Source organism: Chenopodium album, chromosome 8, assembly GCF_948465745.1.
Source record: "Chenopodium album chromosome 8, dcCheAlbu1.1, whole genome shotgun sequence".
Classification (NCBI taxonomy): Eukaryota; Viridiplantae; Streptophyta; class Magnoliopsida; order Caryophyllales; family Amaranthaceae; genus Chenopodium; species Chenopodium album.
This window is the reverse complement of record NC_137841.1, coordinates 61,793,551-62,370,266: the sequence shown is the minus strand read 5'-3', so window position 1 is coordinate 62,370,266 and position 576,716 is coordinate 61,793,551. Positions and strand designations below refer to the sequence as shown.

Below are 576,716 nucleotides of genomic sequence, written 5' to 3'. Positions count from 1 at the left end.
CGGATGATCATTACGAAGGCCAGGCCATCCAGACTCAGCCGAAGAAGACTCCTCCTCAGCCTTAGGCGGGCCTCCCCACTTTCTGCGGCAGTATGCCAACAATGTTATTTACCGGCTTGCATGTCGTGTTTTGTTGTATCTTTTTACCAACCATGGGGTTGGATTAACATTTTCTCTTTCTTTCTTCACCGGATGTGTCCGGTTAACACTTATTCTGGCCTTTGTGCCATTTCAAATATAAATGAAGTATTCCGACTCAGTCGGTTTTTATATATGTCTGTGTTTTGAACTTTTTCAATTTGAATTTTGCATCTATTTACAATTCTTTAGTATTTTGCCTAACTTAAAAAATCATGCGGCAATTTGCAATCCGGGTGCTCTTGCCCCTGGGTGGCTGTGTGGTTGGTTTAATGTCAAGCTGATTGATTGGCTTGAAAACACTTGATACTTGGAGAATTATGGAGTGTTTTTAGGCCAATCAATCACAATGGTGATTGCCCCAAACCAAGTGCACAGCCGGCCATAAAAGCGGGTGCTTTGAGCTTCTTACCCAGGCGGTTATATTCCGTCTGGGGTTAACGCGTAGCCATTACACAATCTTTTGCCTCAATAGGGGAAGTGAGTGCAACTTTGGAATAAATAACCCAAGTAAGAATTTCTACCAATGACCGACTGATGCCTTAGGGCATCCGGTACTTGGTTACTTAATTGTTCTTCATAGGTTATTCTGGTCAGACAACTATGAGTTGACCAATTTAGTCGTTCAATTTTTGCAGTCTGCATGGATACGTAGAACCGACAAATAGTCTGTTCTCTGCGACGATTGCACCCGGAGGGGTGTCGCCGGACGCCCTTGTCCATGTTGGGACAGGCGATTTCATAAAATAAGCAACCATCCGGCCATATTGGCCTTTGGTCTCGTTTGAGACCGGTTGTATAGCTACTAAGCATTTTTGTGCTTAGTTTTTTAATCGGATCATTTGGCCGAGCATAATTACAACATTGAATTTACACTAAGTATCGAACTTAGTTTGTTGAACAAATAGTCCGTATGAGTGTTACCCAGGCGGTCCAACAATTATTAAGTTACATTATCAAACATAGTTAAATAAATAAAGAATCCGTCTGGGCTCTACCCAGGCGGTTAGGCAGTTATAATATTCAACCAAACTAAGTATCGAACTTAGTAAGTTAAACACAGGGTCCGTCTGGGTATTGCCCCGGCGGAATAAAAATGGCAAAATAATTCTGCAAACAAAGCCTGAATTTTCATTAATTGACTTACTGTTTCCAAAAATTACACATTCTCAGAAGTAGTACTTTTTTAGATTGTCTACATTCCAAGTTCTAGGCAGGCGGCGTCCGTCCGGAGTTTCCAGACGGTAGGTGCCGTTCCTGACTTCTTCATAAATTCGGTAGGGGCCTTCCCAATTAGGGGTTAGCTTCCCAGCCTCATTGGCCCTACCGGTTGCCTCCATTTTCCGCAACACAAAGTCATCCACTTTCAGAGGACGCTTGTGCACTCTCTTGTTATAGGCTCTGGTCATCCTCAGACGGTATATCTCATGGCGCAGGGCAGCATTTCCCCTACGTTCCGGGAGGGAGTCCAATGCCAGCCGCATGGCCTCCCAATTTGCCTTTTCATCATAGAGCATAACTCTGAGAGTCGGCTCATAATGCTCAATAGGCAAGACGGCTTCAGCACCGTATACCATAATAAATGGGGTTTCTCCGGTTGCCCCTTTAGCAGTGGTCCGGATGGCCTATAGGACATGAATTAATTCTTCTGCCCATAAACCACCGGCCCGTTCAATTTTCTTTTTTATGCCGTCTGAGATGAGTTTGTTGAAGGCCTCAACTTGGCCGTTTGCTTGGGGTCGGCCGACTGATGCAAAACAATGTGAGATACCCTGATCTCCCAACCAAGTCTTGAGCTGAGGGGTCTCAAACTGAGGACCATTGTCAAACACCATAGACATAGGTACCCCAAACCGGGTGATGATGTTCTTCCAGATGAAGGAGATGACATCCTTAGTCTTGATGTTTTTAACCGACTCAGCTTCTACCCATTTGGTGAAATAATCCATAGCCACCAAAATGTAGCGCTTTCCGCCTGGAGCAGGCGTATAAGGACCCAAGATATCCATGCCCCATTTAGCAAATGGGATTGGGCTGTGGATTGTCGTCAAATCAGTAGCCGGGCGGCGAATCAATGGGCCAAACTTTTGGCACTTGTCACATCTTTTGACCAACTCTTTGGCGTCAGCTTCAAGAGTAGGCCAGAAGTATTGCCGCCTGGCTCTGACGGCTAAAGACATGCCGCCTATATGAGAGGCGCAGTATCCGGCATGCAATTCTTCGAGAATTTCTTTTCCCTTTTCTGGGGTAACACACTTCAATAAAGGTTTGAGGAAACCTGCCTTGAAGAGTTCTCCATTTTTCAACTCGAAGTTTGCCGCTCGCCTTTTCAGGACGGCTGCTTCCTGTGGTGAATCAGGAAGCGTACCGTCTGCTAAATACGCCCGGATGCCATCCATCCAGGTAGAGCTTCGGTCTAAGGTTCCAATGGGCTCTTCATATATGCTTCTCTTTTCAAGAACTTCCCAAAAGACCGACCGAGGAGTATCACAGCAGGCGGATGAAGCCAATTTGGACAATGCATCCGCCTGGTTGTTATCTGACCTGGGCACTTGATTCAGATGAAATTCCTCAAGTGCCCCGGTCTCTTCTTTGACTGCCTGAAGGTATTTGATCATAGCCGGATGAGTTGCCTCATATGCTCCCTCACACTGGCTAACGACCAACTGTGAATCAGAATAGGCGTCAATTTTCGTTGCCCCTGCTGCCTTACACATGCGGATTCCGGCTAGCAAGGCTTCATATTCCGCCTCATTATTTGAGGCTTGAAACTTAAACCGCAGTGCATATTCAAATTTGTCCCCCTCAGGGGACTCATATATAATTCCTGCACCGCAGCCGTTCTTTGTTGAGCTTCCGTCTACATACACTTTCCAAACCTGGTCAAGATTATCCGGTTGCACCGGTCGGGTCATTTCAACAATGAAGTCGGCAAACGCCTGACCTTTCACTGCTTTTCTAGGTTCAAAAGTGATTTCAAGACTTTGCATTTCAATAGCCCATTTCAACATTCTTCCGGATGATTCCAAAGTAGACATTGGCCGCTTGAGGGGCTGATCGGTGTAGATTACCACCGGATGAGCCAGGAAATATGGTTTCAATTTCTTGAAAGCCATATAAAGAGCAAGGCCAAATTTTTCTACCATGGGGTACCGGAGCTCAGCATTTTTTAAGACATGGCTTATGAAATAGACCGGAAGCTGAACACCGTCTCTCTCAGCAAGGAGAACGGCACTGAGGGCATGATCTGAGACGGCTAAGTACATGTATAACACCTCCCTAGGCAGTGGACTAACAAGTCTTGGAAAAGAGTGGAGGTGTTCTTTCAGCCGTTGAAAGGCCGCCTCAGTCTCATATCCCCATTCAAATCTTGTTTTCTTCCTGATTGCTTGGAAAAAGTAAAGGCATTTGTCACCTGACCGGCTGAGGAATCTCCCCAGAGCAGCCAGGCAACCGGTTAATCTCTGTGCTTCCTTGACAGTGCGGGGTGAATTCATGCCAATCACCTCCTGTATCTTCTCAGGGTTAGCCTCTATCCCCCTTTGATCAATCAGGAATCCGAGAAACTTCCCAGACTCAACACCAAAGACGCATTTCTTAGGATTCAACATGACCTTATGCCGCCTGAGTGTGGTGAAGGTTTCTCGGAGATCAGCAAGGTGATCCGCCTGCTGTTTGGATTTGACTATCATGTCGTCAATGTATGCCTCTACATTCCTCCCAATTTGATTAATAAAGACAGTATTAATCATCCGTTGGAACGTAGCCGGCGCATTTTTCAAGCCAAACGGCATCACCGTGTAACAGAATAGCCCCTGATCAGTGACGAAGGCCGTCTTTTCTTGATCTTTCTTCCATAGGGGTATCTGATGGAAACCGAAGTAGGCATCCATAAAACTCATCAAGGCATGCCCGGCTGTTGAATCGGCCAGACTGTCGATCTTAGGAAGCGGATAACTGTCCTTTGGACATGCCTTGTTGAGATCCGTGTAATCAACACACATCCGCCAGGTACCATTCGGCTTCTTTACAAGCACAACATTCGCAACCCAGTCGGGGAAATTACATGGCCGAATGAACCCAGCATCCAACAACTTTTTTACTTCGGCAGCTGCCGCCTGACTTCTTTCCTCGCCGTGATTTCTTTTCTTTTGCCGGATGGGCTTCTTTTTAGGATCCACGGCGAGTTTGTGGACAACAAGGTCCGGGCTGACGCTTGGCATCTCTTCCACTTCAAAGGCAAAAATGTCTTTGAATTCTTTCAGCAGAAGGTGCAAGTTTGCACCTAACTTAGCAAAGGCAACCGTCCCAACCTTCACAGTACGTTCCGGACGGCTGTCGTCCAGAGGTATGTCAACATGCTCACCAGCCGGTTGGGGACGGAGCTCCTCTGACCGTTCACCGGTCAGTGATTGCTATTTTTTCTCCTTCTTTACCTCCACCAGCGTAGGTGCCTTTCTTTTCTTTCCGGCTGCTGGTGGGGCAAGCGCTGGCTCAGCATCCTTGACATTGTCAAGGTCTATTGGTTCCTGGATGCCTGGGGTTACAGTGTCTCTGACGGCTGAGAGATAGCACTCTCGGGCCGTCTTCTGATCCCCATTCAGGGAACCAACAGTACCGTCATCCCTCTCATACTTGATGAGCATGAGAGATGGGATGATTACTGCCTTGGCTACGTTGAGGGTTGGCCTGCCAAGGATAATGTTGTAGGCGGTCAACTCCTCAACGACCAAGAATCTGACGACAATATGTCGTCCTTGGCCCTTCTCTCCCAGCCGGATGGGTAAGTCAATTCTTCCGGCTGGGTAGACCATCCCACCCCCAAAACCAACCAAGGGGTGGGTAACCGGATGCATGCTGCTGATATTGTATTTCATCTTTTGCAAGCACCGGAGGCTGATGATGTCTGATGAGCTGCCAGTGTCTATAAGGATCCGTCCAACCAGCTGGTTGGCAACCTTACATTCAATGACCACCGGGTCATCATGCGGGCGGCGGACGCTGCCCCTATCCTTCTTAGTGATCAAGACGTCCGGGAAGGAGGAGCTGGCAGACGCCTGCTCATCATCATCTTTGTCCATCTTTCGAAGATGGCTCTTGGTGCCCCGGATGGTAGGGCCACCACATGAGAACCCGCCTGCTATAGTGTAGACCGGCTCCTTATCGGTATCCGAACTACTAGCAGGCTGGGGGGTAGTCTTGGAGGACTGACCCTTGTTCTTCTTCTTAGCCCCGGGTGGGGACTTAGAAATATAGGACTTCAGCATCCCTTTGTCTGCCAGACGGTCCAACGTCCGTTGAAGGCTGAAGCAGTCGTTGGTGTCATGGCCAACTTCCTCATGGTATTGACAAAATTTATTTTTGTTCCTTGATTGAATGGAACTTTTCATTGGATTCGGCTTCTCTAGGGACAGCCGGTCCTTAATCTCCATGAGGATGGAGTTGCAGTCCTTGTTAAACTCGTACTTTGGGATGTACGGTTTAAATTCTTTCTTCTTCTTCTGGGACGGCTGGTCAGAGTCACTTACCGCCCAAATTTCTTTTATTTTCTTGCTCTCTTCTTTCTTTTTAGCCGGCTGAGCAGGCCGGTTATCTTTCTGCTTGTCAGACTTCTTAGAGTCCGACTGGCTACCAGGCGAGCAGAGGTCGGTAGCTTGAATGTAACTTTCCGCCTTCCTCAGGGCCGCTTGTAAGGTGAAAGCCCCTTTTCTGACTAGGTCGAACTTAAAGGTCGACCCGTCTCTCAGACCCTTGAAAAAGTCTGTAAAAGCTACCTCGTCAGACAGTCCTTGAATCTGAATTCTTATCAGATTGAACCGCCTGACATATGAGCGCATCCCTTCTCTCTCTCCCTGCTTAACAGTGCTCAAATCAAGGCTTGTTTTCTTATCAGGGATGTTCATTGAGAAGTTGGAAGCAAACAGGAAGGCGAGCTTCCTGAAGCTATCGATGGACCCGGCCGGCAAGTTGCCAAACCATTGTTGGGCAATGCCCTTCAATGTAGCCGGGAAGCACCGACACCAAGTGGCATCATCCAACCCCTGTAGATACATGAGGTTGGTGTAAGCCATAAGGTGGTCTTCCGGGTTGGTGGTACCATCATAGGTACCAACCAGCACATTCTTAACCTTGGCCGGCTGGGCCGCCTCGGTTATCTCCCGGGTGAACGCAGAAGGTTGTTCACCCAGGCGCAGAAGACGAAGCTGCCAGTCCAATGGCTGGACATTTGTATATGTCGCCTGACCTCCAAAGAAGGTCGGCTGCATGAAGTGAGGAGGATACTGTCCGTAAGCCTGAGTAGGCACATACGGTACAGCTCCAATCATGTGAGGGCCAAAATGGACGGTATTACCGCCTGTCTGGCTCTCATGCAAGGAGGGTGCACTCCCTGCAGAAATATTGTTGAAGCTGTCTGGAAAGTTCGACGTTGAAGCCGACTCAGACAGCGATTGGTTTCTCTTCCGGTTAATGATCTCCCGGGTATCAAGAGTTGATTTTTTACTTCTCACCGGCTGCTGAGTCCGGCGAGTGTTATTGGTGTTCTTCCCAAGAAGGAGAATTTTTTACCAATCAATGGTCCCGGCTGCCTTCTCCTTTGGATGAGGAGTGGGCTGCCGGTCTCTGACTGACTTCCCCTTCTCTGGAGGAGTCTTCTTCGCCGACTGACCTTTACTTGGGCCAGCCCGGCTTTTGGTGATCAGCTCTTTAATTTCACCCTTGAAACTTGTCATGAATCTCATGAGTTCGTCTCGGGTGACAGGGGCTGATCCAGCGGCCGTTTGGGTTTCCCCTTCCGGCTGCCCAGTGGGTCTTCTCGGACCCCGCTCCAGAGTCTCTCTGGGCCGGATGCGCTTGATTCTGAGAGGGTCGTCTTCGGCTGTAAAGGTTTCAACCTGAGGATCTTCATCCTCCTGGTCTGTAAAAACTTCTGGGTCATCGTCCAGACGGTTAGGGGGTGGTACAGACTCTTGAACCATCTTCGAGGTACTCTCCCCACAGACGGCGCCAAATGTTTTGGGGTGTTTTTGTCCCTTGGGAGAGTTACGTCACGAAGTCTGATCCGGTTGAGCTGTACCTGCAAAATAACGGAGACTCCGGGTGGTCGGAGCTCCGCCTCCGACGGTCAAGTTAGTAACTTAAAACGGAATAGAGAGAACGGAAATTTAGGTGGGTATCTGCTCGGATTCCAAGCTCAGGTCTTTCTCTGATGTAAGAGAATAAGGGTGTAATAAATGATTGAATCTGTCCCCAAAATGGGGAAATATCTCCCTATTTATAGGGTCGTTGGAAAATGTGCCCCTTCCTAGGTCACTTGACCTAGATTTTAGTGGGCTGCGCCGTTTTACGGCGCTCCTAGGAAAATGGGCCCTTGAAGGCCGCCATTTCGGAAACATATCTGAGGGCGTCAAGTGTTAAGAGGATGTTGAGCCACATGGGTCATCCTGAGCTCGACACGTGGCGACCTCTCATTGGTCCACGTGTCTAGGGTAAAAATACCCTAAACAGATAGCATAATAACTTATTTGCTATTCCTAATTTAGTAATTTATATAAAATCTAAGATACCATTATATACGAAATAATCGTCCTAAAAGATTATCATAAATTATAAAGATTTGATTTATTAATTTATATCAATATTATTTAGAAAATCATATATTATCATAAATAATAGCTTTTTTATTTTTATGCGAGATGTCATACCATAAAATAGGATAATCTTCCTAAAATATTATCATAAATCATAAAGATTTGATTTATTAATCTATATCAATATTATTTAGCAAATCATATATTAGAATAAATAATAGCTTTGTTTACTATTTTTTTTACTGCAAAACCTAAGATATCAAACCATTAGATAGGAAATAATATTTCTAAAATATTAAAATATTATCATAAATTATAAAGATTTGATTCATTATTAATTTATATCAATATTATTTAGCAAATCATATATTAACATAAATAAAAGCTTTGTTTTTTTTTTTCATGCAAAACCTAAGATATCAGACCATTAGATAGGAAATAATCTTCCTAAAAGATTATCATAAATCATAAAAATTTGATTCATTAATTTATATCAATATTATTTAGCAAATCATATATTAGCATAAATAATAGCTTTGTTTTTCAAAAAATTGTAATGCAAAACCTAAGAAATCAAACCATTAGATAGAAATTAATCTTCCTAAAAGATTATCATAAATCATAAAATTTTATTCAATAATTTATATCAATATTATTTAGCAAATCATATATTAGCACAAATAATAGCTTTGTTTTTTAAAAAATTGTAATGCAAAACCTAAGAAATCAAACCATTAAATTAGATAGAAATTAATCTTCCTACAAGATTATCATAAATCATAAAGATTTGATTCATTAATTTATATCAATATTATTTAGCAAATCATATATTAGCATAAACAATTGCTTTTTTAAAAAAAATAATAATAATAATTATACAAAAGCTAAGATATCAGACCATTAGATAGGAAATAATCATCCTGAAAGATTATCATAAATCATAAAAGTTTGATTCATTAATTTATATTAATATTATTAGCAAATCATATATTAGCATAAATAATAGCTTTGTTTTTTAAAAAAAAATTAATGCAAAACCTAAGAAATCAAACCATTAAATAATAGGCCAGAAATAATTTTCCTAAAATATTATCATAAATCATAAATATATATTCGTTAATTTATATCAATATTATTTAGCAAATCATATATTAGCATAAATAATAGCTTTGTTTTTACAAAACCTAAGGTATGACCATTAGATAGGAAATAATCTTCCTAAAAGATTATCATAAATCATAAAGATTCAATTCATTAATTTATATCAATACTATTTAGCAAATCATATGTTAGCATAAATAATAATGGGTTTTTTTTTTAATTTTTATTCAAAATTAAACCTAAGATATCTACCATTAAATAGGAAATCATATTCCTAAAATATTATCATAAATCATAAATATTTGATTCATTGTTGATTTATATCAATATTATTTAGCAAATCATATAATAACATAAATAATTTTATAGATATTTTATTTTTCCTAGTATCAATATGAAAAATACATTAATGAATCGTATCCTAATATAAATAATCCTAAAATATTATTTTCTTAATTATTATTATTATTATTATTATTATTATTATTATATATATATATATATATATATATATATATATATATATATATATATATATATATATATATATATATATATATATATATATATATATATATATATATATATATATATATATATCAGATTTTGATATTATAATTGATTTCATAGCATACCTCTCCACTTTATTTTTGTTAATCTTAAATTATTTTTATTAAATTGAAATTATTTATTTAGATTAAATTTATCTTTATGGCTTATGTACTATATTTGTCCTTAAATAATTTTAAAAGGTAAATAGAACAAAATCTAACACAACTAATGTTAATTGGTTTATCTTTTTAATAAAAAAAAAAAAAAGGCACTCTATTTTCACCGCTATATGTTTAGATAGGATGATTTGGAGTGAAAGTGAGATGCGCGCACCTTCCCTTATTTAGATGGGATGTTATATATAGACATATATTCATCTTTCGTATCATATATACTCGATTTCATCATCAATATCTTACAAAATTAAGATCCTTAAGATTTTTTTATAAGATTTTGAAACTTATTCTAAGTTAATATATTGTATGTGTGTCTATGTATCGGACTGGGTTGGATATGAGTCTTAAGGATTCGTGGATAAGGTCTAGGTTTCAAAACATTGTATGTACCAGGACTATACCATCCTTACCCATATGTACCCGATGTCACTTAGACTCATACCCCTACCCAAATCCATAGGGTATAGAAAATTAAGATTCATACCTGTATTTTAGGGTAGGGTCTAGGACCTTACCATCCCTAATTGTGAAGGATAATGGAAAGTTACTCTTTGCCTTAGTACCCCTAGCTTGGCTCCTATTTCAATTTATTTACTTTCTTTCAATCCTCAGTCCTCACTCTTTCTTTTCGTCATTGATTGTTATCTAAACATAGGATAAAATTTTAAAGGTTTTAATTTGCATGTAATCAATTAATCTGTTCATACTCTAACATGAAATCATCCACAAAAGACAGATTTTTTGCATTATCAATTTTTCTTAAGTATTTTAATTTAAAATATAACTTTTTATAATATACAATTTAAAAATAATGGTTTAACTCTTAAAGGTGTCTATCAGTCTTATAGAGTAAAATACAAATAGGTTAAGGAATAAGGAGTGAGTATTAATAAATAAAAAAAGTTGCAAACTTAGAAAAAAAATAAATAATAATAATAAAATTGAAACATTTACCATATCATACAAAACAAGGCCAAGACAACTAAATATTTTTTTAGTAGTCCAAATCTTCTTTTTTCCAACTTCATGACTATGAGTAACTAAATTCTCCATTTTTTCATGACAATAACTAATACTCCATTATTGCTACTCACTTTTTATTTTATGTTATTATAAATACTCACAATTTCACCTTATAATAAATTATTGTAAAAGTAGTTGTAGTATATTGAATCCTATGTAAAAGTGAAGTAATAAACTAAAATAAATATTTAATCCGAATCAAATTAGTCAAAAGAATCACATTTACAGAATTAGACCCCCACGAAGTTGACAAATTAAATAGGCATGAAATTCGGCGCATTACATGCATGCAATTTTACGCTAGATATTTCTAAACTAATCTACGTACTATACTTGACAATAGCTGTTCTTTTTATGTAGGCCTAATGCAAGGTTGAGTATTAGGAGAGATTGATTAATCAATGTTTATAAGTAAAACTAGTTTGAGGCCCGGGCGATGCCCCGGGTCATTTTTTTGTATATAAAAAACTATAGTAAATTGTTTTTAAAAAATAACTTTAATAAATTAAAGTGAAATTTATTGATGGTTTTATAATTTTTGTAAAAAAAAAATCTTTTATTTTAAATTTTATTGAACATTAACAAAATTCATTATCATATTAGCTTGTTTAATCTGTTAAATGAATGAGCAAACGAAAGAATGAGGATTAAAAATTTAGAATTTATGAACATTAATTTTTTGTGAGGAAAAATTAATGATTAATGATTAGTTTTAATATGACATGAATCACATGACCCCACAACATTTATCAATTCATGACGACACGTGGCAAAAATGATGATACATGGCAAAAATGATGACACGTGGCATGATTACAATTCTTGCCTTGGGTTTTAATATATATATAGATATGGATACTAAAATGTTTTGATATTAATCCATACAGTAGTATTTATCAATGTTTCGAGATTAATCAACGAAATTTATAAGATTTAATAGCATAGCTTGTTTATTATTCATCAATAGGTCGATTACTCCATGCATAAAAGACATTTTTAATTATAATATTTAACAAATTTAATGCAATTAGAATAGGAATACTAAAATCCTGTTCACTTCACCTTAAAAAAAATACGAAGTAATATTAAGTAAAAATAAGTTCACTTTAGTAAAATTAATTTCAGTTCAGTAAAAAAATTTTCAGTTAAGTAAAAATAAGGCCCTGTTCTCTTCACCTTAAAAAAATAATATTAAGTAAAAATAATTTCAGTTCAGTAAAAATAAGTTCAGTTCAGTAAAATTCAGTTTTCTTAAAGATGAATTATAATAGAAAATCAGTAAAAATAATTTCAGTTCAGTAAAAATAATTTTAGTTCAGTAAAAATAATTTTAGTTCAGTAAAAATAAGTTCAGTTCAGTAAAAATAAGTTCAGTTCAGCAAAATTAAGGTGAATCAAACAGGGCCTAAGTTTAGTTCAGTAAAATTCGATTTTTTAAAAGAAGAATTATAATTGAAAATCTGTAAAAATAATTTCAGCTCAGTAAAATTAATTTAAATTTAGTAAAAATAATTTAAATTCAGCAAATATATTTTCCTTTAAACTTAAGCTCAAAGAAGTTTTAAAATGAACTAGCATAGTGCCCGTGCGATGCACGATTTTATAAATCAAATTATTAAACCCGTAGGAAAAATAAAAATAAAAACAAAGGTAATTCATTTACTATTAAATGACTTGTACTAATGGTCAATAAAAAAAATTTAAAGGAACGTTATTTGAATAGTATTTTATGTTATTTGAATTTCTTTTAATTTTTTATAATGTTATTTTATTAATTGAAAAATAATTGAATAATACTCCACATAGTTCTATAAGAAGTGGACTAATTTATTTATATCTCCCATTGAGAAAAAACTAAAATTTTCTTATCATACCATCCGCATCAGTAGCTACAATCAATCTAATATATACATGTTTTATTTACCCGTCGCACTCTTTAGATCTATAGACACAATAATAACCTTATATTTGACTTACCAGAACATATATTTTCCTAAGTTAAGCACTGTGCCAAAAACTATATATTATATAATAGTCATATATATAACCAACAACTGATTAAATATAGTATACGACACAAATACTTCATATATAGGTATGGATACTGATAATTTTATATAAATAAAGTATAGAGAGTGTATATTACTAAGATTTATCCCTACCTTAATTATAAAAAGGTTAACAAAACTCTTATAATAGTGCATGGACATTTATATATCTAAAAATGTTCTTTTTACATATATTTTCCCCCATTATGGACATTTATATATCTAAAAATGTTCTTTTTACATATATTTTCCCCCATTTAATTTTAAATGCCTTAAAATTGTCTATTGAATTCACTAAATTGATTTAAAAGGTTATGTTTATTTCAATATTTAAAGCCATTTACTATTTTCATTTCCTTTTGTTTTAATTTTTCTATTTAGAATTTATTAGACTATTAGGTTTCAAGATCGAAGTCAATATCTTTTTACCATACAATCACTAAATCAAAGTCACTCAACTAAAGTTTTGGACATTGCATAGCTACACAACATCCAACACATTTAATGATTACACGCAAATAATTTTAATAAAACTACGCATTCGATATAAGTTATTAAACAATTTAACTATATATACATTATGATAGGTTTATATCTTTCATATTAACAAAAATTTACAAATGTTATTATTATATTTTGAAAAAAAAATTAGACTTTGGAGTTTTGTATAAGATAGATAAAGGATAAGTCAATTCCCGTCATATATATATGCATTGAGTATGGGTATTCTATCCCGTTCACCCTTTGGGCTAATCCAGATTTGATGATCAGTTCTAGGTTATTAGGTTCCACTCCCCTTCCGATTGTTGTTGCAGGGGAGCACATACATTTTGATAGGTTTATATCTTTCATATTAACAAAAATTTACAAATGTTATTATTATATTTTGAAAAAAAAAATTAGACTTTCGAGTTTTATATAAGATAGATAAAGGATAAGTTAATTCCCGTCATATATGCATTGAGTTTTGGGTGTTTTATCCGGTTCACCCTTTGGGCTAATCCAAATTTGAGGATCAAATTAGTTATTAGGTTTTACTCCCCTTCCGATTGTTGTTGCAGGGGAGCACATAGGTCCTCCCTACCAAGTGTAGTCTCAATCACCAGTACTACACCAACAACCAATTGGTGTAGTGGTGATTGGGACTACACTTGGTATGGAAGACACGTGTTAAAAAATATTATATTATATACATATACTTTTTTATATTATAAAAAATATTATATTATATACACATACTATTATATTTAAAAGTATTATTATGTATAAAACAACATAAATTATTGCACATGATTGTTGTATATCTAGTATAGTACATGAGCAATGCACGATTTTTAAATCAAAATGTTAGTTTTTTTTAAAAAAAAATTCATAAGTAATAGCATTGTTAATACGAATATTACAATTTAAAACATGAGTAGTAGTTATAATACATTTTATATCTATCCCTTTCTTCTTGTTTAGATTGGTTATTGGTTCAGTTTTTTTTTTTTTTTTTTTTTTTTTTTTTTTTTTTTTTATTTATTTATTTTATGCAAGAAAAACAAAAGGTCATTGTAAAAGACATTGTATAGAAAATGAAAGGCCGATTAAAATTAAATTTATGTTCAAGATTATGTATTTTTTTCCAAGACAACATTTCGGCTCAGCATTCAGTATTTGTCAAGGAGTACAACAAACGATAAAAGTAATTTTTACACTATTTTGTATCTTTATCAAAAACTTTTGTATTCATCCGATTACTTGAATTGAATTTAGGATAACTTGTAGACTATTTTGGTTAGCTTTTATCAATAAAGCATAAATAACTTTCATTCATTACAGGGTAGCTTTTATAATAGGTGCACAATATTTTATTGTACATCTGATTTTTTTTTTTTTAATGTTTGTATTGATTTCATAATTGACGTCAAACTCAATATTATCGATTTTATTTAATTTTCATAAAAAAAAAAAAAAACAATATTAGCCTTTCAAAATACGAAATATTTGTTTCCTTAATTATGTCACTTTAATCATATTGCTTCAAATTAGTTATTATTCTTTAACTTAACTATAAATAAAGATTGGAAAGATTTTATGGATTATTTGTAGTATTGGAAAGTATATATTTATTATAAAAAATTAAATCAATATTTATGTTAGGAAATCATGAAAATCTTATGCATGTATAGAAACTTGCTTTTATTGTTTGAAGTTTAACAAAAATAACTCTGCTTGAATATGTAAACAGTAATTATATAGATATATTTTATACATAAGATAAGCCAATGAGAGAGTGACATTTGTCATCCTCACATTGAGGCGCTTGTCTTTTAGTATAATATATTGATGATTGATTTAGGTAGTATTCTTGACCTTGATTTGAACAAAATTTTGACTACAATTATCTGAATTTGTTGGCTCTAAGTTCATCTTACCTACAATAAGCTTAACTTGTATTTTTTTGAGCTTATCACCCTTGAGCTTAATTAATCAAACTTATTACAATTAGTTGAACTTGATGTTAGTTTTCCCAACACTTCGTAGTAAAATTCATGACACAATCTTATCAAATTCTAAAATTATAGACCTTTATTTTTTTATTCACTTTATATAATTTTTTTCATTATTTTATTTATTATTAAAGATTTACTCTTTCTTTTTTATATACTACGTAATATAAATGAACTCTTTTTACGTGTCAAATTTGTTCGTGGTAATAACTTTGTTCGTAAATTTTATATTAATAAAAAAATATTATCGAGTTGCTCATGAGCTTATTGAGTTGAATTAGAACCTGCTCAATTCGTGTTCGTTAACATCTCGAGTCGAATTCGAATTGAGCCAATTCGAGTTGAGTTTTGACCAAGATTTGACCGAGTCGAATCCGAGTTGCTTACAAGCTGCTCAACTCAATTAGCATCCCTACTAAGGAGTATTATTATTTTTGAACTTAAAGATTATTCCTAAAAAGCTTTGTTGACCAACTTTCCACTTTTTAATGGGAAAGAGAAGAGAAGGGAAGAGATAGATCATGTGGGAAAACATTTTTATAGCACACAACAAATGACATAACATGGGCAAGTTGGAAAGCCCAGCAAATGCCCTCTATTCTACACAATAACATTTGCCGCCCAATATGAAGCCCATTCAATTAGTAGAAAGTTTTTTAAGTTTAATTTGGTTAAAATACTTGCAACTTTCTATGTAACACATTAGTTGAATGGCTGACCAGATTCTTATTTGATCTATTCGGCCCACAAATTTCAAATATAAGGGTCAAGAAGATAAACATGCATTAGAGTATTAGACCATTAAAATACAATAATTTGGTTAAAATTGGAATTTTGAGTATTGAAATTGAAATACTGACAGGCTAAAGTCGTATCACCTAATTAAAAGTATTATCTAAGTCCTCTAACTAATGTAGATAGGGAAGTAGGGTTGAATCCATAGGAAACAAGTCTTCCTATTCCTAATTAATTAATATAATCTAGATTATCAAGTAACCAAAATTGTTGTTATTAAAAGAAACTAAACTAAGGAGATTAAGAGTAGGGAGAAATCAATAATAAAAGGCCTAGGGTCACAGGTTCACCAATAATTAATATTCCGGATAAAGCATAACAATCAATAATTAACATTGCACGATTAACATAATTAACAGACTCTCGCAATTTACTAATCAACTAGATCTAACAGGCTCTCACAATTTACTAGATCTAAGTTCCTATTGAAAATAGCCTTTCATATCAAATTAACATCTGCTCGATTTATCAATTCAATATTGCTATACTTTTACAATCAAATCACATCTGCTCGATTCATAATCTAATTGTAAAGGATTAAAACAATTCAATAAGAAATTATCATGCAATATCAATAATCAACAATAATAAATTATCCCTTCATATTAATTATGGATCCCCATAAACCCTAGAAAGAAAACTACTCACACATAATTAAATCTAAACTAAACAAAGCAATTAAAGAGAACATAATGAATAAAAGAAATAGAATTAATGAAATTAATAAAGAAGAAATCGTTACCAAAATTGACGTAAACAAAGAGATGAATCAAGAACAAGGTATAGAGTTGTAGAGAGAGAAAATAAAGCTAAGTAGAGAGAGAAAGCCTAGGAGAAGCGGTAATCAAAACTAAAAACAATAAAACGTATTTATACAAAACTTGTAATTACTCCTAATTAAAACTAAGTAAACCGCCAAACAAAACTCCTCAGAAACGCGCGCCCGATTGGGCCCGCCTTTTTCTTCGCCCCCTTGTTCTAGGCAATCGCCCGATCAAGCTAATGATTGCCCGATCGGGCCCGGCTATAGGCTGGACTTGGGATTAGGCCTCATTCTTGGCCCAATTCGAATCTCAACTTCGGGTCTTGAATACTCGGTGTCCAATGCAAGTGGTCGTGTCCTCCAATGCTCGTAGTTGTTCCACAATAATCCCGGGAAAATGCTCCAAAGATGCAATTTCCTACAAAACTCAACCAAAACTACGAAAACACTATAAAACACCAATTAGTAATAAAAGTGGCTCTAATGAGCCAAAAACATGCACTACCAATTACGACCAAAGGATGGGGGTAAAATACTATATAAAATAGACATATCAGATACAAAATGAGTTGTTTATAGCTAGATTAACTCCCGTGCGATGCACAGATATTATAATTGAATATATTATTGTGTAAATTTCAAAGGCATATAAGTTAAAATATGTAAAATCTTTGTATTACATACGATATTATTAATATAAACTAAATTGCAAAAATTAAAATAATATAAACTAAAGAAAATTCATATCTACAATAAAATTTTGCGAACTTTGTAATTAGTTGGAGTAATCATATATATAAAAGGTTGATATTTGTTTTCCTTAACATTTTTAAAAGGTTTTTTTTAAAAAAAAAAATCTTGAAAACTAAAAAATTTAGTGTACAGTATTAAACTACTTTGCAATCAGTATTTAGATTTTTTTTTTTTTAAATGAAAGGAAAAAAAAAGTTTAGGCTAGAAAAAAAATGAATGAAAAGCTGACACTTGTACAATTTGAAAAAAGTAATGATGACAGCGGTTGTTACTTTAATAATATTTATTTATAGATTTTGCAATCGTGAAACCCTTTTAAGTATACTAATGCCACTTTCTGCTATTTATAACCCACCATATCCAATTTTTTTTTTTTTTTTTTTTTAATAATTATTATTAAAAATTGTTGTGACTAGAAATTAAATAAATAAAAATTATTTTAAAATTGATAAGGCACCACATATTTGTCAATTGAGACAAAATTAGCAATTTTCTTTGTGGGTATCAAAATTTAGATACTATCTGTGGAAACAAAAGTTCTTTCACACTTAGTAAGGGTATTTCAGATAAGCAAGATGTCAAATGTCTAAAGGTATTTGAAGGACCGCCTTGCTATACAAATTATTAAATAGATCTAATTCACATTAATTTATTATGAGCCACTATTTTTAAAGCCCTTCTTCCTAGCCTTTTGCAAGGTATCCCTTTAAGCTGTAACACCTTAGAAATTCCTACATGTTTTGCTCTTTTTGAATACGAAATAGGAAATTCTAAGACATTACCACCACCATAAAAATGGCTAAGACAATTATCAAAGATACACGGTGAAAGACTCTTTTTAAAAACCACAAGTCAACTTAAAAAGTCAAACCAAACGAAAGTAAGTCAAACCAAAGTCAACCTACAACTTGGAACTATTATAGGCCCTTATTAAAACCGAAATAAAACTTAAAACCTTTGTGTTAGTCTCACAAGCAAATATATATAATATTTACATATATAAATCACATCACATTCTTACGGAAACTAAGCATGATTTGCTCTTCACTCATACCCATCATGAATATGCATGATTCATCACCTGAAAAGCTTCCCTTTATTTTGTCCCCACTACTTGCCATTAGAAATGGGTCATAGTAGGGCTAAGATAAAGACAAAGCCAAACAAACATACAAACACACAATTAGCAATACTGAGTACATAAGCGTAAATAAAACATACTAACATGTTTCCATCCTATCATCACCCAACTTACCTTGTTGCACCTATTTACAAGCATACAACATACAACATAACTAAATAACAAATTACTAATTAAGGAGTACTAACACGGGAGCTAACTATGTCAGTATAAAAGAATCACTCGTAAGTGGCGAAATTCCTGCGCATAATAAAAAGGAATATACAGCGTCTTGTACTCCCAATAGAAGTTATGGTCAAATATAATGTCGTATAACTCCCCCCCCCCCCCCCCAATATTCATACTCAAGGTATATACGTTCCAAGAATTTTGATGCGTAATCTCTTTCGATTTATTTTGTTTACATATTTTTAGACTTGGTGATGACTCTCAAACCACAACACAATCAATCGTTATAAATCATTCAAGCAAATCAAACATACCAATTTAATTCTTGAATAATTAGTGACCACAATTTAATGTTGAATCCTTTTTAAACTACCTCGGTGTTAAATAACACCTTTAGTGCATAAAGCACCACAAATCCTATCCCTTAATGTTTAGAAATTAGAACACCTTAAGTGCACATAGGCACCAAAATATAATTTAATTCTCGTGTACATAGACACTTAATAGCTCCACTCTCATGCTAATAGCATAAAAAGAAAAAATTACATGGACCGTAATAAAATTCTTGTAGACACCCATTTGTGTCTCCCCAAAACCAAACCCAGTGATGAGTACCTTTCACGTCGAACCATAATCGAATGAAGCGAAAGTGTGGAAAGTTTAGTGTTGCGGATAGTTTTAATTCCTTTTCTCTTCTCTCTGTTTTTGAAAATTTATTTTAAGAAAAACAACCAATCCAGTTTGGTTGGTCCATGATATGGGTCCAATAGTAGTGTAGTTGGATAGGGCTTGACAAGACCTTTCCAACGATATATTATAAGCCCAATTCCGATGAATATTGAGGAAGTTATGGCCAATTTACTAAACTGGGCCCGGTTTGAGCCTTATGTGCGGCCCAATGGTCTAGGGGAGGGCCTAATATGATTTATCATTCCTAATGCAATTAGGAATGGTTTTAGTCTTCTAGAATCTTCTAGAAGGTTCTTTTCATTCCTAATTCAATTAGCATTGATAAATTGACTTTTGTTGATTTCTCAGAGTTTTAATTAAAATCAAAGAACATTTTTGAGGAAAAGATACGATTTTATCCTCTTGTACGGCAAAATTTATCTGATTTTGGAAAACGCGTCAAAAACAGGATTGGCGTCACACGCCAGGCATTGGCGCCTGGCGCCAATGGCCAATGGCTGGCGCCAATCTCGTTTTGCGTGCGCCAGACTCTGTTTTGTTAATTTTATCTTTTTGGCTGATTTTCTCTATAAATTACGTATTAAAAACTTTGTTTTCATTCATCAACAACCAACTTTTCAATTATATTGACCTACAATCAGTTTTCAATCCTCTTTCATTCTCTTTAATCATTCATTAATTCTCTTATTTCCTTAATCATTCATTCATCTCTCTTTCTCTTTTTCTAAACTAATCTTTTACATACAAAATTCCGCATTCGCATGATCAAGAAACACCTAGCCATATTCGAAGTTGTATTCGCCCTAGACGTGAAAGGTTTAATTTCTGAGGGTTTGGTCCCAAATCTCTATTTCAATTATTTAATTTAAGTGTTTGTTTATTATTTTCCTTGAAGTTACTAACGTGTGTATTTTGTTATTAGAAAGAGGTACGAGGCATCAAAGTAAGTGCTTTAATGGTTTTTATTGATATTATGATGTAGAAATCATGTTTAAATTGTTATTATGATATTCCTAGTATCATGTTTAGGGAAAAGGTTATAATATCAAATATGTTAAATATGTTTGTTATGATTCTTGCGATGCTTCCTATGTTCTTCCTAATATTTATGATTGTTAGTATCATGTTAGGGTTAAAGATTTGATTTTTATTGTTTAGTAACATGCTAGGGTTTGTTATTAATCCTGTTAGTATCATGCCTAGGATCTTGCTATTATTATGCTTTAATATTAACATGAATATGACTATGATTATAATTGTTACAATTTATGATGATTATTATTATTATTTCGATGATGATTATTTTCATTATGATGATTATTATAATTATTCTTATGAACATGATTATTGTTATTATAATTATTATTCATGATATTGATTATTTATCATGTTGTTTGATATTTATTGTTATTGCTTGATCACACCTTTTTATGCATGTTTAAAGGGAATTTGTACTTGTAATCACGCTTAATAAGATAATTAATAATCTTGTTTAGGGTTAATTTGATTATAATTCAGGTGATCGCCAATAATAGATTTATTTGTACATTAATATTCAACCAACATAGATAAACAGGTTTAGGGTTAATCATATTGATTGTATGTTAGTCAGAAAGCGCACATGAATACGATCTGAACAAAGTAGAGGCCTATTATTAGGGCAGGTTCAATCTCTTTTAGATTGGATTTGTACCTTCATCCCCGAACCCTTATTTGGTTCAAGACCTTATGGAGTTGACGATCTCTTGGATCGTTAAGGGGTGTAACCTTCACCTCGTGAACGATTTACAAGTTCCTAAAAAACTTGTTGGCGACTCTTTTGCTCTATCTTCTTTCCCTTTGGACGCCACCGTACTTTAGTGTATGATCACAATGGGGTTCAAGCTAGGGGTTTAACGCTTGAAATTTATTCCCTACAATTCTCATTTAATATTCCAAAACTCAATTAAACATTTAGTTTAATCAAACATGGTTTCAATCATGTCAATAATAAAAGTGTGGTTCATATTCAACATGCCACCAACATTAATTCCGATTTATTCATCAATTCACCACAAATAATTCATACTTCATAAATTAAATCAATCACCAACATCAATCCAATCAATAACCTCAACCAATACCTATCATGAAACTATATTTGAATTAATTAAACAAAGCTTATCATGCCTTTATACACTGAAGTAATTACCGAGTACTCGAACGTACCTTGAATATGATCTTAAAATCGTCACGACTACATGAAATCACTCACTTGAAAAATCCCTACAACCCAAAATTACAAAGAGGCATTAATACCTATTTAATATAAATTTTTAGCAATATATACACTCTTTAAATCACTTATAAACCCTCTAAAACAAGCTGAAAATTAATTACTCCTATTTTTATTCCCAATTAATGGATAATTAAAAATCTTTTCAAGAAACACAATTCTAACCTTTATATAAAAATTCCAGCTTTATAAAAACACGTAAAATTGCTGAAATTATGTTTAAAAACACCTATTTAAATAATATTAATTAACTACAATCAAATTCCATCAATATACATTAGTTAAGAAACCTAGGGTTTTCAGTTTGGGATTTATTTTTTAACTCAAAGACTAAATTTGAAAATTATATACATAATAATTAAAATCAAACATCATAAAAATCATCACACAACCCAAAAATAACAACTGAATTAAGGCTAGATTAGAATTAAAACAAAATGAATAGTTTTTTTTTTTTAAAAAAAAAAAGATCCGTACAACCGCACGGACGAGAAGGGGCTACTGCTAGCGGTTGCTACTGTCAGCTGTTGGTGGCGGCGGTGGCCGACCAGTGGGAAGTGGTGGTGGCGGATGGCCACCTTGTGTGCATGTGGTGTGTTTAGATTAAAAGGGAATTGGAAAAATTAAGGGGGGGGGAGAGAAAGTAAGAGGAGAGAGAGAGTTTACCTTTGGGTATTCTCCACCTTGGGCAAGATCTAACTTGCTCTTAAGATGGGTATTTATACCCCTCTTTATAACCCTCCTAAGCTTAAATTTCCTTTCTACCCTTAATGATCCTTTCTCCTATTCAAACTAGTCATTTGACTTCTTTAAATTTCCATTGTCTTTAAAACTTCCTTTTATAAAATCACATGCCCAAAAGTATCTAAAGCATAAAATAAAATCTTGTAAAAACTATCAAATAAATAAAATGGACCTTTTAAATAAAACAAACCCTTTTAAATTAATAAAATACCATAAATAATTCATTTCGAATTATTTAAATACTTTATGAAATACTGATTTAAAGTAAAATATGAATAAAAATACGGGGTATTACATGACTGGGCAAATAAGTTTCATATTCTGGCTTTAGGGACACTATTGTAGCACCCTAGAAATTTATGCTTCTGAAATACTTGTTTTGCTCCTTTTAAAATACGAATAGGAAATAACTAGATTTACCGTCACCCTAATTATGGCTAAGGCCGAATCAAATAACATAATGGAAGACTCTTTTCAAAACCATTCAAAATAAAACAAAGTCCAATGGCCAAACCAAACGAAAGTAAAGTCAACCTAAAATCAAAATCAACCCTACAACTTGAAACCATTGTAGCCCCTTTCAAAAACCAAACCATTATTTAAAACCAATATGTTAGTCTCCACCAATAAATAAATAATATTCAAAACAAATAAAGCAAATCATATTCTCATAAAGACTAAACAAGATTTGTTCTTCACTTATTTCCCCACATGGATATGCTGCAACACTTGAAAAATTTCTCCTTATTCTGTCTCCACTACTGGTTCACTATAAATCTTGAGCCATAATTTAAATTATTATAAGCTTCGAGCTAATTGTTCATTATAAATTTCTCTTATAATTGTCATATCACTATTAATTGATTGAGTTTGTGCTACTAACTTATTAGTTGATTTTATTTACTTTGGTTTTGGTTTTGAGCCATAATGGTTCCACATTGTAATTGGTTTTAAAATTGGTTTGAAGTTAATTTCCTTTGAAGTTGTTTTGGTTTGATGTTGGAATTGAAATGTTTTTCTTAAGTCTTCTTTCGTTGTGCTTTTTAACAAATGTCTTAGCCGTTATCACGATGGCGCATGATAATACTTTAGTTATTCTCTTAGTTGGTCTTATTAAAGGATAAAATGAGAATTTCAAAATAAGGAAATTTCTAGGGTGTTACACATGTGTTGGGTGTCTCTCCTATCATCAAAAGAGAGAATCTAATTCACAAGACCTATAAGGATCTATTCGAAAACCATATGCAAGCGATGTGTGCGTCAAGCTGATATGCCCATTTTATATGGTGTTTTACCCTCGTCCCTTGGTCATAATTGGTAGTGTTTTTGGCTCTTTAAAGCCACTTATAATTGGTATTTCCTAGTGTTTTCATAGTTTTTGTTGCGTTTTATAGGGCTTTGCACCTTTGGAGCATTTTCCCGGGATTTTTATGGAGCAACTACGAGCATTGGAGGAGCACGACCAGTTTTCATAGCCCAGGGCCGGTTAGAGTCATCGAACCGATGATTAAGGGCTTCGTTCATGTGATACCAAGGTATTTGGACCGAGTATTCAAGACCCGAAGAGGAAATCCGGATTGGGCCGAAGAATCGGAGCCCAATCGAGAAGTCTAAGTTAAAAGAGTGTGTCCCGGCCAAAATAGGCTCCGCCCGAAGACGCGCCCGGCCGGGCGAGGAAGAATACCTTTCGCCCTATCTCGAGACGCCCATGATAGCAAAAAGGCGAGCCCGATCGGGCGGTGTGGCGCCCGACCGGACGCGTGTTTCTGAAGAGCTGACTTTGGCGATTTTTGTTACTTTTAATTAGGTAATTAAGTATTTAATATAAATACGTTGTAGAGTTTTTTTTAGACGAGCTCTCTCGCTCTCTACTTAGTTTTTAGATTATATTCTCTCTCTACAACTTTGTTCTTAACTTTGTTCTAAATTCAACTCCTTAATTCCGATTACTTTGGTAATGATTTCTTCTACTTTAATCTCAATTATGTATTTTATTTCTTTCATCATGACTTGTTTAATTGATTTGTTTAGCTTAGATTTAATTATGTCTGAGTAGTTTTCTTTCTAGGATTTATGGGGATCCATAAATAATATGAAGGGGTAATTGATTGTTGTTGATTGTCAATGCTTGATTAATTTCCTATTGATTGATTTAATGCTCTACAACTAGATTAGCGGTTGTCTTTTATGTATGAGTTTGGCAATATTAATTCGAGATTTGAGAGATGAGAATTGATATTTAGGCTTAGTTTCAATAGGAAGACTAATTTATAAATGGTTAAGTCGAGATTCGAGAGATGAGATTTAATACCGGTAAATTAACTCTGTGATTGTAATACGTAGCGAAAGCCCTTTATGATTTGATTAATTGATGCATTGATGATTGATTATTATGTGTTACCCTGGAATGTTATTTATTGGTGAACCTATACCCTAGGCCTTTATTCATTGATTTCTCTTTACCCTTAATTTTCGTAGTTTAGTTTCCTTTCCATATTATTAAAGTGTTACTTAATAATTTAGATTGCTTTAATTAATTAGGAATCGAAAGACCAGTTTCCCTGTGGATTCGACCCTACTTCCCTATTTGCATTACTTAGAGGATTTAGGAATTACTTTTGATTGGGTGATATGACTTTAGCCTGTCACAAGCAAAAATAAATACATTTACATCATTTGTTTTATATAACAACCTAAATAGTCGCTAAAAAAATACAACATATATAAATAGATAAAGTTAATGAGTTAAAATTGATAGTCTGATTAAACTTAAATGCCATAAACCAAAAAAAATACACTTTAAAATAAAATACAAATACAATTTTAAGAAAGTCAATAAAAAAAAATTAGAGTGGAAAATCTAGCATACAGTTAATAAAATACATGTAAAAATTATAAATAATTTTATGTACGAAAAAGATGAATTATGTAACGGGAGAAAGGTTGACACAAAAGTGATGGTGATTGTCGTTAGGTCACCGCTTAAGGTGGTAGCAGTTCTAGTGGTGGTAGGATCAATGAAAGAATATTCCTGTGTTATAAGGATTAATATCAAGAGTAACAACTCTCATATTCTCTAAGGTTTTGAGGTAGATTTTAGATACTATAGTTTTATTTCGTTTTAACATAGCCATGTGTTTTAATGATTAGAAGACCTAGTACATAAGCGAGGTGTAGTAGGCATTTACACCATAAACTTCAGGGGGTATATTGGAAATGGCAGGAGTGCAGAACCATCATGTCTTGAGATAAAGGGGTCATTTTCCATAGCAGTGTAATACGCCATAGCAGCCCAAAAAGGTTAAAAAAAGGGAGAGGGAATGAGACTGAAATTCAGAATTGAAAATCAAAACTAAAATCAGAGCTAAAATTCAGAAGTGAAAATCAGAACTTAAATTAGAGCTGAAATCAGAACTGGATAAAGAGCTGAATTTTAGAACTGAAATCAGAACTGAATTCAGAGCTGAATTACAGATATGAAGTTCAGAGTTGAAATTCAGAGCTGAAGTTCAGAGCTGAATTTAGAACATTATAACAAAGCCTAAATCAGAAAGTTATAACAATAATGCCTAAACTGCAACAACTTTGTTGTCTCCCGGCCTCATTGAGATCAATATCTAACCGTCCTTGGATCATTAAAACGAATAGGTTCCTGATCTTGTTTTTACACAGACGGAAATGGATTCAAGACTAGTACCATGAGGCTAGGGGCAGATGTTATCGTATTTTCAATGTGTCAAGGGAAAGACGGCACATGGTTATTTTTTTTTTTTTGTAGCTTCTCGGTCTCATATATAGCTAGAAACAAATTACATATCATCTGATTTAATTTGATATTCTGCAGTCCTACAAGAAGTGTAGGGATGCTGTCATACACATTTTTTACTAGTACTGGGAAGGAGGATATCGTTGTTCCCATGGTAAGATCGATGATATTAAAAACGAGTATTAGTATTATTCTTCGAATATGAGTACAAAGTGACAAACTAAATCATTGATGATTTAATAAACATTTCAACTGTTGGTAAATTGGTGATCACTTTTAATTTGTTTCGATGTTTCTGTTCAACAAGATTGACTATGAGAAGAAAGGAGAAGTTTGGACAAAGATTGTATGCAATTCTCTTGAATATTGGCATGTAAATTTAAAGGCTATTGTCCAGTTGTCTCCATTCTCCAACGAGCAAGACCTCCTTCAGCAGGTAACCTTTGCTAGTAAATCTCTTATTTACAAGGGTTCAAGTTTGACATTCATGTAACGTGTAGAATGTCCTCTGATTCATTAATTAATTTGATGTTTGGCTTTTCATTTCTTTTTGTTGTAGCTTGGAATTTTGTTCAAACAAATATATGCTTTTCGAGTTTGAAATTTTTGCTTTATATGTAGTTCGATTCCATACGTTATCAAGGTACCATAATTATAATTTACAATCTATGGGAGGATGATGGAGGACAGTTGGAGCTGGATTTTGGTACCGATCCTCATGTATGTCTCTATATACTACACACTATGAAAGATGCCAAATCATGCATTATTAAAATGATTTCATAGGCCTAAGATAGTTTTTTTTTATGCTCAGGATATCCAAATTTGAGGAGTCGATAGAGATGAGAAAAGGATAGCAGCTATGGCTAGAAAGTATAGGTCAGACGCGCAACAAGTCACCCCAAGACTAGATGCATAGTCATAGTCACAATAAATATTGTAATGACACTGAAATGTTATTTACAATAACTATATGAATGGTAAATCATATTTGAAAAGAAAAAAAATTACTCTCACAGACTAACTGGTGCTTTGTTTTCAGAGTTATGCATCAATCCTTTATCTAAGAATTCCTCTTGGATTTCGAATTATACTACGTGGGCAAGATGTCATGCACCATGAACTGGTGAATGATATGATCCCCTCAAAACATGTGTCATACAGACCTATGCCTATAACTAATGGGACTGTAAAGGATTCAGCTTCACATTCAGAAAATGTACGATCTCTTCGATATCCTACATTTTGCTTCTTATAGCTGATTGATATAAAAAGGTCAACTAATAGTGTCATTGTGTATGTAGATGCAAGCTTTGGTGACACTGGAATTTATGAAAGATGCTCGAGATCATATAGATATACAAGGGTTTAATGTTCTTATAAATCTTTGCTGTTAAATTTGTTTATCATATCAATGATAATTTCTTGTTTCAACGGCCCTTTTGGAGAGTCTGGAATGCTGCTGGAAGTGATGGTCGAGCAGTCATTGGTACCCTTTTCTCTTATGAATATAGCAAATTGTGGTGCTTTTCGATTTGGAATTTGATGATTTTATAAGATATTGATTATGCATAGGTGATTGCATAATTACATAGCTGGGGTAGTCGGTAGAATTAAGTTATTAACCCTTTCAAATACACCATTTTCCTGTGTAGGTGTTTTGGAGGCCAATTTTGTCGAACTAGCTCATGATAAGCAGGGTTTTGAGAGGACAACAACGCTGTCAAGACTTGAATCATGGCTAGTTCATCTACAGAAGACTTATTGGTTTGTTGATCTCATCACTGCCTTCTTCTAAACCTCTTCCTCCCTCTCTCTTTTTTTGTGTGTGTTAAGTTTAATCGCGCTTGTTTTTCTTATATTATAGGCGTGACAACTGCCATGAAATTGGTTATGCACCACGAAGATCAATAAACAAAGTTGTTCCAACAGTAGTGTCTTCTCCACTTCCAATTAGAGGCAATGGCAATGCTGTAAAGGGAATGACTAGCTCCCAACAGAAGTGATGACAACGCTTTGGAAATAATCGGAAACAGTAGTAAAAGGAATTCTGTTAAGAAAATTGAACAGATTTCACCATATGTTGAATCTTTAAGAGAAGATGATGAGAGGACTAATAATCATATCGAGTTACCATCACCAACAATCCAACACAACCTTTCCAGTAGTAACAAGGTATTTCAGAACTGACATAAAAGTATATTAGATCTTTACATGATATAACTGCAAATTATTGTACTATGTTTATTTGAATTAGTATGTAATACCCTAAACTTTTCTATTTTAAGTTTTGGGGACGAAACTTGTTTTAAGGAGGGTATATTGTAATACCCGAATATTTTATGATTTTATATTATATATTTTTATTAAAAAAAATAGTTATTTTTATTTATTAAATAACTTTCCTAATCTCATATTTTTATTTTAGAGTTCAAAAAGGTTTAAAACCCTGTTATAATTTAAATATGACTCTTTATTTTAAAGCGTATATAAACTACTTTAACCCTATTATTTATTTGTACAGCCGTAAGTTTTGGTATAAAAAATCCTTTCTCATGGGCTTAATTATAGCTAGCAATAGCCATAATTACCATGAATTCCTATAATATGTATTATCTTCATGATAACTCTTGATAAAACCCATTATTATCACTTTTCCCCAAAATTACAATTCTCGTGCGTGAGTTTTAATTGTGATGGTGGAGTATCTTGTGCGTGAATGCGTGAATTGTTAATCGTGAATCGGTGGAGTATCGTGCTTTATATTTGCTTAATTGTTTTCGGAAGGTAATCACACTATCAATAATATTGGAGTCGTATGTTTATATTTTTGTCTAGTAATCACACGAATCTTATTTCTTGATTTTGTTTGATTATAAATTGTTGGTATTGATTATACTTTGTATTATTATGTGTAAATTTTATAATTTGTGAATTATATATGATCATGATTTATATATATATGATTAGTGTGTGGTATAATATGATTCTAATTGTCGTATTATTTTTGTGGTATTGATTGATTGTGTTATTTTTCTAGAGTTTTTAATGTTGTTTCTATAGGGAGTATTGTTTTGAGGTTTAGGGTTACTAGTGCAGAGTGTTATTTTTGGGTTGAGATTTGATTAATTTTGGGAACTAGTTTTATTTCCCTAAGAGTTGAGATGTTTTTGAATTGAATTGTTATATTATTTGGGAACTCGTGTCATTGTGGAGTTATTATTATTAATTTGTGAATGGTTATTTGATCGATGTATGAGATAAAAAGGTTGAGAATTATTATTTTGCTATTGGTTTGAGGCTCGACGTTATAGACCTTAGTGCTTGGCATGTTGGTAATGAGATAATGATCATAAGTTAAGAATGAGGTACAATCTTTATTATTTATTTTTCCATGGTCCCCTACAGTGGGAATTGGCCCGTATGTGGTCTGGTTTAAGGTGTTTTTTAGTTATTGGGAGTATTCAAGTTTTTATACTTGTTGGTTTTATTCGAATTACCCATGTCCAAGGCTAGGTATAGAACAAATAGCATGGCACACTATTGGTTATGAGTTAATTGAGTAAAGGTTCGTATTATTATTCGAGGTTGAGTTGATAAAGGTTATTTTCCAGAGTACAATCTGTAATGTAGTTTCGAACTACATTGTTTAAGTGAGTTAATTATATTAATTGTTATATTATTCTTTGTATTCTGATATGTGGTGATTACTCAGCTTTTTGCTGACGTGTGTATTATTTTGTTGTGCTATTTGTGTTTGCGGCCATGTCTTTTTCTTATGGTGGCCCTGCGACGATCTATTTTGGAATTTGTCCTTAATGGTGAGTAGTTAAGATTTTCTAAGCAGGTTGATCAAGTGGTCGTAGCTAAAGGAGCTCAAGTGTTTCGGTTAGTTTGTTATAACGAGTTTATAAAGTTGTACAAATAGCTCACTTAGATTTATTGGGTTGTAATTATTGGGATTTTGTAAGCCTTAACACTTGACAGGTTGTCGAGTGTGGCGGTAATACCTCTGATTTAGGTGTATACTTCCGCAATTTTATTTAAAGATTGTCTATTTTTTCTCTATTTATTGTTTATTATTAGTTAGTAAATCGGGGGTGTTACAAGTATGCTCAACAATGTAGTGGTACATACCGAATTTACCTTTTTTTGCAAGCTAAAATGCTTTATACGAGTTTTGGTTGATGTTTTATTTTTATAAAGTATAATAGACGCGTTTTGTTTTTTTTTTTTTTTTTTTTTTTTTTTTTTTTTTTTTTTTAATATTTGCAGGAGTATTTGGCAAGACTTAGCTTGCATCCTACAACGATGTAGAAATGGATGAGATTAGAGAACAATGGGCTAAGTTTTTTAAACAATGGATGAGATTAGGAGTATTTGGAAAGAATAGTTATCTTATTAATCGATCGATGTTATGATTAATCGCATTTAGCTTAATAAAACAATGTAACACATTTCTATATATCTACTTTTATTTCTTCTTTTTTCGGAAATTCAAATATAGTTTATTTTGTTGTATTGTATTGTTGTGGATGAATAATTCAAGTTGTGTGGAATTATTTGGAGTTTTTGTATTGTATGTTGTGGGTGAATTTAAGTTATATGGAAGTATTCAGAGTACGTGTTTTGTTGGTTGAACTGTATCAGGTTGTAACCCATATGACAATGGGTCGTTTGGTAGGATGTACTACCATTCTTGTATTCGAATAAAATATTTATAAAAAAAATATTATTTATTAGTAACTGGCGTAATCTCATGCTAGTTACTAATAGTAATTTTTTAAAAAAATTAAAAAATATATTCGTAACCGACGTTAAGATTTGTCAGTTACTAATAATACCTTAATTGTAACCGACGTAACATAATGCCAGTTACGAATAATATGCTTTCTACCTTGAAAAATAGACTTTTTGTAACTGGCGTTGGGTTAAGTCAGTCACGAATAGTACATTATTTGTAACTAACATTAGTTGGTTACGAATAATTTTCACTAGTTATAACGGTGACATTCGCAACCGACAATGCCAGTTACAAAAGGTCAATTTCGCCAGTTACAAATAGCATTTTTTCAACTAGTGTTGGTTGATGATGGGGATAATTGATGTCGTATGCTTCCCGAAGATCATTAAAAATGTTTTTCTGATAAACGTGAAAATTATTGATAATTAAAAAATACAGGATTAAAAAAGAAGGTTAGTTAGTGTATGTATTTCTATACCAATCAAATTAGTGAGTGAAACAGATGGATTAATAGGAAGATGTTTTTATGATTTGATTACGTAAATTATTGAGTTTTGGATGAATAGATTGATGAATGGAGGAAATAATATTATTGTAATTAGGGAATTTGTGATTTGATTGAAATGGGAGATTGATTTTTGAAAATCACTAATTGAGGGAATTAATGAAATTACTACCTCCGTTTCATTTTTTTTTTGCAACTTTGAAATATTTTACATCTCACAAATAATACCCCAAAATTGCCAAAAATATAAAACGGAGGTAGTATTTAATTTAGGAGGCTATTTGTATACTCTAAGCTATTAGACGTGATAGAAGATGATGGATTAGATCTTGGCTTTTATTGAATCAGGCATATTTGATTGAAGATTAATGTGATTGCTTTTAAATTGAATCAATTAAATGCAATTAAAAACATTTTTACCCTTATTTAACCATTGTAGTATAAGCCAATAGGGATACTAAGGTTTTTTTTTTTTTTTTTTTTTTTTTTTTTTTTTTTTTTTTTTTTTTTACGGGAAACCACAACCTCTCCCCTTGGTTTAATTTATATATAATAAAGATCTAACTCTCTTCTTTTACCAATGTGAGACAATTGGTCCCATCTCACATGTGAGTTATTTTAACACCCCCTTTTGTGACTTTTTTTTTATATAAAAAAATTGCTTAGATTATATTGGAGCTAGACCTGTTCAGTGGGTTAGGGGCCCATTAAAAGCCCTGAACCAACTCATTTATAAAGGGTTTTGCCAATCCAATATGTAAATGGGGCGAGCTTTTAAATGGTCTTCAAATCATGAACCCTTAAAAGGTTGGATCAAGCTTATAAAGAGTTATCCTAATGTGGCCTAATTATCCTAATATTCTCTAACTAATTGCAATTTGATTCTCCTAATTCTCTCTCTCTCTCTCTGATCTTCACTCCAATTGTGAACCCTAAAAAATCCCCCAAATTATAAAACCTAAATAAAATTCGATATATCCTTGATCACTTAAAAATCGAACCTACTTTCTTTCTCCTCTCAAAATCTCACTATTCCATTGATCTTCATTTTCGTCTGCAAATTACCTTCAAATTTTCAAGGTATTTATCAATTTTATTCATCAACAAATCTAAAACAATTAAGAATTTAATTGAACTTGTTAGCATTATTTGGTTGTAATTTCTAAAATCATTTTTAATTATTGTTAAGATTTTTGTTTTAATTGATTTTCATTTATTCTTGATCCAAATAAGGAGAGGAATCCGAATCAAGAGGCCGATGAAGAAGTGTTTCAAGAGATCTAGCAACAACTGAAGCAAGTTTCTTAAGAAAGGGGTCTTTAGGGTGAACTGGGGGCATAGGAATTTAAGTGGAATTCCTGGATTTCATCGATTGATAAAACCGTGCAGAAACTTCTTATAGTTGAATTAACTAAGGTTGAAGATGATGAAATTGATCAAGAAGCTAAGCCATGGGAACCTGCAAACAGTATGCCATGGGTAATAATCTGAGAATTCTCAAGCTAAGTAATCTGAAAATGATATATATTTTTTTTATTTGATGAAGATAATTATTGATCTTTAATTGAATGACTTGGCCCTGCCGTTTCATACTAGCCCTTACCCGACCCCGACTCATTTAATTAAGGCCCAATTTGGACCGAATTTGGCCCGCTAAACAGGCCTAATCGAAGCCATTAAAGGTCTCAACCTTGGGCATGACTTTGATACCACGACAATTTTAGGGAAAAGACTAGCTTAGTGTCACATATTTCCTGCATTTGTACAAGAGATAACCTAGCCAATCTTGGTGATTAGGAAACAATCATAACACCTTACAACTTCCCTTAAGATCGAAAATACTAAAGATCCTATATATAATCTTTTAAATATATCAATATAAAAATATATCACACGAATATATTTTTCATAAATGATCGTATCTTAAATCTTTAGTAGAAATTGGGCTTCTTGAGAGCCTTGCTGGCCATCTCATGAATTTTCAAGGAGTTTGCCAGCACATCAATTCTTAACTTTTGTCTTTTATTTCTCTTGAGTGTTCATGTATATCTAGTTGATGAACTTTAACTTAAACGTTTAGAAACTTTCTTCACGTTCATTATCTAATTTGAAGGTCTTTGCCAAAAATATTAATACGTCTTTTTATCCTTTTTCATGCCTTGTTTACTTACTCGTCTTGCTTAATCATGAGTAGATAGTTTTCTTAGTGTAGGAGTAAGATGATCTCTACCAGGTCATTACTTTATTAATATGCACGTCTTCTTCTATCTCTATTTAGTTGACACTTTCCTTATTTATGTTTTTACTACATATACATTCCACCATTATTGTATTTAATGACCGATGAACAAAATACATAAAAAGTTGATACTTCGAAATTATATATCGAGACGAATCTAATAAGACACTACATTATGTTTTTCAATATGTATCAATGACAAAAGACTGTTAGAAGGGGTTGTGTGAATGGTGCTAAAGTCAAAATGTGTCAATTGAAAAGAAATGTAGAAATACATAGATACGAATGCATAAATTGGCTATTCAAAGACATATTGGAGGCAACACACATGGAATGGAGCAATTCTACAATCTTTTAGGCCCAATGATTTTAATTAATTAGAGAAAACAAAACATTCTAGTAGGTCGAATCAAATAAGTAAAGATCACGATTGAGTTTTCCTTGCGCTCCAAAATTGGATCAAGACTCAAGCAATTCACCTCGAGTCAATAGCCCGAGCAAGAGCTATTCGACCAGATCTAAACAACAATACAAATTCATTATCAGTCCACATCTCTTAGAAAAATACATATAATCAAGTCAATTCAAAAAAGAAAACACCTAATCACAATCACGAACAAAGTCCAAATAAGATTACAGCACACTTAATAATCCCCATAAAGCAATAGCAATATAGATTGGAGAGAAGAAAAAAAGGGAGAGAAGAGTAGGGCACACAAAGGCACAATACACAAAACCAAAGAAGAAGAACAACCAAGAAAGAAAAAAAGAAAAGAAGAGAAGAAGGAAGGCGGACGTGAAAGCATAAAATTAAAACGAGTTAAACCCACAAAGCTTTGAGATACGCTTTCATACACCTTCTCTTTCTCTCTCCTCAAAAACCAATCTCTTTCTTCTTCTCTTCTCCTTTTTCTCTCTTTCTCTCTTCTTATCATCGTTTCTCTCTCTAACTTTCTCTCTCTTCCCTCAGCAAACCCAACCTCAACCCCTTGAGAAATAATCACTTGCACAAGATTTCCCCTCAAAAACCCAATCTTCCTTATCTCTCTAACCCCAGAAGAGAGAGAAAATCCGCCATTGCCGCCCACCTTCGTTTCTTCACAAGATCCACCTCTTTTTGTTGTTCATACCCCAGAATTACACTTGGGTTTTTCTGGGTTTCTTTGATTTTCCCCACATCGTTTGTTGTTCCATGTGATTTTTAAGTGGTGAGAGAAAATTGATGCCGCCGGAGCCATTGCCGTGGGATCGGAAGGAGCTGTTTAGGGATAGGAAGCACAACCACGACTTTGGTGCTTCTTCGAGATGGAGGGATTCTTCTTCTTCTTCCTCTTATGGCGGATCCCGCAATAACAATAACAGCGATTTTTCCCCTCGTTGGGGTTTTCCTTCCTCCGACTTTCGCCGTCCTCCTGGTTAGTCTCTTTCTCTCTCCTCTTTTTTTCCCTAATTCTTGTTCTTGTTGATTAATTTGAGAGTTTTGAATCTAGGGTTTTTTTGGGTTAGGGTTGGGGAAAAAGTTGTTTAGGGTGAATTTATTGTTTTGTGTCGGCAACCCTAGGTCAACCTACCCTAATTTGATTTCTGGGTTTTGTTTTGATTTTTAGGTGGCTTTTGATTATATAAACGATTGCTTGGGTGATTTTACATATTTTTATTGATTTCCCTAATTTTGTTGGTGAAATGGGGTTTTTTTTTTTGGGGGGGGGGGGGTTGGTGAGAGTTTTTGATTTTTGAGGTTTAATCTTTCATTAGGGTGCTCGAGTTTGGTTTTCCAGGGAGTTGTAGGTTAATGAAGAATTTTTTAGACTGTTTGTTCGTCTTCGGGTTTGAGGAGATTATTAGGGTTCATTTGGAATACTCTAATCGTTCTTGAGGTTGTGTTTGTTTTAATTTAGCGCGTGTTTTGGGTTGTGGAAGCTGATTTTGATGTTGAATCTATGTTTTGCGTCGGGGTTGGGTGAGGATCTGGTTGTTTGTAAAGGTTTCTATTGTGTTTTAATTGAGTAATGTTATTTAGTTTACATGTGTGTGAGTAGGTTGATTGCTCCTTGTGTTGATACATGGTTTTTTTTCCTTTCTCAAATTTATATCTTGAAGGTCATGGTAAGCAGGGTGGATGGCATATGTACCCTGAAGATCACGGGTATTCCACACCTCGTTCAGCTGATAGATTTATGGATGATAATAATATGTTTAGACCTTCTGGGATGCGTGGAGATGGTAGATATGGTAGATTTTATAGGGAGAATCGTCCATCCTTTGGACAGAGAGATTGGAGAGGGCAGTCTTGGGAAGGTAATCACCATCATGGTGGTCCAGCAAATGGAGTAGGCAGACCACATACTGTCAATGATCAGAGGGCAGTTGGTGATTCACCTGTGCGTGCTTCTCATCCACACTCTGATCCTCGAGATCAGATTCATGCAAAGGAACAAGTTGATAAAACGGGTGATGCTAATGGGTCTAGTTCTGGCCAAAAAGTCGATAAAGAGAATTTGCTGGGATCTCTTGATTGGAAGCCTCTTAAGTGGTCCCGTTCAGGAAGTTTGACGTCTAGGGGTTCTGGTTTTAGCCATTCAAGTAGCTCTAAGAGTATTGGAGGAGAGTCTAGTGATGTGAAGTGTGATTTGCCCCCCAAAAAAGTTACCCCTGTTCAGTCACCTTCTGGTGATGCTGTTGCATGTGCGCCCTCTGTTACTCCATCTGAAGAAACATCTTCTCGGAAGAAACCACGACTTGGATGGGGGGAGGGGCTGGCCAAGTATGAGAAAAAGAAAGTTGATGGCCCAGAAGACAATGTTAAAAGTAATGCAATTTCAGCTAGTAACGTGGAACCCTCACATTCGCTCCCCTCAAGTTTGGTTGTCAAGAGTCCCAAGATGTCGGGTTTCTCTGATTGTTCATCGCCTGCCACACCATCATCTTTTGCCTGCAGCTCTTCACCAGGTATTAATCTGGTTCATTTTTATTGCCATAGTGTAAGGTGATACTTTTTTTTGTTTTTTTTTGTTTTTTGACTCCCTGATTAATTGATCATACTCTTTGTTATGCTTCAACTTGAGATTAGAATTTACAACTGTTTCTTTTGTTGCTTCCATGACATCCCTAGCATCGTATTCCTTTAAGATGGTTGTAATTAAATTATTTACTGAAAACATTATCAAGGTATCAAATAAAGGACCTTATATGTGGTGAAGGTTCACTTTTCAGCTTACAGGTTTTTGAATATTTTCATCTCCAAAGTATATATTGAGAAGATTTTTCTCTTAAAAGTATTTGTATAAGTGGTGTTAAGCCTCTCAAAATCTCAATACTGCTGGCATAGCTCATCATTGAGCAGGATGTTGCACTTGTGACTCTCTGGCCATTACTGCACTACTGCAAGTCTGTATCTGATTATTGTACTTCTATTTGCGATTTTAATTAAGCCATCACTACCATATCCTTTACTTTATATAGGTCACCTGAGTTGATGTTTGGCTTACCGGCAGTGAGTACAAGTTGATCTTTTTTATTTATTTTTATTTTTTTTTATATAATATCCCTAAGTTTTGATATGCTAAGCCTTTTGACCATCTTTATGTGCTTCTAGATTTATTTCTTTTAGTATTTTCCTCACCAAATTAAGCTATAACAGGGCTGGAAGACAGAACTTATGGGAAAGCAGTAGATGCTGGTGGTGATGCTAGCAACTTCAGTGTCTCATCGATGCCTGTTCATGAGAGTCAGCTCGAAGGTTCACATTTTAGGTTGGAAAAATTGGAACTGAAGTCAGTCGCCAACTTGGGCTCTTTGCTCAATGAATTGCTACAGGCAGATGATCAATGTTCTATGGATTCTGGTTTTATGAGATCCTCGGCTTTCAATAAACTTCTGCTGTGGAAAGGCGATATCTCAAGGACATTGGAGTTAACTGAAACTGAGATTGACTCACTTGAAAATGAATTGACGTCATTGAAGGCGGAAACTGATAGAAGCTTCCATCGTCCTGCATCATCAAATTCAGGGCCTGCAGATTATAAAGATGGACCAAGTGATTGCCAAACTGTCTTCCCAAGACCACATCCTTTGGAAGTGGTTTCAAATGGGGAAATGATCTCGGAAGATAGACTTCCTTGTGATGATGCAGGTGAAGTTCAAGCTGAAAGCAAGGATGAGGATATTGACAGTCCTGGCACTGCTACATCTAAATTTGTGGAACCTCTTGTTCAAAAGTCCATCTCCTATGATGTGTGCAAAAATTCTTCCGGGGAATCTGGGTTTGTTGAGTCTACCAAAAGTGCAATGGATTTGGGGACATCATGTCAAGGCCATGATAGAAGTGTAGTCCAAGTAAATAACATAATTGCAATTGATATTGAGAACCCTGGTGTGTGTGATAAAAAAGTGGACAGTATATGTGATACAGTTATAGCTTCGAATAAGGAATTGGCTAATAGAGCCTCGGAGGGGCTTCTTAAGTTATTGCCTTGTTCTGATTCGATGGTGGCGAATAGGGCTTCTTGCATACCTGCTGATTCCACAATGAAGGAGAAGTTTTTGAGAAAGAAAAGGTCCCTCAGATTTAAAGAGAGAGTGATATCACTGAAATACAGGGCTTTTCATCACCTTTGGAAGGAGGACTTGCGCTTACTTTCTTTGAGAAGTCACCGTGCAAAACCCCAGAAAAAGCCAGATCCGAGTTCCCGTATTCTGCAAGTAGGGAATCAGAAGAATCGGTCCTCCATACGTTCACGTTTTACTTCACCAGGTAAATAGAATCTTACAGTTAAAATACTATATCTAATATTCTAATGTAGCTTCAAATTTTGCTTTTTAATGGAAGTGTTTAGTTAAGTTGGTACCACTTCTTGGCATTAAAGAAAATACCTGCATGTAGAATTTCAAGTCAATTTTTGTTTCTTTAGGAGAGATGCTGGAATATTGTGAAAAGGGTAAGATTTTGATAGGATTTAAACTGAAAGTGGGAAAATTGTAGGCTGAGATTGAAATATGGTGAATGTTATGCTGAATATGCTGCAAGTTTTATCTTGAAATAGGATGTTTATGCTTCCAAGAGACGTGCTCTTTATTTTGATCTATGATTTAACTGACTGAGCTTACCATTTGGTCTTGCCAAATGGGATGCAATAGACATTGGTTTTGTACTCTGTACTATCGTGGGCTCTTTCATGCTTAAGCTTATGCAATAGTTGTACTCTGTACTATCGTGGGTTCTTTTATGCTTAAGCTTAAGGAAAGAAAGCATCGATTTTCCTGAAACTATGGGTTGCCACTTCCATCAATTTTATACAAGTAATGAAAGTATAACAGAAATTTAAAGTTCTGTAGGCATTTATTTCTTTTATAGTTTGTATTATTCATTAATCGACCTGCTGGAAGATGTACTTGAAGTCTTTTAAGAATTGTGAGTAAGTCCTCAGTGCCAGGACTCAGAAAAGATTACTTGGCAGTCTCTTTCACTACAAGGTGTGGTTGTCTTGATTGGGAAATTATTTCATGTAATCCCTTTAGGCTATTTTCTGATTATTTCATACAAAATGACTTATTCCACAGGTAAAACCCATATGGGAACACCTTCTCTCTACACCCCCAAATAGTTGTGTCGGTTGCTTTTTGATGGTTTCTAATTTCCACTATCACCAATTGGATCCCTTGATACATATTTCTCTAGTAAAAACTATGATCAAATTGTTTAAGCATGACCTTCTAAAAGCAATTGGAACCACTATTGGGACCGAGTAAGTACTAAAATTACTCCATTCGTTTTTTAACAAGTGCTTCATTTCCCATTTTCAGCCGTTTTTCTAATAAGTGTTCCATTCCTATTTTTGGAAAGTTGTAACAATATTTTCATATATTCCTTCCCACTAATGGTCCCCCCATCCCATTTTTAAATATGTTTACACTCTTTTCTCCTCCCCACAATAACCCACCAATGCCTCTTCTAATGTTCTTTTAGTCTTCAACGTTCCACACTTGAAAATATTTATTGGATTCAACCCTTTCTCCTAAAACTTTGTGAAAGTCTAAGTGGAGTACTTATTAATAATCATAGTAACGGAAAAGCTGATTTCTTTTTAATTGAAATGAAATATTGGAAAAAATAATTAATTTAATTTAAGTGGAATAAGAAAATCAATTGAAAACCCCTTGGCGCATATTTCTCTTGTAAATATGACTCCCCAACCACTTAAGGATATCATATAGAAATTTACTACTCCCTCCGTTCCCTTTTGTTTTTGACGTTTGGAATTATGTACGGCTATTAAGGAATTGTGTAAAGTAAGGTATATTAGAATAAATCAATGATTGATAGTACCAATATAGTTGAAAAAAGAATATAGTACATGTGGGGTAAAGGAAGTAGAAGAGATAGGAGAGAGAAAGTATTGGAAAATTATTAAAATAGTACAAAAAGTACAATTGCACATGAAAAAGTAAGGACAAATGAGTATTTAGATTGTAAAGCAAGGGTAATTTTATCCAATACTTATGACTATAAAAAGGAAAAATACTAAATGTAAAGAATAAAAAGGAACACCTAAAATGGAAACGTAAAAACAGAAGGGAACGGAGGGAGTACTTACTAAAGCTGTCCTTTTGTTGGGCCACTGCTAACACCTTGGTTGATGAAAGTTTGAAGCATCTCATGGGTTTTTTGTTGGTTTACTTTGATTAGCTTTAGTGATTTATAGAACATCAACAAAGCCTTATTTCCAAAATGATTTGGGGTTGGCTAACATGAAGCGTCGTAAGGAACCAGCTTTAATGATTTATAGTTGAGGAAAATATAGTCATGTGGTGTCTTGTGAATAATGCTTACTCTCTCTCTCCCTCTCCCTCTCTCCAACGAACTCAAGTTTTATGCCTCTTCTCAGTTCTATCCTATCCACCAGGGGTAATTGTTCTACCAACCTACCTACCAGGTGGCATTGGTGAGGAATGGGATATTTTCACTGGATAAATAAAAGCTATGTGGTGGACTGGTGGCAGACAGTGGGTAGGGATGAAGGGGTTGAAGCATCTCATGGATTTTCTTGGTTCTTTGCCTTTTTTCAACGAACCCCAATTATTCTCTCTTTTCAATTCTGAACCCATACTAACATGGGAAATTTCTACCAACCTGCTAGTTACCTTTCAAGTGTATATGTTGTGCGGTCAAAGAGGAGAAAGACAAGGGTTATTGAGGGCTTGAGACAGCAGTGGTGGCAGAGAAGAGGAACGGGAGATTGTCACTTAATTAAAGAAACTATGTGCTGGCAGCAGAAGTGAGGAGAGGCTTGAGGGTTTGCCAGAGAAGGGGAGGGGCTTGAAGGGAACAAATGAGGGATTTTGATTTTCTATATTTTCTTTTATAAATTTTGAAACAGCTCAATGAAAACACCGTGTGCCTTACCTCTAGAATGGATCAATATGTCGGTGATTTATCAGATAATAGTTTTAAATTTACGGATTTATGGGTTGATTTCTTTTTGCCTTCAGTAGTCTTTTTTCTCTACAAATTATGATTTTACTACCTTGATTGTTGGTGGCATTAGTTTGAAGCATCCTTGATTAAACAAATTGCCAAAGCTTTTGCTTGTGTCAGAAAGATGATTGCTGATGGAAATTAAATGACATGGTATCCTGGATTTTAAAAAATAAATTGCATGCATTACGTAGTTTTTTTTTTTTTTTTTTTGAAAGAAATTGCATGCATTTATGTAGTTAGAAGATAGAATCTTATTTTTTTTTTCTTAGTTGGTGTGTTATATGTAGCCAGATCAAAGAATTTTTCTTTGAGTGCTCTGTTTCATATTTGCATTGGTTGAAATATATGGTGGATGAAATGTCATTTCCTTATTTGCTAGTAGAACTATTTCTTGGAGATAGTTGATTTTAAATTTGGCCAACTTACTTGTGTTAGCAGCTGAAGCTGTTTTTCTACTATCCATGGACATCAAATTCTTTGGGTGGTGTGTGGCAACTAGATCATTCTTCTTGTAATGTTTAAGAGCATAAAATTAATTATTTTTGTCGGCAATTATTTTGAGTTAAAGTTGGGGTTGAATTATGAATGGAACAGTTGTTAATGAAGTAGAAGTATTTTCTTAGAATTTGGCAGAAGTTTATGTATAACATTCTCGACTCTCTGTTGATTTTTAATTACTTGATTTGTCAATGGAGATGATTGATTGATTTTTTTGGGTGCAATCATTTAAATATTTTTAACTACCTTGGTCTGTATGCCTAATTTTGTACACTTAATTACTTTTGCAGTTGGAAGTTTAAGCCTGGTTCCGACAACCGAAATCATTAATTTTACTGGAAAGCTGCTTTCAGATTCCCAGGCCAAGGTTTATAGGAATGGTTTGAAGATGCCAGCTATGATCTTGGATGAAAAGGAGAAGATGTCAAGGTTTTTGTCGAATAATGGATTAGTTGAAGATCCCTGTGCAGTTGAGAAGGAAAGAAGTTTGATCAACCCCTGGACTTTTGAAGAGAAGGAGCTTTTCATGGATAAGCTAGCTACTCATGGGAAAGATTTTCGGAAAATTTCTTCTTTTCTTGATCATAAGACTACTGCTGACTGCATTGAATTCTATTACAAAAATCATAAATCAGAATGTTTTGAGAAAATCAAGAAACTAGAGGTGAAAAAGATAGGGAAGCCTATATCTGCCAACACATATCTGGTGACCTCTGGGAAGAAATGGAGTAGGGAGATGAATGCTGCTTCTCTTGATATTTTAGGTGCAGCTTCAGTTATTGCTGCTCAAGCTGACCAGGCCTTGGAAACTTCAAAGTTGCTTCTAGGAAAATCTAGCAACAAGAGATCAAGAGGATCAGATGGAATCATTGAAGAATCTAGTAGTTTGTTTGGTGCTGAAGATGAAAGAGAGACTGCGGCTGCTGATGTTTTGGCAGGCATCTGTGGTTCGTTATCATCAGAAGCAATGAGTTCCTGTATCACTAGCTCTGTCGATCCTGGTGAAGGCAACCCGGAACGGAAGCACCAAAAGGTTGGTTCTTCCATTAGACGGCCTTTGACTCCGGAGGTGACACAGAACGTTGATGATGATGATACTTGTTCAGATGAGAGCTGTGGAGAGATGGACCCTGTTGACTGGACAGATGATGAAAAGACTTTGTTTGTGCAGGCATTCTTGTCTCATGGAAAGGATTTTTTGATGATTTCTCGACGTGTGAGGACAAAGTCAAGTGATCAATGTAAAGTTTTTTTCAGCAAGGCACGGAAGTGTCTTGGTCTGGACATTTTACCCTCTGGCAGTGGAGGAAATCATGCAAGCAATGATACTAATGGGGGAGGAAGCGACACTGAAGATGCTGGCATTGTGGAGACTGGTTCTATTGTCTGTAGTGATAAATCAGGTTCGAGAATAGATGAAGACCTGCTGCAGGTTAATCAAGATGTGTCAAAACCTGATGTTACTATTGAATTGAATGCGTTGGAAGAAAATTGTGGTCCAGGACAGTTGGATCATAAAGATTCTGATTTGGTACTGAAAGATTTGGTTCCACAAGGTCACCTGGCAGACGTCTCAGATCCACTTGCTTGTCGTGGGATGGTCGATGTCATGGTTAAGGACTCTGCTACAGCTGTTGATACCAAAAGACCTGAATTTCATCTGAAGATCCAGGATGATAAAACTAAGGTGAACACATTACTTTGTAGAAGTGCTACTGATGTTGCACGTCACGATTCAGGTGTTGCTATGGATATGGAAGCTGCTTCTGGAATCTCTGACAGCATATCAGAAGTGCATGTATCTTCTGCGCCCGTCAAATTTGTAAATCCTAGAGATGGGTTGTTTAAATCATCGTCTGTGGGTAATGTGCATCATCTTCTGTCTGGTAGCTCTATGATGAATCAAAGTGAACTCTGTCGAGATTTGAAAGGTTTCCCATTAGACCTGTCAGTCAAGTCAGAATTGCATGATGTTCGCACTGTTGGAGATGAGAGTATTGATCAATCATATCAACGTTCTTTTCTCAGAAAGTGTAGTCGTGCTGTATCTCACAACTCAGTTGCTGAGCTTCCTCTTCTTCAACAGAGTGAAGATGAACTTGGCTCCAGCTGCTCTTCAAAAACAGAGAAGTCATGTAGAAATGGTAATGTGAAATTATTTGGAAAGATACTCAGCAAAACATCTTCAGTTGATAAACCGACTTCTAATGCCGTTTTGCATGATGAGAAGGCGAAGCACAATTCCAATCAAGATGTAAATGGGAATTCTACGAGCTTTGCTGATGACCATAATAGTTTTTTAGGTCTGGAGAATGTTCCAATTAGGAGTTATGGTTTTTGGGATGGAACTAAGATACAGACTGGTTTTCCGACTTTGCCTGATTCAGCTTTGCTACTAGCCAAGTATCCTGGTGCATTTTCTAACTACTCAATATCCTCGCCAAAGTCAGAGCAACAGCCCTTGCCAGCAGCTGTGAATGGTAATGAATGCAATATGAATGGTGCTTGTGTTTTCTCGCCGAGGGAGTTCAGCAGCAGTAATGGCGGGAATGTTATAGATTATACGATTTTAAGAAACCAAGATGGTCTGCAGCCTTTTAGACTAGATATGAAGAAAAGGCCTCAGGATGTCGTGTTCCCTGAGGTGCAAAGGAATGGTTTTGAATCTTTAAAGCAGCAGGGAAAGGGTGTGGTTAAATTGAATGTTGTACAGGGAGGAGATATTCTTGGAGGTTCATGCAGTGGGATTTCAGATCCCGTTGCGGCTTTGAAATTGCATTATGCCAGTCAACAGTATGGTGGTGTCGGAGGTCACTCAGTAAATGGGATTGTTAGGGAGGAACCTTGGAGAAGCCAAGGAGGAGATGTAGGGAGGTAGTAGGAATGCCAGGGGTCTTTAACAGGAAGGCCCCCTGGTGTGGCAAATCGTCTTTGTTTGCCACAGTTGTACATTAGGTTTTTGTATTGTTGAATTCATCTCCTTTGTTCTACTGAAAGATTTAATTTAGGTTGCCTTAGATTGCTTGTAATATTGCAGGGTTTGCATTTGTTGTATTCGATGGAAGATACAAAAAATAATCTGGAAGAAATTTTGGGAGGTGAGGAATTCATAGTCAATCTTACGGCCTCCGTCCATCTGTCAACAAATCAATAGTCTAATGTTTTTGTTCATATGCAGTTCTAAGTTTAATGAAAGAGAAGATCATAGTTCTGGTTATTATTTCTATCGCACTTGGTTTCTCTTGAGGCCTAAAGTTTCTGATTTTTGAAGTTGTTGCTGTTATGTCAGCATTGATTTTTTAACTTCTGGATCTCACTTTAAGACGGATACTATGGATTTCAGCTATTAATTGAATCATCCATTTAATCAACTTTGATTAGAGAATTTGAAGGGGTACATCGACTAAAGATCAAATAATTAAACAAAATATTGCACTTACTAGTACATTTAACAGGGTACAACACATTAAACCGATAAAACAAAATTGTCAGCGACTTCCTCAACTACTCTTCCTTTAATTTTAGCATAGATGGTAGTGGTGCAATGATCCTCAGAACCTGCAAAGATTGAAAAGTTGACAATTGATCTCATGGCAATGGGGAATGGAACTTGGAAATAGAAGTATCAACACACAAGCACAAGGCATCAAGCTCAAAATATGGGGGTGAATAGAGAGTATTTGTAAGTCATTAGACTGAGCAAGTTCCCTGTGCCACCTACTATCTATAAATGAACATAACACTTATAAGAGTACTAGTCAGATAATGTGATTTGTAAATACATTAGACTTATTTTATGTTGGCTTTCCTAGTGCACTTGATGAAAAGTCAGTATTAGATAGCAACTACCAAGTCTGCTAATCGCTTATCAAGGAGAAGAGGGAAGAGGGAGAGGACATAAAGCAAATTGTTCTTAATTTCTTATGGCAGAAGCTGAGATGAGTTGAGCTAAATGTTGTTCTTATAGCAGACACTAAACATCAGCATACAGTCGTTCAAATGTTGTTACAAGCAATTATATTTTCGAGAGGTAAATGTCCAATTTCAACATCTGCCAGTTAATTCATGCATAATCTCACTAAGGTATGTTTCCTGTTTCCAACCAGGAACTCAGAAATTTAGTGGAAACGTTTAAAACCAGCAAGATCACTCTATTATTCTTCAGTCACCAAATGACCCTTTCTTTAGAAAAATCATTTGAATAGACCAAACTAACTTTAATGCCATCTTTATATACATATCTTGTTAATATAAGAACAATAATAAATAACATGAGATTCCTAAGCAAAAATATTGATCTATTGCTTTAATTTATAAAATTTGTTCCCTCTAATAATTGCTTCTAAGTTGTCATTTCTCATTTCCGTTATAGATATGCTGTTGTCAACGTGTCTATGGTCAAAGAAAATATTGTTATCACTTTCATTCCAGAGCATGTAACTGAAACAGACTCATCATCACAAAACAATACTAACCGAGCTTAGATGAGAATGAGAATAAAACGCGTAAATGCACTAATCTTATAATTACCTCATTTGAAGTAGGGTGGGATATAATCACTTCATGTGCGTGCAAGTGATACCCACAGTCCCCGGGAACAGGTTTTGTAGGCCGTTGATACCCTCTACATATAGTAAAGTTCATTTAAGATAAATAAATTGACAAATGCAAAGACAATAAAAACACCTCCTGTGGCCTGTAATCTGCATACAGCTACTAGTACATTGAATGAATAAGCATCTGGAGTCTGATGACATACTTTTCTAATCCAAGATATAAAGCCGTTAGCATTTCCACACATCACAAGAATTCGGCTAAAACAAGTTTATATCATATTGGTATTATAAAGTGCCTCACCTTCTATTGTTAATTACAAAATGACCTAATTTGAGGTACCTACACTTACCTTATACAACTTAACTTTTTTATAAATAGAAGGTGATAGTATAAAGGAAAATCACATTACTAACTAAAAATCAATAATAAAAAAACCCTTCACGGGACCCTTTTTTTTTTTTTTCTTTTCTTTTTTTTTTTTTTTCCCAACATCACCCATTAGAATTACCAAAAGTTAACTAATGGTAATTAAATTGAATTCAGAGATTTTAGTAAAATATAAACAACAAAACTCCCCTTGTTTCCCAAATTTGCACATCAATCTTATTTATTTTCTTGGAGAAATAGAATTTGGAGAGGCCTTCTGCAATTTATATTCTAGTAAACATCTTATCAATTTAATCAACTTTAATGAATTTATATTGAACGTCAACATTATATATGTAATGGGCAGTGATCGAAAAAATTGTTCACTTATAAGGTGTTTAGTACAACTTATAGTAAGGATTTATGGGAATACTCTAATATGACTTTCAATTTGGATGTGAAAGAGTATAACAAAAGCTGCCTTAGAAGTTGGAAGCATCATGAAAGAGAAAGGCCACACACAGAGAAGTATTTGATAGTTGCAGCATCAACAATTACCCACAAAGGCTTTTTTTTTTTGACAAGACCCACAGAGAAGTATTTGATAGTTCCATTATATCTTTACTTCTTAAGGACAGGCTACAACATATAAACTGTAGTACTGCTTATTAGCAATTTGTTAGCCATGTAGTCTCCATCTCCCGGAGCTCAACAAGATAATTAGCAAAGACCTGCCTACATACATGTTCATAATCCCCCCACAAGTTGGTTTGCATGCTTTGTTCAACAGATTAAACATGAGAAGGTAAAAGAAGGGATCCAGAATTTCATTACCCATCTTCTGCAAAGTCCTCCTCAACAAGCTCCGAATCAAAACACTCTGGTTGACCACCAGCAACATAGAGAGGATCATCTGAAATGTTAAAAACGACTATGGTATAAAGCAATATTTACTAAGTGGAAACAAACTCTACAAAGCAATATCATATTATCCGCTTCATTATCCATTCACATAAACAGATATTTTAATAAATGGTGCTATTTACAAGAAAAAAATCTAAACGGAAATCTCAGCTATTTGCAGTATCAATTCTTGAAAGACTCTGAAAATTCAGTCTTGTGAAGTTTTCGGGGACTGCTCCAAGTGGAATCAGCTTTGCCCATGACCAGCCGGAAAAAGTGAAGTCATATCCAAAAACTCACAAAAATAACACTTCACAAAGAGGGGCAATAATACAAAAGGTGGCTACATGTAAAACCATTAAACACTTTTGGGAGCAAAAGCATAGAGGGGGAGGGGCAAAAGAGTAAAGAGCTACAGAGATACAAATCACAGTATGTTAACACAAAAGGAACCTTTTGGACTTTTAGTTGGATGCAACATCCATAGATTAATAGAATTAGCAATTAATTTTAACCACTGATAAAATGGGTCAAGAAAAGGCATAGAAGTATGAAGAGTTTATCAATTTTGACATAATAATTGTACTACGGGAATAGTCCATACTTATGTCAATTCTACCAAATATCAAGGATATTATAAATCACTGAATGACCAACATGTGCTTCAATTTTTCTGGATTGTCAGATAATTAGCATCAGATTTTGTTCAGCATGGAAAAATTTTTTACATTCATTGACCTAAGAACACTGGACACTGGCGTATCGATCAAATATATAAGAATACCTTAGAGATGTAATCAAAAGTTTACCTAACAGTGGATATCCTATCAGGGATAGATGAATACGTATTTGGTGAGGCCTTCCTGACTGTATCTCAACCTGTTCAAGTAAGCCACAAATGAGAATAGTGGAAAGCTTCCTGATGCAAAGTTAAAACGATAATAGTCAACTCTGATGGAAAAAGTCTCTACATAATCCATCTTCACAAAGCTAAAGAGTCAGGTTTACAGTTATTAGCTTTTGGTAAACATCAATGTGGCCTGCAAGTGCTTTTATTCTATTTAACAAATACTCTGTCTCTCTAGTTGCAAATATGACACTTCATATATCATAATCATATTAAAAGCCACAAGGCCCTGCTCTATAAGAGGAGACACAAGCAACATGATCCTCATACTCTCACCACACTTTGTGGACCAGCAAAACAAAAACACTTCCCATTATATTAGCGGAGCAACAGTACATAACGCTTCCAACAAAAGTGGCTTTCTAGCATTGAAAATGCTTTAGGAAACCATAGATACAGGCGTCTAGACAACCAACAGCATCGGATAAATTCAAAATTTCAGATATAAAGGTAAGTCACAGGTGCTTGAGAAAATAGTGGTGAGCATAGTACCTGCACCAGTGACTGGTCTTTCTCAAGATCTCTTTCAAGAACCCTGACTTTGCTTAGGGCTGGTTTACCTAGTTAAAATGAGGGGAAAAAATCAAGATTATGCATCCATAAATTTTTTCTAGTAAACTCTACATGGAACTTTTATTCTCTCTTTCACCGCCTCTCCTCTGGCACACAAAACCGATTACAGAATAAGAATATTGCCTTATAGCTGTTCGTTAGATGGATTATTCTGGAACATTTAGCGTTGGAATAAAAACTACTACTATTTCTATCCCATTCTATTTTTACGTAACAAAATTAATTTTACAGAAGGTTCTTTTGAAAGGCATAAAGCCCGAGATCAGGGAGGGAAGACCGGCCACCTTTAAGGCAAAAGGCTTTGGAACAATCCCGAGTGCATTCGGCCTTCTTGCATTTTCTCGGGAACCAACTCCGAAGTAAGAAAGAGGAAAGACAGGGTGAATGAATTGCATTAGTGCGATTTGGCTAGCCATTTAGAAGTTAAATGAATTAATTTCCTAAATGTCATTTATTCATTCAAAGAAATGCCCATAATTTTCAAAACATGAAGCTTTTACTTTCAGTTATTACTTATTAACATTTTCTCGTATAATTTGAGAAATCAAAGAATTAAAAAAAAAAAAAAAAAAAACCCATATCACTTGAAATAGAAATGAGGGAGTATCATACTAGAACATAAAAAGGCTGTAAGATAAAAAGTAGTAGTCTTGCTCCTGCAAGAGATCTTTTATGTTTCAGGAAATGTTTCATCACGAGACTTAATCACTTAATATTGAACATGCTCTTTTAAATTGCATGATATGTTCTTTATGTTTGCAATTAAATGAGCATGCCAGTGTATTGAAAAGCACGTGTGCAGTGAGAGCCCGATGAGCTTATTGTGTGGTTCAGGTTGATCATTGTAGTTCCATTATTGCTCTATGCGCTTATTTCTCTCTATATATATCATATCACATGGGTCCTCTTTTTTGTTTCTTTCTATCTCTCTTATCTCCGTGATTTTAAAAGTGATGCATTAAAAAAAAACAGAGGAATTAATAATATTAGGAAATTTTGTATTTTACCACCCACATATATGAAATTACCACCCATAAAAAACACTCATTTTAAAATACCACCCCCCCCCCCCCCCCCCCAAAAAAAAAAAAAAAAGGTTTCTCCACCATTTAACACTTTCTGTTAAGAAAACCTTTTAATCTAACGTTTTATAAAAAAAATTCTTCGGTTTTGTGCCAGGGGTCATTTTTGCCTTACAAAACCGATTTAAGGTCAAAATTTACGAAAAATGATTGGAAATGCCTTGTAAATTCGTAAATAGCAATGAGAAAAATTTACCCATGTGGCCATGTGATGTAAATGACCTTTATTGTATATTTCTATTCCAACACCTACTTTGCCAAGCTAATATTCATTTTAAAAAGTTCTAGTAAATAGCCACCCTCTGTTTCAACAACTATCAGCTACTCAAAAACTACAAGGTAATCGGTATTTCTAATTTTTCCAAACATGCCCTGGCTTGAAAAAAAGTATAGTAACATATGAAGGTAGTGAATCATACTTGGAGATCTCTAACCTATTAGAGATGTGCTTCAAGGTTTAAGTTGAAAATTTAATTATTGTATGATACGAAATTATGAAGTATTAACAATACATGCAAAACTAAAAAAATTACATGATGGCTTTACACCGTTGTCCTCTAAGGCCTCTAAGAGTACTAAATTGATATAGGAACAAAAATTGAATTTAGATAGAAAATAACCTGAGGGCAGTGCAACATATAGACCCTTAGCAACCCCAGGATATCGTATAATTCCAATTGGCTTGTTGATCAGAACCTGTCAATTCATTTATTCCAAGGGTAAATGGACGCCGGGTTATGGTGTTTACTCCCAGGGTAAAAAAGTTGTATAAAAATCCAAATAGAAAGTGTTACTTTTTTTTTTGGGAATACCTCATTCGTGTCTATAATCCCCTTGACTAGTGCCCGATATGTTTTGGTTATCCTTCGTTCTACTTCATTCTCTGAGTCTATCTCTCTGCAATGCGTCAAATGTAATTTTAGGCAGTTAATAATGGTAGTTTATGATCTAAAACCATAATTCAAAAGATTAAAAAAACAGCTATCAAAAGAATAAATCTACAGCAATACAATAACTAACAATAATATAACAAAAGTAACGATCACATGATATTGTCCAGAAGTACAAGGAATCGGACAGCAACTGGGCTTTTGTCTACTAAAATTCCCAAAGTTGCTTTCTCTTCACACTCATACATGGAGCTACAGATACTGCTCTAAACATTTCACTTCAGATATACATATCCTTTTATTGTTTTATGAACATCTAACTATATGCTTAAGCCCCAAGATACATCAGACTTTCATGTATCTCAAACCAAAGGATCCTCAGTCATCAATCACACAAGAGCTGCAAGCCACAATATCCATCTTTAACATTACAGAATATGGTAATAAACACCAGCTGATCTAAATAACTCCTCTTGTAACCAAGGATCCTCAATCAAGCAAGAGCTGTAAGCTAACAGATCACTGTTGTAGTGGTCTTTTTAAAAGATTCCAGACACATCTTTGCAATAAGCTTCTAATCAGGCCAGAAAAAATTAAAAAGCCTTCTCTGAAAGCTATTCAAGCATCGGCCTTTCAGGTATAATATAGTAAATTTAGCATAAACAACAAACTAACTGTTATGTGAACATGCTCCATATCAAGGTTTTGTTTTCACAAAACTGTAGGTTCAACAATTACCAATAGCACACAGAATTATTAGTTCTGATCCTCCACAATTCCACAGAACCAAACCAGAGCATGTATAAAACTTAGTGACTTAAACCTTATCAAGATCTCATGTACTCTCACAGAGTGATCAAATTATGAATTTAAGTTAATAGTAATTTCTAGCTCACTTTATCAACAACTACTGAGTTGTTGAAGGCCGTGAAGCCATAGGCAATCCCAAAGAGGGCATTTTGACCGGGATGGAGGGACTAATTAGTGAGACAAGCTTAAAGAAATTATGAACAAATTGTATCAAAGCAGTCAATTTTACTAGCCTTTTTCCTCTCACCAATGATGTCCCGTCAGCAAAATATGCAGCAAGGCGAGCCTTAGCACTCTTCGTCTTTGCACAAAGCAATACACCTGTCATAGAACCAATCACCACATGACAAATAAGTGTCAATAAATTCCAAACAGTAATTTTCACTCACCAAGAAAGGAATCTCTGAGTACACCAAGTATAAAAGTAAGCGCAATGCAAAGATATATACAGATGTCATTCTGAATAAGATAAATATTGCAAAATCGTTACAGGAATGTAAAAATATATTATTAACACTCTTTTTTGATTAAAATTTGAAGTTTTTAAAGGTTCTCGCACCGGTATGACAGTTCAAGAGCTTTTAGCCTGTCCATACATTATTTACAAACAGATATAAATTACAACATATTTATCATTTTAAGCAACTTGACTTTTACTGAATAGAATAAGTAGGCTAAACTTAATTCACTTTTATTTATTAACTTACATTAACCACAAATGCTATTTAAAATAATTACTTCCAGCATCTGTGTTCACTCAATGCTTTCTGTGAATCTTAAGACATTACTCGAAATAATAATACTCAAACATGTTCTATTAACAAGATGATAAGAACAAGTGTTCAACAACTTCATGCATTAAGAAAAAGAATATTACACTAAAAATCAGGTTCACCAACACTTACAATTGAAGTTCACTATTCAACAAGAAGGCTGACCTGATGTGCCCCTGCCTAGACGGTGAACAGGAACAGGATGAAGTTGACCTGGTGATGAATTGCCATTCTTGTTCGCATGCCACTTTAGCTGTGTCAAAACAGTACGCTGCTGGAAGAGTCCTCCAGGTAGAACTTGCAAACCAGACGGCTTATTTATAGCAATCTGTCATGTAGCACCAAATATAAGCCAGCATGAATTTCTACTACGATCGAATGGAAAGCTCAAACTATGGATGCATAGAACTGTAGGAATAAATGGCTATTACGAATGCAAGGTTTTATCACCATCAACTCTCATGCAATTGACAAAGGATTTAATTACAAAAGCTTGTCCAGGTTTTGATCTGGATTACACAAGTAAATTTGATATATGTGTTTTATATGCTATTTTATCCCCCGTCTCACGGCCATTTATATGCATATTTGGGCTATTTGGAGCTACTTTTAGTACTAATGTGTGGTTTTAAGTGTTTTGTAGAGTTGGCATTTGTTTTGTAGGAATTTCCCGGTTTGCCGGCAATTCATATGGTTTTCCGGCCACTACGAGATGATGAAGCTTGTAGCACACTCATGACCGTTGATATAGCCCAAGACTGATCGTATCGGTGACTAAGGGCTCGGTTCGTGGAATTGGTCCGAGCAATGGACCAAGGAAGTGTCGGGCTCTTGATGATTGAAGCCAAAGGAAACAAAGAAGAGAAAGCCACGGTCAAAGAAGAGCCGGGCCTGATTGGCTGCTGATCGGGCGGTTGACAAACAAGAACATGAGCAATAAGGCGGACCCGTGTATTTCCAAAATCACCCTACTTTGATTAGACTAGGTATTGATAAACAAGTTGAAAAATTATTCAAGGTAATTGGCATGACTAGTTTGTCTAACTTGCATTATGATGCATATGATTATTTAACGGTAGAATTCATATCTACTTTTAATTTAATTAAGTCACGTTCAACTGTTTATCATGTTCAACTTCGATTGCTTAATAATGATGTGAGACTATCTTTAAAAGATTTTGGAAAAATGTTTTTGACTTGAAATCCGACAAAACCATTGAACCACCCCAAGAATTTTGTGTCGAGGTTTACATAGTCCTCACGGGGGAGGTTTTAGAAAGCTTCCAACATGCTAAGGGGACCATTATTCACCATCCCGTGCCAAAATTTTGGCAAAGATTTGTTAGTCTCACCATCTTTGGGAGGCATGAACCGGCTAATGTTAGGAGGGATGATTTGGAATTGTTGGCCTCCTACTTTATTCCAAGGTGTGGGAAGTTGAACATCCCCCTTAGGATGGCTCAACACTTCCAACGTAGTGCTAAGGCGGTCGAAACCTCTTGGGCTAGGACTCCTATTTATTTTGGTGGGTTAGTAACCCACATTACGATTAAATTGAAGGGTTTTACGCCTAATGGCCATAGGAGAGTGGACGGCCCTACCTTTAAGGACCTTACGTATTTGGGAAGCCTCAATTGGATCCAACTTACCCATAATGTGAGTCAGCCCGATGAGATGTTGTGGATTATTCATAGGGAGTCGGGTAGGAGAGACCAAACCTTCAAATTGCCTAACCTCGCCTTGACCAAGTTTGACAAGGGTAAGACCAGTTACACATTCGAGTTAGGTAATCTAGGAGAGGCACAAGAGGCTCACCATTCTCTACCTCAATCTCCATCTCACCCACAACCACCACCCTAACCTTACATGCATGACATCCTTACCTCTTTTGTTAACTACAACATCGATCCTAATGCACTTTATGACTTCTCGGCTTTTAGGAGCCAACTTGATTGGATAGAGATGGGCCAAGGAAGGGTAGAGAGTATGGTTCAAAACCTTGACTCTAGGGTGGGTTCTCTAGGACGGGTTGGACATGTGGAACGGAACCTAGGGAGGGGTCTATACCCTATGTATGATGACTATGCACGCCGAGGGGCTAATCTCCCCGAGGCTTTGGTTCCTGATTGGTTTTTATATCCTCGAGGAAGATATTCCACCCTGATGCTTTTGGTAGTTATGTGGACTATTCTACCGTCTATGGTTACGGAGCCGATGTTCCTTTTGGTGGGCTTGGGGGGAGTGTAGACCCTAACTATTTTGCAGGTAGTTCGGGTCATGGAGGTGCCGGCTCCAGCCTTGGAGGTTGGACCGGTTATGCTCGGATGGATGCAGATGATGATGATGATGATGATGATGATGAGTAGCTTTTCGTAGCTACATTCCCAAGATAATGAGAGCATTGCTTGATTTGGCTTTGGAGGAGATGATTTTGTATATATGGTATTACTCTCTCTTTTCTCTTTTTTTTATTGCTTTTTTAGGATAGTTAGATCTAGTAAATTGCAAGAGCCTGTTAGATCTAGTAAATTGCGAGAGCTTGTTAGATCTATGTTGATTAATAAATTGCGAGAGCCTGTTAATCATGTTATATGTGCAATGTTAATTATTAATTGTTATGTTTTATCTCGGGATATTTTATTGGTGAACCTGTGACCCTAGGCTTCTTATTATCGTTTTATCTTGGGATATTAATTATTGGTGAACCTGTGACCCCGGGCTTCTTATTATCGATTTCTCCCTTTTTATTCTCCTTAGTTTAATTCACCTTTAAAAATAAATTGGTTACTTAATAGTTTAGATTATACTACTTAATTAGGAATAGAAATGGTTGTTTCCTTGTGGATTCGACCCTATTTCCCTATCTATTATTAGTTAGTGGTTTTAGGTTATTTTTTTGATTAGATGATACGACTTTAGCCTCTCAAAATCTGACCCTTTCACATGCCTTTCCAGTTTAGATTGACGTATCATTAAGACATTAACTTCCCCAATAAGCACTGAGTTTGAACTTCCAAAGAATTATACAGCCAACCTTAAGAAAAAACCTCAAAATTATTTAAAAGTATTATCATCCTATTAAACAATTTAACAAATAGTATTTTTCACAAATTATATCGTATACCTCATAGCACCATGCATGAGGTACTCCATTTTTTTTAAAAAAAAAGGACTTAAGGTACTCCAATTTTTAAGGTACTTCAATTAACTATGGTCTTAAATTGTATTTTTTTGAGTGATTAAATTTGTGTATGTATATACTCTTAATGAGTACTTTATATATTCCTATCCATAATTGACAAAGATTAAGTTTATTACAAATAAAGGGCATATTTATTTGCCCAAGAGCACCATTTAATGATAAAAAAATGTATATTCTTCACAAAAGAACAATACTTATTGCACAAATATCAATAAATTACAAAAATTATTCCCTCGGTCCCTTTTTGTTTGCACCATGGGCCCACTTTTTTTGGGAGCTTTTTGGGTCAATTTGTGCAAACAATAAGGGACGGAGGGAGTACAAGAAATACATGAAAAAACCAAATGCAATTAGCATTAGAAATATTTACCATGTCATCATCTTCATAGAGCACTTCGAGCAAAAAAGGTGTCTCGGGCTCACTCCACGGAAGTCGATGATAAACCAACTTCGAACCAACTCTACAACATTTAACACTCAATAAATGGTAGTTAAAATACTTAAATTAAAAATATCCATATACGAAAGGGAAAAAAAATTAATACTTCCATCAAATTCCATCATTTAACTACAAACTTCACAATTGTCAATTTGGCATTTTCCAAATCAAGCTTCACACTTACTTTATGATTAAGTGGATATCATATACTCCCTCCATTCATAATATTTCTACATTTGTTTGTGTGTGATCCAAGTTTGTAGACTTTCATCGAATTTTCTTACATGCAAGTATAATAAAACAAACAATAATGGGATATAGTAAAAATCCATATCAATGCTTAATTTTAAAAGCATCAAATTTTTATAGTAATTAAGAATGCAAATCAAAGATATTACGGAGTAACACCTATTCTTAATTACAATTCTTATGACCAAACCGAGGGCTATAATCAAATTATTGATGGTCTAGTACTCGTATTTTAGTTGGTTAAAGTCTTGGAATAGAACCCAAGACAGGGTTAAGTCCAGTCTACATCATCGCCCTTTGTAACTCTCTATACACATTTTCTTTCAAAAAAAACCTTAAAATAATACTGACCTAAGAACAGTATCTGGATCAGTAACAATGTCCCCATCAATTGTAATCTGTCCATTATGAATTCTCTGTAACCAACTGATTAAACCAGGAAACACATTAAACAATCAGAAATCAAATAAAACTACGAAAAATCAGATAAAATAAATCAAACCCTCTAATTATCAAACAAAATAAAACAAACCCATTAATTATCATTCATTTATAAATGATTCAATTTCAACAAATTGAAGAAATTGGGGAAAATAATAATAGAAAATTATATAGAAATACCCCTGTAATGGAGCTGAGCTAGAGTAATTGGAGGAGTAGAAATTGATGAGAGTTAAACCTAGAGAGAGAAAAAGAGGAGAGAGAAGGTGTTAGTATGAAATTGAAGAGGGTGTTGAGTTGTGTAGTTGCAGGTTAAGGGATGAAGGTGGAAGAGAGAGAAAACCTGAAGAAGAAGGGGAAACGACGTCGTTATAAGTGAGACCGTCGTTGAATTCAGGCCATTGTATTCCGATTGTCGTCGTCATTGCTGCTCTGTTTTGGTATTACTAAACTTGGATTATATAAATTCCGATGATTTTAGTAAGGAAATCACGAGAAAATAAAAATAGATTTGTTTCATGTGTTCTCAAAATAAAAATTAGTAATTTCATGTGTGTTTTCTAAGTACAAATTTTAAGTTGCTCATTAAGAGTCATTGAAGTATTTCTTACTCGAGATAATTGTGAGTCGTTGTGTAATTTTATTGGTTTAGCCGATGTCTTAAGTTGTTGAGTAACGATTAGATTAAAAGTGTAATTAGGGATGTCAGTGGGGCGGGTCAAGTAGGAGATCCGCCCCATTTGGGGCGGGGATGGGTCTCGGTTTGGCGGGTGGTGGGGCGGGGATGGGGATAAAAACCATACCCGCTATGGGTGATGGGGCGGGGGTGGATTTTAAGTTGTACCCGCCCCACTTCATACCCGCCCCATCGCCACCTCATACCCACATCTATATATCTTTTAAAGCAAAATTACATACTTTTATTCAATTTATAAAATAATTACATGAAATACAATATTAATTATAATACTTTGTACGACACTTATATTATAACACAAAAATGTGTATAAAATGTTTTATTTTATAATTCGTATTAATTATGTAAGATTGTGTATTTGAGATACGGATTAGGTGGATCTTGGGTGGGGATTAGGCGGGACTTTGGTGGGGATAAGGTGGGGATGGATATTCAAGTGGGGGGTGGGGCGGGGATGGTTTTGGAGTTGTACCCTGTGGGGCGGGGATGGGGATGGGGATGAAAATTGGACCCGCCGCGGGGATGGGGATGAAAATATTAGGTGGGGATGGGGATGGGAAGACCAACATCCGCCCCGCCCCGCCCCATTGACATCCCTAAATGTAATTAATAGCTGTAAAAGTAACAGTTAGATTAAGAGTGTAATCGAGGCTATAAAAGCGTAAATCACTAAGAGGCCTTTTTCTGATTTACTGAACTTGTTTATGAGAGAAGGAAATCAATTTCTGAATTGAACTGAAATTAAGATGAAGAGAACAGAACCTAAATCTAGTGATTTTGAGGGTTTACATTGGTTGCATGTTCAAATTTTGATACATACATAAGGTCCGGATCCACCCCTTCCTAATGCTAATTCTCCATTTTTCTTTGTACAAATTTATATTGATGAAGATAGTTTCGTTGTCATCAAATGCTTCTAGGATAATTAAGATGTACAATTGTCCACGAAAGGCTGAAATCTCCAACTTTTAATGGTCATGGATAATATAAAGATCATTTGTGATTAATGTGATCTATTTATAGGGAAACAACTCAAACAAGCTAGATTAGTGTTACATTTCTAAATTAAGTCATACATAAATGGCTACATGACTGATATGATTCAATGGTTTATATTGATATGAATAGTGATGGCGACCATCTATGATGGTTTTCATTCCTGTCTTATTTTCAGCTTGATACATACAACTATACAAGATGCAACAATGTAAATTCAATTGTTTGAAAATTACCAGATTAATTCATGAATATGGCATCACGGTCGTATCAAGGCATAATTCAACACATTAGAACAAAGGTATAATATAGAAGAGGAAGCACGAATCCATTTTATTTTCAAGTACTCAACTTCATCCAGACAATCAAACTCAATTGTTTCACACATAAAAGAAAAAAGTGACGTACATTAGCGCCATTAAGAGTCTTTGCCAGGAGATCGTACAGGCAAGTAAGAATAATGATACAAGTTAAGGCACATATACGGCACTGTCTCAAGAACACAGATAGGGATACAATTTCCGGATTTACCAGAGACTAATCTTAGAAGGCGCAAACACCAGCTGACGGCGAAGGCTCACTGGCATGAATAGATAGAGGGTCCCACTTCACCATATCACCGCAGTGCCCGCTACTGTTGACTGTGATCACCGGCGTCATTTTCGGTCCACCAATAGGAACTTCAGTTATGGCAGATTCTTTTGCAGCTTTTGCCTTCAAACGGTACCGCTCAGCCCTAGACCCAATAACCTGACCCAGTATTGAGGCTCCTATAGTAAATGCCATAGCTGTCTTAGGCATCAGGACACATTTCCTCAACATTCCTAAGAAGGGAACTGCTGCATGAACAGCTGCAAACCAAGCGGGTGAAAACTTCTTGGTGTGTTCTCTCCATATACCCAAGGGGACATTTGCTGCCATACCCAGGAGTCCAATCGCGAGCATTTTCGTGGGCAATGGTTGAGGCCGAAGGTTCTTTGCCAAGGCAGTACGAGCAAGAGCTGCTCGAGCCGCAACGATGGCTGGTGGGCACTCAAATTTCACACCAGGAGGGGGTTTAAAGACCTTTGCTACCAATGGTACAACACCACTTACAGCCCTATACGACTTGGCTATAGGACAATTTCCTGACTGCAGCCACTCATTACTCAATGCCTCGTGTTTTCCATTTCCCTATTATAAAAATGTAAGTTCAGCAGATGAGCAGAGTGATATATGTACAAGACTATAATCAAAACATCATTTAATGAATAAAATAGTTTGGTATTCGTGATGCGTACTATGAGTGATTCGTAATACATATATCAAGATCCCCCATTAGGTGCAAATGTTTAAAGCTTATCAATTGTAGGATATACTATCAGAAAATAATGTGGTAAGCGCAAATCAAATTGTTGGGTTAAATAACCGTGGAAAGGATGTAGGAAAAAAATCTTTGCTAATGGGGACAGAATGGTTGTTCCCACATGGTGTGCAAATAACTACTCCGTACAATGTATGGTATCACAACAAACAATTAGATTATAAGCAACCCACCCCACCCTCCAAAAACACAAAAACAGGACAGATTGACATAAATGGACCTAACTCGAGCAATGTTCCATAGAGAAGAATCAACCCTTCCAATCCCCAACCACAATAACCTTCCCTAAACCAAATGAGATGTAGAAGTAGTATAGCAATGACAGGAAAATACCTTTGATGATTCAGACTTTTTCTTCTGATTTTTCCACTTCTGAGAGAATGCATCAAAGCTAAATGGCCATCCGGCTCCAAATCCAGAAAGACTGATGGTGGCAGCCTTTGCAGCTAAAGGATTAAACTTTGGTGGAGACGGATCAATCTCTAAATTCTCAGTTTGCAAATGTGACCTCCCAGAAAGCGGTACAACTCCATTACGGCCATGGAATAGACTGAATGCCATGTCAAAATTGGGACCATCTTCAAAAATTGGGCCTTTGGATCCACCTCCCCGCACCTAAGCAAAAGCAGAGAGAGTTGAGCATGTTAGAAGAAATTCAATAGTCACAGAAGCTTATAGAGGAAGAACATGTCTTTTAGACTCTATAGTGTGATTTTTAATCCTAAGCACAAACTAGAACTATATCCAATTATTTCTTTTTGTGATTTTTATAAATATAAGATAATATGTGATCAAAGGTGTGCCTTGGCAAGTGTGTCCGGTCAAAGTGATGCAACTATTGAATAATAGAGTAAGTAGAAAATAACTCCGTAACTTTTTGATGAGCATGTGACTTACAGGAAGAGATAAGGCCAGAGAAGATGAAAAAGAAAAATGCGTTGGTGCATCAATATTCCTCAAAAATGGGCATCGAAGGATATCCTGGTCTGAAGGAAGTGACTCCCCAGCCAATTCTTTGAAGCAAAAGTCCATATCTCCAACGCAATAATTCAGCTGGTGAAAGAGGAAACAAAAATTGAGGAACTAAAAATCTCATTCATTATACAAGAAAGATGTTAAAAAAAAATACAAAAGTTTTGATCAGCAGTTAACTCATTCCTAGGACCATCACTAATCAGGTAATTTCAGCATAAAAAGAAGAAGAAAAAAAAAAAGGTATATCCATCAACACAAAGCAGTATCATGTAATTAAGTATTGCAAACAAGAGGAAAACAGCTTAGGACTACAAATCCTCAAATCAATGTGTAAATTCTAGACCTTTTCTAGAACCAATTCGGAAAGAAATGAAATGACTCCATCCATCTCAACAGCGAAAGCCATACAAGATTTTAATTAAACAGCACAATTGATAACAAGCACAAAAGGTAGCATTTACATGCCACAATTCTAAAAATGCAAGTAAACCCAAAGGCAAACACAAAGCTAGCACAAAAGGTTAAAATTGTGCAAGGAATAAAGTGAGAATTCGCTTCGCAAATTATACTAAACAAAAGCAACCAAGTTATAAATGAAAAGATCTTTCCCTAAAATGCATTACACATATGGAATTTGATCACTTGGGCAACTCTATAAATAGAATCAAAGAGTAAACACTTCAGTAACTCCTTTTTACAGAACGATAGAGTCGATTAACAAGGAAGCTGAGCACATAATTACAAAATACACTATCAATAAGTAGCTGAAAATGAAGCATATGGAACTTTAGGTACCTAAAAGATCAGATGTCTAAGCTCTCAACTATGAGGAGCCAAAGGTATATGAATATAAATGGCTATCAAAAAACATATAAACATTAGAATAAACATTATGCAATGTCTGCTATTACAGCATGTAACATGCTCCAAAATAAATTTTATATATGCTAAGCAACATGCTCCAATATTAACACAATTTTCAACATCATATGGTAAAACTCCAAATTCTCCCTTATATATAAAGATTGAGATTTTTCCAAATAAAATGATCAATCACTTTTGAAAATAAAATAAAAAAAGCACTCAAATAAAATTCAACATAATCAACATAAAACCCAGATTACCTTTGAATATCATAATATAATAAATTCAGAAATTAAATCAATTGAGGGTCAGAAAATCCTCAAACACGAAAACACAATAAAATGGCACAAATTATACGTCAACATCAATTTACGAAAATTCAAACCAAACCCAGAAGACCAGATCACATAACATGCATGCAAATCATAATTCTGATTTTATTTGACTTTTTTTTTGGGATAATATAACAATCAAATACAAACCCAATACCCAAATAAATAAAAATAAATTAACTAACTACCCAAAAATTACTGCATGTAAAATTGAACAAAAACCCAGAAAAATCAACAGAAATTGAAAGAACAACAAACCCACTGATCTATGAAAAAAAACAAAAAAACAGAAATTAGGGGATTACCTGAAATCGAATCAATGGGAATGAAAATTAAAATTCCTTGTAGGATTAATGAAATTAAGGAAGAAAAAAAGAATAAGAATAAAGGAGAAGAATCAATGGGTGGGATTGGGAAGATAAGAGGAGTAAGTATAAATTCTGGGTTAGGTAGGAATGAAGAAATTGAGGAGAGAGAAAGTAGGAAGAAGAAGGGAAGTGCCGTGCTTCCCACACGCCAACTACGATTTTGATAAAATGACAATTTAAAGTCAATTTTATTGCTGAGTCTCTTTTTATTAACTAAAAAAAACGTGTGCTACTTTAGTTGTATTTGTATTTTCTACATTCTCTATTTCTCTTTTTTAATTTTTTATTTTAATTGTTTTTTATTTTTTACAATCATTCTCTATTTCTCTTAATGTATGCAAAATGTGCATTAATAGTGTCCTCTCAGGGCGGGTAAAGGTGATCAGCAATGGCTCGGCTCACTAGCCCGACCTAAAAATAGGGCGAGCTTGGATAAGCTAAAAAGAAAATTTTTAGTTAAAATCCCGAAACCTGGTTTGAAAATTCCCAAAAAAGTCCGTTTTGGCCCGACAAACTATCCATTTAAGTTATCCACCACTCTCGTCAGAATGATCATATGATTGTATATATCTTACATGAAGCAAATCAAATAGTTGATTTGATAGCTAATGTGAGCCATTAGTCATTTAATTAGTGATAGTATGGACGTGATACCTTGTAACAATTATGGTTTATTTTCTATATTTATATTTGATGCATCAAAAACTTTTGTATACAATTACTTAATATTATTATACATCGAGATAACTTTTGTTGAATTTAATAAAATGTTTAATTTGTCTTGACGCAATAAGAATGTAATTATGAGTAGGGTCTTCCAATGTTTTAAATTTCGGGCCTGTTCACTTCAACTTAGTTCAGTTTAGTTTAGCTCCAATCAGTTCAGTTCAATTCTGTTCAGTGTAGTTCAGTTCACCTCCTAATTTTCTTCTTTCATAAAATATTCATTTAAGCTATATTCAGTTTAGTTCAGTTTACTTCAACTCCAAGCAGCTCAGTTCATTTCAGTAAATATGAACATACCCTTCAACATTATTATAAAAAAAAAAAAAAAAGGTCTATTATAATTCAACAGCATACTAACTATCTAATTCCATAACACACGATGTTGAAAAGTTCAAATACTCATTCAATATGTATGCGTTGATTGTTAAAAAAAAAAAAGGTAAGGGAGACTGGGAGAGTAGGGGATGAAGATTTATTGCTGTCATGATTGATGGTAGTATATTGCTGACATAGAGATAGCAAGAAATAATGAATTAAGATCCTATCAATCAATTTGTGATAATAAATGTACAAATTTTGATCTTATTTTCTCCAAAATTATGCTATTTTTCTTGATTCCAAGAATTTTTTTTTTTCTTATTTATTTTTTAATTGAGCAAGTATGTATCTATAATTGACACTCTAAAAAAAATATAAAATTGACTCTCCATTACATGGGCATAAATTGATTGTTGCTTGATTTAACCCTTTATAAATTAAAAATATATACGAGTATATATAAATTTTTATTTTTTATTTTATTTTATTTTTGACAAAAGCTATAATTTATTTATGAAGTATGTGATTCTTTATGATTTGATATGGTAATATTGTTGATTGAATATAATTAATTTGGTTTACTTTATTTGGATCATGCATGACTTTGGCTTGATTCGGGGCATGGCTTTTGCTTGATGTTCTTGAAATCAATTTTTTTTTTTTTTTTTTTTTTTTTTTGACAACGGATAAAAGACAGAAAAGCTATAACACACTACTATTAAAGCAAATAAAAAGGACAGCAGCTTCGCCTGCAATTAGGTGGGGCCGGTGGACACGTTGCCTGTCCGCCTTGTAAATCTCCCAATGTTGGAATGTGAAGCCTAAACGTCGTATCTCTTGAAATCAATCTTGATACGACAATATTGAATATTTTTGTAGTACTTTTCCTTTTTTTTGGGATAGTGCACTCCAATATACCCTTTTATATTCATTGACAACTTATAATGTCATGTTTAATTAGAGTTATCTTATAAAATTATTTAAGTAAATTTGAATCTATGTTCTAGAATATTGCAATCACTTTTGATACATTCTATTTTTAGTTTCATACAATTTTCTTTGTTAGATTTGTCTTGATGTATATACTTTGGTGATATTGAGTTTTTATTTTTGTATTGTTAATATTCAAAGATATTTATTGCTTAAATTGTGCTTCGGGAATGAAGTTGGATCCTCCACCTCATGGTTGGTTGCTATATTAGAAGGTTAAAGAAAGTATTTGTAAAGTATTGGATGAAACTTATGATGTGTTTAATATAACATACAATTTGTAACTTAGGGTCTGTTCTCATACGTTGAAATTCAGTTCAGTTCAGTTCAGTTCATATCATTTCAGTTCAGTTCAGTTCAGTTCAGCTCCTAATTTCCTTCTCTTATAAAATATTCATTTCAGTTCAGTTCAGCTCAGCTCAGTTCATTTCAGATCAGTTCAGTTCAGCTGAGTTCAGTCAATGAGAACATGCCCTTATTATGTGAAAAGCCAAAATTAGAGACTTATTGTTCAAAATCTAAGACTCATCATTTTCCAACATCTGTAACTTAAAATATGAGGGCATGTTCTCTTCAGTTTATTTTCAGTTCATTTTAGTTTAGTTTAGTTTTTTTTTTTAGTTCCTGATTTCTCCCTCTCATATAATATTCAGTTCAGTTTAATAAATCAGAATAGGCCTTGAGACTTTGCATTTCACCACACACTTTTTTTGTTGACAGGCACCACATACCATCTTATTTTGCTAAGGATTACGTTTTAATTATAAAATCATTTTTTTTTTGGTAATAACATTTTACTAGATGATGTGACTATAATCAGGGACGATTTCCCATAATATTGTTGAAATAAAAATCAATTCCCATAATACATTAATTTAAAAATAAATTCCCTACATAGTGTCCACGTAGGATCGTTTTTTTTGCTTTTGGTTCAACTTAAAACCGCTAATGGTAATAGCGGTTTTAAAAAAGAGACCGCCTCTAACAATAACAGGTTTGTTTGCGTCCTTGGTTAATTCACAAGGCATAGTCTACAGGAAAATTATTTCAAAGAGACCGCCTTTCAATACGACAGGTCTCTTTGTGTCCTTGTTAATTCTTAGCCCACAACAAGAAAAGAGAGCGCTGACAATTACACTTATAACTTCAAAGAGACCGCCTTTCAATAAAAACAGGTCTCTTTGACTTTATTTTACAAAAATTGCAAAACCGCTAATACCGTTAGCGGTTTTAAGTTGAACCGAAAACCAATCCTACGTGGACACTACTTTGGGAATTTGTTTTTAAAACGAAGCATAATGGGAATTAATTTCTATTTTAACAATATTAAGGGAAATCGTTCCTATAATCAGAGGAATAAATTATAAATGAAAAAAATTAAAAAGTGATTGTTAAAAAGAAAAAAGAAAGTGAGTTTAAAAGTCTGGTAAAAGTTCTATCTAGAATTGAACAAAGTTTCTTTTGTGCATTAATGAAGTTATATAATGTTAAAACATCAAAGAAAAATGGGTAATTCACCAGCATGCAGAATATATATACTAATAATATTATTTTGCAAGAAGATGGAGCAGAGCATATCTGTAACGATAAAAGTAGAATGAATTAAACAAAAGTCAAATAAAACTCCTACCACTTACCAAAACAACTTGTCATCACATGCTATGGCATCTTTCATTTTCCATTGTATAACAGACTTTGTCAAATTACAATTATTAAATTAAAATATTTCATAATTGGTTACAAATATTATTCAATGTATATTCCACATGTCAATAAAATATCAAAGATTGTCAACTTGCTAACACCTCTATCTTATTTTCGGGTATGCCTGGAGTTAGATGTATTTAAAGGTATTTGTTCTCATTTTATCAGTTTTGGAGATATTTAAATAAGCAAAACTAATAAATCAAGCAAAAAATATACATTCACAAAAACACATCTTACCCATTGGAAATGCATTAATCATATTTTGCTTAGTGGTTTTATTTTATTTTGTTTTATTTTATTTTTTCAAAAAAATTTAATGTTTTTATATTACTCTTCTTGCAGCTTTTGAACTAATCATATCAAATTAACATACTAAATTTAAGCAAATTGAACACAAAAGTATTTGCAGTCCTGCAACAGTATAGTTAAGAAGCAAAAATGAAATGTTCTGATAGATATACAAAAATTATCTGAATACCATAGTATTAGAAGTATTTAGGCTTAGAAATGAATATGGCCTCAATCAGACCTACCTGTTCACATACTTTCCAAAGGTTACATACTATTGTCTTAATCTTCCTTACTATCCTGAGAGTGCGGAAAATATGTGCAAACAAAAACATTGGAGGATTCAGTAGGCAAAAACGATGCAGATATCAGCTTCGATCAAGAACAAATCATTCTTCAGTTTGAGTCATATATGTGCAAAAAACTAAAGATGAAACTTGGCTTTTACTCTTTTAGTAATGAATGAAGATATCAACATCCTATGAACCATTCTGATCTTCAGCAGATCTCTTGTATTCTGGTTTCAATTCATAGCTCCCTTGATTAGATCCCTTGTTGTTGTACACACAAAGGTCTTTCAGTAAATCTTTCATGAATTGCTGCACAGAAACAAGAGTAAACACATGAGCTGATATGTCATTGTCAGAAAAGATTCTTGTATGTCACGGTGTCACCTAATTATCAAGAAGTATAAAAATCCAAGTAAGGTTGATTCTCACAAATTCTGTCTTCGAGGTCAAAAAATTTATCATGTAGTATTTTTATTTTATATTTTAATATTTAAGATAGGAAAACTTGGGAGAAATTAACACAGTAAAACCCTAAAGTGCAAATCAAACAGACAACTGAAACAGTTGCAGTTCTGCTATCTGAAGATCCGTCTTATGAGTACTCAGCTTAATTTTCTTTTAAATTAGACATATATAGGGCAATGATAGATGTCCTTATAACAGCTTCAAGGAGTCCCAATCCCCATTTAAATCTGTATACAATCCTTTTGATGAGTATAGACCTCAATAGACAACATAAATCCTTGACCTTGTAACTTACATAAATACAAACTAGATGGCCTGGGGTCACAGCACTTCTCCCATCCAGAGTAATTCATTACAAGGGAGAAATTGGCCAAACTTCATGAAAAGTGTAATATGTTGAAACCCAAATTAAATAAAGAAAAGACATTAAAGTTACGGGACACAATCTATAAAAAGCATTAGACTAAAAATCATTGTTTTATCAATGTTGAGAACCTAACAACAAACAAAATAGATCAATGTTTATATAAACCATTTCTGGCAGTAAGAAAAGAAAGAAAGTGTATGTCCACATCTAGGTATTTAAGCAAGAAACAAACCTCAGGTTGATCTGTCTTCTGGACCAGCTCTTTAAGAGTCCAGTTGGGTTGCTGTTCAAATAGTTTGAACATAATGTCTTCCATCTCTCCTCGATCCCTCCTAGTTCTCTTAGTTTCAGATCCTTTAACAACCACTTTCTTCTTCTCCTGTAACAGAAACAATCTTTTAAGATGAAATGACAAGCTAAACAAGCAATAGACAAAACAATACAGTATTACATGCACACATGTAACATTGACAAGGTAAAGTACAAGAAAGAACTTGTTCAACCTGAGTATGAGTGATCCCTGGCATAGGTATTATAGGCCTCTCATTGCCAATCACCTGGTTTGTAAACAGCACATCAGCCGATGGAAGAGTAGATTAATAAGGAGCATAGGGAAAAAAAAATCAGATCAATCAATAAAGAGGAAGTTACAAAGACCTGAATCTGTATAGTCTTTGTCATGGATCTGTCCGTTCGTTCACGACATAGTTTACCGTAGCTCTCAATTGCATCATAGTGAGGCCTCATGTCAAATTTGTTATGAATTTTCCCTTCAACACTTATCTTCCCTGTAAGTAGTGGAGGGCAGTCATAACAGGTACATTATAATGGCTGTTGAGCTGTTCTTACCATCCTAAATACAAATTCTACATCACAAGACATGCACACAAAAACAACAGAGTAAAATAAACCAATTTTTTTTGCAATGATTTACAAGCTAAAATTTCTGCCAAGACATAAAGCAAATCAGGCTATAAAGTATTAATATCTGTGGGAAGGAACCATCAACCATGGCATGTTTTAGTTTCATTCAAAGGAGATTATTAAGTCTAAATTTCCAGCTTAGATATCTTCAGATAATTTTTAGACGGTCAACCGGCCATTTAGCAGGATTACAAAATAGAAAATTGTAACATAACATAAATCTTAAAGTATTCTACGAAATTATTTAGTTTCTATTTCCTTAACTGCGGAATATTTTAATTTAAAAAACCCTTAAATAAAAGAACATTCCCTCACATAAAATAACAGAGGCATACATACTCCATAGACATAAGTTTCTGATGATTGGCTACAATTAGCAGATATATTCTGAATTTTCCCAATTAATTTCCTCATAACAGAGAATTTATGCTGTTCAGACTTCAGAACATGACAAATTTGTAACCAAGCAAACAAAAGACATTGTACAGAGAGTAGACAGCACATAAATTAATGCCAAAATATGTATTTTTCAAATCAGGAAAAAGCTGGCTTATAGTAGCACCAATATGCTCTAGAAAAGACAGATTAGCCTATGTACTCACCTTCGTTCTCTGAAAAGACAGACATTGGAACAATTTCCTTAGACATGTCCATAGAGAAACACTTAGGCACATTTCCCAAATCAGAGCCAGACAATTCCATGGTGAACTGATCATAATATAAACAATGTATCAAATTTTAGAATTGTGACAGCAAAGGAGACGAACAAATATGAAATCCCATAAATTCTCCAGACTTGCTTAAGTGAATATACAAATGAATATTATCCAATTAAAGTTCTCATTTGGTCATTCACTCATTAAAACTTCCTCCGTCTCTAAACAATAGACCACTTTTTACTTTAGTAAGTTTAAGTTTTACTTTCCATCAATACCATACTCAAATCAAGAATCCTGAAAAGTTGATAGTGAAAGAAAGTTACAGAATTTAGATTCGATTTGTCAGACCTTCAATCATAAGTGACATACTAGTTGGGATGGAGACTGTGGAGACAAATAAAGTGAGTAGGAATACTTTGGATTTGATTATACAACAAGGTATACAGACAACCAAAAAAAATAAGAACCATAATCATGCATCCGTGGAAGAACGAGTATCCAAAGTAACTCAATGTGCAATGGAGGACAAAATCTAAAAAGCCCTGTTTTGAGTTGTCAGTAAAATTCTTAAATATATCTCAGACTAATAACATAGTCTAACAATACCAGGTGCTGTTATCAAATAGACTAATAAAACTGAACTCCTTAGCCCAAATACTTGAGATAAAAAAGCCCAAAATAAAATAGAACAGGTATCAACTAGACTAATGATAAATTTTGATTCCTAAAACAGGTCCCACAGTGTCTACACTCTTTAGAATAAAGAAAAAGTGTTAAAACTTGCCCATAAGCTGATTAAACATAATGTCAACAATTCCTAGGGGTGTACTGTCATGCAAAAACATTAGACTAATGAAAAATTGTAGATTCCTTTGGCAGTATCTAAATATTATAAAGTGTATAAAATCAACAATCATCAATAAATAATGTAATGTAATCAATACTTTCTAAAAGATATTCATCCAATCAGCTCAAGCAAAGAATCATATTATCTGATACATTACACAGTAGACCCCACTGCAAGAAACTATACAAAAAAGGGGAGATCATAATCATAAGTATAAACACGGTGCGCTTGAGGTTCCATGGCACAGATGATCTGGAACAAAATACATGTTCCTACGTTCATCTCAGAATCTAAGTATCCTAATGTTTCCATCTCATTCCATTTGTTTGCAAGTCCATAGACCGGAAAACTTAATAGTTAGTTACATACTCGTAGTATCAGCACACATTTTGGTGCTGTTATATCATCAAATCCTCCCATGACACCGACCATAGCAAACCATGTGAGTGACTAACTTGAATAATTTATTGGGACCATATACAATCCCAAATTACATACTCCAAGCACATAATTTTATAATATAAGGTCCCAACAAAAAGAAAAGGCACAAGGACAACCAATATGTCCTCCATCAAACAAAGCAATATAATTCATCTCCTCTCCACAAAAAAGCACACAATCAACCAGAAAAATAAAATGTCGTATGGGTTTAGAGAGGTCCAAATGTACGCAACTACTCGTTCTTGATAACGATCATTCCCTCTATATTCTTGCAAGTACAATAAATGTAATTCAATTGTACAAGAATTACAACAAGGGTTACGAATATATTGTCCTTCTGATACATAGCATACACTGTCTTACACTACCAATGCAACATTATATCATAATAGTTCATTTCATAACACTAATTACAATACTAATGCAACTTCACCTAATTACAATCACATTTCAAAATAAGTGTGAAAATTGCTTTATAATATACATAAACATCATCAATTCATCATTTTCCTAATTTTTCTTCCTCAAACCCCAGAAAAAAGCCACTCTTAAAAATTCATCCAAATATAAAACCCACATTATAATTGAAATAATTCATAAAACAAAAAAGAACCCAGAAAAGTACAAAGAAAAATAAACCCACCCATCACCCTTCGTCCAGAAATTAGTGCACATCAAAACCCTAGAATCAAATTTCAAATTAAATCAAACAATTCTCAAAATGCAAGAAATTACAAAATCAAAAAACAGAAGGAACCCTAAGAAATGGCGGCAATGCAGGAGGAGAGAGAAACGAAACCTGACGAATAGAGGGGTCTTCAGGGTCAGAGCAAAGAGGATCAATGGAAACGATAACTTTAGCAACAGGTAAATCGTTGGGAACAGAGGAAGATTGAAGAGCGCGCGAAACAACAGAAGGGCATTTCATCAACCACACTGCTTTATCTGCCTTGCTAGTGTCAACGTACCCACTATTACCACTATCACCTTCCTCCATTGTTGCAGATTTCTGAAGAGAGAGAAAATGAGAGAGAGTGGCAATGGCGGATTGATGGGTCTTGTTAGAGAGAGTGTTGATGTAAAAAAAGGGTGAGATTGTTGGTTTATTTATAGTGGTGATGGAAATTTTTCACGGTATGGTGGATTGGATTTGTCTGTTATATTATCTTTTTTTATGACATTTGTGGGTCCTTTAGGATTTCTGGGCCCACTTCTTGTCCAACATGTAAAAGCCTTCTGCTTAGGTGGCGAATCGGTTTTAAAAAAGAATTGCGGATAAGAGGTGAAGGTGATTTGTATGTAATTGTAAGCTCAAGAGTTGAGAAAGATCACCTAAAGTTGAAATTAAAAATAGAGGATGAAGTAAATCGAATGATCCATATCGAGAAATGATAGAATATTTTGTGAGATTTAGCATAATGTCTGCTAAGTGCTAACATTATTAACAAATACGGAATACTTTCCTTTAAACAATATACAGTACAATTATATATTAGTTATATTAAAACTGTCAGCTTAGAGAGAAAACAATAAAGTGAAGATATTTAGACAACATATATTTCCCCTCTGCTTCTCTTTCTCTTAGCTCTACCCTTCATCTCCTCTCTAGCTTCATCCTTTAGTCCCTTAGCTCGTTTATAATGGTGGGAAATCCTTGGTTTGATCCACTATTGTTGCTTTGGGTTTCGTCTTCCTTACGTCATTAGTCTACTTCTTGATGAGGAACTCTTGAACTCCTAACAATGGCACAATTGTCCATTCACTTTTATCGCACTTGAAAAAACAAATGTCATAACACATTTTGTATTTCATTATACTTAGATAGTATCACCATTATACTAACAACTTTATTAAGTGATATCAACGAACGTAAAAATGTTTTGTTGGTATCGATATGATTTGTTGTTGGTATTATGTGAAATACCAATGTGTGCTATTAAAGGACTAACAATTAGAGTCCAAGAATTCCTCCTTAATATCAATCCATGACTTAGTACTCACTTCGTTTTCAAATAATCACCATGTATAATATTTTAGTCAATTCCCAGATAACTGTCTTACTTTTAATAGAAAAAAAAAAAAAAAAAAAAAAAAAAACATCTTACCCAACTCATACACATTGTGGGGCCCACTACTAATTATCCTACTCACAACCTCTTTCTTCCTATTTTATATTCTCATGGGGAATTTCTCGGCCTCAAAGAACTATAGTCTTGGACTCAAGTAAGGGTGTAAATGTAATTCTTCCAATTAATAGAAGAGCAAGAGAATAATGGTGGACCCCATCCTGATTATTATTAGTTGAATTAAAAAAAAAGGTAAATAAAAAGGCAAAGTTCAAAAGTTAAAAAAGGGGTTGAAATAGGAGAGAGAAAACGAAAAGGAATGAGAAAGAGTAGTGAGTTCAAATAGGAGAGAGAATTGGTGGAAATTCAAATTCTTTTGCAGTGTTTTATTAAGTGGAAAGAAGAATAAAATTTGGAAATGATAATGCAATGAATTGTTGGGAAGAAAAATGAATCTCCCCCGCTATGAATGAATTTGTCAGAAAAAACAACCAAAGATAGACAAAAAATGACAAGGGAGCGCACAAATCTGTCCTCAATTTTAACACATTGATTTATTTTTTTTTAAATTTGCTTTTTAATTATGAAGTGTTGTACAAAGGAGGGCCCCACTGATGAATGTCATTTATGGCACTCATATGGTAGCATTTTAGGACGTTTTCCTTATATTTTATGGCCTTGTTTGGTGAAAAGCTGAAAGTTGAAAGGTAAAGCTGATTGTATTAGCTGATTTTGACTAGCTGATTGTATTAACTGATTTGACTAACTGATTGTATTAGTTGATTATATAAAAGTGTTTGGTAAACTACTATTAGCTTATAGGTATTTACTTTTGTAAAATGACCAATAAGCCCATTGACATATATGTATATAAAATTGAAGAAATTATTAATCCCACTAAAAGTATTTAATTTATCAAGAGAATCTCTTTATTTCTATATTAGTGTATTATTGTAATTCACTACTACAACTAGTTTTTTTTTTTTTGTTTTTTTGTTTTGTTTTGTTTTTTTTTTTTTTTTTTTTAAGATTTACAAATTCATGTTGTTTTGTTTTTATTTATTTATTTATTCAATTTAAGATTTTGGATAGACATTTTAAAAAGTTATCAATTTACCAACTCTTAAGTTTATCAATAATTGAGGAGAAAAAATAAACCACAATACCCAACCCATTACTTTTCTCATACGTAATGAATAACCCCTTCTTCTGTTATTCATTTTCCCCGTAATGAATAACCCCTTCTTCTGTTCTTCATTTTCCCCAAACCAATTTCACCATTTTTATCTCCTTTTTTTTGTTGTGAAAAAAAAAAAAAAAATCAATCATGCTAATGCTCCATCATCCTATCTCTTTATCAAAAACAATTGAAAGAAAATCAAAACTATTGACATCTATTTTCAGATCTGACTACTCCCAACAAGTGCCGGGGCTAAAATTGCAAAAAAAATTTGAGTTTTGCTGGCCCTAAAGCTTGAAACTGGGTCTCGTACACAGAGCATGAGTGTTCTAACCAATACTCCAACTATAATCTTGTGATATTATATCCAACTTAATTACATATATCTGAATTTGGGGGCCCCTCAAATTTGGGGGCCCAGTTCCGTCGACCACCTCGCTCCGGCCCAGAACTGCCCCTGCTCCCAATTATGAAGGTAAAATTTAGTTATCCTTCAACTTCAATATTATTCTCAATTCTGGATCAAGAATTAAAACATGCATACCTCTATTTAAAGTTAGACTTGGTGAAAGATGGAGAAATTCTTCTGCATGTAGAATTGTAGATTAAAGGGTTTTTTTTTTTTTTTTTTTTTTTTTTTTTTTTTTTTTTTACCGTAAATAATGGTTAATTGTTATTTTTACCCTTTTTTTTTTAATTAATAGGTTTTTGATTAATTGAATTTTATTAATTGATTTCAAGAACCATGATTTATTGCATTCAGTTTTTGGGCATTTGTGTAATTATGCAAAGAATCAAATAAGCTATTTTGTAAACACTGGGGTAAGGAGCGTTTCCGAATTAAGCTGATTCATGCCAATCAGTTAATGTGACCCGCTGTTTACCAAACACCTCAATTAGATGATTGGTTTGGTCAAATCCTCCAAATGTGCTGAATAAGCTCTTTTTGGCTCAATAAGCTAATAACCAAACGCATCGTATAGCTTTTCTCTTTAAATAATGCTTTAGTTTCGTTCTTTTATGATTTAGTTTCCTCATTCCCCTTATTTTGCGATTTCTTGCATTTTAAGGGTATTTTTGTCTTTTCCATTTTACTTGCCCTAGTTTATTTCATCAGAGGACTTGCTTGGGCCTCGGGATTCATTTTGGAAGGCTCTCCAAGTTTTTTGGATGCTTGGGACAAGGTTTCACACTATTCGGTTGGCAAGTGTGCAAGATAAGAGGCAAGTTCCCACTATTGGCTTTAGCACTCTCGAGCATCACAATCATCGCATGTCTTGGCCATGAACACGCAAAAATAGAGTTTAAAGGCTGCCTTCCTCGTGGGTATCACATGAGAGTGTCGATTATAGGTATGCATGAGAGCGCTAGGACCGAAGCTTCACACAAAGGGGCAATGAGCTAGCAACAAGGGGAGTCGCGCGCCGAGCATACAACAAGGGTGTGCGCGCGCATACCCCCCTGTGCGTGCGCACGGGGCTGCTGTGCGTGCGCACCACGACCTCCCCTCCCCTTACTTTTCTCTTGCTTTAAATGCCTTTGACTTTTCCATTTTAGGGGATGACGTTTTTCTAGTACTTGATATATTTTTCCAGATTTAGTAGAGAGAGAAACACTTGAATACTTGATTAAGCCTAGATTTCTTCCTTAATCAATGATAATTAGTGAGATTTTCTTCCCTTGATTTTATCTTTTGCTTGATTCTACCTTTAATTCTTGTATGACTGATTTGATTGTTGATCTTTGGTTTGAAAGTTTGTTTGATTTGATTTTCTTCTTGATCTGATTAATCTTGAAATGATGATGTTTGTGATTCAATTTGTTTTTTTTTTTCAATCTTATTATGTCTAGTGAGTAGATTAGTAGTTAGGGAGAAGGGGAAGCATGCTTGATTGATGATCATTGCTAGTTGATGATTCTTGATTGATTGAATTGTTGCAATTAAATTGGTTAATATAGTGTGCATGTGATTGATTTGAATAGGAGTGATCAACCTTGATGATTAATCTAGATTGCTTTGTAATTTCCAATGAAATGAACCCTTGATTTGGGAATTGCTTTAATTGATTGAATTTGATTGTGATTTTCCTTGTTAGTCATTCATAGTGAACTCTAGCTTGACTTATAGGAGAAAGCTCTTAAATCCTATTGATTGCAACTATTGTTTTCCTTTGCAACGCTTGAATCGATTGAGTTCTTCGTCGTTTGGCATGATCATTGAGCTTGCATGTGGAACCTTAATCCCTAGTGTTTACCATGTTGCTTTTCTTCATTGCTTAGTTGATTGAAATTTTAGTTACACCACGAATTACCTCTCATTCTTCGAAGTAGCTTAACTATAGGCTATAGCATTCTCCCCCTCATTCCTCGTGGTTCAACTCGGACTTGCCCTATATTAGGAGTAAGTTTGATTTTCTTTATTGTTTGATTGGAGGTGCTTTAGATTTCAATGGCCTAAATTTCCCCACATCACTCACCCCTTGAATCCTTAAGGACTAAAGTTCTTTGAGGCTGAGAATTTCTCCATATAACAACATTAAATCTTACATTAACTTTTACTCCCTTAATAAAACTTTTTATTTGTATTCTTTTATCCACGATCTATCATAAAATACTTTATACCGATATTTACTTAAATATGCGTGCTCAAACCCTTATAACTTTTAAATAATTGAAAAAAATGTCGTAAAATGGACGTCTAACCCCTATTCAATGCAATTAAAATGTCATTGGCCAATTCATTAGGTCATTACTTGTAGGTAGACCTGGAAAACGGGTCGTACGGGTCGGGTCAATCAATATTCAGGTCGGGTCGATTCAGGTTTCGGGTTAATGGTATGGTCGGGTACGCGGGTCAAGTTTGGGTCGGGTCAAATCGTGTATTAGGTCAACTTCGGGTCTAGTTAAGTCGGGTCGGGTCAATTTCGAGTCGGGTATGGGTCGGGTCAGCTTTGTGTTCGGGTCAATTTCGAGTCTACGTTTTCGGGTCACGGGTCGGATCATTCGAGTCGGGTCAGGAATGCCAGCTTTATTTGTAGGAGTAATGACAGTATGACACTATCCTTTTTAGTGACAAACATTATGCAAGAAGGCAAAAATCTACTAGTAAAACAGTTTTCTCTATCCCAAGAGGCCAAGATTGATTTTGGAGATAGTTATAATCATAGCTAACCAAGTTGCTAATCTACAGTCAAGATAGTGCAATAGAAATAAGGATTTTTTTTTTTTTTTTTAATCCAAAAAATATTTGACAACTTTTTGTCCATAACAACCTTATAATTTTTTTTTCCCCATAACTACCTTCAAAAGATGTTTTCTTTGTTGACCACTACCTAAATTTTTTTTTTTTCACACATTGACCTTATTTTTCAGGTCACTTAAGTCATGTGCAAGGCACATGTTTTGTTCTTTTATGATTTTGTTTAATTTTCCCCCATTTTTATCCATTTTCTCTCTCTTCTTATTTTGCCCATATCATCTCTTTCACTTTCTTCTCTGTACTATCATACCCCAAAAATTCAGAGTGTAACAAACACCATGAAAGGACACTAGTGATCAATTGATGATGGGTTTGAAATTCAAAGTAGTGCAAAAAACAATTTCACATATCTTACGATTCGTCCCCGTCAAACCCACTTTATAATTCCGTCCCCTCCACCGTGGTTGTGGTACGTTGTGAGGGCCTCTACCACTCGAACACTTTGTCCGTCGTTTTTACGAAATTCAAGTAACAATTCGAACCGAATTTTGTGAATTTTCGAAATTTTGGTAATTTTGTCAATTTTTGAAATTTTGTGAACCAAAGACTCGAACACTTCCTATTGACATTTAGGTTTTACAAAAGAAATAAAAAATTAAAAATTATTAAACATAAATCATTCAAGTGAACCAAATATTCTGCTAAAAGATAAACATCTAACAATTATCAATTGTAAATTTCAAAGAAAACCCACCAAATTTAAGAGAGAGAAAATAAATAAAACCCACCAAATTAAAAGAAGAAAAAAAAAAAATCAGGAAACCCACTAAATTGAAGAGAGAGAAATACCATTTTGTTGAAAATGAGTTACAACAATTGGGGTTTTAGGGGACATTTACGTTTTCATGCGATTAACTTTAAAAAATAAATGCAAACAAAATTAATTGATGTAGTGTGTGTTTTTAGGGAGGATATGAGTTGAGATTTGAGAAATGAAGTATCTGATTTGTGGAAGAGAGAGAAAAGGGAAAAAATTAAACAAAATCATAAAAAATAAAAACATGTGTTCTACACATGACTTTAAGTGACCTGAAAAATAAGGTAAATGTCTGAAAAAAAAAATTTAGGTAGGGGTCAAAAGAGAACATTTTTTTAAGGTAGTTATGGACAAAATAAAAAAAATTATAAGGTAATTATGGACAAAAAGTTATCAAATAAAGGCAGCAATTTTGGACAAAAAATCCTAGAAATAAAGTTTAAAATGCACGAGACACCAAGGTGCTATTTTCGCATTAATTGCTACTTCATCAATCTTCGCAAAGCATCGGAAATTTGAGGCATTACCATTATGCTATGGTGCATAATAATGGGGAGGTGATACTTGCAGCTGGCAATAAGTAGCCTTCAAAAGTCAGTGTCTGTCCCGTTGTATCTTGTATTCATGAATCCGTTTCAGGTTCTCGGGAAGAGGAGAAGGAAGACAGTGCTAGAGAAGATGCTTATGGAGGAAGAGTAGCTCACTTACGCTGAGATACAATGCACTTAAATAAATCCATCCTAAAAGAGCCTTACCAGCTGTTGTAGAGAGAAAAACTCGTAAAGCCACAGCTGAGCTAGAACTCATCAACAAAATTTAAGTTAAAAAAAACTACTGCGGAACCAAATTTTCCAGGCAAACCAGTAGCACAAATCTGATAGTCTTCAAATATGAGGAAAAAGAATTATTGAGTTTCAAAGCCAGTAGGCAGTTAACAGGACGAGACAGTTGAAAATACAGATCCTATATTTTCATTTTCAAGTAACAAAAGAGATAAAGATGCTTGATTCAGATGAAGTTAAATAAAAAGGAATTTACAACAAAAACTTGTGAACTGGATATCTCTATGGTGCAAAGTAAAAGTCTCGAGAAACAGGAGCAGTACAACGTTCATTCTTGGACTTGAACAGATTCAGCTTGACTAGAGCCAATTGAACCCTGTTTTCTTTCAGCTTGTAGTGAGCGACATAGTGACTCAAGTTTTTCCTTTTGGTTCTTTGTCTTTTCCAATTGTTTCTTCATACGTTCCCGCTGCACAAAGGAAATAACTTCCATTAGTTATTACCAAAAGATGAAAACTTACAGAGTCAAATGAGTAAAAATCAGCATTATGAAGATCATCATCCAAGTTAGTGGGAATAGCAAATTGCAAAGAGCTGCATATAGATGTAGAATGGCACAGCATTCTACAGTACATCTCTAAGGAAAACGAAATGCAATCCAGGAAATTCCATACTGCAAATGATTTCATTAGCTATAACCAAAAGATGCAAAGGTTCCATAGCAGGATTTCTAAGGCATTGTATACTGCGAAACATAATTCACAATGCAATTTCCAGAATTTGGGAAAGGGTGAAATTCAATCCATGCAATAAGTACAGAATAATTTCAAACATCGAAGTATCAAATTGTTTGACGTAACAGGGACATTAATTGATATTACATATAATTTTGCTAGGTTTTGCAGGGCTGCAGATTTTATCAAATAAAAGTGTGAAACACCCAGGCTAACCAATAAGAGGTAAGTCTATAACTAACATGATGTCCAGGATAGATTGAAGGGGATCAAGAATTCAAGATACAAACATAAGCTTTATTTGGAGCCAATAAATCAATGTAAAATATCCTGCTCAGCTAACATGGTTCTTAAGAAGAGGGATTCTTCCTTTCTTATCAAGGAATGAATTTGTAGAAAATAATGCATTCTCACAAATTGCATCCGTAAGTTAATTGAAAATTAAATACTGGAGTAAAGAGACCATGACAATTAAATTTTACTAATTGGATCAGTAGTCACTCACTTTACACACTTTTTTCCAACTTTTATTCAATCGATTATAATTTATAATGTTATGCTCTATTTTCTTTCCAGACGGTTCCTTATAACGATTCATGTTAGCCGAGCCCAAATCATTTTGGGACTACGGCTTTGTTGTTGGATCAGTAGTCATTAGAGGGAAAAAAAATTTATTATCAGGAGATGACAACACATTTAATTGGATCAGTACACAGTATTAAAGGGGGAAAAATACTTTTTGTTTTTTTATCAGGAGATGACAAACTGAAACAGAGGTCAAGATCCTCACAGACACCTTACAAAGATCCAAGATCACCCCCCTTCATAAACCAAACGGATCTATGGTTCTAATTGAATGCATGCAAGTTAAGAGATTTATGGACAAAAATACGGGGCAAAAGGGTTTACCTCTTCGACGAGTTCTATAAGAGTAAAATCTGATTTCTCACATTTGCTCTTCAAGAAGGTATTTTCCTTTTTCAGGTCTTTTGTCAATTTGGACATCTGATTTTAAACACAACAGAAAGCAGGAATCTGATGAGGAAGCCTCATAATCATTAAAAATAAATGTCAATGACGTTATAAGTTCAGACACAGGCCATGGTTTTCAAAATTATATGCAACAGTGAGATTATAGAATTACCTTTTCAATCTCTTGCTTAAATGTTTCAAAAACCTCATTGCTTTTCAGCAGTGCATCCTGCAAAGAAAGTCATTTACTTTCTATCAGATAGAATTAACGTGTTGCACCCTATTAAACAGGGTCTAGAAAATTTAAACACTTCTCAACTACATAGATGTCAACAAAAAGGGTTTCTTTTTTTTTTTTTTTCCCCATGACATGATAGAGAGTGATACTCACTTGAAACTGTTGAAATTTTTCTCCATCAGCTGTTAATTGTTGACGTAGACTTTTTTCAGTATCCAAAAGCTGTGATATTTTCTCGGCATATACCTTTATTTGAGCCTGTTCATGTGCCACTTTTTCCTCATTTTGCTCTACTTTCAGTTCAGCAATCTTAAGCTCTAGTGATTTCTGCTTCAGCTGCACAGCAATATTACCAAATGCCACAGGATCAAAGCGAGTTCCAATTAATTTAAAGTTAAGATTTGCACATGATTTGTATACAGATCATTAACCATAAAATTTGCATATACGGTACCTCCTGGGCATATTGTTGTTGACACTGAGTATAATGATCAGCAAGCTGCTTCAATTTGTCTCTTAGCCTAAATACCAAAGGCACAAGCAAAGATGCAAAGGACAGAGTCATGATTTCAAATACTAATACAACAGAAAATAATTGATTCTAACATATATCTATGTTCTAATACACTACCAACATAAAATAGGTCTAAGAAACATGTAAACTCCATTTGTCCAGAGCAACATATTCTTAATGAACAGAAGCTTCACCACCCCAAAAAGAAAAAGAGGGCATAAGCAGTAAGAATTTTTTAAAAGATAAACTAAAAAGTGTAGCCATATTTGATCACCAGAATAAAATCCCAGTTTAAAAAGTTTGAATAGGTAAAAAGGAAATTAAGATGCATGGATACAAGAGTCTGACATGCAGTTTTGCAACTAATTCTAAGTCGCAAAATGGGCATAAGGATAAAGAACTTAAGAACATTTACTTTTAGATAAGCTATGTTACAATGACACTTATCTGACTCTTACAAAGGAATAGAATTCTCACCCAACACTTCAGCAATAAACCAAACTCTTCAATTATTTAGGAACACATATTTGTAGAAAAATTGTAAGAAGAGAGGGAAAGATTAGAGAGGGATTTTGTCAAAATTTTATTACATGAAGTTGGAGATGTGTCACTTCTAAGATGAGGAAATCTGAAGTTGTGGACATCTTAAATTGAATAAGTTGATATAACATTTTACAATGAAAGAGGCAAGGAGATCAAAGGGAAAAAGGAAGTGGGTAGAAAATCAATGCTTAGATATTGTTGTCATTGGGGAATGAAGTAGGACTTAGGAAGTAGGTAATCAAGGTGAAAAGAGAGACCAAAAGGCTAATTTTACAATATTTTCAAGAAGGGACACTAATCAATTTCATTTCTGCATTATTTACATCAATTATCTGCATTGAAGTATACTTGTTGATTGACTATAGGATCACATGGTTTTTCAAAACTTACATTTCATTCTCTTTCAGCTGAGAAATGCATTCTCCTTTCTGCTCTTCTAGCCTTACACTCACATCCTGCAACAAGCACATTAAACATCAGATATGATCAGATGGAAGAATAAAAAAGCATCATGTTGCACACTTGCACCTCATAGAAGGAAGGCAACAAGTACATTCCTCCACTAGAAAATTTTAATTGTTGAATAACTCTAAATGATAACCATTAGAGCCAAGACTTAATTTTTTTTTTTTTTTTTAAAAAAAGCGACATTTATTTTACCATCACAGTAAGTAACAAAACGTTCAATAAATCAATAGCCTGTGGATATACCGATATAATCCAGCTTAGGTGATAGAATACAAAAGAAAAACACATATGCGCTACAAGAAATATACTCCTTATCTTTATAAGCATATGAAAAATGCATGATGATTGATGAGTATCATAGCAGGTGATTTTAAGTCTTTTGGAATAAAATTGATAATCATCTGGCAGCATTTTAAGGATCTATATCTGCTTCCTATAGGAAAGAAGGGTACATACAGTATTTTGTAAGCATCTCTAATTTTAAAATAAATGTAAATATATAGAAAGTAACGAGTCCTTTTGGAACTAGTGGAAAATAACTATGGGCTGATCATGCTGAATCTATAGTAATATATAAAGTGAAAGGGGATTTTGGGTGATAAATTTTATTTTCCCAAATTACCCCACCCACCTTTTTATTTGTTTTTTTCTTTACAAAAAACTACAGTCATTTTTTTGATATAACTACCATCTTTTAAAAATAATAATAATAATAATAATAATAATAATAATAATAAATAAAACTACCATTCTTTTTTTTTTTTTTTTTTTTTTTTTGGGAAGTACTATTATTTTTAAACCCACTAATTTTTATTTTTTTTTTATTGGAATAAGGTAGATAACTTTTCAAAAACAAAAAAAAAGGGGGAGAATTGAGCCATATAGATTTCTTATATTGCACACGCAATGTGTGTGTGTCTCTTAGCTTGTATTAATAAAACCCAAGCCCAGAGGTACCTACAACTTAACCTATAAAGCAGCACACAGCTGGGATAGCTACTATTAAAGATCCCAACATTCTTCCAACCACATAATCAGAGATAACCAAACCATTATGCAAGAGCATATGTCTCCCAATCTTCCAAGTACAATAGCATAAGACATATCATAGGATATACACTTAATAATTATCTAGGTTTGGAAGTTGTTATACGTATAAGGTATTGAGCCTGTCCAAGCAGATTGTACACAGAAAAGCTTTCTTTTCTATATTTTTTAATTAATTTTAACACAAGACTTTGGGTTCCCAAAAGAGATTGCGTTTTATCAATTTGCATATTGTATCTCTAGGAGTACAGGAGAAGACACCATTAAAAGCTCCAATCTAGAGTCTCCAATAAATTAACACCCCCCACAAATCGAGAGCTCAACCAAATCCTTTTTTCCAGATCCTCCCTCAGAGTAAAATGTCATGACGATTTGCTTCAGGCAAAACAAAAAAATACATGATGAAATTACACTCTCTCTGACCAAATAAATTGCAATACTTGGTGATTTTTGAAGTTGACAAAGACAAAGGTTGCTCTCCTAGTTAAGGGTGCTTTCAGGTTCTTAAACCATAACATATCATAAGTACCATAGTACCAATATTACCAAGGGATAAAAAGCAAGGATACGTCAGAAGTTAATTTCAAAAGAGTATGATAGTATAGGACAGATGGGCATGTAGGGGCATACCGCCCATACTTCTGAAGACCACAGCTCCATTAAATGAGCACTGGACTCGCCTAAATAACACAGACCACGTTTTAAGTTGTTTGAGTCTGCAAGCAGCATAAAACCAAGCCAATAAAAAATACATTGGCCAAAGCTGGTGTTTTCCCTTTCTATCTATGCTCTGTGGCATGCCCCTTGATATTGGTCAGCATGGTTTGTATCTACCAAGGTCTTGTAAGGCAACCTCATTCAGCACCTTCAGGGGAATAGCCATACTCTAAAGGAGCTCTCACTTTGGTTGTATCAGCTATTCAGCCATGAGTCCAGTATATGAGGTGAAATGATCTAGATTACTTTTTTCCCACAGGGGGGGGGGGGGGGGGGTGGGGGAAGAGTAGAGTAGACAAACCACATGGTTTCCATAATTTAACATCATCAAGAACTTCAAACAAAACTTCCCCTGTGAACTTGATTATGTCTTCCTCTAAAGCTTCTAAATTACTTACTACAGTACTGGCCACCCTGAGGATCAATTTAGTTAGTTTGAGAGATGGTCTATGTAAGATAGTTGATGTTTCTACTTGGGGTAGTGTTTTTCACCTAGGGCTGATCCATATGAGACTATACATGAGCCTAGTGCCTTAATAAGCAGCATGGGATCACTTTTCCCATGTTCCATCCAGGTGATAGATTTAACTAGGTTCTCCCACTCTTCTCTACATTACTCCCTCAAACCCTATATAATAGGCCACGTTTAAAAAGATACTATGTATAATGTATAAAGCCTTAGTACCATGATTATCCATTTATCCTTGACTATTCAAATTCAAATCCATCATGCTTAAAGTTATCCAAGAATTCTTACTTGATGATAACATTAAGGGTGCCTTCTATCTTGGTTTTAAAAAGCGCGCCTCACTCCCAGGCTCTAGGAAATGGGCTTTAGCTAGGCGAGGCTCAGTCACCTACGGAAGGCGCGCGCCTCGTGCGCCTCAAAGCGCCTTTGGTAAGGTGCGCCTTAAGGAAAATAACTAAGATATAAGTTATAAATTGAAGAATGATGGACACTTTTTCAAATTTACACTACCTTAGCTTTACATATATTATTATTTAATTTATTATGAATCTTTTTAATTGGTATTTAGTACAATCAAAGTAAAAAATAATTTGAAATAAATATGTAAATACATGCGCCTTGCATACAAAAGGCATGCGCCTTCGCCTTGCGCTTCGCGCCTAGGCTGCAAGGACCATTTGCGCCTTGGTGCGCCTTGCGCCTTTTAAAACTTAGCCTTCTATTCATTTATATGAACTTAAATGAACTAACCTAAACTTATTTGAGCTTATTACAGTTTATATTAGTTGTAAATTAAACTTGGGTAGCCCTTATTAACCCTTTTCAAAACCTATTGAACTTGTTTTTCATGATAAAACTTGCTTTTTTCTGGAAATAAGTGGAAATAAGATGAAAAAAATAGCCTAAAGGTAACAAGAAAAATAATCCCTCGAGATTTTTCAAAATGAAAATTATCGAATCCAAAAAATAATGTCCGATCCATCTCTAAGATCTCTTCTAATTCCATTTGGCACATTTGCCAATGCAAATATTTAGCTTTTAACAGCTCTCTTGTCATATTTGATATTCTTAAAGTACCCAATGAGAAGAATCAATCAAGAAATGAAATGGCATTGTTTGTTATATCTAATTTGGAAAAAATTTAGAAGAGTATATTTACTTATAAATAGTGTCTAGATTCCAATCATGAAGAACAAAAAGAGACGGGCATTAGAAAGTAATCAGCTATAAAGGATAATTGCCAAACCTTTATAGCATCCTCGAACTTGGTAGATAAATCTGATCTCAAATTCTGCCCTTCCTCTGATACTCTTTTAAATTCATCCTGCATATATACCATCAGTTCTTTAGATAATTATATTAAGTCTCATGTTAGAGCAATGTGTGCAAACAAGTATCATATTTTTTCAGATCTTAACAGTTTATATCAATCCCACGAGTTAAGAAAGTTAGTGTATAGATTCAGATACACAGAAAGTTAACATATACTAATAAAAACATTAAAACATAACTTTGGTTTGAAATACATAGTTATTAACACCTTTTGACAGGAAGAGACGAAAAAATAAAATAAAAATTCAAATTTCATAAACACCAATTTCAGGGTACTTTTGGGATGCACATATTCATAATGATTGATAGGGATACTTCTAAAAACTCAAGGAATAACATACCAATATATGCCATACATCCATAAAAAAAAAAAAAAAAAAAAAAAAAAAAAAAAAAAAAAAAAACAACTTTTACACTATTCACTTATTTTACAATGACAGTTTCTGTTGATTTAAATTGAATCAATAAAAACAGTCGTGGGTTCATGTAAGGTTTGTGTCAATGTGTTTTGAAATAATTTTTACATATTGATAATTAGAAATGTTAATTATTGAATGTATGCATTAGCAAGCATGAATAAAACAAAGCACTTCACAAAGTGATTTTATAGCACACCATGGAACGTCTTCTTAGAGCAACAAGTTTAATAATTGGAAAATTTGTCAGAAGAAACCTTTTAAAGCAACTTCTTTGTCAAACAAACACGTTTTAAATTTTTTTTTGGCAAGTTAAAACCTTTATGTAAATTTCTTTTTTTCTTTTTTTTTTTTTTTTTGGTAAGAAACAACCTAGCCCCACTTTCCACCCTTTTCCGGCCTATCGACCAACCTATTTACGGCCTTAACTTGGAGTATGCCGGTCACATGACCTTATATTTTACTATTTCCACCCTTTTCCCTCTCTTTCCTCTCCCACTAATTCCAATCTGTCCAATACTGATGCTTCCTCTTTCAGATGCTCAAAATCAAATAAGAATCGAAACATTTCCCTTCCTCATTTTGATCCATCTTTGTTTACAACATTTTGATCCATCTTCGTTTACATAGATGATAGACATGCTCAGGTCCATGATCAATGTGCAGTTCAAATACTGAGCTTCTCCAAGTGCACAAAAGAAACTCCAAAGGTAGATTCATGCTCTTACAACGATCTCCACCCCCAGCATAGTACAAGAATTTCCCAATTCTTGAATGCTGCTTCTGATTCAACAATAGGAAGACTATCATTTACTATCTCCCCAACAACCAGCAAAGCACCAACTTCACCTTGTAGGTCCTCTTTCTTAAAGACAACTTGTTTCTTTGGCTTCCGCTACCTCGCATTAACTCTACTACTCACCAATACCAGTCACACTCAAAGGGCAATTCTCAGCCTTAGAGATTGATACTAGTATAAAAATTGGGGGAAGAAACTCTAATTTTTCGAAATTCAATGAATTAAGCACAAATTACACAAGAACTTAGACATTTCCTTGGTCGAATGCAGTAGGGAAAGTCTTCAATCGGTAAAACTAACTACCTTAGGGCTGATTTCGATATTCAATTGCAAGTGATTTCGATATTCAATTGCAAGTGAATGAGTGACCTGCACACCCCAAGTCAATGTTGGAAAGTGGGGTAAGGCTGTCTCTTACTAAAAAAGTTTACATCAAGGCCTTTAGTTACCAAAAATATATTAAAATGTTTTTCTAACAAAAATTTGCTTTAAAAGGTTTTTTGACAAATTTACCTTAAAATTTTAATAGCCATTATATGATGGAACTGCCTAGATACGAGTCTATGAGCTTGATGTCATAAGCTAGGTTATTGAAACATAACGAGCCTTAATAAATGCTTCTGCTCAATTTCCTAAGAAAGTTGTTAAAAATGTAGTGCTAAATGGAAACAAAATGTAGCAAAAAAAAAAAAAAATCTCAATTATACATTTCGCATATAATGTCATATATCATTGCTTCAACACCATTCACATTTCACATCCACAAGATGTATATTGAGAGCCAACAGATGGAGGCAAGAAAGTTGTATACCATTAACATCTTATTTTGACGCTGTAACTCCCTACACAATGACTCAAGCTTGTCTCGAACAGCAATAGCTACAACAAGAAATTGGTAAATCAATATTTGCATTTCAAGAAAAGATAAAGGACTAGATTTCATATCAAGTGATTTCAAACTCTAATAATAATTATAAAAAAAAAAAAAAAAAAAAGAGAGAGAGAGAGAGAGAGACTAAACAATAGGAAATCACAGCAATCCACTCAAAATATTGCTACTCATTTCAGTCTGTTGCAACTATTAACAAATGTTTCACTTAAGACAAATAAAAAATGTCCAACTCTTCCTATATGATATTCCGCTGCGCCTACATGACCTACTTATATTTCCTTCTTCTTTTCCAAGATTGTATAGTCCAAAGTGTAGGGAAAGTTTGTAAAAGAATTGGAAAGATAGGAGCCACAGCCTTAATTGAATAAGCAGAACACACAAACCTAGAAATCCTCCATATGGTATTCATATCCCATCAATAAACCATTTCCACGGAAAAAAATTGCAGTTGTGGACTTGCATAAGCAACCAAAGTGTGTCATGAAAGCAGCATCTTGCAGGTGTAACATCACATTTCTTAGCCATCATTGAGGGAATTGACAAATTGGTATTTCACTTCACCCTTACAATACAAGAATATGGGAATATAAATTTATAAATATACCTAAAACTACACCTTTTGGCACCACATTTTGTTACCTGAAGAGATCTGAATTGCTAAACATTAGTTGATTGAGGTGGCTAGAATATATTTAAGATTTTCGATTATATGAAGTTTAACTATACACCAAACATATTGACTATGATAATGGAGTTTAACGGCTGATGCAGAAACATAAACAGTCCATATAGAATATTGTAGTATGATTCAAAACACAGGAAATGAAATGGCTTTTCAAAGAAAATCAAGTTGGGAATCCTATCAAAAATGGCTTTGGTGGAGCAGCCTTGAATTTATTCCCCATATTTACCTGCATCTCTCTCTGTAAGAACTTGTTTATACTTTAAAGTGAACTCCAAAAATTCCTGCTCAGTTCTGAAGGTACGCTTTGAACTTTTACGCTTCCCTTCGAGTGTTTCCTGTAGCAACAACATTAATTAAAATCTACAAGCAATTGTTGAGAAATTACCAATGTGTACAACAGATAGAATGCAGATGAAGACAAGCATAACACATTACATGTAAAATACTTTGCAATGTCTCAAAAAAGTGTCCTTCATCTAAGCTTTAAAATTTTGATGAAGATTCATATGACATAGCCTCATACACACCACACAAAATAGAACCTTTGTTTGGCATGGAACAAAAGGCTTCTGTTTTCCATCAAAACCCACCACAACATCATACAAGGGGATGCTAAAGTAAAAAAGAATATATAAGAAAAACCTGCTCTTTTGTCTTACAGCAGCACACCAGCAATACCTGGTAGGAATCTTGGTATGGATTCTTAAGTTTCGAATGAAGGAATGTCACTTGAGATGGAATGATTGAATAAGTGTAGAGGTGAGTCTCCTATTGCTAATGCTAATTCACAAGATTAAGAGAAATGATATTATGGAAAAAGCTCTCGGCTGTTAAACAGAAAGTGAATGATACTGAATATAATGAATGTTGCAGATCTCCAGGGCTAAAAAGTTGGTTACACTTATCAACTAGAAAGCTAGGATTCCTTATCAAGTTATCAGTTGATGTGTTATGGCTTAGTGTTATCGTTGTTTGCTCATTTGCAGCAACTATGAACACTAAGGCTGTATATGTATTGGTTTAGCTTATGCCAGTGATGTGAGTCATCTTGTTGGCATTACTTCCTACAAGGTAGGTAACTAGGTTGTTTGGCACAAGTGTAGCTGACCCGAGATTAAAAGTGTGTTATTGATTATTCTTCATGTCATATCTCAAATTTGGCATTAGTTCAAAATTAACAATTATTAAAAATTAAAGAGAGATCCTCAAACTTAACAAAATAGAGCATATCCTGGGTCTGATGCGTGAAATCTAAAAGTAGATGGATAAGGTATTTATTCATAAACAAGTACCAACACCGTCAAAAAGAGAAATTTCTATGCACATGGATGCTGCCACTGAGCTAAACTACTCCTTTCAGGTAGAATATTACCCATATTTGCTTTACATCAAAAGGAGAAGCAGCCGATGAAACGAAAAAAGGAGGTAAGAAGCAGTATCGATATGCAATACCACTACAGTCCTAATTTGTTTCCCATTTAAACCCAAGTCATTAGGCAAGAAATCAGTAAATAAGTTCACATCACAAGAGAACCTTACTAGTTCCAAATGTAGCCGCATAAACACATGAGCGTTTGTTAAGCACACTTGGTTTGTGCTCTCTTAAACTAAGTCAAAGAAAAATTAGGACAAAGGATCAAAGGTGAGTAAAGATGATTGGCAAGCTGCTTCTGTTCTCATAGCTGAGGGCAATAAGATTTGCATCCATGGTTCATATTGCATAAGGAATGCATGTCCCTATGTCACAAATTCAAAGCCCTTCCTATGCCATGCTAGTCCCATTAGGTTGAGGTAGATTATCAGCTAACCTATCCCTTTCGCAGGGAAAATTAGACAAAAGTATATGATAAGAGGTCCAACAAGGAGTGGCCTCACTTCTTGATGCTTCATAAATTTAATAATAAAAAGAGGGGGGGGGGGGGGGGGGGGGGGGGGGGGGGGCAGAAATGATCAGGATTTGCTTAAATAACACCAGTGAGTCTCTACTGTGCATCAGAAACTTCAAAATCAAAAGAGGGGGTGGGGGGGCAGAAATGATCAGGATTTGCTTAAATAACACCATTACAACAAAGTGATGTACAATATTTATTAGCAAGTTCATGATAAGCTTAAATACACAATATTTACCTTTCGGTTTTTCAGATTCTCAGATGACTGGGCTTCTTTTGAATTATTTGGTACATCTGATCCCCCTAGATATGCTGAAGAACAACAACACTTGAACTTAAGGCAGATCTATAGAAAAAGAATTCAATATAAGCCCACTTCACAATAGAAAATGGCATGTGGTTCAGGAACTCACACTTCAAGCTAGCCAGTGTGTGAAGATGCAACAATCAATAAACAGGAAAATATTCATGGGGAAGAAGGTAGAACTGACTCCTACATATTTAGGTAATGAGCCTAAACACAACTCTCATGCTCCCTTGCATGACAACTCCTAAGATAATGTCAGTAGTCAAAAAGAAAACATACTACTCTCTCTCAATGCCAGCAGCTTTCCCCCCTTGAGTGAATTTAGGTAAAGTTACGAGTATAAACTTCTATTAAACTAAGCTTGATTGACTTAACCTTAAATTAATTATTATTTTATTTTAATCATATTATAGCACCAAGGTGAAAGCGAGACAGGGAGTGACACCAAAATACAAAAAGAGAGTAAGGTAAGGGGAAGAAAATCTTGGGCTCTTAAGCTTATCAACAAAATTGAGAAAAGTCAAGCAATGCTCACAAGCTAAAATCTTGACTCCAGCTAAACAAAGGCCTCACAAATTGGAACCTAGAACCTTAAAAGGGAAAGTGCACCAATCAAATCTCTAATCAAACCATTTCCAAACTTCATATGTTCTTATCTATTAATTTGAACAATATCTTAATTCCAGTAACGGTTTCCTTAATAGTTTGAATCCCTTTAAACCAGTTCACTTTGGCAAAAAGGAGCAACAACAACAGAGCCTTAGTTCCAAAATGATTTGGGGTAGACTAGATGAAGCGTAATAAGAAACCATTTGCAAAAAATGGAACAAAGAAAGGAAAGTGATAAAATGAAAGTAGATGAAAAACAAGAAAAAAGGGAAAAAGGGGAAAAAAAATTAAAAAAATGAGGGCAGTGTAGAGTGAAAACTCAAAAAAAAAGATAAGGGATGATGAAACAAAGGAAAAAAAAAAAAAAAAAAAAACTAAAAAGTATTTTAAAAAACCTTGACATAGGAAAATAAGTAAAGTTTGCAAAAACACAATGAGTTAAGGTAAAAGAAAAGGATAAAAGATAAACAAATAATTTAAGTCATGATGTGTCCTCAGCGCATATTTTGTCCCTCTAATTCACTCTATCCAATGCCATATTTTTCCTCAATCCCCAAACGGCTTATAACACTCCCAATCACCCTCTTAGTTATCTGATGTCTTCCCCTACCCCTCACAATCCCATCATTTTGCCACTCTTCAAGATTTCTAATCGGAGCCTCATTCAACTCCGTCTTATGTTAATTCCCTTGCTTTCTTCCTTATTATCGAATTCCTCCCTCATCTTATTCTCAATAGATGTAAACCCTACTTGCTTCCTAATTATCTGATTCCTCAACCGCTTTTTTCTTGTATGGTCACAAAACCAACGTAACAAACGCACCTCCGCCACATTCATCCTTTGAACGTGACAATGCCCCATGTCTTCGCATATATTAAAAAAAAAAAAAAAAATTATATTGGAAGACTTGTTAAGGATTTTACTAGTCAATCATCTCAAAGTTCAATATGATTTATAGATATGGGGAAATCCCAATCAACTAGTTTCTCATCGGACCATGTTAATCTTACAACAGTAAATAAAACATAAGGGCTGCTATCACAGAGACTATTACCCTAAATAGAGGCAGAAAGTTGCACAGACGTAGGAACCTTACTCATCCTATTAGTATTTGCACCATACATTCATCACAAAGGTTAAATTATTATTTATATCTTCCCCCAGAAGGAACAGCAAAAACCATTATGAAACAAGACTGCCACTTGCTCTGACAAAAGCTCAGAGTAAGTTCAATTAGATTTGCAACACAAAATTTGACAGAATAATTGTTAAGCCTATAGCACTTATAAAACAACAGCACATAAAAAAAACTATCAGGTTTCATGACTGTCAACATGTGAGCACAGAAACAAAAGGGGGAAGTTATAAGTGTACACTACAGCCATTGATATAAACATCTTACCATGATTAACTTGTTAACCTTAAGATTTCATTTTCATAAATGGTTAGGCAATATCTTATGATTCAAAATATACATGATTTTAAGTGTAGGAAAACATGCAATAATTCCATTTGGTCTGTATATTAGATCATCTACAAAGCCCCATGAAACTAATAGCATCACTAAGAAACTGAGAAAGAACTTCAGGAAGCATAGATAATTACATTTATCAGCGCTTTGGACTTCGGATTGACCTTTATCTTTCTCAGTACTGCCCATTCTTAAATCAGATCCTCCTGAAGCAGAGGTAGATGATTCAGCTTTGATTGCCAAAGTATCTTCTCTCTGCTCAAAGCAGCCATCATCAGAAACATTGGCAGATTCTCCAGAAGCTTCATAACCATCCTTCTCAGACAATGGAACTGGAAATGTGCGAACTTTGGTCACCTTTTCCCCTTTTCCTTCAACTGAAACAAACCCATTTAGTGATGCATCATAGCTAAAATCACTTGAACTATTCGGTTCCGCTGAATTATTCTCTTTGTAGTCGCATAATGATTTCTCCTTTTCATTCAATGGTGTCACAGGAGCTATGGAGTCTGGAGCACTCTCAACAAAACCATCAGGCAAAGAATCCACTTCCGGAAGCTGGTTTGCAGCTGAATTGTCCATTTCGTCTGTAGTAACCAAAAAGCATTAAAAATTGTTCCGCTCAACGAATTATATCTACACAGCCCAATTACCCCAATTTTCTCAGCCAACTAATATAGATTTCTCAAACAAAGGCAATTCAAGAAAAGCAAGGGTCTTAGGCTAATTTTTGTTAAGGCAATGCACTATTGATATTCCGGAAAGAATTTCATCAATCAAATCAACCAACATTCTATAAGAAAGCTCTTCAGTAAGTTTGCATTTAACCAATATACGCTAAAAACACATATTCAAAATATCAACGAATCAAAATCACAACTAGTCCCGCCCCAGCGCCAGGGCACGAGGGGCGGCCGCATTGAGCCGAAAAGAGGTCCATTTTCATAGTTCCATCCAATAATAAAGGGTTATAAACAACAGCCTCCAACAAATTAGCAACCAAATTTGACTCAATAATCAAATTAGGCTCCAAAAATCACATAAAATTCTTCTCGCTTAAAAATATCAACGTAAATAGCACATAGCAAATTTCTAACAACAAAATCAATCGATATAATATTTCATAAATTGAATAACAATAACCAAAAGTTGAAATTTTCACCAAGAACCCTAAAATGAGTATGTTGAGAATTAAATTAGCAATAAACCCTAAATTGTGATATTGGTATTTAAAGATTCAAAAAAGTAAATAATCCAGGTTACCTAAGAAGTTGCTTCAATGGAGGAGAGAAAGCTCAAAACCCGCTTCAATGGAGGTTTGAGAGTACGCGCTTCAATGGAGAATACAGAGGGGAAGAAGGGGTGCTGCATAAAAAAAATTTAAAACGTAGGAGTAAGATTAATTGACACGCATAGAGTATGTTAACAGTCAGATCTAAAGGGTCCGTTTGTTTCATCTTATTTTAAAACTGTACCCGTGCTAAAGCACGAGATCAAAATGGATGTCATCAAAAACTCAAAATGGAATAAATTGGTACTGTAAATCTTGAAGGGAGGAGTGAATATCTGATTTTAGAGGAATAAGTAGAGTTAGAGCACTTTTCATTTAAACTAGCCTTTTGGCCCGTTCGATGCACGGGTTCTTATCTAGGTTATTTCATATGTAGGTATATTTTTCAATAGTTGAAACTTTTGATATGAAATACGAAGTAATTGTTTCATTGCTAAAACCTAAAAGGAAAAAAAGAATGAGGGTGGAACTGTAGAAAAAGATAAAGGAATTTAGATACGCGTATATATACATGAAGATTGTAGGATATGAAATGACATATTGGTTTAAGTTATATTTTAAGTTTATTAGTTGAAAAGACAATTTTTAAATAATTAAATTCATATGTTTTTTTTATGTATATTAATTGGTTCAACTTTATTTTATTATGATGGAAATGAAACACTTCATTTTCTTAATTGAATTTGCAAGTTATAGAATGTATAAAGACTTTAACAAAAAGATCAAAAGGGGTGACATGTGTCATATGTGGTTGTGATTGACTTGTGATGACATGTGTCATATGAAAAATTATGGTTTGTGTTTTTAAATACTAAGTATAGATTTCTTTATGTTAAAAATAAAAAAAAAAAAAAAAAAAAAAAAAAAAAAAAAAAAAAAAACACACACACATTAAAAAGGATGAAATGCTAAGAACATTTCATATCCTAATTTCAGTTTAATTTAGTTTTGTTCAGTTCATTTCATATCCTAATCTTCTACTTTCATAATTAGTTCAGTTCATTTCAACTCTAATCAATTCAGTTAATTTGTTTTCAGTAAATTGGAAAAGGCCCTTAGTCTACTGTTTGTCTAGGCACACATTATTGAGATTCACACTAGACCTAACAATCCTAACCCATACTTGATTACTTGACCCAGATTACCTGATGACTCGAGACCCAATCTTGTCCCGAAATTTAAAATTTAAGAGACTCAATCTAAAGTGGAGTTTAATTGTTTCTGACCTAATTACAGCAATTATAATACGAGTAACAATGTTATTGTAATAGTGATGACAATTAGGGGTGCTAATCAAGTTGAGCAACTCGGATTGACTCGATTAGAACTTGACTCGAACTCGACTCGTAACTTGTACAAGCACGAGTTGAGCAAGCTATATTTCAACTCGATAATATTAAAATAAATAAATCATAGTAAAAAAAATTAATTAAGGAAAATTTTTGACCTTTGTTACCATTAAAATACACTACTTTGACTTTTGCTACTCATCTAAATTTTTATTTTATTTTGCTACCTAAAAGCAAAAAACATAGGTTTTGCTACCATTTCACATAATTAGCTACTATTTCCGTTCGTAGGGCTCAACCAGCCCTCCCTTCTCAACCACCCACACTGTTAGTCCTTCCCCTCCCCATGTTGGCGCCCAAATGATCCTCCGGCGCCGGTGACCCCACCCCTCTCCCGTTTCCCACTCTAGACCGCCCCATCAAAACCATCGAAACTGAAGCTTTGGAGAAGGAGAAACTCAATTTGGAGTGAGAAAATTCAAAATCAAAGCCTATAATCGGTGAATTACAAACTGAGATCGCGTCACTGAAAGCTGAAAACCTCGAGTTGGAATATTGTAGGGCGGCGAAATCAAAACCGAAGAAATCCAAATCAGATTCGAAACTGAAGATGAAGAAAAAGAAGATCCAATTGGTTGAGAATGAAGAACAAAGGAAGAAGAGAGAGGAGAGAGAAAATGAAAGAAAATAACAAGGGTGTCGAAGCTTAAAGTTGAAGTTGTGGATTTCAGGGATGGGGGGAGGAATTCTAGGGGGTCTAGTGGTAGCTGAGAATCAAGAAGGGGGTGGGGTCTCCGACGTCGAGGATTATTACCAACCAACACGGGAAGGGGGAGAGGTAGCTGACAAGGAAGGGGATAGTGGTTTAGATTTTTTAATTTTTTTTTTTAAGTTTTTTTTTTTTACTAATAAAATAAATTATTATTTAATGAAATAATAAATCCCACCTAACGGAACCCTAATGGATTTTAGGCAGCACAAGTCAAAACATAATATTTTGGAGGTAGCAAAACTCAAATTTTTTATTTCCTTAATTAGGTACTTCTTTAGAGAAATTTTGTACTTATGCTCATGATTTACCTCATTTTAAGTTTAAAAGGGAATTAATTAAGTAACGATGAAATACTACTGTACAAAGTAGGCACGATTAATTCAGATTGAACAAATGAAACAATGTAATGGGAAAAGTAGAGCGAAAGGAAGTGGGTGAGAGATGATCTCAAGAAAGAACTAAGTAGTCTTGTTGAGCAAAGAGATTTCGATTCAATTAAATTGGCGGAACGGAATTCAAATTTCAGATGTATGCTCTATTTGGCACTAACAGGATAAATGTATTTACACATTATCAAAACATTATAGAACTAGGTCCTGTAAGATATATTTACACATTCTTTGCCATATTTTTGCGAAGAAATCTCCACCAGTCATCCTCTATCATGGTCAGCTTCCCAAAATAAGAAGCTTGCAAAAAAATCAGACTAACCCATGGCCTCTGCAGCACCACCACTAAATCAGCTGTCACCCTTAACTACCTGTTTTGGCTAATCTACACCGGGGGGAGAGAGAGAGAGGGGGGGGGGGGGGGGGGGGGGTAACCTAATTCTAGCATTCACTTATAAAACCACATTCTGTTGCAGCATTAATCCATCTATTCTCAATCAGAAATATGAATAGCAAATTTCATCAGGCTACACCAGTAGACCTTGGAACATAATTCACTGGACCGTTGGACTGTAGCTCCTGCGGGAAAAATTTCCTTCTTTTAGATCAGCCACTGAGTAATTTAGCTTCTTTAGAATTTAATTGTCAGCTGAACATGGTTCAAATATGCCAAACTAAAAGCATAACAGTCATCTTGCAAAGTTTCTTCCAGCTTTGCGTAGATTTGCAATTGGCAAGCTTGCTCACTCGGGGCATAGACCCAAAATCTACATGTTAGAAAAATAATTAGCCACCCCAAATTAATAATGCACAAGCAGTATGATACAGTTACACTAGGAAGTAAGAAGTGCAAAAGATGGGGGAGGGGAACACTATGATGTGCAAGAGAACAGAAGTGATGGGGGATTGGGAATGTTTTGGTGCTACCAGTCATGTTGTATCTAATATAATTTTAAATTTATATAAAGTAATTCTTTAATAATTTTTTTTTACCAATGTACATGGAACAAGCCACCAGTCTAATATACTGAATTTTCCAAAAAAAAAGGGAACAAAATAGTGTACATTACCTACCTAAAGTCTATCTACCTACCAGAAATTCAAACTCCCAAGATAGAGATACAGATAGTTACATTATTTATAAGGAAAGAAGAAGCATGGACTGCCTTGTAGAATGGAATATAATGACATTGAGACAATTAGAATAAGATCAAAAGGCCCTCTAGACCCAGCCCCTGTTCCAAGGAAAACTAGTAAATGGACTTCAAAGATAGACATTTTACCAAACTCTAATCTCTCGAATAATGCAAATTCAATGCCAAGCCTTCTATCACTTAATTATACTAAAATACAAAGAAAAACTACTTAAAACAAGCGCCAAAATAAAGAAATCTTAACAAATTACAAAATTAAAAACCTGAATAATTACAGAATGCCTTACAACTAAACAATATACCAAAAACTAATAAAACAGCCCTAATTACTACCTCCATTTCATATTATTTGCAACTACAAAATCTCAAATGAACCTGGTTCACACTAATTTATTGTGGACCACTAACATAGACAATATAATTGTTTTATTAATAAAAAAAAGGTCACTATATTAAAATAAAAATTATTATGTTGAAATAAAAGTTAGTGTGACATTATAAAAGCTATAAGAAGTTAATTTTTTAATGAAATTTTTAATATAATGATCAATATGAATAATAAAGATCACTATGTTAAAATTAGGTCACTGTTTAACATAATGTTGTACTTTAAGTTCATAATAACATTAGGGTCACACAAGTTTTTAAAAAGGTTACTATATTAAAAACAAGGTTACTATAATAAAATTAGGGGGTTATTATGTTGAATATAATGTCAGTGACGTGTGTATAAACCCTAGGTCCATAATTGTGGACAAGGTCCACGCAAGATTTTTTGATTTGCAACTTGAAAAAAATAGATGCTACACATGATTTGCAACAATTTTTTTTCCCCCTTTTAGGTTGTCATTTATCTCTTATCTTTTTTCTCATCGCACGCATCCATATTTTTCTCTCTCCATTTTACTCTGACATGCCAAATAATATGAAACAGAGGTAGTATTAATTACAACGGATAAGCAGCATAATAATATAAAACCAGCCGAAGGTGAAGGATCAGATTTGGGGACCTCAAAGATTGAAGCAGAGATGATTTGAACAAAAGGCAGCAACACTACAGCAAGAAGCATGATTAGGAAGCAGAGATGACAAAGTGCTGTACATTTGGTCATCAGCTAAAAGAACGGTGGATCTGAAACTTATGACGCAGAGGCAGAACAACTAGACCTCACTGAAACAAAACAGATGATGAAGTCATTGCTCCAAGTCTCCAACTCAATAAGAGAAGAAACAACTCAGACTAGGCTACATTGGCGATTGATGAAAAATGAAGGCTTGAAAAGACATCACTCATCGGATAGGGTTAGAGTCTTAGAGATGGACATCACTGTAAAAAGGAATAAAGATAGGAAGAGTTAGGTGATGCTATAGAGTTTTGATTACCAAGGAAGAGGTGTGGGCATATCAATTAAGCCTGCAAGAAAGGAAAAGGGCTATGTGATGACAGCTGAGGAGAATGATGACTAGACACATGGTTTCATCATAGATTTCAAGCTGGGATTTTTTTTTTAGAGAAGTCAGAGCTTCTCCCTCTAGAAAAGAACCAAAGTTGAGAGCTTTTGCTTAAGTTGTTTCATCTAATTCAACATGGCAAAACAAGCTAAAAAAACTCATACCAGTAAGCATGGTTCACAAATTTCCTTTCCCTCGGTTATAGTAGGTATCTCAAAAAAAATCCAATCATAGATCATCACTACATTTAAAAGCAATAATAGAGTATATGCTTCTACTATTATTTTTCAAGGGAGAGATGTAGTACCTCCATTTGGATCTAGTTGCCACATAGTTATTTCATATTACATTACATATTGACAATAAATTTGACATAACTGTAAGGCCCTGTTCACTTCACCTTAAAAAAATAATATTAAGTAAAAATAATTTCAATTCTAGAAAAATAAGTTCAGTTCAGTAAAATTAATTTCAGATCAGTAAAAATAATTTAAGTTCAGTTCAGTAAAATTCAGTTTTCTTAAAGAAGAATTATAAAAGAAAATCTGTAAAAATAATTTCAGTTTATGAAAAATAATTTCAGTTCAGTAAAATTAATTTAAGTTCAGCCAATATAATTTTGTTTCAGTAAAAAAAATTTCAGTTCAGCAAAAATAAGGTGAAGTGAACGGGGCATAATATTCACAAGGCATTTAGAAGAAGTTTTCTCCATTAAACATACCAAAGAGTTTTTAGGCAAGTATCTACCACAAATTCATAATGGCCATACTACATACCTGATATGCAGGAGAACACACCCAACTTGATCCACGTGATCTTCCAGCAATGTTAGACAATAATAGCCCTCGTCTTCATTCAACTGACGGGCCACCACATGACAAAAATTCTTCACAGATAATCAAAATTGTGAAAGGTGAAAATCAGCCATTTCCTAAAAAGCATGATAAAATTGGCTCTACAAGGTAAACCCTTCAAGGTTAAAAAGGACAACCACCATAGAAATGGAAAGCCAATTCAATAAATAGCCTCCCACAATGGTCCCATGGAAGGTCTATTACACGTCTGAGTGTGCTACTACTATTTACATTGATTGGATGTGAGGTTATTAGATGTTTGTATACAAGGCCGTCTTCTTTGAGATCTTTGCTGGCGAGGGAATGTGAAAGGACCATCAGACCTTTTTCTACCAGCAGCAACATCAGATCCACATCCAGATTCACCATGAGTCCTTTGAAGTAAAGAATCTGGAAAGGTTTATTTTAAAACTTTATAATCTACAACAATTAATATCGATAACAAATGGCAGAAACATATTAAGAATATACATGTTTACATTAAATAAAAAACATATTTAAAAATGGTAATGTTATCCTGGACATTTAAAGTAACATGGAAGCATGTGAAGAAATACATCTCAAATAGCACACATACTAAGTAGACGTAATCAAGATTGCAACCTTCAGATCTTACTCCATGCAATTTTATCTTTTACAGAATTACAGTAAATATTCAAGCCACATCAAAAACCTCACAGATTGCTAAAGACCATCTAGGGGTAGCCATGCGATAAGGCTATCTCTGCTGATATACACTCCATTAATTTTATCTTCCTTTACATATTATACTTTCCCCAGCTAACTTTTTTAATACACTCACCTCATGTAATACCCCCCCCCCAAAAAAAAAAAAAAAACAAAAACAAAAAAAAAGGAGAAAAGAAAAAGAAAAAGAAAAATCCAAAGGGAATCCTGCTTGGCAATTGCTACTGTGCTTTGAAAACATGCCTATGCAAATATGATGTCACGGAGAAGATAGATTATCATCTACCAAAAAACAACTACGCAAGAAGACTGCAATCCTCGTAACTATCATGCCTGATGAACATATATCTCAGGAGGAAAAAAAATCTTCAATCAGTTGCTTGAATGGGTTAAAGCCCTTAAAGGCACAGTAAAAGTGTAGATGTTGTACACTACAAGTACCGCCGTACCTCCTTGGTATTACATGAAAAAACAACCTAATTTGCTGATGGGACTAGTCAAAACAACAATCCACAAATTGAGCATTGGTAAATTAAAAACAAAACCACCTTTTTTCAGTTGCTTGCATACTTTTAAAATGAAAATTGATTGTGGGGCAATATTGTCAGAATAGGAAATACAAATGGGAAGAAGCCATCTTCATTATCAGATATCTAATTCACAAAGTTATCATGAATTGTTAAAGATGCTATTCCAAATCTTCAAAAGTCTAGCTGTTCCATATGAGTTCGTTGCAAGTCTTGAATGTTGTCAGAGGATCCTTTCCATTTGGAGGAGATCTTTAACTATATTGATCGAGCCTAATTGCTCTCTTTTTTTATGGAGACACAACAAACAGACAAATTACATACAACAAATTGACTAGCACGTGTCAATGTACAATGTTGACCATATGTATATGGAATGATAATAATTATTAAAAAAATAAATAAATAATTCAGAATATACATTGAGACTAACCCAACAATATATTTCACAATAACATTTGATTTTTATAAATTAGTAATAAACATAGTCAAAGTTAATATATGAATAGTGTTATGTCAAATTATTGGTAGTATTTAGGAACGGAAGTAGTAATATCTATTCAAAGTGCCAACTACACCACACAAAACCGCAATCCGTTTTTTTACAGCTTGTTCTAAAATTGCAGCATGGTTTGGATTTTTCATCAACCTGTGGTTACCGTTTTAAGGTGCAGCTTTCCAAAAAAAAAAAAATCACACCACACCGCAAAGTGCAACTTAATGCAGTTTGTGATTTACTATAATTTAATTTTAACAAAACGAAAATGTGTAAGGTTAAAATATATCATGCAATACAATACAGTTATTAGAATGTTAAATTCCAAACCACAATTTTACGGTTTGATTAGGTTTGTGAACCATACTGCACCAAACTGGACCGTGAAGGCATGAACACCCCTAGAAAGAAGTATCAAATACAGCTAGACATAAAGATGCACTAAAGTTATCTAAAAAGGTTATTTTATACTCATCCTTCTGCATAGAGCATCAACGACTTCTTACAAATGACACTCGTCAAATAAGCAATTGAATGGCAAAAAATAGAAAAAAAAAAAAAAGTTTGACACTAAAAGAAAAACAAAGCATGCAGCATCTGAAAAGAATTGCCTTATTGCAATTTAAATTATAAGAAATATAAATAAAAACCTTAGAGTAAGACAGTCCTACCCCCTCATAATATTTAGCTTCAAAATAAAGCGAAGCAACATTTAAACTGGAATGAATACCTTCTTTGAACCTAAACTGGTTTTGCAAATCCAGCCCATTTTCGCAAGCAGATTCCTGATGAGCCTCCACATTGCTGCTGGAACTCTCATTTCCATTAGCCCCTGTTTTCAAAGAAATCCAATCCTCACCAGGACTGCTATTTAAAACTGGCAGCTCATTTCCGGAAACAACTGGATCTGGAAGGATAACTTCTAGAGGGATGTCTGCATTAGCAGAGGCAAATTGATGGTCAAATGAGTTGTGGGGATCATATGAGGCGATCACATGGGGAACAGGATCCATAGTGGAGCCAGAATTTAGCACACAATTAACAGGTCCCGAGTAGGCAGCAGGATTGTGCTCATTTAGCAAAGCTCCAGAAGTACCAAAGAAATCAAATCCAGAACCTCCTGGCAAACTATTGGGTGTAGGGGACTGAGAAATCAGAAAATCACCAGGATTCACATTGAAAATACCATGGCCCTCATCAGAACCAACAGGATATGAGCTGAGACCTTTTTCAGGCACAGGAATCGAGTATTCTTCATTTTTTGCATGAACCACAGGAAAAGTTTCAGGATAAACCAGGCTAACATCATCATCTTCTGAATCGCTGAGAATAATAACATCAGCACATGCAGTAGGAAGATTACAATTTTGGCCATTGGATTCATATATTTGGCCAAAGTTAGGCAGGCTTGAGCTAACTTCAGGTTCATTCATATCAGAAACACCATCTTGATTGATACTCGGGTCTCCATCATCTTTCAGATCTCCTGTGGTAGTGCTGCTCATTGTAATAATATTCTGGTCAATATTTTCAGCTTCGTCACTCCCTTGTCCAACAGCATGCCAGTTGGCAACATTATTTGGCATGCCTGGATTTGAAGTATTGCACTCTGACACATATTCCCTCGCAGTTTGTGACAGGTTGGACACCTGGACCAAACCATCTGGGCCGTGCCACTGAGCAAGATCCCCAACTTCACGGGCATTCTTTACTCGCCAAGAACCATCAGGCTTCATGTCAATCTCAGTTAACTCTTCTCCACAGCTTCGCATCTAGAGTTCACAAAAAATAGGGTCAAGAATATATATGATGACAATAGAAACAGGATACCTCGTGACCAGGGAATACCTTCTTTAGAATAAGATTGAAGAAAGGGTCAACAATAATATCTTCAAGGCAGTAGTTCTTCAAACATATAGGGCATTGCCACTGCAACAAATAGAAACAGTTTATACATGCATCATTTTTATCGGTAACAAGCAGTCAATTTGTAAAGTAAGTATAAATCTTGCCTTCCTAGAGCGTTCATTTAGTCCCACAAAAGTTTCAAGATCAAAGCAACCCATGTGTGCACAAGCTCTGAATCTTCCAGCAGTCCTCATTCTAGAGCCGCTCATCTGTGTTTCATGACCAAAAACCCCCAACCATAAGAAATAAAACATAAATACAGATAAAGATACAAACAATGCTTAAAAAGTCACTGTTCTTATAAAGGCAGAATGCCATGACCAGTTGAAAAAGAAAACAAAACATAGTGAGACACTATTTAGCTTCAAAAATACCATCAACATTATCCTGTCACCGCTCAGGAAATGATTTTCAGTTTTTCCTCATTTTTTTTTTAATTATTATTATGTCATTCTTGTTGGGGGGAGGGGTTAGTGTTTGTACTATTCAGGTGATTTATAGAGCTTGATTGAATAGGTGAATAGTGCCTACTTCACAACTGCTAAGACAAAAAAGTCAGTATATATTGAATGTTGTAATCCAGAGCTACATAATAAATATGGATGAATATGAAAATGAAAAGAATGTGGCATAGAACTCATTAATAGCATCACTGAAGAATAGCAAATAAGCAACAAAGTTGACTTAAACAAGTCCATGAAAGTTCCACCTTAAAGCTACATATTGTAAGTCCTAGCTTCAAAGAGCTTTGACTATGTGATTTGAATAGCAACATGGACAAATTATTTCAAAAGAAAACAACACAAAAAAATACTGAAATCTTATCAATATATAATGCCCACGTAATCCACATATATAGTGAATATATTCTTCAGATTTCTTATTAATAAATTAATCTTAAAATTATCAATACTAGGATTTTGTCTTTGAAAAATCAGTGAGGTGGTTACCGGAGATAGCCTCAGCTTTCCAAAATCATAGCTCTTATTTGGTAATCCATTATTAAAACAAATTTACTTTTATCTAATTAAAAAGTACATTACTCTTTCATCGATAAATTGAAGTCTGAGCATATAACTCCAATGTTTACATTTAGACAGATGAAGGCCTCAGGATTACGATCTTAAAGTTAGCCAAAGCCCAAAAATTCCACAAATCAAGCCAGGTAGCAACCCATGGTTCTATACCCTTTCACACACCACAGCGTATCATGATCTGGGTAAAAATTGACACATTGATCTGCATTATGGTGCTCCGCAATAATTTAATTCAATTTATAGAATTTCAGTACTAATACAGGACTTAACAAACCTTCATCTGTCAAGAAAATAAAATTAAAAGGCTAATTTACAACCAGGTTCAAGTCAAAAACAATCAACCAGCTAGCAAAAAGTAAACCAAGAAAACAAGAAATATGAGCTGATAAACTTTTCTTAATAATAAATTGCTTTTCTTTCTTTTTTTATTTGAACAATTATTTTTCTCTAGGAAGATCCATTTGATGATTTTGTTTGTCAATTTCGATTCTCATCTAACTAAATGGTATCAGGCTGTCAATTGACATATCTGTGAAATTAATAAGATTAGAAGTAGACCTGTTCAATGGGTTAGGGGCCCATTGAAAGCCCTGGTTCAGCCCTTTTATAAAAGGGTTTTACCCATCCAACATTTAAATGGAGTGGGCTTTTAAAGGGCTATTAAATAATGGGTTTTTAAAGGGTTGGGTCTAAGTTAAAAAGGGCTGAAATTGGGTAACACTTAAAAGGCTTTTTTATCCTAATTTTTCTGTTTGTTTCTAAAACTTTCTAACGACAATTTTAAAAATTCCCAATTTCCCCAAATTATGAACCCTAAAAAAATCCCCAAATTCTAAATCTTCAATTTATCACCTTCTTGCTTGCCGCTCTCAATTGATTACCAAGGTATGTTGTTCGATTTCGCTCAATTCTGCTTGATCAGTTTGCTTGTTTAGTTTGTTTGTTCGATTTCGCTCAATTCTGCTCTTTTTTTATCACCTTCTTGTTTGTATGATTTTGTGAGAACATGCCAACATGCTAATGTTTTGAGATAGTGACCACCTCTATGTACACTAATGCCACTAAATCTACAATCAATAGAATGAAAACTCCGTACTTAACCATTGACTTTTTCTATGTGATCCAACCAATTGAACCAATGTACCAAATTGATATAGTATTCCGTACTTAGCTCAAAAATAGAATACAAATATGAAGGTTTTGGTAGGTTGAATATTAGCATATACTTCTACTGCTGTACTTTGTTTATACATTTTTTAATGGGCTGGGCCGGGCTTAATGGCCCATGGACAAGTTTAGCCCATTTTAGATTAGGCTTGGCCCGGCCCGTCCCGGCCCATCTCATATAAAGCCCTGTCCAGCCCGGCCCGACCCGTTGAACAGGTCTAATTAGAAGTTAATCAAAGACTGCTATGTATCTACCAACTATCCCTAAACTTCAAACAAATTTTATGCCATGTCGTAGAAGCCATCAACCTTATGAAGCAAAAATGGAATAAAGGTGAGAAAAAAAGTATTTCCATATGGTTTTCCATAAATCTTAAATAAACTTTTGACAAGATACTGACTGGTGTGCTTTGGTAGACAATGACAAAGAAGGGTATACACGTAAATATATGTAAACAGTAAAACATAAGTATAGAGATCTGAGAACAAAAGTCAGTAGCAAAGAGTTTCCAGATTAAAATTGGACTGCAAGATCTTTCTGCTTTACAGTCATTTTAAATGAAGTAAGATGACGATGATATTGTATTTGGAACAGCAGGGGTTAGCACTAAATTGTGGCAGCAGAGACAAAAAATTAGAATCAAACGAATTTAGGCTAAGGTGTAATAAAACTAAATATATGAAGTGCCATTCTAGTGATGTAAGGTAGCCAAGAAAGGATGTAGTGATATTAGATAGAAGGATCGAAGGATAGCTACGAATCAAAGTTACCCAAAAAATACACGTTTGGAGTATCTTGGATCAATAGTACAAAGAAATGGAGTAAGACCGAGATGTAACTAGCAAGGGTTATAATACAACCATATCGTGCCATTAAAATATGAGGATAAATTCTAAAGGATAGCCATCAGACCCCTGCTATTAAATGGATCAAATTAGCTAAAGAAGATGGGTGAAACATAGATGTGATTGTTACGATAGATGTATGGGAAAACATGGAGGGATAAAATTAGAAACAAAAATATTCAGAGGAATTGCTGAAATTGAGGGAAAGGTAAGAAAGAACCGGCTATGTTGGCTTTAGCATGTGAGACATCATCGACCGAAAGAAGAAACCATAAGGAAGTAGAGTTTTGAAATGATGGGATATTTAAAAAAAAAAAGCCAAGATAAACGAAGGATGACTTGGATGGAGGAGTTTAAAATGACATAAAATGGGCACGTAATAGCATGTAACACTAGAGAAGAGGATCTTAGTGGATAATCACGGGAGATAGTTGTTTGGTTCATGCAACCAAACCATACTATAAAAAATAAGGCTTTGGTCTTCTGATCCAGAATCGTACCAGACCGTACCAGATCGATGGATTCCGGTTCAGTCCCCAGTCCTTAAAAACAAGGGTCTCTGGGTAAAAAACTGGAATTTATTAGTCCAGACCAAAAGCCTGGTTCATATGCAATTTTTTTTTTATCAGCCACAATGTTTATCTAACCCTAATAAATCCATTCACTTTCACCATAGCTGCCCACAAACTTCTTATTTCCCCTCTCTCTCTTTCACTCTCACTCACACTCTAACTCTCACTCACTGCCTCACCGGTCACCAAAGACCGTCGAAAACTTGGGACAGATGCCATTGCCACCAATCACCGCCGACTAGTGGCAACCACAATGTCTGGGTCAATTTCTTCCTTCACCTTCCTTTATCTTCAAACTCCATACCACCACTGCTCTTCAGCTTCTTCACATCCTGAACTCTCGTCGCACTGGATGAATTCAATAAGCTTTAGAGAAACAAAAATCTGCAGAGATTTAGCAATGGAAACCGTAGCACAAAGGACCTTCTCATCGTAAATTTGCGACCACTCCTGTACAACTTCTTATGTTCTCCTTTTTGGGCTTTTTTTTATTATTTCTTTTTACGGTTATATGAATATATGTTTTTTAAACTTTCAATTCACAAATCAACATATTGTATTTTCTGAATTTTATTTTGAATAATACTTGTGTTTTGTCATTATCAATCAATAACTATATACTAAAAGATACACCAACAATGACACGTGTCATCTCTTGGACTCTTGGTGTGTCCTTAGTATATTTTTTTTTGGAAAAAAATTCTATTTAAGAAACAAATTAATTCTTTCTACATACAAGTAATAATACCATATTAACATACAAAGTATAATAGAAGATTTGATACAACTTTTTTTTTTTTAGGGAAAATATTTGATACAACTTTCCAAAAAAAAAAAAACATATTGACAACTATAACTTAAGCAAAAATAAAATAAAAATAATATTCTTAACATAATTTGAAACATATGGACTTTTTCCTAGAAAACACATATTATGTACTACATACATTTATTAAAATAAGATTATATATTATTTTCTCGATTTTTTTAATTATTTAATAGAAGCTACAAATGACATGAAATGCGAAAATCAAATCAACAAATGACACTTTTGTCATTTCCTCAAAAAATTTATGATTAGAATTTCCATCAATTAATACTCTATGGATACTTCAATAAGATTTGTTAAGAACAACACATGTTGATTATTTATAGTGTAATTTTTCCTGTCATTTTTGTTGTTCAACTGGTATGAATTTAACATACGAAAGTAAAAAAATTTTAATAGTGTTAATTTTAAAACAGTTAATGAATATTACCATGCATTGCACGGGACCTAACCTAGTATGTTGCTAAGTTTTATTTACAAAGTTCAAAGTCATATTGTTATGTTGATTTTATATGTTGTTTGGGGTTTTAATTTATATAATGGTTCAGATTCATATAACTTTGGATTAGATGATTTGGAAGCTTAAATAGTGAGGTAGGTTCATCTTGGGTACGGAGTAGCAAGGGCAGCAAAAGAAAAAAAAAATGGCAAAGCCCTTTCCATCATATCCAAAACCGGACCAGAACGGATTTTTCAGGTTTGAACCAGAACTGGCCCAGAATCATCTGGCAGTCTACATCCTGCAAAAAGGGATCAATCATGGTTCCAGTCCAAAACGGTTATGGTCCAGTCCGATTTTGGACCGGTGCACAATATAAGCTATTGCCATTATGTACATTACTACCAGTATATTCATCTGACTAATTCTTTGATTTTGGGCCTAAACTGAAGTGTTGAACACGTCAATGAGATTGGAATCTGGAGTACTTGACATGAGTTTTACAGAAAAAACCAAAGAGCACTTCTTTACCTAGATAAAGAATAGAAATTATCATGTCCAGTAACAACCTTTACTCAAAGATTTTCAATTTTCCATTAGAGCACAACGAACCTGGTATATTTCAGCCTTACATACAATACAACTTGTTTACACCTGTAAAGCTTAACCAAATGCCACCTACATACCAAGACTACTAATTTACCAAATAGTTCTTGACCCGTATTTTCTTAAGCCAATACTCGAAAGTATGTTATCTTGGGGATAGAATGGCTTTTTTCAATTTAATACTCCCTCCGTCCAATAATATAGTTCCTGTTTTCCTATTTTGGAGAACCAAAATGTTGTTCCTGTTTCTATTTTTGGATAGTATGTGAATACCATTATACCCTCACTATTTTAACTTTATTCATTGTACTTCCTAATTTACCCTTGAATTTTGCACATGCCTTGTACTTTTTTCCTTCTCTCTCTAACTTTTTTCAATTATTGTACTTTTCACTTTTATTAATGTACTTTATCCACTTTCTCCTCCTATTTCTTAAATGCTGTGAAAAAATACAAACAAGAACTATATTATGGGACGGAGGGAGTATTAATTAATATTATGGATAGACCACTGGTGCTCTGTTAATGTATAGAACGAAGTAAAAATGAAACATGCAGTGTAAGTTGAAATATATCAAGTTATCCAACAACAACCACAAATGTCCATGAGATTGATCTTTTTTCAAATGACACAGTGTATTGTAGCATAAACAAATATTTTCCAATTTCATTACAGAAGACAACAACAAATAACCTGTTACAGAGTTTTTCGAATGACTCTTTTGGCTTTGCTTTTCAATAGTAGAAATTCTGAGGGAATGACGTATTATCCCTCCATAATTCAAAATCTATTATAATGATCATGCATCCATCGAAATTTTACTCAACAGCAAGGAAAAACAGCTGAATGAAATACTGGAGTAAATAATGCCGGGAATATTCGTTTAAAAAAGATTGACTTACAGGACAGCGGAGATTAACAGAGATTGAATCAGCAATGACCTCCAAATCACTATCACTGTCGTCATTGCCAGTCGTAATACCACCACCAATGCAACGCTGAACCCGAGCAAGTGCATCCACAAATGATTCACCATCAGATTCCTTGGGAATTATGCTTAGCACCTAGATAAACCATATATACAATGAGTTGATGGTACAACAGAAAAATTAAGTGCATAGTCCAGGCATGCCTGCACTTCGTAGCAGCTAAAAAATGTACAAGCTGATTTCAAGACCTCATGCAAACAATAAAAATAAAAAATTGAAACATAAAAGATAAGCAACTAGTACAAATTAATGCATTAGCACAAATGGACAATGTTCATACACCAATAAACTGAAGCTAAATACTACTACTTATTCCATCCCATAATGTTTGCCAGGAGATCAATGTTCAATAGTCCCATAAAGGTTTAAGGTTATTCCTCCTTTTTTTAGAAGTACCATTTTGGCATTTGACAATTCGACACTATTACATAATTCACTCTGACCACCATTGGTTATTAATATGTAAAGAGAAACAAAGTTTTTTTTTTTTTAATCTTGCTACATTCGTCTGTCTCAACATATAATATCAACTTTTTATGCTTTTTTACAACTCCTTCGTGTTTAAATAAATGAAACGTTTTCCTTTTCCGGCCATACTTACATAAATAAAATGTTTCCCTTTTTAGTAACTTCTCTCTAATTTAAATAATATTCTCTCTATTTTTTAATAATATTCTACTAACTAATGGTCCCCACAAAACCCCTTACTCTCTTCTCTCTCCTCAACATATACCCCACTACCTATTATTTTAATAAATCCAACTAACCTTCCTAAAACTCCGTGAAAGTCAAAACGTTTCATTTATTTAAACACGGAGGGAGTACTTGACACCTAACAATATTGAGGGTAAAAAAATGTGCACTGGAAAACATGCACTCAAAATGGAACAACTAAAAAAAATCTTTCTTTAAACACTAAGGTTATGTACCAGTGATACAGGGAACGCGGGACGTTGAGGCAAATCGCGATCTGAGTCGTTCGTACCGAATCGCGGAACGAACGCGACCCAAATCGCTAGGGTTCGCGACTCAGTTCGTAGTCGAAGCGTTCCCTTTTTCTTCTTCAGCAAGGTCGAATTTCTGAGTCAATAGCGGCAAAAATTGAAGGTTTACAGTGTTTGATAATGGCGAGTTCGCGAGGTTGAAGATGATACAGCTGTTGAAGATGATAAAGTGAAAAAGAAAAAGTTGGGGGGGCATTACGCATGAGACAAAACTTCTTTTTGAACTTCTTACTATATTGGGGCCCTCAATATAGGAAATAGGAATATATATTCATATAAAGTTATTATTTACACATTTTTTTAGTTTACTGAGTTTTTACTATGTCATTTTTTTTGTGCTAAACTTTACTAATGTCACTAGTCTCTAAGTCTCCTACTCATTACACTAGCTTATTGGGAACTTGAAGTCTTGAAAACTGAAAAGGACAACTTGCAAGTGATTAATTTTTAGTTTTTTTTTTTTTCAGATTATTATTTATAGATATATATATATATATATATATATATATATATATTAAAGTACACCCAGCGTTCCCGATTCACTCAATGTAGCGTTTCCCGTTTCCGTTTCCGTCCCGCGTTTCGTATCGAATTTCGTTCCTTGTATCATTGTTATGTACAAAGCTGGTCTCATCTGACTATTTTCTAATCTGATAATGATTTCCCCCTATATACAATACAACTTATTTCATAACTAAAACAATTGGATTAATATGCAATAGTATTATAATACTAACAAGTCTTTTAGAGGCATGAGTATCAGTAAGTACTATATAAAGCTTCAAATGAGAATCCAAATTGTATAAAGAACAGGAGGGAAGATGTAAATATGGGATCTCAGCATGTAATTTGTTGGTCAACTGTAAAAATAATTCAGTATAAACATACACATTACATCAGGGAACCAGAACAATAAAATAAAGAAAAAGGAAACAATCGTCAACAATTGCTCAAGCTAACAAGGTCAGCATCAATAATCAGTCGCAAAATACCCATTATAATCGATGTAATCATCAAATGCTTTTTCTAACCCATCATATTAAAATGTAACTTATGTAAGATTAATAAAATAAAAACAAAATAAAAAAAGAATCTTATCAATTCTTCCTGACAAATTGCTAATTCATCATTTTAATAAAGCACACAAAGTAGAATAGAAAAAAAGAGCATTAGTTCAACAATGTGATAAAGAATTAAAGAAAATTCAGACCCAAATTAAAGCAATCTGATTCAACTTTATGGTTTTCCATGATAAGAAAAAAATGAGGACTTATATTGGCATGGGGAGTGGGAAGGACCAGGGAGCTATAACAGTTTACTAGCATTGGGAGGAGAAGGGGCTAGGAAACAGAGGTGTTGTAGGGGTGCAGGAAGGCCAGGAAAGGCATTGAATAGGAGGAGCAAAGATGAGAGAGAAAGAGAGGAATTAACATTTTTATAAATAAAGGTAACTGGTACTGTTGGATTGTTTTAAGAAGAAATCCTTAAAATTACTCCGTAGTGATTAGAATTTTTCAGAGATGAGCAGTAGTTGGGATTAATATGAGAAGACCGCATATAGTGGGATTTTCAGAGTTATTTCTTCGCCCCCCAAAAAATCCTCCTATTCTGTCCCTGTCTTATATACTTAATAAAGAAAGGCATTGGAACAATGGTGGCAGCGCTACTGCTGAAAAATCAAAATACTAACTTTCCACAAATAGCTCGAAGCCGCCAAGCAAGGGGCGAGAAGGAGATGTACAAACCTACAACTCTTTACTAGAATTCCAGAAAACATAAATCAGGTACCATATATAATTGTACAGATCAAATTATCCAAGTAGGCAAGCCTTGAAATAGAAATTTGAAGACAAGCACAGCCCCAAAAAAGAAATTTACAAACCCAACCCCAGCTCCATCCCTTCATCTTTCATTCCCTACACCGCACACTGTCAAAATCTCCTCTATTAAAATACCTTGAACAAGCATCACCCATCCATTTCCCTTCATCCTTCACTCCCTAAACCTGCACACTGTCAAATTTCCCCCATTAAATTACCTTGGACAAGCACCACCCATCCATATCGACCAAGATATTAGTATCTCCATCAAATCTAACATCTAAGGCATGAAAAGAAAATCTAGACATTACTTCAACAGACAAAATAGCAACATCTCAACAATTAACTCTTACCTTTTTCATGTCAAGTAATATGGAGTAATTGCTAATTGGTAAAGGCAAGGCTTAGAAAGATTCAACATTTCTCAAAGGGTATCTTAATTCAAATAAACTTAATAAGACTAATATTACAGCATGCAAGTCCTAAAACTGAGAGGCCTTTGCCACCCAGCCAAGCTGCCAAAGGTAATTATAACAAGACACCATAGTATGTACCTCATAGAAAGGGGGAGACAAAGAGAGAAGGGCGATTTAACCTAGAGAGAGAGAGAGAGAGAGAGAGAGAGAGAGAGAGAGAGAGAGAAGATTCAAACTGACAAATCAAACGAGGGGAAGATACCTGCTCAAGCGTGCGCCTTCTCACAAGTTTGACACCAAAACAAAAAGTACGGGCATCAGCGCCAGATAAGGATATCTTATTAACTCCTTCCACAATGTACAATGTAATCTGCAAAAATTTAATATTTAGTGTGTTCACACAAGAAAATGCATGAAATATAAAGTGAATATGACTAGTAAAAGACATTCAATGATGAAATATGCTATATAAGTATATTGTCCCCAAGGTGTTCCACCTTCTGTTGCATTAGCTAAGGCCTGGGGTTTGGTAACTGATATTCTCGTGTTAGATAAGTAAGGAAATAAAAATTACAAAGGGACAAGATGCCCTAAAATCCTCAAGCAAAAAAAAAAAATATAAATGGATAGAAATGAAAAGGCAGGGACGCGGGGCCCACTAATGGAGTTATTTAACGGGTTCCCTTCATAGGTGGTTCTAGTCTAAGTTTTTGTATCTATAAGGTAATTATGTTTAGAAAAAAGTTACTACGTATATACAGTAGTTGTATTCATACAAACCTAATTAAAGGTAGTTTTCACCAAAAAAAAAAAAAAAAAAAATAATAATAATTAAAAAAAACCCTATTCATATTCTCAAATAGGAATATGACTCGAGAGACCCTTCAACGTGGGTTCGGTAAGGCAAGCGGTATTTGGCATGGCTAGAAGTAAGGCAAAATGGATCTTCCAAAACAGTTAAATGTGACTAATAGTCTTTAAACAGAGCTTTCTGAAACTGGGATCGCTGATAAGAGAATGAATTACAATCCCATCACTCCTGTTCCGAACAATGATCATTTACTCAGGTTTGGGACCCTTCAATACGCTTCTTGCTAAAGCCTTTAAGAATGTCACAAAAGTATTGGTCAATAATTAGAGCAGGTAATTCCCCTCAAGATTTTGCAGTTCCGTAGCACTTCTACTTAGGCAAAGCAGATCAATGACATAGCTAATAAATCCCGTTAAAAGTGAACAAGGGTGTAGTGTTCAGATAAGAATTTGAGAAAGCTCACTATGGAGTAAGTTGGGTTCTAAAATGTGCTTATTGAGAGGAGTATATTCAGTGGAGACATAAGATGGGGATTATATTCTTATAAGTTGTTTTTCAATATTGGCATAAGGAGCCCCTAAAGAGTGGTTAACTTTATCTTAAGGATTAAAGAAGGGAGAACTTTGATCTTCTTAACAATCTTAGTTGCTGACATGCTTAGTAGATTTTTTTAAAGGGGTGTGCAAGAGGGGCAATTGAATGACTTGGGTAGTGGGAGAAAGTTAAGTTCTCTTTTGCATTAAGGAGATGATAATATGCTTCATGCCTCATTCACAATCGTCTTGACACTGGACCAAGCGACTTGCATTTTTACCTATCTATCAGCAGGGGTGTAGCGTGGAAATGCTTATGAGCATGTACCAACACAAGCCGACATCTGATTTACAAGGCCTACCTTGACTATTGACAACAAGTGCAGGTGTGCAGGATTGGCAGATAATGGCTGAGTGACCCAAAGACGGCACAAATAGGACCGAATCACTGATATATGAGATGCTATATTACATGCGATGACACTAAAGCTCTACCAGAAACACAAGCATTAAAGCAAAGGCAACAACTTTGGATAGGAAGCTTGGATTTATTTATTACTATTCCCTAGAGAGCTTTACATTGGAATTACATAATCATGTTACATAATAATTGCTTTAAACTAGAAAACTTAATGTATGTCCTAGAAAACATAAAACAACAAAAGGGGTTAGAATCTAACACTACATGTAGTCACTGATTTATAAAGTACAAGTATATACGGACATACTCACGAATTATAGATTTTTGAAATGCTTTCGAGAGGATATGGCTTTACTAATGTCATTTATTAATGAAAATGAACCTTGGAGAATCTCTTGCATGAGCAGGGTTTCAAATCCAATGTCCCACTCTAGCACCCAAACCCCCTTCTTTTTTGGAGTTGCTAGTCAAATGTAGACCACACTCAAAATTCAGAGAATACTTCAAACACATTAGAGGGATAGAAGGGGGTTTATCTCTTAGGTGGTATTGTGGAAATGTTATCTAGTATCCCACTCCACTTCTCTTTTCAAAATTCCTTTTTTGAAGATAAAAATATACCTAAATCAAACAAATAAAAAGGTGTCTTGTCCCACAATATATAGGGAAAAGGTACCAAAAAAAAACTCACTTTTGCACCATCATCACGTCCATTAGCTCCTAACTGCTGTGAAACAGCTCTACTCACAGTCCTGACAGGGATACCTGATGATAAATATAACCAACCAATAAGAAAACAAGCGGCAAGATTTAATGAAGCTGTAGAAGTAAGCATTGATCAATATGGGATGAACATCATATTGACAGATAAGGTGAATCAGTTACAAATGGCATCATAATAAATAACTTCTCACTTAGCAAGCAACTTCTCAGTTTGCACAGATTAACATACCATTAACCTGCAGATCTGCATATAGCGGCCACTGCATCCGAAATGGAACACCATCATTAAAGAGCATGCACCAAGCCTGCAAAACAAATTAGTACACTTCAAGAGTTATTGAATGATAAAATTTCATGTTCTCACAACAACCAGAGTGTAGAAGAATAACCTGAACATCATATTCAGCCTTCTGCAACAATTCCCTATCCGCCTTTGTTAATTTGAAGTTCTTCTCCACGGTTACATGTGGGTTTGTACTGAATAACACAGAGAAGTAAATTAATGCAGAAACAAACTGTTATCACAGAAAGGAAAACCTTACCTGAAAAATAGCTACCATATAAAGAGTACGTAACAAAAAATGTTTCTGCAATTAAACCAAAAAGATATTTCCATATAGAATCACGTTTGACCATTACTTTTGTCTCTGGCACTCTAAATGCATAGGTAGCAGTGTGAGGCTGAGGGGTGGATTTTATGATTTTTATAACAAAAAGTTCTCTGCAGTGTAGTACTATAGCCTTCAAAACCTCTTTCCAACAAAACATATAATCCAAGTGAAAGATTTAGATCAAGGGAAAGATCAAATCTCAAGGCACAATACTGAAGTTTCTGCTAATGTCAACTCTGATTTAGATCTCATAACAAACTATCAAAACACATCCCCCCTCGCCCACCCCCAATGGGCAGATTCTAAAACCAATACCGCTCAGTACTTCACCTCATCTATCTAAACTATATGTTTCCTCTTGCTAGTCAATAAGTATAACATAATCCTTGCATAAACAATTCATAATAAGCCATGATAATGAATATCTCAACCAAAGAACCAATGGGGTGCTCATACGTGGTCAAAGAACTCTCACAGATGGGAGAAATAAACAGTATCACTCATAAAAAGTAAACAGGACATGCCTGCTTCGAATATAAGCTAATAGCTAAAATAACAGCCAAAAAGCAATCCAGCCCGAACCCACCACAATAGATCAAGATACTAACACACAAGTATGTGTGTATACATACTGACATACATAAATATACATACACACACATATACAAAGACATACACACAAACCTACGTGGCTACGTGCGTAAATATGTGTACATGTCTGACATGTTTCTAGTCTGTCTACACACATTGAAATAATAATGAGCCTATAATGAGCCTATAATCCTCTTGATATACTCATGCTATGTTCTCTCATAAAAGAGCATAGTTAAAATGCTTACATAATACAACAATATTGTTTGGATCATAGAATACTGAGAAACAGCGCATACCCATCAACAGGAAGTGTGGAAGATGATAGCTTGACAGGATACAGAGGATGTGCCATAGTTGCCCAAAAGCTGCAAACATATAGTAGTTGACCATAAGAAAGAGCATCCAAAAAAAAGAGTTAATACAAAAAAAAATGGGGGGAAAAGAATAGGAGGGGGAGACACATTTATGTCTTATTTTCCATTAAACCATTCACTTAATTTTTAAGGTGAGATAATAAACTTGTTTCAAGCATAAACACAACTATGTAGTTGCCAGGTTCTGTCGACAGGGTTAACCAAACCCAAATTCCTTGTTCTGCCCTATGGCTTCCAACATCCAGATTAAGTCACGGATGATGATAAATTAAAGTAATTGCTATCTAATGCCTTTATTTTGTTTAACGGAGTCTGATAGTCCATCAAATTGCATCAATATCATGCCATTGGATATCAGGCATTTCAGCTCCCGTTGGGGTTCATGTTCAGCTCATGTTTGTTCAAGAGTTTGCATCAGAATATATTATGTCACACTAAATGTTCCTGTAGTTAGAGGGTTACATCTGTCATGTGTAGCAAATAGTGAATTAACAATTTATCAAATTAACTCATATACTACGTGATTAGCCACTCATTTAGAAGACATCTTATCAGGATCAGCAGCCTCATAGCCCAATTATGGACTTAGACAAAACTGAATATCCTTATTTTTAAAATAAGTGAGCACATTTTTATGGCTAATTCTAATGACTAAAGATACAACTTAAAATCACAATTAAGCTCATTTACGAATCCACTGAAATAAAAAAGGGAGCTTAACATAGTACATATTTTAAAATAAAATATCCAAAACTTTAACTTTATATATCCAATAAATGACTGGTAACGTAAAATTGCGTCCAGCAACAGAATCCCAAATCAACTCCCAGTCAAATCTCGTTTTGATTACTTTTATACTACTAAAGATTCTGACTAATGTCTTTCAAACAGTGTTTGCAATGCTACAGATATAAGCCAAAAGGCCCAAAACAAACAGCATAATACAAAACAGAAAATTGGCATAGAGGGAAGAAAAATTGTACGTACGGATCGGCACGTTTCACTCGACATATTTCACATAAAAACTGAATAGGCATGGAAATCTTCTCTGTTGCCTTCTCAGGAATGATCACACAGCTGCTATGTTGCCATACATTGCAATCTGGATCCACACACTGCATTGGCAACTATGTTAGTAAAAGATAGTTTTTTCCAGGTCCCACATCAAAGTATCCAGAAATTAGAATAATAGCTGCAATATGTGAAGGCTACCGACCAATCAACATTATAAATATATAGTAGTATTTTAGGGATTACATTCAGAATGGGAATTACAGGGTAACCAACATTTATAATTTAAACAAATCAGAAACAGGCATAAAAATTTACCTGAACCAATGCACCACTTCCTGGAACATCACTGCCACAAGGACAACGAATTTTCTTTTCTAACTCATTTAAATCTTCAGCTTCCTCTTTAGGTTGCGTTCTGCTGCTACCTGAACAATTTTGTTTTTTTGCACTTGAGCCATTACTTCCGGATTCATGCATCTTTCTGGACTCCAAAGACAGCACAAAGTTAATTAAAAAAAATCCAAAAGGAGTTAAAAACACAGTAAGACAGTGCAAATCCACAAATACATAATCAAGGATAGGGACAAGTAAAAGAGTTTCTTAAACTATCTCTAAGCAGTAAGCACTCAGGACTTTCACATAGATCATGATCACCCTCCTAACATGAGTATCTTATGAGACCCTATTTTTTCCCTTGCTTGATCAAGACAAAAAAAAGGTTGATTACTCTATCATCTTCTCTTGAACAAGATCAGAGGTAGACAGGCATTAATGTTGCCTCAGCTATCACCTATCAGGCAACAGAATGCTCAGGAGTGAGTTAAAACATGCATGCATGTGAACATACAGTTATTTCTATCTTGAAAGTCCCAAAAGATACCTCATTCTCAACAATATATTAGGACATTAGGTTGCAACTTCCGAAAAATGTTATCTAATACGTAACAACAAACTGAAAAGGTGCACAGTGTTTATAATCAGGATTAACATCCAATTCATGATTTAAAAAAAAAAAAAAAAAAAAAAGGAAACAAAGAAGAAGAAGAAGAAAGAGGCAATTCACTACTTCCAAGTGCAGACGTAACGGTGGGAATAGACAGTAACGCAATATATAAATAGCTGTTATACAATAGAGGATCTATGGAGAGCCATTTTCATCAGTGCAAGGAGCTTGTTAAATTCTAAAAACAATTAAACACAACAAGGGGAGTAGTTCACCTGTATGCATCTTCAATTATTTCCACCAATCCTTCCTTCCCATTGACATTATTCTTGAAGAGACCTGGAGCTGTAAACAAATAGCTGGTGTAAAACAATACATCCAATGAAACAAACATGACCACATGCAGAGATACAAACTTGTGTAAGAGAAAAGAAGGTAACTCTAGATAAAATAAATCTGGAAATAGATACAAGAAAAGATTCAAAGAATCAAGAAAGATGCATTCAAAATATTAGCAATTGACAAGAAAAAAATGAACTAATGTAGAAATTACACAGCTATATAAGACAACATGAGTAATATAAAGGTTGAAAACTAGAAACTCACTGCCTTCATCATAAAGCAAGGCCAAAATTCTGTCCACAAGATCCTGCATACAAGAATAATAGACAGGAAATGTTTTCTCAAAATCAGGAATTAAAAGAGAGACAGAAAAGGTAGTTGGAATAACATTGCATTCGATTCTGTCCAAAAACCATTCAACATTTGGTATATCCAAAGTCAAATATTAAATCAAGCAAGTATTACCTGCTTCCTCCCTTGCTTTGGAAGGCCTACTTGAGTAAGAACATCCTTTAGCTCTATTAACCGGAATTGTAACAACTTGTCCTACAAATGCAAAAGGGCATTAACATAATGCATGGCTACTTCTTTATTTAAAAAATAAATAAATAAACTATTTAGTTTCTTAAGATATCTCACACTTATGAAGGTCACAGGACGCTTAGAGAAGATGAATTATATAATGGTCGATAAAACAAAATTCAAGATAATAGGAAAATTCATATCTTGACGACAAAAGAGAAAGGAATACTAAATTCATCAATACTCAATATCATACCTCAAAATTATGGCAATCGCAAAAAAATATACTTCATCCGTTTCTTTTTAGTTGACACGTTTCTTTAGTCACGTTTGCCAATGTACAAATTCAACCATTTATATCTTTAATTATCGATAAACAAAAATTATGAAATCTTTGATATTTTGTAAATATATATTGTGACGAATCTAACAAGATCCCACATGACTATATTTTTAATTACGTATAAAGCACAAAACACGGTCAAAAGGAGAGTGTGTGAATAGTGCTAAAGTCAAAACGCGTCAACTAATAAAAAACGGAGGTAGTAATAAACACAAGCCTATTACTTGTTGCATTTAAGAAACATTTGCAGTTCCATTGATGAATTACTATCGAAAAACCTTCCTGCAAGACTCATTGTTTTCCCCTCTTTTTTTCATATGTTGTTCGTAAGGAATAGTAAGAGAAATCTTTCTAATGTGGAGCTTTTATCAACTCAGAGTCAATTTTAGTTTCAAACATGACTCTCATTGCACACACTATCACCTTAAAGATGTCATAGGACTTTCTGCTTACGTATACTAACTTCTTTCCGAATGATGAACAAACATGAAGTATGTTGGAACTAGGAACAGCTAATGTTCATATGGGAAGACTATGTAAAAATCTCATGCCGTTTCCTACAGCTTGACTTCTTTATTGTTTTCAAGATCCAGTTAAGCCGTCCCAAGTTGACATCATATCATACCATCCTGTCCTCTAACATGAAAAATCACCCTTAGCTAATATCATGCCAGAACAATACTTACAAATTTAGCCTCAAATTTACAAGTCATAATATAAAATATAGAATTTCGTGTGTTCTAATCTCAGAACTACTAATGCAATACCGTGATACCCTCTGTTTGTACAAATTTATCATTGTTCACCAAAATAAGTATGTCCTACATTCTTTTTAAATTGTAATGTTTGGGTTTTCACACTTGAAAAAGCACGTTTTACAACATTAATAAATTTAATTATACTTTAGTAAATATTACAAAAAGTTAATATTTTGAAAAAATATATATCAAGACGAATCGAGCAAGGCCTCACATGATTACGCTTCCTTTAATTCAAAAGAGACAGTCAAACAAATGTGTGTGAACAGTGTAAAATCTCCCAACATTCCAATTAAAAAAGAACATAGGAAATAAATAAATTATAGAAATCAGGACTCACAAGAATCAGACCATCAAGCCCCACTTGAGTCACTTAATAGGATTCTATCTTCCACAACTTAAAACTAAGCCAATGCTTAAAACTGGAGAAACATTCAAGACCAACTTAGACATTAAAATCTATCATATGATTCTTAAGGTACGCATATTTGGAATGGATATGATTTGTTGAATTTGATCCAGTGACAAAGGTATGTGGCTGAAATAAACTTGAGTATGGATGCCTATGCTCTTCATCTCTCCCAAAATCCCCAAATCTTTTACCCATCCCTCCCTCATAGATTGATACCTCCCCTTCCCTCTCTCTTCTCTCTGCCTACCTTCTTTCTCACCCAACTATCTTTATTTTTAGTTTGATATTAATACTAAAATGGTAATTTTTTAAAACATTCGGATAAGGGGGTTCACATTTTATGATTAAGATAACCAAAAAGCTATATACTTCTCATTCTCGTACCATCTTATCAACTATTTGGACCAATTCCCCCCTAAGTTCATACTAAATTTCCTGACAAGAAGAATTCAAGAAGTGGAAAAAAAAAACTTAATCAATATACTATGAGACTGCCAAGTAAGATCCACAAGTTCTACATTTGTATGAAAATGAAGGTAAGTGCAAACACTATATCTTTTGTAATCAAACTACTGACGAATAATAAGTAAACTCTAAATTTTATTCACCCTCTCTAGAAGGTCACTTTACCCGACCCATAATCCTGACGACTACTTTTGCACATGAACCCCTAAAGAAAAGGCCAAAGCAACACTGAACCCCCCCCCCCACCCATCCCACACACACACACACACACACACACACAATGTTACCTCACCGCTGAGATATAGACAAACACGCCCCATTACAGATTTATGAACTCTAGCAAGCTAACACAATACAATGCACAAATGATAAGACCAGTGTTGCTCTATGGTACAGAATGTTGGGCTTCTAAGAAAGAGCATATTAAAAAGATGGAGGTTACGGAAATGCGCATGTTAAGGTGGATGTGTGGAAACACTTTAAGAGATAGAATCAGAAATGAGGTTATTCGCAAGAAAGTAGGTGTGGCGGACATTGTAGATAAATTAAGGGAAAATCGTCTGCGTTGGTTTGGACATGTAAGACGGAGACCCGAGGGTGCACCGGTGCGAAGAGTGGAAGAGTGGGACCATGGAGGGATTAAACGAGGAAGAGGGAGACCAAAGATGACTTGGTTGGAAGGAGTGAGGAAGGATATGAAGTGCATGGATTTACGTGAGGATGAAGTTTTGGATCGTAAGGGATGGAGGAGAAAGATTTATGTTGATGACTACACGGAATAATCAAATTTGGTTCATGTTAGCCGACCCCACTTTTGGGATTAAGGCTTTGATTGATTGATTGATTGATTATTCTAGCTTAAACCCAAACTCGGACCACCATCGTTTCGAACAACAACAATTCAACGTGCAATAAGGAAGAAACGAGCGAAACCAATACATTAAACTCAAAAAGCACAACTCGTTAAACTGGAGAGTTTCTACACACCTTGCAAAAAAAATTAAATAAAAATTATTCCAGTTTTATAATACCTTGCAAGCAGTGATCAATTCCTCATCCATCTCCATACACCAACTCGGAAACGATCACCTTTATCAAAATTGATCGATAGAAGAACCCTAACACACTGGGTTGAAAAATAATTCACAGGATTCGAAATTGCAGCTGGGTTAAAAAAACGATAAGACAATCAGAGAAGAATCAAAATTAAACAATCGTAATCAATGAAATTTTAATAAATTCCAAATTTTGAAACACCAATTAAACAAATGCTCAATCACTCAAAATAATCAATCAAAAAGTGAAAATTAACACACATTGCATGAAAAATTGGAGCAAATAATCCAAAAAAAATAAATACAGAATTAAAGGGAATTACTCGAATTGAAGAACCAAAAAAACCCCAGAAATTGAATGTTACGGAAACCCACAAAACTCAATTTGATTGTTACAGAATTAAAAACCCTTTTTTGGGGGGTTTTCTGCTTCTCAATTTTTGCAGTTTTTTTTTTTTTTTTTTTTTTGGGTGAATTTATATATGAATGGGAGTGAGTACTAGGTTTTTGAAGGAGTGAGTAAAACAGGTTTGAGTTTTCTGGGTAGTCAGCTGAATAACTGAGTTGATGAAAAGGGTAGTTTTTCAAAGGTTTTTTTTTATATATATATATATATAAAATAAAAAAAATAAAAAAGGGTTTGTTTGCCTTGTGTCTTTAAAAAACTAACTAAATAGACTCGATTTTGAATAGCACCACTTTGTGCATAATGGTTGACTTCTTGGAACTTTTGGGAGGGAAGAGTTGATCGTAGAACGTAAGGGATAAATTCTTGGTCTCTACCTACTTGAGTCTAAGTTGGACTCTACCAAAGGGTTAAAAAAAATTTAAAAAGCTTTCTAAAAAACAAATTAGCTGAAAAAGTAGTGTAAAAACAAAAGTGTTGGATAAGAGAATGGGCCCCTTTGTACCATGAGTTTATGGCGGGTGAATTTTTTCCCAAAATTTTCCCTCTCAAACTATTGGGGAAAAAATTAATGGAGTTACCCCCTTTACTTTGGTTGCCCCCTCAAACACAAAGCAAGCATTTTGAACAATACAGTACATTGAAGCTGCATGGATTTGTAAAAGGCCCAAATTTTGCTAGGAACTCTAATTTTGTGACTAATTAATTCACGTAATTTGAGTGAGTTTCAATTTGAAGACGGTGTGGAGCAAATCTGTAGGTGTTGGAGCAAAATAGATTATTGTAATTCTAATGAGATGATTGAGGTAAGAAATGATTTTGATTTGTTTAATTTTGGACAATATTTATTAATTGGGGATATTACGGTTGCTGTTCTTGAGAAGTTGGTTAATTATTTGTTCAACGTGGTTGTTTATAAGAAATTGAAGAACATAGGTTACAATTGGGTTTGTTTGATGTTGAGAAATTGAATAATACTGAATTTTGTGAACTTAATTTGTATTTGATTGGGGGAACTGTACTGTTAAACGATTGTTAGGTGTTCAGTTAAGCCATTGTGGGGAAAATATACTGATTAAATATTGATATAATAATGTGAATTGATTTGTATTGATTCATCTTTTAGTTTAGTGAATTATGTGTTTGAAGACATTTGGTGTTCTGTTATTGTATAGTTGTTGTGCCATACTGTATTGTTGCTGTGTTTTATTATGAGTAGTGAAGAACTTGTTAATTTCTGGTTTAGGAGTATCATGTTGAGGGGGCCAGATGCGAAGCCTGTAGCTCAGATAATTGTTCAGATAGTGATGACAGTGCACAATTTGATTTGAATGATGATTTGACTATTGATTTTGGGGAGGGTTTTGACTTGAATAAGGACCCTCGTGCTGAATGTAGCATTCCCGGGGAGGGTGTTGAGTTGAACAACAAGTGCGGTGTGGGTTTACAAAGTGCAGGTTTAGGGTGTTCAGAATCATGTAGATGTTTAGAGGCACCTTCATTACCTCATCCTGAAGTTGGAATGAAGTGTAGTACTTGGGATGAATTGAATAAATATTATTGTAGATATGGGGAACAAGAGGGATTTGGGGTTGTGTGTATAGGTGGGCGAAAGAATGCTTTGAAGATTGGGTCATTTAGCACTTATGTTTGGAAGTGTGAGTGCTACGGTATGACAACATATAGGAGGAGGGTTAATGGGAAGAGGGTTGTGGTTTATGATGACCCATCTAAGAAGAATAAGAAGAGTAAAAAAAATGTAATTGTCCAGTTATGATCTATGGGCATGGAAACAATGAAGGTGTGTGGCACATCAAGAAAACTATTAATTAATGAGCACAATCACTTAGTGAGTCCTGAGTTGTCAAGGCCCATTGCAATGTATAGAAAGCAAAAAATTACCAAGCATTTGGAGCATAGGATCGAAACTGACCATACATCTGGTGCCTCAATACGGCAGATTTTCAACAACTTGGCAGACCAAAGACATGGTGTTGAGATTGTGGGATTCACGAAAAAAGATATTCATAATTTGGTGAATAGAAAGAGGAGGTTAAAGTTAAAAAATGGTGATGCCTCTTTATAGAACTTTATATTCACCATGGTGAGCTATTTGGTGAATATAACGAGTCTATAAGTTGGTGAATAGAAAGAGGAGGTTAAAGTATGCTATAACGAGTCTATAAAGTTGTATAAATAACTAGGTGAGCTATTTACAGTGGCGGATCTTAAAAAAAATCTTTTGGGGGCCAATCATAACTAAATGTAAGTAGAACATACCTATACAAGTATACAAACATAATACTACGTAATAAAAACAAATTTATAAGAAGTACGAGAAAATTGATAATTTAATAGGAAATAAATTACTACTATACTACGTTGTCTTGATAATGTTAAGACAAATCAAATGCTCTCTCTATTTCAAAATAATTGACATATTAGACAATTTTTTTCACTATATACATACTAGCTATAAGGCCTCTAACCATAGTTTTTTAGCATCATATTAAAAACAAATTTTATCTTGAAATATGCTTTTAAAAAGGTATTAATTTAATGTTTAACATTATCAACACTTTACTATTATTTTTGCTAATATATAATTAAATACGAAGTATATTTAAGTTCAAACTAGTGCACCAATCGCGTGAGCCATTAGCTACAACGATATTCCGTGAGCCACTAGCTGAACATTGCATCAATTTTGAAAGTGTTAAGTTATAAATAGTCAAACATTTAGAAAAAAAAAACACTGAATTGCAAAAATTGCTACATAGTCCATAACATGCTTCCTAAGTTCCTAAGGATTTATAAAAACTTGGGGAAAAATTATAATAATAATTAGGAAAATTTGAATTTTGGTACCTCAAATATGGGGGTAATTGAATTTTCGTACCCGTTTAAAATTTATTTTTAAATTGGTACCTCTAAAAACACAAAACTGTAGATTTCAGTACCTCCGTCCATGTTCCGTTAAGTTTTCTGTTAATGGGCCCATTATCTAATTATTTAATAATTTAATTTATTAAAAAAAACATTTTATAAAAAAAAACTTAAATAATAATAATAAAAATAATAATAATAAAAAATGAAAAATCCCTAAAATCTTAACCAGCCACCACCGGTGCCAACCCCCACCGCCGTCACCCAATCCCAACTGACCACCCTCGACCCACGAAGTCAGCCGCCCGACCTTCCTCGAACCACGAAACCAGCCGGCCGACCACCCTCGATCGACCTTCAAAACAAGCCCAACTGTACCCTAACAACCTCAACCCCGATTTGGTTTCAGGGTAAGGGTGAGAGGAGTACGACGGTTTGTGGGTTTTGGTATGGGTGTGGGTTGGGGTTTCGGCAGTTCGACGACGGTTTTGGGTAGGGGAGAGGAGTTCTGCGGCGGTGGTGGGTTGATTTACTGTTGTCAGCTTCTCGCTGGGCTGGTTTAGGTGGTTCGACGATGGTTTCGAGTCGAGAGATGACGATGGGGGCTTTTCGTTGGGCTGGTTTGGGTTGGGGTCTGGGTAGTTCGACGACGGCTTCGGGTCGGGGAGACAACGATGAGGTTGGGTTAGGGTGACGGCCATTGTACGGTAGTGGTGGCCACCGTTGCGCTAGGGTTTCGGGGAAGGGGAAAACAGGGAGGGAAAGGGAAAGGGAGGGGGTGGGGTGTCGCGGCCAGGAACGAGGAAGGGAGGGAAGATGGTGGTGGTTGCGCTAGGGTTTCGGGGAAGGGGAAAACAGGGAGGGAAAGGGAAGGGGTGGTCGGCGCCGGTGCCAGGGGAATTCGACCACCAACAGCCGGAAGCCGGCGCCGACGCTAGTGGCAGTGGCTGATTTTTTTTAATTATTTTTTAAGTTTTTTTTTTATAAAATGTTTTTTCTTTTTTTTAATAAATTAAATTATTAAATAATTAGATAATGGGCCCCACTAACGGAAAACTTAACGGAACATGGACGGAGGTACTGAAATCTACAGTTTTGTGTTTTTGGAGGTACCAATTTAAAAATAAATTCTAAACAGGTACGAAATTTCAATTACCCCCATATTCGAGGTACCAAAATCCAAAATTTCCTAATAATTATAAAAAATAAAAAATACTAGTAAAAAAAGGGGAATCTAGTCTATCTAGTAAGTCACTAGTTGGATGTCAAAAGTCAAAATTACAATTGGAATTATAAGAACAAGGCTAAAGGAGGTGTTGTACTGTAAAGATGGGCTTTGTAATGTATAGATTTGGGCAACAAGTGTTATACGGGTCATATATTCTGTTGGACTAATCTACACCCAATATTTATTATTGGACTTGTACCAGGGGCTGGGCCCTTAGTGGCCCCCCCTGGATGATCCACCTCTGGCTATTTATACAACTTTATAGACTCGTTATAGCATATTAATCGAAACACTTGATCTCCTTTAGCTACAATGTAATACCTCGTATTTTTTATACGTATTTTAATTAAAATAAGTATTTTGAGAAGTATTTAATTAAATTGAATTGTTTTATTTAAAGTATTTTAATTATTTATTTTAAATAAGTTTGGAAATATTTATAAAAGGAAAGTTTATTTAATTAATTAATTTAATTAAGTTGGGGTTTAATTTAAGGAAAGTTTTATTTTAGTAAAGTTTTACTAGGGATGGGATTAGGAAAATTAAAAGAGGAAAGTTAGGGAAAAAGGGTTTCTAGAGAAGGGGTATAAATATCCCACATATGAGGCAAATCAAACTTTGTCCAAAGTGGAGAAAACCCAAGGTAAACTTGTCTCTCCTTTCTCCTTATTTTTTTTCCTTTTCTTTCTCTTTTTCCCCTTCCCCTTTTTCTTCTTTTCGGCTCCCCTTCATCACCACCACCGGCCAAGCACCAGCAGCGGTGGCCGCCAGCCGCCAACAGCCGGCCGAGCCAGCCACCGGCGCCGGCAACAGCCTGGTGGCTGTCGGCTGCCAGGTCCGAATAAAAAAAATTGAATCTTTATTGTTAAAAACTAATTTATTCCTAAATCTAATTGTTAATTATGAGTTTTGGGATTTGATTTTTGATGTTTGATTATGAGTATTATGTTAATTAATTTTCATATTATGTTTTTAATTAAAAAGCCCCAATTTTTGAAACCCTAGGTTCTTGATTTGTAAACTATTGAAGGGTTATGATGTATAATGATTTAGACCTTTGATTAAAGTGTTTTAAGGCTTAAATACAACAATTTTTAATTAAAATATAGTGTTGGAATTGTTAGTAGAGCATTTAAAATCAAGTTTCTTCAGGCAGCGTTTGGGAACCAACATTTCATTTCAAATTCTTCATTTCAAATCTTGTAATTGAAATACTAGTATTCAATTCCAAATATACTGTTTGGTAAAATTATGGAAGTTCAATTCTACAACTTGAATCATTTAACAAAATTTCTTAAAAAAGAGTAAAAATAGAACAGATCTCAATCTAAATCTCAAACGCAATCATGTTTCCTCAATATAAAAAAAAACATATGAACTTTTTTTGGGAAAAACATATGAACATATTAACATTTCGATCAATTTTTTTGGGAGAAGTGATGAACCCTAACTTTAGAATCCCAAAAAAAAAATAAAAAAATAAAAACATAGAATAGTATCAAATACAATTGAGATTTTGTTATTTACATCTACTTTGAGCTATCAAATTATCAATCTGCATCCCTCAAATTGCTCCAATTAGAAGTGCATCGATGAGGGTGGAAGATTGGTGGCTTGAATGCGACGGCGGCGGGCGGCAGACATTGATGTTGTGGTGGTTGCTAAAACTAATGCCATCGTGGTGGTGTAGTGATGATGGTGGTGATGGAGGAAAAAGATTAATACATTATAATGATAGATTGAGGAGAGAGAAAGAGCACAAATTGCAAATACTGTCTTTTAGAAGAAGAAACCATCAATTCATGAGAGTAGGGACCTCATGGAATTTCAAATGACTAGTTATTATTTGTCATTTCCAATTAATCTTTTATAAGCTGTTTCTGATTACCTTAGAATTTGAACAAATTCTTTCATTTCAAATTATTGGCTCTCCAAACAATGGAATTAACCCAATTCCAGAATTTGAAATGAAATCATAGAATCCAAACAGGGCATCAAGGAATTTTAATTACCCATTAATTGGGATTAAAGTATGATGTTTTAAATATAATTTCAGCTTATTTTAATTAAATTATGAGGGGTTTTATAATAGTATATATTGCTGGAAATTTGTGTGGAGTGGATTTTAATACTCTTCTATGATTTTAAATTGTAGGAGACTTTAAAGTGAGCGATTTTTATTAGTCGTGGCGATTTTAAGATCGTATACAAGGTACGTTCGCGTACTTAGCATAATTATGTTGATGTAGTAGCATGCTAAATGTGTTTGATTGATTACAAGTAGTATCATGCTAGGTTTGGAATGAAAATTACGATTTGGATGTTATTGGTGATTGGATTATGAAGCATGATTTATTTGTGATGGATTATTGAATGGGAAATAATAGTTTGGAGTATTATTTAGGGAACCACATATTTATTTATGGCATGTTATAGAGCATGTTTAATTAAACTAAATGTTTGATTTGGTTTAGAATATTGAAAATGAATTTTATTATGGTTCATATAATTTTTATCGATGCTATAAGCATGAGAAAAGAGCTATATAAGTGTCTATGTACACGAGGAATAAATTGTATGTTGGTGCCTTAGTGCACTTAAGGTGTTTTTAACATCGAGGGATAGGATTTTGGCGCTTTATGCGTTTAAGGTGTCATTGGCACCGAGGTAGAATTAAAAAGGATTCAACATTAAATATTATGTGGTCGCCAATTATTCAAGAATTAAATTGGTATATTTGGTTGTTTGAATAATTATTGTTGATTGAATGATTATGGTTTGAGAGTCATCACCAAGTTTAATAATGTGTAAATAACGTAAAGTGAAAGAGAATACGCACCAAAACTCTTGGAACATATATACCTTAAGTATGAACATATGGGGGGAGTTATGGGGTTTTATATTTAACCATAACTTCTACTGGAATACAGGACACTGCACATTCCTTTTATTATTATTATGCGCAGGAATTCCGCCACCTATGAGTAGTTTTGATGCTGGCACGGTTAGCTCCCGTGTCAGTAACCTCATTTATTGGGAAAGGTTGAGTGGGAAACTCGTTTGATGCGTAATCAACGCTAACTAAATTATGTAGTTGTCTAGTTGAGAAGTTTTGTTGAATGTTGTATGCTTAAAAAACAGGTGCAACAAGGTAAGTTGTGTGTTGATATGTAATTGCATGTTAGTGTGTTAATTACGCTTATGTACTCAACTTTGCTGATTGTGGGTTTTGTATGTTTGTTGGCCTTGTCTTTATCTTAGCCCTATGATGACCCATTTTTAATGGAGAGGAATGGAAACAAGTAGAGAGAAGCTTTTCAGGTGATGAAGCATATTCATGAATGTGCATGAGTGAAGAGCGAATCATGCTAGTTTTCATAAGTATATGATGTGGTTAATGCTTTAATTATTTATGATATTATTATTATTATGCATGACTAACGCAAAGTTTTAAAGTTGGTTTGGTTTTTAATAAGGGCCTATGTTGGTTCCAAGTTGTAGGTTGGTTTTACTTTACTACGTTTGACTTTGGTTTGACTTTACTTTCGTTTGGTTGACTTTAATTTTTAAGTTGACTTGTTTTGAATGTCTTTAAAGATAGTCTTCCGCTGTGTGTCTTTGATAATTGCCTTAGCCGTTTTCACGGTGGCGGTAATGTCTTAGATTTTCCTACTTTGAATTTTATACATGGAAAAAAAAATATTTTGAAAGAAAGGAATTTCTAGGGTGTTACATACAATCACTTGATCAACCTGTTACAAACTTGACTGCTCACCATTAAGGACAAATTCCAAAATAGATCGTCGCAGGACCACCACAAGAAAAAGACATGGCCGCAAACACAAGTAGCGCAACAAAACAATACACATGTTAGCAAAAAGCTAAGAAATCACCACTTATCAAGATATTATGAATAATAATAAAATAATTAATATAGCAGCTCACTTAAAAATGTATTTCAAAACCACATTACACATTGTACTCTGAAAAAAAAACTTTTATCAACTCAACCTCGAATACTAATACGATCTTTTACTCAATTAACTCATATATCCTATAAGTAGGGATGGCAACGGGTCGGATTCGGATCGGGTGGAGCTTCACCCGCATCCATCCGCTACCTCCATCCACTCCACCCGATCCACCCACCACCCGCTAACCCCATCATCCACATCCGATCCACCCATCATCCGCGGGTGAAACGGGTGGATCGGATGATAAACGGGTGAAGATTAAACTTGTGTTATGAAATTAAACAAAAAAAAAATGATGCTAAGTAATTCCTACTGTGCCATCTAAATCGGCATTGCAAAAATTAAAAAAAAATATAGTACTAGCAATTTAGCATTACAAGATCAATTACTAGTACCACCAACTATGAAATACATGAACTATTGATATGATTAAGTTAAATAAGTGATCTGTGATGCCATTTTCCCTTCAAAAATTCATGAAATTAATGAACTTAATCGCGTAAGAGGAGTCGCCGCCTCGCCCAAGAGGAGTGTGAGACGTTCTGGTGAGAAGTTGCCGGTAAAAATGGAATATTTGGTGGTGAGTAGAGAGTGTGAGGAACTAAAGAAGGAGAGAGACTGTTAGGAGGACTTGAGAGTTGAGAATGAATATGTGCGGCTAGATGTATGTAGTATGTACATTAGATTAGGGTTTTTTTTAAAAGTTTTGTATTTTTTTTTTATATATAAAAATAAATGGGTGGATGATAAGCGGGTGATGGATCGGGTGACGGATGACTTAAAGCTCCACCCGAATCCGATCCGATCCGTCACCCGTTTCATCCACCACCCGTCTTCCATCCATTTAAGTCGGGTTTTCATCCATTTAATTTAAGCGGGTGGAGCGGGTTAATGGATATCCATATAAAATTGCCATCCTTACCTATAAGTGTGTCACGCTCTTTGTTTTATATAGCCTTGGACATGAGTAATTCGAACAACAAACCAAAAAGTATAAAAACTTGAATACTCTCAATAACCAGAAAACACCTTGAACCAGACCACATACGGGCTAATTCCCACTAGAGGGGACCCTTGAAAAATAAATAATAAATATTGTACCTCATTCTTAACTCATGATTATCATCCTCTTACCAACATGCCAAGGACTAAGGTACATAACGCCGAGCCTCTAACCAAGAACAAAATAATAATAATAATAATAATAATAATAATAATAATAATAATAATAATAATAATAATAATAATAATAATAATAATAATAATAATAATAATAATAATAATAATAATAATAATAATAATAATAATAATAATGCTCAACCTTTTGATCTCATACGTCGATCAAATAATCATTCACAACTAATAATTTATATCTCAACAATGACACAGATTCCCTAATAACATAACAATTCAATTCATAATTAAATATCTCAACTTTTAGAGAAATAATACTAATAACCCAAATATAATCAAATCCCAACCCAAAAATAATACTCCGCATTAGCAACCCTAAAACCTCAATAAAACAATACTCCCTGTAGCAACAACATTAAAACCCTAGAAATAGTCAATAAATGCGACAATTAATTCATATAATACCACACACTAATCATATACATATAAATCATGATCATATATAATTCACAAATTATAAAATTCACACATAACAATATGAAGTATAATTAATACTAACAATTTATAATCAAACAAATCTGAAAAATTATTTAAGGTCGTGTGATTACATATAATAAATAATACAATCAAATTAATCAAACATCATCAAAGAAGTCTATGTGATTACCGTTCGGCTTAAAAAAATAAAGCAAAGGGCTGCCGAACTTGTGAATTGTTGATAGCGATCCAAGGCATCACGCATAGTGCTCCAAATTAATTAGCAAAGATCTAAAATTTTAATCTCATATATATAGTGATAATTACCCATAATTAAAGGGGTGGAGGTATTTGGTGAATTGATTTTCACGCACCAACAAAATAAACAATACAATTAAAACCCATCAAAGCCAAGACACGGATGCACATATGGCCATATAAATAAATATATGGGGTTTAAGATAATTTATATAGGATAACAAAAATAGAGTATAAAATAAAATTCATAAAATAATTTAAAATATCTTATTTTAATCACAAAATCTATCTGATAAATCTTAAAATTCGGGCATTTCAGGAGGCGTATCAGTATTTTGGAGATGTTGTTTGCTTTAATTTGACGTACTTAACAAACCAATACAAACTACCCTTTTCAAACTTTGTTGGGGTCAATCACCATGGTTAGACCATCTTACTAGGGTGTGCTTTGGTCTCACATGAGAATGCGGAGACGTTTGAGTGGCTATTCAAGACTTGGGTTTCTTGCATGAGAGGAAAGCCTCCGACAGCTATCATGACATATCAAGATGTCGCGATGAGGAAGACAATAACAACTGTTTTTCCAATGCCACAAACACGCCATAGATGGTGTATGTGGCACATCATGAAGAAGTTTGGTCAGAAATTGGGTGCTCTTACTAATTACCAAGATGTGAAAGATGCATTGCAGCATGTCATCTACAATAGCATTACTCTAGAGGAGTTTGTAGAATCGTGGTGGGAAGTGGTGAATAAATTCAAGCTTCAAGAGTATATAATTGCTACGAGGGGCTGGAAGGTGAGTATTTTGTGTTCTCTAATATCATGTAAATAGTTGAATATTTGTGTTATTGTTAAGGCTGATGTATGCTTGATGAATTTGTATCCTTTGTGATGATGTTTAAATGCTAGGCCCTAATGTAGATGTTTTCTTCCAGAGTTGAGAACTCATTGCTTATATTTTTTAAATGCAAGTTTGTTACTTGAAATTCAGTATAAGATGCAGTGGTGGTTGTGATTGAAGTTGTGCTTTTTGTTTATGATTTTATGACTGTAACATATGAATTTCTGTCTGTATTGAGGGGATGTTTGTAACATATGAATTTCTGTTTGTATTTTCAGAATATTATGTCCTAAGGTTAGATAACCTGTCCTAAGTTTGAGCAAATTCGTGTTTTGTATAAAGCATATGTAGAGAACCTGTCTTTAACATCAGAATTTCATTTTGTAATTTAATTGGTTGCTATTTTACAAAGTACGTAGTATATTATATAGTAGTTAGTTTGTAAAATTTGACTGCATTATGCATGGATTGGTAAAGAAATCAAATTTCTGACTAGTTAACTACATATATACTTACTTTATTTCCTTTTAAATTACACGTTTTATTTTAGCATTATTGCTTGTCGTGTTAGAATTGTTTAGTTATAGAATTCATTATAGAGTTCATGACATAAAATGTTGATGATTACTTTAAAACATTACATCAGAGAGTGTAACACCCCCAAATTACTCTCTAATATTAACAATAATAATCCAAGTTTAGGGAGTAACTTGGGAGTATTACCGCCATGTGATTGCGCAAGGCTTAACAGAGTTTTGCAACGGAAAATAGTACTTTTCTTTTATTAATAATAATAGTAATAGTTTTGAAACACTTCTGGAACAACCAAAACACTGATATATGTTTACTAAATTAACTAGGTGATCACCGCCCATCGTCCCCAATGCATCATATAATTCACGTTGTTTGGTCGTCATCACTTATATACTCATCATTAATGATAAGTAGGGCAAAGCCAAAACTAAACAAATGCGTATTAGCCAAAATGATAAGTACATACAAATGCTAGACATGTAAAATCAACTTAATTAATTAAACATGCTTTTGAAGATATTCGACTTTAATAAATCATAATTTATCCAAACTATTCATGAATAGAAATTCATGTATTAAAACTTGTCAAAGGAACCAATTTTCGAAATAGCCAACTTTCCAAAGATAATTCTGAACAGGATGGATCAATCCATATTTTCATAAATCATTTTTCCATCTAAGTGTGCACATCCCCCAAGCTAATAACTCCTTTACATAGTGCTATCAAGGGGAAAGATTAGGTCATACAAAGTCCATAGTCTTCAACTTACTCCGCGTAGTGGGAGTTAAAATCCAAATATCCAAGAAATAAATACTGATAAATAAACTTTCCATTATCCCATACTCGGGATCATTTAAACAATAAAACTTCCTTTTTAAACATCTTGAATATCAATACAAGTTTATACTCAACCATATAAAATATTTAAACACTTAAGATTAAACGATTAAAACATGTTTCACCGAAATATATTTCACAATCATTTAAACATGGTTCGAAATCACTTAACATGTAAATCACGTTGCATATAAAAGTCACTTTATAAAAGATCTAACCACGTGTATGTACCTTGATCTTTGCACACAAGTACATGACTCTTTCTTACGAACTCCAAATTCCTCCTACAACAAACCAAGAATCCTAATTAAATACTTTTCAACCCATAACCACAACGACTTAGACTACCGACTTTAACTAGTTGTGCGTGAACAAATGATTATTTTAACCCTTTTTATATATTTAACGTTTGCTTTTATAAACTAATCTTTAATAATCCGTTAAACAAACTTATAACAATAATAGTTATGTTAATAATAATAATAATAAATAATAATAATAATAATAAATAATAATAATAATAATAATAATAATAATAATAATAATAATAATAATAATAATAATAATAATAATAATAATAATAATAATAATACAGCGAATAATGTTGAAGCGACAATCCGTATCTTGGAAAATTTGCCAAAATCCAATTTTGGGAAAAGTTGCCAATGATTCGTAACAATCTGTCATAAGAACTTTGCTACGATCGACAATCCACATCTCGGAATATAACTCTTGAAAGCAATCCACCTTGGAAATTTTCCAATGCTATGCGACAATCCTTTTAGGAAAATATTGCCACAATTGACAATCCACGTCTTGGAACATTTGCAAAAAAGAGTCGATCGACAATCCACTTCGGGAAAATTTGCCACTTACTGAAATGAAGTCCCAGCAGGAGGATCATTCTTCGTCCTGGTTGCGGACGATCACAATATCGGGTTTGGGTTAGATTATGAATGGTAAGACTTACCGTAGTGTTCTATGCTACCGGTTGGGTGTTCCTTTGTTCTCCGTTTCAACACCGTGTTTAGCTTGCTTAAGGGTTTTGACGGGGATATTTATGGGGATCATGCAGTGTCTTGTGCTGGGTATTAAACATCAGCACAACGTTGTTCGCGACACCCTTGTTGATATTTGTTTTCAGTCTGGGATTTCTGCTCGAATGGAGGTTAACGTTGGGTTGACTGGAGGGAACGACGGGGCTCTTCGACCATCAGATGTGTTGCTTTATTCCTTGGATAGAGGCCTTAATGTATGTGTTAACTTGACGGGTTCTTCACCTTTAACGCAATCGGGGTTGTCTGACTTCGTTCCTGGCCGTGTTGTGTCGGCGGCGGCTCAGCGGAAGCGGGACAAGTATGGGGCGCGTTGCAGGGCTATTGGCTATGGTTTTCTTCCTTTCTCCTTTTATTCGTTGGGGGAATTAGAGAAGGATGTTATTGCGCCGCTGAAGCGGCTTCAGGCGTTCGCCAAGACTCAGGATATTGGTGCTTGTGCAGCTGCTCACATCTTCAGCAGGATCAGGTTCGCAATAGCTAGAGGGGTGGGGGCCCAGATTGTATCTCGGCTCCCCACCAATTTCTTGTAAATTGATTAACTTTGTAGGTTTTTTTTTTGAAATTTTATAATAATAATAATAATAATAATAATAATAATAATAATAATAAATTCTCTAGGTTAGGGCGATTAGGGGGGTTCCACGTTCATTTTCAAGCGGTTTTCCGGCAGCAATTCAGGCAGCTTGTGGCGGTGGTTTCATATTCCTAACAGGTCCGGCGAAGATTCTCGGTGGTGGCTCTGTTTTCAGGCGGTTTCAGGCAGAAATTAAGGCGTTTAAGGGGCGAATTTCCAGGCTACTTCTAGCGTTTTTCAAGTGTTTTTTTGGGCGTCTATTCAAGCAGCGACAAGGTTCGTTTTTCTAGTGTTATTGGCGGTATTTTGTGGCAGTTTCAGGGCGTGTTTTGGTGCAGTTTCGGGGTGCAATCAGTAGCAGTTTCGGGTCCAAATCAGCAGCAGTATCGGGGTGCATTTCAATTGCAATTCAGTAGCAGTTTCGGTGCTATTCTATAGCAGTTTCGGGTGCTATTCTTTTTGGGTTTTTTGTGGTCGGTTTTTGTTCTAGCGTGTCTGGTTTCTGGTTTTTGTTGGCTCGAATTGGTTTTGCTTTGGTGATTCTGGCAGTTTCTGTCATTTTATGCGATCAGATTGTGGGTTTTTGTTGGGGTTCTTGCTTTCAACTTTGTGGTTGGTTGTGTGTAGCTTTGTGGACTTCTATGGTGCAGTTTCATTGTCCTTTTGTGGGTCTTAGTGGCTGTCAAGATGGAAACGGAAATGGTCTTACTAAAAGTTCTTTAATCAAGCATCTTCATGATCGTCATTGTTGTGTTGGTGCGCGGGATATCACACGACATTCTCTTACTTCTAGTTTGGCCGTTTATACTGAGGCAGAAGTTACTTTTTCTCGTATGGGGATTTGGTTATGTGGGGTTTGTTACAAAACTCATACGGTTCGTGCTAAGTGTCGTCATAGGGTGGGTGAGGATGTGTCACCCCCTGATGGAGGAGATGGTATTGTTCGTTTTGTGCTTTATAATTTCTCCAAACCACAAGTTCCCTCTTCTCCGGCCCATATTGGACATGTGGATAGTCTAGAGCGAGATCAGTTCGGTGGTTTTGATGTGGCTCTCCTTAATTGTTTGTTCTTAAAGGGGTTTCGCACTGTGAAGTCTATCCCTCCTAAATGTCGTTTGGGGTTTTCTCGAGTCCTTAAAGGTGCTCTCGATAAGGTGATCTCTAAGCCTGATGACATTTCTAGTTGGGTCTCGTTATTGGTGTTACCTCTTTGCACCCTTAAAACCTTTCGCCCTCGGAGTAGTCGTGAGTCTAGGTCCTCCGTAAAGCGCCGGCATCAGGAGGAGAGTATTTCTCGGGCTATATGCTCTTGGAGTTCACCATGTGGTTCTGAGCAGCTTGTGAGGGAAACTTTGGCAGAGGATTCTCCTACTTTGTCAGTGGTTGATGATGGGGATCTTGATTTGGATGAGCGTAATATCAAGCAATGTCGTAGGAAGATTTGTGATGGCCATTACACAGCCGCAGTCCGGATTCTTTCTTCTTCGGGGGTTGCTCCGTATAATGAGGCCACTCTTGCAGATTTACAATCAAAACACCCTTCTTTTCCAGCTCCATCCTTGCCTACTGATATACCGGTTGATCAACTTCATCTCGTTGCTACTTTTGCTGTTGTTTTAGATCGGATTAAGAGTTTTCCGCGTGGTACTTCTTGTGGTAGGGATGGTTTACGTGCTCAGCACCTTATGGATTGCTTGAGTGGTTCTGCTGTGGCCGTCTCAGATGAGTTGGTTGCCTCTATTTCCGTGGTGGTTAATCTCTTTCTTGCTGGCAGATGTCCTATGGAATTAGGAGAGTATATTGCTAGTGCACCTCTCACACCACTTATCAAGCCCGGTGGTGGTATACGTCCTATAGCTGTGGGTACTGTTTGGCGGCGCTTGGTTTCGAAGGTCGGTGCTGTTATGGTTGGCAAGTCTTTGGGCAGTTACTTTGATGGACTTCAATTTGGCGTTGGGGTTTCTTCAGGGGGTGAGGCTATTCTTCGTGCTGTGAATCGGTTGATTGAGGATCGTGGTTCTGATGTTGGTCTTTCTATGTTGTTGGTGGATTTTAAAAATGCCTTCAATCTAGTTGATCGTGCGGTCATGTTACGTGAAGTCCGTCGTCGTTGTCCGGGTATTTCGCGGTGGGTTGATTTCTGCTACTCTAATCCAGCCAGATTGTATTATGGGGACCACACCTTATGGTCATCTGAGGGGGTGCAGCAGGGTGATCCCCTTGGTCCTCTCCTTTTTTCTTTGGTTTTACAGCCTCTTGTGTGTAAAATCAAAGATGTTTTTGATGTATGTCTTCAGGTATGGTATTTGGATGACGTCACTATTATTGGAGACACTTTGGTGGTAAGGAAGGTTCTACAGTTGATTATGGAGGAAGGACCTCGTTTTGGGTTGCATCTCAATGTGGAAAAAACTGAAGTTTTCTGGCCTACAGAAGACCCTCGTAGCAGGCTTGTGGGTGTTTTTCCCCCTTCTATTGCTCGACCATTGCATGGTGTTAAGCTGCTTGGTGGTCTTGTTAGTTCTGATTCCGGGTTTAGTGGCGAGCTTGTGATGCAGAGGGTGACCAAGACCATTGCGCTTATGGACAAGGTTGCTATGCTGGATGATCCTCAGTGTGAGCTGTTGTTACTTAGGGCATGTACTGGAGTTTCTAAACTCTACTTTACCTTGCGTACTTGTCCTCCAGGTGCATTTGAGGCGGCTCAGCGCGTATTCGACGAGGCTCTTCGATCTTCCTTGGAGCGTATTGTTACTGCTTCGGGGCCCGGGTTTGGTGATTGGCAGTGGCGGCTTGCCACCTTACCTTTTGCGTTTGGAGGGCTTGGTGTTTACTCCGCAGGTGATGTTCGTCACTATGCTTTTCTTGCTTCCCGGTTGCAGTCTGTTGGGTTGCAGACGCAGCTTCTGCGTCGTATTGGTATTGTGGATCTTGGTCAAGCTTTTGAGGATGCGTTGAGTTTGTTTACTCGAACGGTTGAGTCTGACATTTTAGGTAATCCTTATGAGGTCGCTGCCCCTAAACTCATGAAGAAATTGGCAGATATATATTTCACAAAGGTTACCGCTTCGGCGGAATCCACCTTTTCTTTGTCTCCTCGGCAGTCGACATTGTGGAAGTCGCAGCAGGGTGATCACACCTCTGCTTGGCTTCGGGTAGTCCCTATTTCTGGATTGGGTCAGACGATGAACGCTAAGACATACCGATGTGTGTTTTGTTATCGGATGGGTGTTCCATTGTTCTTTGTCTCGACATCGTGCTCTGCTTGCTCTCGGGTTTTTACTGGGGATGTATTCGGTGACCATGCGGTGTCGTGTGCGGGCATTGTTGGTATTAAACATCGGCACAATGTTGTTCGGGATACATTTGTTGACATTTGCTACAGATCTGGGATTTCAGCAAGAAAGGAAGTTGACATATGATTGTCTGGAGGGAATGACGGGGCCCTCAGACCTGCTGATGTGTTACTTTATTCATGGGATTATGGTCGAGATGTATGTGTCGACTTCACAGGGTCTTCTCCTTTGACACAGACAGGGCTATCTGACTTCATTCCTGGGCGGGTTGTGGCTGATGCAGCTCATCGGAAGCGGGTTAAGTATGAACTCGATGTCAGGCGATTGGATATGGTTTCATTCCCTTCTCCTTTTCTTCGCTTGGGGAATTAGAGAAAGAGGCTGTTGCGTTACTGAAGCGGATTCAAAGGTTCTCGACGATGCAAGACATTGGGGCTCGTGCTGCACCTCATATCTTCACTAGGGTAGGATTTGCAATAGCTAGAGGAGTGGGGGCCCAGATTGTATCTCGGCTTCCCACTAATTTATTATAGGTTGTATGACTTTTGTTTTTGAGATAATAATAATAATAATAATAATATAGTAGCTATAATTTTTAACAGTAGTAGTATACGTAGTAGCAAACATAATTGTGATATGATAATAATGATGAAAAATGCTAATGGCCCATGTATGTATATATCTAAAGTATATGTTTAGATTAGTATTAGTAATGTGTACAAAATAACAAGAAAATAGGGGGGAAATAAATTTACAGTGAGCAACGAAAACAAGGAAGAAGCAATAACAGCAACAACAATGTTGTAGGCGGCTTAGGCTACGGCGGCTAGGCCGAGGAAAGAGAAGGGAAGGAGGAGATGTGGTGGTGCGTGCAGCAGCCCACCAGGAGGGTGACGGTGCGATGACTAATGGTGATGCGGAGGAGGAAGGAGTTAATAGGAGAAAGAATGTAAGAAGAGGAAGTAGGAGATGTGAAGTAGCTATGTTCCCATGGCTATTTATAGGGAATGTGCTGTTCCTTGTTCAACCTTCATCAATGAAGGAGACAAGTGGGCAATATATATATATATATGTTCCCATGGCTATTTATAGGGAATGTGCTGTTCCTTGTTCAACCTTCATCAATGAAGGAGACAAGTGGGCAATATATATATATATATATATATATATATATGGCTCTCGTGAGAATTTTTCTTATGTGAGAACACTTTTTATGTTCTAAATTTTTACTCGTATGTTCTAAATTTTAAATCTGATGTTCTAAACTTTTCCTTAGGTGTTCTAAATTAAATCAAATGTTCTAATTTAGTATTCACATGTTCTAAACCATAAATTAGTTAAGTTTGATGTCATAAATTTTAAATAACTTGTTCCAAAATTTTAATTAATATGTTCTAAATTTTAAAACGTATGTTATAAGATTTTTATTATATGTTCGAGATTTTAAAGCGTATGTTCTATTTTTTTACACGTATGTTCTAAATTCTTTACTCACACTTTCTATATTTTATATCAATTGGTTCTAAATTTTTATTCACATGTTCATAATCTTAAATTAGATGTTCGAAATTTTACTCATATGTTTAAAATTTCATAAAGCAAATTTTATAAATTTTTAATCACTTGTTCTAATTCTTAAATCAGATGTTCTAAACATATTACTCACACAAATGTTCTAAATTATTACTCATATGTTCAGAATTTAGTTTGAGTCACATGTTTTTTAAATCAGTTCTCATATAGGGCGTTACAAATAGCATTTTTTCTACTAGTGTGTGTATATATATATACATATATATATATATATATATATATATACATATATATACATATATATATATATATATATATATATATACATATATATATATATATATATATATATATATACATATATATATATATATACATATATATATATATATATACATATATATATATATATATATACATATATATATATATATATTGTTTTGTGTATTACTAGTGTACTACAAATATGTGTTAAGGCTTAAGAAGTGAAATTGATATTTTGTAATTTGACTTGAAAACAAGGTTTCTTGACCCGGGAACCAATTAAAATCCGATTTTCGGATAAAACAAATTTTAACTTGACTCATATAATTAAAACCTTTATAACTCATAAAAATAAAATTATCGTCGTAAAATCATATAAATATTTTTGTATAAAAAAACAAAATATTTCGGAAAAATCCATAGTTAATAATAAGTAAGTGGCTTAAAAATATGGGGTATTACATAGAGTATTGAGAAAGATTTGTATTTATATTGTATAATAGGTAGAGAGTTTTGGTACTTTAAGTTTGGTATGTGAAACAATCACAGAATGAGACAAGTATTTTTGTCTCAGACAATCAGATTCCTGTATTTATGTGGCTTGCTGCTGAATTATTGTTGTCGTGATTGTATAATAGGTAGAGCTAGAGTATTAGGTTCCTGTGATTCATTTGGCCTGCTGCTGAATTGTTGTTGTTATTGTTGTGCCCCATGTGCTGTTATTGCTATCATTGTTGAGACCCATGCCTTCTTAATTGCTGAAGTGCCATTTTATTTTTTATTTTTTTGTGGTGGAGGCCTATACGAGGAGCGAGAGATGTGGATTCCTACATATGTTAAAGGTGTATTTTGGGTAGGAATACAGACCACTCAACGTGTTGAGAGCATAAATAACTTTTTTGATGACTATATTTGTAACACCCCCGATTTACTAACTGATAATAAACAATAAATAAAGGAAAAGTAGACAACCTTTAAATAAAATTGCGGAAGCATACACCTAAATTGGAGGTATCACCGCCACACTCAACAACCTGTTGTAGGCGTCGTTCGAAGTGCACCTACGTTAAAGCATGTGTGAATATTTTTGGCACTCATAGGAAGTGGGAATTGACATATACGATTATGGACAATGATTAGGGATAAAGAAAGTAGGGAGCCGCCAACAAGTTTTTAAGGAACTTGTAAACCTTTAATTTCACTGGTCATTTAAGGCAACCACGATAAAGGGACAATGAAAGGCAACAACGATTGACCCGTGAAGGTTACATCCCATTCATAATCCATGAGATTATTAACTCCATATGGTTCGGAATCACGAAAGGAGGATCGGGGATGATGGTACGAAGTGAGTCATGGAGTCACATTCGCCCGTATTGGTCTCTACTTGATTTTTATAGTGAAAAGTGATTCCTGCGATCTTAGAGGCATACAAACAAAGGTTTAATTTGCTCCAAACTATAATTATGCTAAATTGGTTGAATATTAATGCAACACATAATGCTAAACTATTTGTGATCACTTTAATTAATAACAAGATTAAAAAGGAACATAAACCGGTTGTCCAAATTATCTTGTTAGGCGTGGTTTTTAATTACATATTCCCTTTAAACATGCAATATGGTGATCATAAATATATAAAGTCAACATTAATATTGGAAGCAATTCAACAATAATAACGTTAGTCAAATCAAATAATAATAAACCTAATCATGAAACTAGCAATAAAGAAAATAAATAAGAGTAATTAAATTAATTAATTACTCACATTCCGCGCGTTCCTTAAAATTGCTACATCATGAATAAATTGTTAGTAACTTCAATAAAAAAATATAAATCAAATGAAAATTAAATTAAATAAATTTAGAGTTGATTTAGTCCAAACCCTCGGTTATTTGTACCTTTCACACCTTGGTTTAAGGACGGAACCTCGGGCCGAGTATGAACTCCTTGGAATGCTTAAGGGAAGAATGGTTTAATTAGAAATATATGTTTAAGGCTTAGAATATATGTGTGGGGAATAAATTTCAAGCGTTAACCCCCTAGCTTGAACCCCACTGTTATCATACACTAAAGTACGGTGGCGTCCAAAAGGGAAGAAGATAGAGCAAAAGAGTCGCCAACAAGTTTTAGGAACCTGTAAACCGTTTACAGGGTGAAGGTTACACCCCTTAACGATCCAAGAGATCGTCAACTCCATAAGGTCTTGAACCAAATAAGGGTTTGGGGATTGTAGACACCTAAAAATGTCTCCCCAAAACCAAACCCGATGATAAATAACCTTTCACCGCCACTGTTGGTCGGGTTTAGTATTTAATCCCGAGAGTGCTTGAAAAATCGTATTTTATTAAATTCATACCTTTGAAAGGTCCATGGATTAGTCTTGATGTTTGGTAAAAGCATAATTTTAATTTTAGCCCAAGCTTGTTAATTAATTTTAAGCCCAAACCTTTTTATTTTATTATTTTATTATTTTTGGCCCAAACATTTTATTTATTTTTATTTTATTATTTTCTTATTTTAGCCCAAATAATAAAAGTCAGAAAAAAGCCCGAAATTATCAATCGGCACTTAAAAAGCCGAAAGAAATTAGGGTTAAAAATGAATTTAGACGGAAAAATGGACTGGAACTGACCGTGTCACGGTACAGTCTGACCGTGTCACGGGAACCATTCCCGTCTGACGGTGGGACTTCCCGTGACACGGGAGGTCTGCCGTGACACGGGATGTTCCGTGTCCTTTCCGCGTAAACCCTTAACGCGTTTTTCGTTCCGTTTTCTAAAAATTTCCCGCGTCACTCCAAAACTGTGCCGTGTCACGGTAAAGTGTACCGTCTGACGGTACAGTCTGACCGTGTCACGGGATACTTTTTTAGGGTTTTTATCATTTTAGGGTTCCGTGTGCTCCCTCAGCACATTTTCCCTATAAATACCCCCTCATTTCTGATGTACGGGGCAACCAGAATTGGATTATTCTTATTTTCTCTCTTCTATGCTATTAAACTAAACACTAGCCTACCCTTTTCACTTCAAAATTCCTTCTTCAAGCACTCAAAGGAGTCCATATTTTACTCGAGGTTTTGTCCTTAAGCCAAGGCGTGAAAGGTAGAATCGTTTGAGGGTTTGGCCCCAAAATCAACCATATTTTATTTGATTTAATTTAGTTATTGTTTTATTATTTCCTTGAAGTTACTAACTCGATTATTATTTTGTAGTTGCAAACAAACAGATTCAAAGTAAGGATCATGCTCTTTTTATTATTATTATTTTTCTAACGATTTATATGTTGTTGGAATTATGATTAAATTGGTTTTTATATTAATGTTGATTCTATTATTTATTTTGATCACTATATTTCATGTTAAAGGGAATATGTAATTGAGAATCACGCCTAATAAGATAATTTGGACAACCGGTTTAGGTTCCTTTTAATCTTGTTGTTTAATCAAGTGATCGCCGAATTTTTAGAATTATGTGTGCATTAATTTTAAACCAATTTAGTTAAATAATAGTTTGGAGCGAATTGAATTATTGTTTGTATGCCTTTGAGATCACAGGAATGCTTTTCACTATAAGAATCGAGTAGAGGCCAATACGGGTGAATGTGACTCCATGACTCACTTCGTACCATCATCCCCGATCCTCCTTTCGCGGTTCCGAACCATATGGAGTTAGTAATCTCATGGATTATGAATGGGGTGTAACCTTCACGGGTCAATCGTTGTTGCCTATCATTGTCCCTTATCGTGGTTGCCTTTTTATGATCCGTGAACGGTTTACAAGTTCCTTAAAAACTTGTTGGCGGCTCCCTACTTTATTTGTCCCTAATCGTTGTCCCTAATCGTAATGTCAATTCTCACTTCCTATGAGTGCCAAGCATATTCACCACATGCTTTTAACGTAGGCGCACTTCGAACGACGCCTACAGAGATGAACAAATCCAACCTAAAAGAGATTGAACCTGCCCTAATAATAGGCCTCTACTTTATTCTGATCGTATTCATGTGCGCTTTCTGATTAACATGCAATCAATAGGATTAACCCTAAACCTGTTTATCTATGTTGGTTGAATTTAAATGCACAAATAAATCTATTATTGGCGATCACTTGAAATTATAATCACATTAACCCTAAACAAGATTATTAATTATCTTATTAAGCGTGATTACAAATACCAAATTCCCTTTAAACATGCATAAAAGGCGTGATCAAGCAATAACAATAAATATATCAAGCAACATAGTAAATCATAATAATAATCAAAATAACAATTATAATAATCATAATCATAATAATCATGTTAAAGCATAGCAAAATCCTAGGCATGATACTAACAAGATTAATAACAAACCCTAGCATGTCACTAAGCAATAAAAATCAAATCTTTAACCCTAACATGATACTAACAATCATAAATATTAGGAAGAACATAGGAAGCATCATACTTTCAATCATACTTGATATTAAAATTACCCTAGACATGATACTAGGAATATCATAATAACAATTTAAACATGAACTCTATATCATAACATCAATTAAAAACCATTAAAGTACTTACTTTGATGCCTCGTACCTCTTTCTAATAACAAAATACACGCGTTAGTAACTTCAAGGAAAATAATAAAACAAAACAATCAAATTAAATAATTGAAAGAGAGATTTGGGACCAAACCCTCAGAAATTAAAACCTTTCACGTCTAGGGCGAAGGTAACTTCGAACTTGGCTAGGTGTTTCTAAATCTAATGAATGCGGAATTTTGTATGTAAAAGGCTAGTTAGAAAAGAGAGAGAGAGATGGTGAATGATAATAGAGAGAATTGAAAACTGGTTGTAGGTGATTATAATTGAAAACTGGTTGTGAATTGATTAAAACTGGTTATCGAAAACGGAGTTTTTAATACGTTATTTATAGAGAAAATCAGCCAAAAAGATAAAATATCAAAAAAGAGTCTGGCGCACCTAAAACAGAGCTGGCGTCAACGCTGCATTATTGGCGCCAGGCGCCAATGTCTGGCGTTAGGCGCTAATCCTGTTTTTGACGCGTTTTCTAAAATCAGATAAATTTTGCCGTATAGGAGGATAAAATCGTATCTTTCCCTCAAAAATGCTCTTTGATTTTAATTAAAACTCTGAAAAGTCAACAAAAGTCAATTTATCAATGCTAATTGAATTAGGAATGAAAAGAACCTTCTAGAAGAATCTAGAAGACTAAAACCATTCCTAATTGCATTAGGAATGATAAACCGCATTAGGCCCTCCCCTAGATCATTGGGCCGCATATAAGGCTCAAACCAGGCCCAGTTTAGTAAATTGGCCATAACTTCCTCAATATTCATCGGAATTGGGCTTATAATATATCGTTGGAAAGCTCTTGTCAAGCCCCATCCAACTACACTACTATCGGACCCATATCATGGACTAACCAAACTGAATTGTCTGTTTTCTTAAAATAAGTTTTTAAAAACAGAAAGAAGAGAAAATAAATTAAAACTATCCGCAACACTAAACTTTCCACACTTTCACTTCATTCGATTATGATTCGACGTGAAAGGTACTCATCACTGGGTTTGGTTTTTGGGGAGACACAAATGGGTGTCTACAATAAGAGTGTAAACACCTAAAAATGTCTCCCCAAAACCAAACCCGATGATAAATAACCTTTCACCGCCACTATTGGTCGGGTTTAGTATTTAATCTCGAGAGTGCTTAAAAAAATCGTATTTTATTAAATTCATATTTTTGAACAGTCCATGGATTAGTCTTGATGTTTGGTAAAAGCATAGTTTTAATTTCAGCCTAACTCATTTTAAGCCCAAACCTTTTTATTTTATTGTTTTATTATTTATTTTTGGCCCAAACCTTTTATTTATTTTTATTTTATTATTTTCTTATTTTAGCCCGAATAATAAAAGTCAGAAAAAAGCCCGAAATTATCAATCGGCACTTAAAAAGCCGAAAGAAATTAGGTTTAAAAATGAATTTAGACGGAAAAATGGACTAGAACTGACCGTGTCACGGTACAGTCTGACCGTGTCACGGGAACCATTACCGTCTGACGGTGGGACTTCCCGTGACACGGGATGTTCCGTGTCCTTTCCGCGTAAACCCTTAACGCGTTTTTCGTTCCGTTTTCTAAAAATTTCCCGCGTCACTCCAAAACTGTGCCGTGTCACGGTAAAGTGTACCGTCTGACGGTACAGTCTGACCGTGTCACGGGATACTTTTTTAGGGTTTTTATCATTTTAGGGTTCGGTGTGCTCCCTCAGCACATTTTCCCTATAAATACCCCCTCATTTCTGGATTGGTCAACTTTCTTACTACTTTGCTGCCAAGTACTAGCAATCTGATTTCCTTTTCTGATAAGGATCTACCCCCGGAAGGGGACCAACATAATAAGGCCTTACACCTCACTGTAGTGTGGAGGCAGATGAATGTTCCCATGAGCCTGGTTGATAATGGCTCTGCAATCAATGTGTGCCCACTCCGTACTGCAAAGAAGTTGGGTATAAAGAATGAAGAATTGACTCCCTCCACTCAAGGGATTTGAGCTTATGATAATAATCGCCGTCAAGCCGTGGGTACTATCATACTGAATATAACTACTGGGGCCATTGAACGTCGCACCAAATTTCAGGTGGTGGACATTAAGGCCTCTTTCAATCTGTTGTTAGGACGCCCTTGGCTTCATGAGCTAAAGGCGATTCCGTCATCGCTTCACCAGAAAGTGAAAGCCATAGTTGGAGGGGTTCCGATTACTATCGATGCTTCTCCTATGCGCATTCAAGTTATTGATACTCCTATCGTCCATGTTGAACATGACGAAGAAGATGAAGATCTTTGGGGGTTTTCACTAGATGATGTTCTCGTGATCGAAGAGGAGGAAAAGTGCCATCTCGACTTCGATCCCTATTCAAACACCAGTATCAATGCCATTCTGAAGAAGCAAGGTCATTTCCCTGGAATGACACTGGGACTCAAGAAGAAAATGGCTGAATCTTGGGGCCATCCTGGTGCGCTCAAGAAGGATACTTTCGGCTTGGGATTCAAGCCAACAAAAGAAGATCTGAAACGAGCTGCATTGAAGATGAAGGCTCGCAATAACGCTCGAATCACGAAGAAGGAAAAGGCCATGGATCCGTATCCGTTCACCCTCAATGGCCAGTACATCAAAGAAGGGGAAGACTTCCCATGCTATGAATTCCCTGAGCCATTCGTCCATGATGGGATCCGTGAACCAGGATTCGAGGTGTTCCTCGATTGTGACTTCGTTGACGAAGACGAAGAGCTCTTCACAACCAAGAAGCCACTAGCCTGAACTTTGATGATCTAGGAATCAACCTTCTTTTTGGAATGGAGAAAAATGAGTCCAAGACGGTCCGCAATGATAACTCCGAGCTCGTTCAAGCTGTCATAGCGAACAAGGATTTTGACCCCTCCGAGTTAATCGTCCAAGCTGACAACATTTCAAGAGGATGGCGTAAGACATTGAGGATCACTACGCCGAGTGGAGAGAAGTTGGAAATAACCGCTGGCGAGGGTCCTATGTTTGATGAGTCTGAGTCGTCTGGGTCCGAGTCCGAGTCTGAGTCTAAGTCTGTAGATGAGTCCTTAGAGTCTGAGGCCGACCCTCTTTCTGCTATAGAGTTCAACCCTAAGTCTCTTGTTGAGTCCTCTCTTTCTAGTCCTAATAATTCTGGTGAGGTCGCAGCCGACCTTGCCTCTCTTGATGTATTAGCCAGTGAATTCAATAAAATGAGTACCTTTGCTTACGATGCGTGCCATTCCCCTAGCCCTGATCAATATTTCTTTGCTAATGATAAAAATGACAAAGAAATAATAAAAGCAATGGAAGAACACGAAAATAAAACAACAGTTATTTAAGATACAGAAACAGTTAACATTTCCAATGATTTGACTGTTAAAGAAGTAAAAATTGGATTAACACTAAGTCAAGATGAACGCAAAGAGCTAATTAACTTGCTTAGTGAATTTGTTGATGTATTTGCTTGGTCATACCAAGATATGCCAGGAATTGACAGGGATATAGCTCAGCATACGATACCACTCATTCCAGGTATGAAGCCTGTCAAACAAAAGCTGCGTCGAATGAAACCAGATGTGGCTCTCAAAATCAAGGAAGAAATCAGGAAGCAATTGGTCGTAGGTTTCATAAGAGTATCCAAGTATCCGGAATGGATAGCAAATGTGGTTCCAGTTCCAAAGAAGGATGGAAGGGTCAGAATGTGTGTTGATTACAGGGATCTCAATAAAGCAAGCCCAAAAGATGGGTTCCCTCTACCTCACATTGACATTCTGGTCGATAATACAGCAAACCATGCACTCCTGTCATTCATGGATGGTTACGCCGGATATAATCAGGTATTGATGGCCGAAGAAGACATGGAGAAAACCACATTCATCACGCAATGGGGTACATATTGCTATACGGTAATGCCATTCGGGTTGAAAAACGCGTGTGCCACCTACCAAAGAGCAGCTACAACATTGTTACATGACATGATGCACAAAGAGGTGGAGGTCTATGTCGATGATATGATCGTTAAGTCTAAAGATCGCCCAGGCCATATTATTGCCCTTCGCAAGTTTTTTGAAAGACTCCGCAAGTACAACATGAGATTAAATCCAGCAAAATGTGCATTCGGAGTCACGTCAGGAAAATTACTTGGATACGTGATCAGTTCTCGAGGGATTGAAATAGATCCTACAAAAGTAAAAGCGATCATGGCCATGCCACCACCTAAAAATGAGAAGGAGATTCGAGGCTTCATTGGAAGGTTGCAGTATATAAGTAGGTTCATATCAAAGCTCACAGCGATATGTGAACCTATATTCAAGAAGCTTAAGAAGAATGTCCCAGTCACATGGGATGATGACTGCCAAAAGGCTTTCGACAAGATCAAAGAGTATTTAGCAAACCCACCCGTGCTAGCGCCAGCAATACCTGACTTTCCTCTTCGACTCTACCTTACGGTCACAAGAGAAACGATGGGGGCAATGCTAGCACAAGAAATCGAAAGCAAGGAGAATGCAATCTATTATTTGAGCAAGAAACTTCAAGGATATGAGACGCGATACACACCACTTGAGAAGTTGTGTCTCGCACTTGTATGGGCCGCACAGAAACTAAGACATTACATGCTCACTCATACAGTGCATGTCGTGTCTAAGATGGATCCTCTCAAATACTTGTTTGAGAAAGCAATACTCAACGGCAGATTATCAAGGTGGATAGTCAATCTGGCTCAATTTGACTTGAGATTTGTGCCACAAAAAGCCATCAAAGGTTCTGCAGTTTCTGACTTCTTAGCAGACTTTCCGCTAGAAGAAGCTGAAAAAGAAGAAGATGAGTACGATTTCCCTGACGAAGATTTACTCATGACCGAAGATGATAGCTGGACGCTCTATTTCGATGGAGCTTCAAACCAAAAGGGATGTGGTGTAGGAGTCTTGCTCGTATCACCCAATGAAGAGCACATCCCAATTTCCATGAAGCTCGACTTTGATGTCACCAACAATGCCGCAGAATATGAAGCATGAATTTTGGGGTTAGAAACAGCTGTCGCCTTGGGAATTAAGAAACTCAGAATCTACGGTGATTCTTCACTAATCATTAACCAAATCTCCAAGAGATGGAAAGTGAGAAGTGAAAGTCTCGCTACGTATCAAGCTCATTTAGAAACTCTCACGGAGAAACTAGATGAAGTGGAGTATACGTATTTGCCAAGAGAAGAAAACCAATTCGCTGACGCACTAGCTAAATTAGCATCAATGGTGCGAATTCCAACTGATACAATCAGAATGCCACTGACCATAGAAAGAAGATATGAGCCGGCTTATGTTCATGCACTTGACGATGAACAAGAACCACAAGAAGAAGATGAAGAGCCATGGTATACGGACATCCTTAATTATGTGATAAGAGGAGAATACCCTCCTAATATTGATAAAAGGGCACGCCGTGCTTTGAGGCTCCTGGCCTCACAGTATGTGCTCATCAGGGGAGAACTCCACAAGAGAACTGCAATGGGAAGAAATCTCTTATGCATAGCCAAGAAAGAAGCACATAAAACCATGGAAAACCTTCATGCTGGTTGTAGGGAATAATTTCAAGCCTTAAAAATCCCACTAGCTTGAACCCCACTGTGATCATACACTAAAGTACGGTGGCGTCCAAAAGGGAAGAAGATAGAGCAAAAGAGTCGCCAACAAGTTTTTAAGGAACTTGTAAACCGTTCACGAGGTGAAGGTTACACCCCTTAACGATCCAAGAGATCGTCAACTCCATAAGGTCATGAACCAAATAAGGGTCCGGGGATGATGGTACAAATCCAACCTAAAAGAGATTGAACCTGCCCTAATAATAGGCCTCTACTTTATTCTGCTCGTATTCATGTGCGCTTTCTGATTAACATACAATCAATAGGTTCAACCCTAAACCTGTTTATCTATGTTGGTTGAATTTAATGCACAAATAAACTATTATTGGCGATCACTTGAATTATAATCACAATTAACCCTAAACAAGATTATTAATTATCTTATTAAGCGTGATTGCAAGTACCAATTCCCTTTAAACATGCATGAAAGGTGTGATCAAGCAATAAAGAATACTATAATAATACATATCAAGCAACATAATGAATAATCAACATCATTAATAATAATAATATCAATCATAATCATAATCATCATAATCATGTTAAAGCACAACAAGATCCTAGGCATAATACTAACAAGATTAATAACAAGCCCTAGCATGTCACTAAGCAATAAAAATCAAATCTTTAGCCCTAACATGATACTAACAATCATAAATATTAGGAAGAGAATAAAAGGCATCATAGCAATCATATTTAAAAATACCCTAGACATGATACTAGGAATCATAATAACAATGTAAACATGATATCTACATCACAAAATCAATAAATCAATAAAGTACTTACTTTGATGCCTCGTACCTCTTTCTAATGACAAAATACACACGTTAGTAACTTCAAGGAAAATAATAATCAAACAATTAAATTAAATAATTGAAATAGAGATTTGGGACCAAACCCTCAGAAATTAAAACCTTTCACGTCTAGGGCGAAGGCAACTTCGAATATGGCTAAGTGTTTCTAGATCTAATGAATGCGGAATTTTGTGTTAAGAATAAAGTTTAGAAAGAGAGAGAGAGACTAATCAAGAAAATCTTGATGAGAGTTGGTTAAGACTTAAGAATAGAGAGAATTGGTGAATGATAGATGTAGATGATGAAGATAGTTGATGAAGACTTAAGAATAAGGAGAATTCGTGAATGAAAACGGAGTTTTTGATACGATATTTATAGAGAAAATCATCCAAAAAAGATAATTTATAAAAACAGAGTATGAAGACCACAAATCCACCTTGGCGCCAGACCTGGCTCATTGGCGCCAGGAACTGTGGCTAGCGCCAGGCGCCAATTCTGGCGTCTGGCGCTAATCTTGATTCCAGGCGCCAAGGCCTGGGGTTGGACGCCAAACCGGATTTTAACTCGTTTTCGTAAATCTGATAATTTTATCGTACTGGAAGATAAAATAATATAATTTCGGTCGAAAATGCTATTTGATCTAATTAAAACTCTGAATTGAATTAAAAATGACAAGACCTTCTAGAATGTTCTAGAATACCAAAACCATTCCTAAAGGAATGATAAATCATATTAGGCCCTCCCCTAGATCATTGGGCCGTACTTAAAACTCAAATCGGGCCCAGTTTAGTAAATTGGCCATAACTTCCTCAATATTCATCGGAATTGGGCTTATAATATATCGTTGGAAAGGTCTTTGCAAGCCCTATCCAACAACACCACTATTGGACCCTTATCATGGACCAACCAAACTGGATTGACTGTTTTCTTAAAATAAAGTTTTCAAAAACAGAGAGAAGAGAAAGGAAAAGAAATAAAACTTTCCGCAACACTAGACCTTTCCACACTTTCGTTTCATTTGATCATGATTCGACGTGAAAGGCACTCATCACTGGGTTTGGTTTTGGGGAGACACAAATGGGTGTCTACAGAAGCCCCCACTTTGACTGAGTTTGGAGAAACGCAAGTTTCGAAAACGAAAGTCAAAGTAGCGATAAGGACGGAGAATGATTCAGAACGTTCTGCGATCCTAAATCATTCTTGTAACGCTGATACCTGCAAACCAATGTTAGTTAAACAGATAAGAGAGTTAAGAAACGCGTATCTTGCACCGTCGAGCACACGTCTCTGAAAGTAACCGAGTTGTTGCTGTATTTTGTTTGATGACTTTCTACAAGCTAGAGAATGCCATCTTGCTGTTTCGATGTTCACTCGTCTCTGAACAAAGAGCTTCTTTTTGATATGTTCACGCGCCTCTGAACAAAGATCTTCTTTTTGATATGTTCACGCGTCTCTGAACAAAGAGCTTCTTTTTCCCGCTGTGATAGTCTTCGAAAAGATCACTGTTTTTTAATATTTGCTATGTCAGTACGTCGGCGCTTTGCTGCTTGTGAACCAGTATGTCGGTGCTTTTGCTGTGATGACAATCCTCTTTTCTTTGGGAATAATTGCCAACACAACTCTTGTATGATGTATGACAATCCGATTTAGGGAAAGTTGTCAATGCCACGTAACAATCCATCCTTGGAAATGTTGTCACGATGAAGCGACAATCCGTACCTCGGAAAATTTGCCAAAATCCAATTTTTGGAAAAGTTTCCAATGCTTCGTAACAATCTTTCATAAGAACTTTGCTACGATCGACAATCCACATCTTGGAATATAACTCTTGAAAGCAATCCACCTTGGAAATTTTCCAACGCTATGCGACAACCCTTTTAGGAAAATATTGCCACAATTGACAATCCGCGTCTTAGAACATTTGCAAAAAAAAAGTCGACCGACAATCCACTTCGGGAAAATTTGCCACTTACTGAAATGAATGACAATCCACGTTGAGGAACTTTTGCCGATATTGATGATGAATAGAAACCTACAACAATCCTTTGGGAAATTTTGCCATAGGGAACTGGGTGTATGACAATCCAATCTCGGAAAACTTGCCAGCGATCTATGAATGTATGACAATCCGAACTTGGAAAAAGTTGCCAAACAAAGAAGGAGCACGACAATCCACGCTTGGAAACTTTGCCAGAGATGACAATCCGATCTTGGAAAAATTGTCGTTGAAGAAGATGCACGACAATCCATTTTTGGAAATATTGTCAGTTGGGGATGACAATCCAATTTTTGGAAAACTTTGTCGTTTAATAAGAATGCGCGACAATCCATATTTTGAAATATTGTCGTTTAAGTGCTTGCTTTTGAACCGATTGTAATGAGCCAGTGTTTTAGGCGCTTAAGCTAAGTGAGACGATTTTTTGTCAGGTCAATCACTTACTACGATTGTAATCGAGCCGACTACTAATCATGTCAAATTGCTTATAGGGGCTAACTGGCGTACCAAGGAACCCGAAATTGCTTCATGAGGTCGAAATCACCTTTCTGAGAGGCTTCGAGCTCTGTCGTTGCTGAGATATCTCTGGCGCCAAGAATTGGAGTAGGGTCTTCCCTATTCTGCTGCACCTGTATTTATTTTTTGACTATAGAACTTTGCCAATTTCTTTAATTATCTTAGGGTTGACCTAAGGCTTAATGTTGCTTGACTCATCGACTTGACACGACTCAAGGTATAAACTTGACTCGATATGTTTGACTGACTCGAGGTTGACTCGACTCGAAGTGAAATGACACGTGTGACTCAAATCAAAGTGATATGGCACGACATGACTCAATGTGTACATGACTCATGTGTGCATTGTAATGTGATCGTGCGACTCGAAAAATGCAGAAAAGCAAAAATTTTCCGTCATTTTTGTGGAGGGTACCGACTTTCTCCCGAAAAAGAAATACGCGAAAAAAGAATCAAAAGTTTGGAGATGCATGTTGAATGAGCTTAGTCAAATGTTGTTTGATACTATCTCTCAAGGTGCAAGGATTAATCCATCCTAGGCTATCTCAATGGTTGACTCCATGATGAAAGTATTTGGGTAGCTTAGGCACGGAGGCTAAGCACTTCGTACTTTGTGATGCAATGATGATTATGATTGATGAGTGATGTTGATATGACAAGGCATGCTTCAGCGTTGTATTAAGATTTCATGACAAAGGGTTCCTAAGGGAAGTATATTTGGTCATGTATTTGTGCAGTGTGTGAAAGTGACACTAAAGCTAGGCCGTAAGAGCTAAGTGTGTGGGAAAATATTATTGTTAGAAGAGCCAAATAATGGTGACTCTTAGGCTAGGTAAGCTAATGATGTAGGGATCAAGCCCCCAAGTCTAGCTTTAAGTGAAAAGGGATGAGCATAGTAAATCCCTTGATATGATCATGGTGGAAGTGTGTGAATGTGAATATGAATGCATTTTTATTACGGCCGCACCTCGATGTGAGGTTGCCTACGTATCCGTTATGAATCAGGCCGAACGTAGCTCTAGCCAAACCTCGCACAAGTGTGTATACCTCAAAAAGGTCTTTTTAAGGGTTGTAACGTGGTTAGGCTAAAGGTTTAAAGAAGAAGGGGATAAAGGCTCAAGACCCTAGATAAGCCCCCAAGGTGTGCAACCTTGCTTTTGAATATTTGTATTTTTATGCTTGAGGTTTCTACTCTTTTTTTAGCTCTTTCGTTTGCTTTAGCATTTATTTTATTTTAATAAGTGTGGGCAATCTCGATCATGCGGTCTATCACTCACTTGGCATTCATGTTTCTCAGGCACGGTACCGAGCACTCGATAAGAGACGCAATCTGAGACGTGTTCTTATCGAAGATACTTTCATATAAAAGACATTGGAACACTTACCCTTTTGTACACTTGTTTTCGTTTTTTTATTATTGCTTATTTTTTTGCTATTGCTTTCTTTTGAATTTGCTCAAGCTTTCTTTAGAATTGCATAAGTTGCACACCATCCCATCCCAAGGTTAGGTAGATGTAGGTTGAAAAAAGAAGGGTCTATCGTTAGACGAGGCTCAAAGTGGTTTATGAAGAAAGGATTGTATAATTGAAGGGCGAAAGGAGATATGATGTGGCTACAAGGGGTGCCTCAAATCCTTAGTATACCTTGTGCTTAATTCGACATGGTTTTTTTTTATTTTTTTTATTTTTATATTTGATGCAATATAATGAAATGATCATATATAAGGAAATAAATGCTCATTTTATTAAAAAGGGAAAAGAAAAGAAAAACTACAAAAATAATCTAAAGGAAAAGAAAAGGTGCCTATGCTAGACTTATTGGGGAAAGGAAAAAATGAAAAAGAAATAGAAAAAGAGGTCATGAAATCTTTTCGTTGAAGCTCGCCTCTTGTCTTGTGTTGTTTCATCATTACCCTCATTTTTTGTTTGTCAATCATATGACTCAAACTCGATTCAACACACATGGATGGAAGAAGTGAAGAAAGATGGAATAGAAAGTGAAAAAAGAAAAAAATGATGGAGGTGGAGGGATATGAAGAATTAGGGATAGAATGTAACCCCCAACTCAAATGACGGAAAAGACCGACTCATGCATGAACCTAAGACATGGCCATGGTGACATGTGCTCGAAGTGTGTGCTAAGACTAGTGAGTGTAGATGGTACTTTAAGACTCGTGTCATGACCATGTGGCTAGACTATGTGACTAGACTCAAGCAAAGACTAAGTAAAGACTTCACGTATATGCATTAAAATGGACAGACTGTGGTATTTTAGTCATAACTTTTTATCTGCGACTCTTATTGGAATGAAACCAACGCCAAATTAAAGAAAAAACTCGGGGCTACAGATCCATAGGTTGTACGACTCGTAGTTCTTTCTAGAATTCCAGATATGACCAAAACAAGTTGACGTTTGTGCAGTATACGGGAATAAAAATCCGGGTTGACTTAAAGGAACTATGACTCGATTTTATGTTTATTAGCTCAAATTAATTAATTAATTAATTAAACAAAGTATTTTAGTCATTAATCAGTTTATTTAGTCTTAACACAAGTCAAACAAACGGTTAGGAAAAATCACATAGAATATGCACAACAAATAATGCACAATTAGTCAAGTAGGCACAATATGATGCAATGAGTTCGCAACCTAACCATGGCTCTAGCTCTCTAAAGTTCGGGATATGGTTTAGTCAAATAGGGTCCATGGTTAATTGTCCAGATGCACCGCGTAGAAGCCTAACCGTGAAGGGTTAACGCGTGTGGATAGAACACCGCGAGTTTTTTAGAAAAAACTCACTTCCATGGTTTGGTGAATTCAACCTCTCAGATGTACCCTTTGTTGCCAGGAGCGTTCAATCGGGTAGATAGAGCATGAATTCCCAGAGGGTTATGTCCATATGTAGAACACATATGGGTTTCAGAAAAGTGAGAAAAAATTCAGTCAGGAAGTAGGATCGAGCAAACAATACGAAAAACCGGTCGAAATTAGAACGCATATTTCTGGCTCGGTATTGGGGGAAATTGGCGCCAGCAAACAGAGACTGGCGCCAACTTTTAACTGTAGCGCCTGGCGCCAATACTGGCGTCTGGCGCTACGGCTAAAAGTGTGGCGCCAAGCTCTGGCCCCTGACGCTACTTCCCACATGCCTCAGCAGCTTTCTGTGCTCGATAAAATCTTCCAGTTTCGCGTGGTGTTATTTCAGTCCTAGTTGTGAAAGACATTTCTCAAATTTCCTACGTGTAAAATCCTATATTTTTGACTCATTACGGATGATCTTTCCAATGAGAACCTTTTTATGCATATGACAATAATGTTAATCAAAATTACGCACATGAAATACTTAGAACTTTTCGAGTCTCATCCACTAATTCTAAATCATTGCCGAAATAAATTCAGGAATTAAAATAGAAATCCTCCCCAGTGGAGTCGCCAAAAACTGTAGGGAATAATTTCAAGCCTTAAAAATCCCACTAGCTTGAACCCCACTATGATCATACACTAAAGTACGGTGGCGTCCAAAAGGGAAGAAGATAGAGCAAAAGAGTCGCCAACAAGTTTTTAAGGGACTTGTAAACCGTTCACGAGGTGAAGGTTACACCCCTTAACGATCTAAGAGATCGTCAACTCCATAAGGTCATGAACCAAATAAGGGTCCGGGGATGATGGTACAAATCCAACCTAAAAGAGATTGAACCTGCCCTAATAATAGGCCTCTACTTTATTCTGCTCGTATTCATGTGCGCTTTCTGATTAACATACAATCAATAGGTTCAACCCTAAACCTGTTTATCAATGTTGGTTGAATTTAATGCACAAATAAACTATTATTGGCGATCACTTGAATTATAATCACAATTAACCCTAAACAAGATTATTAATTATCTTATTAAGCGTGATTGCAAGTACCAATTCCTTTTAAACATGCATGAAAGGTGTGATCAAGCAATAAAAAATATTATAATAATACATATCAAGCAACATAATGAATAATCAACATCATTAATAATAATAATATCAATCATAATCATAATCATCATAATCATGTTAAAGCACAGCAAGATCCTAGGCATAATACTAACAAGATTAATAACAAGCCCTAGCATGTCACTAAGCAATAAAAATCAAATCTTTAGCCCTAACATGATACTAACAATCATAAATATTAGGAAGAGAATAAAAGGCATCATAGCAATCATATTTAAAAATACCCTAGACATGATACTAGGAATCATAATAACAATGTAAACATGATATCTACATCACAAAATCAATAAATCAATAAAGTACTTACTTTGATGCCTCGTACCTCTTTTTAATGACAAAATACACACGTTAGTAACTTCAAGGAAAATAATAATCAAACAATTAAATTAAATAATTGAAATAGAGATTTGGGACCAAACCCTCAGAAATTAAAACCTTTCACGTCTAGGGCGAAGGCAACTTCGAATATGGCTAAGTGTTTCTAGATCTAATGAATGCGGAATTTTGTGTTAAGAATAAAGTTTAGAAAGAGAGAGAGAGACTAATCAAGAAAATCTTGATGAGAGTTGGTTAAGACTTAAGAATAGAGAGAATTGGTGAATGATAGATGTAGATGATGAAGATAGTTGATGAAGACTTAAGAATAAGGAGAATTCGTGAATGAAAACGGAGTTTTTGATACGATATTTATAGATAAAATCATCCAAAAAAGATAATTTATCAAAACAGAGTATGAAGACCACAAATCCACCTTGGCGCCAGACCTGGCTCATTGGCGCCAGGAACTGTGGCTAGCGCCAGGCGCCAATTCTGGCGTCTGGCGCTAATCTTGATTCCAGGCGCCAAGGCCTGGTGATGGACGCCAAACCGGATTTTAACGCGTTTTCGAAAATCTGATAATTTTACCGTACTGGAAGATAAAATAATATAATTTCGGTCGAAAATGCTTTTTGATCTAATTAAAACTCTGAAGAATCCTAATTGAATTAAAAATGACAAGACCTTCTAGAATGTTCTAGAAGACCAAAACCATTCCTAATTACATTAGGAATGATAAATCATATTAGGCCCTCCCTTAGATCATTGGGCCGTACTTCAAACTCAAACCGGGCCCAGTTTAGTAAATTGGCCATAACTTCCTCAATATTCATCGGAATTGGGCTTATAATATATCGTTGGAAAGGTCTTTGCAAGCCCTATCCAACTACACCACTATTGGACCCTTATCATGGACCAACCAAACTGGATTGGCTGTTTTCTTAAAATAAAGTTTTCAAAAACAGAGAGAAGAGAAAGGAAAAGAAATAAAACTTTCCGCAACACTAGACCTTTCCACACTTTCGTTTCATTCAATCATGATTCGACGTGAAAGGCACTCATCACTGGGTTTGGTTTTGGGGAGACACAAATGGGTGTCTACACTGGTATATGTGGAACACACATGAATGCAAAGATGTTAGTCCAAAAGATTCAACGACAAGGTTACTATTGGACTACTATGGAGAGAGATTGTCACGAATACGTCAAGAAATGTATGAAGTGTCAAGTCTATGCAAACTTACAGCATGTTCCACCTTCGCTTCTCTACACGTATACTTCTCCATGGCCTTTCTCCACTTGGGGCATTGACATCATTGGAAAAATAACACCACCAGGACAAGGGGGGCATGAATTCATTCTCGTAGCAATCGACTACTTCACCAAATGGGTCGAGGCTGCCTCATATGCCAAGCTGACGGCAAAACACGTATCTCAATTCATTGAGAAAAATATCATATGCCGCTATGGGGTACCACATGAGATGATCAGTGATAATGGAACACATTTCCAAGCCGAATGCGCGGAATTATTACAGAAATATCATATCAAGCATCACCGATCATCACCTTACAGACCACAAACAAACGGAGCAGTCGAATCGGCCAACAAAAATGTGAAAACTATCATCGAAAAGATGACAAAAAATTACAAGGATTGGCCAAGTAAGCTACATTTCGCCCTTTGGGGTTATCGAACCTCTGTTCGTACATCAACAGGGGCTACCCCTTTCTCTTTGGTCTATGGAGTTGAAGCTGTACAACCAATCGAGCTCGAAATCCCTTCTCTTCGAATCGCATTGGAAAGCCAACTAGATGAACTTGACTGGATTAGAGCAAGATACGACGAACTGGTCTTGCTTGATGAAAAACGCTTGGCAGCTTTGCATCATGTCCAAACCTACCAACAACGTATAGCACGACATTTTAATAAAAAAGTCAAGACCAGAAATATCAAAGAGGGTGACCTAGTGCTTAAGGCACTTCGTAAAAATGTGTTAGATCCAAGAGGAAAATTCAGACCGAACTGGTCAGGCCCGTACATTGTTAAAGCCATCCTGTCTGGCGGAGCGGCACAATTGGTAGACATGGACGGTAACGACTTCCATAATTTAACCAACTTGGATCAACTCAAGAAATTCTATGCCTAGTCGCATGGGTTCATGACCCAATAGAGCTACGTTTGGCCTGATTCCTTTTTAGGATACGTAGGCAACCCCTCAACGGGGCCCGACCACTTTAAAATAAAAAATCCTCCCTCTGTTGATCAAATATGCGCGTCAGTTCAGCATTGCGTCACGACCAAAAAAAAAAAAAAAAAAAAGGAAGGAAAATTGCCGTGACACGGGACATCCCACCGTGTCACGGTACTGTTCACCGTGACACGGTGGGCCTGAACGAAAAAAAAGGAAGGGAAATTCCCGTGACACGGGATTTTATCCCGTCTGACGGGAGAAGTTCCCGTGCCACGTCACCTTTTGTCGGCCAACAAAAAAAAAAAACAAAAAAAAGGGAAAATTGCCGTGACGCGGGAATTTTTACCGTGTCACGGGACCCTTTCACCGTGACACGGTGGAATTTCAGTTTTTCCGTTTTATTTTTAGAATAGTGGCGCATTCGTTGCGGATTCATTGTTCGAGTTTTTATTTTCGTTCTTCCATTGCGTCCGACTCCTTGACTCGGATAAATAAATAATAAATAAAAGTCATTATAATTTTTATTTTTAAGGCTGAAATAAATGTGCTATTATTATTTAAATAAATGCGACTACAAGTATTGGCATCATATGCCTTATTTTAAATAAAAATTAAATCATAAAAAGCAAAGCACTATTGATCTAATCTCTCTTCGCTTTAGGAACATCCTTCTCTTGGTCAATTAGGTTGGCCTTCACCATTAATGCGTCTTTCGTAGCCCGAACCGTCACACCCCTAGTCGAACTTTCACCTCTTTCACCTTTCTTGAATTTTTTCGGTTGTTTCTCCCTATAGACCATCTTTTCTTTACCCTTCCCTTTCACATAATTCTTCTTTCTTGGCATTATAGGAGTCTTAAACTCAATCCCTTGTGTTCTCGGACCTAGACGATCTTTAGGAGGAGCTTTCTTATTTCCAAGACGACTCTTCACATCAGACTTGCGTGATCCGAATCGTTCCCTCCTACTTCTAGGGTTCAACCATGCCTTGTATGCACTAGATAAAGGAGGAGGAGCTTGGTCACTTGCAGAAACGGTCCACAAAGGTCTTCCAATCCAATAAGCCTCGTACTTGTGAACGTTACTTTCATGCAACGATACTTCACGAGGACTATCGTTATAGCGTGGAATTACTTGTTCAAGTCCATACTGCCGCATCAGTCGAGAGAGACAATAAAAGGTCAGTTTAGAGATACTAGGAACACGACAATATGGAGTTTCATTCGTGCCAACCATCCTAGTAAACCTCCACCAAGGCACCACCCAACGAATGGAAAATTCCCTCTTTGCAAAGAAATTTTTCCAATCTTCATACGACATGTTCACAGAGTAATTCTTTTTCCTGCGGACTAGGTCGTTAGGGCCATATTTTTCAATATCGTCGGGGGCTTCAAATAATTCCAAACGTTCCATCAACCAAATCTGCAAAAAAAAAAAAAAAAAAAAAGTCGAAAAAAAAAAAATTGCAGATTCCCGTGACACGGCAGGGTTAACCGTGTCACGGCAAACACCCACCGTGACACAGTGCCTGTTTTGTGTCACGGGGGCTATTCGGAGCATGTTTTTACCTGCAGTAGTACCAGAGAGCCCTTCCTGATGGCTTTCCGGTCAGCTTTTGCCTCGTTAAGACCACGAAATGTTTCTCCAAGGCACGTCGACATAGGAGATCGTCCGGATTCGACATGCTCAAGCACAGACGCTAGACAAGCATGTCCTACCCTACCGTTTGCAAATAGAAGCTTGCTAAACATGCAAAAAATATATGCCCTTCTACGATACACATGATAAGACTCAGAGATAGGGCGATTAAAATATAAATTAGCAAGTTTTTCTAAGTCTACTTCATTACCACAAACAATTCTATTTAAATCTGGATCTGTTAGATTCAGATGGCGTTCAAAATCTTGGTAATAATATTCACGTAGGGTAGGCATGGCAATAAGATTTCTAGCAGGAAATCCAAAGATTGCACCAAATTCCTCCGGCAGAGGACAGATTTCAGCATAATCAAATTTGAAACAGTGTGTTTCTGGACTCCAATAATCTAATGCTGCCCTAAGAAAATCATGTTCAATAGCTACGTGTCGCAGGGCTAGCAAACCCCTGACATGAAATAATTCTAACTCTCTTTTTTCAGCATTGGTCAAAGAATAAGACCAATCGCGCAATGTATTATCAAAATTCTGAGACATGATTATTGAAATATGAAATTCTAAATTATTTTGTGTTTCGTAATTATGCATATCATGAATAAACTGGTCTTATTTTATAGTAAAAGCGCTCGAAACTGCCCAGAATTTATCTTTTCATACGCGTAAAACACACCGCTGAGTAATACGAGTCCCGTGACACGGGAAGTTCCACCGTGTCACGGGAACTTTTGCCGTGACACGGTACACAGTGCCGTGTCACGGCACTTCACGCGTTTTCTTTTTTCATCTTTTATAGTATTTTATCTTCACCGTCTATTTTTCAGTTTTTCTGAGAGTTTTATTTCTAATAAAATTCTCACTTTTTTTTTTATCTATATTCTTGTTATTATTATTATATTTATTTTATTTATTTATTTATTCATCACTTTAAGATTTTATTTCTTTATCACTTTATTTATTTTTTGTCTTTTTATTTATTTTTATTTTGGGGAAGGTAATTTCATTTATTTTATTTCTTTATCATTTTATATTTTGTCTTGGGGAAGGTAATTTCATTTATTTTATTTCTTTATCATTTTATTTTTATTTCTTTTTCTTTTGGGGAAGGTAATTTTATTTTGCTTGTCTTTTTATTTCTTTTTCTTTTGGGGAAGGTCGGTACCCTCCATTACTCCACTTATGTTTTTTCGTCGCGTCGTTAATAAATACACAATCACACACAAGGAGTTTCAAGCACACACTAACAAACAATAATAAATACATAAACTGTGAATAATGTACAAAGAGTCGTAATAAATAAACATGTCAATTGTCATCATAGTATGTACAAATAAAAACCCTCGGTCAAAAGTCTCTAGAGCCAGAGTCAGTATCATCTCCACCCTGCGCATATGGGAACGGTGAGCCGAAGAGTCCCTCCACCATCCGAGTACGGGGAGTAGTGTCCCTACTAGTCCCTGTAACCCCAGCAGTAGTCAAGCTCAAGGCAGGACCCGTCCAGCCGGAAAACGGTGTAGACTGGCCCAAAGACACTGGAATCGTCGGTGAAGGCATCGTCCTATACATCGGAACCGAGAACAAGCCCGACACCGGTGGAGGAATCCCGGACAATGGGGCTGAAAACGAACCAGGATCCAAGGGAGTCAAAACAGACCCAAACTCAGGCTGCGGAGGCTGCGAAAATGACTGTCGCGCCCCCTGACTCTGGCCCGGAAAGCGCTGGGAAGACTGAGGCTGCTGCCACCGAGCCTCCTGAAATGGCTGAGTAGTCTGAGGCTCTCGCTGAAAATGAGAACGCCGGTGAGCCTCAGGAGATCGTCTACCACGACCAAGCTCCTCCTCGTCCGAGCCTCTAGGCCTCGAGCGCGAGCGGGACCTCCGTCGCTCCTGAAAGATACAAAATCAAAAGGTGTCAACAATGCAAAATAAAACAAATGGTAGAAATGAAAAAATTAATGATACCTCAAGAACGTCGCTAGAGCTCCGACAACTCGCACCACGCCGAAGCTTGATGATGCAATACTTCAGGGCGTCCACCAGCTTCATGAATCCCATCATCTCCGGGCGGTTAGGCTGAGGATAAAACAAAGAAAAGTCAGTAACAAGCAGTATTAAAAGGGTGGATAATGCGTGGAAGAAAACTCACCGGCTCAAAGACCTCGGGCAGAGACTCCTGCGCCTGTCTGTAACCCTCTGGCGCGTCAGCAATATGGTCCTCAGTGATACCAATCGGCCCTGGATAGCTGACAGACTGAGGAGGAATCTCGATCCTCCCCACAGTGCGGATGGTCGTCTGAAAATATGATCGAATAATCAAGTTATTCGACTATTTAAAACAAAGATGAGTAAAGAAGATCCTCAAAAGAAATCATACCTCAGGAAGACGGGGTGGAGGAGCCAGAGAGGGAAGCAAGTCCCGCGCATAGTCACTCTCCATGTGAACAAGCTCCTGCCATGGAAAAGTATAGCGCTCTCCCCTGTTGATCAAGCGGGAGTCCAGCATCGACTCTAGTGGAGATGAGGGCACCACAAAACGATCGCCGCTATGATGACGGATGACTCGCTCCCCCAAGTACCAGACAAAGCGTCCGGTACCAACCAAAATGGTACGGTACGCTGAAAGACGCAAGGCCTCAGGTAGATCAGTCATCCCGGCCCAAGGACGATACTGGACATCAATGGGAAACTAGAAACCATAAAAAGTTGGCGTGAAACAACGGAAACAACATCAGAAGGAAAAAACGCAACAAAACTAATCCTTACGCCAACAGAAGAGGTGCCTCGGCGTAGTAGCCCACGCAGTGCAGGGACGGACTCCACCCGCGACTCTCCTCGATCACGCCAGCTGGCCCCGACAGGGAAATCATGGACCGCTCCACGACGCCGGCGAGGAGCCAAGCCTGGGAAGTACTCGTAGAACCATAGCTGCAATGAAAAGTAATCTTTAGCACATGAGTCGAACAAGCTAAAGTGAAATAAAAAGGGGAAAGATCATCACCTCTACGACTCTGCACAGACCATAGACGGTGATGGGAGACTCGTCATTCAGCTGCCGACAGTGATATGTCCATTTTATATAGTGTTTTACCCCCGTCCCTTGGTCGTTATTAGTAGTGTTTTTGGCTCTTTCGGGCCACTTTTATTACTAATTTGTGTGTTCTAGTGTTTTCGTAGTTTTAGTTGTATTTTACAGGAAATTGCACTCTTGGAGCATTTTCCCGGGCTTTATTGGATCGACTACGGAAGCTAGAAGGACACGACCACTTTTGGAGCCCAGGATCGGTGAGAGCCGGTGATTAAGGGCTCGGTAATTGGGATCACGAGGCATTTAGACCAAGTATTCGAGACCCGAGAGGAAATCCGGATTGGGCCGAGAAATCTAGCCCAATCGAAGTCCAAGCCTCGAAGAAGAAGACCGGGCCCGATCGGGTGAGCGTAGGCTCGATCGGGCGCGGCATGCCAGCAATGGGCGTTGTAAAAAGGCGGGCCCAATCGGGCGGCCCTTCGTCCGATCGGGCGCGTGTTTTCTTAGTAGCTGATTAGTTTAGTTCTAATTCTTGTTTTTAGGAGAGGTTTAAATACGATTTGTACGGAATTATTAGTAACCTCTTTTCTTAGACTTTCTCTCTCTACTTAGTATTTTTCTCTCTCTTAAATTCTCTCTAAACTTTTGTTCTTAATTCCTTCATTAATTCCAGATTTACTTTGGTACAATTTCTTCCCTTTTTAATTTCAGCTATTTTAATTGTTTTCTTGTTTATGCTTTTAATTATTTATTTGATTGATTTAGTTATGATGATTAGTGAGTAGTTTAATTCTAGGGTTTATGGGGATCCATAATTAATATGAAGGGATAGTTTGTTATTATTGATTGTTGATATTGTATGATAATTTCCTATTGAATTGTTTTAATTCTTTGCAATTAGATTATGAATCGAGCAGATGTAATTTGATTGTGAATGTTTAGCAATATTGAATTGATGAATCGAGCAGATGTTGATTTAATATTAAAGGTTATTTTTAATAGGAACTTAGGTCTAGTAAATTGCGAGAGCCTGTTAGATCTATGTTGATTAATAAATTGCGAGAGCCTGTTAATCATGTTATATATGCATTGTTAATTATTAATTACTTCGTTCTATCCCGGAATATTAATTATTGGTGAACCTGTGACCCTAGGTTTCCTTATTATTGATTCTTTTCTCCCTAAACTTATTCTTCGTAGTATAGAATTCTTACCTCAAAATATTGGTTACTTAGATAATTTAGAGTATATTAATTAATTAGAATTAAAAAGACTTGTTTCCCTGTGGAGTTCGACCCTACTTCCCTATCTACTGTAGTTAGTGATTTAGGTAATTATTTTTTATTAGGGGATACGACTTTACCCTGTCAAAATTTGGCGCCGTTGCCGGGGAAACGATTTTATTTTTATTTTCTGATTATATTTTTGTAGTCTAGATTATCCCCCCTTTTGCCTCAGAGAACATTAGTTCTTTGAGGCAAATCTCATATTTGTCTTTAGTTCTTTGTTTATGCCCAGGTGTTCTAGATCAGGTGACATCCCTTTTGATCCTGAGATCGAGCGTTCTTTTCATAGGAAAAGGAGACTCTATAGACAAATTCTGGCGGGTTCCGAGGAGGACAACGATCGAAGAGATCCTCCCCCTGATTCTAGTGATACAGATATTCCTTCAGATTCAGAATCAGAGATGACGACCCAGAAGAAACTCAGTGATTATTCGCAACCGAAGCTCACAGATTTCCCGCACCTTACTCCCACTCCGGCTCTAGATGGAGTTCAATTTGAGATCAAGCCCCAATTTATCACTATGATAGAAAGGAAGCAGTTCAGCGGAGCTAAGGGTGAAGATCCCAATCTTCACATCGCAGATTTCTGCCAATATTGTAACACCATTAGACAAGCCGGGGTCACGCAAGACCAAATCAGGAAGATTCTTTTTCCCATTTCATCATGTGGCAAAGCAAAATTATGGTTTAATGGTTTGAATAGAATTGCACTTGGTATTACTGACTGGGAAACTCTTGCTTTGAGTTTCTATAATAAATATTATCCTGCAGAGAGAACAGCGGTGCTAAGAAGTGCTATTCAGAACTTCGCTCAAGAGGCCGACGAAACATTATATGAGGCTTGGGAGAGGTTTAAGGATCTACAGAGAGAGTGCCCCCACAACAATCTAGCATAATGGCAATTGATCCAAGCATTTTATAATGGACTTGGAAATTCTTCTAGATCAGTACTAGATTCGGCAGCTAGTGGGAGGTTTATGAATTTAAATGTGGATGATGCAGGACAGGTTATCGAAGACATGGCAATACACAATTCCCAATATGGGAATCCGAGGGGGTTTGCAAATAAGGGAAAACATAATGTCGATTCCGTATCCTTTTTACAAGCTCAATTAACATCTATTTGTCAAAAATTAGATAATCTTACTGCTGCTCCTAACTCTGTAGCTAATGTTTCTGCTGTTGCTAACCATGAAGCTTTTTGTGAAAATTGTGGAATTGTAGGTCATTGGGAGCAAGATTGTAGGAGCTCTATGGAACAAGTTAATGCCTTTCAAACCTATAGGCAAAATAACCCCTATTCCAATTCCTACAATGCCGGTTATAAAAATCATCCTTATCTTTCATACCGGAGTACCAATGTACAAAACCCTCCACCTCCACAACAACCACAACAGCAAACACCACCACAGCAAAAATATTATCATCCTAATGCCGGCCAGAAAAGCCAAGCATCACCCTCATCATCTTCCGACCCTGCCATGACAGAAATTAGAGCAATGCTTGCCAATATGCAAAAGCATATGGAGAGTAGGGATGCGCAAATTGATTCTATTCTAGCCCATAATAAAATCATGGACAATCAAATTGCACAACTTTCATCTACCCTACAATCCCGTCAGCAGGGTGCTCTACCATCACAACCTATCCATCCTACAGATCATGCTAATGCAATCACTCTAAGGAGTGGTTCACATTATGATGGACCTCCTATGCCAAAGGAAGATGGACCAGTTCCTAATCTAGATTCCTCTATACCAAACGGTAATCCTGCTAGCCCTGTAGGGCTACAAATAGATACTAACCCTACTAATGTTTCTGTGCAGGGTAAATTGCAGGATAAGGGAGGAGATGTGCAGAGCCCAGTTATCAAGCTTCCATTCCCTAATAGACAACTGAAGAGTAAGCTTGATAAACAATTCGGTAAGTTTTTAGAGGTTGTGAAAAACCTGCAGGTAACAGTCCCTTTCACTGATTTAATCACTCAAGTACCTGCTTATGCTAAATTCATGAAAGACATTCTGACTAGGAAAAGGGCCTTTAATGAAGTAGAAACTGTAGCTTTCACAGAGGAGTGTAGCGCTTATTTGCAAAAATAAATCCCCTCCTAAATTAAAGGATCCCGGTAGTTTTTCTATCCCTTGTCACATTGGGAATGTTTTTATTGATAAAGCTTTGTGTGATTTGGGTGCTAGTGTCAGTGTCATGCCATCATCTATCTGCGCTAAATTAAATATGGGAGAATTAAAAATTACTAATATAACTTTGCAAATGGCAGATCGTTCGGTAAAATATCCCTTAGGTATTTTAGAGGACGTACCTGTCAGAGTTGGTAAATTTTTTATTCCGGTTGATTTTGTTGTTTTAGATATGGCAGAGGACACACAAATACCCATTATATTAGGTAGGCCTTTCCTCCACACTGCAGGAGCGATTATTGATGTGAAAAATGGTAAACTAACCCTTTCTGTAGGTGACGATAATGTTACCTTTAATTTAGGGAAGGTTTTGAAAGGGCCTATGTTAGAGGAAAATTGTTGCTTCATTGATACAATTGATATAATGGACGATATTTGTGTTGATAGCTTGCCACAGGTTCTTGCGAAGGATCCCTTAGAGGAAGTTCTCTGCGGGAATTTATCTAGCGACAATGCAAGCATTTGGGGTAATGAGATACAGGATATTGAAAAGGCTCTTTCCTTAGAAGAGTTAAGCCCCAAGGAGACAATGAAGGTAGTGAATTTAGTTCAGGAATCAAAACCTGCAGAGGTCAAGAAACCTGAGCTAAAACCTCTCCCTTCTCATTTGAAATATGTTTTTCTTAATGAACAGGAACTACACCCCGTGATCATCAGTACTGCACTCACTGACCTACAATCTTCCCAACTTCTAGGGGTCCTCAAAACCCATAAGAAGGCTATAGGGTACAGTATTGATGATCTCAAGGGTATTAGCCCTGATTTTTGCATGCACAGGATTCATCTAGAGGAAAATTACAAGCCCTGCATTCAACCCCAACGAAGATTAAATCCCAACATGCAGGAAGTAGTCAAGAAGGAGGTGATGAAATTACTTGATGCAGGTATTATCTATCCTATCTCTGACTCTAAGTGGGTAAGTCCTGTGCAGGTAGTACCAAAGAAGGGTGGGATGACTGTGATAACAAATGAAAAAAATGAATTAATTCCCACTAGAACTGTAACAGGGTGGCGTATGTGCATAGACTATCGTAGATTAAATATCGCCACTAAAAAGGATCACTTCCCTCTTCCCTTTATTGATCAAATGCTTGAGAGGTTAGCCAATCACAAATTCTTTTGCTACTTGGACGGGTATTCGGGATTTTTCCAAATTCCGATTCACCCTGAAGATCAGGAAAAGACTACCTTTACATGCCCTTATGGCACTTTTGCATATCGTAGAATGCCCTTTGGTTTATGTAATGCACCTGCTACCTTTCAACGTTGCATGATGAGCATTTTTTCTGATTTCATAGAGTCTATTATGGAGGTCTTTATGGATGATTTTAGCATATATGGTTCTTCATTTAATTCATGTCTAATTAATCTCGCTAAAATTTTGAAAAGATGTGAAGAGTGCAACTTAGTACTTAATTGGGAGAAAGGTCACTTTATGGTGACAGAGGGAGTAGTCCTTGGCCATATTATATCTGATAAGGGCATACAAGTAGACAAAGCTAAAATATCAGTGATTGAGCAATTACCTCCCCCAGTCAATGTTAAGGGAGTTAGAAGCTTCTTGGGTCATGCGGGGTTTTATCGCTGCTTTATCAAAGATTTTTCTAAAATTGCTAAACCACTAACACAACTTTTGCTAAAGGATGCCCCATTTATTTTTACTGACGAGTGTCTTGAGGCTTTTAACAGGATTAAGCAGGCTTTGATATCAACACCCATCATATGTGCTCCCAATTGGAACCTTCCTTTCGAAATCATGTGTGATGCAAGTGACTTTGCACTAGGAGCCGTGCTCGGACAGAGGAAGGACAAGGTTTTGCATGCTATTTATTATGCTAGCAAAACCTTGGATGAAGCCCAAGTCAACTATGCCACCACAGAAAAGGAGTTTCTTGCTGTTATTTATGCTTTAGAAAAATTTAGATCATATCTAGTTGGTTCTAAAGTTATTGTTTTTACTGATCATGCAGCATTGAAATACTTGATAGCCAAGGCGGAATCAAAGCCAAGGCTACTCCGGTGGGTTCTCTTGCTCCAAGATTTCAACATAGAAATAAAAGATAAAAAGGGAGCAGAGAACGTAGTGGCAGACCACTTGTCACGTATCAGGTATGATGAGGGTAAGGATTCTTTACCTATAGATGATTCTTTCCCTGATGACAACCTGTATGCAGTTGTAGAGCATCACCCTTGGTATGCTGATTTTGCTAATTATATAGTGGGTGGTACTCTGCCTCCTGACGTGTCCTACCAACAGAAAAAGAAATTCCTTTATGATGTTAAACATTATTTTTGGGATGATCCTTTTTTGTTTCGTGAGTGTGCAGATGGATTATTTCGCAGGTGTGTTCCCGAATGGGAGGTTCACGGCGTCCTTACCAGTTGTCATACTTCACCTTATGGTGGACATCATGGCCCCACTAAAACGGTGGCTACGATCAATGAGTCAGGCTTCTTTTGGCCTACTATGTTTAAAGATGCTAACACTTTTGTGCAGGCTTGTGACTCTTGCCAGAGGACTGGCAACATTTCGCGGAGGCATGAGATGCCCCAAACTGGGATTCTCGAAGTTGAAATATTTTATGTTTGGGGTATCGATTATATGGGGCCGTTCCCATCTTCCAATGGGAATTTTTACATACTTGTAGCCGTTGATTATGTGTCCAAGTGGGTAGAAGCCATAGCTTCACCAACAAACGATTCTAAGGTAGTCATCAAGCTCTTCAAGAAGATCATATTTCCCAGGTTTGGTGTTCCACGAGCTATTATTAGTGATGGGGGTACCCACTTCCATGAAAAAAAATTGGATAACCTCCTTAAGAAGTATGGCGTATATCATCGAACAGGGCTTAGTTACCACCCTCAAACTAGTGGTCAAGTTAAGGTCTCTAATAGGGAAATCAAGGCGATCCTAGAAAAGGTAGTAGCCAAGTCAAGGAAAGATTGGAGCATGAAGCTTGATGACACACTTTGGGCATACCGAACAACATTTAAGACACCGATTGGTACTTCACCTTATAGATTGGTTTATGGTAAGACATGTCATCTTCCCGTAGAATTGGAGTACAAAGCCTTTTGGGCGATCAAAGAGCTTAATATGGATTCTAAGGCCGCGGGTAAGAAGAGACTTCTTCAACTCAATGAGTTGGATGAGTTTAGATTGTCGGCATATGATAGTGCGCGGATCTACAAGGAGAAGACCAAGAAGTGGCATGACAAGAGGATCTTACCAAGAGAGTTCGCACCGGGTGATAAGGTTCTTCTCTTTAATTCTAGATTGAAGATTTTCCCAGGAAAGTTAAAGTCTAGGTGGTCCGGTCCCTTCACTGTCACAAAGGTGAACAAATTTGGTTCGGTGGAGTTGGTGAATGACAAAGGTGAAGAGTTCAAGGTAAATGGCCAAAGGTTGAAAGTGTTTCATGAAGGTGCTACCATTAGAGATGTGGAGGAGACTCTCCTAACTCCACTTCCAACATGAGCTTCAAGGTGGTAGGAAGGTCGTGCGGGACCTAGATAAACCAGCGCTTTGCGGGAGGCAACCCGTATTTCATGCTTTCTAAACTAGTTTTTCCTTTTTTCCTTATTTTTGTTTTTTTAGAGAGGCGAGGAGAGTGATATTTCACCAGTTTTAAGTGTTGTTGTACAGGTATGAATTTGATAGGTATAAAGACTTAGAAAAAATTTGAAGAAGAAAAGAAATCGGAGAAAAAGGGTTGCGCGGGCCCGATCGGGCGAGGCTCGCCCGATCGGGCGCGCAAGCAACCCAGAAATCAGCAGCAAATTCGCCCGATCGGGCGACGCAGCCCGATCGGGCGCGCAAGCATGCTATCAATCGGAACCAAATTCGCCCGATCGGGCGCGCAAGCAAGGTTGAATTCAGAGACTATTTTCGCCCGATCGGGCGAAGCTTGCCCGATCGGGCGCTTTTTTTGGAAAATCGAGTGAAAAGGAAAAGATATGTCGGGCGAGCAAAGGGCGAAAATTTTGTTCACGTTCGCGCCCGATCGGGCGGAGCTCGCCCGATCGGGCGCGCAACTTGAGTTCTGGAATTTCCCGCTTTCGCCCGATCGGGCGAGGCTCGCCCGATCGGGTGCGCCATCAGTCCGTCCCTCTTTTATTTTCTTTTCTCTTCTTTCTTTCCTCACTTTCTCCTTATTTCATCTTCTTCATTTCACTTTCTCTCTCTAAAACCTCCATTTTCAACCCTTCAACTTACACTTCAATCCAAGATCTTCTCCAATTCTTCCATCCAAACTCATAAATTCTTACATATTCCATCTCTCCTCATCCTCCTCTACAATCTACACTAATTTTCCCCCATTTTCTCTCAAATTTTCTCAAACCCTAAGAGAGAGAAACCTCAAATTTGCCACTATTTTACAAAGCAATGGCCTCAAAGCGTTCAAGGAACCAAAGGGGTGAGAGCTCAAGTGCACCACAACCAACAATCAACCCGGATCTTCAAATTCCGGGATGGGAGGAGGTTGTCATCACCTCGGAGGAGCAACGAGTTAGGATGGTCAACCTCATCGATCGTCAGGTAATCTCTACCCGTTTTATTCATCATCCCACATTAGCTAGGTTAGGCCTTGATAAATATGTGGAAAAATTGTTCAAGGGTATAGGCATGAGTGGATTTTTTTAAATGTACCATGATACATATGATTATTTAACATTGGAATTTATCTCAAGTTTTAATGTTATTAAAATGAACACACTAATCACTCATGTACAATTCCGATTATTAAACAACGATGTGAGACTAACTCTAAAAGAATTTGGAAAATTGTTTGATTTAAAATCGGATAAACCTATTGAGCCCTCTCAAGACCACACCGCCGTGGTCTATAAGAGGTTAACTGGGGAGGATTTAGTGAACCTCCAACATGCCAAAGGGACGTGGATTCAACATCCCGTCCCAAAGCTTTGGCAAAGATTTGTCGGCCTCACTATTTTTGGGAGGCATGAACCGGCAAATGTTCGGAGAGATGAATTGGAACTATTGGCATCCTATATAATTCCTAATGCTGAAAAATTGAACATACCCCATAGGATAGCCAATCACTTCCAAAAGGCGGCCAATGCGACCGAGGCTAGTAGGTCTAGAGCACCTATTTACTTTGGGGGGTTAGTGACCCATATTGCTAGGAAACACCTAGGTTGGAACCCCGATGGACATAGGAAAGTTGTGGGATCGAACCTCATGGACCTACCCTATTTAGGGAGCTTGAACTGGGTGCAACCGGTGGGGAGTAATACTTGGTGGATTGTCCACCGACAATCGGGTAGGAGAGACCAAGCCTTTACCTTACCCAACCCCGCCTTGACCAAGTTTGAGAGGGGGAATCCCTCTTATACTTTCGAGATAAATGGTCAAGGTGAGGTTCAACCACCTCACCCCTCACCACAACCCCACCAATCCCCCATTCACCACTCACCCCACTACCAACCACCCCCACCTTTCACCTATGGCATGCCCACTCCCTCGGTCGATTACAATGTCGACCCCAATGCCCCATATGACTTTTCGGCTTTTAGGAGCCAATTAGACCGCATTGAGACGGGGCAAGGGCGAGTTGAGGGCATGATGCAAAACCTAGACTCTAGGTTAAGCACCTTAGATGGGCGGGTTGGTCTTATAGAGAGGAACCTAGGGAGGGGCCTTTACCCCATGTATGATGATTACGCCCGTCGGGGGGCTATTCCTCCCGATTCACTTACTCCCGATTGGTTCCAATACCCCCAAGGAGGGTATTCTCACCCCGGTGCGTATGGTACTTACGTGGACTACTCTTCGGTCCACGGATATGGGGGTGATGCTCCTTATGGGGGTATGGGTGGGAATGTAAACCCTAACTACTATGCAGGTGGTTCGGGGTATGGTGGTGGTGGCTCTAGCCATGGAGGAGCCGGTTCTAGCCACAGCTGGGGCTATTCTAGGATGGATGAGGATGAGGAGTAGGCTACTCTCCCGAGTCAATGAGGGCATTGCTTGATTTGGCTTGGGGGGGGGGGTGTTCTTTCACTTGGTAATTCTATTCCTTTTCTCTCTTTATTTGCTTTCTAGTATAGTTTTTATTTGCTTTCCTAGTGTAGTTTTTATTGCTTTCTTATATATGAAAAATACAAAAAAAAAATGAAAAATAAAAAATTCAAAAATACGTTCCAATGAATTGTAAATCATACTTCCCTGTGCCCCATACTTGAGAAAATTTATTTTGATTCTTGGTATTTGATGATGAATATTGTGGATTTGTTGGTCATGATTTGAAGTCTAATTGTTTGGATTCCTAAACATGCGTCAATTTTGCCCAACTACTTGTGAATATAGTGCTTGACTAGTTGATTTGGTTAGGAAATGTGTGATAGTTCCATAATTCCTTGTATGTCAATAAATTTTAGTATTGATTTGCAACTATGAGTAGTGTTTCATGACTTATTATTATGCACATGAGGAGGACGAAGGCGTTCATTCTTTTAGGTAGCCTTCAAAGTATTAGATACATTTGTTCCCTTCTTGTTACCCATGTTGTTACTTGTGCCCTTTTATTGTTTATTTAGCCACATTATAAGCCTACATGAGCCCCATTAGCTACTAGTCCCAAGCTTGGCTTGGGGGAGCTATTAGTGAGTGAGGTGAGGGAGTTTGTAGTGTGCACATTATTTGCACAATTTGGGTGGGTTTTGAGAAGTAATTCATTCTTGATCATATTTTTGTTTTGTTGAGTTTAAAAGTTGTATATTTTTGAGAAAATAAAAGTGTGATGAAAAAAAAGAAGTTAAAAAAAAAAGTGAGAAATTTGAAAAAAAAAAAAGGTGAACTTCTAAGAAAGAAAAAAATGTTTGATGTTCAAATGTTCTATTTGAAGGTTGTTCTAAGAAAAAAAAGAAAAAAAAGAATGAGTTCAAAGTTTGTTTTTTTTCACTCAAAGTTCTACATTATCATATTTTTATGAGTGATTGTTGTAAGTGTTGGGATTGTTTATTTTGTTTGGAGTATATTTGGTGGATTGTTTTTTGGAGTTGGTTATGTTGGAGATGTGTATGATCATTATTTTTGATCATGGGTTTATTAGGATTTGGCTCCCTTAATTCATAGCTTTACTCTCACATAATCCCAAATTTATCCTACCTTTACCCTAGCCTTACATTACAAGCTTAAAAGACCTTCCGACCTTGTGCATAGAAGTTATGTAAATGTGAAAGTGTTGTTTATCAATGCAAGTTATGACTTGACATATTTCGAGTCGACTAGTAGGATGAGCGTTCAATGTTTTTATACACACGAGAGTGTGAGTTGGGAGGGCATTGTTCACATTAAAGGGGTTGGTTGGAGAGCGATCGAGTACATTCTTTACTCGCCACATAAATGAGAGTTGAGTGTGTGAGCACTAGTCTTGAATTCTATATGCTCTTGTGGTTTGCTCTACTTGACAATTGTTGGGGAGGAAGGGTGTTTAGATGGATAAGATTGATTGATGTTGAAGTGTGTTCATTAGATTTGCCTTGAATCGTTGGTTTTTGATTTGATTATTGGGGTGAAGTATGTTTTATATGTTCATTGATGAGCTCTTTGCTTAGGGACAAGCAAAGGTTTGGCTTGGGGGAGTTTGATATGTCCATTTTATATAGTGTTTTACCCCCGTCCCTTGGTCGTTATTAGTAGTGTTTTTGGCTCTTTCGGGCCACTTTTATTACTAATTTGTGTGTTCTAGTGTTTTCGTAGTTTAAGTTGTATTTTACAGGAAATTGCACTCTTGGAGCATTTTCCCGGGCTTTATTGGATCGACTACGGAAGCTAGAAGGACACGACCACTTTTGGAGCCCAGGATCGGTGAGAGCCGGTGATTAAGGGCTCGGTAATTGGGATCACGAGGCATTTGGACCAAGTATTCGAGACCCGAGAGGAAATCCGGATTGGGCCGAGAAATCTAGCCCAATCGAAGTCCAAGCCTCGAAGAAGAAGACCGGGCCCGATCGGGTGAGCGTAGGCTCGATCGGGCGCGGCATGCCAGCAATGGGCGTTGTAAAAAGGCGGGCCCAATCGGGCGGCCCTTCGCCCGATCGGGCGCGTGTTTTCTTAGTAGCTGATTAGTTTAGTTCTAATTCTTGTTTTTAGGAGAGGTTTAAATACGCTTTGTACGGAATTATTAGTAACCTCTTTTCTTAGACTTTCTCTCTCTACTTAGTATTTTTCTCTCTCTTAAATTCTCTCTAAACTTTTGTTCTTAATTCCTTCATTAATTCCAGATTTACTTTGGTACAATTTCTTCCCTTTTTAATTTCAGCTATTTTAATTGTTTTCTTGTTTATGCTTTTATTATTTATTTGATTGATTTAGTTATGATGATTAGTGAGTAGTTTAATTCTAGGGTTTATGGGGATCCATAATTAATATGAAGAGATAGTTTGTTATTATTGATTGTTGATATTGTATGATAATTTCCTATTGAATTGTTTTAATTCTTTGCAATTAGATTATGAATCGAGCAGATGTAATTTGATTGTGAATGTTTAGCAATATTGAATTGATGAATCGAGCAGATGTTGATTTAATATTAAAGGCTATTTTTAATAGGAACTTAGGTCTAGTAAATTGCGAGAGCCTGTTAGATCTATGTTGATTAATAAATTGCGAGAGCCTGTTAATCATGTTATCTATGCATTGTTAATTATTAATTACTTCGTTCTATCCCGGAATATTAATTATTGGTGAACCTGTGACCCTAGGTTTCCTTATTATTGATTCTTTTCTCCCTAAACTTATTCTTTGTAGTATAGAATTCTTACCTCAAAATATTGGTTACTTAGATAATTTAGAGTATATTAATTAATTAGAATTAAAAAGACTTGTTTCCCTGTGGAGTTCGACCCTACTTCCCTATCTACTGTAGTTAGTGATTTAGGTAATTATTTTTTATTAGGGGATACGACTTTACCCTGTCAGACAGCCATGACGTAGCGATAAGAGGAGATCGGCGTATCCAAGGCTGGCCCGGCTATAGGATCCTATCTTATGGATCCTGACCAGAGCGGGGAGGTAGCAAAGGAGTACACGTGAACTCCTATCGGGAGAAAGGGTCATAGAGATCAGGATCAGGATGAAGATCCGCACTCGCTGCTCAGCCGTCGTATCCTCCATGTCGTAGCCACGAGCTAAAACTGAAGCCAGCTCCGATCGTCCGCTCCTAGGACCACCTCGAGACACTGGTCGGGTCCTGATGTGCTGAACGATCGGACCCAACAAATCAGCTGTCTCAGCCGATCCCCAAGACAGATCAGACATCTGAGCTACAGCTCGGTCGGTGAAGCGCAACCTGCTGATCATACTGAAGTCTAGGGGGGTCATCGTCATCTCCCCCCAAGCAAAATGAAAAGTGTTGGTAGTATCCTAGAAATACTCCAACAATGCGCAAACCACCGTCGCACCGCAACCCCGGGGGCTGCGAAACCCTACAACCGCCGTATAGAAATCTACCAAGCCAGCCGATTCCCATAGGGCGTTCGTAGCAGGATCCCTCGTAATGATCTGGTGAAGTCGAGGGATCAGATCGCCGGCTCCAGAACCATGGTGGCGAAGCGTGCCATCGACTATGCCGGAGAGTGGGCGATGAGAGACATGGTTTTCACGGCAGAAAACCAACTGGTCTGGAGTCCACGGAGGTGGAACCCACCTACCTCTACTCGCGGATGCCCGAGGCTCGGACTCTAAGGCATCATCGTCCATGCCCTCAGGAACGGTGGGAGTGTCCTCCCGAAAAGCCCGACGCCGGCCGTGGGTAGAAAGATCGCAATCTCGTCGCCTAGGCATGCTATTGTAAAAATCTAAATGCTTAGCATCATTTCCTAAGACATTTAATTTAAGTTGCATATTTATAAAAATAAAAATCTAAATACTTAGCATCATTTCCTAAGTTATTTAGTTATTTATTGAATTATATGCTAAATTTTTACCTCCAGGCTAAAAATTGGCAAAATTATGGTATTTAGTTTCTCCATGACAAACTAATACTACAGTTCTCCTAGCCGCATGATACTATGTTCTCCATGACAATATAGTACATATGCAAAATATGAATCAACACATCATTTCACAAGGTTCATCACCATTTTTTCATCATGAACATCATTTCACAAAGTAGTACCCAAAAATGTGATTTGCTCAATTCTCCATCAAATCATGTAATTTTTGTCTCAAATTTCTCACAAACACACATACATACATATACAAGTAAAATCATGGCAAAAATTTCACCATAAAACCTCAAAATTAAAAATCCCCAAATTGATTTTTTTTTAAGGTTTTTTTTCATGAAATTACTTGAAGCAAATTTGAGATAAAAAAATTAAGAAGAACTTACATAGATCTTTGTAGAGGTTCGAAAATGTGGAATATGGCGAAAAATTGGAGCAAATTCAGTAGAAAATCGAGCAGCAAAAAGACTTAAAAAAATAAAAAAAACTCCGGCCACCAGCAGGACCGCCGCGACACGGTCAACTGAATCCGTGACACGGCGAGGCTGTCCCGTGTCACGGTGAGTTTCACAGGTGACGGAGCTCTGGTGACTCCGACGACCGCTTCAGGCAGAAGACACCGACGAGCAACAACAGTGAACAACAGTAGCAGCAGCTCGCAGCAGAAGCAAAAATAAAAAAGAAGAAAGAAAAAAAAGGAACCGCCGTGTCACGGTTGCCGTTACCGTGTCGACGCCGGACGTCCGCCGGATTCTCTTAACCGTGGCGCGGCGATTTGTGTGAGCAAGGAAGTAAAAATGGAGAAGATAGAGAGAGGAGATGAGCAATGAAATGGCGATGGTGAAGCAAAAGCGTGAATTTAAAGCAAAAAAAGGTAACCGTTGCGCACCCCGTTCACCGTGCCACGGTTACCGTTATTGTGTAACGGTACAATTAAACGTGGTGCGCTGATTCACGTTGACCAATTCAAACAATAAAATAAAAAAAAAGGGGAAAAAAATATTCCCGTGACACGGGATTTTATTCCGTCTGACGGGAGGAGTTCCCGTGTCACGACAAAGAGGTGACGTGGCACGGCAGACTCTGTGCATTGTCAGCGAATATTCCTGACATTTTTGACCAGTTTGAATGATTTTTTGAGCTTATTGGGCGATTATTTTTCGCTAGAATTACGCGGAAAATTCTAACAGATATTTAAGGGGGACTAAAATTACCATTCTACCCCTGACAAGCATCAAAGTCTATTTTTCGGCATTTTAAGCACTTAATATGGTCGGATAATCGACTTAAAATTATGAATCATCTGCGGCCCACGTTCGGGGATAATTGAACCATCATACACTTACAAATTTCAGCAATCGTCGGCTTTCCTCAGGCTTGGAAAGCGTTATCGGTGGATTTTTCTTCAAGTATAGAAAACCACCAAATTCCTTTGTCGGCTTTCCTCAAGCATGGAAGGCATTATCGGTGAATTTCTTCAAGCATAGAATGACACCAAATTCGTTCGTCGACTTTCCTCAAGCATGGAAAGTATTATCCGGTAGCTTTCTTCAGGCTTAGAAAGGTACCAAACTCTTCAGTCGGCTTTCCTCAAGCATGGAAAGCGTTTCAACAAATGTCACTCGGTGGATTCCTTCAAGCATAGGAAGCTGCCAAACTCGTTTGTCACCAATACACTGGTGCCAGATACGTATTCTATCCCTTTACTCTTTTGTCTGTGGAATTAACATTCTTCTGCAGGTATCGGCGTATATAGAGTGATTTAGGATCGCAGAACGTCTTAAATCATTCTCCGTCCCTATCGGCTACTTTGACTATCGTTTTCGAAACTGACGTTTCTACAAACTCAGTCAAAGTGGGGGCTTCTGTAGACACCTAAAAATGTCTCCCCAAAACCAAACCCGATGATAAATAACCTTTCACCGCCACTATTGGTCGGGTTTAGTATTTAATCCCGAGAGTGCTTAAAAAAATCGTATTTTATTAAATTCATATTTTTGAACAGTCCATGGATTAGTCTTGATGTTTGGTAAAAGCATAGTTTTAATTTCAGCCCAACTCATTTTAAGCCCAAACCTTTTTATTTTATTGTTTTATTATTTATTTTTGGCCCAAACCTTTTATTTATTTTTATTTAATTATTTTCTTATTTTAGCCCGAATAATAAAAGTCAGGAAAGGCACGAAATTATCAATCGGCACTTAAAAAGCCGAAGGAAATTAGGGTTAAGAATGTATTTAGACGGAAAATGGACTGGAAATTCCCGCGCCACGGCAGACTGCCACCGTGTCACGGGAATCCTTCCCGTCTGACGGTGGAACTTCCCGTGTCACGGTATAGTCTGACCGTGTCACGGGATACTTTTTTAGGGTTTTTATCATTTTAGGGTTCCGTGTGCTCCCTCAGCACATTTTCCCTATAAATACCCCCTCATTTCTGATGTACGGGGCACCGAGAATTTTATTATTTTATTTTCTCTCTTCTATGCTATTAGCCTAAACACTAGCCTACCCTTTTCACTTCAAAATTCCTTCTTCAAGCACTCAAAGGAGTCCATATTTTACTCGAGGTTCTATCCTTAAGCCAAGGCGTGAAAGGTAGAATTGTTTGAGGGTTTGGCCCCAAAATCAACTTTATTTTATTTAATTTAATTTAGTTATTTTTTTATTTATTTCCTTGAAGTTACTAACTCGTTTATTATTTTGTAGTTGCAAACAAACAGAATCAAAGTAAGGATCATGCTCCTTTTATTATTATTATTTTTCTAATGATTTTATGTTGTTGGAATTGTGATTAAATTGGTTTTAATATTAATGTTGTTCTATTATTTTTTTTATTGATCACCATGTTGCATGTTTAAAGGGAATATGTAATTGAAAATCACGACTAGTAAGATAATTTGGACAACCGGTTTAGGATCCTTTTTAATCTTATTATTAATTGAAGTGATCACCAATATTTTAGAATTATGTGTGCATTAATCTTGAACCAATTTAGTTAAATAATAGTTTGGAGCGAATTGAATTTTTGTTTGTATGCCTTTGAGATCACATGAATGCTTTTCAATATAAGAATCGAGTAGAGGCCAATACGGGCGAATGTGACTCCATGACTCACTTCGTACCATCATCCCCGATCCTCCTTTCGTGGTTCCGAACCATATGGAGTTAGTAATCTCATGGATTATGAATGGGGTGTAACCTTCACGGTTCAATCGTTGTTGCCTTCGTTGTCCCTTTATCGTGGTTGCCTTTTATGATCCGTGAACGGTTTACAAGTTCCTTAAAAACTTGTTGGCGGCTCCCTACTTTGCTTTGTCCCTAATCGTTGTCCCTAATCGTAATGTCAATTCCCACTTCTTATGAGTGTCAAGCATATTCACCACATGCTTTTAACGTAGGCGCACTTCGAGCGACGCCTACAAAGAGAGAGAGGAGAATGATTTTTAGTGTAAAAGAAAGGAAGAGAGAATGATTTGATGCCCCGAACTGTAGGACTGAGGGTCCTATTTATAGGGAAAATGAGCAGAAGGAACACACGAAACCCTAAAAAGATAAAAACCCTAAAAAAGGTTGCCACGACACGACAAATATTGCCGTGACACGGGGGAAATTAGTGTGACGTAGGGAAAACTGGAGTGACGCGGGATAGAAAATAGGCTACAAAAGATAAAACGCATGAAGGGTTTACGCGGAGAAAACACGAGAAAATTCCGTGACACGACACACGTACCGTGACACGGCAGTGTCCACCGTGGCATGGTACAATACACCGTGTCACGGTAAAAAAGTGCGTGAGAAAACGCGGAAAATACACGGAAAAAGCACAAAAACATGGAAAATAGTACCGTGACACGTTGTAACAACGTGTCACGACACCAGGCACTATGCCACGTCATCAGGCGCCGTGACACGGTGCTTTTACACTGTACGCGGTAATTCCAATTTTTTACGCATTTTAAAAATCATGATAACTTTTGATCCGTAACTCTGAATAAGGCATATAATATATCATTGGAAAGCTTATCGAGTCTAATTTCTAACCCAATTAGAATCAGGTCAAAATAATTTTTAGATAGGAAATTTTGTCAAAAACTACCAATTAAAGTGCGTGTTTTGAAAACAAGTACCTATTAAAAAAAATTTAAAAGAACTACCACAAAGTTGTAAAAAGTTTAAGTAGCACTACCACTTTAATAATTCCAACTAGAATATTCGGCATGTAGGTTCTACTTTTTACCTCATAAAATTATCATCTAAATTAACTAAATTACCCTTCATAAAAGTAAAAAGTGAGACCCAAATACCGGAGATTTTAGCCAAAATTGTTAAAGTGGTAGTGCTAGTTAAACTTTTTATATCTTTGTGGTAGTTCTTTTAAAATTTTTTTTTAATATGTAGTTGTTTTCAAAACACGTGCTTTAATTGGTAGTTATTGACAAAATTTCCTTTTAGATATGGCCCTTTTAGTAGAAGGGTGTTGGGTTTTTGGGTCGAGTTTAGTGTTTGGCTCATATCTTCTTCGTTTTAAATCGGAGTTGGGCTTATGATACATTGTTGGAAAGCTTATTTCAAGGCCTATACAACAAAATAATAATTTTATCAAAATTATTAGGCCACAAAATCAGTTTCTCTCGGTTTTGTGATGTGGACACGAAAAGAGGAAAACAAGTTATGGTTTAGGGAAATGAGTTATGAGATGGATTGGTTTATGAAATGTATTGAATGGAAATATGGATTTAAGCACTTGATATGTCTATTTTATATAGTATTTTACCCCCGTCCCTCGGTCATAATTAGTAGTGTTTTTGGCCTTTTGGGGCCACTTTTATTACTAATATGTGTTTTCTAGTGTTTTCGTAGTTTTGGTTAAGTTTTGCAGGGAATTACACCTTTGGAGTATTTTCCCGGGATCTTTATGAAGCGACTACGAGCATTGGAGGAACACGACCACTTTTGGAGCCCAAGGCTGGCTAGAGCCATCGAGCCGGTGATAAAGGGCTCGGTTATTTGGATCACGAGGCAATTGGACCATGTATTCGAGACCCGGGAGGAAATATGGATTGGGCCGAGAAATCTAGCCCAATCGAAGTCCAAGCCTCGAAGATGAAGACCGGGCCCGATCGGGCAAGCATACGCCCGATCGGGCGGTTGCGCGCATGAAGGCTATCAAGAAAGGCGCGCCCGATCGGGTGAGCGTGAGCTCGATCGGGCGCGGCACTTTAGACTGGGCATAGGAAAAAAAAGGCGGGCCCGATCGGGCGCCCCTTCGCCCGATCGGGCGCGTGTTTTTCCTAGTGTCTGATTTAGTTTAGTTAATTCTTGTCTTAGGGGAAGTATATATAAGTTTTGTACGGATTATTTACGGACCTTCCTCTTCTTAGACTTTCTCTCTCTACTTAGTATTTTTCTCTCTCTTAAATTCTCTCTAACTCTTGTTCTTAATTCCTTCATTAATTCCAGATTTAGTTTGGTACAATTTCTTCCCTTTTTAATTTCAGCTATCTTAATTATTTTCTTGTTTATGTTTTTAATTGTTTATTTGATTGGATTAGTTATGATGATTAGTGAGTAGTTTAATTCTAGGGTTTAAGGGGATCCATAATTAATATGAAGGGATAACTTGTTATTGTTGATTGTTGATATTGCATGATAATTTCCTATTGAATTGTTTTAACTCTTTGCAATTAGAATATGAATCGAGCAGATGTAATTTGGTTGTGAATGTCTAGCAATATTGAATTGATGAATCGAGCAGATGTTGATTTAATATTAAAGGCTATTTTTAATAGGAACTTAGGTCTAATAAATTGCGAGAGCCTGTTAGATCTATGTTGGTTAATAAATTGCGAGAGCCTGTTAATCATATTATCTATGCTTTGTTAATTATTAATTACTTCATTCTATCCCGGAATATTAATTATTGGTGAACCTGTGATCCTAGGGTTCCTTATTATTGATTCTTTTCTCCCTAAACTCATTCTTCGTAATATAGAATTCACATTCAAAATATTAGTTACTTGGATAATTTAGATTATATTAATTAATTAGAATTAAAAAGACCTGTTTCCCTGTGGAGTTCGACCCTACTTCCCTATCTACCTTAGTTAGTGATTTAGGTAATTACTTTTGATTTGGGGATACGACTTTACCCTGTCAAAATTTGGCGCCGTTGCCGGGGAAACGGTTTTATTTTTATTTTCTGATTATATTTTTGTAGTCTAGATTACCCCCCCTCTTGCCTCAGAGAACATTAGTTCTTTGAGGCAAATCTCATATTTGTCTTTAGTTCTTTGTTTATGCCCAGGTGTTCTAGATCAGGTGACATCCCTTTTGATCCTGAGATCGAGCGTTCTTTTCATAGGCAAAGGAGACTCTACAGACAAATTCTGGCGGGTTCTGAGGAGGACAACGATCGAAGAGATCCTCCCACTGATTCTAGTGATACAGATATTCCTTCAGATTTGGAATCAGAGATGACGGCCCAGAAGAAACTCAGTGATTATTCGCAACCGAAGCTCACAGATTTCCCGCACCTTACTCCTACTCCGGCTCTAGATGGAGTTCAATTTGAGATCAAGCCCCAATTTATCACTATGATAGAGAGGAAGCAGTTCAGCGGAGCTAAGGGTGAAGATCCTAATCTTCACATCGCAGATTTCTGCCAATATTGTAACACCATTAGACAAGCCGGGGTTACGCAGGACCAAATCAGGGAGATTCTTTTTCCCTTTTCTTTATGTGGCAAAGCAAAATTATGGTTTAATGGTTTGAATAGAACTGCACTTGGTATTACTGACTGGGAAACTCTTGCTTTGAACTTTTATAATAAATATTATCCTGCAGAGAGAACAGCGGTGCTAAGAAGTGCTATTCAGAACTTCGCTCAAGAGGCCGACGAAACACTATATGAGGCTTGGGAGAGGTTCAAGGATCTACAGAGAGAGTGCCCCCACCACAATCTAGCACAATGGCAATTGATCCAAGCATTCTATAATGGACTTGGAAATTCTTCCAGATCAGTACTAGATTCGGCAGCTAGTGGGAGGTTTATGAATTTAAATGTGGATGATGCAGGACAGGTTATCGAGGACATGGCAATACACAATTCCCAATATGGGAATCCGAGGGGGTTTGCAAATAAGGGGAAACATAATGTCGATTCTGTATCCTTTTTGCAAGCTCAATTAACTTCTACTTGTCAAAAATTAGATAATCTTACTACTACTCCTAACTCTGTAGCTAATGTTTCTGCTGTTGCTAACCATGAAGCTTTTTGTGAAAATTGTGGAATTGTAGGTCATTGGGAGCAAGATTGTAGGAGCTCTATGGAACAGGTTAATGCCTTTCAAACCTATAGGCAAAATAACCCCTATTCCAATTCCTACAATGCCGGTTATAAAAATCATCCTTACCTTTCATACCGGAGTACCAATGTACAAAACCCTCCACCTCCACAACAACCACAACAGCAACCCCCACCACAGCAAAAATATTATCATCCTAATGCCGGCCAGAAAAGCCAAGTATCACCCTCATCATCTTCCGACCCTGCCATGACAGAAATTAGAGCGATGCTAGCTAATATGCAAAAGCACATGGAGAGTAGGGATGCGCAAATAGATTCCATCTTAGCCCACAATAAAATCATGGACAATCAAATTGCACAACTTTCATCTACCCTACAATCCCGTCAGCAGGGAGCTCTACCGTCACAGCCTATCCATCCTACAGATCATGCTAATGCAATCACTCTAAGGAGCGGTTCCCATTATGATGGACCTCCTATGCCACAAGAAGATGGACCAGTTTCTAATCTAGATTCCTCTACATCAAACGGTAATTCTGCTAGCCCTGCAGGGCTACAAAAAGACACTAACCCTACCAATGTTTCTGTGCAGGGTAAATTGCAGGATAAGGGAGGAGTTGTGCAGAGCCCAGTTATCAAGCTTCCATTCCCTAATAGACAACTGAAGAGTAAGCTTGATAAACAATTCGGTAAGTTTTTAGAGGTCGTGAAAAACCTGCAGGTAACAGTCCCTTTCACTGATTTAATCACTCAAGTACCTGCTTATGCTAAATTCATGAAAGACATTCTGACTAGAAAAAGGGCCTTTAATGAAGTAGAAACTGTAGCTTTCACAGAGGAGTGTAGCGCTTATTTGCAAAATAAATCACCTCCTAAATTAAAGGATCCCGGTAGTTTTTCTATCCCTTGTCACATTGGGAATGTTTTTATTGATAAGGCTTTATGTGATCTGGGTGCTAGTGTCAGTGTCATGCCATCATCTATATGTGCTAAATTAAATATGGGGGAATTGAAAATTACTAATATAACTTTACAAATGGCAGATCGTTCGGTAAAATATCCCTTGGGAATTTTAGAGGACGTACCTGTCAGAGTTGGTAAATTTTTCATTCCAGTTGATTTTGTTGTTTTAGATATGGCAGAGGACACACAAATACCTATTATATTAGGTAGGCCTTTCCTCCACACTGCAGGAGCTATTATTGATGTGAAAAATGGTAAACTGACCCTTTCTGTAGGCGACGATAATGTTACCTTTAATTTAGGGAAGGTTTTGAAAGGGCCTATGTTGGAGGAAAATTGTTGTTATATTGATACAATTGATATAATGGACAATATTTGTGTTGATAGCTTGCCACAGGTTCTTGCTAAGGATCCCTTGGAGGAAGTTCTCTGCGGGAATTTATCCAGCGATAATGCAAGCATTTGGGGTAATGAGGTACAAATTATTGAAAAAGCTCTTTCCTTAGAAGAGTTAAGTCCCAAGGAGACAATGAAGGTAGTAAATTTAGTTCAGGAATCAAAACCTGCAGAGGTCAAGAAACCTGAGCTAAAACCTCTCCCTTCTCATTTAAAATATGTTTTTCTAGATGAGCAGGAACTACACCCCGTGATCATCAGTACTGCACTCACTGACCTACAATCTTCCCAACTTCTAGGGGTTCTCAAAACCCATAAGAAGGCTATAGGGTACAGTATTGATGATCTTAAGGGTATTAGCCCTGATTTTTGTATGCACAGGATTCATCTTGAGGAAAATTATAAGCCCTGCATTCAACCCCAACGAAGATTAAATCCAAACATGCAGGAAGTAGTCAAGAAAGAGGTGATGAAATTACTCGATGCAGGTATCATCTATCCTATTTCTAACTCCAAGTGGGTAAGTCCTGTGCAGGTAGTACCGAAGAAGGGTGGGATGACTGTGATAACCAATGATAAAAATGAATTAATACCCACCAGAACTGTAACAGGGTGGCGTATGTGCATAGACTATCGTAGACTTAATATCGCCACTAAAAAGGATCATTTCCCCCTCCCCTTTATTGATCAAATGCTTGAGAGGTTAGCTAATCACAAATTCTTTTGCTATTTAGACGGGTATTCGGGATTTTTCCAAATTCCGATTCACCCTGAAGATCAGGAAAAGACCACCTTTACATGCCCTTATGGCACTTTTGCATATCGTAGAATGCCTTTTGGTTTATGTAATGCACCTGCTACCTTTCAGCGTTGCATGATGAGCATTTTTTCTGATTTCATAGAGTCTATTATGGAGGTCTTTATGGATGATTTTAGCGTATATGGTTCTTCTTTTGATTCATGTTTAATTAATCTCGGTAAAATTCTGAAAAGATGTGAGGAGTGCAACTTAGTGCTTAATTGGGAGAAATGTCACTTTATGGTGACAGAGGGAGTAGTCCTTGGTCATATTATATCTGATAAGGGCATACAGGTAGATAAAGCTAAAATATCAGTGATTGAGCAATTACCTCCCCCAGTTAATGTCAAGGGAGTTAGAAGCTTCTTGGGTCATGCGGGGTTTTATCGCCGCTTTATCAAAGATTTTTCTAAAATTGCTAAACCACTGACACAACTTTTGCTCAAGGATGCCCCATTTATTTTTACTGACGAGTGTCTTGAGGCTTTCCACAGGATTAAGCAGGCTTTGATATCGGCACCCATCATATGTGCTCCCGATTGGAACCTCCCTTTCGAGATCATGTGTGATGCAAGTGACTTTGCACTAGGAGCCGTGCTCGGACAGAGGAAGGATAAGGTTTTGCATGCTATTTATTATGCTAGCAAAACCTTAGATGAAGCCCAAGTCAACTATGCCACCACAGAAAAGGAGTTTCTTGCTGTTATATATGCTTTAGAGAAATTTAGATCATATCTAGTTGGTTCTAAAGTTATTGTTTTTACTGATCATGCAGCATTAAAATATTTGATAGCCAAGGCGGAATCAAAGCCAAGGCTACTCCGTTGGGTTCTCTTGCTCCAAGATTTCAACATTGAAATAAAAGATAAAAAAGGAGCAGAGAACGTAGTGGCAGACCACTTGTCACGTATCAGGTATGATGAGGGTAAGGATTCTTTACCTATAGATGATTCTTTCCCTGACGATAACCTGTATGCAGTTGTAGAGCATCACCCTTGGTACGCCGATTTTGCTAATTATATAGTGGGTGGTACTCTACCTCCTGACTTGTCCTACCAACAGAAGAAGAAATTCCTCTATGATGTTAAACATTATTTTTGGGATGACCCTTTTTTGTTTCGTGAGTGTGCAGATGGATTATTTCGCAGGTGTGTTCCCGAATGGGAGGTTCACGGCGTCCTTACCAGTTGTCATACTTCACCCTATGGTGGACATCATGGCCCCACTAAAACGGTGGCCAAGATTAATGAGTCAGGCTTCTTTTGGCCTACTATGTTTAAAGACGCTAACACTTTTGTGCAGGCTTGTGATTCTTGCCAGAGGACTGGCAACATTTCGCGTAGGCATGAGATGCCCCAAACTGGCATCCTAGAAGTTGAAATATTCGATGTTTGGGGTATCGATTATATGGGGCCGTTCCCATCTTCCAATGGGAATTGTTACATACTTGTAGCCGTCGATTATGTGTCCAAGTGGGTTGAAGCCATAGCTTCACCAACGAATGATTCCAAGGTAGTCATTAAGCTCTTCAAGAAGATCATATTTCCCAGGTTTGGTGTTCCACGAGCTATTATTAGTGATGGGGGTACCCACTTCCATGAAAGACAATTGGATAACCTCCTCAGGAAGTATGGCGTACATCACAGAACAGGGCTTAGTTACCACCCTCAAACTAGTGGTCAAGTTGAGGTCTCTAATAGGGAAATCAAGGCGATTCTAGAAAAGGTAGTAGCCAAGTCAAGAAAAGATTGGAGCACGAAGCTTGATGACACACTTTGGGCATACCGGACCGCATTTAAAACACCGATCGGTACTTCACCTTATAGATTGGTTTATAGTAAGGCATGTCATCTTCCCGTCGAATTGGAGTACAAAGCTTTTTGGGCGATCAAAGAGCTTAATATGGATTCTAAGGCCGCGGGTAAGAAGAGACTCCTTCAACTCAACGAGTTGGAGGAGTTTAGATTGTCGGCATATGATAGTGCGCGGATCTACAAGGAGAAGACCAAGAAGTGGCATGACAAGAGGATCCTACCAAGAGAGTTTGCACCGGGCGATAAGGTTCTTCTCTTTAATTCTAGATTGAAGATTTTCCCAGGAAAGTTGAAGTCTAGGTGGTCCGGTCCCTTCACTGTCACAAAGGTAAACAAATTTGGTTCGTTAGAGTTGGTGAATGACAAAGGTGAAGAATTCAAGGTGAATGGCCAAAGGTTGAAAGTGTATCATGAAGGTGCTACCATCAGAGATGTGGAGGAGACTCTCCTAACTCCACTCTCAACATGAGTTCCAAGGTGGTGAGAAGGTCGTGCGGGACCTAGACAAACCAGCGCTTTGCGGGAGGCAACCCGTATTTAATGCTTTTTATTTATTTATTTATTTATTTATTTATTTTTTTTAGAGAGGCGAGGAGAGTGATATTTCACCGGTTTTAAGTGTTTTTGTACAGGTATAAATTTCACAGAGTATAAAGACTTAGAGAAATTTTGAAGAAGAAACAGAATCGGAGGAAACAGGCACTCTCGGGCTCGATCGGGCGACCTTCGCCCGATCGGGCGCGCAAGTGAGCCAGAATTCAGGGCCAATTTCGCCCGATCGGGCGAAATTGCCCGATCGGGCGCGTAAGTGAGCTAAGAATCGAAGCAAATTTCGCCCGATCGGGCGCGCAAGCTAAGTGGATTCCAGGGTTATTTTCGCCCGATCGAGCGAAGCTTGCCCGATCGGGCAAAAATTTTTGAAAATCGAGTAAAAGAAAAAGAAATGTCGGGCGAAGCTCGCCCGATCGGGCGAGAAAAAAAGGGCGAATAATCGTTCGCGTTCGCGCCCGATCGGGCGGAGATCGCCCGATCGGGCGCGCAACTTGAATTTTGGAGAATCACACCTACGCCCGATCGGGCGAGTCTCGCCCGATCGGGCGCGCCATCAGGACGACCCCCCTTTATTTTCTTTTCTCTTCTTTCTTCCCTCATTTCCTCCTTATTTCTTCTTCTTCATTCACTTTCTCTCTCTAAAACCTCCATTTCCAAACCTTAAACTTTCACTTCAATCTAAGATCCCCTCCAATTCCTCCATCCAAAATAAAATTTTTTTACATATTTCATCTCCCTTCACCTTCCTCTACATTCTATACTAATTTTCCCCAATTTTCCCTCCATTTTTTCTCAAACCCTAAGAGAGAGAAATCTCAAATTTTCTACTATTTTCAACGACAATGGCCTCCAAGCGTTCAAGAAATCAAAGGGGTGAGAGCTCTAGTGCGGCACAACCAGCAATCAACCCGGACCTTCAAATTCCGGGATGGGAGGAAGTTGTAATCGTTTCAGAGGAGCAACGGGTTCGGATGATCAACCTCATCGATCGTCAGGTAATTTCTACCCGTTTCATACATCATCCTACTTTAGCTAGGCTAGGTCTTGACAAATATGTGGAAAAATTGTTTAAGGGCATAGGCATGAGTGGTTTTTTTCAAATGTGTCACGATACTTATGATTATTTAACATTGGAATTTATATCAAGTTTTAATGTTATCAAAATGAATGCACTTATCACTCACGTCCAATTTCGATTGTTGAACAATAATGTGAGATTAACTTTAAAGGATTTTGGTAAACTGTTTGACTTGAAATCGGACAAGCCTATTGAACCTTCTCAAGACCACACCGCCGTGGTCTATAAGAGGTTAACAGGGGAGGATTTGGTAAACCTCCAACATGCCAAAGGGACGTGGATTCAACACCCCGTCCCCAAACTTTGGCAAAGATTTGTCGGCCTCACTATTTTTGGGAGGCATGAACCGGCAAATGTTCGGAGGGATGAATTGGAATTGTTGGCTTCCTATATAATCCCTAATGCTGAAAAATTAAATTTACCCCATAGGATAGCCAACCATTTTCAAAGGGCGGCCAATGCGACCGAAGCTAGTAGGTCTAGAGCGCCTATTTACTTTGGAGGGTTAGTGACCCATATAGCTAGGAAGCATTTAGGTTGGAACCCCGATGGCCATAGAAAAGTTGTGGGATCGAACCTAATGGACCTACCTTATTTTGGGAGTTTGAATTGGGTACAACCGGTGGGGAATGATACTTGGTGGATTGTCCACCGACAATCGGGTAGGAGAGACCAAGCGTTTACCTTACCCAACCCCGCCTTGACCAAATTTGAGAGGGGGAAGCCCTCTTATACCTTCGAGTTAGACGGTCAAGGTGCGGTTCAACCACCTCACCCCTCACCACAACCTCACCAATCCCCCATTCACCATTCACCTCACTACACACCACCCCCACCTTTCACCTACGGCATGCCTACAATGCCAACTTCCTCGGTCGATTACAATGTCGACCCAAATGCCCCATATGACTTTTCGGCTTTTAGGAGCCAACTAGACCGTATTGAGACGGGGCAAGGAAGGGTAGAGGGCATGATGCAAAACCTAGACTCTAGGTTAAGCACCCTAGATGGGAGGGTTGGTCTTATTGAGAGGAACTTAGGGAGGGGCCTTTACCCCATGTATGATGATTATGCCCGTCGGGGGGCTATTCCTCCCGATTCCCTTACTCTCGATTGGTTCCAATACCCCCAAGGAGGGTATTCTAACCCCGGTGCTTATGGTACTTATGTGGACTATTCTTCGATCCACGGATATGGGGGTATGGGTGGGAATGTAGACCCTAACTACTATGCCGGTGGTCCGGGGTATGGTGGTGGTGGCTCTAGCCATGGTGGGGCCGGCTCTAGCCACGGTGGAGGGTACTCTAGGATGGATGAGGATGAGGAGTAGGCTACTCTCCCAAGTCAATGAGGGCATTGCTTGATTTGGCTTGGGGGGGTGTTCTTTATCTCCCTTCGAAATTCTCTTCCTTCTCTCCCTTTGTCTGCTTTCTAGTATAGTTTTTTATTGCTTTCTTATTTATGAAAAATACAAAAAAATTGGAAAAATAAAAATCAAAAATACGTTCCAATGAATTATAAATCATGCTTCCCTGTGCCCCATACTTGAGAAAATTATTTTGATTCTTGGTATTTGATGATGAACATTGTGGATTTGTTGGTCATGATTTGAAGTCTAATTGTTTGGATTCCTTAACTTGCGTCAATTTTGTCCAACTACTTGTGAATATAGTGCCTGACTAGTTGATTTGGTTAGGAAGTGTGTGATAGTTCCATAATTCCTGGTATGTCAATGAATTTGAGTATTGATTTGCAACTATGAGTAGTGTTTCATGACTTTATAATATGCACATGAGGAGGACGAAGGCGTTCATTCCTTAGGTAGCCTTCAGAGATATTTAGATACATTTGTTCCCTTCTTGTCACCCATGTTGTTGCTTGTGCCCTTTTATTGTTTATAGCCACATTACAAGCCTTAATTGCCCCATTGGTTACTAGTCCCAAGCTTGGCTTGGGGGAGCTATTAGTGAGTGAGGTGAGGGAGTTTGTAGTGTGCACTTTATTTGCACAATTTGGGTGGGTTTTGAAAAGTAATTTGTTCTTGATCATATTTTTGTTTATATGAGTTTGAAAGTTGTATATATTTGAGAAAATAAAAGTGTGATGAAAAAAAAAAAGAAGTTCAAAGAAAAAAAGTGAGAAATATGAAAAAAAAAAAAAAGAGAAAAAAATGCTTGATGTTCAAATGTTCTAAGTGAAGGGTAATCAAAAGAAAGAAAAAAAAAGTTGAGTTTCAATGTAAATATTTCAAGTTATGAGTTCAAGGTTTGTTATTCACTCTTGTTCTACACTATCATGTTTTTATGAGTGAATTTGTGAGTGTTGGGATTGTTTTATTGTTTGGATTATATTTGGTTATTTTTGGAGTTGGTTATGTTGGAGATGTGTATGATCATTACTTTTGATCATGGTATTATTAGGATTTGGCTCCCTTAATGCATAGCTTTTCTCTCACATAATCCCAAAATTTATCCTACCTTTACCCTAGCCTTACATTACAAGCTTAAAAGACCTTCCGACCATGTGCATAGAAGTTATGTGAATGTGAAAGTGTTGTTTTTCAATGCAAGTTATGACTTGACATATTTCGAGTCGACTAGTAGGATGAGCGTTCAATGTTTTTATATATACGAGAGTGTGAGTTGGGAGGGCATTGTTCACATTAAAGGGGTTTGGGTGGAGAGCGATCGAGTACATTCTTTACTCGCCACATAAATGAGAGTCGAGTGTGTGAGCACTAGTCTTGTATTCTATATGCTCTTGTGGTTTGCTCTACTTGACAATTGTTGGGGAGGAAGGGTGATTAGATGAATAAGATTGATTGACGTCGAAGCATGTTTGTTTAATTTTACCTTGAATCGTTGGTTTTTGATTTGTTGATTGGGGTGAAGTATGTTTTATATGTTCATTGATGAGCTCTTTGCTTAGGGACAAGCAAAGGTTTGGCTTGGGGGAGTTTGATATGTCTATTTTATATAGTATTTTACCCCCGTCCCTCGGTCATAATTAGTAGTGTTTTTGGCCTTTTGGGGCCACTTTTATTACTAATATGTGTTTTCTAGTGTTTTCGTAGTTTTGGTTAAGTTTTGCAGGGAATTACACCTTTGGAGTATTTTCCCGGGATCTTTATGAAGCGACTACGAGCATTGGAGGAACACGACCACTTTTGGAGCCCAAGGCTGGCTAGAGCCATCGAGCCGGTGATAAAGGGCTCGGTTATTTGGATCACGAGGCAATTGGACCATGTATTCGAGACCCGGGAGGAAATATGGATTGGGCCGAGAAATCTAGCCCAATCGAAGTCCAAGCCTCGAAGATGAAGACCGGGCCCGATCGGGCAAGCATACGCCCGATCGGGCGGTTGCGCGCATGAAGGCTATCAAGAAAGGCGCGCCCGATCGGGTGAGCGTGAGCTCGATCGGGCGCGGCACTTTAGACTGGGCATAGGAAAAAAAAGGCGGGCCCGATCGGGCGCCCCTTCGCCCGATCGGGCGCGTGTTTTTCCTAGTGTCTGATTTAGTTTAGTTAATTCTTGTCTTAGGGGAAGTATATATAAGTTTTGTACGGATTATTTACGGACCTTCCTCTTCTTAGACTTTCTCTCTCTACTTAGTATTTTTCTCTCTCTTAAATTCTCTCTAACTCTTGTTCTTAATTCCTTCATTAATTCCAGATTTAGTTTGGTACAATTTCTTCCCTTTTTAATTTCAGCTATCTTAATTATTTTCTTGTTTATGTTTTTAATTGTTTATTTGATTGGATTAGTTATGATGATTAGTGAGTAGTTTAATTCTAGGGTTTAAGGGGATCCATAATTAATATGAAGGGATAACTTGTTATTGTTGATTGTTGATATTGCATGATAATTTCCTATTGAATTGTTTTAACTCTTTGCAATTAGAATATGAATCGAGCAGATGTAATTTGGTTGTGAATGTCTAGCAATATTGAATTGATGAATCGAGCAGATGTTGATTTAATATTAAAGGCTATTTTTAATAGGAACTTAGGTCTAATAAATTGCGAGAGCCTGTTAGATCTATGTTGGTTAATAAATTGCGAGAGCCTGTTAATCATATTATCTATGCTTTGTTAATTATTAATTACTTCATTCTATCCCGGAATATTAATTATTGGTGAACCTGTGATCCTAGGGTTCCTTATTATTGATTCTTTTCTCCCTAAACTCATTCTTCGTAATATAGAATTCACATTCAAAATATTAGTTACTTGGATAATTTAGATTATATTAATTAATTAGAATTAAAAAGACCTGTTTCCCTGTGGAGTTCGACCCTACTTCCCTATCTACCTTAGTTAGTGATTTAGGTAATTACTTTTGATTTGGGGATACGACTTTACCCTGTCAGCACTCCAAAGATTAAATACTCGACCCAACCAATAATGGCGGTGAAAGGTTGTTCATCATCGGGTTTGGTTTTGGGGAGACATTTTTAGGTGTCTACACCTGTCAAGTGTTAAGGCTTACAAAATCCCAACTGTACAGCTCAATAAATCTAGGTGAGCTATTTATACATCTTTACAAACCTGTTATAACAAACTAATCATCACACTTGAGCTCCTTTAGCTACGATCACTTGATCAACATGTTTAGACAAACTTGACTGCTCACCATCAAGGACAAATTCCAAAATAGATCATCGCAGGGCCACCATAAGAAAAAGACATGGCCACAAACACAAATAGCACATCAAAATAACACACATGTAATCACCACTTACCAAGATACAGAGTATAATATAATAATTAACATTTCTAGATTAAGAAAACAATGTAGTTCAAAACTACATTACACATTGTACTCTGAAAATAACTTTTGTCAACTCAACCTCAAATTAAAATACAATTCTTCACTCAAATCTCCATCCCATAAGTGTCATTCTCTTTGTTCTATACCTAGCCTTGGACATGGGTAATTCGAATAATAAACCAACAAGTATAAAAACTTGAATACTCTCAATAGCCAGAAAAACACCTTAAACCAGACCACATATGAGTCAATCCCACTGTAGGGGGACCATAGAAAAATATATACTACCTCCGTTTCATAAAATCTACAACAATTTCCTAAAACGGAAACTACACATTATGTGCAATAAACTAAAAGTTTCCTCTTTTAGTAAATTTTTTATATAAAATTACCAGAATACCCTTACTAAATTTTACTTAATTGCATCAAACACCATATTAACCCTTTTAACCCAAATTAATTTATCCATAATTAAAACTCTAACCACATTCTCTCTCCTCCTTCACAACCATATCCACCACCAACATCACCATTTTTTTTTCTCTCCCCTCTGTCAACCACCACCAGCACCAGCCTTGTTTTCTCTTCTCTCACAACTAATGCACCACCAGTCCACCACCACCACTCAGATCCACCACTGCACCACCGACGCACCACGATCACAACTGAGATCCACTGCACCATCTCTTCTCTGTGTTCTCTCTTTTCTCGTATGCACCGTACCATCGACCCTCGCCTGCTCGTTGCCGCCACCGCCTGATTTCAATATTTTGATTTGTTTCCTTGGTTTAGATCTAAAATAGTGGTTGTTTGTTGGGGTTTTGGTTTGTTAGAGGTGGTAATTAAGGTGGTCGAGTGGTCGCGCGATTTGATTTGGGTGGATTCGTTGGTGGTGGTAAGTGGGGGTTTTTGTTATTTGGTGGTGAGTTGGGGTTTTGGTTCGTTGGTGGTTGGGTGGGTTTTTGGTGGTGGTGTGACTTGATTGGATGGGTTTTGGGTGGTGGTGCGAGTTGGTTGGATGGGTTTTGGGTGGTGGTGCGAGTAGATTGATGGTGGTGAGGTAGGGCTTTGTTCGTCGGTGGTGTTGGAGATCTGGTGGTGTGGGTGGACTGGTGGTGTTGGTGGTGCGAGTTTGGTGGCTGGGGCTGGGTTTGGGTTTTGGGTGGTTGTGGTGGGGTTACTTTCTCTCTTATCCAATTAATCAAATTCCCCTTTATTTTCTAATCTTTGCTTCAGAAATTTTGCCTTGGGAATCGTACAACCCACTTTGTTGCAGATTTTATGAAACGGAGGTAGTATAAATCAAAGATTGTGCCTCATTATTAACTTAAGATTATCACCCTCTTACCAATATGCCAAAGACTAAGGTAATAAACACCGAGCCTCAAACCAAGATTAAAATAATCATTCTCAACCTTTTGATCTCATACGTCGATCAAATAACCATTCACAATGTAATAGATAATATCTCAATCATGGCACATGTTCCCAAATTACATAACAATTCAAACTCAATTCAATCATGGTATATCTCAATTCTTATAGGACAATACTAGTACCCAAAATTAATTAACTCACAACCCAAAAATAATACTTTGCATTAATAACCCTAAAACCTCAATAAAACAATAATCCCTATAGCAACAACATTAAAACCCTAGAAAAATAACACAATAAATCATATAAAATAAAAATAATACGAAAATTAGAATCATATTATACCACACACTAATCATGTATATATATAAATCATGATCATATATAATTCACAAATTATAAAATTTACACATAAAAATACGAAGTACAATTAATACTAACAATTTATAATCAAATAAATCCAAAATTAATTAAGGTCGTGTGATTACCTTTTAATGAATTGCAATAAAACTATCATATATGAAGTACGATATAAGGGACGAAATAAGTTGGCAATCTTGAAGTTCACGGCTTTGATTTCCCAAATATATTGTGCACCTTCTCTATTAATCTTATAATGCAATCAATACATATGAATATATGATGATGGATATAAGAGAATAAAACAAAAATTAATGAAGAAGAATCAAATATAAACTTTTTACAAAACTCAATTTTGGGTTTGGTTAACAAATCCCACGCACAAGAAACAAAAAGGCTGCTCCCCTTCTTTTTTTTTTTTTGTATTTTTTTCTTTCTAAAATACAATAAATTTATTAGGGTTTAAGATAATTTATAGTTCGTATGCAAGAGTTCTATTAGACATAAAATAGGAATTAAAAATCGTAAAATATACGAGTATTACAATCTACCCTCTTTAAAACAAGTTTCGTCCTCAAAACTTAAAATAGAAAACTTTAGGGTATTACAATCTACCCTATTTAAAACAAGTTTCGTCCTCGAAACTTAAAATATAAAAAATAACTTACTTGTAAATTTGAGAGAAAGTAACAATAAACCAAACTTTTATTTATATAATATATAGAGATATTAGGAGTATTACATACTATTCCCCTTAAAAAAAAGGAGTTCGTCTCTGAACTCAACGCTAACGCTAGTATAACAAAGCTAGAGAAACACTCTTAAAACGGATTAACCTATGTTCATTTTAATCCTAACTCTTAATTAATAGGTTCATTGCTAAACCAAACCACCTGTTGTACTGCGTGCTTCATCATTGGATGAAGCTGTTGAAGCCTTGATGGACTTGATTCAACTAATGAGCATAAAGGTTGATGAACTATGTGTGGTGGCAGAAGAGTCAGGCCAAGATTCTGGTGGTGATGAAAGGCTAGTTGTGATCTTGAGGCAGTGAAACATGCTACACCTCCAATGCCCAAAACCCCAAGCTATGTTAATAAAGCTAGTGTTGCAGGTTCCGTAGACACACCAAATTCTACATGTGTCAAAGATCCTGAACCTCGGGGTAATAAAAAGAAGGGGAGACCTCAAGTGACACGGTTTGTTTTCCTTGTAGAAAAGGCGAGGGCCAAGGTTCCGAAGACATGTGGTAAGAAGAAACAGGCCGAGGGCATGACAAAGATTTAGATTATGCTCATGGTTCTATCCAACATCCCTCTGAGTTCATGCAACATCCTTTGGAGTTTCAACAACAAGTAAGGTTTTGTGATTTTAGTTTCTGATGTTAGGTCACACTTGTACTTGATTCTTAATTAATAATTGTACACGACAAATTATTATGTGCAGGTTCGTTTCCCAAATGTTTTAGCTGATCATCATAATCCCATTTCTAATTTTAGGGGGGACATGTTACACCGCCAAAACCATAACAATAGTCAAGTATATTGTCATGTAATATGATGGTCTCTAAATTTTGCGTTGTGTTATGCTAAAAAAGAATTACCATATGTTTGCAGGTGAACATGGATTTTATGCTAGCGAGCCTTCGGTGTACACCGGAAGTGGGAGTGGACCTTCAAGGGTTAACAAAAGGGTACTAGCTAGAGGGATTCATATGAGTCAGCAAATTAAACCGATGCAGTTGGTTACTTCACCAACAATATGTATCACGGTTAACTGCATTTTGGGGGTGGCCATTATGTCAACCCTGGATATGTGCCAAACACGACCATACATCATACGTAAACGCATATGCACATTCCTCATTCTAATGTTTCAATGAATAATAATTGATTAATGACATTGTGGTGCTGTACTTATATTTTTCATTTTACAGTATGTTAGAAGTGATATGTTATAGTTGTTTACCATTTACATCCTTGGATAGTATGCAACAAAAATACCAACCTAGGGTTGGATGGTATATTAGTTGATTGTGTAGTTCAAATTTCAACTATCATTATTCTAAAAATGGTAATTAAGAACAACAGCATGTATCTCATGAATATTTTTATTTACTAATTTCAAATTCCATTTGAATTTCCAAATAAATAAAGTCATTTATATATCCTCATACATTAAATGTTGATGGCAGTAAAAGCAACATATTCAAAGTAGTTCCATCCAGGGGCGGAGCCAGCCCGGAACAAGGGGAGACAGCTGTCCCCCCACTTTTTTTTTTTTTAAAAAAAAATCAATCAGTTTAATAACATATAAATCCTATTTCTTGCGCAATGTTATTTACAGAAGCTTAGTTGATGCAGTGGTAAAGCCCATACTACTATAGCTTGTCAACACGGGATCAAACCCCCCATACATGCAGCATTTTATTATTTTTTTGGGTTTAAGGATTTTTTACCCTTTTTTCAGCTTTTTACCTTTTTGTTAAATCATTTTACCTTACTTTTTTTATTTCTTTAATTTTTTGTATATGTCTAAAACAATTTGCTTTTCATTATTTTTAAGTATAAACAATAAATTATAGATGTAATAGCGAATCATGATTGTTTTTTTAATTAAATAAAATGAATCATGATAAGTGCATTTAATTACCTATATTATCTTATGTTCGAATTCGTCAAAATCCTTAAGTTAATAATTTTAGATTCGTCACTATACAAATACTACCTCTGTTTCATATTATTTGCAATAATTTGGCCTAAATTGTGAGTGAAAAATGGTTGCAAATAATATAAAATAGAGGTAGTACTAATAATGTACCATCGAAGGAGGAATAACTAGTATGTGAAGTTAGATTTCCTTGATAAGTATTTTGGATTTTTTAAAACCTTAATATTTAACTAAAATATTTAAGTATTGAATTGTTTTCCAACATTTTTGTCAGACTATGTGACGTTCATTTGTCCCCCCGGTTTGAATTTTCTAGCTCCACAACTGGTTCCATTAAATGAAGACTTAAAGTGAGGATTGCTTTTCCTTAAAAAAATAAATACATACAATTGCATTGTTAATGCATTTGTGGGTCTGTAGCCGCCAAATAGGAGTTATGTTGGTACAATTATGAACACCAACTTGGGGAAAAGTAAAACCAGCATAATATCCTAGTACACTTAAGATGGTATAGTTAAGATGTTAGTTGGTGTTATCCCTATCCTAGTATGACAACAACTGGTACCTAAATTTCCCATTTCATTACATAAAATTAATAGCGTACCACCAACTTGAAGTTAACCAAAGTGCCTATGAATAAATTCATTCTCATTCATTCTACCTAAGGATTGTACTTGCAACCCTAAATAAAACAACATTCTCAAAGCTTCAAGTAACTCCCGAGGAACAAACTTGCTTTTGCTAATTTTTTTTTTTACAAATTACATATTTCCATTTGGAAAACAAACTCAAAAATCATAGTGCCTCTTCCTCTTCCCACAAAAGAACCAAAAGAAGCATGACCTGTCGATGCATATACGCCGAAAAGTGAAAAGCGAAAATGGAAGACTTTGGTATATGCAAGGAACTTGAAGAACTCGGAGAAAGGGATGTGAAGGATTCCATAAGCGCAGTTGCTCTCGAGAAATGATCAAAGAGTCTAATTTGGCCATTTCAACTAGCCGTTTATAGTGGTAAAGGTTCGGGTGCTATATGCAGATTAAGGTTTCATCCCGATTATCCTTACTTAACACTACTACAACTAGGGCCACCAAGAGAGTTAAAAAAGGATTCATATTGCTTCTTATTTTTCCTACTAGATGTCTTCAAAATGGATTTTATTTTTTGATGTGGTGAGGTTGAAAAAAATCTTGCCAAAATGCATGCAAAACAAACGTGCATACTATTGGATGGGAAAATTCTTTGCCTTGTTTAAGCCATTAGAAGCTTGGTTGGAAGATGTTCATGAACAACTTGAGAAGAATGTGCCGGAGTCGGGGAAATGGGGTAGTATTATTTTAGGTCACAAGTTTTCTGGAGAAAATGGAGTGGGTCTTCACATTGCCGAGAAGATCAACATCACATGTGAGTGGGTGAACTTCTCCCACGAGAATTTGAGGTAAGAGCTTCAAGACGACGAAGAAAACTTCCTCACTTTAAAAAACATGATGATGGAGGCGAACGAGTTAGATGTTATGGAAACTATGGATATTTTACTGACCAATACATACATGACCGATCTCCACCATGAAGATTACAAGAACCAAATGGATTTGGCGGGGAAGAACTTTGCGGACCAGATCTTTTGGGATATGGATTTAAGTTCTGAGTCGAAGTACACCACCAGAGACACGACATACATGGATTGTAGTGAAGAGATATGACGCCGTACGGTTTTCCTGATTCAGCTGGTATCGTTACAGTAAGAACCTTAGTCTTGTTAGTACCTTAATGAAAATACCATCAACTGTCTTGATGGTATCTACCCGGTTGCTTAAAATACCATCTACTGTGTTGATGGTATCATAAATACTATCATGGGTCATTTGGTTAACTTGTTGTTTTAAATATTCGATGTGTGTTCTTAAAAAAAAATTATTCGATGTGTGTAGTTCGTTAGGGTAGTTTAGGAGAAGCATCGCGTGTAGTTTATTTAGATTTAGTTGCGTAATTTATGGTGATGTGGTCTTAGGTATTAGGTACGTATGTAGAAGTGGTGCTACAACATTTTAAATTGACTATGTATCAACTCTCTTGCTATGGTTGATTGATGTAGTTAAGTAGTATAATTAGCTTTGTTACGCATATTCGCATATTTTTCGTGTAGATATTTTCTTATTACTTGTAACATTTTGCTCGTAATTTTAAAATACTTGTAAGATAATAATATACATTAATCATCAAACTTACATAACCAAGATACCATACCCTCTTTAGTAAATTAATCAATACTACCCAAACTGACTCGACTCGAAGTGATGAATCAAAACCCGAATTGGCCCGACCTGACCCGAATATTTACTAAATCGACCTGAACCCTACCCGAACGACCCGTTTGCCAGGTCTAAAATTAGTTTTTTTTTCCTTTTAAAAGAAGTTCTATTTAGTTGATTGGATGGGTGGCAATTTGGGTTAACAGGTCGGGTTCGGGTTAGATTTTGGGTTGTGCTTAGAAACCATCAAAAATAATGTAAAATTTAATATTATTACGATATATGAAATTTGGGTCAAATTGGGTTTAATTCGGGTTGTTTGGTCTGGGTTGAGTTCGGGTTTCTCTCAGTAACTTTGGGTTGGGTTTAGGTCGGGTTGTCGGGTCGTGCTAGGGACTGCCAACCTTAATTGATTGTGTGTTGGATTAGGCTAGGGCCTAAGCCATTCTAAAACGAGCCAGGTTGGGCATATATTTAGACTGGTCTATTTTGCTGAAATACTTAAATGGGCTGGATCCCACAACAGTAACATCACTCTTCTCTCTCTCTTCGACAAACGGAAATTTACTGCAGCCGCCCGCCGCCGCACGTTCCAGCCACCGCCCAACGCCTACGGTTCATCGTACAGCCGCGCTCTAGGACTGCCTCCACACCTACAACCTTTTAGGTAACTTTGATGATTTTTATGTTTTTAATTTCGTATTAAACACTAATTGTTGACTTGTTGGGTTGATTTTGTGCTTAATTGAGTTATTGTGTTATTTAACTAGCCAAGTAGTGTGTATTTTCTTTGAAATTGTTGATTTGTCATTAAATTTATCAAATTAGGGAGTTAGGGTTTCTGATTTAATTAGGGGTTTGAATATGGGGGTTAAGAACTTAGGGTTTCTGATTTTTTTTTTTTTTTTTATTTTATAATTGATTAGTTTGGATTATTGCATTTCTGACTTTTTAAAGTTGATATTAGAATTGGTCAATTCGTTACAGTGATTTTTTTTTTTTTTTTTTTTGGGGGCGGGGGATATGCTGTGTTTCTTTGCCGGTCAATTTGTGTTTTTCCTCCAACCAAGGTTGGCGAAGGGGAGAGCTCATGTTGTTGATAACTTAAACTCTTGGCTGTGATGAAAATCTCTTCCTTGGTCTAGTATTGTTTGATATATAGCCCAGGATTCGATTAGAATTTTTGTTTTTTTGGTGTGCTCTCATTGCTTGAATCTTGGATAATTGCATTTCTGAATGGTGTGTAATTAGAGAGTTTCTATGATATGTTTTGCCTAATTTCTAATCCCAAATGCATGGTTAACATGACCTATTATGTTTTTAGAGTGTGTACTAATATGGGTTAACCTTAGTTTCATGTTTAAGGTTGGATTTTGGGGTGTTTAGTGTGAATGGTACTGCTACAACCTAAATTGGGGCTGATGTGGTTATGATTTTATTTAAGCATGTTAACTCTAGAATTTTAAGTCCGAAATGGTTTTATATGATGCTTATTGAGTATATGTATGTGCCCTAATTTTTTATTTTGCATTTGAAGTATGTTTGATCGGGTATTTAATTATGATGATTTTTGGACTCGTATCTTGCTGCCCTGTTTTAGTTGTTTTATGTTTTTTTTTTTGGGGGGGGGTATGCTGTGCTTCTTTGCTGAGTTTAATGAGTGCATGTGCACATAAATTTTTCTTTTAAAAAAAGGGAAAAAAAGAGAGTAAATTATGCCACCTCATTTACCCAATGTTTGAAACATCATTACTCCGTTGAAGATGCTCAACTGTCTACTGTCTACAATCTACTCTCTACTCTCTACCTTTACTATCTGTTTTGCCGTTACTAAACCCAGAAAGGTGTTTATAATCAATACCATTGAACATCAGGATGGTTTTCTAAGCAACCAGGTACATACCATCAAAACAGTAGATGATATTACAATAGTACCAATATTTGTTTAAAATTTTTTAACACATAACATAAAATTACTCCAAATTAACGGAAATAACATTAACTGTTGCAGGTCATTAAACTAAGATAACTACCGAAAGTAACATTAACAAGTGCACTTGATGAACCAAACTTTCATTAGAAATGTACTCCAGCGAACTTCTTACATCCCTGTCAGTGACTCAACCTTACATAAAAAATACATTTGTTTTAGTACGTATATAATGTAAAATAAAATTTCCAAATTAGTTTATATGGTGTCTCACCTATATCATTTTGAAGTTGACACTAAATATGTTAAAATTATTAAGTCGAGTGGAGTCAGCAAAACGGGGGATTAGTCTACTATCCCACATCAAAACAAGTAACACCTCCATTGCATCCCCGTGGTGCAAGACCTGAAACTCTGTAACCCCTAGAATTTCAGATACTATCCTTACCAACATGTTTCTACTAACTCAAGACTCAGTTATAACCCAAACTCATGGCTGCAAGTTGTTGTAAAGGGCTTTGAAATGTGGTATGAAAGAAGGACGATCTACAACAAGGGCGTTCCAATGTAGCGCTACTGTGCCCTTAGGAATGTAGCTATAGTCGTTCGATTTATATGTTCGGCGCTCAGAGTGGATGTCTAACTCGTGATATTTTCCTTTATGAAACCAAAACCATTTGGAGGTCAGTTGAAATCATAAGTAGTGTACAAATGAGTTCACACACATCACATGGAGGGAGTTAGTGTATGAGGCGATGAACAAAGAGGCAAGGAACTCTAGGAAGCTGTATATAAAAGGATTTTCGACATTTAGATCCGGAGTTGGATCTATAACAACAAGGAGTTCATCGGGTAACATCTTTGGGGAGTTTACTTCCTTCAATTTGGACGATGACCACTCCATAAAATCCCAAAAAGCAAGATGCAAGTTCGGATGATCATGTGGGTGGGGGAGATGTGCCACAAGAGGCCTTCCGCCGCCAGGTTTTGCCATCCACTGGGGCGCGCTCAAACTCATCTCTATCATACTCCTGTGACTGGATGCCTTTTTTACATACTTAGATGGGATCTCTCTCCCTAATTGGTAATCAATGCCATCGTTGTAATAAATACATGTCATTATAGTCAACTTCTGGCTTTGTCGTGGAATGTTGGGGTTTGAAGTATATCATAGCTCGTGGATGATACTTGATGTTTTGACCACCCACAAGTTCATTCATAGAGGCTTGTGAGGTGATGGGTTTGTTTTTACCACGGTGGCCAAATACTCTTCTTAACATTGTGTTAAAGCTTGAATGATAATAAGTAGCTGGGTTTTTAATTATAATCTGTTCAGCAGCGTCTACTCCCGTCGAATTTATAGACGTATCTGTTACTTAAAGAAGATTTACACAAAATCATTTCATATATTGGTTATTGGATGGTATCATGTGCTGCTTAAATGATACTATTGTACCATTTGTTGGTATAGTAGTATGTACCTTCGGACCTTAGAATTTATACTTTCCTAAAATCTCTTGGTATATACCACGTACCTTCGAAGGTAAACACTTGACATTGTGTTTCACAGCTATGATGCGTAACGTGTTCAACTTTTCCTGGTACATCGACATTAGCTCAGCCTACGAAATAGCCTTATCAGGGAAATCATAATTTCATATCTTTCTTAGTCTTTTGTGGTTGAACATTTGAGTACCCTAATATTTTGTTTGCAAATAATATCATTACATTTATCAATTTTACCAGCTGTTGCCTAGTCAGTATTTCGTATTGCTCATTGTAATACCAACCATATGTCAATGCACTTGGACATGAAATGGATTAGAAATTTTTGGGAGGTAATTTTCCCACCCTCTCCCTATTAATTTCTTTCCCAATGAAAGTTTGAAACTGGTTCATTATAAAGGTAGTATCTTATTCTTCTCGTATTCATGTGCGCTTTCTGACTAACATACAATCAATAGATTAACCCTAAACCTGTTTCTCTATGTTGGTTGAATATTAATGCACAAACAAATATATTATTGGCGATCACTTGAATTATAATCATATTATCCCTAAACAAGATTATTAATTATCTTATTAAGCGTGATTACAAGTACAAATTCCCTTTAAATATGCATAAAAGGCTACCCTAAGTACTAAATATTTGTTTTATTATACATCTAATTTATTTAAAAGTACTATTTCCATAAGTACTAAATATTTGTTTTATTTATTTATTTATTAGGAAACCCATCTGAAGGAGATTCCTAAAACAACTACAAGTCTACAAGAATGCATAAAAGATTAGGAAACTAAATAGTTCATAAATACAGAACTCCTTAGTCCATCCTCTATAAATTTATTACTCCGTATTTTGTAATTTATGATACAGAGTATTATTTTTCTTTTGGTGAAAAATATAAAACTTAGAGAGCTTCATCTAAGATGGCCACAAAACCCAGCATATCCCTTGAATTGGCAATTCCCGAAGACATAATTCCCTATATCCTCCTAAAACTACCTATTAAATCACTCCTCCGTTTAAAGTGTGTATCCAAATATTTCAAAACCGTAATATCAAGTCCACAATTCATCAACTTTCATCTCCGTACCCTAAAATTATCTTCCCATGATGAAAAACTTTACATTCTCCATTTGTATGACCATAGTCTTTACTTTTTAGATTCAGCTTCTCTATCATCTCCTTCACCTGTCCAACAATTCGAACATCGTTATCCTGGTAAAAGTAGTGTTGAATACACTTTAGTAGGATCTTGCAATGGCTTGCATTGTATACAATGCAAGCTCAACTCTTGCTTAGATTACGTGATATTCAATCCATCTATTGGAGTTTACAAGGAAATAGGTTTTTACTTTCTAGATAACAATGGAATTTTTTTTAGTAAATTCCGGATTTGGTTTTGATGGTGTTAATAACGACTACAAGATTGTTATGTTAATATCAACATGTGTTGGTGTTGGATTTTTGTGTCAAATTTTTGTATATAGCTTGATGACCAATTCTTGGAGATCTTTGAACATCCACTTTCATGTGATGAAATTAACGTATTTTTCGGCTGCAGTTGTTGATGGACATCGACTTCATTTCCTATTCGGTGATGGTGTAATAAGTTGTTTTGATATTCAGACTGAACAACGGAGCAAATTTGTGTTGCCTACTTCTATTACACATGATAATTTTTTTTATGAGCTAGGGGTTTTTGATGATTGCTTGTATATAATTACACGTGAATCGAAAACTACTTTAAGGGAAGAAAATCAAAAGCTCGTGTTTAAGGATAAAGAATATCAAGTTTGGGTGATGAAAGATTACAAGGTGAAAGACTCATGGAGAAAAATTACAACCCTTTGGAGTTCAGAATAGTGGCCGCTGAAAAGGGGTTTATGTCGCGGTACCATTTCACTTCTTAGCAAATTAAGAGATGACCAAATTTTTTTATGGGATCAATATAATTCCACCATCATATTTCACAATATCGAATCTAAATCATCAAAGATACTTAAATCAAATAGTGTGGTTTCTAGCCTTTCTACTACTTCTGAAGCTTATTTTTGTCACGAAATCCTTGTTACCATTCCCGGTGGTAAACAATTTCGAGGGAATTCTAAAAAAATAACCAACGAAAACTAGGTATACCTACAACAGGCTGCAATATTCTGAAAAAAAAAAACCAACGAAAACTGGGTATACCTACAATAGGCTGCAAGTTTGAATGTTTTTCTCCCACTTTGTAAAATTTTAATGCTTTCCCTAAAAAATTATAATATTTTTTTTGAAGAATTATAATATCTTGTCATTTTTTTTTTAAAGTCGTTATATCATGGAGTTATTCTTTATTTGATTTAGTGTTATATGTATTTATTAATTTAATTTGTTGCTTTATACTCTGTAATAACTTGTTTCATATACAACTTTGCTGATATTTCTACATGCCATACTCAGGGTTCTTGAAGCTTGATATAAAAATTAATATAAACCATGTAAAGGGGCTTTGCCAATTAAACCATATACAACTTATTAAAAAAAAAAATTGGCCTTCATATTTTCCTCCTTGTGAAAATGTCTAGGGTTTCGGCCTCCAGAAGCACTGGGGTAAGGGCGCATACTCATCCGCAACAGCAGACACCGGTGTCGTGGGTGGAGATGATAACTTGCCTAATTGCAAGCCTATGTTGGTGGAAATTCGTGTTTCAAACACCACTACTAACCCGGGCCGTTTATACCACAAGTGTCGCCATTGTTCGTTATTCAAGTGGGTTGAAGAAGATAGCATAATCCGATTAGAAAACATTGTTCTGGGGAAACTTTTATGGTTATGCATGGACAAGATGGCTCGAATTGTTTTAGAAATAAATCTTGGTATTAGGATGATAAAAAAATGATCACGGTGTTCGTCATTGTTTTCTTAATTTATGTACTAACTCATGTGTAATATTAATAAACTGGATTGTATTCATCTGCTACTATGTAACATCGTACTCCAATATAATGTGAAACATGTTTCAACTAATTTAATTTATATTACTATCAAAAATTAATAAACATGTTTCTATTAATGATTATTACAATCATATTAAAATAAAAGAGTTTTTACTAATATAATCTAGGATGACAATCGTAGATCCCACCTATTACTATCATAATTTAATTTAAAATTTAAGATTACAAATTTTTGGAAGTCTTGTTTTATTTTACTAGATAGCCTACACATCTACACTACTACAAACTTACCCAAAGAGACCTTAAATAAGAGAACCATTAATTAAATATGTGGTCTCTTGGTTTCAAGAGACCAAATATTTCAAATAAATGGTCTCTTAAGTACTATCTTAGGGAGATAGAATTCTATTAGAGACCATTTATTAGAAATAAGTGATCTCTTGGTTTTTTTTATTTAATAAAAAGAAAAAGGAGAGACCACTTCTCTTAAATAAATGGTCTCCCTTTTTATTTGTTTATTTAATTAAAAAATGAGAGACCACTTCTCTTATATAAATGGTCTATTTTTATTTATTTATTTATTTAATTAATTAAAAAAGAGGAGAGACCACTTCTCTTGTATATATGGTCTTTAAAAAAATTATATTACACAGATTGATTACGTGTAAACAGATTGACCATAGATAAATCTCCTTCCTTATCTCTCTTCCCTCCCCCAAACTCTAAAAAACACAGACAAATATTATTCCTCCCCCTCTACTCTCAAATCCGCCTCTTATCTCTCTCATCCCTATTCTCTCTTCTCTTAATAGCTTCATCAACAAAATAAAACTCAGCTTCGATGTGAGTGTTTTCGGCAAAGCAAGGGCGGTATAAATTCTGGGCATTAGTCTCCATTTAACTGCTTGTTTTCTGGTCAATGTTCACTAGAACCGTCACTCTACGGTGGTCTGCAAGAACTGTCTCTCCGACAACCTCGATACCTCTGAGAAACGATCTTGAAGTTTTGGTGAGTTTTTTATTTTAAATTTCTTTGATATTTGAATTTGGGTTGGTGTAAATCTTTATGGGGTTTGATTTTTGAATCTGGGTTGGTGTTAATTGGAACTGGACCAATGAGCATATTACTTCTTAAGTCTCTATTATAGAAGAATTAGACAAGCTAAGGTCAACGAACTTCATGCATATCTCAAGTCTTGGGAAGTTGGTTCAGCAACTTTAAAAACTTACATAGTATGCAGAGATGGCGTCTTAGCCAGAAAGGCAGGTATCACCCGTGTAACATTATTGTATGAAAGATCCCTGAAGGAACAAAATGCACAAGGTTAAGAACACCTATCATACCACAAAACATGTCATTTCACATATATTAGCATCAGATGCTTTATGTGTGACAAGATATTCTATCATCACTGATTTATTGCAAACATGTCTTTATATAATATTCTAAAATATTTTTTGATAGAACAACAATAAATAGGTACACCTTTGTGTTCCTTTTTATTCCTTACAATTTAGTTTGATTTTGGATTTGTTATTTTTGGGAGTGTTCACATCCAGGTTTTTCTTTTCTTTTTTGGGCATAAGAATATCTCAATTTCACGCTTTTGACATAAAATGTTATCTATGTTCTACTGTTCATATTTCGAACCAAGCATCATATACAATGAGGCGTTCGATTTTGATTTTAATTTCTGGGTTAGTGTAATTAACTTTAGTTATAAGTTTGTATAAATGTTTTTTTTTATAAATAATTATGTGCTAATTTTTAATCTCTTTGAAAAATTTTCAGGATAAAAAGTGAAGATTAATGATTTTGCTTGTTGAATTATTTGGTTGAAGTGAGGTTGGTGCACAAGATATTAGAAGGCCTTGATTAGTTGATTATAGCGTTATTGAGTTTTTTTTAAGTACTATGTACAAATTTTGTATAAATTTGCACAGAATATTGATTGTACTCAAGTACTTCGTATTAATGAGTTTTTGGGATTGGTATTGTATAAACTACGTGTATACTTTTCGTATTAATGAATTGTATTTTGTTTGATTGAAATCATATGTGAAGTATATATTAAAATACAAATAATTTTTTTAAAAAAAAAAAATGAAGAAAGAGACCATTTATTTGAAATAGGTGGTCTCAGTTTTTGAAAAATTGAGACTATCTATTTGAAATAGGTGGTCTTAGTTTTTGGAAAACTAAGACCATCTATTTTAAATAAGTGATCTCAGATTTTCAAAATTTAAGACCATCTATCTTAAATAAGTGGTCTTAGTTTTTAAAACAAGAGACCACTTTTGATGAAATGGTCTCTTAAGCCAAATAGACCTGTGTGCTAGAGACCACCCCTAATGTAGTCTCTTTGGCCATTTTGATATGGTCTCTTAGGCCAATTTTGTAGTAGTGCTAAGAATTTTCTAATAGACCTACTTGTTGGTGTGCACCACGAGGTCCCTGCAAAGCATGACAAATAACATTCAGCCACACAAGATGATACCAATTCAGCCTTGACAGTAACAACAAACCTATGTTGGTATCAATTAAGCAATGTATTAAAAAAAAGGAAACAAATCACTTACGTGGAACGACAAATTAACAACGTGCTGAACTATCTCGAGTTCATCCGGATGTTTGAGTGTATGGGCTGTTGGGTTAACTCCACCTTTACACCAAAACACAACCACACCTTCCGGTGAAGCTATGGGACCAAACACCTCCATTTCGTAAGTCATGGGGAGTGCCAGTCTAATAAGTAGCAGATCTTCGTGCCTTGTTACGACTCTTTGTAACTACCATTATGGAAGGTTAGTGACGTTGGTGAATTTTGTAGAAATGCCGGACGAAACAAGGGCGGTTCATTCCTTTCGCATTCCAGCATACTATTTTTTTACCTTTCGGTATGATAAGAGTAGAGCTGTAGTATGGAGATGTGGGAGCGGCTTTTATTTTGTGAACGTGAAACACAGTTGACGTTTTGCTAAATATGTGTAATATACTTGGACATGAAACACCACAGCCACAGTGGCCGACTCCATGACATGAATGGAATCAGTGAATGAACCAGCAAAGACTAGAGAGGTCTTTGTTGGTATGGCATATGTAGGAAATTCAGCAAATTGGTACTGTGGTTTGGGATAAAAAAATAGGTAATAAATTTTCAGGGATAATTCTAACTCGCTCATCTAAGTTTTGCAATTCCCACTCAAGATAATCCCACCAACCCCTATGCATACCATAAGAATCGCATAACAAAGGTAAGTGATGAATAGAAAGGATTCTATGATCAGGTGACGGTAGGAGCATGAACCTTCCTGGAAAAGGCTCTTAATACATTGCAGATGAGAACAAAGAAACGTTGATCTCAACTTCTCCAAAAGCAGTACCAACTTCAATATCATCGTACTTTTTGTAATATAACGTCTTGTTTATATTGAACTCGGTCTCACAAGTCTGAAGAGGCTTCAAATACATAACATATGGTGGATGGTAAGGAATACGTGTAGATAGTAATAATTGGGTTGATTTAAGTGTAGTACAAATATTTAGTGAATTTGCCATTTGAAAAATTTAATTAAATAAATTAAATTACATATATCAGGTTTACGCACCCTCCTTCACCTCTTATTTATACTCATTGAAGTAGCATTAAATTGAATTCTAATGACTACATTCATTTATAATTAAATACAATGTAATTGTGAACAACTGTGTTCATTCATGCTCCTAATATAATAATACACAAGTATACCAACAAAACCTTAGATAGGACCAGGACATTACTACATGTTACCAACGTGAACTTATAAACTGCATCTCTTGTATGTCTACAATACCAACGAAACAACAAATAATGACCAATATATCTGATCAACGAGGACTTAGATAGTACATGTCTTTAATCTGAACAAATTACATTGACCCTATGTTGAAGTTAATAATAGTACCTACATCGTATTCTAAGTTACGGAATCATTACTAGTATACGACAATGCGTTTTCCGTATACTAGTAAGGTTTTTTTTTATTGAATACATATTTTTGATTTCCCCTAATCGTATTCTAACTCACGGAATCATTTAAAGAAATAAAGATACAATATTTTCAAACAAATAATTAAGTTCTCCTTGAATGTCATTAGTAGTTCACATTATGGTATGATAAAAGTACCATCTATATGGCCTGGATGGTATGCACTACTTTCCCCCCCGAGCATTATACATGGCCTGGATGATATCCACTACATTATATAAGTAGTTCACACGATGGTAAAATAAAAGTACCATATATGGCCTGGGATGGTATGCACTACTCTCCCCTTTAGCATTATATATGGCCCTGGTATCCACTGCATTATATAAGTAGTTGGTATAACAAAAGTACCATATATGGCCTAGATGGTATCCACTTCATTATATACTACACATTTAATAGTTAACTAATACTACACATATATGGCCTAGATAGTTAACAAAAATACGCAAAGTTTGTTCCTAAAAAATTTACATACAACCTCCAACTGCATCTAACTACATCCCTTTGGTGCCTTTGGTGAGGGCATCAAGTTCATGTCGTCGCTCATTGCAAACATATATGAGATCTTCAATAAGCAGTTGCATCCGACGATATTTAATGTCACCTCCTTCCTGGTGCAAAAATCATAGGTGATTTTTAAACAAAGACAATTCATTTAATAATTGGATTTATAATTGCATATACGGGGTAGGAGACTAAACATCTACTACCTAGTCCGAAATCGGATTTATAATTGCATATACGCTAGCATGACCACCCCACTAGGGAACATCAAAATTGGTAACAGTAAATACCTCAAACTCAATATATAATGGTTTACATTATACATATACTTTAATTTGACATTAAATAATACAAATCAAAACAAAAAAAAAAATTAAGTTCAAACACACATGTCTGGTTGTTGAACCACTTCTATAGACTCAATAGGCCATGCTGACATTGAACCCTCAGCCCATCTTTGATCATGGACCTTCACTAGGGATGACAATTTAATCCGAGTTCGATTCAAATCCGATTCGATCCGAAGAAAAAAAAATCCGATTCGAATCCGTTTAAAATTAGTCCGAATCCGAATAGGAGGCGGATTGAACTTGGACCCAACGCAAAGTCCGACGGAGTTCGAATTTGAGAGTATGAGCATATGCTTTATAAAATGGGATAATTATTTTCTTGTTTCGTAGCAAAATTTTGTTATGTAACTTATAGTTTGTTTGGATAAAGAAAGAGGACGGAAAAGAAGGGGAGGGAGGAGAAGAGGAGGGGAGGGAAAGGAAGGGGAGGGAAGAATGGTGAGTTTTTATTCCAAATCTCTCCATTGTTGGAGGGATCAATTTCCTACAATTTAATCATTCCATTTCTCTCCCCTCCAATTCCCTCCCTTCCTCATTTGCTATCCAAATGAAAGATACTCCATCTATCCATTTCTCTTCCCTTCCTTTCCCTCCATTTCCTTCAATCCAAACACACCTTTAGTTCATAATTTAAATATGTTATGTTTAAACTTTATTTTGTACTTCCTCCGTTTTCTTTTAGATGCAACACACCCTTTAGCGCGGTAATTAAGAAAGGTGGGGTTTACATGATCTAATAAACTTTAAAATAGGATGAGTGGTTGTTAGGAGTGTAATTTAGTGGGCCATGTGCTTTAAATAAGGGATATAGTATATTTTTTTCCCTAAAGTAACTTCCTTTTATAGTGTGTTGCAAGTATTGTGACATTTCCTTTTTAGGGAAGTGTTGCAAGTAAAAGAAAACGGAGGAAGTATGACAATACAAGCAATTATAGGTATATAAAATTACAAAAAAAAATTAAAAAAAATTTCAAATTATTTCGAAGGTCCATATAAACGAACTAGATCCGGATCCGAAAATTACGAGTCGGATCGAATTCGAACTCAGATTTTTTGGATTTGGATCCAGTCGTTGTTTAGATACAAACACATAATGTACTTTATTAAATTTGATTTGGTCCATATTATTGCTTATGAATCATTCAAGGCATAAATTAAACCCCTTATTTACTCTTGAACATTTTCATGACTTCCATCATATTCAGCAAACTCAACTCAATCAGTAACATTACACATATATGAGTATATTCACCTAAAACAAGATATAAATTTGAAATAAATGTGTAATACTATGTACTATGAACTTCCCAAAACAAACTAATAACCTCACACCAATTTAGTTAGAAATTCTGGGTGTTCTTCCATAGCATTAGAGAACATCGAGTCAATGACCTAAATCTTCTCTTCCTTGAAAGAAAATGCGGCACACCACCAATGATCCTCCTTCAGAAATGGCACAAAGATCTGCATATGTGATATGAATTATCAAAGTACAGTACGTCACCACACGTGATAAGTTGGAATATTAAAAAACCTACACTCTCAAACTCACCACAACTAGTTGACTGGCAGCTAAACCCCGCAGAGGATGGCCGTGTTTTTTCGCAAGGATAGAGGTAGTGTCCATGCCACATATCAACTTAATCTGAACATTTGGTTTAAACATAAAACATAGACATAGAACCATTAAACCTCTAAGCACTACATGATTTCATAAACATATCAAAATTATCATTTCACATACCCCGTATGCAGGATGCATCATGATACGTTTGTTGTGGACTTCGTACTTAATAACCCATTCATTTGTGTACAACTTTGATACAACACTAATGTACTGAGTACCGACTTTCCTTCGACAGTGAAGAACATCATGGCAATCATCCCAAAAAGCAAATTCTCCATCACATCGCAACATCATTGGACCACTACTGGAAAAAAAATAAAAAAAAAAAACTCAACTGGCAGTAACTTATATACTTCATTTCATTTAAACAAAAAAATTAAAATTTATGTTAACAACCTTTCAATTATTTCCATATTATTGACATATATTAGAACCTTTCAATTATTAGAGCCTTTCAATTATTCACATACACCATTATATTAGGTTAAATCATATATTAGATTTCAATTATTGACATATATTACAACCTTTCAATTATTCACATACAACAATATATTAGATTTAAATCATCACAGTTACCACTCACCTGCCGCTTTCAGAAGACCATATTCTACAATAATTGATGAGGTCCGTGTCTGTATACCCTAACGTATGAATTTTTCGATTACAAATGTAATAAGAAGAAATTAGCTTGCAGGACGGCTTCAAGGGCCGCTTCCAAACACTTCAGTCCCTTTGACTCTCCCCTTGTCCAACACTTCCATCCACTCCATCATCCACTTGTCCCGAGTTCCCATTCACTTCCTTCTCAAGATTTTGCACTTCACCAATCACTTCCATATCCATTTTGCCACCCCCTTCAGCAGGTACTTCCTTATCCACTTCAAGATTAACAACACTTGCATCCTTACCAGACTCCAACCCATCTCCTTAAATCTTATCACCACTAATCTCAGGTTGCAACTCATTCACTCCAACATTATTCCTAACTCCAACAGAGGGAGCTGCTTCAGTGCTTTGTGCCTGTGGTTCCATCTGACCATCAAGCTGATCACCTATACTACCAAAATTTTCAGACACCACGGAGGTCACTTCATGAATCACATGTCCTATCGAGACATTTGAATTGTCTATACCCACTACTGCCTTCAACTGTCTATACATCTCTTCAAGCTTCCCGGTGTTCACATCAGCTGGCAAAAGTTCCCGTTCCTCCTTAGAACTGCTCAAATTCAGATCAAGTGACCTTTTCACATGTGACCTCTACTTAGGGGCATGCCTCACAAACCCCCTATTCCCAGCATTCAGAAGTGTCTCTATTTTCTCAAAATATGGCTTCAACCTTTTCAAAACCTACAGTAACAGTCAATAAATCACAAATAGAACAAAAGATGTCACATAATTCTTAAATTATGCAATTTAAAATAACAAACACAATTATGAATACTAATTTCACATTTCACAATCCACATATTGTCCCACATATTGGGTAATCAAGTACAAACATACCAATCATTAAAAGTCGTACAGATAACAACGATTCGTTTTGACTCTTGGAGAGATATACAGAGTACTAACTAATCACTACTCTTTATTATTCTAGCAATGTTGGCAGCTTTATTCTTAAATATTACCTCATTTCCAACCCTCACTTCTAATGAATCCGCACAGTCCCTTGCAATCCATGGATGGCTTTCCCCATAGGCTACATCAACAAGATAACGAATAACAACAACAAATGGATTACATTGTAAAAAAATAAAATAAAAGGGAATATAGAGGCAGATTGGTTTGGTACTTACTTTTAATTTTCCATAATCTAAAGTTAGCCTCAAATTCGAATGAATAGCCGTACTAATTTTCTTCTCTGTCCAAACATCAATTCTGGGCACTGACAGGCTAAAGTCGTAAGCGCCCAATCAAAAATAATTCCTAAATCCTCTAACTAATGCAGATAGGTAAGTAGGGTCGAATCCACAGGGAAACTGGTCTTTCTATTCCTAATTAATTAAAGCAATCTAAATTATCAAGTAACAATTTAATAATATGGATATAAAACTAAACTACGGAGATTAAGAGTAAAGAGAAAACAATGAATAAAAGGCCTAGGGCATAGGTTCACCAATAAATAACATTCCAGGGTAAAACATAATAATCAATCATCAATGCATAATTAATCAGATCATAAAGGGCTTTCGCTACGTATTACAATCACAGAATTAATTACCGGTATTAAATCTCATCTCTCGAATCTCGACTTAACCAGTTATAAATTACCCTGCCTATTGAAACTATACCTAAACATCAATTCTCATCTATCGAATCTCGAATCAATGTTGTCAAACTCATGCATAAAAGATCAGGCCTAATCTAGTCACAGAGCATTAAATCAATCAATAGGAAATTAATCTAGCATTGATAATAAACAATAATAAATTACCCCTTCATATTATTTATGGATCCCCATAAACCCTAGAAAGGAAACTACTCACGCATAATTAAATCTAAACTAATCAAAGCAATAAAATAAGACATGATCAAAGGAATAAATAAATAACTGAGATTAAGAGAAAAGAAATCGTTACCAAAATAATCTGGAATTAAGAGTAGAGTTAAGAACAAAGTATGAGAGAGAGAAACTAATCTAAAAGCTAAGTAGAGAGAGAAAATATGAGAGAGGAATTAAAAAAGAGTAAAAGAAGCTACTAAACTCGCTTAACGGAAAAGTATTTATATTAAGCAAGAATCCTAAACTAAAACAAACTTAAACGACGATTAAACTGCCTAATAATAACACGCGCCCGATCGGGCCCGCATTTTTCCTCTCAGGTATGCCTCTCGCGCCCGGCCGGGCACGAGTTCGGGCGCCAGCTTCGCTTCCCCCGCCCGGCCGGGCGCGCCTTCGGGCGGGACCTCTAATGGCCAGGCGGCACTCTTGGACCACTCTTTGGACTTCGATTGGGCTCCAATTCTTCGGGCCAAACCGGATTTCCTCTTCGGGTCTTGAATACTCGGTCCAAATGCCCCGGTATCACATATACCGAGCCCTTAATCACGGGTTCGATGGCTCTAACCGGCCTTGGACTATGAAGGACAGTCGTGCATCTCCAATGCTCGTAGTTTCTCCATAAAATCCCGGGAAAATGCTCCGAAAGTGCAAATCCCTACAAAAGTCAACAAAATCTACGAAAACACTAGAAAACACCAATTAGTAATAAAAGTGGCTCTAAAGAACCAAAAACACTACTAATTATGACCAAGGGACGGGGGTAAAATACTATATAAAATGGACATATCAGGCACACTACTAGAAAACAGGTCATTTCCGACGGAACGGTTCCGATGGACATTAAAATCCGTCGGAAAATTCTTTACTTCTGACGGAAAATCTGTCGGAAATGTTATATTTTCCAACGGATTGATAGCATGATATTTTGTATGATTATATAGTGGTTTTTAACGTTGAATATGTGAGGAATGCCTTTGTTCATTATTCACTCTATTATTATGTAATTTTTGTGTATCCTATGCTTCATGGGTTGTTAGTGTTTTTGTTGAGATTTTAGGTCCAAAGATGACCAATTGAAGCCTATGGATGATGAACCAAGGTTAGAATCAAGAAGATTATGGAAAGAAGCCAAGACAAAGGAGCCAAGTCAAGAAGAAAGAGAAATGTGCAGTGGAGAGGCCTCTCCATAGAGTGGCGCGGCCTCTCCCTAGGAAAGGCCTCTCCTGGTCCTTGGAGAAGCCTCTCCAAGCTCCACCAAAAGTTCCTGCCAAATTGTTGCAAAGTGAGGAAATAAGGAGGAGCGGCCTCTCCTGATCTTGGCGCGGCCTCTCCACCTAGATAGACTTCTCCATGTCAGCAGAGATGCCTCTCCGCCTTGATGCAAAAGTTCCTGCCTCCCTTGGCAGATTCAAGAAATTTCGCTAGGAGAGGCCTCTCCAACATAGGGGAGCGACCTCTCCACCTAAGGAGCGGCCTCTCAACCTTTTTGGAGAGCCCTCTCCACCCTGCTACGGAATATTCTGCCCCAATTTCTCCCAGTTTGGAGCGGCCTCTCCAAGACATGGAGCGGCCTCTCCAGTCCTTTGGAGCAACCTTTTCAGGCCTTGGAGAGGCCGCGCCCGATAGGTTCTGCGAGCTTTCTATATTGCGGAGTTTACTATGTAATTGGCGGTTATAAATAGTTTTTGGGGGCTCATTTGTACAGACCTTCTACTCTCTAAATTCCTTTTAGTTTTCTTAGGCCCTTAGTTTCTCTAAACCCTCTTTAATTAGTTTAGTTTTCCTCAAAACTCAATCATTGTAAAAATTAATTAAAGTTTGTTCTTTTTGAATTCAACATTTCCTCAACTTTGAAGATTCATTAGTAATCTATTTTCTCTATCTCTTGTTCTTAAATTTTTTTCCTAATCTTGTTAAATTGTTGTTGCATGTTCAATCTACCTTGTTCTTACTAATTTTCTCAACTTGTTAATTTAATGCTAGAATTAGAACTTGTTGTTATAATGTTCTTCACCATGATTAGTGAGTAGTTAATTAGCTAGGGGTTGGGTGAAGACCCAACCAAGCCATGAATTGATTGATGTTTGTGCTTGCATGTTCATTTTGGGTTGATAATTTATTGTTAAATAATTGGTTAATTGCATGTGTAATTGGATGGCCACTTATTGCTCATGTATTCACTTTTATGCTTGCATTGAGAGATGAAGTCTAGTTGTGAGCCTTTTCTTATATGATTATGCTAGATTCCTCGTGATTACGGTTCCTTGTTTGAATGATATCGTAGTCTTAGTTGCAACAATTAGGTGAGAAATCTCAATTGCTTGTGCCTTAATACTTTCTTGGACCGATCAAAAGACAAACTCGAGTTAGTAGTCTACTTCCCATCGTTAAGACTTGATTGGCCTATCTTGTTAGTTGAGTTTGGTTTTAGGAATGCTTAGTGTTGTGGATTTGAAAGAAGGCAATGTTGAGTGCCCTTTCTATCACCTAATTTGTGTTCATGCTTGCCTATTGTTTTGATCCATTGGTTTGGTTGGTGTCGATTTCCATTCCCCCCTAGTACTTGTCTCCATAGTAGGTATCTAATCAAAACCCCCAATTTGTGACCGAACTAGATTGCAACTGTTTCATACTCTTGGTGTACTTACCCATTCCCTGTGGATACGATCCTCTACTTACCCTAGACTTGTCTTAGGTTGGTTTAGGTAGAAATATTGTTTGGTTTTAGGTGATTGTCCAACGACTGATAACATAAATTCCGTCGGAAGTTAGCGACGGAATTTTAATCCTTTCCGACGGAATTTAAGTAAAAAAAAACCTCCAAAACCCTAATTCAAAGGGCTCCCCTTCCCCCCTTTTATTTCTAATTTCTCTCACTCTCCTCTCACCACTTCTCTTCTGCTTCTCTCTTCTCTCCTCTCTTTCTCTCATCTTTTCTCTTTCCTCATTTGATCTCTCTCTCTCACCACCTCTCTTTCTGCTCTTCTCCTCTTCCCTCACTTCTCTTTCTGCTTCTCTCCTCTTCCCTCTTCTTTCCTCACTTCTCTTATCACGGATCTCCTCTCTCTTCTCTTATCTTCTCTATTCCAAACTAAAGATCTGTCGCGAGGAAGCGTTGTTAAAGGCGGCGCCGGCACGGGTTCTTTTTCTCACTGGTCTATTTCATTTATATTAATGGTTTATATGGTTAAATTTGACCATGAAATCTCTAGATCTGGAGGTTTCATGGTCGAATTTAGCCGTATTAAACCAAATTTGAGGAGAATTTAACATCTAACTTCGTGTTAAGGTATGTATTGGTTTTTTTCTTTTAATATTGTGGTTTTTTTTTTTAATTTTTTGGATGTATTGGTGGTTTTCGGCAGTAGTGGTTGTGATTTTTTTTTTGTAATTTTTGGGTTAATTTTTAGGTGGTTGTTTGGTTAGAACTGTAGATCTAGGTTATGTTTGGGTGGTAGATCTGGATTTGGGTTGGTCAGGGTTAAGTGGGGAGGGTTAAGGTGGTGGGTTTGGTTCGGTGAGTGTGGGTTGTTGGGTTTTCTAGGGCTTCGGGTAGTCGTGGTAAGGGTAATGGGTTGTGGTGGTTGGAGGCGGTGATACGCCGTGCCGGTGGTGGCGCGACGTATTTTTTTTTAATTTCGTAAAAGAATTTTCCGACAGAAATTACGTCGGAAATTTCCAACGTAAGTGTATCCGTCGGAAATTTACGACGGATTTTTCCTGTACCGGAAAAACCCCTTTCGAGGGAAAATTCGGTCGGAAATCCGTCGAAATAGTGTTTCCGACGGAAAAGGTGGTTTTTCCTACAAAACCTTTTCCGCCGACCAGTTTTGACGGAATTTCCGTCAAAAATGTGTTTTTCAACGGATTTAAGGGTGTTTCCAACGGAATATGGCTTGTTTTCTAGTAGTGGCAGTCTCCCCCAACTCAGTGGAGGCATTGTAAGATGGTCTAGATGATGAGTGTCATTTATGGCACTCATTTGGCTTCTTTTAGGATGAATTTCATGCTATTTTATAGCTTTTTTCTTTAGTTTTCCTTAGTTTTGTTCTTTATTTCTTTAGTTTGTGCTTTCTTTAGTTAGTTTTCTATCTTTGTTCATTTCTTTGTTTATTTGGTCTTTTTCCCTTTTATTTGCTTGTTTTCGTGTATTTTAAGGTTATGATCGTGTTCCGAGGATTCCCGAGCTTTCCTCTCATATTTCCCATCACTTTGGATGCCTCTCGCTTGTCATTTGGAGCTCAAGTTTGAAGGAATGCAAGGAGCAAGTTCATGAGATCGGTGCATGCGTTCGGTGGGGGCATCATCTTTGGCATGAACACACCAAAATAGCCATTTCAAGACTGCCTACCTTAGTGTTCATCATTATCACCAAGACGAGCGCACGAGGATGAGCTAGGACGAAGAAGAGGGGGGCTCCCCTGCTGCCAGGTGCGGGCGCGCACGAGGGTGGTGCGGCCGCGCACTTGGGTGGCGCGGGCGCGCCTGATGCGGGTGCGGGTACGGGTGCGCCTGCCAGGGCCTCTGTTCCATACCCTTTTTCTCGCGGCCGCGCCTCTCCCTTGATGCGACCACACCTTCCGGGGTTTCTTTTCTGACGATCTAACTAACTCTTATTTTGTATCTTTCCTTTATATAGTTTTTCCTTCTATTTTTAGAGGAGAACTCAATAAGAGAATAGATTAGATCAGAATTAGATCATAATTAGAGAGGTTTTTAGAGAGAGAAACTCTAGGTTTTTAGAGAGAGAAGTTCATGGTGGATTGTTGATTATTTGAAGAATTCTTCATTTCCTTTGATTTTTGATCAAGTTTGTAAGGATTCCTTTTCTTTAATTCAATCTTTAGTTTGATCTTTAGTTTGATTTCAATTGTTTTGTTGAATGTCCTAGTTTGATTGAAGTTTGATTGATTTGTGTTTGATTTTAGCTTGTTTGATTTGATCATGATGAATTTGTTGCTTAATGTTGTTTGATCTTAATTTCAATGGCTAGTGAGTAGATTGCTTGCTAGGGTAATGGTGAAGCATGTATGAGTAATGGATTAATGCTAATTGGGGAAAATTGATGGAGTTGACTATGTGATTAAATTAGTTGATGATCATGTGCATGTGTGTGATTAATTAAAGAGTAGCTAACTTTGATTGTTACACTAGATTGCATTGTAAGTTCACATTGATACGGACCATTGATTTGTGGCTTGCATTTAACGATTGAGGTGTCTTGTGACGTTCCTAGCTAGAGTTTATCGTAGTTGACGCTAGTTAGACCTCTAGGAAAATAGCTGTAGGGAATAAATTTCAAGCGTTAACCCCTTGCTTGAACCCCACTGTGATCATACACTAAAGTACGGTGGCGTCCAAAAGGGAAGAAGATAGAGCAAAAGAGTCGCCAACAAGTTTTAGGAACTTGTAAACCGTTCACAGGGTGAAGGTTACACCCCTTAACGATCCAAGAGATCGTCAACTCCATAAGGTCTAGAACCAAATAAGGGTTCGGGGATGAAGGTACAAATCCAACCTAAAAGAGATTGAACCTGCCCTAATAATAGGCCTCTACTTTATTCTGATCGTATTCATGTGCGCTTTCTAATTAACATGCAATCAATAGGATTAAACCTAAACCTGCTTATCTATGTTGGTTGAATTTAATGCACAAATAAATCTATTATTGGCGATCACTTGAAATTATAATCATATTAACCCTAACAAGATTATTAATTATCTTATTAAGCGTGATTACAAGTACAAATTTCCTTTAAACATGCATAAAAGGCGTGATCAAGCAATAACAATAAATATCAAGCAACATAATAAATAATAATCAAACAATAATCATCATAATAACAATTATATTAATCATAATAATAATAATCATGTTAATCATAATAATAATAATATTATTCATAATCATGTTCATGTTAACATTAAAGCATAATAATAGCAAGATCCTAGGCATGATACTAACAAGATTAATAACAAACCCTAGCATGTCACTAAGCAATAAAAATAAAAGCTTTAACCCTAACATGATACTAACAATCATAGATATTAGAAAAAACATAGGAAGCATCGTAACAATCATATTTAATATTAAAATTACCCTAGACATGATACTAGGAATATCATAATAACAATATAAACATGATTTCTACATCATAACATCAATAAATCATTAAAGTACTTACTTTGATGCCTCGTACCTCTTTCTAATAACAAAATACACACGTTAGTAACTTCAAGGAAAATAATAAACAAACAATTAAATTAAATAATTGAAAGAGAGATTTGGGACCAAACCCTCATAAATTAAACCTTTCACGCCTAGGGCGAAGGCAACTTCGAATATGGCTAGGTGTTTCTAGATCTAATGAATGCGGAATTTTGTATGTAAAAGCAAGTTTAGAAAAGAGAGAAAAAGAGATGGTGAATGAATGAGAGAGTGAGAGAGAATTGAAAACTGGTTGTAGGTGAATGAATAAGAATGTTGATGAGAATTGGTTATTGATGAGAATCGGTGAATGAAAACGGAGTTTTTAATACATTATTTATAGAGAAAATCAGCCAAAAAGATAAAATTAACAAAACAGAGCATTGGCGCACCTGAAACAGAGCTGGCGCCAACTCCAGCTGATTGGCGCCAGGCGTCAACATTAGCGCCAGGCGCCAATGCCTGGCGTCAGGCGCTAGTCTTGTTTTTGACGCGTTTTCGAAAATCAGATAAATTTGCCGGAGGATAAAATCGTATCTTTTCCTCAAAAACGCTCTTGATTTTTATTAAAACTCTGAAAAGTCAACAAAAGTCAATTTATCAATGCTAATTGAATTAGGAATGAAAAGAACCTTCTAGAAGAATTTAGAAGACTAAAACCATTCCTAATTGCATTAGGAATGATAAATCATATTAGGCCCTCCCCTAGATCATTGGGCCGCATATAAAGCTCAAACCGGGCCCAGTTTAGTAAATTAGCCATAACTTCCTCAATATTCATCGGAATTGGGCTTATAATATATCGTTGGAAAGCTCTTGCCAAGCCCCATCCAACTACACTACTATTGGACCCATATCATGGACCAACCAAACTGGATTGGCTGTTTTCTTAAAATAAGTTTTCAAAAACAGAGAGAAGAGAAAAGAAATTAAAACTATCCGCAACACTAAACTTTCCACACTTTTGCTTCACTCGATTATGATTCGACGTGAAAGACACTCATCACCGGGTTTAGTTTTGGGGAGACACAAATGGGTGTCTACAGAAGCCCCCACTTTGACTGAGTTTGGAGAAACGCAAGTTTTGAAAATAAAAGTCAAAAGTATCGATAGGGACGGAGAATGATTCAGAACGTTCTGCGATCCTAAACCACTCTTGTAACGCCGATACCTGCAAAACTAGTATTAGTCAAACAGATAAAAGAGTTAAGAAACGCGTATCTTGCACCGTCGAGCACACGTCTCTGAAAGTAACCGATTTGCTGTTGTATCCCTGTTTTGATGACCTCTTGCAAGCTAGAGAATGCCATCCCGCTTGAAAACCGCTACGCCTGTAACCACTTCCAATATAGACGATTGCTTCGCCTGAAACGATCCTCCTCCGCTTTCATAATATTCCACGTCCAAGGGAATACCATCGAAGATTTCTTCTCTTGAAACAATCCTCATCCGCATTGATAATATTCCACGTCTAAGGGAATACTATCGAAGATTATTTCTCTTGACCTTCAGTTGCTTTTTGACAACTTTCCACAATCTATGGAACGCCATCTTGCTGCTTGATTTGACGATCTTCCGCAATCTAGAGAACGCCGTCAATGAAATGTTGCTACATCTTGAGCCTTTTCTTGAATCATAGTGGCAACCTTTCCAATCATAGCGAAAGTCATCGAAGACCGCCTCATCATGAACCACTCTTCTCATATCTTGGTGACAACCTCCACAATCTTAGCGAATGCCGTCGAAGACCGCCCATCTCGTGCTATCTTCTCAAATATTGGGTGACAACCTCCACAATCTTAGCGAATGCCGACGAAGACCGCCCATATCGTGCTATCTCCTCAAATCTTGGGTGACAACTTCCATAATCTTAGCGAACGCTGTCGAAGACCGCCCATCTCGTGCTATCTCCTAAAATCTTTAGTGACAACTTCCACAATCTTAGCGAATGCTGTCGAAAATAACTTTACTTGAAGTCATCCTCAGTTGTTGCAATAATATTCCGAAGAAAATTACTGAAGACTAACACTTGTCGATCTTTAAAAGCCCGCTTGAACTTTACTTCCACTAAAACCAGTATGTCGGTGTCTCCGTGATGAGCCAATTCTTAGGCGCTTTAAGCTAAGTGAGACGATATTTCGTCAGGTCGATCACTTATTTGCGGTTGTAATCAAATCGACTACTCAATCATGTCAAATTGCTTATAAGGGCTAACTGGCGTACCAAGGAACCCGAAATTGTTGTTATGTCACTGCTGAGATATCTCTGGCGCCAGGAATTGGAGTAGTGTCTTCCCCATTCTGCTGCACCTGTATTTATTTTTTACTATAGAACTTTGCCAATCTCTTTAATCATCTTAGGGTTGACCTAAGGTTTAATGTCGCTTGACTTATTGACTCGACACGACTCAAGGCATAAACTTGACTCACTGTGATTGACTCGAGGTTAACTCGACTCGATGTGTTTGACACATGTGTTAGACTCAAATCAAAGTGATATGACACGACGTGACTCAATGTGTACATGGCTCGTGTGTGCATCGTAATGTGATCGCGCGACTCAAAAATGCAAAAAACAAAAATTTTCCGTCAATTTTGTGGAGGGTACCGACTTTCTCCCGAAAAAGAAAGACGCGAAAAAGAATCGAAATGTTTGAAGGTGCATGTTGAATGAGCTTAGTCAAATGTCATTTGATACTATCTCTCAAGGTGCAAGGATTCATCCTAGGCTATCTGAACTGTTGACTCAATGATGAAAGGATTTGGGTAACTTAGGCACGGAGGCTAAGCACTTCATACTTCGTGATGCAATGACAATTATGAGTGATTGATGAGTGATGTTGATATGACAAGGCATGCTTCAGCGTTATGTTAAGATTTCATGACAAAGGGTTCCTAAGGGAAGTATATTTGGTCATGTATTTGTGATGTGTGTGAAAGTGACACTAAAGCTAAGCCACAAGAGCTAAGTGTGTGGAAAAAATATATTGACAATAGTCAAATGGTGGTGACTCTTAGGCTAGGTAAGCTAATGATGTAGGGATCAAGCCCCCAAGTCTAGCTCTAAGTGAATAGGGATGAGCATTGGAGATCCCTTGATATGATCATGGTGAAAGTGTGTGAATGTGAATGCATGTTTATTACGGCCGCACCTCGATGTGAGGTTGCCTACGTATCAGTTAGGAATCAGGCCGAACGTAGCTCTAGCCAAACCTCGCACAAGTGTGTATACCTCAAAAAGGTCTTTTTAAGGGTTGTAACGTGGTTCAGCTAAAGGTTTAAAGAAGAAGGGGATAAAGGCTCAAGACCCTAGATAATCCCCCAAGGTGTGCAACCTTGCTTTTGAATCTTTATATTTATGCTTGAGTTTCTACTCTTTTTAGCTCTTTTTTATCTTTTGCTTTAGCATCTATTTTATTTTTATAAGTGTGGGCAATCCCGATCATGCGGTCTATCACTCACTTGGCATTCATGTTTCTCAGGCACGGTACCGAGCACTCGATAAGAGACGCAATCTGAGACGTGTTCTTATCAAAGACATTTTCATATCAAAGACATTGGAACACTTGCCCTTTTGTACACTTTATTTATTTATTTTTTTTGCTTATTTTTTTTGCTATTTTAATCTTTTGAAGTCACTCAAGTTTTTTTTTAGGATTGCATAAGTTGCACACCATCCCATCCCAAGGTTAGGTAGATGTAGGTTGAAAAAAGAAGGGTCTATCGTTAGACGAGGCTCAAAGTGGTTTATGAAGAAAGGATGTATAATTGAAGGGTGAAATGAGATATGATGTGGCTACAAGGGGTGCCTCAAATCATTGGTATACCTTGTGCTTAATTCGACATGGGTATTTTTTTTTTTAATGCAATGTAATGAAATGATCATATATAAGGAAATAAATGCTCATTTTATTAAAAGAAAATAAATAATGATCCTACAAAATAAATCTAAGGAGAAAAGAAAGGTGCCTATGCTAGACTTATTGGGAAAGGGGTAAATAAAAAAAGAAAAAGAGGTCACGAAATCTTGTCGTTGAAGCTCGCCTCTTGTCTTGTGTTGTTTCCTTTATCATCACTCGCTCTTCTTGTTAACTAGAGGCATGGGAAGCTTGTTATTATCAATCAAATGTTGGATAACCTCCTTTAGCTTCCAACAGCTCTCAGTAGTATGACCCCTACCTTGATGGTACTTGCAGTGTTCGTCTGGATTCTAACTAGGCAATCTCTTTTCAAGTGCGGGATCTTGAATAGGTCCAATGCAAGTAATGAGTCCTTTGTCATGGATTCGATCGAAGGCAGTATCGTAGCTCATCCCAATGGGGGTGAAGTCTTTCCTTAGTTGCTTCTTAGATCCTTGGTTATCTATGGCTAAAAATTCACTGAGATCAAAGGTACTAACATTGTTACTAGAGTGGGCGTTTTCGGAAGAAGAAGGATTGTCGTTCTTCTTTCCTTTCCAGCCACCGTGGTTACTATTGTTAGTAGCTTTTTGCTTTGCGAGGTCATCTTCGATTTCAATTCCGATGTCATAAACGGCCTTGAAAGTATTCAGATTGTGTTGATATTTTAAATGCTTCGAATACTTCTCTTGGAGATTCTTGATAAACATCCTCAGAGACTCCTTTTCGGTGGGGACCTCAATCATCTTAGTGGAAGTTTCCCTCCACTTATTAAAGAAAGAAGTAAAGCCTTCATTCTCTTTTTGTCTTAGCATCTCAAGTTGTCTATGATCGGTTTCAACTTGAATATTGCACTTGTACCTATCAGTGAAAGCGTTTACTATCGATTCCCAGGTAAAGGTTTTCTCTTTGTCAAGGGAGAAGTACCATTGTTGGCAAACGGTCTCAAGAGATAGTGAGAATAGAGAGTGGAAAACCTTCTTATCGATACCCTTAATTTTCATTATAGTTTCGAAAGCTCTTAGATGGAAGTAAAGGTTATCTATTGCCTTGAATTTAGGGATGTCAGTGGCGTTGAACTTATGCGGAAGAAGTTCCTTGTCCAGCGAGACCCCTTGTGAACTCATGCCCTGAAATTTATAGTCACTAGATAGCTTTCTCAAACTTTCTTGGATGAGTTTCATTTATTGTTGCTTCACGGGATCATCAATCTTAAGTGTGAGGAGCTTCAGTGTCTCAATTACGGTAACCAATTGGTTCCTAAGCTCATTGACTTCTTCTTGACTTGCCATTATCTTTTTAGCCTTCCTCTTTTGACGAATCGGTTTATCAAAAAGTGAGACTTGAATAAAGAGGTTGTCCTTGATTAATCGCCCTTCTCTCCTCGACCAAGTACTGTGGAAAAGGAATTTGGGGATATTCATTGTTAATTATTTGACTTAAACTTTATTCAACATGCGATGGATGGAGGAGGTGAAGAAAGATTGGAATATAATGTGAAGGAAAATGATGTAGACGGAGGGGTATGGAAAATTAGGAATAGAATGTACCCCCCAACTCAAATGACGGAAAAGACCGACTCATGCATGAACCTAAGACATGGTCATGGTGATGTTTACTCAAAGTGTGTGCTAAGACTAGTGAGTGTAGGTGACATGTTAAGACTCGTGTCATGACCATGTGGCTAGACTATGTGACTAGACTTAATTAATGACTCAACAAGGTATTATTGACAGCGAAAATTAACCGAATTAATTATCAAACCGGTTAATTAGACACTAGGTGATGACTCGACCAATAATCCGAACTGTCGGCCAAACGACAGAACTAGCGTCATACTGTGTAGCTTGGCGCCAGACGATAGAGCTATCGCCAGGCGCCACACTCCACAAGGTGGCGCTACAGTCCAAACCTTTGCGCCAATGTTGGAGCTTCAATTTGGGACTGTTTTCGGTGTTATTAATCAACTGGGGTATGCCTAAAGTCGTACTAGGTCAATTCTGATTAAATATTAGACTTTATTAACTCTAATTAATTAGGCAAAGTTCTTTAAGTCATTAATTTATTTAATCTCAACATAAGTCAAACAAACGGTTAAGAAAACATAGAAAATATGCACAACAAATAATGCACAATTAGTCAAGTAGGCACAATATGATGCAAGGAGTTTGCAACCTAACCATGGCTCTAGTTCTCTAAAGTTCGGGATATGGTTTAGTCAATAGAGGGTCCATGGTTAATTGTCCGGATGCACCGCGCGGAAGCCTAACCGTGAAGGGTTGGCGCGAGTGGATGGGACACCGCGAGTTTTAGAAAAAAACTCGCTTCCATGGTTTGGTGAATTCAACAATCTCGGGTGTACCCTTTGTTGCACATAGCGTTCAATCAGGTAGATGGAGCATGAATTCCCAGAGGGTTATGTCCATATGTAGAACACATATGGGTTTCAGAAAAGTGAGAAAAAAAATTCAATCAGGAAGTAGGATCGAGCAAACAATACGAAAAACCGGTCGAAATTAGAACGCATATTTCTGGCTCGATATTGAGGGAAATTGGCGCCAGCAAACAGAGACTGCCGCCAGTTTTTAGCTGTAGCGCCTAGCGCCAATGCTGGCGTCTGGCGCTACAGCTAAAAGTCTGGCGCCAATTCTCTGGCCCCTGGCGCTACTTCCCACATGCCTTAGCAGCTTTCTGTGCTCGATAAAATTTTCCAGTTTTGCGCGGTGTTATTTCGGTCCTAGTTGTGAAAGATATTTCTCAAATTTCCTACGTGTAAAATCCTATGTTTATAACTCATTACGGATGGTCTTTCCAATGAGATCTTTTTTATGCATATGACAATAATGTTAATCAAAATTACGCACATGAAATACTTAGAAAGTTTCGAGTCTCATCCACTCATTCTAAATCATTGCCGAAATAAATTTCAGGAATTAAAATAGAAATCTTCCCCAGTGGAGTCGCCAAAAACTGTAGGGAATAAATTTCAAGCGTTAACCCCTTGCTTGAACCCCACTGTGATCATACACTAAAGTACGGTGGCGTCCAAAAGGGAAGAAGATAGAGCAAAAGAGTCGCCAACAAGTTTTAGGAACTTGTAAACCGTTCACAGGGTGAAGGTTACACCCCTTAACGATCCAAGAGATCGTCAACTCCATAAGGTCTAGAACCAAATAAGGGTTCGGGGATGAAGGTACAAATCCTACCTAAAAGAGATTGAACCTGCCTTAATAATAGGCCTCTACTTTATTCTAATCGTATTCATGTGCACTTTCTAATTAACATGCAATCAATAGGATTAAACCTAAACCTGTTTATCTATGTTGGTTGAATTTAATGCATATATAAATCTATTATTGGCGATCACTTGAAATTATAATCATATTAACCCTAACAAGATTATTAATTATCTTATTAAGCGTGATTACAAGTACAAATTTCCTTTAAACATGCATAAAAGGCGTGATCAAGCAATAATAATAAATATCAAGCAACATAATAAATTATCATCAAAATAATAATCATCAAAATAATAATAATCATCATGATCATAATTAAAATAATAATCAAACAATAATCATCATAATAACAATTATATTAATCATAATAATAATAATCATGTTAATCATAATAATAATATTATTATTCATAATCATGTTCATGTTAACATTAAAGCATAATAATAGCAAGATCCTAGGCATGATACTAACAAAATTAATAACAAACCCTAGCATGTCACTAAGCAATAAAAATCAAAGCTTTAACCCTAACATGATACTAACAATCATAGATATTAGGAAGAACATAGAAAGCATCGTAACAATCATATTTCACTAGTAGAAAAATACAAATAGGCAACCCCCTAATGGCACCGGTTCAGGCCAAACCGGTGCCAAAAACCGGCCTAAAAATGAGCAGGTTTTTAAACAAAGAGAAATGGCACCGGTTCATATCAAACCGGTGCCAAAAATAAAAAGGGCACCGGTTTGAACCGTTGCCTAACCGAACCGGTTTTTAATTATTAAAAAAAAAACCCACCCATTGAAATATACCCCCAAACCCTAAATGTGCCTATTCTCTCTCCTCTCCCCTCCTCTCCTCCTCTTTCTGAAACTCCTATTCACCATCGATCTATTTCTGAAACTCCTCCTCCTTTCTATCACTCGAAGACGAAAAAGAAATCAAAGACAACAACAAATCGAAGACCAAAAACTGCGCATTTTAATCGATATCTTGGTTTTTTTTTTACCATTTAAATCTATTTATGGGTTTTGTTTTTCGATTTCAATTTTGATTGTGTTGTTTTCGATTTTGATGTTTTTCGATTTCAATTTCAATTTCGATTTTGATTTTGTTTATCAAGTTGCATGCGGTTTTGGGGTTTTATTTTCGTGATTTTTAGGTTTTTTTTTTTCGATTTTCAAGTAATTTCGATTTCTGGGTTTCTTTTTTCGATTTTGTTTTTTTTTTCTATTTTTGGGTTTTGTTTTTCGATTTCAAATTTGATTGTATTGTTTTCGATTTTGATTTTGTTTTTCGATTTCAATTTCAATTTCGATTTTGATTTTGTTTTTCAAGTTGCATGCGGTTTTGGGGTTTTATTTTCGTGATTTTTAGGTTTTTTCGATTTTCATTTTTTTTTCAATCTCTGGGTTTATTTTATTTTTGTTTTCTAGTTTGTTTTAATCAAATTTTTAATCAATTTCGATTTTGATTTTTTTTTCAGATTTTGATTTTTTTTTGGATTACAATTTTTTTTGTTTTCTGGGTTTTTGTTCGATTTTAATTTTTTTTCGATTTCTTATTTTTTTTTCTGGGTTTATTCGAATTTTGTTATATTTATTTTTTGGTTTTTTTTAATCGAATTTAATTTTATTTATTTTCTGGGCTTTTTTTAATCGAATTTAATTTTATTTATTTTCTGGGTTTTTTTAAATCGAATTTAATTTTATTTATTTTGTGGGTTTAATTATTTTTTAACTGTTTTGGGTTTTTTTTCGATTTCTAATTTTTTTCTGGGTTTATTCGAATGTTCTTTTTTATTTTTCTATTTTCTGGAATTTTTATTTGGAATTTTTTTCGCAGCTTAATTAAATCATTTTAATCGATTTATTTTGGTTGTTTTAATTGGTGCAGGTACATGAATTTAGATCTTAAATTGAAGAATCAAGATGCAAGTATATTGATTTAGATGTTGTATTTTTTTTATTGTGAAGTTGTAAATTTTTATTTTGATTTATATTGTAATTTTTTTTATTTATGTTGTAATTTTTTTATTTTGATTTATATGTTGTAATTTTTTTTATTAATCTATACTGGAATTTTTTTTATTATATATATGTTGAACAGATTTGATTATATTGATTGTGATGTTCTATTTATATTTTGTATTCTCATTTTATTATATTTTATTTAATTTTTAAGTTAAAAAAAATTAATTTTTTTTTGCACTTTTGGCACCGGTTAACCGGTGCCAAAAGTGGTGAATTAATTTTTTTTGGTACTTTTTGGCACCGGTTTGAACCGGTGCCTTTTTAAACCCCTTTTTGGCACCCCCCCACTTTGGCACCGGTTCAAACCGGTTCCTTAGGCCGGGTTTGAACCGGTACCAAAGTCATTTTTTCACGTAGTGTTTAATATTAAAATTACCCTAGACATGATACTAGGAATATCATAATAACAATATAAACATGATTTCTACATCATAACATCAATAAATCATTAAAGTACTTACTTTAATGCCTCGTACCTCTTTCTAATAACAAAATACACACGTTAGTAACTTCAAGGAAAATAATAAACAAAAAATTAAATTAAATAATTGAAAGAGAGATTTGGGACCAAACCCTCATAAATTAAACCTTTCACGTCTAGGGCGAAGGCAACTTCGAATATGGCTAGGTGTTTCTAGATCTAATGAATGCGGAATTTTGTATGTAAAAACAAGTTTAGAAAAGAGAGAAAAAGAGATGGTGAATGAATGAGAGAGTGAGAGAGAATTGAAAACTGGTTGTAGGTGAATGAATAAGAATATTGATGAGAATTGGTTATTGATGAGAATCGGTGAATGAAAACGGAGTTTTTAATACGTTATTTATAGAGAAAATCAGCCAAAAAGATAAAATTAACAAAACAGAGCATTGGCGCACCTGAAATAGAGCCGGCGCCAACTCCAGCTGATTGGCACCAGGCGCCAACATTAGCGCCACGCGCCAATAGCTGGCGCCAGGCGCTAGTCCTGTTTTTGACGCGTTTTTGAAAATCAGATAAATTTGCCGTACTGGAGGATAAAATCGTATCTTTTCCTCAAAAATGCTCTTTGATTTTAATTAAAACTCTGAAAAGTCAACAAAAGTCAATTTATCAATGCTAATTGAATTAGGAATGAAAAGAACCTTCTAGAAGAATCTAGAAGACTAAAACCATTCCTAATTGCATTAGGAATGATAAATCATATTAGGCCCTCCCCTAGATCATTGGGCCGCATATAAAGCTCAAACCGGGCCCAGTTTAGTAAATTGGTCATAACTTCCTCAATATTCATCGGAATTGGGCTTATAATATATCGTTGGAAAGCTTTTGTCAAGCCCCATCCAACTACACTACTATTGGACCCATATCATGGACCAACCAAACTGGATTGGTTGTTTTCTAAAAATAAGTTTTCAAAAACAAAGAGAAGAGAAAAGAAATTAAAACTATCCGCAACACTAAACTTTCCACACTTTCACTTCATTCGATTATGATTCGACGTGAAAGGCACTCATCACCGGGTTTGGTTTTAGGGAGACACAAATGGGTGTCTACAATAGCTTGATATGCTCTTTTGGTTGCATGATTGGTCTTCCCTCACATTGCTTGACTTAGTCACTTTAATCTCCCAATTAGTTGAATCCGTTACGATTGCATGTGGATCCTAGCTCTAGCGTTTTACATACTTGATTTCAATTCGTTGTTTAGTCATCCTTGTCCTAGTTTACATACCTACCCCCTACCATTTCGGAGTAGCTTGACTTAGGCAATAGATAATCGCCCACCGTTCCTTAGTGGTTCGACCCTCAACTTACCATTATACTTGTGTAAGGGTGTGTTGAGAGATTAAAAATTTTGTTTGGCCTTGGGTAGGGGTTAGTTTCAACGACCTAGTCTCAACCCACGCCAAAATGGCGCTGTTGCCGGGGAATGGTGTTGTGATTGTGTATTGTTGTTGAGTCTATTCCATCTTATTCAAAAACACAAAAAGATTTTTCTTCTTTCTTTTAGGCTACACTTGTAGCCGCGTTACTAACAATTTCTTTTAAGTTTTTGCATGCATAGTAGAACTCGTGATAGGTCCTTAGTTCCTTTGGATCCGGAAATTGAAAGAACTCTTTCACAAAGAAGGATAGCCAACCGATCTTTGAGCCTAAGTTCCTCAAGTGAAGAAGAGTTTGAGGAAGAAGAAGAGCAAGTCATGGGAGAGAATCCAAGATTAGCTTTGAAGGAGTTGGGAATTGCCGGTGCTTATAGGTTTGAGAGCGGCATTGCTCCACCTACAACACCGGCGAACGATTTTGAAATAAGACCGGCCATGATTACTTTGATAGAACGGAGGCAATTTAGTGGAGCCAAGAGTGAGAGCCCGTTGAATCACCTAAAGGAATTTGAGAAGTATTGTAATACTATCAAGGTGAACGACATTTCTCAAAAGTTCATTCGGCTAAAGTTGTTTCCCTTTTCTCTTATTGGTCGTGCCTTAGAGTGGTTGGATAAGGAGGTTAAGCCCAATTCCCTTAGGACGTGGGATGAAGTCACAAAAGCTTTCTTGTCTCGCTTTTACCCACAAAAGAAGACGGCGGAGGCTAGAGCCTTGATCTAAGGATTCAAACAAAGGCCTAATGAGAATCTCTATTAAGCATGGGAGAGGTACAAGGAGTACCAAAGAGAGTGCCCACATCATGGAATTCCTACCTATCAAGTGATACAAATTTTCTATGGAGGCTTGAGTGCCCAAGGTAAGTCATGCCTAGATGGAGGAGCCGGAGGTCCTATAATGAATAGGACGGAAGAAGAGGTAGTTGACATAATTGAGGATGTGGTGAGATACTATAGAGATTGGCAAGAAGGAGAGAGGGAGTCTACGAGCAAGAGTGGCTCGACGGTTTATTCGGTGGATCATCTCAACGCGATTAACTTGTCCTCCCAAATTTCAAATCTAGGGAAGGAAGTGACATCGATCAAAGCAAAGCTTGAGAGTGTTTCTACGAATTCATTGAGTCTTACCTCCCAATCCAAAGGGAGAGGTACACTTTCTAACTCTTCTCCTTCTACTTCCAATAACATGCCAAGTGGTTGTCTATTTTGTGATTCTTGTGGATCTTATGATCATGATTCTTCCATGTGTTCTCAAACTTTTGTTGATGGATGTGATGATGTTGAAACTAATGAATGTGAACATGTGAACTTTGTGTCTAATGCCAATGGTGGTTAAAGGTTTGATGGACCTAAGAATTTTGGCAATAGGAATTCTCATCCCCAATGTGGTTTCGATAACTACAACAATGGAGGCTATAGGAACCAAGGAAACCAAGGTTTCCGAGGTAACTATAACAACCAAGGTTATAGTAATCAAAACCCAAGCCATGGGTATGGAAACCAAAGTCAATCTCAAGGCTTTGGAAACCATTACCATAATGGTGGCAATAGTCAAGGCCGAGGCAATTGGAACAACAACCAAAATCGAGGAAGTTTTCAAAATAACAACCAAAGGGGACCCCCACCCGGTTTTGCTCCAAAGCCTCAAGGCAATGGTGAAAATTCTTATTCCCAACCATCATCATTTAAGACAAATTTGGAAGAAATGAATGATAACCAAACCAAGATCATCAACACATATATGGCGGTGAGTGATAAGAAATTTAATGAGATGATGACTCATAACAAAATGCTTAAGACACAAATAACCCAACTAGCGAACACTCTAAAGGATTATGCTAGTCCATCCTCTTTGCCTTCTCAAGGAGTGGAACCTAAGAAACCCGTGTATTCTATCACCACTAGGAGTGAGAGAGTTCTTAATGAGGGAGTTTCAAGGTCCATTGAGGAGGATGAGGAGAGGAGTGACCCAAGAGAGGAAGTTGAGAAGGTTGTGTCTAATAGCGTGAGTTATGAGGAGGTGCAAGAGAAAAAGAGGAGTAGTGAGAAAGAGCGCGAGGAAGTGTGGAGACCCGACCTTCCATACCCACAAAAATTCTTGAGGCACAAAATTGATGAGCAATTTGGAAAATTTCTTGCTACGCTTAAGGAAGTTCACCTTTCTATCCTCTTCACCGATGCAATTACCCAAATGCCTAGGTACTCTAAGTACCTTAAGGAGATTTTGAGTGGGAAGAGAATGTGTAATGAGGTTGATTCGGTTGAAGTTGGGAGTTGTTGTAGTGCTTTCATTCATAATGAGTTGCCCAAGAAAATGGAGGATCCGGGTAATTTCTCTATTCCATGTGAGATCAAAGGGAAAATGTTTGATAATGCCTTTTGTGATCTTGGAGCTAGTGTGAGAGTCATGCCTTATTCCATTTTCAAGAAACTCAAGCTAGGTGAGCTCCTCCCATCTAACATAACCCTTCAAATGGCCGATTGGACTATTATGATTCCAAAGGGGAGAGTTGAGGATGTTCCTCTTGAGATAGGAGGGTTCACTATTCCCGTTGGTTTCATTGTGCTTGAGATTGCGGAAGATGACCATATCCCTATCATTTTAGGAAGACCTTTCTTAGCCACTTCGGGAGCCTTAATAGATGTGAAAGGAGGTCGTATTACCTTGAGAGTTGGTAAGAAAGAGGAAAGCTTTGAGTTGAAACCAATGCATGAGTCTTTGTCTCTTGTGCAAGGAATTATGTGTGCTAATTTCCCTCGCTCTATTGATAATGTGTACATGATTAATTCTTCAACTAACGATGTTCTTGAGAATTGTGATGATGCTCTTTCAAGTTTTGATGGCAAGAAGGTTAGTGAAGAGAAAATGATGATTCCCAAGCTTATGGACGAGGAGGAAGTTGAAATTCCTCATTGGTTTGAGCTCTATCCTCAAGATGAAGGGGATGTTTCCATGAGTATGGATGATGAGGAACCATCTACAATGAACAACAAGCTAAAGAAAAATGCTCGTGATTCTAAGAAGAAGAGAGAGAGAGAAAGAAGTTACGGAAAGAAAAATTTGCAATTGAAAAGTCTTTGAAGGAAGTTTCATCAAGCAACAACAAGAGGTTGCTAGAAGTTGAAAAGGAATTTGCTCTTTCCGCTACCTTGAAGAAGGTGGGATTCTTTGACCCTCCATGATTTGGAGGAAGGGTTGAGATTAGGACCATAAGCAAGCGCTTCCCGGGAGGCAACCCAGAGATTTCAAACTTTTCTTTTTGATTTTTGGATTTTTCTTATTTTTCCTTCTTTTAGTTTCGTTTCTTTCACTTTTCTACTTGTTTGGATTTGTAGGTTGCATTTTTGGATTGGATTTTTCTTATTTTGAATATGCCTCTTTCATTGGGTTCAATAGCCCAAATGTTGATCTTGATCGATAAACCCACCGATGAACGCACCAAAAAGTAAAAAAAAAAAAAAGAAGAAGAATCGGGGTAGGCAGGTGCGGCCGCGCACCTGGGTGGTGCGGGCGCGCATCTGGCTAGTGCGGGCACGCATCTGCCCGTGCCCCCCCCCCTTATCTTCCTTCCTTCCTTATTTCATTTCCCCTTATTCCTCCTTCATAGCTTCGAACCCCATCATCCTCAAACCCTCAAAACCGCACCACACACTTCAACAACTCATCAAATTTCAACCCAAATCACTCAAATTTTCACTCCAAATTCACTAAAACCTTATACATTTTCATCCAAATCATCAAATTCATACTACTTTCAGCAAATTAAACCTCCAATCTCTCTCCTCCATACTTGGGTATAATTTGGGGTTTTTCAATTTGGTGGAAATTGGTGGCTAAAAGTGGTTCAATCTTGCTTCATATATGGTATAATCATCTTCTCTAGCTTTTAATTGCTTAATTATGTCATATTTTTGCAAGTTTTGATTTGTTCATGAGCGTGAATAGTGGTAGTATCAACTTTGATGATTTTGATGATTGATATTGGTTTTTGGTTGATTATTTAAGTTGTTTGTTTTTTGATTTCACCTCACATTGTGTTGTTTGTTGATTTTGTAGCATTTGTGAGCAATTTTGTTGAGAAATTTGGAATTTGAATTTTGGTAGTTTGGGTAGTAAGGTGCTATTGTGGTATTGTTGGTTCTTCTTGTGATTGTTGATTGTGTGGGAAGAAATTGTTGGTTGTTTGGTGTTGTTTGGTAATTTGGATTGGAATTTTGATTGGCGGATATTAAAGTTCTTGGTTGGTGATTTTGCGGATTGTTGTTGGAAATTTTGTGATTGGTTTTTGTGATCCTTGCACTTGAAGTTCATCATGTCGAGAGTCCTCAAAAACCTTGTCAGGAAACGCAAAACAAATACATCCACTGATGAGTCTACCCCAAGCACATCCACCTCCCAAACACGCAACCCTACTCCACCACCCAAAAGAAAATTCCACGATCAAAAACAAAAGAACAGGTACCATAAATTAAAGGAAAACCGCTCCCTCAAACCCATAAGACACTACTTCCAACCCGACATGTCCGCGTTGGGGATTGATGAGGATGTAAGGGAGTTGTTGATCAACCTTCGGATGGGCACATTCATCTCCCAAAGTTACCGCACCTATGTTGAGCCCACTCTTGAGTTCTTTGCTACGATTGAGATAGTTCCCGTAGAAGGTCAATATAGGGTTCGATTCCAGATTTTCAACAACTTCTTCGACCATTCCTTAGATCAATTCAATGCCGCTCTAGATTTTGATCCTCATGGTGACATATTGGATCTAGAGCCTTATATTTTTGAGGAATATGATCAGGATTCTTGGTGGGATGATATCTCTGGAGGTGGTGAGTTTGTCACCAAGCAGGCCAAGATTAGCAATGTGTATCAGCCTTATCTTTGGGTTGTTCACCGTCTTTTGGGGTACTCGGTTTTCCCCAAGAAAGTGTTGGGCAAGATGAGCAAATTGGAGCTCAAAATTTTATGGTTGGCCACTAGAGGAGAATATCGTGGCCGGTTGAACTTGGGGTACATCTTTGCCACTTATTGTGTAGCTTTGCAAGACCGGGACACCGGGGAGATTCCTTATGGGGGAATGGTCACTAGGCTCTTGACCAACCTCCACCTTGATCATCATTTACCATATTGCAAGCCGGTTGGAGATGCCGACTCCATATACCTTGATATGAAACAATTGGGGCAAATTCAATTTATCTCCAAGCATTATGAGGAGGGGCATTATGAATGGCTTCGAGATAACAAGCATTGGTGCTACCTTCCCAACCCATCTTTGACATCTCTCCGCCGGATGGACACCTCTAATGTGTGGCATGTCCCCAAGAGCTTCCGTCGCCCCTACTTTGACTCCGATGAGGAAGAAGAAGAAAAAGAAGAAGAAGAAGAAGAAGAAGAAGAAGAAGAAGAAGAAGAAGAAGAAGAAGAAGAAGAAGAAGAAGAAGAAGAAGAAGAAGAAGAAGAAGAAGAAGAAGAAGAAGAAGAGGAAGAACAACAACAATAACATCAACAACAACAACATCTACAACAACAACAACAACAACAACAACATCATCAACAACAACAATATCGACAACAACAACAACAAGGGCAAGTGCAACAACCTCAATTTTCTAGCTCCGACTTGGAGGCCCTAAGCAACCAAATAAGTGGGTTGCAAATTCTCTTGGAGGGCATGTATGACCAAGAGTTTGAGGCCCTCTACTCCCAAATGCGAGGTATTTCCAATATGCAACAAGGTATGTTCATACAACAACAACAACTCTATGATGCGGAGGTTAACCGAGGGAACCTCACTTCCCCGGTTAACTATCCTTACTTTCCGCCCCAGCAAGGTCCTATACCTTCGCGTGGGCATCCTTATTGGCAAGAGCCTTTAGAGCCCGGTACTGAGCCTCGTTCTTACCCGGACGAGCGTGGTAACTATAATTACCTTGCTCCCGGAGGGTGTGATTATAGGGGTGACCCTAATTACCCCTATGTGCACCCTAACCATCCATTTGAGCTTACCTTGCCCGAGCAATTCACACCTCTTGCCCCTTAGCAGCAAGATAACTTCAAGGGGCATTATGGTTGGCCCGAGCGATTCACCGAAGGTTGGGCTCCTTACTCACCCCCAACCTTCGATGACTACATTGGCGACAATGACTCCAATGAGGCTAGGCCAAGTGGTGGTGGTAATGATGAGTCTTAGTTCCCTCACTTTTGTGCCTTTTACCTCCATCCCTTATGTTTATGTGCTTGATTTGTATTGTTGGGATGTTGAGATGTATTCATGTTTGTAGACACCTAAAAATGTCTCCCCAAAACCAAACCCGTTGATGAACACCTTTCACCGCCATTATTGGTCGAGTTGAGTATTTAATCTTTGGAGTGCTTAAATCCATGTTCTATCCAATATATTTCATGAACCAATCAAATTTCTAGCTCATTTCCCTAAACCATAACCTATTTTCCACTTTTCGTGTCCACATCGCAAAACTGAGAGAAACTGATTTTATGTCTATAAAATTTTGATCCAATTATTATTTTTTTGGATAGGCATTTAAATAATATTTCCAACCATATATCATAAGCCCAATTCCGAGCTATAACGAAAAAAAAATATGAGCAAAACACTAAACTTGGCCTAAAACCGACACCCTTCCACTAAAACGGCCATATCTTAAAATCTACATATTATTTTGACTTTATTCTAATTGGGTTAGAAATTAGACTTGATAAGATTTCCAATGATATATTATATGCCTTATTCCAAGTTACGGATCAAAAGTTATGATTATTTTAAAAACGGGTAAAAAACTGAAATTACCGCGCATCAGCGAAAATGCCGCGACGCGGCAAAAGCTGACGTGTCACGGGGCTTATTCCCGTGACACGGTGCCCATTTTTGTAATTATGCACAATTTTCTCCCGTGTCACGGGATTTTTCACTGTGTCATGGTGCAATTTCCCGTGTCACGGTGCCCATTCCGTGACACGGGGATATTTCGTGTAATTTCCGCGTACTTTTTACACTGTGACACGGCATACTGCATTGTGCCACGGTGGACAATGTCGTGTCACGGCACTTCTTCCCGTGTCACGGTGCACATCCCGTGCCACGGGATTGCTCCGTGTTTTCTCCGCGTAATCCCTAAACGCGTTTTCACTTCCCGTAACCTAATTATTTCCCGCGTCACTCAGTTTTTCCCCGTATCACAGGATCTTCCCCCGTCTGACGGTGCCTGTCACCGTGTCACGGTGCTCTTTGTCGTGACACGGTATTATCTTTTAGGGTTTTATCTTTTTAGGGTTTCGTGTGTTCCCTCTGCTCATTTTCCCTATAAATAGGACCCCCCCTTTCTGCAGTTCGGGGCACCAATAATCATTCTCTCTCACCTTACACCAAAAATCATTCTCTTCTCCCTCTTTAACCTAATTTCTAGCCTCCTTATTCTTCCATAATAATTCCCCTAAGCACTCCAAGGAGTCTATACTTAACCCGAGGTTCCGTCCTTAAACCAAGGCGTGAAAGGTACAAATAACTGAGGGTTTGGACCAAATCAACTCTACTTTTTATTTAATTTAATTTTCATTTACTTTATATTTTTTTATTGAAGTTACAAACAGTTTATTCATGATGTAGCAATTTAAAGGAACGTGCTGAATGTAAGTAATTAATTAAATTAAATTACTCTTATCTTATTTTATATTGCTAGTATCATGATTAGGTTATTTTATATTTGATTTGACTAACACTATTATTGTTAAATTGCTTCCAATATTGATGTTATTCTATTATTATTTTGATCACCATATTGCATGTGTAAAGGGAATATGTAATTAAAAATAACGCCTAATAAAATAATTTGGACAACCGGTTTAGGTTCCTTTTTAATCTTATTGTTTAATCAAGTGATCACAATATTTTAGAATTATGTGTTGCATTAATGTTCAACTAATTTAGCTTAATAATAGTTTGGAGCAAATTGAATTTTTGTTTGTATGCCTTTGAGATCGCAGGAATCACTTTTCACCATAAGAATCGAGTAGAGGCCAACACGGGCGAATGTGACTCCATGACTCACTTCGTACCATCATCCCCGATCCTCCCTTCGTGGTTCCGAACCATATGGATTTAGTATTCTCATGGATTATGAATGGGGTGTAACCTTCACGGGTCAATCGTTGTTGCCTTTGTTGTCCCTTATTCGTGGTTGCCTTTTTATGATCCGTGAACGGTTTACAAGTTCCTTAAAAACTTGTTGGCGGCTCCCTACTTTATTTGTCCCTAATCGTATTATGTCAATTCCCACTTCCTAAGAGTGCCAAGCATATTCAGACATGCTTTTAATGCAGGCGCACTTCGAACGACACCTACAATGTTTAGCTTGGGGGAACTTCTTTGTATCTCGGTTGCCAATATTTGTTGTTGTTTCTTACCTTGTATTTTATTTGCCTCTTGCATGATGGTTTTCATATCTTGGTCTCTAGTCTTGTTGATGCTTGTTGCTAGTCCCATGAGCTTGTTTTGCCATTGTTGTTGTGATGATTTCCTTGTGATGATGTTGATTGTTTCTTGCTCCCTTATATCCAAAACCCTTATATCCAAAACCCTTGAATCCAAATCCCTTTGAATCCAAACCTTGTAGTCTAATGTATTTTAGTTAGTTAGTTGTTTAGTTGTTTACTTAGTCTTTCTTTATTTTCCTTTTTTGTCTTTGTTAGCTTAGTTTTGCTTAGTTGTTTAGTGTTTTTGTTAGCTTCGTTTAGTTTTACTTTGTAGTATCTTTTTATTTTGCTTTGAAGTTACTAACCTTTTTCTTTGTTTATAGCTTCTTTTGCTTTTCTTATTCTCACATGGCTTTTTGATGATGCTTACGATTTTGGAGCGCAACGAAGGTGGTTCTTTCTATCGCCTTTGTTAATTATGCTAAGCATAGATAGCCCGGTGAGACCTTTCCAATTTTTCTCTTTATTTTCTTTGGATGCATAGATTAGGTTTAATTTAGGGGAAGTTGAACGGTTCGAGGATGATTGCTTGTTAACACGTCATGTGTTTGGGATCGTTGACGATGTTGTCATTCGATCACTTGTATGTCGATTGGGATATATGTGTTTAACTTGCTTTCTAGTTCCTTTCTCGATTTTTTCCTATTCTTCCTTTATCTATGGTTTTCCTTTTCTTTTCTTTTCCTTTTATTTTTCTTTTCCCTTATTTTTACTTTGTTCTTGTCTTGGTATGTGGTATGCTTTTGAGGCTTATTTTTCACCCTTTTTAGTTTTCCTTATGAATTGGACTTTGTACATTGGACTTTGTCTTTTGAATGAATTTCTTCCTAGGTAGTAAAGGTATGCACGGTTTGAGACTATGCTTGGTTGACTCTAGGATAGGTGTATGCTAGGGTAGTTGGTTTGAACTAGGAGGATCATGAAGCTGGATTCTACTTGTTTGTGGCATGTTGGTAGTTTCTCCCTATAGTCGATTTGACACCACTAGTGAGTTTTTGCTACATCCATGTGAGGTTCATTATTTTTCAAGCCTTCAACCTAATTTGAATGAGCGGCGTGGATCCTTGACTATTGCAGACCTAATCTATAAATCTTGATTTATGATTCTTCAACCCGAGACCGAGCTATCTAGGGAAGACAAAGGCATCTTTTCGGGGTGGTATTTTTCATTTTTAGGATAGTTTGTTTCATCTTTGTTTTTGGGTTTACATTTGCCTTCTTGCAACCATTTGAGCCTATTACCTTCTTTTCAAGCCACATCTTTAGATATTTGGCCTTTTGTTTCATTTTCTTTCTTTTCTTTTTTGTTGTGAAGCAATTGATCATTCTTGATGGAGTTTGTGGTGAAAAAGTTGGGATATGTGGTTCCCTTGATTCAAGCTTGTGTTATATCTTCTTTGTGAATAATGGCAAATGAGTATGAGTAAAAGCCGTCCTTAATTATAAAAGGCATGGACAAATAAGTGCAATAATTGAAAAAGTCGTCCGAAGTTGGAAAGAGGCAAGGACAAAGCATAGCAAACAAAACAACATAAAAATTTGAAAAGTAAAAAACTTCAAAAATATTTTGATGTATTCTTTTCTCCTTCTAAGCATTGAGGACAGTGCTTCATTTAAGCTTGGGGGAATTAGAAGCGTTTACGCTTTTTGTACATATTCTTGTGAGTATAGCTTTGAATAAGCTTGGGGGTGTAGTTGTTTTTGTTTGGTGATTTCTTGATCGTGATGTTGAGGATTGATCACCCTTTAGCTTCACTATTTAGGAAAATCGCCAAATTTTAAATTTTAGCCTACCTTCACCCTTTATGCCTTACGTTACAACCTTTGGGAAAGCCCTTTTGACCTAGAAGTTGAGTCACTATTCGGGGGAGCGAATCATGGGTCATTTCCTAAGCAAAGGTGGTGCATAGTCAAGATTGTCGAGTAGCCTAAATAAATCTCTTTTTTTTCCGGTTCCTTCTAGGAATCATCGGGATGCTCACTAAGGGGAGATTTGAGACTAGTGGGAGAACGCGGTAAGATAATTTGGGATGAACGTGGATTGTGATGTCTAGTTCCTATGCTTAGCATACCTTATGTTTCAATCAACCTTGGATATGTTGGAACGTGCATACCTTGATTGCTTAAAAAAGATTTTCATTCATTTTCAATGTAGTCTCTTTGTAAGTCCATTTTGCAAAGGTTTTGTTTTCCCTTTTCCCTTTTTGTTTTCTTTTTATGGTTTTGCCTCTTGGATGTTGGGGGAGAGTTATGGGTAAACTCTTAGGATACCCTTACGAGAGCATTACTCGTCCTCTAGGGCGATCTAAGGGTTTAAAATGGCTTGTTGTAGCTAAAAACAACCATGATTCCTACGACAGTGAGTCTTAGTGTATATTCTCATCTTGAGTCTTTCTTTTTCTTTTTGAATAAGTCTTTCATCCTTATTCTTTCTTGCTTTGTTTTGCTCGAGGACGAGCAAAAGTTTAGCTTGGGGGAATTTGATGAGTGTCATTTATGGCACTCATTTGGCTTCTTTTAGGATGAATTTCATGCTATTTTATAGCTCTTTTCTTTAGTTTTCCTTAGTTTTGTTCTTTATTTCTTTAGTTTGTGCTTTCTTTAGTTGGTTTTCTTTCTTTATGCATTTCTTTGTTTATTTGGTCTTTTCCCTTTTATTTGCTTGTTTTCGTGTATTTTCAGGTTATGATCGTGTTCCGAGGATTCCCGAGCTTTCCTCTCATATTTCCCATCACTTTGGACGCCTCTTGCTTGTCATTTGGAGCTCAAGTTTGAAGGAATGCAAGGAGCAAGTTCATGAGATCGGTGCATGCATTCGGTGGGGGCATCATCTTTGGCATGAACCTACCAAAATAGCCATTTCAAGACTGCCTACCTTAGTGTTCATCATTATCACCAAGACGAGCGCACGAGGATGAGCTAGGACGAAGAAGGGGGGCTCCCCTGTTGCCAGGTACGGGCGCGCACGAGAGTGGTGCGGCGCGGGCGCGCCTGATGCGGGTGCGGGTGCGCCTGCCAGGGCCTCTGTTCCGTACCCTTTTTCTCGCGGCCGCGCCTCTCCCTTGATGCGACCGCACCTTCCGGGGTTTCTTTTGGGACGATCTAACTAACTCTTCTTTTGAATCTTTCCTTTATATAGTTTTTCCTTCTATTTTTAGAGGAGAACTCAATGAGAGAATAGATTAGATCAAAATTAGATCATAATTAGAGAGGTTTTTAGAGAGAGAAGTTCATGGTGGATTATTGATGATTTGAAGATTTCTTCATTTCCTTTGATTTTTATCAAGTTTGTAAGGATTCCTTTTCTTTAGTTCAATCTTTAGTTTGATCTTTAGTTTGATTTCAATTGTTTTGTTGAATGTTCTAGTTTGGTTGAAGTTTGATTGATTTGTGTTTGATTTTAGCTTGTTTGATTTGATCATGATGAATTTGTTGCTTAATGTTGTTTTGATCTTAATTTCAATGGCTAGTGAGTAGATTGCTTGCTAGGGTAATGGTGAAGCATGTATGAGTAATGGATTAATGCTAATTGGGGAAAATTGATGGAGTTGACTATGTGATTAAATTGGTTGATGATCATGTGCATGTGTGTGATTAATTAAAGAGTAGCTAACTTTGATTTTTACACTAGATTGCATTGTAAGTTCACATTGATACGGACCATTGATTTGTGGCTTGCATTTAACGATTGAGGTGTCTTGTGACGTTCCTAGCTAGAGTTTATCGTAGTTGACGCTAGTTAGACCTCTAGGAAAATAGCTTGATATGCTCTTTTGGTTGCATGATTGGTCTTCCCTCACATTGCTTGACTTAGTCACTTTAACCTCCCAATTAGTTGAATCCGTTACGATTGCATGTGGATCCTAGCCCTAGCGTTTTACATACTTGATTTCAATTCTTTTTTTAGTCATCCTTGTCCTAGTTTACATACCTACACCCTACCTTTTCGGAGTAGCTTGACTTAGGCAATAGATAATCGCCCACTGTTCCTTAATGGTTCGACCCTCAACTTACCATTATACTTGTGTAAGGGTGTGTTGAGAGATTACAAATTTTGTTTGGCCTTGGGTAGGGGTTAGTTTCAACGACCTAGTCTCGACCCACGTCACTAGATAATAAATTTATATAACCAAAAGCATATCAGTCCTTTTCCAATTAAATATACAACACGCCAACAAAAAATATGAACTTCACATAAACTCACCATCAGAAATAGACCGCATCCCCCACCACCAGCAACAAAGCCTTTATCTTCAAACTTTTTGTGAAAATCTCGCAAACAACTCATCAACCAACTATGATCACAAGTACACCAATCAAATTGACTGGCAATAGCCCCAACTGTAACAGCGGGCAGTAGTCTAGTGCCCATGCTCTGACCGTTTGTAGTAGGACACAAGATACCACCCAACACAACTTTTAAGAACGCCCTCATAAAATGGTCCTTCTCCTCCTCTATTTTGATTGGCATGAAACCTAAAGAATCATAGGCCTTTTGTATCGGAATACTTTCCCGGCCACTAGAATTCACCTCACCGAAATTCCTAACAATGTCATCAGCTTTACTCTACATAACTACATCCTCAACTACAACCGGCATGGGGTTTGGACCCCGTGGGAGACCAAGTATGCACATCCATTGCTCAGGACCTAGCGGTAACTCCTTCCCACCAACTCCTATAAATAACTTCTTCTTAGGGTCGACCCTAGTTATGAGCCAATAACAAAACCTACGATTCAATGTTTTCACTTTCAACATCAGCATCCCGCCGAAACAACAGCTCTCCAGTAGCTCAATTTTCTTCTCGTCGGTCCTGAACATAGAAATCAGATCACAAAAGGCAAATACACGGCAATTGCAATTCAAAGGTTGTTCACAAAATTCAAACAAGACATAATCAGCACAACACATAAACATACAATGGCAATTAACTCTTAATGATATTATGAGATTACCTTCCTGCTACAGTTCCAACTGAGTACTAACCACCACCCCATTCATCTTCACCTTATCATCGACCGATGGGCCCGGTTCCAAATCAAGCTACAAACCAAAAACCAAAAAAGAAATTGACATGCGTAAGTCTAATTTATATATATTTCATATATATACAAACAAATACACAATTAAATAGGGAAATTTTGTGTAAAACTACCCTAAAGATAGGCTGATTTGTGAACAACTACCCGTTTTAAAAAAATATTGTTTAAAACTACCCATAAGATGGCAAATGCTTGTCCTGTACTACCCATAAACGGTTTCCGTCCAATTGAGTCGTTTGTGGGGTCCACTCATACGGTTTCTCACTTAATTCTCTCCTCCTTCATTACTTTCCCTCTAAACTCATCCAAAAATCTAAATTCACCCCAATTTATCACTAAATATGGAAATGTTTTAAGCTATTATTTCAATTCTTAGTATATTCATTGGTTTAATGTTCTTAATTTACTTCAATTAACATAATTAGGGATTCAATTTAGGGTTTAGGGCTTCAATAATTCAGTTTGGGGATTTTAATTTTTAGGTTTTATGGCTTGAATTGAATTAGGAATTTTGCTTATTTCGTCAATTAACTTTGCCCTTTCCTTTAACCATTGATAGTTTCACCCTCTGACATATAAATACCGAAAGTAGTAAGAAGATGAAGAGGAAAGAGAGAGAAAGAAAAGAAAAGAGTTATAGCCTTGTTAATTTTCCACAAAGGGGATGAATTTTGGGAGTTTGGTTAGGGTTTAAGATGGTGAATGGTGGAAGGTAAAATAAGAAGAGTGAAAATGGAGGGATAGTATAAGGAAGAGAGAGATAGTTGAGGGGAAGTTATTTGGGTGGGAATTCGTAGAAATGGGCCCCACAAACAGCTCAATTGGACGGAAACCGTTAATGGGTAGTGTTAGACAAACTTTTGCGATCTTACGGGTAGTTCTAAACAATATTTTTGAAAACGGGTAGTTGTTCACAAAATAGTTTATCTTTAGGGTAGTTCTACACAAAATTTCCATTAAATAGTCATCCAATCTTCAACCTTTTTAAAACACTAATTACTTTACCTTATCTTGTTCTACTACAAACTGCCTCTCCACCATAAATGGTCTCTCTACTGCTATTGGCCTCTCTACAAATGGCCCCTCTACTGCTGTCGGCCTCTCTACAAAGGCCTCTCTATTGATGTCGGCCTCTCTACAAAAGGCCTCTCTACTGCTGCTGGCCGCTTCACCTTTCTAACAGACATCTGTTGTTATTGAACCGGTCTGCTCCGAATAGTTGTTAGTTGTTGAACCAGTTTACGCTTCTGGCCACTACGACTAACTACGTACTCCACCTCATCCTCATAATCAACAGCTTTTGACTCCTCTTGTGCACCTTCTTCTTCCTCTTCTACCACATAATCAGCATCATAATCACTAACCAAGCCTTCATATGAATATTTGTCAGCGTCCTTATCCTCCTCAACTAAAACTTTCAGTTTCCTCTTATCCGTCTGTTTGCTAGACGAAACAGCAGGTACATTTCTCATGATTTTTTTTCAAACTACCCTGTAATTGTTGTTATAATGCAAATTCATTACACAATATCTTCACCCCAAGCCTAATTCAACAAAAGTATCCACTCATCATATGTACAAAATAAGGACAAAATTCAACAAAAGTACCAACTCATCATATGTATAAAATAAGGACGAAATTCAACAAAAGTACCAACTCATCATACGTATAAAATAAGGACGAAATCTAAAACAAACTCACTAACACAGCTTCATTACAAAACACTCACCCCCCCCCCCAATTACATCTGCAACTTATTGAGGACGACTCACCCAACCTCTCGGACACCATGACTAACATAAAGGAAAAAAATTACGAAATTAAATAGAGAAATTGAAAGACCATGCATATCCCCAATAACAACACCTTCCATACATATCTATAATGTAATTCAAACAATGCCAAAATAATTTTACATATTCTAAACCAAAAAACATTGACAATAAAAAAAAAAAGTTTATCTTAACACAAAAAGAAAGTCTCCCCTTCAGAAAAACAGAATTACAGGAAAAAGGGCATCAAAACCCTTGATAACCATTTTTATAGTATAAATATCATGCCTAATGAAAATACCAAGCACACACCTGATGGTTAAAAAACAACACCAACACTACATATGAAGGTACCATTATCGACAACTACACTTAAAAGCTGAAAAAAATCCCGCAATTTATCTTTCACATAACCATTTTTAACATACAAAACTATCATCAATCCTAATTAACCAATACCATGTACAATTTGTCAAAAAAAAAAAAAAAAAAAAAAAAACACCACGTACACAAAACAATTTCAATAGAGATTCCTCGGCCAACAAAGCCAAATTACACCACATATTCCTAATTCTAACTACCATTACACGACAATCAAACCCATGAATCCATTCCAGAAACATATTTCGAACACATTAACTGTGTAAACAAAAAACCCCTAATTTCAACAATTTACAAATAGAAAACCCTAAATTTTCAATTATTCAACAAAAATCCCGAATTCAGACGTTTATATTAACAAATTAATTCAAATAACTATAAAAATTTAAACAAACACCCATTCAAATGTAAAATGATGAAACCCTAACTATACACAATAAAAAAAAATCAACAAAACTTACCACAAATCGTTCCAAAACGTACTTTGGAACCGCGACAACTTCACCGACCCAGAATTTCTAAACTCAAAGGCTTCGTCTCCTCGAATTCTTGGTCTCACGTCTCTTCACCCCTTGAAATTCTCTCTCTTTAATTTCTCACTCTCCTTAGTAAAGTACTCAAATTGCTTTCTCTCTCCTCTAATAAAAGTGCACCTCTTTACAATTAAAACCAACTTCTTTTGACACTTTAAAATTCAAAATTTGTACTGAACATGAGGGGCCCACACCTCTGCGTTTTTTTTATTATACAATAGGACAACTTTTACGTAAAATTACCTTTTAACCCTTGGTAGAGTCCAACTTGGACTCAAGTAGGTAGAGACCAAGAATTTCTCGAACGTAGGTGGGCTAGTTATAACTGAAAATTTATGCACAATTTGGGTAGGTGGTGCGAAAAATTATTAAACTAACTATATTAGTACAAGTGATGTACAATTTAAAATTAAAAAAACAATAAAGAGTATAAAATAATAAATCACAAAAGAAGGGTTTTTGGTTAATTTTTTTTAGTGTTTAAAGAGCCACAAGGACGGGGTGAGAATCGATCCCAGGATCTCCTTGAATCGTGAGGAAAGATCTAACCACTTGAGTTATCCCTCACTCACTCAGGGTTTTCGGTTAATTAATGTCCACACTTGTAGAATTATTTTCCCAATATTATTGAATTTGGAAGGACTAAATTATGGGAAAAATAACGTCATAAGCAATTTTGGAGGGAAATTTTTCCATGATAAATTGACATGTGTACAAAGATGATATAAGCGGGTTTTTTTTTTTTAATTATAGTTATACATGTAATTTTTGTTTGAAGACAAGCTAAATTGATTTATCAATGTATTTTGAAAATACATTAATCGAATAAAGATGATACAAGTTAAAGCTGAAATAATAAATAGTTGAAAATGATACACATTTGTCATATATCATAATTTACCTTATATTTTATGAGAATTGAGAATAGACCTTTTAAAAAAATGGTGGCAAAAAAGAACTTTAAGGCCTTTTTTGGTTGGGGGGATTTGGGAGGAAAAGAAAAGAAAGGAAAGCAAAAATATAGATTTCTATGTTTGGTTTTAAAAATTATAGGGGATTTGATAGGAAGTGAAGGGTAACGAAAGGAAAGCTCCCTTCACAAAATTTTCCTTTTCCTTTCATCTTAAAATTGGAGGAATTTGGGAGGAAAGAAAGAAATTAAATCTATTAAACTTACAATTAGTTTTCCCTTCCCTTTCCTTCATTTACTAATGTCATACCAAACAAAAGATTCCTCTCAATTCCTTTCTTTTACTAATATCAAACCAAACATTGGATCATATAGTTTCTATCCTTTCCCTTCAATTCTCTTCCTTTCTTTTCCCTTCCCTTCCCTTCCTTTGCCTTTATTTCCTTTACTAATATTGAACCAAACTAAACCTTAGTGACGTTGCTGTATAATAGAACCTTACACTGAATTTTGGGAGTTGACTATTTTTGGCATGGACCCGCATGTCTAGCACATGGTATTTGAAAAAATAAAACATTTTGTTAGAATTGACATTTTATATTCTTACTTTTATAGCAAAAGGTATTTTAAAGAAAAATTAGCAAAGTAGGGCCTTTGTTATGTCTTTGGTTAGTGGGATAAGACTTTATGTCGGATTCCGGGAGTTGATTTCAACTATCCGCCATAGATAATAACGTGCATGTCACATACAATTTTGATGTAACAACTATTATTGTTGAATCTAGAATTGAGAGGTGTATAATTGTGAATTGATATTATTGATAACTAATTATAAGAATCTCTAAATTAATTATATAATAAACTTTTCCATGCATGCATGAGATTTAAGCTAGTATCAACCATCAAACAAAAATAATAGCTAAATTAACATGCATGTAAATGCATGGTTGACAAAATTGTCAAAATTTTGAACATCAGATAGTAATATGATCGACAGCCTACCCTAAATTCATACAAAGACCCAACGTATGAAATCATTTCAAAGTGTAATTGTATTGGTGTAGAATATATAATGCTTCTCTTAAGAAAGCAAATCATGCATAACTTTGTAAAACATTTTAGTCCACCCTATGAGATAATTCTTCACTCCTTATCAAATAATAAAATTTAGATCTTCCTCCACTCGACAACATCAATCCCAAGATATCTCTTATCTGCATTTGGTTATTGATGATTGCACTTTTGTTTTGTACTTTTATGTAAATTAATAAGAAAAAATACATTTGGAATAATGAATAATTTCAATAATTTAAAAAAGAAAAACATAAAGTATATGTAAGGGACCTTAGATTTGTCTTAGCAATCTAGGAAGAAAAAAATGTGTAAATTAATAATAAAAAAGATTACATTTGGAATAATGAATAATTTCAATAATTTAAACAAGAAAAACATAAAGTATATATGTAAGGGACCTAGATTTGTCTTAGCAATCTATGAAAGAAAAAATGTGTACCACTACCTATAGTGTTGTACGAGTACATCATATATACAATAGAAGACATAGGAAAAGTAGTCAAAAACATTGAAAAATAGCATAAGTAAAAGAGAAGGTTATCCCATGCTAAGCATGACCAAAAGAAGACTAACTTTGAAGCTCTATTTTCAACCGCAAAAAGAAAAAAAATAGCCTTGTCAAACATACACTGTCAATCAAAAGATATGCGTGCACTTATTTCTACCATATGTGTCATGTTTAACAATTACTGAATTGGATGTCGTATAGCTCAAATATTAAAGAAGAAGAAGCAAACAAGGGCTTTAGTTATTAGGCATTTCTATCACGATCACTTCATTATATTAGGAACTAACATTATGAAAATGGGTAATATTAATTTGTTGATAAACCATGACTATATTTCAACAACACAACCTACCAACACAAGTAAAATGTTTTTTTTTTATTCTAAATCAAACTGGTTTTTCTTATTTAAAGCTTAATCTTTATGTCCGTGATAATAATCATCAAAAGACTGAAAATAAAACAAATGAGGTAAGATTAGCGAATGCATTTAGAAAACTGTAAAATTCTTATGCTTAAATCTATAAAGAGAAAAGTTAGCCTCTTGAATGCTGATCAATTTTTTCCTTGTTGCTTAAATTCAAAATGACAATATTATCTTAACTACTACTACATTTATCTTCTCTCCAACTCTCCTTATCATATTTTCCCTAGTCTTCCTTAGTTCCATGATCCATAATGTAGTGTATATGTCCCATTCCGCCCCCCCCCCCCCCCCCACAAAAAAAAAAAAAGAAAAAAAGAAAAGAAAAGGGGGGTAAGGGAGAATTGCATGTATGTAACACTACCACCCTTTCAATAACAGAGAGCGAGGTCATATGCTTATTCACAATACTTCCTCCGTTTTTTAATTATTGCACCACTTGCCTTTTAAGGAAATTTCACAAATATTGCACCATATGCATTTAAGGAAACAAAATATCTCTGTTCACACTGCAAATACCCAATCTAGCTGCCCTTACTTTAAACACTTGATTCTTTTGTTTATGCTTACATCACGTGGTTACTTTTGTACTTCTACCCCTCTCTCCCTCTTCCTTTTTTTTCCACTACCAAAAAAATTGTGCCCAACCTATGTGGTGCGATAATAAACGAACGGAAGAAGTATATAAGAAGAAAAACCTACAAAATAACAGGTATTATTACTTAAGGTTAAGATTTGCTCTTAATTGATTGGTCTTTCCATATTGTTTTTATTTGTTTACTCTCCCTTACCTCGACACAACACTATGTAATCATACGTATAACCAAGCAATCTACTACTTGATATTATAAACTAAAGAATATGAAAGATGCATTATTGAGTATTTTTCTATTGCAATACATTATAATTATGTTGTTTCATACATATAAAATTGTGTGATGAGGAGACATATGGATAAAATTTAATCAGAAAGACAAATCTAATATAAAGGATAAATGGAGAGAGCTAGACATCGTATGTAATAAAAAAGGAAGTAATAGAAATGGATGAAATGAAGAAGAGAGTCACATAAGAGGAAGAGGGTTGTGATATTTATGAAATGGATGAATAATCAAATTACATTATCGCACAAGAGTTGGCATTTTCATCGCTAAAAATTGTAAAAATTGGGTTGTCATTCCCATAAAATTTTCCATCATACCACATTGAAAATTTATCTAAACTAACTTTGTAATCTAAGTTATCTTCACCCAATTTTGTTTCTCCTTCGCTAAAGATTCCTCTCTTATCTTTATTATCAATGCCTTCATATTCAATAACATGCACTTTTTTCCCAATCTTTTTCTTCAATTTCTTTAAAACTTTCTCAGGACAAAAACGCCCTAAAATTATCACTTTATTTCTTGTCATATCAGTAATAAACTTTTCAACTCCTGCATTATTGATACATAGATATTGTTTAATTTAAAATATTAGCATTTGATTGGTTTAATCTTACATCAATAAAATTAAAGAATAATAAATACCTTTTATTTTAGAAACAACATTAGCTACTTTTTTCTCACATACATTGCAATGCATGGATATATTAAAATGCACTTCAACCACCTAGAATAAACATGATAAAGGCAAATTGAGATTAATAAAGATAAATCAACCAAAAAATAACAATATAACATAAATTAATATATTTTCCTATTGTATATGCTCGATATATATTCAAATTATTGATTACAATTTTTGATATCATAAAGCAAACAATAAAGAATCGAAATAAGGAATAGAAGGTAGAGAAAAAGGATTGAGAAAAGAATAAAGGTTGAGCTTATATCTCTTACTTGATGATCCCGTCCTTGTTTGTGTTTTCCCATGAGATTGTTGGTTAGAAATAAAATAATGATATAAAATTATGTGAAATAATGTAGGATTTAGTTAGAGATAACTATTTCTCTTATTCGAGATCTTATCAAAATATACTATTGATGGTAGATTGGTGTTGCATATCAAAACTGTTGTTTATAAACTTGTTTACAATTTTAAAAGTTGTGACTTTACGAAATGAGTAAGTTTATTCTTTGAAGAAAAATGTTATATACATGTATCATTTTTAATGTTAAATATTTGACCCCTTAAAATAGAAGATTTTCATGAATCATCATATAATCTTAAATATTGGCCAAGAGTGAACATTAGATGAGAAATGAAAATTTTATTCAATTTTTATATTTTGACTTAAAACGTTATGTATAATGTTGTTTTAATATTTTTTTTTAAGGAATATTCAATTTGATTATAAAATTACTTATATATATATTTAAAGTTAAATCAATCAATACATTAATAAATAAATCATACAAAAATGTATTCGAATTTAACAAAAACATAACATATTGGATTAATTAATTAAACAAATCCTTCATATAGACTACTATTGTCCAGCAGATCTTGCACTATATACTATATTTCGCTTTAATCGCTGGAATTAGGGGTGAGCAAAAAATTTGGGTACCCGAAATTGGAACTAAATATACTTTTTTTAAGGAAAAAAGAATGTTAAATGTATCTAGTTAGTAAAATAAAAATATATATATTATTAATATCTAACCTAAATAAAATAGCTCATGTAATCATTCATATATAAATATAAGTATTAAACTCTAAAAATGAAAATGGATCAAAGTAAGTCGTATTAAATTTGTATTAAAATTTGATAATTATGTACATAAGTGGGTACTCGGACCCGGTACCCGGCGATTCCTATTCCAATTCCTAAAGTTTAGGACCCGGTTGAAATGTTTCCAATTCCAATTCTGAATTTTAGGACCTGGTACCAACCAATTCCGAGTCCGGTTCCTAAAAATTTGATCAAGTACTCGGGTTGCTCAACCCTAGCTAGAATATACATCATTTTTGGAAAACAATCTACAACTATTTGTAATACCCCATATTTTTAATGTGCTTTATATATTATTTATTTAATAAAAATATATTTTTATTGGGTCAAAGTATTTTAATTATTAGATTATAAATAAACAAAAGTTTTAATATTTGGGTTAATAAATATTCAATCCAAACATATCCCACTTTCACAATAAATCATCCTATTTACTTATTTATTTGGGCTAATTATTTTTCCATCATATCATTTCTTATGATGCCTAAAAAAATTCTAATTTACCCTACTCCATAAATACCTCTTGAATCCAAAAAATTTGCCACACAAAAGTCAAAAAGGTAAAGTTTCTTTCCTTTCCTTTTTCTTCTTATTCCTTTTCTTTCCTTTCCTTTTTCTTCTTATTCCTTTCTTTTCTTTCCTTCTTTCTTTCTTTTCCTTCATGTGAAACAGCAACAGCTAGCACGCATGACCACCGTTGCCGCTGCCACTGCTCCACCGCAGCCACCCACTGCCACCGGTGTTGCTGCAATTGCCTGCTAGCAGGCCGCCGGCCACGCACCTTAACGTGGCTTGGTTCCTTCTTTCCTCTTCCTTTTTCCTATTTTGTTCATTAGTTTGGCTTTGATTTTAATTGTTAAAAAGATGCTTAATTAGTATCAAAATCTTGTTTTAAGGATTAAAAACTACTTTTCAGATTATGTATTAATATCTAATTCTCATATTTTTATGAGCTTAAAGCATGGGGTTTTAAAATTATCAAAGATATGATTTTAAGGGTTCTAATACAATTTGATTTAGGGCTTTTATTTATCTAATGATTCTATTGATTAATTGGGCATAAAAGTGTGTTTTAAATGTAGTTTTAACTCCCTCAAAAAAATATATGAAGTTTTAAGTAGTTTTTATCAACTTATAATGCTAAAATTGGCCTTAAGTATAGTTTTGATGATTTTATAAAAAAAAAGTGTAATTACCCATTAAAAAGGAGATTAATTAAGGATTTTAAAGTAATTTTCAGTTTTTTTATAAGCTGTTTAAATTGAGTTTAAGTTGCTGAAAATTATGTATACAAGGGTAATTAATATTTAATATAGTGTTATTGTCCCACTATGTAGGAGACCTTGAGTTGGATTAGCTAAGAAAGGTTGCGGATTTTGGTAGCGTTTTGAGGTATGTACGCGTACTCGAAATTTATTAAGCGTATAGAAAGATGCTAGGATTTATTTAATTGATTCCAAGTTATTATCATGTTAGAAATTGGTTGGAGTTGTTGAACTGAATTGATTTCATGGAATTGAATTGGATTGTTGAATTGAAATGAAATTGGTGAATTATTTTTGTAGCATGATTAGTTGAAATGTTTTATTTATTGAAATTGGTGATTATGGAATATTGTTTATGAACCACACTTTATTATTAGCATGATTGAAGGCATGTTTAATTAAACTAAATGTTTAATTTGGTTTGGCTATCGAAAGGAAATTTTATTATGGTTCATATAGTTTTTTATTGATGCTTTAAGCTTGAGAATTGAGCTATTAAGTGTCTTAGTACACAATAATAAATTATATTGCGGTGCCTACGTACACTTAAGGTGTTTCTAACACCGAAGGATAGGATTTGCAACGTATTATGCATTTAAGGTTAAAAAGGATTCAACATTAAAAGTTATGTGGTCTCTAATTACTCAAGAATTAATATAGTATGATTGATTGCTTGTATGATTATAATGTTTGATTATGTTATGGTTTGAGAGTCATCGCCAAGTTGAATAATATGTAAAACAACGTAAAGTAAAAGAGATTACGCACCAAAACTCTTGGAACGTATATAGCTCGAGTATGAACATATGGGGGGGTTATGGTGTTTTATATTTAACCATAACTTCTACAGGGAGTACAGGACGCTGTATTTTCCTTTTAATATTATTACGCGCAGGACGTCCGTCACTTCATGTGACATTTGCCTACCCGGTTAGTTCTTGGTGTAGTTTACCTCAATTTATTTTGGGCAGGGACTTGGTTGGAAACTCGTTCAATGCGTAATCAAATTAAAGGAACAAATTAGTCATCTATTTATTGGTTGCTTCGTTGAAAACCCATTCAATGCGTAATCAAATTAAAGGAACAAATTAGTCATCTATTTATTAGTTGCTTCGTTGTGTTGTGCGCTTATATACAGGTGCAACAAGGTAAGTGGTGTGTTGATAGGACTAAACCATGTTAGGCCATGTTCTTTTGAGCTTCTAGGCAGAGCACAGCAGAGCAGATTGAAGCATAGCAGAGCAGATCTACTACTACTACTACTACTACAATTATTATTATTATTATTATTATTATTATTATTATTATTATTATTATTATTATTATTATTATTATTATTATTATTATTATTATTATTATTATTATTATTATTTGTAGGGAATATTTCAAGCTTTAATCCCACTAGCTTGAACCCCACTGTGATCATACACTAAAGTACGGTGGCGTCCAAAAGGGAAGAAGATAGAGCAAAAGAGTCGCCAACAAGTTTTAGGAACTTGTAAACTGTTCACAGGGTGAAGGTTACACCCCTTAACGATCCAAGAGATCGTCAACTCCATAAAGTCTAGAACCAAATAAGGGTTCGGGGATGATGGTACAAATCCAACCTAAAAGAGATTGAACCTGCCCTAATAATAGGCCTCTACTTTATTCTAATCGTATTCATGTGCGCTTTCTGATTAACATGCAATCAATAGATTAACCCTAAACATGTTTATCTATGTTGGTTGAATATTAATGCACAAATAAATCTATTATTGGCGATCACTTGAATTATAATCACAATTAACCCTAACAAGATTATTAAATTATCTTATTAAGCGTGATTACAAGTACCAATTCCCTTTAAGCATGCATAAAAGGCGTGATCAAGCAATAAAAAATAAATATCAAGCAACATAATAAATCATCATAATCATGAATAATAATTATAATAATCATAATAATAATCATCATAATAATAATAACAATAATATTCATAATCATCATAAATTATAACAATTATAATCATAATCATGTTCATGTTAATATTAAAGCATAAAAAATAGCAATATCCTAGACATGATACTAACAAGATTAATAACAAACCCTAGCATGTCACTAAGCAATAAAAATCAAATCTTTAGCCCTAACATGATATTAACAATCATAAGCATTAGGAAGAACATAGGAAGCATCACGACAATCATATTTAATATTAAAATTACCCTAGACATGATACTAGGAATACCATAATAACAATATAAACATGATTTCTACATCATAACATCAATAAATCAATTAAAGTACTTACTTTGATGCCTCGTACCTCTTTCTAATAACAAAATACACACGTTAGTAACTTCAAGGAAAATAATAAACAAACAATTATATTAAATAATTGAAAGAGAGATTTGGGACCAAACCCTCAGAAATTAAACCTTTCACGTCTAGGGCGAAGGCAACTTCGAATATGGCTAGGTGTATCTAAGTCTTGCGAATGCGGAATTTTGTATGAAAAAACAAGGTTTAGAAAAGAGAAAGAAAGAAAGAATTGAATGACTGATTGTAGATGAGAACTCGTGAATGATGAGAATTGGTGAATGATGAATGTAGATGATTGATGAATGAAAACGGAGTTTTCAATACGTTATTTATAGAGAAGTCAGTCAAAAAAGATAAAATAAACAAAACAGAGTCTGACGCACAAAAAACAGAGTTGGCGCAAACCCTGGCTAACTAGCGCAAGGCACCAACACTGGCGCCAATGGCTAGCGCCAGGCCTGGTTCCAGGCGCCAAAGCCTGGGGTCAGGCGCCAAGCCTAATTTTAACGCGTTTTCGAAAATCAGATAAGTTTGCCGTACTGGAGGATAAAATCATATAATTTCCTTGAAAATGCTATTTGATTTTGATTAAAACTCTGAAAAGTCAACAAAAGTCAATTTATCAATGTTAATTGAATTAGGAATGAAAAGAACCTTCTAGAAGAATCTAGAAGACTAAAACCATTCCTAATTGCATTAGGAATGATAAATCATATTAGGCCCTCCCCTAGATCATTGGGCCGCATATAAAGCTCAAACCGGGCCCAGTTTGGTAAATTAGCCATAACTTCCTCAATATTCATCGGAATTGGGCTTATAATATATCGTTGGAAAGGTCTTTGCAAGCCCCATCCAACTACACTACTATTGGACCCATATCATGGACCAACCAAACTGGATTGGCTATTTTCTTAAAATAAGTTTTCAAAAACAAAGAGAAGAGAAAAGAAATTAAAACTTTCCGCAACACTAGACTTTCCACACTTTCACTTCATTCGATTATGATTCGACGTGAAAGGTACTCATCACTGGGTTTGGTTTTGGGGAGACACAAATGGGTGTCTACATTATTATTATTATTATTATTATTATTATTATTATTATTATTATTATTATTATTATTATTATTATTATTATTATTATTATTATTATTATTATTATCATTATTAACATTATCTCATTATTATTATAATCAATAAATTTTATTATAAAATATTTATTATTATTATTATTATTATTATTATTATTATTATTATTATTATTATTATTATTATTATTATTACCATTATCGCATTATTATTATAATCAATAAATTTTATTATAAAATATTTATTATTGTTATTATCATTATTACCATTATCGCATTATTATTATAATCAATAAATTTTATTATAAAATATTTATTATTATTATTATTATTATTATTATTATTATTATTATTATTATTATTATTATTATTATTATTACTATTATTATTATTATATCTCAAAAACATACAAAATTATACAACCTATAGAAAATTAGTGGGAAGCCGAGATACAATCTGGGCCCCCACTCCCCTAGCTATAGAAAAGCCGATCCTAGTAAAGATATGAGTTGCAGCACGCGCCCCAATGTCCTGAGTCTTCGAGAACCTCTGGATCCGCTTCAGCAATGCAACAGCTTCCTTTTCTAACTCCCCAAGAGAAGAGAAAGAGAAAGGAAGAAAGCCATATCCAATCGCATGACAACTGGATTCGTACTTGACCCGCTTCCGATTGGCCGCATCAGTCACTACCCGTCCAGGAACAAAGTCAGATAGTCCAGACTGTGTCAATGGAGAAGACCCTGTCAAGTCAACACAGACATCGCGACCACGATTCCATGAATAAAGTAACACATCTGCAGGTCTTAGAGCTTCATCGTTCCCTCCAGACAACCCAATGTCCACCTCTTTTCTAGCTGAAATCCCTGACCGATAGCAAACATCAACAAGGGTGTAGACACCCATTTGTGTCTCCCCAAAACCAAACCCAGTGATGATTACCTTTCGCGTCGAATCATAATCGAATGAAGTGAAAGTGTGGAAAGTCTAGTGTTGCGGATAGTTTTAATTCTTTGGGAAATTCTCAATGGTACTCACCAATATTTTATTTTTCTCAATGGTAAACACTAAAATATCAAATTATCTTTGGTAATCTATAATTTGATAAACTAATTCAGTAGTAACATTAGTTATGTATTTTAAAGAAATTTTAACCATGGTTAATGTTTTAAAAGAGAGGAAAAAGGAAAATGCCTAAAATACCCTTTTTTTTAAAAAAAAAACCCACCCACTTCTTCCCCTCTCCCCTAACCCAGCCGCCTACCCACGACTCCGGCGTCGGCGCCGACCCTAACCCCACCAGTCCTCTCTATCTTTTGCGGCGCCCACCATTATCATCATCTTTATCTTCATCTTCATCATTTTCGCCATTAAAGAACACCCACCATCATCATGTTCGCCGTTAAAAGAACACCCACCAACATCATCATCATTTTCACCATTAATAGCCCGAGGTTTCGACGAAGATCGAATAGAGATAACGGATTTCTGGTTCAACGACGGCAGAATTCGGTGTTAGATCGTTGGAGAGCGTGGTTTTGAAGCATATTTACTTCTGGATGTTCGTCGGAGATCGACCATTGTTGGTTGGGGTTTTTCAAGGGTTGGGGTAGCGCCCTAAGGGTTTAAAGTTTCGTGGGGGTAAGGAGGGGGGCTGGTGGTTCATGCGGCGCCGTCGACGGAAGGTTTGGGCGCGGCCGGCGCCTAGGGATCGCTGGGCGTGGGTGGTGGCTGCCTGGCTGGCTGTGGTGGTTGGGGAAAAAGTGGTTAATTGGTTTTTTTTTATTTTTTTAAAAATAATTTAATTGTTAAAAAAATAAAGGAAAATCTGATTTATCAAGGATATATTAGTCATTTTGCCTTTAACTAATTATGGTTAAGCTTTTGTTTGTAGATTAATCTCATTAATTTCACCACTGAATTAATAAGACAAATTGATGATTACCATAGATAATTTGATTTTTTGATGTTTACCATTGAGAAAAATAAAAAATTGGTGAGTACCATTGAGAATTTCCCTAATTCTTTTCTCTTTACTCTGTTTTTGAAAACTTATTTTAAGAAAACAGTCAATCCAGTTTGGTTGGTCCATGATATGGGTCCAATAATAGTGTAGTTGGATGGGTTTTGAAAAGATCTTTCCAACGATATATTATAAGCCCAATTCCGATGGATATCGAGGAAGCTATGGCCAAAATACTAAACTGGGCCCGGTTTGAGCCTTATATGCGGCCCAATGATCTAGAGGAGGGTCTATTATTAATTATCATTCCTAAAGCTATTAGGATTGATTATAGTCTTTTAGAATACTCTAGAAGGTTCTTTTAAATCCTAATGGAGTTAGGATTGATAATTATGTTTTAAAGAGTTTGAAATTGAATAAAACTACTCCTTTTAAGAATCCATGTTTTGTACGAAGTGGAATATATTCAGATTTTATTTTCGTGACTCATAATATTTATCCAAATTTTATATGGTTAGATAGATCTTGAAATTATCTTTCCAATGATATATTATAATATTAAATCCGAATTATAATGAAAAAGATATGAATGAGACATGAAACTTTATCCAAAACTGACACCCTTCCACTATTTTGGCCATATCTTTTTATTTACAAAATATTTTAATCTGATTCTAATTGTGTTGGAAAGTAGACTTTAAGAGCTTTCCAAAGACATATTATATGCCTTATTTGAACTTCCGGATCAAAAGATATGATAAAAACAAAAACGCGTTAAAAACAGGCTTGGCGCCTGGCGCCAGCCATTGGCGCCTGGCGCCAACCTCGTTTTGCGTGTGCCAAACTCTGTTTTGTTAATTTTATCTTTTTGGATGATTTTCTCTATAAATAACGTATTAAAAACTCCGTTTTCAATAAACCACTTTTCATCAATTCTCACCAACTCTCATCAAGATTTTCTTGATTATTCTCTCTTTTTCTCTCTCTTTTTCTAAACTAGCCTTTTCTCAAATACAAAATTCCGCATTCGCAAAATCTAGAAACACCTAGCCATATTCGAAGTTGCCTTCGCTCTAGACGTGAAAGGTTTAATTTCTGAGAGTTTGGTCCCAAATCTCTCTTTCAATTATTTAATTTAATTGTTTGTTTATTATTTTCCTTGAAGTTACTAACGTGTGTATTTTGTTATTAGAAAGAGGTACGAGGCATCAAAGTAAGTTCTTTAATGGTTTTAATTGATATTATGATGTAGAAATCATGTTTATATTGTTATTATGATATTTCTAGTATCATGTTTAGGGAAAAGGTTATAATATCAAATATGCTTATTATGATTCCTGCGATGCTTCCTATATTCTTCCTAATATTTACGATTGCTAGTATCATGTTAGGGCTAAAGATTTGATTTTTATTGCTTAGTGACATGCTAGGGTTTGTTATTAATCTTGTTACTATCATGCCTAGGATCTTGCTATTATTATTATGTTTTAATGTTAACATGAACATGATTATGATTATAATTGTTATAATGATTATGAATATTATTATTATTTTTTTGATGATGATTTTATTTATGATGATTATTATTATGATTATTATTTTTATGATTATTATTATCTTGATGATGATTATAATTTTACTGTTGTGATGTTGATTATTACTATGTTGCTTGATTATATTTATTTTTATTGCTTGATCACGCCTTTATGCGTGTTTAAAGGGAATTGGTACTTGTAATCACGCTTAATAAGATATTAATAATCTTGTTTAGGGTTAATTTGATTATAATTCAAGTGATCGCCAATAATAGTTTATTTGTGCATTAAATTCAACCGACATAGATTAAACAGGTTTAGGGTTAATCCTATTGATTGCATGTTAATTAGAAAGCGCACATGAATACGATCAGAATAAAGTAGAGGCCTATTATTAGGGCAGATTCAATCTCTTTTAGGTTGGATTTGTACCTTCATCCCCGAACCCTTATTTGGTTCTAGACCTTATGGAGTTGACGATCTCTTGGATCGTTAAGGGGTGTAACCTTCACCCTGTGAACGGTTTACAAGTTCCTAAAAAACTTGTTGGCGACTCTTTTGCTCTATCTTCTTCCCTTTTGGACGCCACCGTACTTTAGTGTATGATCACAGTGGGGTTCAAGCTAGGGGTTAAAGCTTGAAATTATTCCCTACAGTTTTTGGCGACTCCACTGGGGAGGATTTCTATTTTAATTCCTGAATTTGTTTCGGCAATGATTTAGAATGAGTGGATGAGACTCGAAAAGTTCTAAGTATTTCATGTGCGTAATTTTGATTAACTTTATTATCATATGCATAAAAAAGATCTCATTGGAAAGACCATCCGTAATGAGTTAAAAACATAGGATTTTACACGTAGGAAATTTGAGAAATATCTTTCACAACTAGGACTGAAATAACACCGCGCGAAACTGAAAAATTTTATCGAGCACAGAAAGCTGCTGAGGCATGTGGGAAGTAGCGTCAGGGGCCAGAGCTTGGCGCTAGTATTTTAGTTGTAGCGCCAAATGCCAATATTGGCGCCAGGCACTACAGTTAAAAGCTGGTGCCAGTCTCTGTTTGCTGGCGCCAATTTCCCCCAATACCGAGCCAGAAATATGCGTTCTAATTTCGACCGGTTTTTCGTATTGTTTGCTCGATCCTACTTCCTGATTGAATTTTTTCTCACTTTTCTGAAACCCATATGTGTTCTACATATGGACATAACCCTCTGGGAATTCATGCTCCATCTACCCGATTGAACGCTCCGTGCAACAAAGGGTACATCCGAGATGTTGAATTCACCAAACCATGGAAGCGAGTTTTTTCTAAAGCTCGCGGTGTCCCATCCACTCGCGCCAACCCTTCACGGTTAGGCTTCCGCGCGGTGCATCCGGACAATTAACCATGGACCCTCTATTGACTAAACCATATCCCGAACTTTAGAGAACTAGAGCCATGGTTAGGTTGCAAACTCATTGCATCATATTGTGCCTACTTGACTAATTGTGCATTATTTGTTGTGCATATATTCTATATCTTTCCTAACCATTTGTTTGACTTGTGTTAAGACTAAATAAACTGATTATTGACTAAAGGACTTTGTTTAATTAATTAATTAATTAATTTGAGCTAATAAATAAACATAAAGTCGAGTCATAGTTCCTTTAAGTCAACTCGGATTTTTATTCCCGTATACTGCACAAGCGTCAACTTGTTTTGGTCATATCCGGAGTTCTAGGAAGAACTACGAGTCGTACAACCTATGGATCTGTAGCCCCGAGTTTTATCTTTAATTTGGCGTTGGTTTCATCTAAATAAGAGTCACAGATCAAAAGTTATGACTAAAATACCACAGCATATCTAGTTTAATGCATATACGTGAAGTCTTAACTTAGTCTTTGCTTGAGTCTTAGTCACATAGTCTAGCCACATGGTCATGACACGAGTCTTAACATGTCACCTACACTCACTAGTCTTATCACACACTTTGAGTACACATCACCATGACCATGTCTTAGGTTCATGCATGAGTCGGTTTTTTCCGTCATTTGAGTTGGGGGGTACATTATATTCCTAATTCTTCATATCCCTCCAGCTATATCGTTTTCCTTCACAGTCTATTCCAATTTTTCTTCACTTCTTCCATCCATGCATGTTGAATCGATTTTGAGTCATGTGATTGACAAACAAAAAAATGAGGGTAATGATGAAATAAATGCACAAGGCAAGTTTCTCACCAAGATTTCATGCCTTCTTCTTCTATTTTTTATTCACCTTTTCCCCAATAAGTCTAGCATAGGCACCTTTCTATTCTCTTTAGATTTATTTTGTAGGATCATTATTTCTTTTCCTTAAATAAAATGAGCATTTTATTCTCTTACATATGATCATCACATTGCATTGCAAAAAAAAAAAAAAAAAAATGTCGAATTAAGCACAAGGTATACCAATGATTTGAGGCACCCCTTGTAGCCACATCATATCTCATTTCACCCTTCAATTATACATCCTTTCTTCATAAACCACTTTGAGCCTCGTCTAATGATAGACCTTTCATTTTTTCAACCCACATCTACCTAACCTTGGGATGGGATGGTGTGTAACTTATGCAATTCTAAAAAAGGCTTGAGTGAATTCAAAATACTAAATTAGCAAAAAATAAGCAAGCAAAAATAAATAAAAGTGTGCAAAAGGGCAAGTGTTCCAATGTCTTTGATATGAAAATGTCTTTGATATGAACACGTCTCAGATTGCGTCTCTTATCGAGTGCTCGGTACCGTGCCTGAGAAACATGAATGCCAAGTGAAGTGATAGACCGCATGATCGGGATTGCCCACACTTATAAAAATAAAATAGATGCTAAAGCAAAAGCAAAGAGAGCTAAAAAAGAGTAGAAACTCAAGCATAAAAATACAAAGATTCAAAAGCAAGGTTGCACACCTTGGGGGCTTATCTAGGGTCTTGAGCCTTCATCCCCTCCTTCTATAGCCTTTAGCCTAACCACGTTACAACCCTTAAAAAGACCTTTTTGAGGTATACACACTTGTGCGAGGTTCGGCTAGAGCTACGTTCGGCCTGATTCCTAACGGATACGTAGGCAACCTCACGTCGAGGTGCGGCCGTAATAAACATGAATTCATAATCACATTCACACACTTACACCATGATCATGTCAAGGGATTTCCTATGCTCATCTCTATCCACTTAGAGCTAGACTTGGGGGCTTGATCCCTACATCATTAGCTTACCTAGCCTAAGAGTCACCACCATTTGACTCTTTTAACAAATAATATTTTTCCACACACTTAGCTCTTGTGGCTTAGCTTTAGTGCCACTTTCACACACTGCACAGATACATGACCAAATATATCTTCCATTAGGAACCCTTTGTCATGAAATCACAACGCTGAAGCATGCCTTGTCATGTCAACATCACTCATCAATCACATTTGTCATTACATCACGAAGTATATATGAAGTGCTTAGCCTCCGTGCCTAAGTTACCCTAATACTTTCATTTGAGATAGCCTAGGATGGATTAATCCTTGCACCTTGAGAGATAGTATCAAATGACATTTGACTAAGCTCATTCAGCATGCATTCGAAAACCTTCGATTTCTTTTTTCGGGAGGAAGTCGGTACCCTCCACAAAAATGACGGAAAATTTTGCTTTTTGCATTTTCGAGTCGCACAATCACATTACAATACACACACGGGTCACGAGTCACACGTGTCTTTTCACTTTGAGTCGAGTCAACCTCGAGTCAGTCGATCACAGAGAGTCAAGTTTATACCTTGAGTCGTGTCAAGTAAACGAGTCAAGCAATGCTAAGCCTTAGGTCAACCCTAAGATAATTAAAAAGATTGGCAAAGTTCTATAGTCAAAATAAATAAAGGTGTAGCAGAACAGGGAAGACCCTATCACAGCGTTCGGCGATAGAGTCAATTCTTGGCGCCAGAGATATTTCAGCAGCAACAGAGCACGAAGCCTCTCCAAAAGGTGATTTCGACTTCATACAGCAATTTCGGGTTCCTTGGTACGCCAATTAGCCCCTATAAGCAATTTGACATGATTGAGTAGTCGATTTGATTACAACCGCAAATAAGTGATCGGCCTGACGAAAGATCGTCTCACTTAGCTTAAAGCGCCTAAGCATTGGCTCAAAAGTAGAAAAAGCACCGACGTATAGGTTCAAAGCAACGAAAGCGCCGACGTACAGGCATAGAGGAAGCAAAGTTCGAGCGAGCTTTAAAGATCGACAAGTGTTGGTCTTCGGTAATTTTCTTCGGAATATTATCGCAACAACTGAGGATGACTTCAAGTAAAGTTATTTTCGACGGCATTCGTTAAGATTGTGGAAGTTGTCACCAAAGATTTGAGAAGATAGCACGAGATGGGCAGTCTTCGACGACATTCGCTAAGATTGTGGAGGTTGTCACTCAAGATTTGAGAAGATAGCACAAGATGGGCGGTCTTCGACGGCATTCGCTAAGATTGTGGAGGTTGTCACCCAAGATTTGAGAAGATAGCACGAGATGGGCGGTCTTCGACGACTTTTGCTATGATTGGAAAGGTTGTCACTATGATTCAAGAAAAGGCTCGAGATGTAGCAACATTGATTGACGGCGTTCCCTAGATTGCGGAAGATCGTCAAAGCAAACAGCAAGATGGCGTTCCATAGATTGTGGAAAGTTGTCAAAAAGCAACCGAAGGTGATTTCAAGAGAAATAATCTTCGATAGTATTCCCTTGGACGTGGAGTATTATCAATGCAGATGGGGATTGTTTCAAGAGAAATAATCTTCGATGGTATTCCCTTGGACGTGGAGTATTATCAATGCGGATGAGGATTGTTTCAAGAGAAGCAATCTTCGATAGTATTCCCTTGGATGTGGAATATTATCAAAGCGGATGAGGATTGTTTCAAGAGAAGCAATCTTCGATAGTATTCCCTTGGACGTGAAATATTATCATAGAGGAGGAGGATCGTTTCAGGCGAAGCAATCTTCTAATTTGGAAGCAGTTACGGGCGTAGCAGTTTTCAAGCGGGATGGCATTCTCTAGCTTGCAGGAGGTCATCAAAACAATCGGTTACTTTCAGAGACGTGTGCTCGACGGTGCAAGATACGCGTTTCTTAACTCTTTTATCTGTTTAACTAACGCTAGTTTTGCAGGTATCGGCGTTACAAGAGTGGTTTAGGATCGCAGAACGTTCTGAATCATTCTCCGTCCCTATCGATACTTTGACTTTTGTTTTCAAAACTTGCGTTTCTCCAAACTCAGTCAAAGTGGGGGCTTCTGTAGACACCCATTTGTGTCTCCCCAAAACCAAACCCAATAATGAGTACCTTTCGCGTCGAATCATAATCGAATGAAGTGAAAGTGTGGAAAGTCTAGTGTTGCGGATAGTTTTAATTCTTTTCTCTTCTCTCTGTTTTTGAAAACTTATTTTAAGAAAACAGCCAATCCAGTTTGGTTGGTCCATGATATGGGTCCAATAATAGTGTAGTTGGATGGGTTTTGAAAAGACCTTTCCAACGATATATTATAAGCCCAATCCGATGAATATCGAGGAAGCTATGGCCAAAATACTAAACTGGGCCCGGTTTTAGCCTTATATGCGGCCCAATGATCTAGAGGAGGGTCTATTATTAATTATCATTCCTAAAGCTATTAGGATTGATTATAGTCTTTTATAATACTCTAGAAGGTTCTTTTAAATCCTAATGGAGTTAGGATTGATAATTATGTTTTAAAGAGTTTGAAATTGAATAAAACTACTCCTTTTAAGAATCCTTGTTTTGTACGAAGTGGAATATATTCAGATTTTATTTTCGTGCCTCATAATATTTATCCAAATTTTATATGGTTGGATAGATCTTGAAATTATCTTTCCAATGATATATTATAATATTAAATCCGAGATATAATGAAAAAGATATGAATGAGACATGAAACTTTATCCAAAACTGACACTCTTCCACTATTTTGGCCATATCTTTTTTTTTTATAAAATATTTTAATCTGATTATAATTGGGTTGGAAAGTAGACTTTAAGAGTTTTCCAACGACATATTATATGCCTTATTTAGACTTCCGGATCAAAAGATATGATAAAAACAAAAACGCGTTAAAAACAGGCTTGGCGCCCGGAACCAGGCCTGGCGCCTAGCACCAGCCATTGGCGCCTGGCGCCAATGGCCAATGCCTGGCGCCAACCTCGTTTTGCGTGCGCCAAACTCTGTTTTGTTAATTTTATCTTTTTGGCTGATTTTCTCTATAAATAACGTATTAAAAACTCCGTTTTCGATAAACCACTTTTCATCAATTCTCACCAACTCTCATCAAGATTTTCTTGATTATTCTCTCTCTCTCTCTCTTTTTCTAAACTAGCCTTTTCTCAAATACAAAATTCCGCATTCGCAAGATCTAGAAACACCTAGCCATATTCGAAGTTGTCTTCGCTCTAGACGTGAAAGGTTTAATTTCTGAGAGTTTGGTCCCAAATCTCTCTTTCAATTATTTAATTTAATTGTTTGTTTATTATTTTCCTTGAAGTTACTAACGTGTGTATTTTGTTATTAGAAAGAGGTACGAGGCATCAAAGTAAGTTCTTTAATGGTTTTAATTGATATTGTGATGTAGAAATCATGTTTATATTGTTATTATGATATTCCTAGTATCATGTTTAGGGAAAAGGTTATAATATCAAATATGCTTATTATGATTCCTGCGATGCTTCCTATATTCTTCCTAATATTTATGATTGCTAGTATCATGTTAGGGCTAAAGATTTGATTTTTATTGCTTAGTGACATGCTAAGGTTTGTTATTAATCTTGTTACTATCATGCCTAGGATCTTGCTATTATTATTATGTTTTAATGTTAACATGAACATGATTATGATTATAATTGTTATAATGATTATGAATATTATTATTATTATTTTGATAATGATTTTATTTATGATTATTATTACTATGATTATTATTTTTATGATTATTATTATCTTGATGATGATTATAATTTTATTGTTGTGATGTTGATTATTATTATGTTGCTTGATTATATTTTTTTTTATTGCTTGATCACGCCTTTATGCGTGTTTAAAGGGAATTGGTACTTGTAATCACGCTTAATAAGATATTAATAATCTTGTTTATGGTTAATTTGATTATAATTCAAGTGATCGCCAATAATAGTTTATTTGTGCATTAAATTCAACCGACATAGATTAAACAGGTTTAGGGTTAATCCTATTGATTGCATGTTAATTAGAAAGCGCACATGAATACGATCAGAATAAAGTAGAGGCCTATTATTAGGGCAGATTCAATCTCTTTTAGGTTGGATTTGTACCTTCATCCCCGAACCCTTATTTGGTTCTAGACCTTATGGAGTTGACGATCTCTTGGATCGTTAAGGGGTGTAACCTTCACCCTGTGAACGGTTTACAAGTTCCTAAAAAACTTGTTGGCGACTCTTTTGCTCTATCTTCTTCCCTTTTGGACGCCACCGTACTTTAGTGTATGATCACAGTGGGGTTCAAGCTAGGGGTTAAAACTTGAAATTATTCCCTACAAAGGGTATCCCGAACAATATTATGCCGATGTTTAATGCCCACAATACCAGCACAAGACACCGCGTGATCACCGAAAATATCTCCAGAAAAAACCCTAGAACAAGCAGAGCACGGCTTCGTGATAGAGAACAATGGAACACCCAATCGGTAGCACAGCACACAGCGATAAGTCTTGGTGTTCATTGTCTGACCCAACCCTGAAATAGGGACTGCCCGAAGCCAAGAAGAGGTGTGATCTCCCTGCTGAGATTTCCATAATGCTGATTGTCGAGGAGTTAAAGAATAAGCAGATTCTGCAGAAGCGGTAACCTTTGTGAAATATATATCTACCAATTTCTTCATGAGTTTAGGGGCAGCGACCTCACTAGGATTACTCAAAGTGAGTTGTTTATTATTATTATTATTATTATTATTATTATTATTATTATTATTATTATTATTATTATTATTATTATTATTATTATTATTATTATTATTATTATTATTATTATTATTATTATTATTATTATTATTATTATTATTATTATTATTATTATTATTATTATTATTATTATTATTATTATTATTATTATTATTATTATTATTATTATTATTATTATTATTATTATTATTATTATTATTATTATTATTATTATTATTATTATCATTATTATTATTATTATTATTATTATTATTATTATTATCATTATTATTATTATCATTATTATTATTATTATTATTATTATTATTATTATTATTAAATTATTATTATTATTATTATTATTATTATTAAATATTATTTAATTATTATTTTTATTATTATTAAAAAAAAAATTTATTATTTTTATTAAAAATTAATAATTATTATCTTTAAATATTACTTATTGTCTTCAAATATCAATTTTTATTAAATTATTATTATTATTATTATTATTATTATTATTATTATTATTATTATTATTATTATTATTATCATCATTATTATTATTATTATTATTATTATTATTATTATTATTATTATTATTATTATTATTATTATTATTATTAATTATAAGTATTATTATTACTGTTATTATCATTATTATAATTACTATTATTATTACTATTATTATTATTAATGTTATAATTATTATTACTATTAATATTATTATTATTATTAAATATTATTTATTATTAAATATTAATATTTAATAATAATATTATTAAATATTAATTACTTATTTTATTATTAAATATTAATTATTATTATTATTTAATATTATTTATTTAGTATTATTATTATTAAATATTAAGTATTATTATAATAATTCAATATTAAGTATTATTTTTAAGCAGAGCAGAGCAGGGCAGAGTAGATTTCAGCAGAGCATAGCAGCTCTAAAGAACGGGGCCTTAGTGTGTACTCCGTACTGTCATGCTTATGTACTCAGCATTGCTGATTGTGTGTTGTATGTTTGTGGGCCTTATTTTTATCTTGGTCCTAAGACGACCCATTTTAATGGTGAGTAGTAGGGACAATTTAAAGAGAAGGTTTTCAAGTGATGCGGAATATTCATATTGGGGTTGAGTGAGAGAGAATCCTATTATAGTTTTGTTTTGAATATGCATCATTATTATTTATTGTTGGATTGTTATTATTTTTTTATGAGACTAACGTATTTGTTTAAATATTCGTTGGTTTTGAAAGAGCCTACAATGGTTCCAAATTGTAAGTTTGACTTTGGTTTGACTTTACTTTCATTTGGTGGGACTTTTGAACTTTGTTTGTTTTGAATGGTTTTTGAAAATGTAATCCGCTGTGTGTCTTTGATAAATGCCTAAGCCGTTATCACAGTGGCAGTAATGCCTTAGATTTTCCTATTTCATATCTTATAAAGGCAAAATGGGTATTTTAAGGGAAAGGAATTACTAGGGTGTTACACTATTTTACAAAATGTCATTGAGCACTTTAATAATTCACCAAATGTTATCAAGGTTTTCAAAATTCATTAAGTGCCATCGAGTTTTTAAAAAAATTCACCGAGTGCCATTAATGACTAGCGGTCATTAACTCCGTTAGTCATTAGGATTAAATCATGGCACCTGTCACGATATGATTGGTTCATTTTAATTATTTATTTTTATTAATAAAAATATCTTTTTCTCAATTTTCGTGATGAAAATGTAGGGCTTTAGGTAATCTAAGAGGAATTTCACGAATCATATTTGTTTACACCTAAACAGTATCTACAAGCATAACACATAAAGAATCACATAATACATACCTTTGACACATGATTTCCACAACTAATTGACTGTCAATTAGGGAGATAATAGAGCCCCAAGCATTGCTCCTCTACTTAGTCCACGAGATAGGACCAAACCTCCACTACTGCTAGGTAGTTAGGCACGAACACTTCGAACCACCTTCTACGAAGAGGGGAGGAGAAATCCGACCATGAACACCACGACCACCATCGTGCACCACACACGCGACCAGCATGTGTGGACGTGAGGGATGAGGTGAGAGTAAGTGCGTGAGGCTTTAGGGTTTGGTTGCTAGCAAGTCTATTCTCAATTGACTACTAATTGTGTTGTATGTCAAATCCTAGGCAAGGCCTTTATCTATACATCATATGTATATTAGAGTCCAAATCAAACCCACAATACTCTCTCTTAAAACCCATATGGCCGGCCACTCCATGAGGCCCAATAATGGGCTTCTTTCTTTTGTTCAATCCATCACCCTTTTTTGTGATCTTATAGGAACCATTCTATTGGACTTTAGACTATTAGACTAGCCCAAATATCATTGATCACGTCTAGCAACATATAATGACGACCCAAAAAAACGAACTTAATTATCTCCATAATTTGATCCATTATATATCTAGTAATTGCTCTTGATGAAGACATAAATCCTTCATAAAATTGTTCGGGTGAAGTTTTTGGGGGTCATTTGGACCTTTTATGATTTCTTAACCATGATAATTGATTGGGTAAGTTTTTAAAGGTCATTTTGATCCTTCATGGAATCAAATTAAGCTCGGAATTGGCAAAAAAATAACATAAATGCCTCGTTTTACCTTATAATTTTGGAAAAATTGAAAAGAATAATCCCACCTTTATTTGGCCCATCTTCTCAAAATAATCCCACCTTTGCGTATTCCAGAAATAATCCCACCTTATACCCCCATCTTCTCAAAACAAGTCTTTAACCGGTTTTTGAAATTGGTAACCTGTGATACAAGGTCACTTGCCATGTGTCACATTCTAATTGATTATTTTTAAAATTAAAAAAAAAAAAACCCTTAGCTTCCCCTTCCATCCCGTGTCGGACCTTCCCTGTAATCCCCCGTAATTTTGTAAAATTTAAAATTATATTTTAACATATTTATATGAATATTTAATATGATTATTTATTCACAAAATTTATTTTATATAAGCAAATAAACTTAATGTTTATAAAGTTAATAAGATTATTTTTATTAAATTATTTCTCTACCCATATTTTCAATCATGAATGATTATTCAAGTCCAACCCACCTTGTTTGTATTGTTGTTGCCCACTTCAAAATAAAGAAACCTTAAACTTTTATTCAAGCCTAACTCTTTTATCCTACTCTTACGTAAACTTGGAAACCAAGCCCATATAAAACCCCCCAAAACCCTTAAACTTTCCCTTCTCTTTTACGTAATCCCTTTTTCTTTTTCCCCTCCTCCTTCTTCCTTGTTGTTCACAATCAACACTAAGGGAAAAAAACTATATTGTACGCTACTCCTGCCACCAGCGCACCACCATCGGCGACTACCCGTTTCCGCCCTTGAACCACCGCAGAGCAGCCACCGTTTGTTCCCTCTCTCTTCTCTTCTTTCTTTCCCTCTCTTATAATATCTTGTTTTTATTTTAAAGTTTCAATCTTCATATGACTTATTTAATGATTCTTGGTTATAATAGTTTGATTATGAGTTTGGATTGTAAAAGATTAAAAATTTATAACTTTCATGATCTTTAAAGTATTGAATAATTTCAGATTAATTTAATTAAGAATTTTGGGTTTTAAACCTTGTTTTTTTCATGATTTTAGGGCTAATTTTGTATTAGGGGATTGAACTAATTCTATGTTGATTATATTAGCATATAATTTTAATTATTACTCCCTCCGTCCCCGATTGATAGTCAGTTTTGAAGAAAAATCACGGGAATTAAGGAGAATTAAAGAAAGTACATTGAAAAAGTAAATTTACATTGGATATGCAAAAAAGTAGAGAGAGAAAGTAATTAAAGTACATGGGAAAGTAAAATTTACATGGGAAAGTTAAATTTGCACAAATATTTTTGCCAATGTTAGAGAATTTTGGTAAAAAATAATATTAATGGTACTTGAAAAAAGCAAATGTGACTAACATTTTGAGTCACCAAAAATGGCAAAAGTGACTATCAATCGGGGGCGGAGGGAGTAGTATTAAAATTTCAAATTTTTAATCTTAGTTTTAAAGGTTTTAAATCATGGTTTTATGATGGATTTTTAGGTTTATCATACACTAACCTACTATATAATGATTATTTCAAATAGAGATGTTTATGAGGGTGTTTTATTATCTTAAACTAGATTTTCAGATTATAATTTATACTTTAAAGTTGCTGGAATTTTATGTTAAATGCTATATTTTCATGATTGGGTGTTGATTTAGTTATTGTTGTTTGGTTTAGGAGAGGATTTCGTGGAAGGCGATTTTTAGTCCCTAAGTGGCCAACCAACTCATTTACTCAAGGTACGTACAAGGATACGAAAAACCTTGACTTTAGAAGCATATTTAAGGAATTGGAAAACTTAGAATCATGTAAGGAACTTGTGGATTTGTTAAAATTGTATGGTAGTAGTTGTGATTAATGCTTGATGTGATGGTTGGTTTTGATTCAAGTATGAGGATTGTATATTTATTTATCTTGTAAGTATTATTTATGCATTAATTTGCAAGATGCGCTTAGAGGCAAAGGTATGTGAGTATGTGGAATGGAATGAATTATTTATTTTATTACTCGTTCATGATTATTGAAATGGAATGAGTAAAGGAAGAATTAAAGTCTTATAAGACGAGGTCAAGGTTTTGGGGTGCTTTATGCACTTAAGGTGTTTATACACTGAGGTAGTTAAAGGAATCAATAATAAATATTGTTTGTCACTAATAAATCAAGAAGAGAATTGGAAACTTGGATTGCTTGGATGATTTGATATTTGATTGATTGTATTGTTTTGCATACGAGTCATCACCAAGTCTAAACTTGTAAATCATGTAAAGTGCAAGATGGATGAGCAATAAAACTCTAGATTGGTGCACATCTAGAGTAATGACAATCAGGGGTTAGGGTTCACTAGGTATTAGTCGTGCACTTTTCTAGAGGTCGTCTGATCTACGAGTCTCTTGTTTCAAATACTTTTCAAAAACTATAAGGAGTTAGATGAGATCTCATACTAGCTAGGGTGACGGAGTCGCGCCTGTGGCCAGTGAATGTTTATTGATGTTTCCGAAAGGAGTCATGTGGTTTTTTTTTTATTGATGTTTCAAATGGAGCATGGGAGGACAACCTTGTCTATTGCTTATTCAGATGAATAAAATGAAATAATTTATCTATTATTAATTAGTGAGGTCTTAGTAATGTAAACAGTCGAGTCATGTGTTTAAGTCTATAATTAAGTTGTATTTGATGATTGATTATTAGTAGCATGTTAGGAATTTCTTATTATTTTTCTTCGTAGCTTGTATGTACTCAGTGTTGCTGATTGCGTGCTTTTGCGTGTCTTTCTTTGATCATGGCCTTCGCCTTTGAATGACCCTATAATGATCCAATTTTTACACTTGTAATATTGGGGAGCAGATTAACAACATGTTTTTACATGTTCAGAAACTTGCATCAAGGTGGTGATATTTAGAGTGGAGTGTTGGTTACCATTCACAATTTATGTTATTTCTTACATTTGAATTTATTTAAACTCTATTTGATTTATTTACCACTTTTATCGGTTTTTAAATAAGGGCCTTAGTGGTTCCAAGTTGTAAGACTTAATTTGGTTTTGTTCGTCAGTTTTGAAACATACTTATAACTGATTTAGTTTTTTCGCTGCTAAAATTCTGAAATAGCCATAACGTTTGAATCTGTGGCGGTAGCACATCAGTAATTTTCTTGAATCTTATTAAATATATTTACAGGTTTAAAGAGAGAGTTATAGGGGTGTTACATCCTTATCCCGTTAGACTAAAAACCCGCCGGCCGGACTTAGTTGCCCCGCGGGTAAACGAAACACTGTCATCCGCCGGAGTACCAGACTGTAGACACCCATTTGTGTCTCCCTAAAACTAAACCCAGTGATGAGTACCTTTCACGTCGAATCATAATCGAATGAAGTGAAAGTGTGGAAAGTCTAGTGTTGCGGTCAGTTTTTATTTCTTTTCTTTCTCTTTGTTTTTGAAAACCTATTTTAAGAAAACAGTCAATCCAGTTTGATTTGGTCCAAGGCAAGGGTCCAAAAATAGTGTAGTTGGGTCGGGTTCGAAAAGAGCTTTCCAACGATATATTATAAGCCCAATTCTGATGAATAATGAGGAAGTTATGGCCAAATTACTAAACTAGGCCTAGTTAGATTTTTATATGCGGCCCAATGATTTAGAGGAGTGCCTAATAGTGATTTATCATTCCTAATGCGATTAGAATTGATTATAGTCTTCTAGAAGGTTCTTTTCCTTCCTAATTTAATTAGCATTGATAAATTGACTTTAGTTGACTTTTAGAGTTTTAATCAGAATAAAAAAAGTGTTTTTAAGGAAAATACGATTTTGCCCTCTCGTACGCTTAAATTTTATCAAAATAAGAAAACGCGTGAAAAGTTGGATTTCAACGTCTGGCGCCACGTCTGTCATTTGGCGACAAGGCGCGTGGTTAGCGCTGCAGTCGTGTTTTTATTCTTTTCAAAACTCTGATTCGTTTTTTATCATATCCGGCTGATTTTCTTTATAAATAGTCTCCTAAAATTTTGTTTTCAATCATCAATTTCCATCATCAATACTTTTCATCAACTATCAAATCTCATCAACTCTCACCAACTCTCATCAAGAATCTCTTGACTACTCTCTCTCTCTCTCTCTCTCTCTCTCTCTCTCTCCCTTTTCTAAACTAGCCTTTTGCATACAAAATTCCGCATTCACAAGATTTAGAAACACCTAGCCAAGTTCGAAGTTGCCTTTGCCCTAGACGTGAAAGGTTTTAATTTCTGAGGGTTTGGTCCCAAATCTAGTCTAAACTTTCTTAATATTTATTTCAATTATTTAATTTTATTATTGTTGATTTTATATTTTCCTTGACGTTACTAACGTGTGTATTTTGTTATTAGAAAGAGATACGAGGCATCCAAGTAAGTGCTTTAATTGTTTTTATTGTTATTTTGATATAGAAATTATTTTTAGCTTGTTATTTTGATTCCTAGTATCATGTTAGGATGCTTTTCTTAGTATGATGTTTAGGGTGACAACAATAAGTTCCTTATATCAATTATGATTTTTGTGATGCTTCCTATTTCTTTCCTAATATATCATGTTAGTATCATGTTAGGGCTAAAGCTTTTATCTTTGATGTTTAGTGACATGCTAGGGTTTGTTATTAATCTTGTTAGTATAATGCCTAGGATCTTGCTATTATTATGCTTTAACATGATTATTTTGATAATTATTATTATAATAATTGTTATGATTATCATGTTGCTTGATATTGATTGTTATTGCTTGATCACGCCTTTTATGTATGTTTAAAGGGAATTGGTACTTGTAATCACGCTTAATAAGATAATTAATAATCTTGTTTAGGGTTAATATGATTATAATTCAAGTTATCGCCAATAATAGATTTATTTGTGCATTAATATTCAACCAACATAGATTAAACAGGTTTAGGGTAAATCTATTGATTGCATGTTACTCAGAAAGCACACATGAATACGATCAGAATAAAGTAGAGGTCTATTATTAGGGCAGGTTCAATTTCTTTTAGGTTGGATTTGTACCTTCATCCCTGAACTACCAGTCATGGTTCCAGACCTATTGGAGGTAACGATCTCCTAGATCGTTAAGGGGTGTAACCTTCACCTCGTGGACGGTTTACAAGTTCCTAAAACTTGTTGGTGACTCTCTTGCTCTATCTTCTTTCCCTTTGGATGCCACCGTACTTTAGTGTATGATCACAGTGGGGTTTAAGTTTTGGGTAATGCTTGAAATATTCCCTACACAGACCCATCTAGTTGTCTGAATTTAGCAATTCCCCTTCCTCTCCCCATTTGGTTATTCCCTTTCCTACTGGACGTCGGCTTCACCGAAACCACCCCCTCACCACCATCTGTCACTCGAGTAGTAAACTCGCACTAAAGTCATTCACCTCCCAACTTGCTCTGTAAACAGCCCACAAACCTCGTGCCTCACCGCTGAAAATACCCAACTTCACATGCCACCAACCACCAAAACCAACAACGCACCTCACCAGTGGCGTCGCTCCACCATTCATTTGGCCCAAAATGTACAATAATTTTGATAGCCACCAATTCGAACAAAAATAGCGCCCAAATACCAGATCGAAGTCGGCCAACTTCCATCTCCTTCCAATTCAGGTGGGTTTTGGTTAGGGGGTGGGATTTCGGGGTGTTTTTGGGGATTGGGGAGCGGTGGGTTCGGTTAAGGTGGAGTCGTAGGTAGTGGGGCATGATGGAGTCAGTTTGGTTATTTAGGGGGTTGGTGGTTAAGTGATGGTTATGGAGGTGTGGTGGTGATTGCTTGGTGGAGAGTGGTAAGGAGGGAAGAGAGAGATTAAAAGGAAAAATAAATAAATTAACCTGTTAAACTGGTTATAAGTAAAAAGGACTATTTTGAGAAAATGGGGATATAAAGTGGGATTATATCTAGAATACGCAAAGGTGGGATTGTTTTTAGAAAATCAGCCAAAGGTGGGATCATTCTTTTCAACTTTTTCTATAATTTTTTACTTTATAATTTTTTCAAAGGTGGGATTACTTTGTAACACCCTAGAAATTAAACTTTATAACAACCTGGCTCTAATACCACTTTGTAACACCCAAGAAATTCTTTTCCTTTAAAATAATTGTTTTGCCCTTTTTAAAAAACGAAATAGGAAAATCTAAGACATTACCGCCATTGTGAAAACAACTAAGACAATTAACAAAGACACATAGTGGAAGACTATCTTTACACTAGTAGAAAAAGGCAAAAAGGCACCGCTCAATGGCCACCGATTTTTACAAAACCAGTGGGAAAAAATGGGTAAAAATGAGCGGGGATAGTATTGCCACCGGTTCAAACCAAACCGGTGGGAAAAATATTATTCCCACCGGTTCAAAACCGGTGACTTTCATATAAAAAAAATGGGCCTTTTTTATATAAAACCCACCCCTTTTCTTCCTTCCTATATATAACCCCTTTTCCCAAACTCTAACCCTTTCATCTTCTCTCTCCTCCATCATTCTCTCTCCTCTCGTCCCCTTTCTAATCTCGCTCCTCCTTCTCCTTCATTCCTCTAATCTCTCCTCCTTCATTCTTCTGATCTCGCTCCTCCTTCATTCTCTCTTCTCTCTTCTCTCGTCCCCTCCTCCCTCCTCTTCACCTCTTTCGACCACCTACCGCCACCGCCACAACTTAAATTCGCCGCAACAAAACCAAATTTGAGGATTTCAAGTCAAATTCAAGATAATTTCTAGGGTTTTTGGTGGAATTCGAGGGAATATCTCGTTTTTCTTACTTTTATTTTTTTTGTTATTTTTGTTGGAATTCGAGGTAATTTCTCTTTTTTCTTACTTTTATTTTATTTTTTGTTAATTTTGGTGGAATTTGTGGTTATGGTGGTGGTTTTTGGTGGTGGTTGTGGTTATGGTGGTAGGTGGGTTAATTATTCGAGGTTAGGGTTTAATTCCTGAGTTTAATTCGATTTTAATCGATTTTGTAATTTTATGAGTTTTTTAATGGATTTTAATTCGATTTTTATTTGATTTTAATCGATTTTTATTTGGGTTTAATTCAATCTTCTTCTGGGTTTAATTCGATTTTAATTCTGGGTTTTTTTTCCTGAGATCTTTAAAATCAATTTATGGGTTTTTAACGAAATTTCTCGGTTTTGTTTTTATTTTTGTGGGATTTTTAACTGATTTAAATCGGTTTATGGGTACATGCATAGTCGATTTATTTATTTTCGCAGCTTATGGGTACATGCATAGTCGGTTTATGGGTTTTTTCGCAGCTTATTTATTTTAGTCGATTTATTTTTTTGTTTTAATTGATGCAGGTATATTGATTTACATCTTAAATTGAAGAATCAAGATGCAGGAATATTGATTTAGATGTTCCTTCAAAAAAAATATTTATTTAGATGTTGTATTTTATTTATTTATTTATTTATAAATTTATACTTATTGATACTTAAAGATATTAGGGATCAAAGATTAGCATCGGCATGCGTGTCCAAGAGAAATGGAGCAAGTATTTAAAAACGGAGGGAGTATGTTGTAATTGTTTGTATATTGATTTATATTGTAAATTTTTTTTGATTATATGTTGTAAGTTTGCGATTATATTGAATGATATTGTGCTATTTATATTTTGAAGTTGGAATTTTTTTTATTTAATTGTTCGATATTTCAAGTGAATAAAACAATAAAAAAAATAAAAATTACATGAGGCGTTGCCACCGGTTAACCGGTGGCATTGAATTTAATATAAAAAAAAAAGCGGGAAATGAGTATTGCCTATATAATGCCACCGGTTAATTGGTGGCAATAATAGTTTTTGCCACCGGTTTTGAACCGGTGGCTTTTAAAGCAGGTATTGCCACCCCCCAAATGCCCAGCAGTTCAAAACCGGTGGCATTAGGGGGTTTTGAACCGGTGGCTTTTTGCGTTTTTCTACTAGTGTTAAAACCATTTAAAACAAGTCAATTTAAAAGTCAAACCCAACGAAAGTAAAGTCAAGCTACAGTCAAACGAAGTCAACCTACAACTTGGAACCATTGTAGGCCCTTATTAAAACCGAACAAATACTCGAAAACCTCTGCGTTAGTCTCACAAGCATAATAAAATAAATAACATTCAGAGCATTGAAACACATCATATTGCTATTGAAACTAAGCATGATTCGCTTTTCCCTCATGCCCATCATGAATATGTTTCATCACCTGAAAAGCCACTCTTTACTTGTCCACACTACTAAAAAATGGGTCGTCGTAGGGCCAAGATAAAGATAAGGCCAAACAAATTAAACATACAAACACACAATCAACAAGCTGAGTACATAAGCGTAAACCAAACATATCACTAACATACTTTCATCCTATCATCACACAACTTACCTTGTTGCACCTGTTCACAAACATACAACATACAATGACCAACTAGTTTACCACTAGAATATTTATTTAGAATGATTACGCATCGAACAGGTTTCCCCCCTAACTTGCCCCAATAAAGGGGTACTAATACGGGAGCTAACCGTGCAAGTATTAAGAACCACTCGTAAGTGGCGGAATTCCTACACATAATAAAAAGGAATGTACAGCGTTTTGTACTCCAGTAGAAGTTTTGGTAAAATATAAAACCCCATAACTCCCCTTATGTGTTCATATCGAGGTATATATGTTTCAAGAGTTTTGGTGTGTAAACTCTTTCACTTTATGTTGTTACATATTTTTAGACTTGGTGATGACTCACAAACCATAACACAAACAATCATTATAATCGCATCATTCAAGCAATCAAACATACCAACTTAATTCTTGAATAATTAGTGACCACATAATTTTAAATGTTGAACCATTTTTAATCTACCTCAGTGTCAAGGACACTTTAAATACATAATGTGCCACAAATCCTATCCTTCGGTGTTATAAACACCTTAAGTGCACTTACTCGCTTAGGCACCAAAATATAATTTAATCCTCGTGTGCATAGACACTTAAATAGCACATTCCTTATGCTTATAGCATCAATAAAAATTATATGAACCATAATAAAATTCCTTTTCAATATTTCAAACCAAATTAAACATTTCGTTTAATTAAACATAGTCTCTATCATTCCAATAATAAAAGTGTGGTTTGTTGTAAAAAATAAATAAATAAATAAAAGTGTGGTTCATATTCAACATGCCAACATAATTAATTCAAATCATCTTATCACCACAAATACTCCATACTTAAAAAATCATTCACCAACATCAATCCATACAACAATTCCAATCAATACTTAACATGATACTACCTTGGAATTAATTTATCAAAGCCTAGCATGCTTCTACATACTCAACTAATTACCAAGTACGCGAACATACCTTGAATTTGATCTCAAAATCGCCACGACTAAATAAAGTCAATCACTTGGAAATCTCCTACAATTCAAAATTACAGAGAGGCATCAATACCTATTCCACACAAATTTCAGCAATATATATATACACTCCTTCAATCACTCACAAATCCTTCTAAAATAAACTGAAATTTAATTAAAAACCCTTACTTTTATCCCCAATTAATGGGTAATTAAAAATCCTTTCAAGAAACTTAATTATAGCTTATATTTAAAAATTACAAGTTGATTAAAACCTTCAAAATTGCTGAAATTGTGTTTTAAAACGTCAAATTTTATAGTTTCAAACTTTCAATCACATATAATCAAATTCCATCAATATACATTAATATAAAAACCTAAGGAATTCAATTTAGGGTTTTTTTTTTTTTTTTAAACCTTTCAATTTAGGGCTTTTAATTCAAAACCAAATCTGAAAATTTTATACATAATATTTATAATAAACATTATAAAAATCAGCGCACAACCCATAATCAACAATTAATCAAAGGCTAGATTAGGATTTAAAACAAAATAATTAATTTTTTTCATCAACAATTAATCATAAAAACTGGACCTTTAATAAAAAATAAAACTCTTTAAATTAATAAAACATCATAAATAATTCATTTCAACTTATTTAAATACTTTAAGAAATAATTATTTAAATTAAAATAAGTATAAAAATATGGGGTATTACAGTTAGTTCTCTTTATTACTACTCTCTCCGTCCCATAATATAGTTATTGTTTGTGTTTTGTCACTGTATTTAAGAAATAGGAGGTGAAAGTAGATGAAGTACATTAATAAAAGTGAAGAACTACAATTATAGATAAACAAAAGGTAGTGAGAGAAAGTGATGGAAAAAAGTACAAGGCATGTGCAAATTCAAGGGTAATGAAGGAAGTACAATGAATAAAGTAAAATATTAAAGGGTGTAATAATCTTTACATACTATCCAACAATAGAAACATGAACAACATTTTTTGTCTCCAAAATAAGAAAACAACTATATTATGGGACGGTGGGAGTCACTCAATTTGTATAAGATATTTATTAGTGTTTTAGATTTTCTAACTTATCAATAATTTGTAAATACATAGTAGTATAAGAACATGAAAAAAAGGTCAATAATTAGAGTTGTCAACGGGTTGGGTTGTGTGAGGGTTCGTGTTTGTGTCGATGATAAACGGGTTGAAAAACCCTTAACGCAAACCTAACTCATTTAATTTATTAAACGGGTTGAAAACCCTTGACCCAAACCTAACCCGCTTATTAAACAAGTTATCCATGTAACCTTTTACCCACATATATTAGGAAATTTTGGAATTTGGTACCTCAAAAATGAGGAGTGTTGAATTTTGGTACCCGTTTAAAATTTTACTTTATTTTGATACCCATCAAACTTTAAAAATATAGCTTTTGGTACTTCCGTCCATGTCCCATTAAGTTTTTCATTAGCAGGGCCCATTATCTAATTAATTAATAATTTATTTTTGTAAAAAAAAAAAAAAAAAAAAAAAAAAACCCAACCACTACCACCCCTCTCCCCTCCCCGTCAGCCACCTTTCCCCCTCCCCTTGCCGGCTGCTGGTGCCCAAACGTTCCCCTGGAGCCCGCGACCTCACCCCCTCCCTCCCCTTTCCCACTCTTGGCTGCCCCTGAAACCACCCCGCTTACCCCCTTTCCCCCAAATCAATTTTTTAGGGTTTTAGGGTTCAATTTATTCTCTCTCTCCTCAAATCATACAATTTTCGGTGGTTTTGTAGGTTGTGTGTTGATTTTGATGGTTTGCATGTTTTAGTGGGCCGCATTTTGCGTGGTTTTGTGTTGGTTTTGGCTGGCAGCTTTGGCGTTCATGGTGGTGGTTTCGGTGGCTTTGTGTATTGGAGTGGGCTGCAGTTTGTGGCAAGGTGGAGCTGCGGTGTTGCTGCAATAAAGGGGTAGTGACAGGTGGTTATTGATGCAGTTGTTGTTGTGGGTTGTATTTGTGGTTGGAGTCGATCGGTGGTGCGTTTGGAGGTGAAGGGGTGGTTTTCGGAGTCGCCGGCAGCCAATATGGGGAGGGGGCTAACAGTGTAGTGGTTGAGGAGGATGAAGGGGTGGCTGGGTGGTGCCAGGACTAAAGTTGGGTCCCACTAACGGAAAACTTAACAGAAAACAGATGGAAGTACCAAAAGCTAAATTTTTTAAGTTTGATGGGTGCCAAAATAAAATAAAATTTTAAACGGGTACTAAAATTCAACACCCCCCATTTTTGAGGTACTAAATTCCAAAATTTCCTTAATATTAATATCAAATTTAAAAATAATACATCATTAATTCATGAAAAGATACTAAAAGAGTTTAAAGTTAATAGTTTTAGTAAAAGATAGTACATGAGTTTAAAGCTAGTAGTAACACAACCATACATAAGAATTGCCCCAAATTAACCGCCAAATTTTTATTTTTATAAACCTTGAATTTTTTTTATCCACCAAATTAATTGCCAAAAAATTACCATAATGTATATATACATGGTGCCAAGGCAATTTACAAAATTACAAGTTAATAATAAAAAAAGTTCGGTTCTTTTACTACTGAATTAATAGGTTAAGTGTGTCGGGTTTGGGTTAGCGGGTTCTCATTCAACTCATATATATAATCGGATTATGCGTGTCGGTGTCGGGTTGTAAATTTAAACCAAACCTAAGGGTCTGTTCTCTTCAACTTATTTTCAGTCCAATTCAATTCAGTTCAGCTTCGTTCAGTTCAGTTCAGCTTTAATCAGTTCAGTTCCTAATTTCCTTCTCTCATAAAATATTCAGTTCAGTTCATTTCAGTAAATTAGAACAAGCCTTAACCCGTTTAATTTCGTATCGACTTCGTGTTGACTTAATTATGTAAACGGGTCGAGAATAATTGACCCAAACCCGCTTATTTCGTGTCGAGATTATGTCGTGTTATTGTACTGTGTCGTGTCATCTTTTGACATTACTATCAATAATAGGTTAGGTTTAAAATAATGGTTGGGCTAAAGTCGGATCGGTTTAAAATCGGGTTGGGTTAATATTAGTTCGGATTAAAACAGGCCGGATTAAATTGGTTATTTGTGGGGTCATTTTCGGATCGGGTTGAGTTCAAGTAGGGTCAAATTGATTCGGTTTGATCGAGTTCAAATCGGGTTCGGATTGAGTTCAAGTTGAGTCAAATCGGTGTCGGGTTAAGTTCAGATCAAGTTAAATTCGGATTCAGATTAAGTTCAAATCAATTACATATCGGATTTGGGTCCTGAATTTCTTAGGCCAAATCGAGTCGGTTACAATTTGAAACGAATGACTTTTTTTCGAATCGGTCTGGTTTTGACACCTTTACTAAGAGTACTCGTAGTGTAAAATCTGGGAGCGATCAATACCTGTTATTGGTTTATCAGTACATACACCTCACATGATCATGTGACCAATGCACATGCACCGAAAAAATATTAAAATACCCACTTCAAAAAAGTGGTAATAGTAGTGGTACACAAAAATACACAAACTTCATTTAAGCTCACTTAAAAACCCTAGTAAACTATTTATACAATGTACACCCTTTTAAATTGCCGCCCCTAATTTCACGCCCAACCAATTTCCTATCTTTATTCTTTATTTTCGCCCAATCAGTTTACGACTTCCGCATTCCCACACATTTTCAAATCAAAAACCCTAATTAACACGCGATTAATTAGCGCGTGATTTACTACATCATCGTCATCTTATCAGCATTTAACACGCGTCTTTTTGTTTAATATATTTAAGTCGGTTAAAAGAGGATATTCTCGTAATTTAATTATGGGAATGAGGCTATTTTCGTCAGAAATGGATTTAATTTCGACCACTGTTTTTTCTCTATATAAACCCTGACAAAAGCCTCGCCTCGAAACCCTAATTTCTTATCTTCCCATTTCTTTATTTTCTCTCTCCTCTGCCGTTTAGGGTTTTTGATCAGCTTTCTCTTCTTTCAGGTTTGTCGATCTTTTCCTATTAGATTTATTGTTCAATTGTTGTGTTTTGATTATTAAATGTGTTGATTTTTAAATGTATTGTTTGAATTTTGTAGTTTTCGAGGTTTGATTGTGTAAGTGATGAATTATTGGTGCGATTGCTCTGTTTTTGGAACTTAGTTGATTTTGTTCAGGTGGATATGATCGATTGAAATTTTTTGAAGTATTTTTAAATCATTGTTTTATTTCTTCATTTTAGTTCTTTGATTGTGTTAATCCGGAGTTTTGATCGTTTGTAATGTTGATTTTATGCTGTATATGTGAGATTTGAGTTACAGCTTAGATCACTCTGTTTTTTGAAATTCTGAATGTTTGATTTTGTTACGAAAATGTTTAAACTCGTTTATTTTTAGGTCGATTTAAGTGCTCTGTTAGATTTAGTGGTTGATCATGCTAATAATGTTCAAATCACTTAATTAAGTGCTTGAATTTTAAATTATCAAATATTTTTTGAAGTTTGAATGCTAATTGATCATCGTCTACTTTAGATTTAGTAGTTTATTAGCTTGATTATGCTTAAATCTGTTGTTTGACTGCTTGAATTTCAAATTAATGACTATTTTCCAAACTTTGAAGGTTTAAGTGATCATTTTCTACTGTATGTACTTAAATAATTTCATAAATAATGATTTTTGTTAATATTATGATGTTTTTATTTTTGAAAACTTCAAATCCATGTTTTCTGCTTCAGATTTGTATGCTAATGTATAAATCGATGATATTCTTTCAAGTCTTATGCTATTGTTTGATATTTCAGTGTAAATGTATGGTGTTATTTTGGATTGATAGTGCTCATAAGTTATGTAATGTGATCCTTGTGAGCCAACTATCAATTCATGATGAAATAGTATTATGGTCAGGATAGCTCAGGTTGGTAGAGCAAAGGATCTGTTATCCTCTAGTCACCAGTTCGAATCTGGTTCCTGGCATGGGTTTTATTATAATATAAACAAACATTGAGTTATTATATGATTTTTTCTGACTGAATTTCATGTTAATTATATTGTTTTTATATTATGTTTGTTCTTTTGTCAATCATTTCCAGATAAGACCGACATTTGTTTTCAACCTATTTTGTTTTCGGTGTTCTAATTTTTCTTTGTTGCTGCTTTTACAGGCTAACAGTTTACCATGGGTAAGGAAAAGATTCATATCAGTTTGGTGGTCATTGGCCACGTCGACTCTGGAAAGTCGACCACAACTGGTCACTTGATCTACAAGCTTGGTGGTATTGACAAGCGTGTGATCGAGAGATTCGAGAAGGAAGCTGCTGAGATGAACAAGAGGTCCTTCAAGTACGCGTGGGTGCTTGACAAACTTAAGGCCGAGCGTGAGCGTGGTATTACCATTGATATTGCCTTGTGGAAGTTTGAGACCAACAAGTACTACTGTACTGTCATTGATGCTCCCGGACATCGTGACTTTATCAAGAACATGATTACTGGTACTTCCCAGGCTGACTGTGCTATCCTCATTATTGACTCCACCACTGGAGGTTTTGAGGCTGGTATCTCCAAGGATGGTCAGACCCGTGAGCACGCTCTCCTCGCTTTCACCCTTGGTGTCAAGCAGATGATTTGTGCTTGTAACAAGGTATAACTATAGTTTCATATGTTGCAGCAGATAAATCTTATAATTTTTAAGTTATTTGTGGCTTCGTTCATATTCTTATTCTGACAATGTTTACTCTTTGAAACAGATGGATGCTACCACCCCCAAGTACTCTAAGGCTAGGTACGATGAAATCGTCAAAGAAGTTGCCTCATACCTCAAGAAGGTTGGTTACAACCCAGACAAAATCCCCTTCGTTCCCATCTCTGGGTTTGAGGGTGACAACATGATTGAGAGGTCCACCAACCTTGACTGGTATAAGGGACCAACCCTTCTTGAGGCTCTTGACTTGATCAACGAGCCAAAGAGGCCCTCAGACAAGCCCCTCCGTCTTCCACTTCAGGATGTCTACAAGATTGGAGGTATTGGAACTGTGCCAGTCGGACGTGTTGAGACTGGTGTGTTGAAGCCCGGTATGGTTGTTACCTTCGGTCCCACTGGACTGACCACTGAAGTTAAGTCAGTTGAGATGCACCACGAGTCCCTTCCAGAGGCTCTTCCCGGTGACAACGTTGGGTTCAATGTTAAGAACGTTGCTGTCAAGGATCTCAAGCGTGGTTACGTTGCTTCTGACTCCAAGAACGACCCTGCTAAGGAAGCTGCTAACTTCACTGCTCAGGTCATCATCATGAACCACCCTGGACAGATTGGAAATGGTTACGCCCCAGTTCTTGACTGTCACACCTCCCACATTGCTGTCAAGTTTTCCGAGCTTGTTACCAAGATTGACAGGCGTTCTGGTAAGGAACTCGAGAAGGAGCCCAAGTTCTTGAAGAACGGAGATGCTGGTTTCGTGAAGATGATTCCCACCAAGCCCATGGTTGTGGAGACTTTCTCTGAGTACCCACCCCTCGGACGTTTTGCTGTCAGGGACATGAGGCAAACTGTTGCTGTCGGTGTCATCAAGAACGTCGAGAAGAAGGAACCAACCAGTGCCAAGGTTACCAAGGCTGCCCTGAAGAAGAAATGAACTGCTAGTGTGTCAATAAAAGCATATGATAAATGCTATCAGAAGTCGTTCTATAAAGACTTGGTTTCTATTAGTAGTGTCTTTATTTTATTGTTTGGTCATATTTTTGCGGGTTTTAAACTCGTGGCTTCAGCAACATCAAGTGCCTATTCTCAGAACTGGGTACTTGATCGCCGGTGGCGGGTTTATAATCTGCAGTCTTCTTTATTGTCTGCTGTTTGTTAAATTTGTGGTTGAATTTGCTGTTAGCTGAGACGGAAGTTTTGTTTTCCGGAGTTTATTGAGGTCAATATTATTATTATTATGCTTTTGCGTTTTAATGTGTTTGCTGGTTTGCTTCATTTTTGTGCTTCTTCTAAACGGCTGTTTTCACTTTCCAATTCCGTATGATTCTGTAAATTGGTACTCCGTATTTTCAAGTCTAAGATAAAATACTCACGAGTCATGAAACAACTTATCAGATAAAAGTACTAAATATTTGAATTAATTCTAGCTTGTTTATATAAGTGCTTACTATGATTTTTTTTTTTTATTTATTTTTTTCCTTTTTTTTTTATTTTTATTCTTGTGTCTTATTTATTTATTTATTTATTAATGTTTAACTGATTTTTATACGAAGCATGTTTTTTTTAATGTCTCGACTTTACTAAAGTGGTGATTAGGAAAGTTTGAAGTTATAAGAACAGCTCATGTATTTTTAAAAAATGAGGATGACGAGTAGGTTGAATTGTAGTTGAACGAACTCTTATGGATTTTTGACATTAAGGGCCTCAGCTCTTAATTTACGTCTAATGATATTGCTAATGATATAAAGCCAAATTTCATTCTTTTAAGCTCTTATTACAACGACAACAACAACAATAATAATAATCAATAAATAATAAATAATAATAATAATAATAATAATAATAATAATAATTGAAATAATAATACTAATAATAATAATCAATAAATAATAATAATAATCATCAATAAATAATAATAATAATAATAACAACAACAATAATAATAATAATAATAATAATCAATAAATAATAATAATAATAATAATAATAATAATAATAATAATCAATAATTAATTAATAAATTAATAATAATAATAATAATAATAATAATAATAATAATAATAATATTATTATTATTATTATTATTATTATTAATAATATGTACATTTGTATATACACATATGTATAGTAATAAATAATCAATAAATAATCAAAGATCACTAATCCGTAGTTAAAAATCACTAATTAATAGGTTCAGTTCAGTTCAGCTGAGTTCAGTCAATCGGAATAGGCCCTAAATATTACTTTGAGCTTTGTCGATGTCAAATAAAATAAAAAGTTGGTCAAATTACTAATTAAGGTATATTATTTTGTTTGATTAATGATTCCATTGATTGATGTGGAATAAGAAAGTGGGAAATAATAGTAATATACAAAGTGCTTTAGAATCTAAATTTTTTAATTTTTAGTTAAAAATTGTCTTTAAAAATTATCTAAAAGTTCCAAACATTAAAATTTCTTCCTTCCTTTTCTTCTTTCCAATTCACAATACCTCTTTTCCTCTGAGATCTTTGATATTCACAATTGAAGCTAACTTAGTTAACTGCTAAAAGCCACAACTAAAAAGCTAATTTATCTTTAAAATCCAGGTGAATTTCAGAGCTCATTGTGATTGGGTTTTAACCTGTTGACTCGAATGAACAATACAAGAGGGGGGGTGAATTGTATTGAGGAGGAACTGGGGTAATTTTTGCGGAATTCTAAAAGAAACTTAAACAAAAACTTTAAAGTGCAAGAGAGATTTTACGTGGAAAACTTCTTGGCCCTAATCAAGAAGAAAAACCACGACCACAAGGGATTTTAAACTCAATTCTTAATAATAATAGGGCAAACAACCTATTACAAATTAAGACTCTAAACTCAAGTTCCTCTACGAACTTAAGTTCCCCCTCAACTGATCCCTTAATCAGTTGAGCTCTCAAATCTCTCTCTTTCTCCTTGCTTCGCTCAAAGCAATCTACACACTCTAGAGTTTACCCAAACTCTTCCCCAATACAACTCGAATTAAAACTCTAAGATGCTAAGTACAAGGACACTCAAGGACTTAAGTGGATTTTTGACTCTTTTAGAAAAGCTAAGAATTGTAATGCTCAAGTGTGCTTTTTTAAAACAGAAAACTAATCCTATTTATACTAGAGGAGATCAGTTGAAAAACTCCCACGTCTGCCTTGACTCCCACTTCACCACAACTCCCATGAAACTAGGGAATTCAGTTCGTGGAGGCTTGGGCAACAAGCTGAAGTATACTCGAGGAAGTAGTTTACTGTTTCCTTAATTTTCTCAACCTCCTTGACCAAGTAAAAGATCCGTTTAAAAAGAGTTTTCAAAGGAGATATTACCGAGTCAGATTTTTCAAAATATTTGGATAGAATTTAAACAAGAAAATCTTTAAGAAAATAAAATAGTTTTTAAAAGATAATTTTCCGAAAATAAAATAGAATCTTTTTAAACAAGGAAAATAAAATCTTTATAAAGTGAAATTAAATCCACTTAAAATCCTATCAATAATCAAAGTACTTAACAAAAACACAAGAAGCCTAAAATAAGTAATAAAGATACAATAGACTTCTTGGAACTCAGTGAAGCTTCGACTCTGGAGCTTCAGTTCCTCACTCAAGGAACTTCAGTTCCTCACTCAAGGAACTAGGTTTCTGATTGTCTTCTATGCTCGTCCATAGCTCAATCTTAAGACTTGTTCCATGCTCCATTCTGACTCTAGAACTTCGTTGCTAATAGGAACCTGTCAAACACATCAAAGCTAATAGACAAAGGTTAAAGCCCTTATGGGTTTGCTTAGGTTCCTTGAGTCATCATCAAAACTTAAGATCAACAATATTCCCCCTTTTTGATGAATGACAAACCTAAGCAAACTCATGAATAAAATTGAAAGACAATCAGAATAAGCAAACTCATGAATAAAATTGAAAGACAATCAGAAAAAGAAAACACTACTTATAAAAAAATTTTAGATAAGGAACTGAATGAAAAGTATACCTTCTAGTTTTAGATAGATGGAGAGCTTGTCAACAATTGAGTTTGCCTTCTTTTCCCCCTTTTGGCGTTCATCAAAATTAATGCACACAAATATATATATCTAAACACAGCACCATGATAATGGTTTGTATCCAAAGCATAGAACAAAGCACATATAGGCAGAAATAGTATGCAAATAGTCAAAAAGCAAGCATGCAACATCCATATAAACAAACTGATGTTCCTCCAGAACATCGGAACAACAGAAAATACCCTGTTTGAAGTGTTTACAGACCAAAAGAAGCAAAAAGAAACAAAGTTTTCAATCCAGACCAAGTTCAAGAATCAAAAAGTTTGATAGCTAAAACATAAGAGAAACAGAATTAGGCTTCAGGGGCAGAGGATAGATGCTCTTCTCCTGCATCTTCTTCTGAAACTTCTTCAATGACCAGATCCTCCAGCTTCTTCAAAAGATCTGACTGCCCTTGAGATATAGTGGAGGTGCTCTGCTGTACTGCTGTTGTGAGCGCAGTAGAAACCTTTGCCAAGTCTGACACCATCTTTTCTAGAGCCTCAAGTCTCTGAACTAGAGCAGGTTGTGCATCCACCGGCTTTTGCACTGTATCCTTGAGATTCTTTAATTCCAAAGCAGCACTGACAGAGTTAAATCCTGTAAACCCTAGACCTTCTCCTGCTGGAACAGACTGACTTCCTCCAGTTTCTTGCACAAAGGTGCCCTGTTCCCCCTGAACCAAAGTTCTCCCTTCTCCCTTTTCATCACATAAATCTACCACAGCAGTAGATTCAGCCTTGTCTTTTCCTTTTGGCCTAAAAGCCAACCTTGTACTCTTCCTCTTTCCAGTACTAGGAGCACTCTTTGCAGGCATTATGAGCACTTCCTTAGTCTTCTTTTCTCCCTCACCCTCACTGTCCTCCTCCTCCAGCCATCTATCTAACTCCTCTTCCTCCAATTTCTTCACAGTTCCTTCATCCTGCTTGGTTTTTGGAAGAGATTTGGAGAGGAATTGGGTTACTCCATTTACAACAGTTAGGTTTCTGGCCTCAAGGGTTCTTGGTTGCACATAATGGTTTGTTTTTAGTTTGAGACGTTCATAATTTGTCATGGAGACACCACAGCTTTCTAGGAGAGTGATCAACAAGTTAGCATATCCAACCTTCAAATGGTTGGCGATGCAGTGAGAGAGGTGCTGGATCATTAGGGAAGGGAAGTTTATTTGTAGTTTGTTTTCAAGGCAGTACATGAGCACAGCATCAAGGTGATTTGCCTCGTTCCTGTGCTGAGTTCTTGGTATTATGGCCATATGGACAAAGATAAACAGCAATTTTTGGATAGGAGAGAATAGGTTATGGTTGGTTTTTACTTTGGAAGCTTTTCCCCCAATTGACTCAACAATCTTTTCAATAGAAACATCATCAACACTTAATTCAGTTTCTCCTTTAAAATACTCATCAAACCCCTCATTAGGAGTTCCAAACACAGCAGCCAAATCATCAGCATCAAAACTAATTTTCTTATTTTTAACTCGGCTAGTACACACACCATTCACATTCTTAAAATTTGCACAAAATTCTTTTAACGGAGCATGAGCAATCACATTGTCATAACATTCACTAAACAACTTAACCCAATTTTGAGCCTCAAGAATATCAAGAAGTTCAGTATACTTACTTATCTCACACCACTTGAGATTAATGCAAAGACCAGCGATGAATCGATCAGAGCTTGCTTCAAGCCTCTTGACAACAAGTGACTTTGATTTTTCCCCCTGAATCGGTTCACCAAGTTCCTCGTAGTCCAATTCCTCTTCTACCTCTATCTTCCTCTTCTTCGAATCACTGCGATCCATGGGTTTGTTTTGTGGGGTTTCAGTGATAGCTTGAGTTGAGGTTTCAGTCTCAACTTCCATGGGTGATGCTTTTTGAGGTGAATTTTGGATTTTTGGTGAGATTTCCATGGGAACTGGAGAAGAATCACTGAAGACAAGTGTGTATTTTACAGAGTAGGGTGGTGAGGAACAGTGGTTAGGGTTTGGTTTCATTTTATAGTGGGGTGAATTCTGAAAGGTGAATTAGGTCGGTGGAATAGTGTAGAAGGTGAATTTAATGGGGTATGTGTCGTTTGAAGAAGGATAAAGAAATTACTTTTCACTTGGTCAGATTAAACGGAAGATTCAATTAATGTGATTTGACATGAAGAGTCTTGATTAAATAGAGAAGTTTTTGATCAGAAACTTAACTAGAATTTGAAAAGACTAGGATATTTAATTGAAGATAGATTTGAATTTAAGAGGATAAACTTGAGAGATTAATTCAAAAAATAATAGGATAAGATTTTTTCAGAGTATAAAAATTAATTAACTGACTAGCTAATTAATTCAAGAAGTGATAGAACAAAATCTTATGAAAATATTAGGAGGAACTTGGAACAAATCAACATAGCTTGTTAGTAATATAGATAAGCAAGTGCAATTTGATTTCTTCACATACAGCCACAATCCCATATGTATTGCCATTCCTTCTAATGCTCAGGACTATGTTTTCACATATACACATTGTGTAAGATACATATAATGTATGCACAATTGACTTATACCTTGGGGAAACTTGAGGTCTTCTAACTCAATTGTATCATACCAAGTTCCATGCGCATCTTTTCAAATTTGTCCCTGCTCAAAGGCTTAGTAAGAATGTCAGCTATCTGATTTTCAGTTTCACAAAAATCTAACTTAATTAAGCCTTTTTCCACATTATCCTTAAGAAAGTGATGTCTTATGTGAATATGTTTCACACGAGAATGATGAACTGGATCTTTTGAAATGCATATGGCACTAGTATTGTCACAATAGATAGGAATGCAATTAAACTTCATACCATAGTCTCTTAGTTGTTGTTTTATCCATAGTACTTGAGAACAACAGGCAGCAGCTGCCACATATTCAGCTTCAGCAGTTGACAAGGCCACTGTATTCTGTTTCTTGGATCCCCAAGAAACTAGGCATGGTCCGAGAAACTGAACCATTCCTGAAGTACTCTTCCTATTCACCAGATCTCCTGCATAGTCAGCATCTGCAAAACCTTTTAAATCAAAAGTATCACTTCTAGGATAGAAGAGACAAAGATGGTCAGTTCCTTTGAGATATCGTAGGATCCTTTTTACTGCTGTAAGATGTGACTCCTTAGGATTAGATTGGAATCTTGCACATAAGCCAACACTAAATGCAATATCAGGTCTGCTAGCAGTTAAGTATAAAAGGGATCCAATCATACCTCTGTATTTGGTTTGATCTACACTAGTTCCTTGTAGATCTTCATCTAATCTTGTGCCTGTTCCCATTGGTGTATGGTTGGTCTTTGCTTGGTCAAGATTATATTTCTTCAGTAGTTCCTTGACATACTTTTGTTGGTGAATTGCAATACCTCTTTCTGTTTGTTTGATTTGTAATCCAAGAAAGAAGTTGAGTTCCCCCATCATGCTCATCTCAAATTCACCACTCATTAGCTCAGCAAAGTATTTGCACAAGTTTTCTTTAGTTGCTCCAAAAATAATATCATCAACATATATTTGAACAACTAGTAAATCAGTTCCTTCAGATTTTAAAAACAAAGTTTTATCTACTTTACCTCTTTTAAAATCATTTTGAAGAAGGAACTTAGAGAGCCTTTCATACCAAGCTCTAGGTGCTTGTTTCAGCCCATAAAGAGCTTTATCAAGCTTAAAGACATGATTAGGAAATTGGGGATTTTCAAAACCTGGAGGTTGTTCCACGAACACCTCCTCTTCAAGAAAACCATTTAGGAAAGCACATTTAACATCCATTTGATACAGTTTGAAACCCATGAAAGAAGCAAAAGCAATTAATATTCTAATAGCTTCTAATCTAGCAACCGGAGCAAAAGTTTCTTCAAAATCAATACCTTCTTGCTGATTGTAGCCCTTTACAACAAGTCTGGCTTTGTTTCTCACAATTGTTCCATATTCATCCAGCTTGTTCCTGAATACCCACTTGAGCCCTATAACCTTTTTGTGTTCTGGTTTCTCTTCAAGATGCCAGACCTTGTTCCTTTCAAACTCATTGAGTTCATCTTGCATGGCAATTATCCAGTCAGCATCCTTCAGAGCTTCATCATGATTTCTTGGCTCAATTATGGATAAGAAGGCTTGAAAGGCACAGAAGTTCCTCATCTGTGATCTGGTCTGAGTTCCTCTACCAATATCACCTATAATAAGATCTATTGGATGAGAGCCTTGATATTTGAATGGCTTTGGATGAAACTCTCTAGCAGGAACTCCAATTTGAGGCACTTCTTCTTCGATTTCTTCTGAATTTTCCTCGTTGCCTGATTCTCCCTGATCTTGTTCCTTCGGGATTTCTTGATCAGGAACTTCAGCATTTTCTTGACGTTCTTGCTCTGGTTCCTCACTTACATCCTTGGTTTGCTTGGAGGTTTCTTCATCTTCTTCCCTGTCTCTAATCATACCAATTTCATAATCAATATTGTCTTGTTCCTACACATTCATAAAAATATTAGATTCATCAAATATCACATGAATGCTTTCCTCTACACACAATGTATTTTTATTGTAAACTCTGTAGGCTTTGCTATTTGATGCATAGCCAAGGAACACAGCTTCATCACTTCTTTCATCAAATTTTCCTATGTTCCTTTTCCCATTATTATGGACAAAACACCTGCATCCAAAAGCTCGAAAGTGAGAAATATTGGGTTTTCTCCCCTTAAACAGTTCATAAGGAGTCTTATTGATGATTGGTCTTATCATAACTCTATTAATAATATAACAAGCAGTATTAATAGATTCAGCCCAGAAGTTCCTTGGAAGACCACTTGCTATGAGCATAGTTCTTGCCATGTCTTCTAGAGTCCTGTTCTTCCTTTCAACAACTCCGTTCTGTTGAGGAGTTCTCGGAGCTGAAAAGTTATGATCCATGCCATTTTCTTTGCAAAAGTCATCGAATCTTGAATTCTCAAACTCTGTTCCATGATCTGATCGAATGTGGATAATCTGATTTCCACTTGACTTTTGAACTCTTTTGGCAAAGGACACAAATTCATCAAAAGTTTCATCTTTGCTAGACAAAAAGATCACCCAAGTGAATCTAGAAAAATCATCAATGATAACTAAAACATATTTCTTTCCACTTCTACTTTGAACACGCATGGGGCCACACAAATCCATATGGATTAGCTCCAATGGCATTGTGGTGCTGACCATGTTTTTGCTTTTAAAAGAAGATCTGACTTGCTTGCCTCTCACACATGCATCACAGATATGTTGAATGAGGAACTTGACTGGGGGAAGCCCTGTAACCAAGTTCCTTGTTCTAAGTTTATCCATGAGTGAGAAGCTAGCATGTCCAAAGCGTTTATGCCATAATAAAGGATCATCATGAATGACACTCAAGCAGGTAAGGTTGTTCCTTGGAACAGAATTTAGATCCACAATGTATGTGTTCCCTTTTCTATTTCCTTCAAGGACAACCCTTCCTGTTTTATCATTTATGATGTTGCATGAATCAGAGGTAAAACATACAGAGTTTCCTTTATCACAAAATTGTGATATGCTCAGCAAATTGTGCATCAAACCCTCGACCAAAAGTACATTTTCTATTGAATGAGAACTGGACCTTCCTACTTTTCCTTTAGCAATTACTTCACCCTTTTTGTTGTCTCCAAAGGTCACAGTTCCTCCTGGATGGGCCTCTAGTGAGAGAAACTTTGATTTATCTCCTGTCATATGCTTTGAACAACCACTGTCGAGGTACCACGTGTTGTTCCCCTCACTAGGACCTGCAAAAGAACTTATTGGTTAGATTCAGGAACCCGGGTTTCCTTGGGTTCCTTGGACGTTGAAGCAATATCAGATTTCTTTACCCAAACTTGCCTAATATTCTTGCTAACAGACTGTTCCTTCTTGTTGCAAGTGGCAACAAGATGACCTGTCTTACCACAGAAGGTACATACTTTATAACTAGGCAGGTCTACGTATTTTTTCTTGCCCTTATGCTTAGACCGTATGAATCCTAGACCTTCAGTTCTTTTGGTTTGAGCATTCTCAATCCACTTAGGAATTCCAAACTGACTAATGTTTCTTTCTTTTCGAAGCTCAAGTTCCTTCTCCAGTTTTGCCTTTTCGATTCTTAACTTATCAAAATTATATTTTAATTTTTCAAAATCCTCATTAAATTTTGGCAAGGATTCAGAGGAGGAACTTGGAGACACTTCAGCATTAGTAAGTTTGTATTGAGTCAATTCTATATTAACCATGATATTTTCCAACTTGAGTTTCTCATTCATTTCTTTTAAGAGAAGATTCTTGTCAAAGAGTTCAAAAAATCTACTCTGAACATCAGTTCGTTGATTTTCAATCCACGTACTGTGTTCCTTGCAGACTTTGAGAGCTCTTTGACATTCACCTAGACGTATACTAGTGTGAGTCCAGTCGTCTTCTAATTCAAACACTAAATCAATTAGAGCATCTTTAGTATAAGTCTTAATTATATTAGGATCAAGGAATACCTCTTTAGCAAGCTCATCATTGTAAGCCTTGTCATCACGTTTGGCCATCAAACACAGATGAGTTGTTTCTTCTTCAGGTTGTTCCTCTTCATCCTCACTTTCAGAATCTCCCCATGCAGCTATCATAGCCTTTCTAATGTCTGTTTTGTTGAAAGGAGTTTTGTTGTAGTTGCTCTTAGCTTGTTCCTTTGCCTTCCCTTTACCTTTCTCTGTTTCCCAAAGTGGACACTCTCGAATGAAGTGTTCCAGTGATCCACATTTGTGACAACCAGAGTCAGCCTTTGAAGTGGAGGGTTTCTTGGTGAAGTTCCTTGACCTGTTGTTTCTGTTGAACATTCTTTTGAACCTTCTCACTAGCATAGCAGCCTCTTCCTCATCTACTTCAGATTCTTCTTGATCTCCAGCTTTGAGAGCCAAGCCTTTTCCTCGGTTTCCTTCACTGTTGCTTGTTCCCAGGTGCAACTCATGAGTCATGAGGGAACCAGCAAGTTGCTCAATGTTGAACTTTGTGAAGTCCTTTGTTTCTTGTAAGGCTGTTACCTTGGCTCTCCATCTCTCATCTTGAGGGAGGCTTCTTAGAACTTTTCTGACCTGCTCATCAATAGGGATTTGCTTTCCAAGAGAAACAAGCTCATTTATAATGTTAGTAAATCTAGTTAACATTTCCTGAATTGATTCTTTTGGTTGCATTTCAAACCGTTCATATTTTGACATAAGCAGATCAATTTTAGAGCGTTTCACTTCGTTAGTTCCTTCATGAGTTACTTGAAGTAAATCCCAAATTTCTTTAGCATTTTTACAACCCATAACACGATTGTGTTCATGGGGTCCAAGACCACAATGAAGTAATTTAACAGCAAGTGCATTAATTTCCATTTTTTCAAAATCTTCCTTATCAAACTCAGACATAGGTTTAGGTACTACCTCATTTTCACTGTTGGTTTTGGTAATTTCAAAATCACCAACTTCGATAACTCTCCAAACTTGGTAGTTGTCAGCTTTGATAAAGATTTCCATCCTGTTCTTCCAATAGGTGTAGAATTTCCCATTGAACATAGGAGGACGCTGCGTAGAGTAGCCTTCTTCCAGTTTCTCGTGATTGTTCATCTTGATTCCAGGAACTTAACTCGTCAGGGTTTCCTGATTTCTTCGAGGAACCAGCTCTGATACCAATTGTTGACTCGAATGAACAATACAAGAGGGGGGGTGAATTGTATTGAGGAGGAACTGGGGTAATTTTTGCGGAATTCTAAAAGAAACTTAAACAAAAACTTTAAAGTGCAAGAGAGATTTTACGTGGAAAACTTCTTGGCCCTAATCAAGAAGAAAAACCACGACCACAAGGGATTTTAAACTCAATTCTTAATAATAATAGGGCAAACAACCTATTACAAATTAAGACTCTAAACTCAAGTTCCTCTACGAACTTAAGTTCCCCCTCAACTGATCTCTTAATCAGTTGAGCTCTCAAATCTCTCTCTTTCTCCTTGCTTCGCTCAAAGCAATCTACACACTCTAGAGTTTACCCAAACTCTTCCCCAATACAACTCGAATTAAAACTCTAAGATGCTAAGTACAAGGACACTCAAGGACTTAAGTGGATTTTTGACTCTTTTAGAAAAGCTAAGAATTGTAATGCTCAAGTGTGCTTTTTTAAAACAGAAAACTAATCCTATTTATACTAGAGGAGATCAGTTGAAAAACTCCCACGTCTGCCTTGACTCCCACTTCACCACAACTCCCATGAAACTAGGGAATTCAGTTCGTGGAGGCTTGGGCAACAAGCTGAAGTATACTCGAGGAAGTAGTTTACTGTTTCCTTAATTTTCTCAACCTCCTTGACCAAGTAAAAGATCCGTTTAAAAAGAGTTTTCAAAGGAGATATTACCGAGTCAGATTTTTCAAAATATTTGGATAGAATTTAAACAAGAAAATCTTTAAGAAAATAAAATAGTTTTTAAAAGATAATTTTCCGAAAATAAAATAGAATCTTTTTAAACAAGGAAAATAAAATCTTTATAAAGTGAAATTAAATCCACTTAAAATCCTATCAATAATCAAAGTACTTAACAAAAACACAAGAAGCCTAAAATAAGTAATAAAGATACAATAGACTTCTTGGAACTCAGTGAAGCTTCGACTCTGGAGCTTCAGTTCCTCACTCAAGGAACTAGGTTTCTGATTGTCTTCTATGCTCGTCCATAGCTCAATCTTAAGACTTGTTCCATGCTCCATTCTGACTCTAGAACTTCGTTGCCAATAGGAACCTGTCAAACACATCAAAGCTAATAGACAAAGGTTAAAACCCTTATGGGTTTGCTTAGGTTCCTTGAGTCATCATCAAAACTTAAGATCAACATAACCGTTTAAGTTTTGAGTCGGTTAAACTCAATGAATATCGTCTTGGCAATCAAACAAAATCATATTCTAGCAAGGACTTAGAGCTTCAACAATTGATACTACATCCGGTTCTTATTACTCGCACTAAAGGAATATTTTATCTCTCACAAATAATACCCCTTTGTTGCGAGTAATAAGAACCGGAGGTAGTATATTCTTTGCTTTTTTTGGTTTCTACGGAGGGATGGGGAGGAATTCAGAACGACAAAAATAGATTAGAGGGTCTTGTAATGATCTCACTTCAGCAAAATTTTCCTATTGCAATGCACTTCCAACATCATAAACAAGCGCATTATTTCACTTATAATAGACAAAAACCTCAGGACATTGTGTTTTCATCTGTCAGGCAATTCAATGTTTGACTCACTTAAAAAAAGTCACTGTAGACTAAGAAGTGTTCAAAGAAACCAACTTAAGGAGATAGTATACTACAGAATCTCCGTTGGGCAATTGTTCAATCACAAGTTCTTGAAGGCAGAGTCATGAGTAGATTTCTGCGGAGTCAATTTGGCAAGCAAAGCTTTGTTTGGGCAGTGGTCTGCATCCACGAAATAGAAGGTTTCGTTAGCTTTGAACGTCACGAATGGCCTGTTGGTCTCTGCGACCCTTATATCAGAAAATTTTATGGTCTTGGTTATTGGGGTAGCCAACCACGACATCATTTCTGCCTCAAAGGTATCAGAACCAGGTTGCCACCTGATCTTATGAATGTAAGGGCTCACAAACCAGTGAAGGACAGCAGTGGTAGTAGCACTGAAGAACATGACAGAAGCTGCAACACCACCTTTCAAGATCACATTCATTTCCGGGGATGTCATAAAGGTTATCACAGGCCCCAAAGATACAGATAGGCAGCAGGTGGAAAGGGAGAGAAGCTTCACTTTCCTGATAGTGGATGAAATTGGACCATAATAGGCCACCCCAGCATCCTTGCCATCTTCACCAGCTTCTAGCCCTTTACGTGGTCCAATGCTGATCTTGTTGTCGTCTTGTGTTTTAGGGCTGTGAGATGCCCACCTCTTCTGGAAAGTAGTTAGAATAGAAGAGCTAGAATATAATTCTGCATTTGGGTATAGTCTTGGTGCTTCTGACCTAATGCTGTTATAACCTGAAACTGGATTAACAAACAATTATGAAACACCAAAAAGACCTTAGGACTTTCCAAAGAGCATATAATATGATGGTGAAAAATTGTCACAGGAAATATGTCACGTATATGATGTGCACCTTATCCAGGAAATTCTCATAATTGCGAGCTAATCAGCAACCAAGTATGGGTTCATACAAGAGTATAGTGTGTCATTACATCACTCAACTTTAGAGCAGCTGTATCCTATTTTGTCTCATTGTGATCAACAAGCTCCAATGTCATTACAAGAAAAATAGAAACAGCCAATATCATTGCACACATTGCCAGAACAGGGCTAAATTCTTGTAATAATATACTTTAGTTTTAAATGGGGAGCTGGTTGGGATAAAGAGTCCCAGGTTTCATTTGTATCAAGGATCACTCTTATCTCTTCTGTCTCTTAACCCCTAGTTGATGTATAGCAACCAACCAAAAATAGGTTTAGGCAAGCATAACCTTACAGCAGCTAAACTAGTTTTGTGGAGGTAAGCAAGGCTTGATCATCTATGATCATGTCAGTGATGTCGTAAGTTCATAACAATGAGTGAGATAAGCAGAGGCAGGGGATTAATATTTGACTTTAGAGTAAATGCGGTGATACTCATACTCTTCATTTTATCACAAGTATTTATGTAGGATTCTAAAACACTTGGACATGAGTTTAGCTTTTCATTTTTTGGACCAAATATATAGAGAAATATATTCATGTCTATACTTAGACAATGGACGCATACCTGTGTTTGACTAAAGAAAAAACCATTCGTGAACAAGTTTTCAGGATCTCCCTTCAGCCCTATTATAAACAACCTTCTTGCTTTTTACTTTTTAGGTTATCCAAATAGAATGTTCACACTTACATTTGAAGTTAACTTTTCATTTTTATCACTCCATCACTCACAGCATTTTCTCTCTATCATCATGTCAGTCTGGTTCATATTCAACCACAACCCTTAATTAATGTGCCGAACACAAGCGTGGAAACTTTCTTGGAACTTAAAAGGGGACTGAGTAAAAATTATGATGGTGCCTTTTAGGAGCAGTTGAAGCTAGTATCACCGAAAACATAATCTATCCATAACCAATCTAAAAAGAAGAAAGCAGGAAGAGAAGAACAAAAGAAGAGATTTCTTGGCCAATGTGGAGGTAGCACTGCATGCAATTCCATTTCTATTCACCTACAATTTGCTATGCAACAAGGTTATTGTCTTCCTTGCATATCCTCCACTCCTTAGCAACCTAAAATTCCAACAAAAACAAGTCTTCTAGAAGCACAGGTAAGCAGGTTGCAGGTAGCTATTCAACTCCCATATTCAGGATTTCAGCACATCATCCCTCAAACATACACTAGACTAGATTTGAAACGGAAAGGAAGACAATATAGAATTATTTTAACGCAACTCAGTAGAAACAGCCTAAATTCACTAATGATGTGAGAGAGAGTATGAAGCCTCAACATTTCTTTCCACAAAAATTTAGACCTGAGAATCCATCAATCTAGAAAAGACTCCTGCATATGAAACTAGTCACTAGTTCACCAGATCACCACCATTACAAAAGATCCCAGACAAAGTGCAAGAAGCCAAGAACCAACAAAGGACAGCTAAAGTGCATAAAGAAGGCCATCTTTGATGCGTACAACTCTTTCTCGCTTACAAAAATAATTTAACATTATATTACTTCAGAAAAATTCTCTAACTCAACCTTACTAACATTCCTCCAACAATAGAAGAGCAAATGGTCAGCCAGCAGGGCTAATCAACATTTTAAACCCTTGAACATTGGAACAAATCTAACAAGTGCTCACATTAAAACGTAAAAGTATGGAAGATTTGCCACATTAATCTAAAACAATCAAATCAACAACTACACATTACAGGAACAAACATGTTCAACTCATCACTCATATAAGATCCTAGCCATTGAATTCTCACTTACTAGAGTCATCAGATATTATCATTCAAAGAAGAGAGTTCAGAGATTGCAAGCTACACATAATCAACTAATTCAATTCCTACTAGAAGCTGGCTTATTGTGGCCAACGGAAATATTTTGTCGACTTTGCAACCACCATGTTCAATGGTTAATGAGATATATCTAGATAAAGAAATCATGCTATACAGAGTTCAGCAAAGCACATCAAGGGTAGTCATAATCACCCTTAAATTATAATTGCAATTAGGACGGACCTACACTAAAATGGGAGATAAGATTCATAGAACTAACACCCAAACTGGAGAGTGGAGACACAAAAAATGCAGTAGCAACATGAGAGAGAATTTTAACTCAATGTTGAGCACAAAACCGAACTTTGAACTCCAACAGCTTTTGATTTCAGACTACAGTAACCCAAATCCAATGATTACCATCACATAATATAGCTACTCCGGTAACTTCTAAACCTTTGGACATGGTATGATTTGAAATATGCTTGATACACTTTCTGGTCGTCCCTCCAGCAGCATACTTAAAGTGTCCACTGTTTACATATTTCACTAAACTAGTCAGAATCGAAAACTTGTTCTACTGTGCTCCTTTCTCCTTCCCTCCTCTGTTAGATATTCATATTCCACCCAACTATCTCAAACCTAAAATGAGTCGAGCTTTAGAATAATCGTCCCATATCAAATTCAGCTTGCTCATATCTACACTACTGTATTTCATCTCCCAACTATCTCAAACCTAAAATGAGTCAAACTTTTAGTAAACTTCCCTCTCCTTCAAATCCAATCTCAACAAATGAAAACTCTAAAAGACTTCATTAATCTCCAGTAACTCTATAAATCCAATACAAAAGCTTCTTCAAGTAGTCGAGAGCTCGAGGCACTCGTTCACCGGAGAACCGGACTATACTAACATTGATGAAGACACCTCACATATGCAATCAAAAATATTTACCATTTCCAATATCACAATCAACTGCATAACTACATCTATATTGCACATCAACAATTTAAACAGGAGTCACCATTCACTCTTTATCACCCATCATTCTTCAAGAATTAAATCAAACAAACTCCAACTACCTTCGATTTCTTAGCACCCTCAATCTAAGCTAATTCATACTCACATAAAAATACAATACACCCAACACCCAGTACTTAAAATCAAACTGGGTACTCAAATTAAATGATAATTTCCATAAAAATGAATAAATTTATAGAATTTAAACCAAATTTGCAATAAAAATGAAATATTTCTGAGATTTGTAGCAAATAGTACAAGCAAATAGGGTAAAAGATGTGCGTACCTGAAGAAAGATTTCTGGAAATGAGTTGAGTCGCTTGAGAACGGATCAAGTAGGTTAATCCAATTCTCGCCATTTTTGAGCAACTTTAATTTAATTTTCTCTTTCCTCTGTAAATCGGAGAAATGGAGACAACTCTTTCGAAGGTCTTAGGGAGGGTTTTAGCCTATAAACAGTGGTTCGTTAATAATTTATTTATATATAAGATCGATAAATTTAAACAAGAAAGGGCATTTGGTCTAGTGGTATGATTCTCGCTTAGGGTGCGAGAGGTCCCGAGTTCAATTCTCGGAATGCCCCTTTTTTAATTTTTACTTTATTGTTCATGATTCATTAAAAGAAATGATACTTTGAAATACTCCGTCCGTTCTTTTTTGTTCTACTTGCATTTTGTTAGAGTTTCAAACATACTCCGTACATGTTTTGACCACTTAAATCATTCACTATGTTCTACAAAGTAGTGTAAATTATGAAATTTTGATAACCGAATACTTAGAAAATACTTCATCCGTTTTTTGTTCTACTTGCATTTTGTGAAAGTTTTCAACATACATGTTTTGACCACTTGTATTGTCAAATCATTCACTACATACTAGTGTATATTATAAAATTTTGATATTTAGATACTACACTACATGAAACAATTGTAACCAAATTCAATGTGATGAATCTTGATTTCTAATAAAAATAGCAACTACTCATGGTTTTTAATTTGACCTAAAGCATGTACTTGTATTGTGGTATAAAACAATGAACAACAAATGAGATGAATCCAAGGGAATTTTATATGGTGATTGGTAACATTTGTTTTAATTAGTATTTTTTTACTTCCTCTGTTTCATTATAATCGAACCATGTGTTATTTAGGCTTTTTTAATAAAAAAAATTAGGGTCCCACACAATCACACCCTTTCTTATCTCTCATAATTTATAAACTAGCTAAACTTAAAACTTATTCTCTCTCCTCTCATCTCCTCCTCTCTTCTAGGGTTTCTCCAAAATCTTGGCCGTTTAGGCTGGAAATAGTCTAATTTCTTCGGAAATTAGACTATTTCCGACCCTTTCCCTTTAATTTTATTTAGTTTTGCAATTTGAATTTCAATAAATCTACACAAGTAGTGTAGATATTCGTCCGTCTCCCTATGGTGGAGTGTCTCCCTATGGTGGAGTCGTTAGTTTTCGTTAGTTTAGTTGTTTGTTTTTGTTTAGGGTTTGTTTGTGTGTTAGGGTTCATCAAAAAAGTAATTATCTTTTGCCCTATTGTCAGTTCTTTGGTAAAGATTTGTTCGGGATTGCAACGGTTGTCAAATTTTCAAATGCGTTCAGGCGAATCAGATGAGAATCATCCTTACGGCTACAACAACTCGTTAGACCGTCTCTCCGAAAAGGTTGTATATTCCAGCGATGTGTGCGAGAGATGTACCACAGTGCAAGATCTTTTCAACGATTGTAGCTCTGATGTAGGAAAACCTAATTTGATTCAATTTTATGTATTTGTTAATTTAGATTTCATTTGTAAATGTCGGATGACTTTTTATTAATGAATTGATTTGTTTCCAAAAATAAAAATCTCTCATAATTTTTTTTTTTTTTTTTTTTTTTTTTTTGTTTTATTAAAAACCAATCAATAACCACACTTCAAAAGTGCACCTAATACTATGTGTCTTGATAGACAAATTAAATTATTAAGACAGAAGGATTAATAGATTACTTATTGTTATCCCTACCTTATAAAAAGTACAAAATTACTCTTGTGAATAGTGTAATGTCAATTATACCATTTAAAATGTGTAAATACATGGTAAATCATTTTGGGCTAAGAAATGAAAAATTGAACAAATTTTTTTAAAATTTTTTAATGAATAGTGTTTGGACAGTTATACCCTCTAAAATATTCAATTATGTACTTATTTTCTCTCATGCATTAATGTTAGTTGTCTTGGACATTTATACCCATAAACATAGTTGTTTACATATTTTTTGTCATTAATTCTGCCAGCAACTAAATTTGTGATTTTAAGATCAAGCCGAAAGAGCATTTAAATATGACTAACTATGCGTGCGCATCGTGCGCGTTAGCTGCCCTAGTTATAATAAAATAGTCAATCATCACGATTCAAAAGCACTATTGGTACTTTGCTCACTTTGGGGACAAATCGGAGATTTTTTTAATGTAATTCTATCATGTTTTTTCACACAATGTCGTGGTATTGATACACTCGGGCTACCTACTAAGTATGGTTTCGAAAGTGAGACTGTCAGTTTTACTGACATTCTCACTTGGGGGGCTAGTTGTACGGGATAGTGCCGACATCGTTAGTAATTAGTTGTTAAAATAGACTGCGTTGCTAATCATCTGTTGATTAGCATATCAGCTTAACGTCCGTGACGACCCTTTTCTCGGCCACGTGGAAAGTTGCTTCAGACCACGGAGGCACATGCTGCATACAAGATCGGTTTGCCACCTATGCTGATAGGTAGCACCAGCTTGGTTATCTTCCTATAAATACCCAAACATATTTTCATAATTAAGGTACAATCTCTCTCTCTCTCTCTCTCTCTCTCTCTCTCTGTAATTCCTAGAAATACTTTCTTATCCTTTTCATTCGTCCTCATCAAAGTACTAACTTTAGCATTGGAGCGGTTATCCTCGGATAATCCCCTGAGTTAGCTAATTTGTGCTGACCGTATAAGTGCTCAATTGGACGGTAAACCTTTACAGACCCCAGGACTCACGTTATCGGAATTGCCCGAAACATGTTATTTCAAGTGTGGCTATTTTGCTGAAACAAAAGAAGTTACCTTATCCTCGAAAGCTCAATCTACATTGATTGAATTGTCCCCTCTGTGTTATTGCTACAATGGTGAACCATTTCACAAGTCTCTCTTTTATCAATACCTTATACCTTACCCTTTAATTTTCTATACTAGCTAAATAAGCTTAATCACAAAACTATTCAAACTATATACTAACTTCGTTAAATATTATGTGCAACAAAGAGATATTAGTTGTGAGACATAAAATATTCCTTTGTTGCACTTAATAAATAACGGAGGTAGTAAAAGACATGTTGTGAAAATCAGATCATACATGTAAATATCAATCGTTGGACTTAAAAATTAAAAACAAGAGTTCCCTCATTAAGTAATAAAACTAAGGGCTTGTTGAATTCAGTTTAATTTCAGTTCCTAATTTCCTTTTCTCATAAAATATTCATTTCAATCAGTAAAAATATAAATTAATGCAACCTTTTTTGGGGGGATTTTTTTTTTCTTCTTAAGGCTACCTAAAGCCAACTTTTTAATGAGTTCAGTTTAAATTGCATATTTTTCTGATTTATTTCGGCTACAATTAGCACAATTTGAATACTCACGTATTTTCACTCCTTTTTTCATCACGTCTATAATCCTTCTTGTCTGCTCTACACTTGCTTATACGATATTGCAGAGTTCATGTATCTAAAATTTCCTTAAAACATGCAATATCATATACCTGCACTGCTGCACATAGCTTAGCATACAACTATACAAATTAAAAAAAAAAAGCAATCAACATCAACTACAATATACTAAAGAAACACCATACTAATTACTAAATGAAGTTCTTTGATTAAATGCTCAGCAGAAGAAGACTTTTAAGGAGCCCTTCAAAGGGGATATGAAATCAGAAGTCTAAAACACAGAAGAAACAAAGTGCCGCAGACCAAAATCATGCCACCGTCGATCCAGCACCCAATACTGAGAAAAAGTGCTGGAAGACGCTGGCGGCAAAAGTTGCAGACACAGAAAACACAAGTCTAAATAAAACACACAGAAACTACTGATAGACAAGTTTGTATACTCATAACAGCAATTATCTGTCTCAAATGACGAAAAATCTGTTCACTTCTTCTTCAAAGCAGCCTTGGTCACCTTGGCGCCAGTTGGATCCTTCTTCTCAACATTCTTGATGACACCAACAGCAACAGTCTGCCTCATGTCCCTCACGGCAAAACGACCAAGGGGTGGGTACTCAGCAAAAGTCTCCACCACCATAGGCTTGGTGGGAATCATCTTAACCATACCGGCGTCACCATTCTTCAAGAACTTAGGCTCCTTCTCAATCTCCTTACCTGAACGCCTGTCAATCTTGGTGACGAGCTCAGCAAACTTAACAGCAATGTGAGAAGTGTGGCAGTCCAACACTGGAGCATAACCATTTCCGATTTGTCCAGGGTGGTTCATGATGATGACCTGGGCAGTAAAGTTGGCTGCCTCTTTAGCAGGGTCATTCTTGGAGTCAGAAGCAACGAAACCACGCTTGAGATCCTTGACAGCAACATTCTTAACATTGAACCCAACGTTGTCACCGGGAAGAGCCTCTGGAAGGGACTCGTGGTGCATCTCAACTGACTTAACTTCAGTGGTCAGTCCAGTGGGACCGAAGGTAACAAGCATACCAGGCTTCAACACACCAGTCTCAACACGTCCCACTGGCACCGTTCCAATACCTCCAATCTTGTACACATCCTGAAGTGGAAGACGGAGGGGCTTGTCTGAGGGCCTCTTTGGCTCGTTGATCAAGTCAAGAGCCTCAAGAAGGGTTGGTCCCTTGTACCAGTCAAGGTTGGTGGACCTCTCAATCATGTTGTCACCCTCAAACCCGGAGATGGGAACGAATGGGATTTTGTCTGGGTTGTAACCAACCTTCTTGAGGTATGAGGAGACTTCCTTGACGATTTCTTCGTACCTACCCTTTGAGTACTTGGGGGTGGTGGCATCCATCTATACAGAAAACAAAGTGTTATCAGAATAGTGCAAACAATGAAAACTAAAACAAACTAAATCATAGGACTTAGTATACTGCATAACAACAAAACAGAGTTAATTTATACCTTGTTACAACAACAGATCATCTGCTTGACACCAAGGGTGAAGGCAAGAAGAGCGTGCTCACGAGTCTGACCATCCTTGGAGATACCAGCCTCAAAACCTCCAGTGGTGGAGTCAATAATGAGGATAGCACAATCAGCCTGGGAGGTACCAGTAATCATGTTCTTGATAAAGTCACGATGTCCAGGGGCATCAATGACGGTACAGTAGTACTTGTTGGTCTCAAACTTCCACAAGGCAATATCAATAGTGATACCACGCTCACGCTCGGCCTTAAGTTTGTCAAGCACCCATGCGTACTTGAAGGACCTCTTGTTCATCTCAGCAGCTTCCTTCTCGAATCTCTCGATCACACGCTTGTCAATACCACCAAGCTTGTAGATCAAGTGACCAGTGGTGGTCGACTTTCCAGAGTCGACATGGCCAATGACCACCAAACTGATATGAATCTTTTCCTTACCCATGGTAACCTTTTAATCTAGATCTGTAAGAAGAACAACAATTTAGAAGGCAACAAATAAACCAGCACATACATATTTATTTAAATGTAATTAATCACCATGTACCAGAGAAATCCATGATTAAACCTCAGGGACAATTGTAGGGATTATAATCAAGATGCAAATTAATCAAATATCATGTGCCAGGAACCAGATTCGAACTGGTGACCAGAGGATTAAATACCCCTTGCTCTACCCCTGAGCTATCCTGACCATATTACTAATTCATTATGAATCGATAGTTGGCTCATGAGGATCACATAACATGTCTCATGAGCACTACCAATCCACAATCAAATCATTCATTTACAATTTTAAACTAAGGCTTACGATATCGACCTCATCCGTCAACGATTTCAATTTATGACATAAAGTACATTGTCTGGTTAATCCTGATTTGATTAATTTTCAATCACAAACATAAAAATACTTCTGAAGTATAAAGTTATTACATATAAACATTCAAATGTGAGAACATGCAAATTTCTTTAATCATGAAGTACTTGAACAAAATATACAAATAACAACATCAATTTCATATAAACTTCATCAAAATCGATATTCCAAACACACATCCACTAATAGGAGCAGCCAAATCTGAATACTCTGTTAATTCATCGATTTACAGAGGAACTTAGCCTCATGAATATCATCTTTAATGCATTGATCTAAACAATCTCATACTACAATACATTCACCTCAGCAAATCACTTTTTCATCTCAAAATCAACGAATCAACAAACACAACAACAATTTAGCATCAAACGACGAATATCTAATACAGAAAATCAAATTAAACACATATTTAGATTGAAAACGAGCAATTTCATCACTAATTAACAACATTTTAATCAAAAATAGAGGTCAAACATTACAAAAATTCGAAAAAAACAATCAATCAAACAATGAATAACATGAATCTAGAAGAACAGAGATGAAGTTTCTAGCAAATGAAGCAGAAGTTGAGAAAGAGGAGAGAGAAATTGACCTGAGAGAAGATTGGTAAACCCTAGCCGCAGTTGAGAATTGAGAGAGAGAATTGAAAGAGAGACAGAAATGAAATAGGGTTTACGTTAGAGGTGAATTTATAGTGGTGGCATTCAGGAAGAAGGATGGCGCTCATGCCGTTGGGCCTTGGGCTTCTTTTCGGGTTTACCGTTTTATATGAATAAATGGGATTTATGAATCGGGTTTAGGGTTACTTGTTTATGAATCGGGTTTAGGGTTACTTGTTTACCTTCAAGCTAAGGCTAGGTTTAGTTTTACGAATCTTTTACCCCCTTTATCCCATAATTAATACATGACACGGTCAAATATTGTAATTATTTTTATACTTCTTCTATTCCACAAATATTACAACATAGATGAAATTACGCATTTCAAAATACATTTTATAAGTTAAACATCTATAATTATATAAGAGTAAATATTAAAAAAAAAATGATATTGTAAAAGTATCTTACGAGAAGAATCTAACAAGACCCCACATAACTTATTTTACTTTACGTATTAATCATAATATGTGGTCAAACAAGCGTGAATGCGTGATGAATAATGTAAAAGTCCAATTATTGCCAATATTTTACTATAACAGAGGAAGTATAATTAAATATTGATAAAAATTATTATAAAAATTATATTATGAAACTTTATATTAAAACCTATCTAACAACATATTACTACCTCCGTTTTTTATTAGTTGACACGTTTTTATCATTACTAGTTATCGAGCCCCCGCTCGCGCGATGCGCGCACTTCGTATGGTGAATCGGAAAAGTTTAGTTTAGCGCTTAACGTTAATGTATAATTAATTTGTTGTGTTTTGACATAGTGTTTGTTGCTTTTTATAAATACAATGTTATCATTATATATAGATTGATAAAGTTGTAGTTGTTTATGTAGCAATAATTTAGTATAATTATTGGGTATTCTTGTCAATTCATAATGTAGCAATAATTTAAAATGTGTATGTTAATTATGTAAATAGTGATGTTGTTGCATTGTTGTATCAAATTAAGGAAAGATGATTCTATACTCTTGAATTGTAAGTTGATTTGGGCTTAGTCTTGCTTTATTTTAAATTTAAATATGTTGATGTATTTGCATGTTCTTAAGCAAGAACTTCGCTGAAAATTAGCCAGCCGTGAGATAACATCGGTTCAATGCGAGCGAAATTTAGTTTGTATCGGTCAAATCGGCTAAAATCTCGGCGTTTTGAAAAACACCGCATCAAAACCATCTCCGGCTCAGGTGAGCTTTGGTTTGGGGAACATTCTTTGGCTTGGATGAGCCTCAGTTCGGATGAACCATTTTCGGCTCGGATGAATCACCTTCAACTCGGATGAATCACCTTCGGCTCGGATGAACCACCTTCGGCTCAAACGAGGTTCAGCTTGGATGAACCACCTTCGGCTCAAGTTAGTTTTGGCGAATCGAAATAGTTTTGCATAGCACTTAAGGTAAATGTGTAATTAATTTGTTCTATTTTGACATAATATTTGTTGTATCTACAAATATAATGTTATTGTTATATATGAATTAGTAATATCGTTGTTGTTATATATGTAGTAAGAAATTATAACGTGAATTGCAATTATGGGCCGTTCTTTTTTAGTGAATGGATTGGTTTTTGTTGTTGTACCAAATTAACAAAAGATGATTTTATGGCCCATCTATTAAGCTATTGATTTGTAAGTTGAATTGGGCATAGCTTAGCTTATCTTAAAATATTATACATGTTCCATTTGATAATATACATATTAAAATTGACACATTTGTACTTATATCTACTATTTGTTTGTAAATTTATACATGTTCAAATTGATAGACTTATATTTGCAATTTATGAATTATTTTAGCCAGATCTGATCAATGTGCATTTAGATTTGGATTAAATTGTGTGTTTTGTATGGTTGATGCTCCAATTTTTGTCTTTCTCTTCCTCTCTCTATCTCATCCTCTTTCCTTCATAATCCATATTTCTATCTCTCTCATTTTTTCTAATTTTTTTTTCTCTAGGCCTTTATCCCTTCTTCTAGCCTACCCCTTATCTCTTATGAACTGGTATTTCTATCTTTCGGCCTACCCTATCTCTTAGCCCTCTTTATCTTTCTCTTCAAACCCTTCGCTTTCATAGTTCCTATTATCTCTCTCGATGATTCTCTCTATTTTGGCCCTTGTTTCTCTACCTCTCTTTCCTTTTCTCTCCTTCTCCCCTTCCTCTCCTCCTATTTCTTAAGTAACCCCTGACCGACTAACCTTGGACTGAGTAATTCTTCAAGTAACCCCTGAATGAACCCTCAAGTAACCCCTGACCAAGTAACCCCTGACCGAACACTTTAAGTAACCCTGACCGAACTACTCAAGAAACCCCTGACCGAACTACTTAAATAACCCCTTACCTATTAACTCGAGTAAACCCTAACCGAGTAACTCACTTAACCCTTAACCGAGTAACCCTTGACCGAGTAACCCCTGATCCAGTAATCCCTCAAGTAACCCTTAACCGAGTGAACCTCTCAAGTAACCCCTATCTGAACCCCACAAGTAACCCCTGGCCGAGTAACTCGAGTAACCCCTAACTACAAAACTTGGATAACTCCTAACAAAATAACTCGGGTAACCCCCGCCACACGATGTGGCTTGTTGCACCAAAAAGTTGTTGTGTGATAATATATGTTGTGACAATATTGAGTTCAAATAAGTGAGAACAGTTAAAACAATAATCGAAAATTATAGGTCGCATTTACTCCCTTTCTCTCTCTCTCCCTCGAGCCTTCTCCTTCGTTCTTTATTATTATATCATATACTTTTTCTCTGTCCTTTTCTCTCAGTCCTATTCTCTATTTATCACTCTCTTTATTTCTCTTCCAATCCCCTTGCATTTCTCCTGTCCCTATATCTTTTTTTAGCCTTTCTCTATCTATCCTCTTTCCTTCATAACCCATATTTCTATCTTTCCCATTTTTTCTAACTTTTTATTTCCTTCTGGCTTTTATCCCTTTTTCTAGTCTACCCCTTATCTCTTTTGAACTGGTACTCTATCTTTCGGCATGCCCTACCTCTTAGCCCTTCTTTGTCTATCTCTTCAAACCCTTTGCTTTCATAGTTCCCTTTCTCTCTCTTGATGATTCTCTCTATTTTGGCCCTTGTTTCTCTACCTCCCTTTCCCTTTTTTCTCCTTCTCCCCTTCCTCTCCTCCTTTATCTTAAGTAACCCATGACCGACTAAACTTGGACTGAGTAATTCTTCAAGTAACCCCTGAATGAACCCTCAAGTAACCGCTGACCGAGTAACCCCTGACCGAACTCTTTAAGTAAATCTAACCGAATTACTCAAGTAACTCCTGACCGAACTCCTAAAATAATTAAATCATCCCTAAAAATTATATTTCCTCCTTTTTTTTAGTTGACACCTTTCGACTTATACAATATTCACTTACTACATTTTGATTCGCTTTTGTGATTTATATATATGATAAAATATAATCATGTGAGATTTGTTTGAATCATACATATGTATATTTTTTTAATACCCACTTTTTATAATTTTAAATACAATGTTGATAATTGAAGTTATTAAGCGGTAAAAACATGTGTTGGCAAATGTGATAATAGAAAGATATTAACTAAAAAAAACAGAGAAAGTATACCATTAGCTCACCCATAAATAAATTGCTTTGTCCTAAATAATTTACTCACCCTTAAAAATCCAATATAAATGATCTCTCCTCAATAACTTGCTTACCCCTAAATAGTTCACTTGCCCTTACAGAATTTGCTTACCAATAAATAATTTGCACACTCCTAAAAATAGATGAAGTATACAATATTATAATCTACACGTGACCTTGTGAGTGGAATTTTACGAATGTTATTGTACAAGTATACAATCCACCTCTTAATAGTTTGCTCATTACTCACCCTACGTCCCCACCCCTACAAAATTTGCTCACCTCTAAAAATTATATACAAATTACTTCACCACTACACACAATAATTTGCTCACCCCTAAATATTTTATACACATCTAAAGAATTTGTTCACTCATATATATATTTTGCTCACCCTATATATTTTACAAATTTATTGACTATTGAATTTTATCCATGTACATTTTCATAAAGAACATTGGTCTATGCGGTTAGTTAACTAAAAATATTACCACAGTAATGGTTATAATTACAAAACCAAACAACAAAATATACAAATTATAGCCGACAACATTAAAGCATTATCTTTACTTCAATGGAGTTAAAAAAAGCTTGGAAGCCCACATTCTCAAACACGACATAACCGAATATCAGCTTCTCAACATTGACCTCTTCTTTTCTCCATTTTGACATCTCGTGACCGCCTAGTTATATAAAATCAAACAAACCCATTAGATCATATAAGGAAACATACCTTATTAGATCCTATAATGAAATAGGCCCATTCAACGCATCAAATCATATAAATCAAATAGACCCATCAGATCATATTAAAACCAACCACATAAAATTCAATATAATCCCCCATATTTTCCAAACTTATCATAAAAATTAAATTAAGTACAAGATGTAAATCAAACAAATCGAAAACGCAATCAATCACATTATCAATTCCTAATAAAATCCCATTAATATAGGCAAGTAAAAGGCAATACCAAAATAGCCTAGAACAAATTTACAATGGATTACACATGTACTTTAAAATTATAATTCGACTTTGCAAAATTAAAATCAAATTACACTTTAAAGCATCTCAAGTCATGACAATGATTGTTAATACTTTAAAACTAAACTAATTGCAAACACCCTCATGTGAATGTTATGGTCCCTTTCATACCTTACTCTTATATATTGAAAATCTAACAATGTTGAGTAGTGTTCAAGTCTTTAAATTCATTCTGAATTATGAAACATGAATTGGTGGTATAATCTCAACCCTATCAATGTACATATTTAAGGCATCCTAATCAATAATGCAATATTACAATAATAAATGCTCCACTTTTTGAACTCTCAAATTGCGGCAAACACTACAAACATCAAAAGCATACAACATACAAGAGCAGCAACCAGACGATTCGGATGCAGCCTAGTAACAACCACCATAGAATCATATAACTCTAACCTAGATCAAAATTCAAGCAAATATCATCAAAATTCTAAAACGGACATTTAACAATAACACCTCTTTTAATACCAATTATCGGTAACCAAAAGAGCAAAAAATATAACACTTAATTTGGTCATGTAACCACCATAACAACAATCAACCATAGCAAAGTCATCTAAAATTTATTCATGCACCAAATAACCATTAAATAATTTCAAAATATTAATCATGAGCATTAATAATTTAATAATACTTGGCCATTAAAATTACAAATTCATGAATAATTTTGAATTGAAAGAAACGAATAATTTAGACATTAATTCTAAATACTAAGTTTAGAAGCATACATGTCCAGAGGTTCTGGAGACTAAGCCGAGTCACAAGATCAAATTGGAGTAGAATCTTTTGAGTTAGAGCAGCAACAATTGGACTCATCTTCAAAAAATCCCAAGCCCTGTAACATCATAATCGTGATTCAAAGAGAGAAAAAAAAGTTCATTCTCCAAACCCCTAAAATTTTGATTATATGAATGACTTTAGTCTCAAATAGAAAATTGTGAAACACAAAATCATATTATATTCGCCCTGTCAAAAGAAAGAAACCCTAAAATTGAGTTCACAAAACTTAAAACTGATGGAATTGAAAGGCAAAGAAAGCCTCAATTCAAGCAATAACGATAATGGAATATAGAGGAGAAGAAAAACAAAAATAAAATTTGAGGATTTACCATTGAATAGCTTCAAACAATCGAGCATAAGCTTTATCCTCCTCTTGTACTTGTTCGATTCTGATTATTACTACATAATTTTTCACCCTAGTCCCCACTCTCTTTCTCTCTCGTTCTCTCTCTCCCCTTTTCGAAGCCACCACCATTGTTGCTATAGCCGCCTACCTACTCAGCATCTATGTATAGAAACAAAAAGCCGAAATGCTCCTCATAAGATGAAAACCAAAAACAAAACTCATCAGAAACCCAAAATCAATTAAATTTGAGAAACTTAAAACACAATTAAACAAATAAATTAGGTAATCTACATGTTTATAAAATAGTTCTAAACTACTTCACGACTCACAAATTTTCCCTCTTCAAGCAGTTGGTTTCCATAAGGAATCACTCCGGGATTGTAAGAAAAGTTAGACATCCAGAGTCGTCCCATGAGCAGCAGCAAAAAGCCATCTGACCACGACCATAAGAAACCAATTAAAATAGAGAAATTCAAATCAAAATTAAAAATGTATAATCAATAAATCAAAAGGGGTTCAAAAAGTGGAATAACCCTCAAGATTCCTTTAATACAAAAACCCAAACTTATGTTTCAGTATTTAAATTTACATATATATAAACAAAATTCAATAATTGGAACCATTACAGTTCATCATTGACAGAAACAGAAGAAAAACAACTTACCTCAGCTCTAATGGAGGAAAGATAACTCTGAATACGCTTCAAACCAGCCTATAAGGAATCACAAAGATCATCTGAACCAGAATTACCTGAACCTGAATCACAATGAATCAGAAAACCAATCCAGCAAAAGGTGTCATTCAACACTTTGAATTACCTGAACCAGAATAAAATGTAAAGCTACACCACCAGTAGGAGCATTCCTATCTCCATAGACCTATTGATTACGCTGTATGAGGTTTTGAGATTTGTAGCCTAAAGCTACAGTGAGATTAATAGCCCAAAGCTATCGTTATCCTTGTAACCTTCCATTATTAATCAAAGTACTCAAGCTTGCCTTAAATTAGTGTTAATTAATCTTACTTATTGTGCGTGAGAAAACCGGTTCTTGACATGTTCTCACCTGGCCATCCATGGAAGACAATTCACTGTTTGCGGCTTCAGCATCTGCAAAGTTGACAAACCCAAATCCCCTAGACCTTCTGGTGTTTTTCGTAGTGATGACCCTTGCTGTAAATTACAAAAAAACCAATTAATTAAAGACTGCAGACTTAAAGACCAATAAGCAAAACTTGCAATACAGTAAAACTTGCATTACAGGAGAAAGTACAAGATAATATAAATTGTTGCCACGAAAAAAAGAGTAATTATTTTATACAATTATCAAGTTAATTGAACTTATTCAAGCTTCAACTTACATAATATTGGTTTCAGATTATCATCAGGTGTTGAATAGCCATGAGATGTGTCCAAGTTAATATTTTAAAGCAAGATGCCAAATCACCATGTAGAAACAAAAAACCTAGTCTTATGATCCAACAAATTTTTTTATCCTCCAAAGGATAATTTACTTGACATTCAGCAATACAAATGAGACCATCAACAATAACTACTCAAGAATATTAGGTAATTATAACACAACTCTAATGAACCTTATTGAAGGAAACAACTGAAATTCTAACTCGGTTGGTTAAAGTCTTTGAGGTGGTACAACCCTTACCAAGACCTCGGATTAATCCCATCTTCATCACTGCCCTTTGCAACCCCTCATACACCCATAATCAAAATCACTATAAATTCAACCAATATTGAAAAACAGGACCACTCTTTGCATTAATATCATTATCCAATCAAACCCACAAATTGTTGTCCCTACTATAAACCTTCAACCCCAATTCAAAAACTGAACATTACCAATGCAAATATAATATATCAATCATGGCACCAAAATTTCACAACCCTGGATTATATGCTTGGTAGAAATAACATAATGTTCCTCGTTAGTTATATGAAAATTCTGATTTATAGAAGTTTTTAAATAAAATAAGCACTTAAGCTATAGGTTCAATCGCACAATATATACTCAAATAGAAATAGAGTAATCAACACACATAAAAGTTAGAATGTTTTATGTGGGGAGTCTGAACTCTAAGCATGTGACATCAATTTTCAGTTCTTAAAGATTGAGCAACATAAGCACACCAATAGCACACAAAAAATTGTAGTACAATTCAAAAAAGATGAATATCTACCAGTCATTTTGTGTAGCCTCGAACTGTTTCCGAAGCGCATCGTCCTGAAAAATAAAACGATGAAAAGAATGAAAGATTAAAATCAAAAGTCCCATTCTACATTCTCCAAAATTCCCACCGAAATCATAATCAATAATTCATAGAAAACGCATAAAATCTACACTAATTCAGCAATAAATCAACACACAACCAAAGTCAAAACACGTTTTAGTACACAAAACAATATCTAGATGACTCAGATCCCAACAATTCCAAAAAAAAAAAAATGTTTAATTTAGTAGCAACCAGAACTTAAAATCTCAATTCTAGAATCATATCCAAATAAACCCTGACCTTGATCAAAATTCATTAAAAAACTATTAAAAAAATTCCTAGAAGACAGTTTTTCAAAAATCAGGACCTGCCAAGGACACCATTAACTCAAGCTTGCGTCCAGTCACTTGAAGATCCATATTACCGACTTATACTCGAGCCATAATTCCTGAAACTTGATACCTGAAAAAAAATTGACAAAAGGCTGACCCTATAAACGGCAAAATTAATCCAAAATAAAATCCATAAATCCCTTTTAAAACCCTAGATTAAGAAAACTTCACTAACCAATTTAATTTGCACAAATAAAACCTTCTTGCTTCCATTAAAGAAATCTCGTCATCTTGCTGCAAACCCAAAAAAAAAAAACGCCAATAATACTTCCTACAAATCTGTTCGAATTTCACAAAAAAAATTGCATTAACTTCAACTGATCTTGTTTCTCAATAAATCAAAGTGAAATTCCATCAATTCCACAAAACACAAACATCAACAACAGAAAAAAAATCTAGAAATTAAATACAAAAAACAGGTCGAACATCCAATAATACCTGAGTTTATTCACTTCAAACTCGAATCGAGCAAACCTTGCTCCATCTTCCTCCTTCCGCCTATTTCAGAGAGAAAATTGAGAAACAGGAGGAAACTACTTCACACTACGAGGAAAGAGAGAGAGCGAAGAAGCAGAGGAAGAAGGCGCCAACGATGATCGGTGGTTTCAAACTCACCGCCATCGTTGCTAAAGGTGTCGAAACCCTAGCTTTGAATTTCCCCAAATGGTTAAAACTTGTGAACGTGAAAAGAGAGGAGAGAAGAGGAGGAAAACTGAAAGGTGAATAATGAAGGTCAGAGAAACATATGGCTGAGAGGAAAAGTGAATACTGAATAATGGGGCAAAGCAAAAGGTGAAAAAGAGGGGAAGGGGTAAAACTGTAATTGAATATCTTGAGGGGCAAAAGAGTCACCACACTATTACTAAGGAGTTTCCAACTTGCCAACTTCTCACTTTTAATAGTTATAGATTCATACACTTTCCTTTGACTGTGTTTTGTGATTTATATGTGATGAAAAATATAGTGATGTGAGATCTTATTAATTAGAGTCATCATGATATATATTTTCTAAATATAAACTTTTTATAATTTTTGCTTATCGAAAATTAAAGATATTATTGGTTGAATTTATTGGCAAACGTGACTAAAGAAACATGTCAACTAAAAAAGAAATGGAGGAAGTATACGATAAAAATATTTTTATTACGTTAGTAAAAAAAACTATGGTCAAACCTAATTCAGGAATAGTAAACAAAGTCCAGCATCTCATGTACGATGAAACGTTGGAAGTATTTATTTTTATTTTTTTGACACAAAAATTGAATTTAAGTAATACATACATTTTTTTTTCATTTGATTATATGGAAAATCACCAAAAAAAAAAAAAATCCTTAAAAAAATAAAATAAAGTTGAAAGAATTTTGTATCAAAAAAATAAGTAAGACAAGGTTGTTGTTCGTCTATGTGTTTAGTGAATAAGAAGTAAGAGCAACTCCAATGGTTGTAGCTGCCTGGGGAGTTGCATGCTTGCAATTTCAGTAAAATCCTAGCTACTAGCTTGACCATTAGAGCTTGAAAACTCGATTGGCTTGGCTAAGCCAAGCTAATAATTTGCTTGGAAATTAAACTTGCTAAAATAAAATACTCATTGCACCAATTAAGCTTGTTTTTTTATTTAATTTATTTTCTATCCAACAATTACTACTAAGCTAATAGCTAGCCATTAAGTAAAAAGTAGCTAAAATGATAATTAGCTTAAAAACTTATGTGGCATGACAAGCTAATTGTCAAATTAGCTTGCCATTGGAGTTGCTCTAAGACATTTTTGCATGTCTTTCATAAAAAATAAAAAATAAAAAAAATTTGCATGAATGAAAAAGGCCATCACTCCCTTAAAATAAATTTTTTAAAAAAAAAATTAAAAAAAGGCCATCATCTTTTCCAACTTCAAAAAGTACCTAGCCACCTAAGTAGGGATGTAAAAATTCAATTCGATTACCCATTAAATATATATATACAATCGTCACTATCATGTTGTGTTATTCTAATATAAGCAATAAAACAGAAATTATTTATCTCTTGATGCGTGAACAAAACTGATAATAGTCGTGTTGTGGAGAACCACAGACCTAAAAGACGATTTCGCGCTATCTCCCGATGCAGTAGACTAGAAGCGGTCGCCCTCCAGGATAAGCATAGCGCCGAAGTTTATGTGCAATCACAAACCCGACTGGAATCAGAACACTTGCCCAGAAAACAGAATAACAGAAATCGTGTTTAGATAGTTTACAGAAGAGAAAATATTGGAATTGTTGTGTGTTTTTGCTGAAAGAAAAACCGAGTATATATAGGCAGCAAATGAAAACGACTAGCATAAAACGAGGGAAGAACCTAGCCAAGAGACTGTCCAGATGAACTCGGTCAGTCAAGAAACAGTCAGCTATAATCAAGGGATTAATGGCTGATTAATTTTCGTAACAGTCAGAGAATCCCAACAATCAAAAAGAAATATTTTGTCAACAAAAAAGAAAATAAAATTCCTCCAAAAAAGTAAAATAAGGGACCCACGGTCGCGCATCACATTCCCCAAGACCCCAAGTCCACGAGGCCCGAGCCCGACCCGGCTCGGCGCGTGCGTGTGTGGTATAACACCCACCTCTCACTCACTCAACTAAGTCATGATAAAACACTACAATATAAAAATAAGGGAAAACATTATTCCCAGCCAATGTGAGACTTTATCCTTTTATTTGTTTTCTCTCTTTGCTTTGTTTTTTCCCAACTCTCTTATTTTATATCAAGAATTTCCAACATGTTGTACATTTATTAACTCGAAATTGTTCCAATTTTTTTTTGCAATTCTGCATTTTATGGTATTGAGTTTTTTTTTCTCTATCATGTTCAATTTGATTGAATATACTTTTTAAAATAAAGTCTTACATACATTTGTGTTAAAGAGGGATATGCTAATATGCTATACATAATACATCAGAATTACAAAAACACTAAGAAAAGCATTTATGTATGATAGAGTATAAAACATATTCCTGGGTCTCAACCATCAGTTTAAGCTTTTGGTTGAGTTGGTCCTTTAACATTGTAGACACCTAAAAATGTCTCCCCAAAACCAAACCCGATGATAAATAACCTTTCACCGCCACTGTTGGTCGGGTTTAGTATTTAATCCCGAGAGTGCTTAAAAATTCATATTTTTGAAAGGTCCATGGATTAGTCTTGATGTTTGGTAAAAGCATAGTTTTAATTTTAGCCCAAGCTTGTTAATTAATTTTAAGCCCAAACCTTTTTATTTTATTATTTTATTATTTATTTTTGGCCCAAATATTTTATTTATTTTTATTTCATTATTTTCTTATTTTAGCCCGAATAATAAAAGTCAGGAAAAATCCCGAAGTTATCAATCGGCACTTAAAAAGCCGAAAGAAATTAGGGTTAAAAATGAATTTAGACGGAAAAATGGACTGGAACTGACCGTGTCACGGTACAGCCTGACCGTGTCACGGGAACCTTTCCCGTCTGACGGGGGGACTTCCCGTGACACGGGAGGTCTGCCGTGACACGGGAAGTTCCGTGTCCTTTCCGCGTAAACCTTTAACGCGTTTTTCATTCCGTTTTCTGAAAATTTCCCGCGTCACTCCAAAACTGACCGTGTCACGGGAAAGTGTACCGTCTGACGGTACAGTCTGACCGTGTCACGGGATACTTTTTTAGGGTTTTTACTTTTTTAGGGTTCCGTGTGCTCCCTCAGCACATTTCCCTATAAATACCCCCTCATTTCTGATGTACGGGGCAACCAGAATTCGATTATTCTTATTTTCTCTCTTCTATGCTATTAACCTAAACACTAGCCTACCCTTTTCACTTCAAAAATTCCTTCTTTAAGCATTCAAAGGAGTCCATATTTTACTCGAGGTTCTGTCCTTAAGCCAAGGCGTGAAAGGTAGAATCGTTTGAGGGTTTGGCCCCAAAATCAACCTTATTTAATTTAATTTAATTTAATTATTGTTTCTATTATTTCCTTGAAGTTACTAACTCGTTTATTATTTTGTAGTTGCAAGCAAACAGATTCAAAGTAAGGATCATGCTCTTTTATTATTATTATTATTTTTCTAACAATTTTATGTTGTTGGGATTATGATTAAATTGGTATTAATGTTGATTCTATTATTATTTTTATTATGATCACCATATTGCATGTTTAAAGGGAATATGTAATTGAAAATCACGCCTAATAAGATAATTTGGACAACCGGTTTAGGATCCTTTTTAATCTTGTTATTAATTGAAGTGATCACCAATATTTTAGAATAATGTGTGCATTAATTTTGAACCAATTTAGCTTAATAATAGTTTGGAGCGAATTGAATTATTGTTTGTATGCCTTTGAGATCTCAGGAATACTTTTCACTATAAGAATCGAGTAGAGGCCAATACGGGCGAATGTGACTCTATGACTCACTTCGTACCATCATCCCCGATCCTCCTTTCGTGGTTCCGAACCATATGAAGTTAATAATCTCATGGATTATGAATGGGGTGTAACCTTCACGGGTCAATCGTTGTTGCCTATCGTTGTCCCTTATCGTGGTTGCCTTTTTATGATCCGTGAACGGTTTACAAGTTCCTTAAAAACTTGTTGGCGGCTCCCTACTTTATTTGTCCCTAATCGTAATGTCAATTCCCACTTCCTATGAGTTCCAAGCATATTCACCACATGCTTTAACGTAGGCGCACTTCGAGCGACGCCTATAATTTGGCGACTCCACTGGGGAGGATTCTTAATTATTTATCGATTTGAGTGATCGGTATTTAATTAAGATGAGTGGATGAGACTTGAAAGATTCTTAAAAAAATATTCCTGTGATTAATTTGGCATTTTGGCATCTGCATAGACGTTTTAACGTCGCATTCAGGTCTGTCCCGTAGGAAAAATTGGATAACTTGGTTGCGCGCAAAAGCAAACAGGGCACCAGTCAGATTTTCTGACTGCCGTGTCACGGCAGAGTCTGCCATGTCACGGTACAGTGTACCTGGAATTTCTGTCGTGTCACGGCAGTCCTAAAATATGACCGGTGGCTTATTTTCTTTTCTCATAGTCGACTTCCTTCGATTTTTCTGAAAAAACGTATGTGTTCTACATGCGTCTTAGCCCCGGGGGATTTAAGCTCTATCAACCCAAAAACGCTCATGGCAATAAGGGTTCATCCGAGTCATTAAATCCACCCAAACCATGGAGTCGAGTTCGATTTCATCACGAACTCGCGGAGCCGCCCGTTGGCATACACCCTCAAGGGAGGCTGCCTTGCTAACGCGTCCAAACTCTTAACCATGGTACCCTTTTGGCACCCAAAAGCTTGACCAATAGTTGAACATAGATCTTGCCTTTAGGTTGCGAACTTTTTTTTACATCATCGTGCCTAAATGCTATGTGGTTATTTGGTGCTAACCCTCATGCGTTTGTTCTTTTTGTTTAACCCATGACCGAGGGTTTTTATTCTTACATAGTAATTAGTGCGGACTTAAAATCGATTAAAATCTGAAAAATCACAAAAACTGACCTGGAACTGCGCACCGTGTCACGGCATGTTCTGCCGTGTCACGGTGAACAGTGCCGTGACACGGGAATGTCTACCGTCTGACGGTAGACTGCACCGTGTCACGACAGTCTGCACCGTGACACGGTGCCCAGGAAAGTGTCCCGTCAGTCTTTTTTCTCGATTTTTGTGTCCAGTATTGAGTCGTGTCTAGCTATACGGTCAAAACACGCGTCTATAACCTCACCTAATCACTCACATATTATGTCCACACACTTTTTTTTAGTCATGCACCACTTTTGACCGTATTTTAGGGAAGTTTCGTTTTTTGTATCGTTTTTTTTTTCGGAGTAAGTCGGATGGTATCCTCCCATGTTTTCTTTTTTTAATAAGTAGAGCTTCAATAAAATAAAAAAAAAATTTCTTTTTTTTTTTAATCCGGATAGGTTAAGGTCAAGTTTGGTCATTAAAGGTGTGTTTGTTTCGGTGTCACAGCACTTGGGCAAGAAGCAAGGGTAGATTGTTACGGTTCGAGTCCATACCTCAACAACCTCTTATACCAAAGAGGCGTACGAGGAAACCACATCTCCACAAGATCCGTCTCCAGTCTACTTTCAACCAATGGCCACTAAGGAAGACATCGAGAACCTCAACAGGACAATCGAAAGATTGTCTGACATGATGCAGATACTCACTACTAGAGTCAACACTGTAGAGCAAGACAAGCAAAACAGTGTCACTACTACTGCGATGAACAAGATCAAGGAACAAATGAGCAAGATTTCCGAAGAATTCACTTATGTGGAACAACCTATCACCTCCTCGTCTATAAGAGAGAAGCTTCCTGAGAAGTTTTCCACTGCTGATATTCCCAAGTTCAAGCCTACTGATAATCCACTTTTCCATTTGAAGGCTTTTTCTGCAACTATGGCTCTTAAGGGAGTAGATGTGACACTCTTCCTACGGTGTTTCCTCTTTCCTTAGAACATGCCTGTCAACAGTGGTTCTATTCTCTGGAATCCAAGCATGCCGCGACCTGGGAGGATGTTACTGAAAGCTTATGAATCGGTACAAGTGTAACATCCAGGCCAAGACTTCTGAACGTGAACTCTCCATTCTCAAACAGAAAGAGAATGAAGGCTTCACCACTTACCTAAGCAGGTGGAGAGAAACAGCTGCGCTCTTGGTGGATCCTCCCAAGGAGAAGGAAATGGTTCGCTTGTTCATTGCCAACCTGACTCATAAGTACAAGCAACACCTGAAGTTTCTGCCTCTAAGTACCTTTGATGCTGTATACGATATTGGAATCAATATCGAAGACGAACTGATGAAGTCTGTTGGTAGCAACAATAACAACAACACTTGGAAAAACAAGAAGAACGACACTCCTTCTTCTTCGTCTTCTAAGCCCAATAATGCTACCAACAATATCAACATCAATGATGTGCTGGCCCTTAATGCTCCTCCTCAAAGATTCCAAAGACAAAGGAGGGTTTATACGCCTTTGGGAATGACTTATGATGCTGCTTATGACCGTCTTCATGGTCAGGGACTGATTATGCCAATCGGACCATTTCCAGAACCTCGACCTGAGAATAGGACCGCTAACTATGACCCCAACGCTTATTGCAAGTATCACCAAGGCAAGGGTCATAACACTGAGAATTGTTGGAGGTTGAAAGACGCAATCCAAGACCTGATTGATGCTAACCAACTTCCTGTCCCTCCAGGGGGCAAGAAGCCTAACATTCAAACAGGTCCTCTTTCTGATGCTCTGGCTATCATGGGAGATGAAGTCTCCTTTGATCCGTCGATACTCATTCAATCTGTGAATGAACCTCTGCCGGAAATTGTATTTATCTCAAGCACTGAAGAAGTGAATGGGATCTGGGATAGTGATGATGAAGACGTCTATCTCAAGGACATAGCCTGTTCATCTCTCGGCACCAGTGAAGATTTCTGGGGGGACCTTGAGGTCAAGGTTCTCACCAGAAGTGGACGGTTGCAACAACCTAACCCACCTCCACCTCCACCACAATCAAATCCGATAGCTGATCCCATCGACCCTGTGAATAGCGATGTGGTCAAACAGGTGTAAAAGACCAAGGTGGAAATGAATGTATGGAAGCTTTTGGCCACTTCCCACGAGCATCAAAAGGCTGTGATGAATGCTCTGGTAAAAATAGGAGTCGATGATGACATGACTCCTCAAGGATTGGTCAACTTTCTCACTACCGAGCTGCCGAGTACTGGCAATCTGATTTCCTTTTCTGATAAGGATCTACCCCCGGAAGGGGACCAACATAATAAGGCCTTACACCTCACTGTAGTGTGTAGGCAGATGAATGTTCCTATGAGCCTGGTTGATAATGGCTCTGCAATCAATGTGTGCCCACTCCGTACTGCAAGGAAGTTGGGTATAAAGAATGAAGAGTTGACTCCCTCCACTCAAGGGATTCGAGCTTACGATAATACTCGCCGTCAAGCCGTGGGTACTATCGTACTGAATATAACTACTGGGGCTATTGAACGTCGCACCAAATTTCAGGTGGTGGACATTAAGGCCTCTTTCAATCTGTTATTAGGACGCCCTTGGCTTCATGAGCTAAAGGCGATTCCATCATCGCTTCATCAGAAAGTGAAAGCCATAGTTGGAGGGGTTCCGATTACCATCGATGCTTCTCCTATGCGCATTCAAGTTATTGATACTCCCATCGTCCATGTTGAACACGACGAGGAAGATGAAGATCTTTGGGGGTTTTCATTAGATGATGTTCTTGTGATCGAAGAAGAGGAAAAGTGCCATCTTGACTTCGATCCCTATTCAAACACCAGTATCAACGCCATTTTGAAGAAGCAAGGTCACTTTCCTGGAATGACCCTTGGGCTCAAGAAGAAAATGGCTAAATCTTGGGGCCATCCTGGTGCGCTCAAGAAGGATACTTTCGGCTTAGGATTCGAGCCGACAAAGGAAGATCTGAAACAAGCTGCGTTGAAAATGAAGGCTCGCAATAACGCTCGAATCACGAAAACGGAAATGACCATGGATCCATATCCGTTCACTCTCAACGGCCAGTACATCAAAGAAGGGGAAGACTTCCAAAGCTATGAATTCCCTGAACCATTTGTCCATAATGGGATCCGTGAACCGGGATTCGAGGTGTTCCTCGATTGTGACTTCATCGATGAAGAGCTCTCCACAGTCGAGAATTCAGCTAGCCTGAACTCTGATGATCTGGGAATCAATCTTCTTTTTGGAATGGAGAAAAATGAATCCAAGCCGGTCTGCAATGATAACTCCGAGCTCGTTCAAGCCGTCATAGCGAACAAGGATTTCGACCCCTCCGAGTTAATCGTCCAAGCTGACAACATTTCAAGGGGATGGCGCAAGACATTGAGGATCACTACGCCGAGTAGAGAGAAGTTGGAAATAACCGCTGGCGAGGGTCATATGTTTGATGAGTCTAAATCGTCTGGGTCCGAGTCCGAGTCTGAGTCTAAGTCTGTAGATGAGTCCTTAGAGTCTGAGGCTGACCCTCTTTCTGCTATAGAGTTAAACCCTGAGTCTCTTGTTGAGTCCTATCCTTCTAGTCCTAATAATTCTGGTGAGGTCGTAGCTGACCTTGCCTCTCTTGATGTATTAGCCAGTGAATTCAATAAAATGAGTACCTTTGCTTACGATGCGTGCCATTCCCCTAGCCCTGATCAATATTGCTTTGCTAATGATAAAAATGACAAAGAAATAATAAAAGCAATGGAAGAACACGAAAATAAAACAACAGTTATTGAAGATACAGAAACAGTTAATATTTCCAATGATACGACTGTTAAAGAAGTAAAAATTGGATTAACACTAAGTCAAGATGAACGCAAAGAGCTAATTAACTTGCTTAGTGAATTTGTTGATGTATTTGCTTGGTCATACCAAGATATGCCAGGAATTGACAGGGATATAGCTCAGCATACGATACCACTCATTCCAGGTATGAAGCCTGTCAAACAAAAGCTGCGCCGAATGAAACCAGATGTGGCTCTCAAAATCAAGGAAGAAATCAGGAAGCAATTGGCCGCAGGTTTCATCAAAGTATCCAAGTATCCGGAATGGATAGCAAATGTGGTTCTAGTTCCAAAGAAGGATGGAAGGGTCAGAATGTGTGTTGATTACAGGGATCTCAATAAAGCAAGCCCAAAAGATGGGTTCCCTCTACCTCACATTGACATTCTGGTCGATAATACAGCAAACCATGCACTCCTGTCATTCATGGATGGTTACGCCGGATATAATCAGGTATTGATGGCCGAAGAAGATATGGAGAAAACCTCATTTATCACACAATGGGGTACATACTGCTATACGGTAATGCCATTCGGGTTGAAAAACGCGGGTGCCACCTACCAAAGAGCAGCTACAGCATTATTACATGACATGATGCACAAAGAGGTGGAGGTCTATGTCGATGATATGATTGTCAAGTCTAAAGATCGCCCAGGTCATATTGTTGCACTTCGCAAGTTTTTTGAAAGACTCCGTAAGTACAACATGAGATTAAATCCAGCAAAATGTGCATTTGGAGTCACGTCAGGCAAATTACTTGGATATGTGATCAGTTCCCGAGGGATTGAAATAGATCCTTCAAAAGTAAAAGCGATCATGGCCATGCCACCACCCAAAAATGAGAAGGAGATTCGAGGCTTCATTGGAAGTTTGCAGTATATAAGTAGGTTCATATCAAAGCTCACAGCAATATGTGAACCTATATTCAAGAAGCTTAAGAAGAATGTCCCAGTCACATGGGATGATGATTGCCAAAAGGCTTTCGACAAAATCAAAGAGTATTTGGCAAACCCACCTGTGCTAGCGCCGGCAATACCTGACTTTCCTCTTCGACTCTACCTTACGGTCACAAGAGAAACGATGGGGGCAATGCTAGCACAAGAGATCGAAAGCAAGGAGAATGCAATCTATTACCTGAGCAAGAAACTCCAAGGATATGAGACGCGATACACGCCACTCGAGAAGTTGTGTCTCGCACTTGTATGGGCCGCACAGAAACTAAGACATTACATGCTCACTCATACAGTGCATGTCGTGTCTAAGATGGATCCTCTCAAATACCTGTTCGAGAAAGCAACACTCAACGACAGATTATCAAGGTGGATAGTCAATATAGCTCAATTTGACTTGAAATTTGTGCCACAAAAGGCCATCAAAGGTTCTGCAGTTTCTGACTTCTTAGTAGACTTTCCGCTAGAAAAAGCTGAAAAAGAAGAAGATGAGTACGATTTCCCTGACGAAGATTTACTCATGACCGAAGACGATAGTTGGACGCTCTATTTCGATGGAGCTTCAAACCAAAAAGGATGTGGTGTGGGAGTCTTGCTCGTATCGCCCAATGAAGAACACATCCCAATTTCCATGAAGCTCGACTTTGATGTCACCAACAATGCCGCAGAATATGAAGCATGCATTTTGGGATTAGAAACAGCTGTCGCCTTGGGAATCAAGAAACTCAGAATCTACGGTGACTCTTCACTAATCATTAACCAAATCTCTAAGAGATGGAAAGTGAGGAGTGAAAGTCTCGCTACGTATCAAGCTCATCTGGAAACTCTCACGGAGCAACTAGATGAAGTGGAATATACGTATTTGCCAAGAGAAGAAAACCAGTTCGCCGACGCACTAGCTAAGTTAGCATCAATGGTGCGAATTCCAGCTGACACGATCAGAATGCCACTGACCATAGAGAGAAGATATGAACCAGCTTATGTTCATGCACTTGATGATGAACAAGAACCACAGGAAGAAGATGAAGAGCCATGGTACACAGACATCCTTAATTATGTGACAAGAACAGAATATCCTCCTAATACTGATAAAAGGGCACGCCGTGATTTGAGGCTCCTGGCTTCACAGTATGTGCTCATTAGGGGAGAACTCCACAAGAGAATCGCAACGGGAAGGAATCTCTTATGTATAGCCAAGAAAAAAGCACATAAAACCACGGAAAACCTTCATGCTGGTATATGCGGAACTCACATGAATGCAAGGATGTTAGTCCAAAAGATTCAACGACAAGGTTACTATTGGACTACTATGGAGCGAGATTGTCACGAGTACGTCAAGAAATGTATGAAGTGTCAAATCTATGCAAACTTACAGCATGTTCCACCTTCGCTTCTCTACACGTATACTTCTCCATGACCTTTCTCCACTTGGGGCATTGACATCATTGGAAAAATCACACCACCAGGACAAGGGGGGCATAAATTCATTCTTGTAGCAATCGACTACTTCACCAAATGGGTCGAGGCAGCCTCATATGCCAAGCTGACGGCAAAACACGTAGCTCAATTCATTGAGAAAAATATTATATGCCACTATGGGGTACCACATGAGATGATCAGTGACAATGGAACACATTTCCAAGCCGAATGCGCGGAATTGTTGCAGAAATATCATATCAAACATCATCGATCATCACCTTACAGACCACAAACAAACGAAGCAGTCGAATCGGCCAACAAAAATGTGAAGACCATCATCGAAAAGATGACGGAAAATTATAAGGATTGGCCAAGTAAGCTACATTTCGCCCTTTGGGGTTATCAAACCTCTGTTCGTACATCGACAGGGGCTACCTCTTTCTCTTTAGTCTATGGCGTCGAAGCTGTACAACCAATCGAGCTCGAGATACCTTCTCTCCGAATCGCATTGGAAAGCCAACTAGATGAATTCGACTAGATTAGAGCAAGATACGACGAACTGGTCTTGCTTGATGAAAAACGCTTGGCAGCTTTGCATCATGTCCAAACCTACCAACAGCGTATGGCACGGCATTTTAACAAAAAAGTCAAGACCAGGAACATCAAAGAGGGTGACCTAGTGCTTAAGGCACTTCGTAAAAATGTGTTAGATCCAAGAGGAAAATTCAGACCGAACTGGTCAGGCCCGTACATTGTTAAAGCCATCTTGCCTGGCGGAGCGGCACAATTGGTAGACATGGACGGTAACGGCTTCCATAATTTAACCAACTTGGATCAACTCAAAAAATTCTACGCCTAGTCGCATGGGTTCATGACCCAATAGAGCTACGTCTGGCCTGATTCCTTTTTAGGATACGTAGGCAACCCCTCAAGGGGGCCCGACCACTTTAAAATAAAAAATCCTCCCTCTGTTGATCTAATATGCGCGTCGGTTCAGCATTGCGTCACGGCAAAATAATAAGAAAAAAAGGGGGAAAAATGCCGCGACACGGGATTTCTTCCTGTCTGACGGGAGAAATTCCCATGTCACGGCAACCTCTGAACGGCAAAAAGGACAGGGTGCCTCCCGTGACACGGGATTTGTTCCCGTCTGACGGGAAAATTGTTCCGTGCCACGTCATCCCTGTCTGTCAAAAAAAAAAAAAAAAAAAATTTGCCGTGACGCGGGAACTTGAACCGTGTCACGGGACCCTTTCACCGTGACACGGCAGATTTCCAGTTTCCCGTTTTATTTATTGGCGCATTCGTTGCGGATTCATTGTTCGAGTTTTTATTTTCGTTCTCCCATTGTGTCCGACTCCTTGACTCGGATAAATAAATAATAGATAAATGTCATTGTAATTTTTATTTTTAAGGCTGAAATAAATATGCTATTATTAAAATAAATGCGACTACAAATATTGGCATCAAATGCCTTATTTTAAATAAAAATTATAAATTATAAAAGGCAAAGCACTATTGATCTAATCCCTCTTCTCTTTAAGAACATCCTTTTCTTGCTCAATTAGGTCGGCCTTCACCATTAGTGTATCTTTTGTAGCCCGAACCGTCACACCCCTAGTCGAACTTTCACCCCTTTCACCTTTCTTGAACTTTTTCGGTTGTTTCTCCCTATACACCATCTTTTCTTTACCCTTTTCCTTTCACATAGGTCTTTTTTCTTGGCATCTTAGGAGTCTTAAACTCAATTCCTTGTGTTCTCGGACCTAGACGATCTTTAAGAGGAGCTTTCTTATCTCCAAGACGACTCTTCACATCAGACTTGCGTGATCCAAATCGTTCCCTCCTACTTCTAGGGTTCAACCATGCCTTGTATGCACTAGATAAAGGAGGAGGAGCTTGGTCACTTGCAGAAACGGTCCACAAAGGTCTTCCAATCCAATAAGCCTCGTACTTGTGAACGTTACTTTCATTCAACGATACTTCACGAGGACTATCGTTATAGCGTGGAATTACTTGTTCAAGTCCATACTGCCGCATCAGTCGAGAGGGACAGTAAAAGGTCAATTTGGAGATACTAGGAACGCGACAATATGGAGTTTCATTCGTGCCAACCATCCTAGTAAGCCTCCACCAAGGCACCACCCAACGAATGGAAAATTCCCTCTTTGCAAAGAAATTTTTCCAATCTTCATACGACATATTCGCAGAGTAATTCTTCTTCCTACGGACTAAGTCGTTGGGGCCATATTTTTCAATATCGTCGGGGGCTTCAAATAATTCCAAACGCTCCATCAACCAAATCTGCAAAAAAAAAAAAAGAAAATTAGTCAAAATAAAAAAAAAAAAAAAAAAAAAAACTGCAGATTCCCGTGACACGGCAGTTTTAACCGTGTCACGGCGGACCCCAACCGTGGCACGGCGACTGTTTTGTGTCACGGGGGCTATTCGGAGCATATTTTTACCTGTAATAGTACTAGAGAGCCCTTCCTGATGGCTTTCCGGTCAGTTTTATCCTCGTCAAGGCCACGAAATGTTTCTCCAAGGCACGTTGGCATAGGAGATCTTCCGGATTCTACATGCTCAAGTACAGACGCTAGACAAGCATGTCCTACCCTACCGTTTGCAAATAGTAGCTTACTAAACATGCAAAAAATATATGCCCTTCTACGATATACATGATAAGACTCAGAGATAGGGCGATTAAAATATAAGTTAGCAAGTTTTTCTAAGTCTACTTCATTACCACAAACAATTCTATTTAAATCTGGATCTGTTAGATTCAGATGGCGTTCAAAGTCTTGGTAATAATATTCACGTAAGGTAGGCATGGCAATAAGATTTCTAGCAGGAAATCCAAAGATTGCACCAAATTCCTCCGGCAGAGGACATATTTCATCATAATCAAATTTGAAACAGTGCGTTTCTAGACTCCAATAATCTAATGCTGCCCTTAGAAAATCATGTTCAATGGCCACGTGTCGCAGGGCTAGCAAACCCCTGACATGAAATAATTCTAACTCTCTTTTTTCAGCATTGGTCAAAGAATAAGACCAGTCGCGCAATGTATTATCAAAATTCTGAGACATGATTATTGAAATATGAAATTCTAAATTATTTTGTGTTTCGTAATTATGCATATCATGAATGATCTGGTCTTATTTTATAGCAAAAGCGCTCGAAACTGCCCAGAATTTATCTTTTCACACGCGTAAAACAAACCGCTGAATAATACGCGTCCCGTGACACGAGAAATTCTACCGTGTCACGGGAACCGTTGCCGTGACACGGCAGGTTTTGCCGCGACACGGTGAACAGTGCGGTGTCACGGCACTTTACGCGTTTTCTTTTTTTCATCTTTTCCGTATCTATCCGGATTTTTTTATATTTTTTTATCTTTAACGTTTATTTTTCAGTCTTTTCTGAGAGTTTTATTTCTAATAAAATTCTCACTTTTTTTTATCTTTATTTTATTTTTAGATTTTATTTCTTTTGTTTTTTGTTTTGGGGTAGATTTTTTTTTATATATTTATTTATTCATCATTTTATTTCTTTTCTTTTCTTTTCTTTTGGGGAAAGTAATTTTATTTTGAGTGTTCTTTTTTTTTATTATTTCTTTTAGGGAAGGTCGGTACCCTCCATTACTCAACTTATGTTTTTTTTCGTCGTGTCGTTAATAAATACTCCGTACACAATCACACACAAAGAGTCTCAAACACACACTAACACACACAATAATAGATATATAAACTGTAAATAATGTACAAAGAGTCATAATATATAAATGTGTCAAGTGTCATCACAGTATGTACAAAAACCCTCAGTCAAAAATCTCTAGAATCAGAATCAGTCTCATCTTGACCCTGTGCATGTGGTCCACCCTGTGTGTATGGGAACAGCGAACCGAAGAGTCCCTCGACCATCCGAGTACGGGGAGTAGCGTCCCTACTAGTCCCCGTAGGCCCAGTAGTAGCCAAGCTCAAAGCAGGGCCCGTCCAGTCGGAGAACGGAGTAGACTGGCCCAAAGATACTGGAATCGTCGGCGAAGGCATCGTCCCATACATCGGAACCGAGAACAAGCCCGACAGCGGTGGAGGAATCCCGGATAATGGGGCCGAGAATGAACCAGGATCCAAAGGAGACCCAAACTCGGGAACTGGAGGCTGTGAAAATGACGGACGCTGAGAAGACTGACCCTGCTGCCACTGAGCCTCCTGGAATGGCTGAGTAGTCTGAGGCTCTCGCTGAGAACGCCGGTGAGCCTCAGGAGATCGTCTACTACGACCAAGCTCCTCCTCGTCCGAGTCTCTGGGCCTCGAACGCGAGCGGGACCTCTGTCGCTCCTGAAAAACACAAAATCAAAAGGTGTCAATGATGCAAAATAAAACAAATAGTAGAAATGAAAAAAATAAGTGATACCTCAAGAACGTCGCTAGAGCTCCGACAACTCGCACCACGCCGAAGCTTGATGATGCAATACTTCAGCGCGTCCACCAGCTTCATGATTCCCATCACCTCCGGGCGGTTAGGCTGAGGATAAAACAAAGAAAAATCAGTAATAAGCAGCATTAAAAGAGTGGATAATGCGTCGAAGAAATCTCACCGGCTTAAAAACCTCGGGCACTGACTCCTGCGCCTGTCTATAACCCTCCGGCGCGTCAGCAATATGGTCCTTATTGATACCGATCGGCCCATGGTCGTCTGAAAATATGATCGAATAATCAAGTTATTTGACTATTTAAAACAGAGACTAGCAAAGAAGATTCTCGAAAGAAATCATACCTCGGGAAGACGGGGTGGAGGAGCCAGAGAGGGAAGCAAATCCCGCGCATAGTCGCTCTCCATGTGAACGAGCTCCTGCCATGGAAGAGTGTAGCGCTCCCCCCTGTTGATCAACTCTCTGATCAAGCGGGAGTCCAGCATCGACTCTGGCGGGGATGAAGGCACCACAAAACGATCGCCGCTATGCTGATGGACGACTCGCTCCCCCAAATACCAGACGAAGCGCCCAGTACCAACCAAAATGGTACGGTACACTGAAAGACGTAGGGCCTCGAGTAGATCAGTCATCCCGGCCCAAGGACGGTACTGGACATCGATGGGAACCTGGAAACCATAAAAAGTTAGGCGTGAAACAACATAAACAACATCAGAAGGAAAAAACGCAACAAAGCTAATCCTTACGCACCCGCTGCTCGGCCGTCGTATCCTCCATATCGAAACCGCGAGCAAGAACTGAAGCCGACTCCAATCGTCCACTCCTAGGACCACCTCGAGACACCGGTCGGGTCCTGATGTGCTGAACAACCGGACCCAACAAATCAGCTACCTCAGCCGATGTCCAAGATAGATCAGACATCTGGCCTACTGCCCGATCAGTAAAGCGCAGCCCGCTGATCATGCTGAAGTCTAGGGGGGTCACCGTCATCTCCCCCCAAGCAAAGTGAAACGTATTGGTAGTATCCCAGAAATACTCCAACAATGCGCGAACGACCGTCGCGCCGCAACCCCGGGGGCTGCAAAATCCTACAACCGCCGCGTAGAAATCGACCAAGCCAGACGACTCCCATAGGGCGCTCGTAGCAGGATCCCTCGTAATGACCTGGTGAAGTCGAGGGATCAAATCACCGGCCCTGGAACCATGCTGGCGAAGTGTGCCATCGACTATGCCGGAGAGTGCGCGGTGAGAGACGTGGTTTTCACGGCAGAAAACCAACTGGTCTGGGGTCCACGGAGGTGGAACCCACCTACCCCTACTCGTAGAAGTCCGAGGCTCGGACTCCAAGACGTCGTCGTCCACGCCCTCAGGGACAGTGGGAGTGTCCTCCCGAAAAGCCCGACGTCGGCCGCGGGTAGAAAGGTCGCAATCTCGTCGTCTAGGCATGCTATTATAAAAATCTAAATGTTTAGCATCATTTCCTAAACATTTTTAAGTTGCATATTTATAATAAAAATCTAAATACTTAGCATCAGTTCCTGAGTTATTTAGTTGTTTATTGAATTATATGCTAAATTTTATTAAAATCTAAGTGTTTAGCATCATTTTCTAAACATTTTAAATTGCAAAATAAAATCTAAATACTTGGCATCATTTCCTAAGTTATTTAGTTGTTTATTGAATTATATGCTAAATTTTTACCTCAAGGCTAAAAATTGGCAAAATTATGGTATTTAGTTTCTCCATGACAAACTAATACTACAGTTCTCCTAGCCGCATGATACTATGTTCTCCATGACAATATAGTACATGTGCAAAATATGAATCAACACAAGATTCACCACCATTTTTTCACCATTTCAAAACATGAACATTATTTCACAAAGTAGCACCCAAAAATGGTGATTTGCTCAATTCTCCATCAAATCATAAAATTTTTGTCTCAAATTTCTCACAAACACACATGTATACATATACAAGTAGAATCATGGCAAGAATTTCAACATAAAGCTTCAAAATAAAAAACCCCTAAATTGATTTTTAGGGTTTGTCATGAAATTGTTTATGTGAAGCAAATTCAAAGAAAAAGTCAAAGGAAACTTACATGAATGTTTGTAGAGGGTCGAAAATGAGGAGAAGATCAAGAAATTACAGCAAAATTGGTGAAATTCGGGCTCCAAAACTTGAAAAAAAATTTTTGGCCACCAGTGCGACTGCCGCGACACGGTCAGCACTAACCGTGACACGGAGAAGCAGTCCCGTGTCACGGCGACCTTCAAGGCCGACGGAGCTCCGACGATTTGGGCGGCAGCTCCGGGAAAGAAACAGAAACAGCAACGGCAGACAGCAGCAGCAACAAATCGCAGCAAAACGAAAAAAAAAAGAAAAAATCAGATCTGTAGACTAACCGTGTCACAGTCGCCGTTACCGTATCACGGTGGGCTTCGACGGCCGGCGGTTAACCTCAAGCGTGGCGCGGCGATTTTTGGTAAGTAAGGAGCAAAAATGGAGAAATGAAGAGGAAATGTGAAATGGTGAAGTGTGAAAGCAAGTGTGCGAATTTAAAGACAGAAAAGGACAAAAAGAAAAGTGACCGTTTCTTTGACTGGTTCAAACAGCGAAAAGAAAAAAAAAAGAAAAAAAAAGAAAAAAAATGGGAGTCCCGTGACACAGGATCCTAGTCCCGTCTGACAGGAAGCCCTGACCGTATCACGGGAACCTGCTGACGTGGCGCGACAAAACTGTGCTTGGTCAGGGAATATTCTTTGCTTTTTGACTAGTTTGACTGATTTTCCGAGTTTATTGGGCGATTATTTTTCGCTACAGTTACGCGGAAAATCCCAACTGATATTTAAGGGGGACTAAAATTACCATTTTACCCCTGGCAAGCGTCAAAGCCTATTTTTTCGGCATTTTAAGCATTTAATATGGTCGGATAATCGGCTTAAAGTTGTGAATCATCTGCGGCTCACGTTCGGGGATAATCGAACCACCATACACTTATCAATTTTCAGCCAAGTCGGCTTTCCTCAGGCTTGGAAAGCGTTATCGGTGGATTTTTCTTCAAGTATAGAAAACCGCCAAGTCGGCTTTCCTCAGGCTTGGAAAGCGTTATCGGTGGATTTTTCTTCAAGTATAGAAAACCGCCCAGTCGGCTTTCCTCAGGCATGGAAAGCATCATCAGTGGATTTTTCTTCAAGTATAGAAAACCACAAAATTCCTTTGTCGGCTTTCCTCAAGTATGGAAGGCATTATCGGTGGAATTCTTCAAGCATAGAATGAAACCAAATTCGTTCGTCGACTTTCCTCAGGCATGGAAGGTATTATCCGGTAGCTTTCTTCAGGCTTAGAAAACTACCAAACTCTTCAGTCGGCTTTCCTCAAGCTTGGAAAGCGTTTCAACCAATGTCACTCGGTAGATTCCTTCAAGCTTAGGAAGATGCCATATTCGTTTGTCACCGACACACTGGTGCCAGATACGTATTCTATCCCTTTACTCTTTTATCTGTGGAACTAACACTTTTCTGCAGGTATCGGCGTATACAGAATGATTTAGGATCGCAGAACGTCTTAAATCATTCTCCGTCCCTATCGACTACTTTGACTATCGTTTTCGAAACTGACGTTTCTACAAACTCAGTCAAAGTGGGGGCTTCTGTAGACACCTAAAAATGTCTCCCCAAAACCAAACCCGATGATAAATAACCTTTCACCGCCACTGTTGGTCGGGTTTAGTATTTAATCCCGAGAGTGCTTAAAAAATCATATTTTACTAAATTCATATTTTTGAAAGGTCCATGGATTAGTCTTGATGTTTGGTAAAAGCATAGTTTTAATTTTAGCCCAAGCTTGTTAATTAATTTTAAGCCCAAACCTTTTTATTTTATTATTTTATTATTTATTTTTGGCCCAAATATTTTATTTATTTTTATTTCATTATTTTCTTATTTTAGCCCGAATAATAAAAGTCAGGAAAAAGCCCGAAGTTATCAATCGGCACTTAAAAAGCCGAAAGAAATTAGGGTTAAAAATGAATTTAGACGGAAAAATGGACTGGAACTGACCGTGTCACGGTACAGCCTGACCGTGTCACGGTAACCCTTCCCGTCCCGTCTGACGGGGGGACTTCCCGTGACACGGGAGGTCTGCCGTGACACGGGAAGTTCCGTGTCATTTCCGCGTAAACCTTTAACGCGTTTTTCATTCCGTTTTCTGAAAATTTCCCGCGTCACTCCAAAACTGACCGTGTCACGGGAAAGTGTACCGTTTGACGGTACATTCTGACCGTGTCACGGTAGAGTCTGACCGTGTCACGGGATACTTTTTTAGGGTTTTTACTTTTTTAGGGTTTCGTGTGCTCCCTCAGCACATTTCCCTATAAATACCCCCTCATTTCTGATGTACGGGGCAACCAGAATTCGATTATTCTTATTTTCTCTCTTCTATGCTATTAACCTAAACACTAGCCTACCCTTTTCACTTCAAAAATTCCTTCTTCAAGCATTCAAATGAGTCCATATTTTACTCGAGGTTCTGTCCTTAAGCCAAGGCGTGAAAGGTAGAATCGTTTGAGGGTTTGCCCCCAAAATCAACCTTATTTAATTTAATTTAATTTAATTATTGTTCTATTATTTCCTTGAAGTTACTAACTCGTTTATTATTTTGTAGTTGCAAGCAAACAGATTCAAAGTAAGGATCTTGCTCTTTTATTATTATTATTATTTTTCTAACAATTTTATATTGTTGGGATTATGATTAAATTGGTATTAATGTTGATTCTATTATTATTTTTATTATGATCACCATATTGCATGTTTAAAGGGAATATGTAATTGAAAATCACGCCTAATAAGATAATTTGGACAACCGGTTTAGGATCCTTTTTAATCTTGTTATTAATTGAAGTGATCACCAATATTTTAGAATAATGTGTGCATTAATTTTGAACCAATTTAGCTTAATAATAGTTTGGAGCGAATTGAATTATTGTTTGTATGCCTTTGAGATCTCAGGAATACTTTTCACTATAAGAATCGAGTAGAGGCCAATACGGGCGAATGTGACTCCATGACTCACTTCGTACCATCATCCCCGATCCTCCTTTCGTGGTTCCGAACCATATGGAGTTAATAATCTCATGGATTATGAATGGGGTGTAACCTTCACGGGTCAATCGTTGTTGCCTATCGTTGTCCCTTATCGTGGTTGCCTTTTTATGATCCGTGAACGGTTTACAAGTTCCTTAAAAACTTGTTGGCGGCTCCCTACTTTATTTGTCCCTAATCGTAATGTCAATTCCCACTTCCTATGAGTGCCAAGCATATTCACCACATGCTTTAATGTAGGCGCACTTCGAGCGACGCCTACAAACATGGTATCAGAGCCCAGGTTTGTTGGGCCGTTTATAACTGGGCATTTGTCAAGCCACTGGTTAAGGGGTCTCTATTGGATGTTCATTCCCAAAGAGGATTTATATTGTACCTTATGGTGTGCTCTAAGTTCTAAGGACACTCACAAGTGAGGGGGAGTGTTGAAACCCATTATATCCCACTTGTGAGTGTCCCACATTGGAGAAAGAGGAGAGGTGGTTCCACTTTATAAGGTTGATGAGTTACTCCTACTATTGCTATATGGTTTTGGGATGGAACCTCCTTGGACTTGTGAGGTGGACTTTTCTTTCTTGATTTGCGGGTGCGGCCCAGACCCGCGTTTAACATGGTATCAGAGCCAGGTTCATGATATGGGACCTTAAATGGCTAAAGTTCACTGGGCCAAGAGTAGGTCCGTGTGAGGGGGAGTGAAGAAGCACTCTAGCCCGAAAAATCACATGAGACAAAGTTAAAAGGGACCTTACATGTGAGGGGGAGTGTTGAAGAATAAACCTCTCAAGTGTCACTACATGTAAGTGTCTCACATTGGTTGAACAAGAGAGAGGTAAACACTTTATAAGGCTAAGGGGCTACTCCTCCTATTGCCATATGGTTTTGGGATGGAACCTCCTTGGACTTGTGAGGCGGACTTTTCTCTCTTGATTTGCGGGTGCGGCCCAGACCCGCGTTTAACATGGTAGCAGAGCCAACGTGACATAGAGGTCACGAGTTCGAATCTCATCAGCCTCTCCTTCAAAGTGGAATTAATTCGCACCAGGTATGGGTTGGTCTGTGCTGCATCCATCCACATTTCAAGCCCAAAGGGCCTTTCATGTGAGGGGGAGTGATAGAGTATAAAACATATTCATGGGCCTCAACCATCAGTTTAAGCTTTTGGTTGAGTTGGTCCTTTAACAATGTATAACTACTTAACTAGTCCCTCAATCTCGTTTCAAACAAAAATCCAATATGACGCATGACTCTCACCTCCTCCATTCATCCTCGTAATGCAAGAAAATTAATTAATAAATCACTTCATCTCGTTACATTAATATGTCCTTTCTTCTCCCACAATATCTATATTTAAAAAAAAAAAAAAAAAAAAAAAAAAAAAAAAAAAAAAAAAAAAAACATGTAGACCAACCTAAGTAACATTTCATCCTTTTTTCCCTCTTTATTTATTTCTAGACTCTAACAATCCACTATAACTAGCGTTCTAGCAAAATTTCCATGAAAAACGAAAAGAATAATTATACATAATAATCTTATTACATACCATTTTTTTTAAACGGGAATCTTATTACATACTTTTATAACTAGAGTTTGTGTTAACCTCTGGGTGTTTTTGATTTGTGGATTTTTCTGGGTTAATTTTTTTGATTTCGATTTTGATTTTTTTTTCTATTTCTGGGTTTTTTTTTTCGATTTCGATTGTTTTTTTTTTCGATTTTGATTTTGTTTTTCGATTTCTGGGTTAATTTTCGGTTACAATAATCGATTTTGGGTAAATGCATGCGTTTTTGGGTTTGTTCTAGGTTTGTTGATTTTTTTTTACTTGATTTAGATCCGTTAAAGATGCAAGATTTGTTCTGGGTTTGTTGTTCTGGGATTTTCTTTTTTTATTTTTCGATTTAAATTCGAATTTTTTTTATTTTCTAAGTTTTTTTTTCTTGATTTTTGATTTTGGTTTTCAATTTTTGGGTTCAATTTTGGTTCTTAAATGATGTTCTGGTTTTTTTTTTCTTTTCAACTGATTTTCTTTTTTTTTTTTCGATTTTTTTTATTTTATTCGATTTAAATTCGAAATTCTTTCATTTTCTGGGTTTTTTTTCCTGATTTTTGATTTTGGTTTTTATTTTTTGGGTTCAATTTTGGTTTTTAACTGATGTTCTGGTTTTTTTTTTTCTTTTCAACTGATTTTGTTTTTTATTTTTCGATTTTCTAGTTTTTTTTTTATTTTTTTCGTAGCTTTATTAAATCACTTTAATTGATTTATTTTGGTTGTTTTAATTGGTGCAGGTACACTTAAATCAAAGAATCAAGATGCAAGTATATTGATTTAGATGTTGTATGGGTTTTTTTTTTATTGTGAAGTTGTATTTTTTTTTATTTATATTGTAATTTTTTTTTATATGTTGTAATTTTTTTTATTTTGATTTATATGTTGTAATTTTTTTTATTGTTCTATACTGTAAATTTTTGTTGATGATTATATATATATTGAACAAAGTATATTATATTGATTGTGATGTTCGATTTTTTTTATTCTCATTTTATTTTAGTTTATTTAATTTATAAGTAAAAAAAAATATTTTTGGCATTTTTGGCACCGATTAACCGGTGCCAAAAGCAATGAATTAAATTTTATTGGGATTTTTTGGCACCGGTTAACCGGTGCCAATTCCAACTTTTGGCACCGGTTTGAACCGGTGCCTTTTAAAACCACTTTTTGGCACCCCCCCACATTGGCACCGGTTCAAACCGGTGCCTTAGGCCGGGTTTGAACCGGTGCCAATTTTATTTTTTCACGTAGTGTTAGTTTTTTTTTTTTTTTTTTTTTTTTTTTTTTTTTTTTTAATTTGAATTCAATAAATTTACACTCTTTGAAGGTAGTAAGTACCCCCTATTATGGGTTTGAGTGTAGTAAGTGCCCATATGGTCAACTTTTTTCTAATTATGTTTTTGTTTTTTTGAGTTTAATATGGTAAAAGTTGGGCGTGTTCGGAAAAATATAGTTGTGAAGGTAGCTGTTAGGTGTCAACAAGTGTTAGCTGTGAATATAAAAAAAAAGTATGAGTGTTCGATAAAGTAGCAGTTAGCTAGCTGTTATATATAAAACTCAATATTTATTTTAAAAACTATAGATCAGATTAAATTTTCAACAACTACCTCTAACTTCAAAAGCTGTTTCTAAATTTTCATAAAAGTTACCTCCACCACTAAAAGCTACCATAACCATTACTTTGCCAAACATTAAGATTTTTGGTTAAATAATGGTTTGACTTGGGTTAAACCACTAAAAGCTACTCCAATGCTAGCGCTGAACACGCTCGTTGTTTCATGGGTAAAGATTTAATTTGTGCAGGATCGAGAAAAGGGTTAAAACAAATCGATAGACCCCCTCGTCGAAGAAGGCTGTAAATCACAACGATATAAAAATAGAGTACGAAGAATGTTCGATTTGTAACAATGATCGTAGCTCTGTTGAAAGGAAGTTTTTATTTTATTCAATTGTCATGTATTTATTATATTTAAATCTCTTTGTAGGTGTCGTATGACTTTTTATTTATAAATCAATCTTTATTAAAAAAAAAAACTTTCTATTTAAGCCTAAATACGATTTTTGAATTTATGGATTTGTCTAATCAAAGGTCTCAACTCAAGGATTACTACCTTGGAGTCACATTTATCTCAATTGGTCTAACAGGCATCCTTATGTAGCTAGGATACATGCAACACCAGCCCAATAACGAAGCAGCCAGTTGCTAAACTCGCCAAGATGCCCCAAAATGAAAACGCGACCCAACCTAAACCTTTACTTCCCAAACATGACCCACTCCAAATCCATATTTTATTTTTCAATTTATTTTCTTTTTTTTTTTAAAAAAAAAACCATTTTACTTCTCATTAATTTTTCAAAATTTAAAATTCTGCAATTAAATTTTCTGATTTTCTGTCTCCAATCAAACTCTATTCTCCATTCTCTCTATTCTACATGATTTTACTTCACTAAAAACTGAAAAATCAACAATGGATATACGAGAAGAGATGCAAAAGCAAAAGGATTGTCCTAAAAAAGGTAAATTTTCTCTGATTTTTGTGGAATTCATGTAAATTTTTATGAATATCACTGGCCGTCGTTAATTTTCGTCTGAATTTTTCAATACTCTGTTTGAATTTTTTGTTTCATAATCATATTAGGAAACCAAAGCTTATTTTCATATTTTGAATGATAATATTCTCTTTATAAAGTGCATATGTTCATATTTTGTATACCTATGTTCACTCTCTGAAAAGCTAAAGTTCACATTTAAGGGAACCTATGAATATGATCATATTTTGCATGATTATGTTCTTTTTCTGGAATTTATATATTCACATTTTTTTTGAATATGTACATATTTTTAATACTTATAATGCAAATGTTTCATAATCATATTATTTTTTATTTCTTCAGTTTTTATGTTCATAATTAAAATGTCTTATATTCATAATAATATTTTATATGTTCATAGATAATTTCAAATATTCATGATGTAAATATGTGTTGTTCATGAAATATTCTCATTAAGTTTGTTTATGCATATGTTATCTTTCTTAAATGCATATGTTTATATATTTTTACGCATATGTTCACCTTTTAAATGCTTATATCCACTTTAAAGAAACCAATGCTTACGTTTATAAATTGAATAGCTATGTTCACTTTCTAAAATGCATATGTTCATATTTATTATGCGTATGTTCACTTTTTGAAAAGCTAATGTTCACATTTAAGGAACCACTATGATCATATTTTGCATGATTATGTACTTTGATAAAAAAAAAATGCAGAAAATCAGATGAAATTCATATAAAGATGAAATTGATCGAAACTAACAAAATTCAATTCATATGAATTCGAAAAACCAGATAAAACATAATCAATCGGAATTAAGCACAAATTTACCACATAACAAACCAAAACTCATACATAAATCGAAATGATTACAATTGAAACATAATAAATCGAAATTGATCGAAGCTAACAAAAATCAAACAAAAAACAATTACAATTGAAACTAACCTAAAAAAAAACCTAATCACAAATTGCAAAACAAGCCACTAACTTGGATTGACGATCTTGTCGGGAAGAACAACCAATTCCATAATGTAAGGAACAAATTCAATCGAAAAATTGAAAAAAAAAAGAGAAAAATATAAACACAAAGGAGAGAGAAATTAAAGAAGGAAGAAGAAAAAATTGTAATGAAATTTTTTATCAGAACGTTTGATGAGAAGTAGGAAAGAAAAGAGAAGAGAGAGAATAGGGAAAAAGGAAACCAAAAATTTACGCAGGAAGAATGTTAGAGCTGAGATGATTATGGATTGTATGATTTGAGATGGGCTATGTTTCATGATTAAAGTCATGCGTTTCAGTGTGTTGCAGCTATTCTTACATGCATATGCCCATTGGTCTAACTAAATACTTCCGAAGCCCAGCTGTAGCATGTTCGTCCCCAAGAAAATTGGGCCTCCAAATTAAGTACTCTAGATGTATAGAGTGTCGCAATGTTGTAAATTTGTAATAGGACTAGTGTTCTCCAAATGCTTTTTTTTTCGTTCATATGTGCGATTCTAGTATTCTTTTTGTTGTTAAGTGTTAACCCATAATAATTCATTCATAACCAAAGGAATAGAGCACTTCTCTCTCTAGATTTCTAGAGCATCTCTCTCTAAACTTCGCTTTCCTCACCTGTGTGTTTTCACCCTACCTCTTTCTTCTCATTTCCTTCTACTATCCTTTTATTTCTTATCCCTCTAGCCTTTATGGCAGACTTAGAATACTTTACTCCGCCAAATAGAAACCCCTTTTCTTTCTCAAATATCCGTCAAATGGGTCCGATCGTACGCCCTACAGCTGATGAAAAATTAAAAGCCCATGCAGATGGAGGTAAAATGGTTGTAGGTAAATTCAAATACTGGAGAAACAAGGACTTCACAAGGGAGGAAATTCAGGCGTGGGTGTTCTCAAACTGGCGCACTAAGGGACTTGTCACTGTTGAGAAAGTTAAAGATGTTTTCATGTTTAAGTTCACTAATCCAGATGATTGTAAAGCCCTGGTAAGACATGGAGTAACGACTTATAAAGGTGCACTCCTAGTTCTTAAAATGTGCTTAATTGGGCATGCGTTACGCTCCATGCTCTTTGATTCTTCGTATATTTGGGTGAGAATGGAAGGTCTCCTGCTGTATTACAACACCATTAAAGTAGCAAGCAGGGCCTTTGCAAGACTGGGGAAACTGCTGTTCTTTGATGAGGACTCACTAAAAAACCCTATCCGTTGTGACATTAGAGCTAGAGTGTGGGTGGATATAAGCAAACCACTCATCCCTGGCTTCTATTTCGAATATGCAATTGGTAACTTCGAATGGGTTAGCTTCAGGTATGAAGGAGTGTTTATCTTTTGCAGTATTTGTGGCAGAATAGAACATAAAGGGAACCACTGCAAATCATCCCCTGCTAACACTAGCAGAAAGATAGAACTGGTTATTGGGTGGGTCGGGTCAGGGTCGGTGCGGGTCGGTTGCAGGTCAGGGTCAAAGAGGGTCACATTTTATAGGGTCAATATACACTAGTAGAAAAATTGCAATAGGCAGCCCCCATATGGCACCGGTTCAGGCCAAACCGGTGCCCAAAACCGAGCTAGAAATGGGCGGGATTTATAACAAGAGAAAAGGCACCGGTTTGGCCTGAACCGGTGCCAAAATTGTAAAAGGCACCGGTTTGAACCGGTGCCAAATGAACCGGTGCCTAATTCAAAAAAAAACCGCGTCTTTCCTTCTTCCTTCTCTTTCTCTTTCTTTCATTTTCGCTGTTCCATTCTCGTTCTCTTCACTGTTCCATTCTCTAAACCCCTCACCTCACCTACGAAACCCCTCACCACACCTGCACTCTTGCCGCAACAGTCGCCGGCCACCATTACCGCCGCCACCCCTGGCCTTCTCTTTATCCCCTGGCATTCTCTTCTCCCCTACCGTGGTGTTTCTCCCCTCAGCTCAACCCCCTCCACGCCGACCTCATCTCTTCGACGCCGCACCACCTCCCTGCTGAAGGTTGCTGCCGCACCACCGCCCTGCTGAAGGTTGTCACCGCACCACTGACCACCGCACCACTGACCACTAAAATCTCAATTTGAGTGTTTTAGGTATAATTTTTTTTTATTTATTCTCAATAATTTCCCATTTATGAACTTATATTAATTTGTTTTGCATGTTGAAGAATTGTTAGGCAAATTAAAATTTAGGTTAGAATATAATTTTACTTCAATTTGTTTCAATAATTGGTTTTTTTTTTTTATTGGGAAATTGTGAAAATATTAGAAATTAGTAACTTTGTTACTCATTTAGTTGGATATTAGTATGTTTTAATGGTTAATTTAATTTGTTTTGATGTGTAATTTTGAATAAAGTAGAGAATATTAGCCTTGTTACTTAATTAGTTGAATTTTGGTTTGGTATAATGGTTAGAGATTAGTAACCATTTTAGTTTAGCAATTTTGAATAATTAAAATGAAAAAAATTAGAGATTAGTAACCTCTTTAGTTTAGCAATTTTGAATAAAAAAATGAATTTTGAACAAATTAAAGTAGTGAATACATAGTTTAGCAATTGTTAGTTCGATGAATGATGTGTTTTAGCTTAGAAATAAATTAGTGAATTGACATGTTATGAGAAGTACATACATAATATTTAACCTAATTTTTGTTTTTTGTTTTTTTAATATATAGATTCATATGTGAATTGAAGCACGAGTTTAATGAGCTTGAGGACTACATATTGAGCTCAAGTGGGTAGTTGCTATATTGGTATGACTTATAAACTTTACTTAGCTATATTTCTTTCTATTTTATCCATTTAATAAAAGTTTATTCATGAAATTGCAACTTGTGTATTGTTTAATTACAAATAAATACAACAATATATAGAATACTTGCATCATCATATGCCTAGATACCCGTTCAAGGCTTTCTCATTAGGAGAAAGTCTTGAATAGTCCCCGGTTGGGACTGTTCTTGAATGTGTACTCTCACTTAGGTGGTGAATGTATGTTTTCTTTTCGATTTTAAGGAACATCTTGGCTTACCATTTCCTCACTATGTTCTCTGGGTACATATGTGGGTAATTAATTATCTACATCGTGTACTTGGAGAACTAGGGGGAAATGCTGCCGGATTTTCCTTAAAATTGGAAAGTTGACATACATTCACTAGTGAGAGTAGACATTCAAGGATGGGTTAGGTTGGAGTGATAAGGACCCTTTGGAAACATGCATTTTTTCACCATATGAATGGTATATTCACGTTTTGTACTTAAATTTGATTTACATAAAATATGTAGCACTTACACATTATAATTATATGGTGCTACATATGTTTAGAGACAATTTACTAAATGGAGAAGGATCGTGGTTGGATGTATGGTAGACGCGATACATTAGAATTTTGGAATGGGGTTCAAGAGTTTTGCGAGAGGGCTTTAGCTTATCAACGCAAACTGGGAGGCAAAGGCCTTTATTGTCCTTGTGTTGATTGTAATAATGTGAATGTGGTCGATAGTGTTGAAATCATTAGAGATCATGTATTATGTTGTGGGTTTAGGCAATTATACCATGTGTGGATTTGGCACGGAGAAAGTGGAGAGTACAGTGGGGATCTTGATCGGAATGATGTGCGTGTTAGAAGCAATGAGATTCATGTGGACGAGGAATACGAGAATGATGAGTATATTGTTGATAATGGTGAGGATGGAGCCGATGAAGATCAGGCGGATGAGGTCGAGGATGAACAAGTGGATGAGATGTTGCATGGTGTTGAAGGTGAAGTGTTTGAATTATTATCGGAGGCTTCCAAAAAACCTTTGTATCCCGGGTGCAAAAAATACTCCAAACTATCGGTCGTGCTAACACTTTTCAACATTAAGTCGAAGCATGGGTGGACGGACATCAGTTTTACTTCTTTGTTGACCGCATTAAGTGATATGTTTCCTGATGGGAATGAAATTCCTAAGTCTTATTATTACGCAAAGAAGCTCATGTGTCCCTTTGGTTTGGAGTATAAGAAGATACATGCATGTCCTAATGACTGTATTTTGTATCGAAATGAGTATGAAAAACTGCAGGAGTGTCCACGATGCAAGCAGTCGCGGTACAAGCGCATGAGTTGCAATCCTAGCACGGAGGGACCTCCTGCTAAGGTGTTGTGGTATCTTCCCATTATTCCAAGGTTTAAGCGTCTATTCTCAATACCAAAAAACGCTAAAAACTTGAGGTGGCATGCAGAGGGAAGAAAGAAAAAAGAATGCTGAAGCATCCAGCTGACTCTCCACAGTGGAAGAACATTGATTTGAAGTTTGAGGAATTTGGTAATGAAGTCAGAAATTTAAGGCTTGGGTTGTGCACGGACGGGATGAATCCATTTGGCACTCTTAGTACCCAACACAGCACATGACCGGTACTTTTAGTGATTTATAATTTGCCTCCTTGGCTGTGCATGAAACGTAAGTATGTAATGCTTTCATTGCTAATAACTGGTCCTAAGCAACCTGGAAACGACATAGATGTTTACCTTGCGCCGCTTATTAACGACTTGAGAAAGATGTGGGACGAAGGGGTTTCCGTTTTCGATGCTCATCAGAACGAGATGTTCACATTGCGTGCAGCCCTTATGTGGACCATGAATGACTTCCCTGCATATGGCAACTTGTGTGGGTACAAGGTCAAAGGGAAAAAAGCATGCCCCATATGTATTGATGACACATCAAGCGTATACCTGACTCATTCTCACAAAGATGTCTACCTACGGACTCGAAGGTTCCTTAGGCGTGATCACCCGTACCGTAGGCAGAAAAAGGCTTTCGATGGAACCGTGGAAGAGGATACTGCGCCTAGACCATTGACTGGTGCTGAGATTAGTTCTCGGGTGAAAGGGATACGAACGGTGTTTGGAAAATCAGAAAAAACTGTGGTCTCAGCTGCTCTGTTTAAGAAAGAATCAATCTTTTGGAAGCTGCCGTACTAGAGAGAACATGACGTTAGGCATTTTCTTGATGTGATGCATATAGAGAAGAATGTGTGTGATGCTCTTTTGGGGACGCTTATGAATATCCCAGGCAAAACAAAGGACGGAAAGGGTGCACGGTTAGATTTGAAAGATATGGGGATTCGTCCAGAATTGTGGCCTCAAGAAAAGATTAGAAAGGGGAAGGAGCCGAGAATAGAAGATGAAAATGTTTCGAAAAAAGGGAAGGAGAAGAGCAAGGGAAAGGGAAAGGCCAAAGATGCGTCAAAGAAGAAAGTTAAGGGTAAAGGGAAGGATGAAAAGAATTATTTACCCCCGGCTTGCTATACATTGTCAAGGGTAGAGAAACATATGTTTTGTGCATGTTTGTATGGCATTAAGGTTCCATCAGGGTACTCATCTAACATGAAAAGATTTGTAACCTTAAATGGAGAATTGAAGCTGACAAGTATGAAATCCCATGATTGTCACATTATGATGCAAGTATTCCTACCGATTGCAATCAAGGTCATTTGAGCCAAAATGGCTACTCACTTGCCTATTTTCTTCATTTCTCAACTAATAAACTTATACATTCTCAAACCATATCATAATTACATATGTATAAGTGATTGTGAGTTGAAACTTATTATTTCTCAAACTATTTCGGATTTCGAATGGAAGCAAAACTTCAAAGAGAAAGGGGGTGGAGAAGCCTAAAAGAATTGATCAACCTAAGAAGAAGCTAAGTGAACAACGGTCCAAGAGTGAACAAGCGTCGAAGTTGCACTCTTCGAAAGGTTCACCCATGCCACCTACTCCACTTGTTGAAGACATTGTTCTTCAATCGCTCTCTGCTGACATGACCTTTCTTCACAACCGTGCTTGTCATTTGGTCGATCCCGTGGAAGTTGCACTTCCTAAGGCAATGTTCCACTATGATGAGGATGCAATTGCATGGATCAGCAAAGAAGATGTGAAGGAATTTCTACGTGGTGCAAAGCTTAAAATTTCCCTAATTCAAACATTCATGAGGTACTTCAATGCCCACATAATCTATAGTTTTTTCAAGTTATTCAAATTGATGGTGATTATCCTACATCTGATAAATTATTCAATGTTCATGCACGCAGAGCACTACAGGAGCACTTAACTGACACTGATTCTCCTTGTAAAGTTGGGTGGTTATGCCCCGAGCAGTTATCCACTACTAGAATCATAGGCAACCCCCATGACGTGTTGTACTATGTTGAACAGAGTATAAGGGAATCAGCGCGTGCGGGAGACAAGTTCATATTCGCCCCATGTTATAGAGAGTAAGTCTAACCATTTCAAATTCAATCAATTTGGCCTCATTATATATTTACTCCTAAATATTAATTACCTTGTCTTTTGTGAACTTATGTAGGGAGCATTGGAGCCTCATGGTGATTTGTAATTCCACTAACACAATTTATCACCTTGATTCAGCTCGATCATCGGAGAAGTGGCTCGTGAAGTCTATATTGCAAAAGTAAATATATATAGCAACCTAGTGATGATTATTGCTAATAATAACTAATTTAGTAATCATACTACTAATCAAATTTGAATGTACTTTTTTTTACTACAGTGTTATGAAGAAGCTACATTGTTGTGCTCCAAAGGGTCCAACATGGAAGACACCGTTGGTAATTTACATGATATTGTGATTATCTTGAAAATCTATGTTAGTAAATATTTGCTCATTTCCTTTACATGTTTCACTTATGTGATTTGTTTGTCATATGCTAGTGCGCACAACAAGAGAATGGACTTGATTGTGCTTTGTATGTGATGAGATTCATGCTTGACATTGTGACTCATTGTACGGATACTCAACAGCTTGATGAGGTAAGTCCTAAAACTTATTGAAATTCTATATTGATGTGATTTCTAGCCTTAGACACCTAATATTACCCAACAATGACATGTTATGAGAAACAAAAAGGCTATTTCACAATAAAGGTAGAAAATAGGCTGAATAGAAGTCATATGGGCCATATTAGGGCCATTTTGTGTTAATATGCTCTTTTGATGTGATTTCTTTCCTTATACAACTATAACTAGATAATATTGACATGTTATGAGATAAATAAAGTTCATTTAATAAGAAATGTAGGAAATGGGCAAAGTAAAGTCATATAGGCCATATTCGAGCCATTTTGAGTAAAAAGCGTCATAAACCTTAATAAAATGCTCTCCTATACAATTTTAGGGCTTACACACATACAACTACCCAACATTGACATGTTATGAGAAAGAAATAGTTCATTTGATAAGTAATGTAGAAAATGGGCTACATAGAAGTCATATAAGCCCTATTTGGGCCATGTTGAGTAAAATACGTTGTTAAACTTATTGAAATGCTATATTGATGTGATTTCTAGCCTTAGACACCTAATATTATCCAACAATGACATGTTATGAGAAACAAAAAGGTTATTTCACAATAAAGGTAGAAAATGGGCTGAATAGAAGTCATATGGGCCATATTAGGGCCATTTTGTGTTAATATGCTCTTTTGATGTAATTTCTTTCCTTATACACATATAACTAGATAATATTGACATGTTATGAGATAAATAAAGTTTATTTAATAAGAAATGTAGGAAACGGGCAAAGTAAAGTCATATAGGCCATATCCAGGCCATTTTGAGTAAAAAGCGTCATAAACCTTAATAAAATGCTCTCTTATACAATTTTAGGGCTTACACACATACAACTACCCAATATTGACATGTTATGAGAAAGAAATAGTTCATTTGATAAGTAATGTAGGAAATGGGCTATATAGAAGTCATATAGGTAATATTTGATAAAATACATATTGTTTTGCCTAATTAATTATTTTTAAAATAATGTTTTTGTATTTCAAGTTTTGCAAGGTCCAAAAGGATGGTCCGTTGACAATCAAGGAGCTTAATGAAGTTCGTGACATGTTGGCGTCTTTTATCACCTTCAACATGTAAATGGCATTGTAATGGTAAATTATTTATGTTAACTTTTGAACTATATAACTTATTATTCATTATATATGTACTTACTATTATTTGTATATGTAAGCAACTTTTTTTTTTGTATTGCGTTAGGGAATATTTATATCTATATATATAATTGAATTCTTGTTTTTAATATTATTTTTGTATCTTATTGTAATAATTAATAATATTATTATTATTAGTTATTATAATAATAATATTATTAATTATTATATTTAATATAATTGCTGGAATTACAGGTTATTATTATTGCTAGAAACAGGTTTTTTTTTTTTTAAATATTATTGCACGAAAATTGGAAAAAAAAAACAAAAAAATAAATTTGGTGAATAGGCATCGATTAGGCAGCAACCGGTGCCTAAAATATCTACCACCAAAAAAAAAATTGGCGGGAGAGCAGTTTTAGGCACCGGTTAACCGGTGCCTAAGTGGGCATATAGCACCGGTTAACCGGTGCCTATTTTACCCTATGGCACCGGTTTTGAACCGGTGCCAAAAAGTTGGTTTTTGGCACCCTTCACATCGGCAGCGGTTCAAACCGGTGCCTTAGACCGGGTTTGAACGCTGCCAAAGGCCTTTTTCCACCTAGTTATAGGGTCGGGCCAATGCGGGTCGCGGGTCGATAATGGGCGGGCCTACAAAATATCAATTAAAATAAATATTGGACAAAGCCATTATTAAATACATATGAATACAAATTAATCTATATAATTATTTTTACATTATGTATTTTCTTTATCAAATAAATTGGAAAAACATGTTGACCCTATATTGACCCTACCCAATAAGGGCCCTGTCCATTAAAAGCCCTATAAGCTTGGCCCTGACCCTATTATCATTGGGCTACCCTGTCCAATAACCACCTCTACAGAAAGATCAAAGCTGCTACGATGCGTGTGTGCAATGGAGATGGGTGTCTAAAAATTAGTCCTTCATACAAGCCCCTGTTTATAAGGAAGCTGATTGGATTGAAAAGTGTGGAGAAGAACAAAACCATATGGATAGACTTAAGATGATTACCTAGGTAGGTACAATGACAGGTCCAGTGAGTCAAAGAATGACTGGGACCCCGAATCATCAAGCTCGGATAGTGATAGCGGTGGCAAGGATGAGAATAAAGAGGATGATGATGAGGATGAAGGCCATTCAATGGAAGACGCAGAGGATTCTAGTGAAGACATCTCAAATCCGCATTGGGGGAAATGCGGATGCCAACAGGGGAATTGGTGGTAATACTGTAGAAAGTGGCGGCAAAAAGCCAACTCCGATCAGAAGAGTACACAATCCGTGAAAGAAGGAGAGTCTTAGAAAAACCAACATACTGAAGCACAATCCCAACCAAATCTAAAAGCAAGACGAAACTTCTTTGTCTCTCCGATGGTTTGCCTGGAAAAGCGTAAGCCATCCCCGGATTTGTTCTGCACTGAAGACCGGAGACAACTAGGTGGTTGGAAAAAACCAAGATTAAATACAACATTAATGACACAAAAGCGCGGGAGGGTGAAAATCTTACAGCAGATTGACGTGGGGTGGAACTAGGTTGTTTAAACTAATCCTCCCTCGGTCAAACTAAATTATAAACACTTAACCAACCTAAATACTAGTATAGAGGCAAGTCAAGGGTCGAACCCAAAGGAACGGTAATGTTCAAGCACTCTCAATTATGCTCCTAAGCTAGGTCGAAGACAAAGATAAAGAGAGAACACTAACCAACTACCAAACAAAGAAACCAAACAAATAAAGCACTAGGAACAGGGATCAACAAGTAATCATAACAATTGTAGCAACTCGAAAATACATGCAAGTCAATGGTTGTGAAGACTGATGAGTGTCATTTATGGCACTCATTTGGTTCTCTTTAGGGTGAATTTCATGCTATTCTATATCTCTTTTACTTAGCTTTTCCTTAATTTTGCTCTTTATTTCTTTAGTTTGCATTTTCTTAGTTGAATTTATATCTTTATGCATTTCTTGGTTTATTTCGTTATTTTCTCTTTTATTTGCTTGTTTTCCTTAATTTTTAAGGTTTAGGTCGTTATCCAAGTTTCCAGAGGCCTCTTCCCAAGTTTGGCATTGATTAGGATGCCTAATGTTCTCCATTTAAAGCTCAAGCATGGAGAAGTGCAAGTTCCTAAAGACCTTAGGTCGTGCATTCAAGTCGTGGGGCATGATTTCTCGTGTTGAACCCACAAACATGGTGTTTGGAAACTGCAAGGTCCCGTGTTTATTAAGAGCATTGAGTGGAACGCACGAGGAGCATCGACATGATGGTGAAGAGGATGGCGTGGCCGCGCGGTCTGGTGGCGCGGGCGCGCCTCTCTTGGGCGCGGGCGCGCCTCTCTCGGGCGCGGGCGCGCCTGTCTGGGTCTCTGTTCCGTACCCAGATTTGCGTGGCCACGATCTTCGTTATAGTTGGCCGCGCTTGTACGGGTTTATTTTGGGACGATCTAACTAATTTCTCTTAGTTAGTTTTACTATATATAGATTTTCATTCTATTTTTAGAGGGGAGATTAGAATAGGTTTTAGAAGAATTAGAATTGGAATTTTAGAGAGAGAAACTCTAGATTGTAGAGAGAGAAGTTCTTGATTGATGATTGAAGATTGATAATTCTAGCATTTTCTCCATTGAATTGAAGCAAGTTTGTAAAGATTTATTCTACTTTAATGAAATCTTTAGCTTATCATTTCAATTGTTTTGTTGATTGTTCAAGTTTGAATTGAATTTGTGATTGAATTAGTTTTATTGATATGATGATGATTAAATTTTTTATTAGCTTAGTTTTGATCTTGATTTCTATGGATTGTGAGTAGTTCTCTTGCTAGGGGAATGCTGAAGCATATATGAGTAATGGATTGATGCTAATTGGAGGAAATTGATGGAGTTGATGTTGTGATTAAATTGGTTGATTGATTAAGTGCATGTGTGTGATTAATTGAAGAGTAGCTAACTTTGATTGTTACACTAGAATGCATTGTAAGCTCGCATTGATACGGAAAATTGATTTGTGACTTGCTTTTGTCGATTGAGTAGGTTTGTAAGGTTCCTAGTTAGAGTCTCTCGTAGTTGACGCTAGCTTGACCTCTAGGATATTAGCCTACCATACTCTCTTGATTGCTTAATTGATTTTCCCTCGCAACACTCGACTTAGTCATCTCCAATCCCAATTAGCCATAACCATTCCGAGTATATGCGGATCCTAACCCTAGTGCTTGATATTATTTGATTACTGATTGATTGTTTAATTATTTAGAATATACACACCTTACTTCATTACTTCGAGATAGCTTAGCTTTGGCATTAGCATTCATCTCCCATTCCTAGTGGTTCGACCCTCGACTTACTCCTATGCTAAATATAAGGGTGTGTTGAGAGATTACAAATTTTGTTTTGACTGAGGGTAGATTAGTTTTCAATGACCTAGTCTCACCCTAGATCAACTAATGGTAAGCTCAATCAAAAGAGTCAACAAGCTATCTCCTAGAGGTCAAACTAGCGCCAACTACGAGAGACTCTAACTAGGAGCATCACTAATTAAGCTCAATCGAAATTTGCAATTCCTAAATCAATGGTCCGTATCATTAGAAATTACAATGCAATCTAGCATAATTCTCAAGGCCTAATCGAATTACACACATGCAAACTTCCATTAATCACTTTAATCTCAACAGTTAATCAACACAATCCCCAAATTAAGCACAATCAATCAGTCATACAAGTTTCACCCTATCCCTAGCCAAACAACTACTGAAACATCATCATCTAATCACAAACAACTAAAGAAAACAAGAATTAACAATCTATGAAGAACAATTACACTAATCAAACATCAAACATCAAAATCAAATCAAACAAACATGAACTAACTAATCAAAGCAATAAATGAGATAGAGTTTAGAAATGCTTATTGATAATAGAGAAGATCTCCAACACAATTGTCACCATTGAATCTTCAATCTCTCAATCACCATTGAAATTCCTCACTTTCTCTCTCTAAAATCTACTCCTAAACTAACCCTAAAACTAGAGAGAGAAGCTCTCAACTAAGCTAAAATTATGATCTAAAATTGTGAATTCCTTCCTTCCAAAACTTGCCCCAAAAATCGGGTTACAATAGTATTTACAGAAGGCACGAAGCAAAAACCGAGCAAGAAAATACCCAGAGGAGTGCGCCCGCGCGGGAAATGAGGTGCGCCCGTGCCCGTGCGACTGATCTGCGCGCCAGCGCAAGTGGACTGCGCGACCGCGCTGATCTAGGTTTCTTCGATTCTTCTCGCAGCTTCGTGCGTTTCCTAAGGTCTTCGAATGAACGCGCAATATTATGATGAACACTAAGAGTGGCAGTCCCAAAAAGCACTTGACAGTGGGTTCAACACCCCATCTTCATGAGAGCACGACTTGAGAGCGCAAGAGCTAGAACTTGGAGAATCCACTTCCTTGCATCTTGAGCTTTCTAATTGCCATGAGCTTGCTCCAAAAGCATCTTCCACCTTAGTAAATCACCAATATCAAGACCCGAACCTCATACAATACCTACAACCACAAAAAGAAAGCAAATAAAGGAGAAAAGACTAGAAAACCATCAAAATGCACAAAACCACAAAATAAGAGAGTAAAAGGTAAAACAAAGAGCAAAAGCATAAAACTAAGCATTTATTGAGCATGAAAGCTATGAAATTAAAAGAGAAAGAAAACAACCTAAATGCTCATCAAATGGGTGCCATTTATGACACCCATCACAGATAGTGAATCGGGTTAAGGGTATGGGTCGCAGGTGTTTTTCCAAGAATGCCCTTGCTAATAACCAAAGGGGCTGGGTTGATAAGGGATTTTTAGTTATTGAGAAGTCTTATATCCAGCCACCTTTTCAAATGGTACGATTGAAGAGATCCTTGTCTGACAAGTTTTTTCTATTTCAAATAAGAATCGGAAGCTAATGAGGTATAAGGATATATTCTTTAAACATCCCTTAAATGGAATTAATGATAGCCCACCCACCCAGGTTAACATTCCCATATCCCATGGCTTTCTTTATTTAAACAAACCTACCAAACTAAACTCTACCACTTGCTCGGTTCTTTCCAAAATTGACCCGTTGCTTTCAACTCTCTCGGTCCCCCTCTAGTCTTGATAAGTTCCTTCTCCCAAAATTTGGTGACGTTGAGCTCTTGTTGTTTGGTGAAGCGGCTTGTGTAATCTGGGACGTTAATGGGCCGGTGGGTCCCACCAGTGTTGCCAACCAAAGTGGTCCACCTGCTGGAGGTAAGCGTTTCTCAGCTTCTAATTTCATATATTCTGATGATTCAGACTCCTCCTTTGAGTCTTGGGATGACCTTGGTAGGATGATCGAACAATTCCTTAGGCCCAAATCAAAGCAAGACCAGAAAGTATCCCACTTTGATGCGTTAATGTCAAAACCCTAACAACCACAAAAATAAGTGTTTAAAAACCCACATATATAGCTTTCCTAACTCACCAGATTCCTTTTTCTCTACTGCTTCCTCTTTGGATAACTCTCCAAAAGTAGATTTGCCCAAACTGGCTAGAATTAGTGATTAGAACATCTCCCTACGGTCTTCGGATTCGGAAAGGGAAGGTCTCTAAGCAAGGCCCACTGTCGACGTGGCCTTGAAGGCCAAGGAAAAAATGTTCAAGCGGGCCAGCAAGCTAAGTCCGAGAAAAAAGACCCAGTTTCTGCTAGGCCCACGGAAAGTATTTACTGGGAGCCCAGCGGGTTCTTGATGGAGAATTTAAGCGTGGTGAGCCCATTAGAGTGAAGATAGGCGGGCCCAATGGTGAGCCTAGTGGGGTTAAACGTGGAATCAACTCAGTCTTGGATCTCAATCTGGATCCAAAAGAGCAGGCCCAGAGAAAGCCTAATGCGGACAAGGCCAAGGGAAATAAGAGAAATAAGACCAAGGTGTACAGGGGTGCGAATACAAAAAAGCTAGGTCTTTCAGACGATGACTCGCCGAGGCTGGTGGTTCCAGGGGATGGGAAAGGTGTTGTGTCAGTGGACTCTGCTGCAAAGGATGGGATTGAGAGAGACGTGCCGATTTTCTTCAAGTGCTACTTCTCGTATTTGAAGGATTCCGTGGCTACCCCAGGAAAGCCATGAGGAGCCAAATGAGAATTTGGAGCTGGAATTGTAGGGGCTTAGGTCGTTGTTTCCCCCTACAATTCCCTTTATTAGTAGTAGTACTAGATGCATGTCTGTTGATTGTATTTTTGTTTCAGAACCTCAGTGTCCTTTATCTGTAGTTATCCCTATTTTATCTAGGATGGGCTATAGTATTTGCTCCGGAGTTGATGCTCAGGAGTCGGCTGGGGGTCTCTTCGTAGGATGGTCCAAGCTTTTCTCTGATGAATGGCTGGCTATTAGTCTTTTTTTTTATTTCCTGTAAGGTCTTGGACCAGGTGAACTTTGAATCTATTTACACCTTTGTTTACGGTTTGTCTTACTTAGAGGATAGGAAACAGGTTTGGGAAATGCTATCATCCCATCTAAATGCATTCCTTGGCAATCATTTTCTCATTGGGGATTTCAACCAAGTTGAATCTCCTTCACAAAAACTGGGCAGATCGAGTCATATGAGAGGGGCAGCGTGGTTCAATCAATGGCGCCTCGAATGTGGCTTAATTGAATTACCATTCAAAGGTCCACAATTCACTTGGGTAAATAATAGGGAAGGGGAGGACATAATAATGGAAAGGCTTGATATATAGAGCCTATTGTGCAATGCTAGCTGGTCTGAACAATTCCCAAATGATGTAATCATTAATTTACCGGTGTTCTTATCTGACCATGGTCCAATATGCCTAGATACAAACTCTGAGCTAAATAAAAAAAACAAAAGAGACCTTATAAAATATAAGCATGGGTGGTGTATTTTGAGGATGCTTTATCAATCATAAAAGAGGCATGGCTGAAACAACACGCAGAATCGAAAATGTTTCAAATATGTAGGAAGCTACAACATGTCCTGGGAAAATTGCTGAATTGGTGTTGTGCATAGAAATCCTCGAGGGGTGTGCAATGGGAGGATTTCCAAAAGTCTTTGAAGGATGCCCAGCTAGCCATCACACCTCGTGCTGACCAGCAGCAGATGATAGCCAAGAAGAAGCAACTACGACTATCACTACAGGAAGAGGCACAAGTTCAATGGCTATTCTGGAAAAAAAAGAGCAAAGTCAAGATGGGACAAGTTAGGTGATACCGTGACTTATTTCTTCTTCCAAAGTGTTAAAGAACGAAGAGCAAAGAACAACATCCCGGCTATACAACAAGACGATGGGTAGTGGTTGTTGAATGAGGAGAGGATTGCGATGGAATTCACAAGCTACTTCGGCAACATTACAAATGGAGGCGACCGGAGGATGATGACAACGGGACAAAGTCCCACAATAGCTCTTTAATGGAGGATTAGCTATAACACTTACCATAACTAACTTTGTCTCATTTGTAGGTACTTTATGAGGATTTTTCAGATAAGCAAATCAAGGATGTTGTATTTAGCATGACACCATTGAAAGCACCAGGTCCGGATGGTTGGCCTCTAGTCTTCATACAAAACTGCTACAACAATATGGGTCAAGACATTTGTGTAGCTATCAAGAGATTATTTTGTGGTGGGAACCTGCTGAGAGAGCTAAACATGACCTACATATGCCTATCTCCCAAGGCCATGCATACATCAAAAGCCTCACAGTTCCGTCCAATAGGATTATGCAACACGTTCTATAAGATTATTTCCAAGTGCCTAGTCAACCGAATGAAGCAAATTCTGGGAAATTTAGTTAGTGAATACTAGAATACATTACTGCTGGTGGACAATTGTTTGATAGCCCATAAGCTCCTACACTCTATCAAAAACAAGAGGAAGGGACCAAGCTTTGATATTGCCCTTAGAGTAGATCTGAACAAAATGTATGATAGGATTAGCTGGGTGTTTGTGGAAAGAATGCTTCGTCAATTAAAGTTTCTAGAGTGCCGGGTTGAATGGATAATTCAATGCATCTCCTCGGTCTCATACACCCTGCGAATCAATGGGGAACTAAAATGGTTCAATCCAAGGGTGGGACTGAGACAAGGGGATCCATTGTCCCCTTATATCTTCATCCTTTGCATGAAGGTGTTGTCAAGAAGAGTGAGTTTCCTGCAAAGGGAGGGCATCTTAGCAGGCATTAAAGTTCACAAAATTGCTCCTGCGATCATATATCTTTTCTTTGCAGATGATGCCCTATTCTTCTTCAATCCTACCATAAACTCCTGTGCAACCATTAGCCAGTGTTTAGAGGAATTTTGTACAATAAGTGGGGAAATGATGAGTAAGTAAAAATCGTATGTAATATTCAGCCCAAGCACTCCAAGTAGATTTTGAAGAATTCCAAGGAAGCCACTCAAAGTGAAGCAAGAGGAAAAGCTAGGCACTTACCTGGCCTTCCCTATGGACATTGATGACAGATCTTGTGCAAGTCTTAACTTTCTAGTGGAGCAAATTCAGCAGAAAGTGTTATCGTGGGAGTTCCAAAGCCTATCCCAAGCGGGAAAGCTTGTGCTAACAAACTCCATCCTAATTGCTCTGCTTTCTCATATTATGTCCATATATCTTCTCCTAAAGAAAATTGTGTCAAATTTAACATATATGTGCCTACAATTCTTCTGGGGGAATTCTATGGAAAATAGACCGATATATTAGAGGAAAAAGAAGTGTTAGAGCAAAGGAAAGATTAGGGGGGCTAGCACTGCAAAGTATACCTATGTTAAATTCTGCCTTACTGTACAAACAGGCATGAAGAGCGCACAAGGTGGAGGATGCTCTGGTAAGCAAAGTTCTAAGGGGGAAATATCAATGTTCACAGTTGAAGCTGCAAAGAGGAGCAAAATCCCGAGAACAGCTTCATGGGCGTTCAGGAAGTATGACTAAGGCAGCGATTCAGATGAATGGTGGATTGGGAAAATGTATTTCCAATGGCAAGGATACGAGCAGTGGCGGATCTTGACAAAATTTCTTTCGGGGGCCAAATTAAATATTCAATGCATGAAATCATAAGCCTTGTCATAGAGCCCATAATGTATACTACATCCGTTTCATATTATTTGCAACGATTTGACATAAATCATTGCAAATAATACGAAACGGAATTGAAGTAGTATTAAAAAAATGCTTCTTATTAAAACTTTCACAACTAATATTGTTAATCTAAAGACTAATTTCATATCATAATAATGCTTTAATTTAAAGGTATTCTGTAATATATCTACTACTTTAATACTACGTATATTAAACTATGTACCGTAAATAGCTAACTTATAAGTACATTTCTAATCCACTGCACAAATAATTAAACAACAACAAAGTACTCGTATTAATTTAAACAGGACTCCGCAGTAAAACCTCTAAAAAAAATGCCATAAAGATTAAAAGAAATGAAAACAGACATTAAAAAATAATAGAAAAAAGATTTGCCAGTAGTATAAATGGTCATCAAACCACATGTGTATCACTGTATTGGAAACTGTGCACAAAATAAACATAAACAAAAGTATGTACTACTTTGGAGCTTGAGCTTTAGCTAACGTAACAATGAATTATGATTGGGCTTTATCACTTTTAGGCTTCTTTGTAAATTTTGCTGGATAAAAATAGTTGGCTAAAAATTTAAGGGGTGGCAGGCCAGACCCTGGCCCGCCCCTTAAATAATCCGCTCCTGGATACGAGTATCCTAGAGGATAACTGGTTGAAAGGTGGTAGAATCAAGTTTAAGGAATCAGTCCTGGTGGAAGACACGGTGAGGTACAAGAAGGTAAGTCACCTAATGACTGAAACTAGAAACTGGAATTATGGCTTAGTATGGCACTTGTTTGATTTTGACACAGCAAGGAATATCTTAAGTATTACAACCTTATCAAACCAGGGGGGTGAGGATATTTGGTTACCAGAGGTGACAGGTAACTACAACACTAGGTCGAGGTATATATGGCTGATGAGAAATAGTCCTCTTCATAAGGGCCAAAGATGCAATATATGGAAATTGATCTAAAATCTTGACATCCCAAATGGAAAATGTTGTTATGGAAAATTCTGCAGGACAACACAAACTCTAAGGGTAACCTGCAGAAGGGAGGTATTGCAGTTGGGGATACATGTGAGGTGTATGGCACCTTATCAGAATCAACAGAACACCTCTTCAGGGATTGTTCAATTGTCAAAAGAGTTTGGGCATGTGGCCCATTGATTGGGAATCCAAACTGGTGAGCATGACCCACCTTTGAACGTTTGGACACGAAATATCATGCAGTTTTTATACAAGTCTGCCAAAATGGATCAACTCATATGCTTTGCTGCTATGATATAGGCAATCTGGCTACACAGAAATTAAGTGACCTTTGGACGAAGTACCCCTGATCCAAGACGAATCATGGCGCTACTATAGGAGTTAGTTTCAAGATTGACGGGTAACAAATATGGGAGTGAGATCAAGGACAGGAACGCAACAATGCGAGACCTCTTCTGGTATACAGAAACATGCGATGAGGGGTCCCTCCTTACTATCTTCATTGATGGGGCATGGAAGAAGGATAAGAAAGGGAGGATAGCTGAAGGTATAGGTTGGGTCATCAGAAGAGAGCAGGCTGAAATAACAAGGGGAGGGAAATTTATCATAGCTCAGACACCGGTGCAGGCAGAGCTCGCTGCGATAAAAGACTACTACTATAGGCACAACGATTAAGTTAATAAATCGAGGTATGCACAGATAGTTTGGTAGTTGTTACGAGCATACAGTCGCCATCTCATGCGCCATAGGAGGTTCGTAGATTGGCCCAAGACATCAAGCTTTTAAGTAGTATGCTAGCCTATATCCTATTTCTGTTGCAATAAAGTTTCTAGGAGTGTAGTGTCAACGGCCCATTCCTTAGCCCATTGAGCAAGAAACAACAATGGGTCTAGACACCACCTCATGTATTGTTTGCTTGTTGTCAAAAAAAAAAAAAAAAGTGTTAACCCATCCCACATACTCAAATACGTAGTTATAAGTATGAAGTACTATATTTTTACTCGTGTATTTTCTTTTTATGTAGGTGAGAAATGTATTGAAGCCCTATTTAATAGCGTTTGACCCTCACGAACAAAAAAAGAAATGTAATTACATAAAATTTTCATTTAATTTATAGGTTTAGATTTATTTTTTGGTCATAGTACAGGGCATCAATCAATCAATCAATCAATAACTATATACTAAAAGACAAACCAGCAATGACATGTGTCGTCTAATGGTATGTCCTTCCCTTTTTTTTTTGGGAAAACAATCTATTTAAGAAACTAATTAAATCTTTCTACATATAAGTGAAAATTACATATAAAATATAATAAAATATTTGATGTAGCAAAAAAAAAATGACAACTGTAAACTTACACAAATTTTTATATGCAGCATGTTGTACCGTGCGGTAGAGGTTACTTGAGTTTTCGGGGTTACTTGAATTTCTCGATCAGGGGTTACTTGAGTTTTCCGGGGTTACTTGAATTTCTCGGTAAGTGGTTACTCTAGTTTCCGGAGTTACTTAAGTTGCTCGGTCAGGGGTTACTCAAATTTCTGGGGTAACTTGAGTTTCTCGGACAGGGGTTACTCGAGTTTTTCGGTTAATGGTTACTCAAGTTGCCTAAGAAACTCAAGTTACCTCTGAGTAACCCTTAACTGAGTTTGAGTAACCCCTGTCCAAACCATTCAAGTAACCCCTGATCGAGTAACTCGAGTAACCCCTGACTGAAAAACTCAAGTAACCCTTAACTGAAAAACTCAGGTAACCCCTAATAAAAACTCGGGTAACCCCTGCCGCATGGTGTGACCTGCTGCACCAAAAAATTGCTGATAAACTAAAGCAAAAAAATATTCTTAACTTAATTTGTGAGATATGTACTGTTTTTTTTAGGAAAGATATATTATGTACTTCATACGTTTAATACAACAAGATTATATATTATTTTCTTGATTTATTTTTAATTATGCAATAGAAGCTACAAGCTTAAATAATGAAATACGAATATCTAATCAACAAATGGTACTTTAGTCATTTTCTTGAAAATTTTATGATTAGAATTTGATATGAGCGTAACATACAAAAGTAAAAATAAAAAATAAAAAAATTAATATAATCTTAATTTTAAAAACAGTTATTAAAAATTACCGTGCATGACACGGGACCTAACCTAGTTCATTATAATTAAGATGAGACTGAATGCCTTAAAATTCCTCTTAGGGTCTGTTCTGATTTACTGAACTGAGGTGAACTGAACTAAACTGATTGAAGCTAAACTGAACTGAACTGAACTGAAAATAAGCTGAAGAGAACATACCCTTAGTGCCAATTCCCATGGATGAGTTGACTGAGTTCATTGCATAATTCTCCATAAAAATCTACCGACAATAATAATAGTACTATTTGGAGAAGATACTCTAGTTAATGAGATATGTCGGTAGACTTGATCATACTTAGCCCGGCTCGCTGGCCCCCTGATTTTGGGCAATTTTTTCGGCCCAAAATTAGGTCAGGTCCGGCTGAAATTTTATTTTTTTTGGCGAATTTGAGAATGTGTTTCTATTCATTTTTAGTTGTTTTTTTTTTACTCAGTACGAAAAAACGCACGATCGGCCGATTTTGAACGGGTTTGGGCACAAAAAATCCTGCTCGAATCTTGCCCGACCCAGCCCAAGAAGTGGGCTTTTTTTTTGTATCAGTCTGGCCCGTCTAATGATCACCTATAGGATATGGTCATATGGAGAGGTCCAAACAAATCATGCAACTTTTGTTGTCCCTATGAAGTCGTTTATGACTAGCAAAGTGCATGAGTACACAACAATAAAGACAATTGTCATAAACTATGTATCACCCTTCCTGAATTGCTAGTCTTCTGAAAAACTTTTATATACACCCGATTTACACTAATATTAGTGTACATCAAGCAGCATAATTAAGGGTAACTTTTAGCTAATTTTATGGTAACTTTTTGCCTTTTTGGGTAACTTTAAAGTGTTTAAACATAATATAATTTATAGGGAAATTCTCTTTGGTAGACCTCTAATAATAAATATTCTCAGTGGTCAAATGCAAAAAAAGTTATTATCCTTGGTGAACCATGTTTTAAAAAGTTTTATCAATGGTAACATTAAGCAAGGTAATTAGGTATTTTAAGTGTAACTATGGTTAACTAATGATGTAATGACTAATTTGACCCTATGGTTAACCCCTTCTTAGATTTTTTTAAAGGGAAAAAAAAAAACCCAAACCCCTCACCTAGCCACCAACACCATTCCCAGCGGCTAACCCCCAGCCGGCTTGCCTTCCCACCTCCGGTCGGCGACGCCTGACCTCTACCACCTCCGGCCGGCGACGCCCCACCTCGGCCCCGTTCCTCCTCCCTTTCCCATTTCCCCCATCAATCACCACCTGCCCCACCTCCTCTCTTTCCCAGTTCCCCCACCACCGTTCGTGGGCCCTTATCGCACCCAATACCACCACGAAAACCAACACCCCTCCCCGACGAACCCCCTCCCCGACAAAACAACCACAAACCCTTGAAATCTACCCAAAACCACCAGAAAATCGAAACCCATTTCTTGGGTTTGGTTTCGAAACCCTAAACGGGTTTGGGTATTTTCTGGTGTTTTGGGGTTTTTAAGGGTTTTTGGTCGGCGAACAAGGGAGGGGGGGTCGTCGGGGAAGAGCGCCAGTTTTGTGGTGGTTAGAGTGATCGGCGGTGGGCATTGGGTGGGAAAAATAAGAAGGGTCGAAAAAGGGGGAGAGAGAGAGGAGGTAGGGGCGGGGGAGGCGGGGCGTCACCGGGGGAGGCGGGGCGTCACCAGGGGAAGTCGGCGCACCAGCGAAGGTAGAGCTGGGCGCCGGTGCCGACGTCGGTGGGGGTGTAGGATGGGGAGGGGGAGAGGGAATGGTGGCGAATGGTGGGGAATGTGGTGGCAGGGTGGTGTTTTTATTTTTTATTTTTTTAATTAATTTTAAAATGGGGGTATTTTAGGCATCACAGCTTTTTTTTACTTAGAATGGTTAACCATAGTTAAGAAATGCCTAATTACCTTGCTTAATGTTACCATTGATAAAACTTTTTAAAACATGGTTCACCAAGGATAATAACTTTTTTTGCATTTGACCACTGAGAATGTTTATTATTAGAGGTCTACCAAAGAGAATTTCCCTAATTTATATATGAATAGACAAAGAGAAATGTTCATAAAAATTAGCAGTTGCACAACTATAAAAGTAGTATCCTGGGGCAATGCTCGAGCTACTCAATAGTATAAAATTAAAAACAAGTAAATTAATGGTCGGAAGTGTATACAATAAGCTCCAAAAATGCGAATGGGTGAGGGACATGTTGGAAGACGTGCATTCGTTCTAATGCAAAAGAAACAAGGAAAATTTGTTTGGAAGGGACATTTACGTTCACTATTTTTTTAGAAGGACCTTATATGTTTAAAGTGGTCTAAAAGGACCTTATAAATGTATTTTGTTGTTTGGGGGGACTTTGAAGTCGAAATCCGACAATAATTAACTTTTTTCTCCGACGTTGACCTTTCACATGACCTTAAAAAACAACCACGTATTTTTTTCCACGATTTCCCTCCAATTCCTCCTCTCTCTTCTAATCCTTAAATGACACAAATCAAAATAAGGGAATTGAAGGGAAATCGTGGGGAAAAAAAGAAGAAAAAGAAAATGAGGTCATTTTTTAAGGTCACATGAGAGGTCAACGTCGGAGAAAACAACCAAATATTGTCGGATCCCGGCCTCAAGGTCCCCTTAAACAATAAAACAAACTTCTAAGGAATTTTTTATGTCACTTTAATCATATAAGGTCCTTTCAGACAAAATAGTGAACATATATGTCCTTTCAGACAAATTTTTCCAATAAACAGCTATATATGAGCGTGCTAAATTTCAATTGAACAAATTATGAGATTAACAATTAATAAAATGGGAGAAGCAAAGGTATCAAATAACATTGGAAAGGAGATAATAATAATAATAAACCAAATTTTATTCATAAATTTTTTTTTAGAATTTAAGGTTCAAACACATAGAAACAAAGCATGATAATGCTTTACATTTTATGGTTTATTTTCGGTATCAGGCAGAGCATGGAGAGACTTGATGAGACCATCCAACTCTTCCTTGGATAGCTCTTCAATCCTTTTCTCACCCTGTGAAATCAAATGGTGTAAGTTACTCATCTTCCCTTCATGATCTTCTTTTTTCATCTCATCTAAAAATTTCTTCACCGCTCTTCGTCCTAATTCAATCTTCATAGCCCTTTCAGAGTCAATTTTTGGACTAGACATGGTTGAAAACTTGAAATTAATTAAACAAAGTGTTTTGTAAGAAATTTGGGATGTGATAATTGTTTTAGCAATTTATGCAATTTATATATAGCTAGAAATTTAGAGGCTGGCAATTCAAATAATAGTGGTAACATAAAACATATGAGGGAATTCATGATTTTGTTACCAAAATTTCAAGATCTGCCAGCTAATTAGATGACGTGTAAGATAGTATTGTGTATAGGGTTTACATCCTGTCAAGCTAGAATAATTTCATATAAGAGGATCGATTTAACAAAAAAGCTAAGTTGTTTTGTGTTAGAGGACCAAGCCCATTCGACCAAATTTTGCAATGGGTATGAGGAGGCCCATGATAATTGTTAAGGACCAACTCAACAAATGGGTATGAGGATGAATTCAACCAAAAGTATTAAAGAATCATCTTAACCAAAGTACAAACCTAATTATTGAGACATAACAATATGTTTTATGTTCTATCACAACCCTCTCATGAGAGCATATTGGGATAGAAGTGGGGATATGGTATGGGCCACTCATACATACCGCGAAATAATCCACATGGAAGTGGGGGTGATTGAGTCTTAAACTCGCGACATTTGTGTCACATTGACTCTGATACCATGTTAAATGATCATCTCAAGGGTTGAGGCCCATGAATATGATTTATACTATATCAAAAAGTGTAAGCTGATGAAGACCAATTAATATACTCTTTCATATTACAATAATCATTTTTGATTAGTGGGTATTCTTCCTTTTTTAAGAAGGGGTGGGGGGTTTGATTGGACTCTATTTTGTATTCTCCAAAAGACATAACATAAAGATTTTCCTATTTTCTTCTTTTATTATTATTTTTTTTAATTATTTCTTGAATTCTCATATTGTAATATTTCTGATATCATTTTTGTGGTTACTATCCACAATAATCGATGTTGGAGTTAGGTGTGTTTTATTCACCCGATTTTTACTGATCTGAAGTTATTTGAACTTATCTAAACTTATGTAAACTTATTAGACCTTATTAAAACCTATTTTAGTTCTAATTTATACTTGGGAACCCTTATCAAAACTTATTAAACCTGAACTGAACCTATCTGAACTTAACTAGATTTATCAGAACTTATAATGAAACCTGAAATATGTGAAAATAAGGTGAACATCACAGACCCTTAATTAGGTAAGGTGTTATATTAGAAATTTAAAATGGGTTAATTATTCTAAGTATTAGAGTAATTTATAGCTAAAAGCTTAGTCTTTCTAGATTTTTTAAGAGCTAATAGTTTAAATGTGTTACCGAAAACAAAATACATATACTATGGGACATCTATATACTATCTATTAAAAGGCGTTCCTTTTAAAGGAAATGAATGGCGCCACGTGACACTATTCAACGTATATGACACCATGTCACAACGCCACGTCATTATTCAAAATACATTCGATATGTAAGTTTGCAACTTCATTTAACAAAATAAATAATTATGGTTTGATCTAGATTCAAAACCAACCTCCAACAAATAAAGCTTACACATTTATCATCTCAACCAACTTTTATTAGTGTTTTAAATTTCACATAATTAACATTATATATTCTTTTCAAATTAGAGGTTATTTAATTTATTTATTCTTCACAAGATTAGAAAATAAATCCATATGAGTAAAAAAAAAAAAAAAAACCGTAACATCCAAGGCAATTTCCGAATCTAGCTATACAAACAATTGAACATAATTATCAAATTAAAGAAGTTACAACGTTGAACATAATTATCAAATTAAAGAAGTACAAAGTACAAACTAGCAATGCAAGGCATCGCCTAAGAGACACACTAGTCTATACTTATTATTATTATTATTTTATATATTAAAAAGCGTTCCTAAAATCATTTATATGCCACGTCATTCCCCTCTGCTTTTGATGGGTTTCGAACACTAGACCTCAAGGAAACAAGATACATTTCTTTACCATCTTAGCCAATAACAACTGATGTCATCTATACATATAAATATAAATATAAATGACATGCATCAATTAAAAATGAAATACGAGATAAGCATTTTGAAAAAAAATAAGAGGAATAAAATCAACAATTCACAAACAATAAAGTGTTAAAAATTATCTTTCTATACTCTTTATCAATTAGTAATATTATTTTTAGTATTTATGCATACCATACATAATCGATGATAATATATTTCATTTTGTCTAAAAAGATGATAATATATTTCATAAATAAAAATTTAATCAAAGTGGTAACCCGGTGCAACGCCCGGGCCGCACACTACTTATTATTAAAACTCAAGGCAAGGAGTATCATATCGACACGTGTCACTTTCTTTTTCTTATCAAGCCACGTCATCAAATTGCCACATAACCAATTACATATACATGTTAAATATGTGTATAATAAATTAATTGTATAATTAAATCAATTTTCATCACCTAAATAAAGTTTTGTAACCAGTTATATTTATTTTGGGCTCAATTTGAAAGAAGAATAATTACAATATTATTTTTAAATTACTTTGACCCATTTAATTTGTAACCTATATGTATTTTATAAAGTCATCCTTATAAATCAGACCAAGCAAGGAAATGATACACTAAACTGTCAAACACTCAAACCTCTTGGAGTCTTGGAGAAACATTTTACTAGGTAAGATAGTGTAAGGTGAGTATTTGTTTACTATATCTTATTTGGCATGTAATAGATACATTTTGCATCTTGGTTTGTATTTTACATGTATAATAAATCACCCCAAATTAATTATGGCTTATATATGTTTAATGCTATTATTTGTATTTTGGTTCAACGATTGTGTAATATGTATGACTTCCTATATTTGAATATGAGATTCCATTGATTGATTTGCTTTTTAGTCAAGTTAATATAAAAATATTCACTCAAACCTCTTGAGGTTAGTGTAAACTTCTTCATTATTCACTCTTATGCTAGGTAGTTAAATATTGATTTGATGGTTCATTTGTGCCTCCATAATTTAGAATGGTATTACATGTATTTTTTTTATTTTTTTTAAAAAAAAGGATATAATGCATGTTAATTAATTAGTTTACAGGTAATTGAATATGAAGAATTGCTACATATGTTTAACACCATTTAAAGAAAGATCAATGTTTTACAAGACCAATAAATTGACGCAAATAAGAAAGCATCATTACAAGAAAAAATAACAAATCACCCAAAGAAAGACAATTGCTAACTAATCAGTAATCAACAAGTGATAACTAATCAGCAATCAACAAAAGTTGAGTTTTGTTCAAGAATAAATTCCACTTTACCCGCCTTATTATTCAAAGAAAGACAACTAATAAAAACTGATTGGCGAAAAATCTCCTCGATATTCGAGATGACCAAGTCAAGCAAATGAACCTCCCTTGTTCATAAAAACATCATAATGTACTCCGTACAAATTGAAATCAAAACCAGTCATTTTCATAACATTATAAAAATATCTGGACTCACAAAATTTCCTTGCTTTTTATTGTTGTTTAGGTTTTGATATTGAAAGGTCACTACTCACTTAGTGTACCCACTCTATTCTTTATAATCATCGTTTCCACATTTTTTTTGTTCCATTCTTTTTTTTTTGTTGTTCCCTCTTTTCTCTTTCCTCTGCGATTCCTCTAAGGTCATTTTACTATTTCCTTTTTCTTTTTTTTTTTAATTCTATTTGTTCAATTATTTGTTTCTAATGATTATGATTTTGAAGTTTGATCATGTTTGATTTAAGTTATTTGTGTTGCTTTGAATCTGTTTATGTTTTTTAGAATTGTCTTATGTTTATAATTGGTTTTGATCATCTTTTGTTCATTTTAATTACTACCTTTGTTACAGGTTATGTGTAACGATTAGACATTTTCCCTGTCTGCTTTATGGCAAATCGTTGCACATATCCTGTAACGGAGGTAGTACTCTTGATATGTTTTGATTGTTAATTAAACTTTTTTTTTTTTTAAAGAAAGATCGTTAATCAAACTTGATCCTCTTTTTATGGACAGTTTCATGGTGTTTTGGTTTTTGATTTTTATATTATTATTTACATATGTTTACTTCTGAGTTTGTACATACTGTAGCTGATAATTTTGGTTTAAACAGTAATACAGTGTGATTGTAAGAAATTTAGTCACTTTAGCTCGCTACTCTTTCTGGCTCTAAAAGTTCTTCATATTTGACTGTTTTTGCGAGACAATTACCGTCAAAACAAGAATTATTAGAGACAGAGGGAGTAATTAACACTCGTTGTAGTTAATCAACTTCAATTTCAATATTATGGAATTAGTTATATGATGTGTGATTATATATTTGGTTATTTTGGAAATTGGCTTCTGATATGTACATTTAATTGAATTATACTCGCTTTTGTTGGTAATTTTGTTTTTATATGCTTACTTTGAGTATAACATACTCACTTTAAGTTGATAATTTTGATTAAAACAGCAATATAGTATGAATGTATGATTGTAAAAGAAATAGTCATTTTAGCTTGCTAATTTCTGTGTCTAAAAATTTTTCATGTTTGATTGTACAAAATTAATGTCTTGGCTATAGGATGAGTGATTATATTTTGGTAAAAATTGGCTCCGAATATGTACTTTTGATGTTGAATTATTGCTGCGACTATATGTTTAGAAACCTGTTGAAAATGAACAATATAATTGTGTTGTAACAAACACCATTTTTGAGGTGTAAATGGTGTTCCCTGACTTTAGGGGATCATTTTTTATAAAAGTAAAATTTCGCGGTGAAATTGATGATTTATGGATTTGATGTTAAAGAAATTTTTGGTTGTTGGTGTCTTTGAAGTCTGAGTTAATGTTCTGTAACTGCAGGTTGACGGTTCCTAAGTCGTTATGGGTAAGGAGAAGATTCATATTAGCTTGGTGGTCATTGGCCATGTCGACTCTGGTAAGTCGACAACAACTGGTCATTTGATCTATAAGCTTGGTGGTATTGACAAGCGTGTGATTGAGAGATTCGAGAAAGAAGCTTCTGAGATGAACAAGAGGTCCTTTAAGTATGCCTGGGTGCTTGACAAGCTTAAGGCTGAGCGTGAGCGTGGTATTACTATTGATATTGCCTTGTGGAAGTTCGAGACTAATAAGTACTACTGCACTGTCATTGATGCTCCTGGGCATCGCGACTTTATCAAGAACATGATTACTGGTACCTCCCAGGCTGACTGTGCTATCCTCATTATTGACTCCACCACTGGAGGTTTCGAGGCTGGTATCTCCAAGGATGGCCAGACCCGTGAGCATGCTCTTCTTGCCTTCACCCTTGGTGTCAGGCAAATGATTTGCTGCTGTAACAAGGTATATATGAATATTAATGATCATGTAATTTGGTATCTGAATTGGTTGATTCTGACTTTTAGGTTGTTTACTGTAACAGATGGATGCCACCACTCCTAAGTACTCCAAGGCTAGGTATGATGAAATTGTCAAGGAAGTCTCTTCATACCTCAAGAAGGTTGGATACAACCCTGATAAAATTCCATTTGTTCCTATCTCTGGGTTCGAGGGTGATAACATGATTGAGAGGTCCACCAACTTGGACTGGTACAAGGGGCCAACCCTTCTCGAGGCTTTAGACTTGATCAATGAGCCAAAAAGACCCTCAGACAAGCCTCTCCGTCTCCCACTTCAGGATGTCTACAAGATTGGAGGTATTGGAACTGTGCCTGTAGGGCGTGTTGAGACTGGTGTCTTGAAGCCTAATATGGTTGTTACCTTCGGTCCTTCTGGATTGACCACTGAGGTTAAATCTGTTGAAATGCACCATGAGTCTCTTCCAGAGGCTCTTCCTGGTGACAATGTTGGTTTCAACGTGAAGAACGTTTCTGTCAAGGATCTCAAGCGTGGTTATGTTGCTTCTGACTCCAAGAACGACCCTGCTAAAGGGGCAGCTAGCTTTACTGCACAGGTCATTATCATGAACCACCCTGGACAAATCGGAAATGGTTATGCTCCAGTGCTGGACTGCCACACCTCTCACATTGCTGTCAAGTTTTCTGAGCTTCTGACCAAGATTGACAGGCGATCTGGGAAGGAGCTCGAGAAAGAGCCTAAGTTCTTGAAGAATGGCGATGCTGGTATGGTTAAGATGATTCCCACCAAGCCCATGGTGGTGGAGACTTTTGCAGATTACTCCCCACTCGGTCGTTTTGCTGTGAGGGACATGAGGCAGACTGTTGCTGTTGGTGTCATTAAGAGTGTTGAGAAGAAGGACCCAACTGGTGCCAAGGTCACCAAGGCTGCCCTCAAGAAGAAATGAACAATGTCTGCATTATCCGCGGTATATGATTTCTATAGAGACTTGATAGTCTCAGTTAGTAGTGTTTATGTGCTTTGCTTTGGTCTTTATTTTGTTGATTGTAGAATAGTCTCATCACCAACATCAAACACCTATTCACAGAATTGGGTGCTTGATCGTCGGTGGTAAGGTTTTGATCTGCAATGCTAGTCTTTTTTCATATTTATAAACTATGTTTGCGAGAAAAACAATAGGATATCCTCTTACACAGGGGAATCCATAACGAATTTGAGTGTAAATGGAACTATGTTTCCATCTATTATGATTACGAATTAACGACATACGGAGTATAATTATATATTGTCCTACATAGCAAAACCGAAATAGCTAGAGGCTAGAAAATGGCTCAATTGTGAAGTAACATCAGCTCTTCGTGTTAAAACCTTGAACGTTAAGACTCCGTATGACCCAAGGAGATGCAGACTGCAAACCGAAAGCCTTTATAACACAGTCTATTCATAGCTATTAATTAAATACTCGTTAGTAAATACGGAGTACCAATTAGGCCTAAATTAATAAGCATATGATTAAACATCACAGCAAATACAAATTATCTAATCTTGATGAGCCAGACTCCGGTCATTGTACCCTGAATCATCACAAAAACAAAATCTTAGGCAACATTAATTGAATATTTATACACTACGTACATTTTCTTTTTTTGAAACATATACACTACGTACTTGTTATATCATATATTCATATCAGAGTATTAACAACTTATTAGAGAGTAAAACTTGCGAATTTCATAATCTGGACCCAAATCATAAACTGTTTACAATTAAACCAAATATTTCGAAATACATGAGAAACCCTGAATTGAAGAAACACAAGAGAAATATTTGATTGATTAACTTATGGAATAATAAAAATTAGGAAATTTTGTTTTTTACCACCTCACAAAAACACGAAAATTGCTTTTACCACCTCACAAAAAAAAAAAAGTTTTACTTTACCACCAGATAAATTTCCAAAAATTTGGTATTACCACCACTTAACTGATTCCGTTTAGGAATCCGTTAAGTGGGCCATAAAGCCACGTGTCGTGTTATTATTGGCCAAAAAAAGAAAAAAATTTAAAAAAATAAAGAAAAACCTAAAACTACCCAGCCACCACCACAACGCCACCTCCGCCCTCTCCCCAACCCAACACTGCCCTCCCCGAACCCACCACCGGCCTCGCACCACCAGCCCCAACCAACCTGAACCCTCCTCCTCCCTTTCGCGCAACCCCGTCGCCCTCGAAAACAACGAAACCCAAAACCCTCGTTCCCCAAAACAGCCACGAATCTGGCCACAAATAGCCGAAAGCGGCCGATTTTGGGGCTTAGTGGCCTTAACAGGCCTTTTAAGGCCGAATTCGTGGCCGTTTAGGGGGGGGACGAGGGTTTTGGGTTTGGTGGTTTTTAGGGGCGATATGGTTGTGGGAAAGGGAGGGGGAGGGTTCAGGTGGGTTGGGGCTGGTGGTGCGATGCGGGTGGTGGTTTTGGGGAGGGCTGTGGTGAGTTGGGGGGGAAGGCGGCGGTGGTGCGGGGGTGGCGCCTGGGGTAGTTTTAGGTTTTTTTTTATTTAATTTCTCTTTTTTTTAACAAATAAAATGCTGACACATGTTACTGTGGGCCACACGTAACGGAATTTTTGGATGGAAATCGTTATGTGGTGGTAAAACCTATCTTCGTGTTTTTTATGAGGTGGTAAAGTAAAACTTTTTTTTTTTGGAGGTGGTAAAAAACAAAATTTCCTAAAAATTAAAAAGCTTAAATCTTGTGAACGTTTTGGAGAGAGAAAGGGAGGATCGAGGATGGATGCTACGGAGTATAATGCGTCTTTGCTCTCTTGTGAATATTTGTTTTGTATGGAGACTCGTTGCTTCAGTTATTTATTTAATTTTTTCCCTCTAAATAAAATTATTATTATTAATTTTGTCACAAGGAGAAAATAATTTTAAAACTTAGATGTAAATTAGATGAGTTTCTTTTAATAAAATGGTTCCATTCACTCCTTGGAAATAAGATCCATCTTTTCGTGTTGTTCCCTCCGTTTCGCAATAGTAGACTTGGTTAATAGTTTAAGAAAATTATAGACTAAGCTTATACACTTATAATATAAAGTATTGTTAGTAAGTGATTAAAATAATTATATAAACAAAAAAAAAAAAAAAAAAAAAAAAAAAAGTAGTGTGGGTGTGGGTGCCTGGGTGGGGTTGATAGAAAAGAGAAATACTCCGTAATAAAATATTTGTGAAAGTAAGATTAGTGGAATAGAGAAACAGTAAAATAATAATGGGTCCTTTCTATATAGTGTTGCAAGTTGCAACTAATGTAAAACGGCCAAAAATAAAAAGTGTTACAACTAATGCGAAAGTGAGATTATGTCTTAATAATAAATTTTAACATATAACAGTAATAGCATGAGTATTATTTAAAATAAAAAATAAAAAAAAAAGCTCTAGTTTTAGATCAATAAAAAAAAAGTTCTAGTATAACGCAAAGTAAACTCATTGTTAGTATAAAACCCTTGAAGCAAAGTAAACGATTTGTTAGTTCCTGGACAAGCCAAAATGGGCCAAAAGGCCCAAAAAAAGGTTTTCAGGGTAACCTGATTCATCATGTCCAAATAAATAGAGCTCCAATCAGATTATTAACTCACTTGGATCAACAAATTCCTGCAAATACACTCCCAACACAAGAGCAAATGATATACACACGCACACAGGCTAAACAGCAGCTGCTCAAGGATTGAATCAACTAGGAAAATTTTGAAGGCAAATAAATTTCAAAGGAAAACATTTGTCGATGTCAATCAGCACATAATTCAGATAATCAGCACCATACAACAGTCATGACACTACAACTAAAAACGATACAATTGCAGAACCTCGATTGTCAAATGCCAAAATTCAGTCTTTACACCAATTTTAAAAGCTCATTGAAATCCTTCAAATATCAAAAACAGACAGCTCAAACAGCCTATTTCTTCTTCAAGGCAGCCTTGGTAACCTTGGCTCCAGTTGGATCCTTCTTCTCAACATTCTTGATGACACCAACAGCAACAGTCTGCCTCATGTCCCTCACGGCAAAACGACCAAGGGGTGGGTACTCTGCGAAAGTCTCCACCACCATAGGCTTGGTGGGAATCATCTTAACCATACCGGCGTCACCATTCTTCAAGAACTTAGGCTCCTTCTCAATCTCCTTACCTGAACGCCTGTCAATCTTGGTGACAAGCTCAGCAAACTTAACAGCAATGTGAGAAGTGTGGCAATCCAACACTGGAGCATAACCATTTCCAATCTGTCCTGGGTGGTTCATGATGATGACCTGAGCAGTGAAGTTAGCAGCTTCCTTAGCAGGGTCGTTCTTGGAGTCAGAAGCAACGAAACCACGCTTGAGATCCTTGACAGCAACATTCTTAACATTGAACCCAACATTGTCACCGGGAAGAGCCTCTGGAAGGGACTCGTGGTGCATCTCAACTGACTTAACTTCAGTGGTCAGTCCAGTGGGACCGAAGGTAACAAGCATACCAGGCTTCAACACACCAGTCTCAACACGTCCCACTGGCACCGTTCCAATACCTCCAATCTTGTACACATCCTGAAGTGGAAGACGGAGGGGTTTGTCTGAGGGCCTCTTTGGCTCGTTGATCAAGTCAAGAGCCTCAAGAAGGGTTGGTCCCTTGTACCAGTCAAGGTTGGTAGACCTCTCAATCATGTTGTCACCCTCAAACCCGGAGATGGGAACGAATGGGATTTTGTCTGGGTTGTAACCAACCTTCTTGAGGTATGAGGAGACTTCCTTGACGATTTCTTCGTACCTTCCCTTTGAGTACTTGGGGGTGGTGGCATCCATCTATTTCAGAAACAGGACATGATTAGAATAGCACAAACAAGGAAAACAAAAACAAACTCCAACAAATATCAGAGGACTAAACATATTGCAGGACTACACAACAGTTTTAGATTATACCTTGTTACAACAACAGATCATTTGCTTGACACCAAGGGTGAAGGCAAGAAGAGCGTGCTCACGGGTCTGACCATCCTTGGAGATACCAGCCTCAAATCCTCCAGTGGTGGAGTCAATAATGAGGATAGCACAATCAGCCTGGGAGGTACCAGTAATCATGTTCTTGATAAAGTCACGATGTCCGGGGGCATCAATGACGGTACAGTAGTACTTGTTGGTCTCAAACTTCCACAAGGCAATATCAATGGTAATACCACGCTCACGCTCGGCCTTAAGTTTGTCGAGCACCCATGCATACTTGAAGGACCTCTTGTTCATCTCAGCAGCTTCCTTCTCGAATCTCTCGATCACACGCTTGTCAATACCACCAAGCTTGTAGATCAAATGACCAGTGGTGGTCGACTTTCCAGAGTCGACGTGGCCAATGACCACCAAACTGATATGAATCTTTTCCTTACCCATATTGACTTATAGAGTATAAACTGAAAAATCAAAGATCATTGAGTTAACAATCAAATAAAATACAACAAATCAAATGACCACATCGCATCCAAACGAAATAAAGGACACTCCACATCTGACACCTCAAGTTCAATCACTATGCATATAATTTTTACAACATTGTGACACAAATTCTGTTATTTACAAATTCCATCCCACCAAATTGCCATTGCATATCAGCAATTCAGCAAGCCTACTCACAGATAAACGGTCACTTCACAATCAACATTGAATCAATATCATTTATTCAATACTTCCATCAGACAACAGGTAGCAAGCACTTTATCTTACACAGGTTTTTTATCACTACGCCTAATACTTACGGTACTGGCAGACATGAACAAATTATTACACACTAAAACAAAAACTAAAAAGTCAAAAAAAAAAAAAAAAAAAAAACCTAAATCATGAAATTCTTAAACCTTTAAGTCAAATCAGTAATCAGGTAATGCATTATAATCAATTAATGAATCAAGATCACAGGATTCGGACTCCATGAAATTCTTAAACTTTAAATCATGTTCATCAGCTAAACACATGAAATACTTAAAACTCTGTTATAAATCTTTAATCATAAATCATTTTATCCAATTTTTCAATTCAACAATCCAATAACTTCGATATACGAGGATTCATATAAAAATGAAGCAATCAATCCACGAAACATGAACTAAAAAAAGCATAAAAATCGTAAAACAATCTAAAATCCCAATAATCAAGCATCATAACATGAAAAAATTCATCAATTAATCTACTTCATCAGATCTGAACCAAAAACCAATCAAATTACAGAACAAAATCAATTGCAAAAAACAGTCAAACCAAAATCAATACACAAGCAAAGAACAAAATCAATTGCAAAACAAACAATAAGCTGATAAAATTGAAATAAGAGAAAGAAAAAAGAGGAGAGAGAAAATGCAAACCTGAGAAAGAATTGGAAAAACCCTAGCCGCAGAAGAGAAGAGAGAGAAATGAAGAGAGGAAGAAAGTTAGGGTTTGAGAGAGGTTTTATAGTGCAGCTAAAAGTTGAAGAAGAGTGAATAGTGAGGTGTAAAGAACGAAGTTTAACGGAAAACTTCTGACCACGTTGTGTTGTTGGCTCGCGTCAATAAATTTAAAATATTGTTGTCGGGTCTCCCTTTTGAGGTTTGATTCCCTCGTTTCGATCCGAATTATCGGGTATGTGACCACTTTTTTTTATAGTTTTCAAGCGGATATACCGAGTAAATACCACTTCTTTAATACGAGTACACTTTTTTAATACGAGTATACTCTTGTAGAGGTGTTAAAAATTGACCGGATTGTCTCGATTTGGTCTGATCTAAAAAAAATATTCAACCAATATTTAACTCGCTAGCATGGACATAATTAATTGGCATGACCTAATATTAAAAAAGACTCGATTTGACCCGATCTAATTTAACCCGACTCAAGTAAACTACTTCTTTTGTTTCTTTTGTAATTACAACACACCTTTTTGGCAAGTTAATTGAGGAAGTGAGTAGACTAGGTTTACGGGCGGAGTAAGTTATAAAATTTAAATTGTACTCGTAACAACTTATCACTTTCTTCTTATTGGTGGTAAAATGTTGTAAATTAAATTGTCCATTTATCTAGTCTAATGTCTTTCTTAAAGTGCGTACCAATATGGTGTGTTGCAAATAAATTAAAACTTGAGAGCCCAATCTAAATTTGATATAGATACACACTTGACCTATACCCAAATAGTGGTAAATTTAGTGATTTGTAACCTGAATCGAATTTGACCGGATATTAATCGACAATGACCGAACTTGGTATTCTACGACCATAACTTGAGCCTGCACCTGAGGACAGTGAATTGACCCAACATCACAATGAAAAGGACCCAAATTGGCACCCGACTACTCCCAGCCAAGATTACTCCCAGCCAAACACGCTTAACTGAAAAGTATTCTTAGTATATGAGCTCTTATAAAGAAAGATGCATGTTGGTATGAGTAGTATATTAAGGGGTCGTTTGGTTCGCACGGGGGAATCGGAATGGAATGAACAAAGGGAAAGACAAGGAATGGAATGTAAATCCCCTAATTTTGGGGTGTTGTTTGTTTTAAATAACAAAGGAATGGAATGAATTAAAGGCCACCAGTCCAACCACCTTCACACCACCACATCACCACCTTCATCCCTACCAACACCATTGGAAAACCTACCCTGACCACCGCCGCCCCTCCCCTGACCACCGCTGACCCTCCCCCGAGCCTCGCCGCCCTCCCCTCCCCCAAAAACACCACCCCTAGCCCCGCAAAACCCGATCGTTGTTTACCATCGCTGCTTCTTCTTCTGCTGCTGTTTACCATCGCTCCCGCCCCGATCTCCCTCGACCCCGAAAACCGCCGCCCAACCCTCCCACCATTACAAAGGTGGCTGGGCGGCATTGGGTGGAGGAGATTTGGTGGATTCAACGGCGGGAACGATGCTAACAGCAACAGAAGTCGATTCCGATCTCATCCATTTTTCGTTCCTTTGTAATTCGTTTCCGTCAAGTCTGCCGCCGAGGGAGATCGGGTTTTGCTCGGGGTCAAGGGAGATCGGATTTTGCGGGGCTAAGGGTCGAGGGAGATCGGGTTTTGCGGTGCTAAGGGCGATGTTTTCGGGGAGGGGAGGGCGGCGAGGCTCAGGGGAGGGGTGGCGGTGGTCAGGGTAGGGGCGGCGATGGTCTGGGCTGGTTTTCCGGTGGTGTTGGTAGGTGTGAAGGTGGTGATGTGATGGTGTGAAGGTGGGTAGGGAAAGGGAATGGGAAATTCTAGGGGGGTAGGGAATGGAGTTGGAAGGATTTGGGGTAATGAGGAGGGTAAAGGAAATGATTAAAAGTGTAAAACAAACATCAACAAAGGGAAATAAATCAGTTGATTCCCATTCCCTTTACTGATTACCCCCAACCAAACGACCCCTAAGTTTCTTTACAGCAATCGTGAGGGGTATTACAAGGGGAGATATGGAGCAACGGATTAAGATTTTGGAGAACCGGATGAACGCCCAGAGACTTTGGAATGTAGAATTTTCCAAAAAAAATGGATGAGAAATTTGGGAAAATTGATGGGAAGTTCAATGAATTGATTAAACTATTCGTTGTACAACAAGCCAAATGCATAAAGTCTAGCTTATTTCGGAGGATAGTCCTAGTTCATCCCCATCATCTTTGTCCAAGAGTTCAAATTCTATAAATATCAGATAGAAACAATATGAGCAGGCCTTTAAGCATGAACCCTAAAATCAAAGTTCCTAAGTTTGATAGTAGTAATGAATCAATTTGGGTAAAAGAAAATGCTTCAAGTATTTCAGTTTGTGTAAAATTCATATCGAAACAATGGGTTGATCGATTTGGCTTCATTGAATATGATTAACAAAGCTTAAACATGGGTAATGAATTACTTGTATGATAGGAGAACTATGGTGATTGATTGGAATGATTTTGTGACTGATCTAAACGCTAGATTTAAAGAAAATAACTTAAATGTTGTTGAACAGTTTAGTAAGTTGCAACAAGATGGTTCATTAGAGGATTACATAGATAACTTTGAGAGTGCAAAATCTATGTTGATGGGTAGTCATGTATTGGTTTAATAAGTATGTTCTTGATAGTTTTATAAGTGGTCCTAAACCCTGTGTTAAGCCATTTGAAAAGTTTTCAAGCCTGCTACCATTTCCCAAGTTGTTTAATTTGCTAGGTTACATGATGAATCTTTGAGTTAAGGGTCCTTTGTATCGTTATTGATGCTATAGATGAGATATAGTGAACTGAACCTTGTAACTATGTGAATGCACTCTCTAGTAACTAAAATTTCCATAACATGAGAGTAGTAGGGATGGTGCGTGGGAGGAAAACCTTTACATATTTTGCTTGACTCAGGGAGTACTCATAACTTTATGGAGTTGGAACTAGCTAAAAACCTGAGATGTCAGTTAGAAAGTTGTGATAGTGGCAGGTGGTAACCATCTGGTGTGTCAGCATAAGTGTAGTGAGTTCAAGTGGGTCATGAATAAAGTCGAGTTTTCAGAGGTAATGTTATAGCTTTGGGAAGTTGTGATATGGTACTTAGAATTCAATGGCTAACTACTCTGCTGGGACAAAATAACTTGGGATTTTAAGAAGCTATATATAAATTTTGTCTTGGATGGGAATCTCTATACTTTGCACGGTATTCCACCAAAGAACGTGAAAGCTATTAAGGATGGCATACCAGATAAAATCTTAGAATCTGCTGCTTAGTGTTTATTATAAGTGGTGGACAGATCCATGAATCAGGGAATGGAGTGTTTGCAGACTAAACAAGATCAGTGTTCAAATAAGCAGTTGATGTTGCTAAAAGAAAAGTTCTAACACTAGTAGAAAAATGGTAATTGGCACCAATCCTAGCAATAGCCACCGGTTTTTAAAAACCGGTGGAAAAAAAATGGGGAAAATAAGTGGGATTTTAAGGGAAGAGTATTGCCATCGGTTCAAACCGAACCGGTGGGAAAAATATTAATCCCACCGGTTTTGAACCGGTGGCAAAAGTTAAAAAAAAAAAAAACAAAAGCCCCCCTTTATAACCCATAACCCTAACCTCCTTTTCTCCCCGCCTCCTTCATTCCTCCTCTCCCTTCTCTCTCCTCTCGTCTGACTCCTCTCTCCCTTCGATACTCTCTCTTCGATCTCCCCTCTCCTCTCATCTGATCTCTTTTTCTTTCCCTTCGATCTCCTCTTCGATCTCTCTTTTCGATCTCCTTTCTCCTTTTTTCTCTCTTCGATCTCTCTTTTCGATCTTCTTTCATCTCCGCAACAACAACAACACCACCGCTGCAAAGCTACCACCACCACCGCAAAATCACCACCATAAATTTCGACATCAACAACAATTTCCTCATTTTTTTGCACTTTCTCTCCCCTCGTGATGAAATTAAAGGTTTTCAGGTCAAATTCGACCATAAAAACTCCAGAGATCTGGAGTTTTCATGGTCAAATTCGACCTTTTAACCCAAATTCAAGCTAATTTCGGGGGTTTTTGGTGGAATTCTAGGTAAGTTCTATTTTTTTTTCTCACTCTTATTTTGTTTTTTGAGATTTTTGGTGGAATTCGGAGGTTTGAGGTTAGTGTTTCTGGGTTAGCTTTGCGTTTTGGTTCACTTATTCATGTTAGATCTGTAATTTCGAAATTGTTGCTTGAATTTGGTTGTGCGCTGGTGGTTGTGGTTTAATTTGGTTGTTGGTGGTTGTGGGTTAATTTGGTGATTCAATTATTAAAACACCATTTTTTTTATTTTTCGGTCACCTTTCTTTGTCTTCCAGATCTCATAGTAATTAGATACCACATGCACTTTTAAAATTTCTTTATTTTTCCGGGTTTATTGATTTCGAAGCTTGCATGAGTTTCTTGTGTTTTTTTTTTATTATTATTTTTTCGCATGCATATTGTGAGATTAATTAATTTTGGTGTTTTAATTGATGCAGGTATTAGTTTATGACTCCACATAAAAGAATCAAGATTTTGATGTTGTAGTTTTTGATTGGAAAAATTGAAAAGAATAATCCCACCTTTGCTCAACATGCTCAAAACAAGCCAACCTTTGAGTATTCTGGGAACAAGCCAACCTTTGCTCCCTATTTTCTCAAAACAAGCCTTTGACCGGTTTTATAATTTGGTAACCGGTTTTGTCACCTTCGGTTAATAGCTTAAATAATTAAAAAAAAAAGCTATCTCCTTCCTCCTGCTCAGCCCCCACCACCACCATAGCTACCCCTTTCCCGCCGACCGACCCATCACCAGCAATCAACAAAGCCGCACAACCACCGAGCCTTGACCAATTAACCATAACCAGAAGCCCCACATCGACCACCGCTTCCAGCAGCCGCCCATCAGATCACCACGCATCTAGCAACAGCTTGCCACCAAGCCACCACTAGAAATCACCAAAGCCATACAACCCCAACAATCACTAAGCCTCGACCACAACCAGCATCCCCACACCGACCTCCAACCACCGCACCTAGCAGGCTAGAAGCCGCAACAAATACCATTAAAATCACAACAACTATTTTGCTAGGAAGCAATTAAACCATCAAAATAGGGATGAATTTCTGGCGTCGTTTAATAACCATAGGAAGTTAAGTGATGCGTTAATGGCTTAGTGATTTCAATAGGGTGGGGCGCAATGCTAGTGAGGATGGTTTCGGTAATGGGGGGTTTAGGTTTTAGGGATGTTTCAAGGGTGGGGGTGCTTGGTTTAAGGTGGTCGAGCAAGGGTTGGTTTAGGGTGGCTCCTCTATTTTAGGGTGTTGTGATTAATTGAGGTTGATGGTGGTTGGAGATGAAAAGTGACAGTGGTGGCACTACACCAAAAACTAGAATAAAAAACGCAAGTGTTTCGGGGGTTTTTGTCCCTTGGGAGAGTTACAACACTGAGACTGGATTCAACAAAGGACGCCTGCACCTGCAAAGCAAACGGACCGCCGGATGGTCGGTGGTCCGCCTCCGAAGATTAAGTTAGTAAGTGTTCGGTAATAAAACATGCGGAAGTAAAGTTTATCTGCTCGGATTCCAAGCTCAGGTAAAGTGCTGTGTGTTCCTTGAAAACGACAGCTCTGTGGTAAGTGACGTGTTGTCTCGTATTGCGTGTATATTCTCTGTTCCGTCATAAATGGAAGAATGTCCCTATTTATAGGGTCCTTTTGGAAAGTGTGCCCCTCCTAGGATCTGGTGACCTAGGAATTAGGCCACGCCGCTTTTTAAGGGCCCCTTGGGATTTGGGCCTTGAAAGCCGCCAATCCCAGGGGGCAATATCTGCTCGACACGTGTCACCATCTGGATGGTCCAACTAAGTGCCTCTTCCAGTGACACGTGTCATGCTCTGATTAGGCCACTTGGCAGGGTATAAAATACCCAAATCATTTGCCCCTCACAGGGGTCACGTGTATTACACGTGGCACCTGTGATAGGCGTCAGTATCCGAGTGGTCGGATTCAAAAAGTTACTGTTAGAGGGAAAATTTTTAGGGTTTTACCCCCCTATAAATAGTAAGGTTTGACCCCCCCCCCCTTTAGATTCACACCTTTGCGAATCTTTGGAGAATCTTGGACTTTTTGACTTAAAGAATCTCAAAATTCCCTAAGTGTTTTAACTTTTCAAGCATCCGACACCCGGCTAACTGTCCGACCGCTCTTCAGCCAACCAAGCGTCTTTCACCCTTCTTCTAAAGGTAACGCCTGTTTTTTCTTCATTTTCTCTTTTTTTTTTCTTTTTTTCGAAAAAATGGTTTCCCAATCGCATGCGGCACGGCATAGGATAGTGATCAGCCGGTCACCGGGGACGGCTGAATCTAGAACTAGTAGTGCCGAATGCTTGGCCAAAGACCCTGCTTTGCGAACTTCTCCGAATCCGACCGTTTCCGTGTCTGTGCAGGACACTATGGCCAGAACCAAAAGAACAACAAGACAATATAGCTTCGATGGAACTTTCTACCATTCGGATGGGTCGACTGTATATTCAGACGACTCAATAAGAGTACCTCGAAGTGAGGTGTCGGAGCATCCTAACAGCCCTTCTTATCTTCCTCCAACCCCCCTATTACCATTCGCCCACATCTAGTGGGACTCACAATGATGGAATCCTGGAGGAGGCGGATGAACAATATCAACCCGGGCCTTCTGGACAGGCGCCGGAAGAGAGTCTGGGGGAGGACCCCGCTGGCACCAGTCGGCGGTCCCCTAGTTCTGATGAGAGCCCTGATGACAAGTCGGCCTCGTCATCTTCTTCAGAGAACGCCTCCATAACTTCGGAGGAGGCAAGAACAAAAATAGATTCTGCTAGGGAGTCCCTGGCAGTGGATAAGGGGGAAAGCTGGGCCGAGCCGAGCGCTTCCAGGCGCTTGGAGAGAGCCCCCTACTATCATCATGTTCCGCACAGCAGGCGGAACTCCATGGAATCCGGCCTTGCCAATTTTAGGCGCAAGGTCGTTCTAGGCTATGGCTATACTTTGTCGGTCCCTAACAAGGACGACACCATTACCTGGCCGAGCCTGGCCAGCTATGAGGACAGAGCATTCGGCTGCTATGAAGCGGCCTTCCAAGCTGGTCTCCGCTTCCCTCTCCATCCGGCCGTGGAGAGGATCTTGGATGGATACCAACTGGGTATCTAGCAACTTGTACCCAACTCCTGGATTAATATTCTGGGGTACGTTGCCGCCTGTGAGATGCTGCAGGTGGAGGCGAGCTTTGAAGAGTTCGCCCACATGCACTATCTGAGCAGGGCGCCTGCTAGGGGCGGTGAGGGCTGGTACACCTTGACCACTTGCAAGGGGTACATGATGGTTGTTGGCAAAGAGAACAAGTGGAAAGACTGGAGGACTAAGTTTTACATAGTCAAGTCTGCCGATAGCCGCCTGAACCAAAAGTATAACAGGTGGAATAAGAATCCACCTCTCCTAGCAGGCAGGAGTGCATTGCCGCCTCTTCCTAGGCGGGCAAAGGAGGAGATCATGGACAAAGGGTTGTTTACCGTGTCCATGAGGACGAATGATGAGGGGGACAAGGAGGTCACCCCTCAATGCTATCTCCCTTTGTACAAATGGTTTGAGGAGGGAACGTTCTTAGCCGCCTGTGGGCTAAGCTCTGAAATGCCGAGAGGTAGCCGGCCGTCTGTTTAATATGCAATTTCATTTTGCTTTCCAATACTTGTTTGATGGTGCTAACACTTGTTCATTTTTGCAGACAAAGCAATGGAGAAGCTCTTGGCCTCAAGGAAGCCGGCTGTATCTGCTGCTCGATACAGATCAAATGTCCTAAATAGGGCAGAGGCAACCACCCACATCAAGGTGGATGAGCAGAAAACTGGCGGCACCCCCAAGGTGAGAACTTGTTATACTTACCATTTCTGACTAATGCTAAATTTGACCGAATGATTTCCGACTTGTTTTATCTTGTGTTGATGTAGGGTGCCCCTACCAAATCTCCCTCAAAACCATCCGACCCTAAAATCCAAAAGACAAGGGTGGGTGATGTGAGCGCATCCGGCAAGGGCGGCCGGAAGCACATTGCTCAGAAGCCCAAGAGAGGCCTAGACGCCTCTTCTCTCGAAGCTGATAGGGGGATCAGCAAACCGGATGTCCAGAGGACATCGAAGGGTGGCTTCAAGCAACCCACCACTGCTGTCGGCTCAGCAGGAGAGAGGAGGAGTCTGGGGAAAGAGGAGGAACCACAGGACGACGGTAAAAACCATTCGCCTTTTTTGTTCTTCCATTTAGATGTATTTGCGTTATTTTTCTAACTCTCTTTCCTTCTCAGTCCCTGTGCAGAGGCCGACTGTAATCCAGATGGCCAAGTCCATGCTGAGGGTGGTTGATCTTGACGACAAAGCGTCTGTCAGAGGGGTCGGCACTCTGGACTTGGATGGCATCTTGGGGAACCTCTGCGAGGTATGAGTCTTAACTTAAGCAATTCTTCTCTCTTTTTTTTTTTTTTTTTCTCAAGTCTTTATCCGCCTGGTTTTAACCATTCGGCTCTTTTTACAGGCCATGCTGCGCGTCCAAGGGCTCAGGCAACCCCTCAAGGACAAGTCCAAAGAGGTAACAGCCGCTAAAGCTCGGGCCGAGTCCGCCTTGGATCGAGCTCAATTTGATATTGCTCAAAATGAGCTTCTGACGCTTGATATGATGTATTCGCAAGCGGAAGCCAATATGCAGGTGAAGAAGGATCTGGACTCGGCCCGCCTGCACATCACTTCCCTTAAGAAAGAAATCACAAGTCTTAAGGAGAAGCTCGAGCCTCTTCAGGATGCCAAGGAAGAGGCCGAGAGAGCCAAGCAGAGGGTGGGCCGCTTGGAGCAGCGCCTCACCAACCAGGAGCATCAGCTGAAGACCAAGTTTGAGTCCGTAGCTGAACAAGAGAGAGAAGCTCTTGTTAAGAAAATGATGAGCGACTATGATTCCATCATGTGGGACACTTGGGCGGCTGTGCAGCCGGACTCGGACTATCAGACTTGGAAATCCAAGTTTGATGAAGCCAGCAAAGCATTCGACGCTCGCCTTCTTGACGAGGCTGAGAATGAGGCTAGGGCTGCTGTTGAGGCCGAGGAAAGCTCTGGGTCCGACTCTTCTAGGGAGTCGTCCTCTGGTGGAGAGGAGGAAGATCAGGTGGAGGAACGAGAGAAAAATGATGAAGAGCAGCCGAAGGGCAACAGGCCGGCTGCCAATGAAGAGACTCTCCCCTGATCACTTAAGCTTTTTATTTTTTCTGCGACCGAATGGCCATGTACTTGCTTTTTCGGCCTGTGTGCCGAGTATTGATGTTTCTTTACCGACCGAGGGGTCGGGTACTTTGACAATTTCTCTGGCTTTGCCAGAAAACAATCTTAACCAGTCGTCTGATGGCGATTGGTCTTTTTAATTTTAAATCATTCGGCCATTTGGCTGAAGTTATTCATATTGTTGTCCTTTGCATTTTTGAATATTTCATTGCATGTTTTTGGCCAAGTATTATAACCTGTATACCATGCGAATGTTCTTGCCCCTGGACGGATGTCGAGTGGTTTCGGTTTATTGGATTGATTGACTTAGAAATTATTGATACTTAGAAGAGTATTCATGGTTTCTAAGTCAATCAATCACTATGGTGATTGCCCCAAACCACTCGGCAGACGTCCATCCAGAATTGGCAACTTAAAGTTTTCATTCGGCCATTGGCTCAAACAAAACTCAAATTTCCAACTTAGCAAATTTGCTAGGGGAAAACTTCCGCCTGTTTTGCCCCGTGAGCTAAAAACAGGCGCATCCGGCCATAGGCCTCTTTGAGATAAGATAAGTTTATAACTTAGCAAATGGTCTTTAAAAAGAATTGTCCGCCTGTCTTGCCCCAAAAGCAAAGAACAGGCGTCATCCGGTCAAAAGCCTCATTAGGTGCTTAAGTAGTTAACTTGTATATTAACAAGAATGTTCCGCCTGCTTTGCCCCTGGGCAAAAACAGGCGCATCCGGCGTAATGCCTCTTTAGCCTCTACTTGTGAAACAGTGACCATTTTCGAGCTGTGCTAGAACAGTTAGAAAATTCAGGCCTTTTAGATTTCACTTTCGATTAAAACAAATGACTGCGAATGCTGCCTTAGCATTCGGTAGGGCCGCTTGTTATATTTGTAGAGCAATGTGCCACCCAAATGGGAGATGCTTCTCCTCAACGAATTCGCCCGAATGGACGTCGCTGGTTATCTGACTCATGTTGGAGCAGACGGTCATACTCATGTTGGAGCAGACTGTGACCATTCGGTCTCTTTTGTTTATTAATATCCGGCCATGGGCCTCATCATTATTTTATCTGGCCTTAAGCCTCTTAAATAGTTGAGTAAATATTTGTTAAGTGTCGATATTAACTTAATGAATTTCGTAGGAACGATTGTTCTAAAGCAATCGGCTCCTTCAGAAGGATTGGGGCGTCTGCTGTTGGGACAGACGCTTTCCAAACGCATTGGCCGTCTGTACTTTGTACAGGCGACACTAAGAAACTTAAATAAAAAGACAAGTTAGGAAATGAAGGCATATTCTCATTAACAAAACTTGAGATAACAAAATTGAAGTCTTTACATTCGTACTTAGAAGTAGTACTTTTTCAAGTTGTCTACATTCCAAGTTCTAGGCAGCTGCTTGCCGTCTGGGTCTCCCAGGCGGTAGGTGCCGTCTTTTACTTCCTCATAGATTCGGTAGGGGCCTTCCTAATTTGGGATTAGCTTTCCCTGTTCATTCGCCCTACCGACTGCCTCCATTTTCCGTAGCACAAAGTCCCCCACTTTGAGAGGACGCTTGTGTACTCTCTTGTTGTAAGCTCGAGTCATTCTCAGACGGTATATCTCATGACGCAAGGCAGCATTGCCCCTGCGCTCCGGAAGTGATTCCAATGCTAGGCGCATGGCCTCCCAGTTCGCCTCTTCATCATACAGCATGATTCGAAGAGTCGGCTCATAGTGCTCAATGGGCAGAACAGCTTCTGCTCCATACACCATGAGAAACGGGGTTTCTCCAGTTGCCCCTTTAGCAGTCGTTCTGATGGACCAGAGGACGTGTGGTAATTCATCCGCCTAGAGACCACCAGCCCGTTTAATTTTCTTTTTAATCCCGTCTGAGATTAACTTGTTGAAGGCTTTAACCTGGCCGTTTGCTTGAGGCCGGCCGACTGATGCAAAGAAGCTTGAGACCCCTTGCTCTCCTAACCAAGTCTTGAGTTGAGGCGTCTCAAATTGAGGACCATTGTCAAAAACCATAGACATGGGCACCCCAAAGCGAGTGATAATGTTCCTCCAGATGAAGGAAATGACATCTTTTGTCTTGATGTTTTTGAATGCCTCCGCCTCTACCCACTTGGTAAAGTAATCTACAGCCACCAGTATATAGCGCTTGCCGCCTAGTGCAGCTGTATATGGCCCCAGAATGTCCATGCCCCATTTGGCAAAAGGTATTGGGCTGTGGATGGCCGTCAGGTCTGTGGCCGGACGATGGATGAGCTTGCCAAATTTTTGGCACTTGTCACATTTTTTTACCATTTCCATTGCATCCGACTCTAGAGTTGGCCAGAAGTAAAGCCGCCTGGCCTTGGCAGCGAGGGATCTGCCGCCTATATGGGAGGCGCAGAATCCCGAATGCAACTCTTCGAGGACTTCCTTACCCTTCTCAGGGGTTACACACTTCAACAGGGGTTTCAGAAAACCAGCCCTGAAGAGTTCTCCTTGTCGCAACTCGAAGTTAGCCGCTCGTTTTTTCAGAACAGCCGCCTCCTGTGGTGAGTCAGGGAGCGTGCCGTCTGCAAGATAGGCCCGGATGCTGTCCATCCAGGTTGAGCTTTGGTCAAGAATTCCAATGGGGTCTTCCTCAGATATACTTCTTCTTTCCATGACCTCCCAGACCGAGGCGTTTCACAGGAGGCGGATGATGCCAGCTTGGACAGAGCATCCGCCTGATTGTTTGAAGACCTGGGCACTTGACTTAGATTGAACTCTTCAAGTGTCCCAACTTCATTCTTGACCGCCTGCAAGTATTTAATCATGGCCGGATGAGTGGCCTCGTACGTCCCATTGACTTGGAGTACGACCAGTTGTGAATCCGAGCAGGCGTCAATTTTCTTTGCCCCTGCTGCCTTACAGTACCGAATGCCAGCAAGCAGGGCTTCATACTCGGCCTCATTGTTAGAGACCTGGAACTTGAACCGTAGTGCATACTCGTATTTGTCTCCTTCAGGAGACTGGCAGATAATTCCTGCACCACAGCCGTTCGCAGTGGAGCTCCCATCCACATACACTTTCCAAACCTGACTAGTATCATCCGGAGAAACCGGCCTTGTCATTTCCACAATAAAGTCGGCGAATGCTTGCCCTTTATTGCTTTCCTTGGTTCGTAAGTGATTTCCAATCCTTGCATTTCAATCGCCCATTTGAGCATTCGTCCAGAAGACTCCAAGGTTGTGAGTGGCCGTTTGATCGGTTGGTTAGTATAGACTTCTACCGCATGCGCCAAGAAGTAGGGTTTAAGCTTCTTGATGGCCATGTAAAGGGAAAGGCCGAATTTCTCAACCATGGGGTACCGAAGCTCCGCATTTCTCAGAACATGGCTAATGAAATACACCGGGAGCTGGATGCCGTCTCTTTCAGCTAAGAGAACGACACTGAGGGCATGATCAGAGACGGCTAAGTACATGAAGAGCTTCTCTTTGGGCAAATGGCTGACAAGCCTCGGCAAAGAGTGCAGATGAGTTTTCAGCTTTTGAAAGGCCGCCTCTACATCATCCCCCCATTCAAAGTTTGTCTTCTTTTTGATTGCCTGGAAAAAATAGAGGCACTTGTCGCCTGACCGACTGAGGAATCTCCCCAAGGCCGCCAGACAACCTGTTAGTTTTTGCACTTCCTTTACAGTACGGGGCGACTGCATGTCGATTACCGCCTGTATTTTCTCAGGGTTGGCCTCTATTCCCCTTTGGTCAATCAAAAATCCGAGAAACTTCCCAGACTCAACACCAAAGACGCACTTTTTTGGGTTTAGCATGACCTTGTGCCGCCTGAGTGTGGCGAATGTTTCTCGGAGATCAACAAGATGATCCGCCTGTTGTTTGGATTTGACTATCATGTCATCAATGTATGCCTCTACATTCCTTCCGATTTGATTAATGAAGACCGTGTTAATCATTCGTTAGAAAGTAGCAGGCGCATTCTTCAAACCAAACGACATCACCGTATAACAGAACAACCCCTGATCAGTGACGAATGCCGTCTTTTCTTGATCTTTTTTCCACAGGGGGATCTGATGGAAACCTGAATAGGCGTCCATAAAACTCATCAAGGCATGTCCGGCTATTGAGTCGACCAGACTGTCGATCTTAGGCAATGGATATCTATCCTTTGGACATGCCTTGTTGAGGTCTGTGTAGTCAACACACATCCGCCAAGTTCCATTCGGCTTTTTTACTAACACAACGTTAGCTACCCACTCAGGGAAATTGCACGGCCGAATGAACTTGGCATCTAACAACTTTTTTACTTCGGCAGCTGCCGCCTGACTTCTTTCTTTGCCGTGGTTTCTTTTCTTTTGCCGGATGGGCTTCTTTTTAGGATCCACGGCGAGTTTGTGGACAGCGAGATCCGGGATGATGCCTGGCATCTCCTCCACTTCAAAGGCAAAGATGTCTTTGAATTCTCTGAGTAGCTGGTGAAGGCTTTCACCCAGCTTTGCAATTGCAACCGTCCCCACCTTAACAGTCCGTACTGGACGGCTGTCGTCCAGAGGGATATCAATGTGTTCACAAGTAGGCTGGGGACGGAGGTCATCCGACCGTTCCCCGGTCAGTGATTGCTATTGTTTTTCTTTTTTGACCACCACCAGCTGATCAGTCTTTCTTTTCTTTCCGACTGGTGGGGCCGACTGTTCTTCCTCGACATCGTCGAGGTCGATTGTTTTCTTGCCCCGACCGGATGCTACGACCGCGGGCTTGACGTCCGAGAGGTAACACTCTCGAGCCGTCTTTTGGTCCCCATTAAGGGAGCCGACTGTTCCATCATCCTTCTCATACTTGAATAGCATGAGAGCAGGGATGATGATGGCCTTACACTCGTTAAGAGTGGGACAGCCAAAGATGAGGTTGTAAGCTGTGAGCTCTTCAACCACTAGGAAACGGATGGTCATGTGCCGACCGTCTCCCCTGCTTCCCAGGCGGACAGGTAGGTCAATTCGTCCGACTGGGTGCACAAGTCCTCCCCCAAACCCAACAAGGGTGTGGGAGACCTCCATCATGCTATCCGGTTTGTACTTGAGATTGGATAAGCATTTGAGACTGATGAGGTCAGAGGAGCTTCCTGTGTTAATCAGAATTCGGCCAACCAACTGGTTGGAGACCTTGCACTCAATGACAACAAGGTCATCATGCGGCCGACGGACTTTGCCTCTGTCCTGCTCGGTGATGACAACTTTAGGGAAGGTGGATGTGCCTGCCGCATCCCCTTCCTCAACAGAGTTGACCATCTTTCTCATATGGTCCTTGGTGCCCCGAATGGTCGGGCCATTATCGGCAAATCCACCTGCTATGGTGTATACCGGATCTTCATCGGTTTCGGCACTCACAGCAGGCTGGGGAGTCTTTTTCTTGGACTGCCCTAGATTTGCCTTTGAAGTCTCTTTGGACTTCACATAGGACTTCAGCTGTCCTTTGTCGGCCAGACGGTCGAGCTCCCGCTTGAGACTAAAGCATTCGTTCGTGTCATGGCCAACATCCTCATGGAAATGGCAATGCTTGTTTTTGTTCCAATTTTCAGCGAAACCTTTCATAGGAGTTGGCTTTTCAAGAGTCAGCCGATCCTTAATTTCCAAGAGGATGGAGCAGCAGTCCTTGTGGAATTCGTACCTTGGAACGTATAGTTTACACTCCTTTTTCTTCTTCTGGGCCGGTTGATCAGAGTTATCAATGGCCCAGACTTGCTTTTTCTTTTTGCTCTCTTCTGGCTTAGGAGCCGGCTGAGCAGGCCAACTCTCTTTCTGCCGGTCGGACTTCTTATGGTCCGACTGCTTATTGGAGAGCAGAGTTCGGTCGCCTGTATATAGGCTTCCGCCTCTCGCAAGGCTCCTTGCAGAGTAAAGATTTGTTTGCGGACGAGTTCGTACTTAAAAGTAGACTCGTCCTTCAGACCCTTGAAGAAGTCTGTGAAAGCGACCTCATCAGACAGCCCATGAATCTCGATTCGGACCAGATTGAACCGCCTGACGTAGGAACGCAAGCCTTCTCTATCTCCCTGCTGTACATTGCCCAAGTCAAGACTTGTCTTTTTGGCAGGGATGTTCATAGAGAAGTTTGAAGCAAACAAGAACGCAAGCGTCTTGAAGCTATTTATGCAACCAGCCGGCAGATTGCCAAACCACTGCTGGGCTATGCCCTTCAGGGTGGCTGGAAAGCAACGACACCATGCGGCATCATCCAACCCCTGTAAATACATGAGGTGGGTGTATGCTAGCAGGTGGTCTTTTGGGTTGGAGGTCCCGTCATAGGCTTCAACCAGAACGTTTTTAACTTTAGCCGGTTGTACGGCTTCAGTTATTTCCCTGGAGAAAGCAGAGGGTTGATCTCCAAGGTGTTGCAGCCTAAGCTGCCAGTCCATCGGCTGATAGCCGTATGCCGCCTGTCCTCCAAAGAGGGCAGGTTGCATGTAAGGTATAACTGGCGCCTGGTACAATGGTTGTGCCATGTACTGGGCCGAATGAATCATATGAGGACCAGACTGAACCCGTTGGCTGCTTGCTGGAGTCTCATGTACAGACTGGGAACACTTCACGGAGGTATTCCGAAAGCTATCATGATAAGTCGACGTTGAAGCCGACTCTGATAGCTGGGTTCTCTTCTCCTCAATGTATTGCCGAGCGTCAGAGAACGTTTTCTTGCTACCATCCGGCTGTATGTGCCGGATGGCTTTTCTTGTGCCCATTTCTGGGAAACGGAGCCGAGTAAGGTCAAACTGGGGCCGGGCCTTCTCCTTAGGGGCAGGATGAGGAGTTGGCTGACGGTCCCTGACCGACTTCTGTTTGCTAGCTTGGGCTGGCTTCTTGGCCGACTGCTCCTTTCTAGGAGCAAGCGACTTCTTTGAGGCGATTTGTTTGATTTCACCCATGAGGCTGCTCAGGAGTGTCATTAGTTCATCTCGAGTGACGGGAGTCGATCCTGCCGCCCGGGAAGGATCAACTTGCCGCCCCGAGGGCTTCTTTAGCTGACCAGCAGTTTTGCTTGGGCCTACCTGGTCATGGTGGCGCTCCCGCCTCTCCTTACTGCGGATGCGTTTAGAGATGAGGGATCCATTTGGATCCACATAGGTTTCGACATCAGCGTCGTCACCTGAGTCATGATCCGTTTGGACCTCTACGTCTTCTGGAGGCCGATTGGCCTCTGGGTTCGGTACAGGTGCTTGTGAAGCCATTTCAGAGGTACTCTCCCCACAGACGGCGCCAAATGTTTCGGGGGTTTTTGTCCCTTAGGAGAGTTACAACACTGAGACTGGATTCAACAAAGGACGCCTGCACCTGCAAAGCAAACGGACCGCCGGATGGTCGGTGGTCCGCCTCCGAAGATTAAGTTAGTAAGCGTTCGGTAATAAAACGTGCGGAAGTAAAGTTTATCTGCTCGGATTCCAAGCTCAGGTAAAGTGCTGTGTGTTCCTTGAAAACGACAGCTCTGTGGTAAGTGACGTATTGTCTCGTATTGCGTGTATATTCTATGTTCCGTCATAAATGGAAGAATGTCCCTATTTATAGGGTCCTTTTGGAAAGTGTGCCCCTCCTAGGATCTGGTGACCTAGGAATTAGGTCACGCCGCTTTTTAAGGGCCCCTTGGGATTTGGGCCTTGAAAGCCGCCAATCCCAGGGGGCAATATCTGCTCGACACGTGTCACCATCTGGATGGTCCAACTAAGTGCCCCTTCCAGTGACACGTGTCATGCTCTGATTAGGCCACTTGGCAGGGTATAAAATACCCAAATCAGCAAGATATAAAACGGTTAACTTAGATAGGCGATCTCTAGGATTGTATAGAACGCCTATCTAAGTTAACCGTTCTATAAGATTTATTTTATTATTTTTATTAAATTATGATTTTATTATATAGAACACATTTCTTATTTAACCGTTCTATTTCATATATCAAAAATTTTACACTCACAATATAGATCGCCCCTTCTATTTAACCGTTCGTTCTATATGTTTAACATTATTATTTTTTATTTTTTTTAAAAAAAATCTAACATACCAAAAGGCCCAAAATTATAACCAAACTCCTCTTTCCTCTTAAGATAGCCGTCATACACTCATTCCTTCATAACTTCCCCTCTTCTTTTCCTCTTCTCTCACTTATTTCCTCCTATGAGACTCTAACTCCTTTCTCTTCTACTTTCATCCCTTAATGTTCTAAAAACTCCAAGCTAAAGCCCGATTAAACTTCGAGCATCGTCACTGATGTTACAAAATATGCGGTGTGCAAAAGATCAATATTCTCAATGTTACAAAGTTGCGATGTGCGGAAATTCGTCGTCTTCTTCCTCTGTTTACAACTAGCGGCCTTACCCCAACTCTGATACAATTAATGCGAAAGATTAAGCCATTGAATATCTGTTTTGCTCTATATATGGTCATAAGTTGTTGCGGGTTGATTGGTGTTTAACATTATGGAGGTAGCTTGTTTAATTCTCAATTATTAATTTTAGATCTATAACTTTTATCAATTGATTTTTATGTAATGATTTGGATTAAATTCTGATTTTTCATCTTTGATTTATGGGTGCTTGTTGTGACTTCTCTATTTCCGTGCACTATCACTGGAGGCCCTGCGGTGGTTGAGGTTGGTGGAAGCGCTGCGGTGGTTCAGGTTGGTGTTGAAGTGTCATTCAAGTTGGTGTTGAAGTGTTGCTAGTGGTTCAAATTGGTGGAAGAGTGGAAGACTGGAAGTGCCGCTGCGGTTGAATTAGATTATTAGGTGGTTTCGAATTTCAGGGAAAATCAAGTTAGGTGTTCTTCTGAAGTTGTAAACACATTAATAATTATTAAGTTAGGTTAGAGAATTGTATCAAAATGTAATTACAATAAAGTTTTTTTTTTAATTAATTTGGCATCTGACTCACTTTTACAATTGCAATTCAATTTTGTTTATTGATTGATGATGCAGTTTACGAAATACTGTAGTGTATGCCCTCAAAAAAAAAATATTGTAGTATATATGCAATTTCCATGACGCAATATTATTATTATTTTATTTATTTTTTTAAAAAAACAACAAAGAGAATTGTTATCTTTGCTAACCGTTCTCTTTTATTCATTTTTTATAAGCATATAAAACAGGAAAGATAACGACTATTTTTTGCATATAGAATGCCTCTTGTACCCGTTCTCTTTTCCCTTATATATAGAACGCCTCTTATACCCGTTCTGTAAACTTTACACATCGCTTAGCAGAAGAACGCCTCTGAGGTGTTCTATAAGGCCTAATTCAACCGTTTTCTATTCCATTTTTTGTAGTAGTGTGGTCGATGCTGTTATTTGGTGGTGTACTGTATTGTTGCTGAGAAGGTGGTGCGGTGGCTTTGGTTGTGGTGAGGAGTGGTGTGAGGAGCTGGGATGGTAGTGTGGTGGTGGCAAGGAATGCAGGTGGGAAGAGGGTGGTGAGGTGGAGGAGAAAGATTTTTTTTTAAAAAAGAGAAAAAAATAAATAACCGGTTCAATAGGTCATAAGTAAAAAGGCTCACTTTGAGTAAATAGAGGGCAAAGGTGGACTCGTTCCCAGAATATGCAAAGATTAGATCGTTTTGAGCAGATCGACGAAAGGTAGGATTATTTATTTCAATTTTTTCCTTTTTGATTTTGATGTTGTAATTTTTTATTATTATTTTATTTATTTTGATGTTGTAATTTTTTATTTTTTTTTGGTATTGTACAATAACAATATAATGATAAATATATATATATATATATATATATATATATATATATATATATATATATTTATTTATTTATATATACATGTTATTGCCACCGGTGTTGGTAGTGTTGGTGGTGGCAAGGAATACTTGTTTTTGCCACCGATTTTGAACCGGTGGCTTTTAAGTAGAGTATTGCCACCCCTCAAATGCCCAACGGTTTAAAACCGGTGGTATAAGGGGGATTTTGAATTGGTGGGCATTTGCGTTTTTCTACTAGTGCATGGTGGTATTTGATGATCCTATTGATCTTCCTTTTAAAAAAGCAGTTGATAAGCAGTGTTCTACTGGGGCCTAGTTCTTCTCTAGTAGATAATAGATATCATACTGTGGTACCCATTTTTTGACTAATTAAGATTAGAATTAAAAATCCCACATATGTCGATAATTTGACTAAAAAAGGAATTAGAGTTGCCACTCTATTTTTGCCCGAATAGAAACTCTCTTTTGTTTATGATCTCTTTCAAATAGAAAACGACATTGACTCCATTACGTCAGGCACTATATAAGTGTAGTCTTAGGAAAATTAGAGATCTAGGTATGGGGTATAAGTTAGGAAGATCGAACATTTGGAACTCGTCTCTTCCTTTGTTTTAACGAACAGGCTCTTAATAGTACGTTGTTAATTGGTTATGGTTATTCACACACTTTTCCTTAAACTAATGCATAAAAACACGAAAGTTTCCACATTGTCAATCACATTCAAATGTAAAATAAAAGTGAGTTAAACTTTACGATATATGGTGGGTTTGAGCATTAAAGTTGCCCTACGTACTGTTCATTGTGGGATTTGAATCCACTCCCGGATCAAAACCCTACGAAGTTCTTACGAATGTTCATTTATACATGGTCAAAAATTTCATACGAGGTTTCAAGAAGGTTTTTTTTTTTTTTTTTTTTTGGGGGGGGGGGGGGAGGGGTGGTCGATCTGTATAGGGTCATTTGAATGAGGCTGAGTAATCTTGCTTTCAAGATGGAGATCAATTTATCAAGGTTGAGGAAGTCACTAAAATCAGCGACACCATAGGAGTTTCTTTGAGGAAAATGATTTTTTGTTTGTAAAATGCGTTTTAACTAACGACTTTATTTAGGGTTGACCAACTTCCAAAAAGAGATTGTGTGGTCTTATTTGATTGTGCTAAAAAGGGCATTTTTTTGGTATGAATTGAGAGGAATACGAAGGAAATGTATTTGGATTGTATGAAATTGACTTATGCAAAATGGACATTCCATATAGCTTAAATCTAAATGATAGGTAGTGAATTGAAAACCTTAATCATGTTAGATTACGTAAGCGATCTATCAGAGATAATAAAACTTTAAAAGTATAATTCTTTATGACAAATTGATATGTCTAATTTATATAGTGTTTTACCCCTGTCCCTTGGTCATAATTAGTAGTGTTTTTGGCTCTTTAGAGCCACTTTTATTACTAAATGGTGTTTTTCTAGTGTTTTCGTAGTTTTGGTTGAGTTTTGTAGGAAATTGCACTTTTGGAGCGTTTTCTTGGGTTTTCATGGAGCGACTACAGACATTAGAGGAGCACGACCTTCTTTGGAGCCCAAGGCCGATTAGAGTTATCAAGCCGGTGATTAAGGGCTCGGTATTTGGAATACCGAGGCATTTGGACGAAGTATTTAAGAACCGAAGAGGAAATCCGGATTGGGCCGAAGAATCGAAGCCCAATCAAAGTCCAAGCCTCGAGGAGGAGTCGGCCCGATCGGGCGAGCTTTAGCCCAATCGGGCGAGGTGCGCAAGTGATGCTGCTGGTGCACGGCCATAGAGCGCCCGATCGGGTGAGCTATTAGCTCGATCGGGCGCAGCTGCATCATAGGGGAAACGAAGAAAAAGGCAAGCCCGATCGGGCGGCCATTCGCTCGAACGGGCGCGTGATTCTGGAAGGGTTGACGAGCACTTAGTTTTTTATTAGGAGTGTTGTTAGTCTTTGTTTAAGTACGTTTTAGGATTATTATTTTCACTTACCTTCTTTCTTAGACTTTCTCTCTCGACTTAGATTATTTTATCTCTCTAGATTTCTCTCAAACTCTTACTTTTGTTCTTGATTCCACTTTGTAATTCCGTCACTTTCGGTAACGATTTCTTCTTATTTAATTTTAGCAATTTTATTTCTTTAATCTATCATGACTTGTTTAATAGCTTTATTTAGTGTAGATTTAATTATGTCTGATTAGTTTAATTCTAGGGTTTATGGGGATCCATAATTAATATGAAGGGATAATTTGTTATTATTGATTATTGGTATTGCATGATAATTTTTATTGAATTGTTTTAATTCTTTGCAATTAGATTATGAATCGAGCAGATGCGATTTGATTGTAAATGTTTAGCAATATTGAATTGATGAATCGAGCAGATGTTAATTTGATATTAAAAGCTATTTTCAATAGGAACTTAGATCTAGTAAATTGCGAGAGCCTGTAAGATCTATGTTGATTAATAAATTGCGAGAGCCTGTTAATCATGTTATTTGTGCAATGTTAATTATTGATTGTTATGCTTTATCCCGGAGTATTAATTATTGGTGAACTTATGACCTTAGGCCTTCTTATTATTGATTTTCTCCCTAAACTTGATCTCTGTAGTTTAATTCCTTTTTACAACAACAATTGGTTACTTTAATAATTTAGCTTATAATTAGTTAATTAGGAATAGAAAGACCAGTTTCCCTGTGGATTCGAACCTACTTCCCTATCTACTTTAGTTAGAGGACTTAGGTAATTACTTTTGATTAGGTGATACGACTTTAGCCTGTCAAAATTTGGCGATGTCTCCGGGGAAACGGTTTTACTTTTATTTCTGATTGTTTTTGTAGTCTAGATTATTTTCTTGTGTCTCAGAGAACGTTAGTTCTTTGAGGCAATTCTCATATTTGTCTTTTAGTTCTTTGTTTATGCCCAGGTGTTCCAGATCAGGTTACATTCCATTCGATCCTGAGATCGAGCGCTCTTTCCATAGACAAAAGAATCTTTATAGACAAATCCTGGCAGGTTCTGGGAGTAACGATATTCCTAGCAATCCGCCAACTGATTCTAGTGATTCAAAAGTTCCTTCAGATTCAGAATCAGAGATGACAGCACCTAAGAAGCTCAGCGATTACTCGCAACCGTCCCTGACGGATTTTCCACACCTTTCCCCTAGACCAGATCTCGAGGGAGTCCAGTTCGAGATCAAGCCCCAATTCATAACAATGATAGAAAGGTGTAGACACCTAAAAATGTCTCCCCAAAACCAAACCCGTTGATGAACACCTTTCACCGCCATTATTGGTCGAGTTGAGTATTTAATCTTTGGAGTGCTTAAATTCATGTTCTATCCAATATATTTCTAGCTCATTTCCCTAAACCATAACCTATTTTCCACTTTTCGTGTCCACATCGCAAAACTGAGAGAAACTGATTTTATGGCTATACAATTTTGATCCAATTATTATTTTTCTGGACAGGCCTTCAAATAATCTTTCCAACCATATATCATAAGCCCAATTCCGAGCTATAACGAAAAAGATATGAGCAAAACACCAAACTCGGCCTAAAACCGACACCCTTCCACTAAAACGGCCATATCTTAAAATCTAAATATTATTTTGACTTGATTCTAATTGGGTTAGAAATTAGTCTTAATAAGCTTTCCAATGATATATTATATGCCTTATTCCGAGTTACGGATCAAAAGTTATGATTATTTTAAAAACGGGTAAAAAAACTGAAATTACCGCGCAGCAGCAAAAATGCCGCGACGCGGCAAAAGCTGACCCCCGTGACACGGTGCCCATCTTTGTAATTCTGCACAATTTTCCCCCGTGTCACGGGATTTTGCACCGTGTCACGGTGCAATTTCCCGTGTCACGGTGCCCATTCCGTGACACGGGAATATTCCGTGTAATTTCAGCGTACTTTTTACACCGTGACACGGCATACTGCACTGTGCCACGGTGGACAATGCCGTGTCACGGTGCACATCCTGTGCCACGGGATTGCTCCGTGTTTTCTCCGCGTAATCCCTAAACGCGTTTTCACTTCCCGCAACCTAAATATTTCCCGTGTCACCCAAATTTGTACCGTGTCACGGGAAAGTTTCCCGTCTGACGGTGGGATTTCCCGTGACACGGTACACTTTGCCATGTCGCGGGATACTTTTTTATGGTTTTTATCATTTTAGGGTTTTGTGTGCTCCCTCAGCACATTTTCTCTATAAATAGGACCCCCCTTTCTGCAGTTCGGGGCACGAATAATCATTCTCTCTCACCTTACACCAAAAATCATTCTCTTCTCCCTCTTTAACCTAATTTCTAGCCTCCTTATTCTTTCATAACAATTCCCCTAAGCACTCCAAGGAGTCTATACTTAACCCGAGGTTCCGTCCTTAAACCAAGGCGTGAAAGGTACAAATAACTGAGGGTTTGGACCAAATTAAATCTAATATTTATTTAATTTAATTTCCATTTACTTTATATTTTCATTGAAGTTACTAACAATTTATTCATGATGTAGCAATTTAAAGAAACGCGCGGAATGTGAGTAATTAATTAATTTAATTACTCTTATTTTATTTTAATATTGCTAGTATCATGATTAGGTTTATTATTATTATTTGATTTGACTTACGCTATTATTGTTAAATTGCTTCCAATATTAATGTTGATTTTATTATATTATATTTATGATCACCATATTGCATTTTAAAGGGAATATGTAATTGAAAATCACGCCTAATAAGATAATTTGGACGACCGGTTTAGGTTCCTTTTTAATCTTATTATTAATTCAAGTGATCACTAATATTTTAGAATTTATGCTGCATTAATATTCAACCAATTTAGCTTAATAATAGTTTGGAACGAATTGAATATTTTGTTTGTATGCCTTTGAGATCGCAGGAATCACTTTTCACTATAAGAATCGAGTAGAGGCCAATACGGGCGAATGTGACTCCATGACTCACTTCGTACCATCATCCCCGATCCTCCTTTCGTGGTTCCGAACCATATGGAGTTAGTAATCTCATGGATTATGAATGGGGTGTAACCTTCACGGGTCAATCGTTGTTGCCTATCGTTGTCCTTTTATCGTGGTTGCCTTTTATGATCCGTGAACGGTTTACAAGTTCCTTAAAAACTTGTTGGCGGCTCCCTACTTTCCTTGTCTCTAATCGTATATGTCAATTCCCACTTCCTATGAATGCCAAACATATTCACACATGCTTTTAACGTAGGCGCACTTCGAGCGACGCCTACAAAAGGAAGCAGTTCAGTGGAGCTAAGGGTGAAGACCCTAATCTTCACATTGCAGACTTCTGTCAGTACTGCAATACTATTTGGCAGAATGGGGTTACGCAAGACCAGATCAGGGAGATTCTTTTTCCCTTTTCATTATGTGGAAAAGCTAAATTATGGTTTAATGGTTTGAATAGAACTGCACTTAGTATTACTAACTGGGAAACTCTTGCTTTGAATTTCTATAACAAATATTACCCTGTAGAGAAAAACAACTTTATTGAGAAGTGCCATTTAGAATTTTGCCCAGGAGCCAGATGAAGCGCTATATGAGGCTTGGGAGAGATTCAAGGATCTGCAGAGGGAGTGTCCCCACCATAATTTAGCAAAGTGGCAGTTAATTCAGGCTTTCTACAACGGATTAGGAAATGCATCTAGAACGATTCTAGACTTCGCGGCTAGTGGTAGATTTATGAATCTTAATGTTGATGATGCAGGTCAAGTTATCGAAGATATGGCGATAAATAATTCCCAATATGGGAATTCTAGAGGCTATGCGAATAAAGGCAAACACCATGTCGATTCAGTATCCTTTTTGCAAGCCCAACTTACTTCTATTTGCCAAAAACTAGATAATTTTAGTACTAATGTTCCTAATTCTGTTGGTAATTGTAGGGAATATTTCAAGCATTACCCCTAGCTTGAACCCCACTGTGATCATACACTAAAGTACGGTGGCGTCCAAAGGGAAAGAAGATAGAGCAAAAGAGTCGCCAACAAATTTTAGGAACTTGTAAACCATTCACAGGGTGAAGGTTACACCCCTTAACGATCCAGGAGATCGTCAACTCCAATAGGTCTGGAACCATGAATGGTAGTTCGGGGATGAAGGTACAAATCCAACCTAAAAGAGATTGAACCTGCCCTAATAATAGGCCTCTACTTTATTCTGATCGTATTCATGTGCGCTTTCTGACTAACATGCAATCAATAGGTTTAACCCTAAACTTGTTTAGTCTATGTTGGTTGAATATTAATGCACAAATAAATCTATTATTGGGGATCACTTAAATTATAATCAAATTAACCCTAAACAAGATTATTAATTATCTTATTAAGCGTGATTACAAGTACAAATTCCCTTTAAACATGCATAAAAAGGTGTGATTAAGCAATAACAATAATAATATCAAGCAACATAATAATAATCATAATAATAACAACTATTATAAGAATTATAATCATAGAAATAAACGTGTTCATGTTAAAGCATAATAATAATAGCAAGATCCTAGGCATGATACTAACAAGATTAATAACAAACCCTAGCATGTCACTAAACAATAAAAAATCAAAGCTTTAGCCATAACATGATACTAACGATCATAAATATTAGGAAGAAAATAAAAGACATCATACTTTTAATCATACTTGATATTAAAGTTACCCTAGACATAATACTAGGAATTTATCGTTGTCACCCTAAACATCAAATTAAGGAAAACATCCTAACATGATACTAGGAATCATAATAACAACCTAAACATGATATCTACATAATAACATCATTAAAAAACCATTAAAATACTTACTTGGATGCCTCGTACCTCTTTCTAATAACAAAATACACACGTTAGTAACTTCAAGGAAAATAATAAACAAACAATTAAATTAAATAATAATTAAAAGAGAGATTTGGGACCAAACCCTCAGAAATTAAAACCTTTCACGTCTAGGGCGAAGGCAACTTCGAACTTGGCTAGGTGTGTCTAGTGCTAATGTATGAGGAATTTTGTTTGTAAAAGGCTAGGCTAGAAAAGAGGGAGAGAGAAAGAGTAATCAAGAGATTCTTGATGAGAGTTGGTGAGAATTGGTGAAAACTGATGATTATAAACGGAGTTTTTAGAAGGCTATTTATAGAGAAAATCAGCCAAAAAGATAGAAAATCAAAACAGAGTTCTGACGCGCAAAAACAAGGTTAGCGCCAGACGCTGACATTAGCGCCAGGCGCCAGGCTTAGCGCCAGACGCTAATAACTGGCGTTTGGCGCTAATTTAACTTTCTAACGCGTTTTCTAAAATTAGATAAAAATTAACCGTACAGGAGGATAAAATCGTATTTTCCTCAAAAACATTCTTTTATTCTGATTAAAACTTTAAAAAGTCAACAAAAGTCAATTTATCAATGCTAATTGAATTAGGAATGAAAAGAACCTTCTAGAAGAATCTAGAAGACTAAAACCATTCCTAATTGCATTAGGAATGATAAATCTATATTAGGCCCTCCTCTAGATCATTGGGCCGCATATAAGGCTCAAACCGGGCCCAGTTTAGTAATTTGGCCATAACTTCCTCAATATTCATCAGAATTGGGCTTATAATATATCGTTGGAAAGATCTTTTCAAGCCCTATCCAACTACACTACTATTGGAACCATATCATGGACCAACTAAATTGAATTTTTCTTAAAATATATTTTCAAAAATAAAGAGAAGAGAAGAAATTAAAACTATCCGCAACACTAGACTTTCCACACTTTCACTTCATTCGATTACGATTCGACGTGAAAGGTACTCATCACTGGGTTTGGTTTTGGGGAGACACAAATGTGTGTCTATAGTAATGTTTCTGCTATTGCTAATAATTCTGATGAAGCTTTTTGTGAAAACTGTGGAATTGTAGGACATTGGGAGCAAGATTGCAGGATTTCTATGGAGCAAGTTAATGCCTTTCAAACCTATAGGCAGAATAACCCATACTCCAACACCTACAATCCTGGACTCCGGAACCATCCATACCTATCCTATCGGAGCACCAATGTTCAAAATCCTCCATCTCCACAACAACCACAACAAGCACCCCCTCCACAGCAAAAATATTACCACCCTCACTCTAACCAAAAAAGCCCCAGCACAAACCCCTACTACATCTTCTGACCCTGCTTTGTCATAAATTAGAGCGATGCTAACTAATATGCAAAAGCATATGGAGAGTAGAGACCAACATATTGACTCAATTATAGCCCATAATAAAGTCATGGACACCCAAATTGCGCAGTTATCTTCTACTCTACAGACTCGCCAGCAAGAAGCTCTACCATCGTAGGGAATTCAACCTATTGATCATGCAAATGCAATTACTCTGAGGAGTGGTTCACACTACGATGGCCCCCCTATGCCCAAAGAGGATGTATCTGAATTAATTAAAATTGCTAATCCTGATTCCGTTACACCTGATGTTCCTGTAGGGCTCCAGGGTAAAACTATCATTTCTGATAATTCATTGCAGGGCACAACTTCAGGGAAGGATAATACTCAGGAGAAGAGTAGGGAAGCATAACAACCTATAATTAAACTACCATTCCCAAATTGCCATTTGAAAACTAAATTGGATAAGTAGTTTGGTAAGTTTTTGGAGGTTGTGAAAAATTTGCAGGTAACAGTTCCTTTCACAGAGCTTATTACACAGGTTCCTGCATATGCTAAATTTATGAAAGATATTTTGACTAGGAAAAGGGCCTTTAATGAGGTAGAAACTGTAGCTTTTACAGAGGAATGTAGTGCTCTATTGCAGAATAAATCCCCTCCTAAATTAAAGGATCATGGTAGTTTTTCTACCCCTTGTCATATTGGTAATGTCTTCATTGATAAAGCATTGTGTGATTTGGGTGCTTTTGTTAGTGTTATGCCATCGTCTGTATGCTCTAAATTAAATATGGGTGATTTAAAAGTTACTAATATAACTTTGCAAATGGCAGATCATTCTGTTAAGTACCCTTTAGGTATTTTAGAGGATGTACCTGTCATAGTTGGTAAATTTTTTATCCCTTTTAATTTGATTTTGTTGTTCTAGACATGGCTGAGGATACACAAATCCCCATTATATTAAGTAGACCTTTTCTCCACACTGCAGGAGCCATTATAGATGTTAAAAATGGTAAACTAACCCTTTCTGTTGGCGATGATAATATCACATTTAATTTAGGGAAAGTTTTAAAAGGTCCTATGCTAGAAGAAAATTGTTATTTGATTGATGTTCTTGATATAATGGATGATATTTGTGAAGAAAGCTTGCCACAGGTTCTTGCAAGGGAACCCTTGGAGGAAATACTTTGTGGAAATTTATCTGCAGGTGATATGAGCATTTGGAGTAAGGAGGTGGATGACATAGAGAGAGCTCTTGCCACAAAGGAATTCGATCATGAAGAATGTATGAAGGTAGTAAATTTGGTTCAGGAATCTAAACCTGCAGAGGTGAAGAAACCTGAACTAAAACCTCTCCCTTCTCATTTGAAATATGTTTTTCTTGATGACAGGAATTGTACCTGTAGACACCCATTTGTGTCTCCCCAAAACCAAACCCAGTGATGAATACCTTTCGCGTCGAATCATAATCGAATGAAGTGAAAGTGTGAAAGGTTAAGTGTTGCGGTTTAGTTTTATTAAAATTCTTTCTCTCTGTTTTTGAAAAAAACTTTATTTTATAAAAATAGCCAATCTAGTTTAGTTTGGTCCGTGACAAGGGTCTAATAATAGTGTAGTTGGATGGGGCTTGCAAAGAGCTTTCCAACGATATATTATAAGCCCAATTCCGATGAATAATGAGGAAGTTATGGCCAAAATACTAAACTGGGCCCGGTTTGATCTTTACATGCGGCCCAATGATCTAGAGGAGGGCCTAATGTTAATTATTATTCCTAAAATTACTAGGATTAATTATAGTCTTCTAGAAATCTCTAGAAGGTTCTTTTCAATCCTAATAGAGTTAGAATTAATAATTATATTATGATGAGTTTTATTTGGAATTAAATATTATTATTTTATCAAAATACGATTTTAGCTTCTGTACGAATTCCATAGATCAAATTTGGTTAAAGATTGGATTCCGCGTAGAAAGCGCGTGAAAACCAGGCTGTCGCCACTCGACAGACTCTGTCGCTTGTCTGTCGCCAAGCGACAGAGTGGTTTTGTGGCGAAAGCTTGTAGTTTTATTCCTTATCAAATTCTATACTTTTCCGGACTGTTTTTATTATAAATATGATCCTGAACCTCCGTTTTTATTCATTCACAATCACCTAATTTTCTCTATTTCTCTCTCGAGCAATTCATGCTTTCTTTCTCTCTCTTTCTAAACTAGTTTTTTTACAAACACAATACCGCACTCACAAGACTTAGAAACACCTAGCCAAGTTCGAAGTTGCCTTCGCCCTAGACGTGAAAGGTTTTACTTTTATGAGGGTTTGGTCCCAAATCCAGTCTAAACTTTATAACTCTTTCTTTCAATTAATTTAATTTAATTCTTTGATTTATTATTTTCATTGAAGTTTACTAACGCGTGTATTTTGTTATTAGAAAGAGGTACGAGGCTTCAAAGTAAGTAATTAGCTTACTCCCTTTTAATTTCAATGTAGGAAGCATGTTTAGATTTGATTAATTCCTAGTATCATATTAGGATGTTTTTATTGCTTTCTAGAATCATGTTTAGGGTGCCTTTACTTTTTCCAATATCATGTTAGTACCATGTTAGGTTTAAAGCTTTGATATTTAGTGCTTAGTGACATGCTAGGATTTGTTATTAATCTTGTTAGTATCATGCCTAGGATCTTGCTATTATTATTAAGCTTTATTATTAATATTATCATGATTATTATTATTGTTATGATTATGATGGTTATTATTATTATTCTGTTGCTTGATATTTATTATTATTATTGCTTGATTACGCCTTTTATGCATATTAAAGGGAACTTGTACTTGAAAACACGCTTAATAAGATAATTAATAATTTTGTTTAGGCTAATATGATTGTAGTTCAAGTTATCGCCAATAATAGATTTATTTGTGCATTAATATTCAACCAACATAGATTAAACAGGTCTAGGATTAATCTAATGTTTGCATGTTAGTCAAAAAGCGCACATGAATACGAGTAGAATAAAGTAGAGGCCTATTTTATAGGGCGAGTTCTCTCTTTTGTAGATTGGATTCGTACCCTCATCCCCGAAACCTATTTGGTTCAAGACCTTTTGGAGTTGACGATCTCATGGATCGTTAAGGGGTGTAACTTTCACCTTGTGAATGGTTTACAAGTTCCTAAAACTTGTTGGCGACTCTTTTGCTCTCTTTTCTTTCCCTTTGGACGCCACCATACTTAAGTGTATGATCACAGTGGGGTTTAAGCTTGGGGTTATGATGCTTTAAATATTCCCTACAGTTTTTGGCGACTCCACTGGGGAGGATTTCTATTTTAATTCCTCAAATTTATTTTGGCAATGATTTAGAATGAGCGGATGAGACTCGAAAAGTTCTAAGTTTTCATGTGCGTAATTTTGATTAACATTATTGTCATATACATAAAAAAGGTCCTCATTGGATAGACCATCCGAAATGAGTCAAAAACATAGAATTTTACACGTAGGAAATTTGAGAAATATCTTTCACAACTAGAATCGAAATAATACTGCGAAATCTAAAAAATTCTAAGAACACAGATACCTGCCAAGGTATGTAGAAACTAGCGTCTAGAAAACAGGGCTTGTCGCTTGTAAAGAGCTTCTGTCGCCTGGCGACATGGGTTCTTTTGCGGCGACAGTCCCTGTAGTCTGGCGCCAAGTTCTTCCAATACCGAGCTAGAACTCTGCCTTCCTGTTTTGACCACTTCTAGTACTGTTGGCTCGATTCTACTACCTGATTGAGTTTTTCTCACTTTTCTGAAACCCATATGTGTTCTACATATGGACATAACCCTCTGGGGGTTCACGCTCCATCTACCCAATCGAACGCTCCTGGCAACGACGGGTACATCCGAGTTTGTGAATCCACCAAACCGTGGAAGCAAGTTTTTTTTTTTAACTTGCGGGGTCCCATCCATACGCGCCAACCCTTCCAAAGGTAAGGCTTCCGCGCGATGCATCCGGACTCATAACCATGGACCCTCTTTGACTAACCTATATCCTTGAACTTTAGAGAACTAGAGCCATGGTTAGGTTGCAAACTCATTGCATCATGTTGTGACTATTTGAACTACTTGTGCATTCTTTGCTTGTGTATACTCTATATGTGCTAACCGTTTGTTTGACTTGTGTTTAAGTCTAAATAAACCGATTAATGACTTAAAAGGACTTTGTCTAATTAATTAATTAATTAATTTGACCAATTAAAGGCTAATAAATTAATCGATCTGACTTAGTACGACTTTAGGCAAATCCTCTTAGAGTAAAATTACTGGAAACAGTCCAGATTAATGTTCCAGCAATGGCGCAGAAATTTGGGCTGTGGCGCTTCTGTTTATTGTTTGTCGCCTGGCGACAAATCTGTCGTTTGGCGACAGGCTTTAAATGGTGGCGACAGTCAAGATTCTTACTCGAGTCATCACGACGAGTCTAATTAAACAGTTTGTTAGTCAGTTTAATCAATTTATTAATGGCTTTAGCCATGTTTAAGTTTTTAATTGAGTCTAGGCACTTAGTCCCATGGTCATACACGAGAGTCAAAGCATGTCACTTGCACTCACTTATAAAGCACACACTTAACATGTTTGTCACACTATGACCGTGTCTAGAGAGTCTTGAATGCGTGTTTTCCGTCATTTTTTTAGGGGGGTAAGTCGGATATTAATCCTCCAATTAAACCACTTGTTTGAACCCGTTCCCAAAAAATATGCACCCTATTTTCGCTTTTTTGCTTTCTTTTTGCTTTTAAACCGTAAAATCAAATTCAACTTGAGTCAAGTCATTAAAACGAATATGGTTTAATTTACAGCGCGTGGTCAAGAAAGGAAGGGCGTCTAATCAAGGACAACACTTTCGTTCAAGTTTTATTGTTTGATAAGCCAATTGGTAGGAGAAGGAAAGCTAAGAAGATAATGGCAAGTCAAGAAGAACTCAACGAAGTTAAGGGACAAGTGGCTACTATGGCCGAAATGTTGAAGAATCTAACTCTTCAAATTAATGACCCTGCAAGACAACAACAAATGGATCTCATCCAGGAAAGTTTGAGCAAACTATCCAATGACTATAGATTCCTGGGCATTAGCTCTCAAGGGGTCTCGGTGGACAAGGATCTTCTTCCGCAGAAGTTCAATGCCAATGACATCTCAAAATTCAAGCCAATGGATAACCCTTATTTTCATTTAAGAGCATTTGAAACTGTAATGAATATTAAGGGAATAGATAAGAAAGCTTTTCATTATGTGTTTTCTTTATCTTTAGAAACTGTGTGTCAACAGTGGTACTTTTCTCTCGATAAAGAGAAAACCTCTAGTTGGGAATCTATTATGAGTGCTTTCATTGATAGATACAAGTGCAATGTTCAAGATGAAACTGATTATAGGGAACTTGAAATACTTAAACAAAAAGAAAATGAAGGCTTTACTTCCTTCTTTAACAAATGGAGGGAGACCTCTGCAAAGATGGTTGAGGTGCCTAGTGAAAAGGAATCTGTGAGGATGTTCATCAAGAACCTCCAAGAAAAAATACTCTAAGCATCTCAAGTATCAAAACAACTTACACACCTTCAAGGCCGTCTATGACATTGGTATTAACATTGAAGACGACCTAGATAAGCAAAAAGCTGCTAACAACAGTAACTCCAATAGTGGCTGGAAAGGCAAGAAGAACGACAATCCTTCTTTTTCCAAAACCACCCACTCAAATAATGTTAAATGAGCACCTTTAACTTAAATGAAGTCCTTGCTATGAATAATCAAGGACAAAAGAAACCATTTAGGAGGAACTTTACTCCTATTAGTATGAGTTATGACACCGCGTTCGATCGCCTACACGCAAAAGGTCTTATAACTCCCATTGGACCGTTTGGGGACTCACCTGTCGAAAAGAGAACGGCTAGCTGGAACCCCAATGCACACTGCAAGTATCATCAAGGTAGGGGCCATCTCACGGAAAACTGTTGGAAGCTAAAGGAAGCTATCCAAGATCTAATTGATAACAATAAACTTCCATTGCCCCCCTGTAAGCAAGAAGCCAAGTATTAATAGTGCACCACTGTCGGATTCCTTGGCTATTTCCGACGAAGAAAATCAAATTGACCCCTCAAATCTCATTGAACCCATTGAGGAGGAAGAGGAAATCTTTGAGGATGCTAATGACTATTTCCCTTATGGGCAAGAACCTTCAACTAAACAGGAGGTGTGCATCCTTATACAGGTTATGTTAGAAGCAAACAAGTTAGTGCGCGAGGACACGGAGGTTCTAAAAGAACGAAACGAGCTACTCAAAAGTAGGCCTCCACCTAAGGAGAAGAAACCATTCTCTTTCCAAGTAATTGACACACCTAAAAGGAGTAATAGGCCATACACTCTAATTGGGACATCTCATGCAAATATGTTCAAAATGCTCTCCGAGAATGGTAAAATTCAACCTCTCGAACCGAGACCATTTGAATCATTTAAAAGGACAGATAGGTATTACTGTCCATATCATCAATCGGGAGGACACACAATAGAAAACTGTTTCAAGTTCAAAGAATTGGTCCAACGATTGATTGATAGCAAGAAACTAATTCAAATCCCACATGAACAAGATGCTACCATCAATGGGGTTTGGGATAGTGATGACGAGGATGTCTACCTTAAGGGTGTTGAAGACACTCCACTTTCGACAATATATCCAGTAGGTGACATTTGGGACGAAGAGGATTCACCTATAGATGTCCTCACGAGGTCCGGGAGAATGCAACCTCCCATTACAACACAACCTATCCTTACTACTCAGCAAGTTCCCATACCAATCATAGAGGACAACGATGCTGTCAAACAGTTAAAAATGACTAAAGTTGAAATAAATGTATGGAAACTTTTAGCTACATCTCGAGAACATAGAGTTGCGGTCATGGATTCTTTAGCTAAAGTAGGGATAGATTCGGACACCACTCCTGAGGGCTTGGCTAACTTCCTCACGAGTGATCTCCCAAGTCCCATTAATTTGATCACTTTTTCCGACAAGGATCTACCGCCGGAAGGTGACAAGCATAATAAAGCCCTTAACCTCACAGTAATCTGCAAGAGAATGAACGTCCCTATGATTCTTGTAGATAATGGATTGGCAATTAATGTTTGCCTACTTAGAACTGCGAGGATGTTAGGGATAAGAGACGAAGATTTATCCCCATTAACACAAGGGATAAGAGCCTACGATAACTCACGTCGTCAAGCACTAGGCACGATTACTATGAACATAACAGCGGGAGCAATTGAACATGCTACTACATTCCAAGTTGTAGACATTAAGGCTTCATTCAACTTACTATTGGGACGTCCTTGGCTTCATGACCTAAAGGTCGTCCCTTCATCTCTTCATCAATAAGTAAAAGCCATAGTTGGAGGAATACCGATTACAATCGATGCTTCACCTATGAGAATCAAAATAATAGAAAATCCACTAATCAATGTGGAGCATGATGAGAACGATGAAGATTTGTGGGGCTTTAATGAAGAGGTCTCCTTGATAGAGGAAGATGAAATAAAGGACCCCTCTTCGCTACAACCTCCACTCAAATATGGTAACCAATTCTATCCTGAGAAAACAAGGGCACTTCCCTGGAATGACTCTAGAAAAGAAGAAAGAGATAGCAAAACAGATGGGAGTACCTGGCCTCCCTAAATTAGATACTTTCGGACTTGGTTTCGAACCGGCTCTCAAGATCTAAAGTGAGCCCGGGGAAAATCAAGGGCACGTAGGAACGCTCGCACACAAAAGAAAGTAATTCCAATGGATCAATACCCTCTTACCTTAAATGGATAGTTTATAAGAGAGGGAGAAGATTATCCATGCTATGAATTTCCAGAACCCTTTGTTGTAAATGGCATAAGACAACCTGGGTTCGAGATATTTCTGGATTGTTGCTTTCTAGATGAGATCCCAACTCCTAGCTATAAGGAGAAAGCACCCCCATGCTTTGACTTTAATGTCATGGGACTTCTCTTTGGGCGAGAAAAGAATGAGCCTAGATATGTAGAAGATAACTCTTCACTCATTCAAACGGTCTTACAAAGTGAGAACTTTGAACCTTCGAAGCTCATCACTCCAGCGGAAGATTTAGTGCGAGGATGGCGCAAGACAGTGGAGGTGACTGCTGCAAACGGAAAGAAGATCTCGATAACTACAAGACAAGGGCCAATTTTTGAAGAATCGTCTGAGTCAGAGTCCGAGTCAGAGTCTTCCCCTATTGAGTCCTCTAAGTCTTTGGTTGTAGCACCTCCCTCTAGCTCTTCTATTTCTGCATCTATTCCTAGGATAGTTAGCAATCAAGTCCCAACGGACATTTCTTTGTTTGATGTAATGATTTCTGAGTTTAATAATATGTCTTCTTCCCCTTACTCCTCGTGTTTTTCTTTAACTCAAGATGACGAGCATTGCTTAACTAACGATGAAAATGACAAAGAAATTATTAAAGCAATGGAAACACTTGAAAACAAGACACCAATAATTGAGGGCACTGAAACGGTTGATATCTCAAAAGATCCAACCACTAAAAAAGGAGTTAAAATCGGACTCACGCTAAACAAAGACTAAAGAACCGATTTAATTAATCTACTTAAAGAATTTATTGATGTATTCGCTTGGTCATACGAAGATATGCCAGGCATTAATAGAGAAATCGCTCAACACACTATACCACTAATTCCAAGAATGAAACCTGTAAAACAAAAGTTACGTCGAATGAAACCTGGCGTAGCTCTTAAAATAAAAGAAGAAGTACAAAAACAAATAACTGCAGGTTTTATCAGGGTATCCAAATACCCCGAATGGGTCGCAAATGTGGTCCCAGTTCCGAAAAAGGATGGTAGGGTTCGAATGTGTGTCGACTATCGAGATCTAAATAAGGCAAGTCCAAAGGACGACTTCCCTTTATCACACATCGATATTTTGGTAGATAATACAACGAATCACACACTTCTCTCATTTATGGATGGATAAACAGGGTGCAACCAGATTCTCATGGCCGAAGAAGACATGGAGATAACAACATTAATAACACCTTGGGGTACTTACTGTTACACGGTAATGCCATTCGGGTTGAAAAACGCGGGTTCTACTTACCAACGAGCAGCAACTGCCCTACTCCATGACATGATGCACAAGGAAGTTGAAGTATATGTGGACGACATGTGTAATACCCCGTATTTTTATGTATTTTTATAAAGTATTTAAGTATTAATAAAATGTATTGTTAAGGGCTCAAGTATTTTAATTAAATATTTTAAAGGGTTAAAATATTTTAAATACAAGGTTTTATAAAAGTAAAATATATTTTGGGCCAAACTTTTTATTAATTATTGGGCAATGTAAATTATTCCTACATACTCTTATTGGAATAACCCATTCCAAAACCCATAACTTAAGCCCTATCCCATAACTTAATCCCACATTTTTATAAGCCCAATTTAACCCTACACTCTCGACTCTATAAATACCCCACGAATCCCCAAAAATTTTCCACACAAAAAGGTTTGTCTTATTTTCTTTCTCTTTTGTTTTATTAATTTGTGTAATTATAATTATTGATTTATGGGTTTTGATTTTATTGTTTGAAATTAATTTAATTAGTATCAAATTGTATTGTTGATGATTAAACTTTATAATTTCAGATTTAATAAATGTCATAATTTTCAGTTTTGTAAATTTTATAACCTAGGGTTTTTAATTATTGAAAATCATGATTTTAGGGTTTTTATGAACAATTGATTTAGGGCTTTTATAGTAATGATGTTTTGAAAATTTGGTGATTATAACTACTAATTAGTTTAACTGAATTCCAGATTATTTTGAACACGTAAATTCGTGTTTTAATTTTTAGATTTCCGTTCGTTAATATTAATCCCGTTTTAATCCCGACCAGGTTCTAAAATCATCCGATTTGATAAAAAAGTAGTGTTTTCCATGTGGAAACAACGTTTTAAGAAAGACTCATTACCTTAGGTAGTGAGCACCACCCTCTCGTGGCCAAATTCAACCTCTAAATATGATTTTCGGGCAGTTTTTGGTTTTTAACGAAGTTTTTTTTTATTGCTTTAAATTTTATCCTTGAGTTTAAAGGGTAAGAGATAATTTAATGTTTCTATGGATAATTTAAGTATAAAGATGTATTTTGATGAAGTTTTAAAGGGGGTTTTTGATTAGTTTAAAATGTTGGAATTTTATTTAACGTAGTATAATTGTGATTTTAATAAAAGGGTGTGATTACCAATTAAAAAGGAGTTTAATTAGGGGTTTTTAAATAATTTTCAGATTATTTTAAATAGTTTAAAGTGAGTTTAAGTTGCTGGAAATTGTGTATACAAGGGTAATTAATTTAGTATTATTGTCCCTTTATGTAGGAGACTTGATTCGGGAATTGTTGTAGTGTTTTCGGCCACTTTAAGGGCTTTATTGAGGTACGTTCGCGTACTTAGCATATTTTGGTGATGTAGTATCATGCTAGGCTTGATTTCAATCAATTACAAGTAGTATCATGTTAAGGTTTATGTATGGAATTGTGGATTATTGGTGTTGGTGATTGAATTGTGAAGCATGAATTATTTGTGATGGTTTATGGATTGGAAAATTATATTTTTGCATGATTATATGGACTACATTTTTATTTATGGCATGTTAGAGTGCATGTTTAATTAAACTACATGTTTAATTTGGCTTGGAATATTGAAAAGGAATTTTATTATGGTTCATATAATTTTTATTGATGCTTTAAGCATGAGGAAGGAGCTATGAAAGTGTCTATGTACACGAGGAATAAAATGTATGTTGGTGCCTTTGTGCACTTAAGGTTTTTTTAACACCGAGGGATAGGATTTTTGGCGCTTTATGCATTTAAGGTGTCTTTGACACTGAGGTAGATTTAAAAAGGGTTCAACATTAAATATTATGTGGTCACTAATTATTCAAGAATTAAATTGGTATGTTTGGTTGATTGAATAATTATTGTTGATTGATTTATTATGCTTTGAGAGTCATCACCAAGTCCAATAACATGTAAATAATGTAAAGTGAAAGAGATTACGCACCAAAACTCTTGAAACGTATATACCATGAGTATGAACAATGGGGGGGGGGAGTTATGGGGTTTTATATTTAACCATAACTTCTAATGGAGTACAGGAGGTTGTACATTCCTTTTTATTTATTATTATGCGTAGGAATTCCGCCACCTATGTGTGGTTTTGTCGCTGGCATGGTTAGCTCCCGTGTCAATTAACCTCAATTTATTTGAGGGAGGTAGAGTTGGAAACCCGTTCGATGTGTAATCAACGCTAAATAAATTATTTAGTGTCTAGTTAAAGAGTCTTGTTGAATGTTGTGTGTGCTTGTACACAGGTGCAATGAGGTAAGTGTGTGTTGATAGGTAAAAGCATGTTAGTGTGTTTATTTACGCTTATGTACTCAGCTTTGCTGATTGTGTGTGTTTGTGTTTTTGGCCATGTCTTTATCTTGGCCCTATGATGACCCATTTTTAATGGAGAGTAGTGGAAACAAGTAGAGATAAGCTTTTCAGGTATTGAAGCATATTCATGACGGGGCGTGAGTGAAGAGCGAATCATGCTAGTTTCTATTAGTTGAGATGTGGTTTATTGCTTTCAAATATTATATTATGTTATGCTTATGAGACTAATGCAAAGGTTTTCATATTTTAATTGGTTTTGATAAGGGCCTACAATGGTTCCAAGTTGTAGGTTGATTTTATTTGACTTCGTTTGACTTTGGTTTTAACTTTACTTTCGTTTGGTTGACTTTTGAGTTGACTCGTTTTGAATGGTTTTGATTTAAGTCTTCCGCTGTGTGTCTTTGATAATTTCCTTAGCCGTTTTCACGGTGGCGGTAATGTCTTAGATATTCCTAAATTGTATTTTAAAGAGTAAAATAGGTATTTTTAAAGGAAAGGAATTTCTAGGGTGTTACAACATGATTGTGAAATCCAAAGACCGTCCAGGACATCAAGTGGCCTTAAGAAAATTCCTCGAGAAGCTAAGAAAATACAACATGAGGTTGAATCCATCCAAATGTGCTTTTGGAGTAACCTCAGGCAAACTCTTGGGATATGTCATAAGCTTTAGAGAATAGAGATAGACCCAACCAAGATCAAGGCAATTATGTCAATGCCACTGCCTGTAGGGAATATTTCAAAAGTTAACCCCTAGCTTAAACCACACTGTGATCATACACTAAAGTACGGTGGCGTCCAAAGGGAAAGAAGATAGAGCAAAAGAGTCGCCAACAAGTTTTAGGAACTTGTAAACCGTTCACAGGGTGAAGGTTACACCCCTTAACGATCCAGGAGATCGTCAACTCCAATAGGTCTGGAACCATGACTTGTAGTTCGGGGATGAAGGTACAAATCCAACCTAAAAGAGATTCAACCTGCCCTAATAATAGGCCTCTACTTTATTCTGATCGTATTCATGTGCGCTTTTTGACTAACATGCAATCAATAGGATTACCCTAAACCTGTTTATCTATGTTGGTTGAATATTAATGCATAAATAAAACTATTATTGGCGATCACTCGAATTATAATCAAATTAGCCCTAAACAATATTATTAATTATCTTATTAAGCGTGATTACAAGTACCAATTCCCTTTAAACATGCATAAAAAGCGTGATCAAGAAATAAAAATAAATATATCAAGCAACATAATAATAATCAAAATAATCAAAATCATAATAATAATCATCATAATAATAATTATAACAATTATAATCATAAATCATAAAAATAATCATAATAATGTTAAAGCATAATAATAGCAAGATCCTAGGCATGATACTAACAAGATTAATAACAAACCCTAGCATGTCACTAAAAAATAAAGATCAAATATGTAGCCCTAACATGATACTAACAATCATAAATATTAGGAAGAACATAAAAGGCATCATACTTTTAATCATACTTAATATTAAAGTTACACTAGACATGATACTAGGAATCATAAAACATCCTAGACATGAAATCTATATCATAATAACAACGTAAACAATTAAAGTACTTACTTGGATGCCTCGTACCTCTTTCTAATAACAAAACACACACGTTAGTAACTTCAAGGAAAATAATAATTAAAAAAACAATTAAATTAAATAATTGAAAGAGAGATTTGAGACCAAACCCTCAGAAATTAAACCTTTCACGTCTAGGGCGAAGACAACTTCGAATTTGGCTAGGTGTTTTTAAGTCTAATGAATGCGGAATTTTGTATTTGAGAGAAGGCTAGTTTAGAAAAGAGAGAGAGAAAGAGAGAGTAATCAAGAGAATCTTGATGAGAGTTGGTGAATGAAAACGGAGTTTTTAGAAAGCTATTTATAGAGAAAATCAACCAAAAAGATAAAAAAAACCTAAACAGAGTTCTGACGCGTAAAACCAGGTTAGCGCCAGACGCTGACGTTAGCGTCAGACGCTAAGGCTAGCGCCAGGCGCCAAGCTTAGCGTCAGGCGCTAATGCTGGCGTTTGGCGCTGACTAAGTTTTTGACGTGTTTTCTTAAAATCAGATAGAAATTGCCGTACAGGAGGATAAAATTGTATTTTCCTCAAAAACGTTCTTTTATTCTGATTAAAACTCTAAAAAGTCAACAAAAATCAATTTATCAATGCTAATCGAATTGGGAATGAAAAGAACCTTCTAGAAGAATCTAGAAGACTAAAACCATTCCTGGAATGATAAATCTATATTAGGCCCTCCTCTAGATCATTGGGCCGCATATAAGGTTCAAACCAAGCCCAGTTCAGTAATTTGGCCATAACTTCCTCAATATTCATCGGAATTGGGCTTATAATATATCGTTGGAAAATATCTTTTCAAGCCCCATCCAACTACACTACTATTGGACCCATATCATGGACCAACCAAACTGTAAAAAATAGAGAGAAGAGAAAAGAAATTAAAACTTTCCGCAACACTAAACTTTCCACACTTTCACTTCATTCGATTATGATTCGACGTGAAAGGTACACATCACTGGGTTTAGTTTTGGGGAGGCACAAATGGGTGTCTACAGAAGCCCCCACTTTGACTGAGTTTGGAGAAACGCAAGTTTCGAAAACAAAAGTCAAAGTAGCGATAGGGACGGAGAATGATTCAGAACATTCTGCGATCCTAAATCATTCTTGTAATGCCGATACCTACAAACTAGCGTTAGTTAAACAGATAAAAGAGTTAAGAAACGCGTATCTTGCACTGTCGAGCACACGTCTCTAGAGGTAACCGATTTGTTGTGACGATCTTCCGCAAGCTAGAGAATACCGCCTGAAGACTGCTACGCTTGTAACTGCCTCCAATTTCCGATGTGATAGTCTTCGAAAAGATCACTGCTTGTTGATCCTTAATGCTGCTATGCCAGTACGTTGGCGCTTTGCTGCTTGTGAACCAGTATGTTGGTGCTTTTGCTGTGATGACAATCCTCTTTTCTTTGGGAATAAGTTGCCAACACAACTCTCTTATATGATGTATGACAATCCGATTTGGGGAAAGTTGTCAATGCTTTGTAACAATCCATCCTTGGAAATGTTGCTACGATGAAGCGACAATCCGTATCTCGGAAAATTTGCCAAAATCAAATTTTTGGGAAAAGTTGCCAATGCTTCGTAACAATCTGTCATAAGAACTTTGCTACGATCGACAATCCACATCTTGGAATGTAACTCTTGAAAGCAATCCACCTTGGAAATTTGCCAATGCTATGCGACAATCCTTTTAGGAAAATATTGCCACTATTGACAATCCTCTTCTTGGAACATTTGCAAAAAAGAGTCGACCGACAATCCACTTCGGGAAAATTTGCCACTTGCTGAAATGAATGACAATCCACGTTGAGGAACTTTTGCCGAAATTTATGATGAGTAGAGACCTACGACAATCCTTTGGGAAATTTTGCCATAGGGAACTGGGTGTATGACAATCCAATCTCGGAAAACTTGCCAGCGATGACAATTCGAACTTGGAAAAATTGACAAACAGAGAAGGAGCACGACAATCCACGCTTGGAAACTTTGCCATAGATGACAATATAATCTTGGAAAAAATTGTCATTGAAGAAGATGCACGACAATCCATGTTTTGGAAATATTGTCAGTTGGAGATGACAATCCAATCTTTGAAAAATTGTCGTTAAGAAGAATGCACGACAATCCGTATTTGGAAATATTGTCGTTTAAGTGCTTGCTTTTAATCCGATACGTTGGTGCTTGTAATGAGCCAGTGTTTTAGGCACTTAAGCTATGTGAGACGATTTTTTGTCAGATCAATCACTTACTACGATTGTAATCGAGCCGACTACTAATCATGTCAATTTGCTTATAGGGGCTAACTAGCGTACCAAGGAACCCGAAATTGCTGTATGAGGTCGAAATAGCCGTTCTGAGAGGCTTTGAGCTCTATCGCTACTAAAATATCTCTGGCGTCAAGAATTGGCTCTATCGCCAGACGCTGGGATCTAGAGTCAGGCGCTGAACTCTGTTGCCAGACGCCAGATGTTGTTGCCAGACGACAGCCTTGTCGTCTGGTGCTGGAGTCGGGTCTTCCCTACTCTGCTCTTGCTGCCGCTGTTGCTCGGTTTCGCTTCAAACTTTGAACTTGGTCGTTTCCTTTCAATCAAATCCGCTCAAATCTTTTGTAAATTAAAGCTCTTCATCTCTAATTTACCGATATATGTAACTCCTCTTATCTTGGAGGAATCTCCTGTGTCATATTCGCGGTTTTTTTTTTCGGAAAAAAAAATCCGGGAATGTCCTCGCTTGCCGGGATGCACCTGCATTTATATCTTTAACTATAGGACTTTGCTTATCTTTCTTTAGGGTTGACCTAAGACTTAGTGTTGCTTGACTCATTGACTTGTCATGACTCAAGGTATGAACTTGACTCGTTGTGATTGATTCGAGGTTGACTCGACTCAAAGTGTTTGACACATGTGTTAGACTCAAATCAAGGTGATATGACACACATGACTCAATGTGTACATGACTCGTGTGTGCATTGTAATGTGATCGTGCGACTCGAAAATGCAAAAAAACAAAAAATTTCCGTCATTTTTGTGGAGGGTACCGACTTTCTCCCGAAAAAGAAAGACGCGAAAAAAGAATTGAAGTTTTCGAATGCATGTTGAATGAGCTTAGTCAAATGTTGTTTGATACTATCTCTCAAGGTGCAAGGATTAATCCATCCTAGGCTATCTCAATGGTTGACTCAATGATGAAAGTATTTGGGTAACTTAGGCACGGAGGCTAAGCACTTCATACTTCGTGATGCAATGACAATTATGATTGATGATGATATGACAAGGCATGCTTCAGCGTTGTGTTAAGATTTCATGACAAAGGGTTCCTAAGGGAAAGTATATATGGTCATGTATCTGTGCGGTGTGTGAAAGTGATTCTAAAGTTAGGCCGCAAGGGCTAAGTGTGTAGAAAGATATTATTTTTAGAAGAGTCAAATAATGGTGACTCTTAGGCTAGGCAAGCTAATGATGTAAGGATCAAGCCCCCAAGTCTAGCTCTAAATAAATAGGGATGAGCATAGGGGATTGTAGGGAATAAATTTCAAGCTTTAATCCCACTAGCTTGAACCCCACTGTGATCATACACTAAAGTACGGTGGCGTCCAAAAGGGAAGGAGATAGAGCAAAAGAGTCGCCAACAAGTTTTAGTAACTTGTAAACCGTTCATAGGATGAAGGTTACAACCCCTTAACAATCCAAGAGATCGTCAACTCCATAAGGTCTATAACCAAATAAGGGTTCGGGGATGAAGGTACAAATCCAACCTAAAAGAGATTGAACCTGCCCGAATAATAGGCCTTTACTTTATTCTGATCGTATTCATGTGCGCTTTCTGATTAACATACAATCAATAAATTAACCCTAAACCTGTTTAATCTATGTTGGTTGAATATTAATGCACAAATAAATCTATTATTGGCGATCACTTGAAATTATAATCATATTTAACCCTAAACAAGATTATTAATTATCTTATTAAGCATGATTACAAGTACAAATTCCCTTTAAACATGCATAAAAGGCGTGATCAAGCAATATAATAAATAAATATCAAGCAACATAATAACAGTCATAACAACAAAATTATAATCATCATAAATAAAATAATCATCATCAAAATAGCAATAATAATAATATTCACAATCATCATAACGGTTATAATCATAATCATATTCATGTTAATATTAAAGCATAATAATAATAGCAAGATCCTAGGCATGATACTAACAAGATTAATAACAAACCCTAGCATGTCACTAATCAATAAAAATTAAATCTTTAACCCTAACATGATACTAACATCAATAAATATTAGGAAGAACATAAAAGGCATCATAACAATCATATTTAATATTAAAATTACCCTAGACATGATACTAGGAATATCATAATAACAATAGAAACATAATTTCTACATCATAACATCAATAAAACCATTAAAAATCATTAAAGCACTTACTTTGATGCCTCGTACCTCTTTCTAATAACAAAATACACACGTTAGTAACTTCAAGGAAAATAATAAACAAACAATTAAATTAAATAATTGAAAGAGAGATTTGGGACCAAACCCTCAGAAATTAAACCTTTCACGTCTAGGGCGAAGACAACTTCGAATATGGCTAGGTGTTTCTAAGTCTTGTGAATGCGGAATTTTGTACGAAAAAGCAAAGTTTAGAAAAGAGAGAGAGATGAATGAGAGAGTTGATGAATGATTGTAGACGAATGCTAATTAAAACTGATAATTCGTGAGAATTGGTGAATGAAAACGGATTTTTTAATACGTTATTTATAGAGAAAATCAGCCAAAAAGATAAAATAACAAAACAGAGTCTGACGCACAAAAAACAGAGCTGGCGCAAACCCAGGCTAACTGGCGCTAGGCACCAACACTAGCGCCAAGCGCCAATGGCTAGCGCCAGGCGCCAAGCCTGGTTCCAGGCGCCAAAGCCTGGGGTCAGGCGCCAAGCCTGATTTTAACGCGTTTTCGAAAATCAGATAAGTTTGCCGTACTAGAGGATAAAATCATATAATTTCCTCGAAAATGCTATTTGATTTTAATTAAAATTCTGAAAAGTCAAAAGTCAATTTATCAATGCTAATTGAATTAGGAATGAAAAGAACCTTCTAGAAGAATCTAGAAGACTAAAACCATTCCTAATTGCATTAGGAATGATAAATCATATTAGGACCTCCTCTAGATCATTGGGCCGCATATAAAGCTCAAACCGGCCCAGTTTGGTAAATTGGCCATAACTTCCTCAATATTCATCGGAATTGGGCTTATAATATATCGTTGGAAAGCTCTTGTCAAGCCCCATCCAACTACACTACTATTGGACCCATATCATGGACCAACCAAACTGGATTGTCTGTTTTCTTAAAATAAGTTTTCAAAAACAGAGAGAAGAGAAATAAAAAAACTATCCGCAACACTAGACTTTCCACACTTTCGCTTCATTCGATTATGATTCGACGTGAGAGGTACTCATCACCGGATTTGGTTTTGGGGAGACACAAATGGGTGTCTACAGAAGCCCCCACTTTGACTGAGTTTGGAGAAACGCGAGTTTCGAAAACAAAAGTCAAAGTATCGATAGGGACGGAGAATGATTCAGAACGTTCTGCGATCCTAAACCACTCTTGTAACGCCGATACCTGCAAACTAACGTTAGTTAAACAGATAAAAGATTTAAGAAACGCGTATCTTGCACCGTCGAGCACACGTCTCTGAAAGTAACCGATTGTTTCCGTATCCTTGTTGTTTTGATGACCTTCTGCAAGCTAGAGAACGCCATCCCGCTTGAAAACTGCTACGCCTGTAACTGCTTCCAAATTAGAAGATTGCTTCGCCTGAAACGATCCTCCTCCGGTATGATAATATTCCACGTCCAATGGAATACCATCGAAGATTATTTCTCTCAAAACAATCCTCATCCGCATTGATAATATTCCACGTCCAAGGGAATACTATCAAAGATTACTTCTCTCGAAACAATCCTCATCCGAATTGATAATATTCCACGTCCAAGGGAATATTATCGAAGATTATTTCTCTTGAAATAATCCTCATACGCATTATGACCATCCTCCATGCCTAAGGGAACATGATCGAAGACAACTTCGCCTGAAATTACCTCCAGTTGTTTGTGACAACTCTCCGCAAGCTAGGGAATGCCGTCGAAGATATCCTCACTAGAAGTCATCCTCATTTGATGTGATAATTTCCCAGAGGAAATTACCAAAGACCCATGCCTGTCGATTTTTAAAAGTTCACCTGAACTTTGCTTCCGCTATGCCTGTACGTCGACACTTCTGCTACTTTAAACCTGTACGTCGGTGCTTTTTTGCGAATGAACCGGCATGTCGGTGCTCTTTGCTAATGAGCCAATGCTTATGCGCTTTAAGCTAAGTGAGACGATCTTTCATCAGGTCGATCACTTTACGTAATCAAGCCGATTACTAGATCATGTCAAATTTCTTAGAGGGGCTAACTAGCGTACCAAGGAACCCAAAAATATGTTGCAGAAAGGTAGAACAACCTCACCAAGCGGCTGGGTGTTCTGGCGCCACTGAAAAACTATCAGCGCCACACAATTAGCATTAGCGCCAGGCGCTGAGATTGGCGCCAAGCGCCAAGCCTAATTTTTGACGCCAATGCTTAGGGCTTGCCGCCAGCACAGGGATTTCCTTAAATACCCTTTCCTCGTCATTTCGCTGCTTGCTCGTCGCAAAACTGCTCGAAAAAATCCGAAAACTTCAATTGCTCGGTTCTTGCTCGTTTCTTAACCGAATTCACTCAAATTTGTTGAAAATTAAAGCTCTTTTCATCTATTTTTCTGATCTATGTAAGTTTTATTTAAACTCACATTGGTTTTTATGAATTTTTGGCATGTTTATTCACGAATTTCATGTAAATTCGAAATTTATAATGCTCAATTTGCTTTGTTTGTCAAGTTTTATGCCATGAAATTGCTTGATTATGTTTATATATTGTCTTGGGAGTAATTTGAGACTTGTTTGACTCAATTTGGTGAAGAAATGAGCAATTTGCCATTGTTGGACCTCCTAAGGCCGTGAAGAACAATGTGACTTGTTCTTGATGTTTTTGCTAGCAATTCTTGTCCAATCTGTCACAATAATTACTATAGTATTGCAAGAAATTGTTTGACTGCTTGAAAAATGCCGTTATGCTCAATTTGAATTTGTGCTCTGTTTTAGTACTACGTACTCTATTTTTCGCAAACATAGTATCATGCGGCTAGGCGAACCTTAGATACTATAGAACCTTAATTTACAATGATTTTGCACAATGTAGTATTGCTAGACAGCGAGGTTCGGGTTCACGGTCTGAAACATCCGACGGGAGCATGATCCCGTAGAGGATGACGCCACACCTTCCACTTCGCTTGGTCGGCTCCCTGAGTGGGATGAGCGGACCCTGTTCTTCGCCCCCGTCCACCACATTTCTAAGAGGGTGAGACGGGGCATCACGGTTGGGAGGACGCGCTATCACGGTTCCGGTTGTGATGGTTTGGGCGATTTGTACAAGATGTACATCGCCGGTGATCTTGAGACGAGACTCCTATGGGATTCTTGTGGACTGTCTACTTTGTTCGAGACTTCCGAGGCTATGGTTGCCTCCAGCGGGGGTCATCATGTAGTGCGCGCTTTGGTGGAGTTCTTCTGGGACACCACCAACACTTTCCATTTCCCCTGGGGCGAGATGATGGTCACCCCTACAGACTTCACTCTTATTACAGGACTGGAGTTCAACTCTGTGCCACTGCCGTTCGACAGTGGAATCGACTTCTTTTCTTCGGAGGTCGAGGAGCTGTTGGGGCCGATCGCTATTCGGGCTCGAGCTGAGGTCGAGACGACTCAGTTTAGCGCTAGGGGAATTCGCCGCTCGACGCTGGCAGCAGCTTTTGACGACGATGCGACCACCCGAGAGCAGCGGGTGCGCATCTTTGCGCTGATGTTGTTGTCAGGGACATTCTCCCCTGACAAAGGTAGTAGGGCGTTGCTTTACTATCTTCCTGCTGTCTGTGATCTTCACCAGATCGGGACTTATGACTGGGCTAGCTTGGCCTACGCTGACTTCGTTCGTGCACTTAGGGACTCGTGCGGCACTGGTCCTTTGGGACGAACGTCGCTTTGTCTGCCTTTTGGAAGGTCGTAGAGGTAAACATTATTCCCTATAAATTTTAGCTCTACATTTTAGTTAGCATTTACTTACAATTTTAACTCCTTGTAGATTTGGTTCTACGAGTACTTCCCTTCTGCTGCGCCAGCGAGACCATCGCCGCGCGGATTTCCAGTGAGCGCCTCTTGGGGCAATCGCAATGTGGATATGTCTACTACACATGTCCGGAACTGGATCATTGCGGTACGACTTTTATTATTTATTTGCTTTTTCGCGATGCTTTAGGTATACTCTCGCCTGATTGATGTTCTTTGTAGGGTCCTGAGGTGGTGTACCGGCCATGGGGCGGTTGGACAGTCCCTGGGTTAGCGTCGCTATTTCCTGGGGACTTATGGGGCGATCGCGTACTTAGGAGAGAGGGTTGCCAGACAGCATTCCTGTGATGTTTTCGTCGTCCCTGCTCCTCCACCACATCATATGTTCGACGACGCGCGGTTGTCGAGCATGTCTGAGGGAGGTGGTACCCCTTGGCGGTCCTACGTGATCCCTGGGCAGTGCTATGCTGAGGAGCTACTACCGTTGCTAGCTTCAGCCCCCGTACCGGCTGAGGATGTGAGGGTAAGATTTTTCAGCTTTTACCTTCCATTAAGTAGCCCCCCAAGTAATGTTTTACTGACTTTTTGCTTTATCAGGATGGTGCTGCTGAGTTCGTGCCACCCCGTATGTCCATCCACTACCAGGGGACATATGGGCCGATCGAGGAGATGATTCCTCCGGCTCCCGAGGGCGAGCGCTTTGTGGAGCGGTCGATTCCTCGCCACCAGACTCGAGTAAGCCTAGTTATTCACAATTTTTTTGTCCATATATCATGCATGTTTACTGACTCATTTCTCTGACAGTTTTTGCGCGAGGTGGTTTCGGCGATGGCACGATGTATAGATGCCTTCCGGAGCCAGCTTGTCCGGATGAGGAATGCGGCCACCTGCCGTCGGGATGACATCATCCGAGAGGTAGTCTTTCTTTATATGTTTTTTGCATTACCGCTTCAATTTTGCCTTGTTTCTGATTTAATTCTTTTTGCAGGGCCAGCCTATTGCTTCTCACACCCGCATGAGACCTGAGGGGCGGAGGGATCCGGCGAGGTCTAGCTCGAGACGTCGTCGTACTACGTCAGGGGGTAGAGGCGGTCGCTTTGAGGCTGCTCGTGCTGACGTTGTAGAGGGCTCGGGATCTTCTTCTGAGGGTGCTCATGCTGCACCGGTAGGAGAGGATACCTCGGCTTTCAGAGGTGGTGGGATGTACGAGGTAGGCTCGTCATCGCAGTTGCCTCCGCAGCCTCAGCCTCAGGTTGATCCTAGGTGGAGTGGTCCTACATTGAGTTTTCCTCCTCCTGCGTAGACTGGAGCTGGTGGAGAGATGACTCCTCGTACGGCGCAATTTTATGATATGGTGGGCATACGTCCTCCGGCGCCGTAGTTTGTTCCTGTGTATATTTTATTTTGACTTTTCATAAAACTTTGCCTTAGACTCACTATTTTTAGACGCATTTTGTATATTTTGCTATTATGAGTTTATTTTGTTTGTTATTATTATGTGTATGTTTGTGTGTGCAAGAGAAGTGTGACAAACAATTTTGCGCAAAAATTTCGTCATTTTTATTATTGATGGAGGGTATCCGACTCTCTCCCCCAAAAGGAAAAAATAAAAAGGAAAAGATCAAATAAAAAGTCGGGTGTATATAAAAAAGAAAAAACTTGGAAATTAATCTAAATAAAGTCCAAAAAAGAATAATATAATTAATATAGTAGTTATTTTAATTAAAGATAAAAAAATTTTTTTATAAAGAATAAACGGAGCCATAAAGTCATTAGCCGACTCGAGTTTAGGATAAAATCGCAGGTTAAGCACGCGCGCCTGATGTGGCAACTTGGCGCCAGCTGGCGCCACAAAATGGCGCGTGGCGCCAGGCGCTACACTTAGCGTGTGGCGCCAAGCGCTGGCGGCTGGCGCCAATTACTGAGTTTGACGCCAATTGACGCTGATGTCGTATTTCATTCTGATTAAAACTTCTCGCAATTTGTGTATAAATAGCCCCCTGCCCAGCCGATTCTTCTCACAATTCCAGCGAATAAATAATTCTTTGCTTTAGAAAAAATAATAACCATGTCTTTAGTCACCAAAACCTTCACCCAATACACTCATGAATGGTGTCGATCTCTTAATGCTAGAGACAGAAAATAGTTAGATTTGTTTCACTTGGGGGGAATTTATGGCATCAAAGGGGTAGATCTTGACTTAGATTTCATGCATACCGCTCTAGAATTTTGGAATGTTGATACTCATTGTTTTAGAATAGGGTATGATGAGATTAGCCCTTTGCCAGAGGTATTTGATGCTATTTTAGGCTTCCCTGCAATAGACCTCATAGTAATCCTAGAGTAGATGCATATTATTATAAGGATTTTGAGCGCTTCTTTAATTTAAAAGAAAGGGATTTATCAAAAATAGTAGATGGCAACATAGTGAATTTGAAAGAATTTGCACGCCATTATTTTGATAAACCTCTTTCTGAATCCTTTCATATATATAGAAGAAGGGCGTTCTTATTTTGCATGCTTAACCAATTTTTTCTTAGTAGTGGTAAAAATAATGAAGGCCAATCAATTATAACCACCGTACTAGAACAAATTGAATCAGGGAGAAATCCAATGCCATTGATAGTTGGAGAGACTATGATTAGTCTTGATGAACTGAAAAGGGACCCAAAAGCACCTTTTCGTGGCTCTCCAATTTTATTACAGGTAGAAAAATAATATTTTTAATTACAGAAATCAAAAAATATATTTTTGTATTGTAATAATAATTTATTTGCATTGCAATTTTTTTACAGATGTAGCTAATGGAAAGGCTAGGATTAATTAGCCCTCCGGACGATATTGAGAAGTATACTCCCAATTGCTTCGTGAGAAGGAAGAAACGCTTCCCTAAGATTGGGCGCCATGGGTGGAGAAAGGTCTTCGAATCTCGTGATTTTGCTATCAAGTGGGTCGTTCCATGGTGGAAAATAGAAAGGATGGTTGGTGTCAACAAGCAACCTTTCTGCCGCCTTCCAAGCTTGTCTCGTGTGACTTATTATTACCCCTGCAGGGTAAAAAGACAATACGACTTGCTTCAGAATATTCCCTCCGGGGATCTTCGTCCTCCCTATGAGTACCCTGTTTCTCAATAAGTAGACAGATTTGATGCTTACTGGAGTGCTAGACCTTTGTGGGAAGTGATTACCCTAAAGGTTACTTCTTCTTTGCCCAATGATGTGAAGAAGTGGTTGCTGAAGAAGCCTTCGAAGGATCAGGGTAGAACTGATGTGAAGAGTCGTCTGGGTGACAGGATGATTCCTGCCAAGGAACGCTTAGGTGCAAGAATTGAATTCAAAACACCTGCAATGCCTAGGAAGAAAGGTGCTACCAAGGATAAAGGAAAAAGGAAAGTTGACACCACAGATAAAAAAGCTTGGGTGGAAAAGAAGTATGGAGTATTAGCTGAAGGGGAGACTATCTACTCTAAGATTGAATGTAGGTCCTCTAAAGGATGCCTACTAGCTAAAGTTATGGATGAGGAGGAGGAAGCAAACAAAAATTGGAAAAGGGCTAGAAAAGAAAAGAAAGATTAGGAGCATTACTTAACTTTCAATTATTTAGACTTAGTTTATTATTTTCATTTAAAGTTATTTTATTTCAACTTTATTTAAATTCCATCAATAATGTAATTTTATTTTATTAATGAAATTTCAGCTTTTAATTAAATTATTTACTTAAAATTTATTTTATTAAAGCAATGAAAACCGAAAAATTAATTTTCCAGAAATTCTTCGAGTACGGAAGTCGAAAATTTTCCGAAAAAACACCGAAATTTTCCAGAATTTATTTTCAAATTGGCGCCACTTATTTGCAATTGGCGCCTGTCATTGAAGTCTGGCGCTAGACGCCAATTTCATTGGCTGGCGCTGATGGTTGTCGGCTGGCGCCAGGTTCTCCTCTGCAACGCCGATAATTCGCCGATCTTCTGTTGAATTTTTAATTAATTCTGGAACGCAGAGATGTCGAAAAATAAAGTGGCCGCACCCGTAAAGGGTTGCCTACGTATCCTTTCTTAAGGAATCAGGCCGAACGTAGCTCTCTTGAGTATCCTACTCAAGTAATTATGGGTAGTATTTCTTAAGTTGGTCAAGATTTGTCATGTTCGAGAATTCATTGCCATCCATATCAGTTAGTTTTGCTGCACCTCCTAACAGGATTGTTTTGACAATGTAGGGTCCAGACCAATTAGGTCTAAATTTACCCCTTGGATCTAAAACATTTTTCCTTAGTGCTTTTAACACCAAGTCTCCTACTTTGATATTTCTTGTCTTGACCTTCTTATTAAAATGCTTAGCCATACGAGTCTGGTAACACTGAGTGTGATGTATAGCTTCTAGTCGTTTCTCGTCGAGTAGAATCAATTCTTCATATCTTGCCCTAGTCCATTCAACTTCATCGAGTTTACTCTCTAATGCAATGCGTAGGGACGGTATTTCTAGTTCGACAGGTTGTACGACATCTATTCCATATACTAAGGAAAATGGCGTATTTCCTGTTGATGTACGGATTGACGTGCGGTAACCCCACAATGCGAAATGAAGTTTGTCAGGCCAATCCTTATAATTTTCCGTCATTTTCTCGATGATAGTCTTTAAATTTTTATTACCTGCCTCGACTGCTCCGTTTGCTTGAGGTTTGTAAGGGGAAGAATGATGATGTTGAATGCCGTATTTTTGTAGCAAGTCTTCACATTCGGCTTGAAAGTGAGTTCCATTGTCACTTATCATTTCATGTGGGACTCCGTATCGACAAATAATATTTCTCTCGATAAAGAGTGTTACATATTTTGTAGTGAGTTTAGCGTACGATTGCGTTTCGACCCACTTTGTGAAGTAATCAATTGCTACTAGGATATATTCGTGGCCTCCGGTTCCTGGGGGAGTGATTTTGCCAATGATATCAATTCCCCATGTAGAAAATGGCCATGGCGATGTGTAGGTGTAGAGCAAGGATGGAGGGACATGTTGTAAATTTGCATAAATTTGGCACTTAGGGCATCTTTTTACGTATTGATGGCAATCCCTATTCATTGTAGTCCAATAATATCCTTCTCGCATTATTATTTGGACTAGCATTTTGCCATTTATATGAGTGCCACAGATTCCTTCATGGACTATTCTCATTGCTCGTTGTGCATCCTTCTTTCCTACACATAGGAGAGCTCGACCCTTAGGTACCCTTTTATGTAGCTCGTTGTCTATGAGTACATATTGGGAAGCCAAAAGCCTTAATGCTCGTTTTGCTCTTTTGTCAGCATGAGGAGGGTATTCTCCTTTGGTGACATAATTGAGTATGTTCGTGTACCACGGTTCTTCTTCTTCTTCTTCTTCGCCTTGGACTACTTCGTCATCTTCTATAGCTTGGATGTATGCTGGTTTGTGCCTTTATCTATAGTTAGAGGCATTTGCTCGATTTCCGTGGGAATCCTAACCATTGAGGCTAATCTTGCCAAGGCATCAGCAAATTGATTTTCCTCTCTAGGTAGATATGTATATTCTACCTTGTCTAGCTGATCGGTAAGAGTTTCCAGATAGGTTTGGTAAGGGGCTAGACTTTCGCTCCTTACTTTCCACCTTTTAGATATTTGATTGATAATCAAAGAAGATTCTCCGAATATCCTTAACTTTTTTACTCCCAATGCCAAAGCTGTTTCAAGGCCTACCACGCATGCTTCATATTCAGCAGCATTGTTGGTAACGTCGAAATCAAGCTTTATGGAGATTGGAACATGTTCTTCTTTAGGTAATACTAGTAACACTCCAACGCCACATCCGTTTTGGTTTGAGGCTCCATCGAAGTATAAGGTCCAAGTATCATCTTCAGTGACCATTAAGTCTTCATCTGGAAATTCATTGTCTTGTATTGGCGTCGAGTCTTCTATTGGAAAATCTGCTAGAAATTCTGACACCACGGATCCTTTGATAGCTTTTTGTGGCATGAACCTTACATCAAATTGGGCTAGATTGACTATCCATCTTGATATGCGTCCATTAAGTGTAGATTTCTCGAATAAATACTTGAGTGGATCTAATCGGGAGACTACGAAGACGGTATGCACTAGCATGTAATGTCTTAACTTAGTTGTGGCCCACACCAAGGCGAGGCACACCTTTCGAGTGGTGTATAGCGTGCTTCATATTCAAGCATCTTCTTGCTTAGGTAGTAGATTGCGTTCTCTTTGCCTTCTACTTCTTGTGCTAGCATAGCTCCCATTGTTTCATTGGTAACTGTTAAATATAACCTAAGAGGTATTCCGGGAAGTGCTGGTGCTAATACGGGAGGATTTGCGAGATAGGCTTTGATCTTTTCAAAGGCTTTTTGACAGTCGTCATCCCATATTACTGGTACATTCTTCTTTAACTTCTTGAAGATTGGTTCACATATTGTCGTCAATTTTGATATGAACCTACTTATGTATTGCAACCGGCCAATAAATCCTCGAATCTGTTTCTCATTCTTGGGCGGTGGCATTGACATGATTGCTTTGATCTTTGTTGGGTCTACCTCTATTCCTCTAGAGCTTATAACGTAACCCAAAAGCTTGCCTGAGGTGACTCCGAAAGCACACTTAGATGGATTCAACCTCATATTATATTTTCTTAGCCTTTCGAAAAATTTCCTTAAGGCTACTTGATGGCCTGGACGGTCTTTTGATTTTACAATCATGTCGTCGACATATACTTCGACTTCTTTATGCATCATGTCATGGAGTAAAGCAATTGTTGCACGTTGGTAAGTAGCACCCGCGTTTTTCAACCCGAATGACATTACCGTGTAGCAGTAAGTGCCCCATGGTGTTATAAAGGTTTTTTTCTTCATGTCTTCTCCTGCCATGAGAATCTGGTTGTAACCTGCGTACCCATCCATGAATGAGAGAAGGGTGTGATTTGCCGTGTTATCTGCCAGAATATCGATGTGTGGCAAAGGGAAGTCGTCCTTTGGACTTGCCTTATTTAGATCTCGATAGTCGACACACATCCTTACCCTTCCGTCTTTCTTCGGAACTGGGACGACGTTGGCGACCCATTCGGGGTATTTGGATACCTTGATGAAACCTGCAGTTATTTGTTTTTGAACTTCTTCTTTTATTTTAAGAGCTACGTCAGGCTTCATACCACGTAACTTTTGTTTTACAGGTTTCATTCCTGGAATTAGTGGTATAGTGTGTTGAGCTATTTCTCTATTAATGCTTGGCATATCTTCATATGACCAAGCAAATACATCGATGAATTCTTTAAGTAAGTTAATTAAATCAGTTCTTTCTTGTTTGTTCAGTGTTAATCCGATTTTAACTTCTCTTTTATGAGTTGAATCATTTGAGATATCAACTGTTTCAGTTTCTTCAATTACCGGTGTTTTCTTTTCGAGTGTTTCCATTGCTTTAATAATTTCTTTGTCTTTTTCATTGTTAGTTAAGAAATGCTCGTCATCTTGGGTTAGAGAAGAACACGAGAAGTAAGGAGAATGAGAAATATTATTATACTCTGAGATCATTACATCAAAGAGTGATATGTCCTCAGGGACTGGATCACTAACTATCCTAGGAGAAGAAATAGGAGGGGGAGGTGTTACTACTAAAGACTTAGAAGACTCTAGAGGGAGAGACTCCGACTCAGACGACTCCTCAAACATCGGTCCTTGCCCTGTCGTGATGGATATCTTCCTTCCGCTTGGAGTAGTCACTTTGATAGTCTTGCGCCACCCTTATAGTGATCCTTCAGCTGGAGTAATTAGCTTTGAGGGATCGAAGCTTTCACTTTGTAGGACTGTTTGAATGAGTGAGGAGTTATCCTCTTTACAAGTTGGCTCATTCTTTTCTCGCCCAAACAGTAATCCCATGACGTTAAAGTCAAAGCATGGGGGTGCTTTCTCCTTGTGGACAGGAGTTGGGATTTCATCAGTAAAGCAGTAATCCAAGAAAATCTCGAATCCCGGTTGTCTTATGCCGTTTACAACAAATGGCTCGGGAAATTCATGGCATGGATAGTCCTCTCCTTCTTTTATAAACTGACCATTAAGTGTAAGAGGGTACTGATCCATTGGGATTGCTTTCTTTTGGATGCAGCATCCCTACATGCTTTTGAATTTTCCTGGGCTCGCTTGAGATCTTTCAGAGTCGATTCGAAACCAAGTCCGAAAGTGTCTAACTTAGGGAGGCCAGGTGACTCCAGCGGTTTTGCCATTCCTTTCTTCTTTCCTAGGGTCATCCCAGGAAAGTGTCCTTGTTTCTTCAGCATGGCATTGACAATCATGTTGGAATGGGGGTCATGGCAAAGAGGGGTCCTTTCATCCTCCTGGATTAAGGAGACTTCTTCGTTAAAGCCCCATAAATCTTCATCATCTTCGTCGTGCTCTACATTAATAATTGGATTCTCTATAGATTTGATCCTCATGGGCGAAGCATCGATGGTGATTGGAATTCCCCCAACTATAGCTTTTACTTGTTGGTGGAGAGATGAAGGGACAACCTTTAGATCATGAAGCCAAGGGCATCCCAACAACAAGTTGAATGAAGCTTTAATATCTACTACTTGGAAAGTAGTAGCATGTTCTATTGCTCCTGCCGTTACATTTAGGGTAATATTGCCAAAATCTTGACGACGAGTGTTATCGTAGGCTCTTATTCCTTGTGTAGACGGAGTTAAATCTTCGTCCCTTATGCCGAGCATCCTTGCAGTTCTAAGTGGGCAGACGTTGATGGCTGATCCAATGTCTACAAGAGTCATAGGAACATTCATCCTCTTGCAGACTACTGTGAGGTTTAATGCCTTGTAATGTTTGTCACCTTCTGGGGGTAAATCTTTGTCAGAAAAGGTGATCAAATTAATCGGACTAGGAAGGTCACTTGTGAGGAAGTTGGCTAGTCCCTCAGGAGTAGTGTCAGAATCTATCCCGATTTTGCCCAAGGCGTTCGTTACAGCCAACCTATGTTCTCGAGATGTTGCCAGAAGTTTCCATACATTCATCTCAACTTTTGTCTTCTTAAACTGCTTAACAATATCATTGTCTTCAATGATAGGTATGGGAACTTGTTGTGTGGTTGGCATAGGTTGTGCTGAAACGGGAGGTTGCATTCTCCCGGATCTTGTGAGGATGTCTATTGATGAGTCTTCTTCAGCCCAAATGTCATCTGTGGTGTATGACACAGAAAGTAGAGGTCCTACTATGTCCTTTAGATAGACATCTTCTTCATCACTGTCCCAAACTCCATTGATGGTTGCATCCTCTTCTTGTTGAACTTGGACTAGTCTCTTTTCATCAATCATTTTCTGAACCAAATCCTTGAATTTGAAACAGTTTTCTATAGTGTGACCCCCTGATTGATGATACTGACATTAATATCTATCCGTTATTTTCAATGATTCGAATGGTCTCGGTTCGAGAGGTTTGATCTCGCCATTCTCGGAGAGCATTTCGAACATTTGTGCATATGGGATCCCAATTGGAGTGTAGATTCTATTGCTCTTCTTGGGTCTTTCAGTGACTTGTAAGGGAAAATTCTTTGCCTCATAAGTCGTTCCCATGCTAGCTAGAGGTAAAGAGATCTTATTAGCTTCCACAAGATCTTGAATGAGGTTTTAAAACCTGTAGCATTCATTTGTGGTATGACTGTTTCCTTGATGGTACTTGCAGTAGGATTTGGGATCCCATCTTGGAGATCGCTTTTCTGGTGTTGGATCCTCTGTTGGACCAATAGGTTTGATTAGTCCTTGATCATAGAGGCGATCGAAAGTAGCATCGTAGGTCATTCCTATGGGTGTGAATTCTCTTTTAGGTTTATCTTTCGGAAGTGGAATCTCATCATATTTCTTTTGGAGTTCGTTCATAGCTTTGAGAGCTTCACGTAGCAGATGCGATATTTCCCTCATAAATAGTGTGAGAAATTGTATATCTTCCTTACTTTCCGGTTCTGGGAGATCATCCTTGACATCGAAAAAGATTTCCTCTTCTTTTTCTATGGCACGGATTTCTTTGATAGGTCTAATGAGAGATGAGGGTCAACCTCGCTTTCCTCATCAGAGATAGCCAGGGTATGAGTTAGAGGTGCATTGTCAATGCTTGGCTTCTTACTGGCAGGGGGCAACGACAGCTTGTTATTGTTAATCAAGTCTTGGATAGCTTCCTTGAGCTTTTAACAGTTTTCAGTGAGATGGCCCCTACCTTGGTGATACTTGCAGTGTGCATTGGGGTTCCAGTTAGCCGACCTATTCTCAACTGGTGGGTCCCCAAATGGTCCAATAGGAGTTATAAGACCCTTTGCATTTAATCGATCAAATGCGGTGTCATAACTCATGCCAATAGGAGTGAAGTTCCTCCTAAATGGTTTCTTCGGTCCTTGATTGTTCATAGCAAGGACTTCTCCTAAATTAAAAGTGCTAATGTTGTTAAAGTGGGCAGTTTTGGAAGAAGAAGGATTGTCGTTCTTCTTTCCTTTCCATCCACTGTTGGAGTTATTGTTGGAAGCTTTTAATTTAGCCAAGTCATCTTCAATATTGATCCCAATGTCATAAACGGCTTTGAAAGTATGAAGATTATTTTGATACTTGAGATGCTTGGAATATTTTTCTTGAAGATTTTTGATGAACAGTCTCACAGATTCTTTTTCACTTGGCACCTCAATCATCTTAGCTGAGGTTTCCCTCCATTTGTTAAAGAAAGAGGTGAAGCCTTCATTCTCTTTCTGCTTGAGGATTTCAAGTTCCCTATGGTCAGTCTCGACTTGAATGTTGCACTTGTATCTATCAACGAAAGCGTTTGCTATGGACTCCCAGGTAGAGGTCTTTTCTTTCTCGAGAGAAAAGAACCATTGTTGGCAAACGGTCTCGAGAGATAATGAGAACAGAGAGGGGAAAACTTTCTTATCGATACCCTTAATACTCATTATTGTTTCAAATGCTCTTAAATGAAAGTAAGGGTTGTCAGTTGCTCTGAATTTTGGGATGTCGTTGGCGTTGAACTTCTGCGGAAGAAGTTCTTTGTCCACCGAGACCCCTTGTGATGTAAGCTCTTGAAACTTGTAGTCGCTAGACAACTTGCTTAGACTCTCTTGCATGAGGTCCATCTGTTGTTGCTTCACGGGATCATCGATCTTGAGTGCGAGAAGCTTCAGTGTCTCAGTCACGGTAGCCAGTTGGTTCTTAAGATCATTGACTTCTTCTTGCGTTGCCATTATGGTCTTAGCTTTCCTCTTACGAGCTATGGGTTTGTCGAAAAGTTGGACTTGTACGAAGAGGTTGTCTTTGATTAACCGTCCTTCTTTTCTTGACCACGCGCTGTAAATTAAACCATTTTGCGTTTTAATTACTTGACTCGAATCAACTTGACTTCACGGTTTATTTTAAGGAGGAAAAGAGAAAAAAAGAAAAAAGGGGTGCATATTTTTGGCAAAAATAATGTACATATTTTTAGCAAACTAAGTATAGTTTTTTTTTTGTTTTTTTTGTTTTTTTTTTTTTTTTTTTGTTTTGGAGGATTAATATCCGACTTACCCCCTTAAAAAAATGACAGAAAAAAACGCGCACACAAGACTCTCTTAAACATGGTCAAAGTATGTGTATTGGTGTGTGCGTTGAGTGTAAGTGACATGCTTGGACTCTTGTGTAAGACCATGGGACTTAGTGCCTAAACTCGATCATCGACTCAAATAAGTACTATTGACAGCAAAATTTAAGCGAATTAATTAGCAAACTGATTAATTAGACTCTAGGTGATGACTCGACCGATAGTCCGAACTGTCGGCCAAACGACAGGACTGGCGTCGCACCGTGGAGCTTGGCGCCAATATTAGAGCTTCGATCTGGGACTGTTTTCGGTGTTATTAGTCAATTGGGGTATGCCTAAAGTCGTACTAGGTTAATTCTGATTAAAATATTAGACTTTATTGACTCAAATTAATTAATTAATTAGGCAAAGTTCTGTAAGTCATTAATTTATTTAGTCTCAACACAAGTCAACAAACGGTTAAGAGAATAGAATATATATGCACAACAAATAATGCACAATTAGTCAAGTAGGCACAATATGATGCAATGCGTTTGCAACCTAACCATGGCTCTAGTTCTCTAAAGTTCGGGATATGGTTTAGTCAATAAAGGGTCCATGGTTAATTGTCCGGATGCACCGCGCGGAAGCCTAACCGTGAAGGGTTGGCGCGAGTGGATGGGACACCGTGAGTTTAGAAAAAACTCGCTTCCATAGTTTGGTGAATTCAACATCTCGGATGTACCCTTTGTTGCACGAAGCGTTCAATCGGGTAGATGGAGCATGAATTCCCAGAGGGTTATGTCCATATGTAGAACACATATGGGTTCCAGAAAAGTGAGAAAAAATTCAATCAGGAAGTAGGATCGAGCAAACAATACGAAAAACCGGTCGAAATTAGAACGCATATTTCTGGCTCGGTATTGGGGGAAATTGGCGCCAGCAAACAGAGACTGGCGCCAGCTTTTAACTGTAGCGCCTGGCGCCAATACTAGCGTCTGGCGCTACGACTAAAATGCTGGCGCCAAGCTCTGGCCCCTGACGCTACTTCCCACATGCCTCAGCAGCTTTCTGTGCTCGATAAAATTTTCCAGTTTCGCGTGGTGTTATTTCAGTCCTAGTTCTGAAAGTTATTTCTCAAATTTCCTACGTGTAAAATCCTATGTTTTTAACTCATTACGAATGGTCTTTCCAATAAGATCTTTTTTATGCATATAACAATAATGTTAATCAAAATTACGCACATAAAATACTTAGAACTTTTCGAGTCTCATCCAGTCATTCTAAATCATTGCCGAAACAAATTCAGGAATTAAAATAGAAATCCTCCCAAGTGGAGTCGCCAAAAACTTTAGGGAATAAATTTCAAGCTTTAATCCCACTAGCTTGAACCCCACTGTGATCATACACTAAAGTACGGTGGCGTCCAAAAGGGAAGGAGATAGAGCAAAAGAGTGGCCAACAAGTTTTAGGAACTTGTAAACCGTTCATAGGATGAAGGTTACACCCCTTAACGATCCAAGAGATCGTCAACTCCATAAGGTCTAGAACCAAATAAGGGTTCGGGGATGAAGGTACAAATCCAACCTAAAAGAGATTGAACCTGCCCTAATAATAGGCCTCTACTTTATTCTGATCGTATTCATGTGCGCTTTTTGATTAACATACAATCAATAGATTAACCCTAAACATGTTTAATCTATGTTGGTTGAATATTAATGCACAATTAAATCTATTATTGGCGATCACTTGAAATTATAATCATATTTAACCCTAAACAAGATTATTAATTATCTTATTAAGCATGATTACAAGTACAAATTCCCTTTAACAATGCATAAAAGGCGTGATCAAGCAATATAATAAATAAATATCAAGCAACATAATAACAATCATAACAACAAAATTATAATCATCATAAATAAAATAATCATTATCAAAATAACAATAATAATAATATTCACAATCATCATAACGATTATAATCATAATCATATTCATGTTAATATTAAAGCATAATAATAATAGCAATATCCTAGGCATGATACTAACAAGATTAATAACAAACCCTAGCATGTCACTAAGCAATAAAAATTAAATTTTTAACCCTAACATGATACTAACATCAATAAATATTAGGAAGAACATAAAAGGCATCATAACAATCATATTTAATATTAAAATTAACCTAGACATAATACTAGGAATATCATAATAACAATAGAAACATGATTTCTACATCATAATATCAATAAAACCATTAAAAACCATTAAAGAACTTACTTTGATGCCTCGTACCTCTTTCTAATAACAAAATACACACGTTAGTAACTTCAAGGAAAATAATAAACAAACAATTAAATTAAATAATTGAAAGAGAGATTTGGGACCAAACCCTCAGAAATTAAACCTTTCACGTCTAGGGCGAAGGCAACTTCGAATATGGCTAGGTGTTTCTAAGTCTTGTGAATGCGGAATTTTGTATGAAAAAACAAAGTTTAGTAAAGAGAGAGAGATGAATGAGAGAGTTGATGAATGATTGTAGACGAATGCTAATTTAAACTGATAATTCGTGAGAATTGGTGAATGAAAACGGAGTTTTTAATACGTTATTTATAGAGAAAATCAGCCAAAAAGATAAAATAACAAAATAGAGTCTGACGCACAAAAAACAGAGCTGGCGCAAACCCTGGCTAACTGGCGCTAGGCACCAACACTAGCGCCAGGCGCCATTGGCTAGCGCCAGGCGCCAAGCCTGGTTCCAAGCGCCAAAGCCTGGGGTCAGGCGCCAAGCCTGATTTTAACGCGTTTTCGAAAATCAGATAAGTTTGTCGTACTGGAGGATAAAATGATATAATTTCCTCGAAAATGCTATTTGATTTTAATTAAAATTTTGAAAAGTCAAAAGTCAATTTATCAATGCTAATTGAATTAGGAATGAAAAGAACCTTCTAGAAGAATCTAGAAGACTAAAACCATTCCTAGTTGCATTAGGAATGATAAATCATATTAGGCCCTCCTCTAGATCATTGGGCCGCGTATAAAGCTTAAACCGGCCCAGTTTGGTAAATTGGCCATAACTTCCTCAATATTCATCAGAATTGGGCTTATAATATATCGTTGGAAAGCTCTTGTCAAGCCCCATCAAACTACACTACTATTGGACACATATCATGGACTAACCAAACTGGATTGGTTGTTTTCTTAAAATAAGTTTTCAAAAACAAAGAGAAGAGAAATAAAAAACTATCCGCAACACTAGACTTTCCACACTTTCGCTTCATTCGATTGTGATTCGGCGTGAGAGGTACTCATCACCGGGTTTGGTTTTGGGGAGACACAAATGGGTGTCTATAGGGATCCCTTGATATGATCATGGTGTGAGTGTGTGAATGTGAATATGAATGCATTTTTATTATGGCCGCACCTCGATATGAGGTTGCCAGAACGTAGCTCTAGCCGAACCTCGCACAAGTGTGTATACCTCAAAAAGGTCTTTTTGAGGGTTGTAACGTGGTTAGGCTAAAGGTTGAAGAAGAAGGGGATAAAAGGCTCAAAACCCTAGATAAGCCCCCAAGGTGTACAACTTTGTTTTTGAATATTTGTATTTTTATGCTTGAGTTTCTACTTTTTTTTATTTATTTTATTTTTGCTCTTTTTTTTGCTTTAGCATTTATTTTATTTTTATAAGTGTGGACAATCCCGATCATGCGGTCTATCAGTCACTTGGCATTCATGTTTCTCAGGCACGGTACCGAGCACTCGATAGGAGAAGCAATCTGAGACGTGTTCATATCAAAGACATGTTCATGTCAAAGACATTGGAACACTTGCCCGTTGTTACACTTTTATTTATTATTATTTTTTGCTTATTTTTTGTTATTTTAATCTTTTGAATTCACTCAAGCTTGTTTTAGAATTGCATAAGTTGCACACTGTCCCATCCCAAGGTTAGGTAGATATGGGTTGAAAAATGAAAGGTCTATCGTTAGACAAGGCTCAAAGTGGTTTATGAAGAAAGGATTGTAAATTAGAAGGGTGAAAGGCAATATGATGTGGCTACAAGGGGTGCCTCAAATCATTGGTATACCTTGTGCTTAATTCGACAATGATTTTTTTTTTTTTTTGCAATGTAATGAAATGATCATATGCAAGAAAATAAATGCTCATTTTATTAAAAGAAAATAAATAATGATCCTACAAAATTAAGCAAAGGGAAAAGAAAGAATATACAAAAATAATCTAAGGGAAGAGAAAGGTGTCTATGCTAGACTTATTGGGGAAAGGAAAAAATTAAAAAAGAAATAGAAAAAGAGGGCATGAAATCTTGTCGTTGAAGTTCGCCTCTTGTCTTGTGTCGTTTGCTCCGACATCATGTTAGGGCTACAATTATAATCATAAATCATAAAAATAATCATTATAATGTTAAAGCATAATAATAGCAAGATCCTAGGCATGATACTAACAAGATTAATAACAAACCCTAGCATGTCACTAAACAATAAAGATCAAATATGTAGCCCTAACATGATACTAACAATCATAAATATTAGGAAGAACATAAAAGGCATCATACTTTTAATCATACTTAATATTAAAGTTACCCTAGACATGATACTAGGAATCATAAAACATCCTAGAAATGAAATCTATATCATAATAACAATGTAAACAATTAAAGTACTTACTTGGATGCCTCGTACCTCTTTCTAATAACAAAATACACACGTTAGTAACTTCAAGAAAAATAATAATTAAAACAACAATTATATTAAATAATTGAAAGAGAGATTTGAGACCAAACCCTCAGAAATTAAACCTTTCACGTCTAGGGCGAAGGCAACTTCGAATTTAGCTAGGTGTTTCTAAGTCTAATGAATGCGGAATTTTGTATTTGAGAGAAGGCTAGTTTAGAAAAGAGAGAGAGAGAGAAAAATCAAGAGAATCTTGATGAGAGTTGGTGAATGAAAACGGAGTTTTTAGAAAGCTATTTATAGAGAAAATCAACCAAAAAGATAAAAAAAACCTAAACAGAGTTCTGACCCGTAAAACCAGGTTAGCGCCAGACGCTGACGTTAGCGTCAGGCGCTAAGGCTAGGGCCAGGCGCCAAGCTTAGCGTCAGACGCTAATGCTGGCGTTTGGCGCTGACTAAGTTTTTGACGTGTTTTCTTAAAATCAGATAGAAATTGCCGTACAGGAGGATAAAATTGTATTTTCCTCAAAAACGTTCTTTTATTCTGATTAAAACTCTAAAAAGTCAACAAAAGTCATTTTATCAATGCTAATCGAATTAGGAATGAAAAGAACCTTCTAGAAGAATCTAGAAGACTAAAACCATTCCTAATTGCATTAGGAATGATAAATCTATATTAGGCCCTCCTCTAGATCATTGGGCCGCATATAAGGTTCAAACCAAGCCCAGTTCAGTAATTTGGCCATAACTTCCTCAATATTCATCGGAATTGGGCTTATAATATATCGTTGGAAAGCTCTTTTCAAGCCCCATCCAACTACACTACTATTGGACCCATATAATGGACCAACCAAACTGTATTGTTTGTTTTCTTAAAATAGGTTTTTAAAAACAGAGAGAAGAGAAAAGAAATTAAAACTTTCTGCAACACTAAACTTTCCACACTTTCACTTCATTCGATTATGATTCGACGTGAAAGGTACTCATCACTGGGTTTGGTTTTGGGGAGACACAAATGGGTGTCTACGGAATCCCCCACTTTGACTGAGTTTGGAGAAACGCAAGTTTCGAAAAAAAAAGTCAAAGTAGCGATAGGGACGGAGAATGATTCAGAACGTTCTGTGATCCTAAATCATTCTTGTAACGTCGATACCTGCAAACTAGCGTTAGTTAAACAGATAAAAGAGTTAAGAAACGCGTATCTTGCACTGTCAAGCACACGTCTCTAGAGGTAACCAATTTGTTGTGACGATCTTCCGCTAGCTAGAGAATACCGCCTGAAAACTGCTACGCTTGTAACTGCCTCCAATTTCCGCTGTGATAGTCTTAGAAAAGATCACTGCTTGTTGATCCTTAATGCTGCTATGCCAGTACGTCAGCGCTTTGCTGCTTATGAACCAGTATGTCGGTGCTTTTGCTGTGATGACAATCCTCTTTTCTTTGGGAATAGTTGCTGTAGGCGTCGTTTGAAGTGCGCCTACGTTAAAGCATGTATGAATATGCTTGGCACTCTTAGGAAGTGGGAATTGACATAATACGATTAGGGAAAAATAAAGTAGGGAGCCGCCAACAAGTTTTTAAGGAACTTGTAAACCGTTCACGGATCATAAAAAGGAAACCACGAATAAGGGACAACAAAGGCAACAACGATTGACCCGTGAAGGTTACACCCCATTCATAATCCATGAGATTACTAACTCCATATGGTTCAGAACCACAAAAGGAGGATCGGGGATGATGGTACGAAGTGAGTCATGGAGTCACATTCGCCTGTATTGGACTCTACTCGATTCTTATTGTGAAAAGTGATTCATGCGATCTCAAAGGCATACAAACAAAATATTCAATTTGCTCCAAACTATTATTAGGCTAAATTAGTTGAATATTAATGCAACATATAATTGTAAAATATTGTGGTCACTTGAATTAATTAACAAGATTAAAAAGGATCCTAAACCGGTCGTCCAAATTATCTTATTAGGCGTGATTTTCAATTACATATTCCCTTTAAACATGCAATATAGTGATCATAATAACAATAGAATACACATTAATATTGGAAGCAATTTAACAATAATAGTGTTAGTCAAATCAAATAATAAACCTAATCATGATACTAGCAACAAGAATAAAATAAGTAATTAAATTAATTAATTACTCATATTCCTCGCGTTCCTTTAAATTGCTACATCATGAATAAATTGTTAGTAACTTCAATAAAAATATAAAGCAAATGAAATTTAAATTAAATAAAAAGTAGAGTTGATTTGTTCCAAACCATCAGTTAATTCTACCTTTTCACGCCTTGGTTTAAGGACGGAACCTCGGGTTAAGTATGGACTCCTTGGAATGTTTAGGGGAAGTATTTTGAAAGAAGAAAGGTAGGCTAGTGTTTAGGCTAAAGAGGGAGAAGAGAATTATTTGATGATCAAGCTTGTTGATCTTTGAAAAGGGGAGATATAACCTCTATTCATAGAGAAAAAAGAAGGGTCGAAAAATTAAGATAAGATCCGAATTAAATCGGAATAAAACTCGATAGACTGCAGTTTTTGCGGTTTTGTTTTTATCATATCTTTTGATACAGAAATAGGAATAATATGAATAAGATATAGTTGGAAAGCTCTTGAATTCTACTTTCTAACCCAATTGAAATCAGATTAAAATATTTTGTATAACAAAAGATATAGCCGAAATAGTGAGATGGTGTCAGTTTTGGATAGAGTTTGACATTTTATTCATATCTTTTCCGTTATAGCTCGGAATTGATATTATAATATATCATTGGAAAGATAATTTCAAGGGCTATCCAAAAATATAAAATTTGGATAAAAACTATGATGCACGAAAATAATATCTGTCTATCTTTCAACATCTTTCAATTCGGATAAAAATAGGAATTTCAAAAAGAAAGGTTTTATTCAATTTCAAACTCTTTAATCTTATCTTTTCAAAAAGGATAATTCGGATCTTTTAGAAACTTTTAGAAGTTTCTAATTAATCCTAATTGGTTTAGGAATTGGATTAAATAATTTGGACCCTCCACATGATCATTGGGTCGTAGGTAAGGTGGGCTTAGGTTCGGTTTGGGCTCAGTTTAATATTTTGGCCATAACTTATTCGTTATAACTCAGATTTGAGCTTATAATATATCGTTGGAAAGCTCTTTTCAAATCCTATCCAACTATTCAATCATTGGACCCATAATATGGACCAAAATAAACTGGATTAAACGTTTTTATAAAAAGGACACGAAATGAATGATTTTAAAGGATACGAAATGAATTATTTTTGGGTTTAAAGGCACGAAAAGAGGAAAATAAGTTATGGTTTGGTGAAATGGGCTAGGAATTGGGTTTGGTTATGAAATGAAAATATGGATTTAAGCACTCCAAAGATTAAATACTCAACCCGACCAGTAATGGCGGTGAAAGGTTGTTCATCATCGGGTTTGGTTTTGGGGAGACATTTTTAGGTGTCTACAGAAGCCCCCACTTTGACTGAGTTTGTAGAAACGTCAGTTTTGAAAACGATAGTCAAAGTAGTCCATAGGGACGGAGAATGATTTAAGACGTTCTGCGATCCTAAATCATTCTGTATACGCCGATACTTGCAGAAAAATGTTAGTTTTACAGATAAAAGAGTAAAGGGATGGAATGCGTATCTGACACCAGTGTATCGGTGACAAATGAGTTTGGTAGCTTCCTATGCTTGAAGGAATCCACCGGATGACGTTTGTTGAAACGCTTTCCATGCTTGAGGAAAGCCGACAGATGAGTTTGGTAGCTTTCTAAGCCCGAAGAAACCTACCGGATGACACTTTCCATGCTTGAGGAAAGTCGACATATGATTTAGGCATTTTTCTATGCTTGAAGAAATCCACCGATAATGCTTTCCATGCTTGAGGAAAGCCGACAAAGGAATTTGGCGGTTTTCTATGCTTGAAGAAATCCACCGGATAATACTTTCCATGCTTGAGGAAAGTCGACAGATGATGAGATTGCAAGTCTCTGTGTATCGAGAACCTTGCGTCATGAAATGATGGTGGTTCTATTGTCCCCGAACGTAGGCTGTAGTTGGTTCGCTTGTCCCCGAACGTGGGCTGTAGTTGGTTCGCTTATCCCCGAACGTGGGCTGTAAATGGTTCGCTTGTCCCCGAACGTGGGCTGTTGATGGTCCGCTTGTCCCGGGACGTGGGCTGTAGATGGTCCGCTTGTCTCCGGACGTGGGCTGTAGATGGTCCGCTTGTCCCCGGACGTGGGTTGTAGTTGGTTTGCTTGTCCCCGAACGTGGGTTGTAGATGAGACCTGCAAAAATAAACTTGCCAATGGACTTGTATATATTGTGATTTACTTGACCACTGACTTGACCAAGTTTGACTTGATGTGACATGACATGTGTATGACTTGTGAGTGTGTGTGTGTATATGTGTGTATATGTGTGTGTGCAAACACAAGCAAACGAAGATGCAAAAGCAAAATTTTTCCGTCAAATTTTGTCATGAGTGGAGGGTACCGACTTTCTCCCGAAAAAGAAAGATGTGAAAACTGGACTTTTATTTTCGAACTTCCCTCGATGAGAAAATTTTGAAAAAGTTTTTTTAAACTTCCCCAAAAGAAAAGACGCGAAAAAAAAGAAAGAAGTTTTGAACTTCTTCGTTGAGCAAGACAAAATGAATCGCATGGATTAAATTGCTTTTCTTGAAAGTAATGTATGCATGATGCATGTCCTTAGGCCAGGAGGCTAAGGACAAATTACATCATGTGACACGATGAATGAACTTAGGTCATGGAGCTAAGCATCATATATGGTGTAAAGAAACGATCTTGAACGTCACTTAGGTCTGGAAGCTAAGCACGTATACAGATGAAGTGATTATTGCAGAATGAACGTTGCTTAGGTCAAGGAGCTAAGCACGATATGCATTGTATGATTAAAAATCATTGATATATAAATGTTTCTCAACACATTATGCGATGCATGAAACAATAAATATTGCTCAGGTTAGGAAGCTAAGCAAGTATACAATGTTTCTTCTAATGAATGTTGTCTTTAAATATGATGAAACCTGCACAGTGTTGAAACAAGATTTCATGATAAAGGGCTCTTAAAGGGAAGGATGATTGATATGGATATGGATGTGTGAGTGAAGTGTGTGAATGTGATACTAAGGCTGGCTGCAAGGGTTATGGCGATGGAAAGAGATGTGAGAAGAGTCAAAGATGATGACTCTTTAGGCTAGGTAGGCTAAATGATGTGGGTTCAAGCCCCCAAGTCTAGCTCTAAATGGGTAGGGGTAAGCATTGGATATTCTTTGACTCGATCATGCATAGATATGAATATGAATGTGGCCGCACCTCAATGTGAGGTTGCCTACGTATCCGTTAGGAATCAGGCCGAACGTAGCTCTAACCGAACTTTGCACAAGTGTGTGTACACCTCAAAGAGGTCTTTCAAGGGTTGTAATGTTGTTAAGCTGAAGGTTTAAGGAAGAAAGGGGTAAAAGGCTCAATACCCGAGAGAAGCCCCCAAGATATGCAATTATGTATTAGAGTTTGCAAGTTTTATTTTTCATATATTTTTTTTGTTTTGAATTTCCTTTTTTTATTTTGTTTTTATTCTTTTGAATCAATGTAGGCAATCTCAGATCATGCGGTCCATCACTCACTTAGCATTCATGTTTCTCAGGCACGGTACCATGCACTCGATGAGAGACGCAATTTGAGACGTGTTCATATCAAAGACATTGGAACACTTGCCCTTAGACATTGTTTTATTATTGCTTTGCTACTTTTTTTTTTTAAATTGCTTTTTGAATGTTATACAATTACACATCTTCAAATCCCAGGGTTGAGTGAATGTGGGTTGAAGAAATGAAGGCCAAACGTTAGACGAGGCTCAAAGTGGTTGATGAAGAAATGGATATGTGATTGAGTGGTTAATGGGGAATGACAGGGTTGCAAAGGTGCCTCAAATCATTGGTGTACCTTGTGTTTAGTTCGGCAATTGATGTTTTTTTTTGTTTTGCTTATCACGTGATCGAATGTAAGAAAGAGATGCTCATTAATGAAGAAGGTAAGAAATGTGACATATAGACACGTGGATAAGGAGAACCTATGCTAGACTTTTTAGGGGGAAGGGTTTGAAATAAAAGAAGAAGAAAACATGAAATCTTGGTGAGAAGCATGCATCGTGCATTGTCTTCATGGCTGTTTATGAGTAACTTCTTGTTGCCTGGTGAAAAAAAAAAAGTTTCTTGTTGTTGATGCTTTGGTTGGAAGGAAAGAAGGAAGGAGTGACGTTCCCCTTATTCTTCCAACTATTTCCTAGTGATTTTACACTTAAGTACTGTGTAAGGATGAACTCACTTAATGCATTCACTCAATACTCGAATTGGAAAGGAAGAGTGTATGAAACAATTTTGAAAACTGATGGGAAAAACTCCACTCATTCCTATTACGATAGAAAACGACACATGCATGGTCCTAGTATACTATCATAAACAATATAGTGCATTACTCGAAGACAAAGTGTGTGCAATGAATCAACATATGTGATTAGGTGAGTTTATTAAGACTCGTGGTATGATCGCATGGCTAGACATGAGGACGTTGTGAAAAACAAAAGACCCAATGACCAAATAGCACGGAAGACTAAAAGACAAACTAACTTGATTAATTTTGTCCAATTTTAATATTTATGCTATTTACTAGGTGAAAACGGTCCCTTGGCAATTGTTAGTCACAAATAAGATCAACCGCAATCAAAGACAAAGAACACATGTTAAGGTTAGCACAAAAAATCACAAGAAACTAGGAAGAGGACTAGAATTCTAGAAGAGTTATGACTCATGGGTAAAAAAATAAATAAATAAATAAAAATAAAAATCTATAATCCTATGTTATACGAGTTGACACGGATTAAAGGATTTGGCTAATACTAACTTGACACGAAAAGATATAAAAAAAATTAAAAATAAAACAAAAGAAAGTTGACGCTAAAAAGACACCTAAATCGAACAGGCTGTAATATATCGGTTATAAATTTTTATCTGTGACTTTGATTGGGACGAAACCAACTCCAAATGAAAAATAAAACTTAGCGCTACAGATCCATAGGTGGCACGACACGTGATTCTTTCTAGAACTCCGGATATGACCAAAACAAGTTGACTCTTGTGCAGTATACGGGAATAAAAATCCGGGTGACTCAAATTTCTTTTAAAAAAAATCTATGGCTCGACTCTAATAATAGAAAAAGGGTTTGATTAAAAAAAATAAATAAAAAGTCAAAAAATGCACATATAATCAAATTTTCACGAATGATGCAATGGAGTTCGCAACCTAAAGTCAAGATCTATGTTCCACTATGGTCAAGCTTTTGGGTGTCAAAGGGTACCATGGTTAAGAGTTTGGACGCGTTAGCAAGGCAGCCTCCCTTGAGGGTGTATGCCAACGGGCGGCTCCGCGAGTTCGTGATGAAATCGAACTCGACTCCATGGTTTGGGTGGATTTAAAAACTCGGATGAACCCTTATTGCCATGAGCGTTTTCGGGTTGATAGAGCATAAATCCCCCGGGCTAGCCACATACGTAGAACACGTACTATTGTGGCAAAATAGGTAACCTAAAAAAATCATATGCATATGTGACAATGCCAATTAAATTGCAGGAATACAATTCAAGAATCTTTCAAGTCTCATCCACTCATCTTAATTAAATACCGATCACTCAAATCGATAAATAACCAAGAATCCTCCCCAGTGGAGTCGCCAAATTGTAGGCGTCGTTTGAAGTGCGCCTACGTTAAAGCATGTGTGAATATGCTTGGCACTCTTAGGAAGTGGGAATTGACATAATACGATTAGGGACAAATAAAGTAGGGAGCCGCCAACAAGTTTTTAAGGAACTTGTAAACCATTCACGGATCATAAAAAGGCAACCACGAATAAGGGACAACAAAGGCAACAACGATTGACCCGTGAAGGTTACACCCCATTCATAATCCATGAGATTACTAACTCCATATGGTTCGGAACCACAAAAGGAGGATCGGGGATGATGGTACGAAGTGAGTCATGGAGTCACATTCGCCCGTATTGGCCTCTACTCGATTCTTATTGTGAAAAGTGATTCATGCGATCTCAAAGGCATACAAACAAAATATTCAATTTGCTCCAAACTATTATTAGGCTAAATTGGTTGAATATTAATGCAACAAATAATTCTAAAATATTGTGATCACTTGAATTAATTAACAAGATTAAAAAGGATCCTAAACCGGTCGTCCAAATTATCTTATTAGGCGTGATTTTCAATTACATATTCCCTTTAAACATGCAATATAGTGATCATAATAACAATAGAATACACATTAATATTAGAAGAAATTTAACAATAATAGTGTTAGTCAAATCAAATAATAAACCTAATCATGATACTAGCAACAAGAATAAAATAAGTAATTAAATTAATTAATTACTCACATTCCTCGCGTTCCTTTAAATTGCTACATCATGAATAAATTGTTAGTAACTTCAATAAAAATATAAGGCAAATGAAAATTAAATTAAATAAAAAGTAGAGTTGATTTGTTCCAAACCATCAGTTAATTCTACCTTTTCACGCCTTGGTTTAAGGACGGAACCTCGGGTTAAGTATGGACTCCTTGGAGTGCTTAGGGGAAGTATTTTGAAAGAAGAAGGGTAGGCTAGTGTTTAGGCTAAAGAGGGAGAAGAGAATTATTTGATGATCAAGCTTGTTGATCTTTGAAAAGGGGAGATATAACCTCTATTTATAGAGAAAAAAGAAGGGTCGAAAAATTAAGATAAGATCCGAATTAAATCGGAATAAAACTCGATAGACTGCAGTTTTTATGGTTTTTGTTTTTATCATATCTTTTGATACAGAAATAGGAATAAGATAACTTTGGAAAGATCATGAAATATACTTTCTGACCCAATTGAAATCAGATTAAAATATTTTGTATAACAAAAGATATAGCCGAAATAGTGAGACGGTGTCAGTTTTGGATAAAGTTTGACATTTTATTCATATCTTTTCCGTTATAGCTCGGAATTGATATTATAATATATCATTGGAAAGATAATTTCAAGGGATATCCAACCATATAAAATTTGGATAAAAACTACGAGGCACGAAAATAATATCTGTCTATCTTTCAACATCTTTCAATTCGGATAAAAATAGGATTTTCAAAAATAAAGGTTTTATTCAATTTCAAACTCTTTAATCTTATCTTTTCAAAAAGGATAGTTAGGATCTTTTAGAAACTTTTAGAAGTTTCTAATTAATACTAATTGGTTTAGGAATTTGATTAAATAATTTGGACCCTCCACATGATCATTGGGTCGTAGGTAAGGTGGGCTTAGGTTCGGTTTGGGCTCAGTTTAATATTTTGACCATTACTTATTCGTTATAACTCGGATTTGGGCTTATAATATATCGTTGGAAAGCTCTTTTCAAGACCTATCCAACTATTCAATCATTGGACCCATATTATGGAACAAAATAAACTGAATTAAACGATTTTATAAAAAGGACACGAAATGAATGATTTTAAAGGACATGAAATGAATTATTTTGGGTTTAAAGGCACGAAAAGAGGAAAATAAGTTATGGTTTGGGGAAATGGGCTAGTAATTGGGTTTTTTTATGAAATGAAAATATGGATTTAAGCACTCCAAAGATTAAATACTCAACCCGATCAATAATGGCGGTGAAAGGTTGTTCATCATCGGGTTTGGTTTTGGGGAGATATTTTTAGGTGTCTACAGTTGCCAACACAACTCTCTTGTGTGATGTATGACAATCCGATTTAGGGAAAGCTGTCAATGCTTTGTAACAATCCATCCTTGGAAATGTTGCTACGATGAAGCGACAATCCGTATCTCGGAAAATTTTCCAAAATCCAATTTTTGGGAAAAGTTGCCAATGCTTCGTAACAATATGTCATAAGAACTTTGCTACGATCGACAATCCACGTCTCGGAATATAACTCTTGAAAGCAATCCACCTTGCAAATTTGCCTATGCTATGCGACAATCCTTTTAGGAAAATATTGCCACTATTGACAATCCGCGTCTTGGAACATTTGCAAAAAAGAGTCGATCGACAATCCACTTCGGGAAAATTTGCCACTTGCTGAAATGAATGACAATCCACGTTGAGGAACTTTTGCCGAAATTTATGATGAGTAGAGACCTACGACAATCCTTTGGGAAATTTTGCCATAGGGAACTGGGTGTATGACAATCCAATCTCGGAAAACTTGCCAGCGATGACAATCCGAACTTGGAAAAATTGCCAAACAAAGAAGGAGCACGACAATCCAATCTTGGAAAAAATGTCGTTGAAGAAGATGCACGACAATCCATGTTTTGGAAATATTGTCAGTTGGAGATGACAATCCAATCTTGGAAAAATTGTCGTTTAAGAAGAATGCGCGACAATCCATATTTGGAAATATTGTCGTTTAAGAAGAATGCGCGACAATCCGTATTTGGAAATATTGTCGTTTAAGTGCTTGCTTTTAATCCGATACGTTGGTGCTTGTAATGAGCCAGTGTTTTAGGCGCTTAAGCTAAGTGAGACGGTATTTTGTCAGATCAATCACTTACTACGATTGTAATCGAGCCGACTACTAATCATGTCAATTTTTTTATAGGGGCTAACTAGCGTACCAAGGAACCCGAAATTGTTGTATGAGGTCGAAATAGCCGTTCTAGGAGGCTTCGAGCTCTGTCGCTGCCGAAATATCTCTGGCGTCAAGAATTGGCTCTGTCGCCAGACGCTGGGATCTAGAGTCAGGCGCTACGACAGCAGCAACAACGTTCGAATGGAACAGTTCCAGTTAGAGTGCTGGTGGCGCCGTGGCTGGGCTTTGTTCCTAAGCTACGGTTGTGTGCTGGCTGACTGTCGTGCAATGCGAGACTTGTTGCCTGCGTTGGTTGGGGTTCTCCCCTGCTGACGTGGCAATAATTTCAAAAAAAAAATAAAAAATTGTTTTATTTAAATTATTTGTTTTAAAACATATTTTCAAGATAAAATCTGATTTTATTTTGGAGATAAAATCAAATTTCAAAAGTTGGTTTTTGATAATTATCCATAATTAAAGTTGTTAATTTTGGATTGGATTTGTTAGAATATTCTGAGCATATTCCAAAAAGGATAAAGATTGATTTAAATAATGTGATTATCCCATAACTATTTTTGGATATAATTGATTTAATATTTTGTGATTGACTAGTAATTAGGATAGAATTTCCTAACATTGTTATGATAATCTTTGAGGATAAATATGATTTATATCTTAGGATTAAAATAAGATTTGATTCTATCTCATGACTAATTTAAAATATACGATATTTTATTGATGATCATGAATAATATATGATATTATCTAATTACAGTAATTAATTAAAATATGAGATATTTAGATGCCATGTTTCCTTAATTGTGAACATTCGATTTTGTAGTTTAGGAAAGAATGATGAGTGATTTATTATGTGGCATTTAATAATATATGATGTTATTTTTGCTATATAATGACTAGTATGGCCCAGTAGATTGCTAAATACAATCTGCGTATCGTGATATATTTTTGTAATCTTAGTACGGTCTACGTACCGATAAAGTATTTTTGTAATTTTATTTTATTTTATTTAAGTAGTAGATAGAATAGAATAGAATTACAGGTTGCAGATAATCCAAGACGCCCATAAAGTGAAGGCCCAAAGGAGCAAGGTGGATGAGATCCATGATGATTCAAGTGGGAGCATTTACTTTATTAGTTTTCTTAGGATTAGGGGCCATGCTATGTCTTATTTATGCATTCAGTATTTTATGCATGTTAGATTTTATTGATGTTTTTTTATGATGCGCTAGAGTTCACTATTTAATCACAACATAATAAATCTAGGTCCCGGTAATATTGAGGCAACTTTTCCAATTAAAAACCCGATGAAACCTTCGATCTTTTATGATGAGTCGGCCTCAGCAGAGTGTCATATTATATCTTGGGGAAGTGGGGGTAGATCACGTTCTACGCTTTTAATTGGTTATACTCAACAATGTTACCTAAAGAGTTTAGAACCTTGAAGCTAAGGGTAATAATTAAACATGTGATGGATAATTATTCAACCAAGAATTACAAAGAGTTGTAATCAGTAAAGAGTTTACTCACCTTGAAAATGCAATGCTCAATGGTAAGGCCTCAGTCCGGTAAATTATTGCACAAATAAACACTAGTAGAAAAAAGCAATTAGCCACCGGTTCAAAACCCCCCTATGCCACCGGTTTTGAACCGGTGGTCATTTGGGGGGTGGCAATAATCTGATGCAAAAGCCACCGGTTCAAAACCGGTGGCAAAAACAAGTATTGCCACCGGTTAACCGGTGGCAATTACAGTTGGCGGATTTTTTTTTTGGGTATTAAACAGTTTTGCCACCGGTTAACCGGTGGCAATAACAGCTACATAATTTTTTTTTTTCCTTTTTCTTTTCTACTGCAATTATAATACTAATACTATAATATAAAAACAATCAATGTAAGGCAAACAACATCACATGAGCGCAAAAGAATTGTTATTGTACAATACTAAAAAAAATTAAAAAATTACATTGAATTATAATCAAACAATGAAATTCAGCTTTAAATTATTGTACAATAAAAAATAATAAATAAAAAAATACGTCTAAAACAATTTTTCAAAATCAAAGTCTTGAATCTTGTTGCATGTCTTGAATCTTGATGCATCAATTAAGACTTGCATAAATTAAACCCAGAATTAATAAAACTTACCAAAAAATGCGAAAAAAAAACAATACCCAAAAAATTCACGAACTCTAAATTATAAAAAAAAAAAAATTCGCGAACCCAAATATTTCACAAACCAATAATAGTTCACGAACTCATGCATGTACCTAGACAAAAAACGATCCAAATATTTTGAAAATCAATTAACCCCAAAAATTTTGAAAATCAATTAAACCCAAAAAAATTTCGAAATCACTTAAATTCAGAAAAATTTCGAAAATCAATTAACTACAAAAAAATTTCGAAATAAATTAAATTTTAAAACCCAGAAAATCAATTTCGAACTCCACCATAAATAACAAAACCCACCCACCTTAAACCACCGTAACCACAACCACCACCACAACCCACGAATTCCACCAAAAAAAACAAAAAACAAAATAAAAGTAAGAAAAAAGAGAAATTACCTCGAATTTCACCAAAAATCCCCCGAAATTATCTAGAATTTGGGTTATAAAGGTCAAATTCGACCAGAAAACCTTAGGCGGCGAAAGTTAGTGGCGGCGGCGGCGGTTTTCAAAAGAGGTGAAAAGGAGGGAGGAGGCGAGGGAGATAAGAGAAGAAGAGCAGAGGGGATGAGGGGACGAGAGAAAAGAGAATGAAGGTGAACTGAGCTGAGAACGAAGATGAGAAAATGGGTATGGAGGAGCTGTGAGGAGTGAGGAGAGATAAGTTCAGAAAGAAAAAGGGAGGAGAGAGAAGATGAGGGGGCTAGGGTTTGGTAAAATGGGTTAATATATAGGAAGGAACAAAAGGGGTGGGTTTTAGAAAAGGCCGGGTTTTTATTTTTTAACAAAGCCACCGGTTTGAACCGGTGGGATTAATATTTTTCCCACCGGTTCGAACCGAACCGGTGGCAATACTAATCCCTCAAAATCCCGCCCATTTTTTCCCCCTATTTTTGCCACCGGTTTTTGAAAATCGGTGGCCATTGAGCGGTGCCTTTTGCTTTTTTCTACTAGTGTAAAGGATCTTGGAATCATTTAATTCAATTGGGATCAATTAATATTGAATAAATGTTTTAAAATTACCAATTTTAATTCGCTTATGGTACTATAAATTTTAATAAACATAATTGAATTTTGCGTTTACTTATAAGTAACATGTCGTTCTAATTTTATATTATATATAATATCCTCGATTGAAAATAAAGTTGAGAAACGTTCTCAAAAGGTTAAAAGATAATCCATAAACCCATATTCCAATTTTGCTAAAATAATTCTAAAAGGCAAGTTTTAGAAATCCATGTCTAAGGTTGGTTTTGTTCAAAATGTTTGAGTAAATTGCCAACACATCTTCATTTTGAAAAATGTTTCAAGGGATATAATGAGATGGGAAGTACACATCCTCTAAAAGACAAGTATAGAAACCAATAAAATCTCTTATCTTCAATATGATTGAATATAAGAAAGTGATTGGAAATCTCTATGATCAAAAGTTGATCAAATGACGCTACTCTTCATCCACTTTATATAAGAGTTAAATAGTTGATTAAACTCTAATATGAATAATGATTGAATAGTCTTAGAAAAAACATGAAAAGAGCTTAAAGTTGTTAAGCAAAGTATCATTTTGAACCTAAGAGAAATGTTCTAAGTGGCTCAAATGGGAAAGGTTTAGGAATATAAGAGGATTGCATTAAGAAGTTATAGACTAAGAAATGCAAACAAGTTGCTACTTCTCAAACCTAGAACTACTTACATGCTAAAAGTTGTTATGAACAACAAATGTTTCAAATTAAATGGACCAATTCCAATTGATTAGAAACTACCTCATATAGTTGGAAGGTAAATAATGGAAATGTTCCAATTTAAAAATTATATTATAGAAATTAATTTAGCATATTGATACTTCTTGGACATATGATGTCTTGTTTAGATCACTCATTGCACAATGTGGTTGAACTAAAGGAAGAAATTAGCTAAAGGAGAAATAAATCTACAAGTTTATAGAAATTGATTTAGCATATTGATACTTCTTGGACATATGATGTCTTGTTTAGATCACTCATTGCACAATGTGGTTGAACTAAAGGAAGAAATTAGCTAAAGGAGAAATAAATCTACAAGTTTAGAAGAGAATGTTGCTACTTCACAAGTAGAATCTACAAGTCTGGAAGCAAAAGTTGCAACTTTACAAGTAGAACCTATATTTCACCTTACCTTATTATTGGCTAGAATTAAATAAATGTTATTTGTTCTTGCCATTAACAAAATACTATTCAATGTTAGTAATGACTAAACATCGAAGATTCAAAAACGTGGAATAAATGTTATTCTATGCTTTATTGAATCATAATGCGTTTTGAATTGCTAAATAGGTTTAAAATTCTATATGATAGATTTAATTAAAATATTTCTATATATATATATAAATTGTCTCTAAAAATGTCAATTAATTCAAATGAAAATGAACATTGCATGTGAAAGATCCAAATGGATGGACTTTCAATATCATTAGATTATGAATCTATTGATATATGTAATTATCATTCTAATTTGAAATTTTGACAAAGTCACCATTTAGAGAAATGATGATGGGAATGCGAGGTTGAATACATATCGATGTACGAAAATGATAACTTGTTATTTGATATGATTTTAGAGCGATTTCGAACCTTGTTTACTTGGTATATTGACATTTTGGTTCAATTTTACTCTATTTTTGTTCAACTTTTGTGTATCCCTTGCTTCATGGGTTGTTAGTGTTTTTGTTAAGTTTTTAGGTTCAAAGACGACAATTTGAGGCATTTGGATGATAAACCGAGGTTAGAGCCGAAGCAATGGAGCAAAACCGAAGAAAAGTGAAGATAAGGGCCTTAGAAAGTCAGCACGGGCATGCAAAGTATGGCACGTCCGTGCAGGAGTGCCCCAGCACGACCAGAAGCTACTGCCTAATGCTTTCAAGACCTGCACATCCGTGCAAAGTTCAGCACGCCCGTGTAGGATATTCAGCACGTCTGTGCCTGATCCTGCACGACCGTGCAGTTTGCTCAGCCCAAATCAGTTTCAAAACTGATTGTATAGAACAAGGCCTGCACGTCCGTTCCACATTTGGCACGTCCGTGTAGGATGCCCAGGCAAAACACTAGCTCCTGCCTCTCTGCTTTCGGAGGTGCACGCCCGTGCCAACCTCAGCACGGCCGTGCTAAACAGGCTGCACGTCCGTGCGGACCTGTAGCCGTGCCCGACTCTTGTTTTCTCCGTTCTTTTTTATTTGGGGGTCATATAAATACCCCCCTTTGCTCATTTGTACGGTATGCAAGTTTTGTAGAGCTTTCCTCTTAGTTTGTAATTCTAGAAACACAAACTCTCAAAAATCATTAGTCAGATTTAATTCTTAGCTTGGAAATTTCAATCTCAATCATTTGTAAGGATTATTGAAAGTTTGTTCAATCAATTTCAACAACTCCTCAACTTTGAAGTTTATTAAGTAATCTCTTTCCTCTATCTCTTGCACTTAATTTCCAATTTTAATTGTTTTGAGTTGATAATTTCTCCCTTAATCTTATTTATTTATTCTTGCATGTTTAATCCATCCTTGTTTTATCTCTTTCCTAGCTTATTTGAATTCATGAAAACCCTAGATTTAATTGTTAGAGTAATTTCCACCATGTTTAGTGAGTAGTCTCTTAGTTAGGGGTTGGGTGAAAACCCAACCAAGCTATGGTAATTGACTTGGAATTATTCATGTTCTACCTTGGATTGATACTTTTTTGTGCTTGAATTGATAATTGCATGTGTATTTTGTTGGCCACAATATGCTTGTGTGTTCATCCCTCTTCTCACATCGAAAGATGGGGTTTTGGAGTGAGTCCTTTCTTGTGCAATTAGATTATGCTACTTTCATGATTGTGGATGTTTGGTTTCATTGAGTAGGTTGCTTTAGTGTGGTAAATAGGTGAGAAATCCCAATTATTTGAGCTTCATGCTAGTTCGGAGCGATCGAGAGACAAACTCGAGCTAGAAACCCACTTCCTATCCTTGAGACTTAATCCTTGTCGTGTTAGAGCTTAGTCTAGGGAGTACTTATGTTGTGACTTTGAAAGAAGATAATGTTAAGTCCCTTTTCTATCTTCTATGTGTGCTCATGATTCATCTTTTTTATTGATTCCTTGGCTTTGGTTGGTGTTGAATCCCGTTTCCCCTAGCGTTCTTTTATATAGTAGTTAACCGTTCAAAACCCAATTTGTGACCGAATTAGCTTACAATCGTTTCATACTCTTGGTGTTCTTCACCCATTCCCTGTGGACACGATCCTCTACTTACCCTAGACTTGTCTTAGGTTAGTTTAGGTAGAATTATTGTTTGGTTTAGGGTAATTGTCCAACGATCGATTAATCCTCTACCAAAATGGCGCCGTTGCCGGGGAATGGCGTTAAGCATTGAGTTACTTATGAGATATGTGAGACTAGTTCATTTGTATAGCTTTATTTTTCTTTGTTTTCTTTGACTAACCTACTAATCTCCCATCTAGTCTTCTTTGTTTATGCCCAAACGCAGCAATAGGACACTTTCTCTTGTGCCGTTGAATCTCGAGCTTGAAAAAGTGGTAAGGGCAAATTGAAGAGAAAAGAGGGCGATAGCTAGTGGTGCTACCTCAAGTGAGCCACAAGTGGTAGTTGAGTCTGATCACTCTAGTTCTAGTGAGTCTAGTGGAGACACCATTCCATTAGAGTCACCAAGGACAAATTCTCCAACTTCTCCACCTCTTCACCAATTCTAGATGGCTATTCCAAATAAGACTTTGAGAGAGTTTGGTGTTCCTCCTCCATATCAAGAAGCAAGTGGGATTGCTACTCCCACTACCGAAGCAAATAATTTCGAGATAAGGCCCGCCCTTATCACCTTGATTGAGGGTAATTAATTCTCTGGGGCAAAGCATGAGGACCCCATTGCGCATCTAAAGCAATTCACACGGTATTGTAGCACCGTGAAGGCAAATGGGGTGACTCCGGAGTACATTCTTCTAAGCATGTTCAAATTTTTTCTTTCAGGGAGTGCAAGTGATTGGCTCCACAGGTTGACTCCGAATTCATTGACAACTTGGAATGAGGTAACTTCGGCATTCCTAGGGAGGTTCATTCATCTTGGGAAAATGGCGGAGTTGAGGTCCAAGATTTCAAACTTTCAACAAGAGCCCGATGAGTCTCTCTATGATGCTTGGGAGAGATTCAAGAGCTACCAACAACAATTCCCCCACCATGGCATGGGAGATTGGATCTTGCTTCATGGATTCTATAGGGTTATATTGAGATCAGACCGCATACTGTTAGATGGGGCATCGGGTGGACCACTCATGAACAAGCCACCCACGGAGGCATTAAAGATCATAGAGGATGTAGTCCAAAACTACACCGATTGGAGCCCCGATGAGCGAAGCACCTCTAAGAGAGGGGGAAAGTATGAGGTAAATGCTATTAACATGCTTAGTTCAAAATTGGATGCCTTGTCTTCTAAATTTGATCAAAGGCAATCTTTTCCCCCTCCTATCTCCCCCCTCCCTAACTCACATGCATCTAATTCTTCAAATGATAATGTGTCTATGCAATTGATGTCTTGTTATGTATGTGGTGGTGAAGACCATACGTCTTCCGATTGTTATTTGTTGAATGAGCAATGTAACCCTTCCCCTTCTATGGAACAAGTCAATAATGTGAATGCTAATCCTAGGTTTGACCCCTACTCCAACACCTACAACGAGGGATGGAAACATCACCCTAATTTTGGTTGGAGAAGTGGCCAAAACCAAGGGCAAGGTAGTGGTCAAGGTCAAGCTAGTGGTAAAGGTAATTATGTGTCTAATAATCAACGGAATTATAGAAATGACAATAGATACCAACAAAAAGGCCAATACTCTTCCACCCACAACCCACCCGGTTTTAATGGAGGAGTAAGACCAACCCTAGCTCCTATCCCTTGACCACCACATCAAATTCAAGCTTCCCCTCCTCCTAAGTCTAATATAGAAAGCATGTTGGAGCAATTCATGAACTCCCAAACTAAAAAGACAAATGACTTAGAGGAAATCTTAAAGCAAATGCAAACCCACAATAAAATGTTGGAAAATCAAATGGCCCAAATAGCTAGTGCCCTTAAAGGCAAGTCTAGTACCTCATTGCCTAGCCAAGGTCTAGATCCTAGAGAGCAAGCCCATGCCATTGTGACTAGAAGTGGAAAAAGCTTGGGGGAAATCCAAGGGAAGGGAATGCAATATGACTTAGAAGGTGAGAAGTCAAAAGAAAGAGTGATTGAAATGAGTGATTCCCATGGAGAGTTGAGAATAGCAAAAAGAAGAAGAGAAAAACAAAAAGAAAGAAGTTGAAAAAGAAAAAAGAGAGTGAAATCCCACTACATGTGGCAAAGCTTCCTTTTTCGGGAAGGTTTGCCGGGTCTAGACTTGATGAACAATTTGCTAAGTTTTTGGAAGTCTTGAGGAAGCTTTATGTTAACATTCCATTCACCGATGCTATAAAACAAATGTCAACTTATGCTAAATTTCTTAAAGACATTTTGAGTAATAAAAGAGAATTTGACTTTGTGGAAACGATTAATATGCCGGAAAATTGTAGTGCAATTATTCAAAATAAGTTTCCCACTAAGCTTAAAGATCCCGGTAGTTTTTCTATTCCATGTGCTATTGGTGAAATGGTAATTGATCATGCTTTATGTGATCTTGGTGCTAGCATAAGCTTGATTCCCCTTTCTATCTGCAAAAGACTTGGCCTAGGAGAGTTAAAGCCCACTAACATTTCCCTTCAATTAGCCGATCGTTCGGTTAAGATGCCTTTGGGAAAATTAGAGGATGTCCCCCTTAGGGTGGGCAAACTTTACATTCCGGTGGACTTTATTGTGCTTGATATGGATGAGGACTTGAATGTCCCCATAATTCTAGGTAGGCCTTTCTTAGCCACGGCGGGGGCTATTATTGATGTGAAACATGGTAAATTGTCTTTGCTTGTTGGAAAAGAGAAAGTGGAATTCAAATTGAACCAAGTTATGAAATGTCCTTCCAACATGGATGATTGTATGAGTATTGATATTGTTGAGAATGTTATTAATTAATCCATACAATTTCATTTGCATAACACTAATGATTCTCTTGAGTATGAACTTGAAAGCAAAGATAGGTCTTGCAATGAAGACATGGAGATGGAGCCAATTGAGGAGATTCTTGACTCCACCCCCATGGACAAGGAAGAAGCAAACCTAGTGATTGGAGAATAAGAAGTGAAGAAAGAACTCATGAACGACAATGGTTAGGAATGTCCAAGTGTAGAGCTAAAACCTCTACCATCCAACTTGAGGTATGAGTTTCTTAGTCCATCTTCTACTTTTCCGGTTATTGTTAACGCTTCATTGGATGAGATTCTGCAGGGAATATTTCAAGCATCATAACCCCAAGCTTGAACCCCACTGTGATCATACATTTAAATATGGTGGCGTCCAAAGGGAAAGAAAAGAGAGCAAAAGAGTCGCCAACAAGTTTTGGGAACTTGTAAACCAATCACGAGGTGAAGGTTACACCCCTTAACGATCCATGAGATCGTCAACTCCATAAGGTCAAGAACCAAATAGGGTTCGGGGATGAGGGTACGAATCCAATCTACAAAAGAAAGGACTCGCCCTATAAAATAGGCCTCTACTTCGTTCTACTCGTATTCATGTATGCTTTCCGACTAACATGCAATCAATAGGTTAATCCTAAACCTGTTTATCTATGTTGGTTGAATATTAATGCACAAATAAATCTATTATTGGCGATCAATTGAATTAAAATCATATTAGCCTAAACCAAATTATTAATTATCTTATTAAGCGTGATTTCAAGTACAAATTCCCTTTATACATGCATAAAAGGCGTGATCAAGCAATAACAACAATATAAATCAGGCAACATAAATAACCATCATCATAATGATCATAATAATTATAATAATAATCAAAATCATGTTAATAATAAAGCAAAAATATAATAGCAAGATCCTAGGCATGATACTAACAAGATTAATAACAAATCCTAGCATGTCACTAAGCATAAAAAATCAAAGCTTTAAACCTAACATGGTACTAACATGATATTAGAAAGAATAAAAGCACCCTAAACATGATTCTAGACAGCAATAAATAACATCCTAACATGATACTAGGAATTAAACAAATCTAAGCAAGCGTTCTACATTGAAATTAAAAAGAAAGTAAACTAATTTATTACTTGGAAGCCTCATACCTCTTTCTAATAACAAAATACACGCGTTAGTAAACTTTAATGAAATAATAAATCAAATAATTAAATTAAATAATTGAAAGAAAGAGTTAAAAAGTTTAGACTGGATTTGGGACCAAACCCTCAGAAATTATCAACCTTTCACGTCTAGGGCGAAGGCAACTTCGAACTTAGCTAGGTGTGTCTAGATCTTGTGTATGCGGTATTGTGTTTGCAAAAAGGGCTGGTTTAGAAAGAGATAAAATATCAAGGATTCCTTGATGAGATTTGATCCTTGAAAAACGGAGGTCGAGGACCCTATTTATAAGAAAAATAGTCCGAAAAAGCATATAATTTGATACGGAATAAAACTACACGCCGTCGCCGCAAAACCACTCTGCCGCTTGGCGACAGCCTGGCTTTTACGCGCTTTCCACGCGGAATCCGATCTTTAGCCAAATTTGATCTACGAAATCCGTACAAAAGCTAAAATCGTATTTTAATAAAATAATAAAATAATAACATTTTTTTCCAAATAAAAATCCATCATAATATAATCATTAATCCTAACTCTATTAGAATTTAAAATAACCTTCTAGAGACTTCTAGAAAATTATAATTAATCCTAATAATTTTAGGAATAATAATTAACATTGGACCCTCCTCTAGATCATTGCGCCGCATGTAAAAAACAAACCGGACCCAGTTTAGTATTTTGGCCATAACTTCCTCATTATTCATCGGAATTGGGCTTATAATATATCGTTGGAAAGGACTTCGCGAGCCCCATCCAACTACACTATTATTGGACCCTTGTAACGGACGAAAATAAACTGGATTGGATATTTTTCATAAAATAAGGTTGTTTTCAAAAACAGAGAGAAGAGAATTTTAACAAAAACTAACCGCAACACTTGACTTTTCACACTTTCACCTCATTCGATTATGGTTCGACGCGAAAGGTATTCATCACTGGTTTTGGTTTTGGAGAGACACAAATGGGTGTCTATAGAAGCCCCCACTTTGACTGAGTTTGGAGAAACTTAGGTTTCGAAAACAAAAGTCAAAGTAGCGATAGGGACGGAGAATGATTCAGAACGTTCTGCGATCCTAAATCATTCTTGTTACGCCGATACCTGCACCGTCAAGCACACGTCTCTGAAAGTAACCGATTTTGTTGTTGCATTTTGTGTCAACCTCCACAGTGCCTCGTGAATGCCATCGTTGAAGGTAACATTACTTCGCCATCTTCAATATTTTTGGTGACAATCCCCCACAGTACCTCGGGAACATCGTCGAAGGTGACCGTACCTCATCATCTTTAGGGTTGTGGCAGTACTTCGCCACGGCAGTGCTTCGCCGCTATAGACAATCTCCTCCATACCTCGGGATATCGTCGAAGGTGACCATACTTTGCCATCTTCAGAGTTGTGGCATTACCTCGCCACGGCAGTGCTTCGCCGCTATAGACAATCTCCTCTCTACCTTAGAACATCGTCGAAGATCATTCTACTTATTGATCTTTGATATTGCTTGAATGTTTCTATTGTGCCAATACGTCGGTGCTTCCGCTGTTTGTGAACCATTACTTCGGTGCTTCTGCTGTTTATGAACCATTATGTCGGTGCCTTTGCTGTTTATGAACCATTACTTCGGTGCCTTTGCAATGAGCTAATACTTAGGCGCTTTAAGCTAAGTGAGATGATCTTTTATCAGGTCGATCACTTAATGTGATTGTAATCGAGCAGATCACTAAATCATGTCAAATTGCCTATAGGGGCTAACCGGCGTACCAAGGAACCCAAACTGCTGCACGAGGTCCATATAACCAAAATATGGAGCCCTGTATTTTGTCGCCACTCCAGCACACACTGGAAATGCTTGTCGCCGCGCGACAAATCTGTCGTTTGGCGACAGGGTCGGGTTTTTAAATACCCTCCCTTTCTTCTTCATTTTTTCGCCGCTGCTCTGCATTTCCGCGATTTTGCTCGAAACTTCAACTCGATCGTTCTTGCTCATTTCTTAGCCGAATTCGCTCAAACTTGTTGCAAATCGAAGCTTATCTCATCTATTTTCCCGATCTATGTAAGTTTTACTCAAACTCACTCCGGTTTTTGATGAATTGTATGTTCTTGTTCACGAATTTTCAAAAAATTCGAAACTTACTTTGCTTAATTTTCTTTGTTTGTCGAATTTTATGCCACGAATTTGCTTTTTTATGCCACGAATTTGCTTTATTATGCTTGTATATTGCCTTGGGAGTATTTTGAGACTTGTTTAACTCAATTTGGTGAAGAAACGAGCGATTCACCATTGTTAGACCTCTCGAGGTCGCGAAGAAAAATGTGACACGTTCTTTGCGTTTTTGCTAGTTTTTCTTGTACAATTTGTCACAATATTTTCCATAGTATTGCAAGAAATTGTTTGGTTGCTTGAAAATCCTAATTATGCTTAGATTGAATTTATGCTCTGTTTTAGTACTACGTACTCTGTTTTTGTGAACATAATATCATGTGGCTAGGCGAACCTTAAATACTATAGAACCTTGAATTTTGATTTACTTTGCATAATATAGCATGGCTAGACGACGCGGTTCTGGTTCTCGGTCGAGGGACTCGCGCCGGGAGGACGAGCCTGCTAGCGAGAGTGAGGACCTTCCGTCCACGTCCAGACTTGGACCTCTCCTAGAGTGGGATGAGCACACTCTTTTCTTCGCTCCTGCACACCACCTGTCGAAGCGAGTACGACGTGGTCTCGAGAGTAGGAGGACCCGTAGTCACGGTTCGAGCAACTCTACAATCGGCACGCTTTACGACCCATTTTTCAGTAGAGATGACGCTTTGCGACAACTTTGGGAGTCATGTGGGTTAACTCCTCTTCTTCGGGCCACCCGGGCCATGTTTTCCTACGATGGGGGTAACCTCGTCATTCGGGCTTTGGTGGAGTTCTTTTAGGACACCACCAACACTTTCCACTTTCAATGGGGTGAGATGACAATCACTCCAACCGACTTTAGTCTCATTACGGGACTGGAGTTTCAGTCTACACCGCTACCGTTCGACAGCGACATTACTGTTTACTCGCCGATTGTTCTGGAGTTGTTGGGTCCGATTGCAGTTCGGGCCCGTGACGAGGCTCAGTCGGGACAACTCAGTTCCCGGTGCATTCGCTGTTGCACGCTGGTAGTGGCTTTCGAGGATGATGCGACCACTCGCGAGCAGCGGGTGCGCATCTTTATGTTGATCTTGCTGCCAGGGACCTTTTCCCCTGACAAGGGTAGTCAAGTGCTCCTCTACCAACTTAGATCCGTTCGCGACCTTCACTTGGTCGGGACATATGACTGGGCCAGTTTGGCCTATGCCGATTTCCTTCTGGGCTTGCGACGTTCCTGCCGTCACAAGGCCTTGTCAGGAAAGATCGCACTTTCCAGCTTCTGGAGGGTCGTAGAGGTATATTTCTGTCCCTTTGAAATTTAACTCTAGACTAGTGTAAGCTTTTACTGATTTTCGTTACTTATGTAGATTTGGTTCTACGAGTATTTCCCTTCACTTGCGCCAGCGAGACCTTCTCCTCGCGAGCTCCCTATTGCTGCTAGTTGGGGAGGTCACCGCGGTCAGGTCGAGGTTGCACGTCTTCGAGAGTTGATCCTCTCGGTAGGTTCTTGTGAACATTTGCCTTTTAATTATCATTCTTTTGTTAGCATCTATCTTACATAGATGTTTTGTAGGAGCCTAGTGTGGTCTACCGACCCTGGTCTAACTTTGCTGACCTGTGCTAGCCGCACAGTACACTACCGAGCGTCGCTACTTTTAGGGGACATACGACGCTGTGGTATATCTAGGAGAGAGAGTGTCCATCCAGCACTCCTCAGACGTCTTTGTCGTCCCTGCTCGTCCGCCTCGACACATGTTCCATGAGGCGTTGTTGCGCGATCGGGAGAGTGGATCGTCTCGGGGTACTCCCTGGCGGTCCTATGTCCATTTGGAGCAGAGCTATGAGGAGGAATTGTTGCCTTTGCTAGCGCCGGCCCCTGTCCTGTCTGAGGAGGCAGCGGTATGCTTTTGCTTTTCTCTTTATTTTTCACTAGGTAGCCCCCAAGTGAATTCTAATCATTTGGATTTATTCTTATCAGGCTTGGCCTAGGGAGTTTGTCCCCCCGAGGATGTCCATTCGTTACCAGGGCATGTTCGGGCCGATCGAGGAGATGATTCCTCCAGCTGCTGAGGAAGAGCGTTTTGTGGAGCGCTCTATTCCTCGTCACCAGACTTGGGTGAGCTTACGCATATTTTTGCTTTTATGTTTGCTCTTGTATCATTACTGACTTTTTTCTCTTGACAGTTCTCTCGCGAGGTGGTGACAACTATGGCGAGGTGTATAGACGCCTTTCGCAGCCAGCTCGTGGGGTTGCGGAACCGAGCCACCTGCCGGAACAACGATGTTGAGGATGTATTTCTCTTGTATTTTTTATTGCCTTTCATTATACCCTTTACTTGATATTTGAGTTGATTTATTTTTGCAGAGACGGCCTATTCCTTCTCCACGCACTCGCTCGAGTCCCGAGCCTAGGAGAGAGTCGACTAGGTCCGACTCGAGGCGTTGCCGCACTTCTTCTAGTGGCCGGGATGGCCGATCAGAGGCTGCTCCTATGGAGGACTCAGCTTCCTCTCCCGAGGAGGTTCTTGCCGGGCCGACTGGCCGAGGAGGGACGACAGCGACTCCTTCGATGGGTGGTGGGACGTACGAGGTTGGCTCGTCGTCGCAGCAGCCCTTGCAGCTCCAGCCGTTGTCAATTGGGTATCAGGGTGAGTCGGGTTGGACTGGCCCTGAGCTGAGGTTTCCGGCGGCTGATGGATCAGGAGATGGTGAGGGGCATACTCCCCGTACTACACAGTTCTTTGATATTTTCAACGTTCCTCATCATTTGCAGCCTCCCGCACCGTAGTTGTACCTGTGTTTATTTTTATTTGACTTTGTAGGACTTTGTCTAATTGTATTATATTACTCATACATTAGACATATTGTATATACGAACTATTTATGTTAAGCCTGTTTTATCTTCGTATTTTATACCTTTGCATTTTATTTTACATTTTACGTGCATGTGAGTGTGTGCGAAAAAATAGTAACTTAATTTTTGCGCAAAAATTTCCGTCATTTTTATTATTAATGGAGGGTATCGACTTTCTCCCGAAAAAGAAAGACGCAAAAGAATCGAAGTGTTTAATGGTGCATGTTGAATGAGCTTAGGCAAATATATGCGTTCGATACTGTCCCTCAAGGTGCAAGGAGTAATTTATCCTAAACTATCTTAGTTGACTCGATAATGAAAGTATTTAGATAACTTAGGTGCGGAGGCTAAGTACTTCATACTTTGTGATGCAATGATGATTTGATGAGTAATGACTGATTTTGATATGACAAGGAATGCTTCCACGTTGTGTTAATATTTCATGAAAAAAGGTTCCTAAGGGAAGGATTATTTAGTCATGTATCTGTGCAGTGTGTGTAAAAGTGACACTAAAGCTAGGTCGCAAGAGCTAAGTATATGGAAAAGTATTATTTGATAAGAGCCAAATAACGATGACTCTTAGGCTATGTAGGCTAATGATGTAGGGATCAAGCCCCCAAGTCTAGCTCTAAGTAGATAGGGATGAGCATCGGAGATCCCTTGATATGATCATGGTGTAAGTGTGTGAATGTGAAAATGAATGCATTTTTATTATGGCCGCACCTCTTTGTGAGGTTGCCTACATATCCGTTAGGAATCAGGCCGAACGTAGCTCTAGCCGAACCTCGCACAAGTGTGTGTATACCTCAAAAAGGTCTTTTTAAGGGTTGTAACGTGGTTAGACTAAAGGTTAGAGAAGAAGGGGATAAAGGCTCAAGACCCTAAATAAGCCCCCAAGTTGTGCAACCTTGCTTTTGAATCTTTGTATTTTTATGCTTGAGGTTTTCTCACTTTTGAGCTCTCTTTTTTGCTTTCGCATTTTTATTTTCAATTTTTTTTTTGGTAAGTGTGGGCAATCCCGATCATGCGGTCTATCACTCACTTGGCATTCATGTTTCTCAGGAACGGTACCGAGCACTCGATAAGAGACGCAATCTGAGACGTGTTCTTATTAAAGATATTTTCATATCAAAGACATTGGAACACTTGCCCTTTTTGTACACTTTTTTTTTGTTTGCTTATTGTTTATTCTTTTGAATCGCTCAAGCTTTTGTATTTTGAAAATTGCATAAGTTGCACACCATCCCTATCCCAAGGTTAAGTAGATGTGGGTTGAAAAAAGAAAGGTTCATCGTTAGACGAGGCTTAAAGTGGTGTATGAAGAAAGGGATTATATTTTTGAAGGGTAAAAGGTAATATATATGATATAGCTACAAGAGGTGCCTCAAATAATGGGTATACCTTGTGCTTAATTCGGCGATTTTTTTTTTTTTTTTTTTTTTTTTTTTTTTTTTTTTTTGTAATACTATGATCATATGCAAGAAATAAAATGCTCATTTTATTAAAAAGGAAAAGTAAATGAAAGTCCTACAAAACAAATCTAAAAGAAAGTGACGGGTGCCTATGCTAGACTTATTCGGGAAAGAGATGAAAAAGAAATAAAAAAAAGGGAGTCATGAAATCTTGTCGTTGAAGCTCGCCTTATGTTTTGTCTCATCATTACTCAAAATTTTTTTATTGTCAATTACATGACTCAAATTCGATTCAACATGCATAGATGGGAAGAGATCATGGAAGAATGAGGGGAATGATATGGATGGAGAAAGTATGTGAAGAGTGGGAAGATGATGTAGATGGAGAGATATTGAAGAAATAGGAATAGAATGAACCCCCAACTCAAATGACGGAAAGACGACTCATGCATGAACCTAAGACATGGTCATGGTGACATATACAAAGTGTGTGCTAAGACTAGTGAGTGTAGGTGACATGTTAAGACTTGTGTCATGACCATGTGGCTAGACTATGTGACTAGACTCAAGCAAAGACTAAGTTAAGACTCTACGTATGTGCATTAAACTGGATAGGATGTGGTATTTTAGTCATAACTTTTGATCTGTGGTCTGATTGGGATGTAACCAACGCCAAATTAAAGATAAAACTCGGGGATACAGATCCATAGGCTGTACGACTCGTAGTTCTTCCTAGAACTCCGGCTATAACCAAAACAAGTTGACGCTTGTGCAGTATACGGGAATAAAAATCCGGGTTGACTTAAAGGAAATATGACTCGATTTAAGGCATATTTATTAGTTTTAATTAATTAATTAAACAAAGTCCTTTAGTCATTGGTTAGTTTATTTAAGACTTATTTACAAACACAAGTCAAACCAAACGGTTAGTTTAGTCACATATAAGTTATGCACACGTAAGAGATGTACAAGTAGTCAAGTAGTCACAATATGATGCAATGAGTTTGCAACCTAACCATGGCTCTAGTTCTCTAAAGTTCAAGGATATGGGTTAGTCGAAGAGGGTCCATGGTTATGATTTGGATGCATCGCGCGGAAGCCTTACCTTTGGAAGGGTTGGCGCGTACGGATGGGACCCCGCAAGTTAAAAACTTGCTTCCACGGTTTGGTGGATTCACAAACTCGGATGTACCCGTCGTTGCCAAGAGCGTTCGATTGGGTAGATGGAGCGTGAACCCCCAAAGGGTTATGGCCATATGTAGAACATATATGGGTTTCAGAAAAGAGAGAAAACTCAATTAGGAAGTAGAATCGAGCCAACAGTGCTAGAAATAGTCAAAACAAGAAGGCAGAGTTCTGGCTCGGTATTAGAAGAACTTGGCGCCAGACTACAGGGACTGTCGCCGCAAAAGAACCCCTGTCGTCAAGCGACAGAATTGTCACCAGGCGACAGAAGCTCTTTACAGGCGGCAAGCCCTGTTTTCTGACGCTAGTTCCTACATGCCTCGGCAGGTATCTGTGTTCTTAGAATTTTCCAGATTTCGCAGTATTATTTCGATTCTAGTTGTGAAAGGTATTTTTCAAATTTCCTACGTGTAAAATCCTATGTTTTTTACTCATTTCGGATGATCTATCCAAATGAGGACCTTTTTATGCATATGAAAATAATGTTAATCAAAATTACGCACATGAAAACTTAGAACTTTTCGAGTCTCATCCGCTCATTCTAAATCACTGCCAAAATAAATTTCAAGAATTAAAATAGAAATCCTCCCCAGTGGAGTCGCCAAAAACTGTAGGGAATATTTCAAGCATCATAACCCCAAGCTTGAACCCCACTGTGATCATACATTTAAGGATGGTGGCGTCCAAAGGGAATGAAAAGAGAGCAAAAGAGTCGCGAACAAGTTTTAGGAACTTGTAAACCAATCACGAGGTGAAGGTTACACCCCTTAACGATCCATGAGATCGTCAACTCCATAAGGTCAAGAAAAAAATAGGGTTCGGGGATGAGGGTACGAATCCAATCTACAAAAGTAAGGACCCGCCTTATAAAATAGGCCTCTACTTCATTCTACTCGTATTCATGTGCACTTTCCGACTAACATACAATCAATAAGTTAATCCTAAACCTGTTTATCTATGTTGGTTGAATATTAATGCACAAATAAATCTATTATTGGTGATCACTTAAATTAAAATCATATTAGCCTAAACCAAATTATTAATTATCTTATTAAGCGTGATTTCAAGTACAATTTCCCTTTAAACATGCATAAAAGGCGTGATCAAGCAATAACAACAATATAAATCAAGCAACTTAAATAATCATCATCATAACGATCATAATAATTATAATAATAATAATCAAAATCCTGTTAATAATAAAGCTTAAATATAATAGCAAGATCCTAGGCATGATACTAACAAGATTAATAACAAATCCTAGCATGTCACTAAGCATAAAAAATCAAAGCTTTAAACCTAACATGGTACTAACATGATATTAGAAAGAAATAAAAGCACCCTAAACATGATTCTAGAAAGCAATAAATAACATCCTAAGATGATACTAGGAATTAAACAAATCTAAGCAAGCGTTCTACATTGAAATTGAAAAGAGAGTAAACTAATTTCTTACTTGGAAGCCTCGTACCTCTTTCTAATAACAAAATACACGCGTTAGTAAACTTCAATGAAATAACAAATCAAATAATTAAATTTAATAATTGAAAGAAAGAGTTAAAAATTTTAGACTGGATTTGAGACCGAACCCTCAGAAATTATCAACCTTTCATGTCTAGGGCGAAGGCAACTTCGAACTTGGCTAGGTGTGTCTAGATCTTGTGTATGCGGTATTGTGTTTGCAAAAAGGGTTGGTTTAGAAAGAGAGAAAATATCAAGGAATCCTTTATGAGAGTTGATCCTTGAAAAAGGGAGGTTGAGGACCCTATTTATAAGAAAAATAGTCCGGAAAAACATAGAATTTGATAAGGAATAAAACTACACGCTATCGCCGCAAAACCACTCTGTCGCGAGGCGACAGACTTATTGTTTGGCGACAGCCTGGCTTTTACGCGCTTTCTACGCGGAATCCGATCTTTAACCAAATTTGATCTACGGAATCTGTACAGAAGCTCAAATCGTATTTTAATAAAATAATAAAATAATAATATTTTATTCCAAATAAAAATCCATCATAATATAATCATTAATCCTAACTCTATTAGAATTTAAAAGAACCTTCTAGAGACTTCTAGAAAATTATAATTAATCCTAATAATTTTAGGAATAATAATTAACATTGGGCCCTCCTCTAAATCATTGGGCCGCATGTAAAGAACAAACCGGGTCTATTTTAGTATTTTGGCCATAACTTCCGCATTATTCATCGGAATTGGGCTTATAATATATCATTGGAAAGGTCTTTGTGAGCCCCATCCAACTACACTATTATTGGACCCTTGTCACGGACCAAATTAAACTAGATTGGCGATTTTCATAAAATAAGGTTGTTTTCAAAAACAGAGAGAAGAGAATTTTAACAAAAACTAACCGCAGCACTTGACTTTTCACACTTTCACCTAATTCGATTATGGTTCGACGCGAAAGGTATTCATCACTGGGTTTGGTTTTGGGGAGACACAGATGGGTGTCTACAGGTTCAAACCTCAAAATTGTTGAATGTATAAAGGATGCATAGCAAAGCTTTGGGATATAAAATGGATGATTTGAAAGGTATAAGCCCAACGCTTTGCATGCATCGAATTTCATTGGAGGATGATGCTAAACCATCAATTGAAAGACAAAGAAATCTTAATCCTCAATGCTTGAAGTGGTCAAGAAGGAAGTTCTTAAACTACTTGCCGCCGGTATCATTTATCCTATTTCTAATAGTAGGTGGGTGGCACCGGTGCAAGTAGTCCCTAAAAAGGGAGGGATGACGGTTATTAAAAATGAAAAAATTGAACTCATCCCTACTAGAACTATTACCGGTTGGAGGATGTGTACAGACTATCGTAGGCTAAACACATCCACCAAGAAAGACCACTTCCCATTGCCTTTTATTGATCAAATGTTGGAAAGGCTAGCGGCACACAAGTATTTTTGTTATCTTGATGGTTATTCCGGGTTCTTTCAAATCCCAATTCACCCGGATGATCAAGAGAAAACAACATTCACTTGTCCATATGGCACCTATGCTTACCGTAAGATGCCACTTGGTTTATGCAATGCCCTTGCTACCTTCCAAAGATGTATGATGGCAATTTTTGCGGATATAATTGAAAAAGAAATGGAAGTTTTTATGGATGACTTCTCGGTAGGGGGAAGTTCTTTTGATGATTGTTTAATTAATCTCACGCGATGTTTGAAAAAGTGTGAAGAGGTCAACCTTGTCCTCAATTGGGAGAAATGTCATTTTATGGTTCAAGAAGGCATTGTTCTTGGCCATAAGATCTCTCATGAGGGGATTCTGGTTGATAGGGCTAAGGTGGATGTAATAGAGAATCTCCCACCCCCTACAAATGTGAAAGGGGTGAGATCTTTCTTGGGACATGCCGGTTTCTATCGGCGTTTCATCAAAAGGAGTGTGATTTTGTATTTGATGATGCTTGTCTAGATGCATTTTGTAGGTTGAATAATGCATTGATCTCGACACCAATAGTGCAAGCTCCGAATTGGAGCCTCCCCTTTGAATTAATGTGTGATACAAGTGACACGGCGGTTGGTGCCGTGTTGGGGAAAAAGAAAGAAAAGAGGGTGCACGTGATCCACTATGAAAGCAAGACATTGAATGATGCACAAAAGAACTACACCACAACCGAAAAGGAGCTTCTTACGGTAATCTATGCTTTTGACAAGTTCCGTTCTTACCATTTGGGTTCAAAGACCATTGTCTACACCGACCATTCGGCGATCAAATATCTCATGTCCAAGAAGCATTCAAAGCCTAGGTTGATGAGATGGGTGCTTTCTTTGCAAGATTTTGATATAGAAGTGAAAGACAAAAAAGGAACGGAAAATTCGATAGCGGATCATTTGTCAAGGTTGGAAATCCGAGATGAAGATGTTGACCAACTTCCAATCAATGATGAGCTCAAAGATGATGTTTTGTATGCTATCCAAGCAAATTCATTGCCTTGGTATGCCGATATAGTGAACTACTTGTCTTGTGAGGCGATTCCACCGGAGTTCACCCCTCAACAAAGAAGAAAGTTGAAGCATGAGTCAAAAAAGTACATATGGGATGATCCTATTTTGTACAAGATAGGGGTGGATGATCTTTTGAGAAGATGTGTTCCCGACGATGAAATTCAAGATGTGCTTCATATGTGCCACTCATCACAATGTGGTGGTCATATGGGAGGAAACAAAACGGCGGCAAAAGTGTTGCAATGTTTGTTATTTTGGCCTACTCTCTTCAAGGATGCATGGGTCTTTGTGAAGACGTGTGACAAATGCCAAAGAACCGGGAACATATCAAAAAGAAATGAGATGCCTCAAAATCCGATCTTGGAATTGGAGGTGTTTGATGTTTGGGGGATCGACTTCATGGGTCCCTTTCCTTCATCTTACGGTAATCTCTACATTCTAGTAGCGGTGGACTATGTTTCCAAATGGGTGGAAGCTCTTGCATCACCAAAGAATGACTCCAAGGTGGTGATGAAGATCATTTTGCTCATTGAACATTCAAGGATTTATTGGCTAAGTATGGAGTTCACCATAAGGTTGGTCTGTCCTACCATCCTCAAACAAGCGGCCAAACGGAGGTATCAAATAGAGAAATCAAGCTCATTCTTGAGAAGACCATGGCTAGAAGTAAGAAGGATTGGGAGGCAAAGCTTGATGATGCCTTATGGGCATACCGTACGGCTTTTAAGACTCCCATTGGAACCACTCCTTACAAGTTGGTCTATGGGAAGTCAGGTCATTTGCCAGTAGAGTTGGAGCACAAGGCTCAATGGGCAATCAAGGCCTTGAATTTTGACCTCAAAAGTGCCGAAGAGAAGAGAATGCTAGACTTGCATGAATTAGAGGAATTGAGAATGAATGCATACAATAGTGTAAGCTCTTACAAGGCAAAGTTAAAGGAGCTTCATGACAAATACATCATCAAGAGGGATTTCAAGTAAGGTAATAAGGTTCTTCTCTACAACTCAAGGTTAAATCTTTTTCCCGGAAATTTTAAATCAAGGTGGAGAGGCCCTTTTCAAGTGGTAAAGGTATTTCCCGATGGCTCAATTGAAGTATGGAGTGAAAGCACCTGTAGGGAATAATTTCAAGCCTTTAAAATCCCACTAGCTTGAACCCCACTTTGATCATACACTAAAGTACGGTGGCGTCCAAAAGGGAAGAAGATAGAGCAAAAGAGTCGCCAACAAGTTTTTTTAGGAACTTGTAAACCGTTCACGAGGTGAAGGTTACACCCCTTAACGATCCAAGAGATCGTCAACTCCATAAGGTCATGAACCAAATAAGGGTTCGGGGATGAAGGTACAAATCCAACCTAAAAGAGATTGAACCTGCCCTAATAATAGGCCTCTACTTTATTCTGATCGTATTCATGTGCGCTTTCTGATTAACATGCAATCAATAGAATTAACCTAAACATGTTTAATCTATGTTGGTTGAATTTAATGCACATATAAATCTATTATTGGTGATCACTTGAATTATAATCAAAGTTAACCTAACAAGATTATTAATTATCTTATTAAGCATGATTACAAGTACAAATTCCCTTTAACATGCATAAAAGGCGTGATCAAGCAATAACAATAAAAATAATGTACCAAGCAACATAATAATAAATAATCAATATCATGAATAAAGTAATCATCATAAAAAATAATAATAATAATATTCATAATCATCATAAATCATAACAATTATAATCATAATCATGTTAATATTAAAGCATAATAAAAATAGCAAGATCCTAGGCATGATACTAACAAGATTAATAACAAACCCTAGCATGTCACTAAGCAATAAAGATAAAATCTTTTGCCCTAAAATGATACTAACATGAATTAATATTAGGAAGAACATAGGAAGCATCATAACAACCATATATATTAGGAAGAGAATAAAAGGCATCGCAGGAATCATATTTAATATTAAAATTAACCTAGACATGATACTAGGAATCATAACAACAATATAAACGTGATATCTACATCGTAAAATCAATCAAATCAATTAAAGTACTTACTTTGATGCCTCGTACCTCTTTCTAATAACAAAATACACACGTTAGTAACTTCAAGGAAAATAATAAACAAAACAACAATTAAATTAATTAATTGAAAGAGAGATTTGGGACCAAACCCTCAGAAACTAAACCTTTCACGTCTAGAGCGAAGGCAACTTCAAATATGGCTAGGTGTTTCTAGATCTTGCGAATGCGGAATTTTGTATGAAAAACTAAGAAAGGAAGAATGCTAAAGAATTAATGTTTGTTGATGAAATCTTGCGAACGAGGAGAATTGGTGAATGATGATTGTAGATGATCGAAAACGGAGTTTTTGATACGATATTTATAGAGAAAATCAGCCGAAAAAGATAATTTAACAAAACAGAGTCTGACGCACGCAAAACAAGGTTGGCGCCAACCCTGGCTAGCTGGCGCCAGGCACCAGTGGCTAGCGCCTGGCGCCAAGCCTGGTTCCAGGCGCCAAGGCCAGGGTTTGGACGCCAAACTGGATTTCAACGCGTTTTCGAAAATCCGATAGATTTACCGTACAGGAAGACAAAATAATATAATTTCTTCGAAAATGCTATTTGATTTTGATTAAAACTCTGAAAAGTCAACAAAGTCAACTTATCAATGCTAATTGAATTAGGAATGAAAAGAACCTTCTAGAAGATTCTAGAAGACTAAAACCATTCCTAATTGCATTAGGAATGATAAATCATATTAGGCCCTCCCCTAGATCATTGGGCCGTACATAAAGCTCAAACCGGGCCCAGTTTAGTAAATTGGCCACAATTTCCTCAATATTCATCGGAATTGGGCTTATAAAATATCGTTGGAAAGGTCTTTGCAAGCCCCATCCAACTACACTACTATTGGACCCATATCATGGACCAACCAAACTAGATTGGCTGTTTTCTAAAAATAAATTTTTCAAAAACAGAGAGAAGAGAAAAGAATTAAAAATATCCGCAACACTAGACCTTTCCACACTTTCGTTTCATTCGATTATGATTCGACATGAAAGGTACTCATCACTGGGTTTGGTTTTGGGGAGACACAAATGGGTGTCTACAGAAGCCCCCACTATGACTGAGTTTGGAGAAACGCAAGTTTCGAAAACAAAAGTCAAAGTATCGATAGGGACGGAGAATGATTCAGAACGTTCTGCGATCCTAAATCAATCTTGTAACGCCGATACCTGCAAAACTAGCATTAGTTAAACAGATAGAAGAGTTAAGAAACGCGTATCTTGCACCGTCGAGCACGCGTCTCTGAAAGTAACCGGTTGTTTTGATGACCTCCTTCAAGCTAGAGAATGCCATCCCGCTTGAAAACCGCTACGCCTGTAACTGCTTCCAAATCAGAAAATTGCTTCGCCTGAAACGATCCTCCCCGCAATGATAATATTCCACGTACTAGGGAATATCATCGAAGATTATTTCTCTTGAAACAATCCTCATCCGCATTGATAATATTCCACGTCCAAGGGAATACTATCGAAGATTATTTCTCTTGAAACAATCCTCATCCGCATTGATAATATTCCACGTCCAAGGGAATACTATCGAAGATTATTTCTCTTGAAACAGTCCTCATCTGCATTGATAATTTTCCAAAGGAAAATATCGAAGATCCACGCCTGTCGATCTTTAAAAGTTCGCCTGAACTTTGCCTCCGCTGTGCCTGTACGTCGGCGCTCTTTTGCTTTGAACTGGTATGTCGGTGCCTTTTGCTTTTGAACCTATATGTCGGTGCCTTTTGCTAATGAGCCAATGCTTAGGCGCTTTAAGCTAAGTGAGACGATCTCTTATCAGGTCGATCACTTTATGTAATCAAGCCGATTACTTAATCATGTCAAATTACTTAGAGGGGCTAACTGGCGTACCAAGGAACCAAAAAATATATTGCAGGAGGCTAGCACAACCTCAACAAGTGGCTGGGTGCTTTGGCATCGCTAAAAAACCATCAGCGCCAGCCATTTGGTGTTAGCGCCAGACGCTAATGTTGGCGCCAGGCGCCAAACCCAGATGGTGACGCCAATGCCTAGGGACTGGCGCTAGCACGAGATTTTCTTTAAATTCCCGTTTCTTCTTCATTTCGCTGCTCTGTTCGTCGCGAAAAATCTCGAGGAAAACCGAAAGCTTCAATTGTCCATTGCTTGCTCGTTTTTCAACCGAATCCGCTCAAATTTGTTGCAAATCAAAGCTCTTCTCATCTATTTTCCCGATCTATGTAAGTTTCCCTCAAACTCACACCGGGTTTTGCGAATTCTTGGCATGAATATTCACGAATTTCATGAAAATTCGAATTCTATGATGCTCAATTTGCTTTGTATGTCAAATTTTATGCCATGAAATTGCTTGTTTATGTTTATATATTTCTTTGGGAGTAATTCGAGACTTGTTTGACTCAATTTGGTGAAGAAATGAGCAATCTGCCATTGTTGGACCTCTTAAGGTCGTGAAGAACAATGTGGCTTGTTCTTGACGTATTTGCTAGCAATTCTTGTTCAATTTTACACAATAATCACTATAGTATTTCAAGAAATTGTTTGATTGCTTGAAAAATGCTGTCATGCTCAATTTGAATTTGTGCTCTGTTTTAGTACTACGTACTCTGTTTTTTGCGAACATAGTATCATGTGGCTAGGCGAACCTTAGATACTATAGAACCTTAATTTATGATGATTTTGCACAATGTAGAATGGCTAGACAACGAGGCTCGGGTTCACGGTCTCGAAACACTAGACGGGAGCATGAGCCCGTGGAGGACGACGCCACGCCATCCACTTCACTTGGTCGACTCCCGGAGTGGGACGAGCAGACTTTGTTCTTTGCCCCTGTCCACCACATTTCTGAGAGGGTGAGACGGGGTACTGAGCCCGGGAGGACACGGCATCACGGCTCTGGCTGTGACGGTCTAGGTGATTTGTATAGGATGCATATCGCCAGGGACCTTGAGACGAGACTCCTATGGGAGTCTTGCGGGCTAGTTACTCTGTTCGAGACCTCCGAGGCTATGGTCGCCTCCAGCGGGGGTCATCACGTAGTACGCGCTTTGGTGGAGTTCTTCTGGGACACCACCAACACCTTTCATTTTCCCTGGGGCGAGATGATGGTCACCCCTACAGACTTCAGTCTCATCACAGGACTGGAGTTCACTTCTGTGCCGCTGCCGTTCGACGGTGGGATCGACGTCTTTTCTTCAGAGGTCGAGGAGTTGTTGGGGCCGATTGCTATTCGGGCCCGAGCTGAGGTCGAGACGACTCAGTTCAGTGCTAGAGGGATTCGCCGCTCGACGCTGGTAGCGGCTCTTGATGATGATGCGACCACCCGAGAGCAGCGGGTGCGCATCTTTGTACTGATGTTGTTGTCGGGGACATTCTCTCCTGAAAAGGGTAGTAGGGCATTGCTTTACTACCTCCCTACTGTCCGTGATCTCCAGCGGATCGGGACTTATGACTGGGCCAGCTTGGCCTATGCTGATTTCGTTCGCGCTCTGAGGGACTCGTGTCGTCATCGGTCCTTTAGGACGAACGTTGCTTTATCTGCTTTTTGGAAGGTCGTAGAGGTAAACATTATTCCCTATAAAGTTTAGCCTTACATATTAGTTAGCATTTACTCACACCTTTAACTCTTTGTAGATCTGGTTCTACGAGTACTTTCCTTCCGTTGCGCCGGCGAGACCATCGCCGAGGGGATATCCGGTGAGCGCCTCTTGGGGCGGCCACCATGTGGACATGTCTACTGCACGTGTCCGGAGCTGGATCATCTCGGTATGATTTTTAGTGTTTATCTCGCTCTTCCGCGGTGCTTTAGATATATTCTTGCCTGATTGGTGCTTTTTATAGAGACCTGAGGTGGTATACCGACCGTGGGGCGGTTGGACAGTCCCTGGATTAGCCGCACAGTACTCTGCTGAGCGTCGCTATTTTCTGGGGACCTACGGAGCGGTCGCGTATTTAGGAGAGAGAGTTGCTAGACAGCACTCTTCTGATGTCTTCGTTGTTCCTGCTCCTCCGCCACGTCACATGTTTGACAAGAGACGGTTGTCGAGCATGGCTGAGGGAGCTGGTTCCCTCTAGCGGTCCCATGTGATCCTCGGGCGGTGTTACGTTGAGGAGCTACTACCCTTATTAGCTCCAGCCCCCATACCGGCTGAGGATGTGAGGGTAAGATCTTTAGCTTTTTATTTTTCGCTAAGTAGCCCCCAAGTAATACCTTACTGATTTCTTCTATTTTATTAGGATGGTCCTGCTGAGTTTATGCCGCCCCGTATGTCCATTCACTACCAGGGGATATACGGGCCGACCGAGGAGATGATTTCTCCGGCTCCCGAGGGCGAGCGCTTCGTGGAGCGGTCGATTCCTCGCCACCAGACTAGTGTAAGCCTAGTTTTAATTCAGACTTTTTTTGTGTTCATTTATCATGCATTTTCACTGACTTATTTTTCTGACAGTTCTCACACAAGGTGGTTTCGGCTATGGCACGATGCATAAATGCCTTCCGGAGCCAGCTCGTTCGGATGAGGAACGCGGCCACCTGTCGTCGGGACGACGTTGTCCGAGAGGTAACCTTTTTTACTCATTATTTCTGCATCATGGCTTCAGTTTTACTTTGTTTCTGATTTAATTCTTTTTGCAGGGCCAGCCTATCGCTTCTCACACCCGTACGAGACCTGAGGGGCGGAGAGATCCGGCGAGGTCTAGCTCGAGACGTCGCCGTACTTCGTCAGGGGGTAGAGGCGGTCGCTCTGTGGCTGCTCGAGCCGACGTTGCTGAGGGCTCGGGATCTTCTTCTGAGGGTGCTCCTGCTGCACCGGTAGGAGAGGCTACCTCGGCTTTCAGAGGTGGTGGGATGTACGAGGTTGGCTCGTCATCGCAGTAGCCTCTGCGGTCTCAGCCTCAGGTTGATCTTGGCTGGAGCGGCCCTATCTTGAGTCTTCCTCCTCTTACGGAGACTGGAGCCGGTGCCAAGGCTGGAGCTGGTGGAGAGGTGACTCCTCGTACGGCGCAGTTTTATGGCATGATGGGCCTACGTCCTCCGGCGCCGTAGTCTGTTTCTGTACATATATTTTATTTTGACTTTTATAGAACTTTGCCTTTGACTCATTATTTAGACGCATCTGTATTTTTATGTTATCGTAAATTTATTCGATTGCTTATTATTGTGTTAGTGTATGTTAGTGTGTGCAAAGGAAGTGTGATAACAGCTTTGGTGCAAAAATTCCGTCATTTTTATTATTGATGGAGGATATTATCCGACTCTCTCCCCCAAAAAGAAAAAAAATAAAAAGGAAAAGAAAACGGAAAAAAGCCAGTTTTTTTTTTTTTTTGAAAATTAAAATAAAATCCAAAAAAAAAGGAAGTAAAATAAATTAAAAATAATTGCTATATTTAATTAATTAAGAAAAAAGATAGAGAAGATTAAACGGGGCCATAAAGTCATTAACCGACTCAAGTTTAATATCAAAACGCAAACTGAGCACGCGCGGCTGCCATGGTGACTTGGCGCCAGCTGGCGTCACACTATGGCGTGTGGCGTCAGGCGCTACACTTAGCGCGTGGCGCCAAGCTCTGGGGGGTGGCGCCAATGTCGGGGCTTTGACGCCAATTGACGCTGACTCCGTATTTTATTCAGATTAAAATTCTTCGCAATTTGTGCATAAATAGCCCCTTGCTCAGCCGATTCTTCTCATAATTCCAGCGAAAAAATTTATTCTCTTCTTCAGAAAAAATAATAATCATGTCTTTAGCCACTAAAACCTTCACCTAATACACTCATGAATGGTGTCGATCCCTTAATGCTAGAGAAAGAAAAGAATTAGATTTATTTCACTTGGGGGGAATTTATGGCATCAAAGGGGTAGATCTAGACCTAGACTTCATACATACCGCTTTAGAATTTTGGAATATTGATACGCATTGTTTCATAATAGGGTATGATGAAATTAGCCCTTTGCCGGAGGAATTTGGTGCTATCTTAGGCTTCCCTGCAATAGACCTGGTAGTAATCCCTAGAGTAGATGCATATTACTATAAGGATTTCGAACGCTTCTTTAATTTAAAGGAAAGGGATTTATCAAAAATAGTAGATGGCAATATAGTAAATTTGAAAGAATTCGCACGTTATTATTTTGATAAACCTCTTTCTGAATCTTTTCATATATATAGAAGAAGGGCGTTTTTATTTTGCATGCTCAATCAATTTTTTCTTAGTAGTGGTAACAACCATGAGGGTCAATCAATTATCACCACTGTACTAGAACAAATTGAATCAGGGAGGAATCCCATGCCATTAATAGTTGGAGAGACCATGATTAGTCTCGATGAATTGAAAAGGGACCCAAAAGCGCCTTTTCACGGTTCTCCAATTTTATTACAGGTAGAAAAATAACATTTTTAATTACAGAAATCAAAAAATATATTTTTGTATTGTAATAATAATTTTGTTTGCATTGCAATTTTTTTACAGATGTGGCTAATGGAGAGGCTAGGGTTAATTAGCCCTCCGGATGACATCGAAAAATATACTCCCAATTGCTTCGTGAGAAGAAAGAAGCGCATCCCTAAGATTGGGCGTCATGGGTGGAGAAAAGTATTTGAATCACGTGATTTTTCTATCAAGTGGGTCATCCCTTGGTGGAAAATAGAAAGGATGGTTGGTTTTAACAAGCAACCTTTTTGCCGTCTTCCAAGCCTGTCTCGCGTAACATATTATTATCCTTGCAGGGTAAAGAGACAATATGGCTTACTTCAAAATATTCCTTCCGGGGATCTTCGTCCTCCCTATGAGTACCCTGTATCTCAAGAATTAGATAAATTCGACGCCTACTGGAGTGCTAGACCTTTATGGGAAGTGATTACCCAAAAGGTTCCCCCTTCTTTACCTAATGATGTAAAGAAGTGGTTGTTGAAGAAATCTTCGATTGATCAGGGTAGAACCGATGTGAAGAATCGCCTAGGTGACAGGGTGACACCTGCCAAAGAACGCTTAGGTGCAAGAATTGAATTCAAAACACCTACAATGCCGAACAAGAATACTACTAGAGACAAAGGAAAATGGAAAGCTAACACCACGGACAAAAAGGCTTGGGTGGAAAAGAAGCATGGGGTGCTAGCTGAAGGAGAGACAATCTATTCTAAAATTGAATGTAGGTCCTCTAAAGGATTCCTACTAGCTAAAGTAATGGATGAAAAGGCGGAAGCAGAAAAGAATTGGAAAAGAGCTAAAAAGGAAAAGACAGATTAAAAACATTGCTTAGCTTTAGATTTATTAGATTGTTAATTTTTATTTAAAGTTAATTTATTTCAGCCGTATTTAAATTCCATTAAAAATGTAATTTAATTTTATTAATGAAATTTTAGCCTTCAATTAAATTATTTACTTTAAATTTGTTTTATTAAAGCAATGAAAATCGAAAAAAAAAAAATTAATTTTCCAGAAATTCTTCGAGTACGGAAGTCGAAAATTTTCCGAAAAACACCGAAATTCGCCCAGATTTTATTCCTGAATTGGCGCCAGTAATTGGGGTTTGGCGCCTGCCATTGAAGTCTGGCGCCAGACGCCAATTCCATCGGCTGGCGCTGATGACTTATGGCTGGCGCCAGGCTCTGCTCTGCGACGCCAACAATTTGTCGACTTTGTGCTGACTTTTTAGTTGATTCAGAAACGCGGAGATGTCAAAAAAAATAAAGTGGTCGCACCCGTAAAGGGTTGCCTACGTATCCTTTCCTAAGGAATCAGGCCGAACGTAGCTCTCTTGAGTATCCTACTCAAGTAATTATGGGTAGTATTTCTTAAGTTGGCCAAGATTGGTCATGTTTGAGAATTCATTGCCATCCATATCAGTTAGTTTTGCTGCACCACCTGACAGGATTGTTTTGACAATGTAGGGGCCAGACCAATTAGGTCTAAAATTTCCCCTTTGGTCTAAAAAATTTTTCCTTAGTGCTTTTAATACCAAATATCCTACTTTGATATTTCTTGTCTTGACCTTCTTATTAAAATGTCTAGCCATACGAGTTTGATAACACTGAGTGTGATGTAGAGCTTCTAGTCGTTTTTCGTCGAGTAGGATCAATTCTTCATACCTTGCCCTAGTCCATTCAACTTCATCGAGTTTACTCTCTAGCGCAATACGTAGAGATGGTATTTCTAGTTCGACAGGTCGTACGACATCCATTCCGTATACCAAGGAAAATGGTGTATTTCCGGTTGATGTACGGATTGACGTGCGATAACCCCACAGTGCGAAGTGGAGCTTGTCAGGCCAATCTTTATAATTTTCTGTCATTTTCTCGATGATAGTCTTTAGATTCTTATTAGCTGCCTCGACTGCTCCGTTTGCTTGAGGTCTATAAGGGGACGAATGATGATGTTGGATACCATATTTATGTAGCAATTCTTCACATTCGGCTTGAAAATGAGTTCCATTGTCACTTATCATTTCATGTGGGACTCCATATCGGCAAATAATATTTCTCTCGATAAAGAGTGCTACATGTTTTGCAGTGAGTTTAGCGTATGATTGCGCTTTGACCCATTTTGTAAAGTAATGAATTGCTACTAGAATAAATTTGTGGCCTCCTGTCCCTGGGGGAGTGATTTTGCCGATTGTGTCAATTCCCCATGTAGAGAATGGCCATGGCGATGTGTAGGTGTAGAGCAAAGATGGAGGGACATGTTGTAAATTGGCATAAATTTGACACTTAGGGCATCTTTTCACGTATTGATGGCAATCCCTATTCATTGTAGTCCAATAATACCCTTCTCGCATTATTTTCTGGACTAGCATTTTACGATTTACATGAGTTCCACAGATTCCTTCGTGAACTATTCTCATTATTCTTTGTGCATCCACCTTTCCTACACATAGGAGAGCTCGACCTTTAGGTACCCTTTTATGCAGCTCGTTGTCTATGAGTACATATTGAGAAGCAAAAAGTCTCAATGCTCGCTTTGCTCTTTTGTCAGCATGAGGAGGGTATTCTCCATTGGTGACGTAGTTGAGTATGTCTGTGTACCATGGTTCTTCCTCTTGTTCTTCTTCTTCGTCTTGGACTGAGTCGTCGTCTTCTGTAGCCTGTATATATGCTGGTTTATGCCTTTTTTCGATAGTTAGAGGCATTTGCTCGATTTCCGTGGGAATCCTAACCATTGAGGCTAATCTTGCCAAGGCATCAGCAAATTGGTTTTCTTCTCAAGGTTGATATGTGTATTCTACCTTCTCTAACTGATCGGTAAGAGTTTCCAGATAAGTTTGGTAAGGGGCTAGGCTTTCGCTCCTTACTTTCCACCTTTTAGATATCTGATTGATAATCAAAGAAGAGTCTCCGAATATCCTTAACTTCTTTACTCCCAACGCCAGGGCTGTTTCAAGGCCTACAACGCATGCTTCATATTCAGCAGCGTTGTTGGTAACGTCGAAATCAAGCTTTGTTGAGATTGGAACATGTTCTTCTTTGATGATACTAGTAGCACTCCTACGCTACATCCTTTTTGGTTTGAGGCTTCGTTGAAATACAAGGTCCAAGTATCATCTTCGGTGACCATCAAATCTTCATCCGGAAATTCACTGTTCTGTATTGGTGTCGAGTCTTCTATTGGAAAGTCTGCCAGAAAGTCTGACGCCACGGATCCTTTAATAGCTTTTTGTGGCATAAACCGTACATCAAACTGGGCTAAGTTGACTATCCATCTTGAGATACGTCCATTGAGTGTTGATTTCTCGAACAGATACTTGAGTGGATCCAATCGGGAGACTACGAAAACGGTATGTACCAACATGTAATGTCTCAACTTAGTTGTGGCCCACACCAAAGCGAGGCACAATTTCTCGAGCGGTGTATAGCGTGTTTCGTATTCGAGCATCTTCTTACTTAGGTAATAGATTGCATTCTCTTTGCTTTCTACCTCTTGTGCTAGCATGGCTCCCATTGTCTCTTTGGTAACCGTTAAGTATAGCCTAAGAGGTATTCCGGGAAGTGTTGGTGCTAATACGGGAGGATTTGCGAGATAGGCTTTGATCTTGTCAAAGGCTTTTTGACACTCATCATCCCATGTTACTGGTACATTCTTCTTAAGCTTTTTGAAGATTGGTTCGCATATCGTTGTCAGTTTTGATATTAACCTACTTATGTATTGCAACCGGCCAATAAATCCTCGAATCTGTTTCTCGGTCTTAGGCGGTGGCATCGACATGATTGCTTTAATCTTAGTTGGATCTATCTCTATTCCTCTAGAGCTTATGACGTATCCCAAGAGCTTGCCCGAGGTGACTCCAAAAGCACATTTTGATGGATTCAACCTCATATTATATTTTTTTAGCCTTTCGAAAAATTTCCTTAAGGCTACTTGATGGCCTGGACGGTCCTTTGATTTCACAATCATGTCGTCGACATATACTTCGACTTCTTTATGCATCATGTCATGGAGTAAGGCAGTTGCTGCACGTTGGTAAGTAGCACCTGCGTTTTTCAACCCAAATGGCATTACCGTGTAGCAGTAAGTGCCCCATGGTGTGATGAAGGTCGTTTTCTCCATGTCTTCTTCTGCCATGAGAATCTGATTGTACCCTGCATATCCATCCATGAATGAGAGAAGCGCATGATTTGTCGTGTTGTCTACCAGAATATCGATGTATGGCAAAGGGAAGTCGTCCTTTGGACTTGCCTTATTTAGATCTCGATAGTCGACACACATCCTTACTCTTCCGTCTTTCTTTGGAACTGGGACGACGTTGGCGACCCATTCGGGGTATTTGGATACCTTGATGAAACCTACAGTTATTTGTTTTTGAACTTCTTCTTTTATTTTAAGTGCTACGTCGGGTTTCATTCGACGCAACTTTTGTTTTACAGGTTTCATTCCTGGGATTAGTGGTATAGTGTGTTGATCTATTTCTCTGTTAATGCCTGGCATATCTTCATATGACCAAGCAAATACATCAATAAATTCTTTAAGTAAGTTAATTAAATCGGTTCTTTCTTTTTATTCAACGTTAGTCTGATTTTAACTTCTCTTTTACGAGTTGAATCATTCGAGATGTCAACTGTTTCAGTCTCTTCAATTACTGGTGTTTTCTTTTCGAGTGTTTCCATTGCTTTAATAATTTCTTTATCTTTTTCATCATTAGCTAAGCAATGCTCGTCATCTTGGGTTAGGGAAGAACACAAGAAGTAAGGAGAACGAGAAGTAAGGAGACTGATATGTCCTCAGGGACTGGATCACTAACTATCCTAGGGGAAGAAATAGGAAGGGGAGGTGTTATTGCTAAAGACTTAGAAGACTCTAAAGGGAAAGACTCTGACTCTGACTCTGACTCCGACGACTCTTCGAACATCGGCCCTTGCCCTTTCGTAATTGATATCTTCCTTCCGCTCGGAGTAGTCACTTTGATAGTCTTGCGCCACCCTTGTAGTGATCCTTCGGCTGGAGTAATTAGCTTTGAGGGGTCAAAGTTTTCGCTTTGTAGGACCGTTTGAATGAGTGAGGAATTATCTTCTTCATAAGCTGGCTCATTATTTTCTCGCCCAAACAGTTTTCCCATGACGTTAAAGTCAAAGCATGGGGGTGCTTTCTCCTTATGGACAGGAGTTGGGATTTCGTCAATGAAGTAGCAATCCAAGAAAATCTCGAATCCTGGTTGTCGTATGCCATTTACAACAAATGGCTCGGGAAATTCATGGCATGGATAGTCCTCTCCTTCTTTTATAAACTGACCATTAAGTGTAAAAGGGTACTGATCCATTGGAATTGCTTTCTTTTGAATGCGAGCGTCTCTACGTGCTTTCAACTTGTCCTGGGCTCGCTTGAGATCTTTCCGAGTCGGTTCGAAACCAAGTCCGAAAGTATCTAGTTTAGGGAGGCCAGGTAACTCTACTGATTTTGCTATCCCCTTCTTCTTTCCTAGGGTCATCCCAGGGAAGTGTCCTTGTTTCTTCAGTATGGTGTTGACAATCATGTTGGAATGGGGGTCGTGGCAAAGAGATGTCCTTTCATCCTCTTGGATTAAGGAGACTTCTTCGTTAAAGCCCCATAGGTCTTCATCATCTTCGTCGTGCTCCACATTGATGATTGGATTTTCTATGGATTTGATTCTCATCGGCGAAGCATCAATAGTGATTGGAATTCCTCCAACTATGGCTTTCACTTGTTGGTGGAGAGATGAAGGGACGACCTTTAGATCATGGAGCCAAGGGCGTCCTAACAACAAATTGAATGAGGCTTTGATATCTACTACTTGAAAAGTAGTAGCATGTTCTATTGCTCCTGCCGTCACATTTAGGGTTATTTTGCCAAGAGCTTGACGACGAGTATTATCGTAAGCTCTTATTCCTTGTGTGGACGGAGTTAAATCCTCATCCCTTATGCCGAGCATCCTCGCAGTTCTAAGTGGACAGACATTGATAGCTGATCCATTGTCTACAAGAGTCATGGGAACATTCATCCTTTTGCAGACTACCGTGAGGTTTAACGCCTTGTAGTGTTTGTCACCTTCTGGGGGTAATCTTTGTCAGAAAAGGTAATTAGATTAATCGGACTAGGAAGGTCACTTGTGAGGAAGTTAGCTAGTCCCTCAGGAGTGGTGTCAGAATCTACCCCGATTTTATCTAAGGCATTCATTACAGCCAACCTATGTTCTCGAGATGTTGCCAGGAGCTTCCACACATTCATCTCAACTTTTGTCTTCTTAAACTGTTTAACGATGTCGTTGTCTTCGATGATAGGTATGGGAACTTGTTGTACAGTAGGCATAGGTTGTGTTGAAACGGGAGGTTGCATCCTCCCGGATCTTGTGAGGACGTCTATTGATGAATCTTCTTCAGCCCAAATGTCGTCAGTGGTGTATGATACAGAAGGTGAAGGTCCTACTATGTCCTTTAGGTAGACATCTTCTTCATCACTGTCCCACACTCCATTAACGGTTATGTCCTCTTCTTGTTGAACTTGGATCAATTCCTTTTCATCAATCAATTTCTGCACCAAATCCTTGAATTTGAAACAGTTTTCTCTGGTGTGCCCTCTGATTGATGGTACTGACAGTAATATCTATCTATCCTTTTTAATGACTCAAATGGTCTCGGTTCGAGAGGTTTGACCTTGCCACTCTCGGAGAGCGTTTCGAACATTTGTGCATATGGGATCCCAATTGGAGTGTAAACTCTATTGCTCTTCTTGGGTTTTTCGGGGACTTGTAAGGGAAAATACTTTGCCTCATAAGTCGTTCTCACTGGTGTGAATTATCTTTTAGGTTCCTCCTTTGGACATGGAAGCTCATCATATTTCTTGTGAAGTTCGTTCATAGCTTTGAGAGCTTCACGTAATAATTGCGATGCCTCCTTCATGGATAGTATGAGCAATTGTATGTCTTCCTTATTCGCTGGTTCTGGAAGGTTATCTTTGACATCGAAAAAAATCTCTTCTCCTTTTTCTTCGACATCGATTTCTTTGACAGGCTTAATGAGAGATGAGGGGTCAACCTCGCTTTCTTCATCGGAGATAGCCAAAGTATGAGCTAGAGGTTCATTGTTAATGCTTGGCTTCTTACTGGCAGGGGGCAACGGCAGTTTGTTATTATCAATCAGGTCTTAGATGGCTTCCTTAAGCTTCCAACAGCTTTCAGTAGAATGGCCCCTACCTTGGTGACATTTGCAATGTGCGTTGGGGTTCCAGTTAACCGACCTCTTCTCAACTGGTGGATCCCCAAATGGTCCAATGGGAGTTATAAGACCTTTTGCATTTAACCGATCAAATGCGGTGTCATAACTCATGCCAATAGGAGTGAAGTTCCTCCTGAATGGTTTCCTTTGTCCTTGGTTGTTCATGGCGAGGACTTCTCCTAGATTAAAGGTGCTAACGTTATTTGAGTGGGCGGTTTTGGAAGAAGAAGGATTGTCGTTCTTCTTTCCTTTCCAGCCACTGTTGGAGTTATTGTTGGCAGCTTTAGACTTAACCAAGTCATCTTCAATATTGATCCCAATATCATAAACAGCCTTAAAGGTATGGAGGTTATTTTGATATTTAAGATGTTTAGAATATTTTTCTTGGAGAATTTTGATGAACAGTCTCACGGACTCTTTTTCACTTGGTACCTCGATCATTTTAGTTGAGGTTTCTCTCCACTTGTTCAAGAAAGAAGTGAAGCCTTCATTCTCTTTCTGTTTGAGGATTTCAAGTTCTCTATGGTCAGTCTCGACTTGAATGTTGCATTTGTATCTATCAACGAAAGCGTTTGCTATAGACTCCCAGGTAGAGGTCTTTTCTTTCTCGAGAGAAAAGAACCATTGTTGGCAAACGGTCTCGAGAGATAGTGAGAACAGAGAAGGGAAAACCTTCTTATCAATACCCTTGATACTCATTATTGTTTCAAATGCTCTTAAATGGAAGTAAGGGTTGTCAATTGCTCTGAATTTTGGGATGTCGTTGGCATTGAACTTCTGCGGAAGAAGATCTTTATCTACCGAGACCCCTTGGGAAATGAGTTCTTGGAACTTATAGTCGCTGGACAACTTGCTTAGGCTCTCTTGCATGAGGTCCATTTGTTGTTATTTCACGAGATCATCGATCCTAAGTGCGAGAAGCTTCAGTGTCTCAGTCACAGTAGCCAGTTGGTTCTTAAGATCATTGACTTCTTCTTGAGTTGCCATTATAACTCTTGCTTTCCTCTTGCGGGCTATAGGTTTGTCGAAAAGTTGGACTTGTACGAAGAGGTTATCTTTGATTAATCGTCCTTCCTTTCTTGACCACGCGCTGTAAATTAAACCATTTTGCATTTTAATTACTTGACTCGAATCAACTTGACTTTATGGTTTATTTTTGATAAAAAGGATGCATATTTTTGGCAACAATAATGTACATATTTTTAGGGAACTAAGTATTATTTTTATATTAGGGAACTAAGTATTATTTTTATATTGGAGGATTAATATCCGACTTACCCCCCTAAAAAAATGACGGAAAAAAACGCGCACATAAGACTCTCTTAATCATGATCGAAACATGTGTATTGGTGTGTGCATTGAGTGTAAGTGATATGTTTGGACTCTTGTGTAAGACCATGGGACTTAGTGCCTAAACTCGATCATTGATTCAATTAAGCATTATTGTCAGCAAAATTAACCGAATTAGACAGAAGACTGATTAATTAGACTTTAGACGATGACTCGACAAATACTCCGAACTGTCGGCCAAGCGACAGGACCGGCGTCACACTGTGGTGGTTGGCGCCAGACAATTTAGTTAACGTCTGGCGCTACACACCATAGTGTGGCGCTACAGCTCAGTCTTTGGCGCCAATAGTGGAGCTTCGGTCTGGGACTGTTTTCGGTATTATTAGTCAGCTGGGGTATGCCTAAAGTCGTACTAGGTCAATTCCGATTAAAAAAAAAAAGACTTTATTGACTCAAATTAAATTAATTAATTAATTAATTAGGCAAACTTCTTTAAGTCATTACTTTACTTAATCTCAACACAAGTCAACAAACGGTTAAGAGAAACATAGAATATATATGCACAAAAAATAATGCACAATTAGTCAAGTAGGCACAATATGATGCAATGAGTTCGCAACCTAACCATGGCTCTAGTTCTCTAAAGTTCGGGATATGATTTAGTCAATAGAGGGTCCATGGTTAATTGTTCGGATGAACCGCGCGGAAGCCTAACCGTGAAGGGTTGGCGCGAGTGGATGGGACACCGCGAGTTTTAGAAAAAAAAACTCGCTTCCATGGTTTGGTGAATTCAACATCTCGGATGTACCCTTTGTTGCATGGAGCGTTCAATCGGGTAGATGGAACATGAATTCCCAGAGGGTTATGTCCATATGTTGAACACATATGGGTTTCAGAAAAGTGAGAAAAAATTCAATCAGGAAGTAGGATCGACCAAACAATACGAAAAACCGGTCGAAATTAGAACGCATATTTCTGGCTCGGTATTGGGGGAAATTGGCGCCAGCAAACAGAGACTGGCGCCAACTTTTAGTTGTAGCGCCTGGCGCCAATACTGGCGTCTGGCGCTACGGCTAAAAGTGTGGTGCCAAGCTTTGGCCCCTGACGCTACTTCCCACATGCCTCAGCAGCTTTCTGTGCTCGATAAAATCTTCCAGTTTCGCGTGGTGTTATTTCAGTCCTAGTTGTGAAAGACATTTCTCAAATTTCCTACGTGTAAAATCCTATATTTTTGACTCATTACGGATGGTCTTTCCAATGATAACCTTTTTATGCATATGACAATAATGTTAATCAAAATTACGCACATGAAATACTTAGAACTTTTCGAGTCTCATCCACTCATTCTAAATCATTGCCGAAACAAATTCAGGAATTAAAATAAAAATCCTCCCCAGTGAAGTCGCCAAAAACTGCAGGGAATAATTTCAAGCCTTTAAAATCCCACTAGCTTGAACCCCACTGTGATCATACACTAAAGTACGGTGGCGTCCAAAAGGGAAGAAGATAGAGCAAAAGAGTCGCCAACAAGTTTTTTTAGGAACTTGTAAACCGTTCACGAAGTGAAGGTTACACCCCTTAACGATCCAAGAGATCGTCAACTCCATAAGGTCATGAACCAAATAAGGGTTCGGGGATGAAGGTACAAATCCAACCTAAAAGAGATTGAACCTGCCCTAATAATAGGCCTCTACTTTATTCTGATCGTATTCATGTGCGCTTTCTGATTAACATGCAATCAATAGAATTAACCTAAACCTGTTTAATCTATGTTGGTTGAATTTAATGCCCATATAAATCTATTATTGGTGATCACTTGAATTATAATCAAAGTTAACCTAACAAGATTATTAATTATCTTATTAAGCATGATTACAAGTACAAATTCCCTTTAACATGCATAAAAGGCGTGATCAAGCAATAACAATAAAAATAATGTACCAAGCAACATAATAATAAATAATCAATATCATGAATAAAGTAATCATCATAAAAAATAATAATAATAATATTCATAATCATCATAAATCATAACAATTATAATCATAATCATGTTAATATTAAAGCATAATAAAAATAGCAAGATCCTAGGCATGATACTAACAAGATTAATAACAAACCCTAGCATGTCACTAAGCAATAAAGATCAAATCTTTTGCCCTAACATGATACTAACATGAATTAATATTAGGAAGAACATAGGAAGCATCATAACAATCATATATATTAGGAAGAGAATAAAAGGCATCGCAGGAATCATATTTAATATTAAAATTAACCAAGAAATGATACTGGGAATCATAACAACAATATAAACGTGATATCTACATCGTAAAATCAATCAAATCAATTAAAGTACTTACTTTGATGCCTTGTACCTCTTTCTAATAACAAAATACACACGTTAGTAACTTCAAGGAAAATAATAAACAAAACAACAATTAAATTAATTAATTGAAAGAGAGATTTGGGACCAAACCCTCAAAAACTAAACCTTTCACGTCTAGAGCGAAGGCAACTTCGAATATGGCTAGGTGTTTCTAGATCTTGCAAATGCGGAATTTTGTATGAAAAAGTAAGAAAGGAAGAATGCTAAAGAATTAATGTTTGTTGATGAAAGCTTGCGAACGAGGAGAATTGGTGAATGATGATTGTAGATGATCGAAAACGGAGTTTTTGATACGATATTTATAGAGAAAATCAGCCGAAAAAGATAATTTAACAAAACAGAGTCTGACGCACGCAAAACAAGGTTGGCGCCAACCCTGGCTAGCTGGCGCCAGGCACCAGTGGCTAGCACCAGGCGCCAATGGCTAGCGCCTGGCGCCAAGCCTGGTTCCAGGCGCCAAGGCCTGGGTTTGGACGCTAAACTGGATTTCAACGCGTTTTCGAAAATCCGATAGATTTACCGTACTGGAAGATAAAATAATATAATTTCTTCGAAAATGCTATTTGATTTTGATTAAAACTCTGAAAAGTCAACAAAGTCAACTTATCAATGCTAATTGAATTAGGAATGAAAAGAACCTTCTAGAAGATTCTAGAAGACTAAAACCATTCCTAATTGCATTAGGAATGATAAATCATATTAGGCCCTCCCCTAGATCATTGGGCCGTACATAAAGCTCAAACCGGGCCCAGTTTAGTAAATTGGCCATAATTTCCTCAATATTCATCGGAATTGGGCTTATAATATATCGTTGGAAAGGTCTTTGCAAGCCCCATCCAACTACACTACTATTGGACCCATGTCATGGACCAACCAAACTGGATTGACTGTTTTCTAAAAATAAAGTTTTCAAAAACAGAGAGAAGAGAAAAGAATTAAAACTATCCGCAACACTAGACCTTTCCACACTTTCGTTTCATTCAATTATGATTCGACATGAAAGGTACTCATCACTGGGTTTGGTTTTGGGGAGACACCAATGGGTGTCTACAGCACCGGAACGTTCAGGGTGAATGGTCAACGCCTCAAGGTTTATTATGAGGGTGACAAGAAAGGTGTGGTTCTGTAGGGAATATTTCAAACGTTAACCCCTAGCTTGAACCCCACTGTGATCATACACTAAAGTACGGTGGCGTCCAAAGGGAAAGAAGATAGAGCAAAAGAGTTGCCAACAAGTTTTTTCAGGAACTTGTAAACCGTTCACGAGGTGAAGGTTACACCCCTTAACGATCCAAGAGATCGTCAACTCCAATAGGTCTTGAACCATGACTGGTAGTTCGGGGATGAAGGTACAAATCCAACCTAAAAGAGATTGAACCTTCCCTAATAATAGGCCTCTACTTTATTCTGATCGTATTCATGTGCGCTTTCCGACTAACATGCAATCAATAGGTTTAACCCTAAACTTGTTTATCTATGTTGGTTGAATATTAATGCACAAATAAAACTATTATTGGTGATCACTTTAATTATAATCAAATTAACCTAAACAAGATTATTAATTATCTTATTAAGCGTGATTACAAATACCAATTCCCTTTAAACATGCATAAAAGGTGTGATAAAGAAATAACAATAAATAATATCAAGCAACATAATAATAATAATAATAATAATAATAATAATAATAATAATAATAATAATAATAATAATAATAATAATAATAATAATAATAATAATAATAATAATAATAATAATAATAATAATAATCATCATCATAAAATTATAATCATAATTAAAATAATCATGTTAAAGCATAATAATAATAGCAAGATCCTAGGCATGATACTAACCAGATTAATAACAAACCCTAGCATGTCACTAAACAATAAAAATCAAAGCTTTAACCCTAACATGATACTAACAATCATAAATATTAGGAAGAACATAAAAGGCATCATACTTTTAATCATACTTGATATTAAAGTTACCCTAGACATGATACTAAGAATCAAAATAACAATCTAAGCATGATCTCTATATTATAATATCAATTAAACCATTAAAGTACTTACTTGGATGCCTCGTACCTCTTTCTAACAACAAAATACACTTGTTAGTAACTTAAAGGAAAATATAAAATAACAATTAAATTAAATAATTGAAAGAGAGATTTGGGACCAAATTCTCAGAAATTAAACCTTTCACGTCTAGGGCGAAGGCAACTTCGAATATGGCTAGGTGTATCTAAGTCTTGCGAATGCGGAATTTTGTATTTGAGAGAAGGCTAGTTTAGAAAAGAGAGAGAGAGATTAATCAAGAGAATCTTGATGAGAGTTGGTGAATGAAAACGGGGTTTTTAGAAAGCTATTTATAGAGAAAATCAGCCAAAAAGATAAAAAATCAAAACAGAGTTCTGACGCGTAAAACCAGGTTAGCGCCAGACGCTGACCTTAGTGCCAGGCGCTAACGCTAGCGCCAGGCGCCAAGCTTAGCGTCAGGCGCTAATGCTGGCGTTTGGCGCTAACTAAAATATTGACGCGTTTTCTAAAATCAGATAGAAATTGCCGTACAGGAGGATAAAATCGTATTTTCCTCAAAAACGTTCTTTTATTCTGATTAAAACTCTAAAAAGTTAACAAAAGTCAATTTATCAATGCTAATTGAATTAGGAATGGAAAGAACCTTCTAGAAGAATCTAGATGACTAAAACCATTCCTAATTTCATTAGGAATGATAAATCCATATTAGGCCCTCCTCTAGATCATTGGGCCGCATATAAGGCTCAAACCGGACCCAGTTTAGGTAATTTGGCCATAACTTCCTCAATATTCATCGGAATTGGGCTTATAATATATCGTTGGAAAGCTCTTTTCAAGCCCTATCCAACTACACTACTATTTGACCCATATCATGGACCAACCAAACTGGATTGACTGTTTTCTTAAAATAGGTTTTCAAAAACAGAGAGAAGAGAAAAGAAATTAAAACTATCTGCAACACCAAACTTTCCACACTTTCACTTCATTCGATTATGATTCGACGTGAAAGGTACTCACCACGGGGTTTGGTTTTGGGGAGACACAAATGGGTGTCTACAGAAGCCCTCACTTTGACTGAGTTTAGAGAAACGCACATTTCGAAAATAAAAGTCAAAGTAGCGATAGGGACGGAGAATGATTCAGAACGTTCTGCGATCCTAAATCACTCTTGTAACGCCGATAAATTCAAACTACCGTTAGTTAAACAGATAAAAAAAGTTAAGAAACGCGTATCTTGCACCGTCGAGCACATGTCTCTGAAAGTAACCGATTTGTTGCTGATTTGCTGTATTGATGACCTCCTGCAAGCTAGAGAATGTCATCCCTCTTGAAGACTGCTACGCTTGTAACTGCCTCCAATTCCGCCATGATAATCTTCCACAAGCCAGGGAATATTATCGAAGGTTGCTTCGCTTGAAACGATACTCTTCCACTTTGTGACCATCTTCCACATCTTAGGGAACACGATCGAAGACAACTTCGCTTGAAATCACCTTCAATTGTTTGTGACAACTCTCCGCAAGCTAGGTAACGCTGCCGAAGATATCCTCGCTTGAAGCTATCCTCATTCGTTGCGATAATTTTCCAAAGGAAATTACCGAAGACCTCCGCTTGTCGATCTTTAAAAGCTCGCTTGAACTTTCCTTCCGCTATGCCTGTACGTCGGCGCTTTTTGCCGCTTGTGAACCTATATGTTGGTGCCTTTTGCTGAATTATGAAACAGTATGTCGGTGCCTTTTGCTGAATTATGAACCAGTATGTTGGTGCCTTTCTGAATGAACCAGTATGTCGGTGCCTTTCCCGATGAGACAATGCTTAGGCGCTTTAAGCTAAGTGAGACGATCTTTCATCAGGTCGATCACTTTATGTAATCAAGCCGATTACTAAAAATCGTGTCAAATTGCTCAGAGGGGCTAACTGGCGTACCAAGGAACCCAAAGATATATTGCATAAGGTTGGAACAACAGTACTGAGTGGCTGAATGTTCTGGCGCCACTGAAATAACATCAGCGCCACTTATCTGGCTGTAGCGCCAGACGCTGGAGCTAGCGCTAGGCGCTAAAGCCTATCCACTAACGCCAAGGTCTGACGCTTGGCTCTAGAGTCGGGTTTTACTTAAATACCCTTCTCTTCCTCATTTCCGTTGTTGTTGTTCGTGTTTCTTGCTTAAGAATTTCCAGAACTTCAATTCACTCGTTCTTGCTCGTTTCTCAACCAAATTCGCTCAAATTTGTTGCAAATCAAAGCTTATTCCATCCATTTTCCTGATCTATGTAAGTTTTCTTCAAACTCACACCGGTTTTAATGAATTTTGCATGTGTTTATTCATGAATTTCTTGAAAATTCAAAATTAGAATTGCTTAATTCTCTTTGTTTATCAAATTTTATGCCATGAAATTGCTTGATTATGTTTATATATTTCCTTGGGAATAATTTGAGACTTGTTTGACTCAATTTGGTGAAGAAATGAACAAGTCACCATTGTTGAACCTCTTAAGGTCGGGAAAACAATGTGGCTTGTTCTTGATGATTTTGCTCGCAATTCTTGTCCAATTTTTCACAATAATTACTATAGTATTGCAAGAAATTGTTTGATTGCTTGAAAAATGTCGTGTATGCTCAATTTGAATTTGTGCTCTGTTTTAGTACTACGTACTTTGTTTTTTGCGAACATAATATCATGCGGCTAGGCGAACCTTAGATACCATAGAACCTTAATTTATAATGATTCTACACAATGTAGCATGGCTAGATAACGAGGCTCTGGTTCACGGTCCCGAGACGTTCGACGGGAGCATGAGCCCGTAGAGGACGATGCCGAACCGTCCACTTCGCTCAGTCAACTCCCTAAGTGGGATGAGCGAACCTTGTACTTTTCCCCCGTCCACCATATCTCTGAGAGGGTGAGACGGGGCATCACTGTTGAGAGGACACGCTGTCATGGTTCCGATTGTGACGACTTGGGCGATCTATACAAGATATACATCGCCAGAGACGATCAGACAAGACTTCTATGGGAGTCTTGCGGGCTTACTGCACTGTTCGAGACCTCCGAGGCCATGGTTTCCTCTAGCGAGGGTCATCATGTAGTCTGTGCTCTGGTGGAGTTCTTTTGGGACACCACCAATACTTTCCACTTCCCCTGGGGTGAGATGATGGTTACTCCTACCGACTTCAGTCTCATTACGGGACTGGAGTTTAGCTTCGTGCCACTGCCGTTCGACAGCGGGATCGACATCTTTTCTCCTGAGGTCGTGGAGCTGTTAGGTCCGATTGCTATTCGGGCTCGAGCTGAGGTAGAGTCGACTCAGTTTAGCGCTAGGGGGATTCGCTGATCGACTCTAGCAGCGGCTTTTGATGATGGTGCGACTACCCGAGAACAGCGGGTGCGCATCTTTGCACTTATCTTACTGTCAGGGACGTTCTCCCCTGACAAGGGTAGTAGGGCGCTGCTTTACTACCTTCTGGTCGTCCGCGATCTACACCGGATCGGGACTTACGACTGGGCCAGCTTGGCCTAAGCTGATTTCATCCGAGCGTTGCGGGACTCGTGTCGACATCAGTCTTTCGGGGCGAATGTTGCTCTGTCCGGCTTTTGGAGAGTCGTAGAGGTATACTTTATTCCCTATAAAGTTTAGCTCTACATTTTAATTAGCACTTGCTGATAACTTTAGCTTCTTGTAAATCTGGTTCTACGAGTACTTCCCCTCAGCTGCGTCGGTGAGACCGTCGCCGCGCAGGCTTTCAGTTAACGCTTCCTGGGGCAGCCGCCGTGTGGGGATGTTCACTGCCTATGTCCGAGATTGGATCATCTCGGTATGATTTTTTTCTTATTTGACATTTTGTGATTGCTTGGCTGGATTTTTGCCTGATTGACGCTCTTTGCAGGAGCCTGAGGTGCTGTACCGACCGTGGGTCGACTTGGCAGTCCCTGGGTTAGCCGCGCAGTATTCTGCGGAGCGTCGCTATTTCTAAGGGACTTATGGAGCGGCTGCATATCTTGGAGAGAGGGTTGCTATTCAGCATTCCTCAGATACCTTTGTCGTTCCTGGTCCTCCACCACGTCACATGTTTAATGCCACGAGGTTGGTGAGCATGTCAGAGGGAGCTGGTACCCCTTGGCGATCTTACACGATCCCTGGGCGATGCTATGGGGAGGAGCTACTGTCGTTGTTAGCTCCAGTTCCTGTACCTGCTGAGGATATGGCGGTACGATTTTCAGCTTTTACCTTTCGTTAAGTAGCCCCCAAGTAATGCTTTACTGATTTTGTTTTTCCTTGTCAGGATGATGTTGCAGAGTTTGTGCCACCCCGTATGTCTATCCATTATCAGGGGACATATGGGTCGATTAAGGAGATGATTCCTCCGGCTCCTAAGGACGAGCGCTTTGTGGAGCGGTCGATTCCTCGCCACCAGACTTGGGTAAGCTTGTTTATTTGCAACTTTTTGTCCATATATGTTATGTATGTTTACTGACTTTATTTCTTTGACAGTTCTCACACGAGGTGGTTTCGGCGATGGCACGATGCATAGATGCCTTCCGGAGCCAGCTTGTCCGGATGAGAAACGTGGCTACCTGCCGTCGAGACGACGCTGTTCAGGAGGTAGTCTTCCCTTCATATGTTTTTGTATTACCGCTTCTATTTTGCCTGTTTTTGATTTTAATTTCTTTTGCAGGGTTAGCCCATTCCTTCTCGTACCCGCACGAGACCTGAGGTGCGGAGGGATCCGGCGAAGTCTAGCTCGAGACGTCGCCGCACTGGTTCGGGAGGTCAGGGCGGTCGTTCTGAGGCTGCTCGTACCGAGGCGGTAAAGGGCTCAGGCTTTTCCTCTTAGGGTGCACATGCTGTGTCGGTAGGCCAGGGAGAGGCTACCTCGGCTCTTAGAGGTGGTGGGATGTACCAGGTTGGCTCGTAATCGCAGCAGCCTCCGCAGCCTCAGCCTCAGGTTGATCTTGGGTGGACAGGTCCTGTGTTGAGCTTTCCTCCTCTCGAGGAGACTGGAGCTGGAGCCGGAGCTGGTGGAGAGGTTACGCGGTTCTATGAGATGATGGGTGTACGTCCCCCGGCGCCGTAGTTTATTCCTGTACTTTTTTATTATTTTATTTTGACTTTGTATAGAACTTTGCCTTTTATTAAACTCATTATTAGACATGTTTTGTATATACATACTATTATGAGTTTATTCTTTATTTATCATGTTTTTTAATTTTTTATTATTATTATGTGCATGTTTGTGTGTGCAAGGAAATGTGAAAAATAATTTTGCGCAAAAATTCCGTCATTTTTATTATTGATGGAGGGTATCCGACTTTCTCCCACAAAAAAGAAAAAATGAAAAATAAAAGTCAAATAAAATATTGGATTTATAAAAACTTTAAATTAGTCTAAATAAAATCAGAAAAATAATATAATTAATATAATAGCTATATTAATTAAAAGGAAGGAATAAATGAATATTTAGAAAAAAAATAAGGAAACCGTAAAGTCATTAGCAGACTCGAATCAAGTCAAAAACGCGGTTATTTAGAAAGCGCTTACGATGACACATATTGGCGCCAGCTGGCGCCACGCGTTTTGGTGTAGCGACAGGCGCTACACTTAGCGTTGGGCGCCACACTGGCGCTTCACTTAGCGTTGGGCACCACACTCTGGCGTCAGGCGCCAATAGTTGGCGTCTGGCGCTAAAGAGCGCTGACTTCGAATCCTTCTTGGATTAAAAATGCTCCGATTTTGTGCATAAATAGCCCCCTGCCCAGCCGATTCTCTTCATAATTTCATCAAATACAATATTTCTTATTTTTAGGAAAATAACATCATGTCTCTAGTCTCCAAAAGTTTTACCAACTACACCCATGAATGGTGTCGGTCTGTTAATGCCAAAGAGAGAAAATAATTAGATGTGTTTCACTTGGGGGGTATTTATAGTATCAAAGGGGTAGATCTTGATTCAGATTTTATTCATACCACTCTAGAATATTGGGATGTAGATACTCAGTGCTTTAGAATAGGGTATGATGAAATTAGCCCTTTGCCGGAAGAATTTGGTGCTATTTTAGGCTTCCCTGCACTAGATCTTGTAATAATCCCTAGAATAAATGAATATTATTATAAGGATTTTGAACGCTTCTGCAATTTAAAAGACAAAGATCTATCAAAAATAGTAGATGGTAGCATAGTTAATTTGAAAGAATTTGCTCGCCATTATTTTGATAGGCCTTATTCTGAATCTTTCCATGTTTATAGAAGAAGGGCTTTCTTGTTTTGCATGCTTAATCAATTTTTTCTAACTAGTGGAAAAATAATGAGGGTCAATCAATTATATCCACTGTTTTAGAACAAATTGAATCAGGGAGAAATCCAATGCCTTTAATAGTTGGAGAGACTATGCTTAGTCTTGATGAATTAAAGAGAAATCCAAAAAGCACCTTTTCGGGGCTCTCCAATTTTATTACAGGTAGAAAAATAATATTTTTAATTACAGAAATCAAAAATATATTTTTGTATAGTAATAATAATATATTTGCATTGCAATTTTTACAGATGTGGCTAATGGAAAGACTTGAATTAATTAGCCCTCCGGACAACATTGAGAAGTATACTCCAAATTGCTTCGTGAGAAGGAAGAAACGCTTCTCTAAGATGGGGCGCCATGAATGGAAGAAGGTCTTCGAGTCTTCTAATTTTGTCATCAAGTGGGTCATCCCTTGGTGGAAAATAGAAAAGATGGTTGGTGTCAACAAGCAACCTTTCTGCCGTCTTCCAAGCTTGTCCCGTATGACTTTTTATTATCCCTGCAGGGTAAAAAGACAATACGGTCTACTTTAGACTATTCCTTATGGCGATCTTCATCGTCCCTACGAGTTCCCTGTATCCCAGGAAGTAGACAAATTTGATGCTTATTGGAGCGCTAGACCTTTATGGGAAGTAATTACCCAAAAGGTTCCTCCTTCCTTGCCCAATGATGTGAAAAAGTGGCTTCTGAAGAAACCTTCAAAGGACATGAAGAAAAATCTGAGTAAAACTGACGTGAAGAGCCGTCTAGGTGACAAGGTGATTCCTGTTAAGGAACGCCTAGGTGAAAGAATTGAGTTCAAAACACCTATAATGCCTAAGAAGAAGAGTACTGCAAAAGATAAAGGAAAAAGGAAAGCTGACACCACATAAAAGAAAGCTTGGGTAGAAAAGAAGCATGCGGTCCTAGCTGAGGGGGAAACTATTTACTCCAAGATTGAATGCAGGTCCTCTAAAGGATGCCTACTAGCTAAGGTTATGGATAAGGAGGAAGAAGCAGACAAAAATTGGAAAAGGGCTAAGAAAGAGAAAGATTAAGAGCATTGCTTAATTTCCAATTATTAGACTTAGTTTATTTTTTATTTAAAGTTAATTCATTTAAGCTTTATTTAAATTCCATCAATAATGTAGTTTATTTTATTAATGAAATTCCAGCTTTTTAATTATTATTTACTTTAAAATTATTTTATTAAAGCAATGAAAACCGAAAAACACCGAAATATTCCCAGACTTTTAACTGTAAGCTGGCGCCACACTTCTGCGACTGGCGCCGGTTGCGGCAGTCTGGAGTCTGGCAACGGATGTCGTCGTCTGGCGCTAACGTGCATCGGCTGGCGCCAGGATGTTTTCCGTGACGCCGACGTTTCATCGATCTTCTGTCGAATTTTTTATTAATTTTGGGATGCGAGATTTTTTTAAATAAAGTGGCCGCACCCGTAAAGGGTTGCCTACGTATCCTTTCTTAAGGAATCAGGCCAAACGTAGTTCTCTTGAGTATCCTATTCAAGTAATTATGGGTAGTATTTCTTAAGTTGGTCAAGATTTGTCATGTTCGAGAACTCATTGTCATCCATATCAGTTAATTTTGCTGCACCTCCTGACAGAATTGTTTTGACAATGTAGGGTCCAGACCAATTAGGTCTAAATTTTCCCCTTGTATCTAAAACATATTTCCTTAATGCTTTTAACACCAAGTCTCCTACTTTGATGTTTCTTGTTTTGACCTTCTTATTAAAATGCCTAGCCATACGAGTTTGGTAACACTGAGTGTGATGTAGAGCTTCTAGTCGTTTTTCATCGAGTAGAATTAGCTCTTCATATCTTACTCTAGTCCATTCAACTTCATCGAGTTTGCTCTCTAATGCGATGCGTAGAGATGGAATCTCTTGTTCGACATGTTGTACGACATCCATTCCATATACCAAGGAAAATGGTGTATTTCCTGTTGATGTGCGAATTGACGTGCGGTAAACCCACAATGCGAAGTGAAGTTTGTCAGGCCAATCCTTATAATTTTCCGTCATTTTCTCGATGATAGTCTTTAGATTTTTATTAGCTTCCTCGACTGCTCCATTTGCTTGAGGCTTATAAGGGGAAGAATGATGATGTTGAATGCCATATTTTTGTAGCAATTCTTCACATTCGGCTTGAAAGTAAGTTCCATTGTCACTTATAATTTCATGTGGGACTCCGTATCGACAAATAATATTTCTCTCGATAAAGAGTGCTACATGTTTTTCAGTGAGTTTAGCGTATGATTGCGCTTCGACCCACTTTGTGAAGTAATCAATTGCCATTAGGATATATTCGTGGCCTCCTGTTCCTGGGGGAGTGATTTTGCCGATGATGTCAATTCCCCATGTAAAGAACGACCATGAAGACGTGTAGGTGTAGAGCAAGGATGGAGGAACATGTTGTAAATTGGCATAGATTTGGCACTTAGGGCATCTTTTTACGTATTGATGGCAATCCCTATTCATTGTAGTCCAATAATATCCTTCTCGCATTATCTTTTGGACTAACATTTTGCCATTTATGTGAGTTCCACAGATTCTTTCGTGGATTATCCTCATTGCTCTTTGGGCATCCTTTTTTCCTACACATCAGAGAGCTCGACCCTTAGGTACCCTTTTATGTAGCTCGTTTTCTATGAGTACATATTAGGAAGCCAAGAGTCTTAAAGCTCGTTTTGCTCTTTTGTCAGCATGGGGAGGGTATTCTCCTTTGGTGACATAATTGAGTATATCCGTATATGTAGACACCCATTTGTGTCTCCCCAAAACCAAACCCGGTGATGAGTACCTTTCAGGTCGAATCACAATCGAATGAAGCGAAAGTGTGGAAAGTTTAGTGTTGCGGATAGTTTTAATTTCTTTTCTCTTCTCTCTGTTTATGAAAACTTATTTTAAGAAAACAGCCAATCCAATTTGGTTGGTCCATGATATGGGTCCAATAGTAGTGTAGTTGGATGGGGCTTGACCAGAGCTTTCCAACGATATATTATAAGCCCAATTTCGATGAATATTGAGGAAGTTATGGCCAATTTACCAAACTGGGCCCGGTTTGAGCCTTATATGCGGCCCAATGATCTAGGGGAGGGACTAATATGATTTATCATTCCTAATGCAATTAGGAATGGTTTTAGTCTTCTAGATTCTTCTAGAAGGTTCTTTTCATTCCTAATTCAATTAGCATTGATAAATTGACTTTTGTTGACTTTTCAGAGTTTTAATTAAAATCAAAGAACATTTTTGAGGAAAAGATACGATTTTATCCTCCTGTACGACAAAATTTATCTGATTTTAGAAAACGCGTCAAAAACAGGACTAGCGCCTAACGCCAGACATTGGCTCCTGGCGCTGGCATTGGCGCCAGCTCTATTTTTCGTGCGCCAGATGCTCTGTTTTGATATTTTATCTTTTTGGCTGATTTCCCTATAAATAACGTATTAAAAACTCCGTTTTCATTCCTCAACGACCAGTTTTCAATTATAATCATTCACCTACGACCAGTTTTCATTCGCATTCATCAATTTTCTCATTCTCTTTAATCATTCACCATCTTTCTCTCTCTTTTTCTAAACTTGCATTTTACATACAAAATTCTGCATTCATTAGATTTAGAAACACCTAGCCATATTCGAAGTTGCCTTCGCCCTAGACGTGAAAGGTTTAATTTATGAGGGTTTGGTCCCAAATCTCTCTTTCAATTATTTAATTTAATTGTTTGTTTTATTATTTTCCTTGAAGTTACTAACGTGTGTATTTTGTCATTAGAAAGAGGTACGAGGCATCAAAGTAAGTGCTTTAATGGCTTTCATTGATGTTATGATGTAGAAATCATGTTTAAATTGTTATTTTGATTCCTAGTTTCATGTCTAGGTTTATTTTAATATTAAATATGATTGTTACGATACTTCCTATGTTCTTCCTGATATTTATGATTACTAGTATCATGTTAGGGTTAAAGCTTTGATTTTTATTGCTTAGTGACATGCTAGGGTTTGTTATTAATCTTGTTAGTATCATGCCTAGGATCTTGCTATTTTTATTATGCTTTAGCATGATTTATGATTATTTTTATAATTGTTTTGATTATGATTATAATTTAATTATTGCTATAATTATTATTATTATGATTAACATGATTATTATTATGATTAATATGATTGTTATTATGATGATTATTGTTATGATTATGATTATAATTATTATTTTGATTATTGTTATGATAATTATTATTATCATGATATTGATTATTATTATGTTGCTTGATTTATTTATTGTTATTGCTTGATCACACCTTTTATGCATGTTTAAAGGGAATTGGTACTTGTAATCACGCTTAACAAGATAATTAATAATCTTGTTTAGGGTTAATTTGATTATAATTCAAGTGATCTCCAATAATAGTTTTATTTGTGCATTAATATTCAACCAACATAGATAAACAGGTTTAGGGATAAACCTATTGATTGTATGTTAATTAAAAAGCGCACATGAATATGATCAGAATAAAGTAGAGGCCTATTATTAGGGCAGGTTCAATCTCTTTTAGGTTGGATTTGTACCTTCATCTCCAAACCCTTATTTGGTTCAAGACCTTATGGAGTTGACGATCTCTTGGATCGTTAAGGGCTGTAACCTTCACCCTGTGAGCGGTTTACAAGTTCCTAAAACTTGTTGGCGACTCTTTTGCTCTATTTTCTTCCCTTTTGGACGCCACCATACTTTAGTGTATGATCACAGTGGGGTTCGAGCTAGGGGATTAACGCTTTAAATTTGTTCCCCACAGTATACCACGGTTCTTCTTCTTCTTCTTCGTCTTGGATTACTTCATCATCCTCTATAGCTTGAATATATGCTGGTTTGTGCCTTTTTTCTATAGTTAGAGGCATTTGCTCGAATTCCGTGGGAATCCTAACCATCGAGGCTAGTCTTGCCAAGGCATCAGCAAATTAATTTTCTTCTCTAGGTAGATATGTGTATTCTACCTTCTCTAACTGATTAGTAAGAGTTTCCAGATAGGTTTGGTAAGGGGCCAGACTTTTGCTCCTTACTTTCCACCTTTTGGATATTTGATTGATTATTAATGAAGAGTCTCCGAATATCCGTAACTTTTTTACTCCCTATGCCAAATATGTTTCAAGGCCTACCACGCATGCTTCGTATTCAGCAGCGTTGTTGGTAACGTCGAAATCAAGCTTTATGGAGATTGGAACATGCTCTTCTTTAGGTGATATTAGTAATACTCCAACGCCACATCCTTTTTGGTTTGAGGCTCCGTCGAAGTATAAGGTCCAAGTATCATCTTCAGTGACCATTAAGTCTTCATCTGGAAACTCATTGTCTTGTATTGGCGTCGAGTATTCTATTGGAAAGTCCGCTAGAAAGTCTGACACCACAGATCCTTTGATAGCTTTTTGCGGCATAAACCTTACATCAAACTGGGCTAAATTAACTATCTATCTCGATATGCGTCCATTGAGTGTAGATTTCTCGAATAGATATTTGAGTGGATTTAATCAGGAGACTACAAAGACGGTATGTACTAGCATGTAATGTCTTAACTTGGTTGTGGCCCACACCAAGGTGAGGCACAATTTCTCAAGTAGCGTATAACGTGCTTCATATTCGAGCATTTTCTTGCTTAGATAGTAGATTGCGTTTTCTTTGCCTTCTACTTCTTGTGCTAGCATAGCTCCCATTGTCTCTTTGGTAACTGTTAAATACAACCTAAGTGGTATTCCCGGAACTGCTGGTGCTAATACGGGAGGATTTGCGAGATAGGCTTTGATATTTTCAAAGGCTTTTTGACACTCGTCATCCTATGTTATTGGTACATTTTTCTTAAGCTTTTTAAAGATTGGTTAGCATATCGTAGTCAATTTTGATATGAACCTAATTATGTATTGCAACCGGCCGATAAATCCTCGAATCTACTTCTCGGTTTTGGGCGGTGGCATTGACATGATTGCTTTAATCTTGGTTGGGTCTATCTCTATTCCTCTAGAGCTTATGACATAACCCAAAAGCTTGCCTGAAGTGAATCCAAAAGCACACTTAGATGGGTTCAACCTCATATTGTATTTTCTTAGCCTTTCGAAAAAAATTTCTTAAGGCTACTTGATGGCCTGGGCGGTCTTTTGATTTTACAATCATGTCGTCCACATATACTTCGACTTCTTTATGCATCATGTCATGGAGTAAGGCATTCGCTGCACGTTGGTAAGTGACACCCGCGTTTTTCAACCCGAATGGCATTACCGTGTAGCAGTAAGTGCCCCATGGTGTTATGAAGGTTGTTTTCTCCATATCTTCTTCTGCCATGAGAATCTAATTATTACCTGCGTATCCATCCATGAACGAGAGAAGTGCGTGATTTGCTGTGTTATCCACCAGAATATCGATGTGTGGTAAAGGGAAGTCGTCCTTTGGACTTGCCTTATTTAGATCTCGATAGTCGACACACATTCTAACCCTTCCATATTTTTTCGGAACTGGGACGACATTGGCGACCCATTTGGGGTATTTAGATACCTTGATGAAACCTGCAGTTATCTGTTTTTGAACTTCTTCTTTTATTTTAAAAGCTACGTCGGGTTTCATTCGACGTAACTTTTGTTTTACAGGTTTCATTCCTGGAATTAGTGGTATAGTGTGTTGAGCTATTTCTCTATTAATGCATGGCATATCTTCATATGACCAAGCAAATACATCGATGAATTCTTTAAGTAAGTTAATTAAATCGGTTCTTTCTTGTTTATTCAGTGTTAATCCAATTTTAACTTCTCTTTTATGAGTTATATTATTATACTCTGAGATCATTACATCAAAGAGTGATATATCCTCAGGGACTTGATCACTAACTATTCGAGGAGAAGAGATAGAAGGGGAAGGTGCTACTACTAAAGACCTAGACGACTCTATAGGGAGAGACTCTGACTCAGACTCTAACTCAGACGACTCTTCGAACATCGGTCCTTGCCCTGTCGTGATGGATATCTTCCTTGCACTTGGAGTAGTCACCTTGACGGTCTTGCGCCACCCTTGTAGTGATCCTTCCGCTGGAGTGATTAGCTTCGAGGGATCGAAGTTTTCACTTTGTAGGACTGTTTGAATGAGCGAGGAGTTATCCTCTTTGTATGTTGGCTCATCCTTTTCTCGCCCAAATAATAATCCCATGACGTTAAAGTCAAAGCATGGGGGTGCTTTATCCTTATGGACAGGAGTTGGGATTTCATCTGTGAAATAGCAATCCAAGAAAATTTCAAATCCTGGTTGCCTTATGCCGTTTACGACAAATGGTTCGGGAAATTCGAAGCATGGATAGTCCTCTCCTTCTTTTATGAATTGATTATTAAGGGTAAGAGGGTACTGATCCATTGGGATTGCTTTCTTTTGAATGCGAGCGTCTCTACGTGCCTTTGATTTTTCCTGGGCTTGCTTAAGATCTTTCCGAGTCAGTTCGAAACCAAGTCCGAAAGTATCTTATTTAGGGAGGCCAGGTGACTCCAGCGGTTTTGCTATTCCCTTTTTCTTTCCTAGGGTCATCCCAGGAAAATGTCCTTGTTTCTTTAGTATAGCATTCACGATCATGTTAGAATGGGGGTCGTGACCGAGAGGGGTCCTTTCATCCTCCTGGATTAAGGAGACCTCTTCGTTAAAGCCAAATAAATCTTCATCATCCTCATCGTGCTCCACATTAATTATTGGATTTTCTATAGACTTGATTCTCATAGGTGAAGCATCGATGGTGATAGGAATTCCCCCAACTATGGCTTTTACTTGTTGGTGGAGATATGAGGGGACGGCCTTTAGGTCATGAAGCCAAGGGCGTCCTAACAATAAATTGAACAAAGCTTTGATATCTACTACTTGGAAAGTAGTAGCATGTTCTATCGCTCCCGCCGTTACATTCATGGTAATTTTACCAAGAGCTTGACGACGAGTGTTTTCGTAGGCTCTTATTCCTTGTGTTGACGGGGTTAAGTCTTCATTCCTTATGCCTAGCATCCTCGCAGTTCTAAGTGGACAGACGTTAATGGCTGATCCATTGTCTACAAGAGTCATAGGGACGTTCATTCTCTTGCAAACTACTGTGAGGTTTAATGACTTATAGTGTTTGTCACCTTCTGGGGGTAAATCCTTGTCAGAAAAGGTGATCAAATTGATGGGACTAGGTAGATCACTCGTGAGGAAGTTAGCCATCCCCTCAGGAGTGGTGTCATAATCTATCCCTATTTTGTCCAAGGCATTCATTACAGCCAACCTATGTTCTCGAGATGTCGCCAGAAGTTTCCATATATTCATGTTAACTTTTGTCTTCTTGAACTGTTTGACGATATCATTATCTTCAATGATAGGCATGGGAACTTGCTGTGTGGTTGGCATGGGTTGTGTTGAAACAGGAGGTTGCATTCTCTCGACTCTCGTGAGGACGTCTATTGATGAATCTTCTTCAACCCAAAAGTCATCCATGGCATATGACACCGAAGGTGGAGGTCCTACCATGTCTTTTAAGTAGACGTCTTCTTCATCACTATCCCAAACACCATTAATACTTGCATCCTCTTCTTGTGGAACTTGGACTAGTTTCTTTTCATCAATCATTTTCTGAATTAAATCCTTGAATTTCAAACAGTTTTCGATAGTGTGACCTCCTGATTGATGATACTGACAGTAATATCTATCTGTCTTTTTCAATGATTCAAATGGTCTCGGTTCGAGAAGTTTGATCTCGCCACTCTCGGAGAGCATTTTGAACATTTGTATATATAGGATCCCAATTGGAGTATAGAGTCTATTACTCTTCTTGGGTTTTTCGGTGACTTGTAAAGGAAAACGTTTCGCCTCGTAAGTCGTTCCCATGGGTGTGAACTCTTTCTTGGGTTCATTTTTCGGGAGTGGAACCTCGCCATATTTCTTCTGAAGTTCCTTTATAGCCTTGAGAGTTTCACGTAGCAAATGCGATCCTTCCATCATAGACAGTGTGAGCGATTGTATGTCCTCTTTACTTGCTGGTTCTGGAAGGTTATCCATGGCGTCGAAAAATATCTCCTCCTCTTCTTCGATGGCATGGATTTCTTTAATAGGTTTGATGAGAGACGAGGGGTCAACCTCGTTTTCCTCATCGGAGACAGCCAAGGAATGAGCGAGAGGTGCATTATCAATACTTGGCTTCTTATTGGCAGGGGGCAATGGCAGCTTGTTGTTGTCGATTAAGTCTTGGATAGCTTCTTTAAGCTTCCAACAGTTCTTGGTGAGATGGCCCCTACCTTGGTGATACTTGCAATGTGCATTGGGGTTCCAGTTAGCCGACCTCTTTTCGACTGGTGGGTCCCCAAATGGTCCAATAGGAGTTATAAGACCTTTTGCATTTAATCGATCAAATGCGTTGTCATAACTCATGCGAATAGGAGTAAAGTTCCTCCTAAATGGTTTCTTTTGTCCTTGATTATTCATAGCAAGGACTTCACCTAGGTTAAAAGTGCTAACATTGTTTGAGTGGGTGCTTTTGGAAGAAGAAGGATTGTCGTTCTTCTTGCCTTTCCAGCCACTGTTGGAGTTATTGTTGGCAGCTTTCAACTTAGCCAGGTCGTCTTCAATATTGATTCCAATGTCATAGACGGCCTTGAAGGTATGGAGATTATTTTGATACTTGAGATGCTTGGAGTATTTTTCTTGAAGGTTTTTGATGAATAACCTTACAAACTCTTTTTCGCTTGGCACCTCAATCATCTTAGCTGAGGTTTCTCTCCATTTGTTAAAGAAGGAAGTGAAGCCTTCGTTCTCCTTCAGCTTGAGGATTTAAAGTTCCCTATGGTCAGTCTCAACTTGAATATTGCATTTGTATCTATCAACGAAAGCGTTTGCTATGGACTCCCAGGTGGAGGTTTTTTCTTTCTCGAGAGAAAAGAACCATTGCTGGCAAACGGTCTCGAGAGATAGTGAGAACAAATAGGGGAACACCTTCTTATCGATACCCTTAATACTCATTATTGTTTCGAAGGCTCTTAAATGAAAATAAGTGTTATCGGTTGCTTTGAATTTTGGGATGTCGTTGGCATTGAACTTCTGCAGAAGAAGATCTTTGTCCACCGAGACCCTTGTGAACTAATCCCTTGAAACTTGTAGTCGCTAGATAGCTTGCTTAGACTCTCTTGCATGAGGTCCATCTGTTGTTGTTTCACGGGTTCATCGATCTTAAGGGTTAGGAGCTTTAGTGCCTCAGTCACGGTAACTAGTTGGTTCCTGAGCTCATTGACTTCTTCTTGTGTTGCCATTACTGTCCTAGCTTCCTCTTACGAGCAATGGGTTTGTCGAAAAGTTGGACTTGTACGAAAAGATTGTCTTTGATTAACCGCCCTTCCTTTCTTGACCACGCGCTGTAATTTAAACCATTTTTGTTTTAATTACTTGACTCAAATCGACCTCGACTTTACGATTTTAAAGAGGAAAAATAAAAAAATAGGTGCATATTTTGGCAAAAATAATGTATATATTTTTTAAGAACCAAGTATGGTATTTATATTGAAGGATTAATATCCGACTTACCCCCCTAAAAAAATGACGGAAAAAATGCGCATACAAGACTCTCTTAGACATGGTCAAAGTATGTGTATTGGTGTGTGCGTTGAGTGTAAGTGACATGCTTGGACTTTTGTGTAAGACCATGGGACTTGGTGCCTAGACTTAGTTAATGACTTAACAAGGTATTATTAACAGTAAAATTAACCAAATTGATTAGCAATCTTGTTAATTAGACATAAAGTGATGACTCGATCAACAATCCGAACTGTCGTCAAAACGACAGGACAGGCGCCTCTCTTTGCAGTGCAGCGCCAGACGACAGATCTGTCGCCAGACGCTACACTCCACAAAGTGGCGCTACAGTTCAAACTTTGGCGCCATTGCTGGAGCCTCGATCTGAGACTGTTTTCGGTATTATTAATCAACAGGGGTATGTCTAAAGTCGTACTAGGTCAATTCTGGTTAAAATATTAGACTTTATTTACTCAAATTAATTAATTAATTAGGCAAAGTTCTTTTAGTCATTAATTTATTTAATCTTAGCACAAGTCAAACAAACGATTAGGAAAAACACATACCATATGCACAACAAATAATGCGCAATTAGTCAAGTAGGCACAATATGATGCAATGAGTTTGCAACCTAACCATGGCTCTAGTTCTCTAAAGTTCGGGATATGGGTTAGTCAATAGAGGGTCCATGGTTAATTTTCTGGATGCACCGCGTGGAAGCCTAACCGTGAAGGGTTGGCGCGAGTGGATAGGACACCGCGAATTTTAGAAAAAACTCGCTTCCATGGTTTGGTGAATTCAACATTCTCGGATGTACCCTTTGTTGCTCAGAGCGTTCAATCAGGTAGATGGAGCATGAATTCCCAGGGGGTTATGTCCATATGTAGAACACATATGGGTTTCAGAAAAGTGAGAAAAACTCAATCAGGAAGTAGGATCGAGCGAACAATAATAAAAACTGGTCGAAATTAGAACGCATATTTCTGGCTCGGTATTGGAAAAATTTGGCGCCAGCAAACAGAGGTTGGCGCCAACTTTTGACTTTACCGCTTGGCGACAGAGCTGTCGTCTGACGCTAAAGACAAAATACTGGCGCTAACTTCTGTTCGCTGACGCTAATTCCTACATGCCTCAGCAGCTTTCTGTGCTCGATAAAATTTTCCAGTTTCGCGCAGTGTTATTTCGGTCCTAGTTGTGAAAGATATTCCTCAAATTTCATACGTGTAAAAATCCTATGTTTTAACTCATTACGGATGGTCTTTCCAATGAGATCTTTTTTATGCATATGACAATAATGTTAATCAAAATTACGCACATGAAATACTTCGAACGTTTCGAGTCTCATCCACTCATTCTAAATCATTGCTGAAATAAATTTCATGAATTAAAATAGAAATCTTCCCCAGCGGAGTAGCCCAAAACTGTAGGGAATATTTCAAGCGTTAACCCCTAGCTTCAACCCCACTGTGATCATACACTAAAGTACGGTGGCGTCCAAAGGGAAAGAAGATAGAGCAAAAGAGTCGCCAACAAGTTTTTTTAGGAACTTGTAAACCGTTCACAAGGTGAAGGTTACACCCCTTAACGATCCAAGAGATCGTCAACTCCAATAGGTCTTGAACCATGACTAGTAGTTCGGGGATGAAGGTACAAATCCAACCTAAAAGAGATTGAACTTGCCCTAATAATAGGTCTTTACTTTATTCTGATCGTATTCATGTGCGCTTTGTGACTAACATGCAATCAATAGGTTTAACCCTAAACCTGTTCATCTATGTTGGTTGAAATATTAATGCACAAATAAAACTATGATTGGCGATCACTTGAATTATAATCAAATTAACCCTAAACAAGATTATTAATTATCTTATTAACCGTGATTACAAATACCAATTCCCTTTAAACATGCATAAACGGTGTGATCAAGCAATAAAAATAAATAATATCAAGCAACATAATAATAATTATAATAATAACCATAATAATAATCATCATAAAACTATAATCATAATTAAAATAATCATGTTAAAGCATAATAATAATAGCAAGATCCTAGGCATGATACTAACAAGATTAATAACAAACCCTAGCATGTCACTAAACAATAAAAATCAAAGCCTTAACCCTAACATGATACTAACAGTCATAAATATTAGGAAGAACATAAAAGGCATCATACTTTTAATCATACTTGATATTAAAGTTACCCTAGACATGATACTAGGAATCAAAATAACAATCTAAGCATGATCTCTATATCATAATATCAATTAAACCATTAAAGTACTTACTTGGATCCCTCGTACCTCTTTCTAACAACAAAATACACACGTTAGTAACTTAAAGGAAAATATAAAATAACAATTAAATTAAATAATTGAAAGAGAGATTTGGGACCAAACCCTCAGAAATTAAACCTTTCACGTCTAGGATGAAGGCAACTTCGAATATGGCTAGGTGTATCTAAGTCTTGTGAATGCGGAATTTTGTATTTGAGAGAAGGCTAGTTTAGAAAAGAGAGAGAGAGAGTAATCAAGAGAATGTTGATGAGAGTTGGTGAATGAAAACGGGGTTTTTAGAAAGCTAATTATAGAAAAAATCAGCCAAAAAGATAAAAAATCAAAACAGAGTTCTGACGCGTTAGCGCCAAACGCTCACGTTAGCGCCAGGCGCTAACGCTAGCGCCAGGCGCCAAGCTTAGCGTCAAGCGCTAATGCTGGCATTTGGCCCTAACTAAAATATTGACGCGTTTTCTAAAATCAGATAGAAATTGTCGTACAAGAGGATAAAATCGTATTTTTCTCAAAAACGTTCTTTTATTCTGATTAAAACTCTAAAAAGTCAACAAAAGTCAATTTATCAATGCTAATTGAATTAGGAATGAAAAGAACCTTCTAGAAGAATCTAGAAGACTAAAACCATTCCTAATTGCATTAGGAATGATAAATCCATATTAGGCCCTCCTCTAGATCATTGGGCCGCATATAAGGCTCAAACCGGGCCCAGTTTAGGTAATTTGGCCATAACTTTCTCAATATTCATCGGAATTGGGCTTATAATATATTGTTGGAAATCTCTTTTCAAGCCCTATCCAACTACACTACTACTGGACCCATATCATGGACCAACCAAACTGGATTGGCTGTTTTCTTATAATAGGTTTTCAAAAAGTGAGAGAAGAGAAAAGAAATTAAAACTATCGGCAACACTAAACTTTCCACACTTTCACTTCATTCGATTATGATTCGACGTGAAAGGTACTCATCAATGGGTTTGGTTTTTGGGAAGACACAAATGGGTGTCTACAAGTTCACTCCATCAAAGTGAAAGAATTCAATGGCTCCTATTAATGTGATCGGAAGGTCGTCAAGCTAGTGACGTTAAAAGAGCGCTTCCGGGAGGCAACCCGAGTTCCTCACCCTCTCTCTTTAAACTATTACTTTATTCCTATTATTTTTATTTTTACTAACTTTTCTATTTTAATATCTGTTTTTGGGTATTTGATGAAAGGAGAAGTAAGAAGAGAAATTTTGGTTGAAGAAATTATGAAAAAACAAAAAAAGAGAAAAATTTGTGCAGCATCAGGTCTGCACGAACGTGCTTAATGGTGCACGTCCGTGTAGAAGCAACAAGGAGCAAGCAGAATTGAAGAAAATTGGAATTTGAAGTTCGGCACGGACGTGCCGAAATCAGCACTTCCGTGCATGAAATTCAGCACGGACGTGCAGACCTCAGCACGTCCGTGCCAAAACAGGCAGAATGCCCCTCAAATCTGTTGGAAGCTGCACGTCCGTGCCAAATTCGGCACGTCCGTGCATCCCCGAAAATGCCTGGCAGCAGCACGGTTTTAACATAAAAAAAAAATTCTTCACTCATCTCTCATTCTCACCTCACGATTCTCACTCCCTCTCTCTCTAAAACTCCTCTCCTCCTCCTCCATACTCACTCAAATCCCCTCAAACAACCAAATTCTTACCAAAATTCAACAAATTTCTCCAAAATCTTTGCTCCTTTTCAACAAATTCACAAACTACTACTCCTTTTCTTACATTCAAACCCAAAAATCACCCAAAATACTCAAACCCTAACCTTGAAAAATCAATTTGGGGGTTTTCTTTGGGATTGAAATTTGAAGCAATTGGTTGAAGGAGGGCTCTCAAGCAAGCACAAGGAAGGTTCAAGAGGTTCATTTGCGGGTTTTACACCCACGTTAAGTTCGGTATAACCGTTCCTCCCTTTCACTAATTTTATGTTTAAATTCTTGAATTTTTGCATGAAATTGCTTGAGAAAGTTTGTCTGAATTGGTTGTGAGTGATTGATTGTTGATAATTACAAAGTTTTAGTGAATTTTGTGGTGTTTGGTGAATGTTGTGAGTATTGAATTTTTGAAGGTGAGATCGAGAAATTGATTTTCATGGATGACAAAGCATGCTTGTTTGAATGAATTGTTGTGTTGGATTGTTTGATTTTAGTGCATGAAGTTGATGTTTAATTGTTGTGGATGCATAATTGAAGTAGTCTTGGTTGTTTGTTGATTAGCCTTGGCTTGTTTAGGTGGTGGACTTAGATGTTGAAATTGTTGTGAGTGACATTGTTGCATTAGCTTGGCTTGATTGGGTTGTGTTTGTTGGACTTGTTTGAGCTTGGATTGGTCGACTTGTGGACTTAGTTTCTTTGTGTGGTTGCAAGGTGATTTTCTTGTCTTGGTTTGTTTAGCATTGCATAAAGACCGACCATGTCTAGAAGAAATCGACCTAGAAATACGGACGCTAGGTGCCGCAACCCTTCTCCTCCTCCCCCCGTTGATCCACCACAAGTGGATACAATGGGAATAATCTTCAATGACCCAACCTTTTCGAATAATTTCCTTAGAAATAGTGGGAGGAGAATTAGGCCTACCAAGTTCTACAATGAGGATGTAGCCGAGTCCTTGGGGGTAGGAGACGATATTAGGATGCTATTCGAGGGATGTGGCCTAGGTAGTTGGCTAGACTTGCACGCCCCGACTTACAAGAGATTGACTCTTGAGTTTCTCTCCACCCTTCAAGTTCAACGTCACACCACTAGGACACCTCGCCGCATTACCTTCAAACTTATGAACACCCAACAAAACATGACCATAAGGGAGGTAAATAAAGCCTTTGGGTGGCCTACAAACGGAACCATTGGACCAAAATATAGGCCTCCCCGTAGATATAATGCGGGTGAGTTTTGGAGAAAGATCATCGGCCTTTTCGGCTACAACCCTAGGACCGATAAGGCCACGGCCATCATACACCCCGCCTTTAGGATGTCACAGCGCACCATAGCGAACACGACATTCGCTAGAGGTGATAGTTCGGGTGTAGTGTCCACTAGGGAGCTTCACTTCCTTTAGCACTTGAGTGAGGGTAGCACGACCTTAAATGTAGGGTCCTGGCTAGTCGACCACCTAGAGGATGTTGCCAGAGGGTCCGGTAACATCACCATAGGTGGCATGATCACCATTATTGCTTCTGCTCTTAACCTTAATTTTGCAGATCAGGAGGTTTGTCCAGGACGACGCAGATTGATATGCAATCGCTGAGGACGATGAGGTGGGTTGAGGATGTAGAAGGGCCACACCATTACTTGTGGCATGTGAGTGGGCGGTCCGATGTCTACCTCCCCGACCCAGAGTGGACCTTCATCTACGACGAGAGGAACTGGGTTTTTGAGAGGGACCACCCTTGGATTCTCGATGATGATGAAGAAGAGCAAGAGCAAGAACAACCACAACAACAACAATTCCAACAAAAATTCCAACAACAACAATATGAGCACCAACAAGGGTACCAAGGTCAAGGCATGGGTGAGGGCAACCTACCCCTCTCCTTCGAGCAACAAATGCAATTGATGAATGTCGGGTTCAACCGCATGTCCACCGAGTTCGAGACTATGAGAAAGTCTCACGAAGACATGAGGTCCTCCTACGACAACATGAGGACAAGCCTCGAAGGTCTTCGGTCGGAATTGGGTGAATTCCGGAATGTCTACTAGCATTGGTACCCCTGGGGCTCAAGCTCCCAAGGTGGCCCGAGCCAATGAGTTAGTTCTCTTTCTCCCCTTTCTTGTGCTTTAATTGTTTTAACATTGGGGACAATGTTTAATTATGATAGCTTGGGGGGGAGTCTTTCTCTTTGGTTCATATGTTGGTTCTTGTATGTTCTTGTTTTGGTATCAACTTTGCATGTTGTTTGTTCCTTCCCCTAACATCCAAACCCCTAAACATCCAAATTTGCTCCCTTTGAAATCCAACACCCTAAATCCAAATCTCTTAATATGTGAATACTTCTTTTCTCTTCTCTCTTTATTTATTTAGATGTATAGTTGTGCTTTAATTTTTTTTAATGCTTAGCTTAGTTTACTTAACTTTGTGTCTATTCTTGCTTTCTAGTAACCTTAAACCCAAAAAAAATAAAAAATAAAAAAATTTTCCCTTGGATGAAACTCAAATGACGATGCTTATATGATTTTCTTGCTTAACTCTTGAAGTGATGAGTAAAAGTTCTTTTAGAAGGGTGTGTGCAAGAGTTGGGGTCATTTAGAGGCATATTAATCTTGATTGCATTAGAGTATATGAAATGAAAACCGATGAATGCTCAAATTGCACGTCTAGCATAGGATATTGTCAAATTTGCCCAAAAGTAGGATATGTTTGAATCAAATTGCGGTCCCTTGTGCCCTTGGTGTGTCTCCCTTCCTCCCCAAAATGAAACTCTGCTAAGGAATTGGTTCTATGTGTATCTTGTCTAATAAGTAGCATAATAAGCTACATGTTTTGAATAAAAGAAAGAGCCGCTCACAGTAAAAGAGGCGAGGGCAATGAATGTTGAAAAAAAAAAGAAAAAAAATGAAAAGAGAAAAAAAATAGAAATGGAAAAGGAGATTAAAAACTCCTCCAATTTTCTCAAAGTTTTCACTTTTTCTATTCTAGAGGTCAATTTGTGGATGCCTCCCACACACTATCTATTTCGATGTTTCTTGTGTAAATTCCCGAATTAGAGCGTAGTTGAAAGGGCTTGGGAGTGCATTTTGGGAGGTAGACTTGCATTTTGAGATTTTATAACCGAAAGAGGGCTTGTTGCAACTTTGGAATATCTAGATGTGCTCTAATGAACTAGTAAAAGGTATAAGGAAGTATCCTACTGCAACCTTGCTTAGTTCTCCTCTCTACCCCCAACTCATGTGCACATTTGTATGATTGGTAATTCTTAAAAGTCACTCACTAGTCTTTCTTGTGATTTATATCCCGATGAGTTGACTTGGGCAATAAAAACATTGGTTTTGGTGTGTATTGACCACTTTGATGATAATGATGTGTTATGATAGTTTTGGTGTGGTTTGTGTGAGTTGTGGGTTAAGCTCAAGGGAAACCCTCACGAGATAAAAACTCGTCCTCTTAAGCAACTTGGGGGTTTAAATTGCTTTCACTTGTGCTAAAAGTTTTTATGGTTCTTGCCATACGGATTTGTGTTTGTGTTTTCTCTTTAGCATCTCTCCTTGGTTTGATCATTACAAAGTAATCTTCCTTCTTGATTTGACATGTTGTTTTGCTCGAGGACTAGCAAAAGCTTAGCTTGGGGGGATTTGATAACTTGTTATTTGATATGACTTTAGAGCGATTTCGAACCTTGTTTACTTGGTATATTGACATTTTGGTTCAATTTTACTCTATTTTTGTTCAAATTTTGTGTATCCCTTGTTTCACGGGTTGTTAGTGTTTTTGTTGAGTTTTTAGGTTCAAAGACGACCATTTGAGGCATTTGGATGATAAACCGAGGTTAGAAGCCGAAGCAATGGAGCAAAACCGAAGAAAAGTGAAGATAAGGGCCTTAGAGAGTCAGCACGGGCGTGTAAAGTATGGCACGTCCGTGCAGGAGTGCCCCAACACGACCAGAAGCTACTGCCTACTGCTTTCAAGACCTGCACGTCTGTGCAGAGTTCAACACGCCCGTGTAGGATATTCAGCATGTCCGTGCCTGATCCTGCACGACCGTGCAGTTTGCTCAGCCTAAATCAGTTTCAAAACTGATTGTACAGAACAAGGCCTGCACGTCCGTGCCACATTTGGCACGTCCATGCAGGATGCCCAGGCCAAAACATTAGCTCCTGCCTCTCTGCTTTCGAAGGTGCACGCCCGTGCCAACCTCAGCACGGCCGTGCTGAACAGGCTGCGCGTCCGTGCCAAGCCTGGCACGTCCGTGCGGACCAGTAGTTGTGCCCGACTCTTGTTTTCTCCGTCCTTTTTTATTTGGGGGTCATATAAATACCCCCCTTTGCTCATTTGTACGGTATGCAAGTTTTTTAGAGCTTTGCTCTTAGTTTGTTATTCTAGAAACACAAACTCTCAAAAATCATTAGTTAGAAACACCCCTTAACGATCCAAGAGATCGCCAACTCCATAAGGTCTAGAACCAAATAAGGTTTCGGGGATGAAGGTACAAATCCAACCTAAAAGAGATTGAACCTGCCCTAATAATAGGCCTCTACTTTGTTCAGATCGTACTCATGTGCGCTTTCTGACTAACATACAATCAATAGGATTACCCTAAACTTGTTTATCTATGTTGGTTGAATATAAATGCACAAATAAACTATTATTGGCAATCACTAGAATTATAATCATATTAACCCTAACAAGATTATTAAATATCTTATTAAGCGTGATTACAAGTACCAATTCCCTTTAAACATGCATAAAAGACGTGATCAAGAAATGACAATAAATAAGCATCAAGCAACATAATAAATAAATAATCAAGATTAATAACAATCATCATAACAATATTCATCATAATAATAATTATAATAATCATAATCATAATAATCATGTTAATCATAATAATAATAATTATCAAAATAAAATTATAATCATAATCAAAACAGTTATAAAAATAACCATGAATCATATTAAAGCATAATAAAAATAGCAAGATCCTAGGCATGATACTAACAAGATTAATAACAAACCCTAGCATGTCACTAAACAATAAAAATCAAAGCTTTAACCCTAACATGATACTAACGATCATAAATATTAGGAAGAACATAGGAAGCATCGTACTTTTAATCATATTTAATATTAAAATCACCCTAGACATGATACTAGGAATCAAAATAACAATCTAAACATGATTTCTACATCATAACATCAATAAAACCATTAAAGTACTTACTTTGATGCCTCATACCTCTTTCTAACAACAAAACACACACGTTAGTAACTTCAAGAAAAATATAAAACAAACAATTAAATTAAATAATTGAAATAGAGATTTGGGACCAAACCCTCAGAAATTAAACCTTTCACGTCTAGGGCGAAGGCAACTTCGAATATGGCTAGGTGTATCTAGATCTAATGAATGCGGAATTTTGTATTTGAAAAGCAAGTTTAGAAAAAGAGAGAGAAAGAAAGATGTTGAATAATTAAAGAATGAAAGAATTGAAAACTGGTTGTAGGTGAATATAATTGAAAACTGATTGTTGATGAATGAAAACGGAGTTTTTAATACGTTATTTATAGAGAAATCAGCCAAAAAGATAAAATTAACAAAACAGAGCATTAGCGCACCTGAAACAGAGCTGGCGCCAACTCCAGCTATTGGCGCCAGGCGCCAACATTAGCGCCAGGCGCCAATGGCTGGCGTTGGGCGCTAATCCTGTTTTTGACGCGTTTTCTAAAATCGGATAAATTTTGCCGTACACGAGGATAAAATCATATCTTTCCCTCAAAAATGTTCTTTGATTTTAATTAAAACTCTGAAAAGTCAACAAAAGTCAATTTATCATTGCTAATTGAATTAGGAATGAAAAGAACCTTCTAGAAGAATCTAGAAGACTAAAACCATTCATAATTGGATTAGGAATGATAAATCATATTAGGCCCTCCTCTAGATCATTGGGCCGCACATAAGGCTCAAACCGGGCCCAGTTTAGTAATTTAGCCATATCTTCCTCAATATTCATCGGAATTGGGCTTATAATATATCGTTGGAAAGGTCTTGTCAAGCCCCATCCAACTACACTACCATTGGACCCATATCATGGACCAACCAAACTGGATTGGCTGATTTCTTAAAATAAGTTTTCAAAAACAGAGAGAAGAGAAAAGAAATTAAAACTATCCGCAACACTAGACTTTCCACACTTTCACTTCATTCGATTATGATTCGACGCAAAAGGTACTCATCACTGGGTTTGGTTTTGGGGAGACACAAATGGGTGTCTACAGAAGCCCCGACTTTGACTGAGTTTTGAGAAACGCAAGTTTCGAAAACAAAAGTCAAAGTATCGATAGGGTTGGAGAATGATTCAGAACTTTCTGCGATCCTAAATCACTCTTGTAATGCCGATACCTGCAAACTAGCGTTAGTTAAACAGATAAAAGAGTTAAGAAACACGTATCTTGCACCGTCGAGCACACGTCTCTGAAAGTAACCAATTTGTTTTGATGACCTTTTGCAAGCTAGAGAATGCCATCCCGCTTGAAAACCGCTAAGCCTGTAACTGCTTCCAATATAGAAGATTGCTTCGCCTGAAACGATCCTCCCCCGCTATGATAATATTCCACGTCTAAGGGAATATTATCGAAGATTGCTTCTCTTGAAATAATCCTCAGTTAATTGTGACAACCCTCCACAATCTAGGGAATGCCACCTTGTTGTTTCGATGTTCACTCGTCTCTGAACAAAGAGCTTCTTTTTGATATGTTCACGCGCCTCTGAACAAAGAGCTTATTTTCTTTTTTTGGATATGTTCACGCGCCTCTGAACAAAGAGCTTCTTTTTTATTTGATCTTCTGAATGATGTGTCCACGCGTCTCTGAACGAAGAGCTTGATAACAGGATGCCCACGCGTCTCTAAGCAAAAGAGCTTGTAGGAAATGTCCACGCATCTCTGAACAAAAGAGCTTGAAAAGGATTGTCCACGCGTCTCTGAACAAAAGAGCTTTGATGATATGCCCACGCGTCTCTGGACAATAGAGCTTGAATGAAATGTACACGCGTCTCTGAACAAAAGAGCTTTGATGGAGATGTTCACGCGTCTCTGAACAAAAGAGCTTCGATACTTGAACGTTTGTTGCGATAATATTCTGAAGAAGAAATTTCCGAAGACCAACGTTTGTCGATCTCTAAAGCTCGCCTGAACTTTGCTTCCGCTAAAACCAGTATGTCGGTGTCTCCGTGATTAGGCGCTTTAAGCTAAGTGAGACGATCATTCATCAGGTCGATCACTTATTGCAATTGTAATCAAACTGACTACTTAATCATGTCAAATTGCTTATAGGGGCTAACTGGCGTACCAAGGAACCCGAAATTGCTGTTCTGAGGTCGAAATCACCTTTCTGAGAGGCTTCGATCTCTGTTGCTGCTGAGATATCTCTGGCGCCAAGAATTGACTCTGTCGTCAGACACTGTGATCTAACGCCAGGCGCTAAAAGCTATTGCCAGACGCTAGATGTTGTCGTCTGGCGCTGGAGTAGGGTCTTCCCTGTTCTGCTGCACCTGTATTTATTTTTGACTATAGAACTTTGTCAATCTCTTTAACCATCTTAGGGTTGACCTAAGGCTTTAAATTATCTCAGGGTTGACCTAAGGTTTAACATTGCTTGACCCATTGACTTATCATGACTCAAGGTATAAACTTGACTCGATATGATTGACTGACTCGAGGTTGACTCGACTCAAAGTGAAATGACACATGTGTTAGACTCAACTCAAGGTGATATGACACGACATGACTCAATGTGTACATGACTTGTGTGTGCATCGTAATGTGATCGTGCGACTCGAAAATGCAAAAAAAGCAAAAATTTTCCGTCATTTTTGTGGAGGGTACCGACTTTCTCCCGAAAAAGAAAGACGCGAAAAAGAATTGAAGGTTTGAAAATGCATGTTGAATGATCTTAGTCAAATGTTGTTTGATACTATCTCTCAAGGTGCAAGGATTAATCCATCCTAGGCTATCTCAAATGTTGACTCCATGATGAAAGTAGTTAGGTAACTTAGGCACGAGGGCTAAGCACTTCATGCTTCGATGTAATGACAATTATGATTGATGAGTGATGTCGACATGACAAGGCATGCTTCAGCGTAATGTTAAGATTTCATGACAAAGGGTTCCTAAGTGAAGTATATTTGGTCATGTATCTGTGCAGTGTGAAAGTGACACTAAAGTTAGGCCACAAGGGCTAAGTGTGTGGAAATAATATTATTTTTAGAAGAGTCAAATAATGGTGACTCTTAGGCTAGGTAAGCTAATGATGTAGGGATCAAGCCCCAAGTCTAACTCTACATGAATAGGGATGAGCATAGGATATTCTTTGATATGATCGTGGTGTGTGAATGTGAATATGAATGCATGTTTATTACGGTCGCACCTCGATGTGAGGTTGCCTACGTATCCGTTAGGAATCAGGCCGAATGTAGCTCTAGCCGAACCTCGCACAAGTGTGTATACCTCAAAAAGGTCTTTTTAAGGGTTATAACGTGGTTAGGCTAAAGGTCATAGAAGAAGAAGGGGATAAAGGCTCAAGACCCTAGATAAGCCCCCAAGGTGTGCAACCTCGCTTTTGAATCTTTATATTTTTATGCTTGAATTTCTATTCTCTTTTAGCTCTTTTTTTTTTTGCTTTAGCATTTATTTTATTTTTATAAGTGTGGGAAATCCCGATCATGCGGTCTATCACTCACTTGGCATTCATGTTTCTCAGGCACGGTACCGAGCACTCGAGAAGAGACGCAATCTGAGACGTGTTCTTACCAAAGACATTTTCATATCAAAGACATTGGAACACTTGCCCTTTTGTACACTTTTATTATTATTTTTTGCTATTTTAATCTTTTGAATTACTCAAGATTTTTTTTTTTTTTAGAGTTGCATAAGTTACACACCATCCCATCCCAAGGTTATGTAGATATAGGTTGAAGAAAGAAGGGTCTATCGTTAGACGAAGCTCAAAGTGGTTTATGAAAAAAGGATGTAAAATTGAAGGGTGAAATGAGATATGATGTGGCTACAAGGGGTGCCTCAAATCATTGGTATATCTTGTGCTTAATTCAACATGGATTTTTTTTTTATGCAATATAATGAAATGATCATATATAAGGAAATAAATGCTCATTTTATTAAAAGAAAATATATAATGATCCTACAAAATAAATCTAAGGAGAATAAAAAGGTGTCTATGCTAGACTTATTGGGGAAAGGGTAAATAAAACAGAAATAGAAAAAAGAGGTCACAAACTCTTGTCGTTGAAGCTCGCCTCTTGTCTTGTGTTATTCGCTTCATCATCACTCGCTCTTCTTGTTAACTAGAGGCATGGAAAGCTTGTTATTATCAATCAAATGTTGGATATCCTCCTTTAGCTTCCAACAGCACACAGTAGCATGACCCCTACCTTGATGGTACTTGCAGTGTTCATTTGGATTCTAACTAGGCACTCTCTTCCTAGGCTGGGGATCTTGAATAGGTCCAATGGGAGTAATGATTCCCTTGGCATGGAGTCGATCGAAAGCATCATCGTAGCTAATTCCAATAGGGGTAAATTCCCTTTTCGGTTGCTTTCGATTACCCATGGCTAGGATCTCACTAAGGTCGAAAGTACCAACACTATTACTAGAGTAGGTGTTTCCGGAAGAAGAAGGATAGTCGTTCTTCTTCCCTTTACATCCACTGTTACTATTGTTACTAATCTTGGCCTTCTTGTCGCGCGGAGGAACATGAAGGAGACTTGAATCAATGAAGTCTTGAACACGATCCTTGAGGGCAAGAAACTTTTCGATAGTGTGACCACGACCTCTATGGTATCGACAATAGGGATTTGGATCCCAATTGGGAAAACGTTTTTCAGATGGAGGATCTTAACCTTGATCGTGAAGACAGTCAGTAGCTTCATTGTAAGTCATTCCTATTGGTGTGTATTCTTCAATAGTCCGTTTTTCCTGTGGCTTAGGAGCATTGAGTTCTTCATTAAACCCTTGGCGAGAATTTTGTTCGATGGCCATCACCCGATTTGCTAATCCTTCTACCACATTCAAGAGCATGGCAATGACATCTTGCAGTTTTCGAACGTCCTCTTTTAGACTTGACGAGTCTTCCCTGGTATTATCTAAGAAAAGACTTTCATCCTCCCCAATCATGGTCACCTCATCGAGAGAGGTTATATAAGCTGTCTCGATCATGGGCTCTCCTATAGGTGTGATAATAAGTGATGGATTGCATCTTCGATGGCTAGAATCTCGGAAGTTTCATTGTTATCGATCAGATCTTGAATAGCTTCTTTGAGTTTCCAACACTCCTCAGTGTCGTGACCTTTTCCTTGGTGATATTTGCAGTGCTTATTAGGGTCCCACTTAGGTGGCCTGGCTTCTAGAACTGGATCTTTGATGGGCCCTATGGGCATGACTAGTCCTTTGTGATGTAGCTTCTCGAAAGCCATTTCATAACTCATGCCAAGTGGAGTGAACACTCTTTTCGACCTTTTGATTCGTGGTTTAGAGGTGTTTGTGGCATGTACCTCATTAATGGGAGAGGAAGAAGAAGAATGGTCGCTCTTCTTTCCTCTCGCACTATTATCTTTCAGAAGGTCATCTTCAATGTCAATGCCTATATTATAGACAGCCTTGAAAGTATTTAAATTGTGTTGGTACTTTCAGTGCCTTGAATACTTCCCTTCGAGATTCTTGATAAACATCCTCACAGATTCTTTTTCGGTAGGAGCCTTGACCATATTAGCGGAAGTTTCCCTCCATTTATTGAAGAAAGACGTGAACCCTTCGTTTTCTTTTTTTTTAACATCTCGAGTTGTCTACAGTCTGTTTCGTCTTGGATGTTGCACTTATATCTATCTATGAAAGCGTTTGTTATCGACTCCCAAGAAGAGGTTTTTTCTTTCTCGAGAGAAAAGAACCATTGTTCACAAACGGTTTCGAGAGATAGTGGGAACAGAGAGGGGAAAACCTTCTTATCGATACCCTTAATGTTCATTATAGTTTCAAAAGCTCTTAGATGGAAGTAAGGGTTATCTGTTGCCTTGAATTTAGGGATGTCAGTGGCGTTGAACTTATGCGAAAGAAGTTCCTTGTCCAGCAAGACCCCTTGTGAACTCATGCCCTGAAATTTATAGTCACTAGATAGCTTTCTTAGACTCTCTTGCATGAGGTCAATCTGTTGTTGCTTCACGGGATCATTGATCTTGAGTGTGAGTAGCTTCAGTGTCTCAGTCACGGTGACCAATTGGTTCCTAAGCTCATTGACTTCTTCTTGACTTGCCATTATCTTTTTAGCATTCCTCTTTTAACGAATCGGTTTATCAAAAAGCGAGACCTGAATAAAGAGGTTATCCTTGATTAATCACCCTTCTCTCCTCGACCAAGTACTGTGGAAAAGGAATTTGGGGATATTCATTGTTAATTATTTGACTCAAACTCTATTCAACATGCAATGGATGGAGGAAGTGAAGAAAGATTGGAATGGAATGTGAAGGAAAATGATGTAGATGGAGGGGTATGGAAAATAAGGAATAGAATGTACCCCCCAACTCAAATGACAAAAAAAAAGACCGACTCATGCATGAACCTAAGACATGGTCATGGTGACGTATACCCAAAGTGTGTGCCAAGACTAGTGAGTGTAGGTGACATGTTAAGACTCGTGTCATGACCATGTGGCTAGACTATGTGACTAGGCTCAATTAATGACTAGACAAGGTGTTATTGACAGTGAACATTAACCAAATTAATTAGCAAACTGGTTAATTAGACTCTAGGGGATGACTCAACCAATAATCCGAACTGGCGTCACACTGTGTAGCTTGGTGCCAGACGACAGAGCTGTTTCCAGGCGCCACACTCCATAGGGTGGCGCTACAGCTCAAATTTTGGCGCCAATACTGGAGCTTCAATCTGGGATTGTTTTTGGTGTTATTAATCAGCTGGGGTATGCCTAAAGTCGTACTAGGTCAATTCTGATTAAAATATTAGACTCTATTGACTCAAATTAATTAATTAATTAATTAATTAGGAAAAGTTCTTCAAGTCATTAATTTAATTAATCTCAACACAAGTCAAGCAAACGGTTAAGAGAAACATAGAATATATGCATAACAAATAATGCATATTTAATCAAGTAGGCACAATATGATGCAATGAGTTTGCAACCTAACCATGGCTCTAGTTCTCTAAAGTTTGGGATATGGTTTAGTCGATAGAGGGTCCATGGTTAATTGTCCGGATGCACCGCGCGGAAGCCTAACCGTGAAGGGTTGGCGCGAGTGGATGGGACACCGCGAGTTTTGAAAAAACTCGCTTCCATGGTTTGGTGAATTCAACATTCTCGGATGTAGCCTTTGTTGCACAGAGCGTTCAATCAGGTAGATGAAGCATGAATTCCCAGAGGGTTATGTCCATATGTAGAACACATATGGGTGTCAGAAAAGTGAGAAAAAATTCAATCAGGAAGTAGGATCGAGCAAACAATACGAAAAACGGGTCGAAATTAGAACGCATATTTCTTGCTCGGTATTGGGGGAAGTTGGCGCCAGCAAACAGAGACTGGCGCCAGTTTTTAGCTGTAGCGTTCTGGCCCCTGGCGCTACTTCCCACATGCCTCAGCAGCTTTCTATGCTCGAAAAAATTTTCCAGTTTCGCGCGGTGTTATTTCGGTCCTAGTTGTGAAAGATATTTCTCAAATTTCCTACGTGTAAAATCCTATGTTTTTAACTCATTACGGATGGTCTTTCCAATGAGATCTTTTTTATGCATATGACAATAATATTAATCAAAATTACGCACATGAAATACTTAGAACGTTTCAAGTCTCATCCACTCATTCTAAATCATTGCCGAAACAAATTCAGGAATTAAAATAGAAATCCTCCCCAGTGGAGTCGCCAAAAACTGTGGAGAATAAATTTCAAGCGTTAAACCCCTTTGCTTGAACCCCACTGTGATCATACACTAAAGTACGGTGGCGTCCAAAAGGGAAGAAGATAGAGAAAAAGAGTCGCCAACAAGTTTTAGGAACTTGTAAACCGTTCACAAGGTGAAGGTTACACCCCTTAACGATCCAAGAGATCGCCAACTCCATAAGGTCTAGAACCAAATAAGGGTTCGGGGATGAAGGTACAAATCCAACCTAAAAGAGATTGAACCTGCCCTAATAATAGGCCTCTACTTTGTTCAGATCGTATTCATGTGCGCTTTCTGACTAACATACAATCAATAGGATTACCCTAAACTTGTTTATCTATGTTGGTTGAATAATAATGCACAAATAAACTATTATTGGCGATCACTTGAATTATAATCATATTAACCCTAACAAGATTATTAAATATCTTATTAAGCGTGATTACAAGTACCAATTCCCTTTAAACATGCATAAAAGGCGTGATCAAGCAATAACAATAAATAAGCATCAAGCAACATAATAAATAAATAACCATGTATAATAACAATCATCATAACAATATTCATCATAATAATAATTATAATAATCATAATCATAATAATCATGTTAATCATAATAATAATAATAATTATCAAAATAAAATTATAATCATAATAAAAACAATTATAAAAATAACCATGAATCATGTTAAAGCATAATAAAAATAGCAAGATCCTAGGCATGATACTAATAAGATTAATAACAAACCCTAGCATGTCACTAAACAATAAAAATCAAAGCTTTAACCCTAACATGATACTAACGATCATAAATATTAGGAAGAACATAGGAAGCATCGTACTTTTAATCATATTTAATATTAAAATCACCCGAGACATGATACTAGGAATCAAAATAACAATCTAAACATGATTTCTACATCATAACATCAATAAAACCATTAAAGTACTTACTTTGATGCCTCGTACCTCTTTCTAATAACAAAATACACACATTAGTAACTTCAAGGAAAATATAAAACAAACAATTAAATTAAATAATTGAAATAGAGATTTGGGACCAAACCCTCATAATTAAACCTTTCACGTCTAGGGCGAAGGCAACTTCGAATATGGCTAGGTGTATCTGGATCTAATGCATGCGGAATTTTGTATTTGAAAAGCAAGTTTAGAAAAAGAGAGAGAAAGAAAGATGGTGAATGATTAGTGAATGAAAGAATTGAAAACTGGTTGTAGGTGAATATAATTGAAAACTGATTGTTGATGAATGAAAATGGAGTTTTTAATACGTTATTTATAGAGAAATCAGCCAAAAAGATAAAATTAACAGAACAGAGCATTGGCGCACCTGAAACAGAGCTGGCTCCAACGCCAGCTATTGGCGCCAAGTGCCAACATTAGCGCCAGGCGCCAATGCTAGCGTCAGGCGCCAATGGCTGGCGTTGGGCGCTAATCCTGTTTTTGACGCGTTTGCTAAAATCAGATAAATTTTTCCGTACATGAGGATAAAATCGTATCTTTCCCTCAAAAATGTTCTTTGATTTTAATTAAAACTCTGAAAAGTCAACAAAAGTCAATTTATCAATGCTAATTGAATTAGGAATGAAAAGAACCTTCTAGAAGAATCTAGAAGACTAAAACCATTCCTAATTGGATTAGGAATGATATATCATATTAGGCCCTCCTCTAGATCATTGGGCCGCACATAAGGCTCAAACCGGGCCCAGTTTAGTAATTTTGCCATAACTTCCTCAATATTCATCGGAATTGGGCTTATAATATATCGTTGGAAAGGTCTTGTCAAGCCCCATCCAACAACACTACCATTGGACCCATATCATGGACCAACCAAACTGGATTGTCTGTTTTCTTAAAATAAGTTTTCAAAAACAGAGAGAAGAGAAAAGAAATTAAAACTATCCGCAACACTAGACTTTCCACACTTTCACTTCATTCGATTATGATTCGACACGAAAGGTACTCATCACTAGGTTTGGTTTTGTGCAGACACAAATGAGTGTCTACACCTATCTTATTAGAATTCATGAAAACCCTAGATTTAATTGTTAGAGTAATTTCCACCATATTTAGTGAGTAGTCTCTTAGTTAGGAGTTGGGTGAAAACCCAACCAACTATGGTTAATTGACTTGGAATTATTCATGTGCTACCTTGGATTGATAGTTGTTTGTGCTTGAATTTATAATTGCATGTATATTTTCTTGGCCATAATATGCTTGTGTGTTCATCCCTCTTCTCACATCGAAAGATGGGGTTTTGGAGTGAGTCCTTTCTTGTGCAATTAGATTATGCTACTTTCATGATTGTGGATGTTTGGTTTCATTGAGTAGGTTGCTTTAGTGTGGTAATTAGGTGAGAAATCCCAATTATTTGAGCTTCATGCTAGTTCGGAGTGATCGAGAGACAAACTCGAGCTAGAAACCCAATCCTTGAGACTTAATCCTTGTCGTGTTAGTGTTTAGTCTAGGGAGTACTTATGTTGTAACTTTGAAAGAAGACAATGTTAAGTCCCTTTTCTATCTTCTATGTGTGCTCATGATTCATCTTTGTTATTGATTCCGTGGCTTTGGTTGGTGTTGAATCCCGTTTCCCTTAGCGTTCTTTTATATAGTACTTAACCGTTCAAAACCCAATTTGTAACCGAATTAGCTTACAATCGTTTCATACTCTTGGTGTTCTTCACCCATTCCCTGTGGACACGATTCTCTACTTACCCTAGACTTGTCTTAGGTTAGTTTAGGTAGAATTATTGTTTGGTTTAGGGTAATTGTCCAACGACCGATTAATCCTCTACCAGAAAACCAAAGGCTAGAGATGGACAATGAAACTTCATTTGTGATACGATCACTACTTGTGCTTAGTTGAAGCATAAGATGGAAATTTTGAAAAGTTCAAAAGGTTCAGTATGAAGTTCAGTATCAACTTGACAAGATAATGATTACATTACAATATGATTGTAATTGTGAAAATTTAAGTCAAGACATGTACTTGGCAACACATTCGAAATATTGCGATATGATCGTAATAATGAGAATTTAAGCCAAGACCTTGATAAACATCCAAGAGTTGTGAAATCATTTTACAACAAACTCCGAAAGAAAACCTTATAAAGTGTTTATGAAGGGAGCTATCAACCTATATGAGATATATTTTGATAATGGATGTAAATTACCTATCTTCCAACCATTGTTCAAGAGATATACTTTAAGATAAGCTACAAAACTAAACAAAAACTAAATAGGTCAAATCAGAATGTAGCAAAGGCTTCATATGTGATATGGATAAGAAAAGTTCTTATTAAGTCTTTCTACAAAGCAAGGAATAAACGTTGTATTAAAACGTTTAATGCACATTCGATTCCTATATATAGCAAGGGGTACTACTACACAAACCATACTTAGCACAAAATGTTTGTTTCTCAAGTAGGTGCCCTGGCCTTATGGAAATTGTTCCAACAGGTCAAGTGGGAGTAGTATAAATCTCGAAAGAGTTCGAGAAAAGCAACAAACAAACATGGTTCAAACCATGGTTGGTTCACCCTATGCTAAATATGCCTCCTCAAAAGGCAAGTGGGAGTATAAGAATCTTGAAAAGTTCGAGAGCCTTGAAAGAGTTCAAGAAAAGTGATTTCGAAAATCTGGAAGAAATTCGAGAAGTAATCGAATTAAAGCAACAATATGAGCATGATTCACCTCATGTTACAAATGACAACGCGTGGTCTCATTAAGTGTAATAGGATTAATAACCATGTGTCAAAGGTAGTACATTCCAAGTGCACATCCTCAATTGTCGTTTCTCATTGAAAGCTAAACAAAGTTGTTGTATGAGTTTCAATTGTTGCATAAGAACCCACAATGATGACTAGCATATGTAAAACTTAGTAAAATAAATATGATTTCATATTGACTAAGAGTTCTAAAATATTTATTTTGGAACATGATGATTATGCAAGTAATAAGGATGATTTGACAAGTTATAACTCCAAGTGGTTTAAAACCAGGAAATCTGAAATAGATTCTAAGTCTGTAAGAAAGTGTATGACACTTGAATAATTTGCCTAAATTGGGTGAAACCAATTGTAAGCAAAGCAGACAAGAAAGAAAAATGTTTTCTATCTAAAGCAAAGACTTGTTAAAGGATTCAACAAATTCATAGTATGACTATGACTACGATGAAACCTTTACATTAGTCATGTTGCAAAGATCTATTAAAGATATTTTAGTAATCACTACCTTATGAGATTTGGTAGATAGATTTCAAAACACTTTCTTGAAATTGTTCATGAAAGAAGATTTGTATATGATACAATCAAAAGTTTGAAGATCCAATAATCCTAGGGATGCATAGCATCATGGAGTAGTGTTCTTAATTTTGTGAGTTAATCAAATCGTTTGATGTTCTTGTAAAATGAAGAAAAGGTCTTGTGTATACAAGATGTTTAGTGGGAGCTATGAAGTCTTCTTGGTCTAGTACAGAGAGCAATTATTGAAGGATCAAGTGATGGCTATTGCATTTTGTATGAAAACCTTAGAGAGGATGATGAGTACATTTGAGATTCAAGATCTATATAGATAGGTCTCGAAGGATGTTTGAGTTTGGTTAAGAAGCTTATATTGATAAGATTCTTAAAAGGTTCAACATTATATTGAAAAGATTTTCAATCCCATGTAACATGGCACATTGCTTAATGATTCAATACTTTGAGAAAGGTTGATGAAATTAAGCTTTTAGTGATGATCCTTATGCAATTTGCAAAGGGTGCATCATGAATGTCATGGACCATACTCGTCTATTTGACTCACGTGTTTTTAAAGAACAAGTGATGATAGATTTCAATCGAAATCTAATGTAACGTTGGAATACAAATTAGAAATTCCTAAGTTCCTTGCGAAAGGGCGAAGGAAAATTCTTAATGTATGGAGATGAATATTATTATTAAATTTAGAAATTGCAAAATTCATGTTTATGAGAATGTCTCATGAACTCTACTTACTAAACCCCTTCCATTTCCAAAGCATGAGAAACATGCTAATGAAACTGGATTGAGGCAAATGATGTAATTAGAAGTTGTATTTGTTTTTGGAGAAAAACAAGTTACATGTGTAATACATTCATTTGCACAATTATGTTTATCAATTGAAACAAAGTTTCAATCTTATTTAATCGTGGTTTCAAGATTAAATAAAATGTCCAAAATAATTATGAATTGATGGGCTCACTAGGTTGATGACCTTTTGAATGAAACCTCACAGGTGAACTAAATTCATATATTATTTAAGTTCCTAGTTCGGAATCATTAAACTGGAAATAAATGATTTCTTAAATTGGACTAGCATGTTAAGATTGATTGGATAGCGCTGTTTCATGGGCTATAGGAGCGTAGTGATGCTCGGTCAATCACATGGATATGCATGAATGATGCATGATCGAACCATAGACCTCCTTTGAAGTTCAAGTATAGAGCTTCCGGATATATTAGTGGATTCCTTTGACATGAGTGGAACATTGATCTCATTCAATGGACGTTATGGCTGTGGTGCACTCAAACATCTACCCGTAACTGGAGATTATAAAGGGTGTTTCCAGGTTATTTCAGAAGTTGAGTGGGAGCTTTGGTTGCCACAAATTGGATAGAGTCTACCTATTTAATTAGGAATGTGTCTTTTTGGCCCCTTTAAGAGGGAGAATTCAGAAAATGCATGGCCGTGCTCAAATGTATTATATAGTAATCATTTGTTTTGTAATTCTAACTCAGTTTTCAAGAAAGATTTGTAGATTAATATGATCACGACATGAGATGCAATCATATTATCAAATCGACACACATTAACTTAAGGAATTTGAATATTGCGCACTTGTCTCAGACAAGTGGGAGATTGAAGGAGTTATGTCTTCAATAAGTGCAATTACTAGATATATCAAGGATCACTATTATGGAGATAATAAGTTCATTCTATAGGGTTGCCAATGTTTGGTGCTAGATATGACATTTGGTCTTTGGGCTAGTGAAATAGCCTAAAGCCCAATAAAATGGATCCTATGAGGTCACATAACAAGGGTATTGGGTTAAACAAGTAAGAGGCCCATTAATGGGACTCATGAGATTATGACATACCATGTAGAGTGTTGGGCTAGAGTAGTATGTTTAGGATAAGGGTTTTGGGATTTTGACATGGGCTCTTGTTTAGAGATGTGATCTATAAATAAGATCCATGCCTAGGGTTGCATGTGTGGAGTAACAATCAACATACAGTAGATTGTGAAAGAAGCAATCAAGTCCCAAAACCCAAAACACTCTCCTCACTCACGGCCCTCCTCTCTCCCTCACGTGCGTACGTGCGGCGCCCCTCATGGTGGCTCGTGGTGTTCGTCGTGGTGGTTCGTGGTTAGCTCGTGTCTCTCTTATCCATTGAAGGTTGATTGAAGTGTTCAATCACGACTAACTAGCATTAGTGGAGGTTTAACTTGTGCCCGTGGACCAAGTAGAGGAATCACGCTTGGGGTTCTTTATCTCCCATTGTTCTTGCTCGATCGCACGTGGAATCACGCTTCAAAGGTACGATTATATGTTCTTTATGTGTTATGCATTATATCTTGGGATTAGGTACTGTATGAATATGATTCATGTTATTTCCGCAGCGTAGTACCTATAAACTCCTACACTCTATACTTTGATGGAGCCTCAAACCAAAAGGGATGTGGCGTAGGAGTCCTATTAGTATCACCTAAAGAGGAACATGTTCCAATTTCAATAAAGCTAGACTTTGACGTTACCAACAACGCTGCAGAGTACGAAGCATGCGTGGTAGGCCTCGAAACAGCTTTAGCATTAGGTGTAAAGAAACTTCGAATATTCGGAGATTCCTTTTTAATCATCAATCAAATCTCCAAGAGATGGAAAGTTAGGAGCGAAAGCTTAGATCCTTACCAAACCTACTTGGAAACTCTCACTGATCAACTGGAAAAGGTAGAATACACTTATCTACTTCGAGAAGAAAACCAATTTGCCAACGCCTTGGCAAGACTATCCTCAATGGTTAGAATTCCTAAGGAAATTGAGCAAATGCCTCTAACTATAGATAAAAGACATAAGCCAGCGTACATTCAAGCTATAGAGGATGATGAAACAGTTCAAGAAGAAGAAGAAGAAGAAGAAGAACCATGGTATACAGATATACTCAACTATATAACCAAAGGGGAATACCCTCCTCATGCTGACAAAAGAGCAAAACGAGCTTTAAGACTTTTGGCTTCCCAATACGTGCTCATAGGCGATGAGTTACATAAACGGGTACCTAAAGGTCGAGCTCTCTTATGTGTAGGCAAAAAGGACGCTCAAAGGGCTATGAGAATAGTCCACGAAGGAATATGTGGAACACATGTTAACGGCAAAATGCTAGTCCAAAAGATAATGCGAGAAGGATACTATTGGACTACCATGAATAGGGATTGTCATCAATATGTAAAAGATGCCCTAAATGCCATATTTATGCAAATTTACAGCATATTCCTCCATCTCTTCTTTACACATACACATCACCATGGCCATTCTCAACATGGGGAATTGATATAATTGGAAAAATCACACCTCGTGGAACAGGAGGTCACGAATACATCTTGGTTGCAATTGATTACTTCACAAAATGGGTTGAAACACAATCATATGCTAAACTCACTACAAAACATGTAGCACTCTTTATCAAAAGGAACATAATTTGTCGATATGAAGTCCCACATGAGATGATAATTAGTGACAATGGAACTCACTTTCAAGCCGAATGTGAAGAATTGCTATAAAAATATGGTATTCAACATCACCATTCCTCCCCTTATAGGCCTCAAGCAAATGGAGCAGTCGAGGCAACCAATAAAAATTTAAAAACTATCATCGAGAAAATAACAGAAAATTACAAGGGTTGGCCTAACAAACTCCACTGCACTCTGGGGTTATCGCACGTCAATTCGAACATCGACAGGAAATACGCCGTTCGCCTTAGTCTATGGAACGGATGTCGTACAACCTGTGGAACTAGAAATACCTTCTCTACGCATTGCGTTAGAAAGTAAACTCGATGAAGTAAAATGGAGTAGAGCACGGTATGAAGAGTTAACTCTACTTGACGAAAAGCGACTAGAGGCTCTACATCATACCCAATGCTATCAAACTCGTATGGCTAGACACTTCAACAAAAAGGTCAAGACTAGAAATATCAAAGTTGGAGACTTTGTATTAAAATCATTAAGGAAAAATGTTTTGGATCCAAGAGGCAAATTTAGGCCCAATTGGTCCGGACCATACATTGTCAAAACAATCTTGTCAGGAGGTGCAGCTAAATTAACTGACATGGACGGCAATGAATTTTCAAACATGACAAATCTTGACCAACTTAAGAAGTACTACCCATAATTACCTGAGTAAGGACACTCAAGAGAGCTACGTTTGGCCTGATTCCTTAGGATAGGATATGTAGGCAACCCTTTAAAGGGTGCGGCCACTTTAATTATTAAAAATTTCGCGTCCCAGCATCAACAAAGGCATAAGCACAACAAAACAAGTCTGTCGCCATAAAACCAACCTTGTCGCTAAACGACAGGTTTGTCGCCAGGCGACAGGCGAAAAACACTGGCGACAGACTCGAAAGAGCGGCGCCAATTTTCCGCGAACATCTTGGCAAGTTTGATACATTCTGGAAATTTTTCGACTTCCGTACTCGAAATTTTTTTTTTCGGAGAAAATATTTTAAAGTTATTTTCATTGCTTTGAATAAACAAATGTAAAGTTAATTTAATTAAAAAGCTGAAATTGCATTAATAAATTAAAAAATTACATTATTGATGGAATTTGAATAAAGCTTAAAGAAATTAAAATTAACTTAAGGAAAATGGAAAAGAAAAATCCGACCTTTGCACTTTTTCCTCTTAAAAATCTAACCTTCATTTTATTCCTCAAAAATCCAACCTTTATACCCCACCTTCTCCTACAAATCCATTTGACCTCTAACCTGTTAAACATGTTAAAAAGTTTTTTTTGTTTTTTTTAATTCTTTCACTCCTCTTTCTCTCTCCTATCTCCTAAAAACTGAAACAACACAACCACCACGCACCTCCACCGCCACCACCAACTCTGCCACCACTACCCCATCCTACCCAAACCCAGAACCGAAACCCTTCTCCCACTCCTATCTATGCTCGAAACCACAAGCCCGGACTCGATTAAACCTTCGATTTGCTCTAATTGTGGGGCTGCAATGGTTGATTGAATAGGAGTTGTTGGGTACAGTTTGCGATTGATGGTGATGTGAGGCAATAATGGTTGTGTTGGTTGCCTTTGGGTTGGTAAATTGTTGCGTGAGGTTGGGGTTGTTGAAGTTCGAACGGTGGCAACTCTTGGTGGGCTTCGACTGCGATGGTAGAAATGATGCATCGGCATCCGAATTGGTGGTCAGTTTGGGATAGGTGGTTGTAGTTTGGGGCAGCAGTTAATTGTTGTTGTTGTTGGCGAGTTGATGTTGTTGGTGAAGCTAAATTGGTGGGCTGAATTGTGTGGTTGTGTTGTTGGTGTCGTGTGGTGGCGAGCAAGGTGGTTGGAGTTGGAGGGTGGTGCAGTTGTGATTGCGGGGCTGTGTGCGGTTGTGATTGCGGGGCATCGAAGTGTGTGGTTGTGTTGCTCGTGTCGTGTGGTTGGAGTTGGAGGGTGGTGCGATTGTTGCGGGGCTGCTGAAATGGAGATTGGAAATGGATGTAGGGGCGGCTTGGCGGTGGGAGGAGTCTAGTGGTTTTTCCGGTGGAGAGGAGATTGGGGTTGCCGGGTTCTGGTGGCAAGTGGCTGGTGGGCGGTGGGGATGTGGTGGCCAGGGAAAAAAGGTGGGCGGGTTTCTGATTTTTTTTTTTTAATTTGTTTAATTATTTTTGTTTTTTAATAATTAAAAAATATTTTGACCTATTAATTGCTGACACGTGGCATATAACTTATAAAAACAGGTCATCAACAGGTTATGGATCTATAGGAAAAGGTGGGGTATAAAAGTTGGATTTTTGAGGAATAAAATGAAGGTTGGATTTTTAGGAGGAAAAAGTGCAAAGGTTGGATTTTTCTTTTCCATTTTTCCATTAACTTAACAACTTAAATTGTCTAATAAATCATAAGAAAAGCAATGCTCTAATCTTTCTTATCTTTCTTAATTCTTTTCCAATTCTTGTCTGAGTCTTCTTCTTCATCCATCACTTTTGCTAAGAGACATCCATTAGAGGATCTACATTCTATTTTAGTATGGATAGTCTCTCCCTCAGCTAGAACTCCGTGCTTCTTCTCTACCCAAATCTTCTTTTTCGTAGAGTCAACTTTTCTTTTTCCTTTATCTTTATTAGCACTCTTTTTCTAGGCATCACAGGAGTCTTAAACTCAATCTTTTCACCTAGGCGTTCCTTAGCAGGAATTTTCTTGTCACCAAGGCGAGTCTTCACATTGGTCTTCTCAACTTTGATTTGGTCCTTTTGAGATCTCCCATCTAACCATTGCTTCATATTATTGGACAAAGAAGGTGGAACCTTTTGGGTAATCACCTCCCATAAAGGCCTAGCACACCAATCCACGAAGCGCTGATCCTCGGGGGCTGGGGGAATCATCTCCTCGATTGGTCCGAACATGCCCTGGTAACGAATGGACATCCTCGGAGGAACGAACTCCTGGGGTCCAGCCTGATAAGGATAAATTCAAATGATTAGAATTTACTTGAGGGCTACCTAGTGAAAAAAAAAAAAAAAAAAAAAAAAAAAAGCAAAACATACCGCTGCCTCCTCAGACAAAACAGGAGTCGGCGCTAGCAAGGGCAGCAAATCATCTGCGTAACTCTGTCCCAAATGGACATGAGACCGCCAGGGAGTGCCCCAAGACGATCGACTCGCCCAATCACACAGCAATGCCTCATGGAACATGTGTCGAGGCGGACGAGCGGGGACGACAAAAAATCCGATCAGGAGTGCTGAATAGCCACTCTCTCGCCGAGATATACCGCAGCGTCATATGTCCCTTGAAAATAGCGACGCTCGGTAGTGTACTCTGTGGCTAGCACAGGTACAGCGAAGGTAGCCCTAGGTCAGCATACCACACCAGGCTCCTTCAAAACAGCTATGTAAGATAAATGCTATCAAAAGGGCAAGTGTTCACGAGAACCTACCGAGAGGATCAGCTCTCGAATACGTGCAATCTCGACTGGACCGCGGCGACCTCCTCAAATGGAACCAATAGGGAGCTCGCAAGAAGAAGGTCTCGCCGGCGCGAGTGAAGGGAAATACTCGTAGAACTAAATCTACATAGAGAAGGAAAAATCAGTAAATGCTTGCACCAGTCTAGAGCTAAATTTCAAAAAAGGACAGAAATGTACCTCTACGACCCTCCAGAAATTGGAAAGTGCGACCTCTCCAGACAAGGCTCTGTGAAGGAAAGAACGTCGCAGACCCAAAAGAAAGTCAGCGTAGGCCAGACTGTCCCAGTCATATGTCCCGACCAGGTGAAGGTCGCGAACCGCTCTCAGGTAGTAGAGAAGCACTCGACTACCCTTATCAGGGGAAAAGGTCCCTGACAGCAAAATCAGCACAAAGATGCGCACCCGCTGCTCGCGAGTGGTCGCATCATCCTCGAAAGCCGCTACCAAGGTGGAACGGCGAATGCACAGGGAACTAAGCTGCCCCGGCTGAGCCATAGCACGGGCCCAAACAGCGATCGGACCCAACAACTCCAGAACTATCGGCGAGTAGACAGTGATGTCACTATCAAATGGCAGTGGAGTAGAATGAAACTCCAGACCCGTGATGAGACTGAAGTCGGACGGAGTAATGGTCATCTCACTCCATGGAAAATGGAAAGTGTTGGTGGTGTCCTAGAAGAACTCCACCAAAGCTCGGACGACGAGGTTGCCCCTGTCGTAAGAATACATGGCCTGAGTGGCCCAAAAGAGGGGAGTCAACCCACATGACTCCCAAAGCTGTCACAGCGCTTCGTCTCTACTGAAGAATGCCTCGTATAGAGCTCTAATAGTGGTGTTGCCTGAACCGTGACTACAGGTCCTCCCACTCTCAAGACCACGTCGCACTCGCTCCGAAAGATGGTGTACTGAAGCGAAGAAAAGGGTATGCTCGTCCCACTCTAGGAGAGATCCTAGTCTAGAAGAAAGGTCCTCGCTCTCGCTAACAGGCTCGTCCTCTCGGCACGAGTCCCTCGACTTAGAACCAGAACCGCGTCGTCTAGCCATGCTATATTATGCAAATTAATTAAAATTTAAGGTTCTATAGTATCTAAAGTTCGCCTAGCTGCATGATACTATGTTCGCAAAAAAACAGAGTACTGTAGACACCCATTTGTGTCTCCCCAAAACCAAACCCAATGATGAGTACCTTTCACGTCGAATCATAATCGAATGAAACGAAAGTGTGGAAAGTCTAGTGTTGCGGAAAGTTTTTATTTTTCCTTTCTCTTCTCTCTGTTTTTGAAAACTTTATTTTAAGAAAACAGCCAATCCAGTTTGGTTGGTCCATGATATGGGTCCAATAGTGGTGTAGTTGGATGGGGCTTGGCAAAGACCTTTCCAACGATATATTATAAGCCCAATTCCGATGAATATTGAGGAAGTTATGGCCAATTTACTAAACTGGGCCCGGTTTGAGCTTTATATACGGCCCAATGATCTAAGGGAGGGCCTAATATGATTTATCATTCCTAATGAAATTAGGAATGGTTTTAGTCTTCTAGATTCTTCTAGAAGGTTATTTTCATTCCTAATTCAATTAGCATTGATAAATTGACTTTGTTGACTTTTCAGAGTTTTAATCAAAATCAAATAGCATTTTCGAAGAAATCATATTATTTTATCCTCCAGTACGGTAAACTTATCGGATTTTCGAAAACGCGTTAAAATAAAGCTTGGCGTCCAACCCCAGGCCTTGGCGCCTGAAACCAGGCCTGGCGCCTGGCGCTAGCCATTGGCGCTAGTGCTGGTGCCTAGCGCCAGCTAGCCAGGGTTGGCGCTAGCTCTGTTTCTTGAGCGTCAGACTCTTTTTTGTTAATTTATCTTTTTCGGCTGATTTTCTCTATAAATATCGTATTAAAAACTCCGTTTTCATTCACCAATTTTCATCAAGATTCATCAATTCTCACCATTCATCAACATTCATTAGCATTCTTTTAATTCTCTCATTCACCTCCTCCTAAACTTGGTTTTCTCATACAAAATTCCGCATTCGCAAGACTTAGATACACCTAGCCATATTCGAAGTTGCCTTCGCCCTAGACGTGAAAGGTTTTAATTTCTGAGGGTTTGGTCCCAAATCTCTCTTTCAATCATTTAATTTAATTGTTTGATTATTATTTTCCTTGAAGTTACTAACGCGTGTATTTTGTTATTAGAAAGAGGTACGAGGCATCAAAGTAAGTACTTTAATTGATTTATTGATGTTATAATGTAGAAATCATGTTTACATTGTTCTTATGATATTCCTAGTATCATGTCTAGGGTAATTTTAATATTAAATATGATTGTTATGATGCTTCCTATGTTCTTCCTAATATTTATGATTGGTAGTATCATGTTAGGGTTAAAGATTTGATTTTTATTGCTTAGTGACATGCTAGGGTTTGTTATTAATCTTGTTAGTATCATGCCTAGGATCTTGCTATTTTTATTATGTTTTAATATTAACATGAACATGATTATGATTATAATTGTTGTAATTTATGATGATTATGAATATTATTATTATTATTATTATTATTATTTAGATAATGATTATTTTATTTATGATTATTATTGTTATGATGATTATTTTATTTTGATGATATTATTTATTATAATTATTATTCATGATTATTGATTATTATTATGTTGCTTGATATATTTATTTGTTATTGCTTGATCACACCTTTTATTGCATGTTAAAGGGAATTGGTACTTGCAATCACGCTTAATAAGATATTAATAATCTTGTTAGGTTTAATTTGATTCTAATTCAAGTGATCGCCAATAATAGTTTGTTTGTGCATTAATATTCAACCAACATAGATTAAACAGGTTTAGGGTTAATCCTATTGATTGCATGTTAGTCAGAAAGCGCACATGAATACGATCTGAATAAAGTAGAGGTCTATTATTAGGGCAGGTTCAATCTCTTTTAGGTTGGATTTGTACCTTCATCCCCGAACCCTTATTTGGTTCATGACCTTATGGAGTTTACGATCTCTTGGATCATTAAGGGGTGTAACCTTCACCTCCTGAACGGTTTACAAGTTCCTAAAAACTTGTTGGCGACTCTTTTGCTCTATCTTCTTCCCTTTTGAACGCCACCGTACTTTAGTGTATGATCACAGTGGGGTTCAAGCTGGTGGGATTTTAAAGGCTTGAAATTATTCCCTACAGTTTTTTGGCGACTCCACTGGGGAGGATTTCTATTTTAATTCCTTAATTTGTTTCGGCAATGATTTAGAATGAGTGGATGAGACTCGAAAAGTTCTAAGTATTTCATGTGCGTAATTTTGATTAACATTATTGTCATATGCATAAAAAAGATCTCATTGGAAAGACCATCCGTAATGAGTTAAAAACATAGGATTTTACACGTACGAAATTTGAGAAATATCTTTCACAACTAGAACTGAAATAACACCGCGCGAAACTGGAAAATTTTATCGAGCACAGAAAGCTGCTGAGGCATGTGGGAAGTAGCGTCAGGGGCCAGAGCTTGGCGCCAGACTTTTGGACGTAGCGCCAGACGCCAACATTGGCGCCAGGCGCTACAGTTAAAAACTGGCGCCAGTCTCTGATTGCTGGCGCCAATTTCCCCCAATACCGAGCCAGAAATATGCGTTCTAATTTCGGCTGGTTTTTCGTATTGTTTTCTCGATCCTACTTCCTGATTGAATTTTTTCTCACTTTTCTGAAACCCATATGTGTTCTACATATGGATATAACCCTCTGGGAATTCATGCTCCATCTACCTGATTGAACGCTCCGTGCAACAAAGGGTACATCTGAGATGTTGAATTCACCAAACCATGGAAGCGAGTTTTTCCTAAAACTCGCGGTGTCCCATCCACTCGCGCCAACCCTTCACGGTTAGGCTTCCGCACGGTGCATCCGGACAATTAACCATGGACCCTCTTTGACTAAACCATATCCCGAACTTTAGAGAACTAGAGCCATGGTTAGGTTGCGAACGCATTGCATCATATTGTGCCTACTTGACTAATTGTGCATTATTTGTTGTGCATATATATTCTATGTTTCTCTTAACCGTTTGTTGACTTGTTTTGAGAGTAAATAAATAAATGACTTAAATAACTTTGCCTAATTAATTAATTATTTAATTTGAGTCAATAAAGTCTAATTTTTTTTTTTATCGGAATTGACCTAGTACGACTTTAGGCATACCCCAGTTGACTAATAACACCGAAAACAGTCCCAGACCGAAGCTCCACTATTGGCGCCAAGGTCTGAGTTGTAGCGCCACACTATGGAGTGTAGCTCCTGACGACATCTATGTTGTCTGGCGCCAAGCTCCACAGTGTGACGCTAGTCCTGTCGCTTGGCCGACAGTTCGGATTATTTGTCGAGTCATCACCTAAGGTCTAATTAATCAGTTTTCTGTTTAATTCGGTTAATTTTGCTGTCAATAATGTTTAATTGAATCAATGATCGAGTTTAGGCACTAAGTCCCATGGTCTTACACAAGAGTCCAAGCATGTCACTTACACTCAACGCACACACCAATACACATACCTTGACCATGATTAAGAGAGTCTTGTGTGCGCATTTTTTTTTGTCATTTTTTTTAGGGGGGTAAGTCGGATATTAATCCTCCAACATAAAAAATATACATTATTTTTGCCCAAAAATATGCACCCTCTTTTCCTTTTTCTTTTTTTTTCCCTTAAAATAAACCATAAAGTCAAGTGGATTCGAGTCAAGTAATTAAAACGCAAAATAGTTTAATTTACAACGCGTGGTCAAGAAAAGAAGGGCGATTAATAAAAGATAACCTCTTCGTACAAGTCTAACTTTTCGACAAACCTATAGCTCGCAAGAGGAAAGCAAGAGTCATAATGGCAACTCAAGAAGAAGTCAATGATCTTAAGAACCAACTGGCTACTGTGACTGAGACACTTAAGCTTCTCGCACTTAGGATCGACGATCCCGTGAAGCAACAACAAATGGACCTCATGCAAGAAAGTTTAAGCAAGTTGTCTAGTGACTACAAATTTCAAGAGCGTACATCACAAGGGGTCTTGGTGGACAAAGATCTTCTTCCGCAGAATTTCAACGCCAACGACATCCCAAAATTCAGAGCAATTGACAATCCTTACTTCCATTTAAGAGCATTTGAAACAATAATGAGTATCAAGGGTATTGATAAGAAAGTCTTCCCTTCTCTTTTCTCACTATCTCTCGAGACCGGTTGCCAACAATGGTTCTTTTCTCTCGAGAAAGAAAAGACCTCTACCTAGGAGTCTATAGCAAACGCTTTCGTTGATAGGTACAAGTGCAACATTCAAGTCGAGACTGACCATAGAGAACTTGAAATCCTCAAACAGAAAGAGAATGAAGGCTTCACCTCTTTCTTTAACAAGTGGAGATAAACCTCAGCTAAAATGATTGAGGTGCCAAGTGAAAAAGAGTCTGTGAGACTGTTTATCAAGAATCTCCAAGAAAAATATTCCAAGCATCTTAAATATCAAAATAATCTCCATACCTTTAAGGCTGTCTATGACATTGGGATCAATATTGAAGATGACTTGACTAAGTCAAAAGCTGCCAACAATAACTCCAACAGTGGCTGGAAAGGAAAGAAAAACGACAATCCTTCTTCTTCCAAAACCGCCCACTCAAATAATGTTAGCACCTTTAATTTAGGAGAAGTTCTTGCCATGAACAACCAAGCACAGAAGAAACCATTTAGGAGGAACTTCACTCCTATTGGCATGAGTTATGACACCGCATTTGATCGATTAAATGCAAAAGGTCTTATAACTCCCATTGTACCATTTGGGGACCCACCAGTCGAGAAGAGGTCGGTTAACTGGAACCCCAACGCGCACTGCAAGTATCACCAAGGTAGGGGCCATTCTACTGAAAGCTGTTGGAAGCTTAAAGAAGCCATACAAGACCTAATCGACAATAACAAACTGTCGTTTCCCCCTGCTAGTAAGAAGCCAAGCATCGACAATGCACCTCTAGCTCATACTCTGGCTATCTCCCGACGAGGAAAACGAGATTGACCCCTCATCTCTCATTAAACCTGTTGAAGAAATCAATGCCATAGAAAAAGAAGAGGAGACCTTCTTCGATGTCAAAGATAGCCTTCCAGAACCGGCAAATAAGGAAACATACAATTGCTCACATTGTCTATGAAGGAGGCATCGCAACTACTACGTGAAGCTCTCAAAGTTATGAACGAACTCCATAAGAAATATGATGATTTTCCACTTCCAAAAGAAGAACCTAAAAGAGAATTCACACCAATGAGAACGAATTATGAGGCAAAGTATTTTCCCTTACAAGTCACTGAAAAACCTAAGAAGAGCAATAGAATCTACACTCCAATTGGGATCCCATATGCGCAAATGTTCGAAATGCTCTCCGAGAGTGGCGAGGTCAAACCTCTCAAACCGAGACCATTCGAGTCATTAAAAAGGACAGATAGATATTACTGTCAATATCATCAATCAGGGGGGCACACTATAGAAAACTGTTTCAAATTCAAGGATTTGGTACAGAAAATGATTGATGAAAAGAAACTAGTCCAAACCCAACAAGAAGAAGATATAACCATCAATGGAGTTTGGGACAGTGATGAAGAAGATGTCTACCTAAAGGACATAGTAGGACCTTCACCTTCTGTATCATACACCACAGATGACATTTGGGCTGAAGAAGATTCATCAATAGATGTCCTCACAAGATCTGGGAGAATGCAACTTCCTGTTTCATCGCAACCTATGCCCACCGTACAACAAGTTCCCATACCTATCATTAAAGACAATGATATTGTTAAACAGTTTAAGAAGACAAAAGTTGAGATGAATCAATCTTGCCCCTAGACGGCTCTGTGGTTGGTTTCATTTCAGATTGATTGATTGTCTTGGAAACATTTGATACTTGGAGAAGTTTGAGAAGTTTTTAGGCCAATCAATCACAATGGTGATTGCCCCAAACCAAGTGCACAGCCGGCCATTAGAACGGGTGCTTCAAGCCTCTTACCCAGGCGGTAATATTCCGTCTGGGATTATTGCATAGCCATTACACAACTCTTTTGCCCCAATTGGGAGAGAGTGTGCAATTTTGGAAATAAATAATCTAAGTAAGAACTTCGGTCGAAAACCGACTGATGCCTCAGGGTATCCGGTATTTTAGAAAATTAATCGTTCTGTAGACTATTCTGGTCAGACGGCTATGAGTTAACCAATTTGGTCATTCAATCTTTGCCGTCTGCATAGGTACATAGAGCTGAAAAAGAGTCTGCTCTCTGCGACGATTACACCCTGAGGGGTGTCGCCGGAGCCATTGTCTATGTTGGGACAATCGGTTTTATAAAATAACCAACCATTTGGCCATTGGCCTTTAGTCTTGTTTGAGACGGGTTGAATAGCTACTAAGCGTTTTTGTGCCTAGTTTTTCAATCTGGCCATTGGCCGCTGTAGGCGTCGCTCAAAGTGCGCCTACGTTAAACGGATAAACGGATAGGATTCTTTCATCCGTGAAATAGTCTGGGTGGGGGATCCAGTTCTTTGGTACAATGATATGAGTCAAACCCCTCATGGGCTCAATAGTGGTTTCGAAGAAACCCGCATCCATTATTTTTTTCCCGGGCCCTAATAGAGAGCGCCGTGAGAGGGCATTTCCTACCAAGAAGAACCAGTTCCTTATTGTACTGGCGCAGAGTCCGTTTGTGTCTTATAGTTGGTGAGGAGATCAAATAAAATTTCTCCTTCCACCCGGACCACTTAGAAACCTTGTCCAAAGTCATCAAGTATTGGGACAAAGTGGTAAGAGAATACTTATGATGTTAGTATCATGTTAAGGCTAAAGCTTTGATTTTTATTGTTTAGTGACATGCTAGGGTTTGTTATTAATCTTGTTAGTATCATGCCTAGGATCTTGCTATTATTATGCTTTAATATTAACATGATCATGATTATGAATATTATTATAATTTAATTTTATGATTGATATTATTATGATTATAATTATTATTCATGATGTTATTTATTTATTATGTTGCTTGATGATTTATTTATTTATTGCTTGATCACCTTTATTGCATGTTAAAGGGAATTGGTACTTGCAACCACGCTTAATAAGATATTAATAATCTTGTTAGGTTAATTGTGATTATAATTCAAGTGATCGCCAATAATAGTTTGTTTGTGCATTAAATTCAACTAACATAGATTAAACAGGTTTAGGGTTAATCCTATTGATTTTATGTTAGTCAGAAAGCGCACATGAATACGAGTAGAATAAAGTAGAGGCCTATTATTAGGGCATGTTCAATCTCTTTTAGGTTGGATTTGTACCTTCATCCCCGAACCCTATTTTGGTTCATGACCTTATGGAGTTGACGATCTCTTGGATCGTTAAGGGGTGTAACCTTCACCTCGTGAATGGTTTACAAGTTCCTAAAAAACTTGTTGGCGACTCTTTTGCTCTATTTTCTTCCCTTTTGGACGCCACCGTACTTTAGTGTGTTATCACAGTGGGGTTCAAGCTAGTGGGATTTAAAGGCTTGAAACTATTCCCTACAGCAGGACACCATGGCTCGGACAATGCAGACGGCAACTGATCCAAATTACAAGAGCGAAGGCTCAGGTGGCCAAACGCCTGAGGGAGAAACGTCTGGTCAGGGAGGCCAGACGGCTCTGGAGAGATCCCCTCCACAAACCCCTTCAACTCCTGCTGATTCCTTCTTGGAGGAATGCAACCAAGGCGGCGACGAGGCCGCCTCTGCCCCCTTAAATCAAAGTGAGGAGGAGACGGAGAGCGACAGCTCCGCCTCTTCCTCTGAGAGCAGTGACGATTTACCCCCGCTTCCGAATAGCGAGGAGGAAGAAAGGAAAAAGTGGAACGAGAAGGATGATCCCTTCAGCATCCACGTCTCCTCCAAGGACCGGATCCAAATGGAGGAGAACTTGAAGAATTTTACTAAAATGCACCCGCTTGGAGACGGGTATAGGATCCGGGTGCCGCCTTAGAATGGCACCATCGCCTGGGAGAACAATGAACAGAACGCCAACAACTATTTTGGCTGTTATGAGGCGGCGTTCAAGGCTGGTCTCCGCTTTCCCCTTCACCAGGCGGTGAAGGCAATTTTGAGAGGCTACGGCCTCGAAATCTGGCAACTTACCCCCAACTCTTGGACAAACATTCTGGGGTATGTTGCCGCCTGTGAGTTCCAGGGGCTTAACCCCGGCTGGGAGGCTTTTGCTAGTATGCATTATCTTAGCAGAAGCCCAAGCGGCTGGAGGGCGTGGTACACTCTAACCACACAACCCCAATATATGATGACCTTGGACAAGGTCTCGAAATTCGACGGCTGGAAGCACAGGTTCTACCTGATGTCAGCTCCAACCAGACGGGAGAATTACGAATTTCGTCTGTACAATAAGAAGCCCGACTTGTTGGGCCGGAAGTGCGCTCTTCCCCGGATCCCAGTGGAAGATTTTGACAAGATCATTGAGGCAGACTTTTTCGGCCTCACAGACGCAACTTTGTCAACCGGGGAAACAATAAAAGTTCCCAAGAACTGGATCCCCAAGAGCGCCTGGTTCAGGGATGAGTGTTTTTTAGCCGCCTGCGGGCTAGGACACATGTTTACCAAACGTATGCGCCTGAGTTTATATCCGTCTGTAGTAGCTTTTTATTAGTATTGATTTATGATATTGACCAACTTCTCTTTTTGCAGAAGAAGCATTAAAAATGTTGCAGTCGGAGAAGACTCCTAAGCGATCCTCTGCTGTCATCCGCAAGGCGCTTGCGGAAAAGGCTGCGGCTGAGGTCAAAGCCAAGGTAACAAACGCCTGACCCTTTCATAAGTTGATCCTTTAAAATCATTTTTCCCGGATGCTAACCGTAACTTTGGTTATTTTTGCAGGGAGGAGAGGTTGGAAAGTCGTTTGAGAAACAACTCAAACGGGCTAGGGAGGAGAACCCCGCTGTTCTTAACAAAATCAAAAAATCCACCTCTGCGTCAACTCCTGGCGCCTCATCCAGGCATCAGCAGATGCGGATAGCGGGGCAAAACGAGAAAATAGGCGGCAGCTTGTGCCTTGATCTCGTCAACCCCTTATCAGCAGCCGCGGGGTTCACCACGCCTGCAAGCGGTTCCCGCTTGGCCGGCTCTGAAGGTAAGAACCCTTTTGAATCCCCGCTTGAGCTGGGGTGGCCTTTACGGGTGAAATCCCACTCTCAACAGACGTCATCTTCAGACAGCCGGCAACAAATAGGTGCTACCTTAGTTTCGCACTCATCACGTATTGATTGTGGTGCAGATCAATCTTGACCAACTTAAAAAATACTACCCATAATTACTTGAGTAGGATACTCAAGAGAGCTACGTTCGGCCTGATTCCTTAAGAAAGGATACGTAGGCAACCCTTTACGGATGCGGCCACTTTATTTTTCGACATCTCCGCGTTCCAAAAATCAATTAAAAAGTCAACAGAAAATCGGCGAATTATTGGCGTCGCAAAACAGAGCCTGGCGCCAGCCAGAAGTCATCAGCGCCAGCCGATGGAATTGGCGCCTAGCGCCAGACTTCAATGGCAGGCGCCAAATGCCAATGATTGGCGCCAATTTAGGAATAAAATCTGGGCGAATTTCGGTGTTTTTCGGAAAATTTTCGACTTCCGTACTCGAAGAATTTCTGGAAAATTAATTTTTTTCGATTTTCATTGCTTTAATAAAACAAATTTAAAGTAAAACAATTTAATTGAAAGCTAAAATTTCATTAATAAAATAAATTACATTATTGATGGAATTTAAATAAGGCTGAAATAAATTAACTTTAAATAAAAATAACAATCTAAGCCTAATAAATCTAAAGCTAAGCAATGCTTTTAATCTTTCTTTTCCTTTCTAGCTCTTTTCCAATTCTTTTCTGCTTCCTCCTCTTCATCCATTACTTTAGCTAGTAGGCATCCTTTAGAGGACCTACATTCAATCTTGGAGTAGATGGTCTCCCCTTCAGCTAGCACTCCATGCTTCTTTTCCACCCAAACTTTTTTGTCTGTGGCGTTAGCTTTCCTTTTTCCTTTGTCTTTGGTAGTATTTTTCTTCCTAGGCATTGTAGGTGTTTTGAATTCAATTCTTGCACCTAAGCGTTCTTTGGCAGGGGTCACCCTGTCACCTAGACGATTCTTCACATCGGTTCTACCCTGATCAATCGAAGATTTCTTCAGCAACCACTTCTTTACATCATTAGGCAAAGAAGGAGGAACTTTTTGGGTAATCACTTCCCATAAAGGTCTAGCTCTCCAGTAAGCATCGAATCTATCTACTTCTTGAGATATTGGGTACTCATAAGGAGGACGAAGATCCCTGGAAGGAATATTCTGAAGCAAGCCGTATTGTTTTTTTACCCTGTAGGGATAATAATAAGTAACACGAGACAAGCTTGGAAGACGGCAGAAAGGTTGCTTGTTAACACCAACCATCCTTTCTATTTTCCACCATGGGACGACCCACTTGATAGCAAAATCACGTGATTCAAATACTTTTCTCCACCCATGGCGCCCAATTTTAGGGATGCGCTTCTTCCTTCTCACGAAGCAATTGGGAGTATATTTTTCAATGTCGTCCGGAGGGCTAATTAATCCTAGCCTCTCCATTAGCCACATCTGTAAAAAAATTGCAATGCAAATAAATTATTACAATACAAAAATATATTTTTTGATTTCTGTAATTAAAAATATTATTTTTCTACCTGTAATAAAATTGGAGAACCGCGAAGAGGCGCTTTTGGGTCCCTTTTCAATTCATCTAGACTAATCATAGTCTCTCCAACTATTAATGGCATTGGATTTCTCCCTGATTCAATTTGCTCTAAAACAGTGGTTATAATTGATTGACCCTCATTATTTTTACCACTACTAAGAAAAAATTGATTGAGCATGCAAAATAAGAACGCCCTTCTTCTGTATATATGAAAAGATTCTGAAAGAGGTTTATCAAAATAATGGCGTGCGAATTCTTTCAAATTAACTATGTTGTCGTTCACTATTTTTGATAAATCCCTTTCCTTTAAATTAAAGAAGCGCTCAAAATCCTTATAATAGTATGCATCTACTCTAGGGATTACTACGAGGTCTATTGCAGGGAAGCCTAAAATAGCACCAAATTCCTCTGGCAAAGGGCTAATCTCATCATACCCTATTCTGAAACAATGAGTATCAACATTCCAAAATTCTAGAGCAGTATGTATGAAGTCTAGGTCTAGATCTATCCCTTTGATGCCATAAATTCCCCCCAAGTGAAATAAATCTAATTCTATTCTGTCTCTAGCATTAAGAGATCGACACCATTCATGAGTGTATTGGGTGAAGGTTTTAGTGGCTAAAAACATGATTATTATTTTTTCTAAAGAAGAGAATAATTTTATTCGCTGGAACTATGAGAAGAATCGGCTGGGCAGGGGGCTATTTATGCACAAATTGCGAAGAGTCTTAATCATAATGAAACACGGAGTCAGTGTCAATTGGCGTCAAACACCCGTGATTGGCGCCAATCGCCAGAGCTTGGTGCCACACGCGCCATAATGTGGCGCCAGCTGGCGCCAAGTCACCAAGACAACCGCGCGTGCTCAGCTTGTGTTTTTAATATTAAACTCGAGTCGGTTAATGACTTTATGGCTCCGTTTAATTCTCATAAACATCCTTTTTTTTATCCTTTTCTTAATTAATTAAATATAGCTATTATTTTTTTAATTTATATTATTCTTTTTGGACTTTATTTTACATTCCAAACACCCGACATTCTATTTAATTTTTTCCTTTTTTATTTTTTCTTTTTTGGGGGAGAGAGTCGGATACCCTCCATCAATAATAAAAATGACGGAATTTTTGCGCAAAATTGTTGTCACACTTTTCTTGCACACACAAACATACACACAACAATAAATAAATTCATAATAATACAAAATGTGTCTAAATAATGAGTCAAAGGCAAAGTTCTATAAAAAAGTCAAATATATACAGGAACAAACTACGGCGCCGGAGGACGTAGGCCCATCATGTTATAAAATTGCGCCGTACGAGGAGTCACCTCTCCACCGGCTCCAGCTCCAGCACCAGCTCCAGTCTCCATAGGAGGAGGAAGACTCAAGATAGGACCACTCCCGCCAGGATCAACCTGAGGCTGAGGCCGCAGAGGCTGCTGCGATGATGAGCCCACCTCGTACATCCCACCACCTCTAAAAGCCGAGGTAGCCTCTCCTACTGGTGCAGTGCGACCACCCTCAAAAGAAGATCCCGAGCCCTCTGCAACGTCGGCTCGAGCAGCCTCGGAGCGACCGCCTCTACCCCCTGACGAAGTGCGACGACGTCTCGAGCTAGACCTCGCTGGATCCCTCCGCCCCTCAGGTCTCGTGCGGGTGTGAGAAGCGATAGGTTGGCCCTGCAAAAAGAGTTAAATCAGAAACAAAGTAAAATTGAAGTAGCAATGCAAAAATAATGAGTAAAGAAAGGCTACCTCTCGGATGACATCATCCCGACGACAGGTGGCCGCGTTCCTCATCCGGACGAACTGGCTCCGGAAGGCATCTATGCATCGTGCCATAGCCGAAACCACCTCCTGTGAAAACTGTGAGAAAAATAAGTCAGTAAAAATGCATGATATATGAACACAAAATTCTGAAAAAACTAGGCTTACTCGAGTCTGGTGGCGAGGAATCGACCGCTCTACGAAGCGCTCGCCCTCGGGAGCCGGAGAAATCATCTCCTCGATCGGCCCGTACATCCCCTGGTAGTGGATAGACATACGGGGCGGCACGAACTCAGCAGCACCATCCTGATAAAAACAGAAAAAATCAGTAAAGTATTACTTGGGGGCTACTTAAAAAATAAAAAGCTAAGAATCTTACCTTCACATCCTCAGCCGGTACAGGGGCTGGAGCTAACAAAGGTAGTAGCTCCTCAGCATAACACCGCCCGAGGATCGCGTGGGATCGCCAAGGGGTACCAGCTCCCTCAAACATGCTCGACAACCGCGCCTCGTCGAACATATGACGTGGTGGAGCGGCAGGAACGACGAAGACATCAGAAGAGTGTTGTCTAGCGACCCTCTCTCCTAAGTACGCGACCGCTCCATAGGTCCCCAGAAAATAGCGACGCTCAGCAGAGTACTGCGCGGCTAATCCAGGGACTGTCCAACCACCCCACGGTCGGTATACCACCTCAGGTCCCTATAAAAAGCATCAATCAGGCAAGAATATATCTAAAACACCGCGGAAAAGCAAGATAAATGATAAAAGTCGTACCGAGATGATCCAGCTCCGGACACGTGCAGCAGACATGTCCACGTGGTGGCCGCCCCAAGAGGCGCTCACTGGAAATCCCCTCGGCGATGGTCTCACCGGCGCAACGGAAGGAAAGTACTCGTAAAACCGGATCTACAAGGAATTAAAAGTGTGAGTAAATGCTAACTAATATGTAAGGCTAAACTTTATAGGGAATAATGTTTACCTCTACGACCTTCCAAAAAGCAGACAAAGCGACGTTCGTCCTAAAGGACCGGTGACGACACGAGTCCCCCAGCGCACGATCGAAGTCAGCATAGGCCAAGCTGGCCCAGTCATAAGTCCCGATCCGCTGGAGATCACGGACAGCAGGAAGGTAGTAAAGCAATGCCCTACTACCCTTGTCAGGAGAGAATGTCCCTGACAACAACATCAGCACAAAGATGCGCACCCACTGCTCTCGGGTGGTCGCATCGTCGTCAAGAGCCGTTGTCAGCGTCGAGTGGCGAATTCCCCTAGCACTGAACTGAATCGCCTCGACCTCAGCTCGGGCCCGAATAGCGGTCGGCCCCAACAACTCCTCGACCTCTGGAGAGAAGACGTCGATCCCACCGTCAAACGGCAGTGGCACAGAAGTGAACTCCAGTCCTGTGATGAGACTGAAGTCCGTAGGGGTGACCATCATCTCGCCCCAAGGGAAATGAAAGGTGTTGGTGGTGTCCCAGAAGAACTCCACCAAAGCACGCACTACGTGATGACCCCCGCTGGAGGTGACCATAGCCTTGGAGGTCTCAAACAGAGTAGCTAGCCCGCAAGACTCCCATAGGAGCCTCGTCTCAGGATCCCTGGCGATGTGCATCCTGTATAAATCGCCTAAACCGTAACAGCCAGAGCCGTGATGTCGTGTCCTCCCGGGCTCGGTACCCTGTCTCACCCTCTCGGAAATGTGGTGGACAGGGGCGAAGAACAGAGTCCGCTCGTCCCACTCCGGAAGCCGACCGAGTGAAGTGGACGGCGTGGCGTCGTCCTTTACGGGCCCATGCTCCCGTCTAGTGTTTCGGGACCGTGAACCCGAGCCTCGCTGTCTAGTCATGCTACATTGTGCAGAATTATCATGAATTAAGGTTCTATAGTATCTAAGGTTCGCCTAGCCGCATGATACTATGTTCGCAAAAAACAGAGTACGTAGTACTAAAATAGAGCACAAATTCAAATTGAGCATGACAGCATTTTTTCAAGCAATCAAACAATTTCTTGCAATACTATAATGATTATTGTGTCAAATTGGACAAGAATTGCTAGCAAAAACATCAAGAACGAGTCACATTGTTCTTCGCGACCTTAAGAGGTCCAACAATGGCAAATTGCTCATTTCTTCACCAAATTGAGTCAAACAAGTCTCAAATTACTCCCAAGGCAATATACAAACATAATCAAGCAAATTCATGGCATAAAACTTGACAAACAAAGCAAATTGAGCATTATAAATTTCGAATTTTCATGAAATTCGTGAATAAACATGCCAAGAATTCATAAAAACTGATGTGAGTTTGAAGAAAACTTACATAGATCAGGAAAATAGATGAGAAGAGCTTTGATTTGCAACAAATTTGAGCGAATTCGGTTGAGAAACGAGCAAGCAATTAGCAATTGAAGCTTTCGGTTTCCTCGAGCAGTTTCGCGACGAACGGAGCAGCAAAATGAAGAGGAAAGGGGTATTTAAGGGAGATCTCGTGCTGGCGCCAGTCCCTATGCATTGGCGTCACAAATTAGGCTTGGCGCCTGGCGCCAACATCAGCGTCTGGCGCTAACACCAAATAGCTGGTGCTGATGGTTTTTCAGCGACGCCAAAGCATCCAGCCACCCGATGAGGTTGTGCTAGACTTCTGCAACATATTTTTGGGTTCCTTGGTACGCCAGTTAGCCCCTCTAAGAAATTTGACATGATTTAGTAATCGGCTTGATTACATAAAGTGATCGACCTGATAAGAGATCGTCTCACTTAGCTTAAAGCGCCTAAGCATTGGCTCATTAGCAAAAGGCACCGACATATAGGTTCAAAAGCAAAAGGGCACCGACATACAGGTTCAAAACAAAAGAGCGCCGACGTACAGGCATAGCGGAAGCAAAGTTCAGGCGAACTTTTAAAGATCGACAGGCGTGGATCTTCGGTAATTTCCTTTGGAAAATTATCGCATCAAATGAGGATGACTTCAAGAGAAGATATCTTCGACGAAGTTCCCTAGCTTGCGGAGAGTTGTCGCGAACAATTGGAGGTAATTTCGGGCGAAGTTATCATCGATAGTATTCCCTAGGATGTGGAATATTATCAATGCGGATGAGGATTATTTCAAGCGAAACAATCTTCGGTAGTATTCCCTAGGATGTGGAATATTATCAATGCGGATAGAGATTGTTTCAAGAGAAATAATCTTCGATGGTATTCCCTAGAATGTGGAATATTATCAATGCGGAGGAGGATCGTTTCAGGCGAAGCAATCTTCCAAATTTGGAAGCAGTTACAGGCGTAGCGGTTTTCAAGCGGGATGGCATTCTCTAGCTTGCAGGAGGTCATCAAAACAATCGGTTACTTTCAGAGACGTGTGCTCGACGGTGCAAGATACGCGTTTCTTAACTCTTTTATCTGTTTAACTAATGCTAGTTTTGCAGGTATCGGCGTTACAAGAGTGATTTAGGATTGCAGAACGTTCTGAATCATTCTCCGTCCCTATCGATACTTTGACTTTTGTTTTCGAAACTTGCGTTTCTCCAAACTCAGTCAAAGTGGGGGCTTCTGTAGACACCCATTTGTGTCTCCCCAAAACCAAACCTAGTGATGAGTACCTTTTACGTCGAATCATAATCGAATGAAACGAAAGTGTGGAAACTCTAGTGTTGCGGAAAGTTTTTATTTTTCCTTTCTCTTCTCTCTGTTTTTGAAAACTTTATTTTAAGAAAACAGCCAATCCAGTTTGGTTGGTCCATGATATGGGTCCAATAGTGGTGTAGTTGGATGGGGCTTGGCAAAGACCTTTCCAACGATATATTATAAGCCCAATTCCAATGAATATTGAGGAAGTTATGGCCAATTTACTAAACTGGGCCCGGTTTGAGCTTTATATACGGCCCAATGATCTAGGGGAGGGCCTAATATGATTTATCATTCCTAATGCAATTAGGAATGGTTTTAGTCTTCTAGAATCTTCTAGAAGGTTCTTTTCATTCCTAATTCAATTAGCATTGATAAGTTGACTTTGTTGACTTTTCAGAGTTTTAATCAAAATCAAATAGCATTTTCGAAGAAATTATATTATTTTATCCTCCAGTACGGTAAACTTATCGGATTTTCGAAAATGCGTTAAAATAAAGCTTGGCGTCCAACCCCAGGCCTGGCGCCTGGCGCTAACCATTGGCGTCTGGCGCTAGTGCTGGTGCCTGGCGCCAGCTCTGTTTCCTGAGCGTCAGACTCTTTTTTGTTAATTTATCTTTTTTGGCTGATTTTCTCTATAAATATCGTATTAAAAACTCCGTTTTCATTCACCAATTTTCATCAAGATTCATAAATTCTCACCATTCATCAACATTCATTAGCATTCTTTTAATTCTCTCATTCATCTCCTCCTAAACTTGGTTTTCTCATATAAAATTCCGCATTCGCAAGACTTAGATACACCTAGCCATATTCGAAGTTGCCTTCGCCCTAGACGTGAAAGGTTTTAATTTCTGAGGGTTTGGTCCCAAATCTCTCTTTCAATCATTTAATTTAATTGTTTGATTATTATTTTCCTTGAAGTTACTAACGCGTGTATTTTGTTATTAGAAAGAGGTACGAGGCATCAAAGTAAGTACTTTAATTGGTTTATTGATGTTATGATGTAGAAATCATGTTTACATTGTTCTTATGATATTCCTAGTATCATGTCTAGGGTAATTTTAATATTAAATATGATTGTTATGATGCTTCCTATGTTCTTCCTAATATTTATGATTGCTAGTATCATGTTAGGGTTAAAGATTTAATTTTTATTGCTTAGTGACATGCTAGGGTTTGTTATTAATCTTGTTAGTATCATGCCTAGGATCTTGCTATTTTTATTATGCTTTAATATTAACATGAACATGATTATGATTATAATTGTTATAATTTATGATGATTATGAATATTATTATTATTATTATTTTGATAATGATTATTTTATTTATATTTATTATTGTTATGATGATTATTTTATTTTGATGATGATTATTTTATTTTGATGATATAATTTATCATAATTATTATTCATGATTATTGATTATTATTATGTTGCTTGATATATTTATTTGTTATTGCTTGATCACACCTTTTATTGCATGTTAAAGGGAATTGGTACTTGCAATCACGCTTAATAAGATATTAATAATCTTGTTAGGTTTAATTTGATTATAATTCAAGTGAACGCCAATAATAGTTTGTTTGTGCATTAATATTCAACCAACATAGATTAAACAGGTTTAGGGTTAATCCTATTGATTGCATGTTAGTCAGAAAGCGCACATGAATACGATCTGAATAAAGTAGAGGCCTATTATTAGGGCAGGTTCAATCTCTTTTAGGTTGGATTTGTACCTTCATCCCCGAACCCTTATTTGGTTCATGACCTTATGGAGTTGACGATCTCTTGGATCGTTAAGGGGTGTAACCTTCACCTCGTGAACGGTTTACAAGTTCCTAAAAACTTGTTGGCGACTCTTTTGCTTTATCTTCTTCCCTTTTGGATGCCACCGTACTTTAGTGTATGATCACAGTGGGGTTCAAGCTAGTGGGATTTTAAAGGCTTGAAATTATTCCCTACAAGTACGTAGTACTAAAACAAAGCACAAATTCAAACCTAAGCATAATTAGCATTTTCAAGCAACCAAGCAATTTCTTGCAATACTATGGCAAATATTGTGACGAATTGTACAAGAAAAGCTAGCAAAAATGCAAAGAACGGGTCACATTGTTCTTCACGACCTCGAGAGGTCCAACAATGGTGAATCGTTCGTTTCTTCACCAAATTGAGTCAAACAAGTCTCAAAATACTCCCAAAGCAATATAAAAACATACTCAAGCAAATTCATGGCATGAAATTCAACAAACAAAGGAAATTAAGCAAAGTAAGTTTCGAATTTTTCGAAAATTCGTGAACAAGAACGCACAATTCATCAAAAACCGGAGTGAGTTTGCGCAAAACTTACATAGATCGGGAAAATAGATGTGATAAGCTTTGATTTGCAACAAGTTTGAGCGAATTCGGCTAATTAGAAATGAGCAAGAACAAGGAGATCGAAATTTTTGAGGAAATGCGAAAAAGCAGAGCAGCAGCGAAATGAAGAAGAAAGGGCGGACATTTAAAATACCCGACCCTGTCGCCAAACGACAGGTCTATCGCGCGGCGACAAGCCCTAAACGCGGCGACAGAGTACATGGCTCCATAACATGGTTATGTGGACTTCGTGCAGCAGTTTGGGTTCCTTGGTACGCCAGTTAGCCCCTCTAAGCAATTTGACATGATTTAGTAATCGGCTCGATTACGATTAAATCGAGTGATCGACCTGATGAAAGATCATCTCACTTCACTTAAAGCGCCTAAACATTGGCTCATTACAAAGGCACCGACATAATGGTTCATAAACAGCAAAAGCACCAACATAATGGTTCACAAGCAGCAAAAGCCCTGACGTACTGGCATAGCGGAAGCAAAGTTCAAGCGAACTTTAAAAGATCGACAAGCGTTGGTCTTCGATAATTTTCTTCGGAATATTATCACGACAACTGAAGGTGATTTCAAGCAGAGTTATCTTCGATTGTATTCCCTAAGATGTGGAAGATGGTCACAAAGCGGAAGAGGATCGTTTCAAGCGAAGCAATCTTCGATAGTGTTCCCTGGCTTGCGGAAGATTATCACAACAGAAATTGGAGGCAGTTACAAGCGTAGCAGTCTTCAGGCGGGATGGCATTCTCTAGCTTGTGGAAGGTCGTCAAAACAAAAATGCAGCAAAATTGGTTACTTCAGAGACGTGTGCTCGGCGGTGCAAGATACGCGTTTCTTAACTCTTTTATCTGTTTAACTAACGCTAGTTTACAGGTACCGGCGTTACAAGAATGATTTAGGATCGCCAAACGTTATGTGAAAATTTTTAGGTGCAGGCGGCTGTACCTTGCTTGGTACAGCCAAAAAATGCAAAAAGAACATGTAACTATTTTGTAAAGAGCATACAGTTATTTTGTAAAGAACATATAGTTGTTTTGTAACGAACATTCAATTTTATATATTTTTTTCATATCTAAAGAACATCTGCAATATTAATAAAGAACATGATAATATTATGTAATAAACTTTATCTATATATAACCACCCTAATTTGAAGACAAAATTTAATAAACATTTCACATTAAGCAATGATCTTTATGTTGCAAATAAAGTACATTATACTGACTGATCAATGAACATAAATATATGTTCTTTTTATGTATTTTTTTGGTGCAAATATGTTCTTTTCACTCTAGGTATATGTTCATTACATTTTAATAGTATGTTATTTTTACTTTAGGTATATGCTCATTACATTTTAATAGTATGTTCTTTTCACTATAACTATATGTTCATTACTTTTATATATCATGTTCTTTCCTACAAAACGATTGTACGTTGCACCGTACAGGCGCCTGTAGGAACCAGCTATTGAACGTTATGAATCATTCTCCGTCCCTATCGCTACTTTGAATTTTGTTTTTGAAACATGCGTTTCTCCAAACTCAGTCAAAGTGGGGGCTTCTGTAGACACCCATTTGTGTCTCCCCAAAAACAAACCCAGTGATGAATACCTTTCGCGTCGAATCATAATCGAATGAAGTGAAAGTGTGAAAGGTTAAGTGTTGCGGTTTAGTTTTATTAAAATTCTTTCTCTTTGTTTTTTAAAACAACTTTATTTTATAAAAATAGCCAATCCAGTTTAGTTTGGTCTGTCACAAGGGTCCAATAATAGTGTAGTTGGATAGGGCTTGCAAAGAGCTTTCCAACGATATATTATAAGCCCAATTCCGATGAATAATAATGAGGAAGTTATGGCCAAAATACTAAACTGGGCCCGGTTTACATGCGGCCCAATGATCTAGAGGAGGGCCCAATGTTAATTATTATTCCTAAAAGTACTAGGATTAATTATAGTCTTCTAGAATTCTCTAGAAGGTTCTTTTCAATCCCAATAGAGTTAGAATTAATAATTATATTATGATGAGTTTTATTTGGAATAAAATAATATTATTTTATTAAAATACGATTTTGGCTTCTGTACGGATTCCATAGATCAAATTTGGTTAAAGATTGGATTCCGCGTAGAAAGCGCGTGAAAACCAGGCTTTCGCCAAACGACAGGCCTGTCGCCACGCGACAGACTCTGTCGCCAAGCGATAGAGTGGTTTTGCGGCGAAATCTTGTAGTCTTATTCCTTATCAAATTAAATGCTTTTCCGGACTATTTTTATTATAAATAGGGTCCTGAACCTCTGTTTTTACTCATTCACAATCACCCAATTCTCTCTATTTCTCTCTCGAGCAATTCATGCTTTCTTTCTCTCTTTTTCTAAACTAGATTTTTACAAACACAATACCGCACTCACAAGACTTAGAAACACCTAGCCAAGTTCGAAGTTGCCTTCGCCCTAGACGTGAAAGGTTTATACTTTTCTGAGGGTTTGGTCCCAAATCCAGTCTAAACTTTATAACTCTTTCTTTCAATTAATTTAATTTAATTCTTTGATTTATTATTTTCATTGAAGTTTACTAACGCGTGTATTTTGTTATTAGAAAGAGGTACGAGGCTTCAAAATAAGTAATTAGCTTACTCCCTTTTAATTTCAATGTAGGATGTTTTTATTGCTTTCTAGAATCATGTTTAGGGTGCCTTTACTCTTTCCAATATCATGTTAGTACCATGTTAGGTTTAAAGCTTTGATCTTTAATGCTTAGTGACATGCTAGGATTTGTTATTAATCTTGTTAGTATCATGCCTAGGATCTTGCTATTATTATTAAGCTTTATTATTAATATTATCATGATTATTATTATTGTTATGATTATGATGGTTATTATTATTCTGTTGCTTGATATTTATTATTATTATTGCTTGATCACGCCTTTTATGCATGTTAAAGGGAATTTGTACTTGAAATCACGCTTAGTAAGATAATTAATAATTTTGTTTAGGCTAATATGATTTTAGTTCAAGTGATCGCCAATAATAGATTTATTTGTGCATTAATATTCAACCAACATAGATTAAACAGGTTTAGGATTAATCTAATGTTTGCATGTTAGTCAAAAAGCGCACATGAATACGATTAGAATAAAGTAGAGGCCTATTTTATAGAGCGAGTCCTCTCTTTTGTAGATTGGATTCGTACCCTCATCCCTGAACCCTATTTGGTTCAAGACCTTTTGGAGTTGACGATCTCATGGATCGTTAAGGGGTGTAACCTTCACCTTGTGAACGGTTTACAAGTTCCTAAAACTTGTTGGCGACACTTTTGCTATCTTTTCTTTCCCTTTGGACGTCACCATACTTAAGTGTATGATCACAGTGGGGTTCAAGATTGGGGTTATGATGCTTGAAATATTCCCTACAATACCCTGTGATCATTAGTACTGCACTCGATGACCCTCAAACTTCCCAACTTCTAGAGGTTCTTCGAACCCACAAAAGGGCAACAGGGTACAGTATTGATGATCTCAAGGGTATTAGCCCTGATTTTTGTATGCACAGGATACACCTAGGGAACAATTACAAGCCTTGTATTCAACCCCAGAGGAGGTTGAACCCTAACATGCAGGAAGTAGTTAAGAAAGAGGTTATGAAATTACTTGATGCAGGTATTATTTATCCTATTTCTGACTCTAAATGGGTAAGTCCTGTACAGGTGGTTCCTAAAGAGGGTGGGATGACTGTGATTAAAAATGATAAAAATGAATTGACTCCCACTAGAACTGTTACAGGGTGGCGTATATGCATTGATTATCGTAGATTAAATATCGCCACTAAAAAAGACCACTTCCCCCTTCCCTTTATTGATCAAATGCTTGAAAGGTTAGCTAATCATAAGTTCTTTTGTTATTTGGATGGTATTTGGGATTTTTCCAAATTCCAATTCACCCTGAAGATCAGGAAAAGACTACATTTACATGTCCTTATGGTACTTTTGCATATCGTAGAATGCCCTTTGGTTTATGTAATGCCCCCGCTACTTTTCAACGTTGCATGATGAGCATTTTTTCTGATTTCATAGAGTCTATTATGGAAGTCTTTATGGATGATTTTAGCGTGTATGGTTCTTCTTTTGATGCATGTCTAGTAAATCTTGCTAAAATTTTGAAACGATGTGAAGAATACAATTTGGTTCTAAATTGGGAGAAATGTCACTTTATGGTGACAGAGGGAGTAGTTCTGGGTCACATTGTATCTGATAAGGGTATACAAGTAGATAAGGCTAAGATTTATGTGATTGAGCAATTACCTCCCCCAGTTAATGTTAAGGGAGTTAGAAGTTTCTTAGGTCATGCGGGGTTTTATCGTCGCTTTATCAAAGATTTTTCAAAAATTGCTAAACCACTAACTCAGCTTTTACTCAAGGATGCCCCTTTTATTTTTACTGACGAGTGTCTTGAGGCTTTCAACAGGATAAAGCAGGCTTTAATATCGGCACCCATCATATGTGCACCCGATTAGAATCTTCCTTTCGAGATTATGTGTGATGCAAGTGACTTTGCACTAGGAGCCGTGCTCGGACAAAGAAAGAACAAAGTTTTTCATGCTATTTATTATGCAATTAAAACTTTGGATGAGGCCCAAGTCAATTAAGCCACCACGGAGAAGGAGTTTCTTGCTGTGATTTATGCTTTAGAAAAATTTAGATCATATCTTGTTAAAAACTAAAGTTATTGTTTTTACTGACCATGCAGCTCTGAAGTACTTGATAGCCAAGGCGGAATCAAATCCTAGGCTACTCCATTGGGTTCTTTTGCTCCAGGATTTCAATTTTGAGATAAAGGACAAAAAGGATGCAGAGAACGTGGTGGCAGACCACTTGTCGCAGATCAGGTATGATGAGGGTAAGGATTCTCTCCCTATTGATGATTCTGTCCCTGATGACAACCTGTATGCAGTTGTAGAGCAACACCCTTGGTATGCTGATTTTGCCAATTATTTAGTGGGTGGTACTCTACCTTCTAACTTGTCCTACCAACAGAAAAAGAAATTCCTTTTTGGTGTAAAACATTATTTTTGGGATGATCCTTTTTTGTTTAGTGAGTGTGCAAATGGATTATTTCGCAGGTGTGTTCCCGAATGGGAAGTTCATGGCATTTTTTCTTAGTTGTCACACTTCACCTTATGGAGGACATCATGGCTTCACCAAAACGGTGGCCAAGATTAATGAGTCGGGTTTTTATTGGCCCACAATGTTTAAGGACGCTAACACTTTTGTGCAGACTTGTGACTCTTGCCAGAGGACTGGCAACATCTCGCGGAGACATGAGATGCCCCAAACTGGGATTCTTGAAGTTGAAATATTTGATGTTTGGGGTATTGATTATATGGGTCCATTCCCATCTTCCAATGGGAATTGTTACATACTTGTAGCCGTCAATTATGTGTCCAAGTGGGTCGAGGCCATAGCTTAACCAACAAATGATGCCAAGGTAGTCATCAAGCTCTTCAAGAAGATCATATTTCCAAGGTTTGGTGTTCCACGTGCTATAATTAGTGATGGAGGTACTCACTTCCATGAAAGAAAATTGGACAACCTCCTAAATAAGTATGGAGTGTATCATAGAACCGAACTTAGTTACCACCCTCAAACTAGTGGTCAAGTTGAGGTCTTTAATAGGGAAATCAAGGCGATTCTAGAGAAGGTAGTGGCCAAGTCAAGGAAAGATTGGAGTATGAAGCTAGATGACACACTTTGGGCATGCCGAACCGCATTTAAGACACCAATTGGTACTTTGCCTTATAGACTAGTATATGGTAAGACATGTCATCTTCCCGTGGAATTGGAATACAAAGCTTTTTGGGCAATCAAGGAGCTTAACATGGATTCTAGGGTCGCGGGTAAGAAAAGACTTCTCCAACTCAATGAGTTAGATGAGTTTAGATTGTCGGCATATGATAGTGCACGAATCTACAAGGAAAAGACCAAGAAGTGGCACAACAAAAGGATCCTACCAAAAGAGTTTGCACCGGGGGACAAGGTTCTACTCTTTAACTCTAGATTAAAGATTTTTCCAGGAAAGTTAAAGTTTAGGTGGTCCGGTCCCTTCACTGTCACTAAGGTGAACAAGTTTGGTTTGGTGGAGCTGGTCAATGATAAAGGTGAAGAGTTCAAGGTAAATGGCCAACGATTGAAGGTGTATCATGAGGGCGCTACCGTTAGAGATGTAGAGGAAACCCTCCTAACTCCGCTTCCATCCTGAGCTACAAGGTAGTAAGAAGGTCGTGCGGGACCTAGATAAACCAGCGCTTTGCGGGAGGCAACCCGTATTTCTTGTTTTTTAGACTAGTTTTCCTTCTATTTTATTTTAATTTTTAAAGAGGCGAGGAGAGTGCAATTTTACCTTTTACAAGTGTTTTGTACAGGTATTGAATCAACAAGTATGGAGACTTAAAGAGAAAAAGTTAGAAAAAAAGAGAATGTTCCGAGCTGGGCACGGGCCCGATCGGGCGAGGTTCGCCCGATCGGGGGCGCAAGTAGAGCCTGAATAGGCCATATTTTCGCCTGATCGGGCGCGCAACTGAAGCTGGAAATCGAGGGAATTTCGCCCGATCGGGCGCATTTTTTGAGAAATCGAGTGAAGGAGAAAGAAAATTCTGGCGAAGCTCGCCCGATCGGGCGAGTAAAAGGGAGAAAATTTGCTTCGTATTCGTGCCCGGTCGGGCGGAGCTCGCCCGATCGAGCGCGCAACTTGAGTTCTGGATTTATGAAAATTCACTCGATCGGACGCGCCTATTACCAGTCGTCCCTTTAATTCTTTCTCCCCTTTTCTTTTCTCATTTTCTCCTTCCTTCATCTTCTG

The 576,716-nt window shown here is 37.3% G+C and overlaps 12 protein-coding genes, 1 long non-coding RNA gene, 4 other non-coding genes and 2 pseudogenes across 22 annotated transcripts; 8 read left to right on the top strand and 11 right to left on the bottom strand.

The window, feature by feature from the left end:
- The first annotated feature begins 25,408 nt into the window (after positions 1–25,408).
- On the top strand, positions 25,409–28,223 carry LOC145643132 (protein MICRORCHIDIA 7-like; annotated as a pseudogene).
- Positions 28,224–34,542: 6,319 nt separating this feature from the next.
- On the top strand, positions 34,543–44,897 carry LOC145641943 (uncharacterized). 2 transcript variants are annotated; one of them, XM_081692976.1, is made up of 4 exons: positions 34,543–35,120; positions 35,820–36,654; positions 37,346–38,458; positions 41,971–44,897. In XM_081692976.1, exons 1-4 carry the CDS (start codon positions 35,040–35,042, stop codon positions 44,556–44,558), a joined length of 4,617 nt encoding a protein of 1,538 aa, XP_081549102.1. In that variant the 5' UTR covers positions 34,543–35,039; the 3' UTR covers positions 44,559–44,897. The 2 variants fall into 2 exon arrangements, with proteins under 2 accessions (XP_081549102.1, XP_081549100.1); XM_081692974.1 differs by having other exon boundaries at positions 34,544–35,120; positions 35,806–36,654.
- Positions 44,898–45,079: 182 nt separating this feature from the next.
- On the bottom strand, positions 45,080–57,432 carry LOC145556215 (RNA pseudouridine synthase 5-like). 2 transcript variants are annotated; one of them, XM_081617866.1, is made up of 13 exons: positions 57,216–57,432; positions 57,053–57,110; positions 56,783–56,857; positions 56,114–56,204; positions 52,707–52,869; positions 52,002–52,089; positions 50,881–50,965; positions 50,689–50,764; positions 48,906–48,973; positions 48,316–48,385; positions 47,438–47,516; positions 46,211–46,304; positions 45,080–45,238 (listed from the first exon to the last, which is right to left on the bottom strand). In XM_081617866.1, exons 1-13 carry the CDS (start codon positions 57,295–57,297, stop codon positions 45,185–45,187), a joined length of 1,083 nt encoding a protein of 360 aa, XP_081473992.1. In that variant the 5' UTR covers positions 57,298–57,432; the 3' UTR covers positions 45,080–45,184. The 2 variants fall into 2 exon arrangements, with proteins under 2 accessions (XP_081473992.1, XP_081473993.1); XM_081617867.1 differs by lacking the exons at positions 56,783–56,857; positions 57,053–57,110; positions 57,216–57,432 and adding an exon at positions 56,367–56,769.
- A 1,437-nt stretch (positions 57,433–58,869) lies between these two features.
- Positions 58,870–62,639, bottom strand: LOC145641942 (uncharacterized). The gene is made up of 4 exons (XM_081692973.1): positions 62,405–62,639; positions 60,826–60,981; positions 60,262–60,543; positions 58,870–59,738 (listed from the first exon to the last, which is right to left on the bottom strand). Exons 2-4 carry the CDS (start codon positions 60,958–60,960, stop codon positions 59,109–59,111), a joined length of 1,047 nt encoding a protein of 348 aa, XP_081549099.1. The 5' UTR covers positions 60,961–60,981; positions 62,405–62,639; the 3' UTR covers positions 58,870–59,108.
- A 3,965-nt stretch (positions 62,640–66,604) lies between these two features.
- LOC145556214 (uncharacterized) lies at positions 66,605–71,595 on the bottom strand. The gene is made up of 6 exons (XM_081617864.1): positions 71,289–71,595; positions 69,145–69,250; positions 68,276–68,406; positions 68,122–68,175; positions 67,851–67,997; positions 66,605–67,095 (listed from the first exon to the last, which is right to left on the bottom strand). Exons 1-6 carry the CDS (start codon positions 71,484–71,486, stop codon positions 66,976–66,978), a joined length of 756 nt encoding a protein of 251 aa, XP_081473990.1. The 5' UTR covers positions 71,487–71,595; the 3' UTR covers positions 66,605–66,975.
- Positions 71,596–78,615: 7,020 nt separating this feature from the next.
- LOC145641941 (uncharacterized) lies at positions 78,616–94,056 on the bottom strand. Its single transcript, XM_081692972.1, has 12 exons — positions 93,900–94,056; positions 92,771–93,223; positions 90,487–90,560; positions 88,586–88,694; positions 87,594–87,661; positions 85,482–85,559; positions 81,925–81,989; positions 80,932–80,998; positions 80,631–80,813; positions 80,412–80,468; positions 80,177–80,272; positions 78,616–79,002 (listed from the first exon to the last, which is right to left on the bottom strand). Exons 2-12 carry the CDS (start codon positions 93,216–93,218, stop codon positions 78,862–78,864), a joined length of 1,386 nt encoding a protein of 461 aa, XP_081549098.1. The 5' UTR covers positions 93,219–93,223; positions 93,900–94,056; the 3' UTR covers positions 78,616–78,861.
- Positions 94,057–96,296: 2,240 nt separating this feature from the next.
- LOC145641939 (E3 SUMO-protein ligase SIZ1-like) lies at positions 96,297–123,692 on the bottom strand. Of its 2 annotated transcripts, XM_081692971.1 has the most exons (18): positions 123,426–123,692; positions 123,079–123,211; positions 120,013–120,093; positions 119,812–119,854; positions 119,481–119,550; positions 118,578–118,743; positions 118,236–118,363; positions 117,171–117,239; positions 116,059–116,146; positions 115,899–115,974; positions 115,638–115,711; positions 113,444–113,551; positions 109,855–110,016; positions 103,560–103,664; positions 103,396–103,476; positions 102,278–103,319; positions 99,760–100,227; positions 96,297–97,144 (listed from the first exon to the last, which is right to left on the bottom strand). In XM_081692971.1, the coding sequence occupies exons 2-17, from the start codon at positions 123,112–123,114 to the stop codon at positions 100,061–100,063; spliced, it is 2,496 nt and encodes an 831-aa protein (XP_081549097.1). In that variant the 5' UTR covers positions 123,115–123,211; positions 123,426–123,692; the 3' UTR covers positions 96,297–97,144; positions 99,760–100,060. The 2 variants fall into 2 exon arrangements, with proteins under 2 accessions (XP_081549097.1, XP_081549096.1); XM_081692970.1 differs by lacking the exons at positions 96,297–97,144; positions 99,760–100,227 and having other exon boundaries at positions 101,501–103,319.
- Positions 123,693–171,083: 47,391 nt separating this feature from the next.
- Positions 171,084–484,894, top strand: LOC145643130 (uncharacterized; annotated as a pseudogene).
- On the top strand, positions 188,316–189,114 carry LOC145642515 (uncharacterized). Its single transcript, XM_081693721.1, has 3 exons — positions 188,316–188,430; positions 188,539–189,071; positions 189,103–189,114. The coding sequence occupies exons 1-3, from the start codon at positions 188,316–188,318 to the stop codon at positions 189,112–189,114; spliced, it is 660 nt and encodes a 219-aa protein (XP_081549847.1).
- Positions 238,213–238,318, bottom strand: LOC145556878 (small nucleolar RNA R71). The gene has a single exon (XR_014091970.1). It is a non-coding gene; the product is annotated as a small nucleolar RNA R71 (small nucleolar RNA).
- On the top strand, positions 291,204–294,300 carry LOC145641938 (elongation factor 1-alpha-like). Of its 2 annotated transcripts, XM_081692969.1 has the most exons (4): positions 291,320–291,360; positions 291,456–291,533; positions 292,517–292,992; positions 293,099–294,300. In XM_081692969.1, exons 3-4 carry the CDS (start codon positions 292,531–292,533, stop codon positions 293,978–293,980), a joined length of 1,344 nt encoding a protein of 447 aa, XP_081549095.1. In that variant the 5' UTR covers positions 291,320–291,360; positions 291,456–291,533; positions 292,517–292,530; the 3' UTR covers positions 293,981–294,300. The 2 variants fall into 2 exon arrangements, with proteins under 2 accessions (XP_081549094.1, XP_081549095.1); XM_081692968.1 differs by lacking the exon at positions 291,456–291,533 and having other exon boundaries at positions 291,204–291,360.
- Positions 306,254–310,544, bottom strand: LOC145556213 (uncharacterized). Of its 2 annotated transcripts, none has more exons than XM_081617863.1 (2): positions 310,353–310,544; positions 306,254–307,084 (listed from the first exon to the last, which is right to left on the bottom strand). In XM_081617863.1, exons 1-2 carry the CDS (start codon positions 310,423–310,425, stop codon positions 306,435–306,437), a joined length of 723 nt encoding a protein of 240 aa, XP_081473989.1. In that variant the 5' UTR covers positions 310,426–310,544; the 3' UTR covers positions 306,254–306,434. The 2 variants fall into 2 exon arrangements, with proteins under 2 accessions (XP_081473989.1, XP_081473988.1); XM_081617862.1 differs by having other exon boundaries at positions 306,254–307,090; positions 310,353–310,541.
- On the top strand, positions 310,578–310,649 carry TRNAP-AGG (transfer RNA proline (anticodon AGG)). Its single transcript has one exon. It is a non-coding gene; the product is annotated as a tRNA-Pro (tRNA).
- LOC145641937 (elongation factor 1-alpha) lies at positions 313,939–316,777 on the bottom strand. Its single transcript, XM_081692967.1, has 3 exons — positions 316,710–316,777; positions 315,224–315,705; positions 313,939–315,113 (listed from the first exon to the last, which is right to left on the bottom strand). The coding sequence occupies exons 2-3, from the start codon at positions 315,683–315,685 to the stop codon at positions 314,232–314,234; spliced, it is 1,344 nt and encodes a 447-aa protein (XP_081549093.1). The 5' UTR covers positions 315,686–315,705; positions 316,710–316,777; the 3' UTR covers positions 313,939–314,231.
- LOC145641936 (elongation factor 1-alpha-like) lies at positions 378,317–381,433 on the top strand. The gene is made up of 3 exons (XM_081692966.1): positions 378,317–378,470; positions 379,672–380,154; positions 380,234–381,433. The coding sequence occupies exons 2-3, from the start codon at positions 379,693–379,695 to the stop codon at positions 381,113–381,115; spliced, it is 1,344 nt and encodes a 447-aa protein (XP_081549092.1). The 5' UTR covers positions 378,317–378,470; positions 379,672–379,692; the 3' UTR covers positions 381,116–381,433.
- On the bottom strand, positions 383,893–386,707 carry LOC145641935 (elongation factor 1-alpha). Its single transcript, XM_081692965.1, has 3 exons — positions 386,550–386,707; positions 385,123–385,604; positions 383,893–385,005 (listed from the first exon to the last, which is right to left on the bottom strand). Exons 2-3 carry the CDS (start codon positions 385,582–385,584, stop codon positions 384,124–384,126), a joined length of 1,344 nt encoding a protein of 447 aa, XP_081549091.1. The 5' UTR covers positions 385,585–385,604; positions 386,550–386,707; the 3' UTR covers positions 383,893–384,123.
- LOC145556212 (uncharacterized) lies at positions 403,933–404,741 on the top strand. Its single transcript, XR_014091809.1, has 2 exons — positions 403,933–404,311; positions 404,462–404,741. It is a non-coding gene; the product is annotated as an uncharacterized LOC145556212 (long non-coding RNA).
- Positions 411,121–411,227, bottom strand: LOC145556916 (small nucleolar RNA R71). Its single transcript, XR_014092010.1, has one exon. It is a non-coding gene; the product is annotated as a small nucleolar RNA R71 (small nucleolar RNA).
- LOC145556843 (small nucleolar RNA R71) lies at positions 469,239–469,345 on the bottom strand. The gene has a single exon (XR_014091937.1). It is a non-coding gene; the product is annotated as a small nucleolar RNA R71 (small nucleolar RNA).
- Positions 484,895–576,716: the final 91,822 nt, after the last annotated feature.

Excerpts from the sequence above, each read along its gene's own strand:
- LOC145641943 (XM_081692974.1), top strand. The coding sequence starts at position 34,928 with ATGCCGCCGGAGCCATTGCCGTGGGATCGGAAGGAGCTGTTTAGGGAT. Across the intron at positions 35,121-35,805 it reads CGACTTTCGCCGTCCTCCTG|GTCATGGTAAGCAGGGTGGA; the intron begins GTTAGTCTCTTT and ends TATATCTTGAAG. Across the intron at positions 38,459-41,970 it reads TTCACGTTTTACTTCACCAG|TTGGAAGTTTAAGCCTGGTT; the intron begins GTAAATAGAATC and ends TTACTTTTGCAG.
- LOC145556215 (XM_081617866.1), bottom strand. The coding sequence starts at position 57,297 with ATGACGACGACAATCGGAATACAATGGCCTGAATTCAACGACGGTCTC. Across the intron at positions 56,205-56,782 it reads GATCCAGATACTGTTCTTAG|AGTTGGTTCGAAGTTGGTTT; the intron begins GTCAGTATTATT and ends TAAATGTTGTAG. Across the intron at positions 52,870-56,113 it reads TCTATGAAGATGATGACATG|ATTGCTATAAATAAGCCGTC; the intron begins GTAAATATTTCT and ends GCTACATGACAG.
- LOC145641942 (XM_081692973.1), bottom strand. The coding sequence starts at position 60,960 with ATGGACTTTTGCTTCAAAGAATTGGCTGGGGAGTCACTTCCTTCAGAC. Across the intron at positions 60,544-60,825 it reads CTCTGGCCTTATCTCTTCCT|GTGCGGGGAGGTGGATCCAA; the intron begins GTAAGTCACATG and ends GCTTTTGCTTAG. Across the intron at positions 59,739-60,261 it reads AAAAGTCTGAATCATCAAAG|GGAAATGGAAAACACGAGGC; the intron begins GTATTTTCCTGT and ends TTTTTATAATAG.
- LOC145556214 (XM_081617864.1), bottom strand. The coding sequence starts at position 71,486 with ATGGAGGAAGGTGATAGTGGTAATAGTGGGTACGTTGACACTAGCAAG. Across the intron at positions 68,407-69,144 it reads TGTCTTTTCAGAGAACGAAG|GGAAGATAAGTGTTGAAGGG; the intron begins GTGAGTACATAG and ends CACTACTTACAG. Across the intron at positions 67,998-68,121 it reads CAGGGATCACTCATACTCAG|GAGAAGAAGAAAGTGGTTGT; the intron begins GTTGAACAAGTT and ends TTTCTGTTACAG.
- LOC145641941 (XM_081692972.1), bottom strand. The coding sequence starts at position 93,218 with ATGGACAATTCAGCTGCAAACCAGCTTCCGGAAGTGGATTCTTTGCCT. Across the intron at positions 90,561-92,770 it reads AGTCCAAAGCGCTGATAAAT|CATATCTAGGGGGATCAGAT; the intron begins GTAATTATCTAT and ends GTTGTTCTTCAG. Across the intron at positions 85,560-87,593 it reads GTCAAAATAAGATGTTAATG|GATGAATTTAAAAGAGTATC; the intron begins GTATACAACTTT and ends GTATATATGCAG.
- LOC145641939 (XM_081692970.1), bottom strand. The coding sequence starts at position 123,114 with ATGGAGATGGATGAGGAATTGATCACTGCTTGCAAG. Across the intron at positions 103,477-103,559 it reads TAAATGAACGCTCTAGGAAG|TGGCAATGCCCTATATGTTT; the intron begins GCAAGATTTATA and ends TATTTGTTGCAG. Across the intron at positions 103,320-103,395 it reads TCAATCTTATTCTAAAGAAG|ATGCGAAGCTGTGGAGAAGA; the intron begins GTATTCCCTGGT and ends TGTGAACTCTAG.
- LOC145642515 (XM_081693721.1), top strand. The coding sequence starts at position 188,316 with ATGCCACAAGAAGATGGACCAGTTTCTAATCTAGATTCCTCTACATCA. Across the intron at positions 188,431-188,538 it reads TACCAATGTTTCTGTGCAGG|AGGTCGTGAAAAACCTGCAG; the intron begins GTAAATTGCAGG and ends GTAAGTTTTTAG.
- LOC145641938 (XM_081692968.1), top strand. The coding sequence starts at position 292,531 with ATGGGTAAGGAAAAGATTCATATCAGTTTGGTGGTCATTGGCCACGTC. Across the intron at positions 292,993-293,098 it reads TGATTTGTGCTTGTAACAAG|ATGGATGCTACCACCCCCAA; the intron begins GTATAACTATAG and ends TCTTTGAAACAG.
- LOC145556213 (XM_081617862.1), bottom strand. The coding sequence starts at position 310,425 with ATGGCGAGAATTGGATTAACCTACTTGATCCGTTCTCAAGCGACTCAA. Across the intron at positions 307,091-310,352 it reads TTCCAGAAATCTTTCTTCAG|TTTCAGGTTATAACAGCATT; the intron begins GTACGCACATCT and ends TTGTTAATCCAG.
- LOC145641937 (XM_081692967.1), bottom strand. The coding sequence starts at position 315,685 with ATGGGTAAGGAAAAGATTCATATCAGTTTGGTGGTCATTGGCCATGTC. Across the intron at positions 315,114-315,223 it reads TGATCTGTTGTTGTAACAAG|ATGGATGCCACCACCCCCAA; the intron begins GTATAAATTAAC and ends TTTTCTGTATAG.
- LOC145641936 (XM_081692966.1), top strand. The coding sequence starts at position 379,693 with ATGGGTAAGGAGAAGATTCATATTAGCTTGGTGGTCATTGGCCATGTC. Across the intron at positions 380,155-380,233 it reads TGATTTGCTGCTGTAACAAG|ATGGATGCCACCACTCCTAA; the intron begins GTATATATGAAT and ends TTACTGTAACAG.
- LOC145641935 (XM_081692965.1), bottom strand. The coding sequence starts at position 385,584 with ATGGGTAAGGAAAAGATTCATATCAGTTTGGTGGTCATTGGCCACGTC. Across the intron at positions 385,006-385,122 it reads TGATCTGTTGTTGTAACAAG|ATGGATGCCACCACCCCCAA; the intron begins GTATAATCTAAA and ends TTTCTGAAATAG.